Raw genomic sequence first — 517,679 nt, 5'->3', positions numbered from 1 at the left:
CCCATGGCAGAGAATGGTGCAGGGGACAGCTCTGCTGGGAGCATCTCATGTCAGGATGGGCGTCCCTGGGGAAGCGCCTGCTGCACGAGTTCCCATGGATCTACTGCTCTGACTCCAAAGCAAAATCTCAGTCAATGGGCTGCGTTCCCCACCATGGGATATCGGAGGTGAATCTGCTCAGAGAGCAGAGCAGCCCAGCACCCCACAGCTGCGTGCAGCCCACATTGATGCTGCAGCAGGGAAGCTGTGCATGTATCACAGCTCTGCACGTGTGGCTGATGGTCAGGGTTATGGTCAGGGTGAGAGCTGTAGGAGGGAAGCAGAGGTACACCTGGGAGACAGCAGCTGCATGGCTGAAATGATGCTATGGAGCCTGGGGAGGAAAACCCGCCCTTTGCTGCGCATCCCTGTGGTTGTTCATGCTGCAGCCTCAGCCCGTGAGCTCGGTGCTCCAGGAGCCCATGGACTGCCCACCTGCAGGGCTGGCAGCAGAGGAAAATGGGATGTTGGCGCTGTGAGTGTGGCAGAGCCAGGCCTGGAGCTACAGCCACATCTCTGCAGCTCTTGGGACTTCGCAGGGGAAACCTGCCTCTGCAAATAGCAGCAGGACACTTGCAGTTTCCACTCTGTGTGCCCTCAAGAGGGAAGTGAGAAGCACTTGGGGGTGCTTTGTCCCTCCTCAGTGAGCAGAGGAAGGCCCTGCGAGCTCAGCTTTAAAATTCTCAGTGACTGGGACCTCACTCCCTGGTCGGGTACCTCCAAGCAGCACTGGCCCTCCTGTGGCCTCTGAGGTGGCACACGGCTCTCAAGTGCTGCCGAACACCAGCGCCCAGAGCAATGCTTTCCTGGGCTGTTTTGCTCAGGACTTGCTGCTTTCTGCATTCCCTGTGCTCACATAGGAATGGACCTTGGCCGAGGCATTTCTTGCACACATGCGCCCTGTGAGATCCAAAAAAAGGCTGGAAGGGGGGAGGAGGAGAAGGGGAAGAGGAGACGTTTGGAACCGAAACTGAGCAGAGCACAGATGGTGCCGAGCTCCTTTCTTTCACCCTGGCTCCCTGCAGACACCTCTCGAACGGCCGTGGCCGCGATGCGGGCGGTGCTCCGCGCATCCCCAGGGGACGCCGCTCCGCGACCACAGCGGCACAACAGCCCACAGCCGCTCCTTCTGCTGAGCGGCTCCGCACCGCCACCCGCAGCCGAGAGCCCTCGGGGGGACGCGGGGGAGCGACAGGGCGAAGTGCTGCTCCGCACCGGGAGGTGGCAGCCTCGGTTCGCTCTGCTCCGCGCTGCGGTTCCCGCAGCCCCGCAGCCCCGCAGCCCCGCAGCCCCGCAGCCCCGCAGCCCCGCAGCCCCGCAGCCCCGCAGCCCCGCAGCTCCGCAGCGCACACCGAAGCGGGAGGTTCCGCAGCCCACGTGCGGCTCGTTTTGCATCACGGCCTCTTTCTGCTGCCGTCGCGTGGGGGCATCGCCATAAGGATGCTCGGAACCCATCCGCGTCTCCGTGCCGCGGGGTCTGACCCAGCAGCTGTGTTGGGCGCCGTCCCAGGGCAAAAGTGCCTCTCCAAAACCCGATGCAGAAGAGGAAGGTTACCAAAAATCAGGCTGGCTCCCCAAATCTGGCTCCATTTGGGGTAAGTGTTCCCTGTCCCAGTGCTGTCACAGAAGCACCGTGCCATGACCAAAGCACCATCGATGCGTGCAGCGTTTTCGTGAGCAAATCCTTACCATTGCCCCGTCCCACACCCAGCATTCAGGGGGCCCCATCCCGACAGCCCCAGCGAAGGGCCGTTCCCTGCACTGGGCCGAGGGTGTTGCAGGAGGAGGGCTGCTCCTTGCAGGAGCAGGCTTGCAGGATGCAGAGTTAATGCAGTTAATTTTTAATGCTGAAAAACCCTGGGGAAATTCCATGGGGCTGGAGAGAGGCCAGCGGGAGCCAAATGGGGAAAGGGGATAAAAGGGCCGACCCTGGGAATTACAGAGCAGGTAGGGCTGATGGCGATCCCCGGGCAAATGATGGGCTGGGTAACTGGGGACAGTGTCAGCCCAAAATTAGAAACTAAAAATATAATTAAGGTCGTTAGTTCGGTTTCATGGATGGCAGCGCCTGTCAAGTGAGGCGGCTCGGGGTTTGGCACGGCTCTGGGCTGGCGGGTCGCTAATTGCGCGCTGCCTAACGACTGTCTGCAATGCAGCTCATTGACGGCCAGGTGATGTTTCCCTTTGTAAAAGCTGCATGATGTGGAGTCACCGGAACACACCCGGGGGCAGCCGAGGGGCTGTGTGTGGGATGTGCCCCGTGTGGGGAACATCCCTGGTGCTGATGGGGACAACGGGCTGGTGAGCAGCACAAGAAGGGGATGTGATGGGGATCTGCTCTGCCCGGGCACCCAGTCAAAATCTGGGGGGAACAAAAGAGTCAGATTTTCCCCACTGAAGGCAGGAAGCAGCTGTGGGATATGGTCCCTCGCAGCCTGACTGGGAGAGTCATTAACCATTGGCCCAGTTTTAAGAGGAGGGTATGAACTCGCATTCACTGAATGAGAGGAAATCTCTACTTGCTGGGATGTGGTTTAACCCAGCTCCTGGGCTGTGTGCATGTGTGCAAAGCAGGGGCTGTGCAGGACCCTTCCAGCCCTGTGCATGCTGCACTCTGCTCTTGGCTACAGCAGCTGCAGCTGAACACTGTGTGTTTCTCCCAGACGTTCATGTGGCTCCTTTGGCTTTCCCAATGGGAAGGCTGGGTGCAGGCTTCAAGCCACCTGGGGGCTTTGCTCCATCTGTGAGGCTGTTTTCACCCACGCACATTTCCAAGCAGCAGTTTTCCTGTGTTAGATGCGTGGTTTTGCACGCTGAGCCCTCCCCTGTGCCCTGGGCATCCGTCCGTCTGGCTCCATGTAATGATGGCCAAGTGGAGGTGTGGGGAGACGGGCTGCCCTGGGTCATGCATGCAGAGAAGAGCTCTTCTGGATGCTCCTTGGGCCATGTGTCCCACATCCTCATCCCACTGATGCCCTCACATTGGATGCTCCTGGTAGCACCTCCAGGCAGTGATGCAGCTCTCCTTTGTGCTGGGCATCCCGGTGCCACTGAGTGCCTTTCAGGAGCAGGAGGGCATTGTGCTGCCCATCCCAAAGCAGGACCCGGTGAGTAACACCTCTTGCTTGTTTACCTGCTGCTGGGGCTCACTGACTCACGCAGCTCCTTCCCCTTCTGCCACTGCAGCTCCTGACGAATACTTTCCATTTTCCTATATTACTTTAATTGTCCTACTTTGGGAAAACTGCTCCAGACCAGCTCTGGGCTGCCATGCCCCAACCGAATGTCCCGAGATGAGGATGGTGGGGACATGGCATGCAAAGGAACACTCTGTGCCATGGCCGTGCCCATGATATGGTCACGTAGGAAAAGTCATAAGTGATGGATTCTCAGCAGCCCTGCTTGCTGCACACGGCCGAGGCAGTGCAGCTGAATGCAGACTGACAGGTTCACGGAGAGGCCCGTCCTGTTCTGTGGGATATTTGGAGAGCTGCAGCCAGCCCAGCACCAGCCCCAGCATCACCAGCACCAGTAGCACCAGCAGCACCAGCCGCATCCCCACAAGCTGTCAGCCATGGCGCCAGGTCACAGCCCCAAGCCACCACGAACTGGGCTGCACTGCTGGGGACGCCAACCCCATGTCCTGTGCTGCCCAGGGAATCATAGCCCCCAATCTGCCTCAAGGACACACGGTGTCCCCTGCATGGCATCTGGGGACACAGCAGCCCCCTGCAGAGCTTGAATGCACCCCACACTCATCCCCACTCCGTTTGGGATGCATGAGGTGTAGGGTGCGCCATGTCCCCATGGACATCGTGGGATGAAAGGAGGGCTTGGGGGCAAAAGAGCTTTTTGAGGACACCATCTGTGCTCCGAGGGGCCGTGTTGGTAAGCACGCATGGTGATGGCATCAGGGATGCAAACACAGAGGGCGTTGCTCCTTGCACGGCAAAGGGCCGTGTGTGTTCTGCTGCGCTGGGATGAGGAGGAAGCTGAGAATCGCACCCAAAGCAGCAAAGCGTGGCGGAGCTCACGGCCCCCCAGGAGCACTGCGAGCAAGCAACGCTGGCAGGAGAGAGAACGATGATTAAAGCAGCCTTTGATGAAGCCCCAAATTAATAAAGCAGCGAGCCATCGTGTCGCTCTGTATTTATTGGAGGATGAAGGCGCGGAGCCGGCGCGGGGACCCACATCAAACAGCGGGGCAGCGCCGGGCGGGGATCGGCGGCTGCGTCCCCGTTCTGTCCCCATCCCCAGCCCTGCTTTAGGGCCCTCACCGCCGCCAGGGCACGTGAACGCTCTGCTCTGCATCGAGTCACACCACGTTGGGCAAACAGAGGAGATCCTGGGGGCCCCAGGGCGGTGGCTGCACCCTCATTCCTTGCTTTTGTCCCCGCTGCCGCACATTGCGGAGCGTTGGCTGTGCCCCCATTGGGGTGTCCTGGAGGTCGGGGCTGTGCCTCAGGTTGGGGACATCGTTGGGGCGAATGGGTGCGTGGCACTCCGTGCGGTACGGCCCCGTACCGCTCCGCCTGGGGGGGGAGGGAGAGGAGGGGGTACGTGCACCGCCGGAGCGTGCGGGCACGGTGCGGAGAGTCAATATGGGGCTGGGGGGTCACGCGGGGTGGGAGGAGTCCTGGCACAGGGATACTTATGGGGCGGAGATGGATTCAGTGCGTGAAGGCGGTCCTTTGCAAGGGTGGTCGCGCCCGGCGGGGGGCAGCGCGCAACTCCACGCACAGCGCAGGGCCCCACACCGCCCCCCCCCCCCCAGCGAGGCCCGGCCCCGCCCCCAGCTGTCAGCACCCCACCCTCCCCCACGGCCGGCCGGGAGAGGAGGAGCCCACAGGCGACGCGCCGCGCCCTCCCCTCTCCTTGCGACCCATTGGCTGCGACGGCCTTTTGTTACCGTCGTCTTCCCTCCGCTATTGGTGAGAACCGCCGTCCGTCAGCGCTGTGGCACCGCCTCCTTCCCGCTGGCTCCGGAGGTGGAAACTTTGGGGGCAGCGCAGCGTCGGCCCCGCTCCGTTCCGCGCCGCTCCGCTCCGCGCGGCCCCGCCCGCCCGCAGCCCCGCCCCGCTCCGCTCGGCCCCGCGCGTCCGCTGAGCGCCGTGCCCCTGCTTTTTTAATCCCCTCTTTTTCTGTTGTTGTTGTTATTATTTTTATTTCCGATTTTTGTGGTTGTTGTTCATCATTTTTTTTCTCGATTTCCCCCCCCCTCCCCCACCCTCACATCCCGAGTGTTTTTGTTGCTGGTGGCGGCGGCGGTTTCGATTCTTTTTGTTGTTGTTGCTCGAATTCCTCCTTCGGATCTCCGCTCTCCCGCCGAGCCCGGCTCTCCGCGCAGGCCGCGGCCCGCGATGGGCGCGGTGGTGGCGGTGCGGCGGTGCGGGCGCTCCGCGGGGCGCTGAGCGGACGCGGAGCGGCGCGGGGCGCGCCATGGCCGCCAAGGACAACCCGTGCAGGAAGTTCCAGGCCAACATCTTCAACAAGAGCAAGTGCCAGAACTGCTTCAAGCCCCGCGAGTCCCACCTGCTCAACGACGAGGATCTCAACCAGGTGGGACCGGTCCCCAAATCCTTTCTTTCCCCCCTCCCCCCCAACAAATCCGCCATTTGTCCTGTCGCTTCTGACCCCCGAGTGCCCTGCGGTGGCTGTGGGAGCTGTGGGTATCACAGGGTCTTGTGGGTGTTTGGTGGCCCTATGGGCAGCAGAGGGTCCCATAGGTGCTTGGTGGCCCTGTGGGTAGCTCGGGGTCCTGTGGGTAGCGTCGGGTCCTGTGTGTGCCTGGTGGTCCTATAGATTGCTCACCATACGGTTCTTAGGGTCCTGTAGGTACTTGATGGCTCAGGGCCCTATGGACAGGATAAGGTCCCTGAGGTGATTGGTAGCCCCATAGGTAGCGTGGGATCCTATGGATGCCATACGGTCCCATAGGTGCCTGGTAACCCTGTGGATAGTTTAGGATCCTATGGGTAGCATAGCGTTCCATTGGTGCTTGGTGGCCCCACAGTGGCTCAGGATCCAATGGATTGTATAGAGTTCTGTGGGTGCCTCTTGGCCCCCAGGGTATAGCCGGGGTTCCTATGGACAGCATGGAGTTCCATAGGTTCTTCCAGGCCCTGTGGATAAATCAGGATCCTACAAATAGCATAGGGTCCTGTGAGTACCTGGTGGCCCCATACATAGCTCAGGATCCTACTGATAGCATAACATCCCATGGGGCTGAGTGGCCCCATAGATAGCTTGGGATTGTACGGATAACATAAGATCTCTTTGTGCTGGCCTCATAGTTAGCAGAGGGTCCTCTGGGATCTCTGGGGGTCTCGTCGATAGCATGATGCCCCATTGGTGCTCCCAACAACAACACGGGCTGTTATGGGTCGCAGGCGCCTGCTGAACCCATAAGTGTGCTGGGGCCCATGGATCCCTTGGGGAGGGGGGGAGGTTCAGGCACTCCATGGCTGATCCTTGCTCCCATAATCTGTCTGAAGATCCAGTGGGGATCCAGTGGCCCCATGGATAAATGCAGGTCCCATGGGAGCCCTTTGCCCCCTCTGGGTCCATGTCCATGTTGGGGTGTAACCAGCACAGCCCCCCTGGATCCTCTGGTCACAGCACCCTGCCCTATAACACCCCGGATTTCCTATGGAGAGGGCAGAAGGTGGCTCTAGGTTTTTGGGTTGTGGAGGGAGAAATGGGCCTTCCTCCTCCTCCTCCTTTTCCTCCTCAGAGCCTTTGCACACCCCCGTGGGGCAGCACCCAGCCCTATGGGGGGGGTTGGGGTGGGTGGGAGGGGGGATGCAGCCCCACGCTGCCCCCGTCCGGCACTGTGCTGGGGTAGGGGCTGCCATCTCTGCTCCCAATCCTATTATGGCAATGAGATCAGACATATTGCTGTGCTCGCTGGGGGCGGGGGGGGGGGGACGGGACACCACATAATGAAATCTGAGGGCTAATATGGAAAAAATGTAACTGGAAAAAATGCCGTGCTGTGTGCGGGAAGGGGCGGGCGGCCATGCCCAGACAAAGGAGCGTCCTTGGGGGTGAATGGGGTGAGACCCCACGATCTGGTTGTCCCTTCATGGGGTTCCACTGCCATCATGTTGCTTTTAGGAGGGGGAGCCACAGCGCTGCACGCTGCCGCCTGCAGCAGAGAGTGCAGGGGATTGGGGGAGAGGCCCCCGGTCTCTTGCTTTGTCCTGGGAGGTCCGAAAGGGGGGGTGGTTCCAGAGATCAGGGTCACCCCGGGGATCAGATCTGTGCCCAGCTTTGGGGCTTTCATTGGGGGAAGTGTTGCGATCTCACTCAGCTTCTCCCCCGCAGCCTGGGCAGAACGATCCCACCGCTCCCCGATAAGATGGAGGCTCCGGAGCGTGTGATGCACGCAGCCGCGGCCCCGCTGCTTCCAGCGGCGCTTTGGGGTCTGTGCTCTGCTGTGAGCACCCGTGTGTGGTGGGCTCCAGGCACCCGGTGTGACAGCATGGCACAGCTCCCCATCCCCACTTCTATTGATTTTATTATTATTATTACTATTTTGGTGATCACTGTGACTTTTAATCCCCACGCGAGTGCCGGGAGCCCCGCTGCCAGTTGGCGACCCATCGCAAACCTTTGGCGGTATTGGTGGGTTGGGATTGGTGCCCCAAGGGCAGCCCCCAGCCCAGGATTAGCTGCAGCTCCCGGTAATCGGGCTTCAAAGGGCCGCTGGGCTCTAAGTCCCAAATCCTGCTCTGTTCACGAGTTGTTTGTGTGGGTTTCGGTGCAGTGCGGGGCGGCCCCGTGGGTGCCATGGGAAAACATGGGTGGGGGTTGCTGTGCTCCCCCCGGCGTGAGCTGCAGCCCTGATCTCAGTGCGTAGTGCTGCCTCGTTCCCTATGATCCCCATTTTGGAGTTTCTCAGCTTCCTGGTGGGGTGCATTGGAACCTGGACCCCCTCAGCTCCTGTAGTCTGTAGGGAAAATGAAGCCCCACGATGGGAATTGTCTTCAGCATCACACTTGGTCTGGATGGGAGGAGAGCAGAACGCAACTCTGTCGCTTTAATTCTCCCTTGGGGGCACAGGACTGGCACAGAGCAGGAACTCGAGGATGCCATCCCAGCTCCCCGTGTCTTACTGCCCTTATTTTTGGCATGGGCATCCCAAGGACCACCCAGCAGGAACGTGGCACTCGCAGACTTTTCCCACCACCATCCCCAGCAGCGAGTTTGAGTATTTTCACGGCCCTCCTTTAGACATTATTTCTTTCCTTCTGTTCTGGACACCAAACAGCCAGATGGGAAGTGGCAGCTTCGGGTGCCCCACTGCTGGCTGTGTGAGCACCAGAACTTTGCTTTAGGGCCTTGTGTTGATGCAGCTGTGCGGGCAGAGGGCTCATGTCCCTGGGGATGAGTGGGGCTGGCGCAGTGTGCTGGCCCCAGTGCATTGTCTTGCACCTATGGGGCTGTGTGACCCCAAGTCCCTGCTCTGCGTGTTGCTGCAGGGCAGCAGGGGAGGGGTTGTATCCTGGGCATGCTTTCACCTCCACCCCCTACTCAGTGTGGGAGGAGAAGCCCCCTTGTTCCTGGAAAGCAGCCCCCGCTGTATCACGCTGCAAAAATCTGCCTGTCATTCATTAATGGTTTGAGCCGAACAGAGGAAGGTTCTCTGCAAATGTCAAAGCTGCCTGCGCCAGCTGCTGCTGCCAGCAGGAATTTGGGAGCAGGGCAATGCCCGGCGCCCCATGCCCTGCAATCCTACATCGGGGAGCCCTGGCCCCTTTGCAAGTTTACACACTGCTGTTGGTCTGCACGGCGCCGCTCCTTATCTGCTGTGGCACCCAAGGAAGCGATAAATCCCCGCTCCTGCACTCGGAGCTGCTGCTGCTCAGTGCTGGGGGAGTGCTGCTGCAGGGCACGGCCGTATGCCTGGGCCGGGTTTGCAGGGTTCTTTCCCCCACCCTGTAGCTGTGCTGTGCAGATATGGTTTTGTGGGAGAGGCTGCACGCTGCTGTGCCTGCATACCTAGCTGCCACCACTTGTGGGGTTGCTACTGAGGGCTGACTCCCATGGGCTGAGTGCTGCAGGGCTTTGTGGTCCTTGCTGCATCCCCTGGCAGCAGGCAGAGCATAAAGCAGCACCAATCCATTCTTGCGAGCAGTGCTAAAGGGAGGGCAGCCTGCTTCGCTGTCATGCCTCTTTCTCACCCCAATGCTGTGACATCTTCCCCATTCCAGCTTGCCCACAGAGACAGATGAGCTGTGCAGAGCTGCAGGTGCCCAGGTTCCCTATTTGAGGTTGGTGGTGCTGACCTCTTGAGCTGTGCCAGGAAAGGAGGCAACAAACAGGGATCTTGTAGTCGGTGCCCGACTCATTGGGTTGCTTTTGCCTCCACGAAGGCTACTGCTGTTTGGTTTTAGGGGAGATGTGTGCATCTGTGTGGGCTGGGGCTGATGGTTCAGCTGTGCCTGGGGCAGCAATATCCTCATGGTGCCAGCCTGTGTCTGGCCCCATCACCCAGCTCCACGTGCTGTCACAGAATCATAAAATCGAATCACAGAGTCATTAATGTTGGAGAAGACTTCTCAGAACACCACGTCCAACTGCTGAGCCATCCCCACCGTGCCACCAAACCTCGTCCCCGTGCCACCAAACCTCGTCCCCATGCCACGTGCACACAGCCCCGTTCCAGGGCCCTGTGCTGCCCATTGGAAAGGAGTGACCTGGCACTGCCCCGCATCTCTGGGGATGTGTGAGGGTTTTTTGTTACCCCGATCCAGGAGCTGTGCTCAGAAGCTGTGCGTCCCCATGGAGCAGAAGGACAGACGGACTCAGTGGCTGGGGCAGGGTGTGGGTAACCAAGAGCAGGGGATGGGCACAGCAGGCACCCCACCGGGCTGTGAAGCTAAGCAGGGCCAGGCAGGGTGGGGGGCGGGATGGGTACCTGGGTGTGCCGCAGAGGTGCGACCGGAAGCGGCGCGGTGACGCCGGGGCGTTGCTGCCTGAGTCAGCTCTGCCGGTCCCACGGGGCTGTGGGGCTCCCACCCGGCACAGCACCATCCCTGTGTGCCCCTCTTCACGGCCGGGTGGCTCCTTCGGCACCCCCTGCCCATTGGCTTCATCACTGGAGAAACCGGCTCTGGTCTTCTGCCCACCCCAGGAATACTAGGATTGCTGCAACGTTGCTCTCTGGATCTGCTCAGATAGGGAAGTCTCGCTCTGAGCCGTGCCCACGGACCTTATTTTAACCCAATGCAGGTGCAGTGGATTTATTCTGGGCACAGTGTGTGCTCACATCCTTCTATTTGTGCCTCTCCGGGCACCGCTTTTGGCAGCAGTTTGTTTGGGTTTGGCTTTAAAAACCGTTTCTCTGCGGGGGACAGAGCTGGGCTGCCCATGCGCTGGGTGCTAACTTGTACCTTGTGGCTGTTTTGGTTCTGGTATCTGCAATTGGTCTTCCAATTGTGCTGTGTTAAGGCTGTGTATTTTAGGTGCTGGAAAAGGCTGTGGCAAAATGGATTTGGTGGGGCTGGGTGAGACCAGGAGGGGTTCTGACCCCAGTGGTGATGGTATGGGGTTATTTCATCCCTGTGTATGGGTCTGGTACAGTGGGGTTTGCTTGTGGAGGTGGCTCTGAGGGGTTGGAGGGGGACATGGGGGACAAAGGAGGGCTCGGTGCTGTGGTGGTGATGTTGGAGACGCTGTGTGCTGCTTCCTCCATCCTTTTCTTCCTTCTTGGCCATGATAGCACCTCCAGAACGGACTCAACATGTGTGCTTTTCATGGGGAGCTCCGTGCCCCTGTGCCCCATTCCTACAAGCACAGACTCACCTTGAGTTACTCAATATTTCGCAATTTTGCTTTTTTTTCCTCCCAGCTCCAAAGTCCCAGTGTGGGCACAGGGCTGGGTGGTGTCACAGCACGGCTGGGTGGGGCTGTGCTGTGGGGCAGAGTGGGCAGGGGGTGGTGTGGGGTCTGTGAGTCCCTGCAGGGCTGGGGGCAGCAGTGCCATCGGGGCCATTTGGTGCAGGTGATGCTCCAGGAGATGCCACCCCGAAAGGGGCTGTGGGCTTTAAGGGATTGTGTTATTACTTCCCACTTTACAAGGAGTGAAAGGACTGCTTATCTGGTTTGTTCCCACTTTGCTTGCTTGGTACTCCACGCGTTTGGCTGTTTTTGGTGCATAGGCAGTTTCTTCTATTGTTCACAGGGATTTTTCCAGAGGGGAAACTATTTTTTTTTTTAATTTTTTTCTTTAGCATTACAAAACCACAGCAACTGGCAGGAGGGATCTCAGGGAGGTACTGCGTTGGACACTGATTTAAGGGAAAAAATAATAATAATAAAAAGGAGAAGAATGAAAGCGAACAGCTTAACCAGAGTGTTTCAAGAGGTGGTGGGAACGTGGAGTTCTTTGCCCCGTCCTGGTGTGGCAGCTCCAGCTGATCCCTCTCTGCTCTTTTCTTTCAGGCCAAACCCATTTACGGTGGCTGGCTGCTGCTGGCCCCTGAAGGAACGGACTTTGACAATCCTGTCCATCGCTCTCGGGTAAGGGACACCCTGTGGGTGTTGAGGGGGTGGGACAGGACGAGGCGATGACGCTGCACCCATCCCCTTGTGCAAGACAGGGAGGTTTCCTGCTGCAGGCTTCTTTCTGCTGGGTGTGCAGTTTGCTGGGCTGGAGCACCGCAGAGCCTGCTGCATTCAAGCAGTGTGAAGTTACTGCTGGCTGCTGTTATGTTTTGGTACCTCGATGCTCAGCTGCCCAAATGGGTTGCTGCTAGAGCTCGAGCCTTGCAGCACTGCAACCATGTGAGCAGAGTTGGAGCATCCTCTACATCCCTGCCCTGTCCTGCAGCTGGAGGCTCCCATTGCTGCCACCAGTAAAAATCTCTCCCCCCTTACTGGATTCTGGGTTCAGCCCAGGCGTTATTGGGAGTCATGGCTCATGGGGACATGGGACTGTGGTTCACTGGAACCTCAGTGGTTTTGCTGTCCCTGAGCACCTTGGACTTTGCCTGAAGGGCTGAGAAAAACAAGATAAGAATTGCTGCACTGGGGCTATGAATCTGTGATTTTTTTTTTTTTTTTTCCTCTTTCAAATTTCAGCCTGCTCAACCAGTTTTTACTCTGGGCTGCAAACAGGCTGGCACGCACAGAAAGGCCCTTTCCAGGCAGATCGGGGCTCCGATCTGGTGCGCATGGCCATGCTGAGAGGGGGCTGGGGGGGGCTCTGCATCATGCTGGAGCTCTGCTGGGGGATGTCCTGCGTTGTGACCCCAGCTTTGTGGGCTGGCACTGCCATGACTCCCTTTACTGTCTTCTCTTGCAGAAATGGCAGCGCCGGTTCTTCATCCTCTACGAGCACGGGTTGCTGCGCTACGCCCTCGACGAGATGGTGAGTGCTGCGTGGCCACGGCGTTGCTGCTGGTGGGAACCTGCAGTGTTGGTGCTGCTCCCGGAGCATGGCACCAGGCCGATGTCCTGTGGTGTCCCGTGGAGCTGGATGGCCAAGCCCACGTGTTGGAGGGCTCAGTTTTGGTATAAACTAGCAGTGGGAATGTGCTGCTGACAGATCTGGCACTGGTGTGGAGTGCTGATCCTCAGGTTCCCCCCCCAGCTCCTTCTCATCCTGCTGCTTGGTGCTGGGGAGGGTTTGGTGGTGGAGGATCACCATGGCTGTGCCTGGGGAGGAGGCTGTGTGTGGTGCTGGTGTAAAGTAGGTCAGGCGGAACGCGGAACGCCTTCGTGCTGCTCATCCTTCCTGGGAGCCGTGTCTGCCCCCAGTGCTCTGGGAGCAAAATGAGGGAGGGAGGAAGGAAAGCAGCTCTTCTATCCATTACGAGCTGCCAGGTAGGCTGCTGAGCCTGAGGAGGGTCAGCCCTGCTGTGCCCACCTGTGGCTGCCTGTTGGCAAAATGAAGCACGCAGCAGGTTGCATGGGGTTTGGCACAGCACAGCCTGATCCTGAGTGCTGGGGTGCTCCTGGGTGAGAGGCTCGTGGAGCCGGGTGCACTGGGGTGCAGGGCGTGCATGCACGTGGGGTGAGGTGTAGGAGTGCAGGGCGCTTCTCCAGAGCAACGCCTTCTGTTGTTTGTTTGTTTGTATTTTTTCTTGGAGTTGCTCCAAGTCCCGTAAATAATTTAAACATCTCCATTCAGAGCTGAGGAGGCTTTTGATGCATTTGTAGTGCGACAGCAACCTGTGCTGGGCTGCTGTTTGGTGTTCTACAAACAAAGTGCAGAGAAATGCCTTGAGGAGAGAGTTGGGAAATATGATGTTTGTGGGTTTTTTTGCTGTATTGCATCCCATCATGACTGCCCATGGCACTGCTGCCCCTGGGCAGGAGCAGCAGGCAGTGCCTCAGCCCCATTCTGTGCACTCGTGTCCCCGTGATGCAGGAGAATGTCACTGCAGGGTGTGCTGAGGGCTGGGGGAGCATTGTGCAGCTCCCTTGGGCTGCCTGGAAGGGAAAAAAAGTGGGGGGAAAAAAAACAGCAGAAAGGGTGTGTGAGGGGAGCGTTACCTCTCCTGCTGGCTCCTTGCACTGGGCATCACAGGAGGAGGGCAGGGAGTATCCTCACCATGGCCTTTGATGGAGGAGATGGAGCTGCTCCCCTGGGGAGCAGGGGTCTGACACATGGTGTAAAAATACCCCCCTGACCTTTCTGCACATCACGTCCCTGTGCTGGCTCTGCTAATGCCCGTGGCACTGGAGCATCCCTGCCCACAGTGTGCCCCACGCCAGGGCAGCATTGCACTGCCAGTGCCAGAGCTATGCAGGGAGGAGCTGATTCCCTTGGGGTGAGACCCAGAATGTTACAGCAGTATCACCTCTTGCTGTCCCTTGTGACTGAGAGCATCAGCTTCCCCAGGTGCTTTCTGCATTTGCTTTGCTCTGGTGTGTGCTGTAGGTTCCCCTATGGCGGTTCCCAGTGTGTAGCTCAAATGATGTCGTGGTTCTGATGGGTTTGGGACCCTCTTCCACCATATCAAGGGAGGCTCAGGTTGGATGTTAGGAAAAATGTCTTCTCTGAAGGCAGGCATTGGAACTGCTGCCTGTGGAGGTGGTGGAGTCACTGTCCCTGGAGGTGTTCCAGAACCGTGGAAATGTGGCACTGAGGGACATGGTTTGGTGTCATGGTGGGGATGGGTCGATGGTCGGACCTGATCTTAGGGGTCTTTTCCAATCTTGATGATTCTGTGACTCCACAGCAGCAGTCAGGGGTGACTGAGTAATGGGGAATGGCCGTGTGCAGGTCAGAGATCCTATGTGGGATGCAAAGACTGAGCTCCATTCCTGCCCCCCACCTTGGGCTGGAACTGTGGGGGGACACTGGTTTGTCCTCAAGATCTCACCTGTGCCTATGGCTCCAGAGCAGAACCAGGGCTTCTCCCAGGGAGGTGCTGCTGTTTTGCTCAGGGAGGGATCTCCATTGCAGGAATGATTCCCCTCACTGTGCTCCTGGAGGTCCCGTGGTGGGGGGACACGGCAGCGTGCTGGGAGCTGGGCGGCAGCTGGGCAGGGACCTCCCAGGAGGTGGATTGAATTGCTCTGCCCTGAACCTGTTAGACATTAATTGTGTGGGTTTGGCGATTTCTGCTTTATTGAAAATGAGGAGGGGAGGAAGGCGTGGGATGCAGGGGGTTGGGGCTGAGCTCCCCATTGGCAGCGCTGGCCTCCTCTTCCTCCCCCTGACCATCAGCAAAGGGCACATCTGGTTCTGAGCTGGGGTCAGCAGCTAATGAGCCACCGCTCTGTAAGTGGGAGCAGGGCAGAGGGCTATGCTGGGATCCCACAGCTCACTGCTGGGATTGAGGGAAGCTCTGGGGATCACCCAGGGGTGCACACAGGGCAGATGCCACAGGCATTGGGATGGGCCAAGTGCCCAGAATCTCCTCTGTGCACCAGGAGCCCCAAATACTGCCCAAATCCCATCAGTGGGACAGGGCGTGCATGCGGGGAAGGCACCGGTTTGGAAGCAGAGAGGTCTAAGAAGTCTGCTTTGGCACTGCAGTCCCCTGCTGAGCCACTGGCTGGACTGGGGCTGTTTGTTTTTTGGTGTTTTTTTTTCTTTCCTCTTTTTTTGCTTTTTTTTCCTCCTCCTTTTTCTAGTTTGCAGCCCCAGGCTGCTGCATGCTGTTTTTACAACTGACCCAAACAGTTGCAATGCACCCATAAAAAGCACCCAGCCCCGAGCACCCCGCTCTCTGTGCTCCAGCATCAGTGCACACGGGGCTCACCAGGACCCCGCAGGGGGAATGAGTCCCTGTGTGTGCCCATCTCCTTCCCCTCCAGCCCCAGTCCCGGCGTGCAGCAGCGTGCCAGCAGGCTGCTCCCAGCTCCTCTGAGCCCTAGGGAAGCTGAGCCTGCTCCAACCTGCACGCATTCCTCACTCCCCTCGGCAGAGGCTGGGTGCTCAGGGTTTGCTCAGTGTTGCATTCCATGCTGAACAGCCTCTTGGTTGCTTGCGCTGTGGTCCCATGAGCTGCGTTCCCCACTTTCCCCTTTGTGAATTATTTCCCCATAGTTTGAAGTTAAAGGACCAAGAAGCTCCAGGAATTAAGCTAAGCCAAATGCACCAAAGGCATTGTTCTGGAGGTGAAAGAGGCACCCAGGAGGAGTGCAGAACTTTGATACCTTGCCCTCTTTGGTTTCAGATAGCCTGAAGCCCTCAGCCCATAGTCCTGCCCCGACCTGGGGCTGCTGGTACCTGAGGGGAGGAGCAGGAACCCATGCCATGGTTCTGTCCCAGCAGCCTCATCCCAGCACCTTTTGTCAGAGGGGGGTGGAGTGTGGACAGCATCCAACAGCAAGTGCAGTCTGGTTGCAGAGCGTTTACCCCCTTCTGTTGCAATGACTGCTGCCTATAATTAGCTGTAGGTCTATTAATAGAGTCCTGCTGCATGGGAATGGCGTGGTGGAAAGGCAGCACGGGGTGGGCAGTGGTCTCAGTCCTACCCCTGTCTGGGACTGTGGGTAATGCCAAGGTGAGAGCATCTCCTGGGTGGGCCGGAGGACCAATGGGCATGGTTCCTTGTGCACATCCCCAGCATGGGAGGGATTGGGGTCACAGCTGGAACCCTGCAGCTCTCTGCCCCTAGGAGCCTGCACAGGAGCTGTGGGTGGGAGAACTCAGCCTGGTGGCAGAGAGGGACCCAAGCAGGAGGGGTGTCCAAACATGGTGATGCGTAGCTGCGTGTAATTACTATTTCCTAATCGACCACCTCCCCAGCACACCCCGATTTTTCTTTCTTCAGAAGTAAAGGGGCACATTTAAAAATGTCACCCTCAGCAGATCTGTGCCATGATCACTTTCGTCCTCGCTCCCCCTCCTTTGTCACCAATATTCTGAGAAGCCAAGAGAGTCTGCGTGTGTTTTTTTCCTCCTCGTTAGATCAAAGCGCTTTACTTCAGTCTTGGCATGGAATGGAAATTCATTGGCAGGGATTAAAAAACGAACCTTCAACATCCTGGCCCCTCCGTCCTTACTTTTTTTCCACCCGTTTTTTTGCCATTGAAGCAGTTCCAGGCTTGCCCTGCCCCCTCCGCCGACGAGCACAGGGTTGGGTGAGCCCATGCTCCCTTTGCATGCGGCTTTTCCCCCCTCAGACACGGTTTTGCTGCTGCCTCTGCTCGCCAGATCTTGGAGACTTTCAGTTTCTGTTCGGCATGAAGAGCTTTTGGCTGGGATCAGAGCGCGTTTCGGATTTCAACAAGCTGAGACGAAAAGGGAGAGGAGCAAAGCAGCTGCGAGATGGGCAGCAGTGGTGGGAAGAGAAAGGGAGATAATGCATTTGGGGGGTGGGGGAAAGGTGCTGTGTAGGGATGTTGAGTGCTTATGTGAAAAGGGTTGCTTTAGAAATGGGGAAGTGTTGGGAGGATCCAGGAGGAGCAATCTGTTCTCCTCCAGGATTTGTTGGGAAAAGAAGGGATCAGTGATGTTGGGATGCAAAGATCAAGAGCAGCCTTGTCAGAACACGTGGCACTGCTGCCCAGAGTGATGGGTGCCCATCCCTGGTGGTGCCCACGGCCATGGATGGGGCCCTGGGCAGCCTGGCTGGTGGAGGCAGCCAGCCCACGGTTGGAATTGGGTGATCTTTAAGGTCCCTTCCAACCCAGTCATTCTGTGATTCTCACAAAGGCTCTGCAGGAGGTGTAGAGATGGGTGGTGGTCCCAATAAAGCTCAGAGGTCTTTGGTTGACGTTGTGTTTAATGCCCAGCATTGTTTTTTGGGAGAAAAGGCTGGAAGCTACCAGGAGCTACCTGCTGAAGCCAGGCCTGAGCTGGGACCGAACAGAAGGGTGGGAGGTTTGGAGAGTTAGCAGAAATGTGGAGCTGGGAGAGCAGGATGCAGCCAGTGACCTCCTCATTAGCTTGCAGCTTTGATGACCTGGCCCAGGTGCTTCCTTCCTGGAAACAATGCAGTGCTTATTGTCTTCTGCAGAGCTGGAATGGCTCTGAGGATGAGAAATGAGCCCAGCTTCAAGTGGCTCTGTCCTTTTTACTTTTTGTTCTGCTCCTCTGTGTCTTGAGAGCTAGCAAATCAGTTCATTTAGAAGAGACATGCAAGAGCAGCAAGGGAAACGGGCTTGATTTTAAATCCCCTCTGTGTAGTTTTTGGGAGATGGAACGATATGGGCACAGAGCAGAGTTGGGGTTTTTTTTTGTGACTTAGGGCGGTCAGGGCTTCACACTGTGGCCTCCAGCCTGACAGCAGGAGCTGGGTGGAAGACAAGTCGTGATGTGCTGCTAAATGTCAGTGCAGGAATCAAACCTGCCTCTGGTGGCATTTAGTAGGAGAGATGTCAGAGCTGATGTGGAATGACACAGCTAATTGCGGAGCACACAGTTACCCTCACGTATCCCCACCCCTTGCATCCCTGCTGGCCTCCAACCTGGCTTTCGTCTGGTCCCACTGCACTGGGGACAGCCAGCAGATGGGAGCACTGGGGTTTACTGCTGGCAATTGCTTCAGATGCTTTTTTTGTTGAATGGCAATGAAGAAACAAACGGTGAAGCCTTTGGGAAGGTGCATTTCAGTGCCTTCCCAAACAAAGCTATATTTTAAGCCCTGTCCCTCACCTTTTAATGAATTAGCCATCCCAGCTTACTGGGAAAACATAACCCTAGGAAGTGGTAGCATCATGTTTTTGTCCCACTGCTGTTTGATGCTGTGGAATGCATTGGCTGTGACAGAGCCCTGGGCCAGCTGCTCGCACTGCAGGGCTGCCATAATTCCTCTAGTCCCACCAGGGCCACCAGCTGAGGTCCTCAAGGACCACCAGGATGCCCTGGGCTGTGTGTTGGGTGGCTCTGGACTCAAGCATCTGTTTTCCCAGAAGTATTGCATTGAGCTGCATTGAAGTACTCCCTTGGAGAAGTGGCACCCAGCAGCCTCAGCGAGGGTCCTCAGCGAGGGTCCCGCTCTGCTGGTGGCATGGGGCACCCTGACCTGCTCCAGTGGGATACAGCCAGCTGTGTGACAGCTCCGAGGGGATGTGTCTCTAACAAGGCAAAGCTGCTCTGAAAATCAAAGCAAGCTTCATTATTATTATTACTATTATTATTATTATTATTATTATTATTATTTCTTTTCCAAAGAGATCCTGCATTCGGTGCCTGCTGACATGACATATGTGGATTGGAGAGAAGCAGCAGCAGCTTCTGGCAGGGGAGGCAGGGGCCAGGGGGGGCTCAGCAAGCCGAGCTGCTGATTACCGGGGGCAGCAAATAGCTTGCAGCTGCCTCTGCTCAACATGCTCTTTGTGGGGCTCGCAGCCACTCTTTGGACACAGCTATTTTTAATTTCCCTGAGCGCGTGTGCACAAAGCAAAGGGGTGGGCAGTGCTGCCGGCATCCCCCTTTCCTGTGCCCCCACCCCCCCTTCCTGGCTTCATCTCATCTTCAAGGGAACTTTGGGATGGGGGGGGGGGCCCAACCCCGTGCCTCTGTGGTTTTTGTTTTGTTTTTGGGGGGAGGAAGGGGGTTTGCTTTGGGAGCCAGGCTCAGCATCCCCCCCACCCTGCGCCCGTGTGTGCAGAGAGCTGGGAAAATGCAGAAATAAATAAATAGTCAATTAGGCCGGCGTCCAGCTGAGGGTTTGGGATGGGGCGGAGGGGGGAGTGCTGCAAAAAGAGGCTCTGGCCAAATTTTGGAATGCCTGAGAAAGCGGCCAGAGCTGCGGGCGAGCGTGGGGGTGTGGGCTTCCCACCACCACTCATCCTTGTGGTGGCCCCCAAGGAGGAAAAGGAGGAGGAAGAGGAGGAGGAAGGCTGCCTCCAACCTCGCTCCTGGGGGTGGGAGGTGTGGTGTGAGCGGGGGGCTCAGCGGGGCCGAGCTGTGGGTCAGGAGCAGACTTTCCTCTGGTGGTTTTGGAGTCGAGGTGTGCGCTCTGTTGAAGCAGCAGCACTGTTTGGGGTTAATAAATCACTTATTTGCAGCCCTTGCTTCTCTGTTATGGTAACGATTAGCGAATATGAGATTTCTGGTTTACCCTGGCCATGCATTATTCATCAGTCTGTGTAGAAGGGACGTGGTCAGGTTAAAACTTGTGTGGAGACGAGCTGAGGTCTTGGTGAGGTTTAGAAAGCAGAAGCAGCTTTGCACAGCGTTATTCAGAACAGAGGTTTTGCTGAGGTCTTCTGCTGCTGCTCAGTGCTGTTGGAGGCATTTATGAGGAAAAATAAGAATTCCCAGGCAGGGTGTATGACTCCTTGCTACCTGAGTTACTGTAGGCTGCAACATAGGTAAAGCAGGGGAAAAAAAAACCAAAACACTGCTTGTACATGCCAGACATGGTAGTTGTGTGAATGTACATTTGCTATTAAATATTCTGCAAGATCTTTCTGTTAGGCTCTGTCTCTTCAGAGCTGCAGAAAGGACTCTTCCCTGCAGTTGCTTGTCTGGCTGCGGGCAGGCAGAAGGATAGAGCAGCTGGCTACACATACTGCAAGGTATAATTACTGCAGGTAATCACGTGCACAGCCCCAGCATCATCCCTAACCTTCCAGCAGGATCTGGGTTCTTTGCCTGCACGTACAGCAGTGTGCCTTGCACACTGCCACCTCTCTGCTGGGCTGCCAAGGGTATTTCATGGCCATGCATTGCCTGTGGGCCACAGACTGCACCCTGCTCCTGCTCCCTACTGGGTCCCCAAGTGTTGATGTTGAGTGTTCCCTTTGCCACATTGATGGTGGGGTCCCTGGCATGCACGTGGATTTTGGATGTGTCCCAAGCACCCTCCACTTGTGCAGGATTTCCCCCTTTTGTGATGCTGCAGCTGGGGAGAAAGGGTGGGATTTTGGAGCGCCTCAGCCCTTTCCTCTTCATTTCATCAGCCCTGTTGCAACTCCATCAATAAAATTTGCCAGGGTGCTGGGGAGCTACTGGGATATAATTAGGGGTTTGGTTTGCTTTTCTGGCTGCTTTCCCATTAGGGGAAGGACAGCGAGGATTATGGACTGAGCAGATGTGTGCAGGAAGGGGACGTTTTGCTGTCATGGCTGTTGATGCGGTGTGCAGGCTGAGGCAGGGGGATTGAAGAAACCTCCCTGGGCTCATGTCCTTTCCCTGTACCAGCACTGGATCGCTTCTCTGCTCTTTGGCCCACTCCCACTTTGCAGCTCCAGCTGGAGACCCCCGAGCCCTGGGAGCCCAGCCCTGTGGTATTCCCAGCCCAGCAGGAAGTTCTGCAGAGCTCATAAGAAGAGCACTGGGGAGTAATGAGCTTTCCAGGCTAATTTGGCAGTATTCAACAACTTCCACTGGAGCATCTGTGCCTGTGGGAGCTGCCTCAGCTTCCAACAGATCCGGGGCTGTTGATCTCTAGGGGCTGTTTTAGGCTTGTTTGCAATTGGTGATGCTCATACCATACTTGATGGTCCTCGATGAAGGTGAGGGCTTGGGGGAAATCATGCACTGTGTGGCTGGTGAGGTGTGGGAGAACACACCAGCTGCAGACCGGGAGATTTGTCCCTTCAGCCCCTCTAGGCTGGAAGGGAGATGGATTTGCTTCAGAAACATCTGGGGACTTGAATTGGCTGTGCTGCTTTCCTTGGGCAGCTCTTACCTTGGCCGTGTCCATCCTTGGCGGTTCAGGGAAGACAAAAAGCTCCCAAATTCCTAGCCTTGATCTTTCCAAGTTGCTCAGCATTCCTGCCCTGGTGCCACGTGCAGTGGGGTGATGTGTAGGGCTGGTGCCAGGTTTCTGCAGGTCTGTCCTTGTGATGAGACACCTGCAGAGCCCTGTGGCAATGTCCCAAGGAGAGATGTGGCCCTGGGGAATGGATCCCTGCGTGGCCAACCCTCAGAACCCCTCTCTCCTCCTGCCTGAGCTTCCCCTAGTCCTGTCACCCCTGTGGCTGGCTGTCTCAGCCTGGTCTGTGTGCCTCTGCACGTCTCTGTGCTGCCTGGTGGCATCTCGAGCCTTTAGGCCACGGTGAGTGTGCCCCTAGAAGAAGACATTGGGAATCATACTAGCAGTACTTGTTGCTCTAAATGACATCGGAGCCTACACCAGCTGCAGTGATTTTCCTGCTCGGCAAGAAGGCTGGCTCCAAAACCAAGCAGCAAGTAAACTTCACCTGGGTTCATTTCCTAAGCTGTTTCCCAGGCAGTGATTCTCTTTTCAGTGAAGTGCCTTTTGCACCTTTTTGTAGCTTCCTTAAGGATCATGATCAAACTGAGCAGTGGCCCCTTCCCAGTTTTTCTACTTCTGGGTGCTTGCAAGGGCTCCTATCCATCATGGCAGCGGCCTGCAGCTTCCTCATGGCCCTACATCCCTGTCATGGCAACCTGAAGCTCCCTCATGGTAGAGTTGACGTGACCAGTGTGGAACTGTACAATTTAAAGCGCAGTTTGCCAAATGCAGATGGAATCCACCTTTTCCTCCCACCCCCCAAAACAGCTGCGTTCCTCTCTTCCAAGCTCCTCATCCCCTGCTGTGTTGTTGGGTCCTGGGGAGCAGTCTCACTGGGTTTCTGCTGTTGGGCTGATTGCCGTGACAGCCCATTGAATACCACAGATAGTTCCTTCCCTTTTGACTGGGTGCCTTTGCTGCAGGGAGATGCCATGCTGGCAGCTGCACACAGATGGGGTCGGATCGGTATCCTGCCCTCCCCCACTCCTTCTCCAAAGGGTGGGGAGGACATTTTGCATTTGAAACTCTGATTGCTGTCATCGTGCATCCGTGTCGTGAGAGGAGTGGGGCGTAAAGATGGGATTGTGTTGGCAGGGCTGTGGCATGGGGAGTTTGGCTGCCGTTTGGTTTGCTCCATGAAGTTCTGGTTCGTGAAAGGCCACCGCAGGAAGCTCGGAGTTTCCACTCAACCCACAGCCCAGCTGAGACCACACTTTTGTCCTCAGCATGGTGTCAGTGCTCTCTGCATCTTCTTCCCTTCCAGCAGGGTTGGAGATGGAGACGTGGGTGACCACCTGGTGACCATCCCGGGTGGGTAAGGGACATTCACCGACCATCCCTCCCTGTGCTGACACTCGTGTGGCCTGCAGGGACAGGCTGCAGCCATCCCAGCCATGCGTGACCCTTCGGAGGCTCTTCAGCAGGAAAGAGGTTAACAGGAAGGAGGCAGGCGAGGAGCTGGCTGCCAGCTCCAGACCCCGCTTTGGGGTGGGGAGCAGCTGGGAGCTGCATGCACAGCGCAAGAATCGCCTTATAAGGCCAGGACAAGCCAGCTCCAGCCTCCCACTCGGCTCCGGCACTCGCTCCCCAGGCAGGCGCCCACTGGGGATGGGGATGTGGAGGGGATGTGTGGTCCCCAGCACTCTGCCTGGGTGCCTGTGGGGTCGGTGCATGGCACCGGGTGGGTGAGGAGCCCGGGGGTGCTCACAGCCGGCTCATTGCCTTGCTCTGTGTTTAGACTCGCTGTCGGTGGACGTAAACACCGGTTCCGTAGAGAAGTGGCCCCTGGCTGAACTCTCCTGCCCTATCCCTGTGCTGTGCCCCCTCCCCAAACTGCTCCAGGGTTGGGGGGGAGGAAGAAAATTCTTTCCGCCGGGTGAAAGCAGAGCTGAAATTGTTGTATCTCTGAAAGTGTTGTACAGGGGCCTGGTGTGCAGGGACACGCGTGCACAAGGTGTGCACATTCATCCTCTGAGCTTTGAGCATGTTCCTTGAGGGGGGGACCTCAGGGATCTGAGCCTGCTGAGGTTTCTCAGCAGTTTCCATGAGCAGTATCTGCCCATAGGGGCAGGCTGCAGGTGAGAAAGGTGTGCATAGGTGGCTGAAAGCAGATACTTGCCCACCTGCTGGTGGCTGGGAGCAGCAGAGGATGGGCAGCGCTCCTGAGTGCAGGGAGGTGCAGGAGGGAGAGCACAACCTTTGCTCTTTTGACGGATGGCTGCTCCCATGCATCCTGTGCAGTGCTTGGAGAGGTCATTTTCATCCGCCTTGGTGTAAATCCAGGATTCTCTGCCTGCTAGATGATCTATAAGTGTAATAAAATCCTCCCGCAGCAGAACTCTGCTTGCATTGTGGCCACATTGATAGCATTCTGTGCAGGAAGCATGCGATGCTTTGTGCCTTGCTCCATCCCACACCGTGTCCTGCTCATTTCCCACCCTGAGCATGGGGCTGAGCACCAGGGACAGGCAAATGCTTTTAGCAGCTCCCTTTGCAGAGCACTTAAGAGCGCTGTGGATGAACAGCCTGCTCCTCGGCAGCCACCCTCATGAATATTTTAGCTCAGAGAATTAACATTTGTCAAGAAGCATTTATGGAGGCAGCCTGGATGCTCTTCCTCAGGCGTGCCCAACTCACTGCTAATCTGGGGCAGTGCTGGGAGCCTGAGCAGTGCAAACCCACACCAGAACCCTTCCTGTGCCACATTGGGGCCAGACAGAGGAGCAGGACCGTGGGGAGCAATCAGCCCCCATCTTCCCTCCAGGCTGGCCAGACCCTGGTGCCAAGGCAACCAGCCTGCCATGCGAGATAGACAAATGGTAGTTTTTTTTGTTCTTTTTTTTTCTTTCTTTCTTTCTTTCTTTCTTTTTTTTTTTTCCCCTCCTGGTTCTTGGCAGAAAGTAAAATGTCTCTTTTGTTTGGTTTCCTCCTCCCCCTGCCCCATCGCCTTTCTTTAAAGGTTATGTTCCAGATTTCACCAAGTTGACGTTGTGTAACAGCCTGGGAGCATGGCGTGGGCACGGGCGCTGTGCCCCCAAGGCTGGGATTTCTTCTGCAGGGCTCCTAAGGGGCTTCTGCTCCCTCTTTCTCTCCTTTCTGTTCTGTTCCCCTCCATATTCATTCCTCACACACCATGGGAAGGAGGTAGAGTGTGTGGTACACAAGTTTGCCGTGTTGGGGTGCTGGGGCTGGGCATGGTCTGGCTCTGAGCATCACCAGTTCCAGTGGATACATGAGCAGAGTGCAAAGCCTCTTGGGTTTGCTCCCCATAGCAGAGAATTTAGGGCTTCCTTTCGGATGCTCCCCAGGTGCTGCAGCAGAGCTCTGTCTTTGCCCAAGGGGCCACGTCCTCACTGTGCTCTTGGTGCCATTTGCTTTGGTGCATGCTTCCACCTTGCAGCATTTGCATCTCACTTGGTTTCAAAGTGCCTGCGTCAGCAGCGAAGAAGGAAATAAACAGATGTAAAGGGATTTAAATCCCAAGCGAGCCAGGCTGCTTGTCTGTCAGGTTCCATCTCCTGCCCAGAGCTGTGAGGTGCAGGGGTGCCTCCTAGAGCCATCCCCAGCCCCTTTTCCCCCCTGTGCTGGCTGTGTTCCCTATGCATAAAGGCTGTGGGTGGGGAAGGGGTTGGACCCATGCGGCCATGCAGAGTTCATGGTCCTGGAGGCCTTGGCACAGCTGAAGGCAAGGGAGACAAAAACGTTTCTAAGACTCCACTTGGAGCTGGGAGAAAGTTTTCCGTAGGGTTTTTATAGCTACCGGAAAGCAGGGTTTTATTTTTGTTGTCTAAGACAAAAAATCCTCTTAGGAGTTGACTTCCCGTGGCAGTGAGCAGGGGGGGCTGAGCTGGAGACCTTCTGGGCTGTGCTTGGCTTTTCTTCCCCTTCCCCCTGCAGGATTTCTGGATGCTGATGTTGGTTTTCACAACCAAAAATAAGAGGTTTTGATGTCCCTGATGTAAAGTTGGTCCCATTGACATGCGGCGTGGGGGCACCAGCACCTCAGCTCCCTGTGTGGGGTGCTCACACTCCCTCCTTGACCCGTTTGGGGGCACAGCCATGGGGAAAGCTCCTGGTGAAACTGGGATGTTTCCCATATCTGCATATGGATAAGCCAGGGCAGGGGTCTCAGTGAGACCAGCTGAATTCTCTGGGTTGTAGGATGGGGCTTTTGCAGCTCTCCCTGCTCACCTCTTCTTTGCACGCTGCTCTTGGGTGTGATTTGCTGGAGCCTGTTTCCATGGTAAAAATCTTACCAGCATCTGCCAAAAACTCATCTCCCTGTTGGCCTGGCCATCTGGAAGACGAGAGGGGGCTTTGCTGGGGCACAGAGGTGGTCGTGGGCCGTGTGGGGTGCTCCTTTGGTGCTATGTGCAACTCAGAGGGGTCCCTCTGCTAACTCATCTGGGGCTCATGCTGGCCTGCAAAGAGCTGCCGTGGTGAGGGGGACCCCTGTGTCACCATATCTGGCAGCAGGGCACAGCAGCTGGGGATGGGGACAGCAGGGATGAGGCATTGCCACTGTAAATCGGATGAGCTGGTGCTGCTCCAGATGGACCTGTCAGCTCTTGTCAGCAGTGACACTGATCTAAGTCCCTCTGTGTCCCCTTGGGCTGGGAAGGCCACCACTCATCTTGCTTAACTGCATCCCCTTAGGGCAGGGGGACCAGGAGGTGACACCATGCCTTCCGAACCTATCGGCTAAATGAGGTCCCCTCCATGCCTTGACCCTTTAGAGCATCCCAGTGGCTGCCTGGGAGAGATGTTCCCAATCTCCATGTTTCACTAACTTCAGTGGGCAGAGCTCTGCTTGTGGACAGAGCACTGGGTGTGTAGAATCCTGGTGTCCACCTGGAGAGGTTTAAGGCACTGTGCCCATCTGCTCCTGTCTTCTCACGTATCCCCTTTTTCCTTCCCCTTGCAGCCGACGACGCTCCCACAGGGCACCATCAACATGAACCAGTGCACGGATGTGGTGGACGGGGAGAGCCGCACAGGGCAGAAATTCTCCTTATGCATCCTAACGCCAGAGAAAGAGCACTTCATCCGGGCTGAGAACAAGGAGATCATCAGCGGGTGAGTGCAGGCAGACCAGGGCTGGCTGTCAGTGCTGCCTGGCACTCAGCTCAACTCTTCTCCTCCTTTTTGGCAAGGTTGGCTTTTCTTTCCCCTTCCTGCTCCCTGGCCTGGCGGATCCCTTCTACCTGCAGCAGGGCAGGAGTGCTAGCAAGCCCTGAGCCACCAGATTCATGGGGTTAGCATGAGCAGCAGCTTGAGTGGATGATTTGAGTCCGTCCTTTGTGCTGTGCCACGAGGCTTTCCAACATCTGTACACCTTGCAGAGCCAGAGACTGAGGAGGTTCAGCTACTGCAGGGAGCTTCAGATCCTAGAGCTCCCAAGCTGCTCATTACTTCTCAAGGCCATCATTCCTAGGTCACTTTAGACCACTTAACATGAGCATATGGCGGTAGATTCTCCAACTCCCAAGTGCTGGATGCTGATCTAGAAGCATCCCCTGACATCTTCTTCCTGATCCGTCCAGAGGCATGGTACCTCCTCTGTGCTTCCTAGCCTGGCACCAACAGAACTGGTGCATCCCATTGGAACAGTTTCTATTTCCAAGCACTTTCCTTGGTTGTAACTCCCCCGTTTTAGTAAGCGGTGGTTGAAATAGGCATTTCTCTGGCAAGAACTTGGGCTTCTGCTCAGATGAGTGTTGTCATGGAACAAAAGTTCCCTACTCCACTGAGACCAATGAGCGTGAGTGACATCAGAGGGGGGCTGGCAGGGTGGATGCAATGATTATACCCCAAAGTATGGTCCCTCATGCCCTGCTGCGTTCTTCTTCTCCCCACGCTCCCATTCACAGCTCAGCCTTTGTTCCTGTCCTGCCAGCAGCACGAGGGAGCAGCATTGCAGAGCAAGGTGGGGCTGATTTATTGCTCATTGGCCCGGCGTTAGATTTGAAGCAGCGCGTTTGCTCCTGACTGCAAGCATTAATCATCCCCAAGCAGTCCCGCTCTGGGCCCAAGCCAAGCGGGTTTCATTTGCAGTTGCAGCACGACAGGAAGATTTCCCGGGCTTGGGGAGAATTTGTTTTACGTTTGTTGCATGCTTCTGGCATTTATTGCTTAACCAAAACCCACTTGATGTGGTCATCTCAAAGCGCTTTACAGCTGCAGCGTGCGAAGTGGGGGAACAGGAGGGCAAAGCACGGAAGTCTGAAGCACAAGCATTTTCCAGCACTGCAGATCCTCTCTGAGCTCCCCGAGTTGCAGGAGTGGCTGTGGGAGAGCCAGAGAGGGTGCCCTGAGCGAGAGGCTCACGCGCGGGATGGGTTTCACAGTGCTGAGTTCATGCTGCTCTTTCTCAGACAAAAGTGCATTGTGTGCAGTGTGCTGCTGTTAGCAGCTCTGGAGGGAGAAGGCCCTCTGGTAGCTCCGGAGCTCTCGGCTGGCTTTCAGGATCCTTGAATCCCTGCCCTGTGCCACCCTCGGCCGTGAACTCTCTCTTGCAGTGAGTGGTGTTGAGCCAAGGCAGCCTGGAGCTGTTCCCTGTCCTTTCTCCCCTCCTGCCTTGCTCTGCGAGTTGTTTTTCTCCCAAGTCTGGGATGGTTGCTGGGTATCGTGGGACCCCAGACCAGCTCAAAGGGATGAGTTCCTCTGCATGTTGAGCTCCAGCTCAGGATAATACTGACAGCCCGACTGCCAACCTCTGGGTGTGGGGGTTTGGGATGGGGACTGCGGCTCGCTGGCTCTGTCTGTGGAGGAATCAAAGGGCTGGCTTATGGGCAGACTGTCCTGGAGCGCATCAGGACGTGTCTGCCTAGTGATGAGATCAGAGCCCCTGCAGTGCAGGAGTACTGTCTTACTCCCCACACCTGCTCAAATGAGTGTTGTCCCCACACCTGGGAGCGAGTATTGCTTCTGTCCTGCCTGCTGTTGTCAGCACACATCTCACCTGCTGCTCTTCTTTGCCCACAGGTGGCTGGAGATGCTGATAGTCTACCCAAGGACGAACAAGCAGAACCAGAAGAAGAAGAGGAAGGTGGAGCCCCCAACTCCACAGGTAACCCTGGAGGGGCACAGCGTCCCGGTCCCTTGACTCCCTCTTGGGGAGCACTGTTCCCAGCACACATCCCTCCCCAAACCAGCAGGGCACACTCGGTCTCCTGGCACCAGCCCTGCACGTGCTGTCCCAAAGCTTTGTGATCCCAGGGGCCCGGGAGGAGGTGCTGACCACTCGAGGGGCCGTTTTGGTAGAAGTAGGATGAAATTCCATCAGGCTCCAGTTACCCTGTCGGAGATGACCTTGAAGATAATGGAAATGAAAGGAAAATAGTAAAGGCCAGGGCTGAGCTGGGAGCTCCGGGGGCCGGAGCTGCACTCCCCAGGGACTCGGCGATGGCTTCGCACTGGCTTTGACTATAAATGGTAAAAACCGGGGCCGGCCGTGACTCACTCGTTCCTGCCAAGCTCCCACGTGGCCGGAGTGGGGGAGAATCCCACTGATGGGGAATGTGACCCCAAGGCTGCGCCTGTCCTTTGCTGGGGCTGAGAACTGCCGCAGCTCTGCGGCCATCTGACCTCCGCAGGGACTGAGTGCTGGGCTCCTCTATGGGGCTGCTGCTGTCAGGAAGGGAAAACCACCTTGGGGCTCCCCTGAGCCCCAGTTTTCTGGACCCCAGCACAGTGATGTCTCCACGCAAAGCTGTGTGTAGTGTCTGTTTGAAGCAGGTTTCTGCCACTCCAGGTAAAGTTACCTTAATCAGTAGGAACAGAAATAATGAGATAAAATGATGCTTTTTCTGCACTGTGCTGGAAGACTGAGGCACTCCTGCCAAGGGATGGGATCATCACAGCCCCTTGAGCATTGGCTCCAGTGATGCTGTAGGGGATGTATCTCCTCTGTGGCATGTTACGAGTTGTTTGGCCTCAATCCTGCTGCATGTGGGGCAACCCAGTGAGCTGGTGCAGCAGGGCAGGGAGCCCAGCCCAGCACTTAACCCAGGCTGGGTTCAGGAAAGGGGACAGAGAGAGGAGGAGAAAGGGGCAAGGAGCCAGAAAAACATCATTCTGGGTTGCATTTTATTGCCATGGCAACTTCTTGGAAACAATACAAGATTCGAGCTCCTGAGCACCAAATAAGGGAAGCGGCTGTGGGGAGGACAGCAACTCCCCATGCATGCAGCCTGACTCCCCGTGTGCTTGGGGATGGGGTGAGCATGGAGCCTGGTGACACTTCTCCCGCATTGGATTGAGGCACAGCATCTCACAGCCTTGTGGGATGCCATCCTCCAAACCTCATCCTGCTTACAGCTCTCTTTCCACTCTCTCCAGAGCATCCCATTGCTCTCAGCCCCGTGACAGCAGTGGTGCTACTGGAAAAAAAGCTCAAATTCACTTTACAGATCTAACCTCTGTGTGGGACCTGGCGCTGGATGGGTGCTTTGCAGTTGCAGGTGCTCATGGTCAACCTGCAGAGCTAGAAGGGAAATGTGAAAGCACCTTTGCTTCATCCCCCGAATTGTGCCGACGCAGGCAGCAAATCAGTGCCAGGGAGAAAACCAGCACCAAATCCCCCTCTGTGAAATGGCTTCTCCTGAAGTTGGCTGCTGTTCAGCTCTCTCTCTGTGTGCTGGGGAAAGGCTGATTCCTTTCTAAAGACGGCAGCACGCTAATCCGGCGGCGGATCATGTCTGAGAGCTGCTGAGGGATTGATGGACACCTTTGTGATTTAACAACAACAAAAAAAGAGAAGATGTTTAGGCTATTCCTGCCTGTTCTTACTCCCATGCCATTTTCCTTCTCCCTCTTACATCAGGGCTTGGCTGTGCTCCTGGGGCACGAGGCTCATTTTCAGCTCGCCCCATTGTTTTGCACCTTCACCCTGCTGAATGCTGGGATGGGAGCAACACGAGGGAAGCCGGGAAGCTGGGAAGTGAGGCTTGTGCCAACTGCTGCAGTTTGGGCAGGGGTTGCTAGATGCAATGCTGGACTTGTTGTCATCTTTACTTTGCAGTCAGCTTGAGGTCTTAGGAGAAATAGGTCAGGTTTCTCTTTGACTGTTGGCCATGCAGGGGGAGGAGGAGCATGCTGCCCTGTCTGCTCTCAGCTCCTAGGAAACAGGCATGATCTGGGGCTGAAATCTGGGGTTGGAAGTGCTGCCCTCTGTTTCGGGTTTGCTTTGCATCAGGCTGTGTGAGATGTGTGTAAGGACAGCATGTTGTGGTGTTACTGCAACATGAGATTGCTTCTAGTGATGTTGAGACACGCTCCTTTTTTGAGCCACTGGTTCTGGAAGACAAGGAGTTAATTGTGCTGCTTGTTTACAGAGAGCCTTTTGGCCCTCGTTTCTGTGTCTAATTAAATACATATCTACAAATAATTATACAGGGGCGTGTGTGAGAAGTGTATAAAGATATATGTCTGACGATCAGCTTTGGCTTTTGAATCAATGGACAGAGCATGGCTAAGGCTGGAAGGACCATGGCAATGTCCGACCCCTCCAAGCAGCAGCACCTCCAGCGAGTTGTTGCCCTCCGGATCATTTACCTCCAACACTGCATTCCTTTAGGATGAAATTTCCGAGGGGACTTTTTTCCATACTGAGGTCATTTGCTGATACGACAAGAGCAAAACATCTGCTGAGGAACAAAGCCAAACCCCACATGAGCTGGGAAAGCTGCTGTGCATCTCACCAGGGCTGCTATGGGGAGCCACTGGCACCATCCAATGTGCAGAGCCCCTTGCTTTTATCCTATGGGTGTTGTTCTAGAGTAACCTCAGTGCAATACTGTATTTTCCTTTCTAAAAGCAGCATCCTGCTATGCAGTGGAAGCACCCAGGAGGGACACGGTGCTGGATGATTTTTCTATTTTGTATCAATGGTCCATAACAAACTGGTTGTGACAAATTAAGAACGCAGCTGCTAGTGGCAGGGAATTAATTTTCTTCTACATCCAATATCCTTTCGCTTGATTTCTGGGTTGCTGTTTCTTTTTTTTCTGATGTTACATTATGACAGTGAGCAAATTCATTCCTGGCACGTGGACCTGGCACTGCTCCGTGTTTGTGAAGCCTGCAGACAGAGTGGGGACACCCAGATGCACACACAGAGGGACATGGGGAAGGCTGTGCCGCTTTTGCTTTGGTTACCAAGGCTGCACTGCTCCCCAAAATTGCTGCAGTAGAAATGCTAAGTCAGGGCCTGAAACAGTGATTGAGCACCTGCCGGGAAGGCAGGGCCAACCCAAGGGAGCTCAGCTGTGTACAATGCATCTGAGTGACCAGAAGGGTTGGAGCCAGGATCTCCCTCTCCCCAGACCTCATTTAAGGGCTGACAGTAGAGGTAAGGGTATCTCTTGCTAGATATTCCTGCCTACTTGAGGCCTTACAAGAGAAAGCAGCTTTTTTTCCTTTGTTTCTGTCCATGGCTGCCGCATTTGGGCTTACCATCACTTGCTGTGCTTTCTGTTGTGTTATTGTGTTACCACTGTAAATGTGCAGGGAAGGTGCAGGGCTTCTCTGGGCACAGAGCCCCTCTCACCCACTATTCCCTGTCCCCATCAGGAGCCTGGCCCTGCGAAGATGGCTGTGACCAGCAGCAACATCCCCAGTGCTGAGAAGGTCCCCACCACCAAGTCCACATTGTGGCAGGAGGAAATGAGAGGCAAAGAACCAGCAGACACGAGCAGCAGCATCAGCCCAGCACAGAGCCCGGTGCAGGGGGCTGCCAGTTCCCTGAAGGATCCCATATTGGACAGCAAGGAAGGTAAGGTGGTGCCACGTGGCCCCGGGCACCCTACCCTGGTGTCCCAGCTTGAGCAGGAGTTAGGACAGGTGGACCCTGAGGTCTCTGCCAACCTCAGCTGTGTGATTCTGTCATTCTGAGATGGAGGTCGTGTCTCATCAGCACAAACTTGCTCAGTAAGACTAAGCTTATAAGTAAAAATGCTTACCCAGGGCTCCTGGGGGCCACCTGTTCTCACATGGGGAGGAAAATGGGAGGGGGAGTGCTTTCATAGCACCTCTGTGGCCCCCTGAGGCAGCCCATAGGGTGTGGGGGCTGCCAAGCCCTGAGTGCTGCTTCCTCATCCGGCCCATGCAGCAGGGCCCTGTTTATATTTGGTCTCCCTGATTAGTCCATGGAAGGCGCCTGGGGCCACAGTATTGTTCTCCCTGAAACAATAGGGGCTGGGGATTTTTCCTGCCCTGGGCTGAGGATAAGTTTCCTTTATCTGCATGATGGGAGCAGAATAGAGCTGCTTTCTTCCTGCTCCCAGTGCAAGGAGTGATGCATCTGTTGTGTTTCCTTGGAGCTGTGGCTGCTGCTTGGAGGGACAGAGGTGGGAATGGGTGGAGGCTTTCACACTATGCTTCCCCCCTGAAAAAAGAGAAGCTTCCTTGCTCATATAAAGCCTACTCAGTTTCTTTGAAGCAAAAAACAAGCAGAAGTGAAAAGTGCTAGAATTCACACCTTTCCTATGCTTTTTAATGGGAGAGACTGTGAATGTTCATGTTGTCCCCACCTGGGAATAACGTCTGTGCCACCCCACACCTCACTGGGATTCTATAAGGTATCTTGTGCCCCCAGGATTGCCAGCTCTGTACAAGCATCTCCCCTTCTGCACAGGCTAGAAGGGTTGGGATTGGAGTCAGGGTGGGAGAGCCTGTGATGCTGAGGGACTCAGACTGTCCCTGCTCTCATTTCCTGCACCGTTTCTGCTTGGAATCGTGACTTTTTTTTTGTTAAAAGCAAAACTCAGACTTGAAACCAAATGTGTTTTTCTTGTCCCTTAGATGAGAGCTCCATGAATGGGGACCGGATAGATTGTGGGCGGAAGACTCGTGTTGAGAGCGGCTACTTCTCCTTGGAGAAGACCAAGCAAGACTCGAAGCTGGAAGAGCAGCAGCTGCCTCCACCACCGAGCCCACCCAGCCCCAGCACCCCAAACAACAGGTACAGTTATCCCAAATCGCCCTCACAGGAGCATGCCCAGCCCTTTCCTTCCCCAGGTACCCGATCAGGCGACCGAGTGATTCACAGCTTTTCTCTGAACTCCTTGGACTCGAAGAGCAGTTGCCCCATGCACAAGGACTCCAGCAGAGATGTAGGAAAGGGAGCTGAAAAATCGGGGCGTCCCCTTTCTTTTAAAGCCAGCCGGCAGTACACAACCCTGGCCGACGTTCCCAAGGCCGTTAGGATCAGTAATCGTGAGGCCTTCCAGGTGGAGAGGAAGCGGCTGGAGCGGAGAACCCGGGCACGTAGCCCTGGGAGGGAAGAAGTGGCCCGGCTCTTTGGCAATGAGAGAAGGTAAGGGATGAGTGGTTCACCTCCCTCTTGCATGCTTGCAGCGTCAGTGAGGTTTGGGGTCGCCCTCCCCGGTGCAGCCCTGGATGGGAGGTATTGGCAGGCTGTGTTGTGAATCATAGAACCGTGGAAGGGTTGCGTTGGAAGGGACCTCAAAGTCCATACGATTCCAACCCCTGCTGTGGGCTGGCTGCCCAGGGCCCATCCATGGCCTCGGGCACCTGCAGGGATGGGGCAGCCGCCACTCGGCAGCGGTGCCAGCACCTCACCACCCTCTGAGTAAAAAATTCCCTCCTAACATCTAACCTAAATCGCTCCTCTTTTACTTTGGCCCCTTTGCATTGCAGCAGTTGTGGATTTTAGGGCAACCATGTTGTCCATGCACACCATCCAGGCAATATGATGGCCTTAGCAGTGGATGTCAGCCTTGTGACATTTGGATGCCGCATTTGCAAGCAAGCCCACCCTCCCTGTCCCCTCCCCGGCGCGGCACACGCGGGCAGCTGGCACTGTTAATTAGGTTAGCTCTCTAAATGGTGCTAGAGCCGGGTGCGTTATGCAACTGCTTAATGAGCTGAGAGAGGTTTCAAAATGTCGTGGCATTAATCTGGGAGAAGAGAGTCGGGTGCGGGGCTGCAAACAAGCTTAGTGCAGAGGAGGTGAGGAGGGCATCTGCAGGCATGCTCAGCAGTCATTGGGTGAGGTGAAGGATGTGCTAGTGCAGCGAGGGCAGCAGAGCAAACCGGGAGATGGGCCCCGGGCGAGAGGACTATCTGCCAGTCTGATTTTCTCGCCTTGATTTTCCTCTGGGCATGTTCTCTCTAGTGTGATTTCAGCAGCGCTGCCGGTTCGTTTCTTCACAGCCCCTAAAGGACTGTTTTCCAGCCTGGCATCTGAGAGCTGGGAGCAGGTGTGGGAGCTTTGTGCCCATGCTGTGGGTTGGCAGCAGGATCCTGCCTCCTGCCTGATCCCATCCCGGCACTGGCAGCACACAAAGGTTGGGGCAGAGGAGCAGGGCATGGGATTGGATTTCTCCCTGCCTTGAGAGTTCAGAGGGGAAGGGTGCCAGGCAGGAGCCCTGGTCACCCCAGCTGGGGACAGGGCTGATAAGCTCAACTTGTAGTGTGTTAGTTCAGGTATGGGTGACATTGTGTCCCTATGTGGTTGCTTGCACGGTCCCCAGTGCTGACAGTCTCTTGCTCCAGCCCCCATGGGCACTGTGCAGTTTTGGGATCTGGCATGCCAAAAGGAAACTGGGATCTGCCAACAGGACAGAGAAGGCAGAGGTTTGCATGCAGGTAGTGGGGATTACAAGAGAATGTTGCTGCCAGGCAGTGCCTTTTTTTAACATCAGCTCCATGCACTTCCTGCTGGCAGGTGCCTTTTCCAGAGGAAAATCTGTTTCTACCAGCTCAGCTGGACTCCTGGGGCCTTTAGCAGAAATGCATTGCTGCATTGAAATGAGCAAAATGTCTCCTCTTTCTCAGAGCTGTACTGAGAGATGGGCGGGGGTCTTGTGCCCATGGAGCTGACCCCAGTCCAGCACAGGGTGTGGAGTCTGGGGGTGATGGATGCAGCTCTGTGGGGCTCAGTGGGTTTGGTGCCCGTGTCCAGATGGGCTCAGCAAGGCGCAGGGAGGCAGTTCAGCATCGCACCAGAGAGCTCCCATCTGCCCTGCTCACCTTGGCTTGGCTGCTTTCTAAATACAAGTTCACTGAGTACACAGATTCCTATCATATTTTTTTTTTTCCTCCCCCTTCCAAATTCAGGCTGTGCTTATCAAGGTTGAGCAAATACAGTAACTCGCATGCTGCAGGGTCTGCTTCTCCTGCCAGATTTAGCACTATACCTGATCCTCCTCCTCCTCAGTAACCCACTAACACATCAGTGAGCATTTGCCTGAAGTCCTTTACCCATGCATGAACCCCACGGGCAGCATCAGGCATGGCTCAGCTTTGCCTCTGGACTCTCAGTGCAGCCAAACAGGCTCGCTCTGGTTATCTGGGTGTTTTTGTCCCTTCCTCCCATTTCCTTCTAACCCACTGTAAATCAGCACGGGAGTGTCAGAGCTACGGATGAAAAAGAGCTCTGTAACTACCCGGTGTTCCATCCTGAGTGACACACCTGTGGTCTGAGCTCTAGATAGAGCTGTTTTTCAGGCTCCTGCCCTGTCTCCCCATAGTAAGAGCTATTACGTGACTGATGCCCATGACTGTGCTGGAAATATTCCACGTCGATCATTAATTCCCAGCACTTAACTCCACGCCCCGTGCAGACGTCTGAGCTTGTGGTTGCTTCTGAAACATGCATCAGAAGGCAGCGCCGAGCAGGAGATATCTGTGGGATTTTGGCACGTGGGGGTCTGTGGAGTGCGAGTTCCCTCTGCTGGCACACACAGGGTGGGGCCACGGCTTTGCAGCCCACAGGGATTGAGCCACATCCCTGCTCCCTCATCCCAGCCCTGGGCAGGATGGGGCTGTTTCCTGGCAGTGATTTGGAAACCCCAGAGATGAATCTTCAAGCCTATTTTGCACAGCACAGGGGGCTGTGGCAGATGCAAGCTGAATTCTGTGTTTTTGGGTGTCAGTCCCTGTGTGCCAGCAGAGCGGGGATAAATCTCGGTGCATCTCAGCAGCTTTGGAAGCTTTTGGGAGGGGTGTTGGTGTTGGATGGGGTGTCCTTGGGGTGCAGGAGCCCAGAGCTCGCTCCCTTGGCTTTTCTTGCACTCTTCCTGCACTGCAGCCTCTGCAAATGCAGCTTTTCCAATTGCCCCCGTGCTCTGCTTGTGCTGGAAGGAGCCTGCTGTGTCAGAGTGCAGCCAGGGCTGGCGATTGTTTCTAACCTCAGTAAGCAGCAGAGCTACTTTTCTTTCTCAAATTCCTTCTCTGGAGCTTCTTGGGATGTAAGGCTTTGCTCTGGATGCTGCTGCAGCAAAGACACAACTGCCTGCTCTCTAAAACAGAGCTTTCTTTTCCTTTTAGAACTATCTTCTTTGTTTTTGTGTACCTTTGGGGAAAATTCCTCGTCCTTTTCTTGAGGCTCACTGTCTCTCTTGCTGCTAAATAACGAATGAATCCACTACAAATAAGCCCTTTCCTCCAGTCAGAGAACACTGCTTCAGTGACAGCTTGCTGGCTGTGAGAGCTCTCCTTCTCCCTGCACACACCCCCCCAGCTAACAGCCTCAACCTGCAGCTCAGGTTCCATGCCTGGCAGAGATGAGCAGCCCGCAGAGATGAGCAGAGCTCCCTGGGATGAGTTCCATAGTGCAGCACCGAGCAGCAGCACAGCTTTCCAGCCGCTCCATCCCTCCCTGCCTGCAGCACAGCACTGTCAGCATGGAGCTGCGTTCCCAGGGACCCCTCACAGTAACCTCTCTGAAACACTGAGCTGATGGGACACACGATTCTTTCCTGTAATCCGAATGATATTAACCCTTGGGGCTGTGATTGGGTTGCAGTGATTTTTTTTTTTATTATTTTTAAATTATTTTTATAATTCCCTCCTCCTTTTTCAATGATGAATTACTGGAATAGTTTTGATTTTGTTTTGTATGTAGATGCAGATATATAATTTCCTCTTCTGTTCATTCATTTTCCAGCCTTGTTTTCTTCCAGGTCTTGTTGCTCTCCACCTTCTCCTGCTGTGTTGCTGTGTGACGTGTCCGCCTTTACTTCGCCTGCTTCGCTACCATCTCATCTCAATCTCAAGCCGTAGAACAACCTGGTGGTGCAGCCCCTTTCATGAGAAATCAACCTGCTTTTGATTTTGTTTTTATGGTTTTTTTTTTTTTTCTCTTGATTTGTTTTTCTTCAGGCCTTCATCTGTTAGGGCGCAGATAACGTTAATTCACGAACCTCTTCCTCCTTCCTAAACTGAGTCTCAAAGGTTTGGGCCCAGGGGTGAAAAGGGGGACGGCTGGGTTAAAAACTCATCACCAAAACAGTTCTCCGTGTGTCGGTGATGGAGGATGTAGATTTGTGCTCTGTGAGCTGGGTGCTGTGACGCACATCTCACCTGAGCAGAACATCCCGGGGAGATGGAGAGCTCTGCGTGAGCACTGGGATCTGTGTGCTCCCACTCTGCAAACTGGGAGGCAGTGGGTGCTGAACAGATGTCCCCAGAAACATCACAGTTTAAAAAGCAAAGCTCCCCCCGGCTCAGTGCAGTTCCTTGGTCCTGGCAGCCTGGCTCTGAGCAGCAGCTCCCACCGGGCTGAGCTGTGCTCGGAATGTGTCTGACTGAAGGGATTTGGTGCAATGTTAGTTTAAAACTAAACATCTCATGGTTTTTTATTTTGTTTTTTTTTTTTTAAGTTCTAATCTGCTGTTCTTTTTTTTTTCTTTTCTTTTTTTTTTTTGTGAAAAGTGTTAAAACAAAAATGTTTCTGGATGACCTGTTTTCCCTCATGTGGTTACCCTTGTGATTTTCGTGCATGTTGAGGGTTCCTGATTTCAGGTGTCCAGATGCTGTTTTGGGATACTCTCTGGGCTGAGTGTTTTGGAGGGGTTCAAATGGGAATTGAAACCTCACAGCTTGGGGCTCAGCTGATTTGTGGTTCCTGAGGATGGATTCATGCTATGCTTTCCCAGGTTGTGCTCAAAGCCCAGAGGCTGGTTCTTGCCCAGACCCTTGGGGGTGCCAGTTTGAGACCAGCAGGTCCTTAAAAAATTCTGTTATCTTCACTCCTGTGGGTCAGCAGACAGCTTTTCCTGCTGAAATGGCACTTTTAATTCCACCTGCAGAAAGCCTGCTGTTTTGCCTATTGGGAGCATCCTTCTACAGGGTGTGTGCTGCTCCATTGTAGTTCTCCATCCTGGGAAAGCTGGGTGCTGTGATGTGGTGAGGGTGCCCAGCTGCAGGTAGGGGCCAGGTGTGCTCCTGCTCCCTCCAGCTGCCTTGCAGGCCAGCTTCAGCAGAGGGCATGGGTTTTGTGAGGGATGCCCGACTTACAGCTGGATGCTCCAGTTTGGTGCATGCCCTGCACGGACTGAGGTTTTACAGGATACATGCAGGGTGATGTGGAGCCACCCAGCTCCCAGTGGGGTGTCATTTTTGTGCTCTGCAGTCTCAGGTTGTTGGTAGCTGCAGCATTATGCTGTAGGAGCAATGAGTCGAGCAGTTGTGCAGTGACCTCAGGCAGCCCTCGCGCGTCGGGACTGTGAGCTCCATGTAACTCTGCTCGTGGTTTAAGCAGCTCTGCCTTCCCCTTTCTGTCTGTTTTCCAGGCGATCTCAGGTAATTGAGAAATTTGAGGCATTAGACATCGAGAATGCAGAGCACATGGAGACGAGCGTGCCAGCAGGAGCTGCCCTTTCCAGCGAGACGCGGCAGGGCAGGAGTGAGAAGAGGGTCTTCCCAAGGAAACGGGTAAGCAGCTTCCATACAGCCATAGCACCACTGAGGTCTCATGGTGGGGTTTGGGTTGAGCACAGTGGGATCGGGTGCAGGGCAGCACTGCTGGTTCAGCCCATGCATGTTTGCTGCTCACTGCTCTGCTCTCTTGGTCCAGGTGCAGGTCAGGGCAGAAAATCAGGTTGTCTCTTTTCTATCCTCTGGAATAGAAAGAGGGAAACGTCAGATCTAGCACAGCAGGACACATCCTCATGGCACGAAATAACAAAAAGAAACAGGCAGTCTTGAGTCCCACTTGTGCTCAGACGTATTGGGAGCAGTTTATTCCCTGAGAAGCCTGAAAAAAGATCTTGCCAGTGAGGTGACACCTGTTCTGAGCCTGACGTGCCCCCGAAATATGTGGGTTTTTGTGCCATGAGCCAGGGAGCAGGACTTGCTGCCCTAGTTCTGTGCTGACCCAGGCTCTGCTGTCTGCACAGGACTTCACGTGCGAAGGAACAGCCATGGGCTCCATCCTGGACGTGTCTGCATCTCCGCTGTCCCCACACCGCCGGGCCAAGTCACTGGACAGAAGGTCCACAGAGTCCTCCATGACGGTGAGCCACCGGGGCTGTGTCCTCTGCCATGTGGGTGAATGCCAGAGCCTTTCCAGGCAGCTCCGATGGAAATCTCCTCATCTGCTCTCCCTTTAGCCAGCACATAGTGCATCTGCTGTGGTTGGTGTTGGAGCAGATGGGTTTGACTTGAATCAGGTGTGGCTAATGCTGAGAGTTAGAGCTCTGCTTTTTGCCTTTTCCCCTCTACTGCTGCAGAAATTAAAACAGGCAGTGCTTTGTGACTGGTGCATATTGGAGTAACGGGTACCAAGCCAAGTTTGCATTTGGTTTGGTTAGGAGAGCTAATACGTGGCCCAGTTTTCTATCAGTACTTCCATGATGTTTGTGCAGTTGCAAGCTGGTGTTAGTGGAACAAGGTCTTCCATTTGCATGTTCTAAATGCTCACCAGACCTGGAGGCAAACAGTGCAAAACAAGCATGGAACACCCTCCACTTTCTCCACCCTTTGTAGGAACAGAATAAATACACTAATCTCTGAGAAGGATTACTTAGCCATTGTAAATACATGATATTTACATTTTTCATGGATGGACAGCTCGTATTCAAGGACTTCTCAAAAATGCAGTAGCTTAGCATTTCTGTGGGCTGTTCATGTAGACTTGTACTGTGACAAGAATGACTTCAAAATTCTTGGTAATAAAAGGGTACAAAAAGTGCATATCAAGTGACAGTGCACATCATCTAATGTGACTGCAAGAAAAACTTGCAGTCAGTGGGAAATATTCCCTGCATCCCTCCTGGTGCTTCTGGGAGAGATTCCACGCTGCTGAGTGCTTTCCTTGCTGACTGCAGGTGCTGTTTTTGTGCTGGGATTGCCTGTATTTCCAGGCCCTGAACATAGGAACTCAGCCTGGTGCTGGATCCATGCGTGGAATTGCAGGTGCATTTTCACTCCTGATGGATGACAGAGGGACAAAAATGCATGCAGTGTTGCTAACTCTGTGTTTCTCCTTCCATTGTAATTCTGGTGCAACAGTAGGAAATCACAGCTGCTAGGAAGGAGACAGCCTACATAAATCATACAGCAGATCCCTGTGCCTCCTTGGAGCAGACATTTAGCCCCCACACAGCGCAGTGATCCAGCTTCACCGCTGCTGGTTCCTTTGATCGCTGTGCTGGGTTTTGTCACCCTGTTGCCTATTCCCAAGCTGGATGTGGCCACTCTGACTGCATCTGTCCTTCCTTGCAGCCTGATTTGCTGAACTTCAAGAAGGGCTGGCTGACAAAGCAGTATGAAGATGGGCAGGTGAGTCGGGGGCAGCTCCTACCTGCTCCAGTGTGCCTTGTGCCTGGGTTCCTGCAGCCTGGCTGCAGTCAGTCCTGGGTGGCAGTAGGAGTGTGCAGAAGATGTACACATATAAAACAAGTGCCAGGAATGGGCTGCAGCTCAGTTTTTAGATACAATGGATAAAACAAGAGTATCGTATTGTTTTTTTTAATTTAAAAAAATAAAAAAGCTTCGTCTTGCCAGGGGAGCTCATGGAGGGCGCTTGTTGTGTTTCATCATCGCTTGCAGGGTTGAAGCACTGCAGCATCCTTTGTGTTGCTGCCTGCTCCTCTCTCCCCGGCCCTTTGGGGGGGCTGCTTGTGGAGCTGGGAGGGGAGGGGCTGTTGGTAACTCCTCTGTGCTGGTTGTTTCGTAGTGGAAGAAGCACTGGTTTGTGCTGACTGACCAAAGCCTGAGATACTACCGGGATTCGGTGGCAGAGGAGGTAGGTGTCACTCTGTGGGGTGAAAGCCATTGCTGCTGGGCTCTGTGCTCCCTACAGCCCTGCTCGTTGTCTCCCTGCAGTGCATCTCACCAAACCCTCCCCTGCACCTCCTGCGCAGAACCATGGTGCTTTTGATTTGCAGTGTGTTACAGCATCCTTTATCTCTCTCTTCTCTCTCCAGGCTGCAGACCTGGATGGAGAAATTGATTTATCAACGTGCTACGATGTCACAGAGTACCCGGTTCAGCGGAACTATGGCTTCCAGATCCATGTAAGGATGGTGTGGGGCAGGGATGCTCAGGGCTGGGCGCTTGGGGTGGCTGTGGGGTGTGCAGGATGGTGCTGGTGGGTGCAGCCCACAGCTCTGAGCCGATCCCTGCTTTCCTCAGACGAAGGAAGGGGAGTTCACCCTTTCTGCCATGACGTCTGGCATCCGTCGCAACTGGATTCAGACCATCATGAAGCACGTTCGCCCCACCACTGCGCCTGATGTAACGAGGTAAGGGGAGTCACGGCCCCTGCACTGCTTGGCTGTGCAGAAGGAGCTCTTCCTCGTCCCTGTGCTTTCCGCTTTCTGAGCCTGTCTGCCCCCAGAAGCTCTGCCTCTTTCTTAAACCCCTCTCTCTGGGCTTGATCTGGATATACTTTGTGGGTGTGCAGATAATGCTGAGTTGCTCTTACGGGTGCAGTTTTCAAAGAGGGTTGAAAATGTGGCTTTAATTTGTGCGTAGGAATATGAAATACTGTTCCTATATCAAGGCTCCTCTGGATTCCCACCAGGTATTGTGAAACCACTTGGATTCAGCTGTGCTGGGTTCCCCCTTTCCTCTGGCTACTGTTCAGCATGAGCTGCCTGGCCCTGCTGTGGGTCACAGGGCTGAAGGAGAAGCTCTTTGGCTCTGATAGACTTTAAACTCCATCCAGTGAACCGCCTGCCTTCTCTTTCGATGTTCCAGCTAGCAGCAGCTCCTTCCCCTTGCTCTTTAGCAACATCTGTGTCTCCTCCTGCCACCAGTGCCAGAGGAAGGGGCCCCTTGGTTCCCTGCTGTGAGCGCTTGAGGCTGAGGGAAAGGGCGTTTGAGCCCCTCACAGCTAACCAACCATGCCAGCCACACTCCCATGGGCTTCCCAGACACGGCCACAGCATTCACTGTCTCCTGTCTTTACTGTGGCTGCAGCCAGTAGGGTTTTGCCAGGTTTGCCCCTGCCTTGGTGGCATGGCTCTTCTCACTGGCTCTGCTGGCTGGGGATGCTCCAACCCCTATGCCCACCCTGCTTGGCACCCATTCCCAAGCTCCTGGGTTCACAGGATATCAGGGAAGCCACCTCTCTCTTCACTCCTCTGTGTGTTTGATTTTCATGCAATCCCAGGAAAAACTTCTCTTTGAAACTATCCGTGCTGAAGCCCAGGTTGGAAAACTGTGTTCTCTCCTGTATTAACATGTTGTGGTTTGTATATCTTGTGATTCACTGCATGCTCCTCCTTTTCTGCACCTCGGATGGGAAGTTCTGCAGTTTTCATTTATTTTTCTTTCTTTTTTCTTTTTTTTTTTTTTGTTTTTTGTTTCCCCCTTTATTTTTCTTTTCAATAAAAGCCAGAAAGAAGGGAAGAAGCAACCTGGTCTTGACAGTTGATTCCCCCACACTGGTGCCTTCTGATGTGACTAGATGTGAAGATGAAGACCAAGGAAATTTGAGGGGACCTCTCAGCCCTTTAAGAGCCATATCTATGCATAGCCTAGCAGGTTACTGCATCTCGGTGCTCCTGTGCTCACTGTCTGCTGCCCTGAGCCCACGTGGCATGGTTTGACTCGGCTTTACCCTGCAGAGAAGGTCTGGGTGCTGGTCGTGCAGTAACTTGCTACGCTGCATAAACAGACGGCAGCTCTGAACCCCGAGCTGATGATGAGGGCTTTATAGGTGCACTCGTGTTGTTTTTCACTGGACTGCTTCCAAGTGGGGTGCACGTGGGTTTGAGGCACAGCACTGAACTGCAGCTCTGCGTGCACCAGGGCTCTTTGACAAGCCCTTGGGCTGCGGTGTGAGCGCAATGTAGCACAGCCTGTTCGGTGTCTTTGATGCACTGTTGGCATCCTCACCCTGTGAGCAGCTTGGGATGGGGCTGCTGGCTCCCATCACCCTCTTCCACGTCTCCACTGGGCCCAGTGCATGCTTCCTTGTTACTCAAGTCTTAATTACTGTTTATATCCTAGCGTGTGGCAGCACCCTGGGGGGTGGGTGCTGCCCTGCTCCCTGCTCTGCCATCTCCAGAGGTGCTAATTACACAGCAATGGCCGTGCAGGTGTAAAGCACGCAAAAGGAGCAAAGAGGCTGCTTCAGCCCCTGGTTGAGCTCCTAGCCCTGGTGTCCCCCAGTTCCCATACTCATCTTGGAGCTTGTGCCGTGCTTGCAGCCACCCCTGTTAGAAACCAACTGTCTGTTGCCTGCTCTGTAAATCTCTCATCTCCCCTTGCCACGTGGTGTGAATTTATCTGGAAGGGAGGAGGTACAAAATGAGTGAGTAGCATCAGTAGCCATAGGGTGCTGTTGGGAAACAAAGTGCTAAATTTGGGGGCTGTCTGCTGAGTTTCCCAGCACTGTGCCCTTTGGGGATCTGTGCAGGAGGAGTGGGCTGGCAGGAGGTGGCACCTGTAAGCATGCCGAGGTTCATAGAGTCCTTGGACATCCCGAGCGGGAGGGAACCCCTAAGGATCATGGAGTCCAACTCCTGGCTTCTTCCATGTGGTGTTCAGAGCAACGTCCTTTCTGTTCCACAGCAACATCCAAGGGACCTCAGGACTCCCTTTCTTCCTACTGCTCTTCTCCATTTTAAGACTTCATCTCCTTTCTGTTTTACTTATTTCAAATGCAGTCGTAATCACTGACTGACTGCACGTTGAGCACTTGGCTGGGAGTGTGCTCTGGAGTCGTGCAGCAGCATCCTGTGGGTGTGGAGTGAGTTTTCCATGGTGCCTTCTGGGTTTGTTGAGGAAGGAGTTATCTCCAAGCTAGTCTCAGCCAGTGACTGCCAGAATTTCTTGAAACCCAGCTCTATTGAGCCTGTGGTTTGATTGTGGATGGAGGTACATTGGAAGATACTGGCTATGGACACATGCAGTTCTGCTCTAGTCTTTGTTTTGAGGAGAGGGGTTTAATCTGTGTGCTGGAGGAGCCCTTCTGTGCTGCTGCCTTTGGGACCAGTGGTGCACATGGGCTTGTGGAGCACTGTGAGCATTGATCTGCCTGCAGTGAAGGGCCCAGGCAGGTGCCCTCTGGCTCTGCTCCCTGTGCCCTTCTGGAAAATTCAGCTGGACTGTGCTGGAACCCTGTGGTTGTGCAGGACATGGGGCCCAAGGGCTGTGCTGCAGGAGGCATCTGGGGTTATCCTGGTAGCGCAGGGATTGGCAAACACCTGCTGTTCTCTTGGGAGAGGATTCCTCTGCAAGGTTAACACACAGCTATTCTCTTTATTTTAATTTTGATCTGCATGTTCCAAGGCTGGCATGTCTGCCTCTAATGAGCTAGTATTGCATCATGAGCTGCCCGTAGGTTGGAGGTGATATTGCCCTTCCCTGTTCTCTTTCCCTGCTTGATGAGTATGTCTCCCCTCTCATCCCTCTAACTCAGCACTGAAAGCCATTCCTTGCTTGAGAAACGGTGTTTTAGGGGATGGCCATGGTGTGTTGTGTAACTCTTGCTCTCCTCACTGCACCAACTGCGGCACCCGTGTCAGATACATGCCTTCACTGTTTACAGTGGCACAGAGAAGTTTTGGGCCCTGTTCACAGGCTGACTCTGCTGAGCTTGAGGAAAACCCGACCCCAGTTACCAAAGGCATCTTAGAGTGGCTCTGTGCTTCTCTGCAGTGCTGAAGCCAGGCTGACTTTGTTGGGACTGGTGGCATCCTCTCTGCTAGCCCACGGTGTGGCCATGCTGATTAGTCTGTGCACATGGGCAGGTGCTGGAAGAGCACCTGAAGCCTTTCCCCAGCCCATGAAGGTGGTTTGGGGCCACTGCTGGCCTTGGGGTGGCTGCCAAGGAGGAGTGTGGTTGGGATCGGCCACCCCCTAGGGCCGCTTGCACTGTGGCTTCGCACGCCGGCACAACCTGAAGAAGGGCTGCTGTGCCCGAGAAGTGAGACGGGAGATGGAGGGGTAGGGGGACGCACACCTGGCTTTGGCTTGGGCTTTGGCAGCCCCTCTCCACCCAGCTCTTGAAGGCATGCGTGGAAGTGCCTGGCCACCTTGAGCACCCGGTGACGCTTTCTTTTGCTCTCTCTCTGTCCCTGCAGCTCCCTACCAGAGGAGAAAAGCAAAACGAGCTCATCCTTTGAGCCCAGCCCAAAGCCCAGCGAGAAGCAGGACGCGGAGCAAACAGAGCTGGACTCGGAGCAGAAGCGGAGCCGTGCACGGGAGCGCCGGCGAGAAGGACGATCCAAGACCTTTGACTGGGCTGAATTCCGCCCCATCCAGCAAGCCCTGGCTCAGGAGCGTGCCAACGCCGCCGACTCCTCCAAGAGTGGCACCGCTGCCTTCTCCAGGGACAGCAGCACCGCCGACACCGACCCAGGCGAGCTGGAGCGAGAGCGGGCCCGGCGGCGCGAGGAGCGGCGCAAACGCTTTGAGATGGTCGACACGGTGGATGGAGCAGGGCCAGAGGAGACACTGAGGATGGAGGTGGATCGGATCCTGCCTGTCCCTGCAGACATCAAACCGCAGAACGTCCACGTGGAGATTGAGCAGCGGTGGCACCAGGTGGAGACCACCCCGCTGCGGGAGGAGAAGCAGATCCCCATCGCTCCCCTGCACCTCGCTCACGCTGAGGACCGGGATGAGGGGCTGGCAAAGCAGCACCTGACCACACTGCTGGAGAAGGAGGTAAAGCAGGAAGCCTGAGCGAGGGGAAAAAAAGCTGTGTTTATTCCTGCTTTGGGATAACAGTGAGCAGAGATGTGCTGTCAGGGTGCCTTGAGACGTAGATCCATGTCCATCCTCTGTTCCCAGTGCTGCTCTTGCAGGTAGCACCCCATTGCCCTGTCCAGCCTGCATCAAGCAGAGGTGCTCCTGATGTTTGTTACCCTGCCTTCCTCTAATGAGATGAGCACAACTGAGGCATATTAACCAGACTCTACATTTAAGCTCTTAATCCTGTTTGCCTCTGCAACTGTAGAGATTTGTGTCTACAGTTATGCCTACAAAATCATAAATGGGCTGGAATTGCAGTGCGTGCCACAAAAGTTCCCTTCTTGTGAGCCTACATCAAACAATCTCAAGATTTTAGGAAAAGAATAGGTGGCTCAGCTCACTTGGAAGAGGTCCACATGTGGGATAACAAAGGTCATTGTTAGTCAGGATTGAGGTGTATTAACTGGAATGAAAGAGGTACAGGCACAGAGTAACCAGGAGCATCGCCAATCTGAACTGGGGTGGGATTTGCCTGGGCCATGCCTGGCACGAGCTGGTGCCGTTCCTCCTTTGCCACATTGAGCTTCATGAATTAAACTCAAACACAATGCAGTTCTTTCAGGGGGAGGGGCTTTGCCTGTTAAAATGAAATCCTGGTTGCTGAGCAGTGCTGTGGGAAGCCCCGTGCTCTGATGGCTGAGCCCGTGCCTGCTCACTGGACTCTGTCTGTGTTCGTGTCCCTCCAGCTGGAGCAGAAACAGAAAGAGGCCCTGGAGCTCCTGGAACAGAACCGACACCTGCAGGACCAGCTGAAAGTGGCACTGGGTCGGGAGCAGAGTGCCCGTGAGGGCTACGTGTTGCAGGTAGGAGAGCTGGGAGGAGAGGGGAACCCATCCTCCCCTGCATCAAAGGGACTCCACTGTGCTTCAGCGCGAGCGCACCCCAGTTCGTGGCGATGCACAGCGCTGAGCAGGCTCCAAGAGATTTGACCTGCTTGGAAAAGTTGCTGATTCTGTTGATTTAAAAGGTTTGCCTGCTTATGAAAACATCTGGTTTGGTTTGCAGCAGGCAGGAGATAATGCTGCCTGTTGTCTTCCTCAGGAGAAGCTGTAGATAGGATCCCAGCAAAGCCCATCTCTTGTCTACTCTGTACTGTTTGCCTTTGCAACAGCTCTGATCCCCCTTCCTGAGTCCCAGGTGTTCCTGTCACACAGTAGGACAGACGTAAGGCTTTCTGAGCATCTCATGGCCCTGTGTTTCTCCTGGCCAGGGAGTTTATGTGGTTGTTCCATGGCAAGCCCAGCAAATGCAGAGGCATCAGTCATCCTGGGCAGAGCATCAGGATGTCACACCTACAGCCCGGCTGCTGTATTAGAGCACTTTGGTGGTTTCTTCTCTTGCAAGATGCCTTTCCTCAGGAAAGCCTGGAAGGGTTTTGGAATTTTTGGCAGAAGAGGTGGGAGAATCTTTTGGGAAGCCTTTCCTCCCCACCTCCAGACATCGGCTTTTGCCACCTCCTCCTCTGAGAGCATTTAAGTTCCAGAGAAGGCATGGAGCCTGCAGGGCACCCCTGCCTCTGCTGATTGGTGATTTGATCTGCTTGCTCCTGGTGAGCCAAAGTGATGCTGTGCTGCCGTGGCAGCAAACCTGACATCCTTGTTTGTTTCTCAAGGGAGAAATTTCCCCTGAGGAAACTGCAAAGTCAGAGAAGGCAGCCCAGGCATCTTGCCTTTCTGACTGGTGATCTCCATGGAGGAATTATTAATGCATTTGTTCATTTTGGAGCCCCCAAGCTACAGTGCTTGCAGAGAGCAGTGCTGTTTTTACTTGGCAATGTTGGAAGAGAATCTTTGGGGACCAGAAGGAGAAGAGAATGACACAGAGCTAGCAAATAAGTCAGGGCTCGGGAGACAGCCCCATCCTGTTTTGAACAGCAGATTCAGCATCCGTAGGGCTGTTTAGTGAGATGGGTCAGAAGGTTTGTCTGAGGTGCATAGAGGAACTCCTGCAGGGACACATCTTGCGAAACTGAGTGCTGCATCCATCTGCTGTTGTGCTGCTGTGCTGAAGTTGACCCTAGCACGTAGGTACAGGGAGGGGAGGTCTGTAGGGGAGTTGACCCAACCTTTGCTGCACTAAGAAGCTTCCTAAGGTTCCTAAGAACCTAGGAATTGGGCAGGGTATTTGGAAGGGTCACGGGGTCTCTTCCTTGGGATTTCCCTTTCATTGTGTGGGAGCAGCGGGGTTAAAACCCTGCTGCAGAAGGAAGTAACCCCACCAAACCCTACTAGGGGTGGAAAGATGGAAGCAGGTTATTATTTGAGCTTTTCTGTAGCTCCAAACTGCAGGCAAACATCATAGCCTTTTTTTTTCGGATGCGCTCTCTGAACTTGTCGCTCCCCCATACCTCCATCACCCCCAATTTCCAAGAGGTTCCTGTGCTGACCAGCTGGCTGCCAGCCCGTCCCTCCCGAGCCCCGTGGCAGCCCCACGTGGACACAAAGGATGCTGTTCCGTAAGGCAGCCGCTGAGATAAGCACCCCGTGCATGTGCTGTGCACTGCAGCCTCTCTGCCCTCCTGTAACAACCCTTCTCTCACTCACAGCATCCTTGGGACGTGGTGCCCAAGCGGGGGGGGCATGGCAGGGGCTCAGTCTGCCCCGTGGTTTCCCCAGCTCTGGTCCCAGTGGGTGAGAGGGGTCACATACTAACCTGTCCCTGGGCGGATGTTCTTGCATGGTTTTTTTGGTGTAAAGCATGAAATTTAACTTAACATAACTGAGTGTCACATCTGTGGGCTTTCCTTACCAGCAACCAGAGTACAGCAGGGCAGGCCAAATTCCTAGGCTTAACGCTGTGCTTTTCTTGCCTCTTCCTGTCTGTGTATTTTTTTTTAAAGATACATAATTTCTGTCGCCTATTGCATGACTCTCTGTGAGTTTTCTCTTTGCATGCTGCGTTGCTTTGATTTGAATCTCACAAAGGTTGGTTTCTTTTGTTTGACATTCTCATCATACCTGCCCCCCCCCACCCTCCCTTCACTTGTTGGGCTTTTTATTTTGTCCTTTTTTTGTTCTTTGTTTGGTTTTGTTTTTTTTACAGGTAGAGAACTTAGATCCTTCCTAGCCTTAAGCTCTAGCATAACAGCATCTCTCTAATGCACTGAGCAGCCAATAAGTCCTGTCTGGCAGCCCCTGAAATGACATCGCCACGCCGGCTGTCCTGTCTCGCTGCGTTCTGCTGGGAAGTGATGTCATTTGCTGCCACCTCACTTTCTGTCGTTGCTTTTGTTCGGTAGGACTGTGGTACCTGAACTGTGCACTTTTTGTTTCATAGCAAAACGAACCAACACACTAAAAGCAGTTCCTTTCTTCTTGGCCTGTCCCCATCCCTTCCTTCTCACCCGTCCAGTTTTTCTCTTGTCTGTCTGTCTCCGTTTTACTGCTGGTGTTTCTTTTTCATCGTTCTTTTTTGTTCTCTGTCTTTTGGTTCCGTTTGATTTTGGTTGGTCTCCTTTTAGCCTGTGACTGTACAGCTGTTTTGACGTTACGGTCCATGTTTTCTGTTACTGGAAAGCAGTTGTTACTCATTAAAAAAAAAAAAAAAAAAGAAAAAAAAAAGTTAGACAAAATAAAATTGTGCCAGGAACAAATCATCCCAATTGGAGCTTGTGGGGTAGCAGCCAAATCGCTGCGAGGAGCTTTTCCATGGCCTGCCTGGCCAGAGGTGTGACACTCAGAAGGGAGAGCCAAGAGTGTTACTAATCTAGTATTTAATCAATTTTTTTAAGACCGAGGTGGCCACCTCGCCGTCAGGTGCCTGGCAGAGGCTCCACAAAGTCAACCAAGACCTCCAAAACGAGCTGGAAGCACAATGCCAGCGTCAAGAGCTGATCAATCAGCAGATCCAGTCGCTGAAGCGCAGCTATGCCGAGGCTAAGGACGTCATCCGGCACCACGAAGCTGAGATTCAGAGCCTGCAGGCGAGGCTCAGCAACGCGGCAGCCGAGCTCTCCATCAAGGAGCAGACCCTGGCCAAGCTCAGGAGCGACCTGAGGAGCGAGAAGGAGAAGGCCAAGGAGCAGCTGGAGGAGTGGCAGCATGGCGAGGCCGCGCTCAGCTCCCAGCTGAAGGCCAGCGAGCAGAAGCTGAAGAATGCTGAGGCTCTGCTCCTTGAGAAGACCCAGGAGCTGCGGGACCTGGAAATGCAGCAGGCTCTGCAGAGGGACCACCAGAAGGAGGTGCAGCGGCTGCAGGATAGGATCGCCGAGCTGAGCAGGCAGCTGAATGCCAGCGAGCAGACGCGCATCCTCATGGAGGAGAAGCTGCAGAAGAATTACGAGGCTTTGCTGGAGAGCTGTGAGAGGGAAAAGCAGGTTTTAATACAGAGTCTGAAGGAGGTGGAAGATAAGGCCAACGAGTACGAGAATCAGCTGCAAAATAGCGAGCAGCAAATGGAAATTCTGCAGAAGGAAAAGCTGAGTGCAAAGTTTGAGGGCAGCGAGCTTGTCCACCAGCTGGAGGAGCAGCTGCTGCTGAAGGAGGCCAGCATCCAGAAACTGGGCGAGCACATCAAGGAGCTCGAGAGAGAAAGAGATCAGATAAAATGTCGGTTCCATGAGCTCATGAATCAAGTTGCTGAGTCAGATAATGAGGTTGCAAAGCTGCAAGCCAAGTTGAAAATGGAAGAGACCAACTACCACAATCTGGAGCAATCGTTTGAGGAGGTGTCAGATCAGTTCCAGGGTGTGCAGAAAGTGCTGAAAGAAAAAGAGGAGGAGCTGAGGCATGTTAAGGAAATGCACTTGAGAATTGTGGAGAAGAAAGATCAAGATCTCAGCGAGGCTTTGGTTAAAATGGTTGCTTTGGATAGCAGTTTAGAGGAGACTAAAGTAAGGCTAAAGGCCAAGGAGGAGGCTTTAAGGAAATTAACCAGCGTAGGTGCGGAGCCGTGTGCTGAGGAGGCAGAAGATGTTGGCTGCCATCTGGAGGCTGATGAAAGTCACCCATCTCAGCTGGGGCAGCCTCTGCCAACTCACGATGCCCTCCCGGTTCTGACCTATGCGCTGAAGGAGGAGGAGGAGGTCCTTGAGACCAGCCAAAGGCAAGCAGAGGAATTTGACTCCCCTTCCAAAGCTGCAGAGCTCCAGGACCAAGAGTTGGCTCAGAAGGCCTTAGCAAAGCCCGATGTAGGAATCATGGGGGCCAAGAGGCAGAGAATCCGTTTCTCGAGCATCCAGTGCCAAAAATATATCCACCCAGATGGATCGGAGAAGAACTGGACCAGCAGTACCTCTTCTGACACCAGCCAGGACAGGTCCTTGTCTGAGGAAAGCATGTCTTCGGAGCCAGCTCCTGGCTATCCATCATCAGCGGCAAGCGACTCCGAGACCTACCTCTCCATCATCCACTCTCTGGAAACCAAGCTGTATATTACAGAGGAAAAACTGAAAGATGTAACCATGAAGCTCGAGAGCCAGCACGGCCATAACCAGGAGACTCTCATCGCCCTGCACCACCAGTGGGCCAGCACAGAGTCTCAGCTGCGGGAGCAGCTCCAGAGCAGCTTATCCCAAGTCAGCACTCTTGTCTCGCAGCTGGAGAGCGAGAGGCAGGAGAAGCTCAAACTCATAGAAAATCACGTTAGCGAGCTGGGAGGTTTCCAGGTGAAAAACGATCAAGCGCTGGCTTGCTTAGAGAAGTGCAGGGAGCAGCTCAGATCTCTCCCCAAGTCAGATAAGGAGCAAGAGAGCGATTTGTTCCTCGTTACTCTATCCAGCATGGAAACAACCTTATCGGGTGCAATCCAGGCCTTGGGAGGGGCACCGGCCCCACCAGAGTGTCAGCAGAGTGAGGGCCTTGTGGCAGGGTCCCCTGTGCCAGATGGGGGGGTTCTGGGTGAAGGGGAGCCCGTCTCCGAGGAGCAGCCAGCAGGGACTTTTGGTGCGGGCCAGTTGAGGTGGCTGTCTGAGAGAGTGGCCTTTGAGGCCTCTCTTATCAGCCAGATAGCAGAGTCTCTGAAAAATGCAGGCTCTGAGATATCACAGCTTCTCAGGGAGATCCAGGGGACGGCGGAGGTGGTTCTGATAGAGCCGGCAAGTGCTTCTCACACAGCAGCTGACTTGGCCGGTGTCCTATCTAAGAAGCTGCTGCTGGAAGGGGAGTTCTGGAGCCAGGTGGAGGAGCTGAGAGTGCACCTGAGCACCAGGCAGGGAGAAGCAGAGGGCCAAACAGAACCAGCAGGTTTGGGCTTTTCTCCGTGTTTTCTTAGTGCTGTAGCAGATGCTACATTGATCAAAGCAGAACTTGGGTTTGTGGCGCAGAAGATGAGGGACTCTTTTCACCAGAGATTAAAAATGATCGAAGAAGACCTCCATAACACCAAAACAGCTCTCCAGCAGCACAAGTGCATGTTGGAGGAAATTCTCAAAGCTTACAGGACTCCTGATTTTGACAGAGTTGTGCATCAGATTTCTGAAGCGCTTGAAATTCAGAAAGATGCTTCAGAAAGAGCCCAGATCTCCTGGGACGGGAGCTGCCTCCAAATGGGACCGTGCCAGGAGGGGGCCAAGGTGCAGGAGGTTCGTGGCCTACCAGGCCATGGCAGCGGTGAAGCTCTTGTTTCCATTCAGGAAGATCTTGCCCAACAACTAAAAGACAAATCCAATGTTCTTAAGGAAATCTCTGTTGCCTTACTTTCTCTGCCTCCTGAGGAGGCCATGAGAGATTGCCAGAAGCTCTTCAAGATATCTCAGAGCCTTTCATATCACTCGTGCATGGGAGACCTGGAGCGCTACTCCTCTTTGTTAGTTCAGGATGCAATAGTTCAGGCTCAGGTTTGTTACGCTGCTTGCAAGGTCCGCCTGGAGTACGAGAGAGAGCTGAAGTCGTACAAAGAGTCCTTGCAGAGCATGGATGCACTGTGCCAGGAGCGTGTGAAGACCGTCTCCCTGCTCCGGGATGAGTACGAAGAGCTGCTGAGGAAGCAGCAGGGTGAGTACAGTGAGGTGATCGCCATGTTGGAGCGGGAGAACGCCGACCTCAAAGCCAAGGTCTCCCAGCTCGAAGGTCAGCGGAGGCTTTTAGAAGAGGAGGAGCACAAACACAGCAAAACTTTGAGTGAGTTGCAGGGCCGCTACGAGGAGGAAATTCGAAACGTGATCGAGCAGCTGAACAGGACGGAGGATGCTCTGAAGGCTGAGAGGACGGAGGGCCTCAACCAGCTGGACGCCATCGTCCGCGACAAGCAGGACATGGAGCGCTACCACCTGGAGCAGATGCAGATGCTGGAGGACAAGTTCCAGGCCAAGATCAAGGAGCTGCAGGCCATTCACGGCGAGGAGCTGCAAGCTCTGCAGGAGCACTACAGCCAGAACCTGCAGCGCCTGCAGCACGCCCTTGACGAATACCAGCAGCAGCACCCGGATGCGGTCCCTGCGGTGGGGCCGGGCGGTGGGGATGGCTGGGGGGCCGGGGAGCCGGGTGGCACCAGGCAGGGACCCAGCGGGGACCTGGACTCCATGCACGGCCTGCGGGAACGCATCCAGGAGCTGGAGGCCCAGATGAACGTGATGAGGGATGAGCTGGAGAACAAGCACCTGGAGGGCAGCGCTTCCATGCTGAGGGAAAAGTACCAGAAAGACTTTGAGAACCTAAAGGTTTTACCGCGTTTCGTGCTTTATGGTATCTCCCTCTGAGCGTACTGGGAGGGTGCATTCAGTCCTAGTGTTTGCCTGGCCTAGGGGCATCCCCTGTGCAGGGCATCACTTCTAAGCAAGCCCCAGAATGCTAAAAAAAGGCCTCTGTAGAGCATGGTGTTTTATCCATGCTTCCTTTCGTCTGTGCTGGGGTATTCTAAATGCATTGCTGAGCAGGAGGGGGGAAAGGTACTGGAGGGAGGCTCAGCATCACGGCTGCTGGAGGTGTAGATGGAAGGAGGGTTTCATAATAGCTCCATGCTATCAGGCTCTCCTTCATTTTGAGCACTGTAGTGTTTCTCCTCGTGCCCGAGGCACACTGTTTGTTTGTGTCTTCCCTTCAGAAGCATTCCTGAACTCTGTCCTTCCCAGTCTGATCAAATCTCCAGTCTGTCTCTGCTGCCCTCAGAAACATGAGGTGAGGTGGAAACCTGTGCTCTCCTGCTGTACCTTCCCACAGAAGGATGCCAAGTGCTTTGCTACAGAAATCTCCTCTACACAGGGAGGTCACTGGTGGTGTGTGTCAGCAATTCGTAACGTAACAAACAGTGCACAGTTACTGGAACCCCAGATTTAGGTGCAGAAAGCCCAGAGTGCCTTTCTTTGGATTGGTCCAGCACTCAGGGTTGGTTGTGGAACCAGTCTTGTAGAGATGGTTCTTCTGAGCCAGATGGAGGATGTAGTGTCAGTAACACTAGGTACTGGTTTGTACGTGTTCTCATGTGCTGGATTTATAGCAATGCATTTACAATACGTGAATTACGGAGTCTCCCACCCTGTGGAGGAGCACCCAACCTTTTCCTCCAGTGTTAAAGGAGTAATGAAGAATCTTGCAAGCCAAGGCCAGACAGCTTCTGGCACTGAGCTGTGAGTTTCAGAAAAGAGAGCTGAAGTGAGAAAGGAAAAATTCCTCCAGACTAAAACATAAAGGGGTGGGAAAAGGCACTCAGATGAAAGCTGAGGAGGGGAGTGACACAGGTTACGTAGAACTACATAACAGAGTGGTGGTGCATAGAATGTTCATTAGTGTAGGTCAGTAGTTATGTTTTTGTCACTTGGGGAGTGAATTTGTTCCCCCTTAAATCACCCATGGAGTCCCAGTGGCTCCCAGGGGGCAGTTCTACTGTCTTCAGAAATGAAAGAGAAGCCCATGTGGGGCTGGAACCCTCCCCCCCTCCCCCCAGCCAGCAGTATGGGTTTCTGCTGCCCCACTGCCATCATAGTGCCTGGGGTGTCATATTTGCCTCCTACAAGGCCATGAGCAGGATCTGGGCAGGAAATCCATGTGGGATTTCAGCATTCACAGCTGGCGATTCCCAAATCCCCTGAGTGCTGCTCCCTATTTCCTGGCCTAAACTCAATCCTAGTTGTTGAATTAGGAAATCATTTCCCATGCAACGTTTCAAATGATGCTCACTTGTGAACTGAGGTCCATTGCTGTTATGAGCCATCTGCTTTCCACCCAAAGGTGACCACATATGGAAGCATGGATTGCAGAGGAGAGCAGAAGGGGCGCAGCAAGCTTTTTTGCTGTTTCAACATGTTTGCATTCCCTGAATACTTCTGACCCCAGGCCTATCCCTGCCCTTCCACTGTCAGGGGTTGAGGACAAACCCTGACCTTCTGAGCTCCATCCTCAGCTGGCTGCTGTGTGGATGGGGAGGGAGAAGACCCCAGGATGGCAGCCAGGCGCCCTCCACCCACTGTCGTGCTGCTCCCAGTTCAACTCCATCCCCTCATCCCTCTTGCAGGCAACATGTGAGAGGGGCTTTGCAGCCATGGAGGAGACACACCAGAAGAAGATCGAGGACCTGCAGCGGCAGCACCAGCGGGAGCTGGAGAAGCTGCGGGAGGAGAAGGACCGCCTGCTGGCAGAGGAAACAGCTGCCACCATTTCAGGTATGGGGACAGCCATGTGCTGATGGGGGAGGGTGTTTGCTCCAGGATGGAGGAGCTGCACAGGGGTGGGACGAAGGCTGGACAGTGATCAGAGGGAGACAAGGAAGCGCTGGTGTTTTGGATGGAGTTCCATCTTGTGGTTCTTCTCCAGGCTTGGTATGCATCTCACTGCCTGTAACAGCGTGTGATCGCTTTTCGGTTCCATCTCAGAAAGGCATTAACCATTCATTGCTGCTCCCACAACAAATTCCTTGTTTGCTGCCGCTGGGAGTTTTAAAGCACTCAGGCTCAGCTTCTCTGCATTAGGAGTCCTGCAATTCAGGAAACAATGTGTGAATTGGTCAATTTCTTGGACTTCGCTGAACGGTGGAATTTGCAGAGCCCTTTGCCACACTGGGATGAAGGGACTGCAGAGCAGCGGGGTGGCTGGCTGGGCTGACTCTGTTTATTGTTCCTGTAAGAAAACAAACCAAAGAGGCCCTCTCCAACTGTGCTCTTTGGGCATTGCAATGCCAGGCATTAACGCTGTGCCACCCCTGCAGCCATTGAAGCCATGAAGAACGCACACCGGGAGGAGCTGGAGCGAGAGCTGGAGAAGTCGCAGCGCTCACAGATCAGCAGCGTGAACGCCGACATCGAGGCCCTCCGGAGGCAGTATCTGTAAGGCTGGCTGGGGTGGTTGTCTTTCATGGTGGGGTCAGGCATCTGGAAGGCCCCTGGCTCCTCTGTGATTTTGGCTATGAGTTGGAGTCAAATTGGCCTTCACAGGGGCTTCTTCCTTCAGTCCCAGCTGCAACCGTAGGTTCCTGGTTGCCTTCAATTTGGGGGTTTCAGGGGCTCAGTGTCTCCACACTACCCAGTGGCAGCAGCTTTATGGTCACCAAATATGCAGAGGTGATGCTGCTTTTCTTGCTGCTGTTACATGAGGACAGCTGGGCCACATCTGACCAGGCAGAGCCAAAGTAATGAAGCCAACCAAAATGGTCAAATAGCTTTGTGAACTCTGATGCATCTACGTTAGGTGTGTGTGAGTGTGCAGGGTTGATAGATCTCAACCCTGGACATTAGGAAGTATTACTTTTCAGAAAGGGTGGTCAGGCACTGGAACGGACTGTCCAGGGAGGTGGTGGAGTCACCGACCCTGGGGGTGTTCAAGGAAAGGCTGGATGTTGTGTTGAGGGACATGGTTTAGTAGGAGCTATTGGCAATAGGTAAATGGTTGGACTGGGTGATCTTTTAGGTCTTTTCCAACCTTGGTGATTCTATGATTCTATGATTCTATGATCTCAGCCCCAGTTTTGTAAACTTGCCCACCATTTAACCTCCAGGAAGAAGGCCCTCCTCAGAGTTGGTGGCCAGGTACCAGTGTGCCAGGGAGGGAAGGGTTGGCTTGCTCTGCACTCCAGGTTTTTCCCAAAGGGAGCACACAGATCCCTGTCCTCAGTCCTTAGGTTGTGCTGGACGGGGGTGAGGTGCTAGAGGAAGAGCAGGAACGCGTGTGCAAATGGTCAATGTCTCTTTGGCAGGGAGGAGCTGCAGTCGGTGCAGCGGGAGCTGGAGGTGCTGTCAGAGCAGTATTCACAGAAGTGCTTGGAGAACGCCCACCTGGCGCAGGCGCTGGAGGCTGAGAGGCAGGCCCTCCGCCAGTGCCAGCGGGAGAATCAGGAGCTCAATGCCCACAACCAGGTGAGGGCAGGGGGAGCCGGGAGGGTGGGGATCGGCATGGTTTGCTTGGACGTGCTGATATTAGAGGCTTTCTCTAGTGTTAATGATTCTATGGTTCCATGTCATCATGACATCGTGTCATTGCTGCCCCAAGCTGGCTTCCTTGTGTCCAGGTGGGGTGAAGCTGTGAGGTTTGTGATAAAAGATGCCTGTGAATGGCTCCCTAAGGCAACAGAGAAGGCCCTAAGTGGGGCCAAGGAGACGTCACCATCTCTCTGCTGAGCCCTGGCTCATCCTGCAACATCTCCCCCTCTTCCAGGAGCTGAATAACCGCCTGGCTGCGGAGATCACGCGGTTGCGGACCTTGCTGACTGGGGAGGGTGGAGGAGAGGCTGCTGGGTCGCCTCTCACCCAGGGCAAAGATGCCTACGAGCTGGAGGTGAGCACCTTGCATTGGGTTACAGCGGGGCTTGGGGTCTCAGTTTCCCCATTTTGTACCAGGCAGTTTGGTTTTGTTGTCTGTGAAGGTCTTGGTGTTTGTGGTGTGTGCAGGGTGCTATCACGCTGCTTCTGTCCTTCCAGGTCCTGCTGAGGGTCAAAGAGTCAGAAATCCAGTACCTGAAGCAGGAGATCAGCTCTCTCAAAGACGAGCTGCAGACGGCACTGAGGGTAATGTCGGCTGCAGGACTGCTTCTGCATATCCTAAGGGCTGTGCTTGTCTCCCCTCTGTGTGCTTAGATTCCAGCTTGCTTCCCCCCGGATTTAAAACAGCATTTCGTTTTTGCCCTTAATTAAACTGAATACCTGTGTTGGTGTTGTCAACAAAGCCTCCCACAACTGTCAGCCCAGGACTTATCCTTTCTTCCTTCTTGTGGGAAAACATTTCCCTCGAGTGTTTTTTCCCTGTGCCTGTCATATCAGAGATCTGAAATGGCAAAAATAATCAGTTAGAGACCTCCCAACATTGGATCTGGTCCACTTTGGGCCAGATGCTGGACTCTGAGCTTTCTGTGCATCTGGAGTCCTGCATATCTGCTTGGTGCAGCTCTGAGCACGTGGCTGGCATCGCTGCCCGAGGCTTTGAAGTGCAGAGCAGGGGACAGAGCTCCTCGCTGGGTGAGCAGGGCTCTGCTCCTGCTCTGGCTGCTGGTGCTGAGCTGCTCCTCATGCATTCCCCTCAGTTCTGGCTGTCTGTCTTACGTTCTCGGGTTGTTTTTGTTCCTTTGCCAGGATAAGAAATACGCCAGCGACAAGTACAAAGACATCTACACAGAGCTGAGCATTGTGAAGGCCAAGGCAGACTGTGATATCAGCAGGTTGAAAGAGCAGCTGAAAGCAGCCACAGAAGCTCAGGGAGAGAAATCCCCTGTGAACACCACTGTATCGGGATATGGTCAGTGCTCTTCCAGCCGCTCTGAGCCATCTTTGGGTTCCTGGTTTAGCGTGTGCATCCTGGTGTCTGAACCCTTGTGCAGTACTTGGTCTGAGCACAGGGCTTTGCGTGGTGCTTTTTTTGCCATTTCACGTTGGATCCCACCTCTGCTCCTTGTGGAAACCTCACTGGGGCAGCAAGGAGTGGGCAGCCCAAGCACCCCCTCTCCCCAACCCCCATCCTTCCAGCCTCAGGAGAGGAAGCTAGTGGATCTGAAAACCCTTCTGCTACCTCCCACCAGGAGAGCCTTGTGCTGAGAGCCTCCTGCCCAGGCCTGGCTCAGCAGAGAAGCCCCCGTTCCTTGTAGGGGACACTGCACTAATGCTGTCGTTTTGCTTCTCCCCAGATATTATGAAATCAAAAAGCAACCCTGATTTCTTGAAGAAAGACAGATCCAGTGTTAGCCGGCAACTAAGGAATATCAGGTCAAAGGTGAGCTCACAGCTCTTCCCCTGCAATGCAGGTGGCCAGCGTCACTCTCCGGTGGGGATTTAAGATGAGAAGAAATGGGAAGGAGAAGAAAATGGAGAATTTCCCAGTCACCAGTGCTAACCTGGATGGCAGCTGGGAGAGCACTGAGCTGGCGGATGGGATGTGGTTTGCAGAGCCCACTGCCCTGGAGTGCCCTGATATGTAGGGGTGGAGCTGCTCCTCGCCTGAAACAAAGACAAAGTTCACCTGTTCTTTGATCTTTCACAGGTGGACTGTCCCAGAATTTGCTCCCCATTGTCAGTTGAAGTTTAGGTGGTAGAAAAGCACACAGCATTCCGGGTTTTGCAGGGTTCATCACTGTAAGATTGTGGGTCTTTATGTGGAACAGTGATGTCTGGAAGCTGGGCATATTTAACACACGCTTTCCTTGTGTGTTAACACAGCACAGATGGCCCTGTGTTTTTCTGGCCCTTCTGTATTGCTGTCGGTCCCAGATGCCAATAATTCTGCCTGGTGCTCCTGCTTGGCATGCTGGCTGCCAGCATTGCACGCTGCCTGGTGCTGTGGGACCACAGAGATACAAAGGGCACACAGAGCTGCTCACAAAGCATCCTCACACGTGGGTCAGTCAGCAGGACGATCGACATGGGCACATTGCTTTGCCTCTCCCCCCCCAGGCAGCGGGGGTCTGATGCTGATGTTGGAAGTGGTCGGGACCTGGGGCAGAGTGAGAAGCCAGCAAGCAGAGGCTTCTAGCTTGGGAAGCAGCTGGCATGCAGCTCTGCAAGCAGCAGGTGTCAGCGTGGGGTGTCTGTGCTGCCTCAAGTCAGCAGGGAGCAGCTCGGGGTGCACCCAAACCTGCAAGCTTGCTGTCCCAAGTCCAGGGGTTGGTTCCCCATCACCACTTCAGCTCAGAGTACTTATCTTGCTGTGCTCCCATGTGCTGTTGGTAGGACCCCCGGGGAAGGAGGGCTGTGCCAGGGCACTGTGCCTGCTCGCATCGCTGTGTGGGGGGGGAGGGGGAGGCGGCTGGGCTGCGCGGACGCCAATGCCTGTAGGATTTATGAGCTTTTTGTTTTGTTTTCTTTATTTTGCTTTCTCCTCCAACAGTCCGTTATTGAGCAGGTCTCATGGGATAACTGAAATGAACCCGAGTCCAGGTTCCCTGCCACGTAGGTAATCACACCGGCACCCACCGAGCGGCACAGCTGCCCACTGGAGCGGCCCTCGTTGCATGCACTGCTCACACCTCCATGGCAAATGAGAGCCCTTCTCTTAATGACCCGTTGGTTCATCTGTGGTGAATGATAGTATGGGAGGAGGGGAGGAGCATTTTCTCTGCTCTTCCTGGGGAATACGGCTTTCTCACCTTTCTTTTCCTCCCACCCTCCCCAACACAGCAAACAGCACGGAGTGGATTTGGACGCAGTGGGGCACATTTTCCTGTTGGCTTTGTTGGGAGTGTGGGATGCTGAGTGTGCATGCTTGAGTTGACTGCGCATGCCTCAGACTAAACTTCAACACCACGGGGGTCCCATGGAAGAACCTTTTTTGCTGTTAGCCAGGTGGAGGAGTGGATCAGTGCTGCCTGTAGATGCATTTCCCACTGAGGTCTGTAGTATGCAGTAGTGCTCCTGGGCTCAGCTGCAGAGGGGATTTTCAGGCTGCCCCCAGTTTTCTCTGTAGCTGCTGCTGTAGGTTGTTTGGGTGTTTCCTTGTCCAGTGACCTCGCGCTGCTCCCCAGTGTCCACCCACTGTTCATCACCACTTGGCACCACACATCCTACAGGATTCCAGGACCATCTAGCAGAATGGTGGGAAACGAGCATGATCCTAATGGCACAGACACTGAGGAACTGGAGCAGTAGTTAATTTTCCTGGCCCACGGTAAAGGCTGAGGTTAGGGAATGATGAAGGGATAGCTGGGGAGCCTCAGGGGCTCTGGTGGAAGATCCCCTATCACAGGCTTCACCCTGCATTACTCTCCCCTCATCAGTAGCTCACATTTCATTGTGAAATCCCTAAGGGCTGAATTTGCTGGAATCTGTACCGTGAGGCGGAACAGCCTAATGGCTTCTGGTGTCTGGTTCCATATAATTAGAAATCGAATGTGCAAACTGGAATGCATGGGTTGCTGCTCATTTAAACAGCCCAAAGCTGACTTTCTGCAGGAAGGGCATGCTCAGACTTGGGTCCCGAGAGGCTCTGCTGTCAGTTGGAAAGAAAGAATGCACTGTGTGAATGCAGAGCATTGCGATGCTTCGTTTCCATGCTGCTCCCCGATGCTGTTCTGTATTTGTGAGCATGGGGGAGGAATGTTAAAAACAGTGATTATGAGAATGAGCACAGCTTCTTAGCACTGTGTCCTGCCTTGATAAACCCATATTGAGCAAAACATGGCTCAGAAGTGCAAACTCTGTGATGACCAGGCAGTGCGGTCAAGGAAATGGAGCAAGAGCCCCCTCATGGTGGTTACACATTAGTAGAAGGGTTTCCATGTGGGTCTGTGCCTGCTGGAGCTGCCGTGTGCTGCAGAGTGGGTTGGTTGCAAGATGAGTGGTAAGGCTGCTGCAATTCTTGCATTGTATCACCAGGAAATGGCAGCAGGATGGAGGGAGGGCTGACTGCCAGCCCTGTGTGGCTCCCTGGAGTGACTGCAGGTTAAATCTGTCCTATCAGGGCCAGATTTGTTTGCTGATAGGACTGCACCCCTCATATAACTCTTCTGTATTTCCAAGCTCAAGCAACAGGAGATTGTATTAACAGTGTTGCTGAAAGTGTCAGCGTGGGGTGTCTGTGCTGCCTCAAGTCAGCAGGGAGCAGCTCGGGGTGCACCCAAACCTGCAAGCTTGCTGTCCCAAGTCCAAGGGTTGGTTCCCCATCACCACTTCAGCTCAGAGTACTTATCTTGCTGTGCTCCCATGTGCAAGGTCCCATGGCAAGGCAGGGTTTGGTTGAATAGCTCCATTGAATCTGGATGCTGAATCTGCCATCACATCCTGCTGGACCCAAAGAAGTGAGCCCTGTGTCACCCCATGCGGCAGGAAGGTTAGGGCTGGGTGATGAGAGGTGGCATTGGCACTGGTGACAAAATGCAGTTCTCGGGGCTGCTTGAGCAAATTGCACAGGTGGAGCAGAGCCTGCCCCGTGCTGCAGCCCTGCAGGTGTATGGCAGTGAGTCCTGGTCCCTGCGGGCTGTGGGATCGCGTCCCACCCGGAGCTCACCCCATTTCCAGCAGCATTAACCTCACTCATCTGCTTTGGTCCGTACCCGGTTAACCTGCACTCTCAGCTCCCTCCAGGCACCGTAACCACACCCCACGGCTGCTGTCTCCTCCAGCATGCCCCACTAATCTCTGGGATGGCCTCCCCCCCTGCTGCCCACATCCCCCCATCCGCGTGCCCCCTGCCGCCCGCCCCATCCCACCTCTTGTCTGTCTTTTTCTCCCTCCCAGAGCCTGAAGGAAGGCCTGACCGTGCAAGAACGCCTGAAGCTTTTTGAATCCAGGGACTTGAAGAACGACTAGCTCTCCCCGCTCCGCTTCACCACGCGCACCTCTCGGCTTGAGGCAGCACAGCACCAGCACCGTTCGTCCCACGCCGCTCACCGCCGTCCTCGCTGACGTTTGGCCCCACAGCTCCCTCACCACCCCCCTTTTCCCCGCTTGTGAGACGCTTCTGAGACTCTTGAGAGGGAGAGGAAGGGATTGGGCTGTGGGTTTTGTGGGTTATTATTATTATTATTATTATTTTTTCCCCTCTTCAGCGCTTTGTAGGAGAACCCTTCCTTTACTGTAAACCATTACACTAAGTGTCAGTATTAAGGCTCAGTAGCCTGTGAATAAGCTAGCTCCGTCGTACCAACGGCTTGGTATGCACGCAGGGCTGGGTGGCGGGGGCCATCCCTCTTACTACTGTCACGAGCCCCCAGTGCTCAGAGCACACCGGGAGCTTCATTTGCCGTTGATTGCGTCGACTGCATCTCTTGCACCTGCAATAGGGGAAAGCCTGTGGGATGCTGCCGGGGTGCCTGGAGGAGCCACGCCTGGCTGGCAGAGGACACAGTGCCCGGGCACCAGCATTGGGTAGGGGCTGCTGTGGGCACCTGGTGCGCAGGGGAGGGGGGGAAGCGTTCCTGGGGCCGAGCTGTGAGGTCACTTCTTGCCTCTCCTAGATCCAGCCCAGCACTGGTTTGTTGTTTTTTTTTTTTGCTGTTACTCCCTTCCTCTCATTGAGTCCCGTGTACGTTAGGGTCTGTGCGCATGTGAAACTCCCTTTTCCTAGTCCAAGGAAAGTAGAGTAGAAAGTAGAGCCAATAATGACTGAAAATGCACAGTGCTCAATGCATATAATGCTCCTTTTTTATCAGCTTCTTGAACTCAACTCTTCCTGTCAGCAGGGCAGCTCCTATTTTAATTCGTTTATCTTTTCCTGAAATAAAAGTCTGAAAACCAGCCTGTGTTTCAGACCTGCTCAGTCACAGCAGCTTCTGTATCGGAGCAGGCGGTGCCACGAGGTCCATAGGTGAGTGCAGAGCTCGGTGCTGGCTGCAGGAGCATCTCCACATGCTTTGTGCACCTACACAGCCCCGGCTGTGAGTGGGGTGAATCATTGCCCCATCGCTCCCCAGTCTGACACGGCCGCGTCACTTTGGATTTCGGGAGATTTTTAGGTGGAGCTGAGCTGATTCTTGACTTCTCTGTGCTCACCTGAAGCAGGTGTGTGCTGATTTGGGTCTCTTTGGGCATGGTGTGTGGCCAGCTGGGAGGTCCATCTGCAAGGATAGAGCTCTCACTGAGTGCTCCAGCAGTGCCACCAGGCATACAGAGATGTTCTGCGCTGCGCCTCCGTACCTGGCTGTGTGTGGGAATCCTGGAGATGGCAGCAGGGATCCTCAGCCACTTGGATATGAAGGCTCTTCCCTCTCCAGCAGGTGTCCACCCTCTCAGATGTTCTGCTGTGCAGCCTCACCCCAACCTGAGCTCACCGTAGTGTTCTCCATCATCCAAGCACTGGAGGAGCCTTGGTAGCCCAAGCCTGGAAGAGGGACTTGGTGATCAGGTGTGTGCAGGGGGCCTCTGCCAGCATCTTGTGTGACTGCAGGCTGGGTTTGGTGGCACTGGCTTGCACGGGCTTTGCTCTGCTCTTGGATGCTTCCATGCCCTGTGATCTCCTGGCACATGGAGCGAGGATGGTACGTGGCATCATCACTGTCACCACTCATCTCTCCCAAGGCTGCACTGGATACAGGAGAATGCCTTCCTCCTCTCAAGAAGCACAGTAGGACTTTGTCCTTCTCAGCCACCTGAGCAGAACATGCTGATCTCCCTCTTGCTATGTGGACTCCAACCATTCTTATGTTCCCCTGGAAAGCCTTGCTTTACTTTGCTGACTTTGTTATTTTAACCACGAGCACCACAAGGGCCACAGCTTGCTATTTCACTGCCCAGCGCATGGGAGCTGTGCAGGATGGGCACTGACTGATGCCACTGGGCACTGTAACTCCCTAAGAGAGGATGCTGCCTGCTGCACATGTGGTTGTACTTGTACCCAGCTCTGACTGTCATGCCTGGTGTCGGAGAACCATCTGCCTTCTTTGCCCAAATGGGAGCTTTCACCCTTATTCCTTAAGGCAGAGAATGGTGGATGTGGTGCAGCTACGTGGGTGCTGCAGGAGGTGTAACCCAGTGCAGGGAGACCAGTGCCAAATGGACTGACCACAGCTTTTGGCTCAGCACACATCATTGTGTTCCTGTGGTTTGTGAAAACAGGTGACGAAGGGCTAAAAGGTGCTGCAGTGGAGATGGAATTGGGATTTGCTGGGGTTACTGCTATTGGGGAAGCTTGACTTAATGCACAGCTGCTCCAGCCCTTCAGGGGGCTGATGGAAATGCCCTTCCCTGAGTTCTAAAATACCATGAAGCAAATTGGGGATGCTGTACCTTCCTGCAGCAGCACCATCTGCTGGGGGTGAGCATCCCATAAATGGGAACAAAACAGGAGCACCGCACAGCTGCACAGCAGGAGCAGTCTGGGGCAGGGCCTGGGCTCTCCCCTGGCCTCTCTCCAAAGCTGGTGGCAGCCCTCAGCCTCAGCGAGAGAGAGGGGAAGGGCAGCTGCAACGGACAGTGGGGAATGGGGTGATGGCTGGGGAGAGAACAAAGCTGGCCAGAAAAGTGATGGCAGTGATCCGGGGTTGTCTCGCTTCTCTCCTGCTCTGGGCATCATTCATCCTCTTGCCACTGAAGTGACACAGGTGCAGACAGTGCCTGTAAGAGATACTAGGACTTATTTTCATCTTCTGCATAAAATCCTCTCGCCCTCAGCACTGTAGCACAGCTCACAGCTGCTGCGTTCCTATGCTGCCGATGCAGAGCTGTTTGCTGTGACCACTTATGCACACAGCACGGCTTGCTTTGCCTTTCCTCTTCCCCATCCTCTTTTTTAAAAGCAAAAACGCTTTGTTACTCTCTTTTGAACGTAAATAATTTAAAAGCTGTATAGTATTCCAAGTACGCAGTGTAAATATTTGTGACTCAGAAATCAGCAGAGGGCTCTCGTTTGTGACAGCGTTACGGTTTTGATGTCACTGGCTGGGTGAGAGCCGTCACCCCCTGCCTGCCTGCCCCGCTGGGCTCTGCTTTGCACTGTTAGGAATAGCTTCTCATGCCTTTTCTGCTGCCCTACCCTTGAGTTTCGATGATACCTGTCTGAAGAATGCACACGGTCGGTTTGAGAACTGTAACTTTACTGCGCCGTAAACTTTTTTCTACCCTTGAACTGAATGGCTCCACCACGGAGCAGAGCAAAGCGTGGGGCAGCGCATGCAGTGCTGCGTTTGGGCTGTGTGCAGGTGCTGTGCAAGGCAGCAGGGGTTCTGCCAGGAAGGACAGCTCATCCTGCACGGACACACAGCCTGCAGCACAGCACTGCCCAAATGCTGAGTGCACCAGCGCCCAGTGCTGCACGCAGCCCCACAGCAGGGGATGCAGAAATGCAATGTGTGAGGACAGGGCAGGGAGGGGAGGCTCACCTCACAGCTGCAGCTTTGAGACAACCGAAAGAAGGCAGGGGTGCGGAAGCTGCTGGCAGAAACCTGATAAGCCCATCAAGGTGGTAGCAGCTGAAGGCAGCCAGCTGGCCGTGAGCTGGCAAGTAATTAGTGCAATTATAAACAATTGTTTTCTCATTCTTCCTTCTTTACACACTGACAGTGCACAGGATGTGACAAGAACACTAACTATGTTCTAAACCAGAGAGAGCAAAGTAAGTTGCAAGATGCTAAAGGTGATGGCAGGTAGGCGATAGATCAGAGCGCACAGCCCTTGACCCTTTCCTGGGACCTGGTGATGTAGATGGCTCCAGATTGTAAAGAATCAGTTATTGGAAGGGATAAAGATTCGGGGAGAGAGAAAGGAATGCTGCAAGTCTTTGGGTGGCATCAGCAGCGGTCAGCACTGGTGGTGCACAGCATAAGCCACTGCCCAAACCGCAGCCGCGGGACTCCTGCGTTGCAACACATGGTGCATCTGCCCTTGTACTGAGAGCTCTGTGCTCCTAATGGAAACGATGAGGGGCTGTGAGCAGGAGCTGAGCACAAGATTACGTGCCCAGACGCAGCAGCTGCCCCCCCCACTAACCTGCATTTGACAGCAGCGATGCTGCAGCATGCACACAGCACCTGTGCAGGTGGGGACGCTGCTGCTGGCAAACCTGCGGCTGGAGCCCAGCACAGGAGGCCAGGGAGCACAGCCGTGCTGCAGCTCTGGCTGTATGCAGCCCCAAGGGCCTCTCTTGCATCAGATCCATCCAGGAAACGATGCATCGCACGTGATTCCATTCCCTCTGCCAGGGGCTCCCGCTTCTCTGTGTGCACGAGTTCCTCGCCTCTTCCCTCCTCCTCTCTTCCACTCCTGTTTTATTCACTGCTTTTCGAGGAATCTCTGTTCCTGGTAACTGTTCTCTGTAATAGAAACATCACTTTTTTGTCACTGTATTTATTCCTTATACAGCCGTGTGCGTCATGCTAGGTTCCCATGGATGTAGCTGATCATTTTTATTTTGTAAATATAATTACCTAACTTTACGTAAACGATATCCTAATAAACTATTTTTGCACCACCCTTTGCATGCTGTCAGTGCAGCCTGTGTTTGTTCCAACGACGAAACGACGCAAAGAAAGCAGGAGGCAGAGCCTGAACGGGGTGAACTGTCTGCTTTTATAGTTACATTTCACAAAGAAAACACAACAAGTATAACTTTAACAATAAAATATTTAAAGGAGCATATATTTAAACCTGCTGAACCAGACTTACTACAGAATAAACCGCCTCAGCTCCTCCCCCAGCTGCTACATCACAGATACAATGCATGGTTTTGTCTCCCCACACCCACGCCAACTCTCTCCAACACAACAAAACAAACCCTCAATCCGATGATGTTCCCCCACATCCTGAACAACACCCTGTGCATCTCCAGGAACTTGTAGTGATTTGGATCTCGGAACCAACCAACTCACCAGTGCAAAACACTCCAGGTGATGTGGAGTTTGTCTGAGAAAGTGGCACGTTAACACTGCGAGGTGCAGCATTTGTAGGGAGCAGTTTAAGCTCTAACTGGATCAGCAAACACAGCTGCACTAAAAGTTGCAGGCAATGCTGCAAGTTACACTGCAGCTGCAGTTGCTCTTCAGACGAGGCCAACTGTGCCCACAGAACAGCTTCATTTCTTTCTGGGGACTCCCTGCACTGCACTGCAGGAAGATGAGCTGGCACGGCTGTCTGCTCTCACACACTGACACTGGAACTCTACTAACCTCAAACCAGAGGAAACTCACACCCAAACCAAAACTTCCCATTTCCCAGATTTCCTTCCACAAACTGTCAATAATTCACGCAAACAAAAGAACAACCACAGTGACATCTCCACCTACACAGCCCCCAGTTTTGCTGCAGCCCTCACAATCCTCCTTTCAGGGTACAGCTCCATCCCACAGCACCATGAGCTGGAGAACGCCCAGCTCCCTGCACAAGTCCTGAGCGCAGCTCAAACCTCACCTCCCCCATTGCAGGGCACAGCCACCAGCCTGCCCACAGCAGCCCATTGCTCGTGTCCTCACAGAGCCCATCAGCTGGGTCATCACTGCTCATTTAGCACACGAGGCACCTGTGGCAGTTCAGGGTAGAGAGCACTGCAGCTCAGGAGGAACTTAACGAAATTACAACCAGATGGGTAATACATCGATGGCTATGGATAATAATAAACCCCCCGAGTGCCATCTGTTCCAAGCCCCTCCAGCTCAGGGAAGCCACTTAATCATTTTCTTTGGAAAAAAACGTGTAGTTGCTAGGGTTGTACTCTTCCCAAATCCTTTCAAACTCATCCAGAAAAGGCTGCACGTACTCTGTGTCCTCCATGATCACCACGTTCTCCTGGTTGCTATGGATGGCCTCCATGGTCCAGTTGAGGGAGCCCGTGATGAGCAGCTTCTTGTCCACGATGGCAAACTTGTGGTGCATGAAGGCCACGTCCTGGTTGTGACGCACCTGGATCCCTACAACGACACGACAAGGACGTGATGGGCAGGGATGGCACCCAGCCCCTCAGCAACGCGAGCCACAAAGGCAGCATCTGGAGAAGTGCCACCAAAGGGAAACGACGAGGGGCTGCAAGGAGCTGAGCACAAGATACGTGCCCAGACACAGCACCCAGCCTGACCTGCATCTGGCAGCAGCAATGGCGCAGCATGCACACGGCGCACTGCAGCTGGGCACAATGCTGCTGGCAAACCCGCGGCTGGAGCCCAGCACGGGACACCGGGGAGCACGGCCGCGCTGCAGCTGTGCGCAGCCCCAAGGGTCCCTCTCGCATCAGATCCATCCAGGAAACGACGCATCGCGTTCCCACCAAGCGAGTGCCACCGGCTGGGCCCGGCACCGGGCACCGCGGCGGGGCCCTGAGCTCGCCAACGGCGGTGGCACCAGCGGCAGCAGCTCACCCAGCAGCCGCAGCACGCCGATCTGCGAGCCCCTCAGCGCCATGTACTGCGAGTCCGTCACGACGCGGACGCGGACGCCGCGGCGGTGCAGGACGCAGACGGCCCGGCCCAGCTCGGGGCTGGAGAAAGCGAAGAGGCAGAGCTCGAGGGAGCGGCGGGCGGCCAGCAGACGCCGCAGGAGGCGGCTGAGGGAGCAGTCCGAGCGGGGCAGCGGGCACGGGCACGGCGCGGGGCGGCCGTCGCGGCCCTCCGCCTCGGCCAGCAGCTCCTCGGTGCAGCAGGGCCGCGACGGGAAGAAGAGCACCTCGCGCACCGCCCGGCGCCGCCGCCGCGCCGCCAGCAGCCAGGCCAGCAACAGCCCGATCCCCAGCCCCAGCGCCAGGCCCGCCCGCATCGCCGCGGCCCCGCGCCGAGCCGAGCCTGGCAGCACGCGGCCCGCGCCTGGAAGCGGCCGGCCTGAAGGCGACCGCGAGCGCTCTGGGCGCGTGCCGAGTGACGGCAAAAGCAGCAGCCGTGCGGAGCTGCGGGAACTCAATGCACAGCACGCACAGCCCGGCCGGCCCGCGCGCGCCTCCGGAGCGCGTCCACGCGCCGCTCCGTTCGCTCGGCAGCGGCCCGCTGGGGTTCGCGGACTCTGGCGGCTGCCGCCTTCCTTCGTGCAGCCGTGCGGAGCCCATTGGGAAGCGCCGCCCGCTCCTCCCTGCCCGCTGCGATGGAAGCGCGGCGTGAAGCCTGAGCTTGGGCTCACCTTTCTCCGCACGCAAACACGGACGTAGGCAGGAACCGAGCGTTACGCGGCTTTAATGCTTGGAGGAACGATGCTTTAGAAAGCAGGCGGCTCAGCTGTCAGAACATCTGAACGCCACACGGCTGGCCTGCTGTTGCACAGCTCTGGACTGAACCAGAACAGCTTCGAAGCAGAAAAATTACTTGATCACATGTAAGGTAGCCCCGAGAGCAAGCACCAGCCTTGTACTTGAGATCCTGACTCACTAGTCCATGCTTTTCTATTTGCTGCTGCCATTTTTGTTTCCCTATCAGTGGACTCTACCCCATTTATTACTCAAAGTTTCCTTTCCTGTGGCTTGTGTACCTTTTCTCCCTCATTTCCTTATTGACGATGGGAAAACGCCTTTCTCGGAACCCTGAAATTAAATAACTGGTTGATTAACAGGGTAATGCTTTTTTTTTTTCTAAGTATGTTTGCTGTTTGAATATCCTGTCGTTATGTCCAGCCAAGCATTGTCAATTAAGTTAGCAGTAGCTCTTGTTCCACTCATGTAACAAACATTAAAGTTAAGAGGCTCTTAAATGCTGCACGTTAGATCTGGGCTAAGGTGCAGGAACTTGTGAATCAACTGCTGCTTCCCCCAACCCCAACACACACACACTTAAATCAAGACAAAATGAGGCTTTGTCCATTTTATAAAAATAGCTCTTAATGAGATTTAATGTCTGTCTCCATTTTACAGATGTTCCAGACAAAAGCAACCTGCATATTTTATACAGAACAGAACTGGTTACAAGTTGGAACACCGGCTCTGAGCTCCATTCTTGTCCCAATGAGAGCAGTAGGTCACCTGGTCAAACCTGCCTCGAGCTGGAAACAAACAGCTGTGGTAAGGTCAAGTTTTCCCAAGAATGATCCAGGACAAAAACGCCATGACTTCACAACAGAAACAGTGATTCCTTACAATGCAGTTAAGGAATGTCTGTTTAGGTCATATAAAAACTGCACCAACGTTGTCTTGAACTATTAAGCATTCAAAATGGCTACTATAGAGTTATATAAGAAGGGAGCACCTACAGGTTGGATCTGCTTAACTTAATTAGGTAGCTAGAAAACTATTTCTGAAGACAAAAGAACACACCAGAGGCCTTACCCTGGAGAGGTAATCTTCATTATTTGGAAGGTTTGCAACACAGGCAAAACAAGGTGTTGTACCCTCAGGAGGGGCGAGCAGACTGCATTTTGAGACTTGTAGTATTACAATCCTCCCTCCCAGACAGGATTTCCAAAGCAAATGCTGAAACTGTCTCAAGTCAAGACATAAATAAATAGAAGCGGAGTGACGGGACTCCAACAGGATCCTCCTGACTTTTGCTACAGCAGAAAATAGTCTCTTCATAAATCTGAGTGGTTTTAAATAATTTACACGTGATCCATACCCTGTGACATCACTTATTTTTTGGTTCTTGGTCTCTCAGACATTTAGGAGCTGTATGTGAGATTCAGAGAGGTCAGCTACATCCATTCCAGGAGTTCTGGATGCTGTCACAGGTCTCTGAGTCTTGCCAATGAAATCTGATTAAGCACCATAATGCCTTAGGATGACAGCACGGGATTTTAATTACTTCACGCTGATTCTTTGTGTTGCTGTATTTTAGTCTTGAGCGTGCAGGTCTAGGTTTAGAGTTTCAGGACAGACAGCAGCAGTGTTTATTAGCACTTATTAGTCCAGTCTCACAGCAATTAGAAAAGACTCAAGTGACTCTTCAAGTTAGTTTGAGGACCATTAGAATAGCGATGAGGTTTCACTGTCCTCCTAATGCACATGCTGCAGGCTCAGCAGTGGTAACTTGGGGTTCCCTGCAATTATCTGAAGGCAGCAAGTGAGGTTGGGCACCCTTTAGTTCCGAGACTCCGAGGACGTCGGGCTGCGAACTGTTGACATCAGGTGGGACTTGTATGTCTTGCTCAGGCCAGTCATCCAGAACTTCAGAAGCTTGACATTGTCCTCCTCTGCAGCTCCCAGAATGCTCAACAGTTTCTGGGTATCTTCCTTGGGTCTGCTGTCCACTTTGGTGAATTTAAAGAGGACCTTCACTTTACTGCAGGAAAGAGGAACTCCTGTCACCACTACAGTTCACTCGTGTGCATCAAACAGGCAATTTGAGCACTAACTGCAACTTCTCTCAGCACCTACTGCAACTACACATTAATAAATGTCTCAGCAGTATTCCACAGAGACTATTCTCCAGCTTTCAACAAAGGAAGTGGGGGAAGAAGGGCACAAGGGAGATCAGTTAAGGGGAATTAGTCATTTTCATTAGTAATACATGCGCTCCTACTCTTCTTCATTCTTGTTAGAAGTAAAATAATTAGCTCTGACAACTGGGAATCTCCCTGGGAGGCTCATCACTGCCCATCTGGCCTTGAGATAATTTCTCAACATCGTACCATTCTGTGAATTATTTCACATGACTGTTTGGTCTTCCTCTCTAACTGCCTGCATCTTTGAAACGTGCTGCCTGCAGGCACAGCCATGACATCTGTTTGGCACGTTCCCTGCACTGGAACACAGGGTTCATGGACAGGCTTATATGTTTGCATTCTTAATCCTCATCATGTGTGTAAGGCCGACAAGTATTGTCACGTAGGTGAACTCCAGATGCAAGAACTGAAGCGTAAAGGTTAAGAACTGCTGAAAGCCAAAGAAGAGAGGATCAAAGCAGAATTCTGACACTCTCATCTCCCATGAGTAAAGCTGACTGCTCTCAAGACTGAAGTAGAAGTTATCTGACTACAAGTTTGCCCTGTGCTCTAGTGTAACCATTGCAGGATTCATGCCAAAGCTGTTTCTCTGACTGCAGCAGGAGCAGTACTTACTTCATCCACTCCTCTTTCAGGCAAACAAGGCACTGATCCACAACATCTACAGAAAGGTTCTGGTTGGTCAGAGCAGCTTCGATCTTGTTCAAGATTGTAGGACCAACTGCAAGATCAGAAAGAAGGGAAATGGTGAGAAATAAATAGGATTTGCAATCTATAGGTGGTAACTGACAGCTTTGCTGGTAATACCAAGGACTGACCCATTGATCCTGAGTACCTGCTGGAATTACAGGTGAACACCTGTTTGTTCCACCTCCTAGTCTGTTACAGAGTCCTGGTTTGCACTCATTTCTCACCAATACTTTGACCTGGTGCATCAATGCAGTTTCTTTCTATATGCAGAAAGCTGAAGCATTAATAACAGCACAGCCAGTTTCAGCACAGAACATTACCTCTGAACTCATCACACCAAATTCCTGCTCAAGTCAGGAAGAAATCTACCTGTTCTAGAAGGTGAAAGAACAGGCCTCCACAGCCTGCCCTCGTTTCACATGTTTTTAGAGGCTATAAAAGATCATTCCACTAATACACCTCTGATCCAAGATGCAACGTTGAATTCTGTACAGGATCCTGGGACATGCACACAGGTTCAGGGGCCCTTCTTTATAAGGCTCACCTTTAAAATGAAGTTACAATGAGCTCTATCAATAGCTCAGTACATATGCAAAGCTATGAAAAACCTTCATGCTGTTTATTATATACATGCATACGTATAAATAAAAATATACATTAAAAAGCTAACCAACCTGAGGCATCCCTTTCCTGGACAACTTATAGTATTCCCTAGGAGTCTATTTTCCCAGCTCTCTATTGCCTAGTAAGCATGATGCTGTGATTAATGGCCTGTCTTGGACAATTTTTGTCCTGAAGCTCCTAGACACGCCATTATCAGATAGAAAATAGAAAGCTACAATTATGTACATTGGACCTACAGCAGCTGCTGGAGCTCAGAAATAACTCTGCAGAGGGAGGGAATCTTTGCTTTACACTGCACCTGAATGTTCAGTGGACAGAGTTGACCACCTGTCTGTGTCTTTTGAGACAGACAAATGATGCCAATGCGTTTAATTTTGGACTTCCAGAAAATACGAGATGGGTTGGACCTGACCAGAATCACATCGACTTGCAAGTGCTCAAAGTCACTGAACAAAGCAGGTAAAGGAAGGTCTGCCACTTCTGTATCACTCGTATCAGTCCATCGGGTGGAGTGTGGGGCACGATGAGCAGCACCACAGTCCTTACACGTTTAGCAGCTTAAACCAGAGACATTCAAACCGAACTGATGAGCACTTCAGGACAGAAAGTGCCTGTCATAGTTTTCAAAAGAATTTCCCTACAATTGCTACTGAATCCACGTTACAGAATTTGTTTCCCATTTCTGAGGATTAATAAGCAAAACGCTGATCTTCTAAACAGACTATGGTAGACATAACCTAAACAGCTGTAAATTCTCAGCCCCTGTCCTAGAGAGGTTTGGCCTTCCACTCTGACTTCCTCAAAGGCCAGCACATGAACGGCATAAAAAATGGTTAAAGATCAGGATTCTTATTTTATTCTTCAGGGTCCAAAGCACCCACCTCGATCTGCTGCAACAGGACTGCCACTGGTGACAACAAACTCATACTTGTTGAGGGACTGCTCATCTTCCAGCAGAGTTGGGTAGAGAGTGGAGCGGGTAGCAGCGCGAACTTCCACGAGGACTGCAAACTCTAGAGCAACAGGAACCCAAAACAACATTATCTATAATGGCCCAGATTCTAAAACACAGCTGCAAACTCTGCTCCAAAAACCCACAGTTCTGTCAGCTTACAACACTTGGTCAGTAGGAACAGGACTGTCAGCTGTGGTGCTGTTCAACAACTGATCAGGCAGGGATATGGGGAAGAGAAGTGCTGCATGAAGAAGGTTCATGCAGCATTTTTAGACTCTCTGATAATTCTTTCATGAAAAACATCAACACCCCTTTACAGAATACGAGATGGAAAGGAGAGTTCTTACCGGATGACAATATGTGGGCTGGGATTTGGACATGTGGGCTGAGCCCTAAGAAGTTACACCGATATGCCTCTTCATACTGATCGCTGTAGGGGATGATCCGCACACAACCAACAGGCAGCATGGTCTAAAGAAAGAAGGAAACTTGCTGAGAGAACCAGTGGATACAAATCAGCAAAGCAACTTTCAAGACCAGCCAAGAATTGGAGGACTGCTGATGGAAATATTCTGCTGATCAGAAGGGGAGAGGGGGGATCAGAAATATCTCACTCAGCTTGAAAGAAAGACTGTAAAGTTGCTATCTATGGACAACCACAAAATCCAAAGGTTGAACTTTCTTCTCCCCTCACAATCATGTAATTTACAACACATTTTCCAGAAAATGACACATTAGAGGCATGTTATTATGAAAGCTGGACCTCTCAAACATATGTAAAAACAAGCAGCCAAGAAAAAAAAGGAAAAGGTCTCTACCCGTAGCACATCAAAAGCAGACTGGACAAGATCCATGTCTCGAGCTTTCCAGATGACCTGGTTCCCCATCAGAACATGCCAAGCCAGCATGCGGAATGCTGAAGCCCCAAGAACCTGAAATGAAACCAAACTGCCCTGTTAGAAAACACCCAACAGAGGAAACTGTCTGGAACCGAAGAGCAGGACATGAAAATTTAGCAAACTGTGTGTGCTGACAGCAGTTCAAAACCCAGTACCAAGATTCAGTATTTCTCTGCCAGGTGCTAAAGATGTCAGACTCATGCAAAGTAATTTTTACCCCCTCTTACAGTTTCAAGAATAAACAGCAGCAAAGTGCCAACGTGCCAAGCAATGATCTGAGCCAGTACTGAGCACAGTAAGAGCACAGCTCAATTTCTACACTCTCTCAAATCCTTCAGCTCTCTGGCAAGATGACACGAATCAGCCTGCTTCTTGGCCTAGTCAGTGGTTGTCAAGATAAATACAGACCTGCTTGGAATGGAACTGAATAACTTCTATTAGGAGATAACTTTCACCCATTTCTCTGATCATGTTCATAACAGTGATTCTGGCATGAAAGATATAACAATTTTCTTAGATAAGCCTCTAAAGGTGGCTACAAGTTGCAATATGGTGCAGTTTAATAGCTTCTAGCATTCCAAATTAAGAGAAAGGAGGACAAGTGGCAGATAGAGATACAGCAGGTAAAAAACATAGGAGCTACTTGTCAAGAGCATCCAGGTAAACAAGCTGCTGTAAAAGTAACTGTGGGTCTTATGTACAAAGCCTTCTCCCTCAGAGTAGCTGGAAGCACTGCTGACAAATCCACACAGACTGAACCATTTGTTCTGTTGCTCCCTTTTTTTCCTTTTTTTTTTTTCCTGAAACACTTTTGTTGTAAGCAAACAATGCTTAGCTTTGAACATGCTGCATAACCTCTGCATTTACTGACACTGCTTTTGGGAAGGACAGAAGTGCAGAACTTGAGAGAAATCACATGATCCCATCCACATGACAGATGATTGGAAGAGGCTCAGGACAAACAGAGCGTGACCTCAGAGACAGCCAGAATCTCAGAAATGCAGTTAACACTGTTACTGCTACGTAGGCACTGCCTTGAACAAGAAACAAATGCAAACTGCAGGAAGGAAATGCATCCTTTTCAAAACACAGCATTGGAAGAATGAGAAGTTATTAGCTTGTGAATTCAGAATCAAAGTCAACTCGTTCCTCTCTCACCTGCCTCATGTGCCTGAGAGAGCGGAAGACGGACAGCCTCCTGTGAGCTACATTCCACCTGCTGCAATCCGGCATCAGGGACGTTTCAGGAGAGCATTTAGAGAGCTCCTGCCCTTCTGCAACATCTGGCTGGGAAGAAGGCTTCTCTTCTTCCTCAGACCCATCCCAGCCTTCTGACTCTTCCTGGAGGTCTAGCAAACAAACAGACAAAACCAACCTGAGTTCCCATTAAAATTGCTGCTATCTAGGACTGGGAATTACCTGAGAAGTGCCTACACAAACTACAGATAACTGTTTTTGGCTGTATGTGGAGAGAGAGCATTTGGAACACAGTAACTGAAAACAACAGCGTTACAGCCTTAAAGTTTTGCACCTCAGATATAAAATCACCATTGGAAGGTCAACAAGGAACGTTCATCTTTTACAGAACAAAAGGTTGCATCCCCCAACCAGCTGTGCATCCTCTGTGCTTGCTTTAAGGGTCACTGCCACAGCTTTTTGCAGCTTTCTTTTCTAAATGGAGTAATAAAATCATTAAATATGAGAAGAATTTAAAATTCTTTAATTATAGAAATTTGGTAGGACAAAAGAGCAAGAAGAAAGCTCCATATTTTGACTGCAAATTCCTCTGGTTATGGAGATTAATTGGGAAGGCCAGCCCAGAGAACAATAATGACAATGATGCAATGTTACTACAAAACAATAAACAACATAAGTGCATGCAGAGAGCCTACAATGCCAAAGGCCTTGATTTCACATTCCTGGCAGTCACAGGAAAGCACATCAGCTGCTGCAGGGCTACCATTAAGGTGAAGTCCAAGACAGACAGTTGCACTTACTATGCTGGCAAAAGATTTTGGTGTTTTACCAGTCACAGCATTCCTAGAGGATCTTCCAGCTCTGGAAACTCTGACCTCACCTGCAAGTTTTTCCATCTGAACAAGGGTGTCTTCAGTTGGAGCTCCCTCCAGAAGTTTTTCTGTGAGTCGGCTGCCACAAGCTTTCAGAAGCCTGGAGACATTGAAAAAACAAGTGGAAGCAGCATTTATTAAGCCTGCTTGCTAAGTGACACAATTTAGAAAGCAATCTGTGTAACAAAATATTCAACCATTAACCAGTATGTGTTTCTTACTGACACACCTACGTGTTCCTTTGTCCCAAGCACCAGTGCATCTCACAGCTGCAGTTGCACAAGGCCTTTCAGTGACTGAGCAACACATCTATCCCCATCCAAATCTCATGCCAGCACTGCATCCCTCTCTGTGGCATCTTTCCATCTGATGAGCAAACACACTGAGGTCTGGGAGTGTCTTTTCTTGCATTTTTCCTTATTTTCCCCTCGTACTTCAGTTTTTCCATAGGGAGCTTTACTTCACAGCAACAAGAACTACTTCTGTCCTAAAGCCACCGTGAGGCTTTCTGAGCTTAGCTTCCTCTAATTCAGAGCCTACTTCGCAAAGTCCACCTTACTGCATCAAGAGAAACAACCCAAACATTCCCACCCTTTCAAAAACAAACAGCAACATCTTCTTTGTGAAGGAGGCCTAGAAGCCAGGAACACAAGTGGCATTACCAAGCAAAGGAAGTGTGCAAACATGCCCACAGGTTCTCGTCGTTGGTCAGCGATGTCAAGGAGCGGGCTGCGTTGCCGTTGCGCTGGTGCAGGAAGGGGGTGAATGCTGTGTTCATCCGCTGGGCTCGCTGAGGGCACCCAAACTGCTCTGCTTCAAACACCTGCAGCACAGGAGGAGGACAGCTGACAGTCTGATAGAGTGCTGACAGGAAACTAACATCACCAAAACGCTAAGGAACAGCCACTGGTGAAAGGGGAGCATCAAACACAGTCACTCGGATGCACTGCAAATAATGAGGGAAGGAAAAAACACCTCATTCTTAGGTTGATTAACATTATCACTGAGTAACACATCCGCTCCCAAAACGTTGCCCTTCACTACTTTGGGTACTTAAATCCTAACGGAGCTATCGTGTGGCAGTTTGGAGTCTGAAAATCATCACAGATGGCTTCAAAGGGGGCCTGTCCCCTCTCTCCTATACACCCAGATACACGCCGCCCTTTTATTCCTTAAAGACCAACCTGACTGCAGTGAGCAAGAGCAGCTTTTGCACTAAGATGCAAAGAACCTCACAATGCTGTATCAATGCTGAGCCAAAAGGACTCACTTGCTGACCCACCTTCAGTGCTTTGCCCTGAAGCTCATCGATGATGCCTCTGATTTTTCCCAACAAGAAAGGCCATGAGTTGATGAGGTAAATCCGGTCCATCATGATCGTGATGATGCTGTACCAGCGCTGGAAACCTCGGGCCAGGCTGTCTTTGATAAAGAAGGTGTGGCTGAACACAAAACCATGCTGTTCATCTCCAAAAAATATAGGCCCTTCACGTCCTGGGCAGACCTGAATGGAAGGGACACACAGACCAAACAAGCTCAGCTTCATGAGTAATGAACTGCAGAACTAAAGCTTGCTGCTATTTAACAGACATTAGATGAATAAAATAAGCTTGTTTTTGTTTTTGTTTTTTTAAGGCTACTATCCAAAACCTGTGGTCAAGCAGACCTCTACAAACATAATACAGCCTTCATTTCAACTTTATTTTACAGATTTAGCTCAATTCATCTACAAAATTGTGGAGAAATCACAAGAAATTGCTGATCCTGGCACAGAAACACCAGCCTGCAAGGCTCTCCCTCCACTTATATGAGATGCTGAATGTTGGCAGTCTGTAAAGGCCAATTATTTCTCAATACAAAGCAACAGATGCCAGCATTTTTACACAAACAATTTATCAGTTTATATTAAAAACACACAAACAAGAATCAACCAGCAATAAACGCACAGGAGTGAAAATAAGAAAAACTTCTGCATCTCAGAAATGAAGAGGAAAGCATCGCCCAGGCTATCAAAGATCACCCTTAAAAATTCCCACCAACCCCAGAACAAACAGACTTCACATCTTTCTTTCCACCTCCATTCCCTCCTTCTTCCAGACCGTACAGTGCAGCAAAGCAGCACGTTGGATTTGAAGCAGTGTGTGAGGCCCTAAACAGGATTTCTTCCTGGATTGCCAGAGTTACCTCACAGCTCAGACTGCGGACGCAGGCCTGGCGCACAATGCTGAACAGCTGGGGATGGTTGGGGTGTTGGTGACTGACATACTTGATCGAAGTCTCCTTGTCATGGCTGACAAATCCGGGATGTCCTCCTGCAAGAGAGCGGCAACCCTGAAGACAGAAAAGCAAATCCAAGCATAAATGAACACGCAGATGGCTGAGGTTTCCACCTGCCTCTGCATTTTCCCTTCAAAACGTAGCGTGACATTATTTACACACACAGATATCAACTCAGGCATTCAGAACGCAAGCAATTTGAGTCAGGATCAGCACTCGAACTCAGATCCTCAAATGGCACTCTGTGCAACATACGCTGGTTTTACACTCGTTAATTTGATGGTGATGGCTCTGCAAGCACTACAAGTCAGTTAACAGCACCTGTGTAACCAACTGGCCACCAAAAGCACTGGCCATCACCTAAAGGAAAGCAAATAACTCAGATCAAGTAGCTCAGATCAAGTGCTAATAGTAGCCACACTAAAGAACAACTGAGAACGTAGATTTTCTCTACCATTCTAATAGCTTTGAGAGGTTTATTTTTTTTCATTGCTTTTTTCATTTTTTTTGACATTGCTGCTAAAGATTACTATTATTACTATTAATCAGTGTTAGAACCTGGTCTAATGAAGCAAAAAACCCTCGAAGCCTGAGGGAAGCATTTATTACATGTGAAAAATCACAGACATAAGGCTTAAAAAGACCTCAACAAAGGATCTCGCCAAAGTCTATTTGCTTAATATCAGTTCCTTCAATTTCTGCCACGGGTCACTGCAGTTTGTAAGGACTTTTTTTAGTACCTTCAGTTACATGAATGTATAGGAGTAGTTCACGTGTGTTTTTCCTTCCTCCTAAACACAGCAATTTGAACCGGAGAATCCAAGAGCCCTTTAGTAAAGCAAAGAAGCACCGATGGTCTGTGTACAGGTATTCACACTTGCCTCACACATGTCTGACTTCTTTGGCCCCGGACTGCTGGAGTCAGCACTAGCACCTTCAGCTGGGCTGTGTGAGCGGATCCTGCTGCTCATCTGGATGCCTCCTTCCTCCTCTTCCGCTTGCTCATTCTGCCCAGAGATATCCCCGCTGCCGGCGCCTTGAGGGAGCGGTGAGTGTAGGACCTCAGTGCAAAAGAGGGTGCGGGGACCGTGGAGCTCACAAAAATGGCAGAGGGCAACAATAGCATTCATAGCGAGAGCTCAGCACATCCGTCAGGGTCTCCTGCGGATGAGCGATAAAAAATATATATATATATATCTAAATATCAACTGGTGACTATAACAGCTGTCAGAACAACTCCTGGGCCTGCTGGGTGTCAATGCTGATCTATGTCCTCCCAAGAGCTGCTCAGCCAGAGCGTCCAGCACAATTCCACCCTGCGGTGTGCTCATATCTCAGGCTTTGACAGGACAGGCCCAGAGCACGACAATCACCCAGCATTTAGACACCTCAGACTTTGCTGGGATGGGACCAGGCAGAACCAATGCTTCTGTGCTCAGCCATCCTTAAAGACCTCCACGCAAATTTGCCTTGGCCAAACTGATGGAATGGCTGAGGTGAGAAGGGACCTTAGAGCTCATCCAGCCCCACCCCTGCCATGGGCAGGCTGTCCTCCCAGCTCAGGCTGCCCAAGGCTCACCCACGGCCTCGGACACCTCCAGGGATGGGCACCCACCGCCCTCTGAGCAAAGGATTTCTCCCTCGCATCTAACCCAAACCTCCCCTCTTCCAGCCTAAAGCCGTTCCCCCTCGTTCTAACGCTGCAGGCCTATAGGCCCGCCAGGCGCTGCGTGCCCAACCCGGCACCCCGGCTGCCCCCCGGCCGGGCCCAGCCCCGCTCAGCGCCCGGTTCCCTCAGCCCCAACCCAGGCCCAGCTCACCCCCTGCCCACCCCCAGCTCCGCTCCCCTTCCCGCTCACCGCGGCTCCGGGCTCCCCGCCCCGGCCCGTCCCGTGGCTGCAGGCAGCTGACACACGCTGACCGCCGGCCCGTACCATCCCACCGGGCCGATGGGGGGTGGCTGGGGCTGAGGGCGGGCAGCTCCCCGCTGTTCAACCGCCGCCGAAGAGTGGAACGAGGATAGAGACAAAGCGGGACGAGGACGCAGCTGCCGGCCGGACGCGGGCGGGCCGCCAACGAAGCTTTCGGTGCCCTCTTCCCCCCCGCAGAAGCGGGGATGACCGCGGCCCGCACCGCCCTGTCACGGGGCTGGGCGCAGCCACTGCTCGGAGCGCAGGGGGGATGGACAAGAGAAGTGCCTGCCGACCCTCCTTCCCTCCCACGCTATGCCCCGAACTACCGCCGGGTCGAGCACAGAAGACTCGAACATTCGACATCCAGGGCCCGGCCCTTGGCCGCCGCCTGCGCTCCCAGCCGGACGCTGAGGGCAGAGCGGGGTTGCTCTCCCCCCCCGCCAATTCCCCGCCAAGTGGTGCGGTCCGCGTCGCGGTCACGTGACCGCCAGCCACAGGAAGGGGCGGGCAGGAAGGGGATCGTGCGCCTGCGCAGTGCGCTCAGCCCGGCGCTGAGGGGCGCCGCCATCTGAGGGCGCTAAACTTGGGAAGCGGGGGGGGCGGGGAGTAACGTGCATCTGCCTTTAGCGGCAGCTGGAAGCGCACACGGGTAGCTCCGATCCGACAAAGGGAGCAGACACCTCACCTGTGTTAAAAGTAACACTGTGCTACGATGTTGGTCCTCTGTTGAGCAGCTCCAGCGATGCCCCAAGGGCTCAAGGTCTGGAAAAGGACAAAACAGCCCCTCGACCTGGAACCTTTGGTGCTTTCCAGTCTCAAAATAAGCAACTGCTGGATTTCTCCACCAACCTTTTTACACTGGGGATGATCTCTAAGATTCAAGTCCTAAAGGCCCTTGCATTACAACAAAGTCATTCTGCAGAGCACATCTGGTAATACTGCAGGGCAATTGAACCCTGAGAAGCAGCAGCCAGCGCTGCTAACAATACAGCACAGCTCTGGGTACCAGCAGCCACGTGTGGACTAAAACTTGACCTTCTGCTGAAGAAAACAATACTCAGCTGGTCAGATCGCAACACGAAGATCAGCTCTGAACATAAAAGCTGCAAATGTCTGATCCAAAGTCCATCTGATTCCAGAGCCAATGCTGGCCAAGGGCCCGTAGCAGCACTTTCCAAGAAGACAGACTGTGGGCACAAAAATGAAACTGCTTGTTCTACTTGTTGAGAGCTCTGAGAAGCCACCAGAGCAGTTCCTGAGCACAGAGCAGTGCGGGACACGGACACCTAGCAGCCTCCTGCTGCCAGCCACAATCATGTCCTGAGAACCAACAAGAACAAAAGACCCTCCCCAGAAAACCTAGAGAAAAAATGCAAATACAAAAGCCCTACTATCTCATTCTTTCAGGCCAACCATTTAAGACAAACTAAGAATGACTCATTTGTTATCTTTATTTTCCAATAGTACATTGAAACAACTTGTCAGGACTAACCTCCTCAGCTGGTGTGGCCATGCAGAAAACAATTCCTAAGTTACACAGATCACCTATGACAACACACACAATGGGTTGCAGTTGCACTGTCTAGTAGAGGTGGGAAGTTGCCTGGAAGGAGGCAACCTGAGTTATGCAGAAGCATGTGGTGCGATGGCAGCACTACAGGTGTGTTAGCAAAGGTCAGTAACTAGGGCTCCCCTGTGAAACAAAAACAGAAGGGGTGCTTGTATGCAGATTCTAGCCTTTTTTCTTTAAAAACAAACCAAAAAAAACTTCCACGTAATTTTATTACCAGCTAAGCATGGCTGAACTGGACCCCCCTCCGGTGGCTAAGAACTGTAGTTGCAAGTCTAGGGCTCCCTTTAGAGCTGCACTTTCTCTCTTTGCCAATTACGATGCATGAAACTGCGAGTTAGATATCAAAGCATGCACTCAGGATTTTGTGAGCACATCTTCCAGCCATGCACAATGAGAAGAACTAGCCACAGGCTTCTGAGAGTCCGCAGTTCAGAGAAGCATAGCACACAGTGTTCTTACATTTGATCAAGGGTCCTTCCTTGCAATAAATACAAATTAAAACCGGAAAGCTCAAGTGTTCTCAAAGCGTCTCAGCTCACCACAGCCCATGCAATTAGTTCCAAGACATGAAGGAGCTTCTTCATTAAAAAAGCTGACTTAATTTCAACAGTATCTCAAGACATGCAGACGCTAGACCTTATGCATTTAAATCAAACCATTACTTAAAAGCCCTTCCCCAAAGCACTTCTGGTGAATACTTCCTTACAGGTGGGACCTGACTTCAAATTTTCCAACAGCAACTAAGCATGTGCCTCCTTAAAAAACAGATTAAGAAAAATAGGGTAATATATCATTTGAAAATACTACATAGATCTGTCTACCATTCCTTTTGATGTGCAGTATCGATTTATTTTATCTATGTTATGAAAAAAGAAAGGAAACAGCTGCTGCTATTTACCAAGTGCATCTACTAATTTGCTTGTAATTCCACAGATATAAAGCCATTCACCAGCTCTCAGAATGTCCATGCTTACTAATAGGAACCAGCAATACGAAAGCTCAGCCACTGCAGAGAGAACATTTCTGGTTCTCCTCAGGCTTCATGAAAGCATTCTGCATGCATTCTTCTCCTGGCAGGTGAGCCTTTGGCAATGAAATGTGAGCCATCACCATTTTTGTTTACATGGCAGTTTGGGATTAGTCATTTGCAGTACTCTACTGCACACAACTGTAAACATTCCCATAACCCAGCTTTGTGCCTGAGCCCACAGCAGAGCTCATAGGCCTTTAACACTTCTACAGTACCAGAGCAAAAAGTTGCATAAGCATTTTCAGCACTGAAATCACTGCAGGATTAACTAGGGGAAAAAAAAAAAAACATTAAAAATCATAAATATATTTAATTACAAGACCAGTAAGGTGAGTTTAGGTGTAAAATTTATCTTTAAGTATGCAAGTCACTGATAGGAAGCACAAATTCTCAATGGTGAACAACTAACACTATTGACTTATGCTGTGTTCACTACTAAATTGCTACTTTATGCTTGTAAAAACTTCGTTTGCCATCTAGAGAACAACACAGTCATCTTCTAGAAAGCAAACCACTGCCACAGAGGCTCTGCTAGAATTAAGAGACCAGTTTTAAGTGAAAACCCCAACAGAGCTGCATCTGCACCGGAAGCACAAATGGGTTACTTTCAACCACAGGTGACCTCAATACACACAAGTTTAACACGGCAAGAGCCAGAAATGCTTTGCTCCCACTTTGACACCTGCCAAAAGTCGGTAGGTTAGCAGCAGCAAGCAGCTCCTACTCAGATGTTTAAGCAGGAAGCAGTAGAGGCTGAGCTTCACACATTCTGCCTTGATGACAGGTGTATGTATGCCTGATAGTAGGAGATTTGCACTGATGTGAAGTATCTCAAAGGTGTTTGAACAGTCAGAAACTTCAGATACGTGAGAGCTACAGAAAAATAAAAGTCCCATTGATTTAAGAAGTGAAACCCTTAAAGAATCAAACAAAAAATCTTTTTGTTTGAAATACTGAATTAAAACTAGATGTCATTCCAGCAAATCAGTTCCAAATAAAATTGTTTTTTATGAGTTGTATAGAGTTCCATCAAGAAGAATCATATTTAGAGACAAAGAAAGGATCGATAGCGTGGCCTTCACTTAGAACTGATTTGCACCACAGAAAAACAGCAGCGTGTTGAATACCTTCATGCTGATTGTATAGGAACAAAAATTTAAACTTCTTTCAGCGTGAACAACTTCATATCCAGCATCTTCCAGAGCACCCAGGTCTTCCAATTATCCTTGTTTAGGCCTAGTAAATTTGATCCAAGAGCAAACATTATTAGGAAGTATTTTGTACCAGAAGTTTAAAATCAAAACAGCTCTCATGTATGATTTCCCTAAAGCAACTTCTGCTTTTCAACAGTCACCTACCAAGGACTTGTCAATACCTTTCGAGAAGAACCTGGTTCTTATTTCATCAGTTGAGACAGCAGCCAACTACACTAAGTATATGCAAATTATGATGTAGAGAATTTTACTTAAGCTCCACCCCTCTCCCTCCCACCACACATATATCTGCCCTTTGAGCCAAATTTAAATACAAAAGGAACCAGTAATTATCTTGTAAATGAACCAATGCGAGTTTGCATTCTTCCCTGAATAACACTTCTTTTTTTTTTCCTGCAGAGGAGGAAAAAGGACTGCTACAGAAACACAGCAACATTCAAAACCTTTAAAACAAAAGGTAGATTATTTAATGCATTGACGATGTTAATCTGAAGATAAATAAATCCACAACAGACTTTTAAGTTTCTTTTGAGATTTCCTTTTTCTTTGCGGAGAATATTTCTGAAATTATACAGTACTGAGAGGGTGTTCTTTTATTTTCTCAATGTCCAGGTGAAAAGCAAAGCTCAGTTCTCTCTGCTCTCTTCATGGAACTCCTCAATGCCCCATTCCAGGCGTGATTCTCTTAAGCTTTTACTTGAAAGCGGAGCAGTGAGCAATATTAATTTCAGGAATAACTGGATGGTTTGGTCCCTGAGTCATCTTCTTGAGAGCCCATACTCTGAAAGATAAAGAGTTATTTCTTCAAAAACAGGTCTGAGGAATTACCTTTGAGACAGACTTTTCTTTGAAGTGAACAGGTATGGAAATTAAGTGGATATGAAGTAACATGCACTTCCTTTTTGTTTTAAAGCACCATGTTTCTGCACGTTGCACTGATGTATTATTACTAGCACTAGGAATGCAAACATTCAGTACAATGTACTCACTCAATTTCTTAAATATTCTGACAAAAGGTTAAGTCAATTACCTTCTGCACAAACTGAGGGTTCACAGTGATCTCTTGATCCATGGCTTTCAGTCGTTCATCAAGCTCTATACATTTCAGCATCTCAAAAAACAAAGAAACAACAACAACAAAACATACTAAGCTGACTTTTGTCCAGCTTGTGAAAGATCTTCTGATACTCTGTGGCTGTGCTATGGAGAACTAGCAGCCTCTGCCATCATAAAAATTCCATGTCAAAATGCTCTTTGCCTTCATCTCCTAGATGAAAGCCTCATATCACTTTTTATTCCCTTATTTTAATTAATGTCTTCCCAACAATCCTTTTTAAAGCCCCGTGAGGTCAGTGACCTCAAACTACAGGCATATCACTGTCAACCAAATCAACCCTTGAACAGTCCTTCTAATCCAGCCAGTTTCAAGAACTTCACATCATCAACATTAAGCAGTCTGTCTATTGAGATGTCTCAAGCTGACAGAAGATAAAGCAGGAAAGTCATAGCTAATTACTATCAATCTAAAACTTTTAAATGAGAAATAGTAACAATTCATAGCTCTCCATCCCCACGTGTAAGTTACCTACGCTGTCTTCTCCCAGCATCTGATTTCAGACTATTCAGTAGGAGCTAGTTATCAAAAATAACACTAGTTATTCAGTAGGCATGCCAGAAGCATTAAAACTCTTGCAGATTTACCTCCTGATCAATGTTATGAAGCATAGCTGGATTGTTATACTTCTCAGGATTATCGTGGAAACAGACCATCCCATCCTTCTGATTAATACTTGCAAAGATTTCACCATCTTCTATCTGAAATGAAAGAGTTTAAAATAAAGCATCACCAACAACAGAATTTCAGGTATCTACAACTCCTCGTGGGATTTCGTTCAACGTGAAACAGAACCATTCTTCTGCCAGTCAAACACCCACTGCCAAATGAGACAGTCTTACACTGGATCAATATTGAAGTCAGGACTATTTAGTCAAGTTGCAAGTCTTACCATGTGGAGGACGTACTTTTCTGCTTCCTGGGGCCCCGACAGCTGAACTCGACTTGCCATGTCTTGTAATGACAACGTTAAGAATGTCTGTAATTAAGAAAACGCCAAGCCACTGAAATTACACACTAAGAACTTCTCCTGCCAATCCTTCATGGCCCAACAGTCTTATTTTTGAAGTTGGATGGGATGAAACAAGCAGAACGCACAGCTGTTACTTACAAAAGCACTGTGACAGCAGTCAGCTCTTACTCCAAAGATTCTAGTTTGTTATACTGTGCATGAATGCAGGCCAAACTCACAGAGTGGTTACTTCATTTCTGCAATCGCTTTCTTCCCTTAGGAGTTGTGATCATGTCCAACCTCTTACCCACATTCAAACCTAAGTAAGGCAGCTGTCCACCCTTTGAATTTCCATCAAGAATTGCATACATTGCACTACTTCCAAAGTTACTTCTATTGCAGCAAATACTGTTTGAGCTTAAGAAAGAGAGAGCTTCCCCTGATCCCTTTTAAGGATTAATCATCTCTTCGGCCAAGGACCAGATCACTACATTGCTTCTGCATTTCTTTTAACTGACACATCCAAAATCCATGCTATTCACTCATTCTCATCTAATGAAGTAACCTATGAAGTTCAGGTTTCCTACTTTTGAGCAAAGATGGAGTTCTGGGTTATTAGTGTTCATGACCTTTCTGATTATGTACTAAATGACCATGGGCTAAGCTCTCTCATTCCCTGTAGCAAAACCATTGAATTAGATCAGAGCATTGCCACAGACAGTAAGGTCTGGAAGCTTCTGTGTAAAAAGCAAGCAGGTAAGCAGGCATATAGCTGGATACCACCATCCATGGCTGTGCACAAACCCCTCTGATAGACACTGACTGAATCACCTTTGCACTAATGTTCAAGTAGCTAACTGAATTGGTTTTCTACCTAAAGCATCGGAAAGTCTCAGAATGGTACTTCACACACATGAATCTGTTTGTTTCCCTGCGACATGACTATGTTATCATTTTGCACTTATGTGAATAAATTTCAACCTGCGTATCTTACCCATCTTACCTTGGTTAGCCTCTGAATATTCTTTTTGTAGAGAGATGACAAGCATTGCTTAACCAGCCCCATATTGTTATCCCTTGTGAATGTTTCACTGTGTTTGTTCACCAGATTTCGAAGCTCCGAGGGTTTATTGGTAGAATAAACTTGTGCTAATTCATGGTAAGCATTGCTGAGGGGCTGCAATTAGAAAAATGAGAGCTCTTCTTAAAGAACATGGTGCTCAACTAGCCTCACGAATTCAAGTCACTACTTCAACATAAGCCATGCAGGCAAAAAGAAATTAAAGTAGCTCAAGTGCCTCTTAAAATCTAGGTGATGCCCATGCAGGTCCAGGGCAACAACAGATCCTTGTCCAGTCAACTGTATTAAAGCAGTGTAAGATCTAATCAGCTCTGTTCAAGGACCAGCATACAACAATCTTAGTTATTAAAAAAGCAGGAAAAGAGCCTTTGGTTGACTATCAGATGACAAAAGCTGAGTCTAAGCTCAACAGCACTGCTTTCACAGTTTATTCATAATATCTCTTCTAATACCTAAGACACTGTCAGCCCTGATCCCTGTGAATCACAGCATGGACAACACAATCATATATGCATCATATATTCATACTGAATGCCAAGTGAAACTTGTCAACTTTGAGTTCTGAAGTAAAGGTTATCAAGGGATGTGCAATATCAGTGAGGAGAACACTGCTAATTACAAAGTCCTATTCAACTCAAAAGACTTTTTTTTAAAACAAAAAAAGATGAAGATCCTTATTTCCCATACAAACAACATCATTTATAATCTTTAGCCACAGTAGACTCGAAAAACAAGAATGTGCAACACTGAACAGCATCACCAAATGAGGGTAGGAAAATGCCTGCAATACGATTTTTATTATCCATGCCCTGTTCTGTGATTTAGCTGCTTTTGCAAGACTTACCTTAATGAACCTACCAACTATCTGGGAAGTATATTTTGGTAGCTGTTGAACTTTGCCAAGTAGTATCAAAGAAACTAGAATATACTTTTTATAAGATTCCAACATAATATGACTAACTGCCATGGCTGGAGTAGTTATTGCCTAAGCGAGAGAAAAAGACATGAATCAAGTTTAATATTTCATTGGTAACTTGCAATAGCTACACTACCAACATCTCAGTTTAAAACTGTACACACAAAGGATGCAGTGACGTGTTAGATTCACTTTTGAGCATTACAGCTTAACTTCTATCAAAGGTAAATATCTGAAAACATCCTAAAAAAGTTCTACATGAACTACTCAAAACATCACATATTACAGTAATGCCTAACTTAAAAAACCCTGTTAAGATCAAAGCCCCTTTGTTTGATACGTATCTGAAGTTGTACTGTAAATCGCCAGTGGTGCCTGTTACAAGGAATGATTACACAGTCCCTGTGAAAGCTGAATTTACACACATCCTCATAATATCCCTACGAAATCTTTCTATTATGCAACCTCTTATTTAACCATGATGAAAGAGGCTTGCAGAATAGCAAGAAGGGATTTTAGTTCACCCCAATGCTGCTACTCAACAGCTCACCCTTGCTTACAGAAAAGCGCTGCACCGGTTTATTTTGCACATTTGACAGAAGCTTTTCTTCGCTGAGTTTTCCGAATTCTGTCATTCTCTCTTCTTTCATAGAAGAAAGTAGAGCAGCCATTATTATAATAGGCATGAAGTGTAACTTCCATCAGAAATTTGGCAAAGGTCAGAAGCAAAGCCGCAGTGCTCTTTGAAAATCACAGTTCTGAGCACCGGCCTGTTTCTGTGTGAGCACTTGAAAATATTTATAGCGAGATAAATTTAACATCAGCCTTTGAGTTGCATAGCTTTATGGTGCATCAGTTGCTTGGCTGGGACTTTCCAAGAAGATAACACTTCTAAATTCAGTTTGTTACTTCACTCTGTGCACCAAGAGTATCATTTAGTCTGGGCTCCTCATGATACAGCTGATAAACAAAAATGAACCCCAAGCAGTTTTTATGCACAGCATAGAAAAGCAAACCCAGTGTGAACGATGAACAGAAGCACAGACCTGTTAACAGAACTGCATCCTAAAGGTTAAGAACAAAAATAATCAGACTGCTTGTACTTGACACCGGGTGCACAGCTTTCTGTTTGAATTTGAAGCTGACTCACTATCTCAGTTGGTGTCACACGTCCCACTTTTGCTTTTCAATTCACCACAATTCAGACTGATGAGTTTTAATTAAAGTTACCTGTTCATAGAAGTAGAGTGCTCTTTCAAAGTTCTTTAGCCCAGTGTATATCATCCCACCATAGTAGTAATAACATAAAAAGTGCTTTGCATCGTATGCCCCATTCTCTTTACAAATATCCATCATGTCCACATCTAGATATGGGAGGGCAGGTTTAAAGCATTTTGCTAACAAACAGAGCTACAAGAAAACAAATCAAGTGTTTATAAATTAGCTATTTTAAATATCCACGAAGATGACACTGAAATACAATGCATTTAGTAGTATTTAATATAACCTCACTCCTCTGAGAGTTCAAAAACAGTGTATGTCACAGCAGAGGCATAACACACATCATACATTGTATTGTGGTGTTTGGAAAAGCACAGATTGTGAACTTTTAGAAATCATTTGAATCCTAAAGAAATCAGACCAGCCAATAAAGCAGCCTGAAACTCCAGGCCTTCCAGACTACTGTGCTGGCAGCACTCAATACTGCACTAAACATTCTCATCCAACTCTTAAGTCCCAGGAGCCAAGAATGAGACAGAAGTGCAAATCCAGGCCAAAGACATGGAGACAAGCATGCCTTTTGTCAAACCCGAGCAAACAGTATTTGGCCAGAACACTTAACACTGTCTAAGAGAAGCTGTGCACGACTTCCAGCCCAGAGAGAAGGGCTTTCAGAAGTCATGAACAAAATCAAAGACCTGGGGACATGTGCTGAACATTTAGCAGGAAGAGAAGGGAGTTTTATTTCAGTATGCCATATTGCTGACTACTGGAAAAGAATTAAAAAACAAAATCAAAAACCCCAAGGCCACAATTCAAAGCTTTCTTTACGCTGCAATACGTGGATGTGCATTTCTCAAACAGCTGTAGGGAATCTACCAGCTTTCACTCTCAGAATCAAGACCTTACCTGGCAGAGATCTGCATGTATTGAGGTCAGCTGGTTTGTGTTCATCTGCATCTTGTCTATGGCTTGTCTGAGAATGCTAATTCCTCGCAGGGGCTGTCAGAAATTACATCTCTTTCAGATAATTTCTCATAGATGGCAGCACATTGGATCTTATGTTGACACTTACAAATGAAAAATAACACTAATTGACAGGTTCCATTAAGTAATAATTAACTTGTGGTTCCCTTTTTGTAGGATATTGCAGTCACTCAGAAAATAACATGAGCCTACAGTATATAAACTCCCTGATAAACTAAACAAAGTCACCCATTCTGCTTCACAGAGACAAGTTCACCAGGAAAACAGTAAGTTGTACTGAGTAAACCTGCTCTTGACTCCATGACTACATCTAAATTCCTAGTAAATAAAGGAAAGGCTCCTGCTTCACTCAGTCCTGATTTGATCTCTTATTTCAAGCTAGATTTAACTTACTTTTTCAGGGCATTTTCAGTATCTTATCCCTAAAAACAAACATCCCCTACATTTTAAGGCATTTCATTAAGCACGCTGCATTAGACTGGTGAGAGCAACACTGAAATCTCTCTGACTCATTGGCTCTGTCAGTTTGGGCAGCTCTCCCCTCCTCACACACACCATAACACCTGGTACACCTGACTTCCTGGTTTGTGTGTGAGAGCAAGGTTTTAGCTAATTCCCTCCCCCAAATTTTAATGCCTATTTTCCTTAAGGAGGTTTTAAAATCTTCTTTTAGGTTCGTTACTGCTCAGTAGACTTAACATACGTAAGGAGCCACACAAAAATACTTCACATGAAATTAGCAGTAAATCTTTATGAAGCAAGTAACGTCCCTCTTAAGAGCCTGGCTTTGTAGGTTCCTTATTTGTATTAGCTGATACTTGCTCACCTGTTTTCTCTCCACAAGGGCATTTGTTAACTGGTGGCACAGGCCAGCAACTAAACAGAGAAAAACAAAATAATTCAGTAAAAAAAATAAAATCAACAATACCAAACTATATCAATACACACAAAGTTTTTCTGTAAAGTGCTGAATTAACTTACAAGTGTCTGTTGCATATCTGATGTGTTCCCCATTACAAGTACTGATGAAGAGCTGCACCTGTGAGAATAACGTTTCGAAGTCGGGGATGCTGGGCATAGAAAACTTCACAAACCTAAAACAAGACCCCAAAAAGAGTTTAACACACAACAGTAAGAGATTAATTAAAGAAAAAAAGTTTTATCTTCATCAGTCTCTACAGATACAGGCAGCTGCTTGCAAGAAGTGCCAAAGTGGTCCTGACAGATGGCATATGATTTCCCCAGGAACTGCACAGCACTTGGAAGTACACTTTCACAGTCCTACTATGAATCTGGTGACAAACTAGTTTGGAACTAACTATGGCCAACAAAGATCACTTTATCTGCTACAATTATAATCACAATAAATTGCTAGCAGTGAAATTTTTATACTAAACCACAGAACTTCTCCAGACACCTGCTTGAATGCGTCACAGATTTTTCAACTATTAAATGATCAGACTTGTCTGTCTTGCTAAGAGCTTCATTTTCAGCTTCTCTCCATCCCTGCAGGCTCCTCAGTACCCTACAGGCTGCAGCTGCACACTGCTTCTGTTATGATTACACTGAGTGCAATGAGAACTCTGCACATGGCTTCATGCTTACAGTTTGGCTCACTCGTGTCCTGCCAATTAAAAGTTTTTGCTGAACTGATAGGTAAAAACACTCATACAGACATAAACAACACAACCAGATACAGCCTTAAGGAAAACAAACCTCCATTTGGCAGTAATGACAGTTCAAGGCTCCAGATTTTTTTCTGCTGAAAGCAGGAATTTGCTTTAACATTTCTTCTAATAAAAGGTCACCAAAGGAAACTAAGCACTACTCCACAACAGACTGAAGATACTTGTGTCTGGCTGGCAATCCAGCATGTAGCTTGAAATTCTGATGCTAGAATGCTTAATTAAAAGAAGGCCACACTTACAAGACAGCAAGAACTCCTAACGAGTGTTCCTGCACATCCAGGGCACCAAGCACTGTATCCAGATGGGAGAGGTTTTTCGCTAGCAGTTCTCCGCTTTTATTGATCAGCTCACAAAGCTGGGTCATTTGCCCTGAAATAAAAAGCATCCTTGTTAGACCCCACTTAGAAATCACACACGCATTCCCACGCTTCATTACAACTTGATTCCCTATTAAAAAAATAATTCAGGAAGTCAGGAAAACGTAGCATCACCCAGCCAATTTCCTGCTCTGCAGTACGTGAGGCATCAGTTCTCACAAAATAAGTGACAGGTAAACTTCTGACCGCTGGGACAGCAAAGGGAGCACGAGCAGCAGCATCAATCCACCTCACCACAGAGGGCTTCAGGATCCCATAGCAACAACCAGCTCTGCTTGAGCCAAGTCTCCCAGACTCCAGCAAGTTTTTGCAATGCCAAATTCTCTCTAACACGAACAGAATTTACCTCCACCTGTGCCTTCCAGTCGTTAAAAGCAAAAACATATCTACCAAGAACAGCATCCTCCCCTTTCTGAAATAATAATGAAACCACCTCCATACCAATGCTCCTTAGCATTCCCCAAGTGCCTTATTCACTTCTCTGGGCTGCTCATTATTAATTTCAAAAACCCTGCAACTGAACACCTCCAATAATGGGGTTTTTAAAATCTGTTCTTAACTTTACTTCATATAATTATTACTACAGCATTGTTCTATTCATTGTGAACTATAAACACAGCATGAAATGTGTCTATTTTGAATTAGGAAGGTATGGTAAGCCCTCACAAATAAAGCAGTGACTTCCCTCTTTATTATAACAAACTGCTTTCAAAACCCTTTTTTTTTTTTTCCTCCTTCAAAACTACAGGAATTAAAACCACATCTTTCTGAAGCAGAGGATTGTTTCAGTGTTCAATCCTTGTTGATTATAGGAAAAAAAAGCAGAGGTCCTTTCACCCTTTACAGAAGTCTTCATGACCTGAAGAATAGTGCCCCCATTCATAGAGATTTACACCATTCTCAAATTTCTTGGCCTTTTCCTTTGAAAACAAAGACGAAACCGGGGAGCCTTACCAATGAAATGCTAACACTGAAGTAAAAAGAGGGATCAAAAGGTCAATATGTGGGACCACAGACCAGGAACCCCAGACACCCATCCTCATAACATCTCTGCCCATCCAGATTGCAAACTCCCAAGACAAGCAAGGAGAGAAACAGGGCCTGTAAAATCTCATTTGGCAATGATATTCAAGCACTGCAAAAGGTCAGTTCTGATGCCCTCCCCAACAGACAAATCCTCCCATTCTACAGCCTTCACCCAGCATCCTCTCCCCATAAAAAACAAACAAACAAGAACCAAAACCACAAAGAAGAAAAAAAAAAAATCCAACCAACCCCAAATATGCTACATATTAACAGCATGCAAGTGGAAGACCCACACAAGGCATGTCATCCCCTGTGCAGTTTAGCACTGACAGCCCGGGACCACAAGTACACCTGATTCTCCCACTGCAGTCTGTGGTGCCTGCACTCACTCCTCACAGACAGCACCTATCTGGCAGTCCCCAATGGCAGAACTTCCACGAAGGCAGCCAGCTTTCCCCTAGAATAGCGTTCACCTTCAAAACTATGAAAACTAACTTGCCAGCTAAACTAAACCACACAAAAAATCTTCTGTAGTCTGCTAAGTACCTGCATCTTGCATAGGTACAAACTGTTTCCAGCATCTGCTATCCTCAGTAAAAATGCTACAAATTTAGTAAATTAAAACCAAAGCATGACAGAATCTACACCCCACCCAAAAGTAACTGCCAGAGATAAAGCCTGAGGGCTGCAGAGGAAAGCATGAATTTCTGATCGCTTACAGAGTGCAAACATCCACGGAACAGTAGGATTTGGGAGGGTCCTCTGGGGACTCCCAAGTTCAATCCCCCTTAAGGCAGGTTGTACAGGAAGGTGTCCAGTTGGGGTCTGAGTATCTCCAGAGGAGACTCCACCACCCCTGGTCAGCCTGTTCCAGTGCTCTGCCACCCTGACACTGAAGAAGTTCTTAGGGAGCATCCCCACAGAAAGTTCAAGAAGTACAAGACACCCGCATGTGGGATAATGAGAAGCTTGGCAATAAAACAGTTTACACAGAAGTATTAAAACACCTCCTGAGTGCTGTGTAATGACAACCACGAGGCAGCCTCAGGCCTCTCCCCTTTTCCCCCGAGATACATCAGACATCCCAACAGCACTGACAGCTCCTCAGAGCCCCAAATCGGGAAGGCAGAGCTTTCACCCCCACGAGCCAGCACTTCTGAAACGCATTCATGCCCCACTTCCCTGAAGCCCCCCCATTTCCCACTCCCTTCCCAAGGCTCACGCTCCATCCCAGCCGCTCCTCGCGGGGTCGAAGCCCTCCCGGGACCCCCGACGGGGAAACGAAGGCCTCACCGGAGCCACAAGGAGGGCTCCCGGCACGCTCGGAGAGTCAGAGCTCCGCACCGCAGGGTCCAACCACCGTCCGAGATAAAGCCACGAGAGACCCGGGCCCCGACCCGCTCCCAACGTACACACGGGGCCCGGCGGGCCGCACCGGCCGCCGCTTCCCGCTCGGCCCCACCCGCGGTTCGCACCCGGCGGTCACCTTGGGCCGAGAGCTGCCGGACGCTGTTAACGAACTGCTCCAGCGCCGACGCCATCTTGGCGGCTGGCGGCGCGGCCGCGCGCGCTACGGGAGGGGCGGGGCGGGCGGCTGCGAGGGGGGAGGGAGGGAAGGGGCGGCGCGGGCCGGAGCGGCGGAGGGAAGCGGGAAGGAGGCTCCGCCACGGGCGCCGCCGCCACCGGCCAATCAGCGGCCTCTGCGGGAGTCGCGCGACGCCCGCCGCCGCGCGTCACTTCCGCTGTCTCGCGAGAGCAGAAGCCTCTCCCCCCCGCCCGTCGCGGTTGCCGGGGTAACCGCGGCCCAGCCGGAAGCACCACCCCCGCGCGCACGCCGGACGCGGGAGGCCATCTTAGCGCGAGAAGTCGTGACTCAGCAGGGCCGCCGGGCGGGCGGGTGACGTTGCAGTGACGTCACCGGCCCTTCTGTGTCAGCGCTCCTCAGCGGCGGGCTGCTGTCACGCTCGGTCTGCTCTTGGCACAGGCCTGCTGCGGCGAGGGGCTCGGCGCGGCCCCAGCCCCAACGGCAAGCCCCTTCTGTCGGGGCAGCGTGCGTTGAACACCTGCGGCTCGGATCTGCGCAGTCAGATCTGAGGCTCTGACGGCACGGCTTTGGTCGGAACGGCCCTTAAGGACAGGAGCGGGGCTGTGCCTTTCCTGCCGCGGTGCGGTGGCTCAGCTCGGTGAGCGCTGTCTGATGAGGTGCAAATAGCGCTCCTGAACATCAGGGGACAGATTCGTTCCCCTGGTGCCGGGTAGCAGTGATGTTCATTCGGTTTGTATAAGCTGAGCTGCTGGGGCTGCCAGGCGTCCCGTGAGCAAAACTTTGTGCTTGTCGATGAGAGACAAATACGTGCTCGGAGAAGTGCACTGAAATCCCGTTCGTTGTGAGAAGTAAAACATGTTCTTACCCGCTTGAAACTGCACGTTTTCCCTGTTCAGTTTGATCAGGAATTCTGTCCCTCTGCACACTCGCTGACCCTTATTGGCTGTGCACAACTCACTGCCCTTTCTACGCAACAAGGACAGCGTGCCCCGCTAGAAATTATTCGGAAATTGGAAGACGAAATATTTTGGTTCTGCTAAGCTGAATCATTGCTGTCGGACAAAATCTTTTCATTCCCAACTCAGCAGCTGCCTAATCCTGTTAGTCACACTCTTGATGCCTCCCTGCTCTTTATAGCAGCTGAAATCCCCCAAGCGCTTTCTGGCCGTGGTGATCTCTGGTCCTGTGTCAGAATATGCAGCCCTTCCTGCACGCTGTTTCTATGTCAGCGCTTTGTTCTGACAACTTGAGTCCCTCCTTTGCACGGTCGGATGTTTCCCAGCACTGTCTAAAGAGTTCTTCTGTGTCCAGGTATCTTCTTTTAAACCTTCACATCACACGGAGCTGTCACAGCAGGTGACACCCTGGGCAAAGTCTAACTCTTCCCGCGAATTGGTTCAAAGCACATTAAGGTTTTGCTGCAGAAAAACACTGCATGCGTTACATCTGCACCCGTGTCTCCTGCACGCACCCCAAAACACGGTGGTAAAGGCAGCAGGGAGTCAGCAACGATGCTATTGCCGACCTCGGGGACCGCAGGACGAGCCGCACCACGGCGGGTGGGCAGCAGCCCGAGCCCCGCAGCCCCCCGGCACCGCGGGGAAGGGGAGGGAGCGCGGCTGCAGCCGGCTTAAAGCGGCTCGGAATGACGGCCGAGCCGAGCTTTGCAAGGCGCTTGTGCCGCTTTAAGGCGGTGCCGCCGTTCCGGACTCGCTCAGGCACCGGGAAGAGGAACTGGGTTTTTGCACTGCCGGGTCGGGGCTAGCGCTCCGCAGTGCCCCGGCCCGCGGCTTCCCGGGCCCGCAGCGCTCCGCTCGGTGCTTGCTGCATGGGAGGGATGGGTGGGGAGGAGCTGGGGCGAGGAAGAGCCTCTGCACCCCATTGCCTCCCTCCCGCATCCCCTCCTCACCCCCTTTGCATCCCCACATCCCTTCTGCACCCCTTTTGCTTCCTCTCCTCAGCCCCTTTACGCCGGATTGCAACCCCCGTGCTTTTCCCTACTGCAGCTGCAAGGGGACTTGCTTGCAAGAGCTGTCTGCTTGCAGAGTGCGTGCTTGAAATAACCTCCTCCTCTTCTCCTTCTCCTCAAAAAAAGGACGCCCCGAGCCCCTCTCTGCCATGATTTTGCTGAGCAGCATCTTGCACCTGCGGCCCCGGCACTGCGGTCCCTTGGCAGGGCTGGGCAGGGGATCCGGCCCCACAGCGGGGTCCCGCAGGGCGCTGCGCGTGCTGGTGGACATGGATGGGGTCCTGGCCGACTTCGAGGGAGGATTCCTCAAGAAGTTCAGGGCCAGGTATCCCGACAAGCCCTACATTGCCCTGGAGGACCGGAGGGGCTTCTGGGTGTCGGAGCAATACGGGCGCCTGGCAGCTGAGCTGAGCGTGAGTCTGTGCGTCCCCTTGTGACCCGTGCAGGGCTGCGGTTCGCTTGTGGGTGCAGGGAGGGTGATGAGTAACACCCAAACTTAGGGACATGTCTGCATGCAGCAGTGCTTTGTGTCCCCGAAATCCAGCACTTTTAATGCACATCTCCTTTCCCTGCGTGTGTGGATGGAGATGGATACAAGGACTACAGTGGTGTGGTGCCTGCGAGAAGGGGGGCGTGCATGGGGCTCAGGCTCTCCCATTGGCAAAGTCCTAAGCAGCTTGAAGTGCTGAAGGGTTGATGGGTGCTCTGTAGTTGGGGTGGGTGGGAGGGAAATAAGGCATCATCCACGCAGTAATGTGGATGATAAAGATGAGACAGACGTACTGCATTATGACACTTTTTAGTTTTCTGAATCTAAACTTGTTTGAATGTATTAAATGAGATAAGGCCATGTCTGCACAGTCGTGTAAAACCTCCATATCTTGGGCTGAAATAGCAGATCTCCTAGAGACCAGCCCTGGGGCAGCTCTGCTTCCGTCTTGCTCCCAGATCAGGGGTAAGAAGAGCAGAAGCTGCTCTGTGGCTGCAGGAGCATGGCATGTTCCAGCCCCCTTCATTGGTGAGCGCCATCAGAGGAGACTGGGAAACAGGATGAAAAGAGCCCAAACAAATGGAGAACAGCAGCATATAGCGCATAGAGCATGGAAGGGTGGGGAGTTCTGGGTGAAATTGTTCATTGGGAGAGAGAAGCAGCAGAAAATTGGGGTGGAAGTTTTCAGAAGGGCCCATCCTGCTTGGTGCAAGGTGGGATCTCCAGGTTGGGGAACTTCTTCTGCACTGCCATGCTGCAGGGAGTTACTCTGGCTGTAAGAGCTGAGCGGGTTTTTTCATCAGCGTGGGCTCAGTTCTTCCCCCATCAAGCTTGATTGCAAAATGCTTTTTGACATAAGTGGAAGCAGAATAGCTGTGGAAGTCATTGCTGTAAGAAAACACTTCAGTGCAGTTTGAAGTGCTTTGCTGCATCAGGCCACATCTCTCAGATGTCTCTTGTGCAGCTACATTCAGTTCCGTAGAAATAAAACATTGCCCACTAATGTGAGGCAGAGCAACTGGAGTCTGAATGTCTGCCTGGACCATTGGCGAGCTGCTAGGCTGTTGGTTTTAGTTCAGGAATTTAAGTTCCTTTTCTCCCTGTTTCCTCTCCCCAAATATAGCAGCAGAGGTGCTCAGAGTCAAGACCAATCCTTCAGAGCAGGGCTCACGTCTTCTCCCAGCTGCTCAGCTGCATTTTAACTCTGGGACATGGCTGCTTTCTGGGCATGCACTCATGCTGTTCCCAGGCTCTCCTCCACAAGGCCCCCATGTCTGCAAAATAACTGCTTTTCTTGGCAGCTGCCAGGCTGCTTCCTATTTGAGGGAGCTCTGGATGCTGTTCCTCAGAGCTGTGCAGCAGGCTCTGCTTTTCCCAAGGCTTCATTCCTTGTGGTGTCTCTTTGCTCCGCTCTCCCTTTGGACCAGACCACTACAACATGGCCGCAGATCTGGATGTTATGTCTTTCAAAAACCATTGCCTGGTGTTGTTCTATTTGCCTGGGCATCTCTGAGGAAGACTATATGCATTCATTCTGGCATGTAATGCTTCCTAGAATACACTGTCTCCTATGAGAACAGCCTGGCTGATATCTTAAGTGATCTAATGGAGATAAATAGGGCAGAGAGCATCTTGACTTGAACTACATCACACTGCAGCGCAGGAACCTGCCCACTTCAGATGGATCCACATGGCACTGCTCCTCCAGACACAGACCTGAAATTCAGTTTGGTGCTGAATATTCTGTGCTTTGAAGCAGCTTTCTCCCCACATGTCGGGCTGCACAGGCAAAACTAAGCCTCCAACCTAAAGTGTACAGGGCAGATGCAGATCACCAAGAGGGGACCAGAACCAACTCTACCCCATCTAGCTGTAGATGTCCCTGTTAATTGCAGGGGATTTGGGTTGGATGACTGTTAAGGGTCTTTTTCAACTCAAACCATTCTATAACTATGATCTTTCTCACTGCTTCCATCTGTGGAAAATGCGCTCATGCAGAGGAGGGAGCACCAAGAAGTCCTGTGCAGTAACAGCTCTCTTCCTTCTCACAGGAGAAAGCTATCAGCATCTGGGAATCCAAGAACTTCTTCATTGAGCTGGACCCGCTCCCTGGCGCTGTGGAAGCTGTGAAGCAAATGTCAAATTTGGCAGAGTGAGTAGGAACCTTCCATGGTATTTGGGGTTGGTGGGGGAGCAGCACTGGCTTTGCAGGCTGATCTGCCTCCTGGCAGCAGTGCTCAGTGCAGTGTCAGTGTTGGGAGTGCTGGGCCTGGGAGGAGGAAGCAGAAGGCTTGCTGCAAATCAGCCACGTGCATCCCCTTCTCTTCAGCTCTCTGCTCCCAGCAAGGGAAACAAGAAGGAGAATGTCCTTGTGAGTGAGGGTGCACATCCTGAGAGTGGGATCTTATGGGTTGACAGCTTAAATCCCCCTGGTCTGTGTGTGGGGGCTGCTTTGATGCCAGGCTGGACGTGCAGGGACAGCTCGGGGGGGCAGGCTTTGGCCTCCTAGTGACACTGTCCCTCTTTCTCTCTTGGCAGCACTGACGTGTTCATCTGCACAAGCCCTATCAAGAAGTACCGTTATTGCCCGTATGAGAAGGTGAGCAGGGCTGAAATTTGGCTCCCCCAGCTGTGACCCAGCCGTGACATTTCCTGCTCCATCAGAATTATTCCCAAGCACCTTTGTAGTGCTTTCTGTGCTCTGCCAAATGCATGCACTTGGCCTTAACATTACATATGATGCCAGAACCTGCCTACATGTAAAAAAGCTTGTTCTCCAGCAGCATCCTTCCCACTGCTGAACCATCTGTGGAGGTGCCAGGGCTGCCCGTGCTCACTGCTCCCTTTGCCTTGCAGTATGCCTGGGTGGAGAAGCACTTTGGCCCTGAGTTTCTGGAGCAGATCGTTCTGACACGGGATAAGACAGTGGTTTCTGCTGACCTGCTCATCGATGACAGACCTGATATAACTGGTAAGGGCACAATGGGGCAGCAGGACTGAGCATGTATGGGTGGAATCAGAAGTGATGGGTGCTTGTTCCTGCCCTGCTGATGATGCTCTTGTTAGGGGGATGTGTCTGCAGGCTGCAATGTGCAAGGAGCGCCTCGCAGTGGGAGAACTCATCAATCTGGCCTCTCCTTGCTTTGCAGGGGCCGAGGTGAACCCCAGCTGGGAGCACGTACTCTTCACTGCCTGCCACAACAAGCATCTGCAGCTGGAGCCGCCCAGGCGCCGGTTGCAGTCCTGGTCTGATGACTGGAGAGCCATTCTGGACAGCAAACGGCTGCTGCTGGGCCACGTGGCCTAAACCCTTGCCTCTATCCTGGCCTCCATCCCAGCTGCCTGCTCATCTCCTCATGGAGGCAGACACCATGGGCAGGTAGACATTCAGATGGTCAGACACGTATGGGGTGGGAAAGGAAGGGTACCTTGGACTTCAGCCTGGCTGCCCTCTGTGCCATGTTGGACCCCCAGTGTCATCTTCCCCCTCTGGCACAGCGCAGCCATCCCTCTGTCCCTCCATAGTGGAGTCATGCCATGATGGATTTGTCCTCCTGCTGCCATGAATGATCTGCATCCATCCCATCACTGAGGAGCTGCTGCAGCTGCGAGAAACTCTGGTGCTGATTCAGGAAAGAAGGAGCAGACATTTCATTAGCCAGGAGCTGTAAGAAACTCAGCGAGCCTTCGCTGGTGGTGATCCATGGATTTCAAAGCCAGGGGCTGTGCATGTGATGGCTACATGGTCCGTGCCCCATCGCTCTCCTCATCATGTCCAGAATGAGCTTGACAGGAGAGCTCTGGGTGTGCATCCATCCAGAAATGGATCAGCCCTGGCTGGTACCAACTGCTGGGCTTGGGCAGTGGGACAGTCAATGCACCAAGCATCCTAAAGCCATTGATGCAGAGCTGCATGGGAAAACATAAAACATGAGGTGGTGGAGAAGGTATAGCATCGCAGAGAAGGTGGCAGAGCACCATGGGGTTGGGCAGGGAGCAGGGTGAGGCCATCATGCTGCTGCCTGCTTGGGATGTGGCACCTCCCAGCTCCCTGAGCCTGCCCCTTCCCTCAAACAACAGCAACCTTGCACATGGCTGCTGCTGCTTCTCCTGGCTCTGTGGGAAGAGATGTCATGATGCAGATCTCTCTGGTTGTGCAGCTGTCACTGCATGCTGCAGGGTCTGCCCACACCATTTGAGATCCCACCACTGTTCCCTCTGTCCTGCCCAAAGACTTGCTGACCACAGGGGTGAAGTTCTCCGCTGAGATGTGTGGCCATGGTTGGTCATCCTCTGTGCTGCTTGCCTTGCACCTTTATCTTTCCTCTCCTCTCTCATCCCCATCAGCACAAAGCAATCTGAGCCCAGAGCCACATAGCCAACAAACAACAAATTTCAGCAGCAGCAGTCTGTCCCACCGTGTGTGGGACCTGGAGGGGCTCTTGAAGTCGATGCTTCAAATCTGTGCCTTCCCAAGCTGCTGTAGGACCAGGAGTGAAACCCGAATTGCCTCGGGTCTTTCCAAAAGCAGCCCTGTCTGTTGGGATGGGGCCATTGTGTCCAGTCTGCATGGTTTGTGAGTGATATCCACAATGATTTTGAGTTTTTCCCGTTCAAACCACTGTGTGCTTCAGGCATGGTTCGGGCTGTGCCGCCACCTGAGGTGCAGCTCTGCTAAGCATCATGCACAGCATTGTATAGGCTGTGAGTTGATTTTTTGCCCACTGATACCATGAGCTGCCCAAGCTCTCCGGAGTGCTCTCCCAGCCCATCCTTGAGCTGAAATAAGCTGGCACATTACTGTGGTTGCCCAAATCCAGCCATTGGGCAGATCCCAGGGACATAGCTTTCCGGACCCAGCATCCCCTTGGTGGGATGTGTGATGCTGGAGAGGCCACAGGGGTTCACAGCAAATGAAGACAGAGCTGGAGTGTCTCCTGTGTCAGGCTCCACCTGCACACATAGAAATCCCATGTGGATTGCTGTCCTACTGCATCCACCTTGTTCAGGGCTGTGATGCAGTTCTCCATCACAGTGTGCTCCTTTCAGTGCTCAGATGGGCTATGCAGAGCTTTTATTTTCAAACACCCATCTATAAAACAGAGGCTGGTGAGGAGCACTGCAATAGACATCAAGTTTTGCTGGCATCTGGCTTCCCAAAAAGCAGAGTTTGGGTTTTGCAGTTTCCCACCTGTGGTTCTGCCTTTGGCATAGGGATGGGAGCATTCTCCAGGTAGCACGTGCCTCATCCTGGGCTCCCCTCCAGGCACAGAGGAAGCAAACATTGGTGCTGGGAATTGTTTTTTTCCCTATATTTTCACTGCCCCGTGCAGCTTTAAGGACAGTTTGATTTTTCTCTTCCAGTTCAGACCACTGGGTTAGATGGTTGAAAGCACTCAGAGATTACGTTTGTGGTTCACTGGTGAGTCCAATCCTGCCACAGCTTGAATCCTGCCTAGATGCAGTGGCAAGGAAAAATGTGGTACAGCTCATACCTGAGATGCGCATTTCTGAGCCCAAGGGGTAGCACGGGTCGGACCCTCTCCCCCCAATACTGGGGGAAGAATGGAGCATTTGCACCAGGACTGGGATGTGCATTCCCTGTGTGTCCCTGGCACTCACAGGGTTAACCAAAGAGCTTAGATTTGGGGCTTTTCCTCTCTGTTGAGCATGAAAGTGGCTACGAAGAGATGCATGTTCCCATTGCCGCACCGCGAAGGAGACGCACAATAAACCTCTCTGTGCCACAGCCTCAGCCTCTCTCTGTGGGCTCAGTGGACTCAGGGGGCATGCGGCTGCTGTGGGGGCCTGGGGAGAACCCATGATGGGATTGGGACACCCAGGGGCATCTATTTGCTCCTGGTGAGTTTGGGCAGCGCAGCCTGGACCAGGTGTGTGTCCCTCAAAAGCCACTATGGGGCCAAAAATCTTGCTGGAGTTTGGACAACAGCTCCTGGTTTGTGGGGCAGCCTGCAAAGCCCCACTGTGAGCACTGGATCCTGATATCAGCCCTCAGCCCACACGAAGGATGCTGGAAGCAAGGAAAGCACCTCTCACATGTCAGCACTAAGGGCTGATTTTGACATTGCTCAAAAGCTACGGGCAGCGAGGCCAATCCCATTACCTGGGTGCAGGCACCCCTCGTAAAGTCACCACCCCCATTCCAACCCATTTCAGCACAGCAGGACCTGATGAGATCGGAGCAAGCGATGCTCCCGCTGAGCTATTCATCAACTTGCTCTCACGTTGGCCAAAGCCCAAATACCTTGAAGCGGGGGAGCGGGGCTGCGGGGTTGGGGTCGAGCCCAGTGATGCCACACAGGGGGCAGCCCTGACGCAAAGCCTGCGGGTGGTGGGGGCCAACAGCAGGGAAGGAATGGAGGGCTGAGTCACCCGAGTACGCAGGCAGGGAGTGAGCAGAGCAGGGGATGGCTCAGCCCTCGACGGCAGCCGGACGGAGCTTTGGCTGCTGTGCCCCACTTTGGTGTGCAGAGCTGAGCGGTTCGTGCCTGGCATTGGTGCTCAGGGCCAGGGCCTGCAGTGCGGTGCTGCCCTGTACGCTATGGGCAGGATGGCAGTGGGGATGCAAGAGAAATATCCACTAGAGGGGACTGTGTGATCGTGTGTGGGAGCGTGAAGCTGCCAGCCCAGCCTCGGAGCGAGATCTGGTTCCTTTGCACAGCACCCTGCTCGCCTCATTCCTGCATCCCAGCCCTGTACACCACCCTCGCATCCTATCCCTGCATCCCATCCCTATATCCAAAACCACTGCCCCTCAGTGAAATGGAGGAGAGAATCAGAGGGCAAATTCATGAAAAACTCGTGGATCTGAAGAACTAGGGGGTCTTTAGGGTTCACATGGAAAGTGTTGCTGGAAAATATGTGGGCTGTGGGCCCCTGGCATCCCTCATCATCCTCTTCCTCCTGCTCCGTGCCTCTGGCTTGGCTCTGCCCTGCTTCCCCTTGGCCCCCCGGTTCTCCCCACGATCCCAATGTGGGATTTTTCATCCCAAATCCCGCAAACATCCCTTAATTCACTTCTCCCCCCCATTCATCTCAAAGTAAAGCCCCTTTTGGGGGACAGGCCGGTGGGTGGTGAGGGTGTGGGACACCAGAGAGTGTTCTGATGGTTTCCTCTCACCCCTCAGCACCAGGACACATGTTCCCTCCTGCTAGGATTAATGCTTTTTGCTCCTGTTTGTACACAAGGCCTTGAGTAACGCAGTCCCCGGAGGTGCAAGGCTCCCCGTGCCCTGGCAGTGCGTGGAGGCTGGGAGCTCTCAGCGATGGCTGCAGCGCTTCCTGCGTCCTTCGGGGCTCCGTGCACGTTAACCCTGTCCTCCTGGCAAAGGCCCCACAAAATGTTTGTCTGTGCCTGTGCTGACAAACACTCTGAAGGAACACGTTGTGTAGGGCCTCCACCCCTCCCCAGGGCTGGAGCTCACGGCTGTTTCCTCAGCACGAGGCCGCCACGCTGCCAACCCATAACCTGGCGCAGCATCCATAAGTGGCTCTTCTCCGGGGCTTGCGGTCCTGGAGCAGGAGCATGGCCATGGGAGTGGTTTGGCCCCATTCAGCTCCATAAGTCCCCAACACAGGAAAACGATGGGGAAATGGATGTGTTTCTATCTGGCACATGCGTGAGTACCAACCAGGATGGAGCTGGCAAACTGCACGCGTGTGATGCTGCAGAGTAAAACACAGAAAACATGCGGCTGCCAGGGCAGCAGCAGGACCTGTTCCCATGGTGGTGGCAGCTGGTGTGTGCAGGACAGTCTGGTCCATTCCCTCCATCCCTCCCTGCAGCATCCCAGTTTGGTGGGACAGTGCTGAGGACCACCTGAGTGTCACCGCTGTCACAAGGTGCTGGGCTGCAGCCCTGCTCATCTGCCCTGTGTTCCTGGTGGCTCAGAGGGCTTCAGAAGCACACAAGTATTTAGGTTTGTCTGTTCACAAGGAGCCATGAGTGCTTTCGCATCTCTCCCCCCATCCTCACAGCCCCCACCATGACCCAGCCCCCACCCAGCCCAGCTGCTTTCCGCATCCACCCACCACATCCAACCTGTGTTGGCACAGCACCAGTGTTGCACATGCAGCATTGTTTCCCCAAAACCCAGGAGAGCAGCAGCAGCCCCAAGCAGCCTGCACAGCCATCAGAGCAAACCAGCTCCATCCTGCCCAGTGCCGGCTGCTTCGTTACCAGCTAGCTAATTCTTGCTTCTTCTTCTACCCAAGCATTGGCAGGAGGGAGGGGAGAACAAAACAGCCCTCGGGGGGAAGTTACCTTATTAATTAACGAGGCTGAGAGCTTTGCAGAGATTGTGCAGAAGAAGAGAAAAAAAAAAAATTCAGGAAAACTGGGCAAAACCGGAAAGGCTTGAGTTCAATTGTCAGCCCAATTAACCTAGATCCGTGCCCTCCCTCTGGATGAATAGCTCATTATTATGTAATTGCTTAGGCCCGGCTCTTGGTGGAGAGAAATTAAAGTCAGACACTTAAGGAGGCAACCCGGTGTGGAGACAGGACGCAGGAAGGCACTAAAGCAAAGGGAAAGAAAGCGAAGGCACAGCGAGCTGCTGCTGCTGCAGGGAGAGCTTCAAGGGCCATGGTGAAGCCTGCACTGTTTGCACCATTCAGGGCACCAGATTTTGTGCTGGAATGGGGATAACTTGGAAAGGCACTGCTGGTGCTGCTGTTCCATGTGCCACCCTTTGGAGCATGACTCTCCTGTGCAGGAGTTCTGAAACAGGCTCCAGATATTCTTGCAAGTGCCCCAGCATTAAATTAAAGAGGAGTTAGGTTAAATTAAAATGGCCACTTCTCTTCCTAGTGGATAAAATGGGAACCATACACCGAACTGTGTACCAGCACAAATTAATGTTTGTGAAGCTCTGGAAAAGTGCTCAGTGCTATCAGCAGTATTATTACTATTTGTTCCTGTGGCAGCGCTTTCTCTTCCTTGTCCCAGAGGGGTTTTCCCCCATTCTGTGCAGATGTATCAGTGCTGGGAAAGAAGAATCAGTGCCTGTGTGTTGAAGCTGGGCTGTTGGTGCTGGTGGGAGGGTGGAGTTGCTGGGGAGCAGGCTGCTCCGTGCAGAGGTGGGGGCCATTGCGATGCCCAGCTATGAATGAGCTGGTGGATCCCTCTGCTCAATTAACCCAAGGCAGCACTGTTACCAACATCCCTGCTGCTCTTTGATACCAGATGGGCTTCCAGTGCCAGCTCGAGGCTCAAGGAGCCACCAGAGAGAAAACCAGGCGCCCAAGTGGGTGATGAGCTGGGGCTGAATGTGCAGGAAAGCAGCACCTGCACTGTGCTACTGCAGGGTGCTGAGGGCACCCTCTGCATAGTCACCCACAAAGCAGCAGAACAGAGGGGCTGATGACCCCTGCTGAGCTCCAGACTGGAGGTTTTGCCTTGTATCCTCCATTTTCCCTCTCTATAGCAAATGCACAGCACTGGGAAGGCATCAGGGGCACACAAGAAGCCCTAACCCTTGGGCACCACAAGCCAGGGCTCATTGGTTTTGCTGAGGTTGTTTGGGCCAAACAAAAAGTAGCAAAAAAAAAAACAAACCTCAAAACCCCGCAAGTGTGCAACGAACAATTTGTGTGAGGTTCAAATTATCTGTGACTGTTGACCCAAGATTAAATCTAGTGTGTAACTGGTGGTTATACACAGTCACATGCACGGGCAATGGAACCCTGTGTTCTCCAAACACGCTGCACCCCGTGGCTGCCGACTGCTGGCCGCTCACGTTTCCTCTCCCAGGCACCCTGTGGGCTTTGCATCATCCTTTTTAATTCCATCCTTACAAAGCATTTTTTGTCCGACCGGTATCTCGAGCTGGGAACAAAACAAAGCAAGCGGTGCCGTAAGCAGGCAGCCCAGGGCAGGCTGATTTCCCATGAAGTTTTGCCTTGGCACTGAGCTCTGATATCTTGGAGCAGGGCTGGGCTCACACCACAGCGTTTTGCACAGCAGGAAAATTTCCTCTCTATCAGCACTTCTGGAGTGCATAGAAATAGCCTTTTGACTTCTGCCTTTGGGTGTAATTGGGGTAAAAATGAGCACTGGGCTCAGAGAATATTATCCAAGGGTGATGGGCAGGCTGATGGGCTCACCCAACCCCCATATGTGCTGCAAGGCTTGGTGCACCTTCCCCACATTTGGGGCAGAAGGAGATGGGGGTTCCACCACCCAGCTCTGGGGACAGGCAGGGATAATTCACAGCAGAACCAGTGTTGTCCTCCTGCAGTAACTCTCTGGATGGTGAAATCCTATTAAGAAGAGCGTGACCTCGGTACAGGCTGCTCGTGTGTCCCACCACAGAGGTTTCATCACCAAAGACTCATTGTGCTGGGGGCCAGCCCTGTCCCAGGCTGTCCCACAGGGATGCTGGTGATGCTGGAGGCAGGTTTGGGAGGTGACAGCCCCATCCTGGATGTCTGGTCCCCCGCAGAGCTCTTACAGGATGACCCCACATGCCCCCTTCTGCCACGGGAGCTCCTAGCTCCTTGCTGGTTGGAACTGGTGCTGAGCTTTCACTTGTTTTGCCAAGGTGGTTCTGCATCACTTTGCAGTGAGAATACAGAAACGGCTGGAGGGGGAAATCCACAATGTGGTAAACAGAGCCAAGCAAGGCAGACCTCTCACCCAGGAGGACAGGGAGGAGGAACAGCCCAGGGGCACCAGGGCTGGATTTCAACACCCTGCTGAAGACATGGCACAGCTCTTCGGCCGTCTGCACCGCAATCCTCCTGCAGCAGGGGTGGCTGCTTGGTCTGAGCCCCAGTATGCAGGAAGGGAGGAAGTGAGTGGCGGCCCAGCGCTGGCATGATGTGATGGAGTGCAAGTGGCTTTTGGACTTTCATTTCCCTCCTACATTGCTTTCAGGGATTTCTGGGGGTGTTCCAGGCTCTGGTAGCTTGTTTACAGCCCCTCTGCTTGCCCTAAGTGCTCAAGTGCTTTCTTTTAGTGCAATACCATTGCCATGCATTGCTTTTGTGTCACACACTGACCATCCAGCTCCCACCATGTCCCTCTTGGGTTGAAGAAGAGCAGTTTCCTCCCAGCTCACCAAACTAGAGGCATATACTTGTGCTTTAAAACATTGTGCCTGTTCTTTGCCTGGAGGAGGAAGGGTGACAACATTTGCAGCTTGTAGTCCACCCTGTGAATGCCACTGCTGTCTGCAGAGGACATCTGTCTGTCCTCAGGGGATGTCTGTCTCTCCACAGGACTCTGTCCCTCTTACAGGGTAGGGTCATGTTGGGACAGCCACGCTGTTGAGCCGCTGCAGTGCTGGCTCTGTCCTCCAGCATAAATTACAGTGGCTGTAAATCCCTGCCAGCCTTCAGGGACCCATCTCCCGGGACGGCCAGGGGTCAGCTGCCTGGCAGCAAAAACTAAGGCCTTGTTTTGAGGCTGGTGAAGATGTGACCCAGAGACACAAACAAGAGCTGGGCATGTGGCACCTTGGTGAGGCACTGAGCTGCAGGGTTAGAGCCTGAAGCCTTGGCTTTCAGCTAGATGAGGTCCCAGCATGAGGCACAGGGAAAAGAGATGGCGTATAAGGGACAAGAAACAAGGGATGACGGACAGGGGACAAGGGACGGAGTGGAAGGGGGAAAGGAGGAGGGACAAGGCATAAGGCATAGGGGATAAGTGACAAGGAATAAGGGATGAGAGACTGAGCAGTTCATTGGGAACACAGGGAAGGAATGAGCAGCGCAAAGGTTAAAACCATTGCCACTACAGTGCATGTCGCTGTGCTATGGAGTAAAGGGTGTAAAAGGAATGGCCACAGAGTAAAGGGAATGGGCACGGGCTGCTCCAGGCTCCCCTGGCTCCCATCCCCTGCTCTTAGCAGCCTGCAGCCAGGGGCACCTGTCCTCACCCACCCCAGCAGAGCTTCCCCAGCAGAAGGATGTGGGGACAGTTTGGACATCGGCTTCACTGCCGCTGCACAGCTGGTTGAGAACAGACTTTATTTTCCCAGCCAGCTCCTAAAGCCTCTTCTGCTGAGATCACCTGTGTATCTGGATTTCCTTTGAAAAGCTGTGTTTCCCTGCCAAGACAGCTGTGGAAAGCCTGCAATGGGGCAGGAGGAATTTGTCACTCCACCAGATTAAACAGCACCTGCATACCTCTTGGCATGCCAGAGGGAACTCGGCTCACGTGGGCACACTGTGTGACTCCAGGTTGTTATCAGGGCTGTGCCCGGTGCTGGGAATTGGGGGTCAGATCTCAGTATGGCCGGTGGTTTCTGAGCACACGGCCCTGGCACAGCTTGGGTGAGTTCTGAGCAGTGCCCGCTCCACAATCGCTCATACGGGAAGGGAAAGTGGCCGGCTATTTTCCTGCCCAGGGGTGGCTGATAAGCAGTGAGCTGCCTGGGGCTTCGTGGGGGCAGGCAGGGGGTGACAGCGAGGTGCCCCGTCCCCACAGATTATGAGGGATTTGCTTTTTCTTCTGGAAATTGAGGAAAAAGTGCCCTCGTCCCTGCCTGCTGCCCACCTCGTGGCCCATGTGCCCAGCATCAAACCTTGCCAGCTCTGTGCCAGATTCCCCAGGTACATCGTCCAAATTTGTATAGTCCAGGCCTGCATTGTCCCTAAGGCCTGCGACTTTAAGGCCCTCAGGTCCCTGGGTAGGGACAAGTTGATGTTCAGGACTCAACTGCATTTTCCCCCATGACATGGGCATAAATCACAGCTGCTCTGTGCTCTCCTCTCCCTGCAGATCAGGGGCTGCTCAAAGGGCAGGAGCCAGGTTTGGGGTGAGACAAGGTGGGAATGCATTCCTTGCATGCTTGTGTTCCAGCTCAGTGCCCATGTCAACGAGGGCAGTGGGCACACTTCCCACCCAGCAGCAGGGCTGCTGAACTCACTGAACTTCTAATCTAGAGCCGCTGGTGCTTCCCCAGAGGCTGTCCAGTGGTGGGAAAGAGAGAGGAGAGCCCATCTGCAGCCCTGAAGGACAAAACAGTGAGAGCAGCACAGCCCCCCCGGCAGCAGTCGGGACGCCACGATGTCGGGAACAGCCCGAAGGTCCCGTTCTTCCTTCTGAGCTGAAAACAACAGCGCAGAGTGTTCCTGTCCTGTACCCAGAGCCAGAGAGGTCGGGGCCACCAGGGCCCTGCCAGGCACCACGGCACTGCCAGCTCTGCTGCTTGGTGCAAGGGAGGACTGACGCGCTGCCACTGCTGCTACCAGCCAGTGTGCACTGCCTAGGTGTGCTGCAGGGACAGGACATATGTGGGAATGCTTTGATTACCCCCAGAATGCAGCCAGATCACAGGGACACGGTGGCAAGTGGCAGCATCCTGGTGCGCCTGCTAGGGCTGTGCAACGCTCTGCAGCTCGGTGACAAATGCAGGGTGACATTTCTGGGAGCAGATGCTGTGTGATATTGCTTCAGGAGAGCACCAAGTAATCACACCAGCAGCAGAGGAGATGTGTGGCTCTGAGTGGCTTTGAGGCAGGAGGGCAATGAGTGTCCTTTGCAGAGTGGTGTTCTGGGTCGGAGTGACTACAACTCTTATCCTCTGCATCTCCAAAGCCTGGCTGCAGGATGCCATCAGCTTCCAGAGTCAGCCCTGCTGCCTTGCAGGGATTCCTAACGCATCTCTCAGTCCTGCAGCACCTCTCAGCTAGATCTAGCCATGGCAGAATCACCTTTTGGTGCTGCCTGGAGCGGTGTGGCCAGCACAGGAGACTCACTGCTAATAGCCAAGGCCAATGTTAGGTTGGTCTTGCTGGTGTGGGGCTGCTGCACCCTCCTGCTGAGATAGGCAGGGGCAAACACATCAGGTCTGTATGGCAGGAGCAGCGCATGGCCCTGCTGTCAGCAATCAGCTCCAAAATGTCCCCTCGTCCTCATGCACTGCTGCCTGATCCGCGGGGATTATTGGCAGAGAAAATCGTTTGGAACAGGGATGGGAGCTGAAGGGACATGAGCACTTCTGTCGCTCAGAAATCAATCTCCGACACCCGCTCAATGGGCATGTGCCCTCTCTATCTTTGCTGCTGGGTTCAGCCTGAAACAGCCACCAGAAATAGAGCGGGGCTGAGTGGGTAAATGAGCAGGATGGTTCTGCCATGGACCATCGTCCCTGACAGCCCCCGACCATCCCTGTGAGCACCCCATGTCCCCACAGCAGCTTTGGCATTCTTGCTGACTCAAGCCGACAGCGCACTGACATTCGTTTTGACCTTTCAAATCACAAGGATGTTCTGTCCTTCCCAGCTGAGAACAGCCTGGACTCCCCGTGGGTGGATTCTACTGTATATACAGCGGCTGCAAATACGGATCTGGCACGGGAGAAGCGTCTGTGTGCGTGGGATCAGCCCTCGGTGTGCGCATGGGTGCGGCAGTGGAATGAGCACAGGGAGGATTGCCGGTGCCAGGGCGAAGGTGGCACAGAGAACGAAGGATAGGGACAGTGACTGATGCCAGTGGCTGGCTTTGCAGGGGTGGGGGCTCAGCCCTGCCCCGGCTCCCTGTGTTTCCCATCCTCTGACTAAATCGTGCTTTTCATTTTGAGAGAGCATCAAGAGCAGCAAATAGGAGGCGATGTGCACAATTCAGCCCCGGCAGCTCTGAGATGCAGTGCCTTTCCTCCTGCCCCCCAGAAACCATCTCCAGGCAGCAGCAGATACTGCTTTGGCACCAGATATATCCCAGCCTCGAAAGCTCGGAGCAGGAGCGAGTTGACAGAGAAGCAGCGTGTTGCAATTCCCTGAGGCGTTAAATACGGCCACTGACAGAACTGATCGATAGTGTGAAATGAGCATCTTCCCCTCTTGGGCATGTCCTTGGCATATACAAAATCCTATTACCTGGGACAGCAGCCCTGCTGGTGAACAGTCTGCAAGCTGTGCAGGGCTGCAGGAGCACACTCCATCCCCCTGTCTTCATCCCTCCCATCCCTGGGACAGCCATGGCTGCCCCCTGCACTGTGCAGCCAAAAGGTTTGTGCCACCATCCCCAGCCTTCCCAGCCCTGTGGGCAGCAGGCTCTGCCACGTGGCTGGCTCCAGCCCAGGGTATCACGGCCCGGATCCAGCCACCTTGCAGCCCTCTGGCGCCGGGGAGACGGGTGGCTCAGTGCTCCCAGCCCGATGCCCTGCTTATCTCTCCCCTTTCTTGGCCTGACACATTTTTTCCTCTCTCTCCTTGCCTAACCAGCTCTTATCTCCAACCCTGAGCCACTCTTTTCCAAGGCATTTTTAGCAGTATCCTTTGCAAACACATTGCCAGGAGGTTGTGCGTGGCAATAGAGGCATGATGTAGCAGGAAAGGCTTTGGTTTTGTACTCCTTACACTCGGCAGTGCTGGAGCAGCATAGGAGCACACGAGTTGCTGGGCTGGGAGCAGTTCCATGTGCATGCACATGTGGGTGTGTGTACATGTGTGCATGCCCATGCATGTGCCCACACATCCCCTCAGTGTCCTGCAGGGACAATGCTGAGTGGAGGTGAGAGTAGGGCACTCTGGAGACATCCACAGGGATTTGGCTGTGCTTTACAAACACACTGGAAATCTCACATTTGCACAGCCTTGTGCCCAGGCTTCCTGCAGGAAGCATTCTCCAGCTTGTGCCTCGTCCCAGACCATGCTGGCAGAGCTGTCATCTGTGGGTGCTGTTTGTTTTCTCTTTCTGGATGGCTGAAGCCAGCCAGATTCATCCTTCCCGGCCCAGAGGAGCCAATTTCCACCCCTGAAATACCATCTCGGATGATGCTCTCTGCAGCTGGAGATGACGATGCAAAATGCTCATTATCCAGCAGGAACAATTAGACTTATTGCAGCGACTGCAATTATCTGTGCAGTTGCTGAGAGATGCCGGAATGGGCTGGCGGATGGCAGCTCCCAGCTGCAATCCCTGTGCAATGGGGACCTGCATCCAGTCCTGCTCAGAGTGCCCCAAACAAAGCAACAGCACCAGGAGAAACTCCTGCAATGCCAGGAACAGCAGTTCTGCGTGTAATTCCCATGCAAAATAGGAGCAAAATACAGAGAACCGTTTGCCTGGAAGCTGAATGTCAATCTCTAGTATTTGTTTGCATTCTTTTTAATGATGAAACAGAAAATGCAGTCAGGGTCTGAGCTGCCCCAGATGATGCTCCTGCTTCCCTCCTTGCCAGTCACCATTGAGGGGGAAGCAGGGCAGGGCTCAGCAGTATGCACAAGGTAGAATTGGGCTGGATGGAGCCCTGGGTGTCCAATGGGCATCAAACCCCATAACACACATAGGGCACATTCCTCTGTGGGGAGTAATTGGACTGCTGGCTGAGAAATGCCACATGAAGGACAACTTCTGAAATTTCTCAAGTCAGAAGAAGGAAAGCTGTTATGTTTTCCCCCTTGACATTGTTTAAAAACCTCATTTCAATGCTGCTAGAATGAAGTAAGCATTGCTTTCTGACAGCAATCTGGAGTAAAAATCCAAACTAACCTCAAGCAGGTAAACAACCCCTTCCCAAATAAATCAGAGTGTAGCCAGGATGGAGAGAAAGATATAAGAGCAGGCATGGATGAGACTGAGCACTGGGTCCTGGCTGATGCCCAGGGAATGGCTGGGGCAGATGAATGGCAGCTGGAGGAATGCTGACTACTTTCCATTGAAAACTTAATGTACACTAAGTGTGCCACAACATTCTGGGATTGTTTGTCCTGCAAGAGCAGTGAACTTCCCAGGAAAATGCAGCTATCTGGTCAGCAAAGCCTGATATGAATTGTTTATAGTTGCTAAACATTAAGCCATGGCAAATAGAGCTGGGTGAGACTCCCTGGGGCCAGCAGTGGGGATGGGGCTGCTAGCCCTGGGCAGCAGGAGGAAGAAACCTCAGAATGTTGCTCTCACCATGGCCGTGGTGGTCCCTGCTTGTAGTAACTGAAGAGCCACATCTCGATCTGCTCAAATAGCTTCGTGTCACAGCTCTTCCTTGCCGTGATTGAAGACAACCTGACGAACACATCAACAAAGCCTGACCTACTTTAGCAGAATAAAAACTAACCAAGAAAGGGAGCGGGGGTTTCGATGGAGTCCATAATGCAGCCCTGTTAGCCAGTCCCTGCCATGTGGATCTGGGTATCTGTCCTCTACACAGAGCAAGAAGTGCAACTGAACCATGCCCAGCAGTGCTCTGGGATCTGCATGTGCATATACAGAGGGAAGTGCACGGAGGGAAGTGCACAGGGGTGCACACAGGATGCACACAGGGATGCACGCATTTGTGCTGTCCCACTCCAGCAACTTCCCAAAGCACAGGATGTGAAGCTGGAGGCTCAAGCCAGCAGTCATAGCCCTGGTTGGCTGCTGGACTCAGCTGCAGGCACGTGCAGCATCGCTTTGAGGCTCTGATCACACATCAAGAGCTTTGAATGCTGCTGCCTCACATGTTCCATAGCACGTGTTTGGTGGCTCACTCATTATTTGCAAATAGCGGCAAGGACACTGCAGAGTCAAACACACTGCCAGCAGGGACCCAGAGCTGATTTTGCCCAGTGGTAGCAGAGCACTCCTGTAGGAGTGCAGAGCAGAACTCCTTGGGAATGGGTTTAATTGCCCAGACCCACACTGCAAGCTCTCTGGGTGAATTTCACCCCTTTGCGCTGGGTGGGAGCAATGAGCCTCAGAGCCTCCTGTGCCAGAAGGGCCAGGCTGGGTGCCGTGGCCAGTCTGGATGCATGTTCCCTGGATCTGTGTTTGTGCACAGCTGACTTTGTGCAAGCAGTTCTCTGTGTTCCCTTTGCCCACACACTGGCCTGGAAACTTCCCCCGAGGTGGACCGTGGCCCAGGCAGGCCCCCATGTTTGCTCAGCAGGGGGGGGCATCAGCGAACATCATGCGATCGCTGGACACTCCCTGTGCCCTTGAATCATCCCTCTTCTCTCCCCACGAGGCTCACTGTAACGAAGCAGTGGCCTTCATGGCCAGGCCAATGCCCTACAGCTTTGACATCCAGCCCAGAGCCACTGTGGGCTCAGTCAACAATTCCGTGCCACCTCTCGTCCCTGCAGGCTGAGCTCCCTGGGAGAGGTGGCCGCTCTCCTCAAGGACAGCAGCTCCTGATGTCACTCGATGGCCCTTCTCCCCTGGGCAGCTCTGGATGGGGCACACAGTTTCCCCTGCAGCTGGTCACCCTGACAAAGCAAGGTGAGCTCTGGGAAGCACCGGAGTTCTTCGGATGTGTTTGGGTGATGCTCAGCTTACAGATCTCCCATTCCTATCTGCACACCACAGAGAACCAGGGACACCAGAGCCCTGAAACAGGTCCTCAGTGACACCAGAATTCAAGACAGGTCAGATCCCAAGGCCAAACTTCCATCTGGTCACATGTAGGGGGATGCTGGCTAGGAATCTCAGCAGTTGCAGGCACACAGCCACCACCTGGGACAGTGGGCCAATGTTCTGGTGCTGCTGAGCACAGCCCCAGGCTGACTGCCCAGAGGCCAGCAGGAGCTGTTATTTCTTGTTCCTATCGCCCACACCAGGCAGCCACAGTCCCAACAACACCTTTTTCATTCAGCAATACAGACTTATCCCACCACAGCAGCTCAGCAAGCCTAAGATAGAAAATTCAGGCTGACAATGAGGTACTGAGGCAGGAAAAAGAGATAAAGTTCAACCTGATGATAGCCATGCAATAAAAAATGATAACAGAGCTGGTGGCAATGGCACAAGCAACTCCAGATAGCCTGACAGAGAGGAGCAGAGCCTGGTGACATGCCAGACCATCCATACAAAAATGTCAGGTCATTGTAAGAAAACATTGGTGAGATGCGTGGTGCTCAATTAGATAACTGCTGGTAGCCCCCCCAAAAATTATCTTTGGAAGCAGATGTGAGATGCAATTTGTATAGAAAGACAAGGAAAAAGAAAAAGAAGATTGGTATTGTGAAGAAACAGGCAATAAGAGGTATTGGATACGCCTGATTTGATCAGCTATTGTTTTTAGAATAACGAATACACCAAATGTTAGGGCAAACAGAAGTTATGTGATAGCTTTAAGACACAGAAGGTCAGATGGTCTGGAGATGTCTGAACATTTCAGAAATGGGATGACCAGCAAGGGAACTCCACAAAAAGCCACAATTATATACCAGTACATCAGTGAAAAACAGGACAATTGTTTGACTTCGGGTTTATTACCAAATCTAGGAGAAAAATGATTCTGTTCATTCAGTGCTAAGCACCTTTGTTTATAGTTTAGCTGCATCACTACGAGTTTTTAAAGGTTGCTCACTCAAGCCTATCCGCTGAGGGTAAATGGGTGAAAACAGACTGAACACTAGGAAGATCTGCAGCTCCATGAGAGAACAGAAGGAGATCCAGACACAGCCCTTCCAGTTGAGATGGAGATCCTGTGGAGTGCAAAGATCGTGTTGAGTATGCTGTCTACCCATGAGGAACCGTACCACAAAGAAGCAAGCCAGGTCACCATCTCACAGGGATAAAGGCCTCACAGCTTGGAGCTCTGTGAGGGCAGCTGAAGATTAGGGCAGTGCTCCTTGTCTCAGACCAGCAGCCATGTGCTTGCCCAAAAGATCTCTTCCCTCCCAGACCTGTCAGCTGGGTCTTTATCCTCCCTAAATCTTCACTGAGGCTATAGACACACCAGTCATGATACAGACAACAGGCAGACACTCAGACAGTAACCATGCAGTCTCATCCCATCAATTCATCAGTGTCTTCAGTGATGGAGGAGCCAGTGGCACCATTTCCTCACTGCAAAACATTGTCACTCTCCAGTGAACTTGCCATGAGACCTGACCAGCCCCAAAGGATGGGGATGGGTCACCTGAAGGAGCTACTCTATTCACATGAGAAAGGGAAGGTGTGAGGCAGAGGCAGGGCTGAAGCCACTGAGATAAAGCTGTACATTCCAATTGCTGTGGGAACAAGCGAACCAAAATGGGAACTGAATGGTACAAAGAAATTCTGATTGACAGTGCTGTAGTTCTGGCTGAATGGCATCTGCATGTTGTCACCTACTCTAATGACTGCCTGACTCACCCATCAGAGGCAGGCATCCAGCAGCCTAGCAATTAGCCACACTCCTTGATAAAGTCAAGGGGAGAGTTAAAACCAGCATAGCACAGAATAAAATGACCCCCAAGGAGCCTGAATCAAGTCTCGCTTTTGAAACAGCCCATAAAACAACGTGCAGAAATGAACCTCTCTGCTGAGCCCCACACAGAGGCATTAGCATCCTGTACCTCCTGCTTGGCTCAGTCAAGGGCCATAAATCCCACCAGCCTTCCCACAGGGATCTGCTCAGCAGGTCCTGGGCTCCCCTGGGTTCCCCTGCACATTCCAGAACTGGTGACCAAGCCGGGAACTATTCCTGACAGCAGAACAATGTGAACAGTTGCATCTGCTATATTTAGAGTGAGCAGTCAATAATACATACGCACAACCGGTTACCAGCATTCTCATTTGGTACACAAATAGTTTGCTTTTTGAAAGAAATCGTTTTAAAAAAGAAAATTACCTTTCCCGTCATCCCTGGGCTATAACTAACTGATGAACCTAGGAGCTTATTTCAAATGAAAAATGAAATTATCTATGCTCTGTAATCCAGTTCCAGGAAGGATAACTCATGATTGTGGCTGGCATTATTAGTGCTACAATCGTGTGTATTGACAGAGCGGTTTAAACGCAGCAACAGCAGTTTGCTGAAGCACACTTGGAAGCCTGCTGGTGCACAGGGGCAGCGCTGCTCATCTCCCATCTTCCAGGCAGGGTTTCTCCATCCCCTCTTTCACTCATAAGCCAGGCACTCAAGAACCCCATCTCTCCCCCTCCTTGTAGCTTCATGGAGGTCTCAGCCTTGGCACTGGATTTATGCCTCTGTTCGTCCAGATTTCTCCAGTTCCAAGCCCAGCAAGCCTTCTCTTCTCCAGGTTGAACTCCCTCAGCCTGCCTTCATAGGAGAGGTGCTCCAGCCCTCAGAGCATCTTTGTGGCCCTCCTCTCCTATTCCTCGCACGAGGATTGCCAGGAGAAGTTGGGATGCACGCAGGTCAGGGATGCCGTGGGTCACAGTGCGGGCAGGGAGCCGTCCTTGTTCCTATTGCCCTATCGGCACAGCGCAGGGTGCTCAGCAGGGTGTGCAGAGCACTGCCCTGGGAGCACGGACCAGGGCCCAGCCAATGAAGGCCTCAGCAGCAGCGCAGTCCCATCTCCCAGCCCCAGGCCCAAAGCGTGACTCCAAGCTCAGCCCCCACGCCTGCCTCAGGGCTCAGGCCCGGCTCAGGCCCCGGGCAGGCCTCCACGCCCTGCTTTGGCCCAGGCCTGATGCCTCAGTCCCAGCCCCAGGCCACGTCCTGGAGCAGCCTCACGGCCCAGGCGCAGGCCCAGGCCTAAACTCAGGCCCAGGCTCAGACTCAGACTCAGGCCCAGTCCCGGGCCAGGCTCAGGCCCAAGCTCACGCCCAGGCGCAGGCCGCAGCGGAGGCCCAGCCCAGGCCGCTGCCGAGGCGGTGCAGAGCGGCGGAGCTCCGCCCCGCTCCGTCACTGCTCAGCGCCGCGGCGGCGGTCCGTGGGCCGCCATGGCCTCGGTGGTGCCCGCGGTCCGTGCCGCCGAGGAGCCGCCGCCGCCCGAGCCGCCCGCCGAGCAGAAGCCGCCGCCCGCACCGCCGGCACCCGCGCAGGAGGAGTTCTCCTTCCTGCCGCTCGTCCACGACATCATCAAATGGTAACGGCGGCCGCGGGCTCGCCGCTCAGCGCCGGGCCGGCCTTGCCCCAGCCGCCCCGCAGCGATGCTCCCTTCTGCCTTTTTTCTCCCCGCTGGGGTCCCTGGGAGGGGTGGAGCGGCTCTGCTCTGAGTCGTGCCCGTCCCCGGGAAGAGTTGGGGTCACTGAGGTGGGGCAGAGCCCTGGCAGACCCGCCGAGCTGCGCTGTGCAGAGTTATTGCCCCGTATGGCTGCTCCGTTTGGCTGATAATTAAAGGATGGGCTGTCCCAGGGCAGCGCTGCTGGCTGGCGCTGGGAGAAAGAGGAAAGCTTCTGCAGGTTGAGTTAGGCTCTCTCCAGTTCAAAATCAATGCTGTAGGGTTAAAGGTGTTTGTCCTGGGGTCCTGACAACCAGAGTGTTTCTGGCCCAGGGTAACCCTGTTGGAAATGTTTGAGTTCCCGGTAGGGGCACAGCCCTGCTGTGGGCAGCCCCGTGACCTGGGCACGCAGCACAGTGAGGCAGAGGGCACAGGAAGTGCAAATTCCCATTCCTTGTTTTGGGCCTGACTGCCCTTTCCCTGCACACTTCTGTGGGAGCTGAGGCTGGTTTGTTTCCTGCTGGGGTTCTGCTTGTGTCAAGCGTGAGTGCTGAGAGAGTTTTGCCCTTAATAACTCTGCGGCTGGAGGGTCATCACAAGGAAAGACCAAATACCCCACAGACACAACATCCTAGATTCAGGAGAGCTGTGAGAACTCAAACCCACCCTCCATTTCCTCACTGCACTGCCGCTGTCCTTGCGCTCAACTCTGCCTGATCCATCCAGGCCACTGAGGTGAGGCTGAGCCTGCTGCCGTCTGCATCTGAGTACAGAGGCAAAGTGAGCCGGAGCCACGGGCGGAGACCTCCCAGACTCCTGTGTGTCACTGAGCAAGTCGTGACGACCTACAGCAACAGTCCCCAGGATATCCTGTGCCCTGTCCCACTGAGCCACCCACTCCCACTACCCCACTCCCCCCCTCCCCCCATGCTGGCACACAGCATTTCCTGGATGGTGTGAGCAGACGTAGGTGCACGGAGCAGCACTGCAGAGGGGTCAGATGGAGTGGTGGGACGTGTTGCCTCACGTCCCTGACAGATGGCAAACATATTATCCTTTAACGCCACCGCCAGGCTCTGAGCCCGGCCCTGCTGTTCTGACACTGACTCAGCCCTGAAGACACTTCACATCTCCAAGGTGACTGTGCTCAGGAGCAATGATGTATCGCGTACATTTGCTTACATTCAAGGACACGTGTTCTTTCCTGTTGTTTGAGTCCCGAGAAAGTTCTCCCAAGCAGGGCTTGCTGTTACTTTCACCCCTGTATAATCAAATGGCATTACCTGTGAGGTGCGTGGTTCTTGTGATGGTGGGTTGTGCTGCTGTAGCCAGGAGCTGCAGGCAAGACACGATGGAGGGACACCAGCGAAGGAGAGCTGGTGGGCAGCTCAGGAGGGGTTTGGAGAACTCAGTCCTTTAAGGGAGATCCCAAGCACTGTCCATCAACACAGGCTGTGGCTGGACATTGTGTTTAAATCTGTGTAATTGCAGGTGGCTGAGGTCTTCCCACTCCTCCTCTCACCTCTGCCTGTCTGTGCCCTCAGACAGGAGTTGCTTCAACTGCTTGAAAACCTCCTATCAGAAAAAAGAAAAACAACAAGCCTGAAAATAATTATTCCTTCAAATCAACCAACCAAACAGGCAACCATCCATTCCCTGGGTGTGGAGAAGAGAACAAGCTGTGGAGGGACCTGGTCGCCCCTTCAGAGCCAGCATGTAGCTAGTGTGGATTAAAGGCAGTGCCAGCCCATCCTTCCCAGATGTGCAACGTGTGTGTGCCTGTATTTTTCCACTGTCAACTTGACCGTAAATGCCTGCATAATGGGGATACATTTTAGTACCAGCTGCAGTTTTATTTAGAGAGGAGTAATGAATATTTTGTTCCAACAGGCTGTTGAAATGAACGGGACCATCTGGTTAAAAGTTCTGCTCTCAGTCGTGTCACGACTCCCCAAAGTTGTAATCAGGCACCTCTCTGCCCTGGTCATGCCAAGCAGTTTTATTTTTGGGTCTGGCTATTGAACAGGCTCCCAGCTTTCAGAGGCCGTCAGCGTCTCTCTCTCGTTATGAGCGCTGCCTTGGAAGCAGCCTCGCCTTTGCCTGGAATCGTAACACTTCTCGCCTTTGCTAACAAAGCTGAAGCAGATACTAATGAGGGTTTGAGGGCAGACGCTGCCTCAGACGACACTGATCCTTGAGAAGCACAGAGCTGCAGAAGCAATTGTGCTGCTCTTAAAGAATAAGCTGTCGCTTCCTTTATTAGGTAGACATCCCCAGAGAGTCGTTCTGAAGCTCCGAAATGCCGTTTTCTCTGCCATTGGACACTCTCTGGTACTTTGGGGAACAATTTCTATTTTCTGCTGTCAAGCAGTTTGACTGCATTGATTCTTTTGTATTGCTTTGGCAACAGGTCACAGGCGGGGCTGAGGTCTTTTTTCCCAGGTGCCTACACACAGCATATGTGTGTAATCTTACCTTCCCTGTACGGGAATTTAAACAGAGTGAGGGTTTGTGGTGGTGTTTTAAAGCTGCAGACCAGGTCTTAACCTGTAGGATTGCAATTAAGGTTATTGGATTGTGTGCTGAAAAAGACCTGGAAACCAGTTTGTCCCAGTGGCTGCCCGCTCTGTGTGTCTGTCTCTGGTTGTTTTGTTGTGATAGGTGAATTGGGTGTGAATTAGATACCAGGAGCAAAAGCTTCCCAGTGAATTCCAGCATAAGCCCTGACTATGCAATCAGCTGAAGGCCTGTCCAACAGGAGATGTGAATCATGTCTCTGTTTTCTTCCCTCTGCAGCATGGACAAGGATAGCCAGGATGTTCACCAGGTGCTGAACGAGCTCAAGAACAAGTTCCAGGAGATGAGGAAGCTGATCAGTGCCATGCCTGGCATCAGTGTGAGCCCAGAGCAGCAGCAGCAGCAGCTGCAGAACCTGCGGGAGCAGGTCAGGACCAAGAATGAACTGCTGCAGAAGTACAAGAGCCTTTGCATGTTCGAAATCCCTAAGGAATAGGAAGGGAGCAGCTCTGCTGTCTGAGTCCTGGCTGGAAAGGAGAGGAAAAGCTGGCAGAGGCTTACTTTGTGTTTTTTTGTCACGTTACTGTGAAGTTGTGGCTGTGTGGGTCACAGGCATGTGACACTGAACCAGAACCCTTCGTGTGTCCTTCGCATGCGATGGTCACAGCAGTGCCTTCGCTTTGATCTGCTGTAGGACTGTGTGCACTTGTATATGCAGCTCTTTTCCCTTGGGGTTGGCAGTATTTTTTTCATTCAAGCAAGCAGAGCACATTATGTTTTCTCTAAAGAAAAGATCGAAGTACCTGCTGGTTAAGTTCAACAGAAAAAAAAAAGGAGATATTTTCCACATTTTTTCTTTTTCACTTCTGAAACGGCAAACACTGAAAGGGAACGTGCAGGGAAAGCACGAGCTGTCTGGCCTGGAAAGCCTGTTTGCTGGGAAGGCTCTCTGGGGTGCTTTGCAGTCAGTGTATCGGAAGAGGAATGGTTGCTTTCTGTTGGTTTTGTGTTTTTTTAAACAGCTGGTAGTTGTGCTTGAAACGAGCCGAGTAAAGGTTAGAAACTCCAAACTGTCCCTCTTTGTATTCATGAGTGCACATGGGATGAGCAGGGCTGAGGTGTGGTGCACAGCCTGGGCGCTGCTCCTCTCTCTTGGCATTGCTTTTTGGTGATGGCAGAGCAAAGCAGAGCCTGCCAGGGGAGCGGGTTTCAGTGGGCTTTGGATGCGTGGGGCTTCCACGCCAAATTGGTGAGCGCCACACGGGGCATCCTGCTCTTACAACAGGAAAAGGAGAAGCAGGATTAAAACAAAAGGCATAAATGACAGCAGCTTTAGTTATTCCCTAAGTGACACAAGTCAGGGTGGATCAGTTCTGTGTCTGAAATGCTCCAGGGGCTTCCCACAAACACAAGCACTGAGTATTGAACGTTCGTCAGACGCTCATGGAAAGCTCTCGAATGTCGTATTGCATTCGGATGGGTCTCAGAACTCCTTGTTCTCTGTCCTCCTGCTGGGAGCTGCCCGGGTGTCAGATGACAACCTGGTGAGCATCTCACCCACTAGCAGGTATGTGGCAAGGATCTCGCAGTTCTCTGAGGTGACGCTGAAAGGTGGAGCAGCTCAGGAGTGGAAGAGGTGAAAAAAACGGAGTGGTGAAATACAGCGTCGGTTGAGAGCCTGCATCCGAGAGCAGGGAGCATTCAAACAATGAGAACGGGGTCTGTTTGGGTAGGATTTGGCTTCCTAAAGTCAAGAGGCAGGTAATTATGCTCTCTGGGAGCTGGGGTGGTTCAGTTCACCTGTAGCTCAGAGATCACGGAGTGCTTGGCTACTGATTTCTTTGGGAAGGTGCCCGCATGTAAACTCTGAGCAAAGCAGAACACCAAGGTAAACAGAGCACAATGTACAATTTTTTATTACTGAAATTACCTTTCTGCCAGACCTTCCCTGTTCCAGCTCAATAAATTCTTGTGTTTCATGCCTGGACGGAGGTTTCTCCTTTTGGCCAGCTGCTCTTCCAGTCAAACCAGGCCGTGTGAAGAGCTGGAAGGAGCAAAGTGTTTCCAAAGAAATGCCTGGCACTTAGCACAGCAACAAGTGAACTCGAATCCAAGTTTCAGACCAAACTGAAGTGGTTTTGTTTGCAGTCTCACTCGCCCACACCTTATGGCTTCAGTAGAACTTTTCCCCATTAACACATATTAAATGTAGGTCTGTTGTGCAACTGAAGGGTGGAAGGGGGCTGCGATCAGGACCAGCAGGCTGCTTTGGAGAATCCGGAGCCAGTGAGAGCTGCTGTTTGCAGAGCTTTCACTTTTTCCTTTCACTTCTAGCAATGATTACTGGCAGCCAGAGATCAAAACCCATCAAACGCAAAGGTGACCTTTCGAGCAAAGCATTTCCTTTACTCATGTTGCAAAATAAAAACAATATCCTGGACGGGGCGCAAATGAATCACTCTCTGTTGACATCATTAAAGAGTGTTTATTCAATCGGGGGAAGGCATGAAGCACAACGAGCTCTTTGTCATTCAATGATGTCATTTCACTTGGTTTCTGCTGCGAACGACACGGCAATGCCTGGCGCAGGTCAGCGCTGCCCAGCGGAGTGAGGAAAGGGCTTTGGCTCAGCGGCCTGCTTGAGTAACAGCACGCACGGCCGCGCCGCCCCCTGCGGCCGCTTCCCTTTGCGCTGGGAGTCAGAGAAAGTGGGGTAATAAAGGCACTGAGCTGAGTGCTGATCCAGCCTTACAGCTGGGATCCGGCCTGGGTTTGACGGGATTTGGTTTCGCTGCAGGGATCGGGGAAGAAGCGAAGGCGAAAACCCCGCAAGGCGTCATTTGGAAAAAGGTTTTTATTATTTTGTAGAAAAAATAAAACATCAAGTTTCAGCCACGGTAGAAACACTTGAAGGTTTTTGTTCATGTCAGTGACAACCAATACCTACATAAAGTGCCTATTGTTTTCTCATTTAAAAAACCCTTCCCGCTCCCCCCGCCCCCCAAATCTTGCAAATCAGACAAGACAAATGTAAACAAGAGTCAGTTTTTGGTCCATTGGGGCTGTAACTCTGCAGAGTCTTTGCAACAGCTTAGAAGTGTCTTCTGCACGTGTTTGGCGAACACAGACAAACACACGACACAGAGCCAGAGTCCGTGCACAGCTTCTCAAGTAAAAACAAACAGAAGGAAACAAAAAGAAACCCATAAGCCCCAGGTGGATTCTCACAGGTCTCTGCCCTCCTGACAGCAATGCCCTGGCCCAAGGCTGGGCAGTTTGGGAGTGTTCGTACCCCCAGCTCACCATCTGCACTTTGCCATTATCATCTCTCTGATTCCCTCCTGCCTCCAAGTCCTCCCCCTCACCCAACACGTGCCCCGGGGGGGGGGGGGGGGAAACCAATGGGAGGAGGGAGGCCGAGGAAGAGGCAAATCTGTGCCCAGCTGGGTGCGTGCCCGCCCTCCTGCCTGCCCAAAGTCCCGTTGGAAACGAGCATCCTGCCCCCTTCCCTTCCTTCCTTCCTTCCTTCTTTCCTTCCTCCCTTCTTCCCTCCTCGCGCTGGGGCTCCTAGCTGATCACACAGCGGTCCTTCTCCTTGCCGTGCCCTCCGCCGATGGCTTTCTCACGGATGTACATGAGGTCGCTGTGGACGCTGGGCCGGCGGGCGAAGGGAGCCACGACGCCGTACGCCTCCTCCGTGCTGCCCCGGCCGCCCTCCTTCAGCAGCTTTTTGCCTTTCAGAGCTTTCTTGTGCAGGATGTCGCAGTACTGCACCGAGACCTTGCGGTGCAGGTCGGGGCTCATCTCGCTGGGCAGTTTGGCCATGGCGAAGAGCGCCTGGAACATCTGATCCAGGCTGCTGTTCTTCTTGGCCGAGATCTCGAAGTAGGCACATTTCTTGGGATCTGCGCCCACCAACTGCTCGATCTCTCGGGGCTGCACCTCCCGGTAAAAGTCCCGGTCGCCTTTGTTGCCGCAGATGACCAGGGGCACCTCGATGTTCTCCTTGGTTTTGTTCTTCAGGCACGACTTGGTCTCCAGGATCTGCTGCTTCAGGCGCTGCACCTCCTCGAAGGAGTCCCGGTTGTCCAGGCTGAACACGAGGATGAAAACATCACCTGGGGACAAAGTGGGGACGTGAGATGGGGATGCACGCACCGACCCATAGATAAACAGGGGAGGGGAGAACCAGGCAACAAAGTCACCCACCCAACGCACGCACAAAATCCCACCCAGAGACGGGCAGAAAACCGTCTCTAAAGTGACCAAGAAAACCCAAACTCCAACAGGAGAACCCCCATTTCCTCCTGGAGCTCCCCATCCGCGTACCTGTGAGGATGGACAGGCGCCGCATGGCGGGGAAGGGGTGGTTGCCTGATGTGTCCAGGATGTCGAGCTGGTAGACCTCACCGCGGATGCTGTAGAACTTGCGGTGGAAGTCCTCGATGGTGGGAGTGTACTGCTCCTCAAAGCGCCCGGTGAGGAAGCGCGACACGATGGCCGTCTTGCCCACCTTGGAGGAGCCCAGGATGACCATTCGGTAGCAGTTCTTGGCGGGGATGCTCAGCTCGGCCTCGCTGGGACACATCTTCTTGATCATCGCTGCCAGTTTCATTGAAGCCGGCCGAAGTGCAGCTTGCGCCGAGAGGACGAGGAGGAGGAAGGCGTGGTGTGCCCGGCTGCTCGGCCCCTCTCTCTCCCAGGCTGGAAGGCCGCTCTGAGCTCCGCACGCCCGCTGTCTCGCGTTATATGCAGGATGCAGCGCCCGCCCCTCGGCGCGTCACGGCCCGGGGCTGAGTCAGTGCCGCCCCGCTCCGCCCCGCACACGGCGCGGTTCCGTCCCGCGGGCGGTGCGGCTGTAGGTGCGGGTCTCGGCGATCCGCCCGTCCCAAACGGGGAGCGGAGGATCCGGGACGCGGAGCAGAGACCTCGGGGAGCCGCAGCCCGGCTTCGTTTCGCGCTTACGGTGCCGTGCGTGGGATAAGCGGCAGAAAAGGCGCTTTTGGGGGAGTTCGGGGCACGGCGCAGGAGTGGGAGCCGAGAGTCGGGGCGCCGCCAGGTGCTGCGGCCCTGAAAGGGGGACTCTGTGCTTTCTGCTGAGATCCCGGCCCGAGCTCTGCTACCCCAGGCTGATACAAGCTCGTCCTCGGCTCCTTCCCCAGCCCTATCCCGAGCCCGGTCTCGGCTCGACCCTATCCCACTCTCAGTCCATCCCGATCTTATCCCGACCCTATTCCCATCCCCGCTCCAACCTGTCCCTCTCCCCATCCCGACCCCATCCCAGCCCCTGCTCGTACCCCACCGCCTGCAGCCCCTCCCGCCCCCGCTAGAGCGCGGCCGAGGGCCCCATCGCAGCTAGGGCTGAACCCCCCCACCCCTCCGAGAGGACACGGCCGCAGCCCGGACCCGCAGCCCCCGGGGCAGCGAAGGATGATGCTCACGGGAACGCAGAGATGCTCCTGCCGGCTGGCTGACATAGCTGCGATTGAGAAACTTTGGATGAACGGCACCTCTGAGGATGTTCAAACAAACAAACACAGCGACTTTGCAAAAGTCGATGCTTAAACCTGGTTCCGAAAAGCAGAAGCCCCACCTGAAACATTGCAGGGGTCTCAGGGACGGGTGGAAGCTGGAATTTGCGGAGCACGGGGCATTTCAGCAGCGCTGCTGAGGAAATGGATGCTGCTGAGCTGACCGTCTCCTCTGGGGGTGTTCTCACACTTGGAAGTTAATTTAAGCACTCTCCAACGGTTTATGGAGGAGCTGCAGCTGAGAGGCAGCAGCCGAAGAGCCGCAGCTCTGGCAGAGGCTGTGGGACACGGTGTATGGGGCTGAGCCCGTATTGATCCGAGAGCGAGACAGAGAGCAGCGCCAAGGGCCCGTTATAAAACACAAATGTATCAACCCAAAGTAACGAAAAGATCATTTAATTGTAGCAGCTGACGGAAAGCAGCAGGAGGAATCAGAAGTGCCTACCTCTGGGGGACAGACACATCAAATGCCTTGATTAGATCTTGCTGGTAACCGTACCCCTATTAATAGTGCCAGGAATGGGTAAAAATAGCCTGCTCGAAGCCTCCTCTTGGGCTAGCAGGCTTTAGCAAATGGAAAATCCATTTCTGCAAAGGGCTCTTTGGTGACAGCAGAGGTGTGGGCTGGGGGGGGGGGGGAGGGTGACAGGAGCTGTGATCCCTGGGTGTGAGGAGTGGGACCGGAGCTGGCAGAGCCCACATCCACCATCCATCAGCCCAGGGCGCAGTACCTGAGGCTCTCTCAGAATCACGCAGAGCCAGAACAGAGCAGCATTAGGAGGCATTAAGCCTCAGTCCCGCAGGAGCACCTCAGCACTGCTGGTGCACGCAGAGCACGCTCGCTTGTATCCTGTGATGGATGAGCACAGCCCCACCTCGCCGTGAGGCAGCGCCTTCCCACGGATACGGCTGTCAAAAACTCACCGCCTATTTCTGAGCCGGCTGCAGATTGACTGAGCCCGAAGCAGGGGCAGCTATGGCAGCATTTCCCCCAACTGCAGTCCGACCCGCCCCGGTGGGTGCCGGCTTTGCTGCCTATGCAGGATGCGGGTCCTGCGCCTGCTCACACAGCCGCTCTGCATGAAGCCGGCAGCTTGGGGGAACTTTTTCTGCAAGCCACCATCCTCAGCAACAATCGCTCCCTGCTGTCTCACTGTTTCTTTTCTACCTGTTTCTACCTCAAATGAAATTCCACGAAAGTGGCACACATGGGCAGAACGTGCAGCTCCCTGGGGTCCCACCTGGACAAGCTGTGCCAGTGGGGGTGTAGGAAGCAAAATGTACCAGAAAGCTGTGAGGCACAGCTGAGCCTGGAAGAGGAGAGCTGGAGGGACGCTAGGAAAGGAACAATTGCATCAGCACAAGGCTCTGCTTGCTGCTGGAGACAAGAGGTGTCCGCATCCCAGGGCTGTGCTGCTTCCCATGGGTCCAAGGGGTTAAAAGATGAGCAGGGATTGTGCCCCACAGCTCACAGCCCCCAGACCCCTCCTGGGCCATGGAGAGGAGTGGATGCCACGTGAGCTCCGTATCTCCACTCTTAGGATTTACCATGCCCTGTTGTCCTGTCCTACCAATCACCTGCCCTGTTCTACACAGCACCGGGGACTCTGTGTGTGTGCACACCCCCAGCCCTGCAATCCTGGCTCCCAAATTCCTGCTGTTTCCCCCCAGGCCCCAACTGCTGCCCCACTGCTCCCCAGGATGGAGCCAGCAGGGAGGAGCACTGGGCAGGGCAGGCAGGGAGGGCTCTGCTGTAGCTCCCATGTGTCCCATGGAGAAAAATATCTGATGAAATCAAGATGCAGGACCCGGCGTTGCTCTTCATTCCCTATATTATTAGCTTGTCTCATTTTATTAAATCCCCTTTATGGCTTTTCAAAAGAAGCATGTAATTCACAACGTATAATTTTTCCCAGATGAGATGCAGGACAGCAGTGGGCTGCTGTGTCTCTGAGCATCAGGGGCTGCTTTTATCTCCTTCCTTCACCCTCCTACTTTGTTTCTTTTTGCAACACTTTTCATGTCTCCTGTTTCACCCTTGTGGTTTGATCAATAAAGAGCAGGAAAGCCAGAGATGGCTCAAATCCCCAACTATTATGTGCATAGAATCAAAGAATCACCACCAAGGTTGGAAAACCAACCAAAAATCATCCAGTCGGACCAGCATGGCTCCTGCTGTGGCATCACATGTGCATGAGGCAGCTCTGTGCCCTGCTCTCCTGGCGTTCTGCATCCCCTCCTCTTCTCCCATCACTTCTTTTGATGGGCTTCTAATCATGATTGGGATGGGACCCAGCTCACAGCTGTGCCATGTGCACGGAGCAGCCAAGCACTGAACAGGGCTCAGCTTCACAGCCCAGGGACACTGGAAGCATCTGGATCTGTACCCAACTCCAGCAGCACCTGCTCACCTCTGAGGAGCATCAGCCACCCTGGGATTAGAGAGAAATGTCACCTGTAATCAGACCTGGGTGGCTCCAGGCCTGAAATGTAGGGCATGGGGGAGAGAGTCTCGGTGACCCCAGCAGATGTGTTGCTGCAGATTTCAGGAGGGTTCCCATGGAAATGGCAGCAGCTGCCAGGGCAATGGGACAAAAATAAAAGGCCTTCAAATGAAAGCAGAGCCCAAGAGGCAGCAATCAGAGATGGGCTCTCCAGGCTGCGGGGCTGCTCAGCACCGGCATCCAGCTGCAGGCAGCCCCCCTGAGGATGAGTCCCATCACATCCCTTCCTCCGGGGCTCTGATGAAGCAGTCAGTGCCCATCCTGCTCCTGAAAGCCCACGTACTGCTGGGCAGCGCTGTGCTCTTCCTTCTGCACCAACCCCCAACCCAACCACTGGTACCAGACCAACCCACACCCCCTGCATGGCCACACCAGGCCGACAGCCTTTTCTCCCTAAGGTGAGTGTAGTGCTGGATGCAAGCAAACACGGCACAGAGGTGATGGGTGGTCGCTGTGGAGTGTGGGGCTCCAGGACTGCTCGTCTGGCTCCGATGCTCCAAGGAACAGCAATCAGGATGCAGCCCAGTGTGCCCCTGCGGAGGGGATCCAGCAGTGCCATGCACTGCAGCGACTTGGGATTGCATGGGTAGTTTTCCCTAAAAAAACATCCCATGGAGTTTGATGTGTTCAGTGCCACATGCATACGGACCACGTGCGCACGGAGCGCGGGCGAGGTTGGCACAGAAGGGGAATGTGGGGCAGAACCCCGCTGACATGTGACTGAGGGCAGTGCTGGGGGCTGTGCTGTGTGGGGTGAGCGGGGGCACAGCAGTGGCCGCGCTGACCTGGCTGTCCCTGCCCGCCAGCAGTTGTCATTTAACCAGCTCCTCCTTCCCTGGTGTTTGCATTGGAGAAATGCACCGAGCACAGGGAGTTATCTGCTGTATCTGCACAGGGCGTCGTGCCACTTTCCCCCAAGGCTGCAAACAAACTGCTGTGCCAAGCCTGAACATCACAGCATGGCGCCGGCAGTGTGAAATCGGGCACAGCCCCACGGATGAGCGGGTGGAGAGAGGGAAGGGCTGGGTGTGAAGCACCCACTGCAGCACAGAGCCCCTGAGCCTTTGGGATGCCGTGAGTTTGCAAGGGAGCGTGGCCCCATCAGTGGGTTTGTGGCAGTACACACCATCCTGGGGGGTTATCCTGGTTCACACACCATCCTGGGGGTTATCCTGGTTCACACACCATCCTGGGGGTTATCCTGGTTGGGGATGGGAGCTGTGCAGCCAGAGTTCCCCATCCTTGTGGTGGTCCCTGCACTGGCAGTGAGGCAGCACCAACAGGGCTCTCGCTGTGTTCCCAGTGGAGCAATCCTTCCTAACAAGCACACGGCTCTTCTGCAAACACCGATTTCACCTCTCAACAAATCTGAATTTATTTGCACCAGTGACTTCGAGTCTGGATTGGCAACTCTGACACGAATGTCTGCACAGTGCAATGGAGCCTCTCCTTGCTGGTTGCTATGGCACTGGGCTGCTTTAGCCTCTGTCTATAAACATTCGACGTGGAGGGGATGTGGAAACTTATCTAAAAATAAAATACTATGCCCAAGTCTTTAGGAGGAAGGTCGTCGAGATACCAATAAAAAAATAATCCTTGTGCAATGGCTCAGAAGCAGAAGCACAGCGTCCCTGAGCCCTGCTGGAGGAAACAGGAAAGGAAAGAAAAAAAGAGAAAGAAACCTACACTTTTAATTCCCATTGAGCAACGCTGGAAGGGTGAGTTACAGCCGGGCACGAGCAGGAGGGAATGGGACTGATGTGCTGGGAGAAGACCTTCTCCAGAGGGGACGTTGTGATGCTGGGACGAAGCACGGCGTAACTGCAGGACCAGACTCAGCCCGTGTCCCTGTGGGAGCCGGGAGCATCGCTGATCCCTTCCCTTTAGTTTTTGGTGTTTTTTTTCGGTCATACATAGCTTATTTCTCAAACCGTTCTGGGAATCTGTAAACACTGAGTGTGAGGCTGTGGCGTCAGCCCTGGGATCTTCTTTCTGGAGCCGGATCCAGCAGCAGGGATGAGCCCAGGCTGCGTTTCATCCCGGCTGGTGGGGGCAAGGCACTGTGTGGTGGGATGGTGGGCAGGAGCCTCGTGTGGCCATGGGGAAAGGAGGAGCTGCGTGGGGTTGGAGGGGCTGGATGGGGTTGGTTCCTGGGGCCCAGAGAGCAGTGTGGCACCGGCACCAGGGGACTGACTGCTCACTCTGCTGATGGGGACTGAGTCTTTCTATTGGTCTTGTCCACTCCCAGACTGGTTTCTCCATGCTGGCGCTTTGCTATGGGTCAGCTGCTATGTCTCTGTCCTCTCAGGCATTCTCATCCATGTGCCCTGCTGTCCCCTGTCTGGGAGCCTTTGCAAATAGCACAAAGATGCTACAGAGCTCTGCAGCAGTGGGAAAGCACGGGGTGGACGAGGAGGTCTCTCTGCTCCGGATGGGTTTATGGTCAGATTTGCAGAGGTTGCCCTTCTTCGTCCCCCTGCAGTTTGAGAGCTGCATGGGCATCACTTTGATCAAGCCATGCCTCTTTGGCAGTACCTGTTTGCTACAGAGGATCAGTGAGCTGTGTCCTCCTTTCCACATCCAGCCTGCAGAGCGAGCCACGAGGTCCCATGTGCTGTCCAAAAAGCACAAAGTGCCCAACGCTGAGGAATGGCCGTCCAATGCACCCCGTCCTTAGCAGCTGTAGGATGGAGGATCACCCGCTGCCATGCTGCTGCATGCTCACACCTTGCTTCCAAAAGGCCCCCGGTGCCTCCATTGCTCGTTCTGCCCTCCAGGCTGGTGCTGGAGCTGGGTTGCTTCGTCCCTGCAGATCTTCAGCTGTCAGTGTGGGAGGACAGGTTGGGGGGCTGAATGGGGCTCTCCAGCTCCTGTGCTCACACTGTTCCTCTGATGGCTTCCGAGACTGCAGGGCGCTCAGTTGGCTCATTAGGGGTCTGGGCTAATTACTAGGAAACATCTCAGTAGGAAAATGGGCAAATCGGGCAGCACGAGGCGCAGCAGGGCGCGCTGCACTGAGGTGTCCGAGGCACTGCATTGTGAGAGGCAAAGAGCAGAGTCTGGTGAGGAGCTCGTGCAGAACCCAGAGCACGTGGCACGGCCGTTTTGGAAACGTACCTGTGGCTAATTGCTCTTTGCTCCCTTCTGTTTCTGACGGTAGATTTCCTCCGTGAAAGGCCTGTGGGTGCAGGCAAAGGAGAAGGGCAAAAGAAGGGGGGAAGATGAAACCATGAGTGCTGCACACTCTGGGAAAGCCCACCTCCCACCTCCCACCTCCCACAGAGACCTTTCCCAGCGCTTCTGGGACCATTCTGGGCTGCTTTCACCCAGGGCTGTTGGACAGCTGTGGGGTGAAACATCAGAGAAGCCCTTCCAAGAAATTAACAGATGCAAAATGTTCTCCTTGCACCCCATCAGGCGCCACTACGAGCCCTCTTCCTGCCTTCCTCATTGTTTTCATATAGACAGAATTAGGCATCCGAAAGAGAAAAAAGAAACATATTTTGGTAAAAATAAGCAAATGCACAAATGTTCCTAGAACTCAGCACATAGTTTCAGAAAGGAATCTGCCCATTATCAAAACAATCGGAAAGCAATTCTCTGTTTTCCTTATTCCCCGCTGAATGAATCGGAAAAAAACATCTCTGCTTCTGCAGTTCCCCGAAACCTCGGGAGTTAAAGCTGGTAGAAATAATTAGAAGCTCTCCAGGTTTGCAGAGCTACTCACCCCTCGTACAGCACTGCAATTGTGTAGGAAATTGCCACTACAGCTGTCAGCAAAAGGCCAGCTGGGCTTGCATGCCTGTTTTGAAAGAGAAGGAAAAGATCAGGTGAGTACATGGGCTTATGCAAGACCTGCTTTAGAAAGTGAAATGAGACGTTAGGCTCCACAAGAGCACTCTCTCGCTCATTAAACAGAAGAGAACAAAAGGTGGATTTTTTTTCTCTGCTTAATGTTAACTGTCTTAGACAGATGTTACTTGGCAAAGACTCTTCCCCAGCCTACTTCGGCAACTTCTTTCAAGTCTGATCCCCTCATGTCTCTGTTCAGAGAGTTTCTGCTTTGATGCTAAGTCCTGAGATTATAAGGCTGCTTAATAGCTGAGCAGCTGCTGACGTACGGCTGCGGCTCCAAGCCAGTGCTATAAGGGAAATGCCTGATGTGCACAGAAATACGGCCACCCAGGGTGCAGGAGGCACCTGGCAGACAGAGCAGCGTATGGTCGTGTAGGCAGTGAGCTGAGCCATCACAGGCTGAGATGGGAGGGATGGAAGGGATGGCAAGGATGGGCAGAGATGGAAGGCGTGGGCAGAACAGAAAGGATGGTAAGGGGTGGAAGGGATGGCAAAGAATGGCTGGTGAAGGCAGTGGGGTCATTGCTAAGGCCCCAGGATCCCAGCAGCCTCCAAACCAGGTACCAAGAGCACTCCGTGATGTGCAAACTCCCCACAGAGTCCCAGTCTCGTCTCCCCAGCCAGGAGCATGGCTGTGTCCAGTTCATTGCTTAGCACTAGACTCCCAAACCTTCTTTCTGCATCCTATGCCTCCAGCTACTGGCTGCACGTGCCCTTAATTAGGACACTGCTGCTTGTCTTTAATTGCTGGTTGGAGCTCAGCTCTCTGATGGGGACAGGAATTGGCTGTCAGCAGAAAAATGTACTTAACTGGTCCCTGGTGAGGATAAATGTCTTGCAACCCTCATGCAAGGGGACCAGCCCTCTGGGAAAAAGTGCCTTCAAAGGAGAGACCAAACGACCTGAGCCCCACACCACCCAAAGCAGCCATCAGGTAGTACCTGGCCACATCAGTTCCTGGAGAGATGCACACAAATCTTCACTTTTCCACTGCTTCCATTTTACAACAAGGTTTTTTTCTCATTAGGAAACAGGGGACAACTTCTTCATTCCCAGCCTCCTGCTATTACATGCTTAGTCATGTCTCCTCCTTGATTTGTATCAGAGAGAACAAATTTGCATGATTGTTTGTTGACAGCAAGACCTCTAATTGCATCATTTGGCTGCAGTGCCTGCTCTGATTTACACAGCCTGTTGCCATGAGTTAAAGCACTTCCCCTGCCACAGACACACAAGTACACAAGGCCATCTCTAGACAACTAATGCTCCATTTGTCTTTCGGGAAAAACGAGGCTGCTCGATTGGAGCAGTAAGAAGCACGTTGGTGTTTCACTCCTCTTATGAGCTCGACCTACTTCTTGGGCAGCAGCTCATTTTGTAGCAGGGTCAATGACGAGTCAGCCAGGTCGGTTTTGTGGTCCTGGTAGCAGCCAGGGGCTTTTTTGAGAGTTTGTCTGTCCCCAGCCATTGCTGCATCTCCACACTGCTGTGCACATTTCACAATGCTTGTGTGCTCACATCCTTCCCTTCCAGCACTGCTGGTCCTGAGTTCTGAACATGGGGTATTTGCTCCTGTTGTAGGCTTGCTGTTCCCATTTTCATGACAAATGTGGAGGAAACCTCTCCCTGTGCATCCTGTAGGCACAGCAAGGAGCCCTGGCTGCCCTGTGCCCGTTGCTCGCTGTGTGCAGAAGGGGCCAAAGTGCTGCCCGCTGTGTGCTCAGCAGACACATTTGTTTTGTCCAAGGAGCTGCCATTAGTTGAGTCTGGAATATGTGCAACATCCTGGAAAGGAGAAACTAGCAGCTCTGGCCTCAAGTGATGCTCTTAATGTCGGAGTCCTAATCACAGGCTGTCTGGGGTGCTGCCAGACTCGCTTACATTACGCAGTATGTACCCTTGTGGATGTAAATGAATCAAATCCTTGGGCTCTGATGCCACAATATGGGGTGTAATATATCACTGAGGGAGGAGAAATATGCTCTACATTTCAGGCCTGTCCAAAACCAGCCAGAAGTTGTGCTCCTCGTGTGCCAACAGCTCAGCTGCACATCCCTGCTGCCAGAACGCTGGCTCTGACCCACATCTCAAAGCCCTGTGGCCCCATGGAGAGCTCAGAAGAGCCCTAGGATCCCCATTACAACTCAGAAACGCAAGCTGAGATTCCAGAGGAGAGAGGCAATCACCATCACAGTGTGTGGGGCTGTGTGGAGCTCCCACAAGACCAGGCACACCGTGCCCTGGTGCCACTCTGCACAGCTCCAGCAATTTGTCAACAGCAATTGTTGCTCACGCCTCGCTGCCCTTTATGGTGGCAGCCTTTTAATGAGAAAAAGAGGCAATCGTGTCGTTGTCTCGAGCCGCTTCAAGCTTCTTTTGCCCAGGACTGTGGCTAAAGACCAAAGCGAAGTGCACCCAGTATGAAGTTGCTCCGTCGTGGGGGTGAGGGAGGAATTTCTGCAATATAAACAGCTTGATAGGGCTCACCTGGTTGGGCAGGAATTCTAGGAAATGGCTCGATTGTAAAATAATACGGACCTCCTTACGAGCTCTCCATCCAAATACCTCCTTGTGGGGTGGCATGTGGGGTTCTGTGCCCCTGTCCCCTGCAGCTCCTGTCCCCCAGTTCTTGGGCACTGTTTCCCAGGGCTTGGGCCCAACCCAGTTGCCACGGGGCTGCAAGGAAGGCAAAGGGTGCCGTGCAGTGAGCCCTGACGGCTGCAGGGGGGATGTCAAAGTGCAGAACGAACACAAGGCTCAGTGACACAGGCTTTACTCATTAACAGGGGCCAGAAAGCACTGCAATGCTGTGCATGTGGCTGGGAAGGCGAGAAGTGGCAAAGTGCTTTGTTTTCCCACTGTTGTCTAAGAGAGGAGTCCCACGTGGCAGGGCCTGTGCAAAACACCAGGTGATAAAGTCCAGCAGCACTCTACGGGCTCCCGACACAACCCTGCCGTGGCTTTTACTCCACGCATGGTTTCTACTCCAGGCAAATAAATAAAATGTGATATCAAATGAAAACCACATAAAACTTATTACACAGAATCGAGTGTATTGCTCATTTACTGCTAAATTACAGCCTATTCATTTCCTCCGAAGCAGGCTATTAAGCTGTGTTGTATGACGAGGAGTTTTTCGGAAGTGCTATCGCCATGCAGTGGGGGGGAGGTGTGCTGCCTTGTTTTGTTTCTTCCAGAGGTAATTACAGGGTCACACCAATCCCTGGTATCAGTGCCTGGCCCCTGCTGAGCGACACTCGGCATGAATTCGGCCCTGGCTGTTGATTTTTCCACGTGCAGAGCTTGCCAAGGACCCCATTTGGCTGCAGAGCGTTTGCTGATGTTTCCTCTCCCCAGCACTCGGCCGTTATTTATTTTTCGACAATTAATTCCACACGTCTTTTTATGACAGAGAAAGGTTTTGCGTGTGCAAAAATAGTTGGGAAGCGAGAAGCCAGGGGCGTGCTGCATTTCCCCTGCTGCTTTACTCCCCAGCTGTGTCACTGCCGTCACCAAATGCTTCTTTGGCTGCTGATCCAAGCCAGCACCTTACCCCCCCAAGAACCATGAGAGGAGCACATACTCACATGATGGACCAGCCCAGGTAGACAGCTGTGCTGCCCCAGTACATGGGGTTATCCAGGATGCTGAAGGGGAAGCAGGTCACTTTTGCCTCCATCAGGATGCCAAAGTAATCCCCTGTAGGATGAACAAAGAGTTTCTCATTAGGCTCCATGAAGTGGGGTGGATCAGCATGCAACGCCATGGGGCATCCCTGCCATGGAGGCAGAGCAACGGCAAACAAAGGGTTTTGCTGCTGACTTTCAGGCTGAGAAAACAGCAGCAAATAGGCTGCATTTACTCCATCTCCATCAGCTTTTCTGGGAATGGCTCTCTGCCCACCAGGAAGGGCTGTGTGTTTGTGCACTGCGGTGAGGCGATGGCAGCTACATTCCTCATCAGGACACAGCTCTCGAGGTCCCAACTGCTTGGTTCTGCTTTTTCATTTGAAAATCGCCCCTCTGAAGCCACTTGATGAGGAAACGAGTGCACAGGATCAAATACATCTAGTGGGGAAATAAGCCCGGTGCACACTAATGGTGTTTCGTGACGGTACAGCTGAGACCGCCGCCACCAAATGCCCCCATTCAGTGCCACTCTTATCTCATAGTTCAGAGGATTTCTCAGAATTTCAGAAAATAGCACCTCTGCCTACAAAACGCTCAATTATCGGCACGGTGATGATGATGATAATAGGTGATTTTCATCTGTAACGAGGAAAGCTTTCAGAACTGTCAGCTTCCAACCAGCTTCCTATCAACCTCAGAGCAATCTTTCCATGACAAGCGAGGAGATGCGTGCAGAGGCATTTTGGGGGAGTGACAGGGCTGGGATGCAGAGCTTTGGCTTTCCTAGGGCTTATAATGAGACCACGAAGGCCAGCAAGGATTCTGCTGTGTCCTCAGCACAAGACACGGCGTAACGCAGCGAGCAGCCCATGGCCATGGGTTGTGTCCCCAGCCCATTCCCTGCCCTTGGGCAAATCTCCTCCATCCCTCCCAGTGCCATTGTGCACCGATCACAATACCAGTCTTTCTCGTCGTGCAGTGGGGGTGAGGATTAATGGATGGTGAGAAAGTGCTCGGAAATTCAGATAAAAGGCATGATGGGAGTGCAAAGTATTCAAGGTTATTATTATTACCTGGATCGTGGTGTAATTTCTTTGACCTCACGTGGTGCAAAAACATTTATTTCCAAGGATAAATAGTGCCTGCCCAATTATACAATGCTTTTGGGCTTTAACTACAGGCCACTAAGTGAGATAATTGCCTGGTATTCACACGACATGTTCTCACAGTCGCTTGGCAATGTGACTCCGAGATTGTTCTCCTCGAAAGCCCCCCCGAAGCCACAGCCCATTGCTGTGCTTTCTTCTGTGTCAAAACGTTCATTATCCCCTGCCCGCCCTCGCCTTCGGGTGGAACACTTTGCTCCCCAAAGGGCGCTGGCGCAGGGGAGGTTTGCACAGAGTGAATGCAAGCAGCAGCGAGGGCCTGCAGGCCTTTCATCCTGCAGCAGTGCTTCCCACAGCCCCCTGAGGCTGACCCGGAGCTGCTGGGTCCACCGTGACCCACTGATGGGTTTGGGCATGCAGTGCAGCCCTCGGCCCTTGGGAAGTCAAGTACTCATTATTGCCTGTGTCAGAAAATAAGGCAAACGGCTCCAAAATAAATTCCAGCCAGTGCATGGCTGGGAGAAGGGGAGAGAGAAGAGCTGCCAGGGCAATGGGCTGCATCCAGCCACAGCAGAGAACGGGAGTGGCACCACTGGGATCTAATGGGCATCCCTGATGCAATTTCCTTGTCCTGCCTTCTCCAGCACTCACTGCTGTAAGAAAACCCAAAAGGGAAAGGTCCGATGCTGTCGCAGTCAGTTTATTAAATGCCTGGGAATCTCTTGATCTCTCAAAACGTCTCTTGAGCTCAGTCGACTGAGAAGATCAGGATGATGTCATTACCCTTTTCTTGACGAAGAAGCTCAGTTCTTTGCCACCCGCAGCAAGAAGTGCCAGCGCTGCCCGCGCCAGTGCTGTGTGTGCAAAAGAGCGGTGAGAGTACAGTCCTGAGCCAGATGGCACCACGTGAGCCCCCCGAGACCTGCAGACCCCCTCCTTGCTGCTGACTCAGTGGGATGAGCACAAGTGCCACTACAGGCCACCGGCACCCAACTCCTCCCTGCTCAGAGCACGGGGCTGTGCCCCTGCTTACGCTGAGCCTGACTCACTCGTTTGCTTTCCCCCTGTGGTTCAAGGCCAGTGGGTCCTCGTGGGCAGTGAATCAGGCTTTGCGTAAGCAAGCCCAGAGCTGGCTGTGCTTCAGGAGCGCTCAACCAGCTCGAGCTGATGGGTGCTGCCCTGCCTGGCCTCCCGGACACGTCTCCATGCACACAGCATCACCGTGGGTACGTTCTGCCCCGTGGCCTGGGGATAGGGATGCAACACGGGGCCAGGAGCATCAATGTTGAGAGCACACGTCCAGGAGCACTGGGATCTGTTTCTGGCAGCAGGAGCTTGGCCAACTCAACACATTTCTTTGCAGCTCAACTTGAAAGCAGGAAGGCTTATTCCCGCCCTCTCTTCTTCCTGGAGACGCGGCAGGAGCTAATTGAATTTGGTTTGTAAAGCACTTGCAAAAAGCACAGCCTAAATGCAGTGTCAAAGCTAGAGCTGTCATTATTCCAGCCAGCGGGAGCTGCCCCTTTCCTCTGGTATTTATTGTTCCTGTCTCTATTTTATTTTTATGAATTCCACACATACTGGCATGTTTCTAAAGTCAACAATGCTAATAGAATTACGCTCTAAATGTGAAAGCAGGCACAGTGGAAAATGCCTTTTGCCATGAAGCGGCAGATAAAAGAATCTGTCAGAGAATGTTGTGTTTATTGCAAGGGGAAGAGCAAGTGAGATTGTGCCTGAGCAAGTGCCGGGGCTCAGCACGAGGCTGCTGGATGGCTCCTAATTCTTCATCCTCCTCTTCTTCCTCCTCTTCCCACCGTGCAGTGCTGGTGTTGGTGCTGACCTGCTCACAAGATCTGCCCTTGGGCTGCCTTCTCTGTCAGATGTTTGATCTCTGAGATCATTAGCTGGTTTCTAACATTTCAGGCTTGATGCAGAAGGTGATTAGACTCGCTGTAGAAAATCACTGCACGATCATCTCGTGCAAAGTAACAGCAAGGCTATGTCGTGCTTTGGTATCACAAAGCCAAGACCAAACCTAAACGCACCCTGAAGACAAGGAAGAGGAAATTCACAGAAGGTTCTGCCCTACCAAAATCATAGACACAGAATATCTTGAGTTGGGAGGGACCCGCAGGGATGATTAAGTCCAACTCTGGGAGGATTAAATGACCTTTCTGGTTCAGCTGTTGAATTTTTAGTGCTTACCTAGGAAGGTCCCGGTGAATCCCAGTGCTAAGAAGCTGGAGATGACAAACAAGGTCCCTACAGCCATGATGGCCAAGCCTGAGTAATAGGCCCAGTGGCTGTCCAAGCCGTCCAGCTTCGGCTGGCTCTTCATGGCTTCTGTGAAGCTGTCGGAGAGACAACAAGGGCTGTTACAACAGCGACTCATTGCTAACATCACCCCTCGGGGAGATGCAGAGCTTTGGGAGAGGATGCTGGCTGGGGAGGGCGCTTCTCAGGGTCTCTTTTTCCATCTGAACCTATTCCAGCTCCCAACGGCAGAAGCCACAAAGTCTGGTGAGCAGCCGGGACTTGCCCTGGGGAAGTTATTTTTACTTGCAACCCTTGATGACTCCTGGAAATATCAGCCCTACTGCACTACAGTATCTAAAGATGCCCTTGAATGTAAGTGCTGGAGGCTGCAGAACCTCGGCACTGGGAGGGCTGGGAGCAGTCTGCCGGGTTATCTCGTGCTCCCACCCCCATTCCTCTCCTCCACCAAAATATTTTGCAGCCTTCATGTGTTCACCACGTGCCCAGGAGTGATTCATGGCTGCAGGCTGACAGGCAGGGGGAGGATTTGAACACCGAAAGGAAAACACGAGATACACAGATTTTGGAGTGTGAGCACTGCTTCTCATCGAGGCACTTCAGGTCTGACCTTCCCAATACTCATTTGTGAGTGCAATAATTGTGACCCCCCCCATCTTGGGCCATCTGAACTTTGCCCAGGAGCAGGGCTTGGCCTCTCGCACAGCTCCAGTACCCATGTATGCCCACAAACAGGAGAACTCCGTGATTAAGAAATGCTCATTAATAACAGCGAGATAACAGGTCCACAGTGCTGTATGCAGGATCTCTCCACGTATGTCTGACACACGAGGTAGGAAACTTGCAGCTTTTTTTTTTTTTTTAAATGGGCACCCTGGAGACTGAAATTCAAGTGGAATAACAGCACTCCTGCCTCTGGCCATTGCTGCCTGCTGGGCACAGCCTTTCCTCCTCGTGCTCCTGGATCTTCACGTGGAAGGAGCCCAGTGGTTTCCCTGGCTGCTCCACCATGCACTGAGTGCCCTGACGTTATCTGCAGCATTTGGGATGTGGTTTTTTTTTCACGTCCAGCTCTCTGAGTCTTGCAAATCCCTCGGTTTTCTTTGCTGCCTCAATTGAAGCCGAGAGCCCTGCCAGAGATGTGGCTGCAAGCACACCTTGCAAAGCCTCAGAAGGCAGATGGAAGGCACACATCGAGCAAAGCCAGGGATGATTCCTCATCCTTATGCTTTAGAAACTTGGATGATATTTTTTGCTCTCCTTGGAGCTCTTTCCTATAAGATTTACTGCTCTCTGGGAGCTTTTAGGCCCCACAGCAAGGTGCTTCATTTTCACTTTGGACTGGAGCAAAGCAGCAAAACATAGAATAAATATCATGTGCTTGGGAGAGAGCAGGAAAGAGCCTGGGAGAGTTGCTGCAGTGCCCAGCACACCTCCCTCCTCTCACCAGCTTCAGTTTGGTTCAGCTTAAAATCAGTGCTGACGGAAACGTGCCATCCTGCCTTATCGTGAAGCCGCAGCAGCCTCACATCCCTTTTCATGACATCCCTGGTATTTATTACTAAGTGACACAAGTGTCCCCTATGACGAAGCCCAGGCCTGCATCCCCGCTATCAGCACAGCCTGGCTTTGTGTGCAAAGTGATTGCTCAGAGGCTGTTTTTGGCTCAGGGTGATCAGGAATCATGCCATTACGCATCTCTGAGCCTTCCCTTTCCTATGCTCGTGACCCTGCTTGGCTTTGGAGTACAAGAAGAACAAAGGTGACACGAATGAGATGACCACAAATCAGCTTTGCAACCAATCTGTGATGGGGGTTTGCTTTGGCAAAGACATCTTCCCTGCTCCAGATGATCCCATTCCCCCTTTTTTTTGGTATGGCTGCACTAGCTGCCCTCATCAACATGTCCCACTTAGTCCCCTGCTGTTCAGCTTACAGCTAGAGAGGGAGGTGTTTGCATGCAGATAATGGACTGCCTTTCCCTCGAGTGATGCTTTATATCTTCCTAAACGCACATTCTATTTGCATTAAACATGATGCACACTGGAGTTTTCAGGATTGGTAAATAAACCTTTTAAGCATTTATGATGCCGGGCCACGACAAGCAGCATGGAGCTGTCAGAGACAGCAATTATTCTGGCATCTGTGACTGCTCCTGGGTGGCAGGGGAGCACGGCGGCTCTGAGGCTCACCCTCCTGGCACAGGAGGAACAGGCGGAGGCTGTCTCCTTCCATGTCATGCAGCCGTTCCCTTTGCCATGTGCCTCTGAGTCACATTCATTGCAGCCTGTATTTCTGGCTACATCTCACGGCTGTGTCCCGGCTCGGCGCCCAAGAGGACCTCAATTAGAGCCATGCTTTGTCCCAGTACCTGGAAATGCTTTGTGCGCCGAGCGCAGCGATTGCCATGGTGAGGAGCTCCTCTCTTACAGGGCACAGATAGATGGGCTGTGACCTACTTTAATCACACCCCTGGCTGCTGGCTTAAAGGTGCCTGTGTCTGGGGGGGCGTGTGCCCCCAGTTCTGAGGAGGGGATGATGCTTCCTCCAACATCTCCCTATGAGTATCTGCCAGCTTTCCAGTGTGAGTGGCACAGGTGTAAAACCCAAATCCACCAAAGCAGCAGATTTGGCCAATTCCTGAGGGCTGCAAACAGCCCGTGGCCACCACAGTTGTGTACATTGGCTGGCTTTGCACCAGGGAGCCAAGGCAACAGGCACTGTTTGGCCCACCCTTCCCGAAACAGAGAGGCACGCGCTCAGACACTCATCTGTTGCTACGCAGGAGGTGCTGCTGCGTGGGAATAAAGTACATGAACTGGAAAAACACCCACAAAATGGCCCTGCAGTGTGGGGATGGGGACGTCACACAGGTGGAAGTGGTTTTAACCCGTGGTGTGTTGGGCACCAGGGTGAGAAAAATGTGCTGTGGGTACTGGAGGCACCAGCCAAGTTTGTAGAAGCAGGCGTTCATTTAGTTAAGAGATGACTGCAACACCAGAGAGCTTGCCATGCAGCCTAAGTACGTCCCGAAAAGTCACATGAAGCATGAAGCAAGCCTGGAAGTGTTGCCATATGGAGAGAGCAGCTCCAGGCCTCCATCAAAATGTGGCCCACAGTGACCACATTTTGTAATCCCTTTCCCATAAAGGAGGGCAAAGACCTCATCAAGCAAACTGGGTCGCTGCTGCGATGCTCCCTTTAATGATCCCAAAAATCAGCCTGGAAACTGGGCAAGTGCAATTGGGGCAGAACTGGGCCAGGGGCAGGAGGCAGCGGGAAGCAGCAGAGGTGCAGGACGTCCTTGTGCTGAAGGCTTTGTTCCTTGTGGCAATAGCAGGCAACGGGGGTGAACCCATCCAGTGGAGCCCAGCAGCAAACAGTGCCGCATGCACACTGCAACAAAAGACCTTGTTCATTAAAGAAACAAATGCTGAAATAGTCCTACCAGTAGCATCAGCAATTTTCAGCCTGGTCATCATCTTCACAGCTTCTTTTGCCAGTAATGACTTTGCTTTTTTGCTTGCACCACTGTCAGTTATTTAGGTCACACTGTTGAGCAGCAGCTTATTCCCCTGCCTGGCAGTGGCACCTGGGAGTGCTTTGGGCCACCTGGGGCTTTTCCTGGACAATGTTGGAGGTGACTTTGGCTGCTTTAGGCTCAATTCTCATCAGAGCACAGTCATTTCTGCACAAAGCACTCTGTCAGTGCCATTTACACCACCTCTGTTTTGACACAAGAGCCAGGAAGTATGCAGCACTGAGCGTAAAGCTGAGGAACAATACCAGGGAGCGGTGTACATCCCTTCCCTGGGCAAAGACCTACCTTAGGGTAGATTCTTTCTCTTGAGCAGACAGAGCATGGTGCCAAAGGCACCGCCCTTGCTCAGCCTCCATGGAGCTCACTTGGACCGAAGGCAACACACCACTGGCTTCCCTGAGAGCTCTGCTCTGCATCTGCAACGTCCTCCACATGTGTGTGGGTGTTGCCTTATAGCTCAGACAAATGCCCCAACATCCTGAAAATGGGAAGTCCACAAGCTCCCTGTGTACAGAAGCACCTGCAGGTGTTTGCTCTGAGCCAGGGAGCTTGCAAAAGTGTTCAAAGGGGAGCACGGCAGCACCAGAGGCTTTTTGCAGTCAATGTGGTGTCAACAGGGTGGCTAGTGCAGGAGAGAGTGACACTGAACGGAAATTTGGAGGACCTTAAGGGTTGTCACAACCTATGTCAAACAGTCATAAACTGTTTGAGGGTAATTGTTGTTTGGGTAATGAATGATGCAGATCAATGGTTCAAAAGTTCAGGAGGTGTTTTCGCTGATAAGGGACTTGCTGGTGGAAATTCCTGGCTTCTTGTAGAAAGAACTCGATTGTTGTGAAAGTCATCATCACACCAGAGCAATTAAAGAAGCCTGTCTTGTGCCGTTGACTAAGCTTGTCCTCGCTGGTCACAGGTCGTTCTGGATTATTTCTCAGAAACTCACCAAGGCTGATAAAAAAGTTCAGAACAGGGAAACACCCACCTGCTTAACAAGCATAGGATATCCCTCCTCTTCCAACTGAGGTATCCATCTGGAGGGAAACTGGAGACTGCCATGGCGCTGAAGTGGGGACAGGAAGGAGGAGGGGCCCCTTGCACGGAGCATGGGGCAAAGCAGTCATGTGGCCCTGCAATAGGGGCTTCCGGCCAGGATGCCAACCTGCAGCCCCTACCCAACAAAAACACCCTCAAAGCATACAGAGAGGAGTTTCAAAGGCTGATTTGGAGCTTTGGGATGCAGTGTAGTGGGCAGGCTGAGCTGGGCATGGAGGCAGTGCGTTGTCCAGGTGTTTCTCAGGCCATCTCCAGCAGCTGCAGATCCAATGCTCATCTTGAAATCATTCCATTGCTCCCACTGGCAAGGACTTGCCTTGTTTGAATAGTGTGAGGTACAATGTTGGGACAGGTCAGCCTCTTTGTCCCTCCCAGCCATGCCCTATCAGTGCCACATGGTGACCCTGGAGCTCTGCAGGACCGCTGGGAGCAGAGGCTGCCCCTTCTACAGCTGTGTTTTTAATTAAAGGCTGGGCACAAAGCTTTGCATTGCTTCCCAGACAACAAGCAGCTATGTCATCTGTGCAAGAGATTGCTGAGACATACTCCAACCAAATCCTAGCACACAATGTCACTGAGACATGAGCAGAGCACACACATGCCCTCTGCAATGCCTGAACTCAATTATGGCCACATTCATTCCAGGCTTTCTTATGGCTTCTGCAATAAGCAGTAGCTGTGACAAACGCAGAAGGGCAAGAGTAGGTCTCGGTGTCACTTCCAGGAAGGCAAAGCTCTTAACTACATGTGCAAATTCCAACCTGAGATCTCGGTGCCTGGGAAATTACCTGAAGTACTAAACAACCCATTAGCTCTGACCCTGGCATAATTGAATCTGGAAATTTAGTAGAGTCTGTCTCTTCTAACAGCGTTGAAGATAAAGCCTATCAGATCACAGATAAATTGCTGGCATTGAGGAAATCTTCTGCAGTAAACCTCTTTGCTGCACTTAGAACGTCAAAAGGCGTATTCCCATGGTGTACAGTGCATCAGTCATACAACACTATTAGCTAGCACAGGTAGTATTTAAACAGATCACAGATGAGAGTTTAAAGAGACTGCTTGCTAAGTGCACAGATAATCCCACTCTTCTGCTCAGGAAACTGCAGCTTCTTAAAAACAGGTTTAATTTTGTTTATGGTTTCCATGAGAAAATGAAAAGATTTTGCCGTTACATATGATCCGTGCTGAGCAAACAGCCTTCCTGCCACCTGGACTGCACACAGGGCAGGGGAAACAACCCTGAGAGAGAGGGACAAGAAAACTTGTGGTGTCTGATGGCTGCTGATGCTGATGGTTTGCTCTCCTGAACACAGCCACCCCATCTCATCCCTCTGCTTGCCAGCAGAACTCCAAATCCTGGAATAAATCTGGCTGAAGGCATAAACCAACAGCACATAAGGCTGGATACAACACTGCAGAGCAGATGTCCCTCATCACCCTGCCTTGCAGATGCACTTCTTTGCATTTATGCATAGCAGTAGAGTGAGCTCCTTACCAGTGGCTGCGCACGCAGTTGAGCAGCAGGATAACAGCGCCCAGGCAGTAGCAGGCGGTGCGTGGAGAGCCGAAGCCTCGGCTGAGTGCCCGTGTTTTGTGTTCCCATCTTGCTACCTGGAGAGACAATAGAGAACAGAAGAGGTGGTTGGAGGTGCACAGCCCCACTGCTGCTCGGAGAGCACTGTCTCCATGGCTTTGGGTGAGAAGCAAGCAGGGATCACTGATTTGATGTGGCTTAAATGGAGCCTGGGAGGAAAGCCCGGTTCTAACTGTGCCAACATCTCCCTGTCCAGCATACAAGCCAGCAGCACTGAGCACTGGCTCTCAGAAAGCCTGCTTCACATCAACCTCAGGGATTCCCTGGCTTGTTTAACAGGCTGAGAGCACTGCTGAGGATGTCCCAGAGAGACTGGAAGAGTCCCAGGCTCCTGCAAGGAAGAAGAAAAACAGATCCCAGAGCAGGTGATGGACACTCTGGTTTGTTTTTCCAGGCTCTGTGATCTACATCCAGCTGTGGGAGCACACCTGACAGGGGTAATTCCTCCCAGCCTGCTTCCAAAAGAGCTCCAGGTTTTACAGAGAAGCAGAAGCTGATGGCCCCCTGCCCAAAGTGAGGTGCCCTTCACACCCCAAGATGCTGCTGCATGGAGGTGGCTGGAACTGCTCCCCAAAACTGGAGGTCTGCATCCACCCAGGTCACCACAATTGGGATCTTCACCCCAAAGCAGACCAAAGTCTTTACATGACTAACTTTTCTGCCTGTCTGTATCCCTCGGAATGCTGTGGGTATATCTATTGCCTCTTCTAGGTTTCATTTTCAGATCCTGTACTGTGGCCCTCCTGCTCTCGGAGAAGCTTTATGTGCCCCATTCCTGTATGTGCCCCATCCCTGGATGTGCTCAAGGGGGGCCCTGGCAGTCTGATCTAGTGGATGGAAACCTTTTCAAGAGCAGGAGTCTGGAACTAGGTGGTCTGTAAGGTCATAGAATCATAGAATCATAGAATCACCAAGGTTGGAAAAGACCTAAAAGATCAACCAGTCCAACCGTTCACCTATTACCAACAGCTCCCACTAAACCATGTCCCATGTGTCTTCCAACCTTAGCCATACTATAATTCTGTGATTCTATGGTTTAGATCAGACCCTGAATTCAAGCCAATCCAAGCACACCCAGGCAATGGAGTGAGAGGCAGGAGTCGGGGGAACGGCTGAACATCAATTTGCTTCTCAGACATGGTTGGCTCTTCATTAGCTTCAGACACACTTCAGCCCCTCGCATGGGCAGCTCTGGGGAGCACCCATAATACAGCTATTCTGAGTGCATTTGGTAATCTATTGGCTTCATTTAAGCAGCGAGCAGAGAAGGGCAGCTTTGCAGGTGCTGCCTTCTTCCCAGGCTGATGCAGAAGCACAAGGTAGAGGGGGACTGCTGGCTTCAGGAGGGGAGTGAGATGAAAACCTCCGATAAGCAGGGCACTGATTTCACATGCTGAGAGCTGATTCAATTAGTTATGCAATGATTGCTCCGAAATTACAAATCCACTCATGACAGAGAGAGCTGCTTCGCTGCCTTTTTCTGGCTGGTATAAATAGTTTGTATTCTAAATTGAATTTAAAACACCGTGCGTCACGCTGCTGCTAAAATGGGAGCTGCTGTTTGAACGCTGAGAGATGGGAAAAAGAAATATGGGGTGAGTTACTGGCTTCGGAAAGGAAAAGAAGTAACCATACAGGTGACTGAGTCACAGATGAGAAATGCAGCCACGTGCCCGTTATCTATGTGAGCTCCTTAATTCCCTGGAAATTATCCTAGCGGCGCTCGCATGGCTGCAGCTCCTGGCTGCTGTTGGGAGAGTTGCAGAGCATCTCAGCCAGCGGCAGGAGTGGAGCTGGCAGTGCTGTGGGGCTGAGTAGAGCTCTTCTGGTGGTCTTGTTAATTCCCCTTGCCATAGTGCTGGTTTACAAAACAAGGTGGATGAAGAACATTTCTGAGCCCTTCAGGAGATGTCCCAGCTGTGTCAGCGCTGCTCCGTGCACCAACACATCACCTCCTCTTGGGCTGCCTCAGCCTTTGGGCATAGCTGGGACTCTTCCCCAAGCACCCCAGGAGCTCACACACGACTCACCACCGAGCAACAGCCTGCCCGGAGACCTCCTGAGGGGTCCCACACTGGTATTTCAGCTTCCTAACAATTAATTTGTTCTGGTTCTGGTTCTGTTCCTTGAGCAGCTAATTAGTTCTGGCTCAATTTCTGATTTTCTAATTTTAGTTGTTTGCTGGCTAATATTAGCTCTTGTTCAACCTGCGGTTACGCAGCTGGCGTTATGGTTTTACAGAATCATGAGCCAACGTGTTTTTATTTACTGCATGACGGATACGAGATGATTTTGGCATCCTCCACGGCTGCAGCTATTCCCGGTGCCGTGCCTGTTCCCTGGGCTGAGCCTGGCTGCCCACGCTCCCAGCGCTGTGCCTGGGCAACCTGAGCGATCTTGGCATCGGAATGGGAAGACCCACGTGCCAGCTGTCCGAGTGTTTTCAGTTTTCCAGCCTCCTTGTTTGGATACAGAGTAATACCAACTTTCTTGCCTTACCCAAGAGTCAAAACAGTAGAAAAATCCAAGGCTTTCTTCAAAAGGCCTGTGCTTTTACTTTAGGAATCTTGCTGATGGCTGTAAGAGACTGCTGAATGTTTCCCCAATGCTCATTATAGAAATAATTCAGCGAGCAGACATGGTTGCAGAACTGGCTGTGCTGCTGGGTCCCATGCTCTGCTTTTGGCATTTTCCACCTCCCCGGGCATCATTCCCTGCCCACGTAACGCCGTGTCGATTGCTGTGCACACCAACCCAGCCATCTCCCCAGCCGCTTGGGCTAACGTGAAAACAAAAATGAAAGCACAGGCACACATCCCCAGTGGCTGCCCTGATACCAAGAAGGCAATGTTCTGAGTTTCTTGTTCTTTTTTTGGGTGGGTAAACCTTCCTGAGCCGCCTTGAGACGGGCCACAAATATCTGCTCGAAAAACAATTTCATCTCAGGAGCTCGCCTCTGCAGTTGATCAACGGGAACTGCTCTTTACAGCTTTCTGTGCATGGCAGACCATATCCTCTCATTAATATTTAGTATTTGTTTCAAGGAAATTGATTTTTTTTTGTCTGCCATCCAAGGAAGTGAGCTTTTGAACACGTTACATTTTAATTTGCTCAACCCCAGCTTTGAAATAGAGACTTTGCTCTGTTTTGCATGACTCCCTTTCTATATCCGGCTTGCCCCAGAGGTAGGGAATGAAACCAGATACCCCAAAGGCTCACTGCTGCATCTCAATGCTAATCAGCTGGTCTTGTCCTCACGCTGCCCCATTGCCATAGCATCAGAACACCGCGTGGGCTCTGGTGAATTTAGGCATGTGGAGTGCATGGGAAGGATTAGCAGCTCTCTTTCACAAAGGGAAACTGAGGCACTGGAGGGCTCTGCCTGCCTCTGGGGATGCTTCTGCCCTGACCAAGCTGTTGGCACAGAGTGAGTGAACTGTTCTGGACTAAAATACAACTATGATGCTATGCTCTGTGCTTCTATTATTCTGTGGTTGATGTAGCACTCTGGGACATGGTTTAGGGCATGATGGTGATGGGTCAGTGGCTGGTTGAGATGACCTTAGTGGTCTTTCTAGATGATCTTCACGATCCCTTCCAACCTAAGGCATTCTATGATTCTATGACAATGAACAGGAGGTGCCTCCCTTGTACCTTGTCTCACAGTATTTTCCATCATGTAGAGCCCAGGAAACAACCCACCAAGAAATACAGGACTCAAACATTCTGTGAAAAGCCAAGAGGAAGAAAAATCAGATCATCTGACTGGCACTGTGCACCTCAGACCCAAGAGGATACGCATGCATAGCCCTGGATGCCTGGACAATTCAGCTCAAACTAAAAAACCTTAATAGAAGAGAGACCTGAGCAAATTTTTAACATTCTGTCTGAGCTCCCCTGGGCAGCCCCAAGCACTGGGCAATGTGCTGCTGCTGGGGCAGGGGAAATCCTGGCTCATTCGTTGGCGCCATGTGAGCATCTCCTACAGTGGTAGATGTGTCCTTGCCAGCTCACAGAGCGAGGAGAGGGCAGGAAATGTGACGGTACTCCTATTTCACCTTTAGAGATCATGGGAACAGAACTGTTCCCCTGCTATGAAAAATCCATTTTCCCTCATTAAACCAGCATGACGTTCTCCACTCTCTGTCACAGCCTGGGTGCCAGAAAATGACCTTGCTTGCAGTTATTGCATTTGTCTAAAAAATGGGAGAAAATAGATAAGCCTGAGCACCCAAACTCTGACTAAGGCACTTACAGGCATTACATGGAACAGGGAGGGTGCAATGAGGCAGGGCAGGAATAACTGAGCAGGCTCAATGTAAATGCACACACTGCATGCCTGGCAGCACTGGGGCTGGCTGACCTTTGCCAAATGCCAGAGCAGGCAGCATCTATGGCTGTCCCAAGTGACCGCAGAGGAAATGAGTGTGGCCTGACCTTATCCTTCCTAACAAACCGCGCGCTCGGTGCAGATGGCTTATTGCTGAGTGCTGGGAAGGCAGCACTGCTTGTTCAAGCTGTAAGCTCCAATGTGGGCTCCTTGAGGCACATATCTGAGTGGTCTTGCAGCTCCAAGGGGAGAAAACTTCAGATTAAAACCTCAGCAGAAGTAGGAGGGGGAAAGCAGGCAGGGCTGATGCTGGGGAGCACCATGCTGCCTTCCACATGTGGTATTTCCATCACCAGGCTGCTGCATCCCTTCCCAAAATCCCTGTCATCGCAGCCCAGGAGCAGCACGGTGGGGATGCTGGATGCCCACGTGCAGCCCCATCTGCCCACCCCAGCGCTGGGCACGGCGCAGGCTTTCCAAAGGCACGCGCAGCAACGCCCCGGGGACCCGCGTGCCACTGGCAGCAAGAACATGATTAGCAGGAGCTCTGGGCAGCGAAAGCAGGAGAAAAAGAACAGAACAAACCATGGTTTAATTTGTACAAGCTGGTAATTATAGTTGCTATCTGTCTGAAATCTCTATTGAGTTTATTTAAATATGTTCTCCGTGAAGGCCATTCAAGACAGGAATTATCAAGGTGTTGCAGCAGAAGAGATAATGCCATGCAGTTTTCAACAGATCAAGGGCTGATTAGGAGGAATTAATTAGCTGCTTAAACAGCCCTTGACTCGCTGCAGCAATTAGCAGTCACCTCCCCTCAGTCATGTTCCCCGTGCAGCCGTGGTGGTGATAGCGAGGATTGCTGTCCCTGCACCACTGATGAACAACGGATGTCCTCCTTCCCATAGCCATTAGCAGGCTGGTTCTTCATGCATCCACCTCTTGTATGCTATTAGCCACCAGTTCTCAGCTGTGCTCCACCACTGGCACTGCTCAGCAGACTGAACGCCACGTGCCAAGCTGCACTGCCCGCTTGCACCTGCTGAGCTGTCCCCAAATGGATGCTTTGCAGAAACAGGAGAAGCTGATGCTTGAGAGCAGCTGTGAGGCCCCTTTCTGCCCCACTGCCTCCTGCCATCACCTCACAGAGCTTAATGTCATTTAGTTGCTTCCTCCTGCATTGAGGGAAGCCACCGGAGCTTCGAACTGTCTGATCCAGGATCTGAGCTGTTGCTCTGAAGGCTTCTTTACTCCCAGGCACTCAATTACAGAATGCTGTGAGATGGTAATGGAGCCCGAAAGCTTTTTAGCAAATGATTAAAGCCCTGCAAAGTTCCCTCACTTAGTGCTGGAACAGCAGCTTCCAGTCCATGCAATTAAAACACTGCAGAGATATTAGAAGAGACAGGCACCGTGTTAACAGTTTCATGGAAGCTATACGGCAACACAAGCCAGAACCTTGGTTTGTAAATGCCTTTTTTTGATAACGCACCAAGAGGAGATGAGACATAGGCACAATCCAAGTGTCAAAATACCTCCAGGATCAGTGCAGACCTATGGTGGCGACAGAGTGGGGTTTGCAACATCCCGTTCCCAAAGGATGCTGCAGCTGAGGCAGAGAACAATGGCAGAAGTGCTGTACCAGCCTCTGGGTTTTCGGTGAAGAGTTAAGCCAGCATGGTCAGAAATGTGCCTTTGGCTCCCAGAGAGGGGCTGCTGCAGTCCTGGAGTAACGAGCAGCAGATGATGGAGATAGTGGGTGACAGCTTGAGCCACACAGAGTCAGAGGAGGGCATGGGCAGGGGCAGAGCCTGAGGGTGTTGGGCTCCCTGAGCCCTGACACAAGTCCCAAGGCCACCCTGGGAGGCTGCAGCAGTCAGTTTTCTCACTTTCCCAATCCGTACGATGGTAATAACAGCTGTCAGCAAGGCACAGCCAAGTGGAAAGGCTTAGCTGGTCCGTGTCTGCCAGAGCTTCAAAAGGAAGACATTGGTTCGACTCAAGAAGACTTTTCCATTGCCTTTCATGGGCCTTGGGTGTGGGGATTTGTTGTTTGTTCTTGCCAAAAGAAACAACAGCGGGGTTTAGGAAAGATGACGTGGTATGTGGATTGGCTGCATAAAGACACTGCGGTGTGAGAACAGCCAGCTGGAGCGGCATGGCTGTGAGCACAGGTGACAGATAGCTTCACAGAGGACAAAAATGCATGTGGAAAGCATGAAAGGCTGCATAAAATGAGAGCACCCACAGGCTCAAGAAGATAAATATTGAGAAGCTAAAAGAAGGCCAGACTTCCTTCCAAAGCTCACCCAGCCTTGGTGATGTGGGGAGATCGGTGGCTTTGAGGACACCTCCTCTCTGGCAGCATAGGCATTGCGGAGCTGTGGGACTCATCTGTGCCACTGTGACAAAGCCATTGCTGAAACGGGGGAGTTAAGAGGAAGAAATCAGTGCTGAAGTGCTTCTTCTAGCAGCTCTTCCCCGAAGAAGCCGGCGTGCTGCAGACGAGGGGTCAACGGGATCCAGTCTGAGGACTCTGACACACAGGGAGAAGAGTAGAGTGACTGTTTATTTAGAATTGGAAAAACGAGTTCTATGGAAACCCAGATTGTCTCAAGCATGGATGAGTTTAGCTTAGAAAAAAAGCCCACATCCTTCTCCAGTGAAAGCAATTGGACTGAAATGGCACAGGTCACCTCAGCTAACGGCCTTGAGTTGGGGAAAGAAAACGAGTCGGCAGGTAAACAGATAAGGGTTTCATAAGGACTGGGTACGCTTTACCTCAAAGCTGTCCCTTGAGATTACCTCCACACGAGTCTTTACCTTGAATCCACTCATGATAAACAGTTAGATAATAAATTTCATTTGTCTAATAGTGTTTATGTGATTTGTCAAAGTACCATCTCATTAGCTGACTGCAATAAAAACAAGCCCCTACTTAACGAACACCGAGGCAGCCTGGGTCTGCAAATGTTCCATGAGCCATATCCTCTCCTCTTCAATAAAAACAAAACCGACATGGAATATGGGTTGTACTTGCTAGCAATTTCCAACACAAAATCTGAACAGCTTCTCCTCAAGGCAAGGAGCTCATGATTTATGTCCGAGGAGCTGGAAGCTGAAGGCAGGTGATTCTGCATAACCCAGGACGAGCTGAGTTAATTAATTCTGGCAGTGGGCACCTGGAGCCCTAACCAGCAGCTCCTCGAGCCCACGCAGGGCTCACACTGCACGGCCATAACGGGTTCTGCCGGCCAACACAGCCCATGGAAAAAGCAGTTGTGAAATAATGACTTCTCCAGAGCTCAGCATGGGCTGTGGGAGGCCCTTCCATTCCCAGCCCGGGATGGGGTGTGGATGGCCCAACACTGAAAATGCATCCTAACAAAATAAGCTTCCGAGCGACAGGCGAGGGCTGCACCTGCACCAGTGCACGGGGCTGGAGCCCACAGGGACCCATCCTGGGTGAGCAGCTCAGGTGCCAGATGAGCATCTTGCACGCAGGATGAGGAAGCGTTTTCCCTGATGGGATTTTGCACATTTTATTTTTCACGTCTTCTGTGCTCAGATGTCTTGGCTCACACTCAACCTGAGCCAGAAAACCACACATCTCATATTTTCATACATTTTTTGGAGCATTTTTCCTGAGAAAAAAACAGGTCTGACTTTGCTCAGGCACTCTGTCAAGCAGGCACCTTCCCAAGCTGACTGGAAGCAAAGGTGCACGTCGATCTCTCGATGATTGAGACTGTTCTGCCCATCTCACATCCTGTACTTGCTTGTTTTTTTTTCTGTTGCTCATACTCCCGCAGCAATAAGTAAGCAAAGCAGGGGAAGGTGCCTGAAGTGCTATACACACAGACGCTGCTCTGAACCCGGCCATCTGCCCAGAAGACCCATTTTTAAACAAAGCACTCCAACAATAGCACTGACGATGTTTGATCTGGCATCGATATGTAAAGAGAAGCTCTGTGCTGCACCACACTGTCAGCAAGCTCTCAGTACAAATGCCACGTTATGAGACAGTCAGTGTCTCTCTTTTTTAAGACTTCCCTTCTATTTTTGCCCTCCACTCTGCTGTCCTGTTTCCAAATCAGGCCCTGGATCACAGCTGACCCACGGTGCTGAGGTCAAGTCATTCTGAAGTCGCTGCAGATTTCAGTGCCTTGGTTTGGTTTTAGATGGGGGCACAAAGCTTTCTATCTTTGTCACAAAGCATCCACTCTGCTTTCCAAAGCTTTCCAATCATTGCTGCAAACCTGCAGTTTAAACCTCTGTAACAGCTGCAAATAAGACCAGTCGGATTAAACCCAGTTATTCCAGATGGAATAAAAGTGGACAGTCTTCAGCAAATGCATCCTGTGTAAGAAATATCCTCTTAGCAGGCTGAGACAAGCCTTCTCTGGTTCCAGGTAAAAGAAGATTGAGGTCAGCTAACGGCTCTGACATTTTTCGAGGCCTCTGATTAATTGCAAAGACACTGCTATAAAGCTGCCCTGGAGATGTCAGCTAATGCTATGGCTTTTTGCTTTCCCACATGACCTGTGTTGCAGTGCAACACCCAGCTCTGCCACCACATTCCCAACCATGTCTCCAACCTGCAGGTGTGCCACTCAAAGCCGAAAACCAAAGCTGGATGCTGCACTATTTCAAGAGAAGTGATTCTTTCAGCAGTCATAGCCCATGGGAGTGGAGATACTTAGACTCTGTTGTCTTAAGGTCAAATCAGAGGCTCCAGCTCATTCTGCACACAAGAGTAATGGGAGGTGGCAAAGGAGAAGGGGACTGGAGGAGGGCTGGAGGTGATTCACAAGCAGAAGCATCTCAAGATGCAAACACATCAGCACACAAACGCAGCCCCACGCGCTGACCGAGATCTTCTGTTTGCTGTGGGGGTTTGCAGGCCCAGGCATCATCTTTGCAGTTTGCTGTTGTTAATAGGTTTGCTTGTATTCCAGCTCAACCCTGCTCATTAGCCACACTGTTGAATCTGACACTAATTCAGGATCACTCCTATTGCTACAAATAAATAATAAAATTGCCTCCACGCAGAGGTTGTTTTCTTCCTCTCTGCCCATAATGCAGGTCTGGTAGCATCTCCTGTATCTGTTAATAAAGACCATTATACCCAGAGTTTCTCAGCAAGTAAAAATTACAGTCATTAGCCAGTGACTGACGAGAGACAGAAACACCATTTCTGCCTGGGCTGGCAATAACAGAACGCAGAGTACGCGTCCCAGTGAGTCGAGCCTTGCTCTCCTGTAACGTGGTACCCAATGTTCTTCATTAGCATCGCTCTTTTTAATAGAGCAAGGCAGCGTCCTGCGGCAGGTCGCAATTACACACAACAATTAATTCAGAGAGAGACAATGACAGGCGTTGCAGAGGCAAACTGTGCAGCGGGGTTGCCAAAAGGTGACATAGAAGAAGATCAGGAACATTGTAAAGCCCTGCCCAAGCACAAAAACAAAACAAGCCAAGGAACAAGTGATAGCGCAAGGAGGCAGGAGGGGCTGCTTGTGAACTACTGTGTAATTTTTGTTTTAAAAAGTAAGGAGTAACTACAATTATTGGTCGTAATACAATAATGGGCAGGACCAGCAGTCTGGGAGCAGGACTTCTTGTTCTGTTTGCAAACACACAAAGCTGGTCTGCTTCTCCCACAGCTGTAGACACTCTCTTTGCCCTTTTATGAAATTAGGGCTTAATTCTCTGGAATAAGTCTGCTAATAAGGACTCCCAACACACCCATCCTTCTGGACAGCGTGTTCTCACTCATCACTCAGAGGCCGCAATGGGAGGGCGAGGGAGAGAATAAATATACCCAGTAGAGCACAGAATGCAATGGAAACCCAATACCCCTTCACAAAGTAGTGAGAGTTCGCTGGCAGATCGGTACTCGCTGCTCTGTGGGGTGGCTCAGCCCCCGTCCTCGCAGTGCTCGGCGTATCGTGTTCGATGCTCTGTGCTAAGCCTCCCCTGGGAACATTTCCCACGGCGCCGAGGACACGTATGTTTGTGATGCTGCTGTTGTCCCAATGGCCAACAATAGAGAGGGACAATGTGATCTTTATGTAACGCGGGGCAGCCGAGCTCCGTTCCCCTGTCCTTGGGGATGAGATGTTCACACAGCCCAGCAGAACAAGCAGGACCCCAGCCCTGGAAAGCCTGTTCTGGATGCTTTGGGAAGTAATGTAGCAACGAATGGGTTCGTCTCAATTTTGTAACCAGTGTTTACACCTTCGTCTGGGTTCCAAAGGAGTCAGATTGATGCAAGTCATACTGGGAACATGGAGCTGCTTATTAGACCAATGTGTGAAGTGAAATAACACTTGTAATAACAATCTGAAGGGTTACATACAATAACCAAACCCCTTGGGCTTGCTGGTGGTTCCTATGGTGATTATGGGAGGCACCAGATGCAACCACATGCCTTTAGGCTTTTGCTCAATGCAGGAAACAACCCCAAAGCCGAGCGAATAGCTGATGATCCTCTTCTCTGCACTCCAAATGATCTCTGTTTTGAAGCCTCAAGCCCAAGGCTGAGATGTGTGTGCAAGCCATGCAAAATGCCCAAACCTTGTTGCATTCACTCACGCACTTGTACCAAAGCATAGGATGGACCAACAGCAGTGCATGGCTGCGGATGGGGAGGCTGAGTGCATCTGTGCCATGTATCCTAGCAAGAAGCCAGCAGCATCCATACCAGGAACCCACGCTCACGCCTGTCTCTGCTGATGGCTGCAGGCAGGAGGGAAATGTTCCTCAGTTGGGCAAGGCATTCACTTTGGCTTCCGAGTACATCAATCTCTGGAAAATGACTGCACGACTAAGTCCTGAAATGAAACTAATTCATTCCTGCTTTCCAGCCTTGGGAATCAAATGAGTAATTCTACAGTCATTAAAACAATGTCCTGGTAAAAATAAACAGGAAAGGGCACTTAGTAAGAATGCTTCATAGTTAAAAATACTGTATCTCGTCTGAGGTCATTCTGTTTTAGTATGAACAGCCAAGCGTGCCCCAAGATGATCTGATTTGGGATCACTCCAGTGCTGTTACGCATGTATATGCAGCTGTGCTCACCATGGCAATGGGAGGTGGAGGACATAATTTCTTCACGTCTGATGCTTGGTACACATTGCAGCTTCCTTCTCACCACTGTGAGCATATAGATTTTTATTATTTCACTTGAACCCTTGTAGAAAACTTTGGCTCTCCACCTCTGGGCTATCTGAACTCCAAGATCAATCTGGAACACGAGAGATTTGGAAAACTATCAGCCTCCCATCCCAATCCACATGTGAACTGAAGGGTTTTTTTCTTCCCAGTGCAAAATCCTCAGTGGGATTTTACAGATTAAGCATCTACTGTTGGATTCACCACAGAAAACACAGCTCTGGAGGAAGAGGCAGGAATAGAAACATCATGGCAATGTGGGGTGATTTTGGGTCCTTCTTCCCTTCACCCAGAAAGGGAGGAGGAAACTCAATTTGGTCCTTCTGGAAGGGGCATTTCTGTAGCAAGGGAGAGGCTCAAGCCAGAGGTGGCCACGGATAACATCACGCAGTATGGAGCTGATGCTGGAGGTGAGAAAAGTAGATAGAGTACTGTAGAGGATCATATAAGCTGCATGGAACCTTTCCTTCCCTGAAAAAGTCTTTGTTCTTTTATGGCAAGGAGCTGCTACAATTACATTTTCCTTTATAAGCGAAGCACAAATCAGATAATGAGCAAACCTCCCACCACACAAAGAAGGTGACGAAGGTGTTCCATGAGCCCTGGTGGTCAGACTTTCCTGCAACAGCTGAGTGCAGAGAAAATTGCTAAAACCCATCTTCATTTCACCCACTTCAGACTTTTCTTCCCAAATGCACAAAAAGGATCACACCAAAAATATGAATGTGCCCATGCAGACTGCGAGTGAAAGCCCTTCAGCCAGACAAGGATGCTGCTTGCACGTCCCAACCCGCAGAACGAACCCACGGCTGCATTATCCTCAGTCTGGAGGAGTGGAGAGAGGGGAAAAAAAAAGGGTTTGTGGGGAGGGGGGGGGGGGGGGGAATGCAAGATACTGTCAAATTTGGACAGCTAGGTAATGCACTGAAGAGGTTTGTGATTGCAATGTTGCATGGGAAAATCAAGGGCTGCTGTCAGTCCCTCTTGACCCAAAATTTGCTGGGCGATGAGGAAAGTTTAATGAAGATGCACGCTGCTGTGGAAGCCTTGGGCTGCCAGCTCTTCAGGCAACCTAACTCTTAATTTTCAAAGAGAGTTCTCTGTTTCCTGCATATGAGCAAGCACGGAGGATGGCTTGATAGGGAAAAGAAAAATCACCCAACACACTGCTGGCAAGGGCTATTCCAAGGCCACCGTCCAAAATTAAAGCCCTTGCTCTGGGCAGCCTGGCTGGCACAATGCTGTTCCCATCCCTCTGCAATGAGCCAACCCAAACCACTGCTGGAAGGCTTCATGGCTACAGTGCTCCCCAGCAACATCACGACAGTACTGTTTGTCTCCAGGTTAGAGTACATCAGTGTAAAGCTTTGGGAGGATGCCTTAGAAAGAGGGAAGTAAGGGAGAGAACCCAGGCAGGCAGGCTGGGAGTTGCTGGTATTTGTTTAACTGAAAAAGGCTCCTGATATTTACCAGCAACCAGTGCCCAGCTCACGCTGCTGTGATCGGGCTGTTGAGCCACCTGGTTTCATGCACGAGAGCAGGGATGTGGGATTCTTCTGCCAAGTGGTATTTCCAGCTACTCCTGCCATGAGGAATAAAATTCGGGTGGAAAACAAAAGGGCTTTGCCTCACTCATTTACTAATCTGCTTTACTGCTCATTTCCTACAGCCATGCGAGCAGCTGGAGATGTGTCCCCTCAGAGTTCATCAAGAGGAGAGAAAACTAGAAATAACAAGGGCATGCTTCAACCACAGTGCTATCCCTGAGCGCCAGCAGCCTAAATCCAGCCTGACCCCCATGCCCCAGCAGACTGCGTGTCTCTGCCTTTCTTCGTCAGAGCAACGTAGTTTGGGAGATCCTGTCTTTCTGGGAATTGGGCAGGTTTCTGCTAAACAGCTGGAGAACACTGAGCTCAATTTGTGACTGTGGCAGGAAACTGCCTGAAGCTCTTGCACAGCCCCAGTACAGCCAACATCACAGGGCACGTGTTGGGATTCCCAGAGCCCATCGCTACCAGCGCCAAGCTTTGGGGCTGGGTAGAAATGCTACTAAAGCCCTGGGCTGCCCAGTAGGCCTTCACATCTCTCTGTGTGGGTCGATAATACCACATTCTTTTTTGCTTCTTGCTGCATTTTTTGCTTTGTCCCACTGGATGTAGGTTGACATAGACTTGCAGTTTCACAGATTAACAATGTTGAGCAGCATCTCATCTGCAAGAGAGTGTTTTGCTGCAGTATGCTGGATAGAGATGGAGGGGGACAGAGAGGAACATCTACAGCCTATACACAATCCTCCGAGGCACAGTGAATGGAGACTTTTAGCTTCAATGTGTATTTTCATTTTCTGTACATGTTCTGACTTAGTCCAGCCTGGCTGCCAGCAGCCTGTAGGATTAAAGCACCAGTCTGGCATTCTGAAGGAAAAAGGACAGTGGTGCTGGGCTGCAGGATGTCTCTCTCCCCCAGGGTGACAGTGCTCCTAATTGTGTCACTCCAGCCAGCAGGCTGGAGGATGTGACCCGGTTTTGGAACCTGTTATGTGTCTCTCAGCGGTGTTGACACACTGGAAACACTAAATTTAGCAGCCAAACAGGTGCAGTACTACAGATTTGGCCTGGGGATGGTGGACTCACAACAGTCCTGGGGCGTTTGTTACGAGGTGGCCATGGGAATCGATGCTGCACTCTCACAACAAGATTACAGCATCGCTCCGAAGCCACCACCGCCTGAGTGGGAAGCGTTACCGAGTCACTCAGAATAAAACTGCCACTAAGTGCTGTTTGGGCAAGGGAAAAAAAAAAGAAAAAAAGCAAATCCTCACTGTTTCTCAGGCACTGTAGGAAATGAAAACGGCTATTCCTGCCTGGAAGAGTCCAATTATGAATAATGCGCATTCTCTCCCAGCACAAAGGATGAAAGGCATCAGAGCTGGTGCTGACATTTTAAGACCGGAGTTGTAAGAATGAATCTGAGCCTTGTTGCAAGGCCAGATTTACCCCAATAAAGAATTGCTTTCTGCAGTCAATTGCCTTGCAGCGTAGCTTCAAGCTCCGCTATTGATCTAGCATCTGTTATAAGCAGATAATCATTGTCACTGTGCCACGGCTGCTACAACAGGATCTCAAAGCACTTTCCAGAAGATGGTCGAGGGCTGTTTTCGTGTTCTTACCCACAGCTACACGCAGGCAAAGGCTTTTCAGAGAGATCACGAAACTCTTGCAGATTTGCAGAATTTTAAGGCCAGAAGAGACCATTAAATCACCCACTCCAGCTGGCTCATCTATCCAATCCCGCCCTGTGCTGAATGCACAAAGCTGTGCAGGGCCCCCCTCTGCCAGCAGCCCGCCCCAGCCCTCGCCCTGCTGCCGGCTGACAGCCATTTCTTACCCTGCAATTTCCTTTCCCCAGCCAGGTACTAACACGCCACAATCAAGCCACCTCTCAATCTTTCCCTTCTGTGAGACGAGCAGCCAGAGCTGCTGAAATCCCACAGCATAAGGCATTTTTCTCCTGCCCCCAGAAGGTTTCTGGGTTTGGCTCCTGGAGGTTTCAATCCTGACAGCTCGCAGCAGTGTGGGGAGGTTTAGGCAGGCACCTTCCTCCAAATATAGCAAGAAGTGGTCAGAAGGAGGTGAAATTGGGCTGCCAGTGCCTGCAAACTCCCCCTCCACCCCACTCAGGCACTTCTTATCCACTTGGCAGGTTTCTCTAGTCTCCAAAGAAGGAGAAAAGGAAGGGAAATTAAAAATAAATGAACCAAGAGATACGCATCCATCAGGAGCCAGGCGTTGTCAGCTCAGGTCCCTGTGCAACCACTTCTTTAATCAAAACCTCATGCAGTTTAAACACTTGACAGAAGCCGAGAACAGAGATCTTGTTACCCTGAACAGGAAAAGCTGCAACCTTGAAGAATAAATTCACATTTGCCTGATGGGGTCTATTTTCTTGATAAATCATGCTAAGTTACGCTAATCCCACTCCCAACCTTGACACCTGAGCTTTTGCCCTGCAGATTCCTACAGGATGCATGGGTATTTCGGGAGGGTCACAAGAGGTGATGGGAAGAGCACGCTCTCACACAGCAACTGAAAGATGTGCCATCTCTGAATCAGGCCATGATGCCAGCCATAAATTTTTAAGAGGCTCAAACCATGAAAAGGATTGCTGGTGGATGGATGCGCTCCCCACTTCAACCTGCTTGCGTGGTGACAGACGTCACATACCTGGCTCACCGCTACGCCACGTGCCTCTTTGCTACTGAGACAGTGCCAGAAACCTTCCAGCCTTCTAGAAACTCCCCATATGCCAAGGCTCAGAGAGCTCTCTGAAGCTTCCAATACGCGGGTTATCTGCCTCTCTTGGCTTTGAAATGTTTGTCCCTGAGGAGCTGTTATTTAATATCTTCCTTAGTTACCAACGGAAGGGAAATTTCTCCCATCGTCCTGCAGCTTTCCAAACACAGATGGGATTTATTGAAGGTTCTGCCTCCTCGACTCATTGAAGTTTTATGACATGGCTTCATTGACACACCTCCTTCTCATCGGGTGCCCCCCAACAGCACAACTGTGGCTCAGGTCTCCTGGATGCTTTGAACATCCAATTTAAGTGCTTTTTCTCAGAAAGTCAGGCTGGCCTGCAACCTACCTCACGTGGGAGCATGGAACCAACAGCTCCTTCTGTAACAGCTATGGTGGGTGGGAAAGCAGAGGCAGGAGGAGGAGAGGAAAAAAAGTGAGGAGCGCGGAAATACGTCCAAGCTGTCCCCTGGATAACATAACCTAAGGGTCACCGGGGGATGAGCTGGATTTGCACAGAGAAGGGAAAAGAGAAAAGGGGATGTGACCCCTGGGTTTGGTGGGAAATTCAGTTGGGGATCCCAGGGGGACATTCATGGTACCCCCCCAGGACATGTCTGCATGGATGAGGTTGCAAAATAGGGAACCTGACGGTTTTTTTGGGGGGGTTTTATCCCTTGGGAAGAATATGAGGAGAACCAACCCAGCCCAGCCCAGTTGGAGTCCTGCAAACTGTCCCTCATAGGCTCTGGTTCTCTAAATTGCTCTCTTAACAGAATTACATCAGCAAGAACCACGGTTTGCTCTGCAGCCACGCTACTGCACAGCCTCCATCAGCCTTGCTTCATCTCCAAACACAGTCACAAACACAAACAGTGTTTGTCCAGAAGAAACATGCTGGCTGCTTACCAATGCCCTGCAACTGCTGAGAGTGGGGCAGCCGGAGCTCGCTCCCCCCATGGCCTTGAGACACGCACAGCCTGAGCCCCCACTGAGCCGGGGTTTCCCCAGCACATTTTTATTCAGAGGCTCTACACAGAGAGGACAACCCGGCGCCAAACTTTGCAAGAGGCAGACCTGGCTGGAGTTCAGCAGAAAATGGGAATTAAGATGCTGAATTAAATCAATGCATCCCCACCCAGTTTCTGTCCAAATCAGGAATTTCATGCACAGGAGGTGTTTTGATCAGGGTCCCGGTTTACTTAATTAAGGAGAGAAAGCAGAGGGTTCCTGGCACAACACAGAAACCATCTTTACACTGAGGCTCTTGCAAGCTCAAACAAAGTAATTCAGATGCAGAGATGATCTCAACAGCTGAGAAGAAACTCAGAGAGCAGAAGACAAAGCAAGCCTGTGCGGGGGTGTGGAGAAGGAAAGAATTGCTGCTGGCTTGGTGCAGGCAGGAGACAATGATCACACAGAAAGGACTGGGAGGAGGTGAAGGAAGCAGGTTAGAGAAAATCTAGGGATGGCTGGAGCCACTGCTGCTAAAATACAGCAACAGCGGAGGCTTGCTCAGGGCTGAAGATTCCATAGCACCTCTGCAACAGCCTTCAAGCTGTGACTGGTGTGAGCCAGAGCCTGAACACATCACAGGGAAGCCCTGGGGACAGGGCAGCACAAGCATATGGATGGAGGCACGTGCACTGCGAGAGGCACCTGGCCCTTGGCAGCTCAGGAGCACCTCGTGCCACGCTCACCTCCCCAGAGCTCCCCATCAGCGCGGCAGATCACTGCTCGCTGCAAACCCATACAGATGCCTTCTGCTCCCAGGTGGAGCTCTGCACGACTTGCTTGCAGTGCCACCTGCCGCCAGCGGCAATGCTCTTCAGATGCTGCAAGGGGACAGCAACAACCCAGAGCAATGAACTTCCTGCTGTTACATCAGATTTCCCTGTACTTTAAGAGCAGTTGAAGTCTTGATCCAAATAGCAACACTATTTCCCAAGCTGCAGGCAACCAGCACAGTCACAGGCATAGCAGCAGACACCAATAAAGTACTTTTTTTTCCTTCCCTTTTATGCAATTTCTTGCTGGAGCTGATCTCTTCCCCCAGAGACCACATTCTGAATCTTCTTGTTCATTGATTCTTTATGCTAAGCGACGACTCCACAGTAGAAATAATGTGGCTTATTCTAGTTCGCATTTCAGACACTGTGAGACTTTTTAATAACGAATTGCATGAAAAATTAGGGAGGCTGCAATAAAGAACTCCGACGGAGGTTTCCATAGTGAATCACGGCTAGGAGAGCCTTGCTTTTCCAAAGCCCAGCGTGAGACAATCTCAAGAGCCCCCACGCTCAGAGAGAGCCGAGCCCTCCCCCTCTGGAAAAACAAGGCCTTTGTAAGGAGACTTCCCCAGGGTGAGAATCACTGCGGGGAGGTTTGGCAGCGACTTCAGGAATCTTGGCTGCGATGATATCCCGTTTCCATGAGTGCTTGCAGGGAGAAAGTTTCGTCCCCAAACCTCAGCTGTGCTGCCGAGGACGCTGCAGGAACTTGTGCTTTCACCGGCCTGGGCTCCTTGCCTGGTGTGTTGGCTCTGCAATGCTTGCACAACAGGGCCAGAGATGAATCCTGTTGCTCTTGCAGGGAGGTTGCAAAGCACATCAATAAAGGGCAGCAAAACCTTTTCCGTTCTCCATTCCCAAAGCACTACCAGACCCAGTGGCAACACAGTGCCTGCAGAAATAGTAAGCATCACCGTGCACAGATACCCCTGCCCACGCTTGGGGCTGGCTCACTGACACCTCTGCAGCTCTTTGCCAGACTCTGCAGAAGGATGGAGGGGAAATTTCCTCAGGTTAACTTTTGGCTGATTGTTTATGTTTCTTGCATCCAGGCAACCTCCTGTCAGTATATTTGGATGGGAAGCAGTGGACAACTGGCCTGGTGCATACCCTGCAGGAGTTAATGCCTAGGTATGAGTGGCACTTGTGCCACTGATGTCTCACCACGTACAGTGAGCAGTGCCTGGCTGCCAGGGTGGGAGGTGCAGCAGATGGTTGAAGGATGGGTTTGATTACTCTGTCCCCTCATCCGAGCTTAGTTCCTAATTCCTTCTGCATCCTGCTTTGGCTTCCTTTTTCCTGACCTCTGCAACATATGTCATAGCCACTGCCATCCCCAGGAGCAACAGTGCCAGGACTCTCTTGGCAGAGAAACTCCCTGTTCACTCTTTTCCAGTGCCTAGGAACCGAGCACAGCTCTCTCTACCAAACTTCTCCAGAAGCAGTTCCTCTCCTAGAGAAGTTCCCAGAACAATAAACACCTGCACCAGGATGAGAACTACAGAGCTCTTGCAGGAGGGATGCTCTTGGGGTAATTTGGTGGGGGTGGGGGGTTATTCAGCACAGCCCAAAGGGTATTCCTACATCAACTGACAAAAGAAAGCATTCAGGCAGCTCTTACCACGTTCCAGAAGAATGGGTTGAAGGCGATAGAGAGGACGGCTGCAATGAAGTCAGAATCAGTCACATCCACATAGCTGAAGACCCACGCCATGGCTCTCACATCCACCTGGGGGGAGAGAGGCAGTTAATGGGGGTGAGAGTTCCTGCAGAGGCACTGAGTGTTGTACCCAAAGATGGGGTACTTCATCTCAAATCAAATGCTCTACAAGAGCTGATGAACCTTCAGACCAACTCCTCCCACGCTCTGGGATCACTGGGCTCTCACAGAGCTTGGTGAAGGACATGGGCACCGCAAAGACCCTGCAGCAATGAGGATGTGCATCAGGATTCCAGGTCAGCTAGGAAAGCCAAGATTGTTTCTGAGCTGCAGGAAAGGGAGCACCATTCCACTATGTCCCAGTGACCCTGGGGACTGAGGACTGTCCCTGAAGTGCTGCTCTGCATGGAAACTCTGAGCATTGAACTGCATCAGCTTCTAACTTGCCTTCCATAAACCAAGGCTGATGCAAGCCCACAGTATTGCACAGAGATGCTCTGGCATTGTTAGCAGTTGCAAAAGACTTTCCTGTCTTATTTAACAGCAACAAAAGGAAACCTTAAAGCTTGCTGCTTTTCTCTCTTTTTCCTTTTAAGAAAGAAACATTTTTCCCAGGACAGCTCCTTGACATTGTCAGTATTTTTACATGGAGTAAGCCATGCTGCTCCTCCATCCCTGTCCCCTCTCCCTGCAGTGGTATTTCAATGAAAAACAAACAGCACCTTTCTTTTTTTCTTTTCCCCAAAACTGTGAAAACAAATGACAAACTAGCCCAGCCCAAGCCCTTCCCTCACTTGAATCGAAATCAAGACAACATTGAGACGTGGAAGGTTTTTGCTTCCCAAACACAGCTGTGTTTGCAAGTCCTTCAATGCCAGAGGACAGGAAGGGCTGGAAAAGACATTGCCTTTGCTTTGCCTGTGCAAGAAAGAAACTCCCGCTGGTTCCTCCTGAGCTCTTCAAAGGGACTGGAGCTGTGGTGGGATTTGTGGAGAGGGGCTGTTTGACCTGGTGTCCCCTCACAACAAGAAGACCGCCCACATTACGAAGTGCAAGAGCAAAGGTTGCTTCAGTATGGGCAGACCAGGGAATCCTCACAGAGGTTTGCTTGCTGCCCACAGGCCACCGCTGACCATCTCAGCTCTATGGGGCACCTCCATCCCAGTGAGGAAGAAAGGGGAGAGCCCCCATGGCCTGGTCCTGACCCTCTGCTCCCATTCCTACCTTCTCCAGCCCCTCTTGTCACACCTGGCCAGACCTTTGCCATCAGACTTCAAAATCCCTTCAAAATGAGTTCTGCCAAGATAACCTGCACACCACTGGTGCCAGGACCAAACTGTCCGGTCCCACTTCAGTTGCAAACCCACAAGACCAGGACAGCTTCTTTCCTCTTGTTTCACACAGAGCTGTGCACGCTACCAGCACAGGCTGAACAAAAGCTTCTTGACCTACTAACTCCTGTCTGGCAACATCATTAACAATGCGCTCACCTTTTTTTTCTCCTCCTCAACAACCAAATTTGCTGCTGCTAGCAGGAAGCAGATTGGCCTGTGCCTAGCGTGTGCTCATTGGGATATAATGGGAACAAACCCATTAGGATGAGCTGTCTCTGCAAGTCACTGAGACAACATAACGAGCACAGAACATTCAACTTTCCCCTTTCCTCCCTGACAGGTGATAAATAACCACACCTGCGATCTCTGAGAGTCTCCAGGTAGCAAATCCTGCTTGCTTTCAAGCTGCACAGCCCCAAAATCAGGGTGGATGAGAGTTGCATAGGCACCCACGTCCTGTTGAGGCACCCTGGATTCTGGGCAAACACAGCTGTTGCCACGTAGATGGAGCATGCAATCATGGACTAAGCAGAAATTAGTGCCAGGAAGGGCTGTGGAAAGCATCTCAAGCACTGTGTGCACTGATGCTGAGCATCCCTGTGCATCTGCTCCAACTGCAGACATAGCCCAGGGGTTTATTGCCGTGTCCCATACGAACAAGCCCCGTTCAGAGGTTGCACAGGCACTGATTTGTTCCCCAGGTGGCTTGGCAGCCCTGCAACCCTCGGCCTCACATTCACAGCACGCTGGGCACTGCACAAGGCAGTGCGGTGCAACGGGAACGCGATGGGGAGGGCACGGAGCACCCGGCCGTGGTGACCTCATGCCACCTGCTGCGTTCCCAGTCCTACCGAGGACAGCAGGAGCCGACAGGAGCCAGCATCTCCCTGCTGCTGGCAGAGCGCAGCACAGCTCCATTCACAGCGCCGTGCCGGAGAACGCCGTGCTGCAGCAGCACGGCACGGAGACCGGGCAGCCTTACTTTGGGGGAACCCCGCAGAGCCACACGGAGCCGGGCAGCGGGGCGGGGAGGGGAGAGGCAGAGCAGCAGACCCCGCGGCACCCCCCGCTCACCCCCCTCGTCCCGCTCCCGGTACCTCGCCGTACTCCAGGCCTCCCAGCCCGCCGCAGCAATCCCGCGGCCACCAACGCAGCCCCGCTCCCCGCCGGCCTCCCGGCCCGGGCCTCCCCGCCATGGCACGGGGCCGAAGCCGGGGCACCCCGCGGCCTTCCCCCGGCCGGCCGCCAGCAAGCGCGGCGGCGTTGCTGGGAAGTGTAGTCCTCCGTGCGCCGCGGGAACTACACGGCCCAGAGGACGCCGCGGCCCGAGCTGGGAGAGGCCTGGTCTGATCGCGGCACCTCGCGGGGCCTCGTCCCACCTGGCTCCCGGCTGACCTCGCTGCGGGCCCCGCTGCCTCCGCTGAGGACTCTGAGCGTGTGTCTGTCCGCAGCGCCGGGCAGGGCGGCCCGTGCTGACGGCGGTCGGACTTTGCCCCCTTGACCAGTGAAGCAACCGAGGTGGTGGGGGGGACTGGGGCCGCCTGCGGCCACCAGGGGCTGGGGGGGCGGACAGGGGGTTTGCATAGGGTGGGTTTGCAGGGCCTGGCCACGCAGGCCCAGGTGAACACAAACAGGGCATCAGTGACACTGCAGAGCGAGACTGGGGAGACAAGAGGTCCCCGGGATCTCTTTTTCTGTGGGGAAGGAGTTGGGGGTCCCGATGGATGACAAGTGGGACTCGAGCCAGCGCTGTGCGTTTGCAGCCCCAAAAGCCAACAGGCTGCATCAGCTGAGGGGTTGCACAGGGCAGGAGGGATTGTCCCCCTCTGCTCTGCCCTCGTGAGGTCCCACCAGGAGCACTGCGTCCAGGGGTCCCCAGCACAGGGATATGGAGCTGCTGGAGCGGGGTCTGCAGAGGACACGGGGATGTCAGAGTGGAGCGCATCTGCAGTGGGCGCGGGCTGAGAGCTGCGGGTGTGCAGCCTGGGGAAGAAAACCTCCAGGGACACTTCGCTGCAGCCTTCCACTACCTAAAGGGAGCCGATAAACGGGAGGGGTGCCAACAGTCCCACAGCGACAGGACGAGGGAGAATGGCTTTAAACTAAAAGAGGGGAAATTTATATTAGGAAATGTTTACTCAGGGCACTGTGTCACTGGAACAGGTTCCCCAGAGAATCTGTGGGTGTCCCATTCCTGGAGGTGGCCGGGGCTAGGTTAGATGGGGCCTAATCTGGTGGGGAACATCCAGCCCATAGCAGGGGAGTTGGAGCTCAATAGTCTTTAAGGTCCCTTGCAACTTAAGCCATTCTGTGGTTCTGTGATTCTATGACACCATTATTTTCTGCGTTCCTCTTCTGGGTATTTATGATTGGTGGATGTGGTGGGCTGCAGTTCTGAACCTGACTGTGTGGGCAGTGTGGTAGTATCTTCCACGCACCCACGGGGCCTCCACATGGACCATTCAGTTTTAAAGATCTTCATTTGAGGGGAAATAGATTTTTTTCAAAAGGGAGTTTAAAGGAAGGAAGTGTCGTGAGTGAGCTGCAGGCGTCCCTTCCAGAGATGTCTCAGAAGCAGTGGTGAGGAAAGGGATAAAGGGATGTCTGTACATACATGCCCTAACAGGCAGTGAAAAGGTGCAGGAGTAGCAGCTCACATGCATGCATCGCCAGCAAAACAGCATCCTTTAAGGTTGCACTTGAAAGGTACTTTGAAACTTAGCAAGGATTCTTCGCTCAGTGAAAAACTGGGTTTCATTGGATCTGCTGCTCTGCTGCACCCATGCATCCTCATCTCCTCACCTGCAGAACCAGCTCTGTGCTATGTGTGCTTGCACAATGCTGGACCCCATTCTGTCTGGGCTCTCTGAACGCATTCATAGTAGAATTTGCAAAGCTGGCTGGTTTGGGGTGAGATGAAAGCACTGTGGGTGGGAACAACGTTCCCCAAACGAATTATCTCCAGCTGCTTCCGGCCTCTTCTCCCTTGTGCTGGATAATTTTGCTGCGCTGAGTGTGTAATTATCGCCTCTGCCATCTCCCAGGCTGGAGCGCAGGAGCAGATGGGAGGATGTTTGTTTTGCAAGTCCCACCAGCTGGGTCCTTGGGGCAGAGGGGAGGGCGAAGGGAATGCAATGGGAAGAGCAATGATGGCAATGTTCAGAGAGGAGGAAATGTCCCCCAGGGGAGGGAATTAGCAGGGAGAAATTGTCTCCAGACCAGCCTCTGTGCTGCAAGAGGAAGATGTCCCTGTGCTGTCAGTGTGGCTGGTGGGGAGAGGACAAGGATGTCATGGTGGGCTGAGAGAATAAAGGCCAGCGGGGCTGGGATGTCACAGACATGTCCATCCTGTCACCCCCGCACTGAGGGCATGTGCTTCAGGGGGGGAGGACTGTCACAAGCTGCATGGGAAACAGTCCCAGAGCTCCCATGTCACTCCCACTGCCAATTCCCCAGTTGAGGGGACATTGGGTTGGGGGATTTACAATGGTGGAGTCCCTCCATACACCTCTATTGTGCCTCTGGGAAACATCCCAGCAGCTGGGAAGGAGACAAGGAGGACTTTCTGCAGGGTGGGTCTCTCTCTGTGTTCCCATCCCTTTCCTTCTCCCCAGGGCATGCCTTTTACTCAGCTTTCAAATTTCCAAGCACTGAGCTAAGGAACAGCATTTCCCTCAGTGTTCCCAAGTCCCTTCTCAGCTTGAAGCCTCCCAACAGCCTCCTAAATACCATCGTGATCCTGAGAGGTCACTGATGAGTATGCAATTGCAAAATGCCTGTGTGGGCAGAGATCACTTAAACAAAGTCATTCTTGGTATGAGGGACGAAGAACAGTCCTGACAGAGGGAGGACCAATGGTGCATCTGCTGTAGAGGGTTTCTGAGCATTGCACGCTCATTGCATGTGGGTCAGGCATGCATGCAGTGGAGGATGCTGGCTGTCAGATTTAGCAGGATGCCATGGCTCAGCAAGCTGCAGCTTGCTCAGAAACATTTCAATGTCCCTGAATGCAAGGAGACCTGAGGGACTCCCAACAGTGCAGGGCAAGGAGTACTGTTGGGGGTTTCCCTTGGAAATGAGATACTGCAAATATGGCTGGAAAGCTGCAGCCAAGAGCACAGGTTAACTTCAGCACATAGGTCTGGGGCCTTTTTCACCAACACTTCACAGTGTCACAGCTCATCGTTTGAAACCTTTCATGAAATGAAGCTGACCCCCCTGCAAACCTTCAGCAGTTTGGACTGACAAGCTGCACAGATCAAAGACAGCATCAAAACATCGTAAACAAACAAGACTACATTGCAAACAGAAGCAAATTACACTGGAACACAAGGCTGAAACCTTGGGCTGTTCAGACAGCACTGAAATTCCAGATACTCTTCTGTTCTCCATCTGATAACGTGTTGTCACCAGCCGTGCAATGCTGCAATCCAGACCTGCAATCCTAGTGGAAATCCTCTAGTGTTTGTGCTGGAGGTTAGCTCTATTTATATTCTGATGAATGATTTACTCGAGTAATTGGCACACAGCTCCCCTATTACAGATCATAAAGAATTAATCACCAGATTTTCAATGCTCCCCTATTAATTTTATTAGGCTTGATTGAACGTGGTGGATTGGGAACATACGGTGTGCGAATCAGACTCTGCTCCCACTGACACCCCAGTTAGTGCTGGGGACTCGCATGGATCCTGGTGATCCCTGTACATCTGCAGAGGTAGCTGCACCTTTGCCTCCATGCATGCTTTCACGTGATTGCGAGGGATGCAGCGACCCAGCTCAGCTACACATACCCAAATTCTCCAAAAGCCTGAGATGCTCTCAGGCTGAAAGTCGAGCTGGGCTGGGCGTGCTGTGCTTCCTGCTCCTTTGAGCCAGAAATCAGAGCCGAGTGCTTGGGAGCTCGAGATCTGCCCCTAGAGCAGTTGTTGAACAAAGGCCCCAGGAGGAGAGCTCCTGTGAAGGGAAATGTGTCGTGTTGATGCTGAAAGCTGAAGATGCTCGTGCTGGCATCAGGGCTGCCTGCCAGGCATCTTCTCCTTGGCAGAAGCCAGCACAGTCACCGCTGGGCAATCGTGCTGGGAAGGAACACAGCGATGCCACGGAGCGATGATTGCCCACGGGAGATGCTTTCTTGAAAGAAGGAATTAGCAGCAAGAAGTCCCAAAGCCTCTAGGAGCAGGATGACACATCCCTGCCCCAAGCCAACAGCGTAACACGATTCTCTGGAGCAGAAATCTTAAAGAACAGCATCCCCTGTGTGGCTGTCCTCATGCAGGAAATGGAGGAAAACCTACAAAATCTCCACGTTGAGGGCTCACGGTCCTCTCCCAGTTACTGTCTTCCGTTTTCACCCGTGGGTGTTTTTATCATGCTGGCTCGTGTGCGGTGCCCAGTGGGTGCATGTCGTGATGCAGGGAGGAGAGACAGCACGGCTCCTGGGCAGTGCTCACCTTCAGAGCTGGTTCCTGCTGTGCGCTGAGCATCTCGGTAGGTTTTTACGTGAGGAATTGGGAACGATGGGTGTAGCTGGAGCTGCTTGCATAAGCACAGCTTATCACAAACCAGGTTTGCAGAGCAACCGGTCTGGCACAGCTACAACCCACGGCCCCATCTGCTGTCTTGAGCAGCTGCACTGAAGGGCACCGGGAAGTTATTGCCAGGAACTTTTGGCAGGAGCCGGCGAGGAGACCTCCCTGCGGGGATAGCTGAGCCGGGCAGAGCAAATTGGAAAGGCAGCAGAGGGCAGAGCAGGATCTGTCCTTCCTGCAGGCAAAGGGGAATAGCATCCCTCCAGGCTCAGCATATTTCTGTGCCCTCAGAACCAAGTGCGTGATGTGTGAAGCAGGATGGAGCAGCTCCCTCTGCACAGCGGTCAGAGCCGGCATTTGGGGAACGATTCACAGCAGCTTCCCCGCTCCCTGAGGCTGCGTTCATCACCGGCATGTCTCTAATGAAGCAGAGGCTTTGCTTTCTGGGATCAATGAATCCACTGATCGTGACCTGTCTGCTAAGTGGGAAATCAGGTCTCTCCCTCCCCGAACTCGTCTGAGCTCGGCTCAAACAGCAGGCTGTGTCCCCAAGGCACTCCATGTCGCTTAATTGCAAATCCCGTGTCTGATTAGAGAGCAGCAGCACCAGCATGCAGAGCCGTGCTGCCACAGCCCAGGGAGCAGCAGCAGGAGCAAGGAGGATATTTCAGGGCTCCAGGAGGGTGGAAGTCCCCTGAGCTCTCTCTTGTTCTCAGTGCACTGATCCTACAGAGCCGGCTACAGGGTTTATTGCTGCTCCACTCTCCCCTAAAGCCCTAAATCCCTAAATCCCCCAAACCATTTGAATCCCTCCAGATGTCCTCTCTGTGGGGACAAACACTTGAAGAGAACTTGGCTTCCCAAAGCAGGAGGCAGCTGCAAAAGTCACTGCTACCACCTCACCCTATCATGAGCCCACCCCACACCACAGGCACCCTGTGTATAGCCTTATATTCCATCCCAAATAGGCAGCTTTCCCTGTGACTACAAAGCTACTCCATGCACTCCAGCACCTTTTCACCGTGCATCACTATCCTGTAAGTGCACTGCATTGCTCCAGACCCACATGGCACATTATTAGGGTGTCTCCATTAGCAGAAGAGCCACCTAATGCTCACCACAGCAGGAGGGATGGAGGGGCTGAGTCACCACATCCTGCATCACCTCCTATTCCTCACCCTGGGCATTCAGCCTTGCTCTTAGATGCAGCACGTAGAGGGGCTGCAGAGGGGAAAAATTCCTCCAGGGCTCAGCAGGACGACAACATCAGTGGTGGGGCTTTGTGCCACGTGTGATGGCCCCCGCAGCAGCACCCAGCACCACTCTGTGCCACAGAGCCTGCTGGGGACAGCACATCCTCCATATGATCTCTCAAAGCTATGTGGTGGGGCTCAGAACACCCCAGGCCCCAAGGGAAGGGCAATGTGCAGTTCTGGGACACAAAGAAGAAGGGCTGAGGCTTCCACAGGAGCATGCAGCTTTAACCCCAGGAACTACAAAGCTGCCTATAAATACCTCCTTGGAGCATCGCTCCACCTCCCCTTTGATGTGGTGCTGTTATTTACTTCGAATCCACTACTGCTGTTGTTATTTTTATCTTCTCTTCTTCCCCCGTTTCATGGTTGTTTACAGGCTGCACTGCAGAAACAACTCGGAAGGGAGGCATGAAAAAGCTTGGGGGCACGGGACAGCCAGACTCCAGCCAGATCCCTGTCACCACCCAGCCAAGGATGAGAGCAGTGCCCCTGGATGTGATCCCTGCAGCATCCCTCAGGGGCTGAGCTGAGGTCAGAGCTGAAACCCTGCACCCATGGCTGGATGGGCTCAGCCTGCAGCAATTGCTGTGGTCTCACATCCCAGCAATCTCACCCCACTTCTGCACACCAGCCCTGCTTTATACCATCCCTGGTTTCAGCACTCACTCACATCCAAACTGATCCAAACACGTTCAGGAAATGCTGGCAGGATTCGTGGTGGCCAGACACAGGAAATGCAATTAGGAGCGAGCAGCCCTCTGGACAGAGTGGCTAGCAGCAATTACACAACTCGAATTGCAGAGGGGCTGCAGGGGCCATTAGGAGCAAGGGCACACTTGGAAAAGGATTTATCCTTGCTGAGGTGGGTATCTCTGCAGCTGCCCTGTTGCTGCCTTCTCCTGCCTTGATTTATGCCAGGGGCAGGAGCCCAGCAAAGCGTACCTCCCTTCTCCCTGGTGCATCCAGGAGTTTTTTATTCCTCTTCCCTCCAAACTCTGGCCAGAAGCTTTGCTTGACTGGAGCACATCAACCCCTTCATGGTCACAGACTGGTACAGAGCATTGCTTCCTCGGACATCCCCCAATTAGCTGATCCCTGCCAGACAATGTGGCAGTGACTAGGACTGTCCCTGCTCATGGGGACACAGCTGTAGGAGTATCCTGCCACTGCCCAGCCTCCTGCATTGTTCAGTCTGCAGGAAACAGGTATCTCTGTAAGGCCAAGGCCCTGCCAGGCCCCAGGAAAACCAGGTGAACAATTCAGAAATTAATGAAAGTGAAAAAACTGTCAGCAGACGGACACAGATGAGTTTAATTCCCTTAAATGAATTAAAAATACATCACCTCACTGCCACGAGTCCAAAGCCTGGAGAGCCAGCAGCAGGGGCACAGGGAGAGCAGTGAGCACCACCACCATGCTCCTCCTTGCCCAAATCCTGCCCCAGGATCCCCCCCCCTGCCACCACCTGATGTGTGCATCCTGGGGTGGGATCCTGCGAGGTGCCAGCTCAGGTGGTACCAGCACAAAGAAGCTGCGGGAGCCAACTTTGTGATTCTCTTCCACAACCTTTTTGGCAAGGCGAAGGATAACCGAGCACAAAGCGATCTGTTTTGGAGAAAGCAGGGCCTGAAACAAAACCTTGTTTGAGGTTTAAGGTGTTTAATCCCCTTGTTGCTAAAGCCAAGATGCACCTCGGGCTGTCCCTGTTCCCTGTGCTGCACTGCACGTCCCTCCTTCCTGCACCCAGAGAACCAGACATTGCCAGGCAGCACCACAATCCCAAGGTCCCCCTTGGAGGATGCAGTACCCATCATCTGCACAATGTTTAGAACTTATTTTTTGGCAGATCCCTGCAAAGAGGGCAGATGCCTTGGTGTGAGGCAGCCCTGGCCGTCGGGGTAAATGTTTGCTGCTGTGGTTTGTTAGCGCTGGAGGGGAACTGCCATGCCCCATGGGTCCCACTTGGACATGGGTGAGACATTGAAGTGCAAAGGGCAGAGGGGGAAGGAGGAGAGCTGAAGCCTTTCTGCAGAGCAGGACAGACCCGGTGCAACCCGCGCCAGGCAGACATGGAACGATGGGGCTGTGCCAGTGGATGGGCTTAGCGGAGGCTGCAGGGAATTCCTCAGCACAGAGAAAACTTTAAGTCCCATTGCACTGTTCTTTCCCAAGGTCTCTTCCAGCACAGACAGGCAGGCATCCAGGGCAGCCTCCTGGCTGGGATTGCGCAGCAGGTCATGGCCATCTCCATGGGACGGAGCCGGCGAGGAATGATGCTGGGCGCCAGGAAGCTGTGCTCAGGGCACCGTGGTCCTGCTGCCCACCTGCCAGGGGTGCTGCCATGGGAAAGCCCTGGGTCACAGCTGGGGACCATCCGACAGTGCCCCACTGCTGGCACTGCCTTGGTTTCCAAATTTGGGCTGAAAGCAGCTGCTCCGCTGGCAGAAAAAAAAAACAGCAAGGGTGAAGGGGAGCAGCAACAGAGCCCATTTCTGGGCTGTTTCCCCAGTGGCATTGTTGCAGTAGGGATTGGAAACAAGGCAGCTGCATGACCTGCTGCATGCCTGCATCTGCTGCAAGACCACACCAGCATTCCCCACAGCCCCATACTGGCTGTTCCCCATGCACTCACATCGGGATGCTCTCCCTCCTCTGCATTGAGCTGCAGCACAATGGCTCAGAAAACACAGGCACTGACCCCATGGGTGCAGCACCCATGGGTGCAGGACACGAGGCTGCAGCTGCCTGGCTGAGGTTTCCTGATCAGCCCCAAATCCAACCCACTTGGTGCCAGTGCAGGGAGCAGCCTGCAATCTATCACCTCTCCCAGCAGCACAGTGAGAGCAAAATGGGCTCGGGGGCACGCAGTACGGGTTTGGGGCGTGCTCTCTCTGCTTGGCTAAAATGACACTAATTAAGCCCCTCACAGCGCGCTAAAGCTGTTCCTACAGGGCAGACAATTAACCTTGAAACTTGGCTTTTAGTGCTTGGAGGGGAGCAAATTTTTCATCCTGTTATTTCCCTGTGCTATTAAGCTAATACCAGAGATGGTGAGGGAGAAGCACCATTACACGCCTGCAGCCCTCTGCCAAAGCACGCAGCCCCAGCCCTCGGCAGGCTGTTATTTCACCCAAATCCCCAACAGCATCTCCGTCTCTGGGGTGTGAGATGCAGCCAAGGCTGTGGCACTGCATGGTTGCATGGCATTGCAGCTCAGCTCTGTGTGCACACTGCTGCCAGTGGTCCTGTTTTCCTGCAGGAGGAAGGGAAGGAAAAGGTAAGGTGAGGAATGGGGGACATCTGGCCGTGCAATGCTCTGGCCGTGTTTTAGGATGGAATTCCCCATTCCTGAGGGCAGAAGGGATGGGAGAGTGAGAATAAATGGGAATCCGAAGCTGTGAGATGCGAAGGACAGAAGCAAACCACTGTGTGTTAGCAGAGAAGATTGTTGTGCTCCTCTCCTTCCAAGTGGGGTCTATATGGTGGGGGGAAGGGGTGAAAGTTCTCAGAAAAGGAAATGAGAGCACATGCTGGGCTACAGAACCAAGAAAGCCTGGTGCTGAACACGTGCCCCTAACTCAAGCAATGATTTCAAACAAAATGCATCTGGAGAAACGAGCAGTGGGGGTCTGCGAGTCATTTCCCCATGGCTGTAATCGATCTCAGTTAGCACTCAGGCTTAAAAGCCCTTTTCCCTGTGGTCAATCTTAGGTTAAAACCTCATCTTCCCTATCAGCTGCACCCAAACAGCTCTCATTCAGCTGCAAGGTGAGAAGTGGTGGGGGGCAGCCCCACGGGTAAGGACAGGAAGCCTGCATGATGCCCAAGCCAGTGAGCAAAGGAAGATGCATAAGGTGTGATGCTCCCTGTGACAGTGGTTCCACCGGAAAATAATTCAGCCCTCGCCTGCAGGGATGTGATGGGAGAGACTGTGCTCAGTGGGACCCAGTTCTTTGCTGGGGTGATGCAGCAGGAATATTCCCCCAAAACCACACGGAGCAGCCCACAGTGTTGAGACTGCCGCTGAGATGAGCAAAGCCTGCTGAGCCAGATGAGAGACAGGCGTTGCCCATGGGAAGCTTAACACCATCCTGTTGGCTGGGTTGGTGCTGTCTGTGTCAGGCACAGCCAGCCTGCACGCGGGTGCTCCTTCAACCACACAGCCCCCAGCCCAAGAGCTGTCACTGGCGCTCGCCACCTGTACTATCCAGCCATCCATCAGCACTGCAAACCTCCCCCATAACCTTGGGGAGCAGAACTGGGGCTGCTCAACCTCACTCCTGAAATAACAGTGCCCTGAAATAGCAGCCAGCCTCCCACCTGCGCACTGCTGCTGTGAGCGCATTCCCAGCTTGTGCTGCTAATTGCTTGGCCTTTAAATCAGAGCATGAAGGGCTGCAGCAGCCCTCCAGGAGCCATTTTGTGCTGGGGGGTGCTGTTAAGTGCTGTTTCTCTGAAATGGGCTGGTTTTAACAGCTTTCCTCTTTTCTTAAGGGGGTGGTGCATTACGGAGGATGAATAAAGCAATGGAAGGGAGAGCTGCACTGTAAAAGCCAGTCTGCTGCTAAATCTGTTGGAAAAATGATGCTGCAAAGTGCCTGTGCAGTTGTTTGGCCATTTGTTAGCCCGGCGCAGGGGTGGGTTTTGCTGTCTGCATGGCTGTGCTCTGCTTGTGAAGCTGGGGAATGGGTGGCAGAGCAGCACAGGGCAGTGTGCCCTTGGTGTGAGTGGGACTGGAGGAAGGACCCAGGGAGATGAGGATGCACGGAGATTTCTTCCTTCCTCTGGGTGACATTTTGGCTTTCTGCATCACTCTTCCTTCTGTAAGGTGATGCTTGGATCCTCCTTTTCTCCACAGAGAATGCCACAGAGGCATATCCCACTCCTGCTGCCTTGCAGCCTTTGCCTCCATGAGAAGCGTGTCCATGAAAGACACATCCCCAGCAGTTCTGTCACTTCCTGCAATCAGCTTTCATGCCTGGAGCAGCAGATGGTCCCGGCTCCTGCTGTAAAGCACAGTGGAGGTTTTACATTCCCATGCTCCTGGAGCTCAGATCCTGCCACAGCCATGCAGAGTGTGGCTGAGGGCTGCAGCCGGCTGTCACTACTTGGCACTGTGCTTCTCTCTGCACAAGGAGAAGACAAACTGACTTGCTGCTCCTATTGTGCAGAAGTGGCAGAGCCCTAATGGGAGGGCTAAATCATGGAGGTGCTTTGAAGTGTCCTCCCATGGGCGTAAATCAGCCCTGCTCTGGAATCATCTGCCTTGTGCTAAGTTACACCAGAGAGATGCTGGGTCCTTTGTGGGAGCATCCCTGGGTCCCCTCAGCATCCATGTGTGTCACAGCATCCCTGGTCCCTGAGCAGTGCCAGGTGGCTGCATTTTGTCTTGAGACAGCGGGGATAACCCAGCAGCTCTGGCAGGGGATAAGGGAGATGAAGCCAAACAGGGCTGGGTTGGTGGGAGTTTAAAACTTCACTGGCCTCCAGCTCCCCAGCTCTGCTGGAGACTGGGTTTCTCCAGGATTTGGGAGGGTTGGCTGCTGCTATCCAATATCAATGCTCACATCTGCAAACCAGCAGCAAGGCTGAGACCGTGGGAGCAACCGTGTCCTTGGGTGCTGCTTGCCCAAGCCTGGGGAAAGCTGCCTGCAGGCTGCAGGTGACATTTCCTCCTCTTGGAGTTGAGGTGTGCTATGCTATGGGCTGAGAGAACCTTGCACGTGGCTTTCCTGGCAGGCATGGGGCAGTTCCCAAGGATAAGGTTTGGTACTGCACCAAAGGTGATGCTGGGAGGGAGCAGGGGCTGCCCCTGGGTCATGCTGCTGAGCTGATGGCTTCCATCAAGCCCCCATATTGGACATGGAATTGTTTTTTCCCCATCCTGTGCTGCAGAAATTCAGCAGCAGTGTTACCTCCAAGTGTCAGCACGAGCCCACCACACCTCCATCCGTGTTGCACACAGCATGGTCAAGATGCAGCTCCCAGCACTCATCCGCATCCCTGCACATCTTTATAGTGCTGCCAATCACCACACTGGGACACCAGGTCATAAAAATACTTTCAGCAAGTGTTACCTAACTGCTGCAAGCAGGATACTCCCATCCCAAGGCACTGCCCAGTGAAAGGTGAGCCCCAATTCAGCACAGTACTGAGAGCTGCCAACCCTGTGTGCTGCTTATTGCAGCCTGAGCTCCAGTATTGCCCCGAAGCGACGCCAAGCAGGGTTCACCCTGGCACCCATGGCCATGCCAGTGAGGATAACATCCAGCATCCTCCCTGATGTGCTCTGTACCCGTGCACTTACAGCCAGATTGCATTCCTAGGCCCAGTGCCGTGCTGCAGCCCCAGAGCTCGCTGCATCTCTGCCCTGGGTGCTGCCAGGGGCTGCCCCAAAGCCGGGCAGAGGCTGCCACTTAGTGTTGGGAAGGGAGCACGGCTGCTGCTGCACCCTATGCTGCAGGCACAGCACTTCAGCCTGGGGACCTGCATCACCCCAGGGGCTGCGATGTCCACAGGCAGCACCCAGCCTGCCCTGAGCATCACAATTAATAACAGACCTGCTAATTGCTAGTCGTGAAGCTCACAGTTCTCCAGCTGTAGTCTTTGGGGTTCAGAGCAGATCTCACCCCATTGGCTTCACTTGTTGTCTGTCTCTGAGTGCCTCAAGCAGGTGGGGTCATGGAGACAAGGGACTGCCCCAGCTGCACTGCAAGATGGAGACACAGAGAGATGCACTGCACATCAAATAGCCAGAATAGCTGTAGGCAAGCAGGAGAGCAGATGGAGCAGGTCAGCAGGAGGAAGCAGCAGGCTGAGGTTTAGGAATGGCATTGCCATGCTGGTGGCAGAGGATTAAAAGACACAAGGCCATAAGAAAATTCCCCTTCACCCAACAGTGAACCCTGTCCCATTCTAGCCAACCCCTTGCCCAGGGGGCTCCCAGCTGCTGGGGAAGAGCTCTTCATCCCACAGCCCTTTGGGGAAACTGAGGCAGGGAGCAGCCTGGCTCTGCTCTGCCCTCCCACTCCTCACCTCCTGCTCCTTCTCCTTGTTATGGCCATGATTCCCAGAGACTGTGGTGGCGGTCCATCCTTCCCCCATGATGCTATATTAGCTTAATAGTATTTTTCCACTCCATTTGAGAGGAGAATTTACAATGATCTCTGATTAGGTCTGCCTTGTCAGTGCCATAGTCTGCAACCCTGCCCTGCTCCAGCTCACAGACCGTGGGCACAAACTGACATCCTCTCATCATGCAAAAGCCTCAAAACTCCTTGTGTCATAGTTTGTGCTTGCTAAAGACCTCAGGAGCAGGAGGCAGGGCTATTCCCTATGCTGCTTTTTCCTACCCTTCTTACAGTGGGGATGCTTGCAAAGCTGGGCAGGCACTCTTGCAAACCCCGCTTGTGATCCCACCTGCAAACCCTGCTTGTGATTCCTGCTTGCACATCCCACTCACAACCCCATGCAGGCAGGCAGAGCCTCTGCTCCCAAACCACCACCTCACCCGCTGCTGCTGCTGCTCCTCCTTCACCTCTGCCACAGACAGCTCTGGGCTCGCTTACCAATTAGTGTGGCCCTGCTCATTAAAGCTCATTATCTGCCGGCGTGAACTTGGACGGATGGTGTGGGCTTTGGCAGGGGATCAAACCTTCCTTCCTTCCAACCACGTCCCCTCAGCTCTCCCTGCTCCAGGAGCAGCTCCTGGCCCCCAGGAGCTTCTCCCCCCCATGCTGTGTCCCCGGGCAGATGGGGGGTCTGTGCATCACAGCCACCCCATTTCCAGCCCTGGGCATCCTGCACCTCCAAAGCAAAGACTTTCCAGACCAGGACAACTGGAGCCAAATGCAGCCTGATTTCATCATAGCAGCACGAAGGAGGGAGCCCTGACTTTCCCAGTGCTCCTTCCCCTGTTTCCCAACACCGTCCTTCCCTAGGGAGCCACCAGCTCTGGCTTTCATTAGCGACAGAGCATGCTTTGGTGAATGGCTCTTGTCAATATCGATTAAACTCCATCTTCCCATGTGCACAGAAATCCTCTTGCAGACCATTCGGCATTACCATCCCAAAATAACTGGGTAACAAGACCTGAGTTAACCCTTGCTTCCCCCCTCCAAAAAAAAAAACCAACAACCCCAAGGTAAAATCCCCCACTAAAGGCTCCTTTGTTCCTATTGCACAGCAGAAACCCACGGCCAGAGGAAAGCAGCTGGGCTACATTCAAGCCAAACAGCCCCAGCTCGCGCCAGCCAGGGCTGAGCAAGGGCCAAGTTGTAGGGCTGTGCCTGCATCATTAACCAAATCCCCAGCAAACGCTCCCCGTGGCACCCAACCAGCTCTTTGGGGCTGCAAATTGTGCCCGGGAGCAGATTCTTCCCCAGCTCCTCCTTGCCAGGGTGCCTTTTACCGCAGACATCCGTGTGCCTGCATCCCACGCTGCCCGGGATTAACTGCCTCTTTTATTGCTGCCAATTACTGGCAGGAAAGCTGCCGCAGGGCTGGAGGATGCGAGCACCTTCCCGACCCTAATGATGTGAGGTTTTGTGCAGCCGCAGCTCCTTAAGGGCTGTAAGGGGAGGCTCAGCCCTCACTCTGCTTTCCTGCACCCCCATCCTTTGCACCCAATGCTGGAGGTTTGCTGGAACCCATTGCAAAAAGCAATTTACGGAGAACTGCCTCCTCCTGGCATGGGTTGGGATGCACTGGGGACAGATGGGTTGGATACACTGGGGACACATGAGCTAAGATACATTGGGGGATGCATGTGTTGGGATGCAGTGGGGATGCGTCTGCAGCGACCTGGAGCCCTACCCGTGTGGGTGGGAGTGGAGGCTGCGGGCGGCGGACCACACTCAGCTGCTGCTGAATGCTCTGAGATTTCACGCTGCGAGAAGAATGAGCAGATAATAGGATTTTCCATCTCTTCAAAGGGCACGCAAGGCAGCCCTGGCGCTGAGCTGAGCCCTGGGAAGAGCTACGGGGCCGATCCTGCTCTGCAGCTGTGAGGATGCTTTGAGCTGTGCTGGTGATGCTGGGGGGGCTCACAGAGTCCCCCTGCCCAAATGGGGACCGGGGGCCAAATCCAGCATGGACATGGGGCTGGGGGCACCACGCTGCCCGGCCTTCCTGCTCACCACCCTGGAACCCCGTGTGCCCCAAATGCTGCACAGCAGGAGCCCAGGGACCATCGGGAAGCTCGTTTGGAGAGCTCCCACGGCCCCGCAGCCCCGCTCCATTTCTCCCCGGCTGCCTTATCAGCAGTGACTTTCCCGACAGCAATCGATAGAAAACATTTTATCGCCTTCCCAGGCGGCAGCATCCTTAGAGTGGCTCTGATTTCTGTTTCTATGGTGACATCTTCCGGGCTTAGGCAAGATCTTGCCTTTCTTGGTTGGTGCTGTGTGGTGGAGACGGGGGAGGGGGAAGGCTGTATTTTGTGTTGTTGTCGGTTTTGCTTTTTTTTTTTTTTTTTTCTTTTTCAATCTCTGTACCATTTTCGGTGCAAGAAGGAAGTGGCAAAGCTCCGAGCGCGATGCCTTCAGCCGGCTCGCAGCGCTGGGAGGGGCCCCGGGGCGGCTTTCATCCCCACAACGCACCGCAGCCTCCGGAACCCAAGGGGGCCTCCGCTGTCCCCACGCCTCTGTCCCCTTCCACTCCTCCGGGTTTCCCCTGCAGCCCTGCAGGCAGCTGCTCGGCCACACAGCGGGGACGGAGCACAGCATATTTTGCTCCTCGGTGCTGCTGCCTCCTCCTTCCCCTTCTTTTCTTCCTCCCATCGCCTGCTGAGGAGGAGGAGGAGGGTCACGGCCATGCCCCCAGCTCACAGGACCCGATTCAGAAGGGACATCAGAGCACTGCACAGTGGGACGCAGCCTGCCACCTCAATGCATGCAAATGGTTTTTGCTGAGTTATCTGCACTTGAGGAGGTGACTGCCTGATGAATGTCAGCATCGGTCCCTCTCATTAAGGCTCCTTTGGCCACAGAAATGGCCTCGCCTCCTGCTGCTTGCCCCCACCAAAGCAGCTGGGAGACACAACAGCCACCAGCAGCTCTCATCCCCGTGTGCTCACGTGCATTTAGGAAATCGGCCCCCAGCTTCTCGTCCCCATAACCTGGCAGCCACCAAACCAGCACCACCGACACCCCGCTCAGCCCACATCCTCAGTGCTGAGGGAGCAGCAGATGTCTGGCACAGATGCCGGCACATCCCAGCCTCCATTCTGCACTCCTCTAAATCCCGTTTACATTCGGCGACCTGCAGAGGCTGAGCAATGCAAGGGGAAAGCTGGAACTACATCCTGGCGTTAAGTGATGGTGAGGGGATTGCTCACAGCATCAGGCACGGACCCAAAGCACTTAAAGCAAGGAGAGCAATGCCCAGTGTGGGTGTGCTGTCACCTTGCCCAGCACAGAGCAACGAGCTGCCCGTGACACAGATCAAACCCCACGTATTTCATCCCAACGCAACGCCCTTATCTTTGACCCCAAATAAAAATTCTTCCTGGCTCAGCAATACAAAATTATCTGCGTGTGCATTAATGCCACATATCAATCAACTTCAGATGCAAATCCACAAAGCGTTTATCCTTAATTTGACCATAAAAGGATCGCTCCACGCCAAGCACCTCGCTCAACATTGTTCCGGAGAACGATCAGCAAATCTTCTCCTGGCCACGGTCAAACACTTGGAGCCTTGGCTTGTCCTAATGGGAACAATCTGGCCGGTTCCTGAGAAAGGGCAGAGCGCCGAGGCCAGGAGGAGAGCAGCACATCCTCCCCTCGTCCCTGGGTTCTGAAAAACACCCTCAGATCTGGGAGCTGCGTGGGAGCGCTGCCATGGGATGGGAGTGCACTCCCCTGGGGAAGCCCATTTACTGGGGGTCAGTGGGATCTGTGATGCCAGGCGCACTCCACGGGGCTTTTTCTGTGGTCTCTTTTGAAAGAAATTCTGTTGGTGCTAAAAGGCCTCCAGCCCAACCTGGTTGTGCTGCTCCAGCCCCGCGGGAACCCCACACCCTGGGGACATCACTGTCTCAGCACGCAGGTGGCCTCGCTCCAGAGGGACGCACCCCCCATCCCCCTCCCCCATTATGCACATCCTGCTGGGAAAGATTTCCCCTCCGCGCTTCCAAGTCCCGGCTGAAATGAGGCTGAAAAACGTGCAAAATGCTGTTTTCCCTTCGTTTCCTTTGTGCGTTTCACAGCGTGTTCTGCAAACAGGGCACTTCCTCATAGTTTCGCTCTGGCTCTCGTGTTCGGGAATAAGAGAGGCTTTTATTTTTCATAGGAAAAAGGGATAATAAATCAGCAGCTGGGCTGAGAGAGCCCACGAGCCGCCCATCACAATACCTGCGCAGGCTGCCGCGGCCAAAGCCGGCCGTCAGCAACGGGGCCGCAAACAGAGGGGTCCTGGGTGCCCCCCGCTTGGCACAGAGCGGGCACGAGGACCCGGAGACACAAAGAGTTAAGGAGCTGCAGCTGCTAACCGGCAAGAGCTTCTAACAGACACCTGACGGAGAGGAAAATACCAAGTAAGCACTCGGCAGCGGCGCTGCCCGCAGCCAATTTTCCTCACTTAATATGTTTCCTGCGCTCGTCCCCCTCCCTGACCCCGGCTCCTCCCCGGTGCGCGCTCAGCCGGCCAAGCGGGCGCGGTGCCATCGCGTCCCTCCCGCGTACCCCGCGCGTCCCCCCGGGCTCCGCGTGCCCGACGCCAGGCGCCGCTCCAAAATCAGACCTCGGCCTCGCCGCGGCGCCCTCCGCCCCGCGCCCAGCCCCGTAAATCTTCCCGTTACCCGCTCCCACCGCTCCGCGTCGGGTCCCCGGCACCCGGCGCCCTCCGCACGCGCGACGCCCGCTACCATGCGCCCGCCGTAGGCCGGCGGTACCCACCGCACCGCGTGCGGCACGCCCGGTGCTCACCACCGACGGCGACGCCGGGCTCCGGCACGCGGCGGTACCAGACCCGCGGGGCGCGGACGGCGATGCCCGGTGCCCGTCGCGCCTCGCGCGGTGCCCGTCACGCCCGGCGCAGCGCCGCCGCCCGCCGCTCGGAGCGCTCCCCGCCGCCAGGTGTCGCCGCGGTCCCGGGCAGGGCGGCGGGCGCGCGTGCACTTCCGACGGCGCTCGGTCATGCCCCCGACTTTCCTCCCCTCCCTCCCGGCGCCGCGCGGGGCTCCCGCCCGCTGACACCGCCGAGGCGCTGAGCACAGCGCGGCGCGGCGGACAGCGGCCGCCCGGGGATGGCCGCCGGGGCCGCCCCCGCCCAGCGCCGCCGCTGAGACGCAGCGGGGCACGGCCCGCCCGGTAAGAGCTGCGGCACCGCGGGTGGGAGGGGATACAGGGGCCGGGGCGGCGGGGGGGGTGTCCGGGCAGGCCGCTGCGCTCCGGGAGCAGCACCGGGGCGGGCCCGTGGAGCCGCAGCCCGGGGGGGAGCGAAGCCGAGCGGAGCGGGCGGTGAGCGGCGGCCGTGGCGTTGTGTTCGCTCCGCGCTGGCGGCGGCGGCGGCATCTTCTGCGGCCGAGCTCCCCGAGCCGCGGGGGCAGCGCCGGTCCCTTCCCTTTTCCTTCCCCTCTCCTTTCCTTTCCCGCTTCCTTTCCCTTCCATTTCCCTACCATTCCCTTTCCATTCTCTCCCCTCCTCCTTCTTTTGCTTTCCCTTTCCCTCTTCCTCTCCCTTTCCCTCTGCATTCTCCTTTCCCTTTCCCCTTCCATTCTCATCCCCGTGCCCCTGCTCTGCATTCAGGCTGTGCTGCCGTTGCATTCCATTCGCGGTGTTCCTATTCACAACCACATCCATCCTAACCTGGACCTCCCACCCTGAGCACGAGCTTGGCTGCAGCTCAGAGACGGCAGAAGAGCCTCTCACTGCCCCCAGCAGCACCCCCAACCCAGGAGGGTGCAGCTTTGTACATTTGAATCCCCCCAGTGCAAGGTGGGCTGGGACCCCCGTGACCCCTCCGGGCTTTTGTGCCAGGGCTGATTTCCAGCTGCTATTATCCCTGTGCCCCTTCTTATTACTCCCCTGGAAACATTCAGCTCCTCCCCTCAGTGCTCTCCCATTTGGGGACTTGGTGCAGCTGTGGTGTCCCCGTCCCGGTGTTGGCATCCTAGGGGCTGTCTGTCCAGCTGTGATGGGGTGGCTGACGTCGTGGACCTGTTGGAGGTTTGCATTGACGTCAGAGTGGGGAGCTGCTGGGGTTGCGCCTTCCTTTGCCCCCACCTTTAGCACGGTGTAATGGTGCCTTCCTTAGATGTGAGAGCGTTTGGTTTTGCAGCATCTCTTATGGCTGCAGGTTCCTACCCGCGGTCCCCTCGCTGTGCTGTCCTCTGGTGACCTCCCCAAAACGGTGCTTTCACCTTCCCCAAAGCAGTGAGGCAGATTGTGCTGTGTGCTGCTCTTGGGACACTGCATGAAGCGAAGGCAGTGGTGATGCCAACACCTTCAGAGGGCTCTTGGGCTTCAGCGGAGCCTCAGGGAGGGTCTGAGAATGGTTTCCTTGCTGGGTTCTTTGCAGAGCATTCCTGCCCCTTGGCATTATGCAGCTGCCTTTGTTGGGGTCACAGTGTGTGTCCCCCGGGTGGCCAAGCAGCTCCGTGGTGGCCCTGCAGACACAGCTGTTACCCAGAGGAGGAGATGCGTGTGGCATAGGTGCAGACTGACTGCATGCAGTGCCCTGGGGCTGCACGCTCAGGTGCATGCTGAGAGCGTGTCTGCTGGTATCTGTCAGTGCCAGATGAAAATGGACCTGGAGCTGCTGAGAGGCAGTGGCAGAAGGATGGGAAGGAGCTAAGAGAGATGGAGAGGACAGCGTTCCTGGAGCTCTCTGCTGGCACAGGGAGTGCGGTGCTGGGGCTTTGTGCACGGGGTTGGGGTCACCCACGGCCCAGCTGTGCAGCTGGGAGCTGCGTGAAGTTCATGGCAGGAAGTGAGAAATGAAAGAAAGAAAAAGAAAAAGAAAGAAATAAAACAGCATGACTGGTAGAAACCGTCAGGGAGATTTAGGGAAGCACCCGGCTGTGCTGGGAGCCTCACACACGGTGGTGCCGGGCACCGCAGAGCCACCTCTCCTCCCGCAGCCCTGTCTCCTCTGCAAGCCCCAGGGAACGATTGCATACAGAGTGCTTCGTTTCAGAGCCGCCACCGTCATTTCAGAGACCTTTTAGGCAGGAAAAGTGCTCTGTAGCGTGTAATTTGAAGGCTCTGCTCTGAACCTTCGCTGTCGCTCTGCTAAATGATCCTCTCCTCTTCTCAACCTTTGCTGCCTGGAAACCAGCGCCGGTGACCTGGTTCCTGGCCTCGCTCCGTGCCAAGGTGAGGGGGGACGTGGGGTGCCAGGAGCAGCCCCCCGTGGGGTGTTCCTCTCTCCCATGTTGTGGGATTTCAGCCAGTCTTCATCATCTCTCGCCTCTGCCTGAGCAGCAGAGGTTGTCACAGCTCACCCAGGGTTTGCCAGCCTGCGGGGCCGGGTCTGGCGAGGGCTCTGCAGGAGATTGGGCAACTCCAGCTGAGCACCTCTGCAGTGTGGGAGCTGTTGGAACGGCCCTCGTGGGGCTGCAGAATTATTTTTGGTAGCAGCTCGGGGAAGGATGCTTTGTGCTGTGCCCTCGGAGGAAGCAGCGCAGCTTTGGTTTCATTGCCCTAAGCCAAGGGCAAGGCGTGCTGTGTCTGAAGGGGCTTCCTTGCTTTCTTCTTCCCTCTCCTTCTTTGCCCTCCTTCCTCTCCTAGTGTAGATTGCCTTTGCTCTGTGTTGGTTGGAGCAGGGTGAGCTGCGGCCTTCTTCTTGCCACGGGCACTGGGCAGCACTGTGGAGGGAGAAGGAAGGGGAAAAAGATGAGATGTTGGCACATGGAGAGCTCCTCTTGCTCCAGGTTAGATTCGCTTTTGGATTTGCCAAGGCAGTGAGAGTCAATGTGACGTGCAAGTCAGTGCACGTCACCACATCAGACACATGGATGGGGCAGGATAAAAACGTGTGAGCCATCCCCATGGTGCTGGCAGTTCCGTGGGGCCAAACAGAACTGGGGATACCACCGTGTCCCCAAGCAGTGGCTGCCACTCACTGCAGCAGGACACAGGACAGAGCAATTAGAGTTCCCCTTCCCCTTAACCACTGGTTGCAGGGATGCTCATGGATGCAGCCCTTATGGGGATGCTCACAGATGCCGCCCTGCCGGATCCAGGTGGAGGGACGGTGTGATGCACACCTGGAAACGTGCTCCAAGCCCACGAGTTCAGCATCGCCAGATTTGGGGTGTTCCCCTGGTACAGCTGCTGGGATGTGGCATCGCATGGGACCCACACACGGGATGGCTTTGGCTGCAAGGTCTCATTTTTGAGAGCTGGAATGTGCTCAAAGATCGGCTTTCCGAGTTGCTTTTTTTGGTTTTGTTTTGTTTTAAATGACAGCATTTCCCCTTTAAATTTACATCTCTAGCTGGGGAACACAGAGCCTGGTGAGAGAGGGAGTGTGAGACTTTTATAAAAAGAACGAGCCGGGTTTTATTATCCCTTTGAGACGAGCAGGGAAAATCTATACTGAAGGCATGAAATAGCAATAAAAATGGACTTTTTGCCAAAGCAAAATTAATTGAGTGGATCTCAGTCCTCAAGCCTGAGCTCTGAGAGGCTTAGGAGATGGGTATGAGCCGAGCTGCCCCCTCCCAGGCTCCTACCTCACCAGGACAGGAGGCAAAACCACACTCCAGTCCTCGAGGTTGGACATGGGAGCAGGGGTTGTGCTTGGAACAGCAGTGCCATCGCTGGTCTGGCCTTGGGACGCTGCATCCCCATCACCTCCCCCCTGATGGAGCAGGGACCTGTTCCAGGTCCGTGGCTTGGAGACCTGCTCCAAGGACATGGCCTGAGGATGTGTTCCAAGGCGCTTCTGGGGCAAAACCTACGTAGATAAGGAAAGCTTCTCCTGGTTTTTGTTCCTCTGGACACTCAGCAGCTCTGCTCTCCCTTTCTCAGGGAAGGCTGGGCAGAGCACGGGGGGACAGAAGGGCTTTTTTCAGCAGATGGTGCAAAGAGGATGGAGCTGCGTCAAGCTCCCAAGCCCACCAGAGACGCAGAGATTAAATAGCGAAGGGCTTAGAGGCAGCTCCAGGCGGGAAGAGGAAGGAGAGAAAGGGAAAATGGGGGTGGAAATAGGATTGGAGAGTGGAAGGGGGGAGAGGAGCGCTGGTTTGAACAGGAATCTCCTCCCACTTGATGTCTCCCCTCCAATTCGGAGGGCCTGGATTCGGTGCCATAAAAATATAGCCCTTTTCAATCCCTTATCTTGCAGGAGCAGAAACAATTGGCCTGCAAAGAAGGAGAAAACAATCTGTTTGACTGACAAACAAAAACACATTTCTGCACAAAAGGAGGAGGAGGAAGAGGCAGCTGTCTGGCTGCTGCTCCGGCTTTTTTTCCTCTCCCCTCCCTCTCCTGTCCCCTCGCTGACGGTGTCGGAGCGGAGCTGCTACCCTTGCCAGCACCGCAGCCGCCGTTCTGACTGGCTGGGTTCAATGTCAGGCTCCTGCAGCAAATGTCATTGTCCGCCCCGTGTCAGCAGCCGTGGCGGGGCTCTGGGGGATCGGCAGCACTGCTTGTAGGGCATGGAGACAGAAATGGGGCTGAGGAGGGGGAGCGGCTGTGGGGGCTCAGGGTGGCTGAGCTGGTGATGGAGGGGTAGCAGGAGAGGTCTCATTGGGGATGTGGGCTGCTTGGGGTGGGTAGCCATTGCTGAGGCTGCATTGCTGCTGGAACCTCCAGCTTCTCCAGCAGATCTCCAGCTTCAGCTCTGTACCTCAGTTTCCCCGTGTGCAAAGTGAGCATGAGAGCAGGAGACTGCTGGAGGAGAGCCGGGGGACAGCATCACTCATTATCCTGACACATCATCTCAAAAAGCAATTACGGCAAGTACCGTTGCCATCAGACAACCATCAGAGCCCGTGGGATTCCAGCTGTTCTCCACCTTCCTCAAATTCCTCCATCCTCTAAACTGCTGCCCCCAGCAGCAGTGCTTCCCTTCTGATGGGACTCTGCTCTCCATGGACACGTGGAGCAGACACCCGCCGTGCAGCACCAACACTTGGAGCAGCAGCAGCGAGCAGGGATGGTCTCTGTGGAGCTCTTAGCATTGCCCCATAGGGAATCTACCACAAATAAAGGAGCACAAGGAGGAAATCTTGAAGTCACCATGATGGCCTTCCCTGCCTTTGGTGCAGGTTGCTATTGGAGTTCTCTGGAAAGCTGTTGGTGGACAGTTGTCTTTTTCCCATTTTTAAGGAGCTGCTTTGCTCTACAGGAGAATAGCATGGAAGAAATCGGAGCTTCCGTGAGTTAATGACAGATAATGATGATGAACTCGGTTCATGAGCGGCTCACCTGGTGCCTCCATCCAGGCTGGGATTGATGGAGCATCCAGAATTGGAAAGTCTGAGAGATCCAGCCTTGACTTGCTCAGAGTGCCACAACAGAAGCTTTGAGGAATATCTGAGCCAAAACATTAAAGAACTTCATATTTTGCTCCCAAAATGGAGAGTTTTCTGCTTCTCCCTTCCGCTTTCATTTCAAAGGGAAGCGAGAGGAGCCACCTCTCCGCATGCCCAGCTGCAGCAAGAAGACTCAGAAACCGACAGGACTCCTACAACTTCTGTGCTTGGCTTTCCTCTGCAGAACAGGAAGATGCCATGTCAGTGTGCCTCGTGATCCGGCCGTAACCTCTCGTTACCCCTCCAATGTCAGCTGACCAGGCTGCGCGGGGCTCCGTCTCTAGCAGAGCTTTGCTGTGCCGTGCTGTGCTGATTTCAGGCAGGAAGAGGCCCAGAGCTCCCACGTGAGCGGCGTTTGCAGGCTCTGCAGGCAGCAACCAGCGGGTTTTGCATCATCAGATCCCATCTGTACCCCAAAAAAAGAAGCCTGGGGGGGGGGCTGGTGTCTCGAGTTCAGCGCTGGAGATGCAATGTGCTGCTGCAGAAGGTCTGACAAAGGGCTCAAGTTTGGCTTGGGGTGAAGCAGCCATCACCCCCCTGTGCTGTAGTGTCCAGTATGCCATGGGAGCAGCTCTGTGGGCAGAGACAGAGCCTGGCTCAGGAAGGGATGGCAAAAGTGGGTTGCAGCCCGCTGGGATCCCACCTCCCTGCTCCAGCCCTGCTGCTGCTGGCTGCCATCGCGGAGCCCAGATGCGGTGTGACAGCCGTCCTCCCGGCGATGGGTGCATGGTTCTGCACCATCCCCAACCACTGCGTGCAGCTCCAGGCAGGGCCCCATCCATGCGTTGTTCAGAGGGGCTCTGCTCCTGCCTAATGGTGGCTGGTGGTGGAAGGGCTGTGAGAAATGCCTCATTCTGCACTTTTCCCCCCTTTTCCACTCGCAAACTGGCCGCAATTTTTTGTAGCTGCATTAAGCATTCAGAGTGACTGTGATTTCCCCCATCGTATTCATTATTCAAAATTGTCCTCCAGATAATTTCTGCAAATAATTTGAGGGCTTTGCTCTTTTGTGAATACTCGGGCTCAAGAATCAGAGCCCTTTTAATTGGGATCTTGCATCACGTGCCGGGTTTTGGCTTCCCAATTGGGCAGGCTTCACTTTCAGACTCGAGGTTTGGGGAGGGAATTATTGTGATTAAGAATTTGAAATTCACATTCTTCCAGTATCTTCAGTTGCTGCTTCAAAGCAGCGCTCTGTCTCTTCCTTTTTTCTCTTCCTGGCTGGAATTCCATGCCAGTAACTTGTGGTCTTGGAGAACATAAACAAAAATGTGGCACACCACCCTCTAAATGTCCTTAACAAGTTGAGTGGTGATTCATGGTGATTTCTTTTGTATTATTCTCCTAGCTCGGGTAAAAATAATGATGAAAATAATTTTACAACATAAAAAGTCACCCAGCTAGGGGGCATTTACAGCATTTGGTTTATAGAACCTTCCATCCACGGCATTCGAGGTGCTCAGGAGCATCCTACGGGCACACTCCATCTATCCCCCATCCCAGCAGGACCCCGTGCTGTACTGGTGCCCGCAGAGCAGGGCAGCACCCAGCTGCTCGCTCCCTCCAGCTGCTGCTGTCGTTTGCCCTGCAAAATAAAACCCCTCTAAAGGTACAGCAGGGACCCCTTAAATGCAGAGCTGTGGCGCGCAGTTAATCATATCCTCTTAACGGGTTTATTCGCTCATTAAATATTTAAGACTCGTTTCTCTTTATCAATAGTGTGGAGGCGTGCAGGCCTGGTGCAAAGATTTATGCACACAATAGGATCGGTGTGTTTGGATTTGTTTGAAGGGATCTGAGAGCCATTTAAAACCCTACCGAGAGGGACGGTGCCATGGCCCTCCGGTGAGAACTGTGCCTCCTGACCGTGGGTTGAAGGCAGTGGGAGGGGAGGCTGGGTGGCATGGGCTCTTCCTTGGTGCTTTGGAAGTAGCCGTGCCCCTGTTTGAGAGATGCAGAGGTCTCTCTCGGGGCTGCTGTGAGCTCCCTGGGGCTGAGAGAATTGCTATGTGTGAAGGCAGCACTGATGTTGGCTGTGGGCTTGTGCAAAAGATGGCTTTTGCCCCCTCTGTCCATCACTGTCCATGCAGAGAGCTTTGCTGTAGAGGGTTCAGATGTGAATTCCAGCTTGTTCAGGAGCAGGTGCAACATCTGTTCTGCTGCTGCTGCCTGGGCTCTGCTCCTCTGGCAGGGCTCAGAGCACTGGTGATCTGTTTGGGCCATGGCACGGGGAGCACCTAGCCCACCCCATGCACTCCCTGCCTTCTGCAGCCCACCTACCTGAAGCACCAGTGCCCTCATTTCCCACTCGAGTCCCCTTGCGATGCTCCACGGCTGCCAGCTGCTGCCAGATGTGCTGCCCTGACTCGGAGAAGCAATCCTTGTGCATCATGCCTGTTCCCTGCTCCCCCATGGCCGTGGGTTGCACCCTGGTGCTGTGGCAATGGAGAGCCAGGGCTGGGACTGCACGCCTGGATCAGCTGCACAATGTCACCTGTACCCGTCCTTCCAGCAAGCCGGAGCTTGCACGGACAGCAGGTCCCGGCATGCAGGGCTCTATCAGCAGCTCGGCAGCCCCTGCTCGGATCTGGAGGGAACATCTCACGCCAAGAGCCGTCCCCCACGGCTGCAGCTCACAGTTGGCGCTGGCAGCAGCTGGCACCCGTTTTTTAGACCTCTTCCCAACCCCTCTCATGAGGTGCTGGGGAGGACAGAGGGTGCAGGGGCAGCGGGCAGAGCCGACAGCCCAGGGCCAGGGGGGGAACGTGCAGCCATCAGATATTTCCCCAAAGCTCTCCTGCTTTGCGACGTGCCCATTGGAAAGGAAGGATCTGACAGCAGTACGACTGTCGGGCGGCTGTGCTGCTTTTTTTTTAAAGTTCTATGATAGCTTCTCTTCTCCCCCCTCACACCCCCCCCCCCCTCACACCCCCCTGCTTTTTTTTAATAGCTAATGCATCTGTCACTACTTTCCTAATGAGCTTTCCGAAAGGGCCTTGGGGACCTCTACCTATCCGTGTGGGTTTGGATTGGAGCTCTCTCCGGGGAGGCCGAGGGAATTCAGCTCCCCATGTCACCCCCAGCTCTTCTCTGAGGGCAGATTGTCCGGAGGGAGGGAGGGAGGGAGGGAGGGAGGGAGGGGAAGGCAGCAATATCTCAGTGCTCGGATTGCTGGCGTGCACCCCCTGCAATCACAGCCAATAATGACAAAAAGACGGGGCTGCTGCCAGAGATAGAGAGCTGAGCTCCAAGCGTTACAGCAATGTCACAGCCTTGGGACTGCTGCTGGCTGCTACTGGAAAGAAATTTCCTCACAACAGGCAGAGTTATAGGAAGGAGACATTGATTGCATTAAAAAAAAAAAAAAACACCCTCCCCACTTTTTTTTTTTTTAATAATATATTTTGGCATGGATTTTCAAGGCTTTTTTTTTTTTTTTTCCCCAGCCTTTCCCCCCCCCCTCCCTCTCTCTCCATTCGCCATTGAAGTTGCGTTCAATAAAACCCATCGCCCGAGAGCGTCTGTTCGCGTGTTCTCAGCAGCACAATGGGCAGAAGGCTGCAGTGTGCAGAGCTCAGCAGCCTCGTGCAGACAATGAGGGGCTGGGAGCGGGCGGTGGGGGCTTTGCCTTATGTTTTTTTTCCCACCTGCCGGCCCCCACTACTAATTGTAATCACAAAAGGCAAATGGGAAGGCACCAGAGGAGCAGGGCTGTGGTTCACCGGGGTCATGGTCTCCATCAGTCATTCTCGCAGCCTGTTGCTGGGTAAAAGCCTGGATCCTTGGTTTGTCAAACGCGTGGTGAAAGCCTCTTCACCTCAAAAAAAAAGAGAGGAAAAAAAAAAGAGATGGAAAAAGCATGAACATCCCACTGCAGTCCATGGGAGACTCTCCATTGAATCATCTCCGTAGATGGGAAAATAGAGCGTTGATGATTCAGACACAAACCTGGGATCTCATCCTCTCTCTGACACCGTTTGGCAAATTGCTCAGGTCCCAATCTGGCCCGGATTGAGCTGCCATCCCCATTCAGTAGGGCACGAGGGGCTGAACCGGTGCCCTTGTTGTCCTCTGCAGCTCTAACCCGACGTTGCATGGTGGTGGAGGAGCTAATGACTATTAATGCCGGCGAGATGCTTTCAGATCTCTAGATAAAAGGTGCTCAAGGAGGGAAAATTATTATCAACATGGGCCAAATGGCTACAGGGGATTGGAAATCTGTTTGTATTTGTAGGATGTAACCACTAAGGAGGGAGAGACTGGGACAATGGAGCATGCACAGCACTAATGGAACGAGCGTAGGAAAGAGGGTATCTCTGGAGACCCTTAGAAACCATTTCCCAGTGGTGAGATCTGCTGGGGTTGTTTGTTCTGCTTCCCAGATGAGAGCTGCGGTCGTGGACGCTTTTATCTCTTGCAAACTGGACTGGGCAGAGGGACAGAGCGTGCTGCGGGGATGTGCCCCAGGGCTCTCTGCTGGGTGGGCTCATGCATGTAACCATCCTCAGCTTCCATTTCTGTCATTGTGCTTTAGAGCAGAGGAATCCGGACAGGAAATTTTCACTCGGATTTTCCAGGCAGGGATGATTCAGGTCTGGCTTCTGGCAGGGATGCCAGAGCGCGACTTTGGCATCTTGAGCCCATAGTGGCAACAGAAAGCTTTCTCAGAGTTTGCACATCACCGTACCATCCCGGAATGGAGTGAGGGGACACGGTGCAGCTTGAGGTGTGGATTTAGGTTCCTTGAAGCCTGGAAGATGCACTGTTCCAGCCCATTCATTGCATTTCCCAGTACAACCCCCTTTCTCCGCGTGGTGACGGCGCATGCCGACGCACAGTGGTCCAGGTTAGCTCTGAGCCCGGTGGTGCCAGGTGCTGTGCAAACACAGGTTGTTCCCTGGAGATTACAACCAAGTTAGACAAGCTGTTCCTTATCTGAGGGCTGATAATGCTGAGAGCCCCTGCGTGGTGCTGTGCAAAGCGTTCAGGAAAAGCAGCCTGGCTCCCGGGAGCTCGCATCCCTCATACCCACAGTTCCTGGCTGTTGGGCCGTGCACCGTGCCGACATCATGCTGTCGGCTTTGCTCCGTGCCGTGCCCGTGGGCTGAGCCCCATTTTGTGCCCTGGGGAGCTGCGGCCTTTCCCACTGAAGACCTGCAGCTCAGCACGCTCTTTTTTTTCCCTCCTGGACACTTTCCTTAGGTTCTTTCTTCCCTCTCATTTTCTCTACCATCAAATGAAAGACATTCAGACCAGAACGGTTCAGTCTGCTCTTTGTGTCTGGAAAACAGAACACCAAAGACAGCTGGACCTACCCGCGATGGCCACGGCCGTGGCAACAGTGGCTCTTTGTTAGCGTTGTTGTCTCTGCCCCTATCTGCAGCGTCTGGGGCCCTGCCTCTTTAAAGCCTCAGCGCGCCGTGTCAGAGCCAGCAGAGTTCAGCTTATTAATGGATTCGCTAGGTTAATATCCCAACAGTTTTGCGTCGTGTTGGTTTTGTTTTGGTTTTTTCTTTTTTTCTTTCCCCCCACCAGCATAGTTCAGAAGAAGGGGGGAAGGGGCAGGAGGGGGATCCAGTTCCTTTGGTGGGGAGGAGGGCACGGGGCGGCTCAGGGCTTTGGGGAGCGGAGCTGGAAGGGTTGGTGGGGCCACGAGGAGGTGGTGGCCCAGCCCTTCCCTTCCTGTCTGCGTGTACATCTCTCTCTATCTCCTTCTCCTGCGGGGTTCCCTGCATCAAAGCTTCTTCCAGTTCTTATGCTAATGAGGTGCATTAATGCTTAATGACTGTGAACAGGCTTGTTTAATTGCACCTATCTGAGCAGGAGGCACGTTGCTGTATAAGAGGGAACGACCATGTAAGCAGCTGCATGCCCTCCTGGACAGTCTTAATTACATGTAAAACTGATGTGATCTAAACCACCAGGCTGGTGATTAGTTTAGTGAGGCAGGTGGTACTTTGCAATTCAGTGCCTCGGAAACTCTAGAGCAAGTGAGATCAGATTCTTTCGTAGGCTATGGAGGATAAGGCAAGCCCTGATCATCCTTGAATTTGATGTTGGGTGGGGACAAGCACGGCATAGTAGATTAATTTAATTAATTTATTGCAGTTAGTTTGCGAAGACATTATCCGCCGGCGTCTGTGCAGAATACTGAGCAGTCCCATTAATGCAATGCTATTTTGCCTGCAAATCCTCTCTCCCCACCCCTTACAGGAGGAATGAGCTGCGATGGTCTCAGCTTTCCGCAGCGTTATCTCGCGCTGTTTGAATGCGACCGATTGTCTGAACTACAAAGGGGCCCGGCGCTAATGCAAAGCCATCCCTATTGGCACCAGACCTAGATTAATGACTCTGCATGCATTGCCTTGGCTCGGAACTGGATTTCCCTCCAGCAGCTCCTGGCGCTGCTGTCTGTGCTCCCATATCCTTGCAATTGTTTGCTCGGCGCGGGCAGCGGGTGCAGGAGCACCTCCAGGTGTGAAGGCTGTGAGGTCGGGGTGTGCAGGTATGGAGATAGCTGTCGTCGCAGCCATCTGCTGCCGATCGCCTGTCCTCGCTTCTTGTGGTTATTTGTTTTGCTGTACTGCACCAGAGGGGGCTTTAAAAACAAGGATTAAACAATTCTTAAAAAAAAAAAACCTCCACCTTTCTTTTAGAAATTAATTTCTGCAGAGGAATCATAGGATCAGGAAAAGTTGGGAAAGGCCACAAAGTTCATCAGGTCCAACTGTTAACCCATCCCCACCATGCTCACTAACCACATCTCGGTGACGTGGCAGCACTTCGGGGTGCTGCTGCTCTCCGTGGCCCCAGGGAACATCCCCGTCCCCATCCTCATCCCCCTGCAGACCCTTTCTCTCAGCCTCTCCTGCCTCGCTGCTCCTCCGTTCCTGTCCCCATCCCTTGCACTCTCTGATCTCTCCCTGCTTGCCGGGGCCCCTCAGGAGGCTCTTCCTGACGTTACTCCCACAACAACCACTTCCTTCCCCTCCTGGCAGCCCCCGGCTCCGCAAACGTCCCTGGCTCGCCCTGTCCCTCGCTATCTCCCCCAGACCCCTCTTTTGCTTCTCCCCTTCCAACGGACTGTTTATTTTGTGACAGCGCTTATCTTGCATTCAAAGGCTCTTTCTGTACGCAGAGAACCCACAGCTGCAGGGCCATCGGGTGGGAGGTGAATCCATGTCCTCCATTTCCCCTCTCCTGCTTCCAAAGCCCCAGTGTCCCCAGCACCTACAGGGTTTTACAACCAGAGAACCAAAAGCAGCCATGCTGGGTGGCTCTCAGCCCGTAATGAAGCCTCTCTCCAGCCCATCTCTTCCAACCGCGTTGCTTTCTTCACAAAATGAATCCCCACTGCAGTTCAGGGTTGCTGGTGGGAAGTGGGGGCCCAACCATGGCATCCTCCTGTAGGGCTGAACCCTGCTCTGAGGGACCATGGTGGCCTGCCTTCCCACAGGAGGAGATGGAGACCTCGCCATATGCCTCCTCCTTGTCCACCCCTCATCTCCATTCCCCGTCTCGTTCCATCAGCTCATGTTTTGTTTCTCCCTTGGCCTTGCTTTGATGGCAGACGTTGGCTGGAAAACAAGGCTTTTCCTCTGCACAGCCCCATTGTGAATCACTGAGGTGGTCCTGAGCCACCACGCACAAGGGCCGTGTCGTGGGGCAAGAGGCCTCGCCGCCATGTTGGATGTGACCGCCATGTTGGATGTGACCGCCATGTTGGACATGGCTGCCATGTTGGACACGGTGGCCATGTTGGACGTGACACCCATTTCGGATGTGACCGCCATGTTGGACATGACCTCCATACTTCCATCCCCTCCCCTGGGCCCAACGAGGCACTGTGGTGTTATGCAGAGATGTCCCAGCGCCTCCACCACGGCGTTGTTTGGGGCTGGGGGGGCTCAACCCAGTGCCGTCTGCTGGTACAGCAGCCTGCTGCCCAGCCACAACCCCAGCAAAGCCTTTTTTTAGCGCTCCCCTGTTTGCCAGGCGCACTTCCTTTCTTTTGATTCTTACCACCTACATACAGTCTGACTGCAATGGCAAGAAAAAGAAAAAAATAAAAAAAAAAAAAAGAGAATTGCAACATTCAGGAGAAGGCTTTTCTGTCTAATGACGTTAAATTTATTAACCAAAACTCCAGCTGCACCAGGCTGGGATCTAATAATATTCAGGCTATGGAGACATCAAGTAGAAAGAAGCTTAAAGCCCTTTTTATTTCACAGTAAAACTGTCAGTAAATAACTGGATTGTCTTGAGACTGAGAAAATGGGGATTTATCTTCCTGAACATGAAAAGTGTGCTTATTTTTTTTTATCAGCTTCAAAAAGCCCCAGCAACCTTGATTTTCCTTCCACACCGTTCTCAGCAGCTCTGCCAAGCCCCAAAACCACACAAATCAAGAGACAGGCTCTAAAGATATTTTTAATTAAATTAATTCCTTTTCCTTCCTTCCCCATTTCTCCCTCGTCCCCTCCTCCATCCTCTCTTTCTCTCTCCCTGTGTCCCCAGCTAATGACTTCTAAGCACTGTGACATTTCAGCGCTGGCTGTCACTAACACCACACCTCCGTGCTGGTTATAAATTGGGCACAGAGACATCAAATTCCCCGCAGAAGGTCCCCGTTTGATGATATTCTCCGAGGTAAATCTCCAATAGCTCCCTGTTTTCTTTAATAACGCTAATAGGCATAGATTAATTAAACTGTTATATTACTTCCTCCTTTCTACCAGCACCAGTTAGAAATCTTATTACCTGCTCCTCTCCGCTTGCCTTTTCCCCAAGGTGGTTCTATTCCAACCAGTTACCAAGGTTTCTCGGAGGCTGTAGCACGAGGTGAAGCTGCGGATGGCAGATCCTGCCTCCAGCCCCCCAAACCCCACCGACCCCATTGCGGCAGGGTCGGGATCGAGCCAGCTCCGTCTGAGGCGGTTCTGTCTTGAAAGCAACAGCGGGGCTATTGTTGAGTCTGGATGCCCCCTCTAAAAGGGACCACAGCTGTAGGAAAAGGAATTGTATACATCCATCAACTCCTCCAGGGCCCCAGGATGTATTAGTTAAGATTGCGGGATAGCATGTCTCGGCGCTGCTGAAGGGCTCCTTTGAATGACACGTTGGATATACTGTTGCACATCTGGCTGCTGTATTATTGCATTGCTCTACGGTTGCGTTTTCCAGACCGCGGGAATGCGTTGGTCCTTGGGGGGAGCGTGTGGGGAGATGAGGGGGATGCATCCCGAGGGTGGGGGCGGGGGGAGCGATGCTTTCACACAAAATGCCGTGTTGCCATTTGAAATCCGCTCCAGAGCTTCCTGCTCTAATTAAATTTGTCACCATCGTTACTATAATGCCTGCCATTCCTCCGGTGCTTTTTTTGTTCCCAGGAATCCCAAAACATCACAGAGGCAAGGGCAGAAGCTCCGTGTCTTCCGCAGGCACTTTATTTCGGAGCAAACCCAGGAAAATGTTGGTTGTAGGAGCTGCGAAGCACGGCGGCTGTGGTTTGGGGCACTGATTCCTGAGCGGGGGACATGTGGGGGTTTGAGCATCTCTTAGCCTTACGCATAAGGCATCTCCTGGGACCGCTGATTTGCAGCAGTGCCTTGTTATCACTTGGCTCATCCCACCATCAGCCCCCCCTGCACCCCACACACGGAGCCCCTCTGCATTGCCCCGGTGCGGCCGGCGGCTGCTCTGCGCCGGGAGGATTCGCTAATTACTGTCGGCTCTTAATATGGCCCCTGATGCTGCCAGAGCGGCGTGAAGGGCTCGGAGCAGGAGGCACAACCTGCTCCATCGTGTCTTCTGTGTCAGCCTGCGATGAACTGAATGCAAAAAGGCTGTCTGAGCTGCAAACAGCGGAGCCTTTGGAAATTTAAAGGTGCAGAGCGTGGAAAACAAAGGCGCAGCAGCGAGTGAACTGCTGAATATTCATCCCTGATCCCGCGAGGAGCAGAGCCCACGGAAACGTATGGGAGGGACCTTGGGCTGAACCCCATCTTGGGCTCCAGTCCAGATTGGAGCGGGGAGGGCAAATTAGTCCTTAATGCACATATATCTTAGACTAAAACCCGATAAGGGAACTCTCCTATGTTAATTTACCTGAGTTATTTACTATACTGATTGCTGAAGGTACTCTGATTAGCGCATGAAATATTTCTATACCTTCGGTCTGATTAACCCATATCTGCAAAATAAATATTTGTCTCATTATAGTTATGCGATCGTGCAATCAAAAAACCCTGTCGTAACGGAAAAGGGAGCGAGTATCCGTGTGGGAAAGGCAGGGAACGGTGGCACGGGGAGGCTGGGGAGCAGCGCAAAGCTGGGGTGTACCCCTTCGTGGTCAGAGGAGGATCAGCCCTTGGGAATCACAGGGGTGAGTCCCAGCAGGATCCCAGCCTCCAGCTTTCAGAAGCAGAAGCAGGGAGTTCCCGGCAGCGCGCTGCGTGTGCCAGGCTCCCAGACGATCTCCTAAAATAGCCCAGCGCACCAGGCGGTGGCACCGGGGGAGCACGCGGAGGATGGAGTGTTCAGTCTTGCTGGCCCAGATCCGGGGAGGCGGGGGGGGGGGGGGGGGGGGGGCTGGCAGCTCCCTGCCCAGGGCAGAGATGGATGGAAGCATGATCTGTGCACCGGGTGGCAGGGAGCAGATTTGGGGCAGCCGCCGGTGCCGGCACCGCCGCGCATGCAGAGCCGTAAGTCATCCAGAGGATGCTCTTTTGCATATGCTCGGATAGGGAAGGAGTTTTATGGAGGCTGTGCAGAAGAGCTAAGTCAAGAGGTTGCTTTATGGCTCGCGGGTCCCAGCGTAGAGAGTGGAGCATCCCAGATGCAGCATATAGCAAAGCCTGGCGGCGCCGCGGAGCGCTGCTGCAGCGCAGAGTGGCTGTGAGCACCGCTCTGCAAAAGAGCTGAAGTCATTTTTCTTCTAAGGGCAGGGGGTAGCGGGGAGAAAATATGAAGGCAGCCCTGTTGCTAAGGAAATCTGCTCTTTGTATGGTCGTACATTTAGGTAATGCTAATGAAAGGCCATATAGTAGCGAGGTGCAGATGTCAGCACTGTGCACTCCTGGATATTTGATTAGCATTTCTTTGACTTTGCCTCCTCTAACGGAAATACCCGAGTATTGGATATTAGGAAAATAAAATCCCCCTTTTCCTCTGCCAACCCCACAACACACGTACGGAGAGAAAGGAAAAACCTCACCAAAAATAAGATGCTCCATAACGAATGCGTGTTTCCCCCCTCCCTCGCAAACCCTGGAGAGGATGAAAGCAAACATGTGATGAGAACAGAAATAGTCACATCACTTAATGCATTGCTGGACGGGACCCAGCCGGCACAGCGATGAACCTGGCAGGAGACCCGATAGCAGCAAATCAGCATAGCATCCTATTGAATGGCTGGTGGCCCACGCTTGTGTTAAACCTTGGGACTGCATCTCGTTGAGGTTTCCCTCCCGACCCTGGCTGCTTCTGGGAGCAGAAGCTGTGCGTGCTCTATCCAAACACCCAGCGTGCTGCAGCTCTGCTGTTGTTTGCATGATTATGTGCACGGTGTCCTCGCCTGGGTCCGCTGTTCTGCTCCTCTGCTGCTCTCTGGAGCACCGTGCCCTGCTCAGGAACGTGGCTGGCAGCATGAGTCAGCCCTTCTCCTGCTTGCAGGGGTCGAGTGGCTGTCCCTGTCTGTGCGTCACTGAGAAAAGCACCCAGAAATGTAAGCGCTTGGTGCTTGCATGTCATGTCTTAAAGACCAGCTGCTCTGCGTGAGACTTCCTGAGAGCGAGAGCGCTTGAATGGAGCCCTTATATCTCTCTCTCGCTTTTTTCCTCTTTGCACCGTGGGCTCTGTTCCTTGCTTTTTGCTTTTGCTCCCTGGAGGGAGTCCCTGGGAAGTGCTCCGGCTCCTGCGAGCAGCGTTGCCTTCGGCGCTACCTCCAGCAGTGGAGCTGGATGTGCTGCTTATGCCCCCGTGCCATCTCTGTGCCATGCTGGGCTGCCCCCTGGGGTGGCAGCAAGGAGGCTTTCTGGGTGCTGCCCCTCCCTCTCGCCGTTGTGCAACGTCCCAAGGGCAATGACAGCAGTGCTTACGTGGAGCGGTGATATTGGGAAAGTATGCAGTCATTTTGAACTGTTCTCCTTGTGGCTCCCTTCCCTTAAGGTGGTTCCTGTTTCTTCTTCTCCCTCTCCCAGCATGTTCAGGGAGTACCTTGTGACAGCCCCCTGCCCAGCATCCGTGAGTGCTGCGGGCACGTGGGAGTCTGTGCTCCTGCAGAGGAGCCACATTCCCATCAGATGACTCTCCTTTCCCCATCCCTCCCTTCCTTCTGTGGTGATTTTATGGCTTCCTTGCCTTTACTCTTGGTGGCAGCAGTGTTAGCAGTGGGTGGCTTGTGCAAAAGCACAAGGAGGGTGCGGAGCCTCACCTGCTCGTGGGTGCTCTCCATCTCTGTCCCCAGTGTGACTGTCCCTGGATGCAGTGTGAGCAGGGGTACCTGCTGTGCCTGGGGACAGGGGCACCCGGGGCAGGGATGCCAAGGCACCCAGGTGTTGTTTACTCGAGAAGGATGATGAAAGGATGAGGCTGCAGTGGAAGGAGATCTGCTCACACGTGCACGAGAACAACACTAAAAAATACATGGTGAAGGTCACAGAGCCAGGCACCGAGCTCATAACAAATCCTGGTGTTAAGACACCTGAGCGGCTTACAGCCAACAGAGCCGTGACTTCCTCAGGGCACTGCCTGCATTCTGCAGCCGTGAGCTGCTCTGCAGCTGTGCCCCACTACCCTGTGCCTAACGGCAGCGCTGTGAGCTCGGCATGGCCCACGTGTGGGATGGCTCTGCTCCTCCTGCTCCTCGGGTGGGAAGCGCTGAGTCTGCCCTCACCTCCTGCTTTCCCTTCTCTCTCTGTGTCCCTTCCACCTCCAGGCTGGAGGACGCGGAGGGTGAGCAGGATGCTACCAGCAGGTTGTTCTCCATCTGTTCTTTCGTTTGACTCAGCTGAAGGCAGAGGTGGAAGAGTTCAGGACATCTCATCTGGACTGAGGGATGCTGCTTCCCGTACCTGATCTTTGAGGTGGGGCTGGGAGTTATCATGGCTTTTCTTTGCAAGAGAGCCCTCCACCGGGGCGGTGTGTTGTGGACATAAAAGGAGATCTGCAGAGGGAATATTTTCACCCTGAATGCTGCTGAGGAACGTGTGTTTTGCTGATAGCAATGGCTCAAAGCTGATTTTCTGTCCCAGGAAAGAGAAAGCAGAGTGATCTGGCTGTAAATTCTTCCCTGGCTTTGCTGGGGAGAAAACAATGCATTCTCAATGAAAAACCTCCCAGAAATGCTGGGCATGGGCATGGTGTGTGTCTGCTTCAGTGCTTCACCCGCGGGTACAGCCCTGCGTTGGTTTGGCAGGAAATTGGTGGAGTGTCCAGGGAAGGATGGAGGCCTCCTGGGTACGTTGTGGAGACACGTGTATGGAGAGGGGCTGAGAGAAGGGACAGAGCCACCATAAAAGCCATGCAGCAACTTTGCAGCAGCTGAGCAAGACGTTCCCAGCAGGACCCATAGATTTCCTCCCTCCCAGCATGTGCTGAAAAAGTATTCATAAATATCCCAGCCGCTGCTAACTGTCCTTTTCTGCTGGGAATTGCCATTAGCTGCTAAATTCAGTGTTTTACATATAAAAAGCACCGAGACTTAATTCTGCACCACGCTTCCTTCAAAGTCCTTGAGAAGGGACAGCTCTGGGCTGGATCGCAGCTGGAGGTGCTGGGAGGGGAAGGCACTCAGAAGTTCCCAATGGCAGCAGCGTGCTCCCTGAAGATGGACTGAATTGTGGTCATCCCCATTGAGCACACACACACGACGCTCCATCCGAGTCCTGGAATGGATGAAATTTTGCATCTCTGATGGTGATTGCCCCCATCGTGTTTCATCCCCCTGCTGCAGCCTGGGCATGGGAGATGGGGATGGCCACAACCAGAGCTGAGAAGTGCTGGGAGGAAGGGCCATGGCACGGCTTGTGCTTGTGGCTCTGCTCCCAAACACTGCAGGGTGCCGGCCGCAGGCAGCGGGGTGACGCAGAGCGGTGTTGGTGTTTCCATGAGGATGCAGTTACCTGAGGACAGGAAGGAGGAGGGGTTGGAGCTGGAAGAAAGGGCCCCTCTTGTGTTACGCATCGCTGGGCTGCGAGGAGCGCGGGGCTGTTTGCTTTGGAGCCGTGGGTTGGTTGGTTGGTTGGTTGCTGTGTGTGGAGTGGTTTGTGTGCATGTTGCTTAGGGGGAAAAAAAAAAAAGAAAAAGAAATTAAGAAAAGGGAAAAAGAAAGGAAAGAAAAGCTGGTTTTCCTGGAGACCTGTGCAGTGCAGATGTATTGAGAATAGAGTCATTCTCACTGCAGTGGGCGCAGGGGTGAATCCCAACCCAAGAACTCAGCGCAGCTCAGCGCCTTCCGTTGCCATCAGGTCCCAATGCCATCAGGTTTGCGCTGTGCGAACAGAAATGGGGCTGAGCCCACAGGTCCAGGCAGGGCTGCATGTGGCTCACACTGCGTTGCGTCCCCCCTCCGCCAGCCCCAGGGTGATTCCCGCTCGCTGATAGGAGCAGCTCTCATTTTTATCCCGGAGGCAAAAATCACTGGAAATAATGCTTCATCACTCTGAAGGTCCTGACACCACCCTCAGCCGCCGCATCACAACCTCCTGTCGCAACGGTGATCCGCGTCTGTGTCACATCTCGCCTCGCAGATAAAAGCTGCTCCGTGGGCACCTTTTGTACTGAAATACGGAGCCTTTAAAATGGGAAAGAAACAACAAAATGTAGGACGCCACACAAAGCTGACCCACTGGGGACTGGGGGGTTGGAGGGGGGGGGGGGGAAACCGCAAAGAGGAGGGCTTGACACACAAAAATTGTTTTGTTAACAAAGCATCATTGTTCCGCTCTGAATCGGTTTGACTGGAGTGGGAGAAACACCCCATCTGGAGACAGATGGAGGGCTCTGTGGATAAAGGGGCGGCGGGAGGGGGGCTGGCAGAGGGCATTGTCTGCAGCACCTTGGTGAGGGGAGCGATGGGCTGTGCCCCCCACCCACCGCCCCTGCCCTCCCCGTGTCGCGCTGGGTGCTGGTGGTGCTGCAGGAGGTGCACGTCCCCACTGCAAAGGGTTTGCTTTGCTTCTTGTTGCTGCAGTGCCGGCTCCGGGTATGGGAGGATGCTGCAGGGAGATGGGAACAGCAGGAATGCAACCTGGAAATGCATTGGGAAGGGCTGTGCTGGGGTCCTTGGTGGCTGCATCAGGACGCTCCCCAGCAGCTCCTGCTCCCTCTGCTGCCTTCCGCACCCGCTGGGAACTCCAGGCTGAGTTCTGCTCCTGCCAGCGCTTGGAGGGATCGCATCCTGCCCGCCGCATCTGAATTCCTGATTACTTGCTAATTGCTTGACACACTCTACTTGCAATGCAAGAGACAGGCTCACGTCATCCTCTGTGGTTTGCCAGGGGAGAGTGTGAACCTCTTTTTGACTTGCCTTGAAATAGATGAAAAAGAATAGAGCTTGATATGATTAATGTGAAAACTTCAGCTCGGTTTCCTGCCTGGGCATCTCGATGTTTCCCATGCCATGTTTTTGGAGGGCTGGGGGCACTATCTGCCCATAGTCCCCAGCCGCTGGGGACGTTTGGAGCTCCTGCAGCAGGCCATCAGGGAAGGATTCAGGTGGTTGCCTCGAGGCACTGCTGAGGTAATACCTCAAGGGCTCCTATTCAGACCCACTTTTCATTTGCATGGCGGAAATCTGTTCAGATGCACTGGGAGCAGGCGGTCACCCGTGCTGGAGGACCAGAGGGAGTGCATGGCTTACACACAGCCATGCAAAAGGAAAAGGTGATTCTGGTTCCGGGCTCAGGACTGCTCCTGCCAATGCCCATTGTTTTCTGGCCCATGTCTATCAGGCACAGGGAGTGTGAGGGTGATGGAAGATGTGTGGCACTTCACACGTGCAACCCATGATGTCCCAGCATCACTGGGATCCATCTCAGAGATGGAGGTGGCTTTGGGGTGAATTGTGGCCCCAGGGAGGAACAGGGAGGATGCTGGGCTTGGTTAGCTTGGAGAAGAGAAGGCTCTGGGGAGACCTCATTGCAGTCTTCTAGCAGTTGAAGGGAGCTTACAAGCAGGAGGGAAAGCGACTTACACGGTCTGATAGTGATAGGACAGAGGGGAATGGCTTTAAACTAAAAGAGGGAAGATTTAGGTTAGATATTAGGAAGAAATTTTTAACTCAGAGGGGAGTGAGATGCTGGAACAGATTGCCCAGAGAGGCTGTGGATGCCCCATCTCTGGAAGTACTCAAAGCCAGATTGAATGGGATCCTGGGCAGCCTGATCTGATGGGGGCCAACCAGCCCATGGCAGGGGGTTGGAAATAGATGATCTTGAAGGTTTCTCCAACCTAAGCCATTCTGATGTGCAGAACCTCCAGCCTTGCTTTTTCCCTGTACAGGGTGGGAATAAAAAGCACTGAGCTCCTCTCTCGGGGCATGAATTAATGCTTCTGAGAGCTGCTGGGGAAGAGGTGCTAGGATAAGCACAGAACAGATTAATCTGCAGCGACTTGGCATCTCTGCACTGATGCTGATCAGTGGTGTGAAGGCACTTGCGGAGGTCGGGAGCACGCAGGCAGTGTGGAGCAGAGGCAGAATCCTTGAGATTGCTAAAGACCATTTGGATCAAGTCCAACCATTGGCCTGTCCCCACCATGCCCTCCAAACCACGTTCCCAATGCCTCATCCTACCCAAGTCGAGGAGAGGGAGCTCATTAAAAAGGGGCAGACAGCAAGCTGGTCTGATGCTGCGAGATTGCAGCCTGCTCCTCTTGGTTTTGTGAGGAAAACACTGCGGTGAGCAGTGTCAGCCCTCCCTGCTGCCAGCAGGGGAATGTGACAAGCTGGCACCTGGAGAGGGCATGGAAAGCACAGAGACCTGCAGGTATCCAGTTACAGAGATGGGGCTGGAACAAAAGAGATTTCACCTCCAGGATCATTTGCTCTCCATTTTCTGGGCTGTGTGTGTCTGTGTGCGGGTGAGCGCTGCTGAGCTCCAGCCGGGCTCTCCTCAGGAACGCTGGTTTTTCCCAAAACGGAGAGAGCACTGTGAGATCCTCAGGGACACGTCTAGAAATAGCAAGGCCAGGCTGGGTTTGCAATGCCTGAAAGCCATCAGCAAAGCTGGGCGCGTGCCGCTCGCAGCCTTTCCCTGCTCCAAGTGCTGGTGCACACGGTTCCACATGGGTGCCAGCACCTTTGCTCTCCATCGCACAGCTGCCCAGCCAGAAAAACCCAACCCATTTTCATTGACATTCCAGCTGTGCCAGGCACCAGGACGCATTAAGCCACAGCTCTGGGCAGGATTTGGCAGGGTCCCATGGCCCAGGTTGCATGTTGCTCCATCAGGGGCAAATTGGGCTCATTTATGGGGTGTTTTTTGACATTGAGCCTTCTCCTGAGCGCCGCTGGGGAGGAGCCATGGAGAGCACAGATGTGCATCCCAAGCATAACGCAACAAGGTTCCTGATTTAAGGGCTGTGATTAACCTCTTTCCGACGGTTGCTAACCAGGTGCAGGATCGTAACGGGGAGAGGAGGAAGCTCAGTGAATGCGGCCAGCTTTCCTCTGTCACCTGGAGTCCATACTGGTGCCATTTTCTGCCTGGAAATTGGAATTTAGGGTTTGTGAAGAGCTCAGGGACGCTGCTCTCCAGGTCCCATCTCCTCTTACCTGCTCAGAATCCTATGAACAAGGCATCGATGCAGCTCAGTATGTAAGGCTTGGGATGTGCGTGCATGGGGGTAAGGCAGAAAATCACCTTGGATCCCACCTTGCTTGGGGGATGTTCACCAGACAGACTCCATGCCCGGGTGCCCCTGACAGCAGCAGGACGGGGATCTTTGGAGAACTGGGTGCAGGGAAGAGAGCATAGGAGCATTTTTCTGTGGTTAGGCATTAAAATGAGCACGATGCAGCCTGTGTTTTGTCATCAAAGGTTAAATTGTGCTTTGTTGTCAAAGGTTAAACCCAGAGCTGGCAAACTGGCTGATTTGTAGGAGATTTGGCACCGTGAGATCTGAGGCACATATTCGAGACATTGCGTTGCTCGCTGCGCCTCCAGCTCCTCTGCCCACAGCTGGTGCCAAATCGAGCTGCAGATGTCCCTGTTCATTGCAGGGGAGTTGGACTGGATGACCTTTAAAGCTCCCTTCCAACTCAAACAATTCCGTCATTCTGTGATGCCAGCTCCCACCTCTGTTCTCCATAGGCAATGCCATATTCACCCATTTCCCCCACCACTGCCCTGGTGTCACGTTTGGGTTTGAGATCAGCTTCAAAGTTGGCTGCAGGTTGGCCAAATCCTGCAGTGTTTCTCCATGGGAATCTGAATATATGGGCGCACGCGTGGCACACACACAGAGCCCTTCCCAGCCCCTCTCTGCAGCCAAAACCTGGGTTTTTCCACTGCAGAAGACTTCACTCTGGATTTCCCCAGACAGAGAGTGGCCAGCACGGTGCTCTGACCAGTTTACAGAGTCAAGAGCTGTCAATCCCTCGGAGCAGGGGAACGGCGAGGAGAAAATGGGCCTGGGGGAAGGCAAAGAGGTGATGGGCTTGGAAAGTGGGAGGAGACAGAACAATTTGTTAAAAACAATTAATAGTTGCTACAGCCGAGGGTTTAAACCGAAACCAAAGCCTTAGGGAGAGTGGAAATGAAGTGGTTTCAGATTGTTATTTCGTTGCTTAATTATTTTTCTTTAAATATAATATGCTAAATGGAAATAGGCGTTCTTCTCAAGCAGGAGAGGAAGGGAATGGAAGACATGCTGGGGAAAAGCGAGTGGGATCTCGGATCGGCATCGCTCACCGAATTACTGGCAGGTCTTTTGTAACATCTGTTAAAAATAAAACAAACATTCATTTCCATTTCTTGCTGCCTGAGATGGCTTCTGCAAAAAATTTCAACCTGTCCAGGAATTTGTCTTGAAAGTTGCCCTCCCTCTCCTCACGCCTCCTCTTCTCCAGGGGAGATTTCCTTCCTGCACTTCCCAGGGGCTCCATTAGCCCCACATTAAAGCCTTTTTACTTTCCTCTAAAACTCTCCATCGAAGTAAAAGGAATTCTAATAAACCACTGGGAAGAGTCGGCTATTCACTCTTTCCATGGAAACACGGCGCTGCCTCGGAGCAGAGCTCCTCTCCACGGAGCCTGGGTCACGGCGGGAGGAGACTGAGCAGGGATGGAGAGATGGTTTCCATTATAAGAGACCTTTTGAGAGAAATAATCGCTGCTCTCCCACCACGGAAAGCCTTTGAGATGAGGGGTTTCAGCACGCCAAGAGAGCGCAGCGGCGTTGGAGGGGACTCTGTGCAGAAACTCATTAAACAGCTGATGAGTGGGCACCGAGCTCTAAATTGCCCTCTCGATGGCAGGGACAAGCCTGCAGTGGACAGAGCTCGTGCTCTGGCAGAATCATGTTATCATAGAATGGTCGGGTTGGAAGGGACCTTAATGATCATAGAACTAGAACCATAAAATGGTAGAATGGGTTGGGTTGGGTTGGGTTACGTTGGGTTAGGCTGGGTTGGAAGGGACCTTAATAGTCACAGAACTATAGAATGATAGAATGATAGAATGGTTGAGTTGGAAGGGTCCTTAATGGTTGCAAAACCACAGAATGGTTGGTTTGGAAGGGACCTCACGGCCCCCCAGCCTCAACCCTGCTGTGGGCTCATTGCCCCCCCAGCTCAGGCTGCCCAGGGCCCATCTGTGGCTTCGGGCATCTCCAGGGATGCTGCACCCCCTGCTCTGGGCAGCAGTGCCAGCGCCAAACCACCTTCTGAGTGAACAATTTCCCCTTCGCATCCAACCTACATCTTCCCTCTCTTCATTTGGAACTGCTATGGGGGAATCAGGAACGGGGATACAAGCAGCAAGGGGACGGGCTGTCAAGGAGGCAGGGGTGACTCCACACCTATGGCCAGGTTTCACAATGGTGAACATCGTGGCAGGCCAAGCAGTAGGAAAATGTGTTTCTGAGGCTCCAGGAGCCTGACTGCAATGGAAAGGGTTGAGCTGGTGTGAGAGCACGTTGTGCTCTGCGTACGGTGACTGTGATGCAATGAAGCTGGAGCATCATCTCAGGCACAATCATCCCCAGAGCAACGAGATGAAGGGTTTCTTCAAAAAACCATCAAGCTCGTTAGAAATAGCCCGAAGGGCCAAGTGAGGAGATGGGAATCCATAGGATTCCCTTGAAGCATCTTTTTGGAGAGCACCCAGTGCAACTGGGCCAACAGTACAGGGCCAGCGGAGCATGGCAAAGCCATGGCTGGGGCTTGTCTCTCCCTGCAGGAGCAGCAGGAGGAAGCCTTATCTTTGTAGGTCGCGGTGGCGAGACGCTGCCAGAGCTGGAGTGCCTTTGTTTTAGCAGCTCGAGAAGTGACATTGCTGTGAGTCATTATTTTTTAGCCCCCGGTGGAGGGGGGGTTGCTTCCAGGGAAGCCTCTGACTTCTATTGGCAAGGTGAGCCCTGCCCTCTGTGCTGCTCGTGCTGGGGCTGAGATTTGCTCCCTGGAGGATGCCAGGGGCACCGGGGTGCTCAGAGTGCAGGATTTGTGCTGGATTTTGCAACAAGAAACTTTCCTTTCTGCACAACCACACAGCAGCATCCTGGAGGAGCTCGGAGGATTTAACAAGAAGTATTAATTGCTCTGATAGGCAGTGGTTGGATGCGGCTCCCAGCGGTGACGGGTTTGGGCAGATGCAGTGTGTCACACCACGCCGGCACCAGCACCTCAGAAGTGCTGAGAAATCATGAAATCAGCCTTTGGGAAACTGTAAATTGCAGTCGCAGAGCTGGCAAAATCACTGTGTGGAGAGCACAAAGTGCTCAGCTGTGATTTGATTTGATTTGCATGTGGGGCTGTGTGGGGCCCTGGAGCTTCCAACTTCCATCAGGGTTTCAGAAGGGTGAAGCTGAGATTCCCCTGGAATCACAGGGTTTCAAATGCAGCCGCAGCTGGGAAATGGCTCAACTGCACCACCATGGAATTGTCATGGAATCGTGGAATGGTTGGGTCGGAAGGGACCTCAAAGATGGTCCAGGGCCATCCTGTGTCATGGGATCGGTGTGACTGTAGTGCAAACCTGTAAATCCTTTAGTCTTGCCCCCATCCCAGAGGAGCAGCTGGGGTGATGTCTGTTGGGTCTGCCCTGCTTGGCTTTACTGGGCTTTTCTTGGCTGGCTGCACTGGGACCCACAGTGCCCAGTGGTGGAGGTGCTTCCCTATGACGGGTGTGGGTTTGGTGCTTTGGGAGATGAGCACTGAGCCCCCAGCTGTTCCAAAGAGGGCCTCGAGTCTGAGCTGGAGGGACTGAGCCCTCCATCAGGCGGGCTGGGAGCGGGGAGATGAAGCAGGCAGTGCGCTCTGTTGGGCACTGGATCCTCTTAGGAGGCTTTGGGTCTATTTCGCTGCATGATCTCTGGTATCACGAGTAATTAGCAGGGAAAAGAGAGGGCCTGGCTAGCCATCCTTCAAGAGCACAGGGTTGAACGGGGAGGCAGCACCTTGGAAACACATCAAATCGCACGCTATGCGCTTGCAAAGTGAAGGGCTGCGTGCTTCCATCGGCGCAGAGGCACCCGGAGCACTGATGGCCCCGGGCTGCTCCCATACCCTCCTTTCCCCTACTGTTCACTGTTACGCCACGCTTCATTTTCCTCTTCTTTACAAAGCAGTGCGTGGGGAGGCTGTGCTCTTTGGTACCTTCACCCCTTCCATCCCCCTACCCTGTAAACACCTCAAAAAGCAATCATGCCCGGAGGTGACCCCCCCCACCATCCCCACATCTCCGTGCACCCCCAATCGGCAGATGCGCGATGCTGGGATTTTTGCTGCCTCCCGGCTGCAGCTGGCTGCACGGCGCAGGGAGTGCAGGTGTGATTTGTTCATTTGCCTCCACCCCCCCCCCCCTTCTATGCACTGCCTCCCCCTTTCCCTCCCCTTCCCGCTGAGCCCCCGGTCGCGGTGCTGCGGGGTTGGCGGGCTTTAATGTGACGCCGTGAGGTTTGGGAGAGGGGAAAAAAAAAAACGGGGAAAAAAAAAAAGAATATAAAAATAAAAATAAAAAAAAATCGAAATGAGGAAGGAGGCGGTAACCTCCTCCTTTCTGCTCTCCCCCGCTCTGGAGGATTAAGCTTACAAAAAAAAAAAGAAAAAAAAAAAAGAAAAAAAAAAAAAATGTCTGCAGCTTTCTGTTGACCCTGCATGATGGCATTTTTGCGCTCTGTGTGCTGCTGCTGCTGATTGCTATTCCTGGCACAAACACACACACACACACACACACAGACCCAGCGCGCGGCGACCCGCTCTGAAAAAAATAATAATAAAAAAAAAATATATTAAAAATAGAACCCCAAAACACCACCAGGACCCCCCCCCAAAAAAAAAAAAAAGAAAAACCCACCCCAAACCCAAACACACGGAGCCCCTCGGCCGCCCCGCTGCGCTGCGGGGACGCCGCTCGCCCTCTCCTCCGCCCCACTCCTCACCTCGTCCCTATCGCTCCACCGCGCACTTTGCTGTCTGCTGGAGCCGCCCGCAGCCAGAGCCCTCCACCACTCCTACCGCTGGCATTACATTTTCAGGCTGGATGCTATAGGGCCGTTTCTAATTACCTTATATCCCCTAGTGGTCTATGAATAATGGTTAGTGAAGGAGCTCGGAAGGGCTGCTGAGAAGGGAAGCAAAAAAAAAAAAAAAAAAAAAAAGAGGAGAATTGTGCTATTTCTCACATTTTTTTTCCTAAGGATCTAATCTGGCTACTGTGTTCTGGAAGAGGAGGAGAGAGACAGCGGGAGAGAGAGGAGAGAGCACGGAGCATCGCAGGTATTGTTGCACATCTTTGTGCTTTTTGCTGTCTTTTTATCGGAGCTGTAGCAGAACCGGGGGGATGGGGGGGAGGATTTTTCAGGGTTTGTTTGTATTCTGGTGCAACTCGTGTGTGTGTGTGTGTGTGGTGGAGTTTCCGAGGGGGTCTGAATCTGTGTGTCCGTGTGCATACGTGTGTGTGTGTGCATGGGTGGACATGTGTGTGCACGTGTGCACATGTGTGTGTGTGTGCATGGGTGCATGTGTCCTGCTTGCCCCTGGGAGCAGAAGGGGCTGCTCAGCTTTTGCTGGAAGTCGTAAAGACATTTGCAACCGGTCCAAAGCAAAATGCCACCGACCTGCGACGGATGGACGGACGGACGGGTGTCAGAACAAAGCTGCGGCTCAGGCTCGGGGCACTGTATGTCAGTGCAGGGAGGATGCGCCCGCCTCGTCCTGCTGCTACTTTTGGGGAAGTTCCCATAACGCGGGGGGGCTGCGGGGCGGCTCCGTGGGGAGGGCTGGGCGCTCTCGGCCACTTGCAAAAGTTGCGGTGCGGCGTTTCGCTGCCCCCGCCGCCATCTGCACGTGTGAGAGCTGCTCTGTCCTGACCCTCCCTTCGCTTTTTGGGGTGGCGGGTGCCCCACGCATTCAGCATCTGGCGCTGCTCCCAAAGCCCCCAGCGGGATCACCGCGCACCCCTCCCCGCTCCCTCATCCCCTGTGTGGATCCCCAGACCATCGCTGACATCCATAAACAAACAAACCCGGAGAGAGGGCTGCGAGCGGAGCGTGGCGGTGATGGAGGGGGGGAAGGAGGGGGGGAGGGGGGGGGGGCTGTGCGCGCTTTTGTTTTAAATACCGAAATGGCAATGATTGAAAACATCTGAATAGGATGCAATGCAGAGCGTGTGCGTTGCAGGGGGCGGGGGGAGAGGGCTGGAAAACTGCTTATCCGACAGAAGCAGGGCTGGAACGGTGGCGTGGATGGATGGATGGATGGATGGATGGATGGATGGATGGATGGAAGGAAGGAAGGAAGGAAGGAAGGAAGGAAGGAAGGAAGGAAGGAAGGAAGGAAGGAAGGAAGGAAGGAAGGAAGGAAGGAAGGAAGGAAGGAAGAAGGGAAGGAGGGAAGGAAGTGTCGGGTTTGTCCTCACTGGCTGCAAAGGAGCAGTGCCATTAGCAGAACCCACAGTGCTTCCATCCACTCCACGCTGGCTTTCATGGAGCTATGATAGAGCTATGATAAAACTCCCAACTGGACCCCAAAATAAAGAGATAAAATGGAAATACCCCTGTGCGTGTGCACAGTGGGGAAGGGGAGCGCCTCTGAAGCACTGTGGTGGCATCAGAGAGGAGCTGGGGGTTCTCTGGGTTTGGGTTTATCGGTGTGGAAGTGGGGTGGGGGGTCTGTGGGGGGCTGCCCTTGGCCCTCGCTTTGTGTTTGTTTGCATTGAGGGGGAGAAGAGAGCTGGGGGGGGGTGGGAAGAAGGGGGGAGAGGAAGGCGGGGAGAAGCCATGAGGGCGGAGAGCCGATTTAAATTGGACTTAATGGATTCCCAGGGCAGCTCTTTGAGATGAAAGTCAAAATAAGAGCCAAAGTGAATCTCAGCAGACCTGTCTGTTGCATTAGAGATGCAGCCTTCCTCTCCCTCCCTCCCTCCCTTTTTTCTATAAAAGAGAAGGGGGGGGAGAGAGAAAAAAAAAGTGTTCTCTGTACAGAAGACGGAGTGGAGTTTCTCGTTCCTATAATGAGAGCTCTAATTGAAGAACTTACAGCCCCTCGGGAGAGCCGTCACTGATCGCTGCTTTTGTTATTCATGCTGCGCGCCGTTTGCTCGGTTTGGGGCTGCGTGCCATGGTGCCCCCACATGGGGGTGAGGACCCCCCCCCGGACCCCAATGCTGTGCTCCCATGGGTGGGCAGACGCGCTGTGCTGTAGGATGTGGGGCTGAGCCCCTCTCGGAGTGCTGCAGCCTGTGGGGCTTTGTGTGGGACCTCCAGGCTACAGGATGGGTGCTGGTAGGATGAGGCCATAAGGGGACCCCCAGGTTGCAGGGTGGGTGCTGCCATATTGACGGAGGAGAGTGCGGGGGGCTGTGTGCCTGCTCTGTGCAGGGAGAGTGATGTTGCTTAGTTAGGATGGCGCCTGGTGGGGATATCCAGTGCACACAGACCCTCTGCGCACCCAAGGTGCCCCTTTCTCCATCACTCAACTTTTCAGGATGGGAACAGGTAGGGGTCTCATCACCCCCAGGTCCTGCTGGGTGGCCTTTGTTGCCATGGAGAGGTGAGACATGCTAGGAGCCAAGCGGTGACCCAGACACCTGAACTCCTGATGGCTGTGTTGGCAGTGCTGCACCGGGAACTGTGTGCCCTCCATCACTGCCACTTCTCCCATCATCAGGTGTCGGCACCTTTGGGCTCAGTTCTTTGATTTTGGACCTCAGATCCTTATGCACAGCGCTTAGTGGCAGTCACAAGATGTCACCAGGGTTTGCAGACCCAGGTAACTGTCCCCATTTGGTGGCTGCCTACAGCAGGGACAGGGAAACATGAGTTCCAAGGCGCTTGGGGCAGGATCTGGAACTCCTGCGTTGGGGGCTTTGCCAGGAGCGCTCTGGTTCTGCTCTGGTGTCAGAGCTCCTGCTGCCTGTGAGGACTTTTGAGGACATGGTTCGGTGACGTGGTGGTGGCAGGTTGATGGTTGGACTTCATGGTCTTGGAGGTCTTTTGCAATCATAGTGATTGATTCTCTTTAGAGGCATGGTTTGGCGGCATGGTGCTGATGAGTTGGTGGTTGGGCTGATTGGAATTGTAGAGGTCTTTTCCAACCTCAGTGATTGTGTGACTCTGTGGCTTTAATAGGAGCTTGGTGCCTGAGAAGCTTTACCCAGCCCACACACCCCTCACCATCCCAAAATAATAAGGTCCCGGGCACCTTTTGGGGTAGGCAGACCGCACTGTCAGGGCATGCACATCTCCTCCATCTCAGCACCATGCTGAGGGAGCTGCTGTTGGCTGCTGGATGGAGCCAAGAACCAACCTGCAGCCGACCAGCAATAATTGCAGCGTCAGTCACTGCTGCCAACTTCCTGCGTCGCACTTGCACTTGGAGAGGCAGCAGGGATGGGGGGGGTAGGGGGGGGGTCTGCATGACCCCCCCTGTGGGCTGGGGGCAGCGCGGGGGGTGAGGGGCCGTCCCTGAGCACGGCAGGAGCCTCCCGCTGCATTACTCACCGCTTGATGTAGCGTGAACCTTTCAACTCCCTCCCCTTGGGGATGGAGCAGGCTGGGCAGGAGGTGTTGGCGGAGCAGGGAAACGCTCTGTGCTCTTTGGCTTGAGGTTGTGGGTTTGTTTTGGTTTTTTTTTTCCCCCTTTTTTCCCACCCCTCTCTGCGTGCGTTTTTTGGGAGAGGAGGTTTCTTGTGTTCTCTAAAATAAAAAGGAGAAAAAAATCCTCAAAAACAACGACAAAAAAGAATCCAGCCCAGCTCCCCCTCGTGTGTCTTAGCAAAAGACAAGGCAAAAGATCAAGGAATTCTTCCTTTTGTGCAGCTTTCAAGACCAGAGATGCACTGGTGAAAAGGGGAGGCTCAGAGTACCAGGCACACACCAGTCTTAAAGGAGAGTCCTCCCTTTTGTCTCCAAGGCGATCAGCTGGCGAAGGGCTCCACAAATTAATTAAAAATTGCACTGCCTTGATTGAGTTATTTCTGCTTGCATCCCACTTGCCTATCAAAGACTGGAAATGGCAGAAGGCAATTCCTGCTTCCTCCCAAACCTTCTCACCCTCATTTTATCCCAAGCGAAGGGAGAAAAATGGGGACGGCTGGCGCAATACCTGGAGATCCCCAAAGGACAGGTCCCTATCCTGTGCCAGCACATGGCCACCTCTGCACTGTTCAGAAGGCTTGTGGGTCAGCCACAGCTCTGTCGTGTTGGTGGAGATCCGTCGGATGTCCACTTGGCTCAAGGTCTCGTGTGTGGATTCCTGCCTTGATGGAAACCCGTGGGGGTGCCATGGCTGCACCATACCCGAGTGGTGGAACGGAGAGAAAATCCCAACTGCTTGTATCTTTGGTGCCAGCGCACTGTCAGTCTGCACAGATCTGTTCTATCACCTGTACCACGGGGGTTGCTGTAATGGGGTGCCCCCACTGCACCGTGGCAGTGACTGAAACGTGCACCTGGTGCTCAGCTGTGGCTGGGACGGGTGTCCCATCCCTGTTTGGTGGTTGTGGTCATGCAGAGGGACTGAGGGGCAGCTCTGTCCTGTGTGCTGGGCATGCTCTTATGTGGGTCCCATCAGAGCTGTGCTTCCAAGTGGTGAGTGTGCATGGAAATGAAACACGGGAGAAGAACTAGTTACAAATATTCACGGTTGGGTACTCGATGGGCCAGCCCTGGCTCGTCATCCCTGCGCGCTGTCCTTCAGCATCGTGCTGTAGCCTCGACCCCATTAGTCCTGTAGAAGCACGTCCTTCACCATGACCAGAGCTATAGGAGCTGTAGAGCAGTAGAGCAGCTGTTGAGCATTAACACCACTGCCTCTCACCGGCTGCGTTCTCTGGAGCAGAGCGTAGTGCTATCAGAGCATGTCCTTCACCATGACTGTCACCAGCCCCAAAGGCACTGCGGGGTGCTGAGCCACCATCCTGCCTCCGGTGTCACCTCCAGGATGGGGATGGGGACATGGGGGTGGCATGTGGGCCCCCCATGGCAATGGGGACAAGGGGGTGAGGGACAGCCCCAAGGTGAGAGCACAGCATCGTTCTCCAGCAGCGCAATAAATGCCAAAAGCCATGTGCACACAAAGGAGTAGGGGGCACTCGGCCACCGTGCGCGTCTGTTCCAGGAGCTGATTTACTTTGAAGATGTAAAGCGTTCTCTGATGCTTCTCTCTCTGCTGGTTAACCCGGTGCTTTGCAGTTCAGTGGAAATGCAGCCAGTGTCGGTAGAGCTCTTCTGGAACTCGGTGGGATCAATTCACCACTTCTTCCCAACCAGATGGGGTCCCCGTAGCTTATGGGATGACATGGGGGTGCCGTAGGGGGCTGTGGTGTGATGGCTTTTGGCATCAAGTGGTTGGCATTTCTGGATCTCTACCCCTGTGCATCAGGAGGGTTTGCATTGACTGGGGAAACCCAACTTTGCCTCCGTGGCTTTTCTTGCTCCCCTTGCCCCGGTGCGACGTGTCTGAGAGCAGCTCAGAGCAGGGATCATTGGCTGGAAGGATCGGATGAGATAGTTTCTTAAAAGGATTGTCTGATTGTGCTATTGATCAGCCTGATTTAAAAGGGGGAGCTCGGTCAGAGGGCGTAAATCACCACTGCAGAAGGGGTGAAGGCCTGGAAGCTGTGCTGGGAGTGTGTCCATTGGGAGGGATGCAGAGGCAGAGTGGGGGCTGCCGGCCAGCTCAGGTCTCCATGAAAAGCAGGGAATGTGGTCCATGGGAGAGCACTGCAATTTGGGCAGAGACCCTCCCCTGGGCTCTGCCCCCCTGGAACAGTGGGGTGGGAATAAGGGTGGATGTGGGGCTGCTTGGGTGGTCCTCAGTGAGATGCTGAGCGTGGGGGGGGCTGCTGCCTCCCTGTGCACTGCAGGGCTAATCTGCAGCCTGAGGTTGCTGCTTTCCTGCTCTTGTGATCGCTGCACTGGGGGGTCACGGGGCTGCCAGCTTTTGTATCCCCCCTTCTCCTGGTCCCATGGGTTTAGGGGAAGGAGAGTGTGCAGATCCAGCGAGGATGAGGTGCCGTCCTTGTTGGTGGCAGAGGGTAAAGCAGTGGGGTTCTGTGGTTGGTTGGGTTTGGGGCATACTGAGCCCCCCGCTCCACCTTGTTCCTCAGCAGCATTAATCCCTGCAGCACACACTGAGCTCCTCAGGCAGCTGGGGCTGTCGGAGCGTAATTACTATTCATTCAAGGTAGAGCTCCTGTAGCACATGATAGCACAAGCAGATTACCGTGGAGTTGCTGGGCAGGGGCACATTTGTATCTGTCTGGGGGCAGGGAGCACCCGTTTCCCCCTAGCATCGTTCTGCTGCCGTTTTCTTGCTTGAGCACCCGGGGTGCATGGTGGATGGAGCAGGAGAGGCACTGCATGTGAAATGGGAACTGTAGCCCTGCAAGGTGCTAAAAACTGAGTGCTGCTTCTTCCCTCACCTGGTGTGATGAATCTTCCTTGGGAACCATCCTGGGCAGGAGCCCTTTTGTGCGTGGCTCACTCCTGATGGATGCATCTGCATGCACCTCTAGGTGCACTGGCTGGGACAGACCACAGGGACATACAGTGGGGTCACGGCTTGGGCCTGGAGATACCCCAACTATTCGGGCTGTCTGACGAGAAGGGATGCCTGTAGAATGCTGCAGCACCCCTCCAAGCAGGTTTTGGGCCCTTTGCAACCCCAATGGGGTGAACCCAAGCAGAGCTGTGGCCTGGGGCCAGACTTCAGCCACCGGTGTTATCCTGAAAATGTCACTGGGACGGCAGCCCGCCGGCGCGCGCCAAGCCGCAGCGGGAGGCGATGACTCGGCTGGCTGGCATTGGCTACCATTTTAGAGGAAATGTGGAGCGGCGGGTAATTATTTCTCTTTCTTAATTGAAATTTCAGCCTCAGTGGTTTGCTAGAACGTGCAGGAGAAGGAGCACAGGCGAGCGTGACACGCGTGGGAGAGCGGGCGCAATGAGGGCACACGGGAACCGGCGCCGCCGGGGGGACTTCCACAGCCCTCCAACCTGCAAAGGGAAAACAACCCGAAAAAATGCATCGATTTGAATGGCTTTTAGGAGAGGAGGATGCTTTATTGTTTCTTTCTTCCTCTATTTTGCTTGGGATGGAGGGCCAATTAAATGAAATTACGCGCTGCAGTCTGGCACCCCGCGCCGGCTCGGAGCAATCAGGTGTAACACAGCATGGCTGATGAGAGCCAATCAAGATGTATAAATGAGGTGTTGACATTCAAACAGCGGGTACCCGCACGGCCGCGCTCGCTGGCTGCCGACACCGCGCTCAGAGCCAGGCACGGGCGGCGGCACGCGGCTCAGGGGATGGAGCTCGGCGGCTCCGGGTTGTTTCTTTGCATATGTGGGTTTGTGGGATGGCGGCACTGGGGAAACGCTTGGGGAAAGCAGCGCACAGCTCCATGCCCGGTGCTGCTGCATCGCCGTCCGTGCTGATGGGTTGTTGTCTCTACTCTAAGGCTTGCATTGGGGAAACTGAGGCACAGCGGGCTTGCCACGCTCTCCTGGTTCTATGTGGATAGCAAACAGCTGGGGGGCTGGGGGCTTCTCCCCCTGTTGGTTGCAGTGGAGGTGCAGGATGCGAGCACGGTGCTGCTGGAAGGCACCATCCGGGGAGGAGCGAATGGCCCCGCAGCCATCGGTCCCGTCAGCATTTCCTGTCTCACGATGGAGAAGAAACGACGTGCAGCTCTAAAAATAGGCACGGCAAACGTGTTGTAACCACATTCGCAGCTGTGGAAAGGTAAAACCGGAGCAAACAGAAGAGAAAACACCCCCGGGGGCCGCGCTCGGCCCCGTCTCGCTCTGCTCCGTGTCCCTGCTGTGCGCCGGGGAAGGCATTAGGAGCAGGAGCACGTCGTGGCGGGTTCTGTCGAACAGCGCTGCTGCCTGACCCTGATTTGTAGCGGGGCTGAGCGCCGAGGCTCGCTGTAGCGTTACAGCTCTTCCTGCGGTAATCGCCGGCACGCGGGCGCCGTGCGGGAGGGGACGATGGCTGCGGGGCGGTGATGCCTGGAGGGGGCACACCGGGACGCGCCGTGCCGCGGTGTCAGCGCCGGTGCTGCCATCCTGCCCTCGTGGCCGGGCTGGAGGCGGCCTGCACCCCGCCCTGGGTCATGGAGGTGTCTCTATGGAGTCGCTTGGCGATGGAGCTGGGATTAGTGGCTCTGCTGTGCCGCCTCCCTGCGTCTCTGCCAGCGTAAGGTGACGGTCACCACGGTGTCACGGTGCTGTCCCCATGATCAGTCCCAGCACCGCAGCTAAAAGCCCTCCATGGAGATGTGCTGTGCCCACACGAGATGCAGGGATGGGGCTGCACTGTTGCCCTGGTACTATGGCGCTCTGTGCGCCCATGATCCTGGCCGGCTGGTTTGGGCCTTGGGGGCTGTGGAAAACCTGGAGAAGGAAACATGAAAAGGAAGAGATGACACACCTCGGGTTACCTTAGTGCCCTGGCTGCCCGTTATCACCTCTCATTACCTTCCCATAACTGCTGTGTGGTCTGGCTGGGTGATGGTTAGGGAGTTAGGGCTAGGGGTGGGTTGGGTCAGCAGTCGTAACCTGCAGCCCCAGAGGGGATAAACTGCCATTCAGAGCTCTGTTCAGCTTAAAAAATTAGAGACTGGTGCTTTTGCATACAAGAGTTGGGGGGATGTGTTGTGATCCCCGTGGGCTCAGTGCTCCCATTTAGGGATGTGGGGCAGAGTGGGGTCAGTGCTTTGGCAGAAGGGGGAAAGCAGCAGGAAGGGAGGCAGCGGGGCAGGCAGACAGCAAATCTGTTTTATCAGATGCCGCATATTTTATGAAAGCACATTTCAGCTCTTCAGCCTTGGAAAGCTTTTCATACCCTTTAATTTTCTAATAAAAAGGAATTACGTTTGTTGAAAAGCCAGTAACAAGATTCACTGTCATTGTCTTTTGTACAGACCATAATTCCTGCCTTGGGCACCCGCCTGCAGCCCGGTGCTGTGGCCTGAGATTTGGGCCATGGGTTGTGCCTGCTTACCCAGCATGCGCAGCTCTGAGCTCACATTCATGCCATGACCTCACCCCCGTTACCCCAGCCCCAGCCCCAGCAGCACCATTCCCTACCCCAGAGAAGCATTATATGATTGCTTTCACAGGACGAGGATTTGCAGAGTGCAGAGACAGTGGGTTCTGTGCCATCCCAATGGGTCCCCCATAGCCCAGCACGGGGGCACACCCCACACTGAGCCCTCAGTTTGTTACTGCAGTGACGTGTGGGTGTTCCAGTGGGGCATCGCTGTGGCACCGTCCGGCGCTGACCCATCCTTGATACACGGGTAGGAAATGCATGCGTCCAACTGCTCACATGCCGAGCTTGGAGCTGGGACCAGCCATCACCCGATGGATCGCCGTGCCTCAGCCCCATGGGGACGTTCCTAAAGGGTCCCCAAAAGCTCAGAGCTGAGGGCAGCTCAGGAGCCACGTGGCACAACCGCAGCGCTTTGGGATGCCGCGTCCTTCCCAGGCTGGGAGCGGCCCGCTCCTCAATGCCCCATTCACATCCCCGATCAAAGGGCGTTTGTGCACGCAGACGGGCGATCCATCACTCACTCCTCACCATTTGTTGTTTCCCTGCTCGGAAAGAAAAAAGCAGAAAATGCCCCAGTTGGCCCTGTGGGGAAGCAGACGCTGTGGCGGGGCCGGCACCGGTGGCTACCGAGCCCTGGGCACATGGTAGCCACACTCACACTGTGGGTGTTGGTCACTGGTCGTGGCTGTGCCACGGGGCCACGTGGTGCCAGCGCCGGCGCTCCATCTGCGATGCTCATTTGAAGTTGCAGCGCTCACGTAGTGGGGGGGAATGCGGAACCAACCTGCAAACAGAAATAAATAGCTTGCCCATCACCCCCCCTCCCCGCCCCCCGCCCCATTTCTCATTGCCAGCCGTACTTTCCAGCTGGTTTTGGGGGGGCTCGGGGGTTTCAAAGCACTTCGTAAACGCGTGTAACAATGGGAAGCGGTGCCTTTTAGCCTGCGGCCGGCACAGTTTTAAATGAGGTCCCAGGTAGTCATGGTTACCTCTCCTCTTCGGTAAGAGATGACTTTTATTTCCTGCCTTTTGTATTTGCACATCTCAGATATACATTCTCCCAAACCGTAATTGGTATTTGTGGACAGACAGATGGACGGACGGACGGGATCGCGCAGGATGGGAACGCTGTGCTGAGCTCCCCAGGGGCAGCACAGGCTTTCAACCCAGCCATTGCCTTCCCTGGCAGGGCAGAGCTGCTGGGGAGCTTATCCTGATGCCACCTTGCTGCGCGATCCCAGTGCTGCCGGGCTCTTCCCTTTCCCACCGTGGGGCTGCACGCGGGCTCCCCTCATCACGTCCCTACGCAGGGCTCCAGCACCCCTCCCACACTGCACCCTTTGATTTTGGGAGCCAGGAGCTCGCTCTCGCAGTGTGCAAGGGAGGGCGAAGCGCCCGCAGTGATTGATGACAGATCACAGCCTCGTTCCACGGGATCATTGCTCAGAGTGTGGGCAAAGCTGTGCGTCCCGGAGGGACCATCTCTGCGATGCGTGCAGGGCTGTGTTGCAGGGCAGAGGGGATGGGAAGCCGCATATTTCATGCCTCTCTCTTTTTTCTTTTTTTTTGAATTTTTTTTTTTCCCCTTCTCTCTAAAGGAAAACAAAAAGCCAAGCTGTCTAATCACACGCAAGCAGATTCCACCCACTGCCTTGGAAAACTCGCTGGGAAATTATCTATCTACCTGCATTGCCCCGGTGCAGCAGCGCTGTGCTGGCAGGCGATAACCAGCGCTGAGCAATCACTGCCGTGCAGCAGCAGCAGCAGCAGCAGCAGACATGTTGGCTTTTTGCAGCCAGAATTTGCAAAACTAAGCAGGCAGCTGGAGCAGCACAGTGCAGTGTGCAGGGCTGGGATTTGCAGCTCCTTGTGTGTGCTGCAGCTCCTGTGTGTGCTCCCATTCAGGAGCATTTTTGCAGGGCTCTGCTCCCTGGAACTGCCTCTGTTTGCAGCCCTCCAGGTGTGCGTACGTTTGGGTGCTGGGGAGAAGCTGTTTGCCTTTATTTTTCCTCTCCCTAATGAGAAAAATGCATTCTTGTTGAAGAAGTTGGCCTTAAAAATGCAGTGCTGGGGCTGCTTGCTGACACTGAGCTCTGTGGGGCCGTGGCTGGTACGTGGCACTGAGGAGCTTGCCCCGTGCCAGCAGCATCACTGGGAAAAGTGGGGTCAGTGGGGGAAACCGCCATGGCACAGCCCCAAATTCTTTCTCGAGGCAAAACTCATTTCCCAATTCCCATCTCAGTGGGGATGGAGTTTGCTGAAGGTGCAGAGGCATTGATCCTTCCTAGGGCAGAACTCTCCTGGGAGGTGCGTGCGCCCTTGGCTCCAACAGCTGAGCATGTGGGCACGTAGAGAAACAGCTTTGCTGCAGGCATTGGCCGATCAGGTTTGGAGCTGGGATCCCCACTCCTGCACGCTCATAGAAGTTCCCTTGCAGTCAGGGAGTCACTGCAAGCCGTGCTCTTAGTTGCAGCACCACAGGGTTGGGATGAGGATGTGCTGCAGAGCATCCCCACACCTTGATGCACAGCAAGCTCCAGGTTGCGCTCACCCGCTCGGGATGCAAACTGCACATCAGTTGCAACAGCAGCTGATGGAGACTCCAGTATATTAGCAGCATTAATTAAGTTACAAAAATTATGCATGTTATCAGTTATGAGACGACCTTTCATAAACTCAGTTATTAAAGCAATAAAGCATGACCCGCTGGTCCTAACCAGTTTAATGGCTGGCGAGGAGTGCGGTTTTTCAAGTCGTACTTGCAGCAGGTCATTAGCTGAGCCATAAGGTAACGCGGGGAGCCTGTGCGACGCGCTTGAATGGCAGCAGGGACAGACAGTGCTCATGGAGAGGACGGGGCTGGGGGTCACCAGATTGCCAGGCTGGGTGCCCTGCACCTGGACTCTGTGGTGTGTGCTTGGAGCAGGTGATCTGTGGGTGCTGTTGGGGTTGGGCAGTGCTAGCATCCCAACATCATGGCCAGACCCTTCCTTGTTCTCCTGGGAGGTCCCTTTGGGTTCAGTGCTGTTGGAGCCCCAGGATTGCTGCTGGGGACAGAAGGGACATGGGACACAGGGATGAGGCCACCTCTTGGCTCTTGGCTGTGGCTGTTGTGGCACAGAGGGTGGACAGGGACCATGTCCCTCTGCAGGGGTGGGGACAGATGGCAGCACCATCAGCGCCGTGCTGATCTCAGCTAATGTATGATACTGAGCTGAGACCTCATTTGGGAACACCTGGGATGGTCCCTATGTCCCCCACCAGAGACCTCCCGCTCACCCAGGGCCACCAAGCTGCCAGGCCCTGCTCTCTCCATGCGCTGTCCCCATCCCCAATCACACTGCCTGCCCCCCCCGGCACCCCCAAAGCGCCATCCCTGTCCCCGTCAGACGTTTCCAAGCACTGACCCTCTCCATAAACAAAGGAGAGGCAGAGGGAGGGTGGCTGGCATGTTAATATACTCTCCCCCCCTCTTTTCCTCCCTTCATCCCTCTGGGAAAGGCCTTTGCAGATATAAGCAAACCTTGATTAAAAGCTGCCTGACAGGCAACGGCAGCAGCAAGCAGCAGGCAAGGAAGCTCTCCAAGTCCAAAGGGAGCTGCTGCTGCTGCTGCCGCTGCTGCCTCCATTCTCAGATGTCCCTGATCCTTTAATCAATCACAGCCGTGGAAGAGAAGAGCAAACACACATGCTGAGGCAGAGGTATGTGCATGCATTCATTCCAGCCGGAGCCCAGGCACCGGGGCGGGCGCACGGCTCTGGCTGCGGACATGGACTCCATCCCATGCCAGGAGCGTGGGGACAGCATTCCCCATGCCCACATGGAGTGCAGGCAGGCAGTGGGGCCCAGTGTGCTCCCCAGGCTGTGGGGCTGATCGAGGGCAGCACTGTGTGCTTACACCCCCAGGGAACTGCAGGGACAAGAGGTGGCAGTGGGACACGCGCTGCTCGTTGCATCCCACCAGCTGGTGCCCAACGCCAGCCATCCTCCTGCAGCCGGGCACGTGGCTCCACTCCAACCTTGGGCACCGACCATGTCCTCATCCCCTCCACCACCACCAGATCCCTCCAGTAGGGTGTGCGGGGTGATGTGGGGGCGGAGGGAGGGAATCCAATCCAGCAAACCCCCAGCTGGGGGTGGGCAGGGCTTTGCCGTTTCCTTGTTTATTTTTTTTGCCGTCTCTTATTTTTAGCACCGCCGCTTAATGCCTTGTGACAGTGCCTTGGGACGCTCCGCTCGGTGCTGCCAACGCCGTGCAGCCGGTGGGGGGCTCACAGAGCACCTCCTGCTAATGGGGGTCCAAGGTTGGCAGTGGGGCTGCATCCGTGCGCTGCACGGATCTGGGCTCTGCAGGGAGGGACGCACAGCCGCCCCTGAACCTATCGGATGAGGGTTTGGGTTTGAAGGCCATTGTGTGGATTTTGAGAATATGGTCTCCTGGAGATAACTGACCTGCAGCTAATTGTTGGGGATGTCGATATTTTTGGTGCTTGGAGTGGAAACAGCACAATGTACTGGGGATGCTGGACCTTTGCTGGCTTGGAGAGCTCCTCCTGGAGCTGCTGAGGCTGTTTTGGGGATGGGTGAAAGGGCTGCCATGCTGAAATGTGAGGCTCCTGCTCTCAGTAGGCTCTGCAAATGGATTTTCTGGCCAAGCAAAGACTGGAGGTGACGCTGCTCTGTGATGCCAAGGAACCATTGGAATGCCCCAAAACCCATCTGCATTGGGGGCAGCAGGGGGGCTGAGCCTCCAGGCTCTCAGTGGGACCCCAGCTGGGCTCTGGCTGTGGCTGTGCAAGCGTCTGCTCGCCGCCCTCAAGCCCATTAGTAACGGATCTTTGTGGAATATCCCCCTCATTAAGGCGAGCTACCCCGTGTGTCAAAGGAGCCCTATAAAGAAGTGACACTCTGCTCCTTACGGGCTGTGCATATGTAAATCGGGTGGTGCACAATCCCTAATTGAGACATCATGGGGCCGCTCAGCCCCGGCACCCGTGGGAATGCCAAACCCTGTGGGGATGATGTGGGGGCAGCGGGAGCAGCAAGGAACGTGTCCCTGCCACCTCCTGTGTCTGTGCAGGGAGCGGGTGGCAGCCACGGAGCTTCTTGGGGTATGGGACATCCCATGGACATCAGGCTGGGGGCACATGAGCGCTGCCCACTCTGTGTTCAGGACTCCTCTGGCTCTTCTGTGTTGCTTCAAGTCTTGCTTGGAAGAAAATGTGGCTTATTCCCTTTCCCCATTGGATTAGGACTCTGCTGAGCTCTCTGCCCAGTTCTGGGTGCTCGCCTGCTGCCACTTGCTGTTCCATTCTGGGGACTGAATCCTGATCGAGTGTTCATTTCTCAAGCCGGGGCTGGGATGCTGCAGGACTTGGGAAAAGCTGGAGAAAGGAACTGGAGAGCAGTGGGCCACAGCATCCTGGTGCTGCACGGCCTCACGGCCCATCAGGAGATACCACAGGGCGCCAAGGGACACCGCTGTCTCTTTCCGCTCCTTTAGAGAATGGAGAGCATCAGCCCACTGAGGACATCCTCGTTTAGGAGATTGCAGTGACCTTTTTTCAAGCAGATTCCCTCCAGCCCATCCCTCCGCCCTGCATCCCTTCACCCCATCCTGCACCTTTCCATCCCTCATCCCTCCATCCCTCATCCCTCCATCCCTCATCTCTCCACCCAGCATCCTTCCATTCAGGCAGTACCAGCGCACAGAACTCAGCAGGGTCTGGGCCATCACTGTGCCCTCATACAAGCACAGCAGTGGCACAGAAGGGGAGCGAGACCCTTCTGTTTGTTTTGGCACCGCGTTCCCAATCAGCGCACCCCACCAGCACAGTGTGCTGCTATTTAAGGAGGCCACTTGAGGTACACCTGCACGAGGGAGCACAGCGCCAGCAAGTCAGTAATGAGAAGAGATGCATCCATTTAAGGAAAACAGAAAACAACAAGGAAGGCAATGCGTTCTGGAGGCTGAGGGGATCAGTCCCAGTCGGGCCCCATCTTTTCATGCTTCCATGTCTCAGCTCCGGCCATCCCCACATGTTTACCACACGCTGCCATTTGCCTCCTGCCTTTTCCCCCCCTGCTTTATCCCCTCCTTTTCTGAAACATTATAAATCAAACGGCTTAAAATGTAAAGCATCAAACATTCTAAAACCTTCATCTATTATTAACTGTGACAGTAAATTCCACCTCTGAATGTTTCACATAGCAACTGTTACCAGGACTCTTCATCCCGAGCTGATGTTCCTGCAACTTTGCTCCAGCAGCTCGGGGGCCACCCGCCCCTCTCCGATGGGGCTGCATTGCCCCCAGACTATGATACTTTGCTCAGCTTACACCAGTGTGCTGTGGAGTGCTACAAATAACAGTGTTCTTAACATGAGGGTAAAGGGGTGCTTTTGTGCTGGAGGCTGCGTGCTATTTGTTGCTGTTTTGCCTTGTTGCTGATGGTGGCTTTGCTTTTTGGGTGGTGGTTCCCTGTCTGGGTTGTGCTGTGGGGCTGCTCCTAGGGGTGATCAATAGGGCTCTCCTGGTGCATATGTATATGGCATGGCATGGTATGGCGTGGCATGGTATGGTACATCATGACATGGCATGATGTGGTGTGACATGTAACACCATGGCGTGACACAGCATGGGATGGCATGGCATGGTGCAGCATGGCACAATATGGCGTGGAACAACACGGCAAGGCACAATGTGGCATGTTATGGAATAGCACAGCATGGCATGGCATAATGTGACCCAGCATGGTGCAGAGTGAGATGGCATGGCACAGCGTGGCACAGCATGGCAAGGCACAGCGTGGCATGGCAGAGCATGGGATGGCATGGCATGGCTCAGTGTGGCATGGCATGGCACAGCATGGAATGGCATGGCATGGAATGGCATGGCATGGCTCAGTGTGGCATGGCATGGCACATCATGGCATGGCACAGCATGGAATGGCATGGCATGGCTCAGTGTGGCATGGCATGGCACAGCATGGAATGGCGTGGCATGTTTCAGTGTGGCATGGCATGGCACATCATGGCATGGCAGAGCATGGAATGGCATGGCATGGTTCAGTGTGGCATGGCATGGCACATCATGGCATGGCACACCATGGCATGGCACACCATGGCATGGCAGAGCATGGAATGGCATGGCATGGCTCAGTGTGGCATGGCATGGCACATCATGGCATGGCACATCATGGCATGGCAGAGCATGGCACAGAAGAACACAGCGTGGCACACCACCAGGCTCAGAACCACAGCTCCTTCTCCTCTCTTTGTCCTGCCTCACTCCGTGCTCCTGCCCCCAGCACCACCGCAGCAGCCCCCAACCCCACGCCCACCAGGGGAAGCCCCACCACACCATGCCCTGTGCCCACCACGGCTTCCCCGGCTCTCCTCCTCCAGCAGCGCAGTGCTGCCGCGAACCCCCCTGCTGCCTCTGCGCCGCCGTGATTTATTCATTCATAAGGAGGGCAGCGCGTCTCCGCGCCTCCCCCTGCTCCCCGGGGACAGGCAGCAATTTCCCTGCTCTGAAGAAGCTTGTGAAGGTTTGAGTGAATCTGGGAAGCAAATCTAATTGGCAACCTCGTAATTCCTCGGGGGGACATGTACTTTGGTCATATCTAAGTACATTCCAGCCAGTGTTTAAGACACACTGAATCCAAACTTGGACAGTAAAATACCAGCAGCTCTAAGCTCCTTATCTATTTCAGGCAGATTAACTCCTTAATCATCCCTTTTGGAAGTTCCCTGCCCCAAATTCCGCTCCCTTCCCCCTTTCCTCCCCCCCTGTTTTCAGCAGGAACAAAAGGAACAGGCAGATTTTGCAGGGTGCGAGAGGTTAGGATCGCGGCGGCGATGATTGACAGAGGCAATAATGGGGGAATGGAGGACGGCCTTTGGAAAGCTGCTTTCCTGGCGAACCTGCCTGCGTGTTTGTCTTCGGGATTTGGAGTCGGGAAGCATATAATGCCGAGATAATTTATCATACGACATCAAATGTCAATTTTTTTTATTTCGTTTTACTCCTTTTTTCTCTATTTTCCTCCCTGTAAGAGGGGTGAAGGCAGCGGGGCCACCCCACGAGCAGCCTGGGGAGCTCCTGTCAGAACCATCTTCTGCCCCATCCCATCAAAACAAGAAAAGCGTCGGTGCTGGGTGCTGCTCACTGTCACTCAGGAAAGTGCTGGCGCGTTGTGCTTCCTTACACAGCTGTTGGCTGCTTGCAGGAGGTGGCCCTGGTGGGTGGATGTGGCACGTGGCAATGGGGATGGGGCTGGGATTGGGATTGGGCTAGAGTGAGGCGAGATGGGACAGGAATGGGGCCAGGATGGGACTGCAGTGGCATTGGGATGGGACCAGGACAGGGCAGGATGGAACCAGAGTGGGATCAGGTTGGATCCCAAATGGGACCACGGTGGGATTGGGATGGGACCTGGATGAGACCCAGGTGGGATTTGGGGTGGTGCCAGGAAGGCGTTGGGATGGAATTGGGAGCACCCAGCAAAAAGCAGAAATAACCCAAACATTGGGATTCATCCATGCGGGTCACTTGGTTGGGGCTGAAGGTTTGAGTTTGAAGGGTTGGCATAGGGTTGGCTGATGGGTTGGAGCTGAAGCACTGGGGCTGAAGGATTGGCTTAGGATTGGCTGAAGGGTTGGGGTAAAGGTTTGAGTTTGAAGGGTTGGCTGATGGGTTGGCTGAAGGGCAGTGCGGCGCTGGGGAAGATCTGTCTGTTACCCCCCCGGCATGGCTCCTGTTGGTTGTCCTTGCTTTTGTCTGCAGTGCGGGGCAGGCCAGGTCCTTCTTTAACCTCAGCCATATTTCCTGTGCAGCCATCGACTTGTTTTCCTCTCTCCTGTGAGCGCCTCAAGGTTGATGTCAATCCTGTTGGTGGGGGAAGCGATAAGCACACGGCCGCCCTCACTGCGCGCTCGGCCCTGCCATGAATTTTGTCTTCGGAGCTCGTTTGCTTTGCAGGAGGCATTGCCCAGGGAAGCTCAGGTGGAGCATCTGCTTTGCAGCGAGTCTCGGGGTTGCTTGTATGTTAGTTTTTAATCCCTTTCTTTTTGCAAAGCCCTCTCTTGCCAGCTGGCAGCGTGCAGGGGCAAGGAGAGACGCGGCGGCTTGCTGCAAAGAGCCCTTCTCCCTGGGATAAGCAAAAAGCAACGGGAAAAAAATAATAAATGAAGGAGGGAAAAAAGAGGGAATGGAGGAAGCGGGGGGGGGCTGAGCCGGATTTCCAGGCTGGAGGGGAGGCCGGGGGACAGCGGGCTTCCCCTGGCAGCGGTGGCGGAGCAGAAACGTTGAGTCATGAGTGAGGTTTGCAGGCAGTGTTTTTCCCAAGCAAAATTCCTCACCGGGGAGGAGCAGAGCAAAGCTGGGGGAAAAACAAAAAAGGGGGGTGTGGGCGGGATTCGTGGGCTGCGTGCCCCAAATGGGGATGGCTGTACCCCATTGCAATGGGAATTCCATCTGGGGGGGTTCAGGGAGGGACCTGCTCAGGGAATTCCCCAGCAGCCGGATGGGAGGAGCAGCCGTTCCTGGGTGGGGGGGTGGAGGGGGGGTCTGCGCACCCCATCCCTCCTCCTGGCTGCCCGCATCCGCCCACCCCCGCGCAATGGGCGGCGCAGCCCCAGCGCCATTTATCATCATCTGCGGGCAAGTGAAGTGTGCAGGGAACAGCTGCTGCGCTCCGCTGAGCGCCGGGGGGGCACGGGGAGATGGGGAGGGGGGAAGGGGCTGGGGGCTGCCCTGTGTGTGCCCCTTCCTTGGGCTTGCGTGGGAGATGGGGGGGCATTAGAAGGGGGTATTGGGGGAGAGGGATCAATGGGGTGCTTTGGAGGAGGGGTGCTTTAATGGGGTGCGTTGGGAAAGGGATGTGGTAAGGGGTGCGCTGCATCGAGAGTGCATTAAAAGGGTGAAGAGGAAAAAGGGTGCATGAAGGGGGCACTGGGGTGAGGATTTGTTGAAGAGTGCGTTGGAAGGGGGCACCGGAGAGGGTGCATATATGGGATGAACAGGAGAGGGGGTGCATTGAAGGAGGATCCATTGGATACAGGGTAGGTAATGGGGTGCATTAAGGGGTGCGTTGGAAAAGAGGTGTGTTCAGGGGTGCACCGAAGGGGGGTGCACCTGGAGCAGTACCTCCGTGTCCCCTGGGGACGTTTCCCAGTGCTGTGCAGAGCTCCGCCGCTGCCTTCCTTCCCCCTTCCCTCTCTCCCCTTTTTTCTCTCCTCCCTTAATAATAAAATTATACCAAGCAGTTTGCGGTGTGGCAACCTGCCAGAAAGTGTTTCTTTAAACTCCACCAGCTCACAATTAAGCAAATCCGGAGCTGACACTCCTTGATAGGCACTTTCTCCCCCAAGAAAGCATCCACTGGGAAGCCCCCCTCCTCCAGCAGCTCTATGGGGCTGACCCCTCCTCCCCCCAGGCTGTGGTGGGGTGGTGGGGGGATTTAGGAGCAGGGTCCGGAGTGGGGGGGTTCCGCAGGGCAGCGCTGCTCCTATTGCACAGCATTACCCTGTGAGCGTGCACTGCTATTTTTAGTTGCTGAGTCCTTGTTGATGTCGCATCAGAAAAGCCAGAGCCTGAGAACCAGAGGAGCTTGGGGGGGGGTGGGCAGGGAAATGGCCCCCAGGCACGGTCCTGTGGGGCTGAGGGGGATCCTGGGTGCTTCCCAAGCTCTTGGGTTGTGGTATAGGTCTCCATATCTGGTCCTCATGGTGCTCTGTACCTTTTGCCTGCCAGCCATCAGGGAGAGGGGGTGGGAAAGAGTGAGGGGGGAGCGGGGGTGAGAATGAAGGCAAACACAGCCACGCAGCGCCTTGCGTGAGCAGGAGGCAGGCGGCGAGCTGCGGTGCCAGCGGGTGTCTGCACAGAAGGTCTGTGGCAGTCTGGGAGCATGGTGTCATGCCCTGGTGTTGTGCACCGTGTCAGCTCCATGCACCGCAACATCAGCACCGCACCCTGCATCAGCACCATGCACTGCAGCATCAGCCCTGTGCACTGCATCAGCTGCGTGCATCACTGCATGGCAGAGGTCCAGCACCTGCCCCTGGGAGGTGCTGTGGGTCCTGCGGGACCGCAGAGGGTGACCCCAGGGCTGTTCTAGCAGCTCTGGGGCCATCTGGGCTGTCTCTGGGGACAGAAGGGACAAAATGCTCCAAGGTGGCCATAGCCAGATGTGAGTGTGGCTCTGTGTGTGGCAGAGGCAGGACGATGCTGGCTCCAGGCACTGTGATGTCCCCACCATTCTCATCTCCTCTGACAGACACAGCCCTTCCTGAGGTCACCCTTGGGGCACTGTGTCAGAATCCCCATGTGCAGCCGCAGTGCCTTTTTAGGGCTGCTTAGTGCAGCCCCCTGACCCCACATGGATCCCACCGCAGCGTTGGAGGGGGGTGGCACCTTCCTTGGGGCTGTGGCAGGGAGCGCTGCATAGCCCTGGGGACGCAGCCACTTCCTCCTCCCTCTCCTACAAAGGGACTTAACCTTGCTGCTGTCAACAGCTTGATTTGATGCCATTAAAGCGCTTGCTCGGAAACAGCCTACATCAGGCAGCAACATCTGCTCAGTCCCTGCTCCTGCAAAGCTGCGGCACAGCTCAGGGCAGAGGTGGCCCCGAGCTCCCCAGATAGGCCAGTGCTGCTGGCACAGCGTGGCCTCCCGACAGCACAGGGCTGCAGGCACTGCACCTCACTGGGAGCTCAGTCTAGATGGAGAACCAATGCAGAGCTGGGGCACAGTGCTGCCCCAGGAGCTTCCATGCATGCACACCCAATTGTGTGCCCAGCACTGCACACCCTGCATGAATGCAAAGCCTGAACGTGTGCAAGCCCCACATGCATGCATGCCCTGCACATGTGCAAATCCTACATGTGTGTCCCCCAAATATCCTCACCCTACATGTGTGCCCTCGTGCCAGGTGCTTTGCGCAGCCTGGTATTGCCCCAGCTGTCTGGAAAAGTAATAATAATTAATAATAAAGGAGCAGGGAGGGGGAAGGCTCCCCTGAAAGCACCAACCCGGCATTTTCTCCGTCCGATCCCATTTTTCAAACCCACTTCCATGTGCAGCATTAGGGGCTCTTTTCTCCCTTTCATTCTCTTGCTGCTGCTTGGGGCTGCCCCAGAGCCTGGCTTTGATTTTCTTCCTTTGTTCTCACAGCCCCCGTCCCCCCCCCCGGCCTCAGAGCAGGACAGGGCAGCCCCCACAGCCCTTCACCATTAGGGGCTCCAGCAGCAGGCTTACCGGATCCTAATGGAGCTGTCTGTTCCCCGAGATATATGCCCTACCACGTGCACTGCCCGTGTGGGCCATGAAATGCAGCTGCAAAATGGAGCAGCGAGGTGGAAAGAGAAGGGAAAGAGGCTCTGGGTGGAGATATGGGGGAGGGATTGGGGTGCTGGAGTGGTGCAACATTGCAAGGCGTCCCCGAGAGCTTCCCATACAGAAATAGATGCCTGCATGCGTGGAGAAACCCCGAAAAGGTGGTGAGATGTGAACGCTGTTCATGGGACACTGCAGAAATTGAGGCCAACGTGGGACTGATGAAGTGCATACATGGGAGCTGTGGGCAGAGGGGCAGTCTGGATCTGCACTGATTTGACGCATTTTGGCACGGTGCTGAGCTCAGCATCTGGCAGGTGCTGGGTATGATTTATTAAGCTCCTTGAGGAGGGGACAGCATGGGCTGCAGCAGGGTCACTGCAGGAGCAACATCACAGGGGGACCCCACACCTCCAACCCGCTGGGGTCGGGCAGGTTGCATCCCCCACATAGGATCTCTTCTTGAGCACGCAGGGCCCCGCTGTGAGCTCAAAGCAGGGTGACCCAGGTGCTTCCCCGCACCTCGCACGGGCGGGGAGAGGAAATGGGGCCGTTTAATGACGGCTGTGCTGAGCGCTCGGCTAATCGGCGGCTGCTGGCGGGAGCAGACAGCTTCCAGATGGCATCGCACCGGCGCTGGGGTTATTGGCTGGGGAGGGGGGGGCTGCGGGAGGCGGCTGCAGGCACAGACAGGCAGACCCAGGAAGTTGAAATGAGTTTTTTCTTGCAGCAGAGCCCCGCGTTCTTGTCCCTCCAGGCTGCTGCCTCCAGTAATTATCACAATAATTACAAAGAATGGCAATGAGCGGGGTGTTTGCGGGGATGCGCAGGGTGCCGGCAGCTCCAGGAGGAAAGGTTACCCCTTAAGGGATTTGCGGAGCTGTGGGTGCGTGGAGCACAGAGAACACCAGGGGACCCAGCAGAGCTTTGGGGTGGCGGCACCCTGCAGGTCATGGCTGGGAAGGGGCTTCCACCCTATGAAGCTGTGGTAGGTGGAGAAGAAGCACGCTGTGGGGTGAGAGGAGGCAGCAGGACCCCTGGGCAGCCCCCAACCCTCAGGATGCAATGCAGGGCGATGTGACATGGGGAGATATGCTGGAGGATGGTGCAGGGTGATGCGGGGCGATGCAGTGTGATGCGATGCAGGGCGATGAGACGTGATGCAGGGCCAGCTGCTGAGATGGGGGGTGGTGCAGGGCGATGCAAGGCAAGGTGATGCGATGGAGAGCGATGCGATGCAAGGTGACAGTGCAGGGCGATAAAGTGGTGCGAGGCAAGGTGATGTGATGCAGAGCGATGCAATGCAAGGTGACAGTGCAGGGTGGTGTAAAGCAATTCAATGAAAGGTGATGTGATGCAGAGCAAGACGACGCAAAGTGATGCGATGCAGGGTGATGCAATGCAAAGTGATGCGATGCAAGGTAGAACGATGCAATGTGATGTGGTGCAGAACAATATAAAGCATTGCAGTGTGAGGTGGCAATGCAATGCGATGTAAAGCAATGCAGTGCAAGGCGATGCAATGCAGAGTGATGCAACACAAAGCGATGTGATGTGATGCAGAGTGATGCAATGCAAGGTGACAGTGCAGGGCAGCATATAGCAATGCAATGCAAGGTGACAATGCAGGGCCATGTAAAGCGATGCAAAGCAAGGTGATGCAGAGCACACTGATGTATAGCAATGTAATGCAAGATGACAATGCAGGGTGATATAAACTGATGCAACACAAGGTGATGTGACACCAGGCAATGCGATGCAAGGTGATGCAAAGCGATGAAGCGATGGGAGGTGGCACGGTGCAGGACAATGTCAAGCAATGCATTTCAAGGTGATGCAATGCAATGCAAAGTGATGCAATGCTGGGTGACGCGATGCCAGGCAAGGCAACGCAGGGTGTTGCAGTGCAGTGTTAGGTGCCACGGTCCCGGCAAGCACGAGGGGAGGCCGTTGCAGCGAGGCCATGCCCTGGCAGCAGAGGCGATGCCTGCGGTGCTGCAGCTCAGTCCCCTCTGCACGCGGCCGCGCTCCCCGGCCCTCCACAGCGGCGCTGCTTCATTTGAATTCTCGCCTCTCTCTCTTCGCAGATAACAAGCCCGCGCCATGCAGTCCTTTCGAGAAAGGTGTGGTTTCCATGGCAACCAGCAGAGCTACCAGCCGACTTCACAAGATACATCACGCCTGGAGAATTACAGGCATCAAAGTCAGGCAGGGCCGAACTGCGAGCGGCAGAGGCTGGTGGCGAAGGAGTACTACAGTCAGCAGCAACTGCCATACGCGGGCTACGAGAACAGCGCCGCGGAGAAATACCACCGGGGAAACAAGCAATTAGCAGGGCAGCAGCTGCAAGGCAGGCCGGCCTTTTCCAATTACGCTGTGCAGGAGAACAGCCCCTACCCGGCGCGCTATTCGGGGGACGAGAGCCTGCAGGCGTGGGGCGGGCAGCCACCGGCGCTGCCCAAGTATGAGGACAGCCTGATGAAGAAGACGTCGCCGGCAGCGGGAGGGCGGCCGTACCACGAGCCGGCAGCGGCCCCACTGCCCTTCCGGACTCACTTCCCACAGCAGCAGCAGCAGCAGCCGCCCGCGCTGCCCTACCCCAAGCTGCAGAGGCAGAAGCTGCCCAACGACGTCTCTTCGCCCATGCCCTTCTCACAGAGCTCCCATTTTGGGCAGCACTCACAGTCCTTCCCCGCCTCTTCCACTTATTCCTCTGTGCCAGGGGGCAGCCAGCCGGCGCACTCCTACAAGAGCTGCACGGCACCTTCAGGGCAGCCGCCGCTGGAGCGGCCCCTGGGCAGCACCGCCAGCCTCGCCCCTGGCCCCCGTGTGCCCAACCTGCACGGTTACCAGCCCAACCGCATCGGCTATGAGCAGCCCCCGCAGCCTCCCCCGCAGCCTCCGCCGCCGCCGCAGCCCCCGCAGCCCCCGCAGCCTCCTCAGCCCCAACCTCAGCCCTTGCAGGGGAGGCATCACGCCCCAGAGAGCCTCCACTACCAAAACTTGGCCAAGTATCAGCATTACAACCAAGCGGGGCAGACCTACTGCCAGGGTGACGCACCGCCCGTCCGCACGCCGGAGCAGTACTACCAAACCTTCAGCCCCAGCGCCAGCCACTCGCCGGCACGCTCCGTCGGTCGCTCCCCGTCCTACAGCTCTACGCCGTCCCCCCTGATGCCCAACCTGGAGAACTTTCAGTACAGCCAGCAGCCGCTCAATGCCGGCGCCTTCCCGGCCGGCATCACCGACCACAGCCATTTCATGCCGCTGCTCAACCCCTCTCCCACTGACGGGACGAGCCCGGATGCTCAATCTGGGAATTGCAAGAATTTGCCGAAGGAGAAACTGCCTGAAAACCTTCTGTCAGACCTGAGCCTGCAGAGCCTGACGGCGCTCACCTCCCAGGTGGAGAACATCTCCAACACCGTCCAGCAGCTGCTGCTTTCCAAATCAGCCGTGCCCCAGAAAAAGGGCATCAAGACCCCAGCGAGGACCCCTGAGCAACTCAAGGGGCAGCACTGCAGCCCAGAGAGCAGCACGTACTCCGCAGAGCAGGTTGGGACCCCGCTGTCGGATCCACTCAGCACCCCGCAGTCCGTCCACGCCGAGACACAGGACGCTGACTATCTGAGCGGCTCTGAGGACCAGCTGGAGAGGAGCTTCCTGTACTGCAACCAGAACCGCAGCCCTGCCCGTGTCAACAGCAACTCCAAGGCAAAGCCCGAGTCGGTGTCCACGTGCTCTGTCACCTCCCCAGATGATATGTCCACCAAATCGGATGACTCCTTCCAGAGCATCCATGCCAGCCTGCCCCTGGAGTCTTTCACCAAGTATGTGACCAACGAGCGGGACTGTCCCCGGCTGCTGCTCAGTGCGCTGTCCCAGGAGGAGCTGGCCTCCGAGATCATCGTCCTGCAGGACGCCATCAATGAGAAGGAGGACAAAGCCTGGCCCAACTCACCCATGTTGAGCAAGGAGGCCACGAAATCCCCCTTCCAGCTGGAGAACCACCGGCCATGCCTGGACTCCATGGTGAAGGGCTCATGGCCCAGCCAGGGTGACTCCAGCACCCTCACTGAGCCCCTCAAGATGGACAAGGCTTCGGGGGGCAGCACGGGGAAGGACTTTGGGGACGAGGTGTACGAGGGTCCCCAGGTGGAGTTTGCGGCCACCGAGACCAAGGACACACTTAAGGATGCGGGCCCGTTGGCTTTCAACTCCAAGCCCAGCATCCCAGCTGCTACTTCCAGTGCAGGGGCTTCTGGCTTCAGCTGCTATTCGAACACCACAGCCAACTCGGTGGGCTCTGAAAATACCATGGAGCACTTTGAGTGGCCAGAGGAGAACCTGGGCGAGGCGTGCCTCAGGTGGAAGGAGCTGGGCTCAGGCCTGCAAGCCTCTGACCTCCCCAAAGGCCTCTTCCCCAGCAAAATGGGAGGGTCCTGCAAGGAGAAAAAAAATGCTTGTGGCTTGGACCTGTGCGATGGCGAGCAGCCAGACAAGAGTGAGACGACCCGGGACTTTGGCCAGCAGGCGATGGAGGAGGAAGAGGAGGAGACGCTGACCTACGATGAGGCCACGAAGGTGGACAGTGAGAGGTGGCTGCAGGACACGCGGCACTGCTGCACAGCCGGGGACTTCAGTGAGATCCCTATGATCTCATCACCGGAGCTGAAGGAGTCGGACCTGGAGGTGGAGGAGTACTCCTCACTCTGCGAGCTGGCGGGCACGGAGCAGAAGTCGGTGCCCTACGCTGCCTCACCTCCCAAGCCCCCAGAGATACCCGCCGTGCTGTCTGCCAGCGAGGTGCCCATGTCTGCCGAGGAGACCGTCAGCACGGTAGAGAAGGAGAGTTCTGTGCCCTCGGCGCGTCTCTCCGGTCAGTCCATCATCCTGCTGGGCCCGGCAGTGGGCACGGAGACCAAGGTGAAGAGCTGGTTCAAATCCTCCCTGCCTCACATCCAGCCTGAGGAGGAGAGTGGGGGAGTAGAGAAATCCCACCCGGAAGCAGTAGACTCTGAACCTGTTTTGTCACTTGGGGTGAAGAAGCAACCGGCAACTGAAAATGCTTTGGTGAAAACAGAGCCTGTCTCACGGGGCAAGAACCTCCGCAACAAAAGGATCCACTGCCGGCTGCCGGAGGAGGACAGTGCTGGCAGTGCAGTGCCAAGCCCCTTCAGTGAGCTGCCAGCACTGTGCGTGGGGCCAGACGGACAAGGGGAGATGCTGAGCAAGAATGTGCACAGCCAGACGCCCAGGTTTGCAGCGGAGGGTTTGCCGGCACGCATGTGCACCCGCTCCTTCACCGCCCTTGCTGAGCCCCGTGCCCCAGCCCCGCTGGAGGGGCTGAAGGCACCGATGCACCAGGAGAAGATGGGCAAGAAGCCAGCATGTGGTGTGAAGCAGCGGGTGGCTTTCAAAGCTAGGAAGCGCAGCGGCCGGCCAGCCCCTAAGGTCATCCAGAGCGCCGGTGGTGATGCCACCATCACGGTGTCCAGCTTGGTGCCAGCTGAAGAGGTGGTGGGGCCGGGGCCGACGGATGGGGATGTGGCAGATGGTGGGGAGAGGGACCAGCGCTCGATGATCCTGCGCTCCCGGACGAAGACACAGGAGGTTTTCTACACAAAAAGGCGGCGGGGCAAGCGGGCGGCTGATGTTCGACTGAAGAACTGCAAAGCACCCAAAAAGCTCATCTCCAACAACCACCTCCCACCCGCCTTCAAGTTGACCCCCCCGGGCAGCCCCCACAAGGAGGGAAAGGTGGGCACCAGGATGAAGCTGCCCAAGGCGGGGCCAGGGGTGGGCGGCAAGATGTCAGAGCGGCCCCTGCACTCGCTGAAGAGGAAGTCCACCTTCATCTCCCCCATCCCTGCCAAGAAGAGGAACCTCGTCCTGCGCAGCAACAGCGGCGGCGTGAAGGAAGAGAAGCCGGAGGGTCCCCACAGCCTCTTCAAGAAGATGCCCGTGGCCAAGAAGGTGAAAGCAAAGCTGCCCCCCAAGAGCCCCGGTGAAGCCGTCCCCAAACCCCCGCCGGTGAAGGAGGCCCCCGACGTCTGTATCAAAATCACCTCGCGGGCAGCCTTCCAGGAGGCCACCAAGACCAAAGTGCTGCCTCCCCGCAAGGGCCGCGGCCTCAAGCTGGAGGCCATCGTGCAGAAGATCACCTCGCCCAACCTGAAGAAGTTCACCTGCAAAACGGCAGCGGCGGCGGCCACGGTGGCGGCCACCTACGGCACCTCGCTGAGCGTGGCAGGGACGGAGCGCGAGCGGGCGGTGAAGCACGGCGCTGTGGCCCCGGCGGTGGGTGATGCGCGGCTGCCCAAACTGGCGGCGGCACAGAAGGCACCCGCCGTGCTGCCGGCTGAGCAGTTGTGCCGGAACCCTCACGGCCGAGCGCTGAAGGGGAAACCGGGCAGTGGGAAGAAGCTCTCTGCCGACGGCTCGCAGAACGAGGGCTGCGTGCAGGCTGCTGGGGCACAGCCCGGCTCGGCCGTGGCGGCCAAGAACATGGCGCTGCTGCCCAAGAAGAGGAACCGTAAGGGCAAAGCGGCGGCGCTGGGCATGGCCAAGGCACCCCTCGGCCCCGCGCTGCCGCTGTCACCCTGTGAGCGTGCAGCCGGGCCGGGCGGTGGGGACGAGGGCAAGAAACCAAAGAGCGAGGAGAAGGAGGCGGCGGGCGGCGACGGGCCAATGGCGGGTGGGACGGCGCGGGGGGCAAAGCCACGGGCCAACCACGCCAACTACAACGGCTACTCCAAGCGGCAGCGCAAGCGTTTGGGCCACGGCAAAGCCAAAGCGGTGCCGGTGCGCTGCAAGAGCCGGGGCAAGCGGCGGCGGCCGGCCCAGCAAGCCCCGCTGCCGGACCCCGCCGAGCCCGAGATCCGCCTCAAATACATCTCCTGCAAGAGGCTGCGGGCCGACAGCCGGGCCCCCCCCTTCGCTCCCTACGTCCACGTAGAGCGGCGCGGCGACTTCACCACCGCCTGCACCGTCATCAACTCGCCCGGCGACGAGGCCCGGCTGCAGCGGGGGCCCTCCGGCACCGTGCCCAGACCGCGGGCGGCCCTGCCGGCCTCCTCCGCCATGCACCTGGGGCCGGTGGTGTCCAAGGCGCTGAGCGCGGCCTGCTTGGTGTGCTGCCTGTGCCGCAGCCCCGCCAACTACAAGGACCTGGGCGACCTTTGCGGGCCCTACTACCCCGAGGACTGTCTGCCCAAAAAGAAGTCGCGGCTGAAGGAGAAAGCGCGGGCGGAGGGCGAGGAGGGCGGCGCAGCGGAGAGGCCCCGCGGGGTGGCGGAGAGCGGCTGGGCAGCCGGCGGCAGGGCGGGCAGGCAGGAGGGTGCCGCGGAGCCGGGCAAGCCGAGCGTGTTGCGCTCCAGCCCCCGGGGTGTGTTCCGAAGGCTGCAGAGCTGCTACTGCTGTGACGAGAGGACAGAGGGCGAGGAGGCGGCCGAAAAGCCCCGGCGGCACGAATGTACCAAGGCCGAGTCCCCCCCGCAGCCCGAGCCGGCGGGCGACACGCAGGAGCACTGGCTGCACGAGGCCTGTGCCGTATGGACCGCTGGGGTGTTCCTGGTGGCGGGGAAGCTCTACGGGCTGCAGGAGGCCGTCAAGGCGGCTGCCGACCTGGTAAGAGCTCGGCCGTCTGCCCCGCACGGGGTGGGCCCTGAATAATAGCAGAAGCAGCAGCAAAGCTGGGAGCAGCCTCTCCCGTGGCGTTCGCCATCCTCATTTAGCTGAAGCCATTTCTGTGGCTGCTCCCCATTTCCAGCCCGGACCCCTCTGGCGCTACAGCCCCATAGCAACTGAAGGCTAATGGCGTGTTGCTGCGCAGCTGACGTGGCTGGGTGATAAGGGGTTAAAACAAATAGGGTTGGTCTGCAACATCCGGGCATTAGGAGTCACCCTGGGAGGCTGGGGCTGGCGTTCAGATGTGCAAACCCAGCTGGCTTCCCATGGGCTGCCGCCTCCCTGAGAGCTCCTGAGATCTCCTTCAGCCTTAGGAGCGTCTGTATGCTGTTCAGTCATGCAGCAGCTCGCAGAGGGACAGATGCAGGGTGGGAGGTGGGAGTGGGCGGCCTGATGCCGGGACGATGGGCAGCTGGAGACTGGGGAAGGTACAGCCCTGCCCTGCTCCTGGTGCAGAGCGACAGGAGCATGAGAACGTCAGGAGAGCAAAATGGGGAGGAGGGTACTGGGAGACTGCCATGGAGACATGGGGTTTTGTGCCACGGCCATGCCAGCAGAGGCGGGGCCTGCAGCAAGCCCTTCCTGACCAGGTTTGGGGCTGGCTGCATCCATTCCATGACTACCAGGTAGAAATGCAGTGCCAGCCAGAGGCTGCAGCCCTCCCTGCTATGGCCCCCACCATGTCACTTCATCTCCATACCTCCCACGTTGCCACAGGGGCTTCTTGCCTTTGTGCCAGGCTCTGATGGGATCTTTCTATCTCTGCCTCTCTCCCACCCTGCTCCGGATTCCTGGCTGCGGTGAAAGAAGTGCTCAAGCTGCCAGCAAGCAGGAGCCACCGTGGGCTGCTGCCAGAAGGGGTGCCCCCACACCTACCACTACGCGTGTGCCGTCGACACAGGTGAGCCCAGGCGCTGGGATTGGGATGCGGGGACCCCCCCTGCTTCCTCTGACCCTGCTGATGGCAGAGCTGGGTGGTCTGGGGGCTCTGCACGAATGGTGATGATCTCTGTAGTCTGTGTCCCAAATTTGGCCAATTTCAGCTAAACCCTTCCTGCAAGCGGTGTGGCTCCTCCGGATGTGGCAGGGAGGATGCTGTGTCCTTGCTGCCCAAAGACAGCTGGTGGTAGGGGCTGCCCTCACATGCCCTCTCTTTTCCCTACAGGTTGCTTATTAACTGAAGAGAGCTTCTCTCTGAGATGTCCCAAACATAAGGTAAGCCCAGAGCCTTCGTGTCCCAAATGTCTCCAGCCCCTGAGGGAGATAGATCTGCTTTCAGACCATGTCACCATGTCCACCAGGACATCCCACTCCCCAGCACAGCTACTCCCAGTTTCAGCCTCAGTGGTCATCATAGAGTCGTTGCTTCCTGGGGGACACCAGGCACCCATGTGACCCTTGAAGTTGTGACAAGTGGGGGCTGCACTCCTACCTCCTCTTGACAGACTGTGGGGTTGTGTCCCCTTAACATGGAGCATGGAGAGTGTTGATTTAACCTAAAACCACACCCTCAGCCCTAATAGGCACATCCCCATCAGCTGGGGACAGAGGGGCATCCCCCCTACCCCCCCACGTGCCTTGTGTCTTGCCTCCTGCTAACACTCCATCCTTGTCCCCACAGAGACAGCCGGTGTAGCAGCACGGGAGGTGCATGGCCCCCGCCACCAGCGAGGGACCCGCAGGGGGGTGGCAGTGCCACCATCCCCATCTCGGAGCCATCGGGGGTCACCGGAGGAGTGTGGCCCCCGGGGTGGGCACAGCGCTGCCGGCCGCCCCCCTGCCTCTCTCCCCAGAGCCCCTCTGAGTGGGCAGAGCCCCTGGGGTGTCAGAACGGGGCCGGGGGCACGGAGCCCCCCAGTGCGGCGTGACGGGGTCACCAGCAGTGCTGACACCCGGCACGGCGAACACAGAGACTCTGCTCCAGGACTATGTGAGCTGCACAGGGGTGGGATAGGGTGGGGGTTGGGGGGTGTGGGGAGGGAGCTGGGGGAGGGGGGGGGGCCGTGTACGAGGGGGTCCCTGCGATGTTGTCTTACTCTGGGGCCGCCGGACACCCACGTGGGTTCCGGGTCTCCATATCTCACACTGATCTGATCTGAGATGTTGCCTTCAGCAAACCTCATGGTGTCTGTCTGTATATACGTGCGCGACGGAGAAAAGAAAAAGGAAAAAAAAAAAAAAACACTAGAAAAAAAGAAAAAAGAAGAAAAAAAAAAAAAAAAAGAAAAAAATCCAACCCCCAACAGCCTGCTGTTTGAACCACTTTGCTTTTTCCGTTTCGTTCTTCCATCCCTGCCATGCACAGCGTCTCTGCAATGGAGACAGCACTGTGCCACTGCTGTGCCAGTGGCCGTGTCCCCAGTGGGGCTGGTGGGCACTCCGTGGGCTCCCCCAGCCCTGATTCCTCCCTCCAGCCTTGTCCCATGGCACCCGCCTCCCTGTGCTCCGTGGGGTGGTGCTGGGCAGGGGATGCACAGTCCCCAGAAGCCCCCCCTCTTCTGCTCTGCCCTGCCAGCACCTCCTCAGCTCTTCCGCTTGCTGGGGATGGGCTTTGCTCCCCATGCTTGTGCTTTAAACCCTTCGGCACTGGGTGCAAACCCCGTGGCTCTGGGCACAAATCCAGAGTCTTGGCCTGGTGCAGGCAGCTGCGAGCAACCCAGAAGCAGCTCCTGATGGGCAGCATTGGTGTCTGCCAGGGAGAGCAGCAGTTCAGCCCCACAGGGACAGACACAGGACAGAGGAATGCAGAACTTGCTTCTCTCTTGCATGGCCAGGCTCCCTTGGCTTCAGCTTTGCCTCTCTTCCCAGCTGCTTCAGTGGGGCCGGGGGCTGCCAAGGGTGCATTAACCCCAGCCCCCCTACAAATGGAGGCAAAGCATCCTGCAAGCCCTATGTTCCCTGCCCTGTGCCCCACCATCACACCCTCCAGGTTTGCTGGCCAAGAAATGTCTGTTGTTTCAGCAGCTCGCCTTGGACACGGGAGAGAAAAGTCACACGAAAGAGGACAAAAGGAAAAAGAGAATAAAAGGAATTAATAAAAAAATAATAATCCCAGTGTCCCTGGCAGCGCTGCCTGAAATCTGGCTATTTTTAGTGACATCTTGTACATATGACTGTAAAATGGTAAACCGTGTGTATTATATATTGCCTCATTATATAGTGTATATATATGTATACATATACATATATATAATATATATGAAGACTGTAAATGTTAAGACTAGTGTTCTTATTAGTATATTGCTTCACACTGAAGATTGTGTGTAACAAGCTGTTTCTAAAAGATGTTTATTTTCCTTAAGAGTAAAAAACAGGTCATTGCATTCAGAGCGTCAATAAAGATACAACGATTGTTTTGGAAGTACTCTGCGCCCTGCTCGTGGCCTGTGTTCCTCCTGCGGGCGGATGGCCAAGCGTCCCTTTGTCCCCACGACCAAAGGTCTCATTGTGAGCTTGGGCTCGGGGACACAAACGTGGGGTTGAGGTGCATGGGGAGGTCTTGTGAATGGAGGGTGCATTTGGGGTCCCTCTGGCAGCCAGTGTCCCCATCCCTGCCACCCTTGACCCCCCCCATCCTGTGTAGCCTCACGCTGAGGAGAAGGCAGGACCCTTAGGTTATGCTCTGTGCCCCCCTCCGTGTGTCAGACCCTGCACCCCCAGTCCAGCACACGACAGTATAAATAATTGGCTTTAATTCACTGTACAAAACTCTGCAACTATGAAAATACCGTTTAAAAAGGCAAGGGGGAAGTGGGTGGGGGATAAGGGTGAAGTGGGGCACAGCAGGGAGCTATATACAAAGTAGGGGCACAGCAAGGGGATGGGGGCACCCACCAGTCCACATCCCAACCCAGAGCCACCCCTTCTCCCAAAGCGTGTGGGGTTGGGGCTGCAGGGGGGGCACAGCTCCTAATGGGGGGAAGGGGCAGTGCTGGGGGAGGGCAGGGGGGGCCCCTCTTTCCTACCACGGGCACCTTATGGTGCCATCTTAGCTGCCACCGCGGGGCAAACCGTCCCGCTCTCCCCTAGTGGGGACAGTGCTGAGGTGCGTCCTCCCCCCCAACCCGGTGCTGTGGGACCCACGGGGAGGAGCAGGGACACGCAGCAGACCGGGGTGAGGAAGGCCCCAGCCTTACGCTGGGGTTTTGCAGGGGGGTGGCGGGCACTGGGAGGAGGAACCCCAGTGCCGTGCAATACTGTGACAATGTCACTAGAGGTCCCCACGTCCCGTCACCCAACTGCGCCGGCCACCGGGACAGCCAGCAGGGTGCCCACGCTGGGATGTGCCCCCAACACCCACAGCGGATGGCGACACGGGACGTCACCCCGCCGCTCCCATCCGTCACCTTAAGAACTGCACCCTGACACCATCTCATAGAGAGGGGGACACTGAGACACGCGCGTCCCCACCACGCGTATGGCACGAGGGGGGGGCAGGTGGCACGTGCCCACATCCCCCCGCTAACCCGAGGTGACGGTGGTGCCGCTGCCCAGCTTGATGATCATCTGCTGGCAGTCGTGCAGCGTCCGCCTGTCCCCCAGCTTCTCCAGCGTACGGGCGGCCTCAGCCAACATCCCCACACGCTGCCCAGGGGCCGAGAGGAAGCTGGGGGGCAGGTAGCAGCAGGCCAGCAGCAGTGCTTCGGCGTGCTCCCGCGGCGTGGGGTGGCTCTCCGGCTCGCCGGCTGCAGGGACAGAGAGAAGGGAAGGGCACTGAGCATCCCCTGTGTGCTGTGCTAGACGTGGCACTTGGGGACACGGGTCAGTGGGCATGGTGGAGATGGGTTGGCAGTTGGATTTGATGATCATAGGTCTTCCTCAACCTAAGTGATCCTGTGAGTCTATTTTCCCACCCCAGAATGGATCTTTTGCCAAAACTATCCCCACCCCCAGCCCTATGGGGGTGCAACTGCCGGGGTGCCCCCGCCCCCCTCACCCACCTGCCTTGCTGCCCTGCACCCCTCTCCTCCGCAGGCTGCGGTCCAGCAGCTGGTGGGTGCGAGTGGGACTGGCACGGGCCATCAGCCTGGCGGTGGCTTCATGCAGGAACACCTGGAAAGGGAAAGATTGGGATGGGATGGGATGGGATGGGATGGGATGGGATGGGATGGGATGGGATGGGATGGGATGGGATGGGATGGGATGGGATGGGATGGGATGGGATGGGGAAGGTTGGTCGGAGTGCACTGTGCACAGGAAGGAGCCAGGAGGTTGTAGGGGGGCTCACCCTTCGCATGGCAGGCCGCAGGGTCTGTGCCAGGCGCCGCAGGCTGCTGAGGTCCTGCTGGAAGCCGCGGAGCTCCAGAGCAGATGCCTGGTAGGTGCCACGCAGCTGCTGGCTGGCACTCATCTGCTGCTGCCACAGGTTGGTGCGGGTGACCAGGAGCAGGTCGCACAGTAGAAGCTGCACCGCCTGTGGGAGGGGGAGAAAGATAGGGAGGAGTGGGTGAGCAGAGGGTGGGCGGAAGGATGGGGCACACAGCCAAGGCCCTCGCGGGCAGGCGGGCGCTGTGCGGGACCCCCGCCGGGCTGCATGGCAGGGGCATTGCACTCCCAGTCTGACACATGCAATGCAACTACAATGCACCCCCACGAGGGCCGGGGACGCCTCCTGCGAGGGCCGGGCACTCCCCCAGGGCTGGGCTGTGTCTTGTCCCCTCCCCGACCTCACCTTGTCGATGGTGCACTTGGGGGGGCTGCAGAGCTCCAGGCTCTCCCGCAGGCAGCTGCTGGCCTTCTCACAGTGGTTCAGGCTGGCCTGGCTGCCGTCCTGTTTGTTCAGCATGGCCCGGACCGCCTTGAAGGAGTGCAGTGCAGCACGAGGAAGGGGCTTCCTGCACGGGGACAGCGGGTGCCCATCAACATGTGCTGCACCAAACCACCCCAAAAAGGAACATATATGAGAAGTTGTTGCCCACCCGGCCCCACTGCCCCCAGCACTCACTCAGAGCTCTGCAGTGCCCGGGGCATGGCTTCCACCAGCGGGTAGAGCCGCTCAGCCCCCTCCTCATCACCCTTCAGCCAGTGAATGACCGTGCTGATGAGAGACGCCCACCACTTGGACACAGGGTCGGTGCCTGTGGGATGGGAGGGACAGAAGCACAGAACCTTACGGGTTTGTTGGAAGGGACTTCTGAAGACCATCCAACCCAACGGGATGGAGCAGGTTCTGAGGGGGAAGCCCCCGAGGTGTGGGATGTTGGCCTCACCTGTCACTGCCGCCAGGCCAGAGCTGATGGAAGGTGTGGGGCCGGGCATGCTGCTGGCATGGGAGCAGCCATTGAGCAGCTGAAGGTACTCCAGCGCATCCGAAAAGCGCCTTCTGGCAGAAGGGACATGAGTGGGGCTGGCCCCACCGCAAGCAGAGGGAAGGGACACCCCGTGGTATCCATCCCACACTCACCCCTCTCCCTGGGCAGCAGGACGGCCAGGTTCGGGCACGGCCACGCAGTACAGCGCCTTCTCCAGGAGGTGCTCACGGAAGAGCTGGGTCACCTGCGCCAACGGGTCCACTGCGGCACAGAGCGGCCATCAGCCCCCATCCCACCATCAGCCACAAAATGGGGCTCTGGGGCTCTGGGGGGTACCTGGGTCACCGGCGGAGCTGTAGATGGTTTCTCTCGGGACGCCCTTGACGGCCCAGTCCCCGTCCACGAAGAAGCGGTGACCCAACGGGTGGCAGAGCCACTGCATGGCGGGGGGCACAGCCCCACCATGGGACAGGGCCACACGGCGGGCACTGCAGAGGAAGGGGCGCTGCGGGGAGAGCAGGGGTCAGCGGGGCCTGGGAGGGCAGGGGGACATGCAGCATTGGGCTACAGGGATGGGGCCAGGGACATTGATCCCATGGAGGCTGAGGGGGGCAGGATGTTGGGCTGCTGGGGGGTGGAAAGGCAGGGGTAAGAGGCCACGATATTGGGTCCTACTGTGGGTTACCTACTAAGGTGGGTATGGAGGATGTGGCACCAGGTCCTGCAAAGAGGACACCAGGAAGGGGACAGAGGGGACACGAAGGCGGTGACAGACTCACAGCCAGGAAATGGAAGCAGCGATGCAGGCTGGCCTTGATGCGCAGCGCGGCCGCCACGTAGATCTCAGCCAGCGCAGCCACCGAGACGGCGTCACCGGCGCACTCAGCCAAGTTGACGGCACTGAGTGCCAGGTTGATGGCCAGCAGGTGCCCCCCAGCCTGCTTCCCTGCGGGGACACGGGGCAGCACGGGAGTCAGCGGAGTCCCCCGCTCCATCCCAAGGGGGCTGCGGGGCACAGAACCTACCAGCCAGGTGCAGCTGGTGCAGGCGGTGGTAGGCCATGGCTGCGTTGCGGGCGCTCTGTCGGACGTGGGCGCGGGGCGGGGGATCTGGGCGCAGCCCCCCAGCGCGGGCAGCCAGCCAGCGGCCCACCCAGAGGCGCTGGAGCAGGTGGCGGAGCAGGCTCCACAGCAGGCTGCAGGCCAGGTCCCCGTGGGAGGCGGGCAGCGGGCGGCCCAGGGCCCCCAGCGCCGTGCGGAGGTGCTGGGCGCCCTGTGCGAAATCCCCCTGGGACAACAGAGAGCCGTCAGTGGGAGGAGCCAGAGCGGAAGGGGTGGCGCTGGGGGCGCGGTCAAGCGTGGGTGCGGCCAATGGGAGGGGGAGGGCTATCTGCATGCGTGCGGCCTGTGGGCGTGGCCAGGGTACGCGCGGCCAATGAGGGGGCGGTGCGATGCGAGGGGGCGTGGTCAATGGGAGGGCGGAGCGTTGGGGGAAAGTGAATGGGGGCAGGGAGGAGGGGCGTGGCCTGTGGGCGGGGCTACAAGTGCCTTGGGTCAGAGCCGGCTGGGTTAACCTGAGATGGGGCTGGCTCAGGCCGGGGGGCGAAGCTAGCCTAAGTGGAAGGGTGGGGGTCTGGGAAGAGGCTGGGGGCTCAGAGCATGCTGATCATAGAGCAGCAGGCAGTGCTCACCCGGTCCAGGTCCAGGTCTGCCTGCCGACGGTGCCGCCAGAAGAGGACAGAGGATTCGGAGTGCGGAGGGGTGACCGGCTCCCCATAGACAAAGAGCCGCACCACCGCTCCCAGCACCAGAGCCACGTTCAGCCCCCAGAACACCAGCGTGGGCCACAGCCACTGCGACCATCCCCACGGCTCCTCTGTGTGCAGGGACGGGGGATCAGCACCGCCCCAACATCCTCCACCCCATCCCACCTCAACAACCCCACCTTGATGGGCTCCACCCCAGACAGCCCGTACCACACGCACACCCCAACATCGTGCCCCCACCACGGTCTTCATTCCAATAATCTCCAGCCCGTGCTCAACCCAATGGCGTCCATACAAATACTCTTTATGCCATGCCTTCCCCAACAGCCTCCATCCTACATCTATCCTCAAAGCCTCCAATCCAATGGCTTTTGCTCCTCCACATCTACCCCAATGACCTCCACTGCAATGTCCTGCAACCTGTTCCAGCCCAAAAGGTCTCCACCCCAAAGGCCTCCACCCCATGCCAGCGCTTACCTGCAGTGCCAGACTCAGCCATGATGCTTCTTCCAGGACCAGCAGTACCCAGGTTCCCAGATGGTGCCGGAGTACTGGAGCCACGGAGCAGAGAGGCCAGGGGGTTAAAGGAGAGGCAGAGGAAGACGAAGGCACAGAGGGCCATTCGGGAGCGGTCCAGCATGCCCTGACTGCCAGGTGAGGGTGGTGGATGCTCCTGCTTCACCTGTGGGGGAAAGCTGCCATGAACCATGGGCACAGACACATCCTGGACATGAGCACATGGACACGAAGCATGGTGATGGAAGCACGAGATACAGGGCATGGAGTACAGAGTATGGGTATGCGTTCCAGGACACAGACAGAACGTGGGGTATAAGGCATGGATATAGGGCAGAGAGCATGGACAGTGCACGGTATTCAGGTCATGGATATGGGCGTGGGTATTAACATGGACATGGGAGTGAGTGGCAGAGCAAGTATGGATGTGAGTATGGGGCTGAGGGCATGGGTATGGAACAGAGCACGGACAGGACAAGGAGCATACAGGGCATGGGGTACAGGACAACGTATGACACGCTCACGGACAGGGCACGGGGATGGATATTGGTACTGGGTTACAAGTATGAACAAGATATGAGCATGGGATATGATGATGTGGCACAGGCACGGGGTGCAGGCCGTGGGGTACAGGGCACGTGCATGGGGTAGGTAGCAAGGACACTGCATCACCGATGCTCCCCACATCCCCCCCTCCAGTCCTGAATTGAGTGAGCAGCAACCTAAGTGATCTCCTTCTCCCACACTTGGCTACTGCCCCCCCCCCAGCACACCCCCACACCTTGCTGTGGTTGCAGAGGGGGCTGTCAGGCTCCGAGTCACTGCTGCTGTTGCTGCTGCCCCCGCTGAGCGAGAGCGGGCTGCCGCGGGATGGGGAGCCCACATCCGAGGGCGGCGGGGTCAGCATCTCCATCACCTCCGCCTTCGCCACCTCCATGGGCGCCTCCGCCTTGGGGCCGGCACCGCAGGAGGCCACCAGGTCCTTGAGGGACTCTGTGGGGAGCGGGACAGGGTTTAGAGAGGGGGTGATCGCCCCAAAACCCGCCCTCACCGTTCCAGCATGGCACTCACTGCTTTTCTGCATGGCCATCTTCAGGCTGAGGTTCTCCTGCTTCAGCTTCTGGTTGCTCTGCTGCAGGAAGCGGATGTACTCGATGGCCTTCCTCAGGATCGCCGACTTGTTGAGCTGTGAGGGGCAAAGCACAGCTCAGCCCCACGCACGGCGCCTTCCCTGCCCTCCGCCCTCCCCATCCCCAGCGCAGCCCCCACCTTGGCCTCGGTGCCCACCACCAGGTCCTTCAGCTCCACGATCTTGTCGTTGATGGAGGAGCGGTAGCGCTTCTCGATGGCGTTGTGCGCCGTCCTCTTCTCCCCTTTGCTCTGCAGCAGCGCTGCCTTCCCGCTGGGCGCCAGCCGGTTGATGGGCAGCTTCTCAGCGTCCACCACCAGCGGCACCGTGGCCAGGATGGTGCCCCCACTCACCAGAGCCTACGGGATGGAGGTGGCATGGAAGGGGTCACCAAGCACCCCCACCCCAACCCAGGGTCGTGGCATAAAGCCCATTTGTATGTGAGCCACCAGGCTGAGCGTGGCTCGGTCACCTACCGGCACCTGCAGTGGAGCCGCGGTGCTGCTGGTGGCCAAAGAGGTGATGGAGGAAGTCTTGGCACTGCCAGCATCTGTCTTGACAGCTGTCAGCAGCAGGGAATCTGCCTTGATGAAGTGGGGCTGCAGCAGCACCTGAAGGGCCAAGGAGGGGTTTGTGGGGCTGCGATACAACCAAATGTCCCTTATAACTGCCCCCCAGCCCTGGGCTTACCGGCACTGGCTGGATCTGGGGTGACACGGGCTGGGTGGTGGCAGCGGGGCCGGGTGCCAGGAGCTGCTGCGGTGCCACGCTCTGCACGGGGCCAGGCAGTGCCACTGGCTGGGCTGGCTGTGGGGTGGGCAGGGGGCTCTGCGCAGCCCCCCCAGGCTGCACAGCTGAACATGGAGCAGAAGGCAGCGTTACAGGACCCCCAAACCGACCCCCCAACCCACAATTCACACACTCCCAATTCACCCCAAATCCTCACCAGGGAAGCTGTGCTGGCTCTGGAAGCCCACCATGGGCTGGGAGCTGAACTGCCCAGGGGATGCGGGAACGAAGCTGGAGGCCAGCATTACGCTGGGCTGGGGCTGGCTGCTGGGCACGGCCACAGGTTCCTCCTTCACCCCCGGTGCTGCTGGAGGTCCGGGGGCTGGTAGGAGTGGGGTGGGGGACTGTGGGGTGAACGTTGACAGCACGGGGGGGGCTGGGAACACATTGCCAGTGGGTGATGGCTTGCTGGGCCCCAGGTAACTGGTGGGGGCTGGGGGGAGCCCCGGGGACACTGTGCTGTCAGGGGCAGAAAACGGCACATCGAACAGCCCCGAAAAGTCATTGTCCGGTGTGTTGATCAGCTGCAGCATGTCTGAAAAAAAACAGCCCCCCCCCCAGAACTGGTCAGTAGCAGCCCTAAACATCAAGGGGGGCCTCAAAGCCATGGGGGTCTCCAGCCCCACACTGCTCGCCCCTGCCCAGAGATGTGGGAACCCAGAGAAGCACCATGCCAACCCCAGGGGCAGTGGAGCTGATCTCAGCCTGCTCCAGGGAAGCAAAATGGGGAGATAACACGTTGTGCCAGCTCATTCATTAGAAACTGGACACCAAAACCTTGACAACCCTGAAAAAGCCCCTGTATCAAGGGCTGAGGAGCTGGGGCTGGGATAGGGAGGTGGCACATCCAGATTGCATCCAACCCCCCCAACCCCAGTACCACGTGCTGCCCCACTCACCCCCAGGTGGGCAAAACAAAGGGTTAACCAGCACCAAGCCAGGAGGTCTGCCCTGCACACCGGAGCACTGGGGACATCCCCACAAACACCCCCCAACACATCGAAGTGTTCTGAGGAGCCCCCATAGAGTGACCCCCATTTGGGAGCACCCCCACCTGAACCGCGGTACCCAGAGATGCCGCCACCAAAGTGACCCACGAGTGCCCCCAAACCCCCCCAGATGCGCACCCCAAAGTGACCCAGGGGTGCCCCACGCACCGGGGAGAGCAGGAGGAGGAGCGGGGCTATCTGGCAGCACGCAGCCCATGAGATCCCCCATGGCGGCGGCTCAGCCGTGTGCCGAAGGCGGCAGGCTATTTTCAAACCATTTTTCTCGCCTCCTCCCCGCTGCCGCCCGCGCCAGGCCTGGAGCAGAGCCGGCCGTGGGGTGATGCGACTCCGCCAATCGCTGCCCGCGCGCCCGCCGGCCGCCCCCAGGCAGCCCCAAGGTGAGCACAGCGGGTCACTCGCGGGCACCCAGCCGAGGGTTACTCCAGGTCAGGCGGCGTTAACTCCTTCACTGCACGTCCCGACGTCCCACAGAGATGCCGGCACCCCACACCCCCCCGTGCATGGAGGGGGGCCCAGCTCGGGACAGCCGCAGCCTCGCTGGGTGTTTGTATCCCACGGAGCACCCCCGGCCCTGGGACGCTGCCCCCACCGCATTGCTCTGGGGGACCCCACAGGGCAGAGCACGTACATTAATGGGGACCTTCTCTGCGGTGTCAGCGGGACCCAACCGTGTCACCAGTGAGGGCACAGGGATGAGGGGGCACCCAGGGACAGTGGCAAACCCACGGTAGGTGAGGGCGCTGTAGGGCACTTATGGTCACGGTACAAAACCCCGTTGGTTTCCCTCCTCCCTCGCCCCACGCATGGCCCCACAGAGCTCCTCGAGCTCCTTCCACCCCACACGTGGGCCATAAACACACGGGGATGGGGACACGCACAGACCCTGGGATCGTGCTCAGAGCGGAAGCGTTTATATAAGTGCCCGTCAGCAAAAGCCCTCCCTGTAAATAGCAGCAGCACACCCAGCCCCTCTCCAATTGGAGATCACGGGGCCAGGGAAACGCTCCCAGAGGGACACCCTGATCCCACCTGCCCATCCCTCTGCTCCCTACAGCTTATGGTCAAAGAGCAGGGGCCACCGTGATCCGGGGCACGATCTCAGCCCTGGTTCGTGTCCAAGGAGGGCAGAGGGGACGCCAGCGCGGCTCCGGGACACAACACCTAGCAGGCAAAGTCCTCCCGTGCACAGGTGCAGCAGGATGTGCCGCTTCCCCTCCAGCGTGCCAAAGAGTTAAAGTTCACCCCGTGGCTCGGTTGGGTTCAGCTCCAGCTTCGGCTGCTGGAGGAGAAGGGGCTCCCAGCACCGACCCCACAAAGCACCCGTGAGCCCTGCGGGATGCTCGGGGGCTCTGCCAGCTCCGTCCCCGCCCCGCTGCGTGTTCCACCGGCTCTGCCGGTCTGTGCCGGGACGCCTCGGGGCCCCGAAGCGCACCGAGCCCGGGCGGAACGGCACCACGTGCTGCCTGGTGCAGGCTGGCTGCGTGCCTGATGCCGGGATGGGCTGGGAGCTGCGGAGAGGGTCCCGTTGGTGGCGTGACTGGGTCCTACTGGCACCAGAAACAGCTTCTCATTGGTACTAGGGAGCGGGTCACCCTCGGTGCTATGATTGGGTCCCACTGGCACTGGGAATCGGGTCCCCATTGGTGGTGTGACTGGGTCCTACTGGCACTGGAGATCGGGTCTACCTTGGATCCCACTGGTTTCGGAGAGTCCCCTTTTGGTGGCACGATGGGGTCCCACTGACATCGGGGAGCGGGTTCCTATTGGTGGCACGCTTGTGTCCAATGGGCGCCGTCCCCAACCCGCAGAGCCCCCCAGAAAGCAGCCACGGCACCGAGCGGCTCCGAGAGCCCCACGGTGACCGGGAGCTGCGGTGCAGGTGGGTGCCGTGGGCTCCAGAGCCGGGGACGCCCGGCGGAGCACCGCGCCCCGAGCCGCCCCACCCCCACCCACCGCCCGACGGCGCGGGGGAAGCCAGGAGGAACGACCGAGAGTAACCCCGGCGGTGACGTCACGGAGGGGCGGGGCTGGCGGCGACACAAGGCTGAGCGCTGGGGGAGGGGAGTCGTCCCGGGACCGAACCCGACGGCACCCGGCGTGCGACCCCCAGCCGTGCATACGGCACCCCAAAAGCCCATCACCCCCCCAGCACCATGCCGAGCACTGAGCTCCCCCGACCGAGCCACGGTTTTGCCGAGCGTGCACCGAGCGCGGGGCCCCCCCGGCCCGGTTCTGCACCGGGTGCGCTCCGTCCCACCGACCGCGCACGGGCGGTTCGGTAACTGCACCCGGCCCCGCTGCGCCGCACCGACCGCCGGTATCGCGCCGAGCCGACACCCCCGCGAGCACGCACGATTTCTCCGAGCAGCACCGACCCCGCCGCCCCGGTCCCGCTCCCTCTCCCCGCCCCGTCCCGGTCCCGGTTCGGTCCGCACCGTCGATGTCGCTGAGCAGCGCCGTGTCGATGTCGCTCGCCGCGCGGAGCTCCAGGGCCAGCCCCTCCAGGGTGGCATCGTCGAAGCTGAGAGCGCTCATCGCGGCGGCTCTTACGGGCAGCGGAGCCTTTAGGACCGGGGGGGCCGCCTGAGCTGGGCCGGTCGCCGCATGATCCGGCGGAGGGACGGGGATGCGCGGCCGCACCGTGCCCCAACCTGCTGCCGGGCGGGGGGGGGCCCTGAGAGCGGCCGCCCCTCGTCCCGCCCCCCCTCGGGGTCCCCGCCCCCCCCCGGTAACACCGGGACCCGCTGCGGGAGCGCGCACTGGCGGGAGCGGGGAAAGGCAGCGTTGTGGGGTGGGTGCGGGGTGCCTCCGGCGTGTGCCGGCCCCGCGGTGCGGAGCTGTGTCAGGGAGCTGCAGGTTGGGAGTAATGAGGTTTGAGGGTGCTGCGGTTTTAGAGAGCCGCGGTTTTAGGGTGATGACGTTTTAGGGCTCCTTCTGGGTTCATCCTCTTCCACCTTTTTGTTTCAGCCCGGGGAACAAAGCCCTGAAATTTGGCCCACCTCACCGAGGCTGCCCGTGGGTCAGATGGAGCTGGAGGAGCCCCGCACCGCTCCCCCACTGCGCCCCGTGCGTCGTAGGGACCCACGGAGCAGCACTGCGGCACGGGGCAGCGCCGCTCCCACATCCCCACCCGCAGCTGGAAGACGCCCCATAACCCAACCCCCGGGAGCCCACGACGTGCCGTGGGGCGGCTCGGGGAGCTGCGCGTTGCCCTCGAATCTAAGACCGCTGGGGACCGCAGGGCAGCGGAGGGCAGCGGGACCCCAGGTGCGAGCGGGGGCACGGAACCCCAGAGGGGTTTGGGCATCGCTGAGCGGGGCCGGGGCGACGACCCACACCGCGCCACGCGGGAGGGGGAAGAAACGGCACCGACTCGGCGCCGTTTTCCCGTTCTGCGCCTCCCCTGAAAACAGAAGGGCTGCGCCCCACGCCGCGCTCCCTCCGAAGAAACCGCAGCCCCCGCGGGGCGGTGCGCTCGGGGCCGCGCGGGGCGGGACTCCCCGGAATGACGGCCGGAGGGAAAACCCCGCCCGTAGAACCAGCGCGGCGCGGCCAATGAGCGCGGCGGGCGGAGTGGGGTGATCGCGCATCACGGCGCGGGGCTGCGTGACATCACGGCGGTCCTGCGAGGATCCACGTGGTGCTCGGCGTGCGGCCGCTGGGAGGGAACCGCCGCCGGGAAGAGGCGGGCGGGATGAGCGAGCGAGCGGGCGGGCGGCGAGCGTCGGGGCGATCGGGATCGGGACGCGCCGGGCTGCGGGCGGGGCGGCCCCGAAGCCCTCCGTCCTGCCGTGCGGCCCCTCCGTCACCCGGAGCCTCTTCTGCCCGTCGGCAGGGCCGTACGGAGGCGCGGGAGGCTCCTCCCTGCAGCTCCCGATGGAAGGACGCGGCGCGACACAACACCGCGACACAGCGCGCGCCTCCGGTCCACACCAGTAGTGCATTTATTGGAGTATCTCACATGCAGGAACCAAAGTAGAGATGATTTCTGGAACAGGTTAAACGATGGCAGATTAATACAGTTGTACCTTCCCTACGTGAATACAGCAACGTTTTAGTGTTGGGTTTCTTTAGCTTTATGGTTTGTTTCTCTTTACATCGTCGATCCCTTTACAGTTATGTCCCCCTTCTTTCCCTACCCCATTCCCAAACAAAAAAAAATATCCAGTATCTTCAGTAAATAAATATTATCCACTTTTATCTGGAAAGCCTACGGCTGTAATATACAGAGAAGCTATTACACAGGTTACATTTGTAGGGTTAACGATAGCTCATAGGAACATGTACAGAACGAGGAGCCCGTACTCATAAAAACACAGAGCAGGTGGGAAGCTCGGCACGCAAACCCACTCACTGCTTCACCATTTCCATCCCACTGTCCGTCCTGAGCTGTTTTGTTTTCCAGGGAAGGCTCAGCACGCCCTGTGGTCAGCACGGAGGAGGCAAACAAGGACAGGGATGGGGATGGAGGGAGCATCCCTGAGATGTCCCAGCAGCCTCAACAAGACAACGGGAGGCCATGAGACAGACAGGGCTGCTGCAGTGCAGCTGTGTTTGCTCTGCACGTCCCGCATCCATGGCTACAAGCAGAGCACCGAGCAGAGGAGAGGAGCAGGAGGTGCTGCTGGGATGCTGGAGGAGCGCAGCTCTGGGTTCTGCTCGGGGATGGAACCCACAGCCCCCAGTCCAGGCCTGGACCCACCGCCCGGATCCGTTCTTCACCACTGGAGGGAAACATCTGTCTGCAGCCAGCTGTGCTCCTCCATCAGGAGGAATCCGGACCCCAGAAAGCAAGCTGAACGCAGCCACACAGACAGGACACCCCACTGAGGCCCTGCTTCAGCTCAGGGTTGCACAACCGGCCCCAAACTGACCTGCCCATCTGCTCTGTGCGTCCCACAGCCTGCGGCTGGGCTGACGGGGAGGGCCCTGTGCACACTGGCTGTTCCCTTTACAAGACACCGTGCTGTTTTTATGAGCAGTTCTCCTCTGAGCCTCTCCTAAACACCCTAAACGTCTGTACAGCACATTGCTACCTATCACACCTGCCAAAGGTGCAGCTGCAGTCTACACGTAACAGTTAAAAAACCCAAAAGGATGTATTTAAATAGAAACCATTCATTTCTTACATCTCAGCACACGAGGGGTTAAAAGAAGAGGTTAAAAACACACTGGAAAGAAAAAAAACCAACCCAAAACACTGACAAAATAAATACCTTAACCTAAACAGGGTTTGATTAGAGCTCAGGAAGGACCCGGCAATAATTTAGTGTCACAGCATCACACTGCAGCTCTGCCTGCCCGGGGTTTCCCACGGAAGCGGCTCTGCCTGCAGCTCCATCCCTGTTCGAGGACGGAAAGCGAAGGAAGAAATCCCGAGGTCGCTCTCCAATGCGAAAACCCCTCCCCCTTTCCCGATCGGTTTCCACCGCTCAGGTTTTCAGCAGACCGCAAGAGGAGGGAGAAGATGAGAGATCCTGATACAGGAATCTGTCCCACCCGTGCAGGCAGGCCGGGGCTGCACCCTGCACGCTTCCTGCCCGCCTTGCTCCAGCACAGCTCGCTCTGGGACCCCTCCCCCAAAGGCCCCTCTACCACTGCCCCAGCTCAGCCCTCCCAAGGAAGGCACTGCCCTGGGGCTGCCCTGCTCCCTTCTGGTGGCACCCTGTGAGTAGGGCCCCAAAGAACTCGTGGGAGCAAAGCACGCCTTACGGCGCTATGGGCACAGAATGCTGCGAGTTGTGCCAGCGCACGGCTCCTTCAGCCTCAACCTTCTCGCTTCTCTACTCTGCTCTATTCATCACTGACAGCTCTGCAAGCTCTTCCAGATTCTCCCTAAAACGGGAAGGCCCAGGATAGGCTCAGCGGGAGCAGCAGGGTGAGCAGCTCCCCGCTATGCTCAGGTGCTGGGGGTGAAGCTGGGACACTGCAGGGCTGTGCTAACAGCGCCGGTGCCGTCACTGCCACTCAGCGTCACACGACCACGTCCCCGTGCTGGAGCAAGGCGATTATCTCCTGGGGCTTGGCAGGGAAGCTGGATTAACGTGCTTAGAATCACCTGATGTGGCCATTTACAGGGTCAATGCGTTTCAAGGATTTAGAAGAGCAAATCCACGCTTCAAACACCCACGGAGCTTTTTGCATTGACAGGAATACCAACAATTCATTCTGTGCAGGCGAGAGCGCTCAGGCGATCAGCAGACGCTCCTGAAATCAAAGCAGCGTCACGACAGAAGGATCCTCGGGTTCCTGGGAGCTGTGGCTGCAGCTGACGTGCTGCAGGAACTGGCAGCCATGTGCCTGGCAAGCAGCACCTGAGCACTGCGCTCACCCCGTGTCAGAGCAGCAGTGCATGCTGCTCCATCCTGGCACTACGTTACAGCTACAGAGAAGACAAAATAGAGAGAGCTGGCCTGGGGTGGCCTGGAAATCCTGCACCAAACAGAGCTTCCCTCTGCAGATGAAATGTGACAGCTCCCAAAAAGCACCAGTGCTGTGATTCAGCCATTTGGGAAAAGACAGTGTGCATCACAGGCTGCCAAAGCGTGGTGTGCCTTGGAGAGCATCTGAGGAGCTGAAATTATGCCCAGATAAAAGCTGTCACTTTCCTTTCAGCTGTTTGTAGCACGGCCTCTCAGTCTAGAACAGTGCCTGACGGAGCTGCACCCACACCAGCCTGACATGTATCAGTGTCCAGGCCAGAAGGAGCAGGCTGGGCAAGGCAAGGCCCAGGAGAGGGGTGTCCATGTGATAAGCTGCCTCCCTGCCAGGCCAGGAGCTTCTCTCTGCCACCCTGTGCCTCCGGTTTGCTCCCAGGGAACATGCTGGGCATGCAGACTGGGGGGAATGCAGCCCTCTGGGGGCTGGGATGGACAAAAGGGCAGAGGTGTTGAAGGACACTCCAGAAACGCTTGGGATTATGACCAGCACGGTCAAATCACCCAACATTCTCAGGCCTAGAAGGAAATGAGGGGATTCGCCTCCAGCACAGCCATAGCCAGTCCCTCCACAGTAACTCTGGGCATTCTCACAGACACCTCTGGCAGCTTTGCTGCCCTTCCCATCACAACTAGCACCGAGAGCCCTAACAGCCACGTCAGGGAATCCAGGAACCTCGGTTTGCACCCGGTCCATCATCAAGTCCCATCCATCTGCAAGGATGCTATTTACAACAGCTGAGACAAACGCAGAGCTCTGCAGTCACTGAAGAAGGAATCTCAGGGAAGGAAAAAATAACCTCGCTATTTTAGAAGGCAAACACGCTAGAGAAAACCCTCCTGTGAGAATGCTCTCCCAAAGAGCAAAATGCTTCATCCGCTCACATTGCAGCATCCATTCAGCTCAGCGTTTCTCATTCCTGACAACTGCCAGAGCTACTGGACACGGCCAACAGACTGCTTTCAAATTAGAGCAAGCCCAGATAAAACACAAGGAAAAAAATACCCTGTGAGATTAAGAATATGAAGCGCTGCACAAAGTGGGGAAAAGCGACCGCCATATGGTACAGGGAGATGTGTGAGTGGGAGAGTAAAGGATTTTAACTTGTGAAGCACATGTTGAAAGGGGAACAGTTGTTCCTTGCTGTCGGATCCGACACGAAAGCCAATACATTAACATTTTATCTAAAAATAAAGACACGCTCCCCCTGCACATTCCAGCTCAGTCAATTACACGCTGATCGACAGAGCAGTCGACTTGGCAGGACCTGCCTACAGAAGAGGATGATCCCTATGCCAACTGAAGGGCAAGGCTGCTCTCTCCCCTCTGGGCTTTTGTTTCAACACAGTGTGATGCAGTCATGCATTCGAAAGGGGTTTTCAGCATCAAGAGCTGGTTTTGTGCAGCTGGGATAGGAAGGAGGGGATTAAGCGAGCGCTGGAAAATCGCAGTCTGGCAGGAAGAGTGTTGGACTTAAACAGAAAGAGTCGGCTTGTGGGGATGGATTGTTGGAGAGCGAGAGAAAGGGAAGAAGGAGAAGCAACCTATGAGACTTTGGGGAGGAAAGGGTTGTTGTTAGCCAAGTGCTGTGGGAGGACGAGGTGGCCATACAGCAACGCTCTCCTGCAGAGCACGGGGTGGGACTGCGAGCTTCACAGTGCAAAGAGGGCATCCTCCGAGCGCTCCTGCTTTTTCCTGCTGGAAGGGTTTGTTGGAGGGGTGGGGGCTTCCAGGGGAGGGGACGGCAGGTTGGGGACCATCTCCGCTGCTTTGGCTCGCTCTTCTAAAAACTTGTCGAATTCTGCAACGCAAAAAGGAAAGAGAAGTAAGAATGAGGGCTGTACTTCTAGCCTGAGGGACAGAGGTGGGCAGGGTCTGAAGTTCCAGGGCCTGTGTTTGCAGGAATGGGGACAGACACCATTTGGGACATCCCAGCCCTGGCAGCAGGGGGAACTGAAACACACACTGCAATGGGAGCAGGGGAACCTCATTCCAAAGGGCTGAGCAGCTCGGGTACTCGCTCCTCCTGGCACAAGACAGCAGGGAAGCACTTACAGCTGGGAGGGTTCCTCATGCCATAAGCACCAACTTTCTGCTCTGATACACCCTCCTCCTGTCATACTGAGTGCAGAAGTAGGGACCAAAGCAGAGTATTCAGGCTGCATGCTAACCAGGGAGCAGCTCACAGCCACAGTCATCTTCTCTTACCTTCGCTGGTCACTCCTTCTTCCAGTTCATCTCCTTTCTGCAATTGGAACAAAAAGGAGTGTGAACACAGGGACAGCACTTCACCACTCTTTCCCCCCCACACACATGTAATGCAGCTGGACATCACTCATTCCCACACTCTTAACTATCTGAGCAGGGTGACCTGGGGGAACTGCACAGCTCCCACATCAGGCTGGTGCTGACTGATGTGCTGCAGGGCAGGAGGAAGCACCTGAGATGCTTTGGAAGATTGCTGGTGGCATCTGATAGCCAAATTTTCCCCACTGGACACCAATGGCTGACCCGTGCTGTTTCCACTTCAGCCAGCAATACTGAGTCAAACCAGCACTGTCATGCAGTCCTGTGAAAGGACTGCACTTTGCACAGTGCCTTCAAATAAAACACACTTTCAGCTGACCAAGTAGTTTGGGAGCAGTGTTCTTCCTGAGGTGTTCATTGCAGATCTCGTGTGAAAGTGCAGCAGGTTTCCTGGTGTCCATGCTGTGCACAGACCTGGTCAGGGCGGGCTGGAGGAAGGATGCTGCTGGGCAGTTTGCCTCTGCCCATGGCACACAAAGGCTGGGATGCCATGGGATCAGCACATTTCTACCAGCTGTGAATTTCTAACAGTCCTTTCACAAGGAATCAAGTCCAAGAAGGTGACATCCTTGTCAATCTGTTAGGACATCAAAAAATGGACTAAACTGATACTCAGATGCCTCAAGCTGCACCTGCTTTGAGACAGAGAAGTGTCTGTTTGTGTATGGGGCTTTTCCATCAGGAGGAGGGGAGCAGACTGAGCGACCTCACAGCAGTGTCCAATGCCTGACAACGAAATGTCACTCAGCACCTGCCAGGTTTCTACAGTACAGAGGTTTCCAAAGGAACATACAGCAGCCCCTGCTTCACATGCATTGTACTGTTTGTTCCAATGCATCCAAAAAGGGATAAGGAAATAAATAAACATTAGCTAATCTAATCTGCAGCTTCCTCAGCTGGGAAGCAGAGAACTGAGATGAATCTTCAACAACAAAGAGGAGGGGAATCCATCTAGGGTCAGGTTATCCATCGAGCTACCAGGGTGCAGCCGATGCCCAGAGCTCCCTCAGTGTCTCTCCATAAGATTCCCCCTCCTGACAAATTGATGTGACTGGGAAAGACTTCAAGCAGAGCGGACAATTTAAGTTTTCCACATTTCTTTGCCCTGAGCAGACAAACCAAGGGCTGCAGGAGCTGGGAGCTGCCAGGGAACAGTCTGCATTTGGAGGAGCAAGGGAAGGAGCCAATCCTGGTGCGTATGGTGAGCACAAAGCAACAGTTTGGTTTGCTCACAGCACATTTAAAAGAACAGTCTGAACTGCAGCTCACCCCCATCCCCAAAATGCTCCTTGATAATCAGAGTCGGGTGCTGACATCAAAAAAGAAACCTGAGTACCCAAATGGGGACTGGTGCAGCAAAACTCCAGGCCAAGAGAAGAGCTACTTTTAGCTCTGTCTTTCATTTGTTTCATAATCACCAGATAATAATCTCTCTAGAGAACTGAAAGTTATTAACGTTGAAGAGATGCTGTTATACATTTTTGTTTTTATTGTTGTTATGAATCATATCAAGACTTCCTGCTTGCAGATTTGAACAAAGACACACTGATTTGGAAGGAATGTGGGCCTTGACATAGCAGCTCTTAGGAGCATGCCTGGAAGTAAACACATGCCTGGATCCTGCCGAAGCCAGCACAGCTTTAACCGTGTGCTTCAGGGGTGGCGGAGAGCACAGGTAAATCTCAGCACGTCTTTGGGGGTTTAGAGCTGGATGAGGCCCCTTCCTACCCAACCACTATGACTCTGTGCCTACATGCTTTCCTCCAGACATGACTGGGATCGTGCCCATGTGATGTTAGCATGGGCAGGGCAAAGCACAGCGACTTGGAAAAACGCTTTGAATTGCTGAACACAATGCTATCTTATCTCCATCTGCTTATGCATTCCCCTCAAAAGGAAAGAAGCGATATGATTTAGAAGTTTGACTGTCTTCTCATAATGAGAAATGCCAATAACTCAGCAACACATCCAGAATTATCCGTACAAGTGCTATTGCCCATGTGAAAAATGAAAATATAAAGAGTCTCACCACGTCGGTACTGAGCCACTCCTCAATGTCATCCATGACAGAGGACTGTGCAACAGGGATCTAGGGAGTGCAGCGAGAGAACAGCAAGGCAGGCAAACCCAACCACATCCACAACCACGGCCACAGAGCGATGGAAAACGCCAGAAATAAGATTAAAAACAAAACAAAAAACAAAGATGTAAGATGGGCTGGAAAAAAAAAAACAAAAGTGACAAAATATAAATGGCATTTCAAATAAAGAAACAGTCGGAAAGGAAATTACAAACAACAAGGCTTAAAAAAAAACAGGAGAAAGATTATGGGGAATGACATGACTGGATGTCAGCGTGTGATGGGGCAACGTCCTGACCACACATTAAAACCATCAGGATGGGCTGATGATTCTAATCTTGATCATGAAAAGCTTTTCAAGGTAGAATATTGGATATCGGTTAGGTTTTGAAGTATTAAATTTATATATATATATATATTTTTGATGGGTATTAGCCATGATGAAGGGTTAGCAAAAAGAGGGCCCAAAGCCTTCTGGCAAAGCTCGGCTGAAAACCATTTAATTTTCTCAGAAGGTGGAGGCAGCCTGAGACAAACACGATGTTCCACTCCTGGTCCTCCTCCCACTGCACCTAGGGCTCAAATTCAAGCAAACCTGGCATGGTTCCTCTGTCAGAGGCAGCCCTCTTGGAACAGAGGCAGAAGGACCCAGCTCATGTAAAGCACGGTGTCCCCAAAATGCAGTCGAGGAAGAGGAAGAGGCAGCAGCTCCTCTCAGCTCCTGCCTCGCTGCCCCTTGAAGAACTGCACGGGCAGCTCAACAGAACGGCCACGATGTGCTGCTGTGACAGGAGAGCAGCCACAGGGCTGGGTGCTGCAGTGTGGCAGCGACCGACTCAGCGAGGGGAAATCACTGTGCGTTAGGAAAACCATTTCCTGACCAACTGAGCTGCTTAAACACAACATCGGGCTGTGCAAGAGGTAAACAGGAAAGCACCACAATAGAGCTAATAAGGACAAGCTTCAAAGCGTTTGGAAAGCATGTCAGGCATGCAGGTGGCAGGGCATGGGGCTGGCAGGGCTGTGAGCTTCCTTGGAGCTCTGTGGGGCTGTTGGAGCTCTGCCTGGAACCTCTGCTGGGAGGAGAGCAGGCAGAGGTTTTGCAGGTGAGGTCACCGGGAGATGCAGCTTCCTTGCCACTATTTAACAGTGCTCTGCAACGATTTTGCCTTCTAAGGTTGGATATAAAGAAATATTTCTCCTTGGAAAGCGCAGTCAGGCAGTGGCACTGCTGCCCGGGGAGCTGGTGGGGTCTGGAGGTGTTCCAGAACCATGGAGATGTGGCACTTGTGGGCACAGGCAGAGGGCACGGTGGGGACAGGTTGGACGTGGTGATCTTAGGGGTCTTTTCCAACCTCAATGATTCTGTGATTGGGCTGGGGAAGGGGTGGAATTAGGGTAACAGCCCCCTTTTAATTTACAGCGGAGCTGAACCCAGCACAGCCAATACTGGCACAGCGCGAGGGCCATGAAGGAGAGCAGGGCCCTCCAGACATCCTCCACCACGTGCCTTTCGGGGACAAGCTCCATCTTGTTGAGCTGACTCGTTAATTTAACAGCTTTGGAAAATCCTGGCTTCAGAGACACAAAGTGAGGAATCTATTCAGCCTACAGCAACCTTGAACTACTGTGGAAGTTTCACCGCCGTTTCCCCCTCGCATTACCTAACAGAGCACACAGCAAGCAATGCTGCAGAAGGTGCAGCTGTGGCAGCTGCTGGCAGCTCTGAAAGGTGCCCAAGTTTCTTTAAGGACAATATTACAAAATGTGCAGGAAGGTGAGGAGGCAATGAGCAGGTTTTGTCTGTTTTTCCATGAATAAAATAAGGGCCTTTCTCTTAAAGGATGGTCCTGGGGTCTGTGCAAGGAACAGGAATTCAAATAGTGGCTGTCCTGAAAGCACAAGAGGTGATCAAACAAATGATGCACTCCCAAGGGTGGCAGCAGTCCCAGGGCTGCAGGAGTCCTCCAGAAACAGCTCAGTTTAGGAGCTTAGGAGTCGTGCTGCTGTGTTTTGTAAGACTGGGGGGGGGAAAGGCTGGGATAGGAAATCTACTTCCAGGCAGCCCTTTTTTATAGAACAAATAAGAACCTCAGAAGAGCAGAAGCACTTTCTACAGCTCACACACAAGAAGTGCAGAGAGCTGTAAGATGAGCATTTGAGCATGTCAGATGTTTGCTGTTCAGCTCTGACCCTTTATAAAGCTTCCCCCATCTTCCAGAGCTTTCAGCATGCACAGAGAAAAGCCCAGGAGTTGCACCCACTGCTCCTGCCATGCTCAAACCTCCAATTGACTCTCCTGAGATTGAACCCCATTCTCCCCATAAAACATGAGTCAAATGTATCAGGTTCAATCTGTTCAAAAATAAAGCAAAGGGGGGAACTTTCAAAGAGTAAAGGAAAGTTTTCAGATGTTTGAATTGTAACATGTACTGTTCAAGTTCCATCTGAGACTGCCTATGCAGAATGTGGCTTTCTGCCAGCTGTGTATTTGCCACATCTCCCCCTTCCCAAAGTTTCAAAGCGACAAACATGGAGTGGGCTTCTGTTAAAGCTAATCCTCAAAACATGAAGCAACATGAAAACAAATGAACCAGTACACACGTTTAAAAAGAACAAACAGCAGCAGCAGCCACAGACTGCATAGAAATGGCTCCAGAACGGGACAGTCTTGTTCATGCATGGATTACACAAACATACATGGTCTGGTGGAGCTCTCAGCTTTGGCCAGACAGCTCCCCCAGATCGTCAGCGTTGGCTACAAGAGCTGTTTTTATAATGATACTCTGACTTCTTTTTGAAAAGTCTATGCTTGCTGTAAAAGGAAATTAAGTCACAACATATTTTCGGGTGCTTTAAGTCACTAGCTGTAAATAAAAGATGGGCTCATGGTTCAAATCTCTCTTTTTTTTTTTTATTATTTAGTCTTTGGAAAAATCCTACAAACGGGATCATCTCCACAGAGCTGACAGGGAAGTGGGGAAGGAGGGCCAGGACAACAAATGGGACGCATCAATCCCTCCGAATCCACAAGAATTTGGAATGCAAATCCTTCCTTACTGAAGTTAGATTGTGTTGGTGTTCTCTCTATCAGCCAAAGCCGAAGTATTGCCAATATGTTCCCTCAGAAGTCACAAAATCCAATATTCTACCCTTAAAAAGACGGTTTGAGGTTATTATTATCACATTTTATTTCTATTAAAAAATGATCCCACTGGAAAAGAAGCCGGGATGAAATGACAATTCAGGTCTCTAGGTGAGCTCATTAATGTCCTTAAAGCGTTTAACAAGATTCATGCTAATTGTTGCTAGACGACTGTCTTGTAGCAGCTTTGTTAATTCCACTTCTTTCCAGATGTTGAACAAAGCTGACACCAACACCTGGTTGGCTGCTACGCATCCCCTTGGTTAGCAGCAGAAACAGTTCTGTTATTCCTATAGCTACAGCACATGGACAGGCGTTAGCAGTCCGCTCCAGCTTACCCCGACAGCCCTGTGATCTATTTCAAGCTGCTGTGATCTTGAAATAGCTGCCTGGCCTCCATATTAGAACACGCTTGACTTTACATGTAAGGATTTAATTAGCTACTTGATTACTTGTAACTATGTTTACACATTGCAAAGATGGGGAAGGCAAGAGCTCAGGTGCAGTATGTCCCCAGCACGGCCTGCTGCACCTGTACAACAACCTGCCAGGCAGGGTCTGATACAGGCAGCATGAGCCTTCCTTCACTGGGCATCAGCCTCGGCCATGAAATATAACAACTTGGCAGGTGTAGGAGCCCACATCCTCTTCAGGACAAGGGAACGTGCCTTCAGAAAGGAGAGGGGTCCAACCACGCAAAAGGAATGAGATCTTCATGCAATCCGGTCTCCAAGATGATGTCTTGCATCAGTAATCTCGTGTTACCCAACTCATTTCTACATCTTAGATCCTATCTCTCCACTGAAAGTAGACAGAGCAGCATCCCACTACATTTCTAATTAACATCTCAGCGAAGGTTCTGTTCAGTGTTTACTCACATATCTTTACAGCTCCTCTCTGGCCAGGCAGGCTGCTGGCGGTCAGGCTGTGAGGCTGAGGGCTGTCCATACCTGCTGCTGGGAGCTCTGGGTCAGTTTCGTTCCCCCTTCATCTCTGCCTCAACGTCTGTCCTGACGCTGTGGTTTAAGCAACACTCGCTCCGTGCTTTTGCAACAAATACCCACTTGGCATGGGAGCAGGCAGGCAGATTATTCTAACAACCAAAAGTATTCATGCAAATCTCAATAGCAGCTGAACTCATGAAAAAAGGAACTGGAATTACTTGCACTAACGTGGAGTGGCCTTATGCTAAAGGCTGTGGCTAAGAGCTGCTGCTGCAGACCCCCACAAAAATGGCCCAACCTGCAGAACCTGGACCTCACTCTGCAAGCAGACCCCTTACTGAACAGCTTAGCAACATCTCGAGGGCATGTTTGAACATTTTCTGAGCACAGAACTAAGTTAGCTTTGCAGGCAGACCTGGAGGGGATAAGCATGGTGCATCTCCATGGACCTGCCAACACCTTGCCAGAACTGAGCTACAGATTAAGCTGAAACAGAAACAGTTCTTCCCAATTCCCCAGGAGGTGCACACAGAGCCCTGACCGAGCCTCCCTCTGCACAGCTGTGCTGGGACACACAGAGATGGAGCGGGAAGAGCTCAACACTAAGCTTAAAGTGTATCCTAGTGTGGGAAGAAGAACAGGAGATCACAACAAAAGGATGTGACGACCACTTGGGCAGGATGCTCCAAGGAGAGCGGGGACAACGTCCTTTTTGTGGTCTCAGTGTTGTATAGGCACAGTGAATAGCAGCATCAGCTCACCCTTCTTTTCTCCCTCATCTCTAAAACACAGAAAGTTACCACAGAATCTGCACACCAGGTTCATACTGGGGATGCCAGCTGTTGCACCCGTTTTGCAATGGCTACGAAGTTATATTAATACACACAGTTAAGAACTACAGCCAGGCAAGAGAGAAACAGAGTTAATGATTAGTGTAGGTTTATTTTAGGTATTTCTCTCTCACATTTAGCACACAAACAAGGTGACAGGCTTGTCAGAGCAGCGACCAGCTGCACAGCCAGCCCCTCCCCCTCCCCAGCTCCGTATGCCTCCATGAAGAGTGCAGTATCCTTTTTCCAGACTGAATAACCACAAGCCAATAACAAATACTGTTTGTTTTTCCAATAAAACAGTGGTGCGGGGGGTGTGAGCAACAGGGCTGCTCTTGTAAACAGTGGAATGGCAAAGAAGAGGACCTGTCTCCACCACGGGATGATTCACGATGGATGGACACCCAGCAGTGGCACAGTGCACCTGCACCGAGTTGGTGCACTCTGATATTGCATGCTCTGACTGTTCTTAGCCTCGAGTTTTCTGGGATGTTTCTCTTTCTGTGCACTGGTGACTCAGTCTGGGCCATCGGAGGCCCTCCCTGGAGCAAGGCACTCGTGCTCCACAGGCATCCTGCACTCAGCCTCATACTGATGGTGTGTACCAACCCCACAGGGTTCTGCACTGCGTGTTTCCAAACACTGATGCAGCCAGCACTGCCTCCATAGGACTGTCAGGACTTTCTACAGTAGGTCACATTACTGCTACTATTTTCAAACACTTCAAATGATGGATGATGTAGTCCAAAAACACAAAACTACCCTTAGAACTCGGCTTTCAGGCACAGCAGAGGCTTTTTATTATTATTTTTTTTTAACCTACCTCTGTCTCCTGCACTTAAAGCACACTTTCAGACTTCTTGCTGCAAGCATGTTGAGGAAGGACACAGAATGTGCACAAATCCTGAGATTTCCAGAAGCTTGATGTTATCAGAACACTGTCATCACTAGACACAGGATCTAAACCCTTAAATCCAGGAACACCACTGTACCTCTTGAAGCCTGAATCCTGATGCCTGTGTAATTCCCTGACTGAGGTGGAAGATGTCACACTGGGTAGCAGCTCTCCCAGTTTCTTCTTCCCATATTTAAGTACCCCTGCATTACTAAGTTCAATTAAATATGACCTAAAATTACATATGTTTATTCCAGACTGTTAAGCACTGCCTGAAAGAAGTTAAGCACTACCAGAAGAGTCTGCTTTAAAGGCACCTAGAAAGTGTTCTCTTTGCAAACAAGATGCATGAGACTTGTGTTTATCCCTTGAAAAGTGGATACTGCATAATTAAATCGAGACAGTATAAGGAACCAATCTGACCCCCAGGCCCTTCTGAAGGTGCTGTGGGATTCTACAAATGATTCAGCTGGTTACAGGCCTTTGTCCTGCACGAACCAGAAACCGGTGTAAATTTTTCCCTCTGCCCCAGGTAACGACATAGGTGGGAAACAAACTCCTTGTACTGTCTGATTTCAAGTGGTTCAGTAGGGCAGGGTGAGAGGTGAATGGAGGATGGTTATTGTAGGTGAAGGGGTTGGGGTGGGCAGTAGGAGTCGTTCCACTGGTGAAGTCCTCACCATTCCTTGTGTAATTAGCCACTTGTCTATGGGCTCCATGTCTGAGTTCCCACTTTTACCTCTCCTCTGTGTTGAGAACAGAAAAGTCCATAAAGAGAGAAACCACAGCAACACTCTTGATAAAGTAATATAAACAGCAAGTTGAAAGCTTCACATACACAGACATGCACACACGCATCCCCCTCTGCTGCCTGGCAGCTGTGTCCATGGAGGGGCAGAGCCCTGTGCTTCCTACAGTTCACTGAATTTTAGCACTTCCTCCACACTGTTATTAAAACAAAACAAAAACCTGACTAGAAGTGAGGCTGATGTTTGTCATCTTCTTAGAAGAAGAGAAAGTGTCGGCTATACCACCTACCAAAATCAATCAGACTTTGCTGGAAACACGCTGCGAAGTTCCCCTTGTTTATAATGCTGTAAGTCAGAGCAAATCTTACTTATCCTCTTGATCTCGACAGACTCTGCCTCAAACTCTACCAGCCCAACAGCTCAAGTGCAGGCATTATGCAGGAGGTAAGAGATGGCAGCCTGCAGGAGTGCTGCAGCAGCCTTTCCCACTGCCCACCTCCGAGGGTAAAGGACCTCCAGGGGCTCTGGCTCCCTCTGGCCCTGCAGAGCAGGGCTGCTCTGAGTTGAGTGATACTCATCCTATGTGGGATACCTCACCTGCCCCCATTACACCAGATAGTGGAGAATCAGCTGCAATCTCTTATGTCTCTTACGTCAGTATTTGTGCTGAGAGGAAGAAAAAGAACAGAGGGGGAAAAAGAACAAACAAAAAAACAGTCCAACTTCATCTGCTGTCTGCATAACAGTGAGAATCGTTTCTTGGCCACCTCTCCTCCCAGCTGTGATCACGCAACAACTCTGTGGCAACAAAAGCAATTCCCAATGTGGAAAACCAATATTAAGAATTCAGAGTATTTTTAGCTTGTCCAGTTTCCAGCTGTTACATCATATTAAAAGACAACTAATGCCACGTGACCGGCCGTCTCTCTACAGATCTTTCTGAGAATGACTACATTAGAAATGTTGGATGTGCTGAAATTTCCCCCTGCACAACTGTGCTGGAAGACAACGTGTGCAGAACGTGTTGCAAAGCTCTGTTTCCACCCTAGAGCTCGTCTTAAATTAGCTCCCTACCCACATGAACGCACGGCTTTCATTTGCTGCTCACTGCCAGTTCTTCCCTACGTGTGCTGCGGCTGGTAACTTCAGGAGAGTTTAATTTTTATTTCCTTTAAGAAGAGACACCCATAAGCCTCACAACACTTGACAAAAAGTAGCGTTTACTAATTAAAGAAAGTGCATTGCAGAAGGAGCTATTCTTATTACATGATACAGTCACCAGGACCTTTGAAAAGCGCCTGAAAGTCTCTACACCATCTCAGAGCCCAAAGTTCCACAACCCATAAAAACCTCCTCAAAAAACTTTGACCCATCAGATTAGCTTAGATACAGGCATCTGAACTGATAAGACTTCAGGCAGAGCAGCAGCTACACTGCTGTGAATGACACATCACACTGGTGCCTCAAGCACAACTGCCTGAGAACAGAAGCATTAATAAACACGGACGGCCCCCTTGGCCAGCAGCTAATTCAAGCCCCTTGCTTTTGGTTAGCCAGGAACAAAGAACAGAATCTCAGAGTGCTTCCCAGGTCCTCCAGTAACTGAGCACAGTGACGCAGGGGCTCTGACGGTAGCACTGATGTCAGGAATTCTTCTCTCTCTCCCTGGTATACTTCTGCCCCTGCCTCCCTATGCTACCACCCCTTCCCTCAACTGTGCTGGCACGGATTTCTGTGGGACGGGTTACACACTGCCCGTTTGGCAGGAGGACAGGGACGGCAACCGGCAGACAGATCTGTGGGGTGGGGGTGCTCCTCGGGCAACAGATGCTGAAGCCCTGCAACCGCTGCACTATGGCCAATGTGGGCAGCTGTGATCCGACCCCAGCTGGCTCAGAACACAAATTCTCTCTGGCTCAGAGCAGAAGTCGCCAGGCATGCCGGCTGCCCAAAGCACTCCCATTTCAACTGAAGAGAGAAGCAGGGCGGGATCAGCCAAGGCACGGGGAGGCAGTTCTGCATGGAGGGAGACATGTCCAGGCTGCCCTGCCTCTCCCCCGTGCTACACTGGCTCTCCCTAGTGGTCAGCACAGACTGAAATTGCATAGGGAAAGACTGTGCTTTCTTTGCCATCTGAAAACTTACTGCTGTAAACTGGACAATTTTAAGAAGTAGGGTAGTAGAAAGGGCTGAGGGATGACCTGAGAGCTCCTTCCACTTCTGTCTTCACAGAGGCATACACACACAGTTGGCCAAGCTCATCCTCCAAAACAAGTTGTAAGGACCAGGTGGTGTGAGAGGTGGCAGCACATGGGTCCCTCCTGCCCAGGGGCAGAACAGATTGCATGCAAAGGCAGCTGTGGCAAGGCATGCAAAGCATTAAAAGTCTGAATAATTTCTCTTCCTGTCGCTTGCTCCTGCCCATGCACTTTGAGCAAAGTCTTGCAGATTAAGGCTGCACCAACTTTCATAAGCAAAGTCAAAGCAAACAGAGGCACACCAGCATTAACAGGATGTTCCCTATTTATTCTTTTCACCAACAACTCCAGTCAAAGAACCAGACCCCTCAGGCAAGCTGCAAGCACACAGGACAATTTACCCGCTCTCATTTGGAAGGCTTTTAGGTTGGTGTGCTAAGTCACAGCTCTTTAGCAATCATTACTGAGTAAGTATTGCTCCTAGATACCAATTTCAAAATAGCCAGTACTAGCATGTCACTAGAATACAGAATGAGAAGACTCAGTCTAAGGAGCTGTCTGCAGCTTGGATTCCACACACAGCTTCAGATAACCAAACGCAGAGCAATGACCTACCCCTCCTGTGTTCTGTTTCCGAACATCCAGGGCAGACGCCAGTCCTTTGACAGCCTGTGGGTCCTCATATGTCACACTGCAACAAAGGAACAAACCACAGAGCTAGAAGGAAGCCCAACAGTCATCCATGGAGAATGCACATGCTATTTTGATTAACTTCTCTTGAAATTGAAAAGTACATTCTTTTTCTTAGAAGGATTTAAGTGCACCACACGTATTCTAAAAAGAGGGGCGTGCTCTGTGTAAAACTAGCTAGCAGTTTCTCAGACAGCTTGATGGAGAAAAAAAAGGGGAAGACTGACATTATGGGAGGGAGACAAATAAGTTATGAGGCACATCCAAGAGATAGCAGGGGACTGTGAAAAAAGGCCTGATTACAGACTACGATTTACCAAACTTGATGTTCGGAAACCTTGATGCATGGAGGGAAACTGGCAGACAGAGATTTGGAGGCAGGCGAAACACGCCTAAGAACTAAAGCAAAGCACATGAAAAGTGCACTGACTTGGCTCATCATCACCTGTTTGCAGAGGCTGGATTTTTAAAAAGCTCCTTACAATGCTGTGTAAAAAGGACATGTACTAGTCAGGTGACAGAGGCAACTGCATCACTTGTCTGAGCACAGCACCAGCCCCTGGGAGGAGCCATGGCCGTGCAGGAGAGCTGGCTTTTCCTGGGCATGCAGAGGCTCTCACTTAGGCATGGTGGCCCGTCACACTCACATCTTCACTGCCTCACTGCTGCTCCACTTCCACAAGGAAGACACAGCAATCCTTCCCTGTGAAATCACAGACTGATGGGCACTCCTTGTTCTATTAGCTCGCAGAAGGAGACAGAGGTGCAGTGTGGGAAGCTAGTTTCGCGCTTCATTTAGCACAAGAGACAGAGGGAACTCCATTAGATCTCTCTGCAATGCATCTCCTTTCTGACTGCACATTAGGGCTCTCAGCCTGAAATATCTAGTGGTAACGTGTGCCTCTACAGCAGAGCACATCTCAGCACTGACACTACAGCTGAAGCAGTACAAACAGCTGTACTAATGGCTGCAAATGAAAGATCCTAATAAGCCTGCCAGCTGAAATTATCGAAAACATATCAGCTCCAGAATATCTGCTGAAGTCTCAGCTAACCTATTTAACAACATTTCTTGGTTTGAGACAGTGTTGCTCTGACTGCTGCTAGCCATTACACCCTCTTGAATTTGAAACCAGGAGGCAGCAAGAAACAATATATGAAAGTAAATTACCTGAGTGGCTTTTAATGAATCTCACTTGACAGGGATCAAAGGATTTCTTAATAAGATTTATTTTACATTAAAATAATTGGGCCTGTTACATACCCATGAAATTGCCAGACTTGCAGCCCTAGAGATACAAGCCCTACAAACATAAACAAATCAGAGACAGTATGACAGCCATGTTGGTGCAAGCCACACTGCCTTGACATCCTGAGAGAGTCTCATCGCTGGGCCAAGGGGAGAGTTTAACTGATGTTAACTCTGTTTTCAAGCCCTCAACCACAGCAATTCAGCCACCAAGGTATATCCATGACCTTCATATGAAAGATGTTTATGCTCCTCTACCTTAAGCACTGGCCAGGTGGATGGGGTGACAAGCCTTTTTGAAAGCAAAAGTAAATGCAAGTTTATTTCCAAGTTTCCAGTGAACTCATTAACTAAGACAGTCAAGTAACATTACCCAGCCAGTCTGCTCTGGCCAGCAGCAAGAACTTCCCCATTTGCTAATACTAATAAAGACCAGGAAGATAAGGTCCGGATTAAAAGCAGCACAAAAACACACATCAAAACTACTTTTTTCCACCTGGAATGAAACAAAGAAGTTTCAGACCCATGCCCTTAGAAAACAGTAAGGCCATGAATCAAACAACACTAAAGATAAACTCCGACATACTTCTTTCGTTGCTCAGCCAAGGAACTGCCTCTTGTTTGTGCAAACATGTCGAAATCATCGCGAGGGTTACAGTGCTGCAGGGAGCTGAGTGTGCCACTGACACTGTTTGTACCCAGGTCTGCAAAAGAAGAGGACCAGTGAAACAGTATTCATGTGCAAGCAGTGCCTCGACTGGGAGGCGATAGAGGAAGTTATTAACAACACAGCTATAAACGTCATCTAGTTAACAGCTGTAGCAGAGAACCTCCAGTCAAATCAAGTGATCACCTCAAGCAATTTTTGGTTTGGTTTAATGTAAACTATCCATCAGTTTCACAGGACCTTTCATTCAAAGAATTCAAGTATTATTTGCAGGAGAACGGTCCAGAATATTCACTGTATTCACCCCATAGAGTGCTAAACCTTAGCAAGAATAAGAGTACAAGTTTTACCAGGACTGAAAACCTGCATCTGTCTTTTTTCCTTCATGCTCCCCTTTGGTTAATAAATCCCTCCCTTTTGTGCCAGGCTGATTCACAATTACAGATCTCTATAGTGCAGATGAATGGGAAAGCCTTCCTAAATGTCAAAGCCACATAACCAAAACTTGCTATGGTTATACAGCAAAAGTAGAGGTGAGTCAAAGGGTGCAGAGTGTTGTAAATTGCAACAGCCCAACAGCTGCAGGAAGAGCTTGCATCAGATGTTCAGGTCAGTCAAGGACCTCCAGCAATAGCTCAGAGCTGCTCCTACACTCAAGATCTGCCTAGTTGTTCCTGTGTGCTCTTCAAGACCCACAAGATTGGTCAGGATTGAACAAGTCCATGCATTACAGCCTCATGTTCTTCAGCACTATTAAACCAGGTACTCACCAAGCCCTGCAAGTTGGGAAGAAAGTGATGATGGTGGTGCTGAGTTTGCAACCATAGGGCTCACTACAGCTGGAGAGCCAGGACCCAAATCTATTAAGTTATCTTCTGTCACCTCATTCAGGACCTGTTGGGACGTAAAAACAACACAAGTTATGAGTGCCAGAGATTTTTTTTCTTTCCTACAGTACAACATTAAACACCAAAAAACAATGCCTGCTTCCTATAAAGACTTTTCTTCCATACTGCCAAATGGACTACCCCCTTGGATACTAAAGAGATTAATGTAGGAAAAAGAAGAGTCAGCCACTTAAAAATAAATAAATAAAAAAAATCAGCCTGACTGCTAAGGGCAACAGGGAACTGTCCTGGAGGTCATCTACATCTCTTCAGATTTATCTCATCTGCCTGTGTCTTCATCTTTTTGCACCAGACCACTGTGAGCGTCAGAAGCCTGCACAGACCCAAAAGCAATCACAAAAAAGTCAATAGATGAAAGAAAATCCATCAAGAACTGTAAACACAAAGATGTTTTGGAGCACTGACTTCCTGAGCCACAAGTCTGACATGCTCTTATACTCCTTTCCCTGTACCCACTATTCACCACCACAGACAGGACACACGGCTGGTCTGTTTGTCTGACCCAGCAGGACTGGCGTGGTGTAGCTCCTAATGTGACACATGCAGTTTGGCACTTACTCCGTTGCTGGCATTTTGTGTGGAACGTCCGGATCGGTATCGTTCAAACCTGTTCAAAAAAACCAACAATCAATCAAAAGGGACCATTAAAGCCACCAATAAACAATGAAAAATGCAAGTTTATCACGAAGTCAGGGCATGCTGCATAGTGAATGTAGCTTTCATTGGTTCAAGAGAGATCCTTAGCAGATCTAACTCCAAGCTAGGACAAAGGGAGGATAGTTACAGAAGTTGCATTGTTGGCAATGTGGATATTAAGTTGCCTAATCTGATCTTGCAGCACACACAGGCCTGAAAAACACTGTAGGATTTTGTCTTTTTTTTTTTTTCATTAAGTGCTTCTTGATAGACTGCTCTGTTAGCCAGGGGACAGAAGCAACTGCAGTAAGATTGATGCTCCCAGCTAAATCAGCTGAGCACCGCAGTGACTCTTACTCCCACTTAACAGCTCCCTCTTGCTGCACTACATGTAAATTAGAAGCAATATACATGCTAGCACAGCTCTACCCCAAGCAGAACGCACCAAAAGAAACAATGCTTAACAAAACCATTCCCTAACAATACTCGGAGATCATCAGGATCTGCGCTCAAAGTCGCTGCTATCTGAGAACCAACAATAATGAGGTTACATAAAAACCCTCATATTTCTTAGGGGAGGAAGTCCAGCCAGCCAAGACCTGGTTTCTTCTCTACTCCTTCCCCACCCATATGGACGCATAGGACCCCAAATGCAAACTCAGCATGCATGAACTCAAAAAGCAGAGGGAACTACCTCCTCTCGCAGCCTTCCTTATTGTTTTTCTGAAGTTAAGAGTTTCTTCTCATTCAAAAGTAGTAACACGTGACCTCTCTATTCAGTAAAAAATAAAAATACTATGGGTTTTCTCTCAGCTGAACAAAACACAGGGGAGAACTGCAAGCAAACTAAAGTGTTTTCATAAAGTAACAGAGGAAAACTTGGACCTAAAAGGCAAGAAAACAAATTCAGGCCCAAATTTCAATTTTAGGAAACTGTGGGTGTCTGGCATTAGTGGAAATCTAGTTCCTTAAGCTGGAAACCTGAGACACCTCCCACCTCCCATTTCTCACCAGCAGGCTGATGTACCACACATATTCTTTTACATCCAAAGCTCCACGGCGATGGCCAGAGCTCCTGCTCAAATCACTGAAAGAGCTTTGGACCCATAAGAGAAATCAACGTGACGAATGTGGAGCTTTTGGAACAACAGAGAATTGGAATTTATTGAAGCACTCAGACCACTGCAGCTATTCGACCATAAATAGCTCGCCAGCCCTGCTCAGCTCACCTTGCAGAGTATAATGGTTACAAATACGTCAGCTACAATCAGCAAAGCTGCAGATGGAATAACACAGAAAAAAAACATTCAGGGTGACCAAACTGAGCCTGAGTGATCGTTACTCTGTGCCCCACGTAGGATGGTGCTCATGCATGAAACACGTACCATTTCACACAAAAAGTCAGCATTTGTTTCAAAGTTTGCCCCGATCTCCTCTGAACGGCAAAATCAAAGACAAAATTGAGGCCACTGAGTCTTCTTTCCAGCCTCTGCTGTGACAGCACAGATTCACAGATCTAGAGTCTAATTTATTTTTAAAGGCTTGAGAAACAAAGCCCTGTGCTAGGAACAAGGAACAAAGGGTGCTCTTTAGTGCCTCGCTCCCCAGGCCTGTCATTAAGGGGAAGATTAAACTTTCCCAAGACTGTCGTATCACGTGTCGCTCCTGCAGCAGATGTGGCTGACAGCGCCTTTGTCTGACAGGCTGCAAGTCCTGTGACCCACGTCCCGCCCTGGGGATGATGCCTGCACGCCGACTCTTCAAAACCTCCGTTCTGTGCAAGCCGGGCCTTTTCAAGATGTTAAGCATTATTTAAAAACAAAACCCTTCCATGCATGAAGGCTTCGTGCACATCAGGCAGCTCCCCTCGCACCAGAACTGGAAGCTGGGAGCTCAGAGATCAGAAGGCAGATAGCTGCTCTGCAGAAATGCCTGTGCTGCTTCCTATGTCAGGAAGTGGAACTGGCAGCTGGGGCTGTGCTGCTCTCGTTCCCTGGTTCCTACATTCACACAGCAACACACGGTAGGAACTTACAGACTCAAGTGCCTGCCAGTTCAAAGAGTGTTGCACCATACTGTCCTGCATTTTACAGATATTCAGATACAGATATTTACAAAAATTCAACTGCGAGGAAAAAAAAACAAATAAACAACAACATAATATTAAAAGAAACAACTGAAACAGGAATATTATCATGAAAGACAACAGAAAGGCTTTGTAAGTGCTTCCTGTGCTTTGGTTTTTTACATTCTGTTATGCTGGCCCACGGGTCCAGATAGCCAACTTCATCAACTGCCCTGCAAGTGAAAACTCAGAATGAATGTAAACAGTAGATGGAAAAGGTGTCTCACCTTTCATATCTGAGGAAGACATTATTTAAATCATCATTCACATGCAGCAGTTCCTCTGTGACTTCTTCATTGGACACCCGTGAGATAAGCTCCACGATTCTCTGCTGCATGGCTCTACAGGTTCGGTTCAACTCCTATGAGGAATGCATTGTGCACGCACATTTTGATAAGCAGCCAGCAATAAATAGGTTTTGTTGAGTTCTTTCACAGCCAAACATATCCTGCAGCTGAGAAACACTAAGACAAGTCTATCTTTGCATGATTAAATGTCACCCAAAAGCACATCTAATCAAACATGCCCTTCAAGAGACGATGGCACAGAACTTTGAGAGCCTATTTAGAATTCAACATCCTGATTCTTTAACTCTGAGCACTTCAGAAAATAAATATCTGTATTTTAGTCATCTTCCTTAAGAACAAAATATGCTAATATAAGAGCCTTCCAGAAGAGTTGTCACTGAAAACTCTGTGTCTGCTCCTCTTGACAAAACCGTTTGCAACAACTAGAAGACACGTGGTGGAACAAGCAGGGAAAGTTCATCAGGGCTATGCAGCAGGAAGACAAGGGCAGGGGACACAGAGCTTGCCGTGCACGGAGAGAACGAGGGTGAACATACAGCAAGAAGCAGGAGCACGAACAGATGAGCATTCTCCCCCCCCCACCCATCAGTACTGAAGTGTACACAGAAACATTCCCTTCACGTGAGTCCAGAGATGAGGTTGCAAAAAGGCAGTGGACAGTTTGAAAAAACAAAAGCAAAAAATTCTAGAGCAGGGAGGCTCGAGTTTGTCTAAAGGAGTTCTCACATTTCCAGGACAATTCTTTGATCACCAATTACCAAGTAAATGAAAAAAAAATAAAATAATTTATATACATTTTTTCACCTCTGTTGGTCTGAAAGGTCTCACGACCAAAGGTCAAAGCTGGTATGCTGAGGAGGAACTACAGGAAGAAACACGACATATGGCATGGCACCACTCATTAGATCCACAGTTTTACTTCAATGGGCACTGACATTTCAACTAAAGCACGTCCTTCCGTCATCTTCCACCCCCCAGCTCCATTTCAGAGCAAAAATTCAGCACTAAACAAGGATGACTTGTTAGTACACAACCTTTGGGATGAAAGCAAAAATGTGTTTGTTTTCCTTGCATGGTCTGACATCCTAAGCTCTGGATAAATTTCACCTAGTGCAATCCAGCTGCCTTAACAGCTTGAGGAATGTGTTCTCCAATGTCAGTTTTGATCCCATCACTTTACAAGCAGATTGTGACATTTCAGAGGTTTGTTTGCTGCCTTTCTGAGAGGGCTGACAGTACCTATCTATTCTGCTCAGAGCTGGCTCTCTAGCAAGCTGTTTACATTTGATTGTTGGAGAAAATGTCAGGAATTATTTAAGGAGGATGGCTATATAAACCTCAAAGCAAGGAGTTCTTGCACACAGCACCCAGCTCACAGCTTTCAAAAGACCATCCATCCTTTGTCATCAAAAGCGGGTTCTCACCAGCTCTGTGATTCAGATTTAGGATGCAGCAGTTGAAGGGAACCAGTTGGAATAAAGAATCACTGCTGTCGTTCCGTTTCATGATCAAGATCTTTAACCTTAAAGCTATGCTGTAAGGTTACGCTGTCAAGATGTTGGTAGCTGTTTCTGAATGTAAGCAAAGCGTTCTACGCCGTTTTGGTCTGTCATGGGTTCCTGGCAGCTTCCTTTGCTTTGAGCTGTCCAACCAAATGGGCAGTAAATGAAAGGCTCTTTATCACAGAGCCTCTCGTCAGCTGCCATGATGGCTCCGAGACAAACACACAGCACAGCTGCATGGGAGAGACCAATTCTTGGATTGATTTCAAGCTCTGATGTATTGCAGAGAGCAATTCCCTGCCTTCCTCCAAATGTGCTATTGTGGGAGCCCATCCTCCCTGCTGGAGGATCAGAACAGCAGCCTATTTCTGAAGCTATGAAAAAGCAAATAGCACGGTAAGGGCAGTGGCTGGATACTGGCTCACAGTATTCCTCATCTGTGCTGCAGCTAGTTCATATTAACTTCCTCAGCCCAGGGGACCTCACTACCAGGTCTGGAGAAGTAGCTGTGAAGCTTGACCTGTGAGCTCAACATACAGGTTTCTTTTTCTTTCAAAGTAACAAGCACAGCACTGGATTGAGATTACCCAGGAAATAAAACAGTCAGGCCATGCTGACAGCATGAAACTTCACCTCAGCTCCTGCCTTAAGCCACTGCCTTCAGGACAACCTACAGCACATCTGCTGGAAAGAAATTCATTTATATCAAGTGGCAGAGAACTCCCAGACCCTTGGCAATTCTTAGTCCATCTGGAACCAAGTAATGTTTTTTTTTCCTGTAATGCCAGGAATGTTTTACTACTGCACACTTGATTGTAGAGGACTTGAAAGGAGAAATGCTCACTACTTGATGAGCATTTGAGGCAGCTCCAGGCTGTGCTGTGGTAAGGAAGACTATTCAACATTACGAAAAAAACCAACTAGCAACACGCACAGGAAAGTAGTGAAATGGGTATCAAAAGAAGTTGAGAAATCCTCATCATGAGAAGCTTTATCAAATGAAAAGCACTGAGAGATGAGATTAGCTGGGATCACGTGCAGCCCACATCCATTACATAAACCCAGCAAGTCACAGCACTGAAGGGAACAACAACAAAAAACATTCCGCCTCCAAAGGAACCAACAAAACCCACAACCAACCTCAAGCACGGACAAGACCAGAACTGTATTTGCTAGAAAAGTGTTACCTGGAGTAACTCAAGGTCTGAAGAATCCTCTTGTCCAGGAACCATTTCTGTCAGCATTTCAGACATCACTTTGGTATTCCCACGAACAATATCCAGTTCACTGCGCAGCCGGGCAATCTATGTTAGGGTAAAAAGACAGCAAAGTACTGCATAACCTTGTGGCTTTAACTGACTCAGTGGTACCTCTGGTTCTCTCTGATATCTGAGGCTCAGCATATTCTAGTGGGGGAGAAAGGTAAAGTTTCAGCCAGGAGAAAATTTTAGAGAAAGCAACAGAAAAAGAAACAGACTTTGTAATATCAGTCACTACCACAACACAGACAGATGTGCTACGCTTGTACAGAAGAGAAGCAATTGCAAACAGTGGCTAAAACCAGATCTTGGTTGCCATCTTGTGTGTCTTGCTCAAATGTGAGGAAGGATACACACTTTTCAAGCAGGATCTCTGGCTGCTAAGTTTTGGTGTTTGTTTTTTTTTAGCACAGAGAAGGATGACATTATATTAGGTATCCTGAGGGATGCAAGCTTAAGTCCTTGTTAGAAAGACTTACTGCATCTGCAAGGCATTTTGTGCCTCTAAAGGAGTATGGCTAGTGGAAAAACTGCTTACCTAGAGCACCACTGCTGAGTGGACTGGCGCATCAGACTGTGAGATTTCATAACTGCTGTCATTAGGAGGCCACACATACAAAGCTAAACCCTAGATTTTGCAGTACAATAGGAGGAAAGATTACTAAGTAGAACCAGCCCTAGGAGGCAATCAATGTCAGAAGAGTGAAAATGAAAGTTCCTCTGCAAATCGGTTTCTAATTTGATCTGCTGAGTTTCACTGAAAAGAATAATCATCCCAATACCTGTTCAGAATTGGCAGTGATGGGGCCAGTCACATTCAGAGCTGGAGCCTGAGGAGCAGAATACGCCGTTGGAGAAGGTGAAGAATAAGAACTGGTGCTCATCCTTTGCTGAGACTGTGAATTGTGCATATTTGCTGCAGGATCAACTTCAGGAACGCTCTGCCACATCAGAAAGACAGTAGTTCAAAAACTGAATGGTGACAGCACTTGCTTTGTCAGCAACCTCAAGCCAGATAGGCTCAAATATAGAACATAATTGTACCTTGTGGAAAAGGTCAGTGCAGTTACGAGAACAGACTGGCAGGCCAGCCCATAAACAGACAGCTGCAACCAAAACACACACCCGTGTTTTTTGACCCAGGCCACATGCACATAAGTCAATTTGTTATGAGAAGTAAAAAGCAACATAAAAATAAGAGCCAAAGATAAATAATTATAAATAATTTCAAACTAGGAACTAAACTGTAGGCTTACAAGAGATGACGTGATAAATAGGTACTGGATTTAATTGATCTTGACACAAGGATTGTAATCCTTCAGTTCTGATCATTTGCATTTACCACTTCAAAGACTCATTAACTTTTCACAGTGAATAATCAGAACACCTGTGATCATTAAGTTCCTTCCTAGCAGTAGTTTCTGTCAAGTTCACACACATAAGTTTTCAAAGGTATAAAGACCTCATGTTAGCATGGGATCAGAGGGAGATTCAGCATCTGCATACCTTTAAAATACGGGCAGGCTTTGGTTCAGGTTTATTACCAAGAGAAACAAGTATAATGTTGAGAAAATGAAGCAATCTCGTGTACTTATGGTCTCTCTCTGAGAATTAGCAGCATTTATGTGGTGGTTTTGTGGTACAAGACAAGCGTACAAACCTCTGAACTCCTTTCAGATTGATGTTTGACTCAAAGGAGGAGATCCCACTAACTTACCAGCCTGTCACAACGCAGCTGCATTATGCTTCTGCCCCTTCTCTAAATTCCTTCCAGGAGTGAGAAAATAAGTATAAAGAAACAGGAGGAGAAAGAAGAGTAGCTACCCAGCTGTGGAAAACACCCCCAGCATTGCAACATTGCAGCTTACCCTCTGTGGTGTGTGTATTGGAGATAAAGCATCAAGATCAGCCATGGGAAACTCTATGCCTTTCCTCTTAAGTTCTTCATAAATGTGCACTACTCCAGTTAAATCAGGGCTACTTCGAAAGGCATCAGCCCAGGCCTGGAAAACACGAGGGATTATCCATGGACATTCCCAACAAAGTTCCTTCTCCATCATGACCTCAGATACCAACCACAAAAGCTTTTGTATGTTTCAGCCCCAAAGGGAAGCTGCAGTCATTAGACCAGGTCTAAAAGATCCTGCAAATGTTATTAAGACAGTTATATCCACATTCTGTATGAGTACAGCATAGCAACCCACTGCACAGTCGTTTCGTATAGCCCCTGCCATCATCAGTCTGTAAATGCAAATGAAAGCTCCTTCCCATCTCCTCTCCTTAGCACTGTCTGCAGGCTGATCTCTTCTTCATGTTTTGCAGCCAACCACCCACCAGAAAATTAAAAACATACAAAAGATTAAATCAGTCTAAGCAGAATTCGTGAAGCCACATAATAATCTTAGGTTATTAACACTGTGAAACCTCCTCATTTATGGCAGAAGAAAAATCAGCTGTCAAGCTTTCTTCAGCATTTTTTTTTAAGACCAAACTTAAATAACAAGGGCTGTTTCTGAGGTTCATGTATCATGAAACATGCAGTCCCACGAGCAGCAGAGCTAACGAAGCCTGTACCCTTACAGAGCATATCCAACACTGAGACAGCCCAGTGTGTCAGACAGAACGAGCTGAAAGGGAGAACTTCCCACTCAAAATATCTTTCCCTCTTGAATTCTCCTCTGCCTAAGAAGGCTTCAATTCACACGTGAGCTTTTCCTTCATGGAGGTACGCAGTGTTTCTCCTCTCCAGGCAGCCTCCTGCCCTCACGAAGCTTTAGGAGCGCAGTACCTCGAACGACTTTTCCCTGCTTTCACTTTTGCTGGAAATTTGTCATGTATTAACAATGTAGGGGAGGGAAAAATTGCAATATCATGACTCGTTTAAAAATAAAGCATTCAGCTGAGCCCCCATATGTGTGATATGGAGTGCAGCATGCAGGCTCCACAACTGCTGTGAGACGCGCGTGGGTTCCGGCCTTAATTCATTTAGTCATCACTTTTACACTAGTTCCTCACTTATTTTTATTTTAAAACCTGTTTTTAGTTACTTTTTGTATTGGAGAGGAAAGAAATCAAAGGTAGAAAAACAAGCTAAAAAATAACATTAATATTTAACTTGCATTCCTGCTCTGTTCAATTCTAAGAAAGCATCTCTACGATATGTACTCAGGAGACAATCCACCATCACTCACAAGCTGGCAATTCCATGTTTCTTCCTGGTTAGCAAATTAACTCATCTACTGCTCTGATGCAGTGCAAGTCCAAGCAGTCCTGTCTGAGCCATAGAAACCAGCTCCAATTGCAACAAGCCATTCTGCTTCCTTGGAAGTGACCTTCGAAACCATTCCTGATTATCACAAAGGCATTTACTGCACAAGTAACTCTACCCTTGCACTGCCTTTACATTTTCAATTTACATAACAAGTCATCTGAATGATGTTTCTACATAATGGTGTTTCCCATTTCCACTCTATGTGCAAGTGGGAGTGGAAAATGTTCAGCTTGGGATGCTCTATTAAACAATCACTCAGAAGAAACTTAGAAGCAAAAGTCCCCAGCATTTCTTGGCACTTGTTTGCCCAGGAGCATGGACTGATGCATCCCTATTCCACTGGCTTCTTATGGATCTTTCGGAAAGCAATAACGACAGCGAACTCACTTATCTGCACTCTGCTTTTCTTATGCACTGTCTCTTCTGTAACTCTTCCCTGGAGAAACGAGACACTTTCATTTGTACTCTTCAGCTGCCCGCACTGGGACCGTTATCTGCAGCAGCACGTCTCGTAGAGGTCACACGAAGGACTGGGCACTGTTGTCCTAAGCACTGTCTGCACATGTTGTTAGACAATCCCTGCCCTAGTCAGCTTACCATTCAGCTAGGCAGAAGGAACATTAGCTCTGTGTTGCAGATAAGGAGCTGCACAGAGAGCTCAGGAGACTTGTCCATTGTCCAAGGAAGCGTATGACAGGGGTGAGATTGAATTCAGATCTGCAAAGACTTTGGGCCACACAATCAAGGGAGATATTTCAGGATGCTGCTGTGCAAGTCCCACTTGGCACCTCACCGTGCTCAAACAGGTGAATAAAATGCTATTGAAAAGCTGGCCCCAAATCAGTGACCATCACAAAGCAATTTTTCCAGTATGACATTTTTTAATGCATGTTCCTTCAAAAGAATATGCCATACCTCTAAAGGCCTCCCTAAGCTTCACCTCTGGTGCCAAGTGGGAAGAATAGTTCCAGAGCCTTCTATCAGAATAAGGAAGGATAAGCAGTTGGTAATATATGCTAATTCATGTACAGTGAGAAATAGGTTGAGAAACTGAGACACAAGATGCCCAATGTCTCAGAACAGTCTAGGCTCTACGTAAGGAACTGCATGGCAGCTTTCTCTGCTGGTGCTCTGGGAAGGTCCAGGAGTACAAGAGCTATATGGCTGAAGACGTATGCTGTTTGTACAGCTTTATTTTCATGCTTCCCAGTCTGCTATTAATCCTCACATTTCTGTTCTTATTAATTCCCTGATACAAACAGTAAAAAGCCTACAGAAAGGGATAAATGTAATGTTAGCAGAGCAGAGCTGAGATCAGCACCCCTGGCTCTGCAGAGAGCTCAAAAGAGCAAAGTCTGAGCAGAGCAAAGTGATCATGACACACAGGATGCTCTGGGTGCAACGTCCATAGGGCAGATGAGAGGAGAGCAGGCACTTCCCTGAATTCATCAGGCAATCTGGAACACAGAATACCCTACCAGCCCCAGCTACAGTGACACTAACAGAGCCCCCTGACAGGCAACGTCCGTAATTCCCAGGCTTTCTATATCAAAAGCCACATAAGCCCAGGACTCAGAGTAACCAATATCCCCTAAGACACTGTAGAAAAGGAACCAGCAGGGAAACACACGCACAATTTCTCCTTATGGGGCAGTATTTAACATCACTGCCCCACCACCACACGTACCAGCTCTCCCCCCCAAGCAGACACCCAGGGCCCAGATCAGAGACCAGAAATAGAGGAACTCCATGTGCCACAGTGAATGCCCACCTTGTCTCCCCACCCAGCCTATTTCCTTTTTGGAAATCACTTATTTACATTGTCATGCTCTAACAATGCCCTGCCTGCGTATCCAAATAACAAATACACCAGTAGGAATTCAACTGCATGTTTAGCCACAGAAATCAGAAGTATATTTGGAAAATTATGCCATGTGTTTGTAAATGCCATCCCACAAGAAACATTGCAGCAGGTTTATGGAATACATGGTATCTCTTAGTCTCTGGTATCTGCAGCAGCCAGTAAGAGCTTAGTGATAAAGTTGCCTATAATTGTGAAATCTCCTCCAGGCAGGCACCAGTGTTTCCTCGTGTTGCAAACGGTTGCTGGAATTAACATGGCTGTTTATTGTTAAGCTGCACAGAAGGAAAAGTGGCAGACAGGGCAATATCTGAACTGACAGTGCACTTTCACTGCAGAACAACCAGAGCAGGGACACCAAAGCCATTTATCTCCTGTATCATCCTTAACTTTTCCGTAGCCACCTTTAAAAGGAATTCAGAATACTTTGTAAAGGAGGGAAATGACTCCATTCAGGGAAACAGACATAGGAAGGTTAAGTGTTCTCTTCAAATGGCAATAAAAGCTCTAAAATTTCCTGGCCTCTAATGACAAACCCATCACAGAAGCAGGTCTGCAGCTTCTAAATTTGACTGTTAAATTGCAAAGCAACCCACTTATCTTTAAGCCCTCTTGTTTCAGAGCAGAGAGTTATCTTTCCAACAAGAATCCAGACATTTCTCCCTGGATACAATTCCTCTGCATGCACACATCTGCTCTTCGCTACCAATCTGGATACATTGTTTGTTTTTACATATAAAAATCTTGCCACATTTTTAATGATGACAGCATGTTCAGCGAGGCGTAGCACTGCAGCAGACAGTCCTTACTTCAGGCAGCAACATAGGGAAGCACAGACGAGCCGTGTACCTGAATCAGTGCGAGTACTTTATCCTGCACAATGGTGGGGGGATTATTCTTGGGCGAGATGATTTTCACCAGCACACCATCTATGAAGTCACGGTTTGCCACTAAGACATGAAAGCGATGGCCACAGTTCTTCACACAGGTCTCCAACACCTACACACAAACAAAAAGCGTTCGTTGTTGGAGCAAAGCTCGACCACGCACACAGCAGCAATGTGGTTGGTTTCTGGTTTATTTATTTACTAATAAAATGGAAGAGAGAGAGACAGAAGAAAAGATTATAAGATTTTATATTCTTATATTCTCAGTTCTTCATTTTTTTTTCTCCAGTGTTGTCAAAAAGCTTCCTTCCTACACACACATTCTGAAGTACCTTGCCTATCATCACCATATTGGACACTTCTGCAATTTACTTTTGCCTGTTTTCAAGGTAAAGAAATATAAGGTTTCTTTCTCTCTAAAGCACTTTCCAACTTGCGCAGCTGAGCAGCTAAATACAGAGCATCACATCCAGAGCAGGTAAGGCAGAGGACATCCTGTCACTGTGAGATATTATCACGCTGTGGCACTCCAGCATTTTCTATGTAGCTGGGACACAGCTGGACCCGGTTGCTCTGAGCTACAAGTCATGTTTTTGGGTTGGGAATTCAGGTGAATGATCCTCACTCATTCAAAACACTCCCCTGTGAATGCTCTGGCAGGTTATACTTTGACACATTTTCCCCCTGCAACCTAGCTAGAGGCACCTTCCACTTGCCATTCAACTGCCATGGAAGAACAGCTGTTGATTTTTCTCTGAAGAACATGATTAGCATGGAGATAAATCCAACGCGTCACTTCTCCTTACAGCTATGCCTAATAACTGCTGCAACTCTCTATCTGAGGAGTCTATAATTACTCTCCTACTCCAGCCACTTTCATCAGCTCTGATGACATGGACTCACTGCTGATGAATTTTGCTCTTTCCTGCGCAATGGATAATCTCATGGTTTGGTCCTTGGTAATCTGTCAAAATGACAATCCCGCACAGGAAATGGCATGAAGACAGAAAGTACAGTCACGCTTCATCAGGGAGATGCAACAAGAGCTCTGTGAAAGAATCGTACAGATCACCCACCCACAGCAGCATAACTCGATCTCGTTATTGCTGCTCATTCCTCAGACCGCTGTGGCGCACAGCCTGCCCAGCATCACGCCTTTGGTGTGCTGCATTACCCAGGAAACCCCAGCTCTCCCCAGTAGGAAAGGTCACTGGCAAATTATCTCACACCTTAGCAGATGCACAGAATATAATTTACACTGTATTGAGCAAAATTAGATCAGCATAAATTAATATGAGCCTCCTACGGAGATCCATTCACAAGGGAAACCGTATACCAGCTACTTAGGAAGTTGAAAATACGGCAAGTGCCATATTTCCTACTTGCAAATATGCCCACAGTTGGGAGTGGAGAAACAGCCTGACATAGCAGGATGAGGGTAGTAAAGTCCCAAAGGGTAGGGACACTTGAGCTACGACTTCCCTCTGTCAGTACTTAGGCTGGAGAAGCGCACAGACAAAAGCAGAAATCACTTGAGTCACTTGAAGCAAAGCTTCCAGTACCTCTCCTCAAGAAAGCGTGGAGGCAACTGAAGAGAAAAGGGCAGAGTAGTGACCACTCACAGGAGAAGAATGTGTATATTCAAAAGAATGCCAGGAAAAACAAAATGACAAAAGAAAAGGGATCTGCCCTTTCGAGGCATTCCAGCCTGCCTCCACTCACCGTTAGAGCCAGCATGACCTCTCTGTAATTTTTGTTTCCATTCAGCCTCTTCTTCAGCGCTCGAATGGCATCCTTTGGACTGAAGGAGAAACATACCATCGTAAACAGACAGCTCACATACTTTTCACATGCCATACTGAGGGACAAGAATCCTTTATCATTCCTAGATGGACATAAGCATCTGTATTATCTTTAGATAACTTCACTACAACTAAGCTAGGGTCATGTAGAATTATGTGAAAAGACAAAGTATTACAGATACTAAGGGCAGAGCAATGCCTGAGGCCACCAAAATAGCAAGACATTGATCAAACAAAGAAGACTGACAAACTCAGAAGGAGGCCCAGAGTTTAAACACCAGCCACGGGCTCTCCTGCAAACTGCAAGAAGCACAGCTTGTCAGATGCTGAAGGAAATGCATCAAAGAAGCTTCTCTATTCAAACGGCTGAAATTGATAACATTGAAGCACTGAGATGCATCTACCAAAACCAAGAAGCCCCGAAGTACAAACTTGTTACTCTCTCCAAGCAGACATTTTTTTATGCCAGCCTTCCCAGGCAGACACGTAGCATAGAATATGCTGGACTTTACAGAGCTTCTCTGAAAGATGAAAGGAGGAAAACCAAACAATTTGCATGTAAACTGCATTTGAGCTACAAGCACCTGCCCCCAGACTCACTGCACCTCCTCACACGCTGAATTGCCACTGGAGGTGACTTTGCCCACGAGCCTTTCCAAGTTTGCTGGAATAGTGCATACCCTTCTTCTGTCTCATTGATAATGTCACAGATCTCCATGTTAAGCGTCCAGTCTTCGCTCTGTAGAGAACCATCTGTGGCCTTTTCTGAAAAGAAAATAAAACATTTATATATTTTTCTTCCCACATCTTTCTGATTAGGTACTTCAATCCATCTTCAGTGACTCAGCTGAAACTGTCCAGTAAAAGAAAAATAGAAATAAACAAGTCCCATCTTCCCCCATTGACTCTAAGCAAAGTCCTACCTTCCCTCCTGGTTTAACGGTGAGCATGGAGGCTTCCAGGCAGAATCAGTTATCCCACAAACTCACCACCTTCAGCCCACACAGATGGGCAGTTCCACAAAGACTCCTGACTTGCCAGGAAAATGTCAGCTAATTCCAACTTAAACCCTTCAGATACCACACTGTATGAGGTAGGAAAACCTCCCCCAGGCTAACAAGACCACCTTCCTGGAAGTTCTACAGGAAGAACAACCTATGGCACAGCTGCTGGAAGTCACTCATGGATGATTGCACGAGTAGCATAACCACAACTTCAGATCATCAGTTGACAAGAACTATTTCCTCTTTGGGATTTCCTTTTAAATCAACACAGTTCTGCCTAGCGGTGCCTAAAACACCCCATTACATTTTCACACTTCTCACTTGCAGCGTTCAAACCCTGTCTGTGTTGCTCTATCCACATGCAGAAAGGCTGCAAAGTTCAAGGTGAAGCCCGTGGCCAAAGAGACCCAAAAAGCAGACCTTCATGGCAAACAAGATCTTTTCTTCCAAATTAGTCTAGGTTTTTCTATGGATGCCTGGTATCCAAATAAAGCAAAGAAAAGCTTTTATTTTCCCTAATATAAAATCAACAAGGAAAAAAAAAAAATCTTCTAAATATCTTAATTCAGAAACAAAACCGCAGGTACCATCTTCTCCAGCTATCCTTCTGTCTTTACATCACATCCCAATCTGTCCCCCAGAACAAGGCAGATTTTGTTTTAGAACGCCGGGCTCCAAGGACTTCACACTTCTCCTTTTCTGTTTACCAACAGTGTTTTTCCATTAACATTTTTATCACTGTGACTGCGCACAGAGATGCCTGCAGGCCGTAATTACGGGACATTATCTGGAAAAAGACAATGTGTCTGGATAATTCAGGTTTCAGAGACTTGTCAACACCAGCACAGTGGCTAAAGCAGCTGCACCACGAAGGCAATTACAGAGGGCTGAGATCAAACAGCGTGCAAAATCCACACGGAGAGTGAGAAGCCATCTACCTTCAGAATGGAGAAGACACCGACATCAGAGACATCGACAGCGGGGTCGAGTGCACTCTCAGCAAGTTTGCAGATGGCACAGAGCTGTGTGGTGCAATCAACACACTCAAGGGAAGGGATGCCAACCAGACAGGCCAAGCAATAGGCCCAGGAGAACCTCAAGAGGTTCAGTAAGCTCTGCACCTGCATCATGGCAACCCCTGCTATCACTACAAGCTGGAAAGGATGGTGCACGGCCCTGCCAAAAAACGACTTGGGGTAGGCTGAATATAAGGAAGATGTTCTTTATGCTAAGGGTGGTGAAGCACCAGCACAAGGTGCTCAGATGTGGCAGTGCCCCATCCCTGCAGACACCCACGGTCAGGCTGGAGGGGCTCTGGGCACTGATGGAGCTGTGGGTGTCCCTGCTCAGGGCAGCAAGAGAGACCAGACGGCCTTTAGAGGCCTTTTCCAACTCAAACCGTTTTGTGATTCCATGACATGATGGAAAACGAGAGCATTCAGCCCTCAGCCTGCTGTGTTTTGGTTCTGCAGGGGCTCTCCATCACTACGTAACAGTGCTCTAAGAACTGGCATGCAGCTTCCCTGCAGCCAGGCAGCTCTGCTGTGGGGCTGCAAGCAGCAAATCTGGGTCAGGCACGCTGCAAAGAACGAACGACAACAGCAGCAAGTGCTGAAGAGACTAAAATTAGCTCCTGACTCCTGTTCAAATTAAACATCACCAAGGGGAAAGGAGCTCATTTCCACAAGACAAGCGTATGTCTTAAACCCACACAGGCTCCCCCATATTTTACACTAAAGACCAGAGACAAAACAATAAAATAAGCATAAAGGCAGTAACCAAACATGGCTGGAGAAGGGGGATTTTGCTTTTCCTCCTGTGGCTGCGGGGAGAAATAGGAATGAGGTTATTGGGGACCACAGCCCAGTGTTCCTGTGTGCAGGATGCAGCAGCATCACTTCGCTTCATCGTCCCTGCAACATGGCAATTTCTAGCAGGGAGCAGTGCCACAAACACGCTTTGTCAGAATAAACCTCAGCTAAACGGGTTTTACAGGAGCAATGAATGAAAGGGGTGCAAGCACTGCTTGGTGCAGGATCAGCGTTTTCCACAATCATTTTTAAGACGTGATTATAGCAGACCCATAGACTATGAATATTGCTAAGCCGCTGCCTGCTGTCAGACGCTGTCAAGAACACACAAATTTTTAAATATATTTTTACATTAAGAAAACAAATCAACTGCCCAGATTCAGGAATATGGTCTGTTTAAGGCATAGCCTCTCATTCTGCATCACTGTGCACATAAATCCCTCGCAGCCTGGGTGACCACCTCCAGCAGAGCAGATGCTGCGACTGTTCTTTTAAATCTCTTTAAATATTAGAGGGTTTTTAATGTTAAATAGAATGTTTTGCTAAGCAGCAAGGACTGCATGGAGGTGAAGGCAGATCACGTTCTACAGCAATAAAGCTTTATGTACACTGCAAGAACAAAATGCACCTAATGAAAGTGGCTGCTACAAGCAGCTTTGCATGAAGCTGAATTCCCAGAAAACGTTGTGCTACTCTGCCTCCACTCCTCTATAGAGAATCTCCCCCAGCAGATCCAAAATACAGTGAATTATAAATACTCAATATCCAGTGCAGTATTTACTGGATATTTCAGAAGCTGTGCATCTCCTCAAAGCTCTTTCTCAATCAGCAGATAGACACGACTGAGAAAATTAATGGCACTTTGGATACTGGTGCAGAATCGGGAAGGAATGCCATGCAAACGCTGCACATACTGCTCAAAAATCACCAGCTCCCCAAGCTCAGCCTCACTGAAAGGCATATCAGTGGCACAAGGGACTTCGAGATACAACCAAAGGAATTCCAGGATAAAAGTGTTCAATCAGAGGAGGAAAATGGCTCATGCTCGGGCATGGTTCCAGCAGCACATCTCCCACATTAAAGCTCTGGCACAACCGGGTGAAAAGCTCTCCAAAAATTGTATCTGTAAAAAACAGTGATTGCAGCCCTGCGTAACCAAAAAGGCCAATCTGTAGTGTTGCACTAGCTGCAAATCACGTTACATGAAAACAGGAGAACTGTGGTGGTTTCTGTCTGAATACCAGAGTCTCCTGAATGAACAGATCTTTGTGTTCAGAGAAATCACAGCTTTCTCTCTTGGGTCTTTTCCAGATGTTACTTCAGAGACTCCTGCTTCAAACATTTGGGAAGAATTACGCACAAAAAAGCACCTCCTGCTAACGCAGGAAACGTGCACATTAATGCACTGCTACCCAGATCCAAAAGCAAGGAAGTTCTGATTACAAATTCCTCCCCTCCTTCAGCTAAGAGCTGACTTTTGGCATTCGAATGGCATCAAACATCCTTTCTGCTTGGTCTCGGAATTTCAGAAGATTGCAGATCTGAAACCTTTGTCTTATCTCTTATTAGTCCATCTGCCTACCAGTGGTGCTCCAAGGCTGAAATTAGAAAATCAAGCTGTCAGATGTGTCACATTTCACTTCGCATAACACGCAGCAGCAAACAGAAGCAGCCACAGTATTGCAGGTTCTTACTGCCATCCTGCTGGATTGCAGCTCAGCAGAGCTCTCAAAAAACAAGGGTGGTCAGCTCAGATCAAAGCAAAACACTTTCACAGAACAGGCAAAGGTCCTCTAAGACAAAAAACAAACGAACAAACAAAAAATCCAGTTTTGCAAGTGACATGAGGGAAGCTCACAAGGGAAGATAAGCTACTGAATGAGATGAGAACATCTCTACTCCGAGCTGTAGCTCGTAGAACTGCTTTACGTCAAAGAATCGTTACAGAATCAAGCAACTGCTCTTGGCACTCTTGCATTCACCAGCTCCTCCACGGCCTGCATGGCACCAGCACTGAGCCCTGGGGGGGACCATGGGGACACATTAGCAGTCTGAGCTGCATGAAGATGAGATGGAAGCTGCTGGGCATTCATGTGGCCACTGCTGTATTCAAGACATCCTGCTTGAAAGACAGTGACACAACAGAACAACACACCTGGATCTAACAGTCTGTTCTTCCTTTCTCTGCTTTTGCTTTTGAAAGGAGCCACAGGCACTTGGACATCATGATGATCAACAGGAGGGTGGGTTTTTTTTCCCTTCTGATCAAAACTCTGCTATTAAAAAAATAAATGTGAGTCATTGGAGATTATAGATCAAAACTCAACTCTTAAGTGCTTTGCTCCTTAAGAACTGCCAGTTTCTTTGTAAGAAAGCACAGCTCCAAGAGCGTTTTTCAATTAGCCACCTCACTGCTCCAAGTCCTTTTTTTTTACATTCCTTATTTCACACTGCTCTGAAAATGCTGAGCTTCACACTTCCAAAGAAAAAGGCAGTCAGCTAGAACAAACGGGCTCAATCGGAGCTGCAAAGCATTACAGGAAAACGTGATTTGGGTTGTACTGCTGCAGCACTGGTCACCCGCTATGACTGCCGTGATTTTTCAATTGATTTTAGCTATGCTTACATCGAAACTCTTTGGGATGAAGTCATCTACCCTCCACTCACTGCTTTGCCAGTTTCTGGGGCTGAATAAATGAATAATCATAGCCTGTAATGACTGCAGAGTCTACATTAAAACAAAATAACAAGAGAATCTGAGGACACGCATATGTGCAACCGTAACGAGTTTTGAGCTCAAATGCTGTCTGAAAGCACAGGAGACTGGGAACTGCCACTTCTCCAATTAACTCCCAGATTTCCTCCTTTTTGAAGCTGCTGCCCGCATGCCAAACTTCTTCAATCCAGATCACACTTACCTGCAAAGATGAACATGTAACACACAATTATTGGGGCTTTTGAAAGAGCACGTGGCATTCACAGCCATGTTCCAACACCCTGTGATTTAGATGCGCTGCAGAAAAGACATTGCTCAACATCCCCTAGAAATTCAGCCTCTTAGGAACAGGACTCTACAGCTGATTAATTGAGCACAGCTGTGCAGCAATTTCAGCAGCAAAGCAAGGTGAATGGATTAAGCATATTAAACAAATATTAGCTGCTGTATAACAAAGGAGATTTTTCCTTCATACTTGGATCACAGCATCACCTGATTGAGAAGCAAAACAGAAATCCTTGTAATATTACCCCAGTAGGCAGCAGAGCCCGAGTTTACCTCATCTCATAGCTCTCAATGCAAACGTAGCTCATAAAACCAGGCTGACCCTACAGAGCTACAACCATCGCATTGGACACAGACGGGCAGCCTGGCCAGGGCAGTTCCTGCACTCAGATGTTGTTCATCTGAGGCACAAACGAGGGTTTAGTCACAGTCCCTAAAGGCATTTGGAGACTGCATCCTGAGCAGAACAGCGTGTTTCTATGGAATAATGACTTTTGTAAGGAATCTTCTCTGAAGTTTCCCCATCAGCAGAAATTGTTGCTGCTGACAGCACACTTTGCTGCGTGACGCGTGTATAAGTAGCTCTCTTTCCAAACAGATGGCTGACAGACTACTGCTTCTTTAAAGCAAAGTGAAATCCTCCCAACTTCCTCGTTCTCAGCTTAAGAAAAACAACAAGAACTTCCTCCCATGAACGCTCGCCCTTAAAGCCAACCTGTTGGCTGTGCACACAAATGCTTGTCCTCCAGAGCTAGGGCAGCTGGTGGCTCCCAGCTCAAGGAGCCAATATCAGCACTCAGGGCCACTTTTCCATGACATTCTGCCTACAGTGACGTGCTTCCTCACCTCTCCCAGCAGGGACCATGGTGACATCCCTGTGTGACCTCAGGGCACTGGGAGCACAGTGCTGCTCCACAACCAGCACATAAGCACGTGCGCACATCAGCAATCAGCGTGCTAAAGCCTTCCATCAGAAGTATCAAGGCGGTCTGAAAGGATATGCTCTGTCCTAATGGATTTTAGTGGGTTTGAATGGAGATGTTTATGGGATGATTTACTGCTGGGGAGCAACAAATCCACGTTCCTTTTGGGCACCTCGTGATGGATGTCCTCCCATGACGCCGCTCTGACAGCTGCCTGCTCTGAGCCATTGCGATCCATCAGGCAGCACTTCCCAGCATCTTGTTATCGCTGTCCTTCTCTAGATGAGAGGCACAAAAGCATAATTTAAGGCCTTTCAGGTGATTCAAATGTTTTCCCTCAGATCTGCCCTTCCAAACTAGACCACGGCTGCTGTAACACGGCTCCATTTAGGAGAACTTACCAGCACGGTGCTGCTTAAACTCAGTGCACTAGGGCAGCTATCCAAAACTGCTCCTTTGGCCACAGAAAGGCAGACCGTGCTGTGTTCCCAATCACGCTGGCACACAGCCACTTCCTCAGACAGAACTTGGATTTTAGATGAAGGACTTTCCTGTTGTTTTCATGTACTGAAGGATTTTGGATCATTGAGAGCAGCTACTCTGAGAGTTCTTTCATTGAGAATCTCAGCTATTATAACAGTGCCATCCTGAACAAGCACCAAAAGTATAAAATTAATTAATAGTCGAGTCTTTGGCTCTCCCCCACTGAAAGCAAAAAGGAAAGTTGGAAGTTACCCAAAGATGCTGAAGAAGTTGTCTTTTTCCAAATATCCCTTACGTGCCGATAAGTTTTTCTCACCAAGAAAGACAACTCACTGCAGACAACCCCCATATATGACAAAAAAAACAAAGAAAAAAAGCCAACAAAACAAACCACAGCCTCCATTCATTTTATTAACCTTAACCTGCAAATCTGAGGGAAGGGGCAGCTGGAAGCGATGTCTTTCCCAGCCTCGTTGTTAGCAAGTATGCCCAAAGGTTCTTTGCTGTTTGTAAGAATCACACCGAACAGCTTTTGGAAACGTTACCACCAAAAGAACTCAGCAGAATGGTATCCCACATGTGGAACAGACAAATGCCTCTGAGCGGTACAACGCTGCACAGCATGGGGCAGGCAGAGCCCAGGAGCCAGGCAGAGCAGCATCACACTGCCACGTGCCAGCAGCACAGCGGGCTGCGTGCTGCCCCATCCACTGCCAGCCAGCAGGTACAGGTGAGACTGGAAGAAGTCTGTGCAAAGTTCTGGATGATCAGTGTGTCAGTGAGCTCTGTTTGAAATCTATCAGCTCTTGATGGCTAATTTTGTACTACATGAGTAAAGCAAGTTCTAATAACTCACTTGGGACTTCACTCCAGTACTTACAAGCTACGTGCTTTTCATATTCATAAAACAAAACTAATTGCCTTTCATGGATGAAATGTTCCAGGAATTTTTAATCCATGGCAGCTGCAAACTCTAAAAATCCATCCCCAAATATTTAAGATTCTCCCTCCCACCCACTCACGTGTAACACGTTGTTTGCTCCAAACAAACTATACAACAAAGATAACCCACCAGTCTCCTACCTAAGTATTCTTTTTCTTTCCACAGGTTACTCCTGATGTCAATTTCTCATATTCTCACATACTTACAATGAACTGAAAATGCTGATTACATTTAGCGAGGGGGATAAAAAAGGAAAAATCTTTCAATTCTTCAGCAGTCACAAGTTTACCCCTTAACAGCAGCATGCTACAGGCAGACTTTTAAGCAAACATTCATATGAGCTAATTAAAACGTGTTGCAAACAGAACAAGACACACATAGCATGGGTCTCACACACATTCCCATATCCAGCAACCCTCTGAATCCCTGGCTACGAAGGTGAGAGCTGTGTCCTCTGCACCACTACAGCAGTGCCACATGCGCAGCTTTCGAGGGCTGACAGCACAAGTTTCCTTGTGTGAAATGCTTCCATTTGCTTTTCAGTTCTGCAGCCTTCCTTCATACTGCTCACAAGATGACAGCAGGGCTGCACAAGAGGCAGCTAGCTCCTACCCCCCTGAAATTCTCTCAAACCTCCGCGGCTTGAAGCTCAGTGCCTGGAATCCACTAAACGTTCGCTGCAGGAAGAAGGGGGAGCTGGCTGCTTTCTGCTAGGTAGCAGGGAAAGCTGCTGCCAAGGCCGCTCTCACTGGAAGTGCCCCAGTGCCAGCTGCCCCTTCCAACGAGCCAAGCTCACTCTTCCTGCAAAAGCTGAGTGCTAAATGCTTCCAAGCGATCCGCTGAGCAAGTCTGGGAGCAAAGCAGGCAACAAGATGTATGCGAGCAGTCCTGTCCTGCGTGGGCAGAGAAACGTGTGTTTCTCAGTCCATTCTTACAGCTGTGTTTTCTCATGTGTCTCTGCTGTAGGTAACCCTGAAAAAGACTGATAAATAGAAAACGTAAATTCTAGAAGGTCAGATCACATGCACTGCACTGTAACTGTCTCTATTAAATGACAGCCAAATGAAACCAATGTAAATGTATCAGAGGATCACAGCGTACTCCTTGGTAAATAAACATATTGGTCTTTGGATGGTTAAAATTCTGGCTAGAACACATATTCTGAGCATGTATACATGGCCTGTTTATCGTGTGCAGCAGGGAAGCAAATCCCAGCAAATGAAACGGGCTGACCCAGCGTGTTCTGACAACCGCAGGCTACAGGCAGAAGGTCACACTGCACTGCGAACATCACCAGCTCCTGCAACCTGCAGGGCCCCAGCCCTGCTTACAGCTCGCTCATCAGCGATGCTGGAGGAAAGGCAATGCCTCACCTACAGGGAACCTCGGGAGCGCTGCTGCTCCTGCTTGGGATGCGCGTGGGACCCAGCAACTGTGGACAGTGAGAGCCCTGCCAGCTCTGCTCTCTGCTGGGCTTCTCCTGGCCGTTCCCTCCTGCTTTGGCACTGAGCAAGACCTCCTCAGCTTCTTTTAGGTTCTCCAAACAGCAGGTTGCTTCCCACGTGACCAGCAGCCGTACAACGATGCCTCTTACGAACGAGTGCCCTGCAGAAGGATGACAATCTGGCTCCTCTTGGCCTGGAGATGCCTCTGCATGCCAGCATGCATGCCATGCTTCAGGGGGTGCAATGCATGACATACCTCTCCAGCTGCAGCAAGACCACTGGCACCCTTTAAAGAACCTGCCTGGCCAGGGGGTTCTGCAACACGCACGGACTATGCCAGGCTACTGGCATAGATGGGTTGTAAAGGCAGCTTTAATTACAGTAGCTAAAGCCCACACATGATCAAGCTGCAGTGTCAGAAAACCACCAGAACTCAACACTGACCCATTTGAGTTGTTTGTTGAACTTTAATCACTTTCCAAGTCTGACAGCTGCTCAAACTTAATTGCTCATTATGCTTGTAAATAAAAACTGATCTCACTCGCTGATCAGCCAACCATCTTACAGTTGCCATAACAACTTCTTGTCTAATAAGTGATTTCAGATTTCCCATTATTTGTACTACTGGAGAATTTCACAAAGGTCTGAGATCGCTCCTTTCACTAAAACATCCTTCTAATTAGAAGAGAAAATCAGTAGAGAAAGGGCAGCTCAAAGATCATTTATTTATTACAGCGTCTTAAAGATAAGGGTACCCCAGAACCAAATAGACAATGGATCTTGCTCAATTCCTATCCTACAATCCTCTCATTGTCATTCATACCTGCAGCCTATAGCAATCAGGAAAACATCAGCCAGCATTCAAGCAGTAATTAGTCACAATGCAGAGACCAATTCCAAGATTTGCTCCAACGGATATATTCCAGTAAAGTCTGCATGTTGTTTTTCACTCCTAATCTTCAATTAGGAACCCATTAACTGGTTAAGTTCCTTAACACTGTATTGCCTGAGATTGGCACTTGACATTTGGGGCAGGATTACTAATTAAAGCCTTACAGATGTCTGAAATAAATTCCGTACCTTGGTAAGTATTTGGCCATCACAGTTGAAGTAGAAGGGCTCTGCTAAAACAAACAGACATATTTGGAAGTCTGAAAAGACAAAGCAGTGGGGAGCTGTAACTGCTGCTGGCCTGTAGGCATGTTACAGAATAAAGACTTTCCAATTTTGCTGGCAAAGCTGCTGAAGCTTGCAGTTCATTTAATCTGCTCAAGGTAGCTCTTTGTGCATATAGGCAAGGAGGGACGTCCTCTTCCTTCCAAGAGGGAAATAAATGCAGTAAGCTGTAACTAAGACATACCTAAAGTTCCTGAAAAAGCCAGGAAATACCTGATTTTTTAAAAAGATTTTTTTCTGCATTTACTCAGCTGCGCAAGAGGTGTGAATTCCTCGGTATCTGGATCAAGCACAAAGCTTGTCTTACTGAAGTATTCCATGAAAATACAGAGGATGCAACGTGTCCAAGTTAAAAAATCCTCAGCATTCCTGACTGCACTTGGCAAGCAAAGTCTTTCTCGCCTCAAGACCAAAAAGCTGGTGCTCTGCAAAGTCCTCAGGGTTCCAGCACCGTTTGTAACACCAATACGTGCCTCTCCCTTGTGCATGGCTTCTTTGACCTGAATTTGAACAAAGAATTCCTTCCTGAAATAATGCAAGCCAGAAGGCTGCCGAGGAGCAGCTGGGGGCTCTCAGGCAGCACGCAGGCTCACAACCACCAAACCATCCAGCGGGCCTCCCTGGATCAGCTCGTCACCTACTGATGCTCCCTGAAACTAAGCTGCAAGCAGGGAGGCACTGAACAGGTAGATGCAGACCCATGGTAAACAGAGCCTACACAGAGCTGTGCCAAGAGGCAGCCAAACACACAGGGTTACATACAGGTACCCGTGTTTCCTCCTTGGTTTTGAGATGAGTTACTATGTTACTACAGTGCTTCCAACACAGGAGCTGAATTCCTTTGCAACAAAAGCGTACTTCTGAATCAGAAGATCCAGCTCCTTGAGTTCTGTAAAACATACTCACCCCCAGCAAAGTGCCTGCTCCATGGGGCCGAGCACAGGGGGGCGCAGAGCCTTTGGAGCCCAGTTCCACGTGCTCAGGAACCAGCAGCTCCAAAAGGTCCCTTTCCAACTGACTGTAACTGAAAGGAGCGAGCAAAACAACTGGGCAGCACTGCCCGCAGAATGACTAAGCAAACACAGAAGGCAAGGCCTCAAAGATGGGCTTTTTAACCTCAGCAGCAAGTTTGTTCCATGCAGAAAGCTGCGGCTGCAAAGGAGCAAACAGCAGCAGGCTGACCCAGCAGAGCCATCGACAGACGTGGGGAAAAAGTGCATGGGGAAAAAGTGCATTTCTGGGTTCGCCCTGTACCACAGCGGGGCTCTCAGCACACTTCCCACCAAACATGTGTGCTTTTTAATCACTCATGTGCTGCACACATTTTGAGACCAAAACACAAAGCCAAAGCATGACGTGCTTCACCCAGAACCAAACACCCAGCACCAGATGAGGACAGAGGCAGCCAGGCCCCGCAGCCCCCCGGCTGCTGCTCCTCTGCTGGCCACCAGTGCTGTGGATAAAGCAAATGCCTTCACTGCCTTCAGAAGATGCTAAATTCAAAACAGAGCGGGTGATAAAACCAAAGGAAGGGCAGGCTGATTTAAAGGTGTGCTTTATTCTGCTGAGGAGAACATACAATATGCTTCTTCCGTGAAAACTGAATGGATGAACTCTGGTCCGTGGAGCTTTGCTGACAGCGTGTCTTTAGTTACACGTATTGCAAATATATGGCTCAAAACTCTGCTGAGTGCATGCACAGAGTGCTACCAAACTGGGAACGTGCCGTCCTCGTGCTGCAACCCTCACGTATAGACTACTATTAGAAGCATATGGAATAGACATTTAAGTCCTGTGCTGGAGGAGATAAAACTGCATTACTCAAAAATACATGCTATAATGCCTTCGTGAACTCCAATCTGCTTTTGTGGCTATAAAATAAATCCAGTCTTAGGAACCCAGCATTAAATGGTATTATACTAATTATCCAGCTTCACACACATACATAGTTTCTCCAAGTTTCCAGACTCGTGACTCAGTATTTATTTGCTCCTTTAAAAGCAAAGATATCCATTTTCACATTTCATGGAGATTTTCCTTACAACATAAGCCATTATCATGAAGTGAAAGCAGATCCAAATAATCTTATAAAACTAAAAGCATTTTATCAGGCTCTCTTCTGCATGACAGGCACAATTCCATCCAAACAGCAGGGGCTGGATGGTTAACAACCACCAGCTACAGCACTTGGTGCAAATGGACCAAAACCCTGAGAACAGCACATCCTGTGCCCTCATCATCACGGGCAAAGCCAGCAATCACCTTCTGGATGCAATAATGCAATCCACGAGGAGAGAGATGATTCAGTGCCCAGCAGCATCCCTCAAACACAGAGCACGAGCAGTCCCACAGCCTGTGGTCACTGTGTGCTCTCTGAATGCTGCACCCCAGTCTTATAGAAACACTCATCTAAAAGATAACTTTCACTTCCAGCACAGCAAAATGTAAGTTTATTCTGAAAGTAACTAAGGCAAATGGGGTATGTGAGCCACAAAGCATGGGGTAATTCTTCCTACAGCATTACAATGGGCTGATCCCTCTGCGTGTAGTTATTTGGTTAGGAACCACTTTGCTGTTCTAACATTCACACAAATCTTAAGACACGCGAAACCTGAGGAAAGATCTTAAGGTTTTGGGTGTTTTTTAAGGAAGAAAGGGAAATGAAAAGTGCCCACCTTTCTCATTAAAAAAAGAAGGGGGAGGGGGAACAAAGCAGCAGCTCTGGTAACAGCACCGTATTTACTGTCGGTTCAACAACTTTGAATGGAAAGCGCAAATGCTTTGATAAAAATCAATTGAACTGCCTCAGTATCGGGTCAGTGAAGTGCCTCTGCATCCTTTGCTGAAACCCTGTGGGCTGCTGAAGCAATATTCCTCGTGAAATCACTGCCTGCTCTGAAAACAGGCTCCTAGGCAAGAGCCTGGACAAACGGCCCTCATTCAAACCCCATTTCTCCAACAGGAACCAAGGCGCAAGCCAGCATTTCCCAATCAACAACACCCTCACCTCAGAGGCCATTTCATTTCTATCACTTTGTTAAAGATTAACTTGCAGGTCTCTGTGCAATTCAGGTCTGTTCAGGAGGCTGAGAACCAACTGGAAGGCAGCTTTAGCAGCCCACGTGCCCATCACATGGAGCCATGAAGCAAACAAAGCACATCTGCCTGTCCATCCACCTGTCCCTCCACCCATAGCACGCACTGCTGGGCTCAGCCCTGTGCACACAATGGGCTGGGAGGCGAGGAGTGAGCTTGGCTACACGCACCTAAACACTCCCCTGAAATGTTCCCAAGGTCTCTGGGGTAACAACAAACAGTTGATGTAACTGGGTTTACTCTTTCCTTACACGTAAACCATGCAGCCTGTACCAAACCAGCAGTGTCAGGAGAAAAAAACCCAAGTTACCAGCACTGCATACTCTTGTAATTCATTCAGTTTAAATCATTGAAGAAGTTTGCACTAACCTACACTAAGGATATTTGCTCTGGCAACCTTGAATAGAGTGGTGACACTTTAAAGATGGCTGCCTCAAGAAAAGAAGATAAAAATGCAATTTATGGCAGGACGTTGTATCTCAAGGTAAATTCCTGCTACTGTGATTTGTGGCTTTCTCTGCAAGGCAGCCTCTCTCAGATATCAAGCATTTTGTCTTCACAATTTAACTACACATCTTCCTCCGTTTTTCCCCCTCACTGGCAGGGACCTTCGCAGGGAGCTCCGTCAGGAAGCACTGACCTCAGGCTAAAGCAATGCTGCGAGGTGACACCGGAGAATTCTGCATCTCGTGGGACCTGGAAAAGCTTCATCCACTCACAAAGCCTTTGAGAAGTAGCTGATGGTGCTGTGTAACCCCAGATGAGATTTTCAGCTTATGCATGAATTTTGCTATTACCTCCCCTTCCTTCAACTAACAGGTAGAAAGCAATACGGCAAGAGCAGAATGGTGTTTAAGATCAGGAATGCTGCAACAGGTGCCTGCTTCAACTAACAGCGCTCCCAAAACAGCTTGGCAGGGACCCTGCTAGGGGCAAAGGGTCAGCTCAGTCTCCACAGGTCAAAGAAAGCATTAGAGAAAAATTAAGTGAGGTTTGTCCTCGGTAGCTGCGCTGGTGTCTCACACAGGCAGTTTTATCAGCCAGCAGAAATCAGGTAGCTTTCAGAGATGTGGAACCTGGCTCCCATCTCTACTGGCACTTCAGATGCAAGAGACTCAATCCATCTCCATTACAAATCCTCTGAGCTCATCCTAGCATTACTTTCTCACGTTAAGCAAAAGAGTTAACATAAAAAGCCTGCCTGGCTTCAGACGTTATCCAGATAAAGAGAAGGAGGAAAAGAGAAAATCCCATATATTCCCTCTCTCAGCTCTCCCCAAACCTTCTCTGTCATCCTTGCTTTTCCAGACCTGATATTTATGCAGAGATGTTGCCCAGCCCTATGAAGATCTTCATGAGATGCTCTGCTACTTCCTGGTGCACTGATGGACCCACAGTACCCTCTGTGCTTCTTCCTTATGGTAAGTGCTGGGTCCTGCTTGAAAACATCATAACTGTATCTTACACAATATGTTTAAATGGCAATACCAAATTAATTACCTTCTTTTAAAGAACAAAGAGATGTAAGTGAGAATTATGCCCTGCAAGTTCATTGAAAAAAAAAAAAAAGCTGTGGCAACACTGGGCAAATAGCAGTGCCTGAGAACAAGGCGTGCTTTTGTCTTTGCTGTTGTCTCAGAAAACTGGCAGTGATATGAGAAACAGAAAAAAAAAAACTTCCAAAATAAAATTTGCAGCTCTGTCTTCCCCCAAGGGATGAAAAAACATTAAATAGTAACTGAATTACGGAAGCTGTGCTCTGAGCCCCTCACAGAGACCTAACCCGATCCTCCAATGCGGGATCCCTCTGAGCTCTGTGTCAAAAGCCTTTGTGTTGGCAATGTCTGCTCATTCAAAGAGAGCAAGGGGACATAAGAGCTGTGCAAACCTCGGCACTCCAGAGCTAGAAAGGCAAGAGGCTAGAAAAGCATATTCTACCATTAAAACCTCTCAACAGTAATTAAGTCCTAAGGAAGCCCCTTTAAACCACTTACTGATGCTAAAAGAATCTGACAATAAATAGATCAGAAATTATCACCCTCAGTTAACAATGCTCAATGCAGAACGCTTCTCCAAGCAGCAAAGCAGCCAGCTGTCTTGGCAGATGTTATCAGGTGGCCAAGTGCAACAATGCAAACTCACTTTAAAAATCATGGCCAACTTTCACTGTTCTCAATTTAATGCTCAAACTCTCAGCACTTTTCTGCTAAACATACCAGCTAGATACATGGTCCATATAGTCTGACAAAGCAAGAGTCCAGCCGCCTTTGAAGCGTGTGAGACTCACCCAGTTAAGGGCCTTGAGCTCTGCCATGGGCTGTCTGCACGCGTGGGTGCGGAGCTGCTAAAAAGGAACTTCTGGGTTTTGAGGCCATGAGCAACTACTCAGCAGAATATTTCCACTTTAATTCCCAAAGACACGAATCCCCCGTTATTTCATCAGTTAATGCTGAATAGCTATAGCCTATACATATTATGCTACGTATAACCACTAGGTAAGTCATCAGAATTACTGGTGTTTACAAAACAAATCACGGAAACTGGGAGTGTGGTTTCACCAGAGAGGTACTCCAATGCAAATGCATACAACTGAGCATTGCCTTGGCTCCTGGGACCACATGCAACGGTACCCGTGCTGCAGGAATCCAAGCCAGTCTGCTCTTCTTTCCCACCACAATGTGGGGGAGCTTGTATTCCTTCAGGGTCTGTGAGAAGCAAGTGGGAAGCCATGACAGCCTGAGATGAGTGACACAGCCCTGCAGGAATGGAACTCAGGCCTTCTCCTGTGGCCCCGGCATCCCAGACTAGAACCAGACCTGCCACAGCTGAGCACAGATACACACGTAAGAGAGAAAGGGCACACACAGCAAGCACTTGGCAGGCCCTGCAGGGGGGGCACATTCCCAACAACCCGCCCAGCACCACCAAAGCATGAGCCCAAGCACAGTCCAAGCGCTGGGCTGAAAGGTGAGTGTGTGCACCTCTAACCCGCACCGCTCTCCCAGCACAGACACGGGAGCCGCAGCCCCTGGGGATGAAGGCAACTGGGGCAGCACAGGGAACGTGCCCTCTGCCATCACCCACCCTGAAGCACTCCTTGCCCACATCCCACCCGAAGTCCCCAAGACTCCCTGTGGGCCCACGGCCCTTCACGATCCCCAAAACCCCCACGAAGCCCTACAGCCCCTCGGAGCCTCCACGAAACACCGCGGCCCACACCGAGCCTTTCCAAATCCTCACAGCCCCATCAGACCTCCCCAATTCCAGACCCCCTCCGCAGCCCCCGGAGATCCACCGCCACCACAGAGACCCCCCCGCCCTTCCACAGACCACAGACCGCACCCCGCGCCCCTCCCGGCGCCTCCCGACCCCCAGACCCCCCCGCAGGCCGCCGCCGCCCCCTCCGCGCCTTTCAGTTCAACCCCACAGCCCGAAGGACCCCACTCCCCGGAAGCCCCCAGCCCCTCCGGTGGCCTCGCCGGCCCTGAAGGCTTTACGAAGCCCCGCCGCTCCTTACCGAGGCTCTGCCCCACCGGGGTGCTGAACGGGTTCCCCAGCAGAAACTCCATCTTGGGATGACAACAAACAGCGGCCCGGCGGCCCTCCCTCCTGCTCCCCCACCCCGCCCTGACTGGCAAACACCACCACCAACCGTCGCTCGCTTTGCCGGGCGTGGCCCGCCTCCTTGCAACCCATTGGGCTGCGCTCGCAGGTTCCCTGATGCCATAGGTTCAAGAGCGTGCCCATCACTGTCAAGCGACGGGCCCGCCCCCTCAGTAGTTCCGTGCCTTGCCACGCCCTCCGGTTGATGGACAGGAGAGATACCGTTAGAGGCGCACTCCATTGGGCAACGGTCGGAAAATTCTGCAATATTAATGGGCAAGCAGACCGTCGATCATACGCACCTCCTCCCGCCCGCAAGGCACGGTTGGAGCGCTGATTGGCTGACACGATTTTCTCGGGCTCTGATTAGCAGCCAACCTTCCCACCCCCTCTCAGCGCATTGGCGGCCGAGCTCGTCACGTGACATCCCTTAGCAACGCGCTCGGGCTTCCTTAGCAACCCCCCAGGCTCGGGGCTGAGGCGCAGGTGGGCGGCGGGCCGGTAAGGGGCGCGGGCCGGGCTACGGGGCAGCACTGCGGATCTGTAAATGACAAAGCCAGGACAGAAAGGTGGGAATTCCGCTAAGTGAAGGTGTTTGCACCTATATAGGCTTTATGGTTGGTCTGCATTAAGGGCCTTCTTCAGAAAATTGCTGTTAACTGTTTATAAATCTTCCTTCTTCCTCAAAATTCCCTTTACTTCTATTACAAAAATGATGTCCGAAATTTATGAAGCGCCACTGGTAATTTCTGTATGCTGTAAATACACTCTTGTCCTGTAAATCAAACCTGCCTATGGCAGCAAGCTTAGTTCTTAAAGGAACAGGCCCTCCTCATGAGGAGGATCTCAGCAGTGGGGGATCGCCATGGCTGCTTGTAGGCCTCCCCCCCTGCTCCCTTTAACTGGCCTCACTGACAGCCTCAAACTCTCAGACATGGTGTGGAGGCTGTGCTTAGAGTCACATCAATGGTTTTGCAACCCAGCTCACAGCAGCGGGTTGTGGCTCAGTGATCTTCAAGAACCCTTTCCACCCAAGCCCCTCTATGATTCTATGCAAGTTGAATACATCTTCGACATCTTCTATGAGGTGTTAGATCTTAATACTATACTGTGTTCTTAATCCCCTGGAACTGTCATGCCAGTTCAATGAAAGTTGGAAATAGTAGCCAGACAGTAGCTTTATTATTATTGCTTTTTCTTTTCTGTCTATTAAGGCTGATATCCTCTAAAAATGAGTCAGTCAGACAACAGCTTTGAGCCAAATGTTATTGACGATGAAATGCTTCAGAAAGCAGTTGAAGAGCAATGGCCGGAGGACATAAGGAAGCTTGCCAAGGCAGAAGGTATTAACTTTAAAGAGGTGTTGGAGCTACAGCTTAGTTTTAGAAGTGAGTATCAGAACACATATATTTATTGGAGGGTAAATGAAATAAGCATTAATTGGCAACAATAATGATCATCTTAGGCTTTTAGTCATGCCTGGAAGCAGCAGTTTCAGTTGAGCAGTCTGGGTGGTATTGCCAATGGATGGCTTTAAAGCTGCTTAGCTTTATGCTATTATTGTCAGCGTTGTTCTTATTTAACATTTATATTGTGGTGACACCTACAGGCCACAGACCTATTGGGCCCTCCTGTACATGGACAAATCAAATCCTGGGCAGGCACGGCCATCAGTGGTGATGATCCAAGAGCTGTTGTTAGAATGTGGTGATTACAGTCCAGTTTGGTGGCTTCTTCTGATCCGTAGCATCATCACAGCTTGTCTCTTACTGCCAAACCAGTCATAAGCTCGCATTCAAACAAGAAGGAAGAACATTTGGTTCCGTATTTAAATATTTTGGACAAAATCAGATAATTCATTGTGTGGTCCGGAGGATTAGTTCCTTAGAACACACTTCCAATTACCTGATCCTGCATGTATTTGTTTGCAAATACAGAACAAAGAACTGTGTCAATATTTTGTACGTGCAGCTCATTGCATTACAGTGCATTCACTAAACAGCAATAGCACTGAATGCAATCTTCTGGGAAGCCATTGGAGAACAAAAAAGAATTGGATGTAAGAGTGTTCTGTGTTTTCTGTCACCTTGGTCCTAATGCTTTGCTGTAATACCTAACAGCCTGTCCTTGTGATTCTGTTTTTGGAAGAAGCTAAATGCAGCCATATTGATTAGTGCTAAACTGCAACCTTTGCAGAAACAGTAGACCTCAACTTGTTCTCCTGTGATGAGAATCCTGAGAGCAGGAAAGTAACTTTCAAAAGCAGTAACTGGCCACGAGTCGCCTGCAAATGCAGGGAAAAGCAAGAGTTTCATTCCAAACCTCATTTGCAGAGCTGGAAGGGAAAATGAAAGTCAAGGCCTCTGAACAGTGGATTCGTAAAGCCACTGTTGGCTGCAGCCAACTCCCCCTCAGTGACTTGTTGGCTTCGCTGATGAGCACTGTGGGGATGGGATGCTGAGGTTAACTGGGTTGTTTCACTAAAATTGCTTTCAGCCAGTGAACCACTCTGCTCTCTAGGGCAGTCGTCACACTTCATGTAATCTGCTAAAAAACGTTTTGGAAGAAAGACTGGATATTTCTCCTTCCGCTAAACTGAAAGCTGACTCAGATGAAAAGAAAATTTCTGTCTTTATTTATTTTCCCGTGCTCTTAGATATCCTGCAGATTGATAATCTGTGGCAATTTGAGAATCTTACTAAGCTGCAGCTGGACAACAACATCATTGAGAAGATAGAAGGTCTGGAGAGTCTGGTTCACCTTGTGTGGCTTGGTAAGATAAGGCACATGGGGCTGGATGCCTTCTCAGGTGCAAAGCAATCTGCAATAGAGCTGGGATGTCACATTCCTTCTCAAACACGACTGATAGGAGCTTTCTCAGGGAAGCCTGTCAGCTGTCTGTGTGTTTCCTCATTTGACTGTCAAACGTCGAAAGGCATGAATGTCAGTACTGCAAAGCAATCCTTAAACGTTTAAAAACCTGGTTTTAATGAATTTGGTGTGGCAGGAACAGGAAGCTGAGATTTCAAGGCTGTTTCCAGGTTTTTTACTCATATGTAGAGGTGACTTTCAGAAATATTGATGTAAACTCTGTGATTTAGAAACCTTTGTTCTGTTTATAAAGGCAATGCAAGTATTTTGGAACTTAGAATCCCCAAAAGACGGCGGTGTGTTTACCCCTACATGCCTAAAGGCTCGTCATTTTTCTTGTGCTAAGCAGTGGGACTGCTTTCAGTCGAAAACTCAGGATACGGATGGCATACCAGTGGCTGCTGCTCCTGATTCACAGCTTACAGCATTCTTTGGTAACTGCAGCCACCTTATTGGGTGGCAGCGTAAATATATCCTCGTTTGCTGCTGAAAATAGCATGCGAGGCTTTGGTTCATAACACAGCTCAGAACGCCCAAATGAGTCCCGCTCCGCTGTCTGCGCTGCGCGGATGACTGAATCGCAGCAGATCACCACTGTGGGAGCAGTTTTTTGAAGCACGCTCAGGCATTGCAGTTTGCCCAGAGGTTCTGGTGCTTCAGAGGCTGCTGCGTGCCCCTGTCAGCTGCCCAGGGGCCGGGCTGACAGCCACAGCTGTAACCACATCAGCTGCCTTTGGAATCCTGGAGCGCTCAGCTCCAGCCTGAGTGTCAACACTGCCCTTAATGGTGGTGAACGTAGGGGTTAGCCTGGAGGTTTTGGCAGGATGGGATGAAGAAATACTAACGAGTGACATAGCTACAGTGAGTCTGTGCCTTTGCATATCTTCGTTGACAACAGGGTGGTGGTGAGCATGGAGCTGACATTTGCTGGTCCTGTAAAAGTCACTGTGATGGCAAGCTGTAATGCAGCAGGCAAGAGTCTGCAAGAAACAATGCGGAGAACCCCAAATTCATCACAGAAATGCTCACTTTTCAGGGCATCTCTTTTCTTGTAGCTTGGTTGAAGTTATTTTGAGGCCATGGGTGTGGACTCTGCATGGAATGTCTTCAGCCATTCCTCTCATACACGTGTTACAGTTGTAAGGAGATGTGTACATTGTTTCCTGACCCAGAAAATGGTGATTTCATGCTGAGCCTTTCATGTGGGACACTGAGCCCCCCTGAGGAAAATAGTGTGTATGAACTTCTAAATCAAGACAGGCTAGATGCAAGATCTGAGTCGTGGTGTTCTGCTAGAAATAATTTAGCTTGCTTATACAAGTTCCAATTTCTAAACTCTTCCCCAGACCTGTCCTTCAACAACATTGAAGTAATTGAGGGCCTGGATACCCTTGTCAAACTGCGGGACCTAAGCCTCTACAACAACAGAATATCTAAAATGGAGCACATGGACACATTGCAAAAGCTACAGATTTTCTCCATTGGAAAGAATAACCTGACCAGTCTGGAAAATGTGAGTGCTCCCTGGCTTTGGAATTGCTCCCCATCAAAGGATCAAATATTCTAGATCTGACGTTTACCACTACCTCCCTTTGAGGAGAATTTTTTCCTTAGGATTTCATTTCCTCTGAAGCCTAAATTATGATTTAGGTAAGCTATCTAGCTGCTAAGTGCTGATTTCAGCTATTTCTCTGTTAAGTTACTCACTCATGAGGTCTTCATTTTGCTACTGCTGTCATCTGTGGCAAAATTCCTATTGGTTCTCATGAGAGGAATAAATAGCTACACATGAGGAAAAGAGGGAGTGGGGACTAGGATATATCTGGGGTTCTCTAGGATATATTTTGGGGTAGTTTACCAGCCTAACACCCTGATTTGTCCACCACCCAGCTAAAGGCCATCTCTCCATTTCCATCATTTACATAGTCATGATGTGAATTTAGGTATTTTCTTTCCCCAAAGCATTAAAAACTTCTAATTTAACTTGCATATGTTTGGCAGCTGAGCACAACATGTACCACAGCGTAATTGTGCAACCCATGAGCAATGAATTTCAAGCCCAGCTGTCTCCACAGCCCTGGTAAGCACAGCATCTCTTTCCCCTCCACACAGGTGGTCTATCTTAGGAGGTTTAAGAACTTAAACACACTGAATCTCACTGGGAATCCTTTCTGTGATGAAGAGCAGTATATGCTGTTTGTTGTTGCTCACCTTCCAGGCTTGGTATACTTGGACTTCAAACTCGTGAGTGACACCACAGTAAGTATTTCTGCATCTTCTTGTGAAATTGGGCCTGAGTTCCTTACAGAGCACTGCCTTTGTTGATATGCTCACAACGTTCTAGCACTTAGGCTTATTCCCTGCAGAAATTAGACCTATGGAAATGCACAGTACTTGTTCCATCTCCACCTAACAGCTGTGAACCTGTAGGCCAAATTCTGTCAAATTTGGCAGAGGTAGAGATGTCAAAGGTATTATGCCTTCATAGGTTTTGTGATAGTCAGCAGCTGTGTGTGGGAGAGGAGCCTGCTTAATTTTGCCACAGAGATGCTGCGGTGTGAGTGCAAGACTACTTAGAGATCAGGGAATCACAGAGAGAGAATCTCAGAGGAGATCAGCCTTGAGACACGAATCCAGAGGAAAGCAGGCTTGGTGGTCCTGCTGCTCACTGAGCTATTTCTTTCAGTAGCAGACTGACACATTAACCAGGCAAGCGAGTGCCATCCAAACGCATTTCCCTTCCCTGATTTTTGAAAGCAAGGCTGTACAAGCACTGCTAACCCATGGCTCTGCTTTCTGACCCCAAGCTCATTTTTTTCTTAATAATCAAAGAATATGTTTCATTTTAAACTTGCTTGGCACAGAACAGGAGCCGTTCTTGGAGTATACATTTGCTCTTACCAGAGGACTGGAAGGGCTTTCCAGGTCATGAGTCCAGTCCCTGCTCATAGACAGTATGTCATTGAATTGCATGCTTAAATTTGTCACGCTTCAGTTGCGAGTTAATTAGGTTCTTGCCCCTGCTACTACATTGCCATCCCTTCAGAAAAAACATCTTTTCCCCATAAATGTTAAACTCAGTAGCCGATCCATTCAGAGCTCAAATTCAAAGCAGTACAGGGCCTCCTGCTAAAACAAACAGAAAAACAGTGCTAAAGATGAAGGAACTGGGAGAGTGAATGCTGCTTGGGACTGAATCGGCTCAGATACAGTAGGTGAAGAGGCAGAGAAATGTGACAACGAAATGAGGAATGGATTAGAAACTTTATAAGTAGTTTAATCAAAAGACCACAAAGAAAGGAGATGCGGATATCATTCAGGTGCACCTTCTGGAAAGAGGGAATGCTTACACTTAGATTTGTTGGGCACTGCTGGGTAGTCTAATAATGTTTCTTTGCTTTTCTCAGCGAGAAGTTGCCATTTCAAATTACCAGTACCTCACTGACCTGCTGGAACACGAGGAAGCCCAGGCCCTCGCTCAGCTGGAGGAAAAGCAGGCACAGCAGAAGGAGCTGGAGTACCACAAGGTGCTTGTTCTTTGGTTGGTTGTGTGCTGCCTTGGGAGGAAGAAGTGCAGCAGATATTGACTTCTCCTTCAGATGTTTGAAGCTCTAATGAGAGGTTAACACTGGCTGTGCTAACACTAAGGCTAGGATTAGTGTCTGATCTTTGAATCTTGTATTTTGAATGAAGACAGGAACTGCTGTGGAATACATATGATGTGGGGGAACATATTTATTTTGGCTGAATGATCAGGCTGCAGATATAGACCTTTAGAAGCTAAATAGTAAATTGTGCCCAAGGATCTTATCAGCCTAATGTGAGATTAAGAAAATTATGCCTCTGAGGGAACTGCTAACATTTTCATGGTGCAGTAACTTCTTTTCTCCTTCACACCAAACTGATGCTTTGTATTAGTTTTATGGTTAAACTGTTCAGGGCTTTGAGATCGCCGTAGTTCCATGAGCAGCCTGAAAACCAGGCTAGGTAGAATGGTGATTTCAGCCACAATATGGCTCTGTGCTCCAGCCTGCTGGAAGACCAGGCTGGCTGAAGAGCAGGAGGAGGTTAAGTGACAGGAAGGACACCTGCAGCTCTTCCTTCTGACCCTCCTCCAAGTCCACTCACTTTTTATCAGTGAGGCTGAATAGCCTTGTAACATATGGTTGTATGTGAAAATGCTTTATGTAGGATTAAAAGTGTTTTCTGTCCTTAGGCTAGAGAGTTCTAGCAGTAAATCCACATGTGAACCAGGATGGGTTTCACTCCAGTTGCAGGATGCTTTCATGACCTGGCTGGTACATGCATTGTGTAGGTGTAATTGTGTCTGTGCAGATCGTTACTTGCACGGCACACCAGTGCTCCTCTGCTTGCAAAGAGCTTCTAGGAGAGAGGCATCCTAAGGAATGGCAGCAGGTTGGCACTCTTCATTTCACTTAAATCATTCTTATTCTCTTCAAAGACAGCCTTTGTTGAGTACCTGAATGGATCATTCCTGTTTGACAGCTTGTATGCAGAGGATACAGAAGCTGCCAAACTGGCTTACCTCCCCGGAGTGGATGACCTGCTGCAGGCATATCCTTCCCGGGTTTAAAAAACCTACAGCTAAACCTAATGACTTGAGTTAAGAAGGAGGTGCATCCACAGGGACTCTTCATCCCTTGCTTTTGTCCAGGACTGAAAGCTCACATTGATCTGAGATCTGAGGCTTTCTGTGTTCAAATTAGGAACAGTGCCAGAAAAACACTGCAAGACCATGAGACCACTGACAGCTTTAAGGCCTGATATCTCATGAAATATGAGGGCTACAAACAAACGGTTTGTATTACTGGCAAGCTGGCCAGCACAGCTTGAAACAACCTATTTGTATAACCACTCACTTCCATCACCAACAGGTCGTGAGATTCCAGTGTTTCAAATTCTCACTGTTGTAATTACCATATTCCCTTTCCACCGCCAGAATCAAACATATTTTCAGCAGCCCTCTTTCCTGACCCTTCAAGAATCAAGGCTTTGTACCGCCTTTAAGTCTGGAATCCACTTAAGGTTTAAAATGAGCCGTAAGATAAATCTCTGTCAGTTAGATTGCAAGAGCGCAGCCGCTAAAATCATGTTGAAATTGAAGTGGTAGGAGATAGGAACAGACTAATCAGAATGATATGAGTCACATATCTCACAACCTGCCAGAGCTGGCAACGTGAAGTTTTCAGGCCAGCACTTTTTTCTGATCATTGCTCCTCTACGGGGCATCAGAAAGCAGACACTTTTATTTTTTTCTTTTCTCATTCAGATTAATAGAGCATTGTCAAGGCCAGTAACTTGACCTTCCTTAAAATTGCATTGCTCTGTTGGGGAAAAATGCATCACGGCTTAACTACGATAGACTCTAGAAACAATTCCATTGTCAAGATAATAGCAGAAGAAAAATTGGCGTTATTTTTGTGATGCTACCAAGTCAGTAGTTTATTCTGCACCCTGGCTGTAAGCTCCAGAGCTGTATTTATTAACTACACAGACACTGTATTCACACTTGTGAAGACGGATAGGGTTGTATGCTTCATTCTCCTGCTTTGAAAAGAGTCAGAGAAGCATACGTATTTCCTTTTTGTCCTCAAGGCCTTTTCTCCTCAAGCTGCCACATCCTTCTCTGTACCCTTAAGGTAGCAAAATCCTATGCATAGAATGTGAACAGGTGACCCTGTCCTGCTCAGACAAAATGCTTGGCAGCCTGCTGCCAGCAAGAACCACCGAGTTTTACATAACGGCAGCTTGTAACTCCTGCTTGAATTTGCAGAGCTAGAAGGAACATAACGTGTTGCTCCACTGAACAAACAAAATACCTTGACTCTGGTGTCACATACAGGAAAGATTTTGTCTCCGTTTGTGAGAATCTGTTTAACTACTGTCTGAAAGAGCATGAAAAACGAGAAGCTGAAGTCTCTGATTTCTATGAAGGCCTCCGCGAAGTGTTGACAGCCAACCAAGAAGAAGGCAGGAGAATAATCCTAGACTTTGAAAATCAGAACAAAACGGTAATTTTCCTTATGCTTCTTTTAGTTTGGTACATCACATAGCAGCTTTCAGTTTCACTTTGGATGAGGGTAATTCCGTTAACATTAGGATAGTGAACCCAGATTTACACCGCAGGCGTGATATGATCCCTAATTGCAGAGTCACAGAATAGCTGAGGTTGGAATGGAGCTCTGGAGGACACCCGGTCCCCCTGTTAAAGCAGGGCTGTGTGCATCAGGCCACCCAGGGCCACATCCACGTGGCTTGTATCTCCAGGAATGGCCACTCCACAGCTTCTCTGGGCAACTGGTTCCAGCACTCAGTCTCTGATCTTTCTTTGTTTTTCTGCAGTGTTAATCTGCACCGAGAAATGATGTCAGCGAGCATTAACTAACATGATATTTTAGTGCTCCATATAGGAAGAAGATTTGAGGTTTGAAGTTCCAGCCCTTTTGTCAAAGCACAGCCAACTAACACTGACAGCTTTTATCTATACTTGACGTGGAAATTTAGTGTAGGAGAAAATTAATATGCCATGGTGTTGTCTCACTGTCCATGAAGGTAAAGTTCTTCAAGGTGCTGCAGGGGAAAAAAAAGAAAGAAAGAAATAAAAGGAGATTGCAGGTTATTCAGTTCGTTTTCAAGTCATTTTCTCATTCAGTTCATCTCGTCAACAACAGCTCAAAGAACTGTAACAGAAGAATCAGGTACAGCCATTGTAATGTATTTCTAGTCTGTTATTTTTAAAGCAGAAACAATCTTTTCTTTTACATTCTACTCAACTACAGTCACCCATTGTGGCTGCTAAGGGCATCGCTTCTAGCTGGATCCCTGTCTAACCGTGTGTAATAGATGGATCATTATTTTGTATCCACAGAAAAAAAGTCAGGGGGGGCTAAAGCCTGGTAAACCTGTCAGCTGAGCAGAGCGAGTCCCTGACAACTGACACTGCATGGAGTCACGAGCGCCTGCTCTTTGAAATCCAGGTCGCTTTGATTGAGGTGCCGTGTCACCAGCTGGCAGCCTGTTGAGTCACCCCGTCCCCAGGTCCTTGGACCTTGCTGATTCATGCCAGCAAACAGCTCTGGCAACTCCAGCTGGGATGTGAGCACGCAGGCTTACCAGAAAGCATCAGATAAAGGCTGATATTTATACTCAGCTACTTGATTCTCGGTGTAAGCTCTGTAAAAAATACGTGGCTTTGATAGTTCATCTGGTAGGCTGCAGCCTCAGCAATGGATTGACCTGCAGTGGATTGAACAGGACACGATGATTAGTGTGACAGTTTGCACGTAAATGCTGGGATAGTCAGCATCCAAAGTCATTTAAAATTGATTGGGAAGTTCAAAATGTAACGCTGGTGGAGATGTTAACAAATCACAGGGGTCCTAGCAGGCTGAAATCTGAAACCATTCTTAAGGTGTGATTGCCTAGCTGTCATCTTTTCCTGCAAGCTTGGGCTACCTGTAAAATAACACCTCTCTGAAGTTGCTTGAGGAGCAAAGAAGCATTAAGGGCCTTGAGCTCTGAAGTTATTGCTTCCACAGCTGTGGCTTGAATGGCTGGGGAGGTTTTGGAGACGTCCTGACTCACACCTTGCACTCTCCTTCTCCACATTTACCACTGCAAAATTTGGGCAGCGTAGTCTGTTTTCAGACAAGTCTTCACAGTTGTTTTGGCTAGAATTCGCTATTTTAGCCCATTACATTTCCTCTCAAGAGAATTGGATTAGACATCTTAGAACATGTATTTCTTTCCTCCTATTAACATTTGATTGTTAACTTGCTTTGAACAGACTTCAAAATAATACATTGCTGAGCACAAGAGGATTTCTTTTTGATCTGAGAAGTAATAAATCTTGTCTGATACAAAACTGACGTCAATATTTAATTCTGAAGGGCGATAAATCCTTGCTGTAAGAGGGAATCAGGCAATGATAGGTATTCCATATTCGGAATACTGAATCCTGCCCCTGTGGTAGTCAGCCAAGATTCCCCTCGACAGGAAAGGGATCAGGATTTAGATGTGCCATTCTTTCTAAGAGTAATTGTTAATCTCTTCTTCATCACCAGCAATGTCAAGAATCCTATATATATATATATATATATATATATATGTATATTTACTTGAAATGTGTCAGAAGAGGAGCCAAAGTTGGAAGGATAGAAGGGTCAAAGTCATCGGGCACTGGGAGATGAGATTTCTCACCAGTATCACTGCATTGCATGGGATCGTTTACATAGCAGCATACCTCAGCACTGTTACTTCCCAGTATGTAAATCCAGAGACTCACTGAATCAGCACGTTTCATTTCTGCTCATCAGCAGCAGGAACTTTTCTCACATATGTAACAAGTTAATTAAATTGCAATGGAGTGCTGAACACCAACTATAAGTAATTTATGTATCTCTGTGTTTAGAGGCTGGATGAGATCCATCATGCCAGGAGTCACGACACTGCTGAGTCTATGCGAGCTGAGTACAACGAGGACATCCTTCAGCTGTCAGAAACACTCATGACCTTGGAAATGCAGATGGTGGACCAGCTGGAGGTAAGGCTCAGGCTCATACCTGTACAGCCTCCCATCCAGGATGCAGGGGCATTCATTTTGCTGTTGCTGCATGCCTCTGCATTGTAGCCCATTGCATAAGGAAGAGCACACAGTTCCTCCAGTCAGGCTCCTGTTCTGTCTCCACCTAGCCTTCCTCTGCTCAAGGTTGAAATGGCTGAGATCAAGCCCTGGACATTGATACGCTGCAATGGATTCCTGTTTCTCAGAGCAGAGCGCAGTGTTTTCTTCACATCTATCCAAGCTGATTTCCAAAGCTTTAAAAAAAGGGACTTGAGGTTGTTCAGTCGTTATATAGGTCTGCGTACAGAACTCTCTGCATGGTATGGGATATGCATTTGGCATTCTGGAAGTGTAATTCTTTGAAGCTGAACCTCACCATGAATAAGATTACACACGTTCCTGCTCAGCTTAATGCATTTGCTTGCATAATACCTGCCTTTTTTCTCCTCACTTTTCCTTGAAAATTAGGGCAGGGCTCCTAATGTGTGTCCTCGTTTAAAACCAAAAACAAAACCTAATCTGTTATAAACTAGCAGGCAGGGTCTGCGGCCCTTATGCAAGATGCAGCAGTTTACTGCTGTGAATGTGCAGGACAGAAAGCAGGAGCTCAAAATGGATTCCCTACTGCATCGTGACTGTGCCTTTTGATGTTTCCTGAATTGGCCCTAATATATCTGCAGTCACTCAAGGAAAGATCAGAGACATTCCTTTGTGCATGCCCTTCTGGAACTGTGGGATTTGGGTGGTTGTGTTTGAAGTGTTACATCAAGACATTAAGTGCAACACTTAACAGATTCCCCATCAGCCATTTTTGAGAGAGGCACTAGGCAGCAGCAATTTTCGTTTCTGAGGACTAAAACAAAAGCTGCAGTAAGCCCAGGCATTGCTTACACTTCTCACAAAGAGGCTTTTCATGCACACAAGGAGAATGCAGGAGTACAGCACACTGTGCATTCAGTGAGAGTACAAAGGGACAGGATGGCTCCAGAGACCAGGTAAGCATCGCTCAACCAGCTTCTCCCCCGTTGATTTTCTGTCCCTGAATGAGGAAATAAACTCAGCGCTTTCAAACCATTTACATGCTTTAGGTAGGTCATTTTCTGACTCTGCTAACAACAGCAGCGAGTCCAAATTATAATCAATTTTAGGTTCTTCTTAGATTCCTTTTATGTTCATGAAAGCGTTCATTGTAACATTTCCTCTTTTTCTTTCCATTAAGGAACTGATAAAGGAATTTGAAGGAAACATTGCTGTCATTGCATCAACATTCACTGAAAATGTTAAAGGCATATATCCTTTTTACAGCACGTTGGCATGGATCTCTGTGCGAGGTGCATATACTTCAATCCTAAATCTATAACTGAGCCATTGAAATAGAATTGGGCTATTTTTTGTCAACAGAAAATGCATTTTCCCAGCTTTGTAGGAATGGCCATTTAAGGTGCTCCAAGTCTTTCTGTGGAAAATACAGAAAGCACAAAGGGCTCTGGCTGAGTTCTCACATATGGAAAGTCTCTAGGACTTTTACAGCTTTCTCCCTCCCAGGGATCTTGCTTTTTTCTTGAGCATGCATGGCACAACTCCTGGCAGATCCAGCTAGCATGTTTTCCATATGTATTCTTGCTTCTTTGAATGGGCTTCATTTTTGTGTTAGTGATGTTTTCTGGAACAATGTGAGATAAGAGCAGCAAAGCACTCCTGTGGCAGATTACGTATATAAATCTGTGGCTTGGTGCAAATAATTGGCATATTCAGAGCTCAGCTTCCATCCTGTGAGGCCTCCCTCAGCTTCCTCAGCAAACCAAGGCACACTCTTCGTTCTGTGTAATGGCAGTGAGAATGAGACCTGATGCGAGCTGTGGTTAAGAGCAGAAAGTGCAAATCCTGACATCCTGGCAGCAGCAAGGCTGTTTCCCGAGGCCTGCTGTGAGGACATGGGACACCAGAGTGCTTTTCTGCTCGCCTGCATCAGGGCTGGCAGCCCTCTTTGGAGCACGTCCTCTGCAGCTCTTTCTGAGCCTCAGCCTCCCGTTACAGGAGGTCCAGTCTTATTTCTAGAAGTGAACGGTGTGCTCAGCCTTTTCCTTAACCATCTTCTGTACGATGACACAGTGCCGGGACCTCGAAAACCGTCACCATGAGAAGCTGCTAGAGATCTCCATCAGTGCTCTGGAGAAATCACTTAACAATGAGCTCGATGAGGAATTGCCAGATGATGTTCGTGAGGTGAGGACAGCAGAAAATTCACCCCCTCTGTGGGGGTGATGGGAAGAGGAGGAGGCCGCAGCCTCTGCTTGGCAGGGACAGGATTTCCAGGAGGCTCAGTGCAGCTAGAGCTGTGTCTGACCAGAGCATGGCTGAACTGCAGCACTGCTGGGCATCTCTGCTGGGTGGGATGGAGATGACTGCACTGCAGGTTTCCCTGGGCTCTGCAAGAGCTGGTGGCAGCAGCCCAAGAGCGGTGCTGAGCAAATTTCTCTCTTGCCTCCAGCACAGCTCACTTCACTGGCTGATTTTCAAGCCCCAGCCCAGCAGGCACTCAGGCAGCTTCTCTGCTGCACTTGCAGCTGGTTTTGTTCTGGTTCTGCCTGCTCCCCACAGGCAAACCTAAACACTGCTCTGATTTCTTTGTGCTGGGGCTGTTTGCATCAGTGATCTCGGGAGCCCTCCTGGGAGCTCTCCTGCCCATTAGCTGTTCTGGAGACAGGACACGGCTTTCCAAATGCACCTTCCACTGCAGCCCCAGTCTTGCTCTGATACTGAAGATCCCAGGAGCCTTTCAGAAAGCGCAGAGATTGTTGCAATGCTCCAGTCAGCAACGCTGCTGACCTTTTCGCCTCCGTTATTCCTTCACTTAGTGGTTAATTGACTTGAGTTTTGCATTTGCTGTGTTTTCGCTCTGTCCAGATTATCCCAGCTCCCCATTACTCTGGGTAATCAAGAGCTGACAGACACAGACCAGACCCCTCAGCCCCCCGGGGGAGCTCCCTGCTTTATGGGCTGTGCAGATGGCTGCAGTTACGCACCGTTGCTGTGCACCCATTTTGCCTCACTGCCATCCATTTCCACGGAGAAGCAATCTTCATTTGTTCAATATAGCTGCACTTGGCTGCAGGAGGAGACTCATTATGGTTTAGCACAGCCACCCTCTATTCAGAGCCATGGGGGAAGTCACTGCCTCGATTAGAAGCTAAGGCTCTCCAAGATGAAGATTTACAGCCAGTGCTACCAGTGCGAGAGACCCTTTCAAATGTGATTTTCCACTTCCCACACCTGCTGGGACAGGCGAGCTGCAGCATATGCAGCCTTGCTTCAACAGCAGCTGCTGCAAGGGCTGGCCACATACTGTGAGGTGCTCCCTGCTCCAGAAGGTGAGGCCCAAGGTGCTGCCTCTATTTCCCCATACGTCCCTCCACATAGAGGGAAAAGCACTGGAGTCATCCTGACGATTAGGGCTTTGTCAGTCTGAAACAGAGCTCTTATTTTCTTCCCCCAAGCACTGCAGTTACTGGGCTGTTAGTTCTGAGCTCTGTGTCTTTTGCTGCGTGCCTGCTCCTCCCCTGATCCAGTCGTATTATCTCCTAGTTTCTTGTGGACAAAAACACCATTGTCAACATGGTCGACAAATCCCATAATATCCACCTGCTGAAGATCAGCATGCGAGAGTGTGACATCCTCCTCAACATGTATCGCTGGGAGGCCTCTGTGAAAGAGAAGGTAAGGGACCTTCATGCTCACGTGGGGGTGGGTTACAGATGGGTCTGCCCCAGGTGGCAGGGACACTGCTAGGAAAGCTGCTTCCCAGCCTTTGCTGGAGACCTCTGTGCTGCAGCCAGGACCCCAACAAGCCTGTGGGTTCACTACTTGGGTTCAATTTATTCAGGCTCTTCAAGATGAGATTGACAGAAACCGCAACCGTATCAAAGAGATTTTTCAGTACATCGATGATCTCCAGGAGCAGCTGGATAACACACAGATTCCAGAGCTCACAGAGTAGGTCTGCCATGGGCCAGGCAGCTGCCTTATCTGGGTGCACACAGCAGCAAAACACTCAGCAAGGACACTGCCCCTCTGTGCCTGTGCTGTCTGGAACATTTCAGGCCAAAGGCCTGCTTCCATCCTGCCGCAGTCAGCAAATAAAAGATACTTATTGTTTCTGTAAAAGCACACGGAGCTTTGTCTCTTCCATCACGTTGGCATGAAGCCCATCCCGAGTTCAGACCTGGTCACAAGGGGTTATGGCTCAGCTGTGAGCTAATTGAACCAAATCATCATAGCACATCATGCCTGAAAGCTTTAGTACCTGCAAGCACAGAGGCAGGAACCTGTGAGCCACAGGCACATGGCAGCAGCCGGGGAGAGGAGCGCTCTCCATCAAACCCCTCCCAGAATAACAGCAGGTTTCTAGCTCAGCAAGCACAAGGCTGGGGCTCTGCGTGCCTAGCAGCCTTGTCTCGTCACTGCCTCTTGCAAAAGCAGCTTTCTGCAGCGTGAGCAGAGCAGCCCCCAGCTAGCAGGAAGGGAAATCAATGGTTCCACAGGAACTCACACACTGCCGCTCGCAACAGCCGAGCGAGGAGTCATTAATTCCCCTCCTTGCTCAGTGACAGCAGCTGCTGCACTCACTTGTGGGCAGCTTCTGAGGAATGATGCTGGCCAGGGCGGTACTGCTAGAGGCAAGCAGCAAGGAGAAAGGTGGGAAGGTTAAATGAAAGGGTGGCTGCATATGCACTCTGGGGAGAGACCAGGTCTCCTGAAAGCCCTTCAGCTGGTGCTGCCTGATGTACAGATTGAGCTCCGAGTGCCTTATGCTTTTGGAAATGGCTGCAGCCCAGGTTTCCCCCTCCCTGCTGCTCCTTGGCTGCTAGGACAGGGCACCTAGCACAGAGAGACTCACAGAGACACAGAGAGAGCTAATCCATCTGATAGCTAGTGCCTGCTCAGCTCTGCTCGGTGACTTTCTGCCTACAGCCATTCCCCCACCTGCACAGAGCCCAGCAGCTCAGAATCTACACCACGGCTTGACAATTAAAACAAAGAAATACTCAGCAACATTAGCTTTCAGTATCTTGCAGAGGCGTGCCTTTAATCAAACAGAGAGACCCTGGTGTTACATACAGGCACACTGAGGGATGAAGAACAGATGCAACGGAGTCTGTTTTCAGATTTCCATAACAAGTGTGTGTCAGGAGCTGGCAGCTATGAAGACATGTGGCATATGCTAGGTGTGTCTGTGCTGTGCCCTGCCCAGGAAGCTGTTTCTTTCAAGGGAGCTCCTCTCATGAATTACAGACACTGGTAATGGACAATGCTGCTGCCTTGAAAACGCAGAGGTAGCTCACCTTGACCTTTTCTCCTCGTGGGCTCAAAACTGCTGGCGCTGCACTGCAGCAACGAGCTGCCCATAAAGCCACAGTTCCTCAGCACAAGGCTGATCCCAGACAAGCTGTGGTGGCAGAATGGTGGTTACCCTCTCTGGGTCATGGCAGCAATTCACTGGCATCTTCCTCCTCCACCCAGTCCCGCAGCCTTAGTCCCGCAACAGCTTGTGTTTTACAGTCGAGCTCTCTGAACAGAGATGAACAAAGAGAGTCCCAGCTGCTGCACGAGCACGCAGCTCACACAGATCATAGTCGTGGGCCCACTCCACATTGCCCCACCGCTGAATCTGAAGGAGAGGAGGAACACGAGTCAGTCAGAACTGGATTACAGACCGAGCTGCTAGGCAACTCAGCCTCCTTTCTCATGTCTTGGAAACACAGACAGCCCTCCAGGAGCTGTGCTGACTGCGCACTACTAGGGTAGGGAGATCTCTGGATGAATGTGGTGGAAGGACATGCTTCCTCTGTACTGAGCTCTGAAGCAAAACCCCTTAAAGGGAGGATGAAAATACTCTCATCAACTTCAGCTGTTTTGGGTCAGGGAGAGCTTCACACCAGGCCAGATTCCAGCTTGTGATCTCACAGGAAACAATTTAATAATAGTTTGGTGTCTAGCAAGGCCTCCGGGCTGGAAAACCCACAGTAAGAGAAGCCATCCATGGCTTTGCACTTCAGATTAGAGAGGGAGAAAAGCAGCCACCTGGGTTCTGCAAAATGAAACTGGCAGCCCCAAGAGCACCCTGGGCTGTTGCATCTATCATGTTGCTCTACAGCAGCGTGCTCCAGACTAGTGGAGTGGAACCTCTCTGGTAATAGCAGGCACTTCCCCCGCCAGTTATTTGTGGAGGGGGGGTGCATTTGTCATGCTGAGATTATTGCTATTTGAATTATAGGGTTGCTCTGTAACATAATTTACCTGGTATTCTTCCTCCAGCCGAGACAGAAGCACGGCTTTCTCTACTGTAATGTGCCTGTCAATCAGGCCCATGGACAGAATCAGAGATTTCAGCTGGGTGATTACATATTCTATACCTGGAAGGGAAAAATCCAAAACAAACAACATTCATGGTTGTTTTCCGCAGCATTACAGCAGCATCTTCCCATGCTCTGAAAGGACAGTCAAGCTGTGGTCCCCCCTCAGGCAGATCACAGTGATGCCTCCCCGCTCCCATCTGGGCTCCTAACAGCCAGATGTGCAATTAACAGCACAATAGTGCTCTCCTGAACACCATCACCGCAGTGACCTCAATGCTCAGACCACCTCTGGCCATATCAGCAGGAGGGAAAAACATTACAGTCTCTCCTCTCTCTCATTGAGAGGAGCTCTCCTGCCCTTGTGCAGCCCACACAGCCTCTCACCTTGCAGAGCCCACATGTTGTAGGAGGCCAGGTGGCTGATGAAGGTGTCCCTGGTGCTGGCTGGGATGTTTGGTCCCATGATGCTGGTAGAGGATCCAATTGCCACGTTGTACCTGACACGATCACATGGCCCTTTAGAAAAGCTCGTGGATCTTGCAGTTCTGAGTCACGAGCACTACAGCTATGGGCCTTCAGAAATAGCTTTAACCTCTCACCTTTTCTCAGCCCAGGCAACAATGGGATCCCATTCTTTCTTCTGCAGCTCTGCCAAGGCAGCTGGCTCCTCCACACGATAGCTGGAACATTGCACAACAAAGCCACGTGGGCGTTCACTCACAAGCTGTCAGACTGCTCCCAGCCAGACTACAGCACTCCTGGGAAGGAAGTCTGTGCCCTCCATAGACCACAGCATGGGGAGCATAGGCTTCTTGTCCAGCCTGCCAGCAGCTGTGACTGGGTACAATCCCTCCTCTCTTCCCCAAATTCAGAGCTTTTTATTGTTCTAGAAAGGACAGTTCTATGCAGCTCTATAACAGAGCTACAATCTGTACAACACAAGCCAGCAGATTACCTGAAACTGCCCAGAGTATGCAGCAAGATTTAGTGATGAGAGCATGGGACAAATCCCCCAGGGCCCCTCCTGCTGCCTCACATGCCCAGTGGCTCGGCTCAGCACTCACCAGCCACCACCCAGGCCAGCCCAACGCCATAAAGTCACAAACAAAGGGCAAGGTGTTTCCCTTTCTCTTCAGGAGCAGAGCAGTTGCTAGTGGACACCTCAGAGGCTGGGACTGTGAGATATGAGCTTGGGTAGGCTGGATTCTACAACCCACAAGAGCTTTAAAGAGCAAAGTCCATTTTGCTACTAGTACAGGTAATCTAAGCTCCCTACGCCTTTATGGTACAGGAGTGCCAGGGCACTGGGATGACATTCTCCCAAGCCTTTCTTAGCTTTTCTGCCAAGGAAATCCTCATTTCTTGCAGCTCCTGCCCCCTGCCCAACATGGACATCTCCAAAACAAATTTCAACAGAGGAGCAGATCTCTGTTCTCCTTCATATCTATGCCCTTTAAATGCATGAAGTTCCACTAGATTTGTGGACATAGGACTGGACTAAACTAATTCAAACCCCAGGGCCAAAGCCAGGACAGACCAGGGCCCTGCAATGACTTTGTTAGACCAGACATTTTCCCTCAGTTCCCTCAACCTCTCTTCCAAAAAACCACTCAGCAACAAGACAACCCCTCCTCTGTGCCAGTGCATCCCACAGTCTCTTACCAGAGAGTGTCAGTCTCCAGGAACTTCACAGCTGCACGGATCAGCTGCACTTTGTTTCGCTGAGTGGGATTGTCCAGAGCTGTGTTGCACAGTGTAGTCTGCAGGATAAAGGCAGCTGAAATCACTGGTATCCAAGGCTTGAGGAAGCAGCAGCTTCCATTGTACGAGGTCAAGCATAAGCAGAAGAATCTGGGACAGACTCCCAGAATCAAGAAGCTCACTTAAGAGGGAAATGTAGAGCCAGACCATGGCTCATATAATAGGATTTATCCAGCTTCCTCATACCCCTTGCTGTCTCCAGAAATGCTCTCGAGCCCCTTCTCAAACTCCCCAGTGACACAAGTTTCCTTCGCAGTCCTCTAGCCAGAACCCAGCTGCCTGTACAGCCTCAAGTTGTCCAGAGTGCTCAGCCAAGGTGCTGAACTCCTGTTCCCACTTCAACTGACATTAGGACAGCCTGCTCTCTCTGTGTTCTGCCTCTGGAGACCATTTTTGTGCTTCAACACTCTGACCTGCTGTGCTCACCAGGTGCATAGTGTAGAACTTGATGGTGTCTTTCTGAGAGTCCCATTCTGTTGCCACTGCAATGGCCAAGGCCTCACTGGGGACAGTGAAGAGCTTGGCCTGGGGTGTTTTCAGCTTCCGGTGGTCCAGGTTGATTTCAAAGCCTCCTGGGGAATCAGAGTAGAAATCCTGGGGAATTAAAAAGGAGCACGCACTAAGGAACAACAGACTACCCCATAGAGGGAACAAGCTGAGAGCTGGAGCTGAAAGGGGCATGGAATCAGCAAGTTTCCAACCATCATCAGCATTCTGACATTGCCCTTCCCTCAAATGATGCTGGAAACTTTCCCACCACGTGGTTTTACTACAAATGACAAAAGGACAAAGCATGCTGGTGACAAATAGCCCACTTGCACAACAGGGACTGCAGGCGTGCCACTGCCTTGTGGTGAAAACTCCCTGCATGAGCACCAGCCCTCACCTGCACTCACCTTCTCCTTGTGAGATGCTCACATTCTGGTAAAACCGCTTCCTCTCTGGGGGTTGAAAACAGAGCAGTTGAAAGGGCAGTGAGAAGAGGTTTGGTCCCCTTCCCTTCTCCCAGTCACAGGTCAGAACACAGGGAGCCCACAGAGCTGCTGCAGCCCACACAACCGTCACGAAATCCACTCACTTCATCCACTCCCCAGCCCCTCTCCATTTTAGTAAGCTCTATTCAACCTGGCAGATGTCACAATACTGATGACACCCACAGCAGTGCCCCAGCTACCCTGACCACCCATAGGAGCAGGTTTCTTGCAGACACCGCCTGCAGGAGCCAGGAACCCTGTGCACAGCAGCAGGATCATGTGTCAGACATGTTGCACGTGGCAGCTGAGTCACTGGGGAGGAACCACTGCCCTCAGCTCACCGCAGCCCACACATCCCACCCAGCAGCTCAGGTGCACACCTGCTCCCCAGCACGGTGAGCACAGGGAACTGCTGCTCTGCTTTCCAAGGAGCCTATTTTCATACCAGCACCACTCCAAGCACTGCCAGCAAAATCCCAAGAGCTTGGTTTACGAGGGAGGGAGTGCTGCTGGACTCATCTCACCCACTTAAGGCAGGAAGAGTCTGCATGATTCCCATGACAATTACAACCAGCTCATAAATGCTGAGCCCATTTAATCCACCTCCTGACTGACTGTCACTGCTCACTGCTCCCCACCAACATGGGCCTAGCAGGAGAGGGAAGGGGACGCACTCATTCTCGGTCCCCTGAAAGTTTCAGGGCCTTAGGAAATGCCACACTGCTGGAGCACAGATCTGAGAGGATTCTGGCACCTGAGAGGCCCCTCCGTGGGCTCCCAATGGCTCCACCACACTTCAGTGAAACACGATTACCACCCTCCCATCCACGTGTTTCCAGCAAGATCTGTAGAGAGGTCGCACAGCCCAGCACGTGCCTGAGCCACGCCTGGGAAGGGGTGGAGGAGGTCATTGCCATCCCATCTGCAACCAAAGAAAACCTTCAAATCCACGAATGGAAAAGCAACAGCTCAGAGCGAGGCCCCACAGCCTCCGTACCCAATTTGGAGCGGATTTTACCACTTCTCACTTTGTCCAGCCCATTCTGAAGGCCGGAACCCGACACCCCCCCCAACCCTCAGGTGACCTTGACGGGAGGTCTCTCACGAAACGCCCTCAGGACCCCCCCGCCGAGCTCCCCCCTCTCAGACGGGGATCCGAAGCCCTCCCGGGGGGCCGCACCTCACCTGCGGGAGGGGCGTAAGCTCGACCCCCGCCCGGCCCCAGCGGGCGGCCCCGAGCTGCGAGAGCCGGGAGGCGACCCAGGGCCTGCAGGAGGCAGCGGCGCCACATCGCGGCGGGGAGAGCAGAGGAGAACCAGGAGGAGCCGCGCGCGGAGGGGAAACACAGCGGCCTCCCTCGCCTCAACGCGTCGCCCCGGGCGCCGCCATGCTACCCCCGCGCTGACCAATCCGCGCGGAGAACGCGTTTTGCCCCTTCAGCCGTCCCGTCGCGTGAGGCGCGGGGAGAAGAAACTACGCTTCCCAGCAGCCCTCGCGGCAAAGCGTGCCGGGAGGAAGAGCTCTTCGCCAATCAGCGTTCCGTCCCGCCCTCCCGCAGGGCCCTCGCGGCCAATGGGAGAGCGCGAAGGCGTTGCCGGGAGGCCCCGAGCCAGGCGGCGGCGGTGGTGGCGGCCTGGGCGTGAAGGGAGCGGAGCGCGGGCGGCGGCCCCGGCGGCGGCCGCTGAGCCCCGGCCACGCTGGCTCCCGGGGATCCTCCCGAGATGCCGGTGCGCAGCGAGCGGTGCCGCGCGGGCGGAGCCGCGGGTTCGGCCTCCTCGGCTCCCTCCGGGGCGGCCGCCAGCAGCTTGGTGCCGCCGCCTCCCATCAACACGGCGCAGCCCGGCGTGGCCACCTCGCTGCTGTACAGTGGCGCCAAGTTCCGCGGGCAGCAGCGCAGCAAGGGCAACGCCTACGAAGTGGAGGTCGTCATGCAGGTAAGGGGCCGCCCTCGGGCCGGGCCGCGTTTCCCCTCGCTGGGCCTCGGGCCTTCCCCTGACGGCCGCAGAGCCGGGCGGGCGGTGCTCCCCACGCTCCTTTGGAACGCCGTTCCCCGAGTCCTCCCCGCTCCTTCGGCACCCCCCGGTTCGGGAGCCCCTTTCCTGGATCTCCGCGGGCCCTCAGTCTCCTGTTTTTCTCACGGCTCCTTTCCCCGATTCCTCAGATCTCTCTGAGGGGGTCCGAACCTTCTGGCAGCCTCCCGCCCGGCTCTGTGCTTCTCTGTGCTCCTCTCCCCTCTCGGCTTCATTTCCTTTTTCCCCTCAGAACTGATAGGATCCCTAACCAGGGATCTCTTCCCATTTCCTCTCACACTTTTGCCCCTATTTCTCCTTGTGGCTGCTGAGATACCTAACACGAGGTCTCTTCCTCATTCCCCTCAGCCTTGGGGTGCCCGTGTGCCTCTGGGCTGCCAGGAGGAAGGGTGGGAGCCTGCCCTGTGCTGGGAGGTGCCCAGGAAGTCCCCAGCAGCGGGGCAGCCTGTATTTCAGGCCTAGCTGGAATTCAGCGAGGATCCAGGTCCCTGTGCTGGAGTTTGGGTTCCTCATCCCGTGGTGCCGGTGGCTATGTGGAGAACCAAGGGAGGAGTGCAGCAGTTCTGCTGTACTAGGAATGCAACCAGACAGTTCTGGAGAATGGGGCTTTCCTAATCCTCTCTGGAGTCACCGTCACCCTGCATGCTTCATTTTTAGTCAGAGGCACTGGCACGCTCGCTTTGGGTAGCGGTGTGGAGTCGTTAGTGTGTGGGGAAACCAGACATCTGATGCATGCTTTCCTGTGGCAAATCACAGCCCTGCTCCTGCTTTGGTGGTGTCAGATCGAGGGACCCAGGCTGGGTGTGCAGCAGTGATGCAGCGTGATGCATGGCTTGGCACTGGGAAGTGAAGTCAGAGCCCCAGGGTCAGCAGATGGGGCAGTGTGAGTTATGCCCTCTGCTTTCTCATCCAGTCTTCCACCTGTCAACAGCACAAATGTACCCGCTACAGTTTGCTCTGATGGAGACATCCTATGGCTGTTTAGTTCACTGCATGCTGCTTTCTCACAGAGGCTGGCTCTATCTTTGTGCTAAAAAACGCTGTTCTGTGCGTGTCGGATGAGAAGAGATGGCTGCCTGCTCTCCCTGTGCTCAGCACAGAGAAATGTGGCTTTTCTTTGATCGCAGGTGGGGAAAAGCCATCTTCCCACAGCTGATGCTTGCACTTCTCTAAATAATTCGCTTCTTGCTTTGAAAACCAATCTGGAGATGGCAGGGGAAGGCTTGGAAAATCCCCCTGCTTGAAAGGCGCTCGGAGCAGAAGCATCCCTCTGCTTCATTTCTGCATAGCAGAAGCGGCGAGATGCAGCTCAGGAACTTACAAGAGGAGTGACACAAAAGCATTAGATCTGGGGAAGATGCATAAGACGTCACCTGCCTTCTGAGAAGGCTTTGTGTGCCAGGTCTGGATATGAGGCAGAGACCTCTGGCTGAGAGTGGGAAGAGCTGAAAGCAGCCAGGCCATGAGAAAATGGCTGAGCACCTTTAAATGCTCTTCCCAAGCCCCCCCAGCCTTGAGGTGGCTGTGAGCTGGGTGGTCCTTACCAACTGAAGCAGAATCGAGCCCTGGGGGCTCTTGGGGTTAGAAATAGCTTTGGATCAATTGAGTGCCTTCTTGTGCGTGCTAATAGTGGGACTTTGCACTTTTTTTCTAGCATGTGGACATGGAAAACTCCTATCTCTGTGGATACTTGAAGATTAAAGGCCTTACAGAGGTGAGTGCTAATTGCAAAACAGCATGGGAAGATGCTGTTCAAAGGCTTTTCTTTTTCCTGGTGAGGTAGGAGAAGCTGCCACTAGAAGGAGGAAGCAAAGGGATTGACCATGCAGCAAAATTGACTGCTAAATAGGTTAATGGCTTAAGTCTGCTGTTCTTGGCATATGGAGCAAATATGATGGGCCTTGATGGGAGACCTGAAGGAAGGAAGCTTATCTGGCATCCCTTAGGGTCTGAGCAGAACCCAGCCTGACCCTGCAGCCAGCTTTGTGCTAGAAGAAAACATAACCTAAACAATTCAGATCTTTATGTGCTTCTGTCTGCATCCATCCAGTGTGGTGTGCTGTGTGCTGAACAGTCAGTGAGAGGTGTTTCATGGGTGTGACACTTCTTACTGTGCTTCTCCAAGATCCTTGAGAAGCCTGGAGCCCTTGCTGTGAGATGCTGCCTTTTGCTGAGTTCGGGCCACTAAGTGACAAATGATCTTACTTCTCTTCTCTCCTAGGAGTACCCAACCCTAACTACTTTCTTTGAAGGGGAAATAATCAGTAAAAAGCACCCTTTCTTAACACGCAAGTGGGATGCTGATGAAGATGTGGATCGTAAACACTGGGTAAATAAATCAGGGGCCACATGCAGGTCTGATGCAGTCCTGGCTGAGCAGCTGGTATAGGTGAGGTACTGAGTGTCCATGCAAGGAGCTCTCCTTTGGGGTGCCCTCCTCCCTCTGCCAGAGTCTTGGTGTCTGGAGGTCTCTTCAGCAGACTGAGCTGAGACCTCTAGGAATGGAGAGGATGTCTTGCTATGCAGTTGTTGGCCCTGGACTTGGAAGGGAAGCAGGAGCAATTTCCATCTCTTTCATTCCTATGAGAACACGCTCCTTGCTTTGAACTCTTGGTGCAAAACAAAGTGGAGAAGGGGCAAGGTGCTCCTCTGGCACAGGCACCTGTGTCTTGTGGCACCAGCAACCTCCGCCTTCTCACCAGGCCAGGGTGTGCCCTGGATCAGGGCCACAGCAGCTGGCTGATTATTTTGCTGCCTTGACCTTTGCTATATTTTTGTCAACATGTATACACCCCAAGAAGTGCAGGACCTTCTGCAACCAGGCTGGATGTGGTTGCGGATGGCTGCAGTCCTTGTTGCCCTGTGCTCGTCCTGGGGCATGCACTCACTGCTGCTCTGAGGGAAGAGCAATCCCTTCAGTGAGGAGGTCCTCTTTTTTTTCCTCCAGAATAGCAGCTGGCACTAGTAAGCACTTTTCCTGGAGTAACCGTCCTGGTTTTTGTGTTTACTTGTTTTTCTTTTGTTCTAGGGGAAATTCCAAGCTTTCTACCAGTATGCAAAAACATTTAACTCTGATGACTTTGATTATGAGGATCTGAAAAACGGGGACTATGTCTTCATGAGATGGAAGGTAAACTGTGTGCTGCCTTCTCTGATGAGCTGCTTACAAGTGACTGACAGGGACTTGAAAGCTCTCTCAACTACTGGTGCTGGCCTAATGAAAGATCTTGCCCTATCCAACCTCATTAACCTGCCATATTTGCAAATCCCAGTGTGACTCCTGTCTAGTCAGCTAATTGCATCCTTAAGGGCTGCAGAAATACCTGAAAACACAACAAGAGCATCATCATGCTTAGTGATTCTCCAGATGCTGAGAGAATCAGTGTCTCCAGTCTTTGTGCTGGGCCTGGGTTTGATGCAGTTTGCTGACCAGTCCACCCCTCTTGGCTCTACAGCTGGGTTGAGTCCTCTCTCTCTCGACTGCTTTGTGCAGCTGTGAAGGGAGGGGATCCTCAGGCAGCTCTGATTGTTGATTTTGTGACTGGCCTCTGGTTTGGAAGGGGCAGGTGTTGGACTAAAATTGATTGTGTATGCTCTTTAAAAGTGGTTTTGCTCTCAGTTCTTGCTTCCCTGTAAGGTGCTTGCAATGCCAGGTGATAAAAAAAACCACAGAAGTCCTGGTCTGGGCTGCTAGGAATGCAGGGAATGCTCACCCAGGAGTGCTTTGTGTTAATAGGTGCTGGTACTCAACTTGGGAGGGCCAGTTGGGGTGAGGGAGGGGATATTTGACCAGCCTTTCTAAATGCAGCTTATGTTTTGTGAGCAGGAACAGTTCCTAGTGCCAGACCACACTATCAAAGACATCAGCGGTGCTTCCTTTGCTGGTTTCTATTACATCTGCTTCCAGAAGTCAGCAGCGTCTATAGAAGGCTATTACTACCATAGGAGTTCAGAATGGTAAGGAACCTTGCTTCCTTTTAGGGTGCCTCCTCAGACAAAGCAGGGACTCCTCTTCTGCCCATCTGCAGTCCTGGGAGCAGCCAGGCAGCACACTTATTTTGGTGGGGAGGGGATTTGGTCTGGTGGCTGGACCCCGATGCGGAGGGAGGGTCTGTGTGCTTGGCCCATCTGCGTGGTTTAAAGTGCTGCCTTTTGCATGGCTGATGGTAACTGAGCTGGCAGCATGCTGCAGAGAAACACTGTATGGAAACATGCTGTGGAGCAGTGAAGCAATGATGTGATGTGTTTGTGAGGTGCTGGGAGGCAGACCCCAACTGTGGTTCACTGTTAGCGTCTATCCAGCTCCAGCCTGCAAACCTTTGTTGGGATTGCCTGTAAAAGCCTTAAGCATTTCAGGCTCTGAGCTTCTCCGTGCTTTGGCCCTTCAGAAGATATCAGAGCGACCTGGGAGAGGGAGCCTCAGTGCCTTCTCACCTGTAACAGCTCTCCTGCTGCTCCCTTCAGGCAGGTGTCTTGTTAGGCCAGTGCTTTGTACTCCAAGGTGCTTGAGGTGTTGCTGCAAGATGCAGGGAACAGTCAAAGTTAATTGGTGGTGGTGGTGGTGTGTTTTTTTTGTTAGAGCTATCTGACAAGTAGCTGTGAGAGCTCTTTTCCCTAGCTTTGGATAAATAATAAAGATATTTGTCACGCACAGCGAGTGAATCTGTAGGGTGTCTGGAAGCTCTCAGAAGGAAGGAAGGTGCCTGGGAGGCTTTCAGATGAATCCCCTTAAGCTAAGCTTTGAAAGATTTGAGTCTAATTTTCAGTTGAAGCAAACACTGTTTGAACATGAAAGTTGTCAAACTTCAAAAGGTGTCCAAAGCCCGCAGTCAGCCCTGCTCGATGGCAGCCTGGCTGCAGGTAGCTTCAAGACGTGGGAATGGAAATGAGGAACGAAGCTGAGTCCTGCCAGGGGTTTGGCACCACTGAAAAGCCATTGCTTGAACGCCTCCGAGGCTGCCCCAAAGGAAAGGGAGAGCCCACCTGGCTGCAGCTGCTGGACAGGAGCCCTTAGCTGGAGGCGGGGGGTTCCGTTGCCCTGTGTAATCTCCTCATCCATCTTTCTCCTCTCTCCCAGGTATCAGTCATTGAATTTAACTCATGTTCCTGAGCACAGCGCTCCTATCTATGAATTCCGATGACAGCTGTCCAGAACTGATACCGCACAGAAGCAAACGGGGCAGGAGAGCATGGCCTGCCAGGAGGACTGTGTCCCTGCCGGAGCACGGAAGGCACGCTTCTCTCCTGCCCCTCGGACTCGCAAGAGAGAGAGCCTGAATGTTAACCCACCAGCCCAAGGAGCATGGCTGCTGGAGCTTAATTCTCCCTCCTGTCGAGTGGCGATTTGATCTTTAATCTGGTTTTAAGATACCTTTAAATGCACTTTCTTATTGCACAGCTAGTTTCTCTGTCACTGAAACTCCTCCTGGCTCTCCTTCTGGAAGCTGTTTCTCAGTAGCTGGAATCGGTCTATTCTCTGAGTAATAAGAAAACATAAGCTTGGTGCTTGTATTCTCCTTGTTACAGCCTGATATGGGTTGAAATCGCCAGGATTCAGGTTTCTTACCCAGATTGCCAGCTCTGATGCTCCCAGAGCCAGGCACGGCCGCGTGTGTGAGGCTCTGCTTGGCAGGCAGCTGCTCGGCTGCAGTCTGTCAAGGGAGTGTTGGCTGAGATGGATGAGGGTTGAACGAGTCTTTGCTTCCTGCTGGCTAATGAGGTTAGCCAGAGCTGCACATCTTTCAGGAACACCGGCCCCTTGGAGCCGAGAGCTGTTCCAGTGTCTGGAATTGCCACTGGGAATTAGTTTGATGTATGGACTTCCGGGCTGTCAGTAAAGTGGTTCTGAACTCTGCTTATAGGTGTATAATTTGCTCTTTAATTAAGTTAAGGGTTTAAAGAAAAACAAACAAACAAACAAACTTTTATTAAAAAAAAAAAAAAGAAAATATTTTTATGGTTCCTTTTCCCAAGGACCCTATGGCAAATGCACAATTACTCAGTTACGTTTTACCGTTTTCACATTGAAAACCAGGAATGTCTATGTTAGTTTTTATATTCGTGTATGTATTCAGCTAGCTTCTGCTTTGGGACAGTAATTGGAGTGCAAGCGTTGAGCAGCACCACGCAAACAGCTTGAACTGTTCAGCATTTGTACTCAACCCTCATGCTGCACCAACACCACTGCTTGATACCTTTATGCAAGGCAAAAAAAAAAAAGAAAACAAAAAATCCCAATTCAATATCTCTCTGACTTTGAAATGTTTCAAGTGATATAACTTAAGGCTTGTGTGCCAAAGTGTGTGTGTGTGTGTATGCGTGTGCAGGTTATTTTCCAAGACGTTTTAAAAGCTGGCCTCAGTTGTATATTTAATGTGTCAGTCACCACTGCAGGGCTTCTGTGCGAGTTTGGCTGGTGTTCTGCAGGCTGTTTGAAAACGCCCCCCTGAAGCAGCCCTGCTTCAGTGCTGATAGGGCGGGTGCTGAGGATGGATTTGCTGCCTGAGAGAGGAAAGCAAAGCCCTCTGCATCCCTTGTGTTGGTTGTTTGGGTTTCGTTTTCTGCTTCCTTTTGGCAGCAGGTGGGGTACTGCGCAGCAGCTGAGTTGCTAGTATAAACCTTAACAGGAGTGGGTTTGGGTCTCAGTGAGCCTGTTTTGTATGCACCAAGCTGGGGTTGTGCACGTTGGAGAGGCGGTGGGGCTGTTGGGAAATGATGCAGTGCTGGAAGTGCCCTTCTGTGGGCTGCTCTCTGTGGGTGAGTCCTGGGCCCCAGAACCAGCAGCCCTGCCTGCGGATGGAGACGGGAGAGTGGAGCAAGTGTGTGCTGTTGTCCTGGTCGTTCGTTGCAGGTGGATTTGTAGTGTTGCACAAAGGCTGAGGAGCTGGAGGAGGGGGGGGGCTGGTGTGAGTAGAGAAGCATAGAAACAGATTCTGCTTTTATTCTGCTCTGGGAGAAACTTGGGCTGCAGGGAAGTGTGGAAAGGCATTTCTGCATGCGTGGTGCTGGGAGATGTCCTGGTTTTGAGACTGAAACCAATGGTGCTGCTCAGCTGTGAGAAGTGGAGGGGTGAGCTGTAGGGAAGGTGGCAGCACGGGTGCAGACCCTTCCCCACAGGTTGCTTTCAGGAGCTGTGTGCAGAGCTGGCAATGACAGTAACCACCCTGTGCTGTTAGTGCAGTGTTACGCTCGGGTATCTGATGCTGTTCAGTTGAATTGGTTCTGTGGTTGTCTGTACAAGCTGGATTAGGAAGGTTCCTGGGGTCATTCGGTAATGTATCTACCCTAGAATTTCCCCTGCAGATTTCCTGTGAAAGCTGACAGGGGGAGGAAGTGTTCTTGCCATGTACCTCTGCCTGTCTCATGGCAGCAGACTCGAAACACTTGAGCTGAAATCCCAACCGGCCTCAGTAAGACGTGTTAGGGACAGGGAACAGTGATGTGAAGGGCTGCCTGTGTTCAGGATTTCTCTAAAGCCTTGGTTTTGATTTTCTTTTTCTTTGAGTTGTTTGATGAGCTGAAGAGCTGTTCAGTACGTCATTGTGGTGAAAGGCGACTAACGGGTGAGGTGCTGGGAGAGGGAGTGACGGGGGATCCGCGGCTTCTGAAAAAGGTGTGAGTTCTTTTTTTTAACAGTGTTGGCTGAAGAATTGGTATATTTATGGATGTACTTTGGAAAAGGGACTGGGAGAAGTATTTTGCGGAGTTATCAACGTCCAAATTAAAAACAAAATCTATTTAAGAAGCCTGTATCTGTGTGTGTTTGTTAACGGCAGCGCTGCTCGGCTCATGGGGACAACTGTGCTTCATCTCCCTGCTTGAGGACAAATTCATAGAATCATAGAATTGTTCCGGTTGGAAAAGACCTTAAAGATCATTGAGTCCAACAAAAACCTAACCATGCTGCCCTAACTAACAGCCCTCTGCTAAATCATGTCTCTGAGCACCACATCCAAACGGATTTTAAACACATCCAGGGATGGTGACTCAACCCACATCCCTGAGGAGCCTATTCTGGTGATTAGCAACCCTTTTTTTGGGTTGCTGCTTAACGACCACCAATCCAAGAGTTCAGGAATCCCATTGCCTTTAATAGTGGACGTGGGATCGCTGTGGTGGGGGGAAGCTCAGTCCCTGGCCCTAACGCATCCTGCGGGCTCTGTGCCACGTATCCTTTCCTCCATCAGCTCTTTTGGGATGCCAGCGGGGGGGACCACAGAAGCGAGCGGAACGCAGGGCGCGGGGCGGCCGGAGCGGTGTGCGGAGTGCGCAGGTCCCCCCCCCCCCTTGCCAGGCGGCGGAAGTGGACGCAGCCCGGAGCATTTAGGCGCACGGACGGACCGGCGGTACTTCCGGCGGGCGGCGTGAGGAGCCGCGGCGGGCCGCGCCATGGGCATCCTGGAGAAGATCTCCGAGATCGAGAAGGAAATCGCCCGCACCCAGAAGAACAAAGGTGCCGGGGGGGCGAGGAGCGGAGGGAAGCGGTGGTCGCGGCTGTAGAAGCGCACAGGTTGGGCCGGGCGGGCGCTGGGCGCTCTTCACGGGCCGCCCTGTCCCCGCGTGCCCCCTCTGCAGCCCGGCGCGTCCCGGCGGTGGGAGCCGGGCTGCTGGTTGCACCGGCTTGGAATTCGGATGCTTGAATTCAAGGCAGGGCCGGGCAGGGCAGCCCCACAGCGCTTTGCTGCTTCTGCGGGCTGGAGGCTGCGCTGAATGCTGGCGAGGAGAGCTGATACAAACTGCCATCCCCTGTTACAAGCTTCTGTTGAGCGAGCTGCCTTCTTCTCTGTGTCGGGTGTGAATGCAAGAATAAGTTGGTAAATGCTGTATTCGTGTACGTGAGCTCTAAGCTGAGCATGGTTTTAAAAGTTGGCAGAGTATCTTGCGTTTTTGCAGTGGCGGATGCTGCAGGAGGGCTGTGCAGAAGCATTCTGCCCGGGGCGGGCTGTTCCTTACAGGCTGTGCCTCCTCCCAACCCGTCCCTCTGTGCCCACAGCCCTCAGTGCCACATCTCCACAGTCTGGAGCACCTCCAGGGACGGTGGCCCCACCGCTCCCTTAAAGCAGTGCCAGTGCCTGACCGCTCTTTCCAACAAGAAATTGTTCCTAATATCCAACCTGAAAACATCTTATTTCCTTGAAGTTTGACTTGCGTGCAGGTTACTGTAAGACTTTACTCAGAGTGGCCGATATCTCAGAAGGTACAGAACACCTGGATGTAGGTAGGGTGTGTTAAGCTACGGACTGAAATCTGAGGTTTCATTTTAGGAAGGCTCTTGTTTCCAGGGCTGAGTTATCAGGCACGGTCTTTAACCAGTTGCTGCATTTCTGTTATTTCAGCTACCGAGTACCATCTTGGCCTGCTGAAGGCAAAGCTTGCAAAATACAGAGCTCAGTTGTTAGAACCTTCCAAATCCTCTGCTGCTAAAGGAGAAGGCTTCGATGTGATGAAATCTGGAGATGCCCGAGTGGCACTGATTGGTTTTCCTTCTGTGGGTAAGGTCAGTGCGTGTCCGAGTTAACATTGCAGTGTGGTTTTTCTGGATTTGAGACTGGCAGGGGCTGTAAAGCAGGTATCTTTCATTACAGCATCTCTCTGTATTTCACCTTCTTGCCATTAGTTAATGAAGAATTAACTAGTGCAGCCACTGCTGAGAACATAGGCAAGAGAATAGGTTTTATCTTCATGCTGGCAGACCCATTACTGCTTCAGTCCCTGGGTCCTGCATGGCTGCAACCTGACTTAAAAACTGATGAACACTTTTTAGTATTGCATGTTTTGCTGAACGCAGTGCTTTCATTTCAGTACCTCTTGTGATGGCCATCTCTTGCTTTTTCAGTCCACGTTTTTGAGTTTAATGACCTCAACTGCCAGTGAAGCTGCATCTTATGAGTTCACAACCCTGACGTGTATCCCAGGAGTCATAGAAGTAAGTAGGATTTTCCTCCCTTTCATAGAAGGTAGCGGTAAGAAACCCAGCCGTGTAAAGAGCTCTGCTCACAGCAGTTACACCTGTGTTACCACTGAGAAGCAGCAATATCTGGAGATCTCTGCTGACCTCTGCTTTAAACTTCACCAAGTCTTGAGTGCTTGCAATATCAAGTCTGCAACCTGCAGTGCTGATGTAGCACTTCTCCAGGCTGCATAACTCTTCAAGATTGACTGCCTGCTCGGGGTTTCGTATGGCACAGTTCGACTGACCAGAGCAATACAGGAATTCTCAGCTGAATTTTTTATAACTGCTATTGGCGCCATTGACCAGATGGCTGGAAACCTTGACAGATTTGTTTTTAATGAAGCTTTAAAAGAGGCAATCTGTACCGTGATCAATTTGGAAAGAAAATACAACTGCTCCTGTCCTTGAGGAATTTCATTAGCGGTGGTTTGAGTGTCTATCAGTAAAGCAAATGGTAAAGGGCATCAAACTGAAAAGTATCCAAGAGTAATGAGAAAACTTGGGTCAGAATTGAAAGCAGATTTAAATAATGGAAGCAGACGTATTGGTGTTAAAATGAACACCAGCACTACAATGCATCCAAATGCAGCCTCAGGCTCCAGTCACCAGCTGAAGCTGTTACTGAGGACTTACTGCAGCAGCAGCTTGAAAGATGGTGACTCTGCTGATCCAATGAACAAAGGTCCCCCCTTTTTTTTCCTGGTACTGTAAGATCTGCAACACACATCAGTACTTCTGACCCGTCTTGCTAAGGGATTATGGCATTTGCTCATTACAGAGCTTTACTTGTTAGACCAAAGTAGAGCTGTTGGATTTTTTTTCCCTTTCTTTTCTATTTATCAGTTTGGAATATTGTTGCAGTTGCACTGTGCTGTTTTCAGACTGCACTTATGTGACTCTTTAGGAGGCTAGAATTGCAGTGTGACCCACAGTTGAACACAGCTTAATGGGAAACACCCCAGAGGTTGCCTCATCAAAACAAAGCCACCAGCTTTGTGGAAAGTTGTCTTCCAATATTGCGTTCATTCAGTTCCACTCTCTGCAGGCTTTGGAGCTCAGCATGTGCTGGGGCTTTCAGGGCAGCTGAGGTACCCTGCCCAAAGCTTTCAACTTTGTATCCATTTCCTTTTCAGTATAAAGGAGCCAATATTCAGCTGTTGGATCTGCCTGGAATCATTGAAGGAGCAGCACAAGGTTGGCTGATCTCTATGTTGATGTAAAGGAGGGACTTGCACTCAGTATCATTCTTGCCCAGATCAAACATCAGCAGCTTTGCCAGGCCAATAGTTCCCACACTGGCTTTCCAAACTGGCATTCTTGATCTTATGTGAGGCACGATTCTTATCCGAGGCCCACGTAAGGCTCTATATGTAGCAGAAAGATGCTTTTCTGGAGGTGGGAGCCAAAGCAAGTCAGTCACTTCTCACCTTCTTGCATGAGTGTTATTTTGCTCATCTGCTTTCTGGTACAGAGGAAATCTAAAGAAAGATGCTGGAGAGGCGGAGGGGGGAATTACAGCTGAACAGTAACTTCTTTTGATTAATTTCCTGCAAGTCCTTCTATGACTCCTGATTCTGGGCCTTTGTGCTTCTGCTTCATTATCTTTCTTATCAGCAGGTCGTGACAAAAGAAACATTTACAAAATTTAGGAAGACATCCTAATGGTCTCTTAGAGGAGCACGGCCCGGTTGGTTGATGAGGTCTCTCTCCCTTTTGACCAGAAAATGCCCACCTCACTGCCCTGCATAGGCTGCCTCTGCCACCTGGAGCCACTCCCACTGCTCAGGTCTGGGCTCTGTCCAGCTGGCAGCAGTGACATTTCAACATACAGCCAGCTTTATGTGTGCTAGTTGTGTAAGCCATAACAGGAGAGCAGCAGCAGACAATGTTCTGGGGGCTTGTGCTGGGCAGAAGGTAGCGTTGGATGGGCCAGATGTGCTCACACAGGGAGCCCTTGACAGCTGACTGCGGCCAGCACAGGATTGCAGGATCCTTTCCCTTGCTCCCAAACAGCAGTCCCCCTCTGTCACAGGACTCACAGCTGGTTTCTCTTCTTGATACACAGCCATGTCCTCTCTCCTCAGGGAAGGGCAGAGGCCGGCAGGTGATCGCCGTGGCCAGGACAGCAGATGTTGTCATTATGATGCTGGATGCCACGAAGGGTGAAGTGCAGCGGTGAGTGTGTGCTGCTGGGTGCGTGGGGCCGGGATGCTGAGTCAGGTTCAGCAGTTTCCACGTGCCCAGAAAACATTCCAGCTCCCTGAAACACCGTATCCCAGGTACAGACCTGGAGGTACACTGCTATTTAAGCTTGAGTGCAAGATGGGGGTTGTGCTCCGTGGCATGCTGGCTAACTGGGAGCAGCATTTACAGAACTTTCTGCAGACCTCAGCTTGGGCTTCTCAGTTGAAAGATCATTCCTCCAGGATGGCTGTGCACAGATGGATTTGAGCTAGATTTCCACTGCAGACCCTGTCCTGCATTAGCAGAGGGTGTTACGTTGCAGTGAGTCGATGACAAGGTTGTATCAATATGACAGTCAAAAAGGAAGAGTGTGGGTGTCACCTGGCTGGGCTCAATCTCACAGGTACTAACGTGCAGTGTCCCTGCAGGGCCCTGCTGGAGAAAGAACTGGAATCTGTAGGAATCCGTCTGAATAAAAGCAAACCAAATATCTACTTCAAGGTGAGCTTTCCTGGGCTGTTAGAAGCACAGCTTGTGTCAGGCTGCTTAATGGAAGCCAAGGGCAATGTGTGCTGCCCATTGCATTGAGCAGATGAAGCAGGCGGTGGCTTTTGGAGGCTGTTCTTGAGTTGATTTATTGTCTTGCAGCCTAAGAAGGGTGGTGGTATATCCTTCAACTCCACTGTCACACTCACTCAGTGCTCCGAGAAGCTGGTACAGCTCATCCTCCATGAGTACAGTATCCTTTTCCTAAAATGAGAGGCACTGGAGCCTCAAGCCAGCAGCTCTCGAGCCAAACGATAGCTGCTGTGGGATGGCCTCGCCGTGTGCTTGGTGGGGTGAGAGGAGGCCTGGGTTGATTTGTCCCATTTTTATTCCCTTTCTCCATGCTGCGCCAGGCAGCTGCAGGCCGTTGACTCGCAGCTGTGTTTAGGCATGCAGGATTTGGACCTTGACAATGTTCACCTCAGAAATCTTCAACGCTGAAGTCCTTTTCAGAGAGGACTGCTCTCCTGACGAGTTCATTGACGTGATTGTAGGCAACAGGGTCTACATGCCATGCCTTTACGTGAGTATCCCAGAAGCAGCCTGCCTTCTGCAGCACTAAACGCCTCTTGGCAGAAGGAATCTCCGCGTCTTCCTGACTCTCAAAGCCGTAACGGTTGGGGATGAGGAGGTGGGCGTTTTTTGCTCCTTCTGCCTGCAGCTGTGCTGTGTGCTCTCCCTGTGCCCTCTAGTGGCTGCTGCCGTGGAGCAGCGTGAGCTCTGCATGCTGGTAGCACAGCTCGATGCTGTGGTGTGGAGCCTTCGGTTCCTCTGCTGCCAGCGTCCCGCATTGGAGTTTTTGTGAATGTTTCCTTGAGCCAGAGGTCATTTAACGGCTTTGTTTGATAATGGCCGAGCCTGGAGTTAAATTCATGATGCTGGAGAGCACATTGCTAGTCAGCCCAAATTGGGAGGTTTAGAAGGTCCAAACTTGCATTCAGGCTCCTTAACTTCAACAGGTGAATTTCTTAAAAGCCTTGGCCTGGCTGGTAGGATCCGTGTTTCTACATCAGATGCTGAGCTGCCTTGTTATACCCACATCTGTGTGTCTGCCTTCCTTGCAGTGCTGCTGAACTGACATCCTAAGGAGTGCATTCTTTCTCATTTGTCTTAGGTTTATAACAAGATTGACCAGATATCTATGGAGGAAGTGGATCGACTTGCTCGGAGACCCCACAGTGTTGTAATCAGGTAGGAGCAGAGAGCCACTGTGCAGCTTTTTCTGGGCTTCCTTCCCCTGGAGAGGCAGGCTGCTTGGCTTCCTCACACCATCTGCAGGGCAGAGTAGGTCTCCAGCTTGTTCCCTTGGAAGCACTGATGTATCTGACTGGGGCTTTGCTGCTTCAAAGCTACTTCCTTTCAGAAAGCCCTATTAATTTCATCTTGTGCTTTTCCTGTAATGACATCATTACAGACATTTCCCCTTGTACCCTAGCTCTGTAATTAGATGTTTCACCTTGTTCTTCTGGATCTCTAAATCACAACAGCAATAAACACTGAGTCTTTCCTGGTGTTTTACAGCTGTGGCATGAAATTGAACCTGGATTACTTGCTGGAGAAGCTGTGGGAATACCTGGCACTTACCTGCATCTACACCAAGAAACGAGGACGTAAGTGGCCACTGGCTGAGCAGGAGGTTTGAAAGGCACAAAGGGCTGCTACTCACAAACACAGACAGGCTGCCAGTGGGGCTTGGATGCCTGGCTCTGAGTGACCTTTTGGAAATGCTGCAGCTACATACTCCCTAACCAGCTTTCAGCATTAACTCTTGCTTTCTGTTTTGTCTGATTCACCTATTCTCCCTGCACTAGAAGAGCTGAATTATTATGAGGCTTTTCATGATGCTGTCGTAAAGAAATAAAGTTTTCAAGCTTGCAGCTTCCTTCCTCTAACAGTTACAGTGTGCAGTCTGTGATGAGCAGATTGCTGCCCAGAAGAGGTCTCCTGTTCCTTCTGTGGGAGATTTGGTGGTTCCCATGCTGGGCTCCTGGAGCTGTGATGCCTTTGATCCTCCTTTTGCTTTACCATTCACCTGTAGCTTTTCCTGGTGGTGAAGGCACATCTATAACTTGTTCCTTTTCCACGACGTTCTTCCTCTGGCTGCGATCACAACTAAACAGCTCTGAAGTGGGTGGATATGAGAGGATTAAGGAATTTTCTGTGAGTTTGTTAAGCTGTGAAACCCTGGGGATTTTGCAGAAAACTGCAGAGTGGTGCCATTGTACTTAGACAGGTGTGCTCTGACTTTGTCTTCTTTGTTGAAAGCCAAGTCTTTGGAAGGGGGTTGCAGAAGGTGAGTTGTGAGAGAGCTGTGCCATGGATAACTGAGCCTGTGGGTGCTGGAGTGTGGGCAGAAGAGGTTCAATGCTTTCAGCTGCTTGGATGCCTGGTGTCTGAAGGCTGCTGGCAAGTGTGACAAGGCAGGGGGTTGGAGAGCAATAAGCAGAAAACAATGTGGCACAATGTCAGCATGTTAGAACGCGTTCAGTGCAAAGCCAGTGATTCTTTTTATCCCTTCCTTTGCTTTTTTGCAGAGAGACCAGACTTCACAGATGCCATTATCCTACGGAAAGGGGCTTCTGTGGAGCATGTGGTAATTTCTCTGTTATTTATAATTATCTGTAGAAGGAATCTTTGAGCCTGCTGTGATTTATTTGAGTTTTTTAAAGTAGGGGATATGCCAGTGCTTAGCTGGGATTCTCCTTTTGTTACCTTTACTGATTCCATCTGCCTTGGGTTTCTTTTCTGGCTGCCAGGAAAGATTTTTTTAGAATTACTTGATACAGAGCAGTGAAAAAGCACATGGAAGCAGTGAAACAGAACTTATGGTGATCTATAGATTCATGCTCATCTATTTGGTATTTCAAGTGCTGCTAACTGGCTCCTAAAACCACTATTGTCATTTCTGATGTAGACATGAGTTGCTTCTAAATCCTGACTGGTGAGCAAGTTGTTTACAGAGGGCCCCTGAGCTGCCTCACATGCTGTCTGTCTGTCTTGCAGTGCCACCGGATTCACAGATCATTAGCCAGCCAGTTCAAATACGCCTTGGTATGGGTAAGTGTTTAACAGCAGTGTTTAACAACAGAAATCCTTGTCCTCATGTGACTGGTTGCCTTCTAACCCTTCTCCCTGTTTTTCTTCAAAGGGGACGAGCACAAAATACAGCCCTCAAAGAGTGGGCTTAACCCATATGATGGAGCATGAAGATGTCATTCAGATCGTAAAGAAGTAGCTCCCTTTGCTGCTCTCTGCTGGTGCCTGGCCTTGTCTTTAATCACTCAAATTGGATCTGACCACATAAAAGCAAAACTAAACAGAAAAAAAAAAAAAAAAAAAGAAAGAAAGAAAAAAGGAAAAAGAGAGAAAAGAGAGATGTGTTCCACAGCCAAGAAAGTGAGAAGGCTTCTGTGAAGCTCCTTCTCTTGGAGAAAGGCTTAAAATGAGGCTGCTGTATGTGCAGGTGGGGATGGGGAAGATGGGTTTCCATCTTGCAGCATTTCAGGTGAAGTAATGTTTCTTCAATATATTATAAAAAAGAAAAATAAAAGGGGAGCCAGCTCTTCTAGGACACAGTTCCTGCAGCCAGCAATGTCCTGCCCCATTAAGATCTGCACACATCTGTGTGTTAACCTACCAGTAGCTTGCTCAGCTAAGGGAAAGTTCATAGGTTTGTGGGGATAAATGTGGCCCTGTGCTTTGGAACAGAGGAACCAGAGCTGGAAGAACGTTGCTGATGCTTTGCTGCTTATCTATTCACTTAATTTAAGTGTTGCTCTGAAACAGAAAACGAAGTTCTTCCTCCTCTGCTCTCTGGACGTGTGGTCTCTACAGCTTTTGTAGTTGGAGACTTCAGTCAGACAAGCCCTGAACTTATGACGGTCCCTCCATTACATTACAAAGTGGCACTCTGTGCCTCCTGTTACCTCTGCAGAGGGCTTTGCAGGACATCCTTGTCCAACTGGTACTGAGAGGTGAGAACTGAAACTTTGTTAAGGAATGGCTAACCTGGCCAAACTGCAGCAGGGTACGATCAGAGAGCCATGGGCTGCAGTGAGGATTTGCTTCTGGCATATCGTGGCCCAAGGAGAGATCGTGGGAGTTTGCTCTGCTCTTGTCCTGCCTGTTGGTCCCCAGGAGCATTGCTTGGGATGTGCTTCTTTCTCAGCCCTGCCCCTAAATTCCCATAGCAGCTCTCTGAGCCCAGCGCCATCCCATGCTGTGGGTTTTACCCCATCTCTGTTCAATAGTGTTTCTTGTTTGGATATTTTCCTCAGAAATCTGGGATTTTTCTAATCATGCTCTTTCACTAAGTATTGATGCTAAGCAATTCAGAGTGCCTGATAGAGAACAGCTCTTTCCTTCTGGGATCAAGAGTTGCCGATAGCTTTTATTTTCTTTCATTGGAAAAGAGTTCAGTCTGATGTGGATTGTTGACTGTGAGGACAGGTCTGATAGCAAACTTGTCTGAGCAGGGCTCCTTCCCTCTTCTGCGTGCCTCCCCACCCCTCACAAACTGATCGAGCAGAAATGGAAGGAATATTTTATTTGAGAGAATAAAAATCGCTATTTCATGTGACCCGTGGCTGTCTGCCTGCAGTGGTTTGGCACTTTGGTGTGATCTCTAACTCTCTTTTTACCTTTGGCCTCCAAAAGAATAACAGATGCTGCTGCAGAAGGTGGCAAGGTGGAGTAGATCGTGAGGCAGCAGTGAGAGGGCTCTGAGGATGGAGAGGACCTCTGCGAGGTGGCGTGGGAGCCAGGCACGATATTATTCACAATACCCAAACTGAGAAGGTGACTTTGAACTCTGTAAGTTCCCTTCCCTGTTTCTGGCTTTGTTCACAGCTGGAGTGCAGAGCAAATCCCAACCTCGGTGGCAGCTAGTGGAGAATGAGCTCCAAATTAGCAGCATTATGCCTGAGCTGGCTGCAGAAAGCAAGCACTTCTCTGTGTGAATCGGGGGGGATGCCGTTCCAGCACATTAACTCGCCCTTTAAATTTCCTCTGAAGGTTGCACAGGCAAAGAGCCTCCCACACAAAGAGTTCTTTTGGTTTCGTTTTGTCCCTGACTTTCTGACTCTCACTCCAAACCAAGGAGCCTGCCAAGCCCCAGTGCACCGCCGGGCAGCTGGAGGTGCTGACTGTGCTTTGTCCTTAGGCCGGGCAGTGTGTGCAGCTGGGGAGGTGGTGGATGCTCACGTGAGGCTAAAATGCACAGTGTAACCTACCTGGTTAGTGCCTTCCTCTAGCGTGTTCACTTTTAAAACTGACTGGTCCAGCACACCATCATTAAAACCTCTAATTAGCCTCGCTATTCACTTAGGAAATTGTGCATTTCATCCTGTTCAGAATGAACTGATAGGCAATTAAATTTGGAAAGCGGATGGAGTAGAAGTCGTTAAACCAGAAGAAGCTCATTTCTTTTCTGAAGCAAGAGTGGCTGTTTTTGCAAGCGAGTTCATAGCTGTGTTTGGAAATGCGTGCATTCTAATTGCAGTGCTCATTCTTTCAGACAGATTCTGTAATTGTTCTGTGCTGATGCTAAAAGCTGCAAGCATTGCAATTCAATGCAGCAGCAGCTTTGCCTGAAGATGTCTCTCAAGGGGTGGGTGGGAAATCACTGCAGTGTTTGTGTTGTACCACAGCCTCCTGAGATCCTGGAATTGCTCAGACCCCTTGTTAGCTAGCAAAGGGAGATGTACTGAGGGACTCCTTGCTGAACATTTTTGGAGGAAGGCAGGTGCAGGATGGGGTGCAGAAGCAGGCATTGTGCTGATTCCTGCTGTACGAGAGGGGGTTCTCCTGGACGAAACCAAGAGGCAGCAGCCTGGCTGGGCTGGGGCTGCTGCTCTGCACTGCAGCTGCTGCCATCTCTGCTCTTCCAGCCTGCTCTGCCTTCGTTAGCACCGTGCCCTGCTCTCCCAGTCGCACCCAGCCTGCCTTGGCCCTTGCTGGTGGTGTGGGGCTGCGTGTGGCTGCTGAGTGATGCTCCAGGTGTGGAGCGGGGTGAATCAGCTTTGACACAGTCCATCAGCTGCCCTCCATCTCATCGTGGAAACAGCAAAGGCCCGAGGCGTGCTCTGTTTAAAATGCTTGTTCCAGGCAATCAAGCAGGTTTGATTGGCTGAACACTCCTTTTATAATTTAATTTAGTCAGGAATCGTTCGCAAGGTAATAAAAAGAGACTGACTCCAAATACATTCATTTAATTCAATGAGAGATGGTTACTGCGGCAGGCTCGCCTCCACCAGCTTCCCTCACCCCATCACACTGACATCTTAAAGCACTGCTCGGGACTGTATATAAGAGCCACGATCCACACTGACAGCTTAATTGTTTCTAATGCTGACAAGGGTCACCCCCAAGCAGACATTGCACATTGTGCCACGCTGGCTGGGGAGGCTGCGGAGAGGAGGATTTATGGCTGGCAAATAGTTTAGAATTCCTCTGGTTGCGCCTGCTAAATGATGAACCCTCCCCTTGGGGATTGGGGCTATTGATTGTAATTTGCAGTTAAGCCTTTTGCTTTCTGAGGAATCAGCATAATAAATACCCACCGCATTACGGCAGGGACGTGTTAGCAGGGAGGAGATGGAGCCCAGGCGTGCAGCTCTGGGAGGAGGGAGTAGAGATTGGAGATGTTCCCGTGCAGGATGCTTCCCTCCTTGGGGTGCCTGCAGGGCTGCTCAGTCCCAGCCCTGTTGTGAGAGAGCTCGCTGGTGTGTGGCCCCGTGTCCCTGTGATTTCTCTTCTTAAATGTGCTTTGGCTTGTGGGGTGGAGTGGGTCAGGGCCTTTTGCTGTCTGCCCACATCTGGGGCTCGCGACACATCTGTCCTGGGCTGTGGTACTGTCCAGCTGCGTCACCGTGGGATAAAGGCCAGGGATCAGGGCTGGCTGCCCCTCCAGCTGCTCCATCCATGCTTCCCCCCAGCCCTGCACAGGGGAAGATTAGCTCCCATCCCTCCGCTCATGAGCAGAGATGAGAATAATAGCAGTCATCAAATATGCATTGGGTAGCAGCAGCCGGCAGCTGCCGTGCGGCAAATATGGGTCTGCCAGGAGAGTGACGGTCCCTGAGGGAGAGTGCAGAGCCAGCAGTGCCAGGGCATGCGAGCAAGCCAGGCTACCCAGGTGAGTGCTTAGGGTGCCCCAGGTAGGTGGCTCAAACCCTGGGTTTGTGGGGGCTGCGATGGACAAGGTGCTGGGAGGGACCTTTGTGCACTGTTGGTCCTTATGCTGCTGTCCTCCTGGTCACGGTACGCAGCGTTGTGTCACATCTGCATGTCTGCTCCCAGCCTTTAATCCTCCTTGCCTCACCTTCCCATGGCCACAGTGTTTCTGTTGCTCTCTGGCACAGAGCTTCCAGTCCAAAATACCCCATCCTTCCCCACAAGCATCTGCCCCGCTTTTCTTACCGCTCCTTCCCTGCATTTCATTTATCCTGGGGATGTGGTACCTCAGGAGCCCTCCCTGCCCTGGAAGCCGAGGCCCTTAGGATCAGCTCTGTGGTCAAGGTGACACTGTGGGGCCGTGACCTGGCTGCATGGCATGGATGGGGCTGTGAGTCAGCATTTTGGGATGTGCGCCAGCTGGTTTAAGCACGAATCTGTATCACACTCAGCTGCTCTGTCCTCTGCAGCATCTGCTCCATCCTCTCCTCTGGGTCACGCCTTGCTCCAGGCAGGTTTCCTGGCCAGCCTGGATGCAGCGCATGTTGCCAGGGAACTGCTGGTCCCCGTGCTCTTGGGTTTGGTTTTAGGGATGAAAACGAGCAGCCAGCTCAGAGGGCACCAGGGAAAGACCTGTGGTGCTTCGGGGCTTGGAGGGCTCCTGGGGAGAGGTCTGGAGCCCTTCAGTGGTGATGTGGTCTGAGGATGCTCTGGACCCCATTGCAGTCCCAGGTATTCTCAGCTCCCTGCAGGCTCTGTGCCAAGGGCATGTGGGAAGGCTGTACCTTTAGTATGAGATGGCACGAAGGTGGTCTATGGGGAGATCTGGGCAGGGCTGTGTGGGAGCTCATCTATCTGGGGCTGTGCTGCCCGCTCTCCCTTGTTCTCCCTCTCTTGGTATGTCCTCTTGATGAGCCCTCATCGCGGCCACAGCCATGGCAAAGCATGGGGAGCTGTGCCAGTGCCATGCGGTGCTGAGAGCGTGGCTGATGCCCACTGCCATGCCATGCCTGGAGGATGTGCAGTGCCATGCACAACTCCTGGAGGATGGAGGGTGGGGGTAGGGATCGCACAGGTTGGATGGAGAATAGGAAATGATGGTAGGGTGAAGGTGGGACCTGCAGCTTCCTGGGCTGAAGCACAGCACGGAGGGTTGGGGCTGTGGGGATGGCACAGGGGGGGGTTGGCAGCCACTGTGCTGCGCTCCATCAGGCTGTGCCAGCAGGTGAATGGTGCGGGGCGCAGGATGGGTGCTCGTGCCTCCAGCAGAGCTGTTACATGTGGCACGGTGATGGCGAGCTGTGCGTGGGCCAGGGTGGGGAGGAGGGGCTGGAACGGTGCCACCTCGCCTGCACGGCGTGCTCTGGGCAGCAAATTCACACCGCTGCTGCTGAAAGTTTCATGAACCCACAGCGGCACGAATCCAGGGCTGGCATTAAGATTTGATGCGGTCACCCCGCAGATGGGCACGTGCGTGTGTGGGCACTGCTGCGGGACACGCAGTGTGCAAATGACATCGGGGTGACCCCATGCTGCACGCTGTGGGCTTCCTTGCTTCGAGTGGGTCTCCAGGGTATGATGTGGGCTTGAGGTCCTCCTCTGTGACTGCCCATTGCAACGTAAAGGTGGTAGAGGCTGATTTTAGGTTGTCGACGGTGCTGATATCAGTGCAAGTGGTGGTGTTTGCGTTCACCTATTGAAGGATGAGTGGCTCTGGACCGGGGCAGCTTTGGGGGCTCAGGGCATTGTTCCTGGGGCACACAGCTGGTAGTGCCACGTTTCAGCCCTTGCAGCATCCCACTGCAAGCCAGGAGCAGCAGGAACAGTGCTTGCTGTAGGGCTTACCCTTTCTACACCATCTGCAGAGGTGTTTCTTGCCTCTCCTTGGCTCCTTCGGAAAAGTCTCCGTGCAGGAGCAGCTCGTCCCTTGCATTATTCATTCTGCCGCGAGCCCCGAGGTTGGGTTACAGCTGGCAGCCCCGCGGCCAGCATCTCGGGCCGGACTCGTGGGGCTGGGTGGGAGGCAGGCGGCAGCTCCTGCCAGCCCTGCACTGCCGGCCCCACGCCATGCCCAGACAGGAGCCCCCGAGGGCAGCCTACGGAGCCACACGCAGGCACGTGGCCCACCGAAACCAGGCACAGGTAAATAATCACCCCTGGGATAAGGGTCGACTTGTGGCATCTGTGCAGGGCATCGCTAGGGCTGGAGCGGGCGTGAGAGCCGGAGCATGAGCGGCTGTCACCGGCAGGATGGTCGGCAAGAAGGGGGAGGCCAAAAAGGAGGCGGATGGCAAAGGGAAGGGGGGCAAAGGGAAAGGGAAGGATGGCAAGAAGGGCAAGAAGGAGGTGGTCAGCGAGGTGGAGGAGACATCAGACAGCGAGCTGCTGAAGGAGGAGAGCAAGGAGTCCGAAGCGGTGGAAGAGGAGAAGGAGAAGGTGGAGGAAGAGGAGGAGGAGGCTGCATCGGAGGAGCCCAAGAAGGAGAAAGGGAAGGAGAAGAAAGGGGTGCTGAAGGCGGTGGTGGCCAAAAAGCCGGGCAAGGGGAAGAAGGTGCAGCTGGAACCGGAGGAAGAGGAGGGCGAGAGCGATGCGGCATCGGCCAAGAAGAACCTCAAAGGCGCCTCCAAAGCGGCGGCCGACAATGCCAAGAAGAAGAAAGGAGCCAAGGGCACGGAGGCCAAGGCCCAGCCTGCTGAGGAGGAGCAGGAGGTGGCGGCAGCCACAGCGAAGGCGCGGGCGAAGCGCAGCCTGCGAAGCACCTCCAGGCTCTTCCTGGGCTTCAAGAAGCTGGGCCTGCGGCGGCCCAAGAAGGGGCAGTTCAAGAACACGTCCCGCTTCTTCTGGGGGCTGCATAAGCAGAGCACCAAGAAGAAGAAGAAGAAGAAGAACAAAGCGGTCCTCAAGTCCACCTCCAACCTCATGGTGCGCTTCAAGCACGTGGGGAAGAAGAGGAAGAAGGAGGAGGCCGCGGCCGCAGCCGCCCCGCCGCCCAAGCCAGCCTTCCTGCTGCTGCACCGGGCCGGGCAAGCAGCCGAGGACGGCGCGTCGCTCTTCCGCCGGCAACCGGAAAGGAAATTTAAGCCGCGGGCACAGGTGCTGAGCAAGGCGGCGGCCGCCACGGGCTGGCTGGCCAGGAAGCTGCTGTCGCGGCGCGGGCGGCTGACGGGGGGCAGCCGGGCAGCTGACACAGCCTGGTTGTCCCGCATCGGCGCCAAGAAGCTGCCGTTCCCTGCGGAAGAAGAGATCCTCAGGCACCGGGCCAACATGAGGCGGCTGCCGGCCGGCAGTGGGCCCGCGGCTCCCGTTGCTGAGCGGCGCGGCAGCGTGGCGAGGCGCCCGTCCTCCCGGCGGCGGTCGCAGCACGGCAGGCCCACGGGGACGCCGGCCCCGCGCTACGGGTGGGCGCAGGAGGAACGGGGTGCGGCCTATGGACGCCGGCATGGCTACGGCAAGGAGGAGCAGGAGGGGCCCTATGGGATCCGTCATGGATACGCCAAGGAGGTGCCAGGTGGGGCCTATGGCCGCCATCTTGGCTATGCCAAGGAGGGTGATGGACCCTATGGCCGTCGGCGTGGCTATGCTGAGGAAGAGGAGGAGGGACCCTACGGCCTGCAGCACGGATATGAGGATGAGGAGGAAGACTACATGCACTCACCTACTGCAGCTTACCCACCAGGGTACGGCTTTGAGGACGCGGCGCCGACCCGCTACGTTGATTACCCTGGCTATGAGACAGAGGATGAGTACGGATTCGATGGAGGGTTTTGGGATGAGAATGAGCCGCTGGAGCACCCCTATGGCTACCTGGAGCCCGAGGATGAGGACTATGGGTCCCCGCTCCACCTCTACGACCCTTACAGCAGTGACCCAGAGTACGGCGAGGAGGTGACGGGACCCTTTGGTTACAGGGAGGACCCATATGAGGACTTTGGGGAGCCCCTTGGCCTCACGGCTGGAGGGTACATGGGGGATGAGTACCCCGAGCACCGCATCCAGTACAGTGAGGGTGGGTGGGCACCACGTACCCAATCTTCCTGCAATCCCTACGCTCTGGGGCTGGACGAGATATCAGAGGCCGAGGAACCAGAAGATTGGCAGGAGGAAGACAGGGACTATCCCTTCTCCATCCTCAGCACCTCCTCGCTGAAGGGCATGCGGGACACGTTGTCCTCCAAGCTCTCCCTCAACAGGAAATTCAGGCTCTTCCCAAGGCCCCAGGTAAAGCTGTTTGGCAGGGACCGCCTGGACATCTCCCTGCCTCCATCCCCGCACCGCGATGAGGATGACTACGATGAGTATGAGCCGCCAGCCACCAGCCCCAAAGCAAACCGGGGGGGCCGGGTGTCAGCAGCACGGGTGTGTGGGAGCCCTTTGGGGCAGTTCCTGCAGCGTTCCCTTTCACAGCTCCAGCCCCTCGGCCGTGCGCTGCGGGCCGTGGGGAATCCCTGGGACCGCGGTGCTCCCCAGCCCTCTTACAAGCGCTTTGGCCAAGGGACAGAGCGTGCCGGGTCAGTGCGGGTGGGTGGCAGCCGGGATCCCCCGCCCCGTGAACCGGGAGCTTCACGGCCGTCCTCGCTCCGCAATCCCTTTGTAAACCCCATGCGCTCCCTGTCGCCACCACCAGCCCAGCAGCACCCCAGCAGCGTGCGAGGTGAGCGGCCGCGGCGCTCCGTGTCTTTCGGGGCCAGCTTCCGCCGTGAGCCCCCTGCTGTGCCGCGGGCACCCCCAAATGCTGCGCCGCCAGCTCCAGCTGCACGGCATTCGGGGGTGTCGGGGAGACCCCTGACCCCGCGGCCGTCACGGCGGTGCAGCTCTCCTGGGGTGAGTCCCCCGGGACGGCTCCCCGCGGCCTGGCCTCGGCAGCCGGAGCCCCCCACCAAGGCTGTGAAGCCTCTGATGAGGAGCTCCTTCCTTGCACCGCCCTCACGCCCCGGCAGCCGCCGACTCAACCCTTCCTGGGAGGAAGCCCCCGGCATGGAGCTGCCTCCCTGGCAGAGCACGCCCCCACCGCCCAGCCCTGCGTCTGGGACCCCCAAATCCTTCATCCAGCGCATCGGGCAGCCCCTCGCCGGCATGGCCCCGCGCTCGCCACCGCCAAGGCCGCCTCCTGCCGAAGCCGGGGGACGCAGCCCATCCCCGGGACGGATCCGTCACGTGGGGCAGTCCCTGGCGTCGCTGATCGTGGGGAGCATGGCCTCCTCCAAAGCTCCCTCGTCCCCACCGCCTGCCCGCCGCCCCCTGTCTCGCTCGCCCTCCCCACCGAGACGCGCGTCCCGGCGAAATGTGGGTACCCCCAGCTCTCCGAGCCCCAGTGTGGGGAGCCCCCATCTCTCTTCTTCCCCTAGCGCCCGCCGCCGCAGTCCCCCACCCCGCGGCCGCATCCCCGGCTCGCCCCCCATCCTCCGCCGCAGCTTCCGTGCCCCCGAGCCTGCGGAGAGCGAGGCCGTGGCTGGGGAGGACGGCGCTGGGCGCTACGCGGTGGTGACGCCGCAGATCCAGAGGTTGGGCTCCTTCCGGAGGGCGTCCCGCATGTACAAGCAGCACTGGTCCAAGCAGCACGTCGTGCGGGTGCGGGAGATGCCCGACGCCTGGACGGCCGAGCAGGGCTACAGCCGGCACCCCGCCGAACGCGGGCGGCAGCGGGCGAGCCGGAGGGGAGCCGACATCGGCCGGTACCTGGGCCAGCGCTCAGCGAGCGCCTGGAGGGACAGGCACCCCTGGGCGGACGGGTACCTGGGCAGCAAGCAGCCCTGGCGCAGCAAGGTAATGCCGGCCGTGCAGTGAGCGAGGGGTGGTTCGTCACAGAAATCGTTATGGTATGGAGATGGTGGGCGAGTGGGCGTCACGTCCGGCCCCGACCACCAGCACCGCCCTGCCTGCTGGGAGGGGAAAGTGCGGTGCAGAGGGGTGTAAGGCAGCCAGAGCCACGGGCTGCGTTGGCAGGGTGGGGGGCGAGCGGCTGGGGGTGGTGGTGGGGTCCTGCACGGGGATCGGGCTGGATGGGGGACGGTTGTTGCATGGCCCCCCCGTGCTGCAGACACCTGACTCTGGCTGGCTGCAGCCTGCGTATGGAAATGCTGAGATCTGATCTGCAGGATGGGGCGGGAGAGGTTTCGTTAGCGGGAGGCACCACGACCCCGGCCGGTGTCTGCTTTCCTGCCCACTGCTGGGCGGGAGCCAGCGGGGGCTGCGTGCAGGCTGAGGTGCAGGGATAGATGAGGTGCTGGGTACTGCCGTGGTGCTAGGGGACTGCTGTGGTTCTGGGTACAGCTGCAGTGAGTCAGTGGGTTCAGAAAGGAACTCAAGTCCAACTCCAGCCCATTGCACCAACCCACATCCCTTGGTGCCACATCTGCCCACCTCCCTGGGCAGCCTGCGTGCAGCCGTCTCTGCCTGTTTCTGCTCAGGATCTCCAGCAACAGCAATGGAGCAGTCCCAAGCATTGCCTCACTGGGGCTGCTCCCGATTTTCAGCCCTGCTCTCTGCAGATGTGATACTTTTGTTACAGGGACTCATTTTAGGGCTACGGGTGATTGCTTGGGGTCCCTGCACTTACTGGTACTGGGGTCATAATGGCAATTTGGGGCAGTGGCTGTGACCCAGGTTGGATGTAGCAAGGGAATATTGATGCTGTGATGGTGCCCATGCTGTCTCCCCATGTAGATGCAGTCGCTGTGCAGCCTGCCCATCGTGCGCTACCAGGAACCGCAAGAGGAGGATGGGCTGGAGGACATGACCCAGTTGGAGTGAGTGCCGTGGTCCCATCCAGTTCCATCCCCATGGGGCTGTGGGTCCTGTGCCCCTCGTGCTCCCTAATACAGCCTCCCCCCTGCACCAGGGACCTGCAGGAAGCCGCGGTGCTGAGCAACATCCGCACACGCTTCGAGCGCCAGCTCATCTATGTAAGGACAGGGCTGCAGGGGTCCCCGGGGGCACTGCTCCCCCAGCGCTCTCAGCCTCTCGTTGCTCTCCTGCAGACCTACATTGGCAGCATCCTGGTGTCGGTGAATCCCTACCGCCTGTACAACATTTATGGGATGGAGCAGGTGCTGCAGTACGAAGGCAGGGCGCTGGGCGAGAACCCGCCGTGAGTACTGCGTTGCTGTGCCACCACCCAGACCTGCAGAGCCTGAGCTGCCCACGTTGGGGTGACACAGGGATGCCTGAGTGCCTCCCACTGCTTCCAGGCACCTCTTTGCGATTGCAAACGTCGCCTACTCCAAAATGATGGATGCCAAACACAACCAGTGTATCGTCATCAGGTGAGGGGTGGCCATCCCCACGCACTGCCCTGACTGCACAGAGCACACCAGCCCAGCCCCAGGGGTATCTCTGGGCATGGGGTGCATTAGGGGTGCATTGGGTGGGTGTGTTAGGGATGGGCTCTGCCTTTCAGCGGGGAGAGTGGCTCAGGGAAGACGGAGGCCACCAAGCTGATCCTGCGCTACCTGGCAGCCGTCAGCCAGAAGCGCAGCACTGCACAGCAGGTAGGGGCTGCCACTCTCCCTGTCCCCACCCCTGTCCCCATCCCTGCCTCCCTCCACTGGCTCCACCGCTCTCTCCTTGTCCCCATGCTTCCACCTGGACCACAGCAGATAGAGGTACTGTGGGGCATACAGACTGAGATGGCTCAATGAGGCTGAGCAACATGGTGGCATTTCTGCCACATCACCCCATCTACATGGGGACAGTGAGGGTGGGAGCTGCATGTGCATGGGGTTGTTGTGCTGTGCTGCATCGCAGTGTGGGCTGGTGATGCTGCACGCCTCCAGTCTAGGTGTGCAATGGTGGTGACGCAGCCAGGGGGGTTGGCACAGCATGTCTTGTGGCTGCTGGGGATCCTCACCTGTGCTCTCCCCATTGGCTGTGGGCAGATCCTGGAGGCAACCCCGTTGCTGGAATCCTTCGGCAATGCCAAAACTGTGAGAAACGACAATTCCAGCAGGTTTGGGAAATTTGTGGAAGTCTTTCTGGAGGAGTAAGTAACACCCATCATTCTCACATGGCCACTCCCACCCCATGTCCTCCCCATCCCGGTGCCCTGCCCTGCTCCTGGACCACCCCCGTCGATCACAGCTGGGGTGGGACACAAATACATTGCTTCTTTTGGGAATGAAATGTGGGAAGGGGAAAGGCAAAGACAGGAAGACACGTGGTATTTGTCGTCTCCTGCCCATGATGCAGCAATGCTGTGCCAGAGGTGGGCACCCTGACTGCCTATGGGTCCCCATGGTCCCTCGTGATCAGCACCACCAATCCCATAGGGATATCCATAGGGATGACCAACGTCACCTTGGGATGCGCAGCTCCTGCCATGCTTGGGAGCCCACTGGGAGGAACCTCGGGTTGGGGGTGACAGCTGCATATAGCAGGAGAAGGGGGGGGGCACAGAGCCATCCTGCAGACCCCCAGGTTGTCAGCCAGGTGCCCGCTCTCGCCCCTGCAGCGGTCTGATTTGCGGTGCCATCACCTCACAGTATCTGCTGGAGAAATCCCGTGTGGTCTTCCAGGTGGGTGCCAGGGGGATCCCTTCAACTTTATCCACACGCCTCCCTTGCCCTGCAGCTCATCCCTCTGCCCCACAGGCCAAAAGCGAGCGCAATTATCACATCTTCTACGAGATGCTGGTGGGGCTGCCTGCCCAGCAGCGGCAGCGCTACTGCCTGCAGGGAGCTGAGACCTACTACTACCTGAACCAGGTGGCCAGCCCCTGCCTCCTCCTAAGCCTTTCCAGGGAGCTCATGCGGTCCCTCTGTGCCGTTCCCCTTGAAGTCTGGGGGTGCTGATGGCTCTGGGGTCTGTGGCAGGGTGGGAACTGTGAAATCCCCGGCAAGGATGATGCAGAGGATTTCCGCCGTCTGCTCAACACCATGGAGGTGCTGGGCTTCAGTGTGGATGAGCAGAACAGCATCTTCCGCATCCTCTCCTCTGTCCTCCACCTGGGAAATGTCTACTTTGAGAAATATGAGGTATGTGAGCCAACCCAGTGCCGAGTTCTTTTGACCCAATTTGGAGTACATACAAAGGGAATGCCCTGTTCCTTCACTGTGTGTCCTGCAGACGGACTGCCAGGAGATTGCAACGGTGGTGAGTGCCACAGAGATCCGGACAGTGGCTGAGCTGCTGCAGATCTCCCCCGAGGGCCTGCAGAAGGCCATCACTTTCAAGGTGACGGTGAGTGGGGGGGGGGACACCACTCCAGTCTGACAGATGCGTTGGTGACCGTGGCTGAAATCTCAGTCACATCAATGCTTTGTGTCCCCAACTAGGAAACACTGCGGGAGAAGATTTTTACCCCCCTGACTGTCGAAAGTGCCGTGGATGCTAGGTAAAGGGAGGTGGTCTGGGAGTGAGAAGATGGGGACATCGCAGTAAGGGACAGGGAAAAAGGGATGATCTCTGTGCAGATCTGGTGCTAGAGGCCATGCGTGCAGACCTATGTGTGATGTGCATCGGCCAGGCTGTACAGAGTGCTGCAGGTGCACAGGCAGGGTGCCTTGGTCAGCGCTCTGCTCGCCTACCCCTTGCAGGGATGCCATTGCCAAGACCCTCTATGCCCTGCTCTTCGGCTGGCTCACCGACCGCATCAACAAGCTGGTGTACCCACGGCAGGATGCCCTTTCCATTGCCATCCTGGACATCTATGGCTTCGAGGTGAGCAAAGAACTCACTGTACACTCTGTTTTCTCAGTTTTGCTGCGAATAGCTCTGGGTAGTTTCATACCCCACTGCTCTTTTTTGCAGGACCTCAACTTCAACAGCTTTGAGCAGCTGTGCATCAACTATGCCAATGAGTACCTGCAGTTCTTCTTCAACAAGATTATCTTCCAAGAGGAGCAGGTGGGCAGGGGAGCGGAGCTAAGCTCTGCTCATCTCCAGCCATGTCTCCATGGATCTGGGGATTTTGGGGTGTCAAAATGTCCAGCCCGGGGGGCAGGGCTCAGTGAGCCGCTGCCATGGCAGGAGGAGTACCTGCGGGAGCAGATTGAGTGGAAGGAAATCCCCTTCAATGACAACCAGCCCTGCATCGACCTCATCTCCCAGAAACCCTACGGCATCCTCCGCATCCTGGATGACCAGAGCTGCTTCCCCCAGGTGAGGCTGCCCCGAGCTGAGGCACTGAGAATGGCACCACCAGGTTGTCACCATGCCTGGCCGTCACCAAGACTGCTCAGCTCCTGGGCTACCCTGGACCATCTGGGAGGCCCGCTGTTACCTGGCTGGGTGTCCCCATCCTGCTGCCACCAAACTGCCTGAGCTGTGCCATGGAGCCTCACCTCGCTGTCTGCCCCCAGGCCACGGATCACACATTCCTGCAGAAGTGTCACTACCACCATGGGACCAACCCACTGTACACCAAGCCGAAGATGCCGCTGCCCGAGTTCACCATCAAGCACTACGCGGGGAAAGTGACCTACCAGGTGTGTGATGGGTTACAGAGCTGACATGGAGGGTCGTGGGACTGGTGGTAGAATCATAAAGGTTAGTAAAGATCTCCAAGATCACCAAGTGCAACCACTGATCCATCACCACCATGCCCACCAAACCATGTACCTAAAATCCAGCAGCAGGGGGCAAGGGGCAGCCCCAGGGCTCTGGGTGGGGGCTGGGAGTGGTGCCCCTCCTGCAGAATCCCAGCCTGGAGCTCCTCACCTCCCTGCTGGGCTCCTCACCTTGAGGTTTTGCCCTTTGCCAGGTTCACAAGTTTTTGGATAAAAACTATGACCAGGTCCGTCAGGACGTGCTGGACCTGTTCATCAGCAGCAGGACCAAGGTATGGCCCTGCCTGGGGCACCGGACACAGACACATGCTGCTTGTAATGTCTCCAAGCATTTGTCCCCCACTCAAGGGGATCAGCAGCAGATGGTGTGACCCCATGCCCTTTTGCCACAGGGCTCCCCAGCCTTCATGTCACACAGACTGTTCTTGAGTGGCCACCAGGGCCACCTTCCTGCTCCATAATCCTTCCTGTCCCTCCAAGGTGGTGGCCAACCTGTTCTTCGGCCATGCCCAGGTGCTGGCCCGGCAGAGGAGCCTGGTCAGGAGGAGCAGCACCAGGACGCGGCGTTACAAGGCTCCCACTGTGGCTGCACGGTTCCAGCAGTCTCTCCTGGACTTGGTGGAGAAAATGGAGAGGTTGGCACAAGCAGAGCACTCATGAAACTGCTGGAGGGAGGGGGGTGGTTGGACCCACGTCCCTGGTGGCCAGGCTGGCTTCTTCCCCTGTCCCTTGATGGCGTTTCTCCAACACAGATGCAACCCCTTCTTTGTGCGCTGCCTCAAACCCAACAACAAGAAGGTGAGCACGGTGGGTGCGTGGTGTCATGTGGGTCCTCAAGTCTCCACGCCCTTCGCCGGTGAGGATCTGCCCACATGGCCACCAAGGCTTCACTTCTTGTTTCCCTAGGAGCCAGGACTGTTTGAGGCTGATGTGGTCAGCAGCCAGCTGCGCTACTCGGGTATCTTGGAGACCATCCGCATCCGCAAGGAGGGCTTCCCCATCCGCATCCCTTTCTTCGTCTTCATCGACAGGTGCCTGGGGTGTGCAGGGTGATGGCTGTGGTTTGATCACTGCCAGCTCTGTTGAACCCACAGCAGGGAGCTGAGAGCCCCCCAGCTTGGGTTCAGAGCGCCAGGAGAAGCTGCTGTCCCAGGCAATGGGGAGGGCCCATGCCAACGTGATGGGAGAAGTCCCATCTGGTAGCAGTGCTGGTGACAGTGCTGTGGGCCCTCCCAGGTACCGCTGCCTGGTCGACATGTGGTCCAATGTTGTCCCCAATGGGGCCAACTGTGTGGAAATGCTGAGGAACCTCTGCCCCGTCAACCCCAGCATGTACTACGTCGGCGTCAGCAAGGTACCAAAGAGCTGCTGGAGAATTTGAGGTGCTCAGGTACAAGTGATGTACCATGGGGGCTCACGGCGTGCTCCCCCCAGCTCTTCCTGAAGGAGCAGCTGTACCAGGCACTGGAGAGCAAGCGGGCCCGTGCCCACCACCTGGCTGCACTCACACTGCAGCGCTACGCCCGCACCTTCTTCATCAAGAAGCGCTTCCGCTCCCTGCGCCGAAAAATCGTCCTGCTGCAGAGCCGGGCACGCGGCTACCTGGCCAGGTAGGGCTGGGGTCACTGGGGTGGGGGTCAGCGGGGGGCACAGGATGATGGGATGCCCTCCTGCAGGCAGCGGTACCGCCGCATGAGGCACACGCTCATCAAGTTCAGGTCGCTGGTACACATCTATGTGAACCGCCGGCGGTACCTCAAGGTGAGGTGGGCAACGGGGGCGCCACCAGATCCTGGAGCTCTTCAGTTCCATCCCCACCACCTCCTTGGTGGTGTGGATAGGGAGCACCAGAGCAAGAGCACCTTGGTGTGGTCCCGTGCCTCTGGGTCTCCGTGGTGCTGGGGCTTATGTGTAGCATCCCTGTGCTTGCAGAGGAAGGAGGATGCACGCCGGCGGGCAGAGGAGGAGAAGGAGAGGATGAAGCAGGTAATGGAGTGATGCTCTCGTGCCCTCTCCCATTGGCCATGCCACAGCACTCTGTGGTATTGGGGATGAGGAGGAGAAGCTCAGAAATGGGGCCCCATCCCCGTGCTCATGGCAGGAGCTGACGAGGAGGGAGGTGGTGGACGTGACACACCTGGAGATCCCTGCTGAGCTGATGGGGCTGCTGGAGGCCGCGGCGGGTGAGTGGGTCAGGCACAGCCCCCAGCCTGCACCACCCTCAGCCCCATCCCTGGCTGCGGGTGCCAGAGCTGCTGGCTGTGTGCTGCAGCTGCCCGTGAGGTGAACGCCGGCTGTGTGGTCCTGGTGCCACCACCAGCATTGCAGCCTGACTCCCAGCTCACCCTGCCCCTCGACATCAATGATTACTCCATGGCCAAGTACGTGCGGGGCCACTTCCAGGTAAGGGTGGCATCGGCCGCCTGCCCCAGCAGACAGGGGGCTCGCGGGGGTCCTCATTGCCCTGGATGTGGTGCAGCTGTTAGGTTTGGGGTCCCCAAGGTGGTGCCATGGGGCGCGAGTGGGGCTGGTTGCAGGGTGGCTGCGGTGCTGCGTGGAGCTGGAGGTGGCCCCCCTCCGCCCGCCCTCCCTGTGGGTTCTGTTGTCTCCAGGGGCCACGGGGACCCCGCTGAGGTTATTGGAGAGAGACCCGCCGAGCCCTCCTGGACACCCAACGCGGGGCCAGGAGACCCAGGTCGCTTTGTTCCTTGGCCCTGGCCACTTTCTGTCTTTCCTCTTCCTCCTCTCCCTCTGTTTACACTGTGTGTTTCCAAGTCCCCGGGATCCTCAACAGCGTCACATCCTTCTCTCAGCCTCCACAAGGTGTCGGCCCCATCCCACATCCCGACCCTTTCTCAGTCCCACAGTCTCCATCCTCAACACTCAGAGCATTCCACTGCGTTTCCCCTGGTGGCAGTGGCAGGGTCCCCAGGGGGGCAGGTAGCCACGGGTGTGGGTGTCACCACAGGAGCCGGCCTTTGGGATGCTGACGGCCCCACTGGTGGCCCCGCTCACCCGGCTGGATAAGGAGCTGTGCCATGAAGCACTCAGCCTCTTCAAGTTGGTAGGTGGGAGAGCGCAGAGTGAGGAAGAGGAGCTGAGCTGGAAGGAAGGAGACAGACAGCCTCCACCCCACTCTGCCCTTACAGATCCTGCGCTTCATGGGTGACCCAGGGCTGGGTGGCAAGCAGGAGACTCTTTTTGGCAACTACATCGTGCAGAAGGGGCTGTCGGCACCGGGGCTGCGGGATGAGCTGCTGGCACAAGCAGCCAACCAGGTCTGGCGCAACACCAACGTCAACAATGAGGAGCGGGGCTGGCTGCTGCTGGCTGCCTGCCTCAGTGCCTTCCCCCCATCCGCCGCCTTCGACAAGTACTTGCTGAAGTGAGCTGGGGATGGGGGCTTGCTGGGACCCCAGGGGTTGGTGTGGGATGGGGTCTGGGTCCATTGTGGGGATAATCTGGAATGCATCACTGAGGACAGTGCCCAGATCCTGTGGGTCACGTGTTTAGAGACAGCCTGGTAACAGTGCTGGGTGCTTCCAGCATCCCCTAGGACCATCCTGGCACATGCGCCCATGGATGCTGCTCCTATCTGGGAGCGCTCTGAGGTGCCCATGTTGTCACTGAGGGTCAGCCTGGTGCAAGTGTCTGAGGATGCTGTTCCCATCTGAGGTCCCTACCATGTTTCCTCGGGGTCAATCTGACACATGTCCCCAGAGACACTGCTCCCATCTGGGAGTGCTCTGAAGTCCCTCCGTGGTCCCTTCCAGCCTGTGTCTGAGACTCCCACAGGGTCACCCATGGTAGCCGTCCTTTCCCCACAGGTTTGTCTCCGACTACGCCTTTGCTGGCTACAAGCCGGTGTGCCAGCGCAAGCTGATGCACGCCATGGCACGGTCCCAGCTGGGTGCCCGTGCTTACCCACCCTCACTGCTGGAGTGGACAGCGAACCGGCGGCAAGCCAGCATGGCACTGCAGCTCTTCTGCTTCAATGGTGTGGGGTGGCACAGAGCTGGGTTTTTGGGGGGGGTCCCAGTACAAGAGAGGACCTTGGAACCCACTCACCACCCATCTTTCCCCAGGCGACCAATTCTCCTGCCCCGTGCACTCCTGGAGCACTGGTGAGGACCTGGCAGGAGATGTTCTGAAGCACAGGTACCACCAGCTTGGCTTCCCGCAGCTCCCCCTAAGCCATCTGGGATGACCTCAAATCTGGAGTGGGAGCCACGCTGCCCAGCTCTTGGGCATGGTATCCCCCAGAGCGGGGTCAGCCTGTCCCCAGTGTCCTGCTGTCAGCAGGGGGCTGGTGGAGGGCTGGCGCGGGTGGTCCGTGGCCATGAAGGTGGGCACCCAGTGGGCTGAGCTGGCTGGCCATGATTATGTCCTGGACCTCATCTCCGACCTGGAGCTGCTGCAGGGTTTCCCCAAGCAGAAGTCCTGCTTCCTCATTGCCTGGGACGGGGCGGGGAGCCAGGACCATGCCAGCCGGGCGTAGGTACCCGGGATGGGACACAGCCCTGCAGTCAGCACAGGGCTGGATGGGTGCTTTAGGAACACGGGTTGGTGCAAATCCTCACTCTCTGTAGGGTGCATCCCATGGATTTGGATGAAGTGCCGCCTCCTCCGGCTGTCAGAGCACCCACGCTGCCGTCGCTGGTGGAGGCAGAGGGGTACCCACCGCATGGTAGGGCAGCCCCTGGCCCCTAGCTGCCCACTGGGCTGTGCTCACTGCAGGGTTTCTGGGCTCATTCTGCCCTCTGCCCACCAGACACCGACTTTGGGGAGCACAGAACCCAGAAGGGTTTGGATCGGTACCTGGACAGCCTCTTTGACCCGGTGCTCTCCTATGGCAACGGGGTGAGTGGCGTCCCCCTGCCCGAGGGTCAGCAGAGCCAGGGGCACGGGGCATAGCACAGCCTCCATGGCGGGGCTGTGCCTCAGTTTCCCCTGGACACTTGGTCATCAGGAGCTGGAGAAGCCTGCTGCCATCGTGCAGAGGATGAAGGGAGGTGGCAGCGTGGGAGGGGCGGACAGCAGTAGTGGTGCCAAGCAGCAGCAACCTGCCATGCCCACTGACACGCAGCAGCCAAGGGGTGAGCTCCTGGGTTCCTCCCTGTCCCCATGCCATAATTTCCTCACCTGATCACCAGTCCTTCGACCTGGGGAACACCCTGGGCCCCCGCAGTTCTCAGTGCTGAGCAGGCTGAGCTCTCCATATTGCCTTCACAGGTGTGGAGCCAGCATCACCCCCACAGAACCACACAGACCCCAGCCCACCAGGGGCCCTGGTCAGTGGTGCAGGGCTGGGAGGGGCTGAACCCTCTCCTGTCCAGTCTGCTCCCCAGCCATGGAAACACTGGGGAGCAATGGGGCAGGGGATAGGTCCTCATGGTACAATTCCACCTTGCAGGGCAGAGCAGCAGAGGGGGCACCCACACGGGCCCCGCAGCCCCGGCCCTACTCCCAGAAAGCAGGTAAGGGATGCCTGGGCCAGGAGCTTGACATCAAATGGGCCAATTGCCCATACAGTCCCCATGAGCCATGGTTTGTCGTCACAGCATCCACAGGCTGGCAATGGAATGGCGAGCCAGTGCAGCACTCCCGGCTGAACTCGGAGCACATCCCACGGCCCACACACAACATCCGTAACATCATCCGGCAGTGCCAGCCCACTTCACGTGGCCCCCAGCCCCACAGGTACCCCCAGGCCCTGCTCTGAGCTGTTGGGGCTGCCAACTGCGTCCTCCGGCCCCATTACCCTCTTACTGGAGGGTGTGTGATGCTGGGATGTGGGTGACACTGGGACGCGGGCGAAGCCTGGATGCAAGCGATGCTGCGGTTTGTGTGACATCAGGCTGCTGTCTCCACAGCAAGCTCTTTGGGAAGAAGCTGGATCCCCACGAGGAAGCCTTGCAGATCCTGAAGGAGCAGCTTTCAGCTGCCCGGGTGCCTGCGGCTGCGGTAGGGATGCAGCCACCCTTGTGCCTCCTGTGCCGGGCTGGGGGAGCCGCCAGCCCCGACGTTAGTCTGCTTGCTGCCTCACAGGGGATCACAGAGGCTGTGGCTGCAGTGAAACCGGTCCCCGGTGGCAGGTACCAGATGAGAGCACCAATGGGGCGACTGGGAGCCTCCCGGCCTCCAGGTATTGCAGGGCAGAGCCACACTGGGGTCCCAGGGTGGTGGGGCGACTTGTCCTTCCCCCATGGCATCGGGTCTGGATGCAGGTCCCGCTCTGCAGCATCCTCATGAGATAATGGCTGTGCCCTCCCTGACCCACAGTGGTTCCCATGCCTCGGTTACCCCTGGCAGAGAGGAGCTGTCAGCTGTCCCCCCCCAGGGTCATGCAGGGCTTTCCATCCCTTTGCAGTCTTCGTGTCAAGGGAGCTCCCATCTGAGGCACAGCAGGTGCAAACCCAGCTTCACCGCAGCTGCAGCGAGGACTTCTACACCTACTGCAATGTGCCCTGGAAAATATACATCCGCAAGGAGGTGCAGGGCTGGGGACAGGGCTGGGACTGAGGACAGGGCTGGAGACAGCCTGCTTTATGTGGCATGGGGGGAAGTCAGGAGGACATGGTGTGAGCAGCATCATCTGCTCCATGCTCCAGCGGAACAGTACCTGTTCCCTCTGTACTGGAATAAGGCTGGTGTCAAATCTCTGCATGGATAAAGGGGATTTTCCCCAGCTGAGCTGTGCTGGTGTCCCTCTTGGCAGGTTTTCTACCCCAAGGACAGCTTCAACAACCCACTGCTGCTGGACCTCATCTTCCGGCAGGTGAGGAGCTGAGCCGGCCCCGCATCTCCACCTTCAGCTCCACAGAGCTTCCCACAGCTCCGCTGAAGGCAGGAAGAGCTGGGGGCATCGGGGACACATAACTCCCTGTGCTTCTCGCCCCAGATCTTCACTGACACGCTCTCTGACACCTGCATCCGCATCAGCCCTGAGGAGCGGCTCCGCATGAAATCCCTCTTTGGTAATGCTCACCTGCACCCCAAATACTGCTATTCCTGGGAGGGAGAGAGAAGCTCAAAGTGGGCTGCTCCCATTCTCCCACTCTGGCAACCCTCCATTTCTTGCCACAAGCGATTCTGCTTAAACGTGAATCAGTTTTGCCTGTAAATGAGCTGCCTGTGCCCTGGTGCTTCACAGTCACAAGTTGTGCTGGGGCTCAGCCGGGCTTGCTGCTTTAGAGCGATATGTTTCACTGTTCTGGTCATGCTGGGAGATGGGATGAGCAACCTCATCTCACACCAGAACCCCCATCCTGAACCCTTTTGCTTTCCCCACAGCGGAAAACAAGCTGGACTCCTTCAGCCCCGTGGCCACTGAGAGTGTCAAGAAGGAGATTGTGACAGCCGCCCGGGACAGCTGTGAGGTTTATTTCTCACGCCTCTTCCCTGCCACGGTGAGGGCACATCGTGGGCTGGGACATGGTGGTGACAGTCCCCGTGCCTGGCTGATGTGCAGTGATGTGCAGGGCAGCGTGGGGACGGGCGTGCAGATCCTGGCTGTGTCCCACACTGGCATCAAACTGCTGCGGTTGGTGAAGGGCACCAACATGCCTGGGGAGCAGCTGCGTGTGCTGCGGGTGTACAGGTAGGGGCTGCCCCATGCATCCATCGGGATGGGAGCTGTGGGTGCCCGGTCCTTCATCCTGCCCTCTACTTGCCCCAGCTATGCAGACGTGCTCTTCGTAGCCACCCCGTCCAGGAACATGTTGGAGTTCAACCTGAGCAGTGAGAAGTTCATCCTCTTCTCCCCAAAAGCTCCTCAGGTGAAGGCCATGGTGGATCACTTCATCACGGAGCTCAGGAAGGTGGGGAACACATCTTGGGGATGGGGAGGGCAGTAGGGGACAGTCTGCTCATGGGACACTGTCTGGGACCTGTGAGGTTTGGTGGGGTTGGCTACGGGTGTTTGAGGCCCCTGTGCAGGGGCATGCACGCATTTCCACAGATGTGCACGCATTTCCATGGGTGTGCATGCATTTCCATGAGTGCATGTGCATGCGTGCATGGGCTGTGCCAGCCCCCCCTACCCCCAGGACTCCCAGTATGTTGTAGCTGTGAGGAACTACAGCCCTGAAGATGGGGCTCAGCTCAGCTTCCACAAAGGAGACATTATTCACCTGCAGCCACTGGAGCACCCCAAGACAGGTGAGCCACCTCCAGTCCTCGCCCCTTGCCCTTCATGAGCTCAAGGGTCCCACCCCACCCTCAGCCAGGGATAGCTCTGGGGACAGGTTGGTGGCCACCCCTGTGATATCCATGGCCATGTCCCCACAGATCACTACTACGGCTGCGTGGTTCGCAAGAAGGTGATGTACCTGGAGGAGCTGAAGACTGGCACCCAGGATTTTGGTGGGTGGCTCTGCGGTGTCCCTGTGAGTGTCCCCAGTGTGTATCCATCTGACCTGAGCCTTGTTTCACCCTGGGGCTGGGTCCCACTTCTGTTGCCCCCAAGCAAGCAAGCTGGCTTTGGCTCTTTTTAACACCAACCCAAAGCAAAGGGATGCTTCCCTGTGGTTCCCATCCTGGATGGCTGTAGCACTGGGTGCTGCTCCACGTCCCTGCATCCAGTGGTGTCTGTGTCCCCTCTGCTGTGTCCTTGCCTCACACAATGCAAAGCTGCAGCTGCTTCCAGCTGAAAGCCACAGCCAGACTCCATGGTGAGGGCTTGTGGGTGCCACAGGGGTGACACCTGGGGCCATCCCCACCTCTCTGCCTGATGCAGGGTGGAAGTTCGGGGCCATCCACGGCAGGTCAGGGCTCTTCCCGGCTGAGTTCGTCCAGCCCGTTGCAGCCCCTGACTTCGTCCACTTGCCAGCGGGGAAGAAGGAGGAGCCTGGGGACAAGAAGGGCAGGGTGGCAGCCTCAGGGGCCGTGGCCATGGCCGTGGCTTCCACTGCTGTGGCACGGGAACTGGATCGCAAAACTGAGGTAAGCGTTGCTCTGGGGCTACAGGTTGCCAGCTATGCTCTGTGCCCAGTGCTGGCCATGCCCTGTGCCTACCGCTCCTTTCTGCAGGGGTCTCCGACCAGCACCGCCTTCCCAGAGGGTCCAGAGGGTGACAGCAGCGAGCAGCTTGGGGACGGTGCAGAGAGCAGCTCCATGCTGGCCTTTGCCAGGCGGTATTTCCGTGCAGCACAGCGTGGGACCACGTGAGTGTCCGATGGAGGGACGGGGACACCATGGGGATGGCTGTGTCCACCCGCTCCCTCATCCCTCTCTCTTAGGGAGTCCTGTGGGAGCAAGATGGATGGAGCCAGCGGGATGGAGATGCTGAGGTTCACCAAGGTGCGGGGAAGTGGGGCGCATCGGGGATGGCAGTGTCATGCAAAGCTGGTGTTTGTTGTGGTGTGCCACCCTGTGCCTGGAGATGTCCCTTGCTGTGGCATCATCTGTGATCCTTGAGGTCTGATGTGCTCGAGAGCTCCTCCAGCACTCACCCTCTTCCCCCCAGATTCCCATCCAGGAGTCGCTCATTGAGTTCACGGATAACAGCATCAACAAACTGGCGACTGAGAGTTTCCAAGGTGGGCACAGCTCCCCGCCACATCCCCTGCCCCATGGCCAGATGGGGTGCCTCCTCCAGCCTGCTTGCTCCACGTGCTGCAGTTTGGGAGGCTCTCTTGCCTTGGGGAAGGGATGAGTGAGCTCTGCCACCTTGTGGCTTTGTCACCCCCAGCTGTGATGAAGTTCATGGGTGACCACCCTCTGCGAGGGCAAACGGAGCTGGACATCGTCTGCACCATCCTCAAGGTAAACCCCACAGCAGAGTGGTGATTGGTGGCAGCGGCCATGGGGATGTCCCCAGCCATGCACTGAGCAGTGCCTCTCCCCCAGCTGTGCGCCGAGCATGAGGTGCTACGGGATGAGGTGTACTGTCAGATCATCAATCAGGTCACTGACAACACCAGCTCCAAGCCGTGAGTTCCTGTCTCCATGCTAGAGGCTGGGCTGGGCACAGCTGTGTCCTCTTGCAGCCCACACTGCCCTATGCTGGCCCCTGGGGCTGTGGGTGCCACCATGGACACCCTTCACTCTCCTTGGGGCTCAGCCCAGCCCCTTCCCTGCAGGGACAGCTGCCAGAAGGGCTGGAGGCTGCTCTACATTCTCACCGCCTATTACAAGTGCTCTGAGGTGCTCAGGCCCTTCCTCCTGGCCTTCCTGCGGAATGCCAGCCTGCACCCGGAGCTGCCTTTCCAGGGTAAGGGCTGCATACGCTCCAGGGACCTTTAGGAGAGCCAGAAAAGGGCAATGTCCCAGCTCAGCCCCATCCCATCTGCCTCTGTCCTGTGCTGCAGAGCCCCTGGTGCTGTCATCCCCACACCAATCTGTCTCTCTCAGGCATCTCCAAAGCCTGTGAGCAAAACCTGCGGAAAACCCTGCAGTTTGGTGGCCGCAGCCTTTTTCCCAGCAACATGGAGCTCAAAGCCATGGTGGTGAGGCCATGGGGTGCAGGGCAGGGCTGATGCCAGCTTGAGATCCCCTCCCAAAGTTTGGGATGTCTCCGATGTGCTTGGGAGCCTCCCATTGGGGAATCTCTTTTGGGGATGCCCTGGGCTTTCAGGGGGGCAAAATGTGGCTCACCATGGCAGGGGCACCCTGGGGGCCTGGGGTGTCCTTATGGGGTGTGAGAAGTGCACCCCACGCCTGATGTGTTCCCCTACACAGGCTGGGCGCAGCGCCAAGCGCCAGCTCTTCCTCCTGCCTGGCGGCATCGAGCAGCACCTCAAGATCAAGACATGCTCAGTGAGTCGGGGGGCACGGTGGCTGAGCGCACCCCAGGCGCACGGTCACTGAGCTGAGGGACACTGAGACAAAAGGGTCTCTGGAGATCGTTTACCTGGGGAGCTGCGCAGCGTGAACCCCAGCACAAGAGCTGGTGGTGGTCATGAATGTGGCAGGGGACGTGACGCCACCCCAACCCCACATCTCTGTGCCCAGGTGGCTCTGGATGTGATAGAGGAGCTGTGCTGCGAAATGGGGCTGCAGCGCCGAGAGGCTCTGGATGAATATATCCTCTTCGTGGTCACCAACAGAGGTGAGGGGCCAATAGGCTCAGTCAATGCCACCAGGCGAGCACCAAGTGGGGACCCCCACTGTGCTGAGGCTGCCGGGGCTGCACAGGGCAGAGCGTGCGACCTCTGACACGCCGGGAGTACATCTTGGATGTGGCCACCGAGACCGAGCGCCTGGACGCTGCCTACACCTTCTGGTGCCGCCGGGTGGTCTGGGGACAGCCCCTCAAGTTTGATAACGAGCTCTACGTCACTGTGCACTACAACCAGGTCAGGGTGTCCTCTCCCAACCATCGTCCTCTCCCAACAATTCACCACCCCCAGTGCTGGCTCCAAGCCGTATCACCGCGCTGTCTCCCTCCAGGTCCTCCCTGACTACCTCAAGGGGCTGTTCACCGTCCTGCCGCCCACCAGGCCAGGAGAGCAGCACTTCCAGCAAGTGGCCAAGCTGGCTGCTCTCCAGCACCGAGCCAAGGATGGCCACCACCTCCCCACCATGTACGGGACAGGCTGGGAGCCCATATCCTGCAGAGACTGGGGCCCATTGGGCACTGAAATCCCTGACCTCTGTGTCCCTGCAGGCGGGAGGTGCAGGACTACATCCCCCCACAGCTCTTCCGCCTGCTGTCGGCCCCATCCTGGCTGCACATGGTGACCCAGCACATGCAGCAAGCACAGGCACTCAGTGCCCACCAGGCCCGAGCGCAGTTCCTGGGTGAGGGCTATGGGACAGGGACAGGGATGGGGTAGGCAGGTTTCAATCCAAGAGATGCCGTCCTCCATCCACCCCCTCCTCCCTCAGGGCTGCTGAGTGCCTGCCCCATGTTCGGCTCATCCTTCTTCTACATCCAGAGCTGCAGCAACCACGCCATCGTCTCACCCTGCATCCTGGCCGTCAACCAGAACGGCCTCAACTTTCTCAGCAAGGAGACCCACGTAGGTGTGGGTTGGGGGGCTAAGCGATGGGGAAACCCCACGGTCCCTGCTGCAGGCTGGCACAGGGCCGTGCGAGCCATGAGGAGAGGTGGGGGCCGATATCTCCCTCCTGGCACAGTGTGGACCCCTAAGAGCACAGAGCGGGGCCAGGAGGGCCTTCCCTACACACTTTGCTGGAGATGTGCTGGATGCGGTGGGGACCTCAGGACCGCCCTCCCAGCCCCCACCTCCCCACCCCCAGGAGCCCGTGGCCAAGTTCTCGCTGAAGGAGCTGCAGGCGACGCGGACGCAGCGCCCGGCGGCCGGCTCCAGCTCTCCTTATGTGGAGATCACCACCGGGGAGCTGCAGGCCCAGGGCGTCACCCAGCTGCAGTTGGAGCAGGTTGGTGGCTGTGGGGGGACAGAAGGGCCCCGACGTTGTGTCCCCGTTGCCACGGCCCGGCCCCGTCCCCTTCCGCCAGGGCCTGGAGCTGTGCCGCGTGGTGGCCGCGCACGTGGAGAGGCTGCTGGGGGCGAGGGAGAAGAGGCTGACGCTGCCGCCCAGCGAGATCACGCTGCTCTGAGCCCGCGGCCCTGTCCCCAACGCGACCCCCACCCCCCTCCTCGCTGTAACCCCGCACAGGATTTTATACAAGCCCACGAAGCGGGGCCCGGCTGTATTCGTGCTGTGTGCTGTGCTCGCTGCGATCCAACCTCCCCCCGCACTGAGCCCCACAGTTCCTTTCGGTTTCCCCTCAGCAGCCCCCGCACCGGGCACGGAGCCCCCGGGTCCCCCCAGCCGCCAGAGGGCGGTAGTGTCCCTGCGCCACGCGTCTCGCAGGCATCTCGCTGGCCGCCCCGAAGCCCGCCGGCGTTATCGCGAGGACCCTCCCCCAATCAACCGTCGGTTAGGACTTCCGGCAGCCAATCAGCGCCGAGTCCCGAGGTGGAGGGGCGGGGCCGCGCGTCGCCGCCGCCGTCCGTCGCGACGCGAAGCGAGAGCGGGCGGAGAGGGGGAAGGGGCGGGGCTTCACGGCGAGGGGGCGGGGCGGCGGCGTGCGCGTGCGCACTGCGAGGGCGGGGCGGGGCGGGCGGCAGTGCCGGCGCGGTGGGCGGCCCCGCGGCGGCGGCTCGGGATGTCGGGCTGCCTGCTGGTGACGTAGCGCCGCTCGCGCCGCGGGAAGGGCTGCGCCAGAGCTCCGGGGCCCTCCGCCGTTTCCTTCCCCGGTCCGGAGCCGGGGCCGGGCCCCGCGTCTCCCCCCGCCATGGGCGCCGGCGCGGTGGCGGCAGCGAGCAGGGCACGGCGCGGAGCCGGGGCCGCCGCCGCTGGGCATGTGCCAGGCTGGGCCGCCGCGTGAGCAGCCCGGGAGCCGTACCTTTGTCCGCCCGCCCGCCCCGCGGCAGCGCGAAGCGTTTTTAAATTTCCTCTCTCTCGCCGTTTCGTCCGTTGCTTCGCCGCCGCTCCCCTGGGCGAGCCGTGAGTTGGGCCCCGGGAGGGGAACGGCCGGGGGAGGGGCGGGACGGGGTGGGTCACGCACCGGGAGCGGGGCTGTGGGGCGGAGGGGTACGGGGAGCTCGGGGCCGCGGGCAGAGCCCGGCCCGGCGTGGGCTTGGGGAGCGGGCGGGTCGGGGGATCCGCTCTACCGGTGTTTGCTCTCACGTTGCCCCCCGGTACTCCCCCGGCAGGGCCATGAGCAGCAGCCCCGCGGCCCGGAGCGGCGGGCGGCCCGGAGAGCGCTGAAGGAGCGGGGTGCAGCGGGCGCACTATGGCCGGCAGCGGCTACACGGACCTGCGGGAGAAGCTGAAGTCCATGATGCCTTACCGGGACGGCTCCAAAGGGCCCCGGGAGCCTCCCGAGCCCCCCTACGAGCGTAAGCGGCGGTACCACGAGGACTCCGGTTCGGATCCCAGCGATTATGAGGAGCAGAGGGAGGAGGAAGAAGCCCGGAAAGTGAAAAGCGGCATTCGTCAGCTTCGCCTCTTCAGCGCCGAGGAGTGTGCCAAGATCGAAGCTCGCATTGACGACGTGGTGTCCAGGGCTGAGAAAGGGCTCTACAAAGAGCACACGGTGGATCGAGCCCCGCTGCGGAACAAGTATTTTTTTGGGGAGGGTTACACCTATGGGTCTCAGCTGCAGAGGAGAGGCCCTGGGCAGGAGCGCCTGTACCCGCGTGGGGAGGTGGATGCCATTCCCGAGTGGGTGCACGACCTGGTGATCAGGAAGCTGGTGGAGCACCGGGTGATCCCCGAGGGCTTTGTGAACAGTGCTGTGATCAACGACTATCAGCCCGGGGGCTGCATTGTCTCCCACGTGGACCCCATCCATATCTTCGAGCGGCCCATCGTCTCCGTGTCGTTCTTCAGCGATTCTGCGCTCTGCTTCGGGTGTAAGTTCCAGTTCAAACCCATCCGGGTGTCGGAGCCCGTGCTGTTCCTGCCGGTGAAGAGAGGAAGCGTCACGGTGCTCAGGTAACTTGCTGTGCTGGCCTCCGTGTGGCTGTGTGCTGAGACGTGGTTGTGTAATGCTGGTTATGAGACAGGCGGGCACGCACCCCGATGGCAGGTTGGGCTCATCTGCCTTCAGACACGCAGCAGGAGGGGACAGGGAGCCCTGCTGTCACAGTGGATGGTGATGGAAGAGATGGGGGCTGTTTCCTTTTTGCAGAGGTCCAGATCTGAATGTGGTCACTTGTGGGGTTGTCTTTCCTACAGTTCCCGTGAACAGTGGGAATCCGTATGGAGATACAAAATGGATCCCATGCCCGTGAGCTGGCTGAGACAGAGCTCCTGGTTCTATTCTTAGCTTGGCCTTCCTGACATGACCTTACGTGTAGAGAGGTGGTGTGAGTAGCCTCATCCCAGTCCATGGGTTGAGACAGACAGGCCCTCACCTGTGGGACACTGATGGGGGAGACCTGAGCACAGACCCATGTGGGACCATTCCTTGGAGGCACAGCGTAAACGCAGCACGGCAGCAATGCGTGCAGCTTGCAGGCATGAGAAATGCCTTTACTGGTGTTCCTGCAAGCAGGGGAAGCGCAGTGGAGGTAAAATGACCTGCCCAAGGTCATGGAGCAAGCCAGCAGTACAGCTGGGATTGGCACTGGGGAACGCCTGCTTCCTAATTACTGCTGTCCACCCGTGAGTGCACAGAGCCCCAGGCAGCAGGGGGACATCAGCATGGGCTGCTACAAGTGGCCCCACAGAGCCCAGAAGCCCCTTGGTACCACGGAGGGAAGCTGGAAGCTGGTGCTGGGGCTTCCTGCCTTGCTGAGCACAAATCCCTCTTGTCCTGAAGGTCAGAGTGCTCTCTGCCAGCAGTGGGATGGCCCAAACTGTGCCAACAGTGCTCTGAGCGACCAGTGCTATCTTTTGGGGGGAGGGGGGGGCTGGGGAACATCCAGGCCAGTTTTTTTCAGGGCTCCCCAGTGGTAACCCAATCCTGCACTCCAGCTTGTAAAGCGATCGCTGCAGGGTTCGGGAAGGAATTTTCCCCACCACGTCCGTACGGCGTCGTGCTGTTGACTGGTGCATCAATAATAAATGCCGGGAGCTCACATCACTTTTATCTGGGAAAAGCAGTGCAAACATTAACTAATCCTCGTCGTACCCCCTGCCTTAGGTAACTTGTGCAGATTATCGAGGGATGAGAGAGCCAGCGGGAGGACACGGCAGCAGGAGGGGCTCTCCCGAGGCTAAGGACATTCGCTATGGTGCATGAGGCTGGGGCAGGGAGCGTGCTGGAGAAGGGCAGAGGTCAGCGCTGGGAGGGAGCCATGGGGAAGTGTCCTTTTACTGCAAGAGCACTGTGTGCTCGGCAGCCCCTGGTCTGGCATGTGTGTGAGACACGAGGAGAACTTTCTGCCTTCGTTTTCCTGCCAGCGATGTGAACCCTGCGATGCCTTCTCCTGGAGAAGGTAATGTTTTCACCAGGAAACCACTGGTGGCCTTCTGTGAAGCAGGGTTGGGATTCCTGCAGCACTCTCTAGGATGAGGAGCAGTGTTTGCTCCAGGACAGGAGAATCGCGTTTTCTCATCCTTTACACCACTCCTCCAGAACTGCTGGGAAGAGAGGGCAGCTATGGATTCCCAGAATGGGAGTGAGTTCCCTGCCAGGCCCTGTGTGTGTGTCACATGCAGGGTTCGTGGTCTGGGTGCTGCAATCTGTTCGTTGGAATGGCTGAAGCAGTCGTACTGAGCAAGTCAAGGTATTTTTAATGCCAGAATAGGAAAGTTGGTGTCTGGGCAGCCCAGTGCTGGCTTTGCTAGCTTCATCCAGCAGTTAGATGTTCTCGCTTTCCAGCAAATAATAGACTGTAAAATGGAGATTGTTTCGATTTCAGTGCAGCAGTTAGCAGCTACTTAGCACTCACTTAAGAGTGATTCTGCCAGTGATTCTTCTGTGACGATACTGTCCCGGCCAGATAGGAGCTGGTGGAGCTGGTGGACCGGCAAACCTCCGTCCTGAGGTCTGAGAGCAGGAAGGAGATGTACAGCACGGCAGGAGGACTGCAGGGGTGCACCTCTGGATCCAGCTCTCAGTCACATTTAAGCCAACTCTCCAAACTTGGCTTTTTCTCCTCCCAGTAAACAGTTGCTGAAGGCAGTTGCCCTGGAGATAGGGAAACGGCGCAGATAGAAACAGCGTGCTTGAAATGTCTGCTTCCAGCGCTGCAGGGTCAGGGGCTGCTCCGTTTGTTTGTTGCCGTGTGGATTTCCTGGGGATCTAAAGAGAGCTCCCGCGTTTCTCTTTGGCCCCACATCTCCAGCCATCTCTCCCCAGGTCATGCATGTCCTCCTCTCAGCAATATGTGCAAAATCCTCTGCAAAACATGCATGAAGGGTTTCCCCATTTCCTGCCCCTGACCCGATGCTCTCTGTCTCTCCCTGGGGGCAGGTTCAGGTTTGTTTCAGTAAGGCTTTGCCTGGCTGGTAACGTGCCTCGTGGCACTGCGCGTGCAGCACGTTGCTAGTTAAACTTTACAGTCAACCAAAGCATTTGTCTAACAACACTGTGCTGTTTGCAAATACTGAACCTCCTTCAGGCTGTGAAGTATTCTCTGACGGCGTGTTAGGTTTTAAAAGTGTCCTCTTCGAAGAGTTTTGGAGGTGGAACAGGGATTCTGGTGGCTGTGCTGCATACCTGAGGACAAAAGCTGAGCCAGCCACCGCTGCTCAGCCCTTTGCTCTGCCATCGAGGTATTTTTTTCTCAGTTTGCATTCATAGCGCTGATTTGCCCTGGTGTGTTCCAGGAGAGGACCCCCCCAGGCCCTCTCTGCCGTGGCTGCAGGGTTTGTCCCTTTGCCGCGTGTCCTCTAGGCCAGGAGGAAATGGCAGCGGTGTGTTGCAGTGCTGCGGGGCTCAAGCAGCCCCAGTCAGGCTGCAGTGCGCCTCAGCCATCAGCTTGCTGAGGGTGGTTGCTCACTGGACCATGTTTATGAGGAGGTTTTTTGGGTTTTTTTTCCTGTTTAAAGGAAAAACCAACAAAATAATTCAATAAGCATCAATCAATAGAAGCAGTGTGGAGGAGATGGAGGAATTTGCACATCCGCCTGGGGAACCTTTTGGAGGAGAGAAAGGGAGCTGGGTGGGTTTGTGGAGGCTTTGGGATGGGCAGCTCCAGCCAGGCTGTGCACTGCAGCACACAGGAGATCGCGACACCTGGAGAGCTGTTGTTGGATTTTCACGTAGTGCATCTGAGCACTGTGGTTGGAAGCGCAAAGCTGCGGTTAGCCAGAGGAGTAAATTGCTAATGGTAACGTTTCCACAGCTCTGAGCCTGTGCACAGGCAGGCTTTGCTTCTGAAGGTGGCAATGCTCTGTGCACAGTGCGGGGCTGCTCCCTGCTGCACGCAGCGCTGGGAGCGTCGTGATGTTTGTCTCTCTTGTTGTCTAGAGGCATGCCTGATGGCAGTGCTGCTCGGAGCCTCTGGGGGATGAACCTGCTTTCTTCCCAGCTGGAGGAACCTCTGCACAACTGCCTGGATTAGACATCTTTCCAGAAAAGTCTGAGCCCTCAGCAAAGGCCCTTGGTGCCTCAGCTTTGCTCAGAGCAAGCCCTGCGTGTGCTGGTGGTGACGAGGCAGAGATCTGTTCCAGCCCTGCTCCAGCTGGTTGATGCCGCATCGGTGCTTTGTGGCAGCAGCTTTTTCAAACCACAGGTGAAGCCTGAGCACAGTAACTGCTCCGGCCTGGCCGTATCCAGCCCCTGGAAGTATTTCTCTAGGGATTGTGCAGAGCTTCAGGGCTTGCTTTCTGCTGATGTTTATGCAAAAAATCTCCGCTTCTATCTCCATATGAATCAGTAATGTTGTGGCTTTGTGTTAACTCTTCTGGACTGAAAAAGAGATGTGGGGAGGAGCTGTGAGTACGTAAGATCCAAGAGATTACTTGGGGTCAGGGTGTCAATTGGGCCTGTGGGTGGCATCTGCACTTCTCCTCGTTCATCTGAAAGGTGCTCTGGGCTGTACACGTCATGCTCAGGTGTTCCCATCAGTGTTCTTGTGGGCAGTAACTTAGGACTTTCTTTCCTGGGTCATTCCTTCTCCTATGCTTTGGTTTTGTCCTCCAGGCAAGAGCAGAAATCCCCAGGCACGTCCTTGATATTCTTATGGGGGTTTTGTTTTAGTGTGTATTTCCCTTCACTTCATGCTCGGGATGTGGTGAGGCCCGGATAGGCTGAGAGGGTTCTGCTGGCACTAGCAGGGCAACTGTGACCCAACCAAATAACCTCTTTCTGTTTCATTGCTCAGTGCTTGTGCAAACCCCTCTGTGACAGGACTGTGCAGAGGCTGCCCCCATGCTTGGCAAGGGGCAGGCTGAGTTCCCGCCATCAGTATGGCACCGGGGCTGACTGACTGTCCCCCTTAGGGTCTGGAGCAATAGAACTACTGCTTTGGGACCATAAGCTTTTCTTAACGCTGCTTTGGGAGCGAGCTGAGAGCCAGTTCGTGTATGGGGATAGCTATGGGAGGCTGAGCTGATGTCTCGCACAGGTCTCGAAGCAGCCATCCTCCTGATGTTTGCTGAGGACGTGCTGAGCTGAATATTAACGTGGATGATAGTAATGGATTCTCTGGAGCTTGACGCAGAAGTTCCTGGAATGTAATAGAGCATTATTAGAAACCCCTCTGCATTGCACTGTGTTGCTTTGCAGCCCCCTTGGAGGGGCAGGGGATGGCCAGCAGCCCCTCTTCTGCTGGATCTGTCTTAGGTGTGAGCTGTCTGCTCAAAGCGGCAAATCTCTCTGTGAGCAAGAGGTGAGCGTTTGTAGATGAGTGGGTGAATTACCTAACCAGATAAAGGGAACCTGCTCCTATCCCGGAGAGGACGTGTGTGTGTGTGTGTGTGTGTGTGTGTCTGTCTCTCTAGCTGCAAACCCACATGAAACGGCTTCCAACCTTCCTGTGAGGCTGGGAGCACAGCACTGCCCCTGGGAAGCACAGTTTCTTGGAGACGCAGCGGTTCCTGCGTTGGGTTCACCCAGGGCATGTTGTGCTGCCGCTCAGCACTCCTTCACCCCGAGGCCTTCCTGTCCTCGTCGGCCATTTCAGGAGGCGTTTCACTTCTCCTTCCCCGTGCTGGACTGGAGGAAGCTGCTGTGCACAGCAGCAGGCAGAGGGCAGCCCGCCCCTCATTAGCACCTGTAATGATGGTGAGGAGGGTGAGTGTCAAAGACCCCCTCAAAGATGCTCGGGCAGCAGCTGCTTTTCAGTGCCTCTGGTTACACCCCGTGTCCGGGCGCACTGTGCATCTTGGTGATGATGGATGGCTTTTTCTCAGTGAGATGCTTGAGAGCAATGCGGTGATTTTTTTTATTCTCTTGCACGCCAATCTCTTGATGAAGCTTTCGTAAATGAATTGGCTGAATTTACACTCCATAAACTCATTTTCAACATGACTTATTTCATGATGTTGTGGCAGGTGGCAGTTTCCTCTGGTGTATGCTAAAAAAAAAAATTAAATCAACAATAAAAAAAAAAAAAGGCCTGACTGTTCCTGTGCTCGTTCAGTAAACCCAGCTCCTGTGTGCCTGGGGAATGGTGTGGTGTTTGGAGGAGGAATTTGTGGGGGAAGTTGGGAAATGGCTGGCCAGAGCGCGCTGCTGAGCCTGGCAACCGCTTTACCCTCCTGCCTGTCATCTTTCTCACCACGGCTCTTTGTTTTTGTTGTCAGTGGATACGCAGCCGATGAAATTACACACTGTATTCGACCACAGGACATCAAGGAGAGAAGAGCTGTCATCATTCTTCGAAAGTAAGTGTTGAAGCCTTCAGGACAGTCAGGCACCCTTGGATGCGGTGGTGTTTTTTGTACGGTGCTTTGCAAGGAACACTTTAAAAAGATGCCTTGCTTGTTGATGTGCTGAGCTGACCTTAAATCTTTGCTCGATCTCCCTCTGATGCTCATTTGTGTCTTGCCATACCCATCGCTTGGTCAGTGGAAATAGATGGAACTTGTTACTGCAGGGTTAATCGCTTCTTGGCTCTCTGCAGCACTGCTTCGTTGTTGTACCTGAGTTTGGCAGCACTGTTGGTGTCCAAGCACCTGGCTTTCATTGCCTGCCTAACCCCAAGCAGCTGGGGTTTCAGACTCTTGCTTTGGGCTGCATGTTCAGGTGTCTGATCGTATGATACCAACATAGCTGAGTCACCTGGACAGTCCTTTGAAGCTGATGCTTATGATAAAGAATCTTCTACAAAGCAGACTGCTTTCTTTGGAGCATGCATTTCATTTCCTGGAAGGCAGAGGAAGTTGCTGGCTTTGAAGGGAAATAAATGCAGCAAATTCAGCAGTCAGCTTCCAGAGCTCATCCTTTGAGGGTGGTGCTGGGAAGCCAAGCTCTGTGAATTGCATCTCATGCTCCCTGCTTTAGAAGATGTGTTGTCTTGGTCAGCTGATGGCACTTCATCAGTTGATTTGATGTAAACCCAGAGAAAACCATGAGCATGGTGGCAGGGCTGCAGCTGTGGCTCAGGCTGGCATGAGGCTAGCAGGAAAGCGGTCTAGATTCAGAGTTGTGGAACTTCTGGGCAGCCTAGCTGGTTCCAAAACAAGTCTGGTGACATTGTGAAGATAAGGCACAAAGCCAGCAGAGTGGAGTTGGACATCTGGATAGCATGACCCATGAAATGAAGGCAAATGAAGCAGCCCTGCAGCATTAGCAGAGCAAAATCAGAGCAGACGTAGGGAGGCAGGATGAGATGTGGCAGGTGAGAGAATAGGATGAAAAATGGATTGGAACCAAGCCCTCTGGTTGCTGATTATTGACACAAAGGGGGTAAGGTGAGATGGCTAACAACAAAAAGCCTGTCACGTTCAACTTGTTGGTTTCTACAGCCGGTGAGAAGCAGTGAGTGCTAATGAGCCCCAGTGAAAGGCATCTCCAGATCCCATGGCAAGAAAGACCTGAATTTACGTGCTCTGGGACAGAGAAGCTGCCTGTCCTAAACTGTGGAGCAGTTCCTTGGAAAAGAGAGCTTTGGCTATGTAAACTAAAGCTGCTGAAGTAGTGCAGATGTATAATGTACCTGTTCAAAGCAGCTCTAATTCTTGCCTTCATCAGCCTCTATAAGCTAAGGGTGTGTTTCATTCTAGCCTGGCTGCCCTCAAAGTGCAACTGGGCAAGCATGTAGCTAGCCAAGGCGTCCTGCTGCCTGGCTGAGCCGGGCAGTGCTGCTGAACAGATGAGGCCCGTTAGCACCCAGCAGAGCCATGCTGGCTGCGTTGGCTCAGCCATCCTTCTGCAGCAGTGTGCCCTTCTGGCTTCCCTGGAGGAGCCTGAATTGCTTAGTGTCAGAGCTAGTGTGTCTCTGTCCAGTCATGCACAGACAGCCATGGGCTGGATGGACTGGATTTCTCTCTGAGAAAAGTGGGAACTCTCCAGTCATTATTTCTGTCTAATCTCCATAGAGCTTAGCAGTCCTGAGGGACGCGTGGCTGTCGCCTGTTTGCCAAGGGGAGCACTCTGACTGTTGCCAAATAGAGCTCCTTTGTTGTGGCTTATCCCTTGTGACGGGGACTGTCTCCTCGGCTGGCCCTGGGCGCAGGCAGGCACGCACAGCAGGGCTGCAGCGACCTTTGTCTGCGCCTGCATCCCCGGAGCATCTCTACTGCCATTCCCCAGTCCCAGATCATGCGACTGGTGCAGTCTGAATTAGCAAGTTATGCAACCAGGAAAACAGCCGCTTCCGCGAGCAGCCTGCGTGCACGCGAAGCTGGGGAGCAGCCTGTGACCTCGTAAAACTCATCCTTCATGGTGAGAATGAGCCCGGAGCTTTCCAGAAGAATCAGGCACCCTGCGGTTGTGTCACAGCGGCGTAAACTTTGCTGCTTGCAGGAGCTGTGAATAAGCTGGCAAAGGCTGCTGGGCCCCAGACTCTGGAGTCTGGATCTGTTGCCTCTGCTCTGGGCACGTGGTTCTGGAGGCTGTTCTGACGCTGCCAGCAAAAACTGAGCTGGAGAAGTGGCTGGGTTTTTCAGGATGCTTGAGAGCAGCGTGGTTACCAAGTAAGTCGGCAGCGCTTCAGAGCTGCTGCGTGATGGTATTTGCAGAGCTCCCTGCGTGTCGGAGCGCAGGGCTGCAGGAGCCAGCAAAGTTTGGAAGCTTTGAGCGAGGGGGAAGGAATGATGTGCTGGATTTCAAGAGATGCTCAGAGAGGTCGTGTGGGAGGTGGGGGGTAAAAATGAGACCTATTCAGGTGGGTCTTGAAAGTCATTTTAGAGGTCTCACACAGCCACTTTTAAGCAATTCTTCGTAGGCCATCACACAGGGGAGTAATTTTATTTAATTTGAACTTTGGTAGGTAATTTACTTTCATTTTTAGCATGGCTCTTGCTTCTCTCCGCTCCTGCAGCACAAATCTGTATTGCTGTGTGGAGACGGAGCATGGCTGACATCCTCTTGCCTTTGCAGTATATTTGCTGTGATTTCTTTATTTTTAATTGCAATCATGTAGTTGTCATATTTAAGAGGTAATTGAACAACCTCACTTCTCTAGAGCAGGATCAGCAATGCCTTTACTGTCCCAGCTGGATCCCGTCCTGGAGCTGAGAACAGCTCAGGCTGATGGCTTTGCAGCCTGGCCAGCTGCCTGTGGAAGTTTTCCTCATTTCTGGCATACCCACCTTCATTTTTGCCATCCTGGCATCTCCCTGGTTAACTGGAGTCTTCCTGGAAGCATGGAGGAAGCTTGGCAGTTGAACTTGCTTCATAACAGGAGTTTAGGTTAGAATTATCTTGCTTCAAAAGCTGAAGTTAAACACTGAGGGACAAGTAGTGATTCTTCCCTTTCTTTTACCCAGACCCCTCTGGTATTCAGCCCTGATCCTGCAAAAGCAGACAGGCTGCAGGAACAGCATCAGGATGCCCTTTTTTTATTCCAGGAAGTGGCACTGTGGGGCACCAGCACCACCTTTTACTGTGTTTTGCTCATTCTTAGGCTTCAATTTGTGTTTTGAAATAGACTTTAGAAGTTTTTGCAGATTGAACCTGGTAATTACGTTGTGCTGGGAGGTGGTGGTGGCACCATGTGAAGGCAGTGCTCTGTCAAGCTTTCATCTGTGCTGCACGGCCATTGCTCAGCCTCTTGCCTCTCTCCATACATGCATAGAAGCTGCTGGCTGCAGCCATGCTTGGGCCAGGAGCAGTGGCAGCTTTACTCCAGCATGAGCTGCTGTGCTGCTGGAGGGGCTGTGGTGTGGCTGCTGGTTACTAAACTTTGACTCCTGCCTTAAACCTTTTAGTCGAGCTGAGAAATGCCTGACCCCATGAGATCCCAGAGACAGTAAGGAGTTTCCAGATAGAAGCAGTTACTATCAGTGTTGGTGTTGATGGATCTCACAGTGCATCTCCCAGGTGGCTTAACTGGAGTTGCAAGTTATTGAAGAGTCGCTGTGATTTCATAGGATGTCACAGGTGCTTGAGCACCTCTGCTCAATATCTTGTCACTGTGATTGCAGTGAGCCCAGCACCTTTCCTGTGCGTGGTGGCCATGCTGACCCCTAAGCCTTCCTGTCTTTAGAAAGCAGTAAAGGTTAAAAGCTGTAGCTTCAAGTAGGAAAAAGCTGCAGCTTGTTCTTCTGTTGGATGTAACAGTCCTGACCCTCTTTCAGAGCTGTGTGCCTGGGATTGAGGGTTCTACTTCAGTGCATCTAGGACAAATACCATTTGCAGCCTGCTAGCAATTCAGTTGAAATACTTTGCAAATTCACTTTTTTTTTTTTTTTTTAATATTTGCAGAACAAGACTAGATGCCCCTCGATTGGAAACAAAATCGCTGAGTAGCTCTGTGTTGCCACCAGGTTACACCTCTGACCGCCTGTCAGGAAGCAACAGGGACCAGATCTTGAAACCAAAGCGGTCCCATCGCAAAGCAGATCCTGATGCTGCTCACAGGTGAGTTGATCTTGGCCAGGGGGGAGGTTTTGGGTGTTTTCTCTGGGTCATCAAACATCTGAGGTTCCTGGTCTCTGCAAGAGAGTTTGCACAGCGCGCTTACAGCATCCTTTGTACCGCTTTGCCAGGAGCTGGGAAGCACCTCCCAGGTGTGTTCTGTGTATGGATCTGTTATCAGTGAGGTTCCTTATATGTTCCTCCTAGGCTTGTGGAGACTAAGCTCTGGCTGTAAGCAGCTTACATTGTTTATCTTGTGAATGGCATAATGAAGAAGCAATAGATTTGGCTGCCTCTTGATAATGCAGTCATTCAGAACAATGGTTTCCCTGCAGCTAATTATTTTTGACCTCTATTGCCAAGCAACCTGTGCAGGTGTGTTGAAGTATATTATGAAAGCAGTTTGAGGTTTTGTAAACTGGGAAGGGTGAAGGTCTCCTTGGAAAGCTCCATAGATCTACTTTGCTTCCAGAGCTCTGTGTGTGTGTGTGTGTAAGGCTGACCTACAAGAGAGCTCCTTGCTGAAGCTCCAGACAGCTTGAGCTCTGTGGCAAGGCTTCCCTTAAACACCACCTTGCTTTGTGTGAATGTAGTGATAGCCAGTCTGGCAGCTGTCATGCAATGTTCCTGGTGTTCTCTAATTCCAAAGCTCCCCAAGGATAGAGGTGGCATTCTCTGCACATCATGTGAAACCAAAAGGCTGGCATGGTCGTGGAGCTCAGCTGTTGTGAAGTTCCAGCCCGTGTTTCAACCTGTCCTGGTGAAGGAGAAGGGTGGGGATGGTTTGTTTATGAGCAGTGTTCATTCATCAGAACTCGGGATGACTGAGCACACAGATCGCAAAGAGGAGCGAGGCTGCAAATAAAATCTTACCTCTGAGCTCCTGCGTGTGATTCAGGGAGTGGTCATGCAGGGCAAAGTCTGCAGATCCGTGAGAGCTGACGTGAAGGCAGAGATGTGCCTTACTGGGATGTGAGCTCAGGGTAGTGCCCTGCAGTGGATGGTATCTGAAGACTCTGAAAGGTCCAAAAGACTCAGCGTAGTGCCAGTAAATAGCACAGATAGCACATCTGTCAGAGGAGCTCAGTAGTTGGCACCTGGGATGAATGTGAGTGCTCTGTGCAGCTGTGAATCCTGCCAGCATGGTCATACCATAAACTGAACTGAGTACAGGGGAGAACAGAGGCAGCTTTACATAAATACTAATTGCACTGTGATAATGTTTGAGAGAACTAGGATGAGGACAAAAGAGCTCAGACTTGTGGTTTAATCCTGCACTGCAAATATCCTAGCAGCTTAGCACAGAGCTGAGCTCATTTTTGAGCTCCTCCGTAGGAGGCAGACCCCTCTGCCAAAGGAATGTTTATTGGTACCCCAAGCTGTACTTCAGGAGGGCTGATCAGGCTGCTTGGAGGTCTCCCCAGTGGAGCTAAAGACCAGAGCTCAGTATGTGAAGGCTAAGGACTCACACTTGTTCAAGGAAAGTTCTCTGCTATTTCATGGGACGTGCAACTCGGCGCTGTGCTCTGCTCTGTTGAGAGCCGTGGGCTTAGTGCTGGGAGAGCAGTGTGGAAAAAGTCACTCATGGTGCTCAACATATGCAGAAATCCAGATGGTATCCGCACAAGGAGTGCTTGAATCCTGTTGTGGATGTGTTCTCACCCCCTCTTTCTCTCTTTCTCCGTAGGCCACGGATTCTAGAAATGGATAAAGAGGAGAACAGGCGCTCAGTTCTCTTACCAAAACATAGGAGACGGAGCAACTTCAGCTCTGAGAACTATTGGCGAAGGTCTTACGAGTACACGGAGGACTGTGACGAGGAGGAGGAGGATGGCAGCCCGGCTAGGAAAGTTAAAATGAGGCGACACTGAGGAATGCACTTTCCAGGCTTGTGAAGCCGATGAGATTGGCCTCTAGTCTGTGAAAACTTTCTCCTCCCTCTGGCTATTTTCCATTTAGCTTCAGTTTTGGTTTTTTCCTTTCAGGCTGAAGAGTAAACAGGAAGGATCTAGCGATTTGTTTTTATGAATGGAGGAATGCTGAGACGTGTGTAAGGATGGAACATGTCCAGTTACACGTGGTGTCCTGAGTTCTGGGTCTAATGGGCATCTCTACCATAGGAAGCAGATAACGTTATGCCAGGCTGTCTGTTGGGATTTCTTTGAAAACACCAAAAAGTTTAACTGTTTCATTGCGCAAGATTCAAGAATTGTATTTTGTTTTGTTGGTTTCTTTTTTCTTTTGCTTTAACTTTCTTCTTTTCCAAGTGTTCTAAATATGATGTTGTTAGACCCCAGGAGCTGAAATTCTCTGTGGTGGCCTCGTATTTCTTGCTTCACCAAAGGGCTCCTTGGTCTGCTTATACCTAATTGTTGTTGGGTTGTGTTTTAAGGGTGTGCTCTGCAGTAACTGGAAGTTTGAAGCTTTGCAGACTCCTTTTGCTGCATTGATTACAAAGGATTTAGGACATTTGTGTTGCACTTTAGTACCAGTTTTAAATGCCATAGATTTCCTTTCCAGTCCGTTTTCCCTAACCAGCTTGGGCTCACAGCTTTGTGTCCCTGTGCTGCCCTCTCCAAGAAGAATGTACTTAAGCTCTGGTTTCTCAGTGCTGTTCTGACCAGTGATCTGTTTTGGCTGAGGATGGAGCTGCTGCTGGCTTCACTGGTGTTGGTCCAGTGCTGACTTGAGATCTGTATTGGAGCCTGGGAGCTGCAGAGCAAGGGACTGCATTGAGTACGTGCTGCTTTCCAGAGCTAGAGACAGCAAAGAGGAGTGGGAGGGAGGCTGTGCTAGGGGGAACGCTTGCCTTGGGACCCCCTGAGAAGATTTGGGATGCTGCTGGGTACGGAGGAGCTCTGTTTTGGCCCGCAGGATGTTCGTCAGCTACCACTGCAGCAGTTGTCTGATGCATTCTTGTTTCTGTGCGTATTCTGAGGTGAGGACTCTGCTTGCCCCAGGAAGTGATGAGAGGCGTGAGATGTCTCACCCTGTGGAGGTAACGTTAGAAGTCTGCCTTCTTCCTCATCTTTTCTCACCAGTTTGTGTTTTCTCTGCCTGAAATCTGTGTTTCGCAGGTTTGGGGCCCGACACCATATTTAGAACCCTACTTTTAAGAGTCTTTCTCCAATTGATTCTTTGAACCCGAGTGTTGGCAGTTGTAAGGAGTAGTCTTATTTTTAAATTTTTACTGCTTTGTTCTTCCTCAAATTGTAGTTTTTCTTAGTGTTGTGTCCCCCCCACTCTTCATGATCTGCACGCTTGGCAATAAAAAGATGTAATATATTTTGAAACCCGTTTGCTGCTGTCTTGAGGAGCTACTGGTCAAAAAACGGGCACTGTTCCTTAGTGATGACATCTGGGTCTCATTGTCTTTTTCCTTCCCTGCTGACTTCTGCAGCTCCCGCCACTCGTCTGTCCTTGGGCTCGCTGCTGAAGCTGGATCCAGCAGTTACACTAGTGCAAAGGGAATTGCTGTCACCCTCAGCACGGCACTGAGCTGCAGGAGGTTTTGTAGGTGAGGCTCCTACTGCCTGTCTTTGATTCTCTTCATCTGATTGCTTTCCTGGTGAGAGCTCTCATCGGCTCACTGTGCAGCTTTGAGAGCAGCCTCATGGCCAGCGTTCGAAGGCACTTACCTGTCTTGTCAGAGAGATCTGGAAGTTCATGCATCTGGGACTTCTGAAAGGCCATTATCAGTCCACACTCAGCATTTGAGGCAGCATTCCTCCCATTCCTAGCTTGTGGCAGAGAATCCAGGCCATCTCTTGGCTACAAACCCCGTTTTGGAAAGCTTGGCGTTCCCCAACAGCAAAACAGCATGCAGGGAGCAGCGATCTCTTCTCCTCCTTATGGCTGGTGTCTGCAAACATCTCTGGCAAGCTAGAAACCTGCTAGTGGGATGCCTGGGGTGGCTGTTCCTAATTCTGGTTTTGCTCTGGACATGCCCCATTCCCTCCAAGGGCATTAGGCTGTGCTGCTTTGTGCTGCTGGCAGTAGCAGTGCAGAGCCACCTGTTCTCCCTTGCTGGAGGTCTCTGCTCTGCACAGCCTGCTCTCCCCCTCTCCCAATTTTATGCCTACCTCTGCAATATGGATACTATACTCTGGTGTCTCAACTCACAGTGAAGGCAACCTGCCTTCCCAGGGCCGCTCCCTGAAGCAGCAGGAGCACTGTGACTCCCATGGGACAAGATAATTTCCACTAAAGGCTGAACAAAGCACCCTGAGGTCTTACCTCCTCGCCTGGTACCGTCACCTCATCCCAGTCCTTGTGCAGTCTGTACGTGTGCAGGCATCCTGCTTGTCCCGTTGGGTTTTGTATTCCTGCATGCCTCCTCTGGGAGCTCTGCCCTCCTTTTCCTCATCCCAGGTCTGTGCTGTGGGTCTGAGCTGGCAGCCATTGCTGGAGCTGCTCTCCTGCCGCCCTCTGCTTCGTTGTGCTTTTAGTTTTCGAGCTGACTGCTTGGGCCTTGACACCTTGGCAAGAGTGGGACACAACCGATCTGACCCATAGGATCTCTTGGGCAAGAGTCCCCAGCGTGCAGGCAGGCCATCTCCCCCACTTGTACAGACATTTTATATACACACGGATGTATATGTGTAGATACATGGTTTTTTAACTCTTTTGCACTGAACAACATTGGGGTGAAACCTTGATTCGAAACAAGACGACACCTTTTTCACATGGATCCAGATGTCTAGATCCCTTACTGTGACCTGTTTGGTAAAACCGTGGCTCAAAACACTGCTGATGGTTGTACCTGTTCTCTGTTGTGGCTGTGTGAAGGCTTCAGTCAGACCAACAATGTGAGACTGGTGTGAAGATGGGCTCATGTGCAGGCCTGACCAGGTCGGCTTCTTTGTCTCCAGTAGTTCAGCCATGCAGTCCTAACTCCTCTCCATCCACCTGCAGCGTGCTGTGTAACCTGCTCACCCGTCCTGGAGCATGAGGCTGTGTATGATGTGATGACCCCACGAGCACTCAGACCCACAGCCCAGACCATGAGAACTGTCTTTCCTAAGGAAGGGGGAGGTAGATGGAAGTTGTCCCTGCTTTTCTGCCAAGGGAGGAATTTGGGTTTGCTGCCCTTACCTGCATGTTGAGAAGATTCGGCGATCCAACCAAGGCTCTTGTGATGGCTGTGTAGGCTCCACTCGTCCTCTGGAAGAAAACCCAGGGCTGTCTGCCAGCAGTGAGAGGTGAGCTGGCCCAGGGAGGGGCTGTCAGCCCTGTGAGCTGTGGTGGAGGCTGCCAGCTGTGATTTCCACCTCCCTGCAGCGTGCAGGGAAGCCCCAGTTTCCACATTTAGCCCTGAACTCAGGGCTGAGACACCATCAGCCACTCATGCTGGTTTCAGAGATGTCCCAACCCAAACCCGTGGTTGGGAATGGACTGGAGGGGGGCTCAGAACATGGCCATGGGGTCTGGCTCCCCATCCAGTGGCAAGTTGTCTTTTGTCTGCCAATCGCCCTCCTTTTCCTGGCGAGGAGGAGAAATGCTGAGCCGAGAACCACATCTCTGCTCCTTCCTGCCCCCCCTGCCCACACTTAGAAGTTCTGGCTGACTTTAATTTTGTTTTATAAGATTCTAATTTTTTTTGTTACAAATAATAATAATTAAAAAAAAAAAGAATAAAAAATAAAAAAGAAAGTGGCAATATTTTTTTCTGTAAGCTTTTCCTAGGAAAAAGCGTGGTTTGTAACAAAGTTGTACAGTTCTGAAGTTTGAGATACGAGAAGTACTGTGTGAAACGCTGTAAATGGGGCAGAGATTATTTTATGTACAGTCTGACGCAGGGGTATACTTTTAATTCTGGTTGATTCTTAGGAAGAATTTGGTTCTTCACTGTCAGGGTTTGGAATTTCATGGTTTCATTATTATTATTATTTTTTCTTGTATAGATTGCTGCATTAATTGAATAAAAGCAGAAAGCATCGCTGTGCCTGCCTGTGTGGTGGGGCTGGGATTGCTGTGGGAGAGGGGAGCTCTGGGAGGATGCGTGTGCAGCCCTGGAAACCAGGACGGGGTTGCAGTGGGTGCTCCCTGCCTGGTTCTCTTCCTTGGTTCCCCATGGGGCGGGTGGTGACGATGTCCCTGTTGTCCCACCGCACTCTAGACCGGAGGAAATGGGTCAATCCAAGGGGTCTGCACCCTGTGCTTCAGCCTCATCGGGGCCCCTTGCAGGCTGTGCCTCCTGTGGGAGGGCTGGGTGCTGCCTGGCGTGGTGTCCTTCCTCCTCTTCTTTCTCATTCTCCACAGATTTCTCCCAAAAGAGAGCAGTCGGGTGCCTCTGCCTGGGCTGCGATGGGCTCACTGTGGCTGGAGGTGTTCGAGGACCATTGAGGCACTGAGGGATGTGGTTCGGTGGCACAGTGTGGGCGGTTCGGGGTTGGACTTGGTGACCTCAGAGGGTTTTTCCAACCGGAATGATTCAGTAGTTCCTGGCCAAGTCCCCATGCTGTCCCCACACGGTACCGTCGCGTTCCTCCTGTCAGCCCACAAGAACCTCTCACACTAGGGGTGCCAGGATGGCTGCTGGCCGCCCTCCGTCCCCACCCCAAAGGCCCAACCTCCCCCCGGAGAGAACCTGAAGAGGGACACCGAGGCACGAGGCCTCGCAGCGCAGCCCCGCACCGTGCGGGCGGCCCGCCGTTACTCAGCGCGGAGTGCCGGCCCAGCCCTGAGCGCGGCGCCCAACTGACTCAGCCGGGACCGGGCCCTGCGGGTGAGGCCTGCCCTGGGCCGCTCCGTGCGGTGAGCCCCGGTGCCCAGCAACCCCGCGGCCAGGACGATCGTCCTGGAGCCGACCTCGCTGCCCCTCAGCCCGGCCCTGAGGAGAAAAAAAAAACACGAAAGAATGAGGGAGAAAAGAAAAGGGAGAAGCGCATCGGCTGCCATAGAGAGCTGCGGGGCAGCAAACTACAACTCCCGGCAGCCTCCGCGCCAGCGCATGCGCAGCGCAGACAGGAGGGCGCCGCCGCGCCGCGCGTGCGAACGCACGCTGATTGGCGGGACGCGCCGTCCGTCAGGGCCACACCCCGCCCCGCCGCGGCGGTGCCTGCCCGGGGCTCGGCGCGCGGCGCGCGTCGCTCGGAGCGGGGGGGGGGGGCGCCCGCACCGGGACCGGCACCGGAGCGGCACCGCGACCGGGAGCGGCACCGCCGGCAGCGGGAGCGTCTGCCCCGGGATCACCGGTCCCGCCCTCCGCCTCCCGGTACCGAGCCGAGCCCCGCCGGCCCCACCATGATGAAGTTTCGGTTCCGGCGGCAGGGCGCCGAGCCGCACCGCGAGCGGCTCCGCCACGACCTCTTCGCCTTCAGCAAGGTGCGGACCGGGCGGGGGGGGGACCCCTGGGCTGCGGCGGCGGGAGGAGGCGGTACCGGAGCCCCCCCGAACTGCGCGGGATGCGGGACCCCCCCGGGGGGCGGGGGCGGCCCCGAAGGCACCGGGCAGCGGGAGCCGCCCCCTGCAGGCTACGGGTAGGGGCGGCCCCGGGGCGGTGGGGCACCGCGGTATGTGTGTATGGGGGGGTCATACCTCGCCGCCCCCCGTCACACCGAGACCCCCGCCCCCGGGCGGCAGCACCCGTCTGGGGACCGCCGCGCTCACAGCGTCCCCGAGTGTGACCCCTGTGGTGCTGCGAGTGTCTACGGCCGCCTCGTAGCACTGCAGCGCGGTGACACCTCCGGGGCTGGGAGCCGCTTTGCTCCCCTGTAACGCGCCCCGTGGATCTGGAGGCCCCCGGCCGGTGCAGCGCTTTGCCGCCGTCCTGGTGTCACTCCCCGGTCCCGCTCTGTGCCCTCTCCCCGCTGGGGGAGCTCCTCCATCCTTCCCGCCTGCAGCCCCGCGGCGCTGGGACGTCCCCAGCTCCTGGTGACACCGAAGGCAGGAAAACATTGTCACCGTGCTCTCCTCCCTTGGATGCAACCTCCTCCCCCCCCAGCCCCCATTGCTCCCCACAGGTTTGGGGTGCTCCAAACTCACCCCTCTGCCTCAGCCCACCCCAGTTTTGGGGTCCCACCACCAGACCCGGTATTGAGGGGGTTATCCCGAGGGGTGGCTGCGTGGCGGAAGCCGTGAGCGCCCCGGGACGCTGCCTGCCCACCTGCCTCCCATTAAGGTCTTGGGTTTTGTTTTTTTTTCCTTCCTTGCGAGCTCCAAATCTGCCTCAGATTTGCTGTAATTTGGCCCAGAGTGCTCCTTGGCCGTCCGGAGCAGCCTGCTGCCGGATGTGGCCCCACTGCTGGCAGGAGGAGGCAGGCTGTGAAGGGAGCGGGTGCTCAGCCACCATCCCCAGTACCATGACCCCCAGCTCCTTGGGTATCCCCCAGTGCCACCACTGATCCTTGAGCTGTCCCTGTTGCCATCATCCCCAGTAGCACTGCTGCCACTGGGTCTCCAGTGGGATGGCTGTCCTGCAGTGAGGATGTTTTTGGGGTTCTGTTAGGGTGGTCCCATTGGTCCCCATCTGAACACTGAGTTCAGAGCGTCTCCATGGTGCCACCCCTCACCCCCCGGTAGCTTTCAGCATCCTGGAGCCAAGTGTGCATCCTGCAGAGCCTTTGGGGTGCCGTGTGGGCGATGGGGACCGGCACCCAAATTTGTCCTCAGACTGAGAACCCTCCTGCAAGAGGACATCGTGCTCCCTGCTGCCGGGTGACACCGCAGAGCAGCTCTTGGCACATCAGGGAGGTGTCACCCCAGAGCATTTTGGTGTCGCAGCCCCTGGGAGCGCTCCCTGGTGCAAAAGGTGGCGGCTGTTGTCGTGTGCCCCCTCCTATCCTCGTCCCCAAATGCTGCCCAGCCCCTCCCAGAGCAGCGAGCCTGGGCACGCCGCCGTCACGGACTTCCTTGGGAAGGTGCCTGCAGGGGCTCAGCACGGCCGGCGCTGCTCCCTGGCTGGTCCCGCTCGCCTGGTTCTGTGCGGCATCGCTGGGAACCCTCTTCTGCTCCTTGGGGCGTTGCTGTGGATGGGGGCATCCCCGTGCCTTTGGGTAGTTTGGTTCACTTCTCTAAGGTCAGGGCAGCCCTGGTCTTTCGGTGTCGTTTGGAGTGGTTTGGTCAGTTTTGGGATGTGGACCCCTGAGGAGGCTCCTGGGTAGTGCTGTGGCATCGTCGGTGCGTTGCAGGGCCGGAGTGCCAATCCTGCTGGGCGCTGGGGGTGCTGCTGCTCCTACTGGGGGGACTTGGGGTTTGGGGGATGCTCTGCTCTGACCCCTTTGTCCCCGCAGACGGTGGAGCACGGCTTCCCCAGCCAGCCCAGCGCCCTGGCCTACGACCCCAGGTTGCGTGTGATGGCCATCGGCACCAAGGCGGGAGCTGTCAAGCTGTATCCTTTCCTAACCCCCCCTCCAAAAAACAAAACACTGTGGAGGGGGGGAACGCGGCCCCCAGCCACGTCCTGGCGGTGTCCGTCCATCCGTCCAGCTGGGCTGCAGCTGTGCTGAGTTGGGGGGGGGGGGGCGGAGAAGGGGGGGAGTGCTGGGGGGCCGGAGCAGAACGGCTGCCTTGTCCCGAACTGTGTGCCTGGAGCGGTGTTTTGGAGGAGGAAAACGTTGGAAAACAAACCCAACCAAAACCCAGGAGCGGGGCGGGATGGATGCTGCCGTCCCAGGATGCTGCGGCTGTGCTTTGTTGCGAGCGGGGAGACTGTGCCGTGCTGCTGGCAGGCAGCCAGGGCTGGATGTGGCCACATCGGGGGCCCCGTGCTGCAGGAATGTGGGGGGGGGGCACTGGGGGGACCGCGTCCTGTGCGGGATCCTTTTTTCTTCCCTTTTTTTCTTTTTTTTTTTTCTTTTTTTTTTTTTTAATTTATTTTTTTGGGAGGGGAGGGTTGTTCCTGCTTCCCTTCCTCCATCAGCTTGCTGCATTCCTGGCTCAAAGATGGCATTTCAGTGGCAGGGCTGCTCTGGTCCCATCCTGATGCTGTCCTGGCCGTGCCTGTGCTGTGCTGGGTCCGGCTGTGGGTCCGATGCTTGGGGTCCATCTCCACCCGCAGCGATCTGTGTCCCCTCAGCCACCGGGGGTTCCCAGCACTTGGTCCCCCTATAGCGCTGCACTGCTGTTGGGTGCCCCAGTGCTTTTTGGCCATCGGCACGTTTTGGTGATGGGGTGTTGGGTTCCACTTGGAGCCTTTGGTGTTGTGCCATGGGGCGGTGAGCAGCCTGAGTGCCATCACAAAGTCCCATCCCTGTGGGTCGGCGGCTGCCCTGGGGCTGTGCTTTTGCCCCACTCCTTGATCCCCGCGGCCCCAACCCGGCTGTCTGGCTCCTCCGGGACGTCCCCAGCGCCACGGCGGCTCCAGCCCGGCCACACCGGCGCTGCCAGACAGCTCCCACCTGCCGGAGCCGCCGGGCCGGTTCCCCGTGCCCAGGGCAGCGTGCGGGGCACGGGGCGGTGTGCGGAAACCACACTGCAGGGATGCATCCATCCCAGCCCCGCATGCAGCTCTGGGCTGTGAGAGGCAATGCCCGGGGTTGGGAACATGGAGGCAGCTGGCTGGGAGGGCTGTGGGGTCGATGAGTTGGGGAGCGGGAGGCTCCTTATGCTTGGGGTGCTGCGTGGTTGTGGGCGCTGAGCATCGGTGCCGGTCCTGCCGCGCTTCCTGCCGAGCGGCGTTGCCGATGGAAGAGCCGGGACCAGTTGGGTGAGTGCGGCCGTGCGGGCGCATACCAAACCCCACCCTGCTGAGAAAGAAGGGGGTGGCGGAGGCCAGGATCTGGCCCGGCCCTCGTGTGCCCGTCTGGCCGCGTGCCAACCGCATCCTGACCCGCGGCGGCGGTCGGAAGCTCCGTGGTTGTGCCACCACCGCCGACGTTGGCTGCATCCCCGTGCCCGCTGCGCTGGGGGAGCCCATGGGAAAGCTGAGGGCCCCAAGAGCTCCCAGCGCTGCGGACATTGTCCGTGCCTGAGCGAGCGTGGCTAATTGGGGCCGTCCCTGAGTGTGGGCTCCCCAGCCTGCGACTGAGAGCGCAATGAGGTGGCCAAATGGGACCGGGAATCCCTGGGATCCATCCCGTTGTGGTCCCGCGCTCTGGGCTGGGGGGGGGGAGTGCAGGACGCGTCCCACCCCAGAGCCGAGCGCTGGGGCCTCCAGCTCATCACCATCCAACCTCATTTCCTCGGCCCCAGCTGCAAACCCTCCGGCTCGCTGCTGCGCAGGGCCGCTCGGGGCCCTCTGTGCGGGGCTGGGGTGGGCTGGGGGCAGGAAGCGAGCGGGGGGAGCAGCGGGATGAGCACAGCGGCTGGCGGCAGAGCGGGTTGCTCCCAGCAACGCGAGCCGGAGGGCCGTTGCTTGGTGACCCTCGGTGAGGGATTGGGGAACGTGTGTGGGGCTTCAGGGAGGGGGGGCGGGAGTGGGAGGGGTTCGGCTGCAACAGAGGGGGGTTAACCTGGGTTCAGGTTAAGCTGGGGTGCTGGTTGAGTGGCATCCGAGCAGAGCTCAGGTGGGGCTGTGCCGTTTTTTGCTGCTTTTTGTTGCTTTTCTTTTTTTTTTTTTTCTTTCTTTCTTTTCCTTAACGGCCCCCCCAGGTACGGTGCGCCTGGTGTGGAGCTGACGGGTTTGCACAAGGAGACGGCCACTGTCACCCAGCTGCACTTCCTGAGCGGGCAGGTAGGTGAGGAGGTATGGGGGGGTCCCACCGAACCCTGGCGGTGAGCCCTGGAGCTCACTCACTGTTCCCCCCCCTGCCCAGGGCTGGCTGCTGTCCCTGCTGGATGACAACTCGCTGCACCTCTGGGAGATCTACCAGAAGGAGGGCTGTTCCCACCTGGAGGAGACGCGCAGCTTCGGGCTGCCCGCACGCCCCGGGTGAGGCGCTGCGCCGCTCCTCCTCCTGCCCTGTGCTGTGCTGGGGTTTGGGGGTTCCCACCCGGCTTTGGTCCCCGTGGGGTGACCCCGCTGTGGGCGGTGATGCTCATTTCCTCACCGGGCGCGTTGGGGCGGTGGTGGGTGAGGTCTGCCAGAGTTTACACCCGGCTCCGCGCCGGGGTGAGGCTTGGCTTGGCTGCAGGGTTTGCGCCGATTGTTTTGCTTAAAGAGGGGAGGGGGGAAACATGGAGTGGGATGGAGCAGGAGCAGCTCTGCAGCGTGGGAGAGCTGGGATGCAGAGCTCCCGGGCTCTGTGCACACCTGGCAGTGATAAGGGCACTGGCCCTGTGCTGGGAACGGTGTGGGGGAGAGGGTGGCGGTGGCTGAGATGACCTTGACTGGGGACCTGGAGGGGATGGGAGAACCTTGGCCAAATCATTCCCTACCCCCCTCCCTCCGCTCTAGTTCTGGCCGGGGCAAAAGCCGTGTGGCCCTGCAGTGGCTCAGGTTCTGAGGGGGATCCTTGACTTGTGTGTCCCCTCTTGTGAAGGTCTCCATTTTCCATGCTGTCTCCACACAGCCCTGATCTCAGGGTGTAAGTAATGGCTCAATAATTGCCTGTCACCACCGAGGCTGATAGTGGTGACCAGGCAGCCTGGCTGCTGTCCCTGTGCACCGTACCCATCCCCATTGGGATGATGGGGGGCTCTTGGGGTATCCGTCCTGGCCCTGGGGTCACGCAGCTGACACAGCCCTGCTCTCCCCACAGCTGCTCCCCCAGCATCACGCGGGTGACGGTGATCCTTCCCACATCCTCGGGCACGGTGGCCTGCCTGGGCACTGAGGGCGGAGCAGTGTACTTCCTTGCACTGCCTGCCCTCGTGCTGCTGGAAGACAAAACCCTCCTCCAGGATGAGATCCTACAAAGGTGAGCACCGGTCCTGCACCCCCCAAAGCCTCAATTCCTGACCGTTCCCCCCCCCCCTCTTACCCCCCTGTTCTCTCCTCTGCAGCGTGCCCGATGATTACCGCTGTGGGAAGGCATTGGGGCCAGTGGAATCCATCCAGGAGCACCCCCAGGATGCTGGGAGGCTGCTGATCGGGTACAGCCGGGGGCTGGTGGCCCTGTGGGACCAGAGCACGCGCACCGTGCAGCATCTCTTCCTCGGGAACCAGGTACCTGGGCCAGGCTGGCTCCTTTATGGGGAAGGGTTCACCCTGCTCCCTCCCTGGGTCCCAAACCCCCGCTGTCCCCTTTTCGCAGCAGCTGGAGAGTCTGGCCTGGGAGCATAGCGGGAAGAACATCGTCAGCTCGCACAGTGACGGCGGCTACATGGTGTGGGCAGTGGGAGGCAGCGGGCAGCGCACCCAGCAGCCCGTCATGGTCACCATCCCCTACGGTGCGTGGGCACCTGCCCCCAAACCCCTGCCGAGGGGCACACGCGGGTTTTGGGACGGCATTACGGTTTGAGTGTTGTAAATGTGGCACGACCTTCATTCCAGGTCCGTTCCCGTGCAAAGCCATCAGCAAAATCCTGTGGCGGACGTGTGAGTCGGGGTAGGTGATGGGGATGGGGACATGCGGTGCTGGGGGGTTTGATGCAGGGCGGTGCCCCCATGGAGCCGTGACCGTCTGCTTTCCCCCACAGCAACCCCTTCATCATCTTCAGTGGCGGCATGCCGCGGGCCAGCTACGGCGACCGGCACTGCGTCAGTGTGGTGCAGGGCCAGAGACTGGCCACGCTGGACTTCACCTCCCGCATCATCGACTTCTTCACAGTGCAGGACCCCGTGGTGCCGGAGGGAGGTACGTCCTGGGATACCAACCCCACGGTCCCTGGGTTGGGGTTTCCATTACCTTCATCCCTCTTTTCTTTTTCTTTTTTCCCCTCATCCAACAAGGCTTCGAGAACCCCCGTGCCCTGGTGGTGCTGGTGGAGGAGGAGCTGGTGGTCATCGACCTGCAGACACCGGGCTGGCCCACCATCCCCGCCCCATACCTGGCCCCGCTCCACTCCTCTGCCATCACCTGCTCCTATCACATCTCCAATGTGCCGCTCAAACTCTGGGAGAGGATCGTCAGTGCTGGGGAGCAGCAGAGCCCACGTCTCTCCTCTGCAGTGAGTGCTGGGGTCTGTGGGTAGGGGATGTGGACTTTGGGGGCACGCAGAGGTGTGATGCTTGGTAATGCTCCTCCAGGCCTGGCCCATCAATGGAGGAAAGAACCTGGCCCAGGAGCCCACGCAGAGGGGTCTGCTTCTCACCGGGTGAGTACCTCGGAGTGGCTGTGATGTTGAGGGGACCCTCGGTGCGAGGAAGGAAGGGGACATCCTCAGCCCTTCCCATGGTGGCAGGATTGGGATGGGGCAGTGGGGTGGACTTTTTCCCACACTGGGAGCTGAAGCCCTGGGGATGTGAGGGGTGCTGCTGGGCTGACAATCCCCACTGTGCAGCTTGGTGGCCGGGCAGCAGCATGTCACCACCGCGCTGTCCCCATGCTCAGCCCCTCCTGGCACGGCAGCCACCCAGCACACAGGCAGCTCTTGTTAGCCCCGCAGATGCTAATGGCATCACCCCCACCCTGTCCCTCCATCCCCTCCCCAGGCACGAGGACGGCACGGTGCGGTTCTGGGATGCCTCGGGGGTGTCCCTGAAGCCGCTGTACAAGCTGGGCACCGCCAACATCTTCCAGACCGACTGTGAGCACAACGACAGCCTCAACCAGGCGGGCGAGGAGGAGTGGCCGCCGTTCCGCAAGGTGACGTCCCCAGGGCTTGGAGGAGGCACACACAGCAGGAGGCACACACACCGTGCTGCAGCCCCAGCACCCTCTTGGGAGGGATGTGACTGTGGGAGCCATCCCAGCTGCGCTGTGGGGACGTGTCCCCTTGCTCAGGGCACAGCTGCTGCCTCAGTGACACAAGGGACACTTGTTCTGCATGCCCTGACCCACGGGTCTGCCCTGGCCTAGGGGGGGGGACCCTGGGACACTGGAGCTGCCCTGAACGTGGTACTCAGTGCTGTTGGCTGTCCCATGGGTGCGTGACACACCTGTCCCTTCTTCCTCAGGTGGGCTGCTTTGATCCCTACAGCGATGACCCCCGTCTGGGCATCCAGAAGATCGCTCTGTGCAAATACACAGCCAAGATGGTGGTGGCCGGCACAGCCGGGCAGGTAGCGCCTGGGGGACGAGGTGACACAGGGCACCCCAATGCCTGCAGCCTTCCCCCAAGAGAGCTCCCACCCATGGGTTCACTCTGCAGCCAGCGCACGGGGGCCCTCCATGTCCCCCAGCAGCCCCTTGTCCCCTCCCTGCAGGTGCTGGTGATGGAGCTGAACGATGACAAATCTGAGCATGCCGTCAGCGTGGCCGCGGTGGATCTGCTGCAGGACCGCGAGGGCTTCACCTGGAAGGGCCACGACCGCCTGGCACCCCGGAACGGCCCCATCTCCTTCACCCCTGGCTTCCAGCCCAGCGTCCTGGTGCAGTGCGTGCCCCCTGCCGCCGTCACCGCCGTCACCCTGCACTCTGAGTGGAACCTGGTGGCTTTTGGTACCAGCCACGGCTTTGGGCTCTTTGATTACCACCGCCGCAACCCGGTGCTGGCCAGGTAAGGCGGTGATGTTCGGGGACGGGGGACCTCGTGCTGGGGTCCGGGTGCTGAGTGGTGATGTTGCAGGTGTACGCTGCACCCCAATGACTCGCTGGCCATGGAGGGGCCCCTGTCCCGCGTCAAGTCCCTCAAGAAGTCCCTGCGGCAGTCCTTCCGACGCATCCGCAAGAGCAGGGTGTCAGGCAAGAAGAGGCTGAACGCCGGCAGCCCCTCCAGCAAGGTGGGCGCAGCGCAGGGCTCCGATCCCCTGCTGGTGTGATGCGTGCAGCTCCTGACCCCCCACTTTCCCCCCTCTGCAAGGTGCAGGAGGCCAACGCACAGCTGGCTGAGCAGGCGGGCCCCCCCGAGGTGGAGATGACGCCGGTGCAGAGGCGCATCGAGCCCCGCTCGGCTGACGATTCGCTCTCCGGGGTGGTGCGGTGCCTTTACTTCGCTGACACCTTCCTTCGAGATGGTGAGAGCCCGCAGGCAGCCCTGAGTGCGGCGCTGTGCCACGGTGAGGAGCTGTCTCATGCTTCTTCTGATCTCTCTCACCCTGCAGCCACCCACCATGGCCCCACGATGTGGGCAGGGACCAACTCAGGCTCGGTGTTCGCCTACGCCCTGGAGGTGCCGTCGCAGGAGAAGTTTTCAGAGCGGGCGGTGGAGGCGGTGCTGGGGAAGGAGATCCAGCTGATGCACCGTGCACCCGTGGTGGCCATCGCTGTGCTGGACGGGCGGGGGAACCCACTGCCAGAGCCCTACGAGGTGTCGCGGGACCTGGCCAAGGCTCCCGACATGCAGGGCAGCCACTCCATGCTCATCTCCTCAGAGGAGCAGTTCAAGGTGAGCATGAGCCCTGAGGACGGGACCGGACATCCCCAACATGTCTGCTCTGCTCCGGGTGTCCCCATCTGCGCCTGTACCTGGAGGAGCATCCTGGCTGGGGTGACCAGAGGGATGGGGTGGCTTTTGAGGCACCTTTGCTGAGTGTTGTCTGGGGCTGCTCAGACTCCTCTTGCCCTTCTCGCCCTCCACAGGTCTTCACGCTGCCCAAAGTCAGCGCCAAGACCAAATTCAAGCTGACCGCCCATGAGGGCTGCCGGGTGCGGAAGGTGGCCCTGGTCAGCCTGGCCAGCACTGGTGCCGAGGAGCGCGTGGAGAACTGCCTGGCCTGCCTCACCAACCTGGGTGACATCCACATCTTCACTGTGCCCGCCCTGCGGCCACAGGTGCACTACAGCTGCATCCGCAAAGAGGACATCAGCGGCATCGCCTCCTGCGTCTTCACCAAGCACGGGCAGGGTGAGGGCTCAGCTCCGCACGGCCTCAGCGTCCCCCACCTCTGCCTGGGTGCTCCCTGATGCTCTCTGTGCCCCCACGCTGCAGGTTTCTACTTGATTTCACCGTCCGAGTTTGAGCGCTTCTCCTTGAGTGCCAGGAATGTGACAGAGCCGCTGTGCTGCCTGGAGGTGTCCCGGCTGCAGGACACCTCGTGCCTCAGGTGGGTCAGGCCGAGGGCTCCTCGCCCCCTGTGGAAGCACCCCATGATGTCCGTCCCTGTGTTGTGCTACCAGCAGTGACCTCTCCCTGGATTTCTTTCCAGCAACTCAACGGTGACTCCGAAGGTGCAGCAAGCCAATGGCACGCACGTGCCACGCAGCCCCGAGGCCAACCATTCCCCTGCTGACAGTGACCGTGAGTGGGAAAGGGACGCAGCGGGGGGAGGATGCCCTCTGGAGCTGGGCATCGTTTTCTGTACTTAGGGAGAGCTGATCTGGTGGGGGGCGGCCAGCCCGTGGCAGGGGTTAGTGCTGTGGGGTCCCTTCTACCCCAGACATGGGATCTGTGGGGATGAAGGCTCTGGGATCTCCATCCCTCCCTGTGACTCCCCAGGGTCCTCCGAGGAGCGCCAGGCCACCTTCTCGCCTGGCTCCGTCGACTCCCCCAACAGCAGCATGGAGAACCCGCTGGACACCACTGGGGACATCACGGTGGAGGAAGTGAAGGACTTCCTGGTGTACGTTGTGGGAGGAGCACCTCCGGGTGCTTCTGGCAGCTCTGAGGGGGCTCAGGAGAAGCCCCGGCTGCATCTGGTTCGTCTCCCCCAGATCCTCAGAGGAGGTGGAAAGGAACATGAGGAACGCCAGTGAGGACGAGATGCGACCTGCGGGCATCCTCATCAAGTGAGGTGCGTGGGGGAGATGGTGCCCTCGGGTGGGGGTTCCTTTTCATCCCATTTTTGGCCCCGCACCCCGGGGGCCGCATCCCCAAGCTCAGGGACTGCATCTCCTGTAGGCATCGCCGATGCCCGCAGCCCCCCGGCCCATCTCAGTGTTCGGATTCCCGGGATGCGCGACTTGACTGGACCCCCCGGCCCCCTCAGTGTAACGTAGACTCGTCTCCTCTCTAACATCTGCGCCCCGGCTCCAGCACGCTCCCCCCACACCTCCTTGCCTGGCTGCCGGCCCCAGACCCCCCAGGCTGGCCCCGGGTTGGGGGGGAAGGGCCGTGTTGCACAAACTTCCCGGGGAAGATTTGTTTTTTTTTCCCCACATGGTCCGATGTAGCTGTTCTCTGCTCCAGAGCCCCCAGTCCAGGGGATGCTGCTGGTGGGGAGGGAAGGAAGGCTGTGATGGCTTTTGCCCCCCCCCCAATATGCCTCCTGGTTTTGGTCCCTGAGGGGAGGCACAGAACAAAGTGGGGGGCTGGGATCCCCCAGCACGGCCCCCCCAGACCCCTGTCTCTGTTTACATGCCCGGCTCCCTGCAGTTTACAGCCCCTCCTCTGAGTGCCACGAGGGTCCGGGCTGCCACATGGGGACTGTCCCCTTCCTGGGACCCTCCTGTCTTTCTGCTGCTCCCCAGCTGGGTGCTGCAGGGCTCGGGGAGGGGGGTTGTCACAGGTGGCCTTTTTCTCATAGTGGTTTCTCCAAGGGCTATTCTCCAGGCTGGGCTCCCTGCCTGCTGCTCCTTTCTGACACTTCATTCCTGCCATGGGTGGGTTTGGGATGGGATCGTGCTGGGGGACGGGGAGGGCAGGGGCACGATGCGGCTCCCAGCCCTGTGCAACTCCCTGCCATTCCCTGGGGGTGTCACTGTGCCAAATTCCTGCTGGGCTCCCCATCTCTGCAGGGGCTGGAGGTGTGTCTGTGTCCCTGCGGGGCTCAGCCTGGTGCCCACCCATCTCATTGTGGGGATTCCCAGGGCCCTTTTTTGGCCCCCAGCCCCCAACTCTCTTTTGCGGTACGTCTGGTCTGGGCCAGGGGGGGCCGGGAGAGGCAGCGCTGCCCCAGGCCCTGCCCTGGCTGGGGCTGTAGTGTCCCTGGTAGAAATCCCACCCCCCCTCCCCTCTTTTTTTTTTTTTTTTTTTTTTTTTTTGGTAAGATGAATTTAGCATTGTTTAGTTATTAAAAATACTGGTTTTTAATATTGAAAATAAAGCATTTAATATCAACTGCCAGCATGTGGGGTGTTGGGGGACCTCGGCTGCCTGGGGCCAGCAACACAGGATGGGCTCGGGGTGGGGGGGGTTGCTGTGCCCCCATGTGGGATCCAGAGGAGCACAGTCAGAGCCTGGCACGATTGCATGGTGACAACGCAGCCTTTATTGATATGATACTGATAGGCCAGCCCTGTTTGGGGTTGGTCCTATCTCTTCAGGACCACAAAAAAAGGTGAGAGCCCCTCGCTAATCCCCCGGTGCTCTTTAGCAAAGCATCCTCCCCCTGCTCCCCAGCTGCAGGGAGCTTGTTGCTGCCTCGGAGCAGCAGTTTCCCTGAGCAGGCTGGAGGCAGGGCCCTGCACTGCCCCATGTGCCCCTGAAGAGGGGAAGGGAGGACAGGGACAGCCCAGTGCCTCCCTCTGGCCCCAGTTCAGAGAGAAGCGGACCCAGCGGTTGAGCGCAGGCATGAGTGGTGCAGAATGCTGGGGGGGTTCAGTGTGGGCTGTTCCACTCCCCCAGGCCCTTATGCTGGGGGTTTGCGGAAGACGCTCCAGGCGTGGAAGCAGCGGGTGAAGGGCCAGGGCTCGTTGCCTTTCCGCACCAACCGCAGCTTGCGGGGCCGCGTGGGGTCCTTGGAGCGCATGTGTTGGATGTAGACCTGGGGCATGGGATGCGATCAGAGCCCGCGAGGAATGGGAGGGAGACCCGAGGGGGGATGAAGGTGCCCGAGTTCAGCACGCAGGGCCTTACCTGGCACGCTTTGAGGCTCAGCTTGATCTCCACCTGGCTGGTCTGGGTGCCCACCCACATGTAAACCTGCGGAAGGATGTGCAGATGGGCTCAGCTGGGGATCTGAGGGGGCACCGTGCAGCCCCACACCCCGCTCACCTCCTGCCCGTTGTCCAGCAGCATGATGTCATCATCAGCCAGGTCATCCTGGCAGAAATCAGAACACTTCTCTGACACGGCAAAATAACCCTTCTCGTTGGAGCACCTAAAGGGGAGCCAGAGGAGAGTGCATCAGTGGCACAAAGTCGTCACTGCTCAGTGATAGAGAAGTTGTTTGGGCCACGGGGTGCTCAGGGATAGACAGACAGTGGGGAGAGAGGCTTTGCCTGTCTTGGGGAGGCAAAAGGCCCTAGTGAAGGCTGGTGTGTCACTGGGACAAGGAATGGGACAAGCACGTCCTGGGCCAGGACCCACCTGAAGAGCCGGGAGTGCTTCATGTATTCAGCATCTTCATCATACGGTTTCTGGCTCCCGATACCCACCCAGAAGAAGTTTTCAGGCTCTTCTCCCTCGTTGATCACCTGTGAGAACAAGGGTAGTGTCAAGGCTGAGTTCTTCCATCCCTCTCTGCTCTCAGGTAAGTTGGTGCTGAGCCCAGCAGCCCCAATCCTGTCACCTGCTTGCTGTAGGAGTCATCAAACATGTTATTCATGATGTCCTCAGCCAGCTTGGCCTCGTCAGGGTCAGCAGCTCGGCCCACCCAGGTGTACACAATGCCCTGGTTGTCTGTGCTTTCAAATGGGACCTGGGGAGAGCAGAACGTTGGGGTTGGGGATGTGTGGCTGAGCCTTGTTGCTGGGGGAGGATGCTCAGCCTCAGGCAGTACCTTGAGGATGAAGCAGAACTCAGAGTTGAGCAGCCCAGCGTCCGTGTTGATCTGGATGCACCTAGAAGAGAAGCCCACGAGGCACAGTCAGGAGCTGTGGTCCCCCAGCATTCCTGGGCAGCACCAACAGGCTGGGGGGAGGCGCAGACCTGGTGCAGAGGGCTCCACCGTTGGTGCGGATGTGGTACAGGCTGGGCTGGGGTGGGCTGGCCTTCTCCTTCCGCTTGCCCCGGTGGATGACAAACCTCCTCTTGAAGTGTGACAGGAACTTGGGGTTCTCTTGCTGCTGGGTCATGCGCACCACCTGGGCGAGGTGGGTGTCAGCAGGGGCACGAGGCCCCCAACACAACCCCAAGCTCCAGGTGTGTCAGTGGCTGCTGGCACCTCTGTGCCACCATCTTCATTTCAACTGTCACCCCCTGCCTCTGTCCAGGGGGAGATAAAGGACAGAGGAGCAGCGAGGCCAAGCAGAATGACCCCATATTCCTCCTCCAGGTGTGGACAGGGGGATCCTTGGGGCTGGGGCTTCCTGGGTTGGCTTAGGGAGCAGTTCCCTGTTGGCAGTACAGGGGATCCCAGCACAGGCTCTCACCTCTAGCTTGCCAGGGAAGAGACTCTCGAACTTCTTCTGCAGGCTGAAGGTAAAGGTGAGCCAGCCCATGTTGGAGGCCTCACGGCCCTGCCAGAAGTATACGATGCACTGGAAGTCTTCTTCAGGTTGTTTCTCCTCCTCTTCTTCCTCACCCTCCTCTTCCTCTTTGCCTTCAGTCTTCTTTTTCTTCTCCTCCTCCTCCTCATATTCTACTGGCACCCAGTATCTGAGTTCGGAGACAGGGGTGAGGGGGGAATCTGGGCAGGGCGATGGGGGAAGCAGGGGCTCAGCAACCCCAGAAAGGACAAACTGGCTCACCTGCAGAGGAAGACGTAGCAGTCATGTGTGTGGAAGTGGCCAAACTCTTCCTCAGGCAGCCGTGCAAATTTCTTGCCCTCCAGCACGAAGCCCTCCATTCCGTCCAGGTCCTCATTCCACTCCTCCATCAGCTGCTCTGCCTGCAAATCCCCACGTGCTCGGTCAGCTCATGGAGCTCCAGGCCTGCTGCCGCCATGGGGACGTGTGGGGCATCCCCAGCCCTACCTCATTCAGGGGCATGGGGGGCTGCCGGGGCAGGAAGAGAGCGGTGAGGTCAGCCTTCATCTGGTCCTTCTTCTCGGCGTCCTTGCGCACCTTGCCAGCCAGGCTGCCCTCCTGCAGCACGTTCTCAGCATTGCGGGTGTAGTCCACTTGCAGGACATCATCCCAGTTCTTGAACTTGGATTTGAACACCTAAACACGGAAGATGTGAAGTGAGGAGAGGGAGCAGAAGGCCCCAGGTGTAACCCCATCTCTGCCCTTCAGATCTGCGTCCCCCCACCTGGCACTCGGTGCCCTCCAGGTTCCGTGTGACCATGGCGTGCTTGGGGCGGTGCAGCATCCCACACAGCTCCTGGCTCAGCTTCAGTGCTGCTGCTCGCACCAGCCGTGACGACTTCCTCCCAATCCAGATAAAGACATCAGACCAGCAGTCCAGGATGTACACATTCTTGGTGTCCAGCAGGCTCTGCAGCTGGGGACACAAAGTGAAGAGATGGTCAGGTATCTCCTGAGCTTTTCCCAGGCTGGAAAATTCCTCAAGGCCAGCAGAGACAAGCAGAACATCCTGCACCCAGGATACCACTGGTTGAGCCTGCCCTAGAGCATGGCTGGAGCAGGGAGAGAGCAGAACCCATTTCATGTTCACGTCAAAACAAGAGATCCCCCCCCCTCGCCCCATCCCATGCCCTACCAGGCGCATCTCAGGCATCAGATCAGCCTTCAGCCTCTTCTTGTGCTCTACAGACAACTTGTAGTTGATCTGGGGCAGCTCCAGGTAACCCAGTCCCAAGCCAACCTGCAGAGAAAACAGGGACACAGGGTGAGGATGGCCATGGCATAGTGATGATCCCACAGAGGGTGGCAGCTCCTCACCTTGTACAGCTTGGGCTTGTGGGGCTGGAAGTCATCGGGAACACAGGGCTGGATCTCCTCAGGCTGCCCCCCCAGCACCTCCCAGAACTCAGGGCTCTCCTGGCCCTGGCAGAGCAGTGTGATCTCTGCTTTGCCCTTGCGCTCGTTCTTGTTGATCTTCTCAGCGAAGAGCCTGTGGGAGCCTGGGGTGAGGTGGGCTCCCCACTACCCTGGGTCCCCAGCCTATGTTCCCAACCCCTACCTGGCCTTGGTGGTGCTGCTCAGCGTGGCCTGGCTGCCCCGCCATACATAAAGCTCCAGGCCGTGGTCCAGGAGGAAGACAAAGCTGGAGAACACAGACATAGAGCAGGTGAGGAAGGGAGCAGGATGCACCACCGTCCTCCCCACGCAAGGGTTGAATCCCTGGTCTTACAGAAAGGCAGCTCATTTCTACCCTAAAGCTGCAGCCACTCTGTCTTGGCTTGGACCTGGCTCCCTGTCCCTTTTTAGGGTCCTGTATGTCCCCTCACTCTTTTCCTGCTCACCGGGGGTCTAGGGATGTCCCTTTCAGTGCCACTGGCTCCAACTTGATGTTCTTCTTCCCATAGACACGGTACAGCCTGGAAGAGAGAGACGGCCATGGTTGAACACGAGGCACCACCTGCCCCGTGTGTACCCCCTCCCAACTGCCTGCCCCCTGCCCTACCTGGTGACATACTGTGTGTCCTCAACAGTGAAGAACCCGCTGGCCGTGCCGCCCTCGATGTAGGAGATGTCATTATCAAAAACCTGAGGGCAAAGAACAGGGGATGAGGGTGGGGAATGGAAGGCTGGGGGCTGTGGGGGTGCACTGAGATAGCCTCACCTGGAGGAACTCATCGCTCTCATCCCCCATCTCCTCACGGATGCAGCGGCACTCGGCCCCCAGGTAGTTGCGCAGGTTGACGGCGTGGATGGCAGAGCAGGCCTTCTTGTCCAGGGTGGCCTCCTGCCCGATCCAGTAGTAGATCTCCCAGCTGAGGGAGCCGTTCTCGTCCAGGAAGGTCTGTGGGGGGACAGGGTGTGAGAAGGGCTGCCAAAAGTCCCGGAGACACAGTGATCCCCGCTCCCTTCGTGTACCTTAAGCACGATGTAGCAGTCGGCCTCATAGAACTTCCCATAGAAGGCATCATCCACCAGTGTGGGCACGAAGTTCTCGATCTGCCAGATGCTGAGGCCGGGCAGCTGCCCCACATCTTCACTGAAGAACTCTGAGTAGTCCAACTGTGGCTTCTCCAGGCCCTGGTCCCAGCGGCGTGCCTTCAGGTCCGGTGCCTTTGCTTCACCACTCTCCTGCAGGGACAGGGATGGGTCACCCAGATGGGACACTCTGGTGGTGGGACAAGGCTGGATGCAGACCCACCTCTATCTTCTTGTTCTTCTCCTGGGCCACGTCTGACATCCCCTTCAGCACCTGCTTGGCTTGGTCATCCTGGGCTGAGTCCTTGCGCCGCCGCAGACGCATCTTGCGGGCCAGCGGGTCCTTGGTGCTGCTCCCTGGGGACAATGGGATGGGGTGAGAGGCAGTGGGACCCACCAGGCATGGCTCAGAGCCATGCCTCCTCGTCTACTTGCCTGCTGCAGCGGCTGCCACGGTGGCTGGTGAGGCTCCGGCCAGGCGGAGCTGGTTCTGCAGAGAGAAGTCGATGTTGTACCACTCTGATGTCCGCTCTGCTGGCTTCGGGGGCATCACCAGGTTGGGGTTCTCGCGCACATCCAGGACCTGCCAAGGGGATGGGAGACCTCAGTGCTCCGAGGCATGGAGACACCGAGGATGTGAGGTAGGATGGGAGAGCTCAGAGCACTGCAAGCTTTGGGGAGGTGATGGGGGGCCGCGTGCCAGGCTGCAGGCGGTGCCTTGCCCTCACCCCAGGGCGTGGGCTCTCACCTCCACATCTGTCAGGAAGTGGATGGCCTCTGGCAGCGTCACCAAGCGGTTCTTGTTCAGCACGAGCTTCCGCAACTTGGAGCACCTGTAAGGTAGGGGGATGCTGAGATAGGGCTGGGCCAGGGTTGCATTCTTCAGGACCCTCCACCCCTGTCACCTCCCAGCTCCACGTGTCCCCTCTTGGGGACAGTACAAATCTGGCTGGGGGCTGCCCCCTACCTGCACAAGCTCTCAGGGATGAGCTCCAGGTTGTTGTTGGCTGCCATGAACTCTTCCAGGTTGGAGAGCTTGCCAATGCCTGAGGGGATCCCATCAAAGTCGAGCTTGTTGGAGTTGAGGTACATCTTCTTCAGCTTGGTCAGCTTGCAGATGGCCGACTGGGGAAGGAAGGGGGAGGTGGTGAGGTGAGATCTGGCACCACAGCCACAGCAGGGACATGATGGAGGGGTGGGGACACGACGGAGGAATGGGGATGACACGCACAGGCAGGGAGGTGAGCTCATTGCGGGACAGGTTGAGGGTCTCCAGCTGTGTCCACTGGTCGATGCAGAGGGACAGCTCGGCGATCTGGTTGCTGCTGAGGTTGAGGCGCCGCAGGCTGCCCAGTGTGTAGAGGCACTCAGGAACACGGCTGAGGTTGTTGCAGGACAGGTCCACATCTGGGGAACAAACGGGGCTGAGGTCAGCAGGACACACACCAGGACAGCCCCGACGCAATGCCTCAGCGCAGCCCTACCTGCCAGGTTGACCAGGCTCTCCAGGCTGGTGGGCAGGTTGCTCTGCGTGCGCTGTGTGTTCCGGAGGTGCAGGGTCTGCAGAGCTGTCATTGCTGGGAGCTGCCTGTGTGGCAGAGATAGCATCAGGGTAGGCCCAGCGTGGCTCCAGTATCTTGGGAACTAGCCACAAAATGGAGCCATACCGGAGCTGTGCGTGCAGCAGGGGGTTGTCATTGAGGATGAGGGTCTGGAGGTGCACCAGCCGTCTCATCTGTGGCGGGAGGCTCTCCAGCTTGTTGTTGCTCAGGTCAAGGTAGAGCAGGTCCGTGAGGTTGATGAAAAGCTGGTTGGGGATGGTCTCGATGCTGTGGGGACATGGGAACCTTCAGGGTGGCCCAGGATGTGCACTGAATCCAACCCAGAAAGGGGGATCCAGAGTAAAGTGGGGAGTGGAGGTGACAGGTGGAGGTGTTTGTGGTCGGAGGAGTTGTGCTGCCAGAAGCCCCACCTGTTGTGGCCCAGGTTGAGCACCAGCATGTTCTTGGCATTCTCCAGCTCCCGGGGACACTCAGTCAGATCATTGCGGCTCAGGTCCTGGGGGATGAAAGCGAGCATCATCCTCAGTCCTGGGATGGGTCCCCCATCCCACAGTTGCCACCCACCCCCAAGGACCATGGGGCATCTTTGGGACCACGCTCCATATGCTCTTCAGTCCCACGTGTGTCTTCGAAGGGCACAAATGAGCAGGACAGCATGAAGACTCAGCACTTACCAGCACCGAGAGGTCCTCCAGCTGGAAGATGTCATCAGGGACTCCTGAGTTCTTCAGGCTGTTTGCACGTGCCACGATTGCCTTCAAAGCGGACAGAAAGAAATGACTGCAGCCATCACCTGCCTCCAGCAACCTGCTGAGCCCCTCAGGAGGACCAGGGGCCACCCTTGTGTGGCCAACAGATGCTTGGGGACAGCATCCCAATGCATGGGATGCACAATGGGACACTCACCCGGAGGCAGGGCAGGCTGGACAGCTCGCCGTGAAGCGTGGTAAGGCTGTTGTGGCTGACAGACAGGTGCTCCTGCAGGGAAGCAGGACAAAGCCCAAGTGAGCAGTGAGGGGAGCAGAGTTCAGCCCTGACTCGCATAGGGCTGCTGCGGTCCCAAACTGGAGGCCCCCAGCATGTCCATAACACCACCAGAGCAAAGCTCAACCATGGGCTCCACCAAGGGCTAGGCACAGAGCTGCCAGTGAACAATGCCAGGCAGCTGCTGGCTACTGCTTTTTTATTTTTATTTTTTTTTCCTTTGCTAAAAGAGCCCAAACCCTTAATTCTACCCATAAACTTTCACCCTTCTATTAACAGGCAGAGGAAGAAAGTGTGGTTTCTGGTCTGGTTTGCTAAGAAAACAAGGTGAAACCCAGCACACCCCTGTCTCAGCCCCTTTCCTAACAACTCTTGCATCCAATTTCAACCACACTTCCTCGCTCAGCCCTATTATTAGACGCCGGCACATGAGGCAGTCAGACAGCAGGTTCTTGGCTCCGCAGCCCCCCCAAGAGCCCCATCCCCTGCTTGCTCACCAACTTCTGCAGGGCAGCGAGCTCCTCGGGCAGGTAGCAGAGCCCTGTGTGGTTCAGCTTCAGCCAGCGCAGGCTGGTCATTGCCTTCACGTGCTCTGGGAAGTAGCCACCCTGGGAGGGCATGAGGGTGAGAGAACAGCGTGACCCGTGGGGTGACAATGGAGAGACAGGGCTGGTGCTGTAGGGCCGCTGAGGGACAGATCACCCAGCACTATGGCACTGGGGACTGGGAGATAACCCAGCCCCACAGGAATGGGATTTAAGGATGGGATCATCCAGCCTTATGGGATTGGGATCTGGGGACTGAGGTCACCCAACCGTACGGGACTGGGACTTAGGGATGACATCACCTGGCCCCACCGGACAAGGACTGGGGGCTGACACCTCCCGGCTTTCCAGGGTCCCAGGAGCGGGTGTCCCAAAGTCCCCCTCACACAGCAGGGCCTGCTAGGCGCCCCTGGGGCCAGGACCACGACCAGGGCTTGGACTGATCGGCCCTACGCGAGGACCTCCGGGATCTCCGGGCCTGGCGGGGAGCGGACAGGCCTGACTGCCCCTCCCGGCACTACGGCACTGCCCCCGACTCTCCCCGCACCCCGCCCCTAAGCCGAGTACCGCTCCCGGCGCTCCCCTCGCACCTTGAAGTCGTTACCACTGAGGTCGACGCCGCGGACGAAGGGCAGCACCCCGGTGGCCGCCATGGCTGCGGGGAACCCGGCGGGACGCGGCACCTCCCCACAGCCCCGCCCCGCCCCGCGCTGACGCTGATTGGAGGCGGGGCCGATGAGCGCTGCATTGATTGGCTGCGCCGAGAGTTGCGGGCGCGCCGGCGCGCCAGCACGCGCTGCTGGGCCGCCCCGCTGGGAGCAGCGGTAAGTGGGGGGGGGGGTGCTGCGGGCAGATCCCGGTTCGGGGGGGGAAAGTTCGGCACAGTCGGAGCGAGGAGGGGAGGTGACCCTCGGCAGTACCCGACCCTCGGTCGTACCCGACCCTCCGGCGTTCGCTGTCCCCCCTTTGTCTGCCCTTGGCAGCTCGGTGAAGGGGGCTGTATGTACCCGACCCCTTCCGGGGTACTGGTGCGGCCCCTCGTCCCGTCCTCGTCTGCCGGCGCCGCCCCGAATGTCGGCGGGCGCTGCTTAACGGTGGGGCGAGGCGGCCGGAGCCTTACCGGGTGACCCTCGGTCCGGCCCGGCGCCACCGCCGCAGCCGGTCAGGGCGGGAGCCTTGGGCCTGAAGGTCGGCTGGGGGGTCCGGCTGCCCTGGGATCTCGCGTCCTGCCGGCCCCTCCGCCTTCACCCCATCGCCGTTCCGCGCCGGGTGGCTTTGGGGAGCCGGCTTCCCGCTGTCGGATTACGGCGCACCGTTCCTCTTCCCTCCCGCAGGTGACCATGGCTGAGTTCGCGCAGCAGCGGGGCAAGCGGCGGGACGACGGCGGGCTGGGCGGCGTCCTCGATCTGCTGCTGGCCAACGCCAGGCTGGTGCTGGGCGTCAGCGGCGCGGCCGTGCTCGCCATCGCCACGCTGGCCGTCAAACGGGTGAGGCTGGGGGGGTCCCCAAGCGCTGCACGGGGCGCTGTGCTGCATCACGTTTCAGAGAGGCGCCTCGTTGTTTTCACTGTTAAATCCGTTGGACGCTTGTGTGCATCTTTGAGTCTCTCAAACCGTTGCTGTTCACCTGTAGAAGAGCTGTGGGTGACTGTTACCCCACGTGTGCGCTGCGCTCTGCTCTGGGCTGGGAAGTGCTGCCATGAGAACAATTCATCTGTGCTGGTTTTCCCTGTGGTCCCTTGGTCTCTTTGCTCTTCCAGCAATAGCAGCCTTCTGTAAAGGGTGCTGCTGATCTTGGGGCTTTCCCCCCACGTCCATAGCATTCCTTGTGTTTGCATGAACAGTGGCAGCTAGAACAGCCCTCTATGTGAGCAAGGCCATTTGGGGGCTGCAGCCTCCCCTCTCAGCACACTCGGGATGGTGGAGCCCCCATTGCCCTGTGGGTGAGATGTGGGTTTTGTGGACCACGTGCACATCCCCTCCATCTGTCTCTCCCACCAGCTGATAGATCGAGCCACGAGCCCTCGAGAGGAAGATGATCCCAAAGCTGAGCAGAAGAGCCTGGAGGAGAGCTGGCAGGACTTGGCCCTGATCAAAGCGACACAAAAACCTCCCAAGAAGCAGAGAAGGGAAGACCTCAGCGAACCCCTGCTCTCCCCGGCTCCACCTCCAGCACCAGGTGATGCTTATGGCAAGGGCGTGTGGGTGAAGATCACCTTGGCTGGCTGTGCCTGGGAGCTGGGCTTTATTTTTAGCTCCATGACCGGAAAGCTGACCCGATTGTGTCTTCCCTCTTGGGAGGCTCCCAAGCTGCGGCCCCTTTTTTGGCAGTGCCTCAGTAACAGTGCCTCTGATAACTCCTGGGTGTCTCAGCCAGCTGGTTGCAGTAGAGGCTGCCTTGCTTTTGTTTCCTGTTGAACAGTGCTTGGTTTTTGGGTCAGCTCTGTCTAGGAAGATGTGCCTGTGAACTGCTGCAGACAAAGGCTGGCTTGTCCAGCTGGCTGCAAAGGCAGTGTTTTCCGAGTAGGAAAGCAGCTCAGCCTGGTGCTGGGCAGGTCCTGAGGCACCGCACCCAGGATGGGATTGATTCAGGACTTGGCAATCAGGCAGATGTAGGGGTGAGCAGTGAGACTGAGACTTGTGAGGGACCTTGGTAGTTTGTGTTTTGTCTGGCTGCTGCTGCTTAGCTGGCTTTAGCCACCTCTAGCTGGGGTGTAACACCAGGTGCTGTTGGGTTTTGGGTTTGGATTGAGCCTTGTGTTGGCTGAAAAATCAGCCTCGTGGCCAAAGGCTGAGAGCTGGGACTTCAGCACATGCTTTTTTTTATGTCTGTGGCATGAGATGTGCTGTCTGATCTGCCCAAAGCCATGACTTCTTCCTGCCTTTGCCCCATCCCCTTCTTGCAGAACCCAGGATCTGCCCAGTGCCCCCGGAGCCTCCTCAGGCCGAGTCCAGCCCTCCGTCCTGCCTCACGCTGCAGGAGAAGCTGCTCTCACATTACAGCATCCACCTCCCTATGTCTGAGGAGCAAGTGGCAGTCGCCCAGCAGCTGGCCCAGAGCATCTGTGCTGAGCTTCAGAGCTTCCTGCGGAGCAAGTGCCCAGAATTGCCCTTTGGCAGCCTCTTCCTCAGCGGTCCCCTGCTCGATGGCCTCAGGGCTCCTGCTGCTGACCACATCCACTTCATGCTGCCAGTAGTCCTCGATGCCACCTTCTGGAGCCTCATCCCAGGAGAGGACACCGTTGTGAGAAACCCCCAGTACTGCATGGTCAAAAGGACTGACTTGGAGTATTTCCCTCGTGGGCGCAGCCCCTGGGACAGGTTCCTCGTGGGCCAGTACCTCTCCTCCAATGTGCTCAACGAGACCCTCCACAAGATGTTGGTGGCCTCCATCAACTGGCCAGCCATAGGCAGCCTGCTGGGGACAGTCATCCACCCACTCGTGGCCTCCCGGGAGCTGAGGCTGGCTGTCAAACACGATGAGGTTGAGCTGAGCATCGCCCTCTTCCCTGTGGTAGAAATGGAGGACAAAGTTCTTCTGGCTGCTCCTCCTGAAGGACTGGTGGAGAACCTCTGGCTTGAGAGCTTTAGCAGGGCGGAGGTCTCGAAGGTGAAGGAGCTGGATGCTGGCGACGCCGGCGCTCGGCAGCACTGCCTCTGCATCCTGAATGGTGTCTGCAGGAGCCATCCTGCCCTGCGCAAGCTGAGCGGCAGCCCCTTGGTACATGTCATCCTTCACATGAGTTCCACTGAGTCAGACTGGACAGAGGAAAGCCTTGCCACCAGGTTCCAGCAAGTGCTCGAGGAGCTGGTGGGCTACCTGGAGAATGGGGTCCTGCCTTGCTACTTTAACCCCGAAGTCAACCTTTTCTGTGGGCTGCTGGAAGAGGAAATAGAGGAGATGGGCTTCCTGCTCTACAGGGCTGTGTCTGAGCCAGGACTCCTGCTGACAGAGAAGTGACTGGTGCAGCAGGAGCTCCTGAGCACGGGGAGTTCCTCAGCTGTCTGGGTTGTGATGCTTCTAGTTGACTAGTCGGTAAGAGGCCCAGTTCTTGCACTTTATGAACAAAAGTATTTCCTTTCTGAATAAAACGTGCCTGAGAGAAATGGATGATGGTGTAAGAAGCTGTTTGCCACGGGGCTCTGCCTTACCCACGTTGAATGCAGCCCCTAAAGCGAAGTCCCATCTGCTGGGAACCAACACGGAACAAGTTTGACTGCTGGATCCCAGTGAACTGCTCCATCCCAGCCTGCCATCCCAAACTCCAGGCTCCCTGGTGCTCCAAGCAGAGACCTGAGTGGTTTGGAGCTTCCCCTGCCCCTTGGGGCACACACGTCTCTTGATGCTGCTACAAACTGGTGGCATCCTGGGTGCTGTGTGGGTCCTTCTGTGAGCACCGAGCTCAGTCATGCAGTGCCATGGGGTGAGGTGGCAACCTTGTTCCTTGTCAGGGCTGCACTTGGGGATGCTGCCAACCTGAAATAAAGCCTGAGCAATGGCTGCGCGATGCTCTGGGTGCTGCAAGGTAATGCCATGGCAAGGTTACTCTTTGGAAATCTTTTCAGGTACCAAATGGCAACCCAAGCTCAGCCCTGCCTGGCTGTTCTGCCAGCGTCAGCTCTGCTCCCAAGGATGGGTCTCTGAGGCCCATTCTCCAAGCTGCTGTGCTGCAGCATGGGCTGGCAGCTAGCTGCAGGAACTGCAGCATCCTGGTGGACACCAGTGCCCATCTAGCGGGCCACAGTGTCCCTTCCCAGCCTGTCAAGTGACCTTTTCATGTATGTACTGCTGCTGTCTTAATGTCTTGTTGCCCTGAAGCCTCGTCGTATGGGGCAGGAAAGGACAGGATTGATGCACAGAGCGGAGTGCTTGCAAGAAGTCAAGTGTGGTTTGTGCTTCTTTTCATTAAGATCTATTTTGTTTGAGTATTTTTTGTTGGTTTTTTTTTTTCTTTTCCCTTTGAGTGGCTGGTAGGTTTTGTTTCTGCCTATAGTCCAAGTGTGAAGGAATACATTCTTGTATCTAATGGGAAGAGCTATGCTGTTTTTGCACACTGGTAGAGATGGTGAAGTCCTGTGGTCTTCAGCATGAGCATCTGTTGTGGTTTAGTTTTCTTTACAACTATCTTGTTTACAGGAGGAAAAAAAAATCACTGTGCTTTTCCTCCTAGTCTGAAGAGGACTTGGTTTGTTCCTTTGAGCGACTTCCCAAGTGTTAGCGATGAGAATAAATCCTTGCTGTGTGCACTGGTTCTGTCTCAGCTGTTTTGTCTCCTGTCCTGTAGGAAGGTCTGAAGCTGTGCTCCTGGGGCGGCAGCTTTCCTGGGAACAGTGCAGCTGGCTGTGCCCTGCTCACAGCTTGCCAGCACTTGGACCTCATGGTGCACGGCTTTGCTCTTCCTCTTCCAGGTCACCACATGAAGCACCCAGTGCTCCTGCTGCCTGCAGAAGCATCCAGTGCTGTCTGGATGCTGAGCTCTTGCTGTTCAGCTTGCAGCCCTAACTGCTCAGCTGCCTGACTGCTGACCAGGGTTAAACCAGTAAAGCTGGTAACGGCAAATGCCATCAGCCATGCTAAACCTGTGTGCTATGCAGATGCTTTCTGCTGCCGTTGCCATTTGGAGGCTGCCCAGCTCTAGCCATGCTTTAGCCAGCTCACTGATTGCATTACGAAGCCTGCTAATCCTGTTATTTTAGACGTCAGGTTTGTATTTTTAGGTTACAGCTGTTAATAGTGGGAGTGAGGGGTGCAGAGAAATGCAACGCAGGCTCTCTTGACCATACTCCATAGGTCTGGGCCTGAGAGCAGTGAACTTCTGTAAACTCGAAAGCTCTTTCTTGTGCAGAGCTGAAAATGAACCTATGCTGCTGTGGTCTCCCCCGCTTTGAGCTGCCCCTAGGCAGTGCTTCAGCCTCCTGCCCACTCTGCTCATGTATCACCTTAGTGCTGACCCAGGGGGACTGCCAGCCTCCTGAGCAACGCTGGAGGCCCTGGGGGAGCAGCTGAGTACTGTCCTGTGCCAGAAGAGGACAAGGGAGTTTTGTGGAGCTGCTTGCTTTGATGTAGAGAAAGCCCAAACAGAGGGAGGAGGTAGGTTGGCTTTTTCTCAAGGAGCTCAGTCTAAACTATGTGCAGGAAACAAGAAACTCCCTTCAGGCTCAGCCAATTGTCTTTCCCTGGACAACAACACTACAACAAATGCAGCTGGTGAGATAAAACTGTTTTACCCACAGCTCAAAGAAAAGCTGCAGGGAGTTTCTGCCAAGAAAGCTTCTGTATTGTTCCAACAACTGAATGGAAAGATTTGTGTGGATGCTTTTAATAATAGCTCAACTATTTTAAATAGGATGAAATAATCAGACAGTCAAGATGTCACTGCATCAAATTTAAAAATTAAATAATTTTTTAATACGAACCTTATTACTCAGACAAAAATAACTTCCATTAACTAGCAGCATCACAAAGGCACGTCTTGAGGTCTGGGCAAGAATGCAGTTTCAAATTCAGGAACAGTCTACAATGAAGGCATTTCCCGAGCACTGCTGCTGAGCTTTCCTTTCAGGGCAAGCTCCAGCTCCATCTTCTCTGCACCAGGTTCCATCACAGACAAGGTAAGAGACAAAAAAGAAAGGGGAATGTTGCTGTGGTAACTTCACATAGAAGGGAACTTAAAATTCCACACTGTGGAAAACCAGGGAGATAGAAGAGTAGAGCAGCCCTAGGGTCTGTCCCAGTGGCTATGATCCAGCTCTTCCTCATGCAGAAATGCTGCATACAACTGCTACCACAGCAGGAGCTGCAGGTGGACTAAATCCACTGCTGTTTTCACTGCAGATCCACAGTTTCCAACTACTTCCTTGAAATGTTTAGAGTATTTTGATTGCTCAGCACAAGAGCAGTTGTAAAGCAAAGGCTGACACCAGTAGCGGAGCCAGTTCTCACAGCTGTTTGAACCCTTGCTGCCCATGCTCATAATGCAAGAATGAGGAAGGCACCCCTTAGCAGGAGCAGCCAGCCCTCCCGAAAGCACACACACAGACTTGTTTCTGTGTTCCAGATCCTTTCAGCAGTAGCTGCTCCTAAAGCAGCTCACAGCCTGGACCTTTCAGAATCTCAAACCATGTCCATCCAGGCTCAGTGATCTAGAGGACAAGTTTTCTTAGTGTGGCCAGGCTGGTGGCAAATGCTACAGGTCCGTGGTTTCTTGGCTGTTGCTCCTTGGGAGAGATTGCTTGGTCTCTTAGCTTTACTTCCCAACTCCCTTGAGTATCCACTGCTCCCAAAGTGGTTAAAAGAGAAATCTCCAGAAGCTCCTAGAAAGAAATAACTTGGAGTTAAGTGCCTTTGAAAATACACAAAGATGAAGACAGATGATGGGTTCAAAATGGCAGAAGATCAAGGACTTTGCTATTGCAGCCCATCAAGTTATTTCTGAAACTACACTTGCTTCAGATTTGTTTGAACATTTAAATGTTATCCATCTCTCTTGCAGCATTGGAGAAATGTGTGAACAGAACAGGGAAAACTGATCTTTCTGGCTGTGTGCTCCAGGCTAGAGCCAAAGCAGAAGCAACAAAACATGCCAGAGAACTTGTTCTTAAAGTAGGTCTGAAAATTTAGTCCTGCCCCTTTAGGGCCAAATGTTTACGAAGGAAGTTGGTGCTAAAGAGCTCTCAGACCACATCTTTGCCTCTCTATTTTGCTTACAGTCCTTTTTTTTGTCAGTGCTCTTCTGCATCCTTTTTACATTGTTGTTTTGTTTTCTTTTTTAATGGGTGTTTGCTTTCAGCACCTTTTCACTGCAGCCACACTCAGCTTCTCAGCTGTGATCAAAGTTTCAGCAAGGCCTGGCCCTTCACTGAGTTTCTGAACTAGGATGGAGGAAGCATCACAGCTTCCTTGGCCTGACAGAATGGGGTTTAAGATCTCCAAAGTGGTGTTGCTGCTTCAGCTCCATTCAAATCAGTAACAGATCTCTCAAAAATGGAACACTAGAATTTGGGAGCATGAATTCTGTCTCAAACAGGCTGTTGGAAAGCATGCTGGGTTTTGTTCAGCAACTCATGGATGCACAAATGCACAAGTTCACTGCATGTAGAAGCAAAGCATTCTGTTACTGCTTAGAACTCAGTGGATCTGTTATGAGAACTTATCCTGTGAGAAAGGTAAGCCAGATTCCGTTGTTGCAAGACATATTTAAAATACTATAATGCTTCTGATGCTTTCTGAAGACAAACCTGAAGTCTGTCAAATGTAAGAGCTGCACTGTGACAGCATGATGCACGTGTGAGGAGTGTCTATTTAGTTTAGTTTGAAGAACAGCCTCCAACCCTCGAATTTTACCCCAAGCCCAGCCTTACCTGGAGCCACGCTTTCATCAGCCCACTGGAAGAAGCCGCACTGCTGCTCTCTGGGTTTGGAGCACGTGTGGAACTGCCGCCCTTTGTTAGGGCCATCTTTTTGGACCGTGCGTGTGACAGCTGGCTGGTCGCACCTGCAGACTGTGCTGCCTCCTGAACTGGAGTTGTTGCTGCTTCCAAAGTGTTCTGGGCCTCTCTTTCCTCCTGGTCTCTGAGAATTTGCAGGGCCCCTTGCCCCAAAGGCCTCGGGTGGTGCAGAGCCCCGTGGAGCCGCATTGCTTCTGTCCTCCGACTGTTGATCAGACCAGAGGAAAAAGTTGCAGGTATTGGCACTGCATTTGTAGAACTGTCTGCCTTGATTGGGCCCTTCCTTGCGCACAGTTAACAGCATGGCTTCGTTCCCACAGTTGCACACCACTGCGTTACTGCCATCATCTGGAGCAGCTGAAGGAGCAGGCCTGGGTGCCCTTGTGGAACTCAAGTACAGCAGATGTCCTGTTGCCATGTTTGTGGTACCTCCTACATGCCTGTTGTCACTGTTTGCTCTGTTGAAGGAGTTGTTCACCTGCAACTGGTTGGCCTGCTGGCTGGCTGACTGTCCAGATTGGGATGATCTGTTTGAGTACCTCAGGTCCAGAAGCTCTTTCAGCATCTCATCGCATCCTCCAACGCAGCCAACAAAGTCCAGGGGCATCGTGGGTGGAACACTGCCTCTCTTAAATTTAAACTTCAGTCTAAAAAGAAAGGAAGAATATAAATCTGCCAGTTCTGCTGCACTTACTGTTAACCTTACTTCCCTCCACTTTCTCTCCATCCCCAAGCCACGAGAATGCTGCTCCAGTTTTCAAGATTGGAACAGAAAACTGTTGCCCAATCTAGTCTGGAAGTCACTGGCCCTGATGGCTAACACTATGATGTCTGAGAGGCTGCACTTCCCTATGGGATGACTCGTAAGACCCACCTGTGAACTGGATGTGGTTTACACACAGCACAGATGCTCTCGTCCTTGGCCACATCCAGCACAAAATCAGGAAACCACACAGCAGTTTTACAAGCTGGATATCCCGTGCAGCTGAGATAGAACCTGCCGTGGGATGAAGGCACCAAATGAGGAAGACGCAAAATCAAAACGGTCAGTGACTGTTCTCTTTTCTCAGCTGTCACAAGTTACCAAAGCAAAGCTTTTTTTTAAGAGTACTTGAAAAAGAGTTTCAGAGTCCACATAGCTTTAACAGCTGGTGCAGTTTGTTAGCTGCAGCCCAAGTTTTCAGGCAGTGCTGCAGAGAGCAGGTAAACGAACACCACTTAGCAAGGTACAGAAAGCTGTGTTCTAGGACAAGGAAGATCACCAACCCGCCATTCTTCTTGGTCTTCAGGACCATGTCATTGTTGCACTGGGGACACTTCCGAATGGAAACGGGCATTGCTGGGTAGACTTCCTCTTGCTCTGCAATTTCTGTGGCTTCTCCAAAATACTGAGCCAGGGCCTGGTCCAGCCTATAGAGAAACAAGCAGAGCATGCAATGTGTCTCATCTGCAGAAAGCAATCGAGCAATGAATTGATGCCTGCTGCCCTCTGGCACAGCTCCTCTGAGCTTCTCCATAGGCACGTTAACTGTGCCTCTGGAACAGGTTAGACGTGGGTGCAACATGGATGCAGCCAGAGCATTTGCTCATGTCCTTCAGATATCTCTGAATTGAATTAAAAGAGTGTAAAGCACAGTATGCAGTTAATTGGCATCAGCTCATGATGGCTTGCCATACTTCGAGTCAACCCTTCCTACGTGAATGTCTGCACACACTGAGCAGAACCTCAGGAAGCAAATGCGTCAGGATCCTGCTCCAGGCCAGAATGGCCAAGCAAGCAGAAGAGGGCAAAGACAAAAGACTCACTTGTTGGCTCTGGCCACAGCCTCAATGAAGACTTGTTTATACTTTTGGACTTGCTGTTGCAACACCAGAGATTTGTCTTTCTTTCCCTCGCAGATCAGCTTCAGATCAGCCTCCAGCTCGGCTCGAAGGTCAGGCTTGGACATCTCATAGCCCATGGAATCGTAGCCTGGAGGAGCATACCACGTGGTAAGTGAAAGGAACAAGCAAGTAAGGAACCTGCCCTCTTTCTAACAAGCACTGCCCTTACCTTCAACCAGCCCCATGCCCAGGTGGCCTGGGAGGAACCTCTGATCTGCTGTGAGCCCCACATACATCCGTGTCTTAATTGTCTCAATGTGCTCTGCATGAGTGGCATCGGTCCCTGCAAGCAGACAGGTTGTGAGTCAAATTAGGTGCCAAGAAGAGATTTCCCTTGTGCCTACTGCAGTGTAAGATGCTAAAGGGACAAGGAGACAGAACTTATGGCCAGGAGTAATGCTGGCATTACATCCCATTGGTGCTGAGGTTGAGAAAGTGCATGTAGATATGCCCTGGACCCTAAACTTCACATCCCCTTGGGTATTGGAGAGACACTACAGTCTTGTTGGTTTCTCTGGACGCTGCTCACAGGTTTCTACTATCTCTCTGTACTGCACATTTAAGTAACTTCTTATCCAAAGTGATGTTTAGAGAATCCCCTACTCTGAGGGCTGGAAAGAACTAGTACTAGGGAAGTAGAGGAGATGCTCATGAACAAAGCTCTCTCAAGACTGAAAGGCCACACTGCCAATACTGACCAATGCCATGTTTCTCCATGAGTGCAATGAGATCCGCTTCCGTGAGGAGCAATGGAGGGCTGGTTTCCCCATCCACCATCTCCACTGTAGTGGGCTGAAAGCGAGACCCTTTCTGATACAGTGGGATAACCTGAAGGGAAGGAGAATCTCTTTGAAACTGCCTTCTGAACCATCCACTGAAGACACACATCACACTAACAGCAAATTGGTGCAGTCATACAGCAGCACTCTGTTCTGGAGGAGATCCAGTCTCAGGATGCTCAGGATTAGCTAGTGAAGACCTGCCAGAGACACCACAATGCAGCAATTGCAGCTCCTCTTGGTGAGTATCCCCCCCGTGTGGGAGCAGCTCTGACTGGTCTCTGCTGTGGTGTCAGAAAGAGAAGAATCTATCCAAAGCTGGCATAACAAAGTGGCACAGGTCTTCAGCAGAGAGTTCTAAGTGAAACAGCCACTGGGCTAAGAATTGTCAAAGAACATTCTGTAGATGGGCCTGAAAGTGGCAGGGAAGCTTTCCCACTAGTGCAACCCATCTACAGTTTTAAACTGAGGTATTTTAGCCTGTCCAATCTATGTCGTTCAAGGATGTTACCTTGTCACTCCACTTCTCATAAGGATAAACTTCCAGATAATTTCGGGCCAGGATCATAAGTCCTTGAGCAATGAATCGCTCGTTAGCAATGTCAATCTCCACAGTTGTTTCTTGTCCCTTGGCATCTTGAGAGCAGCAAGCCAAAAAATGGCGCACGATGAATTCATATAGTCTCTGTTCATTGCCCTGTTATCAAACAACAAAGGAGAGTTGCTCTCTTCTAGTATTAGCAAGATATTAAGAAATATTGATGAATCTAGGTGAGGATGCTGTGCTAACAACTCTACTATTAAGATTTCTATCTGTTTTATCAAGCAGTACTAAACTCACCTGCAGGTTAGCAGTGTATTTTGTGGGATGAATGGGAGGGTGAGCCTGATCTGATTTGGTTCCATTCCGAGGAGTTGGCCCACCCTGATCCAAGATCCTCTGTGCAAATGCTCCCCAGCTGGGGTCCTGTGTTTGATGCTGTACTAAGGCAGAGAGGTTCAGCTCCTTGGGGAAAATGTTGGTCTCTGTTCGGGGGTAGCTAATAAACCTTAAGAAAGACAGAAGAGCACTTCAAGAGGATGATTTCTGTTTTGGACTAGCAGTCATATATTTTTGAAATCATTAAGTTTACCAAGACAAATCTTGTTTTCTTACCCTTGAGTATAGAGTTTTTCTGCTATTCTCATGGTTTCCTTTGCATTTATTTTCAGTTTGCGGGAAGCCAACTTCTCAAGTTCCTGTGTTGGGAAGAGCCAGAAAAAAATGCATCTGTGCACTATTCTGGGTAAAATATCTGTTTAAAGCTTCTTTCAGATGAATCTTTCCAGCATAGTCCAAACATACCACTGTGTCCAGGGGCAGGGGCCTCCATTTGCTCTTTGGCTTGCTTCCAACCTCAACAACAGTGGCAACAGGATCCTAAATGCAGAGTAAGCAAAATGCAAAATCTCCTTGAAGAGTTCACACAGACGGTTCTTTAAACACCTCGAACAAGAAGGATGCAGGAAATGTTTGGCCAGTAGTAGATCATACATCTATTGACAAGTTTTCTTACCTCCATACACATGTGGTAAAGGACCAGGCACGCTGTGTGATTAAAGAGCCGGTTCCTCTTCCAGTTGAAGACCACATTGCCCTCGTCATGATCGTGTGTCACTGCGTTGAAAACCAGGTCAGAGTTACACATAGTAATACAGTTGAAAGCCAGCAGGGGCAATGGGACCACACTACTGGGAAACATTTCCAGTTCTGCTTAATGATAATGGCAAAGGAAATCACTGCTGCAGCACTGTTTGTTAGTTGCCCCGAAGTTTTTTCCTCTCCGAATACGTGAGACCCTTTAAAATGGATTACTGCATTTGTTTTCCTCCAGCATACCTTTGATTTTATAGAAGGCTTCAGGGACAAAGGCCTGGATGGCTTTAAAGCGCTCAACTACGAACCCCAGAGTTGGGAACTGGCAACTGCCATAGCTGATCAGCTGGTCTGCCAAAATGTCAGGGAAGATCTTCCGGAGCCTCAGGGTCTGGAATCTGGTGAAAGCAGCACCTGAGGTAACAAAATGGATGCTAGAATTGAATACTTCAGCGATGAAAGATAATCACAGCACTGCAGAGGGCTTTTTTTATACCCTAATTGAGTATTAATTCTACTCCTAATTTTAATATTAAAATTCACAGAAGCCTTTCAGAGCTATTAACCTACAGCTTGTTTCAAAGAAAACGTGTTGTTTACAGCGGAACAGGAGATGTGCTTTAGTTGATTCTGATCTCAAAATCAGATGTAGAACACTACAGGGAGCACTGTCTTGTGTTGGAGATGCGGTACCAGATGATTTTTGAACGGCTCTTGATGAATTTCAGCAGTGTGAATTTGGCTGAGAAATGAGGAAGTCTGGTAGCTGGCTACCTAGTTCTTAACTCAATCTAAGAGTTCAAGTATTTGTAAAAAAATAAGCTGTATGTTGATGACAGAATGTAAGCTGTCTGTCCCCTGCCTGCTTACTGCGTTCTTGCTCACTTGCTTTCAAGGGTACACGCAGCAGCTCAGGCCTAGCAGCCAGCTCTCATCTCCAAAGTAGTTTGCTTACCTATCCTGAGGTCCAGTTCCTGCCTGACTTCAACAGCATCACTGGTTTTCTGATCTGGTTGGGTGAGATTCTCACAGGCCCTTCTGACAGCATGAAGTGTGATCTCTGAAAAACGTGCTCGGAACACCTGGAGGTTTGGCTTCACTATCAGACAAAAAAAGAAAATCGGAGTGACTCAAACAGCAATGGAAAGCAGGAGCTAATACACTGCTGCTGTCTTTGAAAGTGTTGCTGTAACCTATTCTGCATCTTTCCACAGTACTGGTGTATTTCTGGTGTATCAGAGCCACGTATCCATCATAACTACAGTCAGGGATTTGACCTGAACACGCTAAGAGTGACAACAGAGTAAGGATGATGCCTGGATGATCTGAGCAGCGACAGCTCTTACATCATGGCTTTAACAGAAAGCAGATCGATGCAACAGATGCTCTACACACCAGCTTTGCAAACATGAATGATCTCAAAACCGATGTTCTCTCCTTCTCGATCGCAGTCGGTCCAGATGACCAGAGCCTGGCACTGCTGCACCTCTCGTTCCAGGGTTCTCTGAGGCAAGAAAAAAAGCCCTGAATGAGACCTACTGAGGCCACTGGGTTTGACGTTTAGTTTTAGAATGACTCACCAACTGAACATGAATTGCAGCATGTATCCATAGAGATGGACTGCTGCAATAACATTTTGCAATGCCTAATCTCCTGAGAGTTACCAGCTTTCAAAAGAAATGAATCATTTATTTACTCCCTGTTAAAAAGCACTGCTTGGATTGGATTGTACCACAGGCTGCTTCTTGAAAATGACATTTTTTTGTAAAATTGGGGTGCAATTAGCTGTTCCAGCTTGTTGGAAACAGCATTTCTACTTTTAACAAAGTCACTGTTCCTCTACTGTTCTGATTTTATACCAGCAGGAGACTTCAACGTTACAGAACAACACAGTACTCCTAGAAAATCCAGGAGGAATTTGCCAAACTCTAGAAACTTTTTAAAGTTAAGGATAAAGGTAAAATCCTCCCTTTGTCTGAAGTAATATTTGTGGAATTAAACTCTGAACTCTGACTTTCAAGAAAACTTTTAAAAACAACATACCTTAATATCCACATAATTCTCAGGACAATATTTCTCGATTTCAGCATCAAAGAGAGCTAGAGGGTTACAGCTATGCCTGGTAAACAGAGGATACACAGTGTGCATAACAAACAAAAACACTGTCAGACATTAACTGCTGCTGTCTAGTGAGGAAATGCTGCTCAGTACTGGAATGAGAAATAATATACTGTGAGCTTCAACTCAAGAATTTGTGTGAAATGCTGAGCTGTGTTTACTCAAAAACAACAGAACCAAAATGCAAACAGAGAAAACAGAAAATCTGGAAGGCAGCTCTAAATGAGCAGCTTCTCATGTTTCACACACAATGAACAAAACACTTCCCAGGAAAATTCTTACTTAAACAAAGAAAGCAAAAGCTCCAGCTTTCAAATCAATTTATTTCCTTGGATTGGCCTTCCTGTATTTTAACCAGCATTGAAACTTGCTGGGTTTTCTTGTTTGTTTTTAGGACTATGAAAACAGCAATCTGAGGTAATATTTCAGCTGTCCTGTAAATAATTTGCTACTTATCGTGCTGCTTGGTGTGGCTGCTCGAAGCACACTGTGCCACTGCCCCTCCCTGTGGATGTCTGTATGCAGCTGACATGCTGGCTCTCCCAGCTGATAAGGTACAGCCTCCAAGGAAATGTTCCCTCCAGCAGTGTGGCATAAGACTACAGCAGCCCTGCTCAGCTCAGGATCAGAAGCAGAAGACAAGCTTCAGACTCGTGAGGATGCAGTAAGTACACACCATTTGCGAAACGGCAGCTTGAAATCATGAGCCAGCAAGTGTCCTGACACGGATGTCATCACCACAGTAACGTTCTGCAAAAGATTGGGAAAGGTAATTAGCGCTCATCTTTTGCTACAGGCTACCCAGAGCCCCCAAATCCTGACGCAGTTCTCAACTGACACAGCAGTGATACCTCTCTCCAGCTCATTTTAACACTCCTTTCCCTATAAGCAACTAAACCTACATCTTCATCCTGATTTTTTGTAAGCTTCCAATTCTAAGAAACAAAGTTTTTGACAAGTGGGAACACAGAACAAAGCTGAAAGAAAAGCTAAGAAGAGAAAACCTGACTCTTCCTTGTCTTTAGACAAAACTGGTTATGCATTTCTTCAGACAAATTTTGTTTTGCTTTTTAATAGCTACCGTTTTGCATTTTTCCAATGCGGCAGTGAAATGAAAGGAAACTCTACCTGGCCAAACATCTGGTAGTCGTATTCGTAGATCTTGTTGAACTTGGAAAACCCTTCTCTCTAGAAGGAAAAAGAAAGCTGCTAAGTTTCTGGCTCCTACCAGAAGTCAAACACATGCCATCTCACTTTATACAGACTGTTATGGCAGGGCGCAGAAACACAGGGCAAGTGAAAATTGGTTACTACCTAAGGCAGAAAGACAAAGGAGGTCAATGGAAATTACTTGTTTCATTTTTTAGAAACAGTGAGATGGTGCTTTCCAATGTAATGGTATTTTAAATAGCCTGAAGGGGATGCTGGGACTATCACCCTGTGGATGGTGATAACAGACACATTTGTTTATCAGGGCTGGCCAGTTACAGTCCCCACTCCTGATAAACAGCTGTCGTGCTCCAAACAACAATCAGTGCACCAGGTCTGGGTCCCTCCCACCTGAGATTTATGGAACTTTCTAGGTGGGCCATTTGCATCATTTCCTACAGAAGTATGACAACATCTTACTTGATTGAGTGTCAGTGCTCAGGTTCTTGGTAATACTGTGCATTCAAATGTAATTCTGGTGTAGAAGCACTGTCTAGTTCCTTAGCTTGAAAATACCAAGTAATTTATTCAAAAGGTGAAAGGTCACAAAGCAAAGCAGCAGCAGAGATCTTTGAATCCTTCTCCAAACCACAGACCATCTTTGCTTTATTATGTGAACTTCAGTACACCCCTGATATTTGCTGATGCTGCAGAAGCAGTGTTTTTTGACTGGGAAACACATGCCAACAGATGGTTTCAGTTCCTAAAGACTTTTACATGTACTGCAAAGCGAGGAACAACAAAGGAAACCCCCACTGTTGGGCTCAGTGCTTGGTGAAGGAAGTCTAGGGAAAGCGCACAGCTGGGGAACTGAATTCTACAGGACTTGAAGCAAAAAGAAAATGGGTCCAGGACTCCCAGCTATATCTGCACAAGTGGTGTTTGACCATTTCACATATAAAATCTGTTCTTGTACCCTCACGAGGTCAGAGGCTGTGTATCAAGCTCTGCACAAGACACATAGCAGACCAGGACTGAACTGAATGGCCTGTGAACATAGGCTCTGGTGAGCTGACCACCTTCAGCCTGCTAAGGTAGATCTGCAAGCACATGAGGAAGTGAGAAGTAGTGTATTCCTACCCGCCGCATTCTGCTGTTAGAGAGCAGATCTGCAATTCCTCGGGCAGCATCATTCTTCTCAGCTACACACAGGACCTTCCGGATCCTCTGCACTGCTGGACCCTCCGCAGCCCGTGAAAAGCTGCGCCAAGGCTGAGGCAGCATCCTGACCCCACAGCTAGCAAGAAGCCTGGCTTGAAAGTTCATCACAGGTAACTGTGACAGCTCCCAAGGCACCAAGGCATAGCGCTGCTTCCTCTCTCCTGGGCTGGTCCCTGTTCAGGAGACAGCCTGCTTTAGGACCATTAGCAATGCCTGAATGCCACAGAACCTAAAAAGCTGCAGAATGGTTGGGTTGGAAGAGACTTTAGATCTTTTCCAGTTCCAACCACGGGCTGGGTTTTCTTCCCAGCTCAGTCTGCCCAGGGCCCACCCATGGCCTCGGCACGTCCAGGGACGGGGAACCCACCGCCCTCTGAGTGAAGCCCTCTTTTAGTTTAAAGCCCTTTCCTTTTGCCCTAACTCCACACTCTCTGACAAAGAGTTCCCCGCGGCCTTCTCTTCCTCAGGCTCAACACCCGCAGCTTTCAGCCCGTCCCCGCTCCATCCCCGCCCTCCAGACCCGCTCTTTCAGACCCACTCCCACTGAGGGCTGTGGGCCCAGAGCTGAGCGCAGCGCTCCAGATACGTTCTCCCTTCCCCACATCACGCTCCCTGCATCCTCCCAGGCAGTTTTTAACCCGCACGCAGAGGACGGCCCAGCACATCCCGCCAGCCCACCCCAGCGCGGTTCGACCTCAGAGCGGCGCGGCGCGGGGCGATCCGCCCTCCGGCGCCGCAATCTCCTCAGCCGCCGCCACCGCCGCTCCCGCGCTATTTCTGTCGCAAAAAGCGGTGCGCTTTCCCTCTCCGCTACGACCTGACGTAAAGCGCAGCAGCGATAAGAACTACAGCTCCCACGGTGCCCCGCGGCGCCCCCGGAGCGCCACCACTCCAGTGTTAGGGCGTTCTCTGGTTTTCTCTCTCTTCCAGGCCCAGGACGGCTTGAAGCAAAGCGCATTTGCGATTAAATCTGTCTGAGAACCGCGACGGCGCCCGAACGGCGGGAGCGAGACAAGGCTGTAGAGGCGGCGGCAGCTCCGCTTCCGGGCGGCGGGGTGAGAGGTCGCAGCGTCATGTGAGCCCAAGATGGCGGCGGTGCCGCGGCGCCCGTGAGGGGAGCGGGGCCGGGGCTGCCCGGCCGTGACGGTGGTCGGGGGGGGCCGGGGCGGCCTCGGCGCTCCATGTCGGGGCCCCCCCTGCGGGAATAATGATCAGCGCCCCCGACGTGGTGGCCTTCACCCGGGAGGAGGAGCTGGGGGACGAGCTGTACCGGGAGCCGCCGCTGCCCGAGGAGTATTCCGTGCCGCTCTTCCCCTTCGCCGGCCACGGCGCCAACCCCTGGGCCAAGGTCGCCAGCTCCAAGTTCAGCCGGGACTTCATCCTCATCTCCGAGTTCTCGGAGCAGGTGGGGCCGCAGCCCCTGCTGACCATCCCCGATGACACCAAGGTGCCGGGCAGTTTCGATCTCAATTATTTCTCCCTTCGAATCATGTCGGTGGATTACCAGGCTTCTTTTGTGGGACACCCTCCGGGCTGCGCCTACCCCAAGCTGAACTTCGTGGAGGACTCCAAAGTGGTGCTGGGGGACTCCAAGGAAGGGGCCTTCGCCTATGTGCACCACCTGACGCTGTACGACCTGGAAGCCAGAGGCTTTGTGAGGCCCTTCTGCATGGCCTACATTTCTGCTGACGAGCACAAAATCATGCAGCAGTTTCAGGAACTCTCTGCTGAGTTCTCCAAAGCCTCTGAATGCCTGAAAACGGGGAACAGGAAAGCATTTGCTAGTGAGCTTGAGAAGAAGCTGAAGGATCTCGACTACACCAGGACTGTGCTGCACAACGAAACTGAGATACAGAAGAAAGCCAATGACAAGGGGTATTACACGACACAAGCCATCGAAAAGGCCAACGAGTTGGCCAGTGTGGAAAAGTCTATTATTGAGCATCAAGATCTGCTAAAGCAGATTAGATCATACCCCTATAGGAAGCTGAAGGAGTCTGACTTCCACCCCTATGAGCCTGAATGTGCACTGGATCAGGCTGGCGCAGGCAGTGCACAAGACCTGGCTGCCTCAGACCCTGCTGAGCCAGGGGAAATGCACCTCTACTCCCGCCTGCCCTCCTACACTCCCAAACTCATCAAAGCAAAGCCTGCCAAATGCTTTGACAAGAAGCTGAAAACGCTGGAGGAACTCTGCGATATTTATTTTTTCACCCAAACCTTAGATCAGCTGCACCACATTGAGAGGACTTTCAGAGGTGATGTGTGCTACCTCCTGACAAACCAGATCAGTAGGGCACTTCTGAAGCAACAGAATGTAACTAACTTTCTATTTGAAGACGTATCTTTTCTAGATGAAAAAGCACCTGAAAACCAGTACAGAGGCTGCCAGGGACTCAGTCAAGATGCTGCTGATAGAAAGTGTTCAGAAGAGTCCTCCACTCCTAAAGTGGTTATCAGCCTGGGGTCCTACAAGTCTAGCGTGGAGTGTGTCCCAATCAAGATGGAGCAGGACATGGACGACCCTCAAGAACCTGCCATGACAGAATCCCTAACTTTTGAACACCAGGAGAACCTGGACTATCTCGATGCGGATCTTAAAGGCAGTATCAGTAGCGGTGAGAGCATTGAGGTTCTTGGGACGGAGAAATCTGCATCTGGGCTGATGAAATCAGAGAGCCAGGCCAGCTTGCCCATCAGCCCGAGCCCCCAGGTGGGCAGGAGCAAGGTGGGCAGCCGGAGGACCGTCAGTGAGGACAGCATTGAAGTCCTCAGTACCTGCCCCTCCGAGTCTCTTATCCCAGAAGATTTCAAAGCGAGCTACCCAAGTGCAATTAACGAGGAACCTTATGTGGATGATGAAGAGGGAGGCCTTCGTTTCAACCCCAGGTTAAACCCAAACAACACTAACGAGCAGGAGGATGTCTCAAATCAGGAAAACTTGGCACAGATTGATTCTGCCTGCTGTATTGGGAAGGAGAGCCCCAGCTTCCTCGAGCCTCTACCCGAACTGGGCCAGAAGCAGTGCGATGAGGACGGTGTGGTCAGGATTCCCCCTCAGCCGTACCGGCAGGCTGAGCAGGGGCTGCGTGGCAGCTTTGTGGGCTCCCCACCCTGTGACAGTGCTTCAGGGGGGCTCCTTCCCCACGAGCTCGACTCACGCTACCCCACAGCAGGCAGGGAGGTGAGCAGGACCAGCCTGGACGAGTGCTCAGACTCCACGAGCTACATCAGCAGCGCTGCCTCCACCTGCTCTGACCAAACACCGTCTCCTGCTCACCCCGTGTGCCTCGCGAATGAGAGGCACAAAAAGAAGGCTGGGCAGAACGCGCTGCGGTTCATCAGGCAGTATCCCTTTGCCCACCCTGCAATATACTCTCTGCTCAGCGGAAGGACCCTGGTAGTGCTGGGGGAAGATGAAGCAATAGTCAAGAAGCTGGTGACCGCGCTCTCCATCTTTGTGCCGAACTCTGGTGCTTATGCCAAACCTGTGAAACACTGGGTCACTTCCCCTCTGCATGTGGTGGATTTCCAGAGATGGAAGCTGATCGGGCTCCAAAGGTAAACTGGGGGGCTCCCTGCTTCTTGGTGTTGAGGTATATGACAAAAACTGAGTCTACTAAGTGGGGAATTTCAGAGGGGATTTGATGTGCAGAGGCGTTCTCTTTATGTAATCACCTACACAGCTGCCACAGATTTCTGCTTCTGGGATGTATCTGTAGGAGGGCGGTGTGTTTGTCTGCTTCTTTACATTCAGCCTCGCTTAAGAATTAATCTAAAACATCTGCTGGGCACTTACTGCTTGGCTCATAATGTTATTTAGCTAGGAGTTTTCCTGATGTTTTAGCTCTTTAGTCTAGCAAAACAAGGGAACAGACATTAGTCCCAGTGATTTCCTGGCTGGTCTGATAATGAAGCCCTCTTGAAGGCCCCGCTGTGCTTTGCTATCTGTCCTATCACCTCTTTCCAAAATTCTCAACGTTTTTGGCTATTACTGTTTCTGAAGCAAGCACTCAGGTATGCAGGCAGCCCAGTTTGTGTTGACAGGAGCATTCCTGCTGGTGTCGGTGAGTTCCTGTGACATCTGCGTTTCTGGTGAAGGACAGAGGTGCACAGTCAGTGTTTGTGCTGGATCCTCTTGGAAAGGTAAAGGTACAGGTTTGTGATGTGCTTTAGTGCAGGAAAAAAAGCACAGTGCCTGAAGAGCTCCTCAGGCTGCAGAGTTGGAACTGCAGCTCAGGTGCAGGGGGGACCTGTTCAGGGCAGAGGGCATCACTGAGGCAGACGTCCCTCCCCCAGCACCCACTCCTAAAACGTGGCTTTGTAGTTCCTGTTAGCAAATAGCGACTGCTCGGCTCTTAAGATTTTGTCCTTTCCTTCATTGTTGTTATGACAAGGATTTTCTGTGCCTTACCAGGATGTGTTCCAGCACTTCGGGTGCAGATAGAGCAGGTGGCAGGGAATGCCCACTTCTGTCACTGAGGTGGAAAGAATGATTCAGAGAGGTGAGAAGAATACTCATTGCTCAGAACCAAGCTGGAATGGCTTCTAAAGGAGTGTTTCTGAGCATCCTGAAAGCTGAAATGCAGAAATCTGCTTTCCAAGCTGCTGAGCATTGTATCTCTGGTTGTGGATGGCTGAATAATCCTGAGCTGTGAGCTCGCCCTCATTTTTGTGCTTGTGGGATAGGCTGCCAGGTCTGCCAGCAGCTCCTTCAAAACGTCTCTGCTGTTGGTGAGATGTTTACAAGCCCTGGATGTTTGCTGACTAATTAATGTTTGTGGCTAGATGCAGTTTGTATGATGAAAAGTTACTTTTGTTTTTAAAAAAAACAACAAAAAACCAACCAACAAGGACTGCTTGTAACATGTGTCAGTCATTCAGACTCTTCTCTATGGAATGTTAATTAGTTGTTGAGTTTAACATGGATGCTCTCAGCAAACCATTTATATGAGGGCCACAGGAGGGAAGTTGGAGGCTAAATTAATTATTGAAGCACAGCTGTAAGGGTGCTGTTCTCACAAAGCCGCACTGCCTGGGCACAGGGGCAGCTCTTGCATCAGCAGTTGGTGCTTCTGGTTTGGGGCTGGGAGCTGCTTCTCACCAGGGCAATTTGAACCAGGCAGAACTGCAAAGCAGAAGGTAGGATTTGCGTAGGCTTGTAATTTGCATTTAAATAGCATTAATTTAGGCTTGGTGAATAATTGCGAGCGTGCTGCAGATTTGCATCTGGGTGAAGAAGGACTGGGCTCAGCCAGGGAATATTCTGGTCTGAGGACGGTTCCCTTTTTAAAGGAAGGTTTCGTTCCTCTTTGAGCTCCTCAGGGCAGCTCCTTCCCAAAACAACCAGACAGGGGGAAGGTGGAGCTTGTGGCAAGGGGATTTCTGTTCTGTTCCCTTCGTGCCATATCCAGATGGGAGCCCACAGCTGCCGCAAGATCTGCTTCTGTTACCAGAAGTATCGCTTCCCTGCCTCTCTGTCCTCATTTCTGCATCTGCGAGGGGGAGGAAGCTGCCCACAGGGCCGCGTTTGTGAAGCAGCACGCGCAGCGTGGATCAGTGCGCGTGGATCCGGGGGATGGAGCTTCCCTCTGCCAGAGCAGAGAGGCGGTTCGGCCGTCCTCTTCCGTGCCAGCCTTAGTTTGCCCTCAGCGTATCCAAAGCCGGCGGGAACTTGGGCGCGATGCGGGGGCACGGGGCAGCCTGCTTCGTGGCTCCTGGTTCCCTCCAGCTGAAGCTCTCTCTTGCTCTTCCAGGACTGCGTCACCAGCTGGAGTGAACGCGCTGCACGCCCTGAGCCGCTACGGCCGCTACGTCAGCATCCTGGATGCCGACAGCAAGACGCTGCGCTGCCCGCTGTACAAAGGCTCCTTGGTGGCCAGGCTGGCAGATCACCGCACGCAGATCAAACGGGGCAGCACCTACTACATGCACGTCCAAAGCGTCCTCACCCAGCTGTGTTCAAAAGCCTTCCTCTATACCTTCTGCCACCATTTGCACCTTCCCATCAACGAAAGGGAACCGGAGGAATCCGTTGTGAACCGCAGGATGAACTTTCTGAAGCTTCATCTGGGCCTCGCCAATGAAGATGTTAAAATTGTACAGTATTTAGCTGAGCTGCTGAAGCTGCAGTACATTCAGGAACCTGGCCAGGGGGTGAATCCTCTGCTCAGATTTGACTATGTTCCCAGCTTTTTGTACAAAATCTAGCAGCATGTAGGCTGTCTGCCTGCATACTCGGATTGTGATAAAGATCATCCATGCTTGGCATTGATGCTGTCTGCAGTAGCTGTCATACGTCAGGAAGGGGCAAAGAAGCCATTGTGTTTGCAAGCATTTCTGCTTCGTAGAAATCAGTGTCTGAGGGACTGAATTTCAGTGTGGTTCCCTGTTGCTGAGAATGTAGGTGTTCCATCACATGAAACACTGGGCACTCTGTTTTTAAATGTTAGAAGGAACACTATTAACTTTTAAAATATACCATGGTAGCACCCCAGGGGGATTATGGCATGGAGGGAGAGATGAGCAGTGCTTAGTGGTGTGCAGCTCCATTAAACATGCAGGACTCTGCACTTCTGCCAGAGCCACGAATGTTGTTGCTCCTTTCCACGGAGCCAGGGCAGAGACCAGCAGGGAAATACAAAGGCCACATCAAGTTTTTAACTCAGTAGTGTCTCATGTTAGCATGGGATGTAAGCAGTGTACACGTGGAAGCTCCCTGCCGGGATAGCAGTGTGCATTTACCTGTGAAGCAGCAGCTGGTGGTGTTCTTTTCCATATTTTCTGAGTGTCTTAGAGTTGCTTGTCCTGGCCCTGAGGGACAGCAGCAGAGGCACGTGGACTTCCCTCCAGATAGTGTTTGCCAGTTCCTCAGCTTTGTTAAAACTGGAATGGAGTTGAACTCCTTCAGCATGCTAGCACCAAGGCTCCGCTGCTGTGAATGTAGAGCACTGCGCCTTGTTAATTTGTCACATCCTGTTTGCTGGGTGAGCTCTGTGAAGGGTGGGAAGGAGACCAGGTATCCTAAAAACTAGTGAAGCTGGGAGTGACCTGCTAAGGAGAGATGGGGTCTGAACTGAATGGGCTTTAAAGTGCTTTTTGTGATGGAGAGCCACACAGTGCGATTCAGCTGAAGCTGTGCTGTGAGACAGCAAGCCTCTGCAGCAGGCTGCCCAGCCAGTGAGGTACTAGTGCTCAGGAGAGGGCTAGGAGGAATTGAGTGGATTCCACATTGTATCTGTATCGTTTCTATTTTTGTTGTTTTTGGGGAATTGACCTTTGTGCTTGGTGGCAAAGCCAGGTCAGTGTCACCACATGCTGCTTCTGGCTGTGCCAATTCGCTTTATTTTATTGCCAAGCCTTTGCCATGTCTCGACTACCTCTCACATTGTGCTCTGGGTGGTTCAGGACAGGGCAGAGCTGCAGATCTCTGAGCCCAGGCACAAGCACTTTCCTTGCCAGGAGGGCAGTGCCACCATCACGGTGATGCAGCTGGAAGATTGTTCCCTTTGGTGTGGGAGCTTTGTGCCGGGCACAGCGCTTCCCTCTGGAGTCTGGCAGGAGGTGCAGCTTGTTGGCTGCAGCCTGCTGTGCCCCGTGCTGCCTGGCAGCAGCTGCTCCTTCGGTACGTCTGAGCGAGAGAAGGAAGCCTCGCTAGGAAAGGTAGCCTGGTTTTATTTCTTTTTAGCACTTTTCTGATTATGGGAGGAGAACAGCTAAGATTGTACGAGATTAGTTGAAGTTTTTTATTTTAATTTTTATTTGCTTGGTTTTTTTAAAACGTCTGTTTACCATGATCATGCTGGAATGGAATGTGATCCTTCCATGCCTGGGGAAGTTTCTGTGTGGATGGAGGCTGGGGTTTGTCAGCATGAGCCTAAACCCTCTTGAAACATGCTGTGATAACTGTGCTGCTCGGAATCCTGTGCCCCAAAGACAGGGAGCCTCTGTGGGGAGGCTGTCATCCAGCCACCAGCATCGCCACTCCGGTACCAACCTCCTGCTGCCCTGCCTGCAGAGGGCCCTTGGAGCAGTCCAGGAGGTATTAACCAACAAGGCAAAGAGTCTGTGTCAAGTAGCAGCATCACTTGTGGTGGCTTACAGTGAGGCAGCTGGGATGCTTGACTCATGACAGTCTCCAGAGGGCTTTCAAGGCCAGGGGTTGCTTGTGCTGGTCTCTTTGGCGTGCAGTGGGGAAGCAGTACGGCTTCACGTTTGCTGAAGGGAAGCAGTGTGCCTGTGCATGGGGCTGCACACCCTCATAGCATGTTCAAAGACCTTTTCCTTCTCGGATGCTATCTGTGTCCTCCTGTGTGCTGTTGTCGCATGTAACTGGGTCTGCTGGTGAAGGACTTCCACGTCCATAGCAAACGTACTTTCTGAAGTGGCTCGAGGTGTCTCCTTGTTGGTCTGTGTGCATCTGGACGACTTCCAGTGCGATTCCCCGGGATGAGGAAGGCACCAGGCAGTCTCAAGCTCCCTGCACCCTGCCTGACTCACAGCTCTGGGAAAGCTTTCGTCACAGCAGCTCATGTTTTGTGCTGGGAAACTACCTGCAGTGTTTGGGTTTGAGGAGGGCCAGGAGCTCTTTGCCTGCTGACTCACGTGTCTCTTGCTGCGGGCTGACAGCTCAGAGCAGCAGAGCAGGTTCGATGGTCAGCACTGGCTGATTTCATAGTCGTAGTGGTCTTTATCTGGAATGTTCAGCTGCCTTCATAAACTGTCAGATAAGTCACTTCTCCTCTACCAAACCTAAAGTACTGATATTCAAGGCTGTGTTGAGCAATACTTGCACTTCCACCTGTCTGACCTGCTTTATCTCTCCACCACAAAGCACTTCTGAATTTTGGAGGATGCCCTGCGGGCTTCACTGGGGCTGTCACCTGTGTTATCTGCACCCGGGCCATTGGGAGGGAGGTGTGTGTGGAAACACACCTGGGAGCATTTGTCCTCAGGATGCTTGTGACAGAACAGCCGGATGGCCCCGAGCTCACCTTCCTGCACAGGGCATGAGGAGTTGTGCCAGGCTCTGGGCAGTACCTCGCTGAGGCTGCAGCTGAGGGCAGTCGGATGCAGCTGGTGGTTCAGGAGCTGAATTCCTCTTTGCTCAGCCATTTATCCGCCTTTCTGATCTGACTGCACAGTAAAGATCCCTATATCAGCACTTTAAGACATTTTCCTCATCTTCACTGTGTTACCTCACTGGTTTCCAATACAGGCAGACTTGCAACAAGTTAAGATCTTACTAACAGCTCCTGTGAAGAATCCTAGCATGTGTGTTAGCTGGCTCATACCGCACCACAGTCCTCCAGCACGAGCGGGGCTGATTCCCCACAGCCACTGCATGGTGCTGCCCAGCCTTCCTGCCTCTGCCCTCCACACCAACGCCAGCAGTGTTGTGTGCAGCCCTGATCTGCTCCTGCAAGTGCTGCCTCCCGCCCTGCGCTCCTGCATGCTGACTGCAGCTCCGTCCTCTCTGCTGGCTGCTGTGGGATGAAGGCTCTTAGGGCCAGTTGGAGAATTCATCAGGGGAAAGGCCTCCCGTGGCTGCCTGGCTGGGAGGGCAGGGCTCAGTGTTTGCGCTCCTCTTGTTCCCTGCATTGGGAGACATCTGCTCGCTTGTGCTCTGAGCTGCACTGCCGGCCCCTTTGGGATCCCACCACGAGGATGGTCAGCCATAGGAGTAGGAGATACCGACCCTATGCAGGTTGCATTTCTCAGAGGATAGTGCTTGGATTTTCTTTCATCCAGTAGCAATCACTTCTAAGCAGCTCCAAAGCTGTCTTGCCTTGACTAGGGAAGCACTGCCTATACTCTAGCAATATTAACCATTTTGTAAGGGCTGGGAGAAGCACTTGAGGAGTGAGAGCTGATGTCTCCCTGCCCCAGACTCGTTCTGTGGTTTTCATTCAGCACTGGAACGAATGCAGGCAGCCCTGAGCCCACGGTCTCGGGGCAGGTGACTGCTCACACTGCTGGTTTGGCATCCTGGAGAGCCGGGCAGGACCCACTGCAGGACACGGGGCTTATAGCAGAGCTTTGGAAAGGCACCTCTAAGTGTGCTGGGCAATTCAGAGAGCTGCATCGGCTGAAGGAGGGTGCCAGCTCTGTGCTGTGCCCCAAAAGCACAATGTTAGACTGAGCAGGACTGTACCCTGCTACTTGAGGGAGCCTTGCACTTGCTGCCAGAGCTGGGGAAGTTGCAGAGCTGTGGCTCGCTGCTCATGAGACGTGTTTTAACTGGAAGGCAGAAACACAGGGTACCCAGCCCTGCTGCTCACCCCAGTGCAGGGCGAGCACGGATGGGGATGGGGCTGGGGCTGGGGTAGGAGCTGCCTCTGAGGGCTGCGAGGAGGCTGTGATGAATTCTCATCTTATTTTAAAGCACTGTATCCTATTACTGCATGTTGAGTTCCGTGTGTGTGCCTGTGTGCCGAATGCTTGTGTCAGTAGTTAGAGCGAGTGTGACGGGAGAAGTCCAAGAAGCATGTCTCAGTGTCGTGCTGTGTTACTGCACAAGAATTTAACAGATGTTAACACCAAATGACTAGTCTGAAAAATGTACTTTAAAAAAAAAATTATTTATTTGGGTTCAGATATTTTTGAAATACAAAAATTGGTTGTATTTTTTAAAGCTTATAATTCTTGTCATACATTGTGGTTAAATTCTTAATTTTACTGTGCTTATTAAAAAATGGTTCTACCTAAGGTATGTCCTCAGAGGTCTGAGAAACCGCTGGAGGTGTGGGCTCGTGCTGTGGTGGAGCTGGACTGGTGGCCCTGGCAGGGCTGTTCTCTGGGTATGGGATAAGGCTCAGCCCTGGCAAAATGTGTGGAGGCCCAAAAGGAGGCTGGTGTGTGTGTAGGAAGTCGAGTCTTGGAGGCTGAAGCCAGGAAGGCTTTGTAAGGGTGCGAGGTTCCTGGGCATGGGACCCTGAGTGCTGGCTTCTGGTTGTCCCTCCTGGTTGTGAAGGCAGATTACACAGGCTTCCTGTCTCATCTACTGCTCCCACGGCAGATCAATCCCAAACCTTGCCTCGAGGTCAGGGATTTCCTTCTGCTCAGGCCCATTTGTAAAATCTAGTGGTGAAATCTAGCTCAGAGGGGCTCCGGTGTTGGAAACAGGAGGGGAGAGGTGAGGAAGAGTCAGATGAGGAGCTGCTGCATGGGGCCAGTGCCAGCAGGAAGGTGCAGGGAGAAGGCACTAGGGCTCGTTCCAGGGGTGTGAGTGGGCCACGCTCCCTGATCCTTCCTCGGCTCTGAGAATGGGCACAGTGCCTCCCATTACAGGACTGGCAGTCCTGGGAGTGGGAAGGTTGCTGCAAATGCCTCCACCTCTTCCTTCAGTGCCTTTAGCTCTCCCCGGTATTTTTCCTCCTCCAGTTTCTCCTTGAATTCCTTCAACGTGGCCTTGGGGCTCATGTCCTTCTGCACACGCAGCGTCAGCTCGATGCCTGCAGGGGGGGAGATGTGTGCTTCAGCCCCATCAGCAGGCAGGTGCCGCTTCCAGCAGCTCTCAGCCCTGCCATGGCTGGCGGGGTTGGGGCTGCTCCCCAGGATGCTTGGGACAGGAGGTGCTGGGCTGCCGGGGACTTGCTGTCCTGTGCCACCACCACCTGCTTGAGGAAATGGGACCCTCACCTTTGTGGATGTACCGAGCCACCATGCGGAAATCATCCTGCCGAAAGCCACGGGAGGTGAGAGCTGGTGTCCCGAAACGCAGACCGCTGGGACGGAGGGCACTGACATCACCTGCACCAGAACAAGCAGCGTGTGACCTAATTCCAGCACTGCTGTGGTGGGGACTTGGCCTGGCCCCTAGTGGCTGGGAGTTCTGTGAGAAGCTCCGTGTGGCCCTGGGGAGCACAGGGCACGAGAGACATCCAAGCACGTGGGGCAGAACGTGGTGGAGCTCGTGGGATGCCTACCAGGGCATGTGTTCTTGTTGCAGGCGATGGAGCAGAGTTCCAGCACCCGCTCAGCCCGGCCACCGTCTGTACCTCTGCTGCGCAGGTCCAGGAGAATGAGGTGGTTGTCAGAGCCCCCTGCAGAGAGAGGAGTTGAGGTGAACACTTGAAATTTCAGCAAAAGAAAGAATTAAAAAAAAAAAAAAAAGAGGCTTGAGAGGGCAGTGTTAAGAAATAGTTTAGTTCCAGCAAAGCCCTGCCTGCCATGCCTGTGCACATGTTGCCCCAGTGGTTGGCTCAAACCTGGGATACCAAGCTGGTCCCAACCCAGGCAGCTGAGGCCATTCCTTACCTGTTACAATGTTGTAGCCCAGTTCCATCAGCGCTGCTGCCAGTGTCTTGCAGTTGGCCACTACCTGCTGCTGGTAAGCCTTGAACTCGGGAGTCATAGCCTGCTGCAGTGCCACAGCAATCCCTGGGGATGAGGCACAGCAGTGAGCTTTTGGGGACCAACAAAAATAATCTTGGAAGCCAAGAAAGCTCATGGACAATCCCTTCCCCTAACCGTGTAGGATAGGAACAGCTTGGTTTCTCCCCCAGCTGCATCAAGCTGGCTGCTCTTTACTGCTATACCTCTCAGCTGGAGCCCTCTGCACTGATACTGGGGCTCAAAGCTGAGCCAGGACATCTTTGTCCCCTGCTCACCATCCCAGCCCAGCGCAGACGCGTACCTGCGATGGCATGGTTGTGTGGCCCTCCCTGCAGCCCAGGGAAGACCGCTTGGTTGATGAGGCTCTCCAGGTTGTAGAGTGTTTCCTTTCCTGTCTTGGGGTCCGTGCTGCGGATGCCTGTGGGAGGAGAGAGCAGGGTAATACATAAGGCAGCTCGGGAAGGAAATCATGCTTGTTCTTCAGATCTGAGCCTTTGTGATGCCCCAGATCTTTCTGCCCTTCCTCTTTCCCAGCTGGAGCAGGAAGGAGCTTTAACCCGCAGCTCCCCTGGCCTGGGTGGAGAGTTTCTCCTGGCTCAGGTCAGGCACCTTTGCGATAGAAGATCATGCCGGCCCTGCAGCCCCTCAAGGTCTTGTGGGTGGTGGTGGAGACAACGTCGCAGTGTTCAAACGGTGAGGGCACGACGCCCGCGGCCACCAGCCCGCTGATGTGGGCCATGTCGGCCATCAGGTAGGCGCTGTTGGCGTCGGCAATCTGTCGCATGCGGGCATAGTCCAGGTTGCGTGAGTAACAACTGACACCTGCAAGGACAGAAGGGAATGGCCTCAAGCTGTGCCAGAGGAGGTTCAGTTTGGATATTAGGAACATTTTATTCTCCCAAAGACTGGTCAGGCACTGGCACTGCTGCCCACAGAGGTGGTGGATTTGACGATAGAGGTCTTTTCCAACCTTAATGATTGTGTGATCCTTTGAGTCCCTTCCACCCTGGGCTGTTCACTGATCCTATTCTATAATTCTGCAATTGCCCACTGGCTTCAGGATGGCACCCCGTGTGTAAGGGTTGCTCCTTACCTGCTATAATCAGCTTGGGGTGGAACAGACGGGCATTCTCCTCAAGTCGGTCGTAGTCAATGTAACCAGTCTTGGGATTCACCTGGGAGAGGAAGAGGAGCATTCAGCCACTTTGGCAGGGGTGCTGTCAAGAGGTTCTTCCACTTATGAAGGCCATAACCTGGCTCCCACTGGAGCAGCTTTCTATACCTTGTAGGGCATGGACTCGAAGAAGACAGAGGTGGCAGAGATCTTCTTCTTGTCCGTCATGAACCCGTGGGTTAGATGACCCCCATCGGGCAGGTCCAGCCCCATGATTCTGCCATGGGGCTCCACCAGGGCCGTGTACACCGCAAAGTTAGCAGGTGACCCTGTGGCAGGAACACACAAGGCAGTTCATGGGTGCTGGGGCATGCAGAGGCTGCCACAGCCTGTGCTGCCTGCCCTGGGGACACCATTACCTGAGTAGGGCTGGACGTTGACACCCCACTTCTGGGGATCGAGGCGGAATGCCTGCAGGGCTCGCTTCTGGCACAGCCTTTCCAGCTCATCTACAAACTCGGTCCCACCGTAGTACCTGCCAGTAAAGGATAGGGAAGGAGTTACACTGAGCTCGGTGTCTGCTGAGAACAAAACCTCAAGGCTAAAACTAATCTCTTCATTCAGAACTGCATGCCCAAGGTAGTGCCAGCTGTGAGACCAGGATGCTGCTGTTTGCAAGCAGCAGACATGACCCTGCTACAGCTACCTGGTGCACGGCAAGGACAGAAACTGAAAGGGTCAGATCCTGCCCTGCAGGAGCTCGGTTGCCAGCACCAGGACATGGCTTTCTTCCCAGAGATGAGGTATTGAGGTGAACGTGGCAGTGCAGATGGTCCCTGTCCCCTCTTTACAAGAGTTTGGGTGTCTCAGGCTCTCCCCAGCCCCATACCTCTGTCCAGGGTAGCCTTCAGAGTATTTATTGTTCAAGCAGGATCCCAGTGCCTCCAGGACTGCGCAGCTCGCAAAGTTCTCTGACGCAATCAACTCCAGCCCCAGCCTCTGCCGCTGCTTCTCCTTCTTGATGATGTTGTACACCTTGGGGAGGGAGAGAAAGCTTCACTTGTGCCAGCTCTTCACGGAGGCATTGGTGCTGCATGGCGTGGGATGCACCCTCAGAGGAGTTAGGATAATGGAGAGCAGCCACTGGAGAAGGGAGGTGAGGTCCCTTCTTGGTACAGCTGATCACGTGTCCTGCCACGTTCTGGGTTTCTCTGGTAGATACCACAAAGCCATCAGATAATTCAGCTCTTGCTTGGGCTATGCTGCCAGGCTGGGCCTGGTGCAGGCATCTGAGCTCCAGGCAGAGAGTTACGAGCAATGGCTGAGAAATGACAGCCATAGAATTTGCACATACCTGGAGGATGCCCTCTCTGTCTGTAACAAGGCACAGGGGCTGGCTGAGTCCCAGCAGCTTAACCTTGCACTGTGCCCCTGGTTTAAGGAGGTCGGTGTCCCTATAGCTCTCACCTCAGGGTCATTGCTCTCAAGTGGCTCCAGTAGCATCTTACTGTGGGAGGCCCAGAGCTCTGCGCTGGGGAGGCTCCCAGCACCCTCTGTCACGTTCGCCATCTGTCCACCGCCTCTGATGCCACCTGCAAAAGGCAAGGTGAGAGTGTTTATTACAGCAACGTGGCCACTTCCAGTATCCTCCTATTCTCCCCCAACCTTGATATCACACAACCAAGGTATGGCCTTCCCCTACCTGCCCTTGTCCTGGCACTTGGGGACATGGGAAGCCCATGAGCAAACATGATAAAATCCAGCAGTACCATTTCATTTCACTCAGGCTTTAGACATAAACTTGCTCTAAGCCCAAGGAGGCAGCAGCCCCGCAGCACTGAGCATTACAAAGCAGCGCACAAACTCCAGGGCAGCCATGGCAGCCCAGCTCCAGTCCTGGCTGTGCACAAAGTGTCTTTTTATCCATTAACCCCACAAGGTCACAGAGGGGCCGTGAGCTGGTTGTTAAGCAATCCACTCCCTTCAGCAGCGCGGCCCCCGCTGGGCTCGGAGGCCCGGCTGCCCCGGGGCTTTGCTGGCAGCGGGGAAACGCCGTCAGAGACGCGGGCTGAAATGAAGGCGCGTTGTGTGGGGCGCTGTGCGAATGCACGCTGCTGGCAAAGGGCTGCAGAGAGGACAAAGCTGCCAGGAGGAGCCCCTTTACCACCCTCCTGGTGGGACATGAGCGTGGGCACGGCCCTGGAGTTCCACCTGCTGCATCCCACGTGGCTCCGTCGCATCCCATATCCAGGATCCAGTACCCGCCCCGACACCCGTGCTGCAGCACCACCGCCCGCCCCGCTCCCACTTCGCACGGTCCCTGTCCGCCCGCCCGCCCCATCCCTGCCCGCCCCGCAGCCTCGCACCGCACCGATACGGATCCCGATCCCGGCCCGCTCAGCCGCCCCGCGGCAGCCCGCGCGCCTAGCATAGGCTGCCGGGTCACACCCCTGCAGCTCTCGACCAATCAGCGCCCGAACGAAGAACTTTGCGACAACTTTTCGTCCAATCCGCGGCGCGCTCCGCCCCCTCCCCGCTCCCCATGACCCGCGCTCAGGCGGGGCCGGTGGCGCTGCCGGCACGCGGGTTGACCTTGGCCGGGCCGGGGGCTGCGCCGGGCCCTGCGCACGCGGGAGCCGCCCACTTCCCCAGCACCGGGGCCGAGATCCCCCTGGCCTCCCTGCCAGCCCTGGAGGTGCTCCCCGCTGCCCCGCATCCCGCCGCCCCGGTGGCGGAGCTGCTGGCCGGGGTGATGCGCTGAACTCGGCGGGTCCGCTGTGCGCGGTGCTCGGCCACGGTGTGGGAGCACAGCCTGCGGAAGCAGAGCCTGCACTGCTCCCTGCGCGCAGAGCAGCCCTGCTGCACTGCGGGGTGGGCCGGTGCCCTGGAGGAGTGTTTCAGCCCCGGAAGGATGAGGCTTGCAGGCTGGAGTAGCGCTGTGCTGTGTGCTTCAAACACAAGCGGGCCCTTGGGTTTGGCCAACCTGACCCAAGAGACCACGGACAGAGCTTCAGGGGTTAAATGAGCGTGCTGTAAATTGAGGAACAGAGGTAGGGAATAAGCGGTCCCAGTAAATTCCTTGTGATCCCAAGCGATGGAAAAGCAGAGTGTGCACTGTGAGTCACAGCATGGGGAGCGGTGTCTCAAAGCAGTGGGGCTGCAGTGCGTGGGGCTGCGGGCACAGCGGGAGCAGTGCGGTGCTGCGGTGAGTGCCGCCGGGTCCTGGTGGTGAGGGTGCTGGGTGCGGAGCTGGGTGTGTGGGTGCAGGGGTGGCTGTTGCACCAAAACTCACCTTGGATACCGCTCTGCCTGAACTGTACACGTCCTTAGGTGCTTTCCTCCCAGGTAACAGTGATAGGATAGAAGGTAATGGCCTTAAGTTGCACTAGGGGAGGTTCAGGATGGATGCTAGGAACAATTTCTTCTCCCAGAGAGCGGTCAGGCACTGGCACTGCTGCCAGGGAGTGGTGGGGTCAGCATCCCTGGAGGTGCTCCAGAATGTGGAGATGTGGCACTGAGGGCTGTGGGCAGTGGGCACGGTGGGGTGGGTGGGGTTGGAGTTGATCTTGGGAGATCTTTTCTATCTTAATAATTCTATGATACTTTGATAGCTGCTGAAGGAACAATCTTTTAACTTCAGAATTCTAACAGTTTTTAGCCCTGCTAATTTGTCTTCCATCACCGAAGAGCTTGGCCACAGCTGTGCAAGTTGGGTTTTTGTAGTTCTGCTCTCAGCCCATGGCCGGCTGCTGTCACAGACTGCTTGTGGATGAGTTGTTCTGACACTGCCAATGCCAGCGGCAGAGCCTGGGCTGGTGTCTCGGGTCACAGGGTGACAGGGAGACAGGGCAGATGCCAACCCTCTGCCCGCAGCCTCCTGGGCCCTGTGGTGTGGAAAGAGCTGTAAGCAAAAAGATCTTTGATATCATTTATTTTCCGCCTCTCAGCGTTAGTGGGCTGGCTGTCAGTGTGGGTGACAATCTCTGTGGGCATCCAGGGCCTTGCCAAGAGATAAGTAATTCTTTTAGTCTTGGTCGGTCCCTGTCTGCAAAAGCTTGCAGCACTGGGACTCTGCGTTGTCCCCATGATGGCTGAGCCTCCGCTCAAACGTCTCCCCTTCCTGCTGGCATCACCCTTTCATGACAAGATCAGATCAACTCAAAACTTTCGGACTCTCTTCCTCCCTCTGTATCAGTTCACTTGCTCAAGCGGCTTAAATTCCTTGTGCCTCACAACTATTTATCTACCATTCTGAAACTTGAGATGTTCTATAGAGAAGTATGTTCGTTATTAAGTCATTTTAAGTGCATGTTTCATCTTTGTGTATCCATTCTGTGTATGGTTGCAGTCAAAGATTCTCCCCAAAGCTAAGGGAGCTGCAGGTAATAGCAGTGTGTGCTGTTATGGTTTCAGGACCCCAGCTTGCTGGCAATGGAGACCGTCTCTTCTTCTCCATCACCCTTCCCTGACAGCTCCCCCTCCATGCCCTCTGGGAATGCCACAGTCCACGACCACTACTCTGGCCTCCAGAAGAGCCTGCATGTCCTCTCTATGGTGGTGTACAGCATTGCCTGTGTGCTGGGGGTGACAGGGAACGGCCTCGTCATCTGGATTGCGGGCTTCAAGATGAAGAAGACAGTGAACTCAGTGTGGTTCCTCAACCTGGCCATCGCTGACTTCATCTTCACCTTTTTCCTGCCCCTCAGCATCATCTACACCGCTCTGGACTTCCACTGGCCCTTCGGGAAGCTGCTGTGCAAGCTGAACAGCACCATCGCCTTCCTCAACATGTTCGCCAGCGTCTTCCTCCTGATGGTCATCAGCGTGGACCGCTGCGTGGCCGTGGCCTTCCCCGTGTGGTCCCACAACCGCAGGAGCCCGGAGCTGGCGGCCAGGGTGGCGCTGGGGACGTGGGGGGTGGCTGTCCTGCTCAGCTCCCCGTACCTCATTTTTCGTGACACTGCGGTCAGTTCCCGTAACATCACCAGCTGCTACAACAACTTCGCGCTGTCTGATGACTACGCGGCCGAGGAGACACGGAGGCTGTGGAGGATGAGGCACAAAGCGATGATCGTAACGCGGTTCTTATGTGGGTTCCTCATCCCCTTCACAGTGATTCTCATCTGCTACAGCGTTGTTGCTGTCAAGCTGAAAAGAAGGCAACTAGCCAGCTCTGCAAAGCCGTACAGAATTATCATTGCCGTCACAGTCTCATTCTTCCTCTGTTATTTCCCCTATCACGTCTTCTCCTTGCTAGAAATATCTCAAAACTCTTCCAGTCACGAGATGAAAATGGCCCTTTACATAGGAATCCCCTTGGTTTCCAGCCTCGCTTTCTTCAACAGCTGTATAAACCCCATCCTTTACGTCTTTGTGGGGCCAGATTTCAAGGAGAAGTTTTGCCAGTCCATCTTGTCGACCTTTGAAGGGGCCTTCAGTGAGGAGTCAATGCTGGGCAGCCTGAGCAGCAGGAGGAAGTCCAGGTCTGCCTCGGAAGCAGAAGTCCCAAGGCTCTGACTGGGCATGGTTCATCATGGGCACACTGCAGGGCAGTTTGCTCTCTCTCTTCTTCTCTCTTTGTCTCTCTTCTTTTTTTTCCTGCTGATTTGTCACAACACCCCATTTTTAGCAGGCGGCCCTTTGTAAACGTCACTGAGTCTGTGACTTTGCTGACAGGACCCCCTTTATTGTCCCTTCTCTCCAGTGTTCTTCAGCCATGAGAAGCAGCCTCTGAGCTCAGTGGGTCACCTTGTAGGCACCCGAGTCTGCATCACCACTGGGTTCACCCCCAGGGCATTCCCAAATGGCAAGTTAGCTGCTGGCAGGATGTGTTCTCTGCACTTGCCAGGCTTTCCTGGCAGCCAGTCTTTGCTGGGATGCAAAATTCTGGGGTTCCACCAGAGGGCAAAATTGGATGCAGGTATGCTGGCAGCAGGCGCAGCCGGCACTTCAGCTGGCCAAGAGGACGGAGGGAAGAGCTGCTTCATAAATTCCTTATAACTGAATCAGTAAAGAAAATACATCTTTTCCCGTGCATCATACCAATCTGGCACATGGGCTGCTGATTTTTAAGTAGAAGATGATTAAATTAAAAAAAAAAAAAAAAAAAAAGCAGGATGAACATGCAGTGGGATCTGTCTGGAGGCACTTCAGCAAATGCAGCTTTTAAAGAAATAGGATTATGAGGTGGTTAGGTGTATTTCTGTAGGGTCTGGGCTAGCTTTGTCCTTTCCCCCCCGAGACAAGTTGTCGGTTGTGTCCCACTTACCCACTTACTTTGGTGTTCAGCATAACTGTTCCTAAGCAATGCTACTCCACGTTTGTGTTTGACCTGCTTCTGGCCCTTGTATAGCTGAAAAGTCTCATTTTGTACTGTTGGTGAATGCATATTAAACTCCATTAAACTTATTTAAAACATACCCAGCCTATTGTGCTGCCTGTGTGATCCATTCAAAACGTGCATGCTCATGTTTGCTGACAAAGCAACTAGATAAGAAGGTTCAATACCCATGATTTGGAAATTGCTCCCAGTAACTCTCCCCTGTCTGACATAGGCAGCACTCGGCCTGTGTGAGGAGGTTTGTCTGAAATCCAGCAAGGCAGAGAAGGAAGAGCAAATCTGGAATTGGTTTTTTGCCCGCATTTCACTTTTGCAAAGTGCTTGGGATGAAGATGGTGGTGTTATTCCCCTGGGTTTGATCGGCCTCTGAACAGCTTCAATGACTATGGCATACAATGTCGGGCAGGTAGAAGGGAAGGTTCCCATCCCAACATGAGGCAGCTGTGTGAGCAGGTGATGGCATCACACCTCCTTCCCCTGCCTGTTACATGGCACAAACTGCCACTGTCCCATTTATGCTGCTAGGAAGCAGCCTCTGAGTGGCTCTCGAAACCTCATTGCTTCAATGGCTGGAAAATCTGTCTGAATGCCAGCCTGAATGTATGAACGTGCACGTCTCATTTTGTGTGGATGACAGCACCAAGTGAGCTCTGTCACCTGAACATGTTAGGGATTAATTACGGGTCTGTTGGGTCACACAATATTAAATGAAGGTTGAGCTCCTACAGGCATGCATGCACTTAACCTTAAATTCATGCGTAATCCCACTGAGATCAGGGAATGTAGCAAGACCATCCATATGTCAAGCATGAGTGAACAGAAAGATTTACCTTTACCACAAATTGCTGCCTGTCATCCAGATAAAGCTGCAATGTTTGCTATGCAGTGCAATGCTGGGGCTGTTTACTTGCTCCTGGTGGCAAATGACAGCATTGATTGCAGTGTCAAGGTTGTGCAGACCAGTGTTTGCTCTTTCTGGTTTTCTTCATCTGTTTGCAGAGCCCACATAATTCCTTGTGACAAGCATCTCTGAGATTGCTGGACCAAGGCCTTGGCCTCCCATTGTGCCTCTCTCATCGTCCCAGAACACTTGAACTTGGAGCATCACAGTTTGGGATAAGAAAGGATGCAATTTTGTGGGGCATTTGGGCATACCAGATGGGCACAGGGTTCTGATGTCAGTGAAGCAGAGAGTCTGGATGGTATAAGGAACTGCTGCTCAAATACAGGGAGAGCAACTTGCAGAGCACCACCTTCTCCCTGGCATCCCAGCCAAGCACAGCGTGCCATTAGCACAGCAGCTTTAGCAAATCCCATTGACTCCCGCAACTAAATTGTCTTAATACCCCTCCCAGAAGTTGCCTCCTCTTTAAGTGGCACATTATTATGGTTAAGCAAAACAGTGTGCCTTCACAAAGCTCTCTCCTTGCATGACGGGAAAGGGACTTAGAGAGTTTCAAACAGCTGTTGCTGAGAACACCTGTCAAAATACTGCTGGGGAACAAATGGGAATGTTTCATCGGCACTAACCAACAGCTCATGGCCATTGCTGTGTTGCAGGATGGTCACAGAAATCGTTCTGTCATCCTGGGTCTGATCCCAAGCCTTTGTATAAAGCCGACACCGTGTGCGGTTAGGCTGCCCAGGGACTGGTTCCAAGATAAATCTCTCATACTGAATTCGCTTGTGTTCAGGCTATTCCATTATTACAACAATAATTACGGTAGTCCCTCATTGCTAACTAGAAGGCAGGCTATTCATTCTCTCTGATATTCATTTTTGCCATGTGTGTAAATAAAAAAAAACTTGAATAAAGAAAAAAATCCAAAGACAAGCAAACAATCCTAAGGGGTCAAGCAGCATTTTTGGCACCTGTGCCCCCCTCTGACGCAGCTTTGCTCTCAAGGCTCTTTCAGATGTGATCAGTTGGGTGGTGCTGGGCTTCAGGAACAGCCTGAACCCCTGGTATTTGCAGTTGTTGAGAAAGGCACAGGTCGGCTGTCCTGCTGGCCTTGGCCTGATTGGCCCTGCGGAGGGCGGCTCTGTGGGCAGGCTGACAGCTCCATTCCTACAAATAGGATTGGGATGGACAGAGCTGCTTAGGGCGTGCTGGGCTCAGTTGTGCGTGGAGGAAGCTGAGAACGAGCAAGTTTTGGTAGCTGGGGTGTTTGGTATGAAGTAGCAGGGCAGTGTGAGAATTTGGGTGAGGTCATTAATGCTTTGGAGGTGGGTGAGGTGAATGTGGTATCACCAAAACATCTCAGAGTGACAGAGCTCAGAAAGGCTTGGCAGGCGATTCGGGCTAGAGGCTTTGTCATGGCAGAAAGCCCACAGCCTGTGCCTTCTGAGCGCGCCCTGCACTGTTCAGAGCTGTCCTCAAAGGGAGAAAGGGAAGGAGATACCGTGCTACCTGGTGCCGGTGGGGGGCTAGTTCAGGTGAGTGAAAATGGAATGGGCAAAATCCCAAAACAACATGACTGTGACCATCCTGACTGAATCCCAGGCTAAGTGGTACCAGGTCAGTGGTCCATTTCTGGTTGGATGGTGTGGTGTTTTCTTTAGCACAAGAAAAAGTAAGCGTGGTATTTTCATTATGCTGGGGCACCACCATAGTACAGCTGGATTTTGTGACACAGCAGCTTCTGTAAGGAAGACAGGATCTTAGAAAAGGATTTAACAAAGATCTCAGGCAGTTAAAGCCTGGGGGACTTGCAGCGTGTAGTCCTTGATAGCAGTGGATTATTGCTATGCCTGGCAGTTCTATGTTTTTCTAGCAAGCATTTTAAGCCAGGATTTCAACTAGAGCTGCGGCTGCTTTGCTTTGGAGGAGAGAGTATAGCAGGTTACTCTGGAGGTGGGAGAAACTGCAGAGCTATCAGGGACAAACCAACCGAGCAGCATTAAAGAAGAGATTGTACTCTATCCTTGGAACCTGGAGGAGAGCATGCAAATAAAAAACTGGGCTCAGAACAGTTAAGAGGAAAGAGGGAGGGAAGAACAGGAGGAAGTACCAGCAGCGGAAGGTGGCTGCAGATGGATGGAGAGTGATTCAGCAGGGAAGGAAGTTCTCAGTAGATGCTCCTAAATGAAACAATAAAAGCCTGTGAGAAGTCTACTAGTTCTTTTGCATTTCTTCCGGTGAAATCTCCCTGGTGAGTAAAACTTTTAAAGTGTCTCACTCCTGAACCTGGGGAAGGGGCTTGTTAGATAAGGTCAAGCTAAAGGCAGTGTATGGAGGTCCATCATTTCTTGGAATTGCAGCTGGGTAAGGATCCCAACCTGCACAGGTGTTTGTGTGTTACTGCTGTTCTGGGCTCAGCCCTGTTCTGCACCAAGCTGGGGGGAGATCAGGGTGCACCTGCAGGTTGCTCTCTGTTCCTCCCTGCACTTCTCCTAGTTTCTGCCTAGCTGCTCTGGGCAGAGATGGAAGTCGGCAGTCTCTTTACCTTCCCCTTCCTTCCCTCACCCTCCCTCCCCCATATTTGTGTATGTGAAGCACAGGATCTTCTTCCTACTGAGCTCTGCTTTCATTAGCAAGCCGCTGTGCAGTGACCCATGCCTAGTTCAAACCTTTCCTGAATATTCACGAAGAGCCTGCCCAGATCATGATGCGTGCTCGCTTCCTCTGTGTAGAGGAGCCGTAGCCTTGTGCAGTAATGCAGTAAATGCCAAGACAAACTAGGAGCTAGTGATAGGACAGTGAAATAGAGCGTTTAGCACTGTGTGGCTGTTCAACTTCCCTACAATGACGCCACTTCATTGTTCAGTGGCTTTTGTTTAAGGGAGAACTGAAGGGCAAACCACTTCTGTAAATAGAGAGTTATGACTGTGACACAAACTTTACAGGACACTGCTGCATGCAATTGCAGCAAGCAAAGACAATATGCAAACAAAGCAGAAGACACTACTGCTGGTTCTTGTTCCAGGACAGCGTTCGCTCAAATCCTCTCCCTTTCATCCAGCTTGAGACATTTTTCTGTGCAGTGACCTGTTAAACACTGGCTATTCCAACAAGTCTGTTGTTTCTTTGTTTGAAGGCTGATAGGAGATACTCCATGCCTGTGCTGAAGGCTGATGTGGCAGATCTGTTAATCATTTCAGACTGACCTGGAACACGCAGTACTATTAGGAAAGGGAAACAAACTAACCTCTGTTTTTTTTTTATATACCTCTTTTCCCCAAATAGATATACTTACGATTTAGGAGGGACTTTACAATAATAGAATGAGTTGGTGCCTGTTTCCTGCAGACAGTCAAGCCATAGTTAAGCATTAATATTTGATTAAACAAAAAGAGAGTGCTGTCTATTTAGCCCTTCACGTAGATAAGATGCCTGCTCTGCTCTGGGGCCTTTCTTAAGGCACTTTAGTTCCCAGAAGTGGGGAATGCTATTTTCCAGATCACTCCCATGCGCTGGGGAGATTCAGAAATCTATAGCTACTTTGAGCTCTGCCTTGCTAGCTGGCCAGTATCCAGGTTGGTGTCTTCTAGAAACCAGATACGGTCACTCCTGAGGTAGGGACTGCAGGTGGCAGCCTTGAGGCTGTGCTGAGCGTGGAGGTGCTCAGTGTGAAGGTTCCTACATGCTGCAGGTGTCCCAGCAGGCTCTGGAAGGATATGTGGGGCAGAAGATTTCTTCAAGGTGCCTTGTAAGACTACTGGGAGAGACAAAACACACTCACAGGGCAGTGTCAGGATGAAAGCAAAACATTTCTTTGGTGTGCCAAGCTCAACAACTCTTGCCAACAAGTAGATTGGCAGGAGATTTTTAACGTCCACCTTAATTTAAAAACAAACAAACAAACAAAAAAAAAAACAAAGCAACAACAAACAATATGAAACAGCAACCTGGCAGAGCAGTGATGGATGGAGCTTAGGAGACAGGATGACACAAGCATTTGTTGTCTCTCAGGTGATGGATGCAGGCTGTCGTCCGGCCAAGCGCTGGATGAGCAGCGCCCTTCACCTTGGCTGGACTAACTGTGGGCTTCTTAAATTCGTACTTTATGGCACACTTCTTCCTGACAGAATTGTATCTGGATTAAGAACAACAGATTTCCCTGAGCTGCTCCAGTCACACGTAACAGTTTTCCAGAATTCCTTAGATGACTGCTAATTGGATCATTGTAAATGAAATTAAAAACCAGGTGCTCGTTTTGGGAAAGCAATCTGTTAAACTCTCAGTACTTGAAGAACATATTGTAATATTAACAAATCCCTCTCCGTTGGGACTGGAGGCTTCCATTTGTAATCCTCTGACCAGGAAAACAGAGGCAGGAAAGAAACTGATTTTCTTTGAGGAAACGCAGACAGTTGCCCAAGAAAAAGGATCAGAAGACATAATTTTTTTTAGTTCCTGGTCCTGTGGTTTGCTTGTGTAAATGTCAGGAATTTGGGGAAGGACAAATCGAGTAGTCAGCAAATTCTGTGTGCCCTGAGGGTATTGAAAAATGCCTCTGAGGAAGGCTGCTGATTGCACTGTGGGTCAGCGCTTCAACATGTGTTGTTTCTGGCTGCTCTGCCATCAGCCTGCAGTGAAACCCTGTGATGAGGACTGACGCTAAGAAGTCTCTGCTGCTCTATGAAGAGGCTGACAAAAGGCCCAAAGCCGCCTTCCCTGCAAAACAAAAAGGAATCTGCAAAGGTCAAGGAACCTGAATCAACAGCGGGAGCAGCAGCCTGTAAGCAGAGGAACGCAGACTGGAAATGGTGGGGGTGGTGAGGAGGCACGGGGCCCATTTTATGACACTTTCCAACCTGAGATCCTGCAGACACGCATGGAATCGCTGCAGCGCTGCCTCTCTGAGGACACAAACAGGTCTCATGCATTTCAGACGGATGTCTGTGCTCTGTGAGGAGTGCTGCGTGCCGAGTGCTCAGCATCTGGCAGCTGCTGCAGGTTCAACTGCTGTCCTGCCCTGCTCTGACTGCTGGCAGTGGAGACAACTGTTGAAGCGCATATTGTGAGCTGCAGGCAAGCTTGTGAACGCTTAAAGCAAAAAATGCAGCTCACGGTGGCAGTTTCATTGTAAGAAGTTTCAAAGTACAAAATCTGAAGTTGTCTCTGTGCATTGGGTGAGCAGCACGAGCAGCTTTTCTGTGTCTTTCATGGCACACAGGTCTCTGCTCGGTGCTACAGGCCTTGTTCCAATGCACGCTGTATGTTGCAGCCCAGGAATAATTATTTTGTGAGAAGGTGCAGTCAAAAGCACCTGATCTGTACCTGTACTCCAAAGGATAGAACTCTGACCCACGTACCACAACATGACTGTCTGCTTTACCCTCCTGAATTTGGGCAGGATAACAAAACCTAGCACTGTGCAGCGTACTTCACAGTACAGTCGGATACAGCCATACAGCTCGGATTTTGTGAGGAGGCTTCCACAACCCTGACGGATACCACTGCCCACCCCTGTGACATCCGAGCGGGGAAAACGTGAAACGACACGTTAACGGCACGCTCCCCAAATCGGCCCCCCTCGGCCGTGCCTCAGTATCCCCCCTCCCCCCCCCACAGCAGGGGGGCAAAATGGCGCCGACGGAGACGCCCCTCAGAGCGGCGCGAGGCCTCGGCGGGAAGGGCTGTGGGGGGGGGGGGGGGGCAGGGCGTGGCCTCTCTCCCGCCCCTCGCGCACCCTCCGCCCGCCCCCCCCCTCGCGGCGCCGCCATCTTGCGAGCGGATAACCGCTGGAGGGGCTGAGCTTCGCGCTGCCTCTGCCTCCCCACCATCCCTCCGGGCCGGGTCGCCTTCTCCCGGGACCGGAGGGCAGGAGCCGGTAGGTAAGGCTTTCAGCAAGGGACGCTCCGTGTTCCCCTTCCACACCCTGCCCCGCACAGCGCCCCGCCGCCCGAGAAACAGGTTTCCCCTCAGCGGCCGTGTGGGAGGGAGCCGCTTTCCGGGGGGTTCGTTGGCGGCCCCGCAGGTGAAGGCAGGAGCGGGGGTGTGGTTGGTGGCGCGACGGGGGCTGAGGGGCGCTCGGGCCGCTCCCCCGAGGGAATGCGGAGCGGTAGGGAGTGTGGGTGCGGGGCTCGGCCCTCTGAGCGAGCCGGGAGGATCGATCGCCGCCCAGGTCTTTCTGGGGCTGTGGAGAACCGCATCCCCTCGTGGGAAGGGCCCAGGCTGCCCCCAGCCCGTGGCGATCGCGTTTGGAAACGGTGATTCCAGACAGCTGTTAATGCCTCTGTTGCTTTCCGTATTGCACGCGCTGAGTTGGTGGAGGTGTAAAAGGGAAAGCGATGGGATCGTGTGCAGCCCGTCCAGGAATCGTTGTATTCATCAGGTAATGCGGGTGTAGCTGCGTCCTGCCCAGAAGGATGGGTAGGAGCTGGTGGAGCAGCCTGCACCGTGAAATGTGTGTTTTCTTACAACCTGGCCTGGGAGATGCATCTACCTGCAGCCAGGGAGGGCTGTGGTCCCATGGGCACCTGTGGAGTCACATCTATGCACATCTAATACATAAAGTTGTCAGTTTGCTGTCGTCCCAGCATCCTTTTCTTGTTTGATGCATCAGTGTTGCTTCACAAAACTGACTTCTCCCTACACCACGCAGTTGTTGCTGCTGCAGTACATCCACATGTCCTTGACCTGTGTTTATGTGAAAATCTTCCTTGTTGGTAGTGATTGGCAGTACCTTGTTGTGGATTAAGGTGCATGCTGAGCAATAAATGTGAAACAGCTCTCATCTTTCACCTGATTCTTAATTACTCTTGGTTTTCCTAATCAGTGCAGGAAGGAAGGTAACATAACTGGAGATAAAAGTTGTCTTCAAACTGTCATGTAGAGGTTTGCAGTAACAATTGAAGATTGACTCAACGCTGTTCCTGTTATGCCAGAGAAAGATGCTTTCAGCTGATGTTCTGAGGCCTAAAAGCATTTCTGGTATACTCTCACTTTGTTGGACCAAACAGGACCAGGACCCACAGGGCTCTCGTGAGCTCAGACCGATACCTGAGTGGCGTTGTGATGTTGAGAGTCAGTGTTGCTTAGCTCTAGAAAGGGAGCTGTGGAAAAGAGAATCTGTGCTGCTAAATTATAGCCTAAGGAGAGCATTTAAAACCCTAACAAATAAAAAACCCATCTATTAGGAAGTTGTCTAGGGGAGATCTTCTGGAGACTTCCAGTGAAACATTTTGCTGGCAGGTTATGTGAAGCTTGGGGGTAGGAGAAAACAGGACAAGTGGAAGGCCCGTTCTTTCTGCCACATCTCTAGGTATGCTGAGCTAGCCTGTGGATCACAAACCACTGCAGTGGTTGTAAATACTAAGAATGTTGGAGAACGGAGCCTTACAAAAAACTCATTGTCTAAAAAGAGAAAATTTGTTCTTTTTGTATTTTTAACATGTGGATTTACCAGGCCTTTGATCTCTTCCAGTCTTTTAGGAGTGGGAAGACAACTTAGGTTTGATGTTTTGTGTGCCATCAACTGAAACTGGGGCCATCATGAATATAACGAAAGGTGGACTGGTGCTGTTTTCAGCTAATTCCAATTCTTCATGCATGGAACTATCAAAGAGAATTGCTGAGTAAGTAATATCTGCCTGCAGGGCAGCGTGGGACCTCTGTCTTTATGATGGGACTTGTTTTAGTAAAGGCTGGTTTTCTCTTTTGTTATGTGATTATTCCTGAGATTTTTGTACCAAAGCTGAATGTAGAAGGGAGTTGTGCATGAGAAGGATTTGGGCATGTGTACCTGTCATATCCTGCTTTCTGCTTGTGGTCTGTGCTGATACTGAAATGGAATAAACTCAGCAGGCTTTAATCTTTCTTTATTCATTGAATAGAGCTCACTAGTATTTTTCCATACCCTTTAGATTGATGTTTTTCTTTGGAAAAGAGTGCTTTAGAAGTGGTCTTTGAGTGTTGTGAATGTTTATGTTGTCAACTGTGTAGATTTAGAGACAGTGCAGCGTGTGTGTAATGCGTGCAGATATATAAGAATGAGAACTTGTTACAGAATTTAAGAAGCAGTATTTTTATTCCACTGCTTGTTCTGAGCTTGACTTGAAAACGAGTTTAGCTTAACCTGCAGTGTGGCTGCATCAAGAGATTTCCACTGCAGTTGCTGATTTTAGGACTTGTGGTTTTCTTTTCCTGTTTTTCTCCTCAAATGCAGCCTTTTCAGTAGCTATGGCACTGTGGGCTCTTCATTTGTTTTACCTTTCGTTTTCTCATATTCTGGTTTGTTTTCTCTTCCTGCAGGCGATTAGGAGTTGAGATGGGGAAGGTTCAGGTTTATCAAGAGCCAAACAGAGGTGAGCATTTAATTGGCAAAACTGGAATCTTACCTGTCTACAGCGTGCAGATTTTGGCTACCCTCTTCTTGTTTCTGTTGCATTTTGCTCCAGCAAGTCTTACATAGTTCTCTTCTTGGCAGAAACAAGAGTACAGATTCAGGAGTCTGTGAGAGGAAAGGATGTGTTTATCATCCAGACAGTTTCAAAGTGAGTACCTGTTTAAAGGCACTTCTGTATTTTGATGTAGGCTGTCCATAAGAATGCTTTTGTTTTAACTTCTCATTGCATCATATGTGTGTGATACAGTATGATGAGGTTAGATTGTATATTTTTAATACATGCACAAAGAAGACTTCATTATAGGCTGACATCAATTAATTTCGCTTTCAGTGAAAATATCATTGAAACTTTCCCCGTGGCCTCTCTGAGTTCTTCTGCTAAGTGCATTCTTCTGCTCACCATGTTCTCTGAATTCCTTCCTTTTCAGTGCTGTGGCTCCAGCGCCGTTACAGGCTTCTCCAAGTAGCAGAAACGTTTCCTGGGCAGTGTGTTTGGTGATTCAGAAAACCATTTTGTTGTTTTGAAAAGAACTTTACACATGTGAAGACTTTTTAAAAAAAAATTTCTAGTGGCTACAGGAGTAGGAGGTGTCTGAGTTGCTGACTGGTTCCCATCTGCAGGGAGACCCTCTCTATCTTCTCACTTAGAGCAGAAAACAGACGGTGCTTACAGTATATTTAGCCTGTTGTTGGCTTGAACAAAAGGGAAATGTATTGCAAGCCATCTTTTAAAATTTAAGCTGTGTGTATTGAAAAATATATCTGTTTTGTACACAATAGCAATAAATGTTAGGGATAGATTCATTGAATCATTAAGGTTGGAGAAGACCTCTAAAATGATTTAGTTCAACCATGAGAAAAAACAGAGTTGTGGTGTAGTTGTTACAACACTGTTCTGTATTCCTAAAAGCCTGAAGGGTGCTATAGCAAAAACTGCTGAGTTGCCCCAAAAAGTGAAAAACAAATCCAGTGAAGAATTACAGTGGTAGGTACAGGGTGCTTGCATCCTTAGGTGCACAACTGGGTTCTTTCTGAAGAATCTCTGACAGCACTCTTACTACAGTGGAGTGAAATCTCTGTGTGCAGGTGTTACCTTTAATTCTGCTGCAGGATTTTTATTCCTGGATACAAAACCAGATGCTTCTCATTGCAGGGATGTGAATACTACGATCATGGAACTCCTGATCATGGTGTATGCCTGTAAAACATCCTGTGCCAAAAGCATTATTGGAGTGATTCCTTACTTCCCCTACAGCAAACAGTGCAAGATGAGAAAAAGGGGCTCCATTGTTTCTAAATTACTGGCTTCAATGATGTGCAAAGCTGGTAAGGATGGAGATTGTTATGAAATAATCGGGGCAATGGGGGATCCTATGCTCAGCATTCAGATTGAAAGAGGTCAGTGTGCAAGCTGAGACTTTTATTAAAAGTAATGTCAGGTTTTGTAAGTTTAAAATCACATAGAAGAGCATAATGAGAGAGAGCTGCAAATGAGGAGTTAAGGGAAAAAAGTGCAGCACCCACCTCACACTGCATCCTGCTGTGCAGGTGAGATGGGTCTGCCACTTCAGGTCATGCTGTCTCCCTCACAGTGCTGTTCTTTGCCTTCCTCAATCTCGAACAGTTGTGCTTTCTCATTTCTAGCCTGTCTCTTTTACCTAGTGGAGAACGTGCTTTGTCTCCTCTTTACATTTGAGTTGACGTGGGAGAACGTGATTATTCGTTGTCAGTCCTCAATAGAGTTTCTTTTCTGCTGCTTTCCTCTACTGTCCCTGGGAAGGACGTGCAGTAGCAGTGAACGCTGGGATCTGGTTCTTATTTTGAAAGAAGAAACGTAGCAATGAGTGGAATTTGGATCCATTTCTCAGGAGCTCAGAACTCAGATGTCTGCTGTGCCAGGCTCATGCTGTGTGCCATAGATCCATTCTGTATCCATCTGCTTTGTGGTTGCATGTTGTCACGTGTCAAACGGAGAAGGATCACAGCTGCCTCAGTGTGGCACTGCTGATCCACTGCTGGAGGTTGCTCTGAGGCGTCTGAGGCATGGCAACCCCTGTGTGTGAAAGGGACACAGCTGTCTGCTGTGTGCTTCTAGCACCAGAGCAGCTCACAGAGCTTGTTTTGAAAAAAACCTGTTAAATTGAATAGAAAAGTAATGTTCTTCATCTGCTTGTCCATATGTCTATTTTATTTTGTTTCTGAAGGACTAACTCATCTTATTACCATGGATTTACATCAGAAGGAAATACAGGGCTTCTTCAATATTCCAGTTGATAACTTGAGAGCATCTCCATTTTTACTGCAGTACATCCAAGAAGAGGTGAGGAAGCCATTCTATTGCAGCCTTTTGTTTCTTTAATTTTTTTTGTCACGTCTTGAGACTCTTGAAGCAAATTCCTGTGAAAAGATTAATTCTTCAAACAGATTTTGAAAGGAGGAAGGGTCATTTTGGGGCAGGAATCGTGAAGTTGGTTCTTCTCCCGTCAGAGGACCGAGATTTCATTTCATGAAGAACTGGCATTTTATTATCCATGTAAGGCTGCTGTTCCATCTCTCACACATGTTCATATTTTTAAACAAGAGCATTTCCCTATTCTGGTTGTCCTTTTCCTCTCCTGTTTGCCATTTACAGGATGGAATGCTTGTTAGGTGTAACTCATGTAGCATTGTGAAAGTACTGTGTAGGTTACCATGTAAATGATGGAAGTCTGTGCATCGTGATCTGAAGATAAGGACAGATTATTCTGTGGGGAATCTCCTGCTGTTTGCTCAGGGCTTGAGCGTGACTTGATGCTGTGTGCATCCAGTGCTCTGTCTTCTGAGGTGGATGTGACTTTCAGAAAGTGCTTTGAGAAGTGCTGCACAGTGTACGAATTGTGCAGTTGATAATTGTAGGTATAAGATGCATTTTATGTCTTGACTAATTGTAAATTTGGAAGAAAGTAATTGTTTCTTTTTAAGCCACACCTTTTCATTTGCAGAGAGATGGATGCCTGAATTTAAAAAAAAAATGCAAATACAAACAAACCCACCATGATTGTTAAGACTCTCTTGCTCAATTCCCAGCTGAGTGCCAGCCATCGTTTGGTGCTGCACTGCTAGCATGAGGGAAAGCTGTGGAACAAAACTCTGGGCTCTTGGCTGTGGCACCATCCTTCATGTCACCATTTCACCATTCTTCCACAGTTGTGCACTGTAATCACTGTGTAAGTTAGAGAAAAGAAAGTAAAAGACCAAGTAGAAGGATTGAAGACAAGTTTTGCCACTGCATGTTACTCGAACCTGTTGTCTATGGTAGGTGAGGAGGTCAGGGTGTGGTTTAGTCTTTAAGCACGTTTTGATAGGTGATTGTCAGAATGATGTACAAGGAGTTGTTGCAGCTGAGTCTGTTCCTCCTGCTGCTTTCTAGCCAGGGAGCATCCACAAAGCGCTGCTGAGGTGGATGTGGAGGGGACTTTGTTTAGATATACTTTGGTTTTTGTTTCTTCCTCTGCTTGTTAGAGATGACTTGCTAGAAGAAGTTGACTGAACCACTGTGATCACCTGGGTTTTATATTGGCGAGTAGTTTCTCTAGCCAAATTGTATTTATTATCCCTTTGTAAAAGATTCCTGTGGTGTTGCTCAGAAAGAATTCAGTATTCTTCTCAAGCTTACCTTGGCTGCTGCTGCTGCATCTCCTGCACCGTGAATGGCACAGCATGGAAAATGTTTCAGGTGGGAGTTGTGATGGGATGCACTGAACAGCAGGAGATAGAATCCGGATTGGTAAGAGTGAAGGTCCCTTACAAAGCATAGAACTGAAAGCTCAGAGGATGAGGCCTTGTGGCTGTTCACTGCCAGGGATTTATGCACAGGTGTGAAGGAATTATTTGGTGCTCTGGGATGAAGTCAGTCCAGTCAGTGAAATCCATGAGGAATGAAGATAATTTGGTGGTTTTCCTTTGTATGTCCAGCAAATATTTATAGTTATTGCCTTCTTTCCTGTGCATACATGTTAATCTTAGAGTGATTTGCCAATCTCAGAGTGATGTAGCTCTTTGTTACCAGCAGCTGTTGATGCTCTGTTGTCTCTTGGATGACATTTCTGGCTTTCTGACTTCATTTTTGAAGAGATGAGAACAAATTCGGTAATTCGGCAGGGGAAAAGTGAGGCAATGATGTTTGAACAAGATCAAAGCCTTTATTATGTCAAATGACAGGCCCTGCCTTGTCTGTACCTTCCAACATGTTCATCTTCCTAGGCTGTTGTTTGACTTAGCATTTGTAAAGGACAGAACATGCTGAATTCCCACTGCTGTAGGTGGAGTTGGTAGCGCTGCGGATTATTAATGTTTCCTGACACATCCTCTGCAAAGCCCTTGTTTTCAGTTGTTGGGTCCACGCCAAAATTCAGTACTTCAGTAAGCGTGGAAAAAAAGAATTCTTTCAGATAGAATGTTTTTGGAAATATTTGGCTGGTGTGGTTTGTGTGTCTGAGGATAAGGCTGTGGAAGAACTTAGCTTGCTTGTGGTTGGGAGAAAGAAATATTTCCATGTTTTGGAGGTATTTAGCATCTGACAGTGAGGCCACAAACTCTGTTTCGGGGTACCATTCCCCAGTTTACCAAATGACAGCTCTGGCAGAACTGTTTGCAGGTATTCATTAGCAGCTCTTGAGGTCTGTAACTCTGGGGTTCTCCAGGGATCCGATCAGTTCTGTAGGACTTGTTGTTGCAGCTGAGAGCGGCCGTGGAGTGTTGAGCTGCTGCAGGACCAGGCAGGTTGTTTGCCTGCTGTGCTCTGTGGCAGACTGATTGTCCCAGGATAATGCTGAGTTTGCAAGGAAGGACTGCAGTGAGAGGAACACAAAGTGCTGTTGGAAAAGAGGTGAGAAAGGACTGGAAGTGTAGATAGTGGAATGGTTGAAACTGGGCGAGGAAAGATTGGTCTGACAAGGAGCTTTGGAAGGGAAAACAGGAGACTGAGATGAGAGATGGGGACTAAAATGCTGGCTAAATGAAGCGAGAGTGTCAGAGAAGAAAAGCCAGTATGACAGTGAGGCAGCAAGCCTGGGAGGGATGGTGCATGTAAAGACTGACTCATGTCCCCATAGACCTTGAAATGAAAACCAAACTTCTTGGTCTTCCCACTTTGCTGCTGTCAGCATCTGGAGCGGCGTCCTCACGCTGACCTACAGAGAGGACATAAACTGTGGCTCCAGGACCAGAATGTTGTAGAATTTGAAGCTGTTGATGATACGTGTGAGGAGTTGCTGTGATGTGATGGAGAGGCCTGTCTCTTTTTCTTTTTCTTTTCTTTTTTTTTCCCTGTAACTGGAAGAACAACTCCACAAAGAAGGAAAGATGAAATACTGTGTTTTAAGTGTTGAAAGGCTGCTGTGTGGATTTGCAAGACAATTTAAATAGGACGGGAAACTTCAGTTTTCATGGTTTCCTGCTTTTTAACATTTGCCTTTGTAGTCTGCATATTACTCTAAGGCAGTTGCTTTTGTGTAATCTGTATAACCTGATATGAATGAAAGGTGGAATTGTGAGTTAAAAGTCTGAATTTGCTTCATGGCTGGGCTTACTGAGACGTGAAGTCTCATCACACACTGCGGATTCTCGAGGTTGCTTTCTTATGTTAGGTAAAACATTCAATGTTTAAAATTCTTTTGGCAGAATGAAATTTTGATTCTTACTGAGTTTAAATCTGTCTGAAGATACAAAGTAGACATTGCTATCTGTTATTTACTACAGATACCAGACTACAGGAATGCTGTAATTGTGGCCAAATCACCTGCGTCTGCAAAGAGGTGGGTAAGATCTGCTCTCTTGTTAGAGCAGGAAATCTCTGTTGTGATTTTGCTTTTCAGATCAGGTGAACCTAGACAAGAGCAGCAATTAGAAGATGCAGCCCACACCCCCTGCCATTTAACTGTCAGATGTGTGGTGTTTACCACTATGGTAAATCCATGCAGTGCTTAGTATTCAGAAGCTGTTTAGTCCTATTTTTCTGTGTTTACACCACGGTTTGCCTATTGTGAGTGAAGCAAAATGGCTGGAAGAAGAACACCGTTAATCCGGAGTAATTGCTTAACGATCACAGCTTAGAGCTTTGTTATCAGATCCTCACTCACCATCTGGCATGGTGGGGTTTGGGCTGAGGCTGTTTGATGTGAGAAGTTCCTGTTGCCCAAGCAGTTGGAATTAATTCCTGGAGCTTTCTGGTTGCTGTACCTGAGCTTGTTGCAGTTATGCTACTCGGGGAGGATGGCAAAGAGCTGATTTAAGAGATACTATTTTTGCTGTAGTAAAACCAGTAATTTGCTGAGAAGTTACCTAGGCTTAAGCCAAGACTTCTTTGATTGTCTTCATAAAAAAGGTTTTTGTTGTTTTACATCATAAATCAGAGATGTTTTATTTGTAGAAGTATGCTGGGGCAGTGACCTTTGGCATCTTTGTTTCCCAGCAGTAGTTTTCAGATGACTTGTTTTGATTTTGATGGTTATTTTTCACATGCTTGTCTTTATTTCATTTCTTTGGTGTCAGCATTGCCTCCTAGGTCTAGAGATGTTTGTTGAAACGTTTTCTTGCCAGGTAACTGCATGTGCCAGCAAGTAGCTTGTCACACCATTAGCAGCTCAGTCAGTCGCAGATGTGCAGAAGAGGATCCCAGAGCTGTGTGTGTTCAGTTTCCTCACATTACACAGGTGCATTTCAGAGCAGTGCTTGAGGAGACCTGTTGTACTGAGAAAAGAATGGCTGAATGGTTTATCCCAATGAAGGAACACATTCTCTGGATGAATGTGACGTTCTTCTTGTGACAGCTTCTGCTTGAAGGAGTCAGAATGTTTCTGCAGTTTCTGAGTTCAGTGGAAAATGAATAAATCATTTGAGTGTTGTTTTGAACTTCAGTGTAACGTTGTGGTTTTTAATGATTGATTCGTTCATGTGATTATGCCTTTTAAGTCATAACTCTTGAAATAAATGTTTGGAATCATAATTTATATGCATCCAACCTTTTGAAAAAGAAAACTACGAGAACCGCAGTGCAGAAAAGTCTTCGTTTTTAATTAGCAGAGCATCACAGTGAGCAAATTATTCTGTGGACTTTGAGTTGTTTGGATAGTGAAACAAGGCTTGAGTGTAAAGGAGGTAATTCAGGCCACAAGTCCCAGGTACTGAGGTTAGGACAAGGCGTTTGGCTTTGCATCTGCTGGTGTCACTTTGAGCAGAGGGGGATCAGATCAGCTCAGTGTGTCAGCGGGGCGCTGAGCTGGGAGTGCGAGGTCAGCAGGGCGAATCCTGCTTTGTTTGTCCTTGCTGCTGGCAGCTGGGATGCAGGCACTGGCTGCAAATTTCCTATTTTGCTGCCTCTCTGCTTTTCCCACTCCTTCAGCTGACTTGGTATTCTTTGCATAAATTCTGAATTCAAGAAAATACTGCATGGTGGGGGAACTTGTTGTGAGTTTGTAGATTGCTGTTTAAATTTCAAGAGCTGTTTGTTAGGCAGCATCATTGTTTGATGCCTCTTCAGTAGGATATCCAAGGCCGTGTGTCAGAAGGTCAGGGATGCTGCCTTCCTCAGTCCACGTCTTGCTAAAAAGAAGCAGGTGAACAATTGTTTGTGTTTCATTAAACGTAAGCATTCCAGATATTCTTGGTGATGGTTACATGTCAGCAGCTGAAGCACAGGATCTCAAGAATGCTGAAGGCCAGAAAGTTTCATTTGTTTTTTGGTTTTGGTTTTGTTTTTTTTTTTGACTGGGCAAAATGGAAGGGAGCAATCAGATTTGTTGCCTTTGCAGCATTTGACCTGTTGCTTGCAAAGCCTGTATGGACACTTCCAAGGCTATTCTGCCTCTCACAAGCCTAGTGAAAATAAGATGTCATGGGATAACTGATTTCTTCTATTGTCCTGCAATGTTAGGATCATTTCGCTTTTCCTCTGTACCTTTAGAAATAAAATTAAAATACTTGTAGGTTAGACGTGTCTGCATGTGAATTGTTTTAGATTTAATGTGTGCACCTTATATATACATGATTATTTTTCTTTAACCCTTCCTCTCCAGGGCCCAGTCATTTGCTGAACGTTTACGGTTGGGAATTGCAGTGATTCATGGGGAAGCTCAAGATGCTGAGTCTGACATGGTGGATGGTCGACATTCACCGCCCACAGCCAAGAACGTAGCTGCTATTCATCCCAGTTTGGAGATACCCAGTAAGTAAGTTTGTGTGTGAAAGTGTTCACCTCTTGCTTTCTGTGGTTTTGGGGCAGGGATGATAGTGCTGGACCACCAGCAATCTTTCTGAGAACATGAGGGGAAGAGAAGATTGCTACTGGGTGTCTTTGTGATCCCTGGTTCTGGTGCTGTGCTGCCTGTCACATCTGTGCCATCACATGGGGCAGGAGGGCGCAGAGGCCGCGCTCTTCTGCCTCTTGGTTGTGGTTGGATTTTGTTCTGGGACATGGAGTTGTAAGCTGAGCTGGCCTGGCTTTGTGTGTGTGTGTGTGTGTGGGTCAGTGTTGTGTGCTTGACAGAGGAGCTGTGCTGAATGGGCTGTGACCTGGAGCTGCACCAGCAAAACTTCACTGCATAAACCTAACTTGGGTCTGATGGAACTGCTTGTGTCTGCAAGCCGCTGTACCCGTGTCATTCATGCTTTTGGTTGGACTTAAAAAATATTTTTTTGCATTTCCAGAAACACTGTTGGAATACTTGTCACGTTGCTTCTCTCTAAAACAGTGGTGATTGATGCAAGGCAGATGTTTTTACACTTAATGTAAATTGTATAAACCTTCTTTTCCTTTCTGTTTTCTATTTCTCTAAAACATTGCTGTTAATCAGTGCTGATTCCCAAGGAAAAACCACCCATCACAGTTGTTGGAGATGTAGGAGGAAGAATAGCTATCATCGTGGTGAGTAAAACGCTGTGCCTTTGGATAAATCATATTCAATATGTTAAAGTTGCAGACAGCAAGTACAGTTTTTGTTGCATTAGTAACTGAACTTTGGTGGTGGGCTTCTGATAACATTTGGATGTTGTATCTGGAAAAGGTGAAAGGTCACTGTGTTGATCTGTGTGAGAACGTGCTGAGCTCCAGTGGCTCAGTGTCCCCTTTGTTTGACAGGATGACATTATAGATGATGTTGACAGCTTTCTTGCTGCAGCAGAGACCCTCAAGGAGAGGGGGGCTTACAAGATCTTCGTAATGGCCACACACGGCCTGCTGTCTTCAGATGCTCCCAGGCTGATAGAAGAATCTGCAATTGATGAAGTAAGCATGCATGCTGAATTTCTACTCAGATGATTTTTTTTTAAGTCAGCAAATTTTTCCTGACTTGATTCTTAACATATACTGGCATTAAGAATTGATCTGGGTAGAATCTTGTGTTTAGGCTTTATTACTCTTGTCTTGAATGCTAGAAAAGTGGCATCTCTATATCCTGAAACTGTAGCAGTGGGAAACTAGGAGAGTGAAGAGATGAGCTGTCGGTATTGGCACAATTACCTCCCACATGTTGGAGGGGAATTTTGTACCTTCCTTCTTGAACTTAGTGCTGGCATTAAATGAGGGGGAGCACTGCAGCTGGTCTCTGTGGCTCTGAGGAGTCCTACAGCAGTGCGTTGATATCCCTGAGATTTTGATCCTGGCAGCAGTGTGAAATCCTGTTCCTTTGTCAGCCAGGCTGGTTCAGTAGGATCTGCAGGGTGGACAGGGAGTTTCACAGTTCTGATACGGCAGGTGGAAAGGATGGAGGGGCTGTATGTGACCAGTTTGTCCTCTTCCTTTAGGTGGTTGTTACAAACACGATTCCACATGAAATCCAGAAACTGCAGTGCCCTAAAATCAAGACTGTGGATATCAGCATGATCCTCTCAGAAGCCATTCGCAGGATCCACAACGGGGAGTCGATGTCGTACCTTTTCAGAAATATTGGACTGGATGATTAAAGCTTTCTAATTTAAATAAACACCTTGGGCCAAACTGGAAGTGAGAAGATAACGAGCTGTGAAGCATCATGCTTACTTAATATTTCTATTGAGCCACGTTTTGTTTTCTCTTGGTTGAAGTATCAAGGTAGAACAGTTTTTTAAGAGCTGTTTTTTTTTTCTTTGCAGTTTTTTTGGGGGGTGAAAAGTGGTGAGAGAGGGGGGGAGGTGGGAAACGTTTTACAGAAAACTGTTCTAGTTGCTTATAGGTTAGTTGCACTATATACATGGTGGAAAAAAACCACAAAACACTTGAAGCAAGAATTTGGCTTCGAAACTAAGCATTCCTTTTCCAAAGCTGCTTGCTACAAGTGCTTTAAAAGATAATAAAATGAAGTGACTGTATAATATTTGCATTTAAAAAGCCAAAAAGGTTGTACTGTTGTATGCAGTTAAGTGATTTTGTAGGAGTGCTTTTCTATAAAGCATATGAAGATATGCACCTGTATTTATTTTCTGCGACAAAGAATAAAGATTTGTTTTGTGTGAGCTTTCTAAAAATGTTTATATAACAGTCGCTTGTCTTCCAAAATGTCCTCACTTCAGAATGATTTGAGGAAGTCAAGAGGTGAATTGATCATTTTATGCTTATATGTTGCTTTGGAATATAAGCAGAATTCAGGCTTCCAGGCAGTAAGGAAGCAGCATCTGTTTTGCTTGTCCTGTGCTGGGGCACCTGCAGGCAAGGAGAGGCTGCTTTTTCCTGAATGCTGTGGCTCTGTTACATTTCGGCCCGTCTTGCTGCTGAGCAGCCTTGTAAAATGCAAAATGCACAGCCTTCCAGCACCCGGTTTCTGGGGGCTATCACAAACGTGTTAATTAGTTTCATTGTAATTTGGCAGGTATTGTATGCTTGCAGTGTACTGCTTTGCTTCAGGCAGTGTGGTTGGAATCTGAACCTGTGGCTGGATGTCAAGGGACAGCGGGGACTTGGGAGTACTGGGGTGAGAGTGTATGGAATTGAGGGCAGTGATGGAGCAGGGGATGTGTGAAGTCCTGGCTTTTTGGCCTGAGGATTTCTGCTTGTGCTGGTACTTGTTGAGCTGAAGGGTAGAGCTGTCTGGAGGTGCTGTGCAGGGTTTGGTTAGCAGGGAGAGCTGGTGGCAGCAGCAGGGTGATGGGATCCAGAGGTCGCAGCTGGTAAAAGCTGGTCACAGGTGAACTGGCTCTGAAGAGCTTTGTGTCCTGGCCTGAATGTAGGAACATGAGCTTCCCCCAACCCGAAACAACAAACCCAAACAAACACCGGCCATAAGGCAAGGTTGGACTCGCTCAGGTCTGTTCTGCCAGCTGTCCCGGTGGACGCTCGCATGCAGGGAGCTGCTCTGAGCTGCTCAGTGACCAGAAGTTCCTGGCTGCGGTGGAATTAATGAGCGTTTTCTTACGGGTTGTTTGTCTAATTGCTCTCAATCACAATGTCCTACAAATAGGTACGAAACTCCCGGCGTCACCAAAATCGGAGGTGAAAACGAACCTTTGCTGACGTGTCTGCGAGGAAGGCAACCATCCTTGGGGTTTGGAAGGCTTCCCCCCCATTCCCTCACATCTGTCAGCACAGCCTCTGGCACGGCAGAGGCCTGGGCAGTGGCTGGGAGCCCTGGGAGCTCTTGGTGCGTTCACCAAGTGAGATGGAGACTCCTTTTGCTCTGCTGTCCCGTGAGGTTCTGTCTACCAAGGGGCAAATGGCGAGGCTGCACCTGGTTGTGCTGTAGTGACAGTAGGTTATTAAACAGTCCTGTGGTGTTAGCAGATAGCCCAAGCTGACACATTAACACGTGCACGTACTTGGGATATGGTAATGCAAGTGAAATTCCGGTCGAGCAGTGAGGGAGAACTTTGCTTCTCCTCAGGAGCGATGCGAAAAAAGCATAGAAAGAAAAACCCAAACCAATCAGACTGAAATCACAGCTCGTGTGTGTGACAGCAGAATGCCGTGCTGCCGGCTGTGCCTGCAGGGCTGTGCTCCTTGGGGTGGCTCTGCAGGCAGGGCTGGCTCCTGCGGGGGGGGGCAGGGGCTGGGGGTGCTGAGCTGCGAGGCAGGGGGTTGATTAATGATCAATTCCCTCGGGCAGCAACGCGTTACTGATTCAGTGACCGTCAGTGGGAGGCTTCCCTGGAGGGTGAAGGAGGGAGCAGAGGAACGATGGAAGGCAATTCCACGGTCGGATCCTTCACCCCTTTGCAGCAGTTCAGCTTTGCTGATCTTGTGGTTGTAGTGACTTACTTTTCCTTAAACCTTGCTGTGGGAATATGGGTAAGAGTGTTCTTGCTATTCAGCTTTTGCTTTCCTCTTCCATCATTTAAAATACACTTTTTTCCCCCATCCATTGAAGTTTACCTTTGTTGTGCATTTTGCATACTGTGCTGCATTTGCTCTGTTCTGCTGTGTACGCCCTCTGCTCCTCATCGCACATGGAAGGGCTCCTGCCTCAGAACGAGGTGGGCTGAAGCTGGCACAAACTTCTCCCCCATCCTGCTGCCTGCGAGCAGCTCTGCCCTTCTCTATTACAGGCTGTTAAGACAAATGCGCTGCTCACCACAAAAAGCTCTCAGCAACCTGCAATTTGAGTCAAAGGCTCTCCAAAGCCACGTATTCTGCCTTGCAGAAAAATCCTGTCCAGGGCCGTGCCCTACGAGCCTGCCTGTCTGCCCAGCATGGAGGCAGCATCCTCTGCCCTCCCACTGCCCGCTCTGGGGGTGCCCTTTACTGCTCGTGGCTCTGGGGACTTGGGGTGCAGCTGCTGTTTCATGTAATTATGCCGGAGTTGCAGAACTCCCATTAATTATCCAGTCTCTTGTCTCTTGGCTTCTTGTCTGGCAGGCTGGGTTCTTGGTTTCTTGTCTGGGTTTGCAGGGAAAGTGTTCCATGCTGATGCTTTCTCCTCCCAGTCTTCGTGCAGGGTGAACAGGAACACGGTCAGCGGTTATTTCCTTGCTGGCAGAGACATGGCGTGGTGGCCAGTAAGTAGAGACCTCGTGGTTCCCCGTGATGCAGCGCTGCTTGTTCCTCATCCTGCTTTGTGCGGGGCCTTCGCTGCGGTCCCACACCGCATCCTTCTCTCTGAATTGGAGAGATGCAGATTTGAAGGGCGGTGGATAAAGAGTTGCTTGGATGGGCACAGCCAGAGGGGTGGGGTCCCCTAGGGTTCCATCCTGCGACCTGGGCTCCTCAGTGTCTTTATCAATGACACAAATGCTGGGATCGAGGATGTACTCTCAGCATTTTACTGATGACTCCACACTGAGCGGTAGCCTGGGCAGCCTCATCTAGAGGCTGGCGACCCCATCTGTGGCTGAGGCTTGGAACTGGATGATCTTTAAGGTCCGTTCCATCTGAAGCCATTCTATGAAACCAAGAAAACCTACCCAAAACCCAGTAGGGATGTTGAGACGAGCTGGACACAAGGAAGCGTTGGTTGCTGGGGCCCGACGTGCACCTCCAAAGGACTCTGGCAGGAGTTGTCCTGGCACAACATGCCCGAGTCCACACGTCCCAGCAGCTCCTGCTCTCTCTGCAGATCGGAGCCTCTCTGTTTGCCAGCAGTGAGGGCTCAGGGCTCTTCATTGGACTGGCTGGGACTGGTGCTGCTGGGGGAATCGCTGTCACCGGCTTCGAGTGGAACGTAAGAAATGTCTTGTGTTAGCAAGGAGATGAGTTTTGTGAGCCACGTGGCTGCAGATAGCAGAGGAGTTGTGCAGAGGATAACCAATGCAACCCCACAAATTCAGCTTCCCTACATCATGCCCAGTGCGTGTATTGTTATGCTGGAGTCAGCTCAAGCCCCTGTCAGCAGGGAGTTGGATGCTTTGGAGCAGAGCTTCCTACTCCAGCCCTGCATCACCCCAGTTGGGAGGTGGCTTTTTGGGTCACCAGTTTGCTGCTTTCCCATGGGTGACTTCCAAAATCCTGGGGTTCTATAGTAAAACCATGGCACATGAGGAGGTGATGTTGGGATGCTTCTGAAGATGAAGGGCTGAGAGGGGCAGGGTCCTGTTGGCAGGGTGCTGGGTGGTCTCTGCTGTGATCTTACGCACTTGCACCTCCTGTTTGGGGCCACTTAGAGAAACAAATGTATGTGAAGGGGGGAGCTGGGATTGGGGCAGGTGCAGTGAAGGGGACAGCGCTGTGTGTTTCCTTCCTAACAGGCCACATATGCGCTGCTGGTGCTGGCCTGGGTCTTCGTCCCAGTCTACATCTCATCTGGGGTACGTGGATCTACCCTAATCTCAGGAACATCCCCTGAACCCTGCACTGAGAATGCTGCCACCTCACAGAGAAGGTGACATGGGGACAGGATGGGGACAGCCACGGCTCCCATCCCCTCCCACAGATCGTCACCATGCCTGAGTACCTCCAGCGAAGGTTTGGAGGCGAGAGGATCCGGATGTACCTCTCTGGGCTGTCTCTCCTGCTGTCCATCTTCACCAAAATCTCTGTAAGTACCTCTGCTCAGCTCTGGGGCAGCTCTGTGGCGTGCCTCGTAGCAGAGAGGCTGTGGGTGAGAGGTGCTCAGGCTGCGCTGTACCCTGCGGTTTTATCCACGCTCCCGCAGCTCTGAGGAGTCCTACGGGGGATTACTGCACAATTTAGCAAGTGCTTCTGCCTGGAGGCAGCGGGTGGCTGCAGCAGCAGCTGCGTCCCCACGCAGCGGCGCTCCCTGCCCGCAGCTCCGGGATGCACAGCGCAGCCCAAGCCGGGCAGCACCGCCGCTGCTCCGCATCGTAGCCTGCACGCAGCCTCGGAGCAGTGGAGGGGGTCGGGATTTCCCCGCGTCTCTGCTGCTCTCAGCCATGCAGAAATATCCTCTCCTGCCCATCCCCAGCCCTCGGTCCCTTTGTGTCCGGATGGAAATGCTGGGACTCGCCCAGCTCTGCCTGCCGCTCCCACTGGGACAGGTGACAGCATCTGTCCGGTTCACAAGTTGGGGCAATGATACCCATTATTCCCTGGTTGTCCTAATGCCTGGGAACTTGTCAACGCTCACTCCTCTTCCCTGTTCCCATGGTGCCCAGGGAGGGAGATGGTGCAGTATTTATCTTGGTGATCTGAATGTATAGAATGCTTGTATCGGGGTCTCTCCAGCTGAGCACACAACACCTCCCCTTTCACCAAAGCAGTTGCTCTGCCATGGAGATGCTCAGCCCACACACCTCCAGCCCCCCCAGTGATTTTGTCTGGAGGGGATGGATATCCCACACCCACTCTCATAGCTCTGCCTGTGGTGTTGCTCAGCCCGTGCCATGTTTTCTTTGTGCTGCTGAGCTTCCTGCGACCACTAAGCCATGCAGGACCCCATAGAAGAGGGATCAACCTGGCCAGGGTCACCTGGCATCTGGCACCACCCATGGTGAACCTATGCAGTGGTTGGGGTGAGCGCTGGCAGATATGCCAGGTGGTGTTATGTGTGTCCTCTCCCTCGTGCTGTGCTCAGGGCAATGGCACTGTCACCACTGCTCCAATGACTCTGCTGTGGGCAGGGGGCACCACTCTCCCTCCTCCCCATTTACGGGTCCCCAACCCTCTGTGGTTGGAGTAGCCCGAAGCCCAGCTGAGAGATTCCATTCCCCTTAGCTAGGAATAGGTGAAGCTTTGCATGAACTTTTGGAGAGCCCTGGAGACTCCTCCATGTCCCATGTAACTCGTTCTGCTCAGGCTCGGGCTTGGCCAGCAGCTCCCCTTGGGAAGGCATTGGTGGTGTTGGGTAAGAACGGGTTTCCATGTGAGGTCACTGGCAGAGGCAGGGATCTCATCGGATTAGGAGCCTGACTTCAAAGGTTTCTGCTCTCCTTTTACAGTTGAAAGGACTTGTTTTATGAATAGGTCATGCCTGGTTTTAATTAGCCTGTTTTTGTATTTGGGATGTCTTATTAACAACTCAGTCACATGTGCTTTTATTTTTTCCCACCGTAGCAACATTATGAGGAAGGGAGGTGGGGATCCCTCTGCTTCCTCATAGCAAAAGCTTAGACTCATTTGCAGACGACTGCAAAAATGCTTTGGCATTGAGAAAGCCCAGGTTATGAAATGTCTTCTCCAAGGCTGAGCCTTCGCATCTGAGCTCTGGGGCTCTGCTTCTTGTTTCATCCCTGGAAATGCCCAAGGCTGTGGGTGGTGCCTTCTGCAGCCTGATGTGGTGGAAGGCAGCCAGCCCATGGCAGGGGTTGGGGCTGGGCAGGCTGTGAGGTCTTTTCCAACTGACCATGCAGTGGTTCTATGATCTTTAAGGACTTTTTCGACCCAACCATTCCATGGTTCTGTGACTGTTGCACTGGGAGGAGATGGTTGGAGGCCCTTGGTTGGGTCTTTTCTGCCTTGTAGCTGAAGCTTGCAGTGTGGGGGTGACTTAGTTGTCCTCCTGTAGGGCTGCTTGGGCATATCTGTGATATCAAGCTGTAGCAGGTTCCCATTTGGGGTGGCAGGCATCTCTGAAAGAAGAGCTGCTGATGGAAGTTTTGGCATGGTTGCCACTGGGTTGGTTCCAGCAGGACTTACTGGAGTGAATTTCCTCTCTGTGCTCTTGAGGGCTCTCCTGGAGACCTGTCCAGGCCTGTGAGCCACCTAGGACATGTAGCATCTCCCTTGGGGTGCTAGAAGGGACAGTAGTGGAAAGCCTGGTGCAAACATCATGGAACAGGCCCTGAACTGGGGGTCCTCAAGCTTGTGGTGCAAATGCTCTTCTGGTTGGTTGATTTGTGATTTAGTTGGTATTATGCCTAATTGTGTGGGCTCACCTGGCGCAGGCATGGCTGCCATCCAGGTGCTGGATGCCAGGAGGGATGTGGCCCCCAGGTGGCACCAGGTGCCCATCTCCAGGACTCTGCAGGAAGCATGGTGAGATGCCAGCTGGGGAGCAGGGCATTGCCAGGTTAGGCCTAATCCTGTGAGGGACAGAGCACCGCTCACAACATGTGTTGTTCCCAAAGGCTGTGGCACCCTACAGCCACACTCCTTGTCTCCATGCAGACTGACCTGTACTCAGGAGCTCTGTTTGTGCAAGTCTGCCTGGGCTGGGACCTCTACCTCTCCACTGTCCTGATGCTGCTGGTGACAGGGCTCTACACCATTGCAGGTAAGATGCTCGCCGTTTGGCTTCTTCAATTGAACCACGCCACTTGCACTCCTATTTTACCCCTCTTTGTGTGCTGGTTAGGGCTGATATTGCTCCAGACACAGCTCATGGGGCTGCTGTTCCCTGTGCCACCCAGCATTCGCTGTGCAACTCGGGTGTGAGCTCTCCTTTGTCATTACAACTCTGCTTTTGTAATCACTCCCTCCTCCTCTGTCTCATAGCTAAATGCTTTCTTGTGTGTGCACCTATTTGTAATCAGCTCTAATCAGCGCTTCTCCTATTACAGAACCATTACTGAGGCAGCTAAAATCTGAGAGCCCTTTGCCTAACCCGTTTCCCACCTGCTCTGCCTGCAGTGCAACTCGCTGCCATTCTCCTGCCCAGCTTCAGGGATCACATCCTGAGCGTGTTCCCACGTTGGGACCGTTTCTGTGCAACACCAGTTGGTGCCTTTCCTTTGTGATTTGGGGATATGATGAATCAGAGATGGAAATGGGGAGCCCCCAGCTTGCAGTCCCACTCTTATGCTGCAGAACCAATGATCCTTTCCAGGACATTATTCCAGCTTTTATTTAAGCTCGGACATTCCCTTCCCTGGTAGCTCCAGTGGAGATGTCCAGCAGTAAATCCTCCCCCGCTATCTTTTCCCAGCCATCAAAATAAGGAAATGACGTAATCATATCCAAAACGTGGTGGATTTTGCAAGACTCCGGTTTTGAGCAAATCCCACATTGGCTTTTCCCTGCCCACGAGGCTCACTGTGCAGCGAGGCATTCCAGTGCGTGCCAGCAGAGGTGTGCTCGCTGCGTCACCCCAGTCCTGGGCAGATCGCAGGCATGGCCGGGCAGGTGCTGGCTGGGGATGAATCAGGGACTTGGGTTGAAACGGGTTGAAACCCATTTTCTCTAGGCCCGCTACTTCATTGTGTGCGTAGGGAGTCCTCTGGGCTGCACGACCCATGGGTGCTCACAGTGCTTTGCTTTTCACAGGGGGGCTGGCAGCCGTCATCTACACCGATGCTCTGCAGACACTCATCATGGTCCTCGGAGCCATCGTGCTGGCAGTGAGAGGTAGGAGCTGGGAGGACCGCTGTGCCCCTCTTGCCCCGCTTGGACAGTCCCAGATAAATAAACTCAGCCTGAGAAGTTCAGTGGCCAAACAGCAGCAGTCACCTAAGGGAAGTCTGTGGTCTACCTGCGTCCCCTTGCTGATGCGTTTCCCCTGTGTGCCATTCCATGGCTGGTTCTTTTTGTGGGCTTTCTCCAGTGCTGGTGACCTCTTGGCTGTCCTCAGGTCCCCTCTGTCCAAGAGCTCGTTCCAGTGTTTGGCTGAAGCTTGGGCATCACTTCTCAGCTGGGTACAGCTTAGGTCCCAGTGCCAAAGGTTGGTGTTTGGGAAGCGGGACGCCAGATCCTGATATGAAAGAGCCCATCCAGGCGTCCTGCAGTGGGACAGCAGCAGGGCAGGTCTGCAGCAAGATGCGTGATGCAAACAAGAGAAAGGACAGGCAGTTGAGGCTTCACTTTACAGAAGGGAGGAAAGAGAGGAAGCCCTCCCCTACTGAGAGAGGTATCATTAACAATAGATACCCCAGCAGAAGCAAGGACCTGTGCCAGGCAGAGGAGCTGCCCCAACTGCTCCACACCACAGCCCACACGTCAGACCAGGTGCTTGGGTATCGCTAATCGCACTTCTCTCTGAAGTGCTAATTGCCCACAGGTCCTCTGAGGTGCTCTTGGGTGGCAATAGGAGGGCAGCAAGGCATGCCTGGAAAATGCCTGGTGGCAGCAACATGGCTAAGCTGTCTCCAGACGTGCTAACCTGCTCAGCAAGGTGTGTGCAGGGAGGTGGTGGTGCTGGGAGAGTGGCTGATCCAGGGGATCAAAAGGAGCCTGCTGGCCGTGCAGCTGCTGCTTGGTCTTGGGAGAACCTGCAGGCTCACATCTTCCAAGGGCTGCCACTTCCAGCAGATCCATCGGGCTCCGCTCATAAAGGATCCTCTGTGTGGTTTTGCCCTTTTTGTATCTTTAGACTGTGGCAGACACAGCAATGCAGGCACTGCTCATCTGCCAGGCTGTGAACAGTCTCCCCATGGCGGGCAGAAGGGGTGTGTGGATGCTATTGGTTGCACCTGGCAGAAGATGAGTATGCATGGAGAGATTACATATGCTAAAGTCCAGAGAACTGCTGAGGCTGTTTGGCAGCGGGTCAGCACCAGCACTGCCCTTGCTGTGTCCCCTTGGTACTGAGCACAGGGACACTGCACTCATCAGTGGGACTTTGCTCCCAGGGCTGGGACATCTTGCTCTTGCCCACTGGAGGGGCACTGCTCCCACTGCAGCCCTACATCTGCAGGCCGATTCCTTGCTGTACTGCCTTCCTTGCATCACTCTTCTGTGTGAGCAGGCGTAGGTGTTGCGACTTGTCGGTTGACACCTTTGGAAAGGGAGCAGGTCCGCACCCCCGGGCGCGAATCTCTGCTTTCAGCACTCAACCTCTGCCTCTGGAGAGCTTTTGTTGGTGCCCAACGCCCATGCAAAGCTTGGGAGTCGCCGGTGCCTGGATAAACCACGCGCTGGAGAGGAGCCAGCACTGCTTTCATAAGAGCAGGAGGGGGTTGTGAATGCGCATTTCCTGTGCAATACTGGGGAGTGCTTTGAAAAAGGGGGTAATGGGGTGGCAGGGCTCCAAAAGCCTCAGGGCAGGAGGACAGGACCAGAGCTTATGGGTTGGTGCTGAAAGTGGCCACTTTGCAGGGAGGGTACCATCCTGGAAGGGTGTATGGGGAATGGGTATTTGCAGGAGGTGGACGCTGCCCGTGGCTGGGAAGGATGCGTGGAGTAGAGGGTAGCACCCAGGGACGCTCTGGGTCTCACTTTGAGCCTGATCTGTTTTGCTGTTTTGCAATGTGTTCCTCCTCCCTGCATCCGAAACTGCATCTGAGCAGGAGGGAAAACCTTGTTCTGTAGGAGCAGCCCCTGCTTGGTGTCAAGACCTTCTCCAGTCCTCGTTAAACCCCTTCCTCACCATGGCTAGCTGAATGATCCTCCTCCTTAAGCCCAACTGGGGTCCCAAAAGCTCGCCTGAAAATAGTGCCACTGATTCCCCATGACTCCCAAATTCTGCCATTGGCATGGAGCAGCTGCAAGGAGGGTTCATCCTGAGCCCCTCTGGAACAGGGAGGTGTTGGGGCTGAGGCAGAGCCCGGGGCTGTCTGGGCAGGATGGGATCCAAGGCAGCTGTGCAGGGCTTGGAGCTGCGCGTGCTGGGGCTTGCTCATGGCACGTCACCCACAGCAGGGCTTGGGAGGAGGATCCCAATTCCTGGGAAAAGCACAGTGAAGAGGGGCGTTTTGTTGGGAATTTTGGCTGGAGGCTCATTAAGGATGGGGCTGTGCAAGGAGAACGCTCACAGGGGTAGAAAACGCTTCTGTGTTGGGTGGATACCTGCACCGAGGCACCTTGGGCTACAGTGAGTCAAGTCAAAGGTACCTAATCTTCAATTTTAATGGTTCTAGGTGTGTTTCCCATACTCTAGGAGCAGGGAGCTTTAATAACAGCTTGCTTTTACAGTACGAAGTCAAAAGAGGCGTTGGTCCCTTTTGTCCCAGACGTGGGTCACCCTCCCGAGGGAGAGCGGGCTGCAATGGGACATGCTGTGCAAAATGGTGATAGAAGAGTCTCTTAAATAACTAAAATAAAATATAATCACGCGCGTGAGCCTCCCTCTGTGGGAAGGGGGCCAACGAAGGGGCAGCAGCTCTCAGTAACGAGTTCTCAAGTGTTTTTCTGACTGATCCTGGAGGCAACCAGACAGCCTCCAACCAGCCTCCCCCAACGGTGCCTTCCAGCTTTTAATGCGATCGGAGGTTACTCCAACCTGGAAGAGGCCTATCTAAAAGCCGTGCCGTCCAAGATCGTTCCCAACACGACCTGCCACCTGCCCAGAGCGGATGCCATGCACCTCTTCCGAGACCCAATCTCTGGAGATCTGCCCTGGACAGGGATGACGTTTGGGCTGTCCATCATGGCCACGTGGTACTGGTGCACCGACCAGGTAAATGTAAACAAGATTCCCCTGCTCCGCATGGCAGAGCATCGCCTGCAGTCCACCCGCCTGCATCCACCCCTACTGCTCCTTCTGGCAGGTGGGCTCAGGGGGCTTCTTCTTGGAGTCGGTAGCACCTGGAGCTGCCATGACTTTGTTCTTAAGGTGCTTGGACTGGGACAGTTTGGAGAGCGGGATGCCGAGCGGTGTCCTCATCTCCTCGGCTGCCTTCTGGCTCTCGGGCAGGGAGCTCAGGGCTTTGCTTGCTGCCCTCGGCTTACTGGGGCTGAAGGCTTTGCCCTGCCAGTAGGGCTGGCTGCCTGCAATGGTCTTTTTGGGCTCAGTGCTGTCCCTTCGGTGCTTGCTGGCCCCGGGGGGTTTCTCGCACGGTGGGGAGCAGGAGGGCTCCTTGCCTTGCTCCCTGCCTGTGAGGTTCCTGGGCCGGTAGCGGTAGATGTGTGTGCCCTGTTTGTTAAAGAGCAGAAAAAGAGCAAAATATGATCTGTGATTGTCACAAGGATGCTACATACTCGTAGTCCTCATGGATAACTCCATCAGCTGCTTGGTGCAATCCTGTGCCCAAATGTTTTCACTGTGCTGCTGTGCTGCTCACCCTCTGAACAAAAACTCTCCCCCTGATTTAGGCTTGTGGGTCACCCAGTGTGTGGAAGTGCAGGTCCCTATGGGATGGGGCTCAGAGTGGTTGTGGGCCCCCAGGGGTCCCGCTGCCTGCTGCAAGGGCATAACCCAAACCACTCAGTGAACTGGAGAGAAACCCAAGCTGCACTGTGGACATATGTGTACGTGGTTTTGGGGTGAGGTCCTACACCCAACAGCACCAACATTTGGGATGCCGGGGATGCAGTCAGCAGAGGGGAGGCTGACACCGGGGGGGACATCTTGGTGACTCAGCCATGTCCCTGGCTCTCTGCAGGTCATTGTGCAGCGGTCACTCTCTGCAAGGAGCCTGAGCCATGCCAAGGCCGGCTCCATCCTGGCCAGCTACCTGAAGATGCTGCCCCTGTTTGTCATCATCATGCCAGGCATGATCAGCAGGGCTCTGTTCCCAGGTAAGGGCAGGCGTTTGGCCGGGCACCGAGCAGAAACCCCTGAGATTGGGTGCAAGAGCAAAGGGCCCCAGAATAAAAACGTGTGGTGGCGTTGATGGTGGGAAATACCTACACTGTTCAAGATGGAAGGACAAACAGCAATAGGCAGCTGTGGAAAACTGCAGAATTCCCAAGAAAAGGCCTCACTGGGGCCCATGGGTGGGTCATCCTCATCGTGCTGTTACTGCTCTCCAACCTCAGATGAGAGGTTTCTGCAGAGCTAACCAGGGATGGCTCTGTTTATTGTTATTACGCATAAGAGAAACGATTCCCTGCACGTTTCCATCAGCTGAGCATTGGCTTTCCTGGTTCTGGCAGCACCTCAATTATCTCTCACAAAAAGGCCTGGACAAGTTATTGCAGGAACATGAAGGTGCCTGAGCGCTTTGAGCAGCGCAGTGAGGGCTCAAATGCTGGAGCAAAGCCCTTGGCAGGGAGCGGCGGGCGGACTCTGGACTAATGCCCTCAATTCCCTGTAAGCACAGATTAGATGGACTCGGCGGCTCAGCTGGGGTCGCCCCCGGTGGCATCAGTGACATGAGCAGCAGTGACCTCCTGCCTGCTTCATGGAACCCTGGCTCTGTGGGTGCTGCTGACGGCATTGCTTGCCTGCGGCAGCTGCCAGCCCTGCTGTGCTGCTCCACCTCATTATGTGTCCGTGCGCTTTGCTTTGATGCTAATCAAAGCGTAAGGAGCTAGAAAACAAGGCAGGGAGGGACACGCCTGCATGCATAGTGTCTGTCGCACAGAGCGGTGCCACTGCTGTTGGGTGATGGGATAGAGCTCTGGGCACAGCCCCGTGCCACGTGTTGCTCTTTAATTCTAGAAAGCCTTCCTTTTATCCAGCCCTTCCCTGTGCGCTCCTGGCTAGCTATGGCATGGCCACCATCCCCCTGGGCACCAGCACCTCCTGCAACTGCTGTGGTGATAACAGGGGAGATTTAGATTGGATATAAGAAAAATGCACTGACCAGGGAAGCGTTGGACTCACCGTCCCTAGAGGTGTTCTGGAACTGTGGATATGTGACACTTAGTTAGTGGGCATGGTGAGGTGGGTTGGGTCTGGTGATCTGAGAGGTCTTTTCTAACCTTAATGGTTCGGTGATTCTATTTAGACACGTGCTTTGGTGGGCATGGTGGGGGTGGATTGACAGCTGGATTTGATGATCTTAGTGTTGTTTTAAATTTTAACGATCTTATGATTCTGTGACCCAACGAACTGAGGCTAGACCAGGATATGTAATGTGGTGAAGCTCACGATGGCCTACCTGTGTGGCACTGGTGGGGTAGGAGCCGTTGCCGTCCAAGATGGTGTGGGGCAGCACACACCTGATCTCCACAGCGTTGCTCCTCCTCTTGGCCATGTCCTCCGCGCGGACGTGCTTGAGGGATGGGAGGCTCCCCAGGGGGCTGAGGAAAGTTCCTCGACTGATGTGGGGGTCACTGAGCTTCCTCTGGATGGGCACGAACTCCCCATTGTGAGTGACATCCGAGTTGGTTCGCCGCAGCGGCCCGTAGCGTTCCCTCACCTCAAAGTACTCATCCGAAATGGAGGAGGCGTTGGAGCGGCGGTAGCTGTGGTCAGCAGAGCTGCTGGAGCAGCTCTCCTGGTCACTGAGAGTGATATACTCCTCCTCCTCCTCCTCCTCCTCCTCCTCCTCTCCCAGCCCATTGTGGGCACAAGGAGGCCCCTTGTCCTCCTGTGGCCCCACCACTGGGAGGTGGCAGCTGTCCGGTGAAGCTCTGCTGGGGTTCTCCTTTGGTTCCTGTCTTGCATCCACATGATCAGCCAGCGCTGGCTGCACGTCACCCCCTGGGGCACTGTGGCTGTCACACGGTGTGGTGGCTTTGGTTGCAAGGCCGCCAACAGGGACAGTCCTTGGCTTTGGAACTGGGGGCTTGGCTTCCTCAGGTGTCTCCTCAGGTGGCTTCAAGTGGTGGCTCAGCGGTTGAGCGGCTGATGTTCCCACTGGCTTTGTCACCCAGCCACTGCCTTCAACGGGGCTGGTGGCCAGTGCCACAGGAGCTTCTGTGAGGACCTGCGGGGTCTGCCTCTGGCAGGGGGACAGCAGAGGTGGCTCTTGAGTTGAGATCTTCTTGGCTTCCAGCTCCCTGTTCTTCAGCATCTGCCGGTGCTGGGCGCTGGCCTGGGAGACGTCGCAGACTTTGATGCGGTTCATTTGTGAGAGCTTCACGTTCTTTATCTTGGGGTCAATGATATTGATGTAGCCCAAGACTTCGCTCCCAGGCTCCGGGTCGGGCTCAACCCAGGTGGGCAGGTAGTCAAACATGTTGGCTTTCTCCAGGTTCAGGAGGCCGGGGTGGATGAGCAGGGAGAGGTCTGCCGCCTCGCCATGCCTGTCTCCCGCTGCGCCCTCGTGCAGCCCTTTGCCTTTGTTTTCCCCCTTCTGTGTTTTGTCCTGGTTCTCGGATGAAGTCTTGCTGATCTGGTCTGCACTCTTAGCCTTCACCAGGGCGTATTTGGGGTTGATCAGCTTCTTCACCATGGCGTTGGCAGGGGTCACCGGCACAACGGAGGGCAGTGTTACAGGCTCAGGTTCGGGCTCCACGCCCATGGAGATGGATTTGAGGCTCACCCCCTTGGACATGAGGTACAGCTCCTGGAACTGCTTGTCAAACGCCTCCACCACTTGACCTGAGAGCACTGTGATGACATTCCGATCCGTCCTTGCTGCAGACCAGGTGAAGCTGGAATGGAAAGGTGTTGGAAGCTGAGCGCTTGCTGGTACACAACGCACCTCTTGCCAACCCTGGCTTTTCCCGGGGGGGTTAACAGTGCTAGTGAGGACACGATCTTGCTATAAAAATTAACAATGATGGGATTAATAAGAAGCTCTAACCCCAAATGGGAATGAAGGCTTGAAGTCAGGAATTTGAATTAAAACACATTTTTTTTAGTGTGGGCAAGCTAGTTTTTCATTTTAGTGTTGGCTGCTTCTCCTTTCTCAGTTTAGGTTAGTTAAGGACAGGGACTTGTTTACAAGTCTGTTTTTTGTTGTGGCCAGAATATAGGAAATGTTCTATTTTTCATGTTTATGAAACGTGTCTTTTAGAGCTGAAAACACCAACTCTTTCAACCAAAACTAACTTTCATTTGGACAAATTGGGAAACAATTGGGGTTTACAACTTGGGGTTGTAAATGCTTAACAGGAAAATCTGAGGTCAGCGTAGAGCTGGGGCTGGCTGGGCCTCAGAACTCCTGCTGTTCCCGGTGCACGATGCTGTGCATTGACACCATTGTGTCCCACCACTGCCCCAGTCCTGGCCATGGGGTGGCCTTAGGATAAACTTAGGCTTTCCCTGTGATGTGGTCCTTTAAGTTAGGAGTTGGGGAGCAAGGCTGGGACAGGGACCACGTGGGTTCTTTGACATCAGCTCTACGGGGCAGGTGAGAGGGGACACGGCTGGTACCTGTAGGATCCACACATGGCCCGATCTCCATCCACAAACATGAACTTCTGGGCCAAAGCCCCTTTGAACTTGGTTGCTGAGCGCGTGAAGAACTCTGTGCCCCCTGTGCTGCGGACACGGAGGTTCTGCAAAGCAAAGGCGAGGAGCTGTGAGTAGGCAATGCTGAGACCAGGACCGATGTCCTCACACTGCCACCTCCCCACTGTGCCTCTGCCCCACTTGGAGCTCACTCCAGCCCCACGCCGAGCCATGAAGAGCTGACGTTCAGAGCCCTGTGGTTGTTTCCCAACCCCACCAAGCAGTGGGCAGCACTCCTCGCAGTCTGCTTGCAGGAGACCTCAGCGATGAGGAGATAAAATAACTTGCCCAGGGCTGCGCAGTGAACCAGAGACCTGGCGCCAAGAATTTCCTGCTTTCCCCATGGTCTCCAACAGTGTTTTCTACCTCTTGAATTCACTCTGCCCACAGCCATGGGTAAACACTGCGTGATCATGCTGCCAAACACCTTCCATCTCCTATGATCTGTGTGAAGGGCACCATGCAGCTGGCGATTCTTCTCCTCCTACCTCCTGGGAGATGTACTGGTGTTTTTCTAGGGAACAGTGCTGACCTCAGCGCAGTGCATGCAGGTCCAATGTCAGTGGTCTTCCCTTGGGTCTGCTCTGCTTCTAAATCTAAGCATCTCACCTTGGTATTAAGAGTGGATGAGGAGGAGCAGTGGGGCACCATCGGGAAAGGAGCTGTGAGGACATGGGTCCAGGTTTAATAGAGAGGACAACCTTGGATGGAGATAAAGTACTTTTGTATGTATGAGAGCACTCTCATTCCTCCTGTTCTGCTGGGATGGTGGTAATGCTCTTGCTAAAAGCACTGTGTCATTGTTAGGTCATGCCCTTCATTTCTTTATTTATTTTGGCAAGTTTTATGTGCTGTCTGGAGAAGTTTGGGTATTTTTTGTGCATTTGATTTTTTTTTATTTTTTTTTGGAGCTTTGGCATTTTTGCCTAGTGCTGCTGAGCCTCTGGTGCCTGGCTGCAGGTGGTCTTTGAACCACTGCGAGCATAGGACAGAACTGGCATTGTTCAGTCTGAAAGGAGATTGTATTAAGTTGGGGACCAGCTTCTTCTCCCAGGTAACAGTGATAGGACCAAAGGTGATGGTTTTAAATTGAGTTGGGAGAGGCGCAGGTGGGATGCTAGGAACAATTTCTTCTCCCAAAGAGCGGCCAGGCACTGGCACTGCTGCCCAGGGAGTGGTGGGGTCACCGTCCCTGGAGGTGTCCCAGAGCTGTGGAGATGTGGTGATGAGGGATGTGATCAGAGGGCATGGTGGGATGCGGTGGGGTCGTGCTTGGGGATTTTGGAGGTCTTTTCCAACCTGAATGGTTCAATGGAGTCTATGGTTGGTGTGGGGATGGGTACGGGAGGGTCACACCAGAGTGATGTCCCCATGCCTAGCATCCTCATGGTGCTGCCCTCTCACTCTCAGCCCAATCTGTACACAAAGGCAAGAAACAGCCTGCATTTTTCTTGGGTAACACCCAGGGAAACAAAGCTCCTGGCAGCAGGCTGCCGGCTGCCTTGGCCTTCCCCTTGCCGCAGTTGGGTAAGATCTGTTTATTTTATCTCTTCCAAAATGAGCGTGAAATGAGCGTGTGCCTGGCTGCCGAGCCACAGAGCAGCTCTGAGCGGGGCTGAATCACACCCCAAGCACTCATCCTTGCTCAACGCAGGACAGCCTTGCCCAAGCCACCTCACTAATTGCACAGCACAGAAGGCACCGAGATAACGACGTTCGTTTCGTTAGCATCTCCTGGCTTACACAGCAGCTCCCAGCCACTGCCCTAGTTTCCTCACTGCCTCCTGCCTTGCTGAATACCATCCCGGCAAATTGCTTGTGACAAGCAATATGTGGCAAATCACCACTTCCAGACTTTTGCCGAGCTCTGCAGATGCTCTCCTGCTTTTCCAGTCCTGCCAGCAGGCAGCCAATGCCTGAGAGCGTGGCGTGCGTCAGCGCTGGCTTTTCTGGTCTGGGAGCAGAGCCCTCTCCAGGCTGCGAGTAACAGCATAGGGAAGCTCAGCTGGTTTAATTGTCCTGAGCAGCAATTACACAGAGCTTTTGGACTCGTTGGATGGGGAAGGTGTAAGACCTGGTTGGCAGGGTGCACTGTGAGTGCCACTGCAGTGTCCCTCCTGTAGGGCGCAGGTCCCCAGAGCTGGCACAGCATCACGGCTGTGCACCAACCTCCCTCTTGTTGGCAGTGCCGTGACGTGGCTGGAACGTGTTCCTGCTCAGCTCGCTCTCTGCCCTCACCGTAAGCAAATTTGAAGGGAGCATGTCCAGGCGAAGCTGCTTGGCACAGCACAGCCAGGTGACGTCAGGCGGAGAGCATCGCCCATGTACTGGGCTGCAGGCGTGGAGACTGGGAGTGGAGTCTGCGGCCCAAAAGTGAAACTGTGGGGTGCTGCAGTGTTGAGAACACAGGTATTGACCAGTGTCCCTCTGCCACCCTGTCCCAGAACTGGGGGACGTGCTCCTCTGCCCCTTCCTGTCCCTCGCCCCTCTTGGAGTGTGGTGTTGGGTTGTGCTCTCATGCACAGAGTGTGGGGCCATGCTCTGGTTTGCTGTGAGGTAAAATGGGTAACAAGCAGTGTTACCTTTAGGGCTGGGTTAAATAGTAACCCCAACCTCCTGCATTGTGTGCAAAGTGCTCTCTGCTTGCTCTGCTTATCTCACCGAGGCACAGTCTGTACAGGGGGAATCTGCACAAAGCTGAGTCGCGTGCCTCCAGCTGCAATGTGCTCTATCAGCCCTGTCCTGCTTCTAGAGTGCAGATTTGGACACTTAAGGCCAAGGGGCAGAGCCCTGAACTGCAAGGCATTGCTTATATTGTTCTGTTTTCCTGCACTCAAATGGACTCATGCACCATGCAGGGATTTCTCTCCTCTCCAGCTCCTTCATGGAGAGGTTCAGGTTGGATATTAGGAACAATTTCTCCTCCAAAAGAGTGGTCAGAAACTGCACTGTTTCTGTGCAGGTGGTGGGGTCACCATCCTTGGAGGTGTGGCACTGAGGGACATGGTTATGGGCATGGTGTGATGGGTTGGGGTTGAGCTTGGGGATCTGAGAGCGATTTTCCAACCTTAATGATTCAGTGATTCACTTGTGTGCTTTGCAATATCCCCTGCCTGCACAGAGCACCACAGCAGTGGCAGTAGGACAGGGATGGCTCAGAGCCTCCCTCCATTCTGCTCTGCCATGTGGAAATCCATGTTCTTATCTTCCACCTGCTCTTCTCCATCCTAGATGTGGGCATCACCTACAGGACAGATGGACCTAACTCCTCTAACACTGCTCTGGGACTGTAGCATGGGAAAAGAATTGCTCCTGGCCCTTCAGGAGCTCTCACAGCACTTTCAGAAGGAATGAGGCCAGTTTCCCCACTGCCTTTTGGCCAAGCAGGCTATGGCTGGAGGCAGGGGAGCCATTTGTCTCATGTCCCGTGGCCACATCCCACTCAAATGGAGCAGCAGAGCCCAGCTTTGCTGCTAAGATTGAGGACTGTCCTTACCTTCAGGTGCCCGGTGTGCATCTGCGCTCGCTCGCACATTTGGAGGAAATGCTTCACGTTGGTCTCATCCAAAATGATGTAGACACCCACTTTCCTCTTGAAGCCCGCATCCAGGAGGTCTTTGAAGATGTCAACATCAGTGAACATGTCCATGACCACAGCGATGACCTGCAGAGAGGAGGAGAGAGATGAGTCCACTCCTCACCGGTAACAGCACCTGGCACGATATACATCTGTGCTGTGCAAATGCAGAATAGAGCTGGGATGGCAGCGCTTGCGTCCCTGTGCAGTGACAATGGCTTTGTGTCACAGAGCTGCCTTTGCACCTGGGACGTTTGCCACTGTGGCTGAGGTATATCCTGCACATGATGGAAAGATGCACCATCTGGCACTGGGAGCGGCACCAAAGGTCACTCCACACCCATAGGTTTTGTTTTCCAGGAGATGTATTGGCCGTGGCACTGCAGGGCAGCAAAGGATGGAGCAATGGCCCTGCAGCCACGTCTGCCTCCTCCTCCTGCACAAGGTGGGCACAGCCATTAGAGATGCATTGAGGCGCCGGTGTATCATCTTGCCATGCTGGAGGACTCGAGAGCCCCCATCTCAGAGCACACTGCAGGGTGACACGGGACAGAAGGGACCAGAGAATGCTGGGTGCTTGCACAGCTGGGCACGTCCAGCCTGGGCCACTCTGAGCACTGCACTGCCTTTTAATTAGTGCCACAGGAGGTGGAGAGCTCTAATTATGAAGGGAATCATACATTAGGACTCTGCTGGCTCTTCCCTTCCTCTTCAGCAGGCGGCTGCACAAGGAGCAAAGCTGTGTGTCCCCTCCCCATCCCGTGCCACCCACTGCACTCGGGCATTTTGGTGCTGTGGAACCAAGAGGGGACCTCGCAGTTCTGCCAGCCTTCATCCTGTGGACACCTTCCTGCTTTCACGTCTGTCCTCCCCAGGCGCCTCCTGACGTGCTTCACCATGAAAAGAAAAGTCCTCCCCATATCAGTGAGGAAACTGAAAAGCAGGTGATGCTGCACTGGGGGCTTGGGATGGGTTTGGTGGCAGATGAGCTCCATCACAGACATCGGTGCTCTCTGTGGCTCTGGTCACGTCCCTGCGTGCCTCATTCTATCTGTGGCATGCTTGCAAATCGAGGCTGATGGCAGCCACCAGCAAATGGTAATTGCAGGACTTTCTGGCAAAACCGGCGCTGTGGGCAGAGCGACGACTTCGCACTGGGGGTTCTAATGGGAAAAGTGCTTTGAAGGGGAAGGAAAGGTGAAAAGGCCCTTTGCTGCAGTGTGGGACAGCGCTTGGCAGTGTGCTTAGCAGGGGCTGGCCCCTGTTTGGGGAATTTTCCCACTGTGGATGAGGCACTGCAGACAGAATGGTGCATGGCTGAGATACAGGCAGGGGACAGTGATGTCACCAAAGCCCTTTGCTGCTGCGTGGCGATGGGAAGCTCGCCTATCCCTTTGCCATTCATCCAGAGGCAGGAGAAGATATGGGACTTGGATCTAATGCTGGATGCTCCCCATGCCCATTGGGTGATCCTTCTCTTTACTTTTCTTCCTGGGCTTCTAGAGTTGCTGAGATCTGTGGGACACAGCGGAGGTGCCAACACTGAGCACTGCATCTCCTCGGGCACAGGGCAGGCGATGCTGGATCCTTCTGAGCCGCTTTGATGAGTGCCCAGACTGCAGGATCGTGCTTTATAGAGGAAATTGCAGCTCTTTCTTAAGTCACTCTGAATCATCAGATAATAACTTTTGGGGCACACCATGTGGGCACTCAATAAATTAGGCAGGCACCAACGCACAATTAGAGGAAGCGTGTTGGGAAGAGGGAGAGATGGGACAAGGAACACCAATAATTGCTCTCTCTCGTCGAACCTTTCATCCAGGAACAGCAGAAGGTTTTGTAAACAGTAATTAATCGGGCCTCCCAACCTTTGCTGGAAGTTGCAGAGGGCAATTAAAGCACCGCGATCCCAACTGGGAACCTCAGCGCAGAGAGGTCAGGCTCGTGGTGTCTCCGGTGGCTCTGTGCTGAGGTGCATTCAGCCCCATTTCAGGTCAGAGAGAGCTGAGATGCAGTGAGGAAGAAGAGAGGAGGCTGCCTTTCCTTCCCAACAGTGCCGTGAGCTGAGCAGCCAAGAGGACAGCATTAGGGGCAATGGCCATGGGGACGTGGTGTGCGGGATGCCCAGCGCTGTGCTGCATCCTTGGCCACAGAACTGGGGATGTGCCAGTAGAGCGCGGCCCTGTTGTTGGGATCCTGCCTGTCTGCTCCCCCCTTCCTTCCCACAGTGAGGAGCAGATCGTGTGCAGCCCTGCTTCAGCTCGCCCGGATTTGCCTCTTGGCAGAGTAAAGCCCTGAACGCGGCAGCGCTTGGCTTTGTTCTTGCACATCCGTGGGCTCAACCTCACCATCCAAGGGGCCTTGCTCAGCTGGATGGCCTTTGCTCTCCCTGCTGTGTTCACAGCCCGTGCGTCGGTGTGTGACAACATCTCTGATCATCCTCTGGGGCAGCCACCTGGGCTCAGCAGCGTGATTGTGGGTTCATCTGTGGGGTTCTAAATGGGGTTCCACTGAAGGGCTGGAGGAGCACATCTGCTGAACCCCAATTAGCTCCTTCTTTGCTTCCCCACCCTGCCAACCCCCCCCTTCTTCCTCCCCAGCCCCACTCACAGGGAATTGCATCCCTGCAGCGTGGAGATGCAGCCAGGGGAGGTGGGGATGGTGCCGGCCCTGACTCAGGGATGGGTGACTCACAAGGTGCTGCCGGCGCAGGGGAAGCAATGAGCAAGCAGAGCCGGGCAGGAGCTGCAGAGCTGGGGCAGAGGCAACTGGAAAGAGCCAAAGATGAGACATTGTTTGTGATGGGAGAGGTCTCCTCATCCTCCGTCCCACGTGTGAGGCTCACGCTCTAGCCCTGCCCTATCGTGCCATAAGGACATGGCTCACCACAATGCCCTGTGGCAGGAAAATAATACTGGTAAGGACAGAGCACCTTGACTTTTGTGAGTGCCCAGTGCTGGGCTTGCTGGGATCCATGCCACCTAATGCATCTCAGCCTGTCTCCTGGGGTCTGCCCGTTTTCCTGCTGAAACACCCTCGGTGTTGGGTGCTGCTCTCTCTGAACTGAATTTCTTTAGGGTTCAACCACCATCATCACTAAACTAATGGGCACTGGCCCCACTCTGCTTCCCTGCCAGGGCTGGGTCACTGGGAGTTCCAGTGGCTTCTGTCCACCATTGCTGGTGGTCTTTAAGGCTTGCCACCATGTCCTCCTCCTATTGTCCTCCTGCCCATGACATCAGCCTGACCCTATTGTTCATCTGCCCCAAATCTCTGTCCTGGTTTGCTGCCATGAGGAGGACAAGCCTCAACCCAAGCCTGCAGCGCTTCTCCTAATGCTTTTCTCCTACAGCCAGGATAGGGCTGACACAGAGCAATGTGCCACTCTGCAGCTGGACTTGATTCCTACACCAGTGCAAGACCTGAGGCTTTGCCGCTTTGTCCCAGGGCAGAGTTTGGCTCCTCTAGTTCCAGCATGCTGCTGCATGCAGTTGCACTGTGCTCTGTGACCATGGGGCAGTCAGGACCAATTTTTCTTTTCTGTGGAGACTCTGAGATGAGCGACACAGCCATGGAAAGGGCCATGTTGCTCCCAGAGCACGTTGGACCAGGCCAACAGCATCGTCTTCAGCAAAAACCGATGACTGAATATTGGTTATTCTGAAAGAATATTGAAAAACCCAAATACCCGGCCCCGATGCCTTGGCCTGAGCAGAGGACAGGGACCACCCGGCTGAGCAGGACTTTGGGATCCATCCCGGCTGGGACATCCAGCGGCCACCCCCAGCCCACCGGCGGCGCCTCACCTTCTGAGCCTGGCAGATCATCTTCCGCACCACCTCCTTGATGTGAGCCTGGCCCTCGATGGGCGGCTGCATGTAGACAGTGGCGCGGGTCACCCCGCGGTAGGCGATGGTCTCGGGCCAGCCGAGGTCCAGCTGCGGGATGGAGCGGTCGGACCTCTGCGGCCAGTACTCCAGGGACGGGGCCACCTCCTGCTCGTCCCCCTGGCTGTTGCGGTCGCCTTCGCTCCCCGCCGTGCTGCTGCCGTGGCGCGGGATGTACTCGGAGCCGGGGTCATACGTCTCCAGAGTGTCCAGGATCTTCTTGAGCTCCAGCTCGGAGAGGAAGTCCCGGATGTTCTCCTTCTTCAGGACCTCGTAGAAGGCATCGGGGCCGCGGGCGGCCAAGGCCTCCAGGGCCAGGCGCTGCTCCTCGCTGTAGAAGAACTCGGGCTTGGACTCGCTGGACCTCCAGTTGACGTGGCTGTCATCCAGGCACTGCACCTGGGAGAAAGCCATGGCGACGGCACACGCCGCGTCCCTCCGCCAACGGAACTTCTCCGGCAGTAAATACTGAATCAATTCCTCCCCAGTCTTTACAAAGGCGATCAGTTTTGCTTTGCCCACCCCGGTTCAGTGTGCAGCCGGGGACGCGGCTCCCTGCTCGGCCGGCTCCTGCCAACGCCGGGCTGTGCGGGGAGGAGGATCTGGGTTCCTGCTGCGGGCAGGGCAGAGCTCGGCCCGTGCGCACACACACACGGCCTCCTCTACCTCCGGCTATGCACTGCGCTCATTCTCCTCTCTTTCAGCACAGCGAGAAAGCAAACCAAAAGAAAAAAAGGAAAAGAAACAAAGGAAATGAAACAGCTTCACAAAGTGCGCTCGAAGCGGAGTTTCTCGGCCCAAACATCGGCCGGGTCCCGGTTGGGCAGCGGCTCGGCGGTGCGTTCGGTGCCCGACGTCTGCGCCGAACTCTTGGGCATCTCCGCGAGTGACTCCCGGCTGCCGCCCGCACGCTGTGCCGGGTCGGACAGGTAACAGCAAGAAGTGAAAAGAGGAAAAGCAAAGGAGTGATTCATCGCTCCGCCCTGCCCCACCTGCGGTCACATGCTGCCTGCACATTCCCAGCTCGGCTCGGCCATTAACTCTTTCAGCCGGCGCTGCTCGCTGGGACTCCGAGCGCTCCTCCAAAAAATCAGTTCTGCCCTGAAATCCCCTCTTACTTTTTGTGCCTGCTGGGATGGCGCTGTTTTTGGAGAAAGAAGTGGCTGTGCCCCGTGTTTGAGCCCTCCTGCACCGCATGTAGCAGCACCCGCGCTGCTGGGAGAGGGTCGGAACTGCGGGCAGAGCTCTGCTGGGTGCGGGTTTTGCGGCTGGGACTCGGCACTGCACTGGCAGAGTGTGGTATGAACTGGGAGGTGGATTAAAACCCCCCCTTTCGTTGGCCAGGCGGCGATCGCGGAGCTTTTGGGCGAAGAATTTCGTGAATTGGGATCAGATGTCAGAAAGGAAAACGCCACGGGCTGCGTCTCGCTGAGCCGCTTGGGTGCAGTTGGTCTGGATCTGCGGCCGTGTAAATGAGAGCCCTGCTTGAGTCACCATCCTCAGGGCAAAGCAGCAAAGAGCCTTGCATCGGAGCGAGGCGTGCAGGGTGCTGGGCACCAATCTTGCGTCTCCTTTTGTCCTTGCAGGGATTTATCTCCTTGTCCTCTCTCAGCTCCTCCTGGAGGAGGTTCAGGATGGATGCTAGCAACGATTTCTTTTCCCAGAGAGCAGTCAGGCACTGGCACTGCTGTAAGGGAGTGGTGGGGCCTGGAGGTGCTCCAGAATGTGCAGAGGTGGCACTGAGGGCTGTGGGCAGTGGGCACGGTGGGGTGGGGATCTGGGGGGTCTTTTCCAACCTGAGTCACTCGGTGATGTACTCAGCCCCATCTGCCCTGTGCTCGTGTGGTGGTCACTGGGCAAGGAGATCTGCAGCCTCTTTGGAGGGGTGTGTGTGATTAGGATTTATTGCACGGTGGAACTGATGGAAGAGGAGAACAGTGTCGCATTGGGGCCGTGCTGTGACAGCTGCCATCGGGGCTCAGTGCTGTAGCTGTGCTCTTCCTCCTCTCTTCTTTAAATCTCTTTACTGACAGCATTGCGCTGAGCTCAGGGGTAGATGATTTTGTTATTTGGGTGCACACTTGATATATTTTTTCTGCATGCCAGCTTGCTCCTTTGCTTTCCCCCCTGCAGGAAAAGAGCCCGCAGACTTTAACTGTCTGCCACTTGCAGGGAGGGGTCACTGTGGCTGAACGCATCAGTCCCCACTGTCCCCATGTCCCCATTCCCCTGGCCAGGCAGAGCCATTCCATAGCCCAGCTTCACCATCCCCAGCACCGCCGCAGCCCTACAGCCTGCACCAGGCTTCTCCTGGCCACAGTGGGAAGCATTAATTACAAGCTCCTAATTCATTTCCCATCTCCAACTGAAGGCCTAATGATGCAGCAGGGTGTGACTCTGGGCTCTGCTGGGCTCTGCTGCCCGAGTTCTGCTGGGGTGCACCAAGGGGTGTTCAGTTGGGGTGCAGCACCCAGACACTGCTGTGCCCTCAGGAGCATCCTCCAGCCTTACAGGTCTGTGGGTATTTGCATGGAGCCACGCTCAACGTGGTGCTTTGGAGAAGGGGAAACTGAGGCACAGAGCTGTGATGGCAGCGTTACTCAGAGCCCTGGCGCTGTCTCTTACCCCCAGGGAAAGGTGGAAAGGCAGCTGCCAGCCCCACTCCTGCTGTGCCCAGCCTGCTTTGTGCTGTGCTAGGTGTTGTAAAGCCAAGGGAATCCAGGTCCTTCTCCTTTAGCAGGGCTTTTGGTGCACATTCCAGTGCATGGTGGGGACTGTGGAGTCTGCACTCCAAAGAAGAACAGTGGGGACAGAAGGAGTGCACATACCCTATGGGAAATCCTTTGTGCTGCATCATTTCTTGCCCTCCCTATGTCTCCAGCTGTGCATAGGGGTGCCCACGCCAGTCCCGAGCACCCCAGGTGCTCGGGTGAGGATGCCAAGATGAGAGCCACCCTGGACATAAATATTTATACTTGCCATTAATTTCCATCCATTTCAATATTTTATGAGCCTAACAATAAAAAAGGGCTCAGCATCCATCGAGACGCATAAGTAATTGGGCGTTGACTGTCCTAAAGTGCTGCCAGGTGCATCGTGGGGAGCAGTGGGTGCAGAGGTGATGGCCCAGGTGGTGTACAAAATCCTTTGCCCCCAGGTCCCAGCAGGGCTCTGGGGTCACCCTGGGGGGCCTGTTGTGGGATTTAGGGTGGTCAGGACTTTGAGATGTGAGATCCAACCCAGGGATGGCGCTTGGGGAGGTTGGGTGATGCTGGAGGATGCAGACTCACTCCAGGACCTTCCCCTGCCTCTGTCCCCCAGATGCTGTGGCCTGCGTGGACCCCGAGGAGTGCACCCGTGTGTGTGGGGCTGCAGTGGGCTGCTCCAACATCGCCTACCCCAAGCTGGTGGTGGAGCTGATGCCCAGCGGTAAGGTTGTGCTGTTTGCAGCTGGGTCCTGATGTATTTGTGGCTGTTGGTGTCCTGGCTTGGCCATCACAGGGTTGTTTAGGGAGCTTTGGGCCATGCAGCCCCCTCTCCAGTGACCCCCAGAAGTGAGACTGGGGGCTGTGGGTTGTCCTATGAGACTGCTAGGTGTCTACAAATCCCAACCTATGGACAAAACACAGATTGGGATGTGTTTCCTCTAGGACACTGGGGACATTCCCAAAACCCAACCTGAGGACGTGCAGAGCAGGATGTGTTTCCTCTGGGACGTTGGGGGACACCCATCCTGCTGTCCTCAGCCACAGCCTGACGATCTCCTCCCCAGGGCTGCGGGGTCTGATGATTGCAGTGATGATGGCCGCGCTCATGTCCTCCCTCACCTCCATCTTCAACAGCAGCAGTACTCTCTTCACCGTGGACATCTGGAGGAGGATGAGGCCAAGGGCCAGTGAGCGTGAGCTGCTCATGGTGGGCAGGTAGGAAGCGAGTGTTTCTGGGACAACGAGGGTTTTTGGGAGAGCAGCAGGGCCAGCCCAGCCCTCTATGATCTCCTTTGGAGTCTGGGAGCTCAGCCCAGCTGCAAAGTGCTGTGTTTGCAGAAAGAAAACAAAACCCTTGGAGTGTTTTACGGATGAAAGCGCTGGAAATGAAGATGGGGCCTCATGAAGCGTTTTGGAGGGGCTGAGCTGTGCCCTCCAAACAAGCTCAAGGGAGTGGGCTGGGCTGCTGCCCCACGTCGCTATGGGGCAGAGGGTGGCACAGCCCCAGTGTGTGCCCCAGGGGTGGTGAGTGCTGGCCCGCAGTCTGGTGCTGTGGTGCTGTGCTGTGCCTGGGGCGGCACACTCAGCTCTGGAGCATGGCTCTGCACGGTGCTGTGCTATAGGGACAATGACAGGGAGGAAATCTGGGTCAGGGCTCCGGCTGGGCTGGGCTGAGGCTGCAAGGAGGCTCTGCCGGCCCTGCTGGTCTGGGTGATTGCAGGAGGGTGATTTTTGGCACCCTCTGTTGCTGGGGGTGGGAAGATGATGGGTGTTGATCTATCTGCAGCAGCACTGCCGTCCAGATAGGAACTGGATGCTGTGCCTAGAAAAATGGGTATAATAATACAGGAGATCTTTCGGGAGGGTGGTGGATGGGTCTTTGCCTGCCCGGGGCAGGAATTGCTGCTGCAATTGATTACAGGTGATAAAGTAGTGCAGGGGGGCAATGTGTGCAGCCCTATGGCTGTGCTGAGTCAGCAGCTGTGGGGTGGCATGTGGGGACAGGGATGGAGGTGACATGTGTCACCACAGGGGGGCTTGGGATCACTCCATGTTTCTTCAGCTGTTTTCCCAGGCTAAACAACAACACTGGGATGGGCACATCTGTAAACAGCACCCACGCTTCCAGAGAAGCTTGGCAGTAGCTTTCCATGGGTACTGAGGAGATAGCTGGGTGCCAGCTGGGAGCATAGCATAGGAGGAAAGTCACAGGAAGGAAAAAGTGCTGGTGGAGCTGCAAGGACCAGCGTGGGGACATAGGATGGTTCCCATCCCCAACCTCTCCCTATGGCACCTGCACGTGGGCTGTGCCCCATTCAGTTCTGTGAGTGAGGGGTTTGCTTGCCCTTGTCTGAAGCATCTCCAGAACACACACTCGTGCTGTAGGTACGGGGCAAAAGTATTGGGATCCTGACGGGAAACCTTCAGCCTGCTCCCACGGGTGTTTTAGGGGTGTGGGGTAGTGCTGCCCATTCCCAAGGCCAATGTTGAGCTCAGAGGGTCTCTCTGTAGGGCCCCGGTGCTGCCTGCAGCAGGCGGAGGGCTGGAGCATCCCCCCATGTGGTGCTGCTCGAGGGGGTGGGAAGCGCTCCCGATTCCCTGGATCTGGGGATTTCTCCTCACACCATGGCAGTGTCACCACACTGGAAATCCCCACTGGTGTTTTTCACTCTGTGCCAGCCCCACGTCCCACACCTGTCCCGTGCCCTCCCAGCATCAGCAGTGCCATAGGGCCACCCCCACTGGGGGGTTTTTCTCCTGCCCCGTGTGTCAGGGCACGCACTTTGTGCTTCCTCTTTCCATAGAACCAGGCAGGCGGCACCAGAGGGCGGCTGTGCCTGGGGAGGTGCTTTCATGGCTTTTTCTTTCTTGCTTGCTTTTTCTCTTTTTAAAGCACTTCTGCTTTTCGAAATGAGCAGATGGAGATTTGGGTAATTCTGCGAAGCTGCCCGCTGTCAACATGCAGCACTGAGCTATAAATACGGCAGTGCTGAGCTGCTCCCCTGCACTGGGTACCAGCTCCTGGCTGCCTCCATCGCTGCTGAGCTGACAGCTCTGTGCTTCTGGGATCTGTACTGTCCATGCTCAGACTGGGCCCGAAATCTGGGGTTTGGCAATGCTTCCTGTTTTGGGATCGGGGTGAGGATGGGGACACCTGGGGACATCTCAAGGGTGTGAAGGTGATGAGAGCATCAACTGCAGAGCCAAAATTTGCACCTGGGGCTTTTCATAGTGTTTCCCCACAAGGTGCCAATCAGCAGCCCCCAGTGCTCCAGGATGGAGCTGGCACTGCTGTAATTACTGCACCTTGTGCAGGTTTGGTGAGACGGGGACTGCAGGTTGTGGCTCTGCCTTTGAGATGACATTTCCATAAGAGCCTAGGGGATGTGCAAGGCTCAGAGCCATGGCTTGGGGTCAGCCCCGATGGGATCGTGCCCAGGTGGCGATAGCCTTCTCTGGCTGCAGCCGGTGGGCAGGGAGGGAGTTAGCTGGGGAGGGCTCCAAGAGCGTGGTGACATGAAACAACCTCAGCCCCAGGCACGTCTGAACTGAGCCCAGACTGCACATCATGATGTCTGCCACTGCGACAGGTGAGAAACCACACGGGGCAGGAACATCCTGCCCAGCCCCGGGGGTGTCCCTGCGCTGGGCATCCTCCTGCTGCCATCAGGGTAATGCCCACCTGCAGCATTGCTGGGCCCCAGCCTGTGCCATGGGACAGCACAGTGCCGTGCAGCGCAGGTGGGACGGTGTCACCATGCACTGCTGCTCACAGGGTGGTGACGGTGCTGCTGGTGGCCCTCAGCGTGGTGTGGATCCCCATCCTGCAGAGCTCCGGCGGCGGGCAGCTCTACATCTACATCCAGGCTGTCACCAGCTACCTGGCTCCTCCTGTCACTGCTGTCTTCGTCCTGGGGGTCTTCTGGCCCCGCGCTAACGAGCAGGTGAGGACAGAAACACAGCCCTGCCCACTGGATTTCGGGTGAGGTCAAGGGGGAGGAATGAGGATGGAGCGCTGGAGAGGTGGGAGAGGAAATGTAGAATCATTCAAATTGGAAAAGACCTCTAAGATCACTCAACTGCTGGCCCATGCCCACCGTGCCCACTGGCCATGTGGATATGCAAAAGGAACACGCAAAAGCCCCAGGGTGGTGTTTCCTGTGGCTGGATGGGGGGAGGAGGAGGAGGAGGAGAAGAAGGAGGATGCAGGTGCTGCCACACGTGGCCACCAAGCATGGCAGGGCTGGCAGGAGGCACCCCCTGGGAGTCAGTGCCACTGGGGATGGGTTTGGGCTGGCCGGGGTTCACAGTGCTATGCCAAGACCCTGGGGCTGCCCATCCCTCTTCATGGACCGTCCAAGGGGGTGGTCCCCTCTGTGGGGTTTGTCTCCTGCTGGCGTGGCCGTCCCCTTCCAGCTGCCCCCTTCTGCCGTTTGCTTTGCAGGGAGCCTTCTGGGGCCTGATGGCAGGGCTGGTGCTGGGGCTGGCCAGGATGGGGCTGGAGCTGGCACACCCCACACCCCGCTGCGGGGTCCCCGACAGGCGGCCCTGGCTGCTGGCTGACCTGCACTACCTGCACTTCGCTGCTCTGCTGTGTGCCGTCACGGGGGCTGTCGTGGTGGGGGGCAGCCTGATGACTCCCCCACCACCCTCGGACAGGGTGAGCAGAACACGTGGGCACCCTGGACCCTGCGCCCCGTAGCTGCTTGTTTGGAGACATCGCTGTCTCCTGAGGTGCACCCTGAGCTCAGCCAAAGGGGAGTCCCTGTGGAAGGTGTTTTTCTACTGAATCTCATCCCATTTCCAGCTGCGGAATCACACCTGGTGGAGCCTTTCCCAGGAGCCTCCCCAGCACTTCATGGATGGCACGTCACAGAGATGCCCGGATGGTGAGTGGTGCCCAGCACAGGGGTATCCCTGGTTCTTTGCCTGTGTGTATCATCCCTGCAACACGGATGCCCAGTGCCTCGGTTTCCCCATGGTCTCCTGTCTCCACAATCACTGTTTGTCTCTGCCAGGCTCCTGCTCAGCTGCCCTGAGTAGCCAGCAGGCAACTGAAGGACTCCCAGCCCTGAGAGACACCACTGAGTCCCCTTTCTGGAGCCGGGTCTGCAGCATCAACGCCATTGTCCTGCTGTGTATCAATATTTTCTGCTATGCTTACTTTGCCTAGCCTCCTGTCAGCCCCTAGGAAGAGAGGAATAGGTGGAGAAATGGGGATTTAGGTGATTATTTTTGGTCAAGTTAGGGATAGTGGAAGCTTAAAGCTATTGGTGCAATGAGCTGTGTGTTCTCAGAGCTGCAGATCTGACTGTGTCCTGGGGGACTGTGAGAGAGGGGGACAATGGTGGGGACTGTGAGCCTTTGGGGTGAGCACAGGGGAGGCTGAGGGGGGCAGAGCAGGTGAAGCACGGCCCCAGACGAAGGCCATGGCATGGGTGGAAATGCTGCAGCCACACAGGAAAGTTTAATCCCAACACACTTTACTAACTCTAGAAAAAATAATAAAAAAAAAAACAAACCAAAAAAAGCCACAATTTGCAGCTACAAATGGCACCAGCAGGACTGAATTCCTCCTGAGCAGCCCTTCCAGCAACCCATACCCCAGCACTGCTCCACAGCATCCCTGAGCCCAGCCATGTCCCAGCTGACTGCAGCCTTCCTGGAGCTGGGGCTGGAGGAGTTCTGGCCAGGAGCTGCCACCCATCGTGACCCCGCAGAAGTTTGGATACCTCTCAACGTCACACAGCCGTCTGCTTCTTCACATATGGGTATTTGTTGGTGCTGGAAGTGGGGCAGGCTCTGCACAGCATCCACAGATGGCATCTGCAGCCCACGGGGGAAAGCGTGGGGTTGGGGGGGGCACGGGGCTGCTCACTTGCGGATGGGGTGGACGTAATTGCGGGGGAAGAAGCCGATGCGTCCATAGATCTTTCCCTGCCACCAGTTGGGGTCGGGGCAGTCCAGCACCTCAATGATGTCCCCGCGGTAGAAGGGCAGCTGGGAGCTGTCATGAGCAGAGAAGTCGAATTGGGCTTGCACGAATTTGGGTCTCTTCACCTGCAGGGAAACCCAAAGCAGAGGCGTCAAGAGTAGGGAGAGGATCCTGTATTCCCCAGCAGCTCTGCAGTGGGTGGTGGGGACACTGCAAAGACCCATGCAGTGGGGCTAGGAACAAAGGAAATCCTGCCTGGGGAAATCTGTGGGGCCCCAAGGGGAAAGGAAGATCCTGGGGTGCAGGAGAGAGCCCTTCTTGATGCCATCCCATGGTCCCATGGTTACCTCTGGGCTCTGTTCGTCATCCCGAAGGAAGATCTGCTGCTTCTTGGCGATGGTGGTGGTCCTGTAGAAGTCCACCAGCTCATTGAGGGAGTTGAACTTCTCCTCCCAGAGGAAATATTTGCCATTGCGCTCACGGAGCACCTTGAAGTGCTGGACGTGCTGCCCGTAGCTGCAGACAGAGCATGGATGGATGTTATTGATGGATCTCAAATCCTTTCCAGCACTGCGTGCGAAGGCAGGATCCTACTCTAGCCAGCCAGAGGTGACGGTGGCACTGGGATCCATACACCCACAAAGGGCAGGTAGGAGAACTATGGGCTGTAGGTTTGGGTGCCAGTGAGCCACAAGATCCCCCCAGACCCAGGAGAGCAGAGCAGGCTGGCTTCCCACCTTGGTGTGCTCCTGGTGGTGGCACAGTGGGGCCATGGGTCTGTTGCATGTCCCCACTGCCTCCAGGGCCCCGGGGAAGGGGCAGGGATGTGGCCCTGCTGGTGACTCAGGGCAGAGGCTGCTCCCTTTCATTATGGGCAAGAACCTCCTTAAATGCTTAATTAGAGATTAGCAATGTGAGAAAGTGCCTGGCTGGCCTGGGGCCGGCTCCCGCATGCTGGCTCTGGGCGGGGAGGGGGCAGCAATGGGGCGAGAGCCCTGGGGGAGGCTCTGCCTATTGGCACACCTTCACACAGCCCCGGCTCTGATGCCGAAACCATCGGCCCCGGGGCACCAGGATGCTGTAGAGCTGGTCTTCAGGAATGCTCACGGAAACGTGTCCCCTGGGCTGCACTCACTTGACGGAGATGGAGAACTCCCCCGGCGCGCTCTCGCTCTCACGGATCAGGAAGGCTCCCACGTATCTGCGCTTGAGGAGCAGCTCCTCCGCCACGTGCCGAGAGATCCTCCCCGCGTACCACCTGCCAGGGGCACCGCTCAGCCCCACGCACCCCCGCCACGTCCCCACCCCGCGGGACGGAGACACCGAGAGGAACCCCGTGGGAGTGGGGTCCCCGTCGGGCCTGAACCCACCCCCAGCATTTTGCCCCTTTGATGTGATCTCAAGGTGAGTGCCCGCTGCGCAAGCACAGTCTCCTGCAAAGGTGTTTGTGCAGCGTCACCAGCAGCCGTGACCGCATCCTGTTCGCCAGCACGGTGCCTCGTCCCCTGCTTCCCCCCCCCCTGACTCGCAGCCCAATACGGAAACAGCCCATGGGTGCTTGGTGCAGAGCAGGAAACCCAATGTGTGGGGATGGAGGCATCAAAATGAGGTCACTGCCAGCGCAAATACCACAACTTTACCAACACCGAGCATCGGGGAGACCCACTGCTACCTGCTGAACCTACTGTGGTTATGCCCAACCCCAGCTTTAGCACAAAACTGAGTCAAAGAAGCTCTGCCCCAGCACCCCACAGCCACAGCTCCAAGCAGATTTTGCCATGGCATTAAAATGTGATTTACCCGGGGATGATGGTACATAAAACACAGCTTCAAACTGAGGATGGATTATGCCAGGCTTTAATAACACACTAATGGGATTGTGTCTAATGCAACTGTAATCCCATAATTCTTTGTTGTTCCCTATAAATTATCATTTATACAGTAGGCAACATGGTGCAGGGATGGATTTCTGTGTGCCCAGGATATGTGGGTTCCCTTCTGCCTCCCACTGCCTTCAGTGACAATGGCAGAAGGACCTGGCAGTGCCTGGCATTGTCACCCTGACACTCTGTGCCTCGGTTTCCCCATGTTCAGGGCTTTCAGCAGCTGTTTGGGCACCAGGACACAGGGTTGGGTCACTGCCTGGTGCTGGCAGGGGACACCATGGGGCAGGGCTGGTACTTACGGGTGGGGTTTGACTTTGATGTAGTTTTTGGGGACAAAGCCCTCGCAGCCATACAGCTCAGCCTTGTACCAGTTCTGGTCATCTTCCATGTTGAGTATCTGGGGCAGGAGAGAAGCAGGGAAGCATCAGCCCGGCTGCCATCCCCATGGCCCTCCACTGCCCCTATGTAGCCGTCCCAACTACCCACAAAATCTGGGGAAACGGGGTTCTGGTGAAGGCAGCACATTTCACTGCTCACTCCATGTTGAGGATTGGCTCACCAGTATCCCCTTGAGCCCCCAGCCAAGGAAAGTGGTAAAACCCATACCCACAGGGGGCCTGGCTGCAGCCAGCGGCAGCATCCCCTGGGGCAGTGGCAGCGTAGGAGGACGGTCCCGCTGCGAGCAGGAGGGCTGTGACACCCATTTCCGCATAACACCAGTTTCCAGCCTCCCACGCAAGGGCCCTGGGGCTGCTGCACAGCTGTACAAACAGGATCTGAAACCCCGGGGCTGCGGGGGAAAACACGCCGGAGAGACAGAGCCGGGGCTGTGCATGGCTCCCCGTGCCCCTTGGTCCCCCCAGTTGCTGGTGGGGTGCCACAGAATTTATCAGCCCCACGGAGAGGAGCAAGCAGTGGGGCAGGGTGCTCGTGACCCCAGTGCAGGGCTGTGGGTCCTGGGGGTGTTTTGAGGCTCCCTGAGGCTTTGGGGGTGCCAAGGTGGCAGCTGAGTCCTTTTTCTGAATGATGTGCCCAGATGGGGGTTTGGACTCATGGTCCTACCGATGGGTTCCTGTAGCTGTGGAGCAGGGGAAAAACAGGTTTCAGCCCCAAAGAAAAGCATGGTGCCACTGATGCCCCAATGGCCAGGGTGGCCTCGTGCCATGCCCCAGCCAGGACCTCACCGGGGATGTGTCCTGTGGCATGGACAGCTGGTACCTTCTACTGTTGTGATGCTGCTCTGCACCCCAAACTCATCAAAAACAGCAACTTCTCCTCCACAGAAAGCCCCAAACAGGTGACAAACAACTGCAACAAAAGCACTCCGTGTACAAACGCCGTCCCTCCCCAACCTCTGTCCCCCTGTACCTTCAGGGTGTCCCCTTTCTGGAAGGGCAGCTCATCCTTCTCCGTCGTCTGGAAGTTGTACAGGGCCACTGACTCCATGCTGCAGGGCACAAGCGGGGCCCTGGGGCTCGCTGCCCCACGGCACGGGGCTGTGGGGCCTGGGGCGGGTGCTGCCGGCAGGCAGGAAGCCGCGCTGATGTCACCGCGTTACAGGAGCAAAGCAGTGATGTGGTGGGTGGGATGCTGCCAGGGGGCACAGCCACGCGGATTGTGAGGGATCCAGGCGTACGGCGTCCCTGTGGGCTGTCGTGTCGAGTGGCTGTGGGATTCTGGAAGGAAATTGGGTGGCGACGGGATGAGGATGCAGGTGAAGTGTGCTGCAAGCCGATAGACAGGGGAGTCTCTGATGTCTTGTAAGGGCTGAGCTGCTGGCACTCAGTGGAAGGATTCTCAGTGGGAACGGCTCTGTAAACGTGGGGATGAAATCACAGAGGGTGGGATGGGCAAAAGCAGAGGTGAGCAGGGTGGTGCATGCACCTGGTTTATTTGGAAACCAGACTAAAATCAACGTGCTGTACCTGCAGTGCTCCCTTGGGGGGGCATGGCTCTGACAGTCCCAGCACCACGCAGCCTTCCTGGTGCGCGCGTGTGCTTTGGCATGAGGTGCACAGAAAATGCACTGCATGTTGGTTTTGCTTTGCAGTGAGGAATTAAGAGGGGACAGCTGTGGTTCAGTCCCTCTTATGAGCTCAGCATGGGGAACTGGTGCCATCTGATCAAAGAAGGATGAGCTATGATGCTCAGCACCCATGGGGCTGGGTGCCCTGCACCCGGTGATGCTCCAGTCCCTGGCTGCTATCCCCAGTATATCCTTGGTGGAAGCAGGGAGGCCACGGGGCCGTGGGAACGGGCTGGGTGTCACAAGGAGGAGGGGACATGGTGCAGTCACCACAGCCAAATTGGAAATTCTCCCAGGGGGAGAAGACCAGAGTGAGATTTCAGCCCCAATGGAGCCGTTTTGGTGCCCGGCTCCTGGGACACCTTGAGGTGTTGGACGTGGAGCAGTGCATGAAATCATGCCACCCCAAAGGGACAGTGGGTGACAGAGGGAACCTCGACGCAGCGGCCGAACTCTGGACCGGAGCAGGATTGGGTCCTGCCAGCAGATGGCAGCAGCTTCCAGGGGACACTGGGGACACCGAGGACTAGGGACGATGTCGCATGCCGCCCTGCTCACTCCACCCTCCTGTCTCCATGTCCTCGTGCATATGGTGCAGTTCTGGTGTTTCTTTCCCACATGCACACAGGAGATGTCATCCCATGGCCATGAGCATCTGTGCCTACCTCTGCCTCTTTTCCTGGGAAAATCTTTCTTGCCTGCTTTTGGGCAGCCCCAAGCCCCTCCATCCCACTCTTGCTCCATCTCAGAGCCCCCAGAAGGAGCCATGGCACCATGGTGCCCAGCTGCAGGTGCAGGGCTGTGCTGGGTCCTTGCAGTGCTCAGCTCCAGGAGGCAGCACTGACCACCTGTGGACCTGAGCCAGCCAAAACAAGGGGCTTTCCTCCCTCTCATGTTCAGTTATGAGTGCCAGAATCTGCAGCCTGAAGCAATGCGCGCGGTGCTGCACACAACAAGCATCGTCCTGCCTTGTGAGGAGACCCCAGGGGCTGGAAAGGAGAATGTGAGTATCATCATTAATCCACACCCACCTCTCCTTGAAAAAAGGAGAAATTTGTGGCCCTAGGGACAGGCAAAGGAGGTTGCCACCGGTGCTGGCATTTCCCATTTGCCTTGGCACAGTCACCCCTAGATTGCCCAATCTGCCGAGTGCGTTTCATCAACATCCTGTGTTTACATGGCTGCAAATTCTCTTCAATCAAGGGAGGAAGAGGAAGAAGAGAGCCTCTTCCCCTTCTGTTGTGTGATGGGGTAACCCCCGGCCCCAGGGCTCCTCACTCTACCCCAGTCCACGGCGCTGCATGGAGAGGCCTGGAAAGTGGAGCGGGTCCCCTTGCCCATGGTATTGGTGGGATGTGGGTGGGATCCTGGCAGTGGAGTCTCACTTTTGGTACTTGGTTTTGGGGTGATGGATGTAAGCGATGCTGGTGCCTGGCTCTGAGGTCAGGGCTGTGATGGAGACTCATGTGGTGGAGATGGCAGCCATTAATGAGTTAGCCAGCAGGGCCCCAGCAGCTGAAGGCTGAGTGCTCCCTGGGACCTATAAAAGGGGATGGAAGCCACCAGCTGTGTGTGGATTGGTGGGAAGGGCAATCATGTGTGCTGACTTTAGGACTTGCTGCCTTCCCTAGCTGGCTGCTTTCATCCTGACCTGCTTTGGGCTGTGTGAGCAACACCGTAATGTGCCAGATGGGCAAGCTTTACAAAACTTCCTGCTGAGCGCTGCTCTGGAAATGTCTGACAGAGGCTGCTGGGGTGAGGAACAACACTGGCATTCATCTCCCACCTGGAAATGTTCAAGGACTGTGGAGATGTGGCACTGAGGGATGTGGTTAGTGGGCATGGTGGGGTGAGCTGGGGTTGGGATTGGTGATCTGAGTGCTCTTTTCCAATCTTAATGATTCTATGAAAGGGAGAGGAATTGGAAGGATCCTGAGACATGCAGCCATGGGGAGGGCATAGAGGCTGCTTGAAGGAGGAATCTGCTGCAGAGGAAGTTTTCTCGAGGAGCAGGAAAATGGTGGTGTGCAAAGGGTTTGTGCTAGGGAAATGGTGCATGTGTGCTCGCATCCTGGCACAACCTGCCACGTGAACAGCGTCTGAGAAGCTCCCTCTTAACAGGGACATCTGTTATTTTTCTGGGATTTAGAAAGAAAAAAGCCAAGCGTGAAGCCCTGTGCGTAGGTGAGGGGATGCTGTGCTGCGGTGACTCAGCGGGGACGTCTGTGACTTCTGAGAACAGAAATGGTTTCAGAAGAAATTGTGAATGATGGCTCGCACAGGGGAGGCTGCGCTCTCAGTCAGTCCAATTTTGGTTCCTCCTTAGGGCTGGCCTGCTAACAAAGAAGTTATTAATAACCAATGAAGCCTGAGCTCACGTCATGCCTTCCTCTGGAAGTGTGGCAATAGCTGCTGTGGTTCCTCCCTTTGCACCGTACCCAGCTCTGCTGTGGCTGAGCGGATGTGTGTGAGAGCAGGGTTGGATGCAGGCACCCATGTGGGGCTCTATGGGGGAACGCATCCATGGGATGTGGCATAGGAGGCGGGGACGTGGGTTTCTATGGATGCAGGGAGGCTCAGCTGGGACAGCAGTGGTGATGGCTGAGCCCACTGCACTGTGGGGCAGAGGTCTGATTGGTGCCAGGGCACATAGAGACCCTGGGGACAGCCAGAGGGAGGTGTTCCCTCACTGGGATGTGCGTGTGGCTGCGTCCGTGGCTGGGCAGCAGGGATGCTGCTGGAGTGGTGCCCGCAGGGTAATTCTCTGGGTGCCGGATGCACCGTAAAAGCCCTGAGAGAATCCAGGCACTGTGCTGCTCCTGAAACTGCCTATTGAGGAGGGAGATGAGAAGGACAAGAGGGAGGAAGCGGAGGGAAGGCACAGCACTGAGGCCTTCTGTCTGGCCAGGGCGGATGCAGGTGCAGCTGTGGATTCCCCGGATGCTCCAGCTGCTCTGTGCCACCCTTTCCTGTGGGGATGGAGGAGATGCAGACAGGAGTTCCCCCTGGCTCAGCTTTTGCCATGATTTATTTCTGCTGCAGCATCTGGGGCAGCTGCTTCTCCTGTAATCTGGGCCTCGAGGTGGGGATTCTCTGAAGCCTTGTAAAGGCTTGAGACCTCTCAGAGTTTTGCGTGACCTTTCTCCCCTCCCTCGCTGCTCTGCTTCAGGAAAGGTTTAGAAACGAAGCAGTTCTGAAACTTCTGCTCAGCCTGTCATCAGAGCATTGTAAAATGTACCATTAGCCTCAGAGGGGAATCCACACGCGTGGCCTCTGCTTCTGTAGAAAACCCAAAATAGAGCTGCCTTGTGCCATTTCCCAGTGGTGTTGGTGCCTGTGCAAGGCAAGAGGAAAGAGGGAGCAAAGGCTGCAGGAGGCCATATGAAATGGATGGATCTTTCCCAGGACAGTGTCTGATTGTGATTTCTGATACAGTGGCTGTGGAAATGCAGGGTGATGGTGCTGAGGCCTTGCCAGACATCTGCCTGCATGGCTGAGGCAGGATCTGGTCTGAGCAAAGCAAGGCAGCAGTGCCTCTTTTAGCAAACGTTATGAGTAGTACTCACACATGGCAATGAGAAAGCAAGGCAGTGCTTCCCCTTGGAACCCTCACGCAGAGTTGGAAATGGCAGGGTTTGCTCCCATGGAAAGGTTGATGGGATTCAAAGGAATTTGGGGACATGGGACAGGATGGCACAGGAGCAACATGGCTCTGGGGCTTCAGCATGGGGGCTGCAAGGTATGGATGTGAGCACAGGCTGTAAAATGTTTCTTGTGTGGGTGTCCCTGTGGCATATGCATACACAGAGATGCATATGAAATATGTAGCAAAGAATATGCAAAACACTGAGTCTGTGTTTATACAGAGTATTCCTTCCAGCTGGGCGTTCCCTTCAGCTCACCAGGCAGCAAGCTTCTGAAATAAAGATTTACCATCTTCTTCCCTTTCTCTTCCTTTCTCAAGCTGAAAGAGGAGCTGGTTTTGGTGTTGGCTGGCTTTGCGTTTAGCCAGACAGCCCTGGCTGACTCCCTGCTCTCTGTAGGCTTTGCCAGCTTGCTGGCTCAGAGATGGTTAGAACCAAGTGCCCTGGGCACAGTCTCTTCTGGGAGACCCTCGGAAATTACCAAGGCATGGGCTCCAGCCTGGCACCTGCCTCTTTGCCCTCTGAGGATTGACCCTAGGTCTGTAGCCCAAGCTGTATTTGTGTGCTGCTGCCTAAGCCGGATCAGCGACAGCCTCCAGCAGCACAGCTGCGCTGTTCCTGGCTCCCCAGGGCAGAGGCATTCACCGGCTCAGTAAATCATTTTAGCATGTGTTTAAATCTGCCGTGTAGGACAGGCTCTGAACACCACCCCGGGTGCTGAAGGCTGAAAGGCATGCCACCTGTATGCAAGGCTGAGGCAGCCTTGAGGATATGAAACATACCAGCTAATGGGGTCTGGGGAAAGGCACACACAGACAGCTTTTGGGAGCAGCCTGGACAGTCCTGCTTGGGAGAGTTGGGAAACAGTGTGTGGATGCTGTGCTTTGTCCCAGCTTTCAAGTAAGGACACCTGGGCAGGCTTGATGTATAGAACTATAGGGCAGCATATGGGAAACCAGCACCTGTCCTGCTCAAACCAGTGGAGTCCAGCCCAGAATCACAACACTGGTAGTGATTGAGAGTGAATTGGTGAAGACCAGCTTTCAGGCCCTGCTATGTAGGTATCAGCACTGTTCTTCCAGCCAACTGGTGACCATGTGGGATATTCAGTACATGAGGCAGCTGAGGCTTTGGCTCTTGCACTTGCTGAGCAGGTTAATCGGTTTGTGCATCTCTGGCAAAGGCCAGTTTCAGTATTGCTCAGATCTGTTGTGGCTGTGACAGTTTGCACACCCACCATGTTCACGCAGTGATGTGCAAGCACAGAAAGAGGCTTCCTGGGACAAGGAGGAAGCCCCCTGTCTGCAGAAGCTCTGCAGCTATTTTTGATTGAGGTTAAGGCTGTGGTTTGTGCCCCAGCAGAAGCACTGTGCACAGCCTGTTCCCAGTGACTCCAGCACTGGCCTTGTCCCTTCTCTGATCAGAACAGAGCAGGTTCCTCTGCCTTCCTTCAATGCTTACAAGGTCAGGGTGCAATCTTGTATTTCTGCACCTCGTTCAGTCCTTAGGAATGTGGAAGCTCGTAGGAGTATTAATTACAGCCACTTAAATATAACCTGCTTGGCCAGTCATTGTGCCCAAATGGCTACTTCAACAGCCAGCCACTGTGGGAGATGGAGGTTGCTCGTACAGATTCAGCTCAGCCAAGGGAACCCTCTGGTCCAGGGGCTGGCAGGGCAGTTCAGCAGGATGGATCCATGTAGCAGCTCAGCCAAATAGTGTTAGAATTGACTGTGCTCTGAGAATTTCCTGCCTGCAGTTCTGTGCAGTGTGTGTGCTTTGGAGCCCTAATGGATTGCCATGAGTCTCTCCCAGCCCAGCTGGTGAGTTTTTAATCTGCTTGGTGATTACACAGGGAGTGTGTATTTACAGCTCTGAGCTGCTCCTTGGTGTTTGTATTATGAAATCACCTGAGAGGACCTGTTGAGGGTGAGATGCTCAGTGATCAACCAGCTAAGAGTCGTGACCATGAATGCAGATGTGAAAGTTGCAACTGGATTTGTGAGCCTGAGAACTGAGGAAGTCAGTTGCAGAAGTGGGAATCAGAAACCTCGAAACTGGGCCAAGTAATTAAGCAACCAGCTGGATGCTGTGCAAACACAAACCAAATAGGCAACCCTCAGTTTTCATCTGTCAAGGGAAAAACCACGAGATTTTCAGCTGTGATGCTCAGTGATGGGCAACCAGCTGTAATCCAGGGGCTCAGTAGCAGTGCCACAAATCCCTTGGTTTAAAAGAAGCAAAGCTCAAAGTGCCTCCAGTTTGCCCTGCTTCTAGAGTCCTGTCTCAGCTTTAGTATGACATTTCTGCGCTACTAGTGGCTGTAGATTTGCACTGTAGGCATAAAGCTTTTTTTTCTCAGGGCTATAAACAGATGTGATGTTGCTGGGTGCTTCAGGAGAATAGCACAAAAGCAGCCCCCATGGACTATCTGCTGCATCAATTATCTGTATGCGAGTGTGGTTATGCCTGTTTCAGTCTTTCTATCCCTAATCATTCCCAGTAAGGGGCAGACAAATCGATGGGCTTACCCCTTGTGAGCAAAGCATTGCACTTCTCAAAGGCTCTGTGTTTTGCGCTTGAATATGAAACACTTTGTGCTTGAGTCTTCTGATGTGGCCACGGCCACTGCAAGGAGCTGACGTGCTCTCACCTGATACTTGGTTGTATATGTTTCTGGTCAGAAGACTGCTTTTCCCTTGCTCTTGTCTTAGTGTACAAAGTGTATTTTTCCTTCCTCACAGTCTGCTCACTGTCACACGTGGGGCAGTGCTTGGGCCAGCAGCACATCTCCTGCTCTCCAGGTGTTTGCTCAGCAAGGCAGCCTCTTCCAGGTGAGCAACAACTGGGAGGAGCAAAGATGATCCGTGGCCACGTGAGATCCTTTCACAACAGCACACATCATCCTGTACTTTGGCTGCTATTATGACGCCCAGATTGGGCTGCAGATAGGCCTGGAGCAAAAGGGAGGTGATGTTCCTTGGGTGGCTGCTGGAATGATAAAGGAGCACAGAAGGGTGATGTCGTTCATCAGGCCCTTCCTGGCAGGAAGTGCTCTCATCGTGACAAGGAGGAAGTTGAGAGGGACAGCATGAGCTGTGCTGACCGCAGGGGAATCTGTTTCCTCCAGCATGGGCTGGAAGGCTCTGGCTTGGGTCAGTGGTACCAAGCAGTAGCAAAGTAGTCAATGTCACAGCAAATGTTCTGTGTCTGACAGTAAAAACTATGCAGACAGTCCCAGCTGGGGAGTGCTCCCAGCATGGAACAGGCAGCACAGCCATGCTGGTTATGTCTGATCAGAGTAAAACCTCCTGTCCCCTCCTGTCCTGTCTTTTCTGCTGACACAACTGTTTGTCTGACCTTCTCTGCTGAGCTGATGCAGAGAGCTCAACTGGCTGCAATGCAATCCTCCTCCCCAAAAAGTGATTAGCTCTCACTACAGATGGTGTTAGCTGGTGCTGGAGGTAGGGAGGGAATGGAACCAGGTGGCGGGGTGTAGTGGAAGAAGGGCAGGAACTGCAGCACCCTGACCAGGGTCAACTGAAACTTATGGAATTCCACCCCTCAGTGGGATTTGGAGTAAGCAACGTCTTGGTTTCTCAGTGTGGCACGGGGAAAAACTGTACCTTCAGAGCAGTAAGGAGAAAGGCATGAAGGAAGGTGCCCACAGAGGAGAAGGGCTCTAACTTCTGAAGAAACACAACACTTGGTAATTACTACAACTGAGTACATTTCAAACATCACCACCTCGCGTGCTGTCAGTGCATATTCATTTCAAGAAAAACAATGTGCTGGGCTTGCATTCTCTCTCCTCTTTTCGTGAATCTGCTAACGTGTTCAGAAAAAGTCTGTTCCAAAAGCCTGCATTAGAGGTGTATTAATTTTGAGCTTGTCACAGTGAATGTTTGCACTGGAAACAATTCCACAAGTTTGTGTGCATCACAAATGAAACTAAAATCGTCACACTGCCATAAGCGTGCTCTATTCTGATTAAATTTGGGTTATTTACAGCTGAACTCAGGCAGGGGCTTATTGGGGCACACTTTACCATTCATCTTTCTGATTATTATTATTTTTTTTCCCCTGTAACTACGTTTATTCAGAGTATGGAAGATGTTTAAAGAAATTAACCTAAGCACAGTAGGAAACAAACTTTTATTTTGGTCTTTATTTTCGGTGAACTTTGTACGCGTGGTCTGGCTGCAGGCCCTGTGGCTCTGTGTGCGCAGGTATAACTCAGCATAACTCGGAGTATTTCCATGAAAGGTTCATGAATCCAGGAGAGAATAATCTGAGGTATCATTTGGTGTAAATCCGAATATTTCCCATATCACTGTCAGCGATGTGCAGATGGCTCAGAAAATTGAGAAGAGAGCCTGTGTGTGTTGAGAAATGCCTTGATTCTTTGGCTCTGAGGACAATAATGATTGCATTTGCCCATATTCTCATTTAATTAGCAGATTTACAAAGCTGGGCACAAAAGGGACTTGAGTCCTTATTTACCCCCTTGTGGAAGCATCTGACTTCCGAGGGAGGCTGAGAAATGCCAGCTCCCACTGGGGTCAGTGTGAGTGGAGGATGCCTGATACACCAGGCAGCTTCTTCCCTGTCTGCTTAATACAGAGTTAAATGCTGAGCATTAAACACACCTTCATTAGATGATGCTGGTCTATTTTTGAATTGATTCCTTTGAAGACCTATCGGTTAAGAATGGGAAGGGAAATTGATAATGGAGCAAAAATGACTGTGATTGAATTGCACGCAGCTAGAGCCATGCATCAGTGTAATGAGATTCAGTCTTGTTTGGTTACAAATGCTGGAGACAGAAGCAGTAAATGTGATCCACCAAGCCAGCTCTCAGGAAATGAGAAACAATAGAGTGAGGAAATCAAATTTCCAACTGCAGAGATATATTTATCGAGTTTTCCTTACAGTTTTTTTTTTTTTTTTTTTTTTTGCAGAGCTTTTCTGCATTCTTGGTGCAGCTTTTTTTTCCTGTATTTTTTTTTTCGGCCAGCCGACATATGGCAGGAGGATTAGATCACTGCAAAGCACTGTTATTTGTGACCCGTTTGTTAATGCGGGGCGGGGGTCACTGAGAAGAGGCGAATGTACTTGTCATTGTTCAGTGCTTCTCCAGTGCTGCTCCTGTTGTCAGTCGCACCGCGGCCAGACATTTGGAACAAACTCATTAGCTGATGAGCGGTGTGCTCAGCACCATGTGGTGGCAGTTGCTGTGTGGGCGATGTTATGGCAGTGCAAGGCTCTCCTGGGGCTCCTTGGCAGCCACGTGGCCACATGAGCTCGGGGGGCAGCCATGGTTGGGGCAGGCTGCACCTTGGCTGTGCTGGGAGAGCCTCCTGCATGCCCAGCATCACACTGCAGCTCTCTCCTTGTCTTTCTGCTCCTTATGATGCAAAGGTCCCTTTCCTCCCACTCGCTGCCTCCATCTGCCTTCTCCACGTGGACTGCTCTGCTGCAGCAGTTACTGGGGAGACGCCGCGGTTATCGCCTTCTGATGCTGAACTCACTTTGCAAATAATGGCCTTGAACTCTGGCTCTGCCAACGGGGCTGAAATGTGTGCTGTGAGCAACTTGATAGAATGTCATGGGTCAACAACCAAGGTGTGGCGCAGCCTGTTCAGGGAGGATAGGACTAGAATGGAAAGCTTGCCAAGCTGGCTTCTGGCTTTAAAACCACAATTAGCTGCCAGTTGTGGCTAGTGTGCAAGGAGAGTTTTAGATCTGCTGCAGAGTCTGTACTCACTGCAGCATCCTCAGGATTGTCCCATTGCAGACTGGACAAATCTCTCTTGGTACAGCTGCAATGATTTGGGGAACCTGGCCAGCCTAGCACCAACACAGTTTAAGGTGTTAATACAACTCCAGTAAAACAACAACTAAAAAACAACCCCTAATTTCACTCAGGCAGCTTGTTTTGCCTGTACGGAGTGGCTTGATCAAGTTGACAGAAAATGCAGTAGTGTTGATACAGGTGTGCCAGCTGCAGGAATTCTCTGCTGGGTTTGTTTATTTGTACACTTGAGCTGCAGGCACAGCCCTGGAGATGCCTGAGATGGAGCTGGAAGCACAGGGGAAGCTCCCACCTGTTTCTCAGAGATCTGTCCAGAGGGGAGAGAAAGTTAGGCAGGAGAGAAGGCAGAAAGTACACTCATCTTCTGCACATTTTACTTTAAACAAGAGCTGTCCTCTTGTTCTTCAGAGCTGTCAGCACCTAATCATTAGGCTTAATGAACATGCATAGAAACATTAGCTTTCCATCACTGCTGTTTTTTCTAAAGACAAAAAGAGGGAAGTATTCTTTCAGCTCCTGCTGATAGTGTCAGATGCTTGCACATGCTTTGTTTTTTCACCCAGAATTTCATTCTGCTGGGCTCCCCGAGCTCAAGGTTAACAACTAAGCCATATCACGGCTAGCTGCAGACTTGGCTTCCCAACTACCAGATGGTATTTGAAGCATTTCGACTTGCAGCATTTCTAAAACAAGTTGTTTTTAATGCAGCTTACCCTGTGCTTTGCTGCAGTCCATGTCCTTCTGTATTTAAACCTGGATCTCAGATTGAGGTCAGTGGGAATTCTGCTACCGGCTCCGAGGTGCGGGGCTGTAAGTTTGCCATGCTTCTTTCTCTTGGAAAGCAATACCTTATAAACTGAATTTTGCTCTGTTTTATAGTGTTTAATAAGGTGAGATTGCTCAGGAATTTGGGTTTTAAATGAGCAGCAGTGCTACCTGGAGCCAGCTGTAACATGTCCCTCCCAGCCTCTGCTGACCTTTGCTGTCTCCAGTACAGCCACGTCCCATTTCCTTGAATTGTCCCACAGCTTTACGATAGGAACAAACACTCAGAGAAGCACAAGGAGACCACTGACCTCCAACTTGTGATCCTGGGCTCTGTGTCTCCAACAAGGGAAGGCCATGAGCTACAGGTTGCCTGGCTCTTGCTACCACAGTCCTTTCTGCATCCAGTTCCCCTCAATGTGACCACGAAGGTCTCAGTACAGACCCCCCATGAAGTGTCTCTAAATCAGAAAATGCCATTAAAAATATTGTTTGTTATTATGTTGCCTAATATAATAAGGAGGATAAGAGTGGCAAATTGGGATGGTTGGAGGTGATGCTGAGGGCAGCGCAGTGATCACAGACGTCTTGCTGCAGCCCCACATCATCACTCTGAGGCGTCCCTAAGTACAAAAACGCCATTTAAAAATATGTCTGTATTTATTGTTACATTGCTAAGTTTGACACGAGGAGGAGGAGGTCTTGATAGATGAAAAACTTAGCATGAGCCAGCAGTGTGCCCTTGCGGCTCGGAAGACGGATGGGATCCTGGGCTCCATCAAAAGAGGGGTGGCCAGCAGGGACAGGGAGGTGATTGTCCCCCTCTGCTCCGCTCTTGTAAGACCCCCTCTGGAGTGCTGTGTCCAGGTCTGGAGCCCCCAGTACAAGAAAGACAGAGAGCTGTTGGAGAGGGTCCAGAGGAGGGCTGTGAAGATG

At 53.2% G+C, this 517,679-nt stretch overlaps 29 protein-coding genes across 71 annotated transcripts; 15 read left to right on the top strand and 14 right to left on the bottom strand.

The window, feature by feature from the left end:
• Positions 1 to 5,104: 5,104 nt before the first annotated feature.
• On the top strand, positions 5,105 to 63,636 carry MPRIP (myosin phosphatase Rho interacting protein). 13 transcript variants are annotated; one of them, XM_052680556.1, is made up of 26 exons: positions 11,048 to 11,146; positions 11,488 to 11,565; positions 12,350 to 12,415; positions 26,083 to 26,234; positions 28,143 to 28,227; positions 31,731 to 31,932; positions 32,961 to 33,120; positions 33,208 to 33,474; positions 38,699 to 38,840; positions 39,305 to 39,421; positions 40,632 to 40,688; positions 41,086 to 41,154; positions 41,336 to 41,425; positions 41,544 to 41,653; positions 45,446 to 46,031; positions 46,805 to 46,921; positions 49,849 to 53,715; positions 55,506 to 55,653; positions 56,196 to 56,313; positions 57,180 to 57,339; positions 57,638 to 57,757; positions 57,901 to 57,987; positions 58,549 to 58,711; positions 59,097 to 59,182; positions 60,293 to 60,354; positions 62,638 to 63,636. In XM_052680556.1, exons 1-25 carry the CDS (start codon positions 11,051 to 11,053, stop codon positions 60,323 to 60,325), a joined length of 7,176 nt encoding a protein of 2,391 aa, XP_052536516.1. In that variant the 5' UTR covers positions 11,048 to 11,050; the 3' UTR covers positions 60,326 to 60,354; positions 62,638 to 63,636. The 13 variants fall into 13 exon arrangements, with proteins under 13 accessions (XP_052536519.1, XP_052536518.1, XP_052536522.1 ...); XM_052680557.1 differs by having other exon boundaries at positions 60,293 to 60,358; XM_052680554.1 differs by lacking the exon at positions 62,638 to 63,636 and adding an exon at positions 59,450 to 59,541 and having other exon boundaries at positions 60,293 to 60,358.
• A 3,742-nt stretch (positions 63,637 to 67,378) lies between these two features.
• PLD6 (phospholipase D family member 6) lies at positions 67,379 to 69,573 on the bottom strand. The gene is made up of 2 exons (XM_052680568.1): positions 69,180 to 69,573; positions 67,379 to 68,735 (listed from the first exon to the last, which is right to left on the bottom strand). The coding sequence occupies exons 1-2, from the start codon at positions 69,571 to 69,573 to the stop codon at positions 68,494 to 68,496; spliced, it is 636 nt and encodes a 211-aa protein (XP_052536528.1). The 3' UTR covers positions 67,379 to 68,493.
• A 1,019-nt stretch (positions 69,574 to 70,592) lies between these two features.
• Positions 70,593 to 81,807, bottom strand: FLCN (folliculin). The gene is made up of 12 exons (XM_052680567.1): positions 81,548 to 81,807; positions 80,570 to 80,849; positions 79,596 to 79,742; positions 78,694 to 78,915; positions 78,074 to 78,234; positions 77,420 to 77,511; positions 76,501 to 76,691; positions 75,262 to 75,375; positions 74,791 to 74,914; positions 74,370 to 74,501; positions 72,790 to 72,895; positions 70,593 to 72,011 (listed from the first exon to the last, which is right to left on the bottom strand). The coding sequence occupies exons 2-12, from the start codon at positions 80,816 to 80,818 to the stop codon at positions 71,810 to 71,812; spliced, it is 1,740 nt and encodes a 579-aa protein (XP_052536527.1). The 5' UTR covers positions 80,819 to 80,849; positions 81,548 to 81,807; the 3' UTR covers positions 70,593 to 71,809.
• Positions 81,808 to 85,853: 4,046 nt separating this feature from the next.
• On the bottom strand, positions 85,854 to 96,406 carry COPS3 (COP9 signalosome subunit 3). 3 transcript variants are annotated; one of them, XM_052680086.1, is made up of 12 exons: positions 96,267 to 96,406; positions 93,617 to 93,746; positions 92,671 to 92,783; positions 92,516 to 92,565; positions 91,612 to 91,704; positions 90,712 to 90,891; positions 89,410 to 89,550; positions 88,488 to 88,661; positions 87,425 to 87,511; positions 87,120 to 87,233; positions 86,449 to 86,529; positions 85,854 to 86,199 (listed from the first exon to the last, which is right to left on the bottom strand). In XM_052680086.1, the coding sequence occupies exons 1-12, from the start codon at positions 96,319 to 96,321 to the stop codon at positions 86,146 to 86,148; spliced, it is 1,272 nt and encodes a 423-aa protein (XP_052536046.1). In that variant the 5' UTR covers positions 96,322 to 96,406; the 3' UTR covers positions 85,854 to 86,145. The 3 variants fall into 3 exon arrangements, with proteins under 3 accessions (XP_052536046.1, XP_052536047.1, XP_052536048.1); XM_052680087.1 differs by lacking the exon at positions 96,267 to 96,406 and adding an exon at positions 96,003 to 96,114; XM_052680088.1 differs by lacking the exon at positions 90,712 to 90,891.
• A 1,671-nt stretch (positions 96,407 to 98,077) lies between these two features.
• On the top strand, positions 98,078 to 104,537 carry NT5M (5',3'-nucleotidase, mitochondrial). The gene is made up of 5 exons (XM_052680138.1): positions 98,078 to 98,708; positions 100,837 to 100,937; positions 101,324 to 101,384; positions 101,642 to 101,756; positions 101,935 to 104,537. The coding sequence occupies exons 1-5, from the start codon at positions 98,445 to 98,447 to the stop codon at positions 102,090 to 102,092; spliced, it is 699 nt and encodes a 232-aa protein (XP_052536098.1). The 5' UTR covers positions 98,078 to 98,444; the 3' UTR covers positions 102,093 to 104,537.
• A 15,788-nt stretch (positions 104,538 to 120,325) lies between these two features.
• Positions 120,326 to 124,155, top strand: MED9 (mediator complex subunit 9). The gene is made up of 2 exons (XM_052680130.1): positions 120,326 to 120,493; positions 123,365 to 124,155. Exons 1-2 carry the CDS (start codon positions 120,348 to 120,350, stop codon positions 123,579 to 123,581), a joined length of 363 nt encoding a protein of 120 aa, XP_052536090.1. The 5' UTR covers positions 120,326 to 120,347; the 3' UTR covers positions 123,582 to 124,155.
• Positions 124,156 to 125,921: 1,766 nt separating this feature from the next.
• On the bottom strand, positions 125,922 to 127,825 carry RASD1 (ras related dexamethasone induced 1). The gene is made up of 2 exons (XM_052680129.1): positions 127,415 to 127,825; positions 125,922 to 127,203 (listed from the first exon to the last, which is right to left on the bottom strand). The coding sequence occupies exons 1-2, from the start codon at positions 127,698 to 127,700 to the stop codon at positions 126,653 to 126,655; spliced, it is 837 nt and encodes a 278-aa protein (XP_052536089.1). The 5' UTR covers positions 127,701 to 127,825; the 3' UTR covers positions 125,922 to 126,652.
• Positions 127,826 to 132,479: 4,654 nt separating this feature from the next.
• Positions 132,480 to 170,245, bottom strand: PEMT (phosphatidylethanolamine N-methyltransferase). Of its 6 annotated transcripts, none has more exons than XM_052679618.1 (8): positions 170,144 to 170,245; positions 167,392 to 167,499; positions 148,080 to 148,195; positions 141,919 to 142,064; positions 138,563 to 138,674; positions 134,848 to 134,922; positions 134,238 to 134,298; positions 132,480 to 134,151 (listed from the first exon to the last, which is right to left on the bottom strand). In XM_052679618.1, the coding sequence occupies exons 2-7, from the start codon at positions 167,482 to 167,484 to the stop codon at positions 134,244 to 134,246; spliced, it is 597 nt and encodes a 198-aa protein (XP_052535578.1). In that variant the 5' UTR covers positions 167,485 to 167,499; positions 170,144 to 170,245; the 3' UTR covers positions 132,480 to 134,151; positions 134,238 to 134,243. The 6 variants fall into 6 exon arrangements, 5 of the variants coding, with proteins under 5 accessions (XP_052535578.1, XP_052535579.1, XP_052535574.1 ...); XM_052679619.1 differs by having other exon boundaries at positions 170,160 to 170,222; XM_052679614.1 differs by lacking the exon at positions 170,144 to 170,245 and adding an exon at positions 169,862 to 170,025.
• Positions 170,246 to 187,768: 17,523 nt separating this feature from the next.
• Positions 187,769 to 246,729, top strand: RAI1 (retinoic acid induced 1). Of its 3 annotated transcripts, none has more exons than XM_052679769.1 (6): positions 187,769 to 187,862; positions 215,896 to 215,974; positions 239,183 to 244,724; positions 245,595 to 245,685; positions 245,950 to 245,999; positions 246,406 to 246,729. In XM_052679769.1, the coding sequence occupies exons 3-6, from the start codon at positions 239,199 to 239,201 to the stop codon at positions 246,418 to 246,420; spliced, it is 5,682 nt and encodes a 1,893-aa protein (XP_052535729.1). In that variant the 5' UTR covers positions 187,769 to 187,862; positions 215,896 to 215,974; positions 239,183 to 239,198; the 3' UTR covers positions 246,421 to 246,729. The 3 variants fall into 3 exon arrangements, with proteins under 3 accessions (XP_052535729.1, XP_052535727.1, XP_052535728.1); XM_052679767.1 differs by having other exon boundaries at positions 245,592 to 245,685; XM_052679768.1 differs by lacking the exon at positions 187,769 to 187,862 and adding an exon at positions 203,672 to 203,739 and having other exon boundaries at positions 245,592 to 245,685.
• A 1,327-nt stretch (positions 246,730 to 248,056) lies between these two features.
• Positions 248,057 to 258,915, bottom strand: SREBF1 (sterol regulatory element binding transcription factor 1). 6 transcript variants are annotated; one of them, XM_052680092.1, is made up of 19 exons: positions 258,680 to 258,914; positions 255,392 to 255,769; positions 255,136 to 255,299; positions 254,922 to 255,056; positions 254,586 to 254,804; positions 254,388 to 254,502; positions 254,098 to 254,309; positions 253,278 to 253,482; positions 252,726 to 252,910; positions 252,061 to 252,322; positions 251,815 to 251,981; positions 251,372 to 251,540; positions 251,188 to 251,296; positions 250,994 to 251,106; positions 250,729 to 250,861; positions 250,456 to 250,618; positions 250,012 to 250,197; positions 249,725 to 249,836; positions 248,057 to 249,469 (listed from the first exon to the last, which is right to left on the bottom strand). In XM_052680092.1, exons 1-19 carry the CDS (start codon positions 258,777 to 258,779, stop codon positions 249,246 to 249,248), a joined length of 3,351 nt encoding a protein of 1,116 aa, XP_052536052.1. In that variant the 5' UTR covers positions 258,780 to 258,914; the 3' UTR covers positions 248,057 to 249,245. The 6 variants fall into 6 exon arrangements, with proteins under 6 accessions (XP_052536052.1, XP_052536054.1, XP_052536053.1 ...); XM_052680094.1 differs by having other exon boundaries at positions 249,729 to 249,836; XM_052680093.1 differs by having other exon boundaries at positions 250,994 to 251,103.
• An 88-nt stretch (positions 258,916 to 259,003) lies between these two features.
• On the bottom strand, positions 259,004 to 406,149 carry LOC128079282 (nascent polypeptide-associated complex subunit alpha, muscle-specific form-like). The gene is made up of 2 exons (XM_052680304.1): positions 406,139 to 406,149; positions 259,004 to 263,594 (listed from the first exon to the last, which is right to left on the bottom strand). Exon 2 carries the CDS (start codon positions 260,186 to 260,188, stop codon positions 259,265 to 259,267), a length of 924 nt encoding a protein of 307 aa, XP_052536264.1. The 5' UTR covers positions 260,189 to 263,594; positions 406,139 to 406,149; the 3' UTR covers positions 259,004 to 259,264.
• Positions 261,325 to 310,496, bottom strand: TOM1L2 (target of myb1 like 2 membrane trafficking protein). 6 transcript variants are annotated; one of them, XM_052680293.1, is made up of 16 exons: positions 310,395 to 310,496; positions 293,676 to 293,760; positions 292,916 to 292,994; positions 291,156 to 291,305; positions 287,043 to 287,177; positions 285,957 to 286,115; positions 285,103 to 285,219; positions 282,333 to 282,466; positions 279,903 to 279,951; positions 279,207 to 279,330; positions 278,356 to 278,473; positions 276,446 to 276,521; positions 273,564 to 273,629; positions 267,019 to 267,078; positions 264,891 to 264,927; positions 261,325 to 264,483 (listed from the first exon to the last, which is right to left on the bottom strand). In XM_052680293.1, exons 1-16 carry the CDS (start codon positions 310,444 to 310,446, stop codon positions 264,335 to 264,337), a joined length of 1,590 nt encoding a protein of 529 aa, XP_052536253.1. In that variant the 5' UTR covers positions 310,447 to 310,496; the 3' UTR covers positions 261,325 to 264,334. The 6 variants fall into 6 exon arrangements, with proteins under 6 accessions (XP_052536253.1, XP_052536255.1, XP_052536254.1 ...); XM_052680295.1 differs by lacking the exon at positions 310,395 to 310,496 and adding an exon at positions 297,966 to 298,066; XM_052680294.1 differs by lacking the exon at positions 273,564 to 273,629 and having other exon boundaries at positions 310,395 to 310,461.
• Positions 310,928 to 326,099, top strand: DRC3 (dynein regulatory complex subunit 3). Its single transcript, XM_052680308.1, has 13 exons — positions 310,928 to 311,049; positions 311,695 to 311,868; positions 313,137 to 313,253; positions 314,698 to 314,864; positions 315,464 to 315,610; positions 316,759 to 316,878; positions 317,814 to 317,926; positions 319,209 to 319,383; positions 321,783 to 321,914; positions 323,155 to 323,225; positions 324,038 to 324,161; positions 325,521 to 325,652; positions 325,819 to 326,099. The coding sequence occupies exons 2-13, from the start codon at positions 311,712 to 311,714 to the stop codon at positions 325,930 to 325,932; spliced, it is 1,569 nt and encodes a 522-aa protein (XP_052536268.1). The 5' UTR covers positions 310,928 to 311,049; positions 311,695 to 311,711; the 3' UTR covers positions 325,933 to 326,099.
• Positions 326,995 to 332,444, bottom strand: ATPAF2 (ATP synthase mitochondrial F1 complex assembly factor 2). Its single transcript, XM_052680305.1, has 8 exons — positions 332,212 to 332,444; positions 330,949 to 330,993; positions 330,479 to 330,624; positions 329,954 to 330,051; positions 328,891 to 328,971; positions 328,676 to 328,788; positions 328,233 to 328,348; positions 326,995 to 327,603 (listed from the first exon to the last, which is right to left on the bottom strand). Exons 1-8 carry the CDS (start codon positions 332,315 to 332,317, stop codon positions 327,466 to 327,468), a joined length of 843 nt encoding a protein of 280 aa, XP_052536265.1. The 5' UTR covers positions 332,318 to 332,444; the 3' UTR covers positions 326,995 to 327,465.
• Positions 332,651 to 339,300, top strand: GID4 (GID complex subunit 4 homolog). Its single transcript, XM_052680306.1, has 6 exons — positions 332,651 to 332,960; positions 334,711 to 334,770; positions 335,278 to 335,385; positions 336,085 to 336,186; positions 336,883 to 337,013; positions 338,134 to 339,300. Exons 1-6 carry the CDS (start codon positions 332,748 to 332,750, stop codon positions 338,195 to 338,197), a joined length of 678 nt encoding a protein of 225 aa, XP_052536266.1. The 5' UTR covers positions 332,651 to 332,747; the 3' UTR covers positions 338,198 to 339,300.
• On the top strand, positions 341,372 to 350,317 carry DRG2 (developmentally regulated GTP binding protein 2). Its single transcript, XM_052680303.1, has 13 exons — positions 341,372 to 341,508; positions 342,392 to 342,552; positions 342,892 to 342,981; positions 344,142 to 344,202; positions 345,093 to 345,183; positions 345,621 to 345,693; positions 345,841 to 345,931; positions 346,164 to 346,261; positions 346,853 to 346,929; positions 347,260 to 347,348; positions 348,273 to 348,331; positions 348,742 to 348,795; positions 348,887 to 350,317. Exons 1-13 carry the CDS (start codon positions 341,445 to 341,447, stop codon positions 348,971 to 348,973), a joined length of 1,095 nt encoding a protein of 364 aa, XP_052536263.1. The 5' UTR covers positions 341,372 to 341,444; the 3' UTR covers positions 348,974 to 350,317.
• MYO15A (myosin XVA) lies at positions 355,106 to 375,966 on the top strand. Its single transcript, XM_052680307.1, has 63 exons — positions 355,106 to 358,674; positions 359,575 to 359,657; positions 359,750 to 359,813; positions 359,889 to 359,998; positions 360,099 to 360,173; positions 360,308 to 360,404; positions 360,786 to 360,889; positions 361,358 to 361,421; positions 361,497 to 361,610; positions 361,719 to 361,880; positions 361,972 to 362,085; positions 362,181 to 362,239; positions 362,442 to 362,565; positions 362,656 to 362,751; positions 362,875 to 363,006; positions 363,207 to 363,332; positions 363,608 to 363,685; positions 363,894 to 364,048; positions 364,166 to 364,211; positions 364,320 to 364,444; positions 364,650 to 364,767; positions 364,848 to 365,023; positions 365,090 to 365,174; positions 365,346 to 365,399; positions 365,515 to 365,596; positions 365,686 to 365,816; positions 366,382 to 366,477; positions 366,563 to 366,798; positions 367,241 to 367,410; positions 367,499 to 367,571; positions 367,713 to 367,907; positions 368,003 to 368,100; positions 368,185 to 368,273; positions 368,383 to 368,509; positions 368,646 to 368,704; positions 368,827 to 368,890; positions 368,975 to 369,113; positions 369,287 to 369,377; positions 369,462 to 369,558; positions 369,784 to 369,905; positions 370,132 to 370,191; positions 370,315 to 370,390; positions 370,707 to 370,822; positions 370,895 to 371,013; positions 371,092 to 371,233; positions 371,462 to 371,573; positions 371,703 to 371,777; positions 372,151 to 372,356; positions 372,444 to 372,577; positions 372,653 to 372,713; positions 372,880 to 372,952; positions 373,105 to 373,178; positions 373,263 to 373,345; positions 373,496 to 373,626; positions 373,767 to 373,861; positions 374,094 to 374,171; positions 374,367 to 374,463; positions 374,550 to 374,710; positions 374,805 to 374,938; positions 375,022 to 375,155; positions 375,243 to 375,376; positions 375,618 to 375,758; positions 375,838 to 375,966. The coding sequence occupies exons 1-63, from the start codon at positions 355,162 to 355,164 to the stop codon at positions 375,937 to 375,939; spliced, it is 10,281 nt and encodes a 3,426-aa protein (XP_052536267.1). The 5' UTR covers positions 355,106 to 355,161; the 3' UTR covers positions 375,940 to 375,966.
• Positions 376,485 to 393,688, top strand: ALKBH5 (alkB homolog 5, RNA demethylase). Of its 2 annotated transcripts, XR_008206060.1 has the most exons (6): positions 376,485 to 376,832; positions 377,042 to 377,825; positions 383,532 to 383,612; positions 387,598 to 387,753; positions 389,438 to 392,558; positions 392,665 to 393,688. XR_008206060.1 is itself a non-coding variant. In XM_052680302.1 (5 exons), exons 2-5 carry the CDS (start codon positions 377,122 to 377,124, stop codon positions 389,619 to 389,621), a joined length of 1,125 nt encoding a protein of 374 aa, XP_052536262.1. In that variant the 5' UTR covers positions 376,485 to 376,832; positions 377,042 to 377,121; the 3' UTR covers positions 389,622 to 393,688. The 2 variants fall into 2 exon arrangements, 1 of the variants encoding a protein (XP_052536262.1); XM_052680302.1 differs by having other exon boundaries at positions 389,438 to 393,688.
• On the top strand, positions 394,843 to 406,611 carry LLGL1 (LLGL scribble cell polarity complex component 1). Of its 2 annotated transcripts, none has more exons than XM_052680290.1 (23): positions 394,843 to 395,076; positions 396,984 to 397,081; positions 399,283 to 399,364; positions 399,447 to 399,562; positions 400,332 to 400,490; positions 400,576 to 400,738; positions 400,827 to 400,962; positions 401,066 to 401,120; positions 401,212 to 401,369; positions 401,465 to 401,682; positions 401,762 to 401,829; positions 402,167 to 402,320; positions 402,632 to 402,736; positions 402,881 to 403,173; positions 403,243 to 403,396; positions 403,477 to 403,630; positions 403,718 to 404,001; positions 404,196 to 404,460; positions 404,545 to 404,659; positions 404,762 to 404,853; positions 405,052 to 405,175; positions 405,267 to 405,346; positions 405,454 to 406,611. In XM_052680290.1, exons 1-22 carry the CDS (start codon positions 394,996 to 394,998, stop codon positions 405,343 to 405,345), a joined length of 3,153 nt encoding a protein of 1,050 aa, XP_052536250.1. In that variant the 5' UTR covers positions 394,843 to 394,995; the 3' UTR covers position 405,346; positions 405,454 to 406,611. The 2 variants fall into 2 exon arrangements, with proteins under 2 accessions (XP_052536250.1, XP_052536249.1); XM_052680289.1 differs by having other exon boundaries at positions 394,887 to 395,076; positions 403,483 to 403,630.
• Positions 406,612 to 406,739: 128 nt separating this feature from the next.
• FLII (FLII actin remodeling protein) lies at positions 406,740 to 415,194 on the bottom strand. The gene is made up of 30 exons (XM_052680283.1): positions 415,059 to 415,194; positions 414,421 to 414,531; positions 413,846 to 413,917; positions 413,614 to 413,694; positions 413,350 to 413,435; positions 413,045 to 413,206; positions 412,862 to 412,965; positions 412,609 to 412,784; positions 412,345 to 412,502; positions 412,126 to 412,210; positions 411,809 to 411,960; positions 411,601 to 411,730; positions 411,318 to 411,530; positions 411,064 to 411,243; positions 410,905 to 410,987; positions 410,744 to 410,818; positions 410,461 to 410,544; positions 410,220 to 410,391; positions 410,038 to 410,142; positions 409,627 to 409,818; positions 409,350 to 409,538; positions 409,125 to 409,264; positions 408,807 to 409,032; positions 408,364 to 408,518; positions 408,215 to 408,275; positions 408,005 to 408,133; positions 407,803 to 407,909; positions 407,488 to 407,593; positions 407,350 to 407,415; positions 406,740 to 407,257 (listed from the first exon to the last, which is right to left on the bottom strand). The coding sequence occupies exons 1-30, from the start codon at positions 415,119 to 415,121 to the stop codon at positions 407,123 to 407,125; spliced, it is 3,798 nt and encodes a 1,265-aa protein (XP_052536243.1). The 5' UTR covers positions 415,122 to 415,194; the 3' UTR covers positions 406,740 to 407,122.
• MIEF2 (mitochondrial elongation factor 2) lies at positions 415,181 to 419,720 on the top strand. The gene is made up of 4 exons (XM_052680300.1): positions 415,181 to 415,292; positions 415,803 to 415,955; positions 416,469 to 416,646; positions 417,374 to 419,720. Exons 2-4 carry the CDS (start codon positions 415,809 to 415,811, stop codon positions 418,426 to 418,428), a joined length of 1,380 nt encoding a protein of 459 aa, XP_052536260.1. The 5' UTR covers positions 415,181 to 415,292; positions 415,803 to 415,808; the 3' UTR covers positions 418,429 to 419,720.
• A 1,133-nt stretch (positions 419,721 to 420,853) lies between these two features.
• TOP3A (DNA topoisomerase III alpha) lies at positions 420,854 to 432,634 on the bottom strand. 4 transcript variants are annotated; one of them, XM_052680287.1, is made up of 20 exons: positions 432,520 to 432,634; positions 431,622 to 431,875; positions 430,461 to 430,520; positions 430,009 to 430,082; positions 429,258 to 429,333; positions 428,610 to 428,718; positions 428,170 to 428,313; positions 427,458 to 427,628; positions 427,135 to 427,235; positions 426,924 to 426,998; positions 426,735 to 426,817; positions 426,420 to 426,627; positions 426,090 to 426,275; positions 425,498 to 425,627; positions 424,969 to 425,082; positions 424,722 to 424,887; positions 424,182 to 424,325; positions 423,790 to 423,912; positions 422,829 to 423,562; positions 420,854 to 421,781 (listed from the first exon to the last, which is right to left on the bottom strand). In XM_052680287.1, exons 2-20 carry the CDS (start codon positions 431,805 to 431,807, stop codon positions 421,603 to 421,605), a joined length of 3,063 nt encoding a protein of 1,020 aa, XP_052536247.1. In that variant the 5' UTR covers positions 431,808 to 431,875; positions 432,520 to 432,634; the 3' UTR covers positions 420,854 to 421,602. The 4 variants fall into 4 exon arrangements, with proteins under 4 accessions (XP_052536247.1, XP_052536246.1, XP_052536248.1 ...); XM_052680286.1 differs by lacking the exon at positions 432,520 to 432,634 and adding an exon at positions 432,397 to 432,500; XM_052680288.1 differs by lacking the exon at positions 432,520 to 432,634 and adding an exon at positions 432,381 to 432,454.
• A 101-nt stretch (positions 432,635 to 432,735) lies between these two features.
• On the top strand, positions 432,736 to 442,409 carry SMCR8 (SMCR8-C9orf72 complex subunit). Its single transcript, XM_052680291.1, has 2 exons — positions 432,736 to 435,263; positions 437,459 to 442,409. The coding sequence occupies exons 1-2, from the start codon at positions 432,910 to 432,912 to the stop codon at positions 437,910 to 437,912; spliced, it is 2,808 nt and encodes a 935-aa protein (XP_052536251.1). The 5' UTR covers positions 432,736 to 432,909; the 3' UTR covers positions 437,913 to 442,409.
• On the bottom strand, positions 442,268 to 447,883 carry SHMT1 (serine hydroxymethyltransferase 1). Its single transcript, XM_052680292.1, is given in 13 exon segments — positions 442,268 to 443,155; positions 443,343 to 443,453; positions 443,630 to 443,746; positions 443,961 to 444,083; positions 444,340 to 444,456; positions 444,648 to 444,860; positions 445,132 to 445,213; positions 445,321 to 445,481; positions 445,572 to 445,687; positions 446,042 to 446,187; positions 446,620 to 446,744; positions 447,524 to 447,688; positions 447,691 to 447,883. Coding segments are annotated over 13 exon segments (1,824 nt in total). The 5' UTR covers positions 447,869 to 447,883; the 3' UTR covers positions 442,268 to 442,985.
• LOC128079279 (chemerin-like receptor 1) lies at positions 447,841 to 452,257 on the top strand. Its single transcript, XM_052680301.1, has 2 exons — positions 447,841 to 448,357; positions 449,566 to 452,257. The coding sequence occupies exons 1-2, from the start codon at positions 448,247 to 448,249 to the stop codon at positions 450,667 to 450,669; spliced, it is 1,215 nt and encodes a 404-aa protein (XP_052536261.1). The 5' UTR covers positions 447,841 to 448,246; the 3' UTR covers positions 450,670 to 452,257.
• Positions 452,258 to 453,581: 1,324 nt separating this feature from the next.
• On the top strand, positions 453,582 to 471,264 carry PRPSAP2 (phosphoribosyl pyrophosphate synthetase associated protein 2). Of its 4 annotated transcripts, none has more exons than XM_052679859.1 (11): positions 453,582 to 454,644; positions 459,865 to 460,015; positions 460,692 to 460,744; positions 460,867 to 460,933; positions 461,939 to 462,111; positions 462,990 to 463,105; positions 466,525 to 466,580; positions 468,840 to 468,988; positions 469,617 to 469,687; positions 469,901 to 470,047; positions 470,566 to 471,264. In XM_052679859.1, exons 2-11 carry the CDS (start codon positions 459,897 to 459,899, stop codon positions 470,722 to 470,724), a joined length of 1,110 nt encoding a protein of 369 aa, XP_052535819.1. In that variant the 5' UTR covers positions 453,582 to 454,644; positions 459,865 to 459,896; the 3' UTR covers positions 470,725 to 471,264. The 4 variants fall into 4 exon arrangements, with proteins under 4 accessions (XP_052535819.1, XP_052535817.1, XP_052535816.1 ...); XM_052679857.1 differs by lacking the exon at positions 453,582 to 454,644 and adding an exon at positions 458,126 to 458,268; XM_052679856.1 differs by lacking the exon at positions 453,582 to 454,644 and adding an exon at positions 458,131 to 458,272.
• A 1,593-nt stretch (positions 471,265 to 472,857) lies between these two features.
• SLC5A10 (solute carrier family 5 member 10) lies at positions 472,858 to 502,021 on the top strand. 4 transcript variants are annotated; one of them, XM_052680059.1, is made up of 15 exons: positions 472,858 to 473,017; positions 473,653 to 473,724; positions 474,282 to 474,386; positions 474,910 to 474,969; positions 475,095 to 475,199; positions 477,728 to 477,833; positions 478,823 to 478,903; positions 481,684 to 481,889; positions 482,815 to 482,950; positions 497,286 to 497,393; positions 497,737 to 497,887; positions 500,448 to 500,616; positions 501,117 to 501,332; positions 501,480 to 501,561; positions 501,691 to 502,021. In XM_052680059.1, the coding sequence occupies exons 1-15, from the start codon at positions 472,907 to 472,909 to the stop codon at positions 501,843 to 501,845; spliced, it is 1,863 nt and encodes a 620-aa protein (XP_052536019.1). In that variant the 5' UTR covers positions 472,858 to 472,906; the 3' UTR covers positions 501,846 to 502,021. The 4 variants fall into 4 exon arrangements, with proteins under 4 accessions (XP_052536019.1, XP_052536022.1, XP_052536018.1 ...); XM_052680061.1 differs by having other exon boundaries at positions 472,898 to 473,017; positions 473,585 to 473,724; XM_052680062.1 differs by lacking the exon at positions 474,282 to 474,386.
• FAM83G (family with sequence similarity 83 member G) lies at positions 481,889 to 494,964 on the bottom strand. The gene is made up of 5 exons (XM_052680057.1): positions 493,884 to 494,964; positions 489,997 to 490,164; positions 486,423 to 486,547; positions 484,258 to 485,698; positions 481,889 to 482,345 (listed from the first exon to the last, which is right to left on the bottom strand). The coding sequence occupies exons 1-5, from the start codon at positions 494,376 to 494,378 to the stop codon at positions 481,962 to 481,964; spliced, it is 2,613 nt and encodes an 870-aa protein (XP_052536017.1). The 5' UTR covers positions 494,379 to 494,964; the 3' UTR covers positions 481,889 to 481,961.
• A 96-nt stretch (positions 502,022 to 502,117) lies between the features above and the next one.
• GRAP (GRB2 related adaptor protein) lies at positions 502,118 to 506,044 on the bottom strand. The gene is made up of 5 exons (XM_052680063.1): positions 505,862 to 506,044; positions 504,793 to 504,890; positions 503,743 to 503,865; positions 502,955 to 503,123; positions 502,118 to 502,732 (listed from the first exon to the last, which is right to left on the bottom strand). Exons 1-5 carry the CDS (start codon positions 505,937 to 505,939, stop codon positions 502,547 to 502,549), a joined length of 654 nt encoding a protein of 217 aa, XP_052536023.1. The 5' UTR covers positions 505,940 to 506,044; the 3' UTR covers positions 502,118 to 502,546.
• Between the last annotated feature and the right edge of the window lie 11,635 nt (positions 506,045 to 517,679).

This window comes from Tympanuchus pallidicinctus, unplaced genomic scaffold, assembly GCF_026119805.1.
Source record: "Tympanuchus pallidicinctus isolate F22 unplaced genomic scaffold, pur_lepc_1.0 scaffold18, whole genome shotgun sequence".
In the NCBI taxonomy this organism is placed as follows: Eukaryota; Metazoa; Chordata; class Aves; order Galliformes; family Phasianidae; genus Tympanuchus; species Tympanuchus pallidicinctus.
The sequence above is the reverse complement of the archived record's forward strand: the minus strand, read 5'-3'. Positions and strand labels throughout refer to the sequence as shown.

What these genes read in the sequence shown, in the direction of transcription:
- MPRIP (XM_052680558.1), top strand. Translation starts at nt 5,479, where the DNA reads ATGGCCGCCAAGGACAACCCGTGCAGGAAGTTCCAGGCCAACATCTTC. An exon ending in ATCCTGTCCATCGCTCTCGG is followed by an intron (nt 11,566 to 12,349) that starts GTAAGGGACACC and finishes CTTCTCTTGCAG; the next exon opens with AAATGGCAGCGCCGGTTCTT. An exon ending in ACTGCGCCTGATGTAACGAG is followed by an intron (nt 41,654 to 45,445) that starts GTAAGGGGAGTC and finishes CTGTCCCTGCAG; the next exon opens with CTCCCTACCAGAGGAGAAAA.
- PLD6 (XM_052680568.1), bottom strand. Translation starts at nt 69,573, where the DNA reads ATGCGGGCGGGCCTGGCGCTGGGGCTGGGGATCGGGCTGTTGCTGGCC. An exon ending in CGGCGTGCTGCGGCTGCTGG is followed by an intron (nt 68,736 to 69,179) that starts GTGAGCTGCTGC and finishes GTGTCGTTGTAG; the next exon opens with GGATCCAGGTGCGTCACAAC.
- FLCN (XM_052680567.1), bottom strand. Translation starts at nt 80,818, where the DNA reads ATGAATGCTATTGTTGCCCTCTGCCATTTTTGTGAGCTCCACGGTCCC. An exon ending in CTCTCAGGCACATGAGGCAG is followed by an intron (nt 75,376 to 76,500) that starts GTGAGAGAGGAA and finishes GTTTCATTTCAG; the next exon opens with GTTCTTGGGGCTTCAGCATT. An exon ending in AGCCCACATATTGTCATCCG is followed by an intron (nt 74,502 to 74,790) that starts GTAAGAACTCTC and finishes CTGTTGCTCTAG; the next exon opens with AGTTTGCAGTCCTCGTGGAA.
- COPS3 (XM_052680086.1), bottom strand. Translation starts at nt 96,321, where the DNA reads ATGGCGTCGGCGCTGGAGCAGTTCGTTAACAGCGTCCGGCAGCTCTCG. An exon ending in CAGATATGCAACAGACACTT is followed by an intron (nt 92,566 to 92,670) that starts GTAAGTTAATTC and finishes TTCTCTGTTTAG; the next exon opens with TTGCTGGCCTGTGCCACCAG. An exon ending in ACCCTCAGTTTGTGCAGAAG is followed by an intron (nt 86,200 to 86,448) that starts GTAATTGACTTA and finishes TTTATCTTTCAG; the next exon opens with AGTATGGGCTCTCAAGAAGA.
- NT5M (XM_052680138.1), top strand. Translation starts at nt 98,445, where the DNA reads ATGATTTTGCTGAGCAGCATCTTGCACCTGCGGCCCCGGCACTGCGGT. An exon ending in GCCTGGCAGCTGAGCTGAGC is followed by an intron (nt 98,709 to 100,836) that starts GTGAGTCTGTGC and finishes TCCTTCTCACAG; the next exon opens with GAGAAAGCTATCAGCATCTG. An exon ending in TGACAGACCTGATATAACTG is followed by an intron (nt 101,757 to 101,934) that starts GTAAGGGCACAA and finishes CTTGCTTTGCAG; the next exon opens with GGGCCGAGGTGAACCCCAGC.
- MED9 (XM_052680130.1), top strand. Translation starts at nt 120,348, where the DNA reads ATGGCCTCGGTGGTGCCCGCGGTCCGTGCCGCCGAGGAGCCGCCGCCG. An exon ending in GTCCACGACATCATCAAATG is followed by an intron (nt 120,494 to 123,364) that starts GTAACGGCGGCC and finishes TTCCCTCTGCAG; the next exon opens with CATGGACAAGGATAGCCAGG.
- RASD1 (XM_052680129.1), bottom strand. Translation starts at nt 127,700, where the DNA reads ATGAAACTGGCAGCGATGATCAAGAAGATGTGTCCCAGCGAGGCCGAG. An exon ending in GCGCCTGTCCATCCTCACAG is followed by an intron (nt 127,204 to 127,414) that starts GTACGCGGATGG and finishes CTTTGTCCCCAG; the next exon opens with GTGATGTTTTCATCCTCGTG.
- PEMT (XM_052679614.1), bottom strand. Translation starts at nt 169,960, where the DNA reads ATGGCGGGGAGGCCCGGGCCGGGAGGCCGGCGGGGAGCGGGGCTGCGT. An exon ending in ACCCATTCTTCTGGAACGTG is followed by an intron (nt 148,196 to 167,391) that starts GTAAGAGCTGCC and finishes TTGTCTCTCCAG; the next exon opens with GTAGCAAGATGGGAACACAA. An exon ending in ATTGCAGTGCTGTACGAGGG is followed by an intron (nt 134,299 to 134,847) that starts GTGAGTAGCTCT and finishes CTGCACCCACAG; the next exon opens with GCCTTTCACGGAGGAAATCT.
- RAI1 (XM_052679767.1), top strand. Translation starts at nt 239,199, where the DNA reads ATGCAGTCCTTTCGAGAAAGGTGTGGTTTCCATGGCAACCAGCAGAGC. An exon ending in TCAAGGCGGCTGCCGACCTG is followed by an intron (nt 244,725 to 245,591) that starts GTAAGAGCTCGG and finishes CTGCGGTGAAAG; the next exon opens with AAGTGCTCAAGCTGCCAGCA. An exon ending in CGCGTGTGCCGTCGACACAG is followed by an intron (nt 245,686 to 245,949) that starts GTGAGCCCAGGC and finishes TTTTCCCTACAG; the next exon opens with GTTGCTTATTAACTGAAGAG.
- SREBF1 (XM_052680090.1), bottom strand. Translation starts at nt 258,779, where the DNA reads ATGAGCGCTCTCAGCTTCGACGATGCCACCCTGGAGGGGCTGGCCCTG. An exon ending in CGGCTCCACTGCAGGTGCCG is followed by an intron (nt 254,805 to 254,921) that starts GTAGGTGACCGA and finishes TCCATCCCGTAG; the next exon opens with GCTCTGGTGAGTGGGGGCAC. An exon ending in TGGTGGGCACCGAGGCCAAG is followed by an intron (nt 254,503 to 254,585) that starts GTGGGGGCTGCG and finishes TGCCCCTCACAG; the next exon opens with CTCAACAAGTCGGCGATCCT.
- LOC128079282 (XM_052680304.1), bottom strand. Translation starts at nt 260,188, where the DNA reads ATGCACTACTGGTGTGGACCGGAGGCGCGCGCTGTGTCGCGGTGTTGT.
- TOM1L2 (XM_052680293.1), bottom strand. Translation starts at nt 310,446, where the DNA reads ATGGAGTTTCTGCTGGGGAACCCGTTCAGCACCCCGGTGGGGCAGAGC. An exon ending in CAATACACACACCACAGAGG is followed by an intron (nt 286,116 to 287,042) that starts GTAAGCTGCAAT and finishes CTGATGTGGCAG; the next exon opens with AGCGTTCCTGAAGTTGATCC. An exon ending in CAGACCTTGAGTTACTCCAG is followed by an intron (nt 282,467 to 285,102) that starts GTAACACTTTTC and finishes CATTCCTCATAG; the next exon opens with GAGTTGAACCGAACCTGTAG.
- DRC3 (XM_052680308.1), top strand. Translation starts at nt 311,712, where the DNA reads ATGAGTCAGTCAGACAACAGCTTTGAGCCAAATGTTATTGACGATGAA. An exon ending in AACTCGTGAGTGACACCACA is followed by an intron (nt 315,611 to 316,758) that starts GTAAGTATTTCT and finishes TGCTTTTCTCAG; the next exon opens with CGAGAAGTTGCCATTTCAAA. An exon ending in ACTGAAAATGTTAAAGGCAT is followed by an intron (nt 323,226 to 324,037) that starts ATATCCTTTTTA and finishes CATCTTCTGTAC; the next exon opens with GATGACACAGTGCCGGGACC.
- ATPAF2 (XM_052680305.1), bottom strand. Translation starts at nt 332,317, where the DNA reads ATGTGGCGCCGCTGCCTCCTGCAGGCCCTGGGTCGCCTCCCGGCTCTC. An exon ending in CTGGAGACTGACACTCTCTG is followed by an intron (nt 328,972 to 329,953) that starts GTAAGAGACTGT and finishes GCAATGTTCCAG; the next exon opens with CTATCGTGTGGAGGAGCCAG. An exon ending in GTTGCCTGGGCTGAGAAAAG is followed by an intron (nt 328,789 to 328,890) that starts GTGAGAGGTTAA and finishes TGATCGTGTCAG; the next exon opens with GTACAACGTGGCAATTGGAT.
- GID4 (XM_052680306.1), top strand. Translation starts at nt 332,748, where the DNA reads ATGCCGGTGCGCAGCGAGCGGTGCCGCGCGGGCGGAGCCGCGGGTTCG. An exon ending in ATGTCTTCATGAGATGGAAG is followed by an intron (nt 336,187 to 336,882) that starts GTAAACTGTGTG and finishes TTTTGTGAGCAG; the next exon opens with GAACAGTTCCTAGTGCCAGA. An exon ending in TACCATAGGAGTTCAGAATG is followed by an intron (nt 337,014 to 338,133) that starts GTAAGGAACCTT and finishes CCTCTCTCCCAG; the next exon opens with GTATCAGTCATTGAATTTAA.
- DRG2 (XM_052680303.1), top strand. Translation starts at nt 341,445, where the DNA reads ATGGGCATCCTGGAGAAGATCTCCGAGATCGAGAAGGAAATCGCCCGC. An exon ending in CCGCACCCAGAAGAACAAAG is followed by an intron (nt 341,509 to 342,391) that starts GTGCCGGGGGGG and finishes CTGTTATTTCAG; the next exon opens with CTACCGAGTACCATCTTGGC. An exon ending in GCTCATCCTCCATGAGTACA is followed by an intron (nt 345,932 to 346,163) that starts GTATCCTTTTCC and finishes TGTTCACCTCAG; the next exon opens with AAATCTTCAACGCTGAAGTC.
- MYO15A (XM_052680307.1), top strand. Translation starts at nt 355,162, where the DNA reads ATGGTCGGCAAGAAGGGGGAGGCCAAAAAGGAGGCGGATGGCAAAGGG. An exon ending in GCCCTACTCCCAGAAAGCAG is followed by an intron (nt 368,891 to 368,974) that starts GTAAGGGATGCC and finishes TTGTCGTCACAG; the next exon opens with CATCCACAGGCTGGCAATGG. An exon ending in TCAAGATCAAGACATGCTCA is followed by an intron (nt 374,172 to 374,366) that starts GTGAGTCGGGGG and finishes CTCTGTGCCCAG; the next exon opens with GTGGCTCTGGATGTGATAGA.
- ALKBH5 (XM_052680302.1), top strand. Translation starts at nt 377,122, where the DNA reads ATGGCCGGCAGCGGCTACACGGACCTGCGGGAGAAGCTGAAGTCCATG. An exon ending in GGAAGCGTCACGGTGCTCAG is followed by an intron (nt 377,826 to 383,531) that starts GTAACTTGCTGT and finishes TTTTGTTGTCAG; the next exon opens with TGGATACGCAGCCGATGAAA. An exon ending in GATCCTGATGCTGCTCACAG is followed by an intron (nt 387,754 to 389,437) that starts GTGAGTTGATCT and finishes CTTTCTCCGTAG; the next exon opens with GCCACGGATTCTAGAAATGG.
- LLGL1 (XM_052680290.1), top strand. Translation starts at nt 394,996, where the DNA reads ATGATGAAGTTTCGGTTCCGGCGGCAGGGCGCCGAGCCGCACCGCGAG. An exon ending in CATGGTCACCATCCCCTACG is followed by an intron (nt 400,963 to 401,065) that starts GTGCGTGGGCAC and finishes CCTTCATTCCAG; the next exon opens with GTCCGTTCCCGTGCAAAGCC. An exon ending in TTCCCCTGCTGACAGTGACC is followed by an intron (nt 404,854 to 405,051) that starts GTGAGTGGGAAA and finishes GTGACTCCCCAG; the next exon opens with GGTCCTCCGAGGAGCGCCAG.
- FLII (XM_052680283.1), bottom strand. Translation starts at nt 415,121, where the DNA reads ATGGCGGCCACCGGGGTGCTGCCCTTCGTCCGCGGCGTCGACCTCAGT. An exon ending in TGGAGGGCACCGAGTGCCAG is followed by an intron (nt 409,539 to 409,626) that starts GTGGGGGGACGC and finishes TTCCGTGTTTAG; the next exon opens with GTGTTCAAATCCAAGTTCAA. An exon ending in AAGCACTCCCGGCTCTTCAG is followed by an intron (nt 407,594 to 407,802) that starts GTGGGTCCTGGC and finishes GCTCCCCTTTAG; the next exon opens with GTGCTCCAACGAGAAGGGTT.
- MIEF2 (XM_052680300.1), top strand. Translation starts at nt 415,809, where the DNA reads ATGGCTGAGTTCGCGCAGCAGCGGGGCAAGCGGCGGGACGACGGCGGG. An exon ending in CCACGCTGGCCGTCAAACGG is followed by an intron (nt 415,956 to 416,468) that starts GTGAGGCTGGGG and finishes CTCTCCCACCAG; the next exon opens with CTGATAGATCGAGCCACGAG. An exon ending in GGCTCCACCTCCAGCACCAG is followed by an intron (nt 416,647 to 417,373) that starts GTGATGCTTATG and finishes CCCTTCTTGCAG; the next exon opens with AACCCAGGATCTGCCCAGTG.
- TOP3A (XM_052680285.1), bottom strand. Translation starts at nt 432,367, where the DNA reads ATGTGCTGGGCCGTCCTCTGCGTGCGGGTTAAAAACTGCCTGGGAGGA. An exon ending in CATGGAGAAACATGGCATTG is followed by an intron (nt 425,083 to 425,497) that starts GTCAGTATTGGC and finishes GTCTGCTTGCAG; the next exon opens with GGACCGATGCCACTCATGCA. An exon ending in AAACCACATCCAGTTCACAG is followed by an intron (nt 423,563 to 423,789) that starts GTGGGTCTTACG and finishes CTTTCTTTTTAG; the next exon opens with ACTGAAGTTTAAATTTAAGA.
- SMCR8 (XM_052680291.1), top strand. Translation starts at nt 432,910, where the DNA reads ATGATCAGCGCCCCCGACGTGGTGGCCTTCACCCGGGAGGAGGAGCTG. An exon ending in AAGCTGATCGGGCTCCAAAG is followed by an intron (nt 435,264 to 437,458) that starts GTAAACTGGGGG and finishes TTGCTCTTCCAG; the next exon opens with GACTGCGTCACCAGCTGGAG.
- LOC128079279 (XM_052680301.1), top strand. Translation starts at nt 448,247, where the DNA reads ATGGAAAAGCAGAGTGTGCACTGTGAGTCACAGCATGGGGAGCGGTGT. An exon ending in GGGAGCAGTGCGGTGCTGCG is followed by an intron (nt 448,358 to 449,565) that starts GTGAGTGCCGCC and finishes TTATGGTTTCAG; the next exon opens with GACCCCAGCTTGCTGGCAAT.
- PRPSAP2 (XM_052679859.1), top strand. Translation starts at nt 459,897, where the DNA reads ATGTTTTGTGTGCCATCAACTGAAACTGGGGCCATCATGAATATAACG. An exon ending in ATCATCCAGACAGTTTCAAA is followed by an intron (nt 460,934 to 461,938) that starts GTGAGTACCTGT and finishes TTCTCATTGCAG; the next exon opens with GGATGTGAATACTACGATCA. An exon ending in TCACCTGCGTCTGCAAAGAG is followed by an intron (nt 466,581 to 468,839) that starts GTGGGTAAGATC and finishes CTTCCTCTCCAG; the next exon opens with GGCCCAGTCATTTGCTGAAC.
- SLC5A10 (XM_052680058.1), top strand. Translation starts at nt 472,907, where the DNA reads ATGGAAGGCAATTCCACGGTCGGATCCTTCACCCCTTTGCAGCAGTTC. An exon ending in TCACCGGCTTCGAGTGGAAC is followed by an intron (nt 474,387 to 474,909) that starts GTAAGAAATGTC and finishes CCTTCCTAACAG; the next exon opens with GCCACATATGCGCTGCTGGT. An exon ending in AGGGCTCTACACCATTGCAG is followed by an intron (nt 477,834 to 478,822) that starts GTAAGATGCTCG and finishes TGCTTTTCACAG; the next exon opens with GGGGGCTGGCAGCCGTCATC.
- FAM83G (XM_052680057.1), bottom strand. Translation starts at nt 494,378, where the DNA reads ATGGCTTTCTCCCAGGTGCAGTGCCTGGATGACAGCCACGTCAACTGG. An exon ending in TGCACACCGGGCACCTGAAG is followed by an intron (nt 486,548 to 489,996) that starts GTAAGGACAGTC and finishes TTTGCTTTGCAG; the next exon opens with AACCTCCGTGTCCGCAGCAC. An exon ending in ACCCCACCAGTGCCACACAG is followed by an intron (nt 482,346 to 484,257) that starts GTAGGCCATCGT and finishes TTTAACAAACAG; the next exon opens with GGCACACACATCTACCGCTA.
- GRAP (XM_052680063.1), bottom strand. Translation starts at nt 505,939, where the DNA reads ATGGAGTCAGTGGCCCTGTACAACTTCCAGACGACGGAGAAGGATGAG. An exon ending in AGAAAGGGGACACCCTGAAG is followed by an intron (nt 504,891 to 505,861) that starts GTACAGGGGGAC and finishes CTCCTGCCCCAG; the next exon opens with ATACTCAACATGGAAGATGA. An exon ending in ATCAAAGTCAAACCCCACCC is followed by an intron (nt 503,866 to 504,792) that starts GTAAGTACCAGC and finishes TGCCCCTGGCAG; the next exon opens with GTGGTACGCGGGGAGGATCT.